We start from the raw sequence: 495,362 nt of genomic DNA on the forward strand, positions 1-495,362 counted from the left end.
TAATTTAATTTCATCTAATTTAACAGCTGAAGTTACCAAGAAATTATGACTTTTAGTATTCTAGAAAAGTCCTACTATCTTTATACACATAAACAAACACACACACACACACACACACACACATAAATGCTTTCCTTTTGAAAATTCTTCTTCCTCTGCCTCTTTCTAATGTATTATTTACTTCTTTGATAAAATACACATTTAAATTTATTCAATTTAATGATAGTTTTAATGGAAATTTACACAAAATCTTCAGGATTTTCCTATCTAGATATGGCTAAACCATTTAAGATTAATAGGAAATTTGGTCTTTTTTTTTAATGTTCACAAATCATTCAGAAGGTGATCTTTCTTCCTGCAAATATACTATGAAATCACCTCTGTTCTCTTGAGAAGTGGTAGTGTAGGGTCCTCAAAATGTATTATTGAAAGGGGAAATCAGCTGAACAGCCTCTATTACCTTAGTCTAGGAGGAATTCCATGAAAGTCAAACATGAATATTTTACTGGGGAAGGCAATGCCAGTTTGATTTGCAGTAATTTATTTATGAGTTAAATTTCCAGAGCTTTTTAAGACACATGTAGGCTTTTTGGGTCACACACTGCTTTCATTACACCAATATGCAGAACAATTGCATTGTCTTCAGTGAGCTCATGGCATATTTACGCACATATGAATTAAATAAATATTCCTGCTTACAGATTTGGGACTGGATTCCTTCTCTTTGCTTACTCACACAAGCTGTGAAGACATAGTCCCTTCAGGTCTCAGATGCTGGGCAGAGATTTAACACCTAGCTAAAAGTACCCCCATATAAACTGTGACAGAATAAAGCCCTCAAAAAGTTTGAATTTGGCCATGATATGCAAAAATCTTTGTCCTGCCTTCTCCACAAGTGAAAGTATTGTGTGTTTTTACTATTTATGTATGACAAGGTTTGACAATATCTAAGAGTTTCCCTCCAGTCAAAAAGCTGTCAGCAGTTGTCTGACTTGTAGCTGGGCATGGGGTGAAGTCCATGAGAGCCCACGGTGCATAGAAAGAAAGGTTTGGAACTGGAACATCAAAAAAGAGAGAAATACTCTAAGTCTCTTACTTATTTTGTAGTCCTTGCTTTAGCAGTGATGTTGCAAGGAGGAGGAATTGTCTAATTCTTAGATGTTAGGGAATGATTTATTAGGTGTCCAAAAGCAAACCTGTGAGCCACAAGATATAAAGAAAACAGGCCTCAAATGGTCAGTCCAGATTTCCTGCTAAGGTAAAGACTGTTATATTCATTAGGGAATCTAACAAAGAAAAACATTACAAATATCAAAACCACGTCTGATCTTAAAGCTGTAAAGTAGAGTTTAAGAAATTTCAAGATGGGTGATTTGTTTAACATTTGTGTTACCTGCATGACATTGTATAATCTCAGCGTCACATTCCTGAATGATAACTCTAAAGATCAAACTGACCACTCCACCTCACACTGGCTTTCCCACCCATTGCTAATTATGATGTTTGCCTTTGTAGGGCTTTTATGTGCTTGGCATTCAAATGCCTTTTCCACTTGTGGCCTCAGCTGGTGTGACTCTACTTTAGCAAGAAGGCATGAAGCAGGGCTGTTTTTGTTTCCGTGCTTCTCTTTCTATGCTTTTACCTGCCTGCCAGAGGCTGACAGAGTTTTGTCAGAAACACCAGAGGAATTCCCGCTAGGTCAGTGCACAAACATTCAAACACAGTAATACCCCTCACCTACCTCACAGGCATGCTGTGAGATGATTAGATAATGTCTGCAAAGTGCTCCAAGAGCTTTGGATGAAAAGCAGCATGAATGTGAAAAATGACATTACAAGTAAATTTAGAATTTTAAATATATGTGTGTGTATGTACACGTGTGCACCTGTGCATGTCTGGATATCTATGTTTGTACTCCCATATGTATTTCGAAACCCTGTATTTAGGAATACATATCCGCTGTGTATCGGCATCATCCCAGGCACTTCTTGACACTTCTCCAGACACTACATATGAGATTGACTCTGTCTTGTAGAGTGAGGATTGCACTCTGCATTTGCCCAAAGAGAGCCAGTCCGGGACCTTTGCATGGAAGAGAACAGTCTTCACCACATTGGCCCTGAAAACTTTGAAAAAATAGACTGTTGAAGTAAATTGAAATATTCACTGAATAAAAATATGGTCACATCCTTACAATTATTTCTTCTAATCCAGAACGCTGGAACAAAAATCCTCCTCTTAATTGTTTTCATTGTTTTTAGCTATGCCTCTCAGTTGCGCAGTGATGAACTGTTACGTGCCTGTGTAGCAGACATGGATTCATGTATCTGTGTAATATTAATGCAGCTCACTGCTTTCCAAACATATAATTAACTTTTTTCTTTTTTTTTAGTTAAGTCTCAAGTGATTGGAGGTTTCCCTGAGTGTTTTCTGTTCTTCACTGTCTGTGGCTGCACCCAATCTCCTTTCTAGGATTTGCGAGTTCTCCCCAGAAGTTTTCTGAGAACTCGTATAAAAAAACTTCAGAATCTAAAAGCATCATGTGGTTAGGAGATGATACTGTCCTAATGAACTAACCCCCCACCAAGATTGTCATGGGTTCGTTCACTGTTGAAGAGTTTTCTTCGAGAGATATAAAATTTATTTGCAATTCATTTGCAGTCAGTAAAGATTGTGTAGCATGTTTCAGCCGTACGGTATTTTTCGCCCTCACAGGGTCACTTGTATTCAGTAACAGATGTTGCTGTGTTTCCTTTGCATCTACTTTGGAAAGTACTCAAGCCTCCTTTGGGATAAAAGGCACTTTATAAATGTAAGCTTATTGTTGTTTCTTTATGAGTATCTTGGACAGTTCACTGCTGTTACCCATGGAACTTCGCCCTGGCAATAAAGTTGTTAATAACACACTATCAGTTACCTTTAAGAAATTGATACAGGATTTATTGGGATAGCATCGATTTTTATCATTCTTGGGTCAACGAGATTCGTTACTTGCCTAGTATTTCTCAAGGAGAAATGGGGTCGCTGTTGAAAAGGTAGAGGTAATGCTGCAGTGTGCTGGGTGCCATCAACTTTGAGCTGATGTCAGCGTAAATACAGAGTTTTCTACATTTCAGTTGTGATTCTCAGTGTGTTTAGGGCTTGTTGTATATGTATCATTTTCACATTAACTCTTAAGCCTGTGAAAACACAATGCCATTCCTCCACTAAACAATGTGTAAGAGCCCATTTCAACATTTGCTGCTAATTGCATGTTAATGTTGAAGCTTGTAGCCCTTGGCCCCAAATCTGTGCACTTTGGCACTTTGTCAACTACTTAGAGAGCCGAAGAACAGAGAACAGCTTCCACTGGAAACTACAGTCCTTTACTTTCAGCAATCTGTTCTGAAACCTTGTAGTGAAAGATTTATGCCTGTTTTGCTGATCAAATAATGCATGTGTCTGTTTACCCAGATTGCAGCACGGTATCACAGAGGGGAAAAGAGATATAACAGAAAAAAGTATTGTCTGACTACACTTTTCTGATTTCTCACAGTATATAGAATCCTTTAACTGAGTTTATCAATTTCTTTCACATAATTTCCATTTAACCTTAATAATGTTATCATGACAAACAACACAGAGCAGGATATCAATGTTCTAGATATTTTATAAATGCACACATGCAAAAGCAGTCCTACAAAAGGATGTTCCCTGCCCTTACAGTCTAAAACAACAGGCAACAGACAGGAGGGAAAAGTTTAAGGATTATGTGTTTTAAGCAGAATGAAAGTCAGAGAACTGAGCAGATAATAGCTATTGCAGATATTTTTGAGTCACTATGGTAAAAATAAGTTTTAAAAGAGAATTTTAAAAGTGAAAAATTGCATAGGCTTGTCTATCTTTAAAATTAACAAAGCAGCATGGGAGAAAACAAAAAAGTGCTCGTCTGAAAATGCAACACACAGATGGAAGAATAAAGTATCAGAAACATTGGTTCCTGTTGCCAGTTGCCAAATTCCTGATACTCAATGAGAACATCATTTGTCCTGGTTGCCATGATTTCTCCATAAATGACATACACAGCCTTTTATGTTGTCCCTTCCAGTTAAGCCATGATGCAAAAATCTTTACATTTTTTATTGATGTACAAATTTTCTTTATATTCTATACAACTTTCTGTTCTCTATAGGAGACATTTTCCCTGCACTAATGACAGTGCAGTCCAGTTGTTTTGAGCCTTTGGTGCTTCGGCTTTTTGAGGATGGAAACCTCAGAGATTCCTGGAAAAAAGCAAGCAAATAATTACAATACCTACTTGAAATAGCGTATGAAAATCAGAAAAGGCTGAAAAAGACTGGTATCAAGAAATCACGATCTTCTTTCGGATAACTGTAGTTAATAATAAATTCCATCTGTGATGTCCATAGTCTTTACAATTTCACTGAATTAAAATTCAGTCTACCCTAGTCAGCTAAATTGTCATTATATCACAGTTACAGAAAAGCAGTATAACAGACCAAAGTAACATCAAGAACCCTGTTCCCCTGTTCTTTGTTTTAACACTAAGTTCAACCTTATCTTCATTGTCAAATGTTTTCTATTGGAAATTTTATGCCTTCAAAAGCATCTACCCAACAAAAAACAGGCTGCCTGAGTAGGAACCTACATCATTATTCAGACATTACTATATGCCAGGGTAGAAGACTAAATAAACTGTAAGTGAAAAGATGTCAGAAGAAAGTATAAAGCAGTATGCATATGCTTTGTTTTCTCTTCTCTATAACATATATATTTTTTAATATCTTTATCATAAATCGGTGGAAAATACCAGTCTTTTTATTTTATTTTATAAGCCAAGATGGGGCTCTTTGGAAATAGGCTTCCGACAAACCTATTCGTTGTGTCATCTTGAATGAAGGCCACTGTAACTGATGTCACTTCCTCTAATTTATCCCTTTATAGATCTAAAATGTCTGAAGACTGATGTCATGGGGAAACATTTAAATAAAAGCATATAAAACTTGTCATTTAGTTTTTATAAACCAAGAACAAGTCAGTTCCTGCAGTCTAGCTTTATAATTAAAGCAGTTCTAGACTATTCAAGGTGTCTGACTGACACAATGCCATCAGGAAAGATTGTCTTCCCGGTCAAAAATGTCATCTGCCATGTAGTACTGTTTAGGAGAAACCCAGATAAAGACTTATGGGAGTGAGTCATGTGTTTAAAACTTCAGGCAGCTTTACAAATCGCAGGCCAAGAGAAGCAGGGACAATACTTTCTCAAACTGCACCACTTCTTTAGCAGCTAGTCATTTTAGTTCTCTTCTAATTCATGTCTGAAACAAAACAAAACAAACAAAAAAACATGTTAAACTGAACTGAAAAAATACATTTGCTGCAGATTTGGACTGCCATGGTCTCGATTCTTTCACCAGCATGAAAAAAATAATGGCTTTTTCTTGTCTAATTCTACTAAGAGAACTATTGGGAAAAGGAGGCTTAATATCTCTTTTTCTCTTAACACTGAAGAGGAAACCCCAAATTAAATGTGTTAGAAAGAAATGGCAGCTGATAATGCTTTAAAAAGTCATTCTTAGCATTGAAAGATGATTCTGCTAAGAGACTAGCTTGTTCATTCGTTCTGAGGTCCGGTATGATGAAGATGTGCCGTACATCATGCCACTGTAGTGCACTAGAAATCACAGCCAAAGGGACGCCTCATACCTCATTGGTATGCCGACCTACGCCAGTAGAGAGCAATGGTGCCAATTTGATAGTAGACTTTGGTTTAAATATCTGCTAACAAATATAGGAAGTAACGGTAATCTTAGCACAGTAACAGCTCATCTCATGGACAAATGGATACAGCATAGACAGGAAGAAGAAAGAGTGACAATTGTACTTCATATTGACGGCATTATAATAGAAAAAAGGAACATGGAACAGACACAATACGCCTTGCAGGATATAACCGGCTATATAAGCATATATTTCAAACTCCTGATTTTTTTCTTCCTCCTCTTTTCATATTTTTATTTTCCTCTCCCATTAAATCAGGAAAGTTTGCTAGGGTCACTTGCAACACATTGGACTACACAGTGTGGTAGTTTTTGATCGCTGAAAGTGGGTGTGTGAAGGCGACATGGAGGAGTGTAATCCATCAGCCAATAACACAGATGACATAATTGGTAAGAGAAAATGTCATTGATACTTACTCATCTGAGGAAATGTTCTCCATTTGCACTATGATGCAATTAATTAATAGACCCTGGAGAAATGAAATTACACTACAAAATCTTTCTGCCCCTTGAAATCAAATAATGAATATATATCTCATTAGGAGTCTACCTTATTTTTTAAAAAAACAGTGTCTAGAAGGTATTTTCAGATGCTGCCCATTAAATATGTATACAAAGCTTAGCTTGGATGAGGAGAAGATGGTGGAAGAGAAGGAGCAAGAAACCTGGAGGAACAGGAAAAAAACAGTTAATGAACAATTACTCAAACTATGGAATTATTTTTTAGTACTGATATAGATATAGGAAGATAATAGTCAAATTATTTAGTGGGAACCTCTGCTAGAAAGATAACTAGCAATTTCTCTTTTTCCCATTTGGCCACGACATTCAGATGGCAAATAACTGCAGATGTAAATGTGTATTTTAGGAGAAGCTGAATTTTTAATGTGAGATGATTTTGTAGATCCATTTCCAGCTGTTGCTGGAATGTTGTTGTTGCGTATGTTATGAGTCTTCTTATGTCCATGAACAAACTGTCAGTTGCACTATAACTATCATTTAACTGAATTTTGAGATGGTAACCGAGTATTCTCACTTACACGTGTCTTAACAAAACATACAAACTGATCATGGAAATGACAGGGCAATATGATTTCTTAGCTGGGAACGCTGAAGATAGGTGAGCTTCATGTCACCCTCTAAAGCGCTGCTGGGCTATTGCTGATCCAGCTTTTGGTCTCCCCTGCCAGAGACACATTGAATGGCAGCAGAATCAAATTCTCTCCAGCTGAACACTGATTTTGCTACAGGAACCAAATGAGGCTGCTTTTTTTTTTTTCCAGAAATGAGACCCACTTTTTTACACTGCAAGGTGAATAACACTGCCTCTCATTTAAATGGGTCAGTGACCTATACTGCACCAACACACGCCATACTCTGCTGCCTGGTAGCTGAGGACTAGCAATGAGACCTCTTCACCACAAATGAATTGCAATGATATTTAAATCCTACCAAACAGCTCATGGCAGGAAGTTAAATGCAAGGCACAGTTCTGTGCAACAGAAAATGTTTCCCAGACAGCAATATGACAAAATCAACAGAAGGAAATAAGAACATGGTAGGCCATAATGCACTGCTATTTGCATAGAAGAATTACCAGCAGGCATCTCAGTAAGAAAGACCAAAAAAAAAAAAAAAAAAAAAAAGATATTTTATATTTGGCTGTAAAGTGCCCTGTGTTGGTTATTCATCAGACCACAACTTCTGATGCTGAAACAATAATCAGTTATTTAAAGCACATCAAATTTGGGGGGTAAGGTGTTGAAAGAGTCTCCTGGAGTTAGGCTGCTTGCAGTTATAACTTGTACGGCCTTTAGGGGAAAAGTGCAATGCAATGAACTTGCATTTTACCGCACGTTGCTTCTGTTAAATATCGGTGTTGTTAAAAGACACCACGATTTCTGGATAAAGCTGACTTACATGAGAAGATGCATGGAAGCAAGTGAGATCTCAGGACACACTTGTATAATACAGTAGTGGCAATCATAAGCATATTGCATATATTTACCACCTGATTTTACAGTGTTTCAATATCTATGTTCAATGTCTGATCTCTGTATGTAAAAAATGGAGAGAGGTATGTTCCCAAACTTGGGTACTTATAATTACTCTTTGAAACACTAAAAGAACCAAGATATTAAAATTGAACTGCCTTCACTAAACTGGGCCCCTGAAGTTAGAAAGTACCAAATTTAATACTCATTTGAGAAGACAGATGTTTATTTTGTAGGTAGAAAACTATGTTGAAGTTGAAACTTTATGGAAAAGTTTTCAAATAGCCTGTTTTTCAGGTTGGGCTAAGTTGTAGGATAGAACATAGTGTAAAGGAAAATAAAAATATAAAATATAAAAATATCATGCATAAGAAATAAAAAGGGTTAATAACTTTATCTTAGTGCTTCTTTTCCTTTCCCTTATCTGGCTACTTTTGAACAGCACAGGTTTGATAACAACACATCTCAAAAAATTCCAGTCTGAGTCTCCGATGCAGGAACATCCATTTATCTTTCTGTCTGTTGACAGAAATAGAATGAACCTGAATTGAAAAACTTTGCTACCAAGTAAAAAAAAAAAGCTACGCTAATTAGTTAAATTTACTCTTGTGTCTGCTCATGCAAACCAAAGCAGCAATGGAATAGGAGGATGGAATAGGAGAACACATAAACAGCTTAAGACAATCAGTGAGGGGATGGAGTGGGAATATGCTTCAAATAGCTTGTAAGGAAGAACAAAATAAAGGGATAAGGCTGTTAAAATTTTATTATTTTATTATTTAAAAAAAATTATCATCAGATCTGAATGTCTTAATTCTTTACTATTTATCCCTTCTGTTTTATAACTTCTTAACCCTATATTCCTTGGCTGCCTTCTTTATTGCTTCCCAGCGTAGTGAACATACCTTCCTGCCAACACCGTGAAGTATGTTTTCACTTTATCAGTGGAAACATAGCCTATTAAGAAATCTATTGGACTAAGAGTTAAGCAGTAGACAGGTAATTTCTGTGTCATGATATTTTTCAACAACCTTTAAAAGATAAGACTCTTGAAGATATTTCATATGTAATCAAGGAAAATTTTTTCCAACCTGGAATATGTTCCTTGGGCAGAGTGATCTGTTAAACTAAGCTGAATACTAAACTGAAGAAAACAGCCTGACCACTAGTTTATTTCTGATGACAAGTTGGATATGAGACTCTGAAAATGAAATCCATTTTTCTCATTAAAGAACAGTGTCAGTAGTGTCTAAAAAGCAGTTACCTATACACATTTGATGGTTATCACCATTTATCTGCATACAGCCTAGCAAAAGCAAATTCATTCCTCAAGCAGAAATCAAATTTTACATATCAGGTTAATTCCCATGACAATCAGTGAGGTGTCCTGTGAACTTTAGAAGAAATTTCACTAAAATAATTTAAGTAAATTGCAAATGAGTTCCCACATCTGGCTTGAACTCATCTATCATTCACTGTAATACGAATAAATGAAGACATTCATCAAAAAGCACGCAACAGAAATTGTGTTCTCCTATTGATATAATTAAATACTCATAGAGGGCTAAATGCATAATAGCTTCCAGACCTTTTATTTCTTGCCAGAATTCAATGGCTCCATCCTCATATGTTCCTAGTCAGAATCATTGTGAACCCTCTCCAGTTTCTAAACATTTATTGCTGGTGCAGTAATAATAAACATCTTGCATTTATAAAATGTAATGTTGCCTAGAATTTTTCATTTTTCAAGAATGTAGATCACACTGTCTAATGGCTCTCATATGTCCAGCATGCCCACGAACAATTTGTCTTCTGAGTGGGGTGTTAATCTGACACCTCAAGGACAGAGCCGATTTCAAGAAGACTCACAGAAAAGCTGGAATATTTCTTGTGTTGCAATAACTACCGAAAGTCCAAGTAAACTTATGCTGAGATTACTCAAAGCTCTGAATTACATTACTCCTGCTTTGCAATGTTTCATTGAAATGTGAATTATTAAAGATGCCAGGAGATTTTTTTTTCTTTTTTTCTTTTTTCGAGTGCCTGCCAAAATAATTAAGAGGATTTTATACATAATAATGACATTTATATTCCAGTCCTGAACCAGGTTTAGAACAGAGGTATGGAATAGCCTTGCTGATTTTCTTATATGCTTGGAGAAGAAAAGAGTGATAACCCCAATTCAAACCTATTAAAAAGAAAACAAAACTCTTTCCTGGGTAAAACTGAAAATCAAAATTTATTCCATCATCAAGATCTTCATTTCCTTAAAGAATGAGGGCTGGTAAATGAAAATAATGAAGTTTCCATCTAGCTTCTGTTGTCATTCATGAAATGCATTCCATTGATTTCTGCAGGAATTGTATCGATCTGACCGAAGGGCTGTTTAGGTCTATTCAGAGATGTCTACTGGCATTATTGAACTTTGAATCAAATGTTCCTACTTTTAAAACTACTATTTAATCCATAATGATAATAAGCTGAAGAATAAAAGATGCTTCCTTTTCTAGACAGAAAAGGTAGAAGTTACATTGAGATGTAATGGTAATTGAACTCCATTAAATAGAAAATTCTACTGCTTTTTTCCTATGTGACAAAATTAAACTGAATGCAGAACAATTTCTCTGGGCTTGTTCATACATCTTCTAAGGATATATTCCATCCCTTCCTTAGAACAGGGTCCAAACGTTCAGTCTGTGCCCTGGTCAAGGAACACTTATTTTACATTGTTTCCTGTTCAAAATATAGCATTTTCTATTAGAAAACTGGTGGCCAAATTCTCGAAGTATTTAGATCAAGGTTAAACGAGCCTCCAGTTAGGATTTGTTCAACTTAGGATGTCACACTGAAGAGATACTAGCTCATTTAATGGTGCAAGTCATGTGACCTATCATTATGTCTCGTTTGGGATGAGATGAATTGCCTCAAAATGCCTGTTTCTGCTCACTGACTACGACCTGACCCTGAAGTGACCAGCTGAGATATAGGCACTTAACCAAGCTAGATGATTCCTGCTTTGTTTCTCTGCAACACTAGTAGCGATGAAAGCATGGCAGACATTGACACATGGGTCACTCTAGTGCTCCCATGGAGCTGATTCGGTGTGCTCCTTTGGGAGCACTCTTATATGACTGTGTTATAGATTGAAAGAAAGGAGAAATCAGAATGGTGCTCCACTCCTGAATCATCCAGAACTTGCTTCAGCTTTGAATTCACTAAGTCCATCTTCTGGCAAGAAGAAATTTCTATCTTGGTGATGACACCTGGATGTTAGGTGTAACCACATATTTCATAACCCTTTGAACAGAGAATATTATTTTTCCAGTATGAAGCTTTATTCATAACTTTATTATTAACTTGAACTATTTTTTTTTCCTAGACATCAGTGCCACAGGACCATTGCTGATTTAGCAGGAAAGAGACGGATGGAGTATTACTGGGGGACGTTTTGTTTTTATGAGATGGTTAGTGACACAATTAATATTTTAGATATTGGGCTCTGGTTGTGCAGAAGGCAAGGGAAGTTTTCTTCACCTTCTCCAGGCCATGCATTAAATCTTTATCAACAGAATTCCAGTGCTGAATTTCTAAAATTGATAGGTCAATGAGACATAATTTTTAAAGGCTTAAGTCCCTGTTGAAAATGAGAGTAGGACTATGAGAGGTCATTTAGTCACTGTTTAAAGGATTACTCAAAATCAATTCTCACTTATCAGTCTATAAAAAGCTAGAAATTAATTTAGATCTCAGAGCCAGGCTCCAGGGCTTCAATGACAAAATCATGTTCCCTGTTGATTGGCAAATGTTTATTCTTAAATTGTTTCAAAACATTTTGCATGTTTTCTGTCTTGCATTTGTCATTTTATTTCATCATCCACCTCTTGCCAAAATGTCCATTGTTTGGCTGAGAAAAAAGTGTTTATTTGCAGCTCACATTTTGCTGTTATGAGAGTGGCTTGAAATAAAAAATCCATTTATGTACAGCCTTTTCCCCAGACTCTACAAAACCCAGAAATCTGCACTCGCTTGGATTTTGAGCTTGTAATTCATATAGCTCTAATTAAAATAAATAGACTTTAATCTAACTGCCACAATGTAATAATTTCTTTCAATAAAATGACAAGGGCTGTTACCAAATAAATTGTCAAAACCTTTTGCAGTGAAGTTGTTTTTAATCATGTTTATTCTGCTTTTAATTTATCAGACAGAGGTAGTTACAGAGGTATTTATTTGGCCCTCTTACTACTACTGCTCTCTCTCTCTTATTAGGTCTTCTTTCACTTTAAGTAGTATTTGCAAGGCAATCATACTTGAAAGGAATATAGAGCATGCACAGCTGAAACTGAAACTCTGTTAAGGTGCTGCATAAATGTACCCATAGTAACCGCAGCCCTTGGAAGGAGTTCAAGTATCACTCCTAAATCACACTCTGATACCATTTGTATTTTTAATGTCATTGTTGGAGTATCTTGTACTTGTCATGATCCAGCATGGCCAACAAGTAATGTCTTGGGTACTCTTGAATCTCAGGAGAATTGTATAGAGGATGATTAGGTGTTCAAGGAATAATTTTATTTTTGGAGGCTGAATGATTTTCACGGGCTTAAATAGTTGCATCAAGTAGTTTGGGCCTGAACTGCAGCCATGGGGTGATCTGCAGAATCCCACAGTGGAGGTACAGGAGGTGGTGCTGCTTGTGAGGCCACCTGGTCCAGGGACCCACTACAACCATCCAGGATACAGGAGAGAAAGAGGAGAAAGAGAAGGATTTGGTAGCTTCCCTGTATTTATAGTTAAAAAAAAAAAAAAAAAAAAAAAAAAAGTCTGGTAATTCCCTGATAATTCATTACTTTCTGATAGCTGACTTTATAAGCCAGAAAAAGCCTAAGTAATGTAAAGTCAGTTGCCATCTTAGCATTTCTAGTAAGGTTGTGACATGACAGTCTCTAACACGAAGACCAGAAATTGTGTTTTCATTGGGATTCGGATTCTGAAGGCAGTGAACGTACAGAAAGAACAAATTTAGAATGTTACCACAAAACGCTCTAGGCTGATCTGTGACCTTAAAGTCATATCGCTTTAGTTCTTTTGAAGCAACAGTTTTATCACAGCCAAATATTAACAAATGCAGCTTCTCCTGACCACCTAAACAAATTTGGATTTTTTAATGTCTGATATAAAAAAAGACATTTCGTGAAGAGTTGGGAAAAAAAATCATGTTAATTTTTTTAAGTGATGTTATTGAGTCTTGTTAGTATTCCAAAATTATTTTTATAAGTAATACAGGAAATTAAGTTATGTGTTTCAATACGTGACCTATAGCATTCTAAAATCTCAGGTTTGTCTACAGTTATGGCATCACTGAGATAACATTAACCCATCACTAAAGAATCTGGTAATTAATACAGTATGTAAATATCCACTGCAGTTTTCCTTTCTATTTATTGGGCTCAGTACATTCTAATAAACATAAACAGAGATTCTGAGATTATTTTCTCTTACATGTATTATATTATATTTTTATTTTCTATTTTTTACTCTAGAAACTTGAATGATTTCTTTATATTTCTCTTATCATTGGGAGTTGGATTATTTCATCTACCTTTAAATATTTACAATGAAGATATTTTCAGTAAGATAACTGTAACTGCAATTGTTAATTAACTGTAAATGATGTTTTAGTCAATGGAGAGAAATGGGTACTCTAAGGGGGAGATTTGTGCAACTTTAGATGTTTACTCTTCGGTGAAATCATTTAGGACCGTTTTTCATCTTCAACAATGCTGATTTTATTTTCAGCCTGTTTTTCCTATTTCTCATTACTTTTTATTCTTAAGTAAATAAAATCTAGTTTTGGTAAGTAAAAATCCCTATTGCAACAATTTCTTCTTTTATTAAAAATATCTAGAAAAAAATTCTTAAAAGATTAACAGAAATGTTAATTCTTAAGTCCATATCATGCCACTATCAGTGCACTTTTTTCTTATATGGACTATTTTCTACCTGAATATGTTTCTGATGTACATTTCACATCATCATCGCAAAGATATTTGAAATACTACAATCCAGGAAGTAATGATAATAAACAGTTTTGGAAGGTTTATAATTAGGACATTTGAATTTTCTTTAAAGCATCTCTCTGTTAAAGCTAAATTTTTCATTATTAGAACCACACAGAAAAATAAATTCAGCACTGATTTCAAATGGCTATTTTAAATTATTGCAGTACACATTGGCTTAAATATGTTTTGGTATAAGATGTGTTAATTTTTTTTTTTAATTGCATACTTACAAAACTTCCTAAGAAATGTAGATCCTTACCTAATAGTCACAAAATGGACAGCACTCACAATACACATGCATGTTTTCATTTATAAAGCTGTCCGAAATCTAATTTCTGAAATGCCCATTCAGACATTTGCTCTGCATTGAAGGGCTTACAAGCCCCTGGAGCTCCCAGCCCTCTTCACTCTTAAGGCTACTGTATTTCACTTAGCCTCATTATTTTCAAATACATGGCATAAAAGGGATTTCCAGCATGAAGCATGGGGAGATGTGGACACAGCTCCTACAACTTGCGTCGGTACAAAGGGCATATAAGTGCTATTTTCCTGGATATTACACTACAAAGACTGATGCTGGTGGGATCGCTCGTATCTGAAAGGTTGATAAGCTTCAGAATTATCTCTCCACTTGCCATCTGTTTCTGCTTAAATTTTCACATGTAATAGTACAACCCCAAAGTGTGTCTTGTTATTTTGACCCATTGCACTGTAATTTACATGAATATGGAACAGAAAGGTGCTTCAGTCAATACCTGCAATCTGAACAGCCATGGAAATCTGGATCCAGATGCTCTCCTCTCTATTGCTGTAAAATAAACTACTCTGCATACAATTAGTCTGCAGTTTTAAATCGTTGTTTCTTAGATCTATCTTCCACCATCTTTTAAATAAGTCCGCCTGCAAAACATCAGGACTTACACTGAAAATCCACATATACAGAACGTCTGCTTGGCTCTCTTAATGGCTTTTGCAGTATATTGGGTCCAAATTTCTACTGTTATGAGTCTGAAGTAAAAATAAGTTAAGCTTGTTAATAATTCACACCATGTGGACTGAGAGTACTTTAAAATAATAAAGCACTCTTGTCTCAGTTTCATAATATGAACAGGGATATAAGCAGTAGCAAAAATAAGCAAATATGTTTCTAATTGTGACCTTTAGCAATAAATAAAAGGCGGATGAGGTAAACCACTAATGAAACCAGTATATTTTGGAACAATGAGTGGCTTTTATATGAGTTTTCCATATGTGTTGATTCAATTGAGGGTTCATCAAGATTTTCTTCTTAACTGTTATTTGGATTGTTCTACAGTCAGGTAATCTCGCGTCGCTGGAGATTAATGTCAGTATCACAGGTAAAACTGGTTAATTCTTAAGTTTGGAATGAGATCAGTCGGTCCATCCGTCTGTCTCTCTTTCTGTCTCTCTCTATTACATTTCCACAAAGTGTTCCAAAAATATCTTATTTAGGACAGTTAAAAATAAGTCCATTTTGTTTCCAAAAGGAAATGCAAAAGGCAACTGTCTTGGACTTACAGAGAAAGGATCACCACATACAAGTGTGCCTGTCAGGGTTTCCAGATTCCTGAGTCAGGATCCTAGACCAAACATTTCTGCAAAAGCCAAGAGAAACAGACTTCAGAATATTTAAGACACTAAGTATTTTACTATACTAATACTTGGAAAAAAGAACAAAAAAGAAAAAACTCTGAGTACTAACATATATATATAAACGTATATATATATGTTGTATACACTCTCCAAACAGGGAGATCAAACATACTCGCTCCTAACCCTGGAGCTTTGTTCTCCAAGGTAGCGGCACTGCAGAGCTAGAGAGTCTGGGATTCCTCAGTACCTCTTTCGCAGCAGTGGCAGCTGGCAAGCAGAAATGCCACCTGAGCTCTGGTGGAAGATGATTTGAATCTGACCCATTTCTGCCAAACAATTTTGTGTTAACATGTTGATGTTTTCCAAGGAAATATTTTCAGAAAATCTCTGCCCAGTACTAGTTAGAAGACCAAACTCTATTTCAGGTTATATGGGCACAACTCACTAATTTCAGCAGAAGTTTGAAGTGTTCACCCATATATTTAAGGAGAATAAAGAAATTAAAGTGCTGGAATTTTGTAATTTACTTTTGCTGCACACGCAGCCCTCCTGCCAGGTGTCAGTGGCAGTAACCAGGACTGGCTTCAATAATATGTCTAGGAGACTCCTTCTAAAATAAATAAGACTGGTGGCTTGATCCCCCACCGAAAACACCAACATTTAGGAATTTAATAATCTAACCTTTTACAGGTGTTCCTTCTCCCATTGCAAGCATGCGGGGGTTCCGAGAATATGAAACCACAAATATCTTTTATTTGGGAAAATACAATAAGTATATAGTTTCAAAAAAGCAAGAAAACCCCACACAATGTATCAGGGATATGGCCAGCTTCACATCTCTGTTTATTAGTCACACAGCTCTTTATGGCGTAGCACTTCTACTCCTGAGAAAATATTCTAACGTCAGTTAGGCCCTTGGGATGACTTTGCTCTATTTCTTTGTTCCTTTTAGTAAGCTCTGCACTGCTCCATCCTGCTACTACTTATTTTCACTCCGATAAGTCAGATACTGCATTTGAGCTATTATGTTTTGATCTCAGATCCCGCTGTTAGTCCTACAAATTAGCTTATATGACATTGCTCCAGACCGATGCACTGAAGACATCTGTACACCTTTGTCTAAATTTCCTGCTAAGAAATTTTAAATAAATAAATGGATGGTTGCTAACAGCTAAAACAGGGAAAAACAAAATAATGAATGATGCAGAGGAAATCAGTTATAAGCTCTTGCTTCTGTATTAGAATGAAGTGAGAATCTGTTAAGCTATCAAATGGTGTCCAATTTTATGGGATATGGGTCAGCAGAATGATGTCTTGTGTGTTTTGCTGATCTTATTGATAACTTCTGTTTTCTTTCAATAACTTCGTTTTATTTCTGGAAGGCAAGCAAACTGAATATTCACCCTATTACTGTATGCTATAATGGGTAATTAAGAAGTTTACAGCAGTGAAAAAAAGAAAAAATAGCAAGACAACTTGAGAATCTAGAAATATCAATTAGGAAATAATAAAATAAGCTTCAGTTAGATGTGAACTCTAATACACAAAGGGAAAATACACTCATCTAGTGAAACAGGAAATGCCCCAAACACTTGAAAAAGCAAGAATTAGATCAGATATGAATTCATAGCACAGCATGATAGCTCAGGCAAATGTATTATTGGTCTGCCTGCGTAGGAACATCTCATCATGTCACAAGGAGATGATAGTCCTTGAATATAAGTGATTATTCTACAACCCAGGGACTATTCAGAAGGATGTAGACAAATTGGGAAGGACTTCACAGATGTGAAAGAAAATATATGGGGCCAGATGTTGATTAATGAGGGTTGTGCTTATGTTGGCTAACTTGAAAAATTAAATCCATACACATACAGCATAAATGTATAAATACGAGTGAAGAATTATCATTTGCTGAAATACAGGAAAGTATAGCTAAAAGTGTATTAGGAGGGGCCTAAAGATAAGATGAACAACAGGGAACACTCCTCACAGTAAAACAGTTTCCCTAGTGAGATGAAAAGAGCTTTTTCACCTTAGGTATTTAGCACATGGTTGAAAGGAGGAGAGCAGTCTCACACACAGAGATTTCCTTTCACTGCTGAGAGAATTTCATAATTTCAGATTCAGATTCTACACAATATAAAAAAAAACACTGTCTGTTCAAAGACATTATTTAGGGAACTCTGTATTGTCCACAAGACTTGTTATAGACCAATGACTTTTCTACAAGCTCAGATTCTACCACCCTTGTTTATATCTCCCTCTTGTGTGACATTGAATTAATCATCAGTGTCAAAACAGCAGATCCCTAATTATTTTGGCTTATTTATTTATGCCCATTTTATCAGCTAATGTGATTGACTGGGTTGCCTCATGAACCCTAATGGACATGTCATGCTGGTACTGAAGCCCACGTTGCTGTGCTTTTGGCGAGCGGTCCTACTCTCGACTGCCACAGCCTAATCACTAGAATAAACCAAACCTATCACTATGACCATAGGGCACCAGTTAAACGTGCTTCCGGGAAGCTTGGGTTTGAGGGGGAATTTCTGAGGCTAACAGGGGAACACCCCAACAGATGGATGGATTGTGCATCCTGGTATCACCATGTTAGAGCTTGATGTCATCAACATCTCCCCACCGCTTTCTAACAGTTACCAGTACAGGAGAGATCTAAATTAAAGCTGCCTCTTTCCTACAGCTATTCCAGTTGCAACCACAACTCTGATTGCAAAGTAAACATGCCCTAAATCACTTAAACATGAGAGCTGCATGCCCAAATTACACAGACTGAATCTACCCTGGATTTCCAAATATCTTTAAGGATTTAAAAATGTTCACTGTTTTGAAAACTGTGTGCAATAATATTAGTAACATTTTAAAGTATATCATTTACAAAAAGTAGTGCAATAGTAATAATAATAATAACAACAATAATGTTAATAGTAATATTAAAGTGAAGCATTGACCATCATTAACCACACATATAGAGAGAAAAGTATGGGACAGTAAGGAGCCTCATTTGATCAGGCTTGTCTTTCATCAATGTCCATCAACAATTTAATCCATAAGGCTAAGCTTCATACACACATTTGCACCTCAGTTAGCTACCATGCCACTCTGGGAAAGTCTGGCTAAGCAGGAAGGCTGTCAGAGAAGTTTTTATATAACTGACTGACATTTATACCTAGCATATTCCAAGGGCTTTATAAAGAACACTGTTTAGTGCCATTATTGTTACATCTTGGTGGGTGAACATGATACAGGCATGGTGAAAAAGAGGAATAAAGTAAACCACCACTTTGGAAACTAAATCCTATTTTTCTGGAAATAATAATTTTGGTCTGGATTATCCTGGAGAAGATCAGTTGTCCTGGTTTTTATTTCTTTCTTTTTTTCCCTTTATATATATATATATATATATATACATATATACATATATATATATATGTGCTGAGTTCTTTAATTCCCATCTGGAACCACATCAGAGCTGAGCAGAAGCGACCTTGTTTTTATCAAGGCTTCATCTTAAGCAATCAGTGGAGATATCTGGATCACTGATCAGAGCTACTCCACTGCTCGTCATAACACATTTCTCTGTCTTCCATTTTGTAGTTCTTGGCTCCCTTCCAACTTCAAAGTAAACCATTGTGAAGTGTTTCTTTTTCTTTTTCCTTTTTAAATAAAGTATTAATTTACAGTAAGAATCATAGCATCATTTTAGAATTACCTCTGCATTCCTGGATCTGCATTCTGAAAAGGATGCCAATGGCAGGTCAAATCTGAAGCCCCTGATATCTATGAGAATCTTTCCACTGATTACCTTAAGCCTTAAGTCAACCTCATTTCAGAAAGGTGAATGCCTCTGCTTTACACATGTATGCCTAGTCATAGTTTCCTAGATGCTGTCTTTGCTATTGAAAATATGTCAGAGGGCTGGCTTGGGAGGTGGAGGTTTGTCTGGATGCCATTCTGTCGAAGACAAAGCCAGGAAAATCCTGAACTAGCTCCAGGAAGGGAGAAATTTGCCAAGACACTAACTGGAGCAGGAGGTTCCAATTTGTTTGGACACTATGTAATATGTGCATGAGAGCTTCTGAGGGAGCAGGAAAAAAGAGAGAAAAAGCAGAAGATATTTTAGTACAAGTCAAAGTAGTGTGTACCTTTATCTATTGGAATGATTTAGATTCATTAAATTATGAGACAGATCCTTTCAAACCAGGCACTGGCTCTGTTGGTGGGGGCTATACAGTCCTTAGGATGGTGTCAGGTGCTGGGTATCTGTCCTCACAGCCAGCTTGCAGATGGAAAAGGCAGATACATTTCGAAAGCGTTTAGGAAGCAACAAAACTCAGGCTGACTGAGCTCTGTAGCTATGTAGCCATGCTCCAGATAGTTCAGAATTGGGTAGCTAAAGCTAAAATTGCAAGGGGATTTTTACCTAAACCAGGTTGAGCCCAAGAGAAATAAAACTGATGCAGAGCTCTGAGGAGGTAGGAGAGGAAGGGTGACAGAGAGACCAGAATATACTGGCTTTTGTGGCAAGTTGTTTTAAAAAAACTTTTCTTCTAGCCTCTTCTATACTCAAAAGAGAGCAATGAGAGTCTCAGAGGATTATTAATGCCCTCTTAAAATAGGTGGCCAGGATACATGAGGAGCATCACTGTATAGCATCACTTTTTTTCTCTCCATAGAAGAAACTTCGACACTTTGTTTAGATTAGATGGAGAACTTTTAAACAGTGGAAGTTATTCTCAGAGACCAGTCTCTGAATGTATCAGGATACAATTAGCTCACTGTTTTCTCTCTGTGATTTACATATTTCACTGGAATCATCAACTGTGCTCCAATACATGTAGGTATTAGAAGTATTTCTACGAGACGTAAGAAATATCCAGCAGCACAACAACCAACAGCAACAGCTCCCAAAGAGTTGTACCCAGTTTGCTCTAGACCCTCTAAAAATAACTCCCATCCTGAAGAGCTTTCAGAGAAAGATATGTGGCTAAGCATGTGTCTGATAAGTCCTATTCGTGATGGATCTACTGCCTAGGCGGTGCAGTAGGAGAGGAAGGGATGAGGATTAGTTTCCATAATAAGCCCTTCTGCCACATCCCAATCTATTGCTCCCCTGTTGCAGCGCTGGCAGTTTGCAGAGTCCTGGCTGCTCTATGGTGTGGCAGCGTCTTTATAGCTCTTCCAGCTCCAGAGATGTGGCAGTACTGCACAGGAGTCACAGCTGGGTATGTATGTGTGGGTGTGCGTGTATGTGCACGTGTGTGTGATGTCCTGAGGCAGGGGTGGGACGTGGACCTGTTTTCATGAGGACCAAAAGTGTTCAGGCTCTCTTTAAGTCTGAGGCTATTCCCCCTCCTGGTTTTGTTAGAGGCAACTGTACAGTGTGTCTGAAAGGCTGTGGGATTCTGACACAATTATTTTAAGTTATCTCAGATCTGCAGGTGACTATGAAAAGATGTAGCACACTGAATGACTGGACACACTGGCTTAAACACTGCTTGATAAGTGTTTAGAAATATGAACAAATAAAAATGAAGATATAGTCTCCTCAACTACACATATATTGCCACAGTCTCTATATTAGCTGTTATAAGGAAACAAATTTTGAAGGCATTTTGTAAATACCAGATCAGATTGCTTCAAACCAATCAAGAAAGTAGAGTATTACAGATTTTCAGGGAACTGATCTTTTACGCAATTTAGATAGGCTTGAATATTTCATAAAAGAAGAAGAAAAAAAGAAACACCTGGACTTTTTTGGGGAATACAATGCAAAAATAATGCACAAAAAAATCTTAAAAGAACTTTAATCTCCTAAGCATTGATTTTTAAACCAGGCCTCATTTTTTTAACTCTTCCATATGCCATGCTGAAAGCTTCAGTGCTGAGAACACAGATAATTAAAAACTGGATACCAAAAATCTGGGGTTTTTTTCATTTCAGGTAATTTGTATCTAATTTCTTATGTGTTTATTGAAAGTAACTTGCACTAGCTATTTCAACTTTTGCTGTGTGTTTTTTTTTTTAATGGCTACTTAATTTGAGTTTAGCCCTGACCTCTTTATGTGATTTTAGTATTTCATTTATCTAGCCACGATGAATCTCGTACCAAAAGAGGCAAGGACTGCAGAAGTGTAAAATTTTATGAACTCTGGATAGAATATGTGCAGTCTAGCTTGCAAGAAATTGTCATTTTTGTGAGAGTTAGGAACAGAGCTTGAAGTTAAGTACTTCATGACTTTTGGCAATATTGTTCAATGATTTTTCTCATTAGGAGTGATATTCTAATGATAGTTTGTGTACTGTGTGTTCATTTTTATAAGCTTTAAGACAGCTTGTATAAATCTACATATGGAAAGGTGCTGCTGAAAAGCAGTAAAATATTACACTTGATCACTGAGATTCAGTAAAAGCCTTTTATAATATCAGGCAACCTCCTAGAAATGTTATTTTTGCACCACTTTTGCTGAAACTTTGATGGACTGTAAAGACCTGAATCCTAATGGCAGTGTACATCGTCATAAACAAAAATTTCGGCCTCAGAATCCGAATGTTTTGCAAGTTAGTTTGTTATCCCTAGAGTAGACCCTTCTTTTGTTCCAGTTCCCAAGGACTGGGTAATGCAGAAAGTGGTATTAAGCTGTACTGCAATATGACAATATGAATTGCCATCAGTATGCCATCCAGTGTGAAATTTGCCAAAGTAAAGCTGCATAAGTCAAATGGATAACCATAATGGAGATTAAGATATGAACCTAATGTATTATAGCAATCACTATCTATCTCATACTTCCTCCTTCATGGCTGCTGAGAGCTAGAAATACCATTATTTTAAAAATAGCACCACCATTTTGATGTCACTCGAGCTATTATAAAATATAGCTCACCTTCAAAACATCCTGCATGTGTTTGAATGGACAAAGAGTCTTGACAACTTGGATGATAAAGTCTTCAGGAAAGGGCTATTCCCAGCATCTGGCACAATGAAGTGCTGGTTCTGTCTAGTGTGTCTATATGGTACTGTAATGCAAACAATAACACATTTACTTAAAAAGAATAGCTGCCTCTGTAAATGTTGCGCATCTAGCAGTAAATATAACAATAAATTACAAATCCTGTACAGGATACTGGTTCTTTGTCTTGGCAGGCAGAGTGCCATGCACACAACATTTTGTAGTATAATTGAGATTTTCAGAAAGACATACATAGATTTAAGTAAGAAGTTATATGAATGACATTATAACCAGGGCCAAGTGAAAGGCAGAAAGACTGACAAAAGATGTGTCTATACTATGCTGTTTGAGAAAAGTCTTGTTTCTTCTCACTTACCTTGGTCCACCTAGGCAGCTGTGTTGCTTCTCACCGAGTATATTCTGTCTCTGCATGAGATGACTTTGTGGCCTGTACCACAAATACAAATACAAACCAGCTGGTTGTTTATAACAAAAAGGAGTTCTTTTAGCACCAAAGACTTTGAGCTTCAGTTCTTAGTATGTAGATTTAGGAAAAAAAGGTATATGGGAAAATAATTCAGCAGCCACATGAAGTAAGAGCAAAATATCAGTAAGTGGGAAAAGATTAAGATGTAAACCAAAAAAAAATAGAAAAGAAAAGAAAAAAAAGTAGAAATAGAGGAAAATGAAAATATAAAACAGAAACAAAAATATCCCGGGGGTATAACAAATGGAAGGGGTAAATGTACAAATGTGTAGGAAAAGAAGGGCACATAAAAAGCCTGAATGATCTCAGTGAAAGCAATATAAAATGCTTTAAAAATGAGCATAGTCTACTGCTTGCACCTCTGGACAAGTAAGCAAAAGGCCAGTGCAGGGATGCCGGGCAGGAAGCTGTGATAAGATCTGAGAGGTCGGATAAGACGAGACCAAACTGAGCCCTTTCAGTCAAGCCACTGGTATCTCCGGGAGACTGAGATGAATTTGGAACAAGCGCCAAGCCGCAGGGTTTTTGATTTGGTTCCAAAATAAGATTTGGCAACTCTAAACAGGAAAACATTTATTTTCTTCACTCCACCAACTGGGGAAAAGCAAAAATGAGGAGGCCAGAGTGGGAGGAAGCTGAAGAAGAGCTGGTCAGTAGAAAAACAGAGCAAGCTTGGGAGAAACAGCAAGCAGAAAGAGTCAGAATGAGAAACCTCTACGGGAACCCAAGTAATAACAAGCCACTAAATTATGAATGGAGAGAGAGAGGTAAATGTTATGTTAAAGAAACTGAACTTCCTGTGCTTTTAAGTTGTGGTCATAGCAAAATCTGGACTTACTAAATAGGTTGCGTTTGCCTTGTAGAGTTCCACAACATAAATAAAAGGACACATGTAACATGCCACTCTGAAACGTGAAATTATTGTAGAATGAGAATTTGAACAATGAGAAACAGCTTCCACTTCCACTTGAAATTTCCTGTGTGAAAAGGCTTCAAGCTTTGCTTTAGTTTTGTCCTCTTTAGCAATCCTGTGTAAATAGGCCAAACAGTCACAATCAAAGTTTCTGATTGCCTAAACTTCAGCAGCTTCACATATGCAAAATTTGTAAAGTAGGATAAAGGAAGAATTATACATTAATATTTTTATTCATGGACATATCAATATCGTAACTTAAAGGAACAAATTTGGAGAGGGAGAATTAGCTACATGAATCCCCATTTTCCCCTGATGACATCAAAGAGGCAGATCTTCAAAGAGAAAGAGAACTCCTATATGTAGTAAAACGGAGGAATTCCCAATTCTTAGCCTGTGGAGCCTGGTGTTGTTCAGCAGAGCTGTGCTAATTTAGACTAGCTAAGAAACTGGCCAGGAAGTTTGCTCTCCCTTTGCAGCTCCCTGTCCTGTAAGAATTACAGAAAAGTACATTACTGTTGAAAAATACATAAACTCCTACTGAAGTATGCATTTTATGACATTTAACTAAGCCTGTGGAAGTCCCACCTTGTAATATAATAAAAACTACTGCCCATATTGTATTCACTATCCATAAATCTCAAATCACCTTTCTGGAGGGCAGTATCATTGCCTTTTGACAGACAGTGAAACTAAGAGGTAGAAAAGTAAAGTAATATACCCAAGGTCACCGAGAAAAACATCAGGTTCCACTACTCTTCCAGTCGTAAAATCATTTCAGCAAAAAAAAAAATACATATATATATAGGGACTAGACTGTGTGGATACTCTGACAGTCTTTCTGTCTGCAGAATTATTCTGTGGGGTTCTGCAGCTCTGTGGTGAGGACAGAGAAGGATATATGTATTTTATCTGAGAAGCAAGGCTCTGCCATACAGTCTAAACCCATCCTCTTAGTTTGGATTTCAGCCACTGCCACAGAAAATAAATATGTTCAACTACTGAAGCTACTGAAGGAGAAGGAGGAGGGGGATTAAGTACACGAATCCCAAAACATACTAACCTGCATCATATACTTCTTCACTCTCTTAGCTCTGAGCTTTGCGTTTCTCGATGAAATGGGTTTGTGGCAAGAGCACTGCAATCCACATTTATCAGCACTGCTAAGAAGCACAGTAATGAGTCACTACAGAAATATTTATTACCTACCGGTAACTGCTGGTAATTGCTGCAAAAACAACCCAAAAGACATGTCTATGCTCTTGCTGGAACGACTCACCATGATGTAATTCCCCAAGTACCTCCACTAGGAGACAGTAGTAAAAGCTTATGAACGTGTTCTCTCTGTTAACATTCTTTCCTTCTTTTTTTAATACGGTGGAAAAAAATAGCAGTGTGCACCAGTAAATTCTCTAAAATCAAAATTAGTTGTTTCATGTGGGCATGGCAATGCAGGCAGATGTTTTAGAAAGTCCTGTTGTCCATGTGTACTGTAATTTTTCTTTCACGTTCTGTTGTCAAGGAGTTTAATTCACAAACATTTTTTTTTGTTCAGTATTAAAAGACATTAATACAGAAATGGATCCAATTCGGCAACTGCTGTGGATATCAGAATTACACCAGGGTCAAGCTGATACACAGCTTCTGGTGGAATAACGCTAAGCCCCTCATTTCGGTAATATTCAGCTGAACTCAGGAAAACTCTGAATGACCTAATACATGTTTTGCAGCAGCAGCAAAAACTGAATAAAATTTAGCCTGTGGTTTTGCGAAATGCAGTGAACCAATCTTGCAGCTCACCACTGCCAAAAGGGAAGTGCCAGTACCCCCAGGTCACTTGTCCTCCTGCCCAGCACCCATCCAGCAGAGGGGCAAGAATGACAGCTCCCAGTTTCAGCACTGACAGTCCATCACATTGGCTCAGGTCTGGGTGAAATTGTAGCCTCAGACCCTGGTCCGTTAACTTGTGTAGGCAAACTTGTCCTAATAGGACAAGAGGCTTTAATTCCCAACCCTCCCCCACACCAGCACACTTAGCAATTCCCAGTTCATCTGCCTAGTTTCAAAACCATATTTACACCAACTGGTTGGTTTGGGGCTGTTAGTTTCCAGACTGTATAAACCATCTGGTTTTCCTCCAACATGTCCTAGACCCCTGACCCCAGTGATCTCTGCATTTGAAGTTCTTCCATGTCTGAAGTAACTGTTTTTAGAGGTGACAATCCTAATTATCACTCACTGGTGTGGGCATGGTCCCAGACCACGCAATGTGGTTACTTAATGTACATGCATCTTCTCCCCTCCACCCCTTGCCACATTTAAGTCAGAGCTATACTATCCCTCTTGCACACAATGCAGTGTTAATGAACGTTCACGGTTTTTAGCTAGGAAAGCACCTTGAGTTCTAACACAGTTTATATTCCTCTACATTATTTATCTAACTATAAAGCTGTAATCTTTTTTCCAGGAACAGTCTGTTAATAAAGAGTGCCTGGGTTCAATTTCTAAGGATCCGTACTAAAATTCCTGCATGACACCATCTCAGGCCCTTGCCCAGAAACCTGGGAAAATAAACTGTATTGTCTGGGTGTTCAAGAATGAGAAATACTTCCTCATTTAAAAAACATAAGTTTGCATAAAGAGAGTTAAACAAACAGAATTTTATTGGGACAGGGAGGAGGGAAACACTAAAACAGTAACTTGGGAAACCTAAATAATTAACAGTAGGTGAAATTGCTATCCCCAAGGCCCATCACACTAGCCCTGACCCTGGACTCTTTCTTCAGCACCAAGGCTTATGACCAAGGTAATGAACACTGTCACAGGATCACAAAGTCATCGAATAGTTGGGCCTGGAAGGTACTTCTGGAGACCATTTAGTCCAACCCCCCTGCTCAAACAGGGTCACCCACAGCAGGTTGCCCAGGACCACATCCGGTTGAGTTTTGAATATCTCCAGGAATGGAGACTCCACAGCCTTTCTGGGCAACCTGTTCCAGTGTTCAGCCATTCTCACCGTGAGGCAGCATTTTCTTGTGTTCAGGTGGAATTCCCTGTGTTTCACTTTGTGTCCATCGCTTCTGTCCTCCTTCCCTTTCCCTCAGAAAGCAATCTGGGGGCAGGTTCGTCTCCTGACACAAGTCAGAAATGCTCTGTTTATAGCATGTGTATGCATATGCAATCCTCAACAGCAAGTCCCTGCTCTATGGGTGATCTGAGAGCAGACAGGGGGTAGGATGAAAAGTTCTGGCCATGCAGCAGCCTATTCCCCAGTGCCCCATTCCTCCACCTTTACAGCTCATCTTTCCCCTCACTAAGTCAGTACTTCAGGAACACCCAGATTGGCTGGATGTTCATCTTGCACTTCCCTGGAGTTGGGTACTGCCTGGCATGGCTGGGTCTAATGCACATACACAGCAACTCGTGCTGGCATAGCGGAGAGATGCATCCTGTCATCGATCACAGGGAAGTGGCCACCAAGCCTTGAAGGATGGCATCACCCTTTTTGTGCAGTTTCCATGAGTTTTTCTACCTCTCCCAGAAAAAGAGATTACCTTTCTCTTGCTGGAGAGGAGGTCACAGTGAAACTCCCAGGCTTACAGCTGCGCTCAATGAGTGACTCCTCCACATCCAACCCAGAAAGCTGTTTCCAGTTTGCTGCCATCTCCTCTCTCCTTGCTCTCCCATTATAGTCATGGTTTTGCCACCAGTCTGCTACCACATCATCAGTCTCCACTGCTGTCACCACTTCTTACAATTTTTTGGGCTCTTCTAGTGAAGAATCAGAAACATATAGAGCCTAAGGCAGATATGTGTCACAGAGGGACTCCTTGCCTTGCCTTTCCCTGCTATTCTTTTACTCTGGCAACCTTGGACATATTATTTCCCATCCATATGACAGTGAAAATTATATATTATTTCAATTACTAAAAACAGCATTTTAGTTAAAGGCATATAAACTGAACTGTAGCATAAACAAAAGGTTTTTTCCAACATAGCTCACCTCACTCTCCAGAATATGTCAGATGCTTTTCTTCTGTCTCCAGGGTTCATTTTTTTAGCTATTTGTCACGAACGGGATACATTTTGGTTTATATTTTCCCATTTACCTGTAGGAGGCAACAGAGAAGTACTGACTTTTTTAAAGCTTTCAATCCGAAGACTTAGGAAATCACTTATCTAGCTATATATACTATATACTGCCAAAGTTGTATATGATAATTCCAGGTGGGAAAAGAAAGAATAGCATTGGTTTAAGTCATTTATCTGGAACTCATGAAATTTTGATTTAATTATTGGTTTTATCATAGGATATCTAGCATGTACTTCTATCTGTCTGTTGAGAATACTTCTTGCACATCAGGACGATACCTTCTTGCATCACAGGAGCATTGAGTGATAATAGCTATGATACTCAGATATTTTTGGTGAAGGACACTCTAATCAAATATTTCATATAAATGCAGTGGAGATGATGCTGTTTGACTTTGAAACCTTCTGATAACAGACCGTGAGACCCTGATGATCTCTTTCTGCTAAGGAGTTACAATATTTTTGTTTACTATTGGCATATCTAGTAGTGTCTACTCTCAGAAGCAGGATATTACAGTCAGTGAGTCAATCATATGGTGTTCATATGGTCATATTTCAGATGTTTGGCTTCAGTTTTGTCCTCAGCTGAGTTTTTCTTGTGGCAAACATTATAGCATTAGACCAAACTGCTCTTCCAGGCTTTCATTACTGTTTTTTTTTTTTTAAATCAAATTTTGCATTACAGTAGTTCATTATTTTCTTACTTGATTTAATAAATGCTGACCATTAATACCATAACCCATTTTCTTAAAAGCTAACCACTTTCATTTTAAATTGTGGAGAATGGTTTATTGTGTGGATTTTGAGATTTCTGTGTTCTTCCTCTTTTTTTAAGGAAAGCTAATAGGAGAGCTGAGTATCCATTAAATGAGAAATTTTGACTAAATATTAGTTTTTGAACAAGATGCTTGAATCAGCTAACTTGTTCAGATGCAGATTCTTACCTGAATCATTTCAATTCAGGGAAGATATGGACATATAAGGATATGGATATAAAAATATTCTGGTCTTTTATTGTTTTTTGAATTCTGCCTATATTTTCCTGGAGAAAGCATGTTTTACATTCTGTAACTCAGGTAAACCTCAATATAATTATATATGAAGCAAAAGTCCTTTTTGAGCCCAGGGACTTTCTTTTACTGAAAATCAAAGTTTTTTGCCAAGGGAAAAAAAAAAAGTGAGAGTATGCCTATACAAGGTCACAGTTACCTAAATAAATCACAGCCAGCTTCACACTCCAGACTCTATTTATATTTTGAGCCAGGGAACATCTGTTTAATGGTGGGTGGTCATGTAGCAGTTTCATAGACAACCGGGCCATCCTAAGACTCTTGAAGATGTCAGGAAGGCACTTATCCTGAAGTCAGTGGAGTTGGAGTGGTGTAAATGGGAGGTGAATCAGTCCAACCTTTATGCATGGAAGGATTTAAACAAGCTTAGAAGTTTGGCTTAGAGGAATTCACATCCTAAGATTGACTTTGAGCACAAACACTAACATTATTATTGTCCCCAGTCTCTTCTCCCTAGGCTGCCACCACGGCTGACCCACCTGCCTTCACTGACTACTGAGAGAGCCTTAGGAAGTTCTTCCCGTCTGTGACCTAAATTAATCCTTTTGTACACACTCCTTGACCCTTTCCATAGCACCCAAGGAACTGAGGACATTATACTCAGCACCTAGTGTGGCTAGTAAAATGCCACAGAAAATGGGAGAAGAGGTCTTTATCAAATTCTTTCTGCTGTGTCTTTAAGGTATCTTTGTATCTAAGGTTATGCATCCTCTTTTATTTAGAATCTTTCTCTGAAAGTCTGTCTGCACTGATTTCTTTTCAAAAAGTCAGAGAAGGAGGATGAAGGGCAGAAATGATGACAGTAGCAGAGCTATAAAATAACTGTTTTAACCATGTCCTGAAATATATATCCCAAACCTTGGTCTATCTATCTTTTCCTCTTCCTGAAGGGATCAAATCCATCTCCTCCTCATGCCAAAGACTGCTTGTGTATTTTTCATCAAAATGCCTTTGAATAAACAGTCTTTGGTAAATAGAACAAGAGACATTTTCTGTCTCTTTTGCCTCAAGTGAATGTCTCAGCTACCAGTGAGTTCTCGTGTGCTCTGATCCAGGGAATCCTTAAGTATCACATTAAAAGCGAGGTCACTGAAAACTTGTAATTCCAGCAAGCTTGTTTCAAGCAGCTGGGCAGTAGGGTTATAGGTTAGAATCCATTTGATTATTTTTGAAAACTGGAAGTCACTGCTTTTTGTACAAGGCTGCTCCACCAGCATTCTGAGAAAATACCTTCTGCATTGCCGGGGAACCTCTAGCTTTCCCCTTCATCCCCAAAACCTAGACATGAAGTGGACAACAAACTGTTCAGTCTTGTGAACAGTGCAATGCTCTACTACTGCCAGACACAGAACTTAAGGCTTTTGATGAGCTTTAAGGGCAAAAATTGAGATGTCCTCTATATTTAGGTATGGGCAGCTTCCATATAGCAATTTAAAGGCCCAGTAATCCCTAAATCTTGCTTATATGGGCCTTGGAAACATCATTGGGAGAGAAGAACATGCCAATAATCTAGTTTCTTAAAAAGCTTTAAACTGGGGGGAAGGGGGGAACAATGAAAAATGCATTTTTGTGAAACTGATATACTAAAGCAACCCCAGCACATGCAAAGAAAGGAACTTTGCTATGCAAGGAAATGTATTTGCCCATTTTTTATGTTTCCTTTGCTGTTTCAGTTACCTGGATATGAATGGCCCTTATTGAAAAATTAATAACAAGAGCTTACATGGGAAATATCCATAGGATTTTGCATATAAACCATTCCTGTCTAAAGGGCCTGATAAAACAGCTGGTTGGTATTACGGACCAGCTTCCCTGGTCCCTATACACAATAAATAAGTACTCTAGTATTCTATGATGGCATCCCAGAATACTGAACTAATATTGTTTTGAACTATATGGCCATAATCTCAGTTGGTATAAATCAGCATAACTCTACTGATCAGTGCTAGCTTAGACTGGCTGAGACATGTGCAGTTGGGGCATTTAGTAAGCTAACTTAAATTTGAAGTCCCATTATAAGCAATAGGATCAGGACATGATTCTTCTGAGCTATTTTAGACACCTACTTTAGGCTCAGACTAACTGCCTTCTAGAAGTGGCTGTTTCTCACCATTGAGCACAAAGGGGTCTCAGGGAGATTAGATCGGATGCAGACATCTGCACTATCATGTCTTGGGCAGTTATTGGTGAAAACTGTTGTAGCAAATTGCTGAGAGAATTGTGTTAGACTCACCATTGCCGCACATAAGTACAGCAGAAGTTGAGCTTAAACTCCGCTTAAACCTCAGAGTAGATAAGGGGTGTACACAGGAGCTCAGGCTTGGGAGCTCTGCACTTGAGATCACGTAGACAATACATCTGCAGCCCTTCTCGCTTGTCTGCGTAGGAGTTACACATGTATTGTTACAAAGCATGGCTGTGCTAACAGGGACTCTTGGACCATCTGCTGTGGACAAATTTTAATAACCTGGGAGAGACAGCCCAACCAGATCGCCTCGACACACACTAGCGCAGTTGTAGCGGGGCTGGTTTTGGCCCTGTGCATGGTAGACAGAAGTTTATAATAAGAGTCCCCTCCTTCACCTCTCTGATAATCTACTTCAACCGTTCTCAGAAATAACTGCTAGCGGCAGATTCACTCCCACTACTCAGCTTCTCTTTTTCTTTTAAACTGAACCAGACCTGATAGACAATGTAAAAACCTCAAAGCAACTCTAATCCATTTCCAAAAGATGCCTCAGACTGTACGGTAGCCCAGGACTCTGTTTCAAATAAACCCATGCTCATGCTCTTTGCAACAGAGTATTTCTAATGTAAGTGCCTGCAAGAAGGAGGAGGGGAAAGAGGCTCATTAATAATCATGATGGTTTCAGTATTGCATAACTCGGTCAGTCTGAACATCCACTGTGCTTTATCGGATTCGTTTTATAGCGATTTGCTTGTGTCTGTACAGTTGCCGTTTTGGGGAGCCTTAGTTCCTGGGAGCTTTCATGCTCTCCCCACTTCAAGCACCGAAAAACGGCGGCCTGCTGTTTTAATCACGCCTCTCTTTTTCCAATGTTGTTTGCGCCCTGGTACAACCCATCTGCCTTGAATCTAGTGCTCCACTGGGGCTGCACACATCTGCCAGCCAGACTACCTTCGTACACAATTACTCAATCCACCGTAAGGCTCTTTAATAGGAAACAAGTGTGACAACGGCAAGCCCTTTTTTTTCTCTCTCTCTCCCTCTCTCTTTCTCTCTCTCCCCCTCTCTCTTTTCATTTTTTTTCCCTTTAAACCACATAGTCATACTGCCCTGATAGAGATGAAGCCTGATAGATCCACCCAGGTGTAGGTGAAATGGTAGAGCCTCAAGCGTAATAGATGCCGTGCTCTTGTGCTGAAGTTCAGCGCAGTGTCCTGGAGGGTTGTCTAGCAGCAGTGAGATGGGTTGCTCTTTGTACAGTTAAAAAGTCAATGAGCTTCCTCCAGCTTACATATATGACTAATTCAGAAAGCAACCTGGATCTAGGTGAGCTCTGCAGAACTGTCTCTTCTCTTCAGTGCACGGACAAAGCACAGCGCACAGTAAGTGGAAAATTTCTCTTTACTTATTTTACTTGGGAATTAATTAACTGTGTTTACTTTTGAGGGAATCCTCCAAGGCTGGTACAGAAATGAACCAGAATAATGTTTGCATGCAGATCCCCTGTGTATTTCCTCGTGTTTCGTTATATGCTGTGCCCTGGTCCTGCTACTCCAACCCAAATGCTCAGACCAGCTAGCTGGTCTTAAGCAGCTTTCTTATCTAAAAACTAGAAATATAGTGATATCAGTAATATACATGTCCAGTCCTCTATTGAAATAGGTGTCTGTGTACTGTATATGATTATTGAGCAGAATCAAGGATTGTTTTTGTTATAGAATGCAAAAATGAAAATACTCAAATGAAGAAAGTAAAATATCCTAAACCTCCTCTTTTTTTTTTTGGGGGGGGGGGGGGAAGAGAAGGGAAGGAGGGAGGACACAAGAGTTGGAAGTGTTAGACATTAAAAAATAAAACCAATTTACCCTGACGAAGAAAGCTGTGTTATTTTGTTTACCAAACCATTGATTCAAATGTGATGAGAATGTCACCAAATTATAAATTAACAATCTGTATCAACTATAGTGATAGTAAAGCTCGAAACAAAAAAAGAAGGTTGCTTGTCTAAAATGCAAGAAGAGGCATATTAAAACCAGATGTACAGAATCTCAACTTTGACTCCTCAGTCTTTCATGCTTGGTTTAAAGCAGCCTTAAAATTGCCTTTACTTTGCATTTACAACTTTGGATTCGCTGTTAAACTGCGCTTGAACTTGAAGTCAAGATTTGATCTTAGCACACACATATTCTTTGAGCCTCCTACCACAGTTTTACTTTGCTATTGGGAGTGTGTTTACTACTGTACCATATATCCCGACGCACGTTAACGAGCCTGCTACGGTGGACTTTCAGGTGGAGCGTCAGCCAGTGTAAGAGAGTGTGTCTGCGGCATGTACAAAATGAGAAATAAACACGTGTAAATGCATGCATCTGCCAGTGTCTCAGGTAAAGGATGACATGGTGTAAGAAAGCACACCAGAAATATGTTTGAATTTCGTTTCTGGAAGATGCAATGCAATGGCACTTCTTATTTTAGGCTTAATCTATTCTGAACCTTTACCCAGGCTGGTGACAGCAGCAGAAGCGGAACAAATGAGTCTGCACAGTTTTGCCTATAAAACGCTTTCAGTAGTCTTCCCTTCAGCAGAAGAGTTATTTTGTTTGCTCTTGGATAGACAAGTATATATGGTCCTTTCAATTAGCCCTGGCTTTAGGCTGCTAGGGTTAGCCTTTGCGCATGAGAGCCACCAGTCTAACCAATCTATTAACTCAGCTTCTAAATGTGGCAATTTAAAATGGATGCACTCGGAGGTTTAGGAAGGCAAAACAACCATCTCACAAGACAGAGTTAGACCTGTATGTGCTGGCATCAGACAGTGGTCAATGTCTACCCCCTACAGGGAGACAATCTAATTTCTTTGTGCCTCCCCTAGCGCACGAACGCTGTAGTAGCTCAATCCATACGCTCAAGCAGTGCAGTTATCCCCTGGCTCCAACAACTGCCCCTTAATGCCGAGGTCAGGCTATGATTAATAGAAAGCCAGTTTCAAAGAGCTGATCACTAATAAATAGCATAACTAATAAATAGCAATAGTAATTTTTTCTCTTTTAAATTTAACCTCATGGAAAATGGCTTTTAGCATTTAGAAGCCATAATCAGCAGTGTTCTTCTTTTATAGTTGCAAAGTGCAAGTGTTAATTATACAAGAACTTCCTGCTTATCATATGCCAGCTGCATAACGTATATATCTTTAGTATAACTTTGCAACAGTCCATACCTGATTACACTATGTCAAAAGTGGTCCTAGAGATTGCAAGATACCTACTGAGGTTAAAGTACTGCTAAATATAGGTGAGGCTGATAGACTTATGGGGCATGTTCTCCCTGTCATCAAGTACTCTGACAGTATTCATATAAAAAACAAATTACTCTGATTTTTCCAATCTAAGATTTTGATTGGTACTTTATCCTCTGTTTTCAGTGGGACTCATCCCTCCATAAGGTACTTGTGGACAGGAATAAATAAGGATAAATGTTTCCCATTTCTATTTACATAAATAAATGTGGTAAAATTTCCCCGTTTGCTAGCTTTATTTAACTCAGGAAAACTGAAGAAACTATTATGTGTTTTGTTCATAAATATTGGCATGGCATATTGTTTTTAATATTTTTGTTTGAAATTCAGACTTGCATTTGCAAATATATTACAAAATCCATCTACTAGTTTGTGTTGTGTTTGGCAATGGAATAATTTTAACATCTTTTGAATAACCATCATGTGATGCCTTTTCTTCTCATTTGTCTATTATTAATATGAGTTTTGAGTGTGTGCAGTTTAACCGCTTAATCTTCTACTACTTTTCTTCTTTTTCACTGAGTCTCTGGTATACCACATGCATGCATACGTACACTCAGAAGAAATGTTATGACTTGTCCTTTCTCCCCATTTTAAAATAGAGCTTTGGATCCTTTAAGACCTCCTCCACTGGCATCCCTTTCAGTGCCTAAAATGCTTTGAATGCTGAAAATATGGCACTCTTTCATATCCCTAGAGCCTAATTCTGACCTCAGCTACAACTCATTTGACAGAAAGGAGTTTCATGAGTTTAACAGAGCTCTCAGCTCAGGAATAAACTTGATTGTCAGGATCCTTACCTAAAAAACCACAGCAAGTAGCAACGTTTTCAGCAACACTCTCTATTTCTGTTATTAATTATTAGTAAGTGCTAACAGAGTCCTTCAAAGCAATACACCAGTTACCGCAATTACTATACTATCCACTTGTACAATTAATAATGTTTGTGTCAAAAATTAAAGATCAGGATCTGAAAAAAATATTCAAACTTGAAAGCACAAGTTATTCAACTAAATATTCAGGCCTGAAGTTTATCTTCAGTAGGTCTTTTTATTTAAATGCATGAATGCAACTCTAGGAGGCTTAGTTTAGGCATAGACATTTGAGAATTTTAGCTATATTAGTTCCATGTACAGTCAAAAGCCCAATGGCAATTTGTCAGTTATACTTAAAATGTATAATGCAAGCATGGTGTCCAACACATCAGTAACATATAGTAATAATGGATTTTTTTAATTAATCAGTAATCATTTTGGAACTATTTTGATAATAGAATACCAGTTGACCGTATTATTTACTAATAAAATGCCACTGAAGTAAAAAAAAATATTAAACTTTGTTTTCTATAACTAACTTTTCTACACAAGGCTTTAATTATACTCTTATTTGCTAGTGTAGTGGAAGCTATAGGTATTGTATGACACGATCAATCCTGTATTATCTTCTTTGATACTATTACTCACGGCTGCTAAAGATTTAATGAGCCTTAAACTGAAAAAGATGTAGAAATAGTGCTTATAGGCATAACAATGTGTTACTGATGAGCATCAAAAGATTACTGGGATATTAGCTAGGGTTACAGGAAAACCTCAGATCATGTATATTCCACAGATGCAAAATATTTTCTGTAAGAAATCACTGAATAAAGTTTCTCTTCATCTGTGTTATTATTCTTCATATGAAGAACCAATTCTAAGCCAGTTCAGATCTTTGTCCTGTTAAGGCCAATGTACTGCCGGTCTATTTAACAAGCACTGCTAGTGTTATGTGCATTAAAATCATACCAATTATTTGCACAAATTTACTGCACATTTTCAGATTTTGCTCTCTTAAGCTTTTGTTTTACATCTGTGAGTTTAGGTAGAAGTAGGCAGAACATAATTTGCTCTTCATTCTTCTTACCTTAAATATCAAGGCTGATTTGATGCATAAGCTGTTACTTAAGAGGGCATTTTAGGTACTGCCATGGAAACTAAGCCTTTGATCTAAAAAGCTCATGTCCACTGATAATTAGGTTTTGGTAGTGAATGTTTGAATAATGATTTAAATATGACTTTAAAAAAAAAAAAAAAAGGTGTAATACCAAGGAAGACAGATTTAAAGAGAAACCAATAGTTTAGGAATTTGCATCCAATAAGAGATTTCTTGTCACCAAACTGCTGTCTGTATTAGAACTAAATCACCTCAAGTCAAAAAGTGTTTTTAAAGTTTTCTGATGTATTCAGATGATTTCATTTTGTTTCTGCTGCTCTGAATCAGAGTGAAAGTCTTAAAACACCATAAAGCTATTCTTCTGTTTTCCTTAACCTAGTGATATCACACTAAAGAGGTGCTGATTTGCTGACTGTTAAAAATATTATTCTTAATTTATGGAATTACGGATGTTCACGTCAGGTGTTTGTGTGAAATAACTCTGTCTGTCCAAAAATTCTGATGTTCAAGTACCGTTTTGTCAGATGGATTTTCTCATCTCCATTGGTAGGCTGGACTTCCATGGAGGTGAGCAGCTTGGGTGCTGGTGACAGTAAGTACAAATGTCAGGAATAAGGGAAGAAAAACTGTAGGAAGAAATTCAAAGTCATACTTTTCTAGGGCCAGGTTGAGTTTTACCCTCCTCTGCCTAAGAGACATTTGAGTGCAAATGTTATTACAACAAACAGCAAAGGAAACAGTAAGTGCATTTTAAGGGCAACATGCCTCTGTCCTTGTTCTAAAATAAATGAGTTTGCTTGAAATGATTAATAGGAAAGTTTTTGGGTTTTTTTTTAGCTGCTGTTCTTTAAACTGTGATAAAGATACATGGAGCCCATGATATGCACAAATCCCATGCAAAGTGCCTATGAATTTGATTCAGTGGCTTATACTCTGCTGTAAAACCTTAAACAACAGTGGAAAAGAAACCACAGATCAGAATAATTTATTTTTCACTATTTTTCTTTTCTCTAAAATTGAGGGTGAGAAAAAGATTCAACTAGACTAAACATTAGGATTGTTATGTGGTTTTTTTTTTTCCAAATCTTATTTTGTATTTACTATACTAAACTCAGCTCAGGTGTAATGTCACTTAGTTCCTTGGAAGTAACAGCAGGGCTGAATTTGGCCTGCCATTTTTATTTTGAGCTGCTTCAAACTAACACCAGCTAAGAGTTTTGTTACTTTGACAACTTTGAAATTAAAAACCTGTAAAATTGGGACAAATTGGCTAACAGTACTGCACACAGGAAGGGTTGAGGTCAAAAACGTGTTTGTTAAATTTCCAGAGGGTTGGGCTGGACTTTAAAAGCTCCGTAAATGTAAAACAGTCTTTGAAATATCAGCACAGCAAATTCACATGGTGCATATCACAGATGTGTGTCATACCTGTGTAATAATATTAGTGTTACCACCAAATTTACATTTCAGAAAATGAAAGAAACATGCATGGTACAAAGTAGTGCGATTTCTGCTAGAAGCTTTTTTTATCTCAACAGGCTTTCTCGCAATGCAATAGACCCCACCATCTGGAGAAATGATAAGTGATACAGCTTTAGTAGCGTTGTTTTTTAAGCCATACGTAGGCTAGGTCTTGTGCGTCCACACAAACATAGCTTTTCTTTTAAAGGGTGCAGCAATGTGAGAAAAAAAAATAAAAGTTTTTAATTCGTATTTGCTGAAACTCCTAAAATGCTAGTTTGTTAGTAAGCCAAAATATATTCCTGTTGCAAAACAAGTCTTGTAGTTGACTCAGTGAGGTTAGTGCATGACATATCTACTCTCTTCTGGACCAGAGTTTGAACAGAGCAAAGAGGTCTATAAAAGGACATGAGTTGTAGAAAACTATAGCTCCCCACAGCCATAAAAATGAAAGACTTTGATTCCTCAAGAGGTCCAGAAACCAGCAGGTCTTCTATTGCTCTTATCTAGACCTGGTGCAAAATAACTGAATATTTAAATATTTTTGTAAAAGGAATTTTGTAAACTTGAGTATATGTTTATTCTGAGCAGTAAAATTCACTAGGCAAATCCCCAGAATAGATAGCTGGGTCCTTTTCATGAAGCTTAATCTTTCCACCTGTGCCTGAAAATGGCGGTGTGTCATCTTAGTAGAAATCTAAGTCTCTTCCAATCCTGTATGCTTCAACTGCACTGTTGAACTAAGATTTTCAGAGTGTTTCCAAGCCTGTATCCCCTGCTCATCTACACTACATGCATGTTAGTTTGCCCCAGATGCTTTTTCAGAAGAAAACATCCAGTTTCTTCCAAAGCAAAACCCACATATGGATCCAGGGCACAAGCACTTCCAAGAAACAGTATTTCTGAGACCACATCACTTCTGTCCCGTGAGGTGAGCTTATAAAGACTCTTGGGATGATACTGGTTGTTTCTGAGTCCTCCAGCATCATCCCAAGAGCCTTTAAAACCTCACCTGCTCATTCCTGTGAGGGGACATATATCTCACATCTTGGGCATCCTGCTATAGAAAGACCACATAAGCAGCTGAAACACAGGCTTCACAATATTTCAGGCACATCAAACTGAAAGCAAACAAAACAAAACAAAAGCCATGAAGTGTTAGGGCCACAGAGACACCACATGGAGTCCTGTGAAGGTGTATGCCAAATTCTATGTGGAATGGGTGTGAATGGGGCTTGAGGGCCAGAAGTGGGGTGATTTGTGGGGCCTGTTGGCTTGTAGACATAGGCTATTTCTGTTTGCCTGGGTCAGCAAGACAAAAAGACTCATTCTTGACAGACCTCTCATTGGTTAGAGTGTAAGTGAAAAGTAATGGGATGCCATAATATTCATTTAAAACAAGAATAAAGTAGAGTAGAGTAGAACAGAACAGAATAGATTTTACCAAGTTTGCTCTACTTGAAAGCTAATCACACTTCCAACCTTATTAGCGAAAAAAGCCTTAATTTAATAGAGATGATGTGCATGCCACTTTGATGAAGCAGAGATTTGAGAAGGCTGTGCAGATGGCCAGCGCTGCAGAGAACAGCTCTGTCAGGGCTCCTTACGCATTCGCAAGGATGCAGTGTGCCAGCAAAGCTTGATGGTCCATGGATCAACGCGTCCATGTCTTCACTGGCCAAATTTCCACAAGCTGATGTGTGTGTGTGTGTGTGTGTGTGTGTGTGAGGTGGGGGGAATATAGCAGCTAAAGCTCTGTTTGTAATTCTGTTAAATTAGTTGTGGTTCCTCATCCATCCGTTTGTCCTATTTGCAAGAAACTCCACCCACGTGACCTTACTTGGCAGCCATTTTAGCCGAGTGAGAAAAAAGATTTAATGACATGGTGGGTGAGCTACTCTTTTATCACTGCAAATGCTCCCTTCACACCAGGTTTAAGGCACATTAACAGGGTATTGTGGGAAAGCACATGCAGCTGATGCCCATGCTGTATTGGATCTGTGAAAAAAAAACAGATAACTGCAGTCTCCAGGGAAAAAATCCTGCCAAAACTCACACTGACTTCCATAGCACTTGGATGTAGCATGGGGTTTTGATTTAGCACCTTTACAAAGAGTTAAATTTATATATACTTTCATTCATAAAAGAATATGTCAATCACACATCACATTATTAGGTTTAAGATCTTGTAGGCTACAAATTTACTTATTGTTAACATTTACCAGTATTTTCATGGCCAATCACAAATTTGATGAAGGATGACAACATCCATTTGCAGCAATTAATATAATCTTACAGAAAGAAAGGTTTTATGAACTTGATAATCTCAAGTGTTTTGAATTTGTTTGCATTTAAAAATGCCAGTGGCTACTTGTCAAATTTCATTTACAAATCAAAATTGTTTTTAAGTTCTACACCTGCAAAACAAGTGTTCCAAACTTGTAAACTCCTTTATGGATGTATTTTTTGGCCTTCATTTATGGTGGAAAGAGTCCAAGGTAATTTTTTATGGTTGAATTATAAACACTTGAAAAATGGAGTTTGTAATGAAAATGCTGACACAGCTTTAATTATTGCAGCATGAATGATTTTATTATATACTATCCACAGTGTCTATACATACAAAGTACATGCTCTAGTGTTCTAATATTTCATTTAAGAAAAAGCAATTACTGAGCAGATGTAGAGAGCTAAGTATAAATAGGCTAAACCAGTACCTTTATGCTGTTTGAAAAACTATATGGAATGTTATTACCACATAAAAGGGTTTATACTTTAGAAGACTTAAAGGTACAGAGAACCAGCTAAAGCAATAAACTGCTCTGGTGTACTTAATTAAAAAGCTTCAGGTTACTGAAGTCAATTGAAAAACAGAAGGTTTGATTCTTTAAGGTAATTTTGTCCTCCTCTGTTAAGTGCTTATCAAGTGATAAAGAACTAAAATGCCGTCCCAGCCTCTTAAATAGAGAATAATTTGCTTTTTTTCTATTGAAGGCAATTCTTTATTCTGTCAGCCTGAAGACATGTAATAAAACAGGCAATGAAGATGTAATTGGGTGACATGGTTGGGTTTAATTTACCTTTAATTAAGCAAAATTGTAGAAGAAGCTGGGAAACCGGTATTGAGGTATTTCAGAAAATCATTGCTTTACTGTCTTTCTCTTTACATATTCAGAGCTAGGAATCTTTGCATAGAAGGGCAGAGGGCATTGTTAAAGTATATTCACAGTTTAGAAGCACAAAATGAATTTTGGCTCGTGTATATGAAAGACCAATGTCTGCATTAGCTTTGTTAGATGAAGCTAGAATGATTATAAAAAAGAATGCATTTCTGGGAATTAGGTTTCTATACTATAAAATATTAGTGTTGTTCTGCATCATCCGTTTCAGAGAAATTAGCTGCTTTTTTTCTCTCTCTCTCTTTCTCTTGAAATGGTGCTGGATCTTTATGAAAGTGCCTCTTATGGGAAAGCAAAGAGTCTAGGATTTGCCCTTTCCTGAGCAGGTGAGAGTGGAAAGTCTATGGCTGGGAAGTGGTTGCTGTGGTTCCCTGTGTCTTGAGCCAGGTCTCCATTAGCCGTGGCATGATTCACGCCATGAGATGACACCAACCAAGAGCAGGCAGAGACCAGTGGTGCCCTGGGCCCTACTCCCAGCACGCGCTCTCCAGCCAAATGCCGTGAGGTGGGTGGCTTCCTGCAGCTCTGCGAACGTCCAGCTGCAGACAGAGAGCTACTGACTTTTCTTTACGGTGCTCACAACAGCAGAAAGAGACTGGGTGGAAACCTTGTTCAAGCTTAAAAAAATGTATGAATTGCTTTGTTTATACATCTGCGGTCCATGTTTGAAATTCTGCACTGTTTTACCACATATAGCACTAAAAATATATGGCATTTAGTATTCTGATAGCATGGAGAACGGAAAATAAGAACAGAATTGGTCACTTGTTCTAAGGAATTTACATTTTGAGGTCCTGTGTGGTTTCAGTGTGGGTTTACGGCTGGAAAGAAGTGCAGAACAGGTAGATTTTTAACTACTTGGAGGGATGAAGAATTTGGTGATAGTCAATTATGAAGTTGTTTAACCAAGCTTGCAGGATATAAGTTTTCGTTCCCTCTGAGCTCATTCCTATTCGAGGTCCAAAACTTACAATAGAACTAAAACACTTGGTAAAAAATCCAGGTTACTGCAACAGTTAATTACCCTTTGTAAAACATCATTTTGAACTTTTCTAACTCTTCTAACCATTCATTTTTGTTGTGCTTTTGTCCACAAACCTTAGAGCCATTCTCTCTTTTGTACAGATTAATTTCTGGGTAGATAGCGGCCTCTGCACTTGGCTGGGTAAGGTAAGAACCTCAGCTGGAGATCCATTTTTAGGTTGATAGCACTGCCCTCTGGACATAAGTCTTTCTTTCCACTGAAAGACCAGTCATAACTATTGAAGCATCTGGTCTTACTTGAGATGCCTGTGTTAGGTGCTTAATGATACGTGTGACAAATTTGGACCTAAATTTATAAGTCTTATGTTATAAATCATATTCTCCATCTCTTTTTTCGCTCTCTGAAATCCTCTGATAGTGTTGGCACCACAAATATCATCCAGTAGTAGCTACATCAAGGAAACAAAACAATACAAAACAAAACACAGAAGTAATTCGATTTTGGTAACCCATAATTCTTTGTTTGGATTTGATTCCAGCCTTTCTGTGCATTCAAGACAATAAAACCAGTTATCCTATCAGTTATACTCGTTTTAGAGGTGTGGCTTGATTGTTTTTCCTGTGACTCATATTTTATATCAGCTCAAGTAAATTAGAATCAGGCCCTGTATATGTAAGATTTTAGGTCTCAATGAGTTCATATTTCATTTGGTCCTAATCTTTTGCCTTAATTAACTCTTTTTGCCCATATTACATAATGCAACCTAATATATCAATCAATCTTCAGACTGGTTTCATGAGTGGATATCATGTTTCTTCTGCATGATATATATTAGGTGAAATAAAATACAGTAAGATCCTAATTTTTTCTCATTCAAAATGAATGTCTACTAAACAATTTAACAATCTACTTTAAGTTGTAACAAGGATACTGTGTAAATTTATAAATAATTTCTTCATCATTGTTATAAGGCCAGAATGCAAAACAGCGGTGGGACAAGCTTTCAAATACAGTATGGCCTTTATGCATGCTATAAAGTAGGGCAAAAAAAAGGGGGGAGAATTCAAGGAAGCAATATGATCTTAACATAGAAAATAAATTTCCTGCCTTTGAGACAGGTACATTTAACAGTTGTTGCTATTTCAGTGTGGTTGAATGTCTTAAAAAAAAAAAAAAAAAAAAAAAAAGGCACAGAAAAATAAGTAAAAACTCTTTCAAAATACTTAAAAATAAGTAAAAAATAGAATTCTGTGGCAGTCTAACATTTTATTTTCCAGGGGCTACAGTGAAGGTAGGAACAGGTCTATAGGGATGTATGCCCTGTCCTGTTCTCAGCTGCCCTGTTTTAAATCTAGAGATGTTCCCTTTCTGCAGAGGTTAACTCTGGTGAACAGCAACGTCACCAAAACTGTGTATACAAGCAAGGAGCCATTCAAGCCTAAAGCCAACGAAAACAGATGGTAAAAAGGGCGATTACTCATATCACTGATAGAATTAAATACGACTCAAATAGTGCTAATTATGTCCTTGCTCTCAATTCAGATTTTATTGGTTTATGAGCCCTCCAACGTAGCCCAAAGTGTACCTATTATGTTTAGTTTGATGGGATTTTTTACCTTGTTTGCTTTATGGCCCCATGGGCCAGATCCCCAACTGGCACACATAATTGTTGCTTTTACCTTTGGTAGGGCTGTGAGCAATTCCACAAGAGGAAGATCAGTCACCCCAGCTGTATTTGTTGGCTGGCTAACCAGATCCTTGGATTTTTTTTATTTTTTTTTATTTTTTTTAACATATGAAAGCATTTAGGGTTCAATCTCACAGCATTTCTCTCCATGCTTTAGGAAAGTGAACATTACCATACAATTGCCACAATGAAAAAGGAAAACTAACAACTTTCTCAGTCTCTGTTCAACATATGAAAAATAGAGGGGGGAAGTCTTTTATCCTGCAGTGGGGCAAATGTGCTCTGTAGTGCAGCCTGTAGCCTTGATCTCCCAGTCTCCAGATCCTGGAACTAGTTAAAGATCGCCACAGTCCTTCATTTAGTATATGCCTTTTCCATACTAACGGGAACATGGACATGCAGGGGATGGTATGTATCCAGATCTTGTGATAGCATGAAGTGGCTCTGTTTTATTGTGTGTGTGGCGAAGCACATGGTACAAGGAATAATAGGTCTCAGCTGGCACTTTAGTAATAGTAGTTATAATTACACCCCAGAAAGATGCATTAAAAGAACATTATTATTATGGCGGAGTTAATCATTTCACTGTTACAAAATGCTGGAATCAGAGTTACTTGCTCACGTTCCCCTTGTGGTTTGTCTGGCTTGTACAGTGCCAACTTCGTTAGCCACTTTTCAGTATTTTGTTTTCTCCTCATCATTTCAGATGAGGCTGCAGGTCATGCTGAAAATACAAAAATCAAACTTTGCTTTGAGAACACAGTTATTAATATTCCTGTTGGTCTTGCTTATATATTATGCCAGTACTTCAGAAATTTGAGTTTATTTTTACAACATTTATTTGAAATGAATATATACTATTATTCCCATTTTGTAGGGAACCTTTATCAGCAACATACTCTTCCAATTGATTTGCATAGTACAAAATGTACATCTTCATGACATTTTCAACAGGCAGCTCATCTGACATATCATATCATCAATTAATGTATGACTTTAGCAATGCATTTGCTGAATTCACAATTTCAGAGGAAATCTAGAGAAATCTGAATGCAGAATTGTCAAAAATAATAGGATTAATAGGATGTAGAGAGTCATCCTTAATGATGTACTGTTAAACAGAGGTCACTGTGTCAAGTGTAAGCGACCTAACAGCAGTATCCTGCGCTGCTATATGGTCCCTGTGCCAATGCACACAAGGCAATGGAGGGTCAGTCACAGAAGAGACAAGCAGAGGAGCAATGACGTTGGGGAAATTTAAAATCAGATAAGGCACAATTTTCTCCTCTGATTCATATCCACTAAATTAATTGTGGTGGTTGAGAGTATATCTCAGGGCAAGCGAACAAACAGATAAGAGGATAAGGATGATAAACCCAGGTTCATTAAGCTACATATATGGTTGTATTAATAAAAAGGAATAAACAAGGGTACACTGAATTGGTCAGACTCCTTGATGCAGGCGCGCAGAAGGAGATGTGGAAAGTCCACAGGAAACTTTGTATCCGTTGTTGTGGGCAACAAGCATCTTAGTTCTTCTCCTTTAGACTTGGTCAAAATCTCCCTGAAATTCAATAAAACGAGGTTTCCTAGGGACCCCAGTGGGTTTTGGATCAGGCTGTTTGAACCTAAGCTCTGGATCAGTTAGAATGACATCAGACACTCCTTCTTGCACAACATGTTTGCAGGTGAGGAAGGATGTTCTAAGCCTCATTGCTCTTATGTAAGTTGCAATAATGTAATTTGCCAGCTTATTTAGGTGAGTAGAAAAGCATGGTGAAAAGAACTCCAATGGTTATGTATCAAAAAGTAATATATGTAGAGGCAGAAATTTTGAGCATCTACTGTCAATCTTTTCTCTCCTTTAATCTATATGATTTCTGATTCACCGCACATTTTTGCAGCAGGGTAGTTACATTTTCTTGGCTTTAGAGAGAGAAGGTTGGGTGCTATGAATGGCAGTGTGCCCTTTTCACACCTGCTGTGAGTTTTTCCTACTTGATCAGAAAGACAAATTTCTGCAGATACTGTTTTTCCAAAAAATCACTAGCATAACCCTTCAGTAGTATCAGCAGCTGTAATAATACCATCAATAACCACTTGGCTGCTTAGTCAGCATTAGCTGGTTACCAGTGGCTTTCCCCAGTATTTTTAAGATGATTTTTCACAAGAGTTGGTAGGAATGTTTTGACAGAACATTTTTTCTGTGAGGAAAATACTGACTTCTGACAGGGAGCTTTTCATAGAAACGTGTCACTGATAATGATGGTCCTACTAGAGTCCTTCCTCAGGTAAAGGATGAAATGGATGGCTGCATGGGGGACAAGTGCAGAGACAAGGAAACTCATTCTAGTCATTTGGGCACTCAGGCCATATGCTTAGGCTGTTTGGGTTTTTTTTTTTGTCTGCTCCTCAGGTCAAAGGTCCGCTCTGCATGGACTGTCACTGAACCAGAAGCAAAATTATTTGATGGCATAGGTGCCCCCATTCACCCATTGCTTCTCTTTCTGACTGTAATTATTTTAGTGTGATGGACTATTTTTTTTTCTTTTAGTACACTGATATAGAATGGGGGAAGACAAATACAAAACACTTATTTTCTGTTCTGCGTTAATGAAAATGAAGGGAAAAAGTTCAGCCTCACAGATAAAGAGTCTTTCATCAAAAAGAAAGATGCTGGCTGTACACATGGATTGATGCAACAAATTAAGTTTGGGATGTTGTTTTGCCTTTGAAATTTGTGTCCTTGGTTCTGAAATGATGAACATCTCTGTGACATTTTTTTGACTGCGTTGTTATCTGAAGAGTTCTTTTTTTTCCAATGTTTAAGCTAGATTTTTCGATCCTCCATCTTTATCTGTCTGCTTCCAGATTTTTTTCAGTCAGTACTGTTCTTCGTCAGGCACCTGATCAAATGCAATAGTAAACTGGAGTGCAGAAATGCTAATATCCAAAGCTTCCAGCCCTACCTTTTAAAAGAAAACAAACAAACAAAAAAATCACTTATTCTGCTGAGTGTCTTATGATTATAAAGTACAAAGCCTTTAGAAAGATAAATCAATATGATGTAATCTAACCTCTTCTATGACACTAGAACATTACAGTTGAACCTGAAGTATTGCAAGCATTTAACAGGAAACAACCAGCTCCCTGTAGGATAAGACCTATTTGGCAATTATAATGTATAATGATGAATGCTTCTATTAGTACTGAGATTCTGAAAAATTCCAATCTTTAGAAGGAAGATTTTTTTTTTCTGTGCATGATTTTTTCTGTACATGATTTCTATAATCCGTATCAGGAAGTCCCAGAATACTCCCACTGACCACAGAAATATTTGTATCACCTAAGAGTTGCCATTGGATTATGGATTTTTTTTTTCCCCAGACAGAGTTATTATAATGATGTTAAGGTTGTCATCAGGGTCAATATGTAAGTATGACTTCTTTTGTCCCTGAAAAATCAATGAAAACAATTGTAGCAAATTCCTATGTTAATACTTTCATTTCACTAATACTTTTAATTATACAGGGACAGTTTGCTAAGATCAATTCCATTGCTTCCATTTCATAAAAAAAACAAAAATAAGCCATTTTTCATGACAAATTTCATTAAAAATAAACAAATATTAGTTTGCATTTGTACATCTGTTAACATACCTAGTTTGGAACAAAATGGATTTTTTTTTTTGTCAAAAGTCTGGTAAAATTCTCATGACTCAGACAGATTTATATTTTCAAATGTCATTGAGATACGGATACGGAATGAGCTAAAACTCAAATTGAAACTAAAGATCGAGAACACACACAAAACAAAGCTGGGAAAAAAATAATAGAGGTTTGTAGGAAATTTTGGAAATCTAAGCCAAAAATTTCTATAAAGCATTGATGTGTGTTTGGCCTTTCATATTGCTTAATTTTTTCAATCTTGCATTCTCTCACTTGCATTTCATGCATTTTTGTACCATAGACAATCATCCAGCAGTTATTAATGCCTAATTAAAACTACAGTCATGAAGAAGTTCCCTGAAGTGCTCCTTTAGGGATGCCAGTGGGTCTTTTCAAGGCTTGTATCTCTTCTACTATTCCATATATGAAGATAGCTGAGTCACAGTAAATGCTAATTTCTATAATGAGGTTGCCTCACGCAGTGACAGTCCCTGCAGAGCGGAGAACTACAGTGCTGCAAATGGATCAGCTCATTTGGAAGGACCTGAACTAGTATTAACCTGTCGTGTCCTCCAGGGAAAGCCAGGTAACAGAAAAACCAGGAGAAAATCCCCTCAGAAGGGTTGTTGTTCTCCATGGATGGAGGGCTGCTTTATGCTTGTCATTGCAACAGGTCACGTCAGAATTAACCTAGAAAAACACAGCTGGGAACTAAATTTGTATTTTTTTTGTCTCTCTCATTGCGTTTCACAGGGTCCACAGGCTCCCTGCGCTCTACCTCATGAACCTTGTTAATCTCCTCCTCTCACTTTTCTGCAGTCCTGCTCTCCTACCGTTGTTGTGACTCACGGCTTGTATGAGATCTGTGTGCACACTCCTCTCCTTGTAGTCTGCCTCAGGTGCCTTCTTAGGCTCTTTCTGTCTCTCTTTCACTTCACTGGACAGTACTTTCCTGTTTTCCTCTTGTTGTGGTATCCCATAGTTTTTTTCTATGACATCCTACTATTACGCTTCTTGCCTTCTTTGCCTTTCCAACTGGGATCACTAAAGGTCCTTCTGTTTGTTATCTTTTTGCTCCTGTAGCTACTCATTTTATGCCATAAGATGCCTTGTGATCAAGCTTTCGTGGCAGATGCTGAAAGAAATGGTTACAATCTTTCTTAAGGATCAAGAGTGTTGGTCGTACCAGAAAGGAGTACGCCTGGAGAGGGCAAATGGTGTAGAAAAGGCAGGAGGAAGGTCTAGCTTTCTGACTGAATCTGTGCCTGAACTTCACATCTCCGAACTTCAGTTTCTTCTTTAGCCTCTTTGTCTTGTTCGTTTATAAAATCCTGAATCTTGTACAATATTTAGCACCTCACTACCATGGAAGCATTTATTGAAAAGAACGTATGGTGAATGGGGTGCCTTCTTTTAGGTAGGTTAAGAAGTGAACTTCACAATAGATTGTCACTAAAGAACTATGGCACATTACTTTACTACTCAGGTATTAATTTCAATTCAGATAATACATTTCACCTCCCTAAATTCCTAAGAATATTTTTATTTTTCCTTCCCCATCTTAAATTGTTGCATATTGGCTGTACATTGTACATTGTATGTACTGACAAGCCGTTGCTGTGTTCCACCTTGGGGACAGCTGTACTTCAGGGCTGGGGGAAGTGATGTCTTTGCCTCGTTTGTACTTCAGTGTGTAAAATACTTTAAGACCTCTTGGGAAGCAAGGTAATGCATGAAGAGATGAAGAATCATATTTATTTTATCCCAATGTAGTTATAAATATTTAATGAAATGAGCAAAAAATGTTATAGATAACATTCTGTGAGCAACAGAAATTAGGGGAAAAAAATGAACTGTTTAATTCCAAAATACCCTCTACACAACCTTTGATTTTTAAACAAACTTTTCAATTGGTGACTCATTTATCAAATGGTCAGGTCAGCAAATAATGTTAACATAGAGTAAAAATTCCTAATGACCACTCGTTGCCATGTAAAGTATTGATGTTTTGCTTATTGTATACGACACAGAAGGAGGAAGTAACACAACCTGCATTTTATTACTTGAATCAGATGCAAAGGGTTTTCAAAACTTCAAATTCAACTGAAAGCAGCTGTTGGGAAAATATCATTACATTATACCTTAAGCTACAAAAGCCAATTTAATGGTGACATTTTATTTTATTCAGATGGTCCCTCCTTTTATTCTGTCTAACCCAGTAAAGCCTGTGGAAATTGTATCTGGATGAAATCACCAGAAGGTGAAGGGCCCATGACTAAAAACATTCTTTAAAGATTATTCAGGGTTACAGTCAAATGGAATAGCAGCACTAACAAGAGCAAAGGTCTCCATAGCTACAGGAAGTAATATTACATCGTTTAGCAATACATATAAGAAAACACACTGTCTCGTTACTAGATTTAGTTAAATGATGATTAAAGTGCAATGCAAAACCATTAGATACTACAGTAAACACAGGTATTATTTTTTAAAAATGGATACATCATTCCTCCATGGCAGTATGTGACAGTGTTTGTAGATGGAACTAGCTCATGCCCCGTTCACTGCAAGTGATATTTGTTGAACTAGTTTATACAACTATTCCCATGATTCCCCCCTCATCCGTGTGGTTAGCAGCCCTCCAAAAACTTTGTTTCTATTAAATTGTGGCTAATACCTTCTTTAATTCATTTATACTTGTCATTTCCACAACACTCTGGCAGTGAGTTCCATGATTTAAATTTTGATTGAGTGGAAAAAAAAAAGTATTCCCTTTTGTTTTTAGCCTGCTGTCTGATAATTTCATTTGATGCCCTACTGCATGTGTTATGAGAAATGCTGAATAATTGTCTCTTCAGTTAGTAACATCAGAAATTAAAATATAAAACCGAATCCTTCTTCCTTTCAAGTCAAATAAGTAAATCCTGATTAATTTTGAGGATGAAACCCAGAGGAATAAAAATGCACATAGAAACTAAATACACAGTCCCTCAAAAAAAGTCTAGAGTAACAAAGCCTAGTGAGGCCGCTGGACAAGCAAATCTGTGTATCTGCATCTTCACTATGAATTTTCGGAAATTTATGCATTTATGCACTATGCATTTTTAGGAATGACACAATTCCTTGGCATCTATATTCTGTTCAGTTTGGGCATTTACCAAAACTCCTTCATTATTAATGTCTGTATTTCTTAGAAAAATGAAGGTTGGTGACTCCAGAGATTGTCAGGAATTAATTGTAGTTTCACCAAACCATGCTCAAGACAAATATATATACATAAATAAAATCTAACTTAATTATTTCAGTATACCAACTTCAATTTCACTTTACTTACATTTTATAATAAATAAAGTACACATTTAAAGCTATGCTTCATTCACAAAGCAAATGAAATAATTTGAAAAATTCAAATCAGCTGAAAGTTGTTATGAAATCTTGGCCTACCAATTCTTTTCAGGTTCTTTTGAATTGCCCAGGAAAAAAAAAAAGTTAAAATTAAACTATTTGTCAGTGTTTGTAATGCTCGTACAGTATCCACTTACCTTGAAACTACAGCCTCACTTAATAAACAATCTAAGATGCATATGACCAATGCTCTTTTTTTTTTTCCGGAAAGAGCTTAAAGAACTGACTACTAGATATTTAAAAAGTAACTGTATTTTCAGAGGTGTTCTAACAAATAATTATCCAGTGAGAAACCCTTACCTGCATACGTAGCTTACAATTAACTTGAATAAAACTTACGGCTTTTCAGAATCAAGTCTTAAAATAGATTTTTTTCCTGCAGCTGAATGAATCAGAAAGAGGACATTTTTACCTATTGTCACAAAGACCTTTCCAAACAAAAGCATAGCAGAAGCTTAAACATGCAGACACAAGGAATTCCGAGAAAGTTCAGGCTAGTCGCTGCTGTCAAAGAAATTTCTTGCAAAGAGGACAGCCTTGATTACTTTGAATAACAGTAATGCTGAGGCAGGAGAATTCTTCCAAAATCCCCGCTGATCGAACTTTTGTCTTTGTAGCTGAAAGTTCATTGGAGTGGAGTTTGAACTGATGGAGAGATTAGAGGTACGGAAACATTGCTGAAATTCTGCAACTGTTATGGAGCATAAGCATTAGGAAATTAACTGATTTTTCCCAGCTGAATTGTTTATGGCGTGCAATATTTGAGCTGGCAGGACTTAAATAGGTTGGTCATTTTGAAGTAGATCATAACACAGTTTCTTCAAATAAATGTTTTCCCTTTCCCAGAAGGTGCTTGCATTATTTACATAGCCAGTGTGGTTTTCCCTATTGTTCTGGACTAATCTTTGCTTGTTTGAAAAATACAAGATAGTGTTTTTTCATGCATAAGTGGCTGATTTATGCATCTGTTCCAATGGATGTCTTAATGCAAACAGGATGAAGTGAGATAAAAAAAAAAGGAAATTAGGAATTTGTGAGCATTTATGCATCAAAACGCATGTGTATGTTGAAAAAATAATGGCAATATTGTACTATATTAAACTGACTCATTTATTTATATCTTTTCCTATCTCAAAAATCTCTGTTACATTAGGGGAGACATTCCAGTGAGGGCTGACTGACCTATCCAAATGCTGATCCACATACCTACTGCTAATAAGGGTATTCATCTACATTGCTAGATGTATTTTCTTGTTATAGTTATCTACCAGCACAATTTAAAACACAATTCCTAATAAACTTCATTACGACAAAGATTTCTGCCTGGAGTAAAAATATTTTGGCAGAAGTAACTCACAAAGTGTAATGAGTTTCAGAAAAGTTAGGGCAGATTAGGAGATGCTTATTTAAGTTTTTCTAATTTGTAATGACTTTTCCATTGTATAACCCAAGTCAAATAAATATTGCTCAGCTGATCTGGATAAACCTTATACGTAAGATATCCTGTTACCAACAAGAACCAGAAGCAATACCTTTGTGTGGAGGAAGATACTTCAGTCTGTAGGCAGCAGAAGGATGGAAGGAAGGAGGTACTTTTTCAGAATTTGCATAAGGCACCTTCACTCTGCCTCATAGGCTACAGGAGTGGCATAAACTGCTGTCTCTGATATTTACTATAGCAGTGGTACCCCAAAACATCTGTAGTGGTAGATCTTGAAAAGCTGTTTCTAAGAATCTCAGACATCCAGGCTGACAAATGCCAAGGGTCTGAAGATTGTTACTGTGTGAGTTCTCTAAAGCTACTTGGATCTCACGATAGCAGTCCTCCCTGAACCATGTAGAAAGGAGGTGGTAGAAAAGGGAACCTGGAATTAAGCCATTTTGGCCACCTCCTATTCCTCTCCACTGACCCCATGGGGTGTCCAGAAGGTGGTCAAAACTATTTGCAGGTCTTCCCATAAATTCCTGCCTCCCCAGAAATGGTCATAGCTAGCAGTGCTGTGCTACTCTGGAACAAGGACAACCTGAAAGAAGTTGCTACTACTATTCTGCTTCTAGCTTCTGCTGTTAAAGGGCAGAGATATGACATACCTGACAGTATAGGAAGGATTTGTAATTGCTTTCTTTCATGTAAGGAAATCCTTCCCCTGATGTTTAATGGAAGAAAAAGGCAGGTCTGAATGCTTCCTATCCCTGTATTGATGTGGCATGTCATCTGGCCTGTATTTATTAATTCCTCCGGAAATCACAGACCAGGGAAGAGTGGAGGCTTCTATGCTGTTTGTTTGTTTGTTTGTTTTTTAATGCAAGTAGGGTGGGAATGAGTGCCTTGAACACTTTGAACTGTTTCTGGTGTAAAAAAAATGTGAGTGGGGTCAGAATCAGGCCTAGACCCTTCAGGCGATGGAGCCTCTAGGTAGCTGGCAAAAGCACCATTTCTCGTTGCATGTTTATCTTGTTCAGCTTGGTGGGTCTGGGATTAATTAGGACAACCAAAATTCTGTTAAACGGGTTTTTGAAAAATAGCTCTCCGTGCTTCTGGATTTAAAACTCATTGATTGTACTCACTGCATAAGCATAAAAGAACTATATACCTCTTGGTATATCCATTTCATCTCACCACTGAAATTCAGGCAACTTGAACATAGCAACAAGTCGAGCTTTGGTGATGAAACCTTAATGAATCTTTAAAGGGCTGTTGATGTAATACTGATGCTAATGGGACAGTGGGCTATTTATTTTTGTTTTCTATTTATAAATGTGTTGATTGACAGAATACTTTTTTGGGATTCCTTAGGATCCTGAGGTTTTTCCTTCTTGAATTTGTGGTTTGAAGTATATTTGTTCAATTTAATGAGCAAAAGTGTTTCCCAGAGACAGGCAGGGAAATGGGAGAGAGTTTGGTGTGGAAAGTAATGTGAAGCAGAAATAGTTTTGATAGAGGTGGACAGATTAAGCAAACAAACAAAAATCGCCATTGAGTCATTCCCTCTCTGTCATAAAGGTGTCCCCCCTGTTTTGTGCAATGGTGCAATATCTAGCATAATTTCCCATTGAAAATTAATGAGTTGGCTGTTCTATTTCTGAAAATACTGATACACTCTGTCTTGTTCTACTGTGGTAGGTCTTTCATGCTCTTTTGCTCAAAGGAGCATGATGGGATTTTTTTGTTATTAAGAAATATTCAACATAGAAACTGTTTCAATGACCAGTTATTTCATCTCTTCTCAGTAGTAGACTGGCTATATGAAGTTACGTACTATTATCAGTTTCTGCTTTTGTCCTCCATAGCACTTTCTTTATGGAAATCTTACTATGTCTTTCCTGAACTGTTTATGAAAGAATTTTCAATTTTGTTATATTTTGTTTTAGGAGAGGATCAAAATGTGTCCCTAGTTTGGAAAGGTTAAGATTCTGAAAGGAGATTTCATAAATCATTAGAAAGTAAAAAAAAACCTATAATGAGTACATAGAACATATATGGAATATAGAACACATATGGAACATGCAGCACGCAGCTACTCAACATTTCTGAGAACAGCACACAAATGATCATGGAGTCTATAGCAATATAACAGGACAGAGGCATACAACTTCAAAAGTATTTAGGCAATTAATTCCCACGGACAGATAGATTTTTCAATGGCAGCCAAGTATCCAACTTTGGACATTTGGAGGAATCAGGATTGTTTTCAAAAATCAGCACCTAAACTGGTTCCAAAAATGCCTGACTAGTCACGAAATAATATTTATGGAAATCAAATATAAATTAAAAACAGGACATTTGTTCAAAAATACTTATCTAAACATACTTAAAAGTTTTCTCAAAGTTTTTGTGTGTGAAAGATCATGCAATTAAGAGAGATTTAAGTTTTTTAGACCAGAAAAGGGGAAAAGGAGATGAATTGAATATTAATTGCCACTCATATTTTCAAGATGATTAGAACCAAAATAAAGACAGGGTCAAATGACTGGCCACACAACTGAAAGTCTTTTGTCATTTGAAGAACTGCAATCCCTTTATCAACTGAGAACTCACTTGGGAGGATATGCAACTGGACACCATAAAACAATACGCTACATCCTTTCACGTTCATAAATCTATTCTTGTCTTCATCTTGCAAGCAGTCTGTTCTCATGTGTAATCATCTTTCCAAGTATTAGTCAGAAAATGTTTATCTTTTTTTAGAAGCAACATGTTTGCCTTTCCTTTGTTTTTCCATTTCTATTATTCTGTCTTAACAAAAAAGAATATTGAACGTTTTAATCGGATTCAAAAGTCTGGATGTGTAGAATGATTTAATATGGTACACTTCACTCCATGGAAAATATGATTTCCAGGGAGAAAAGGTCTTCCAACTTTTTTTTTTTTTTCCTTAAATCAAAACAAGGCATCTTAAATTACAGATGAAATAAGGCGGCTCTGAAAATTACACAGAGTCTGCATATTTTTAGAAGTCTGTGTTTAAAATTCATTCTAAAGTGTGAGGTTGTAGGTTTTACTGTTTTCTTTTTAATAAAGCTCATCAAAATATTAAAAGAAATCTAGCATTGTGGCTTCTTAGTGTTATATATATGGTATATTACAATCAAAAGCTTTTAATGACCTACTCTAAAAGCAGAGAAAACTATATGATTATTTTTTAAACTTTGATACAGGAAAATAAATATTTCTGGTCAAGTCTAGAACCAGCCCAGAAAATAGTGTTTTCTCACCTCTGAGAAGTAAAGTTCTGACCAGCAACACTAATTGCAGAAAGAAATCTCCCCTCTTTAAAGGTGGTGCTTAGTAATTTTTTGAATAAGATTATAGGGCCTCTGTATACCCTCTGCAGTAACAGAGCATTGCTTTTGTTAATGCTTGAGGTTCCATCCACTCCCCCATGTCTGTTTTCCTAATAAATTCAGTGGTATCTATTTTCAGATAATTGCTCTCTTCTAGAAGAGTATAATATGGTTTAAGTACAATTTATTTTATTTATGGTGTATCTCAGATTACATCATCCCAGAGCACTTATTTAAATATCAAATAATTTATATTGCAGTATACATCCATTGGGATATATTCTTCCCTAGTATATATACCAAGAGAAATCTTGTATGAGGAAGTCTACATGGAAGTCAATTAAGTGGCAATCACTTACAGCACTTAATTTTGCCATTAAACTCTAGACAGGGACCATAATTTTCCAAATATCATCAGGAGGTCTCAGTTCATTAGGGATTGACTCTAGGAGTTATTGAAATACAAATACAGGACTTTCATAGAAGGATTTTACTCAGTGAGTTTCATTTACCATCAAAAATAAAATTTATCATGGCAGGAAGCAAATCATAGTAAAGCAAAATGAAGTAGGATTTCCTCCTCTCCCCCATAAGAAACAGCATTATATTTTCCTAACAGTAGGTGAACACTAATTTGTGTGGATAAACTGTTTCGTCCTTATGCTCAAATTAATCAACTTGTTAATGTTGCGTCTGACTCCCTCCCACATCTTATTAAAAAAAAAAAAAAGAAAGAAAAACTTAAAGCTTTCTGAATATTCTTTAGCTCTAAAAAAAGGTGTCATATAGTCTCAGTTGCATGACCACGTTAGCTTAACATGATATAGTTAACTCTACTAACATCAACAGGAGAAGGGAAATGTGTGACAGTTGCTAAAGATTTACTTCCGAAATCATGCTTCTTATTTGCTTGCAGAAATGGTCACAGAGAGTGATGAGTGACCCCTTGCTCTGAGTTCAAACAAGTTACCAAAGGCAAAGAAAAATGGTACCACTGGTCACTGACAGATGAACTCCACATTTGTCAATATAGCTTCATTGGAGAAGCAGGTAATAGCCTTGCTACTGTCTCTGGGAAATCTCCACATCAGCTTTGACCCACAGCACCTATGCCTTGTGTATAACTGCTCCAGAAATAAGTAATACTAACTTTGCACATACTCAAGAGCTGATTTCGTTAACAGTTACTGGATTGTCATAAACTACTGCAGAATTGTAGAAAGCTGTATTGACAGAAAGGGATGCAGTTTACAGTACGGAAAGAATACAGTGACAGCTGCTGTAGTGCATCTAAATTGTAGCACTGAGTTAAGTCTCAAATCTCTCCAAGATTCACAAAAGGAAAACAAAGACATAGAAATATGGCAGATTCAACTATAGCTTTCCTTAGGCTCAGTTCCTTTTTTGCAACCTAAAATCCAGGATGCTTGACTAATTTTAAAAGTTGTTAGAAATAGATAGGTTCTGATTTTCTCCCAGTTGGCTGAGAAAGCCACTTGCAGCTCCAATTGCTAGAAGCCAGCAAGAAATAGTTGGGAGGAAAGAGTTAGTTTGCTCCTATCGTTAGTTCCCACCATTCTCATTTCCGAAACCTTCTACTTCCTTCATCCGTTCTTGACGAATAGAGTACATACCTCCACAGTCCTGAGCATTTTTATCAGTCCTAATCAGTATTAAACTACAAGAGTTGTGAAGACCTGGCTCAAGAGGGGAACTGGTTCAACAGCAACTGCCTCTGACTGCCCACTGTCAAAGCCTTTGTCCACTCAATGCCACCAACATTTTCATAGTATTCTGAAAATCTCGAATCTGCTTCTCCATCACACCCTGCACTGTATCTCAGCCACTTGTAATGTCAGTCCTACAGCATTCATCTGCAACAGTTTATGCCATGGCATAAAAAGGTAGAAGGAGAAAGACTGAGGCCCAATATTGTATTTTTTTCAGATCATGACTTGAATTCCAGACTAAAATGGCAACAGATTCTTTCCATTAGCATGTTCTTTGCATCTGTGGAAACAATTTTGGTCTCTTTCCACCTCCTTGGGAAGCAACATTCCAGATCAGTACCATAACTAGATGGTTTGCCCCATCCTTTTACATAAGTCTTGTTCAGTTGACCTTTGTCTCACACTTCTCTGCCCATACTATAATCCTTGAGTGCCACATGAAGCTGTCCGGGTGTGCCTCATTTCTGAGGCCACCTGAGGCAGCTGGGGAGCCCTACTCATTCTTCCCAGGTTATGTTATTCTTCCCCCCTCACACTGCAGCCTCTCTTCCATGGGTGGACCTGGTGTTTAACCACCTCTTCTCATGATGCAGTGCACTGGTATACTCTGCTGTCTGCCATGATCCAGCAAATGGAGTCTTATTCCTTGGATTATAAAAAAATGATGCACCTGTGACTAGAACTCGGTTGGCATTATTTTTTGCAGGTCTTTTTTACTAAATACACATATAGACCACTATTCAGAACAGCACGCTTGGGACAGTGTTGGCAATCCTGTCTGCTACGTTGCCACCTGGTTCTCTGTTCATAAATCTATGCTTTAGGATCACCTTTACCTTCCATGCTCTGCAAAAGCTTTAGAAATTCCCATACTAGGCAAAGGAAGAAACACAAAGAAGATTTGTATGTGTTACTAGAAATGGCCTAGGTAAAACAACTTTTTATTTCGCTATGAGTCCTTGTTCTTAGGCCAATTTTAGCCTGCGGTCTTTTACCCTAGCTTCAGGACCTGGCACTTGTAAGAAGAGTTTTGTTATGGATCTTTTGGTTTGACAGAAGCAACACAGGACTGAGCTGGGAAGGAAGAAGCAATTGGAAGAACTCCTACTATATAATAGGGAAATAAGGACTGCTAAAAGCATGGATGTAAGGAGTCCTGGAGAAGGGCTAAACTGTCTGAAGAGATCCCAAGTGAAGGATAATGAGGAAAGACTAAAAAATCTCAGGACACTGAGAGTTGAATGCATTAACTTGATATTCTAGTAAACAATGTTAAGACAGGAAAACTTAATGTCTGACTGGTGGAGCTGGATTCAGTGGTCCTCACACAGGTGCCTGCTGCTATATAGGTGCTCTAGAATATTTTTCCTTGCTGTTCCAGTGGAGGATAAGAAACTGCCCCTTCTCTGTGGACATCTCCAGTATTCCAGGACTCTAAAATGGCACTGAATACCTGGGGCAACCAAAGATCGTGCAGAGATTGCAGTGCTCATACAGACGCAATAAGGTCTAGGTACCCAAATGAAATTCGCCCTTTGGCTCTGTCATTGACCCCCAGCTCCTCTTCTCTTTCTGCAGTCCTGAGGAATCACAGCGTTTCAGGTCTCTTCAGCCCCCCTGACCTCATGCACTGCACATGGAAAGGTGAAGAGATGTTGTGGTGCTAAGCAAAGCCTAAGCGTGTGTGCTTATCTTATCTTTAGATAGTCCCACAGGATGGGGCATGCCCTTGTCAGTTGATGCAGCGGGCAGGGGAGAAGGGTCGTCTGGAAGCACTGGGTTGCGACTGCTCCTCAACCTGGTGCGAGTCTTGCAGTTACAGTGCTGGATATTGTAACCCAGGGCAGTATGGCGTATATTTGTCTCAGAAAGCAATTGGCAAAAGCAGGGCAACAGAAGGTACAGCACTGAACAGTTTTCTCACAGAAAAATCTCATATATTCCTGTATAAATTAATTCTACCACAAAACAGATATCTTTGTCTAACCCTCAAATATGTTTACTTTTAGTGTTTTAATTGTAAGAAATAATATATTACTAGTATTATTATGTGTGATTTTACTTTTATTGTGTTATTCTAGAAATCTGAAAACCTATAGAGTCTTCTTTTCAATACATGTACATGTACACATACAGTTCATTATTTTGTTGGTGGGTGGGTAGTAGTTCTAGTAGTCCCTCTTTTTGTTTACATCATTTTGATAAAAGTTCTTTTTTATCATTTTAAAATAGCAAGGAAGATGCTAACAGAATATAAAGCAGATAGTTTTTTTTAAAAAAAATGTACTTGAAGACAATGTTAAAATCATCAGATTCTGTTGCAAATATCTTCTTTAAAAATATATATATTTAATTCTTCTCATACTTTTCAGAGGTCAACCCAGACAGGATTTTCCTTCCCTGAATAGCCTTAATCTAAATCTTCTTTGTGGGTGGTTAGCCTCTGATAGCCTTCCTGGCCTCTTGCTTAGAACCTCCTGTCAGGCCTGTTCACTCTTATAAACACACTGTAATCCATGGTTCTATTTTAGTCTATGAAGCAGCCTAAAAATTAACTTTCAAGTTCTATACATTCAGTTCACAGACCTATAAGTGGCAAAATTGTGACCGTGCTGATGCTACATTTAGATAGGATGGAAGCTCCAGGAAAATTAAGGAGAGAACAACGTAGCTACTAGGCAAAGAATAGAAATTAACTTTGAATTTTTTTTTTTTTTTTACAATTTCAAATGCCTTTACAACAAAGAACAGGAAAAAAAATCAAATACATTCATCTAAATAACTTCAAAAAATGTGCCTAATTACCTCTTCCAAGTTCTATATAGAAATCTTCCATTTCTCCTCAGAGTCTGATAGTGAAGTCTGATAAGAAGGAAACTGAACTCCGCTTTGAACCCAGTTGGATTTTCACCCAGTAATACCTGACAGAAGTCCGGTTGTAATGTCACCAAATTCAGCTGTAGACTTGCCCTCCCCGTAGTTTTGGGAGCCTGATTGTCCTTTCTCCATGACTGGAAGATATATATGTTTTTTTCACAATACATCTTTCAAGATGGTGTTCATGAGCATATCCCTGAATTCTTCCATACCTGATTTACCCTCGCCACAGCCCTATCCAGCAGTTTCTAGAGGGATGCTATGCGCCTGCTCACACTGCACAGTGGAGCCTGATCCAGATGTATCTGGGATGACCAGGCAAGGTAGTATGTCCATATGACTCATCACTGTCTTATATGGAGAGAATATCTCAATCCTGACTGCAGTACAATTGTGTCAGCCCCATGTCATGCTCTGTCGAGTGCTGCCCTGATGTTACTACTGGGTTTCAGAGCTGCCACAGACTCAGGTAGCTCATTCATATCTGCACTGTACTATGTTGTATACATATAGATGTGCCTACCCTAGTGACCTAAGAAAGTCTGTGGCAAAACAGGGGACTCAACTAGATATCCTTCCTCACAGCCTCGTACTCTGATTAGTGGATCATTCTCCCTCTCTTCCACTGATCTAGCTCTTTCTAGCTTTCCTCCAAGCATCTTAACCAAAACTCACTGAAGTCAAAATAAAGACTCCCACTGATGTCTATGGGCTGTGCATCAGTCTTTTCTTCAGGCTTGACATTGTGGATTTCTTTATTAACAACATATTCATACCATTTTTTTTTTCTGTGTTCAATGTATCTATTTCTTGTGTTTTGTCTCAGCTAGCACCCTCCTGACTGAGGTTGATTAATACCGTGCCAGGCTACCTGCTTTGAACAGGCCACTGTGTAAAAGCAGAAATGCCCACCTATTGCCATCTTTGAAATAACGCTGGCAGCTCTCTGACTTTAGTCACACACAGCAACATAGAACAGTATCTGCTACCTCAAAATGTTGTTTGCACCAAACAGCGCAAGGAGAAAGCAGTCTGTGTTCACACACACACTATGTTGAGGGTTTTAAGAAGGGTGAACTTTGTGGCGACGTATGCACGTTGTACTTCGGCAGTCCAAAAAAATGAGTTGCAATCTTGCCCTAAGTTTGAGAACTCTCATATTTACCAAGAGCCTATTCCCAGTCATATATAAGATTCATAGTGTTCATATTTCACACTGCATTTGTTAGGTACATACCATATCATAAATCACCAGGAACAGAAACGGTACCACGTGGTGAACTGAAGATCTCCAAAATGAACTGTTCACAAATAAACTACAGACCACGGCTTATTTCCTGAGAAAAAATGTGAACTTTTTGAATTAGGGAAAGCATGAGAATTTCATGATCTCTTCATCTATAGACAGAAGGGGAAAGATAAACAGAGAAGCAAGCTTTGGTAAATTATTTGCCAGACACGGGTTCTCAAAATTGTGAATATCTCTTCCATTTTCCAAGGGAATAATGCAAAAAAAAAAAAAAAAAAATTGTGTACTAATCAAAAATAAGTTTGCATCACTCTATTTTGGTAAGGGTTTGATCATCCATCCTGTTTACAAATAACTGTGTTAATCATTGCAGTCTGAGAATTCAGTGACATTGTAGCATAAATAGTTTATGGATCTAAGCTTTCCTTTAGAGCTGGTTGTTATAAACAGTTTGGCTAATTATCTTTCAACTGTTTCTGTGTCTTCTGATTAATGAAAGATCTTTCTTGTGGTTTACGCACTGCTTGTTTAAAACATAATGATAAAGAAAGATGACAAAATGCTAATATATATCCTAATGTCACAAAAATTCACATGTTCTATTCCGGAAAGCACTTAAACATATGCTCAGTTTACAGATGTACTTATGTTATTTGATTTCAGTTAAGTTAAGCAGGTGTTTAAATGAGTATGCAAGTGTTTTTCCGAAATAGACTGTTTTCTTTTTCCTGAATCACAGTGCTGCCAGTTGACCAGAACAGAAGTATATCCATTGCTACACAGTATAAATATAGATTAGCTCTATTACTGTGCCCCAGAGAGCTGAGGAGCGGACTAGACGTACTCCAAATGCTCATCACATAAGCAGGAATAACACTGTAGCAGTGATTACCTACTATTATGGCATTATATTTAGGTAGGAAAGAAAACAGAAGGAAAGCGAAATGAATTGGTGCAGTTTGGGGGGCAAAAAAGACAAAGAGGATTAGAAGTATAGGATGAAACTGGTAGGGAAGGGAGTTAGAGCAAACAGCTAGTCAAAACCTTAGATGCGCACACGCTCCACGCAGCAGACCTAGCCAGGTACTCACCTCTTACTCACAAGTTACATGCAGTCTCCCACAAAAAATTTCTAAAGTTCTTCAAAGTATGACATTTCACTGAACTCGGAGAATATATCTTCCCAATAACAGATAACATTTCCCCCTAAGCACAGCTATATCATCACTGGGAAGAAAAAAATATAGCCTTATTTTGGTTTTCTGTGAGTGTTTCTGAGGTTACATTTAACAAAACCCAAGTTATTCTTCTCAGCATTGGATACCTACCTAGAACTGAAAGACCTGCGATTTCCAGAAAGCTCAGCTATGTGAGCTGTTCTCTCTCCTGACACTAAAGCCTTGCAAGTCTGTGCCTCTAAAGGAAAAATTTCTTGCTGAAATGTAAGAGAGACTTTGATTCTGTGTTATTTAGTTTTATTCTACTGGGACAGGTCCTTTATACAAAGTGTATTTTTCTGAGAACTGCTGTGATTTCAGCTCAGGAGGATCTGTGTTGGCTTAAGCGAAATTGTGCCAGTATCTGTGTTGCCCAATCTGACCCCAGTTCAGAAGTCTAATCTACATTGTCCTCTGCATGTTTGTTTTCTTCCCCACACTTCGAAGCTGCAAATAAGCAAAGTTTCATGGAAAGCATCAAGCTCCATATTAATAGCTTTGTTTCTCAGGATGAGGGAATGCTTCCAGTAACTCTTTGCTTTGAGCTCATCAGAAATGTTTGTCGGTAGAGGAAACAGTCTAGAGACATCAGAGACAATGTGGCTTCAATTAGAAAACAAGTCAGCTCCACAGTTTCTTCTTCAGTGGTGACATTTGGTCTTGAAGCTCCTCTGCCTCAAAGTTCCTTTTCCCTAGCAGCAAAAAGTAATAGATAAAAGTTTAATATTTCTCTTTATTGTAAACATATGTGATATTAGAATACTGCATGGTAGCTCCCTCCTTATGATTAAAAACTGTTTAAAGTGGCCTAAGCATTGAAAAGAGCTGTTTCTTCACATTAATTCATTCCCCTCACATCACTCTTGCATTACTGGAAAGTGGAAAAAATGAAAAATGGAAGGATAAATGAGAGGAAGGATATATGGTGATAACAGAATAAAGCCACTTATCAGACAGTACCAAAAAAAAAATATATATATTTTTTTAGGTAAGCGGTGTGTTACATCACTTTTTTCACTAACACTTAGGAGTTTTTCTGCAGATGTAAACAGTCCTGGTGCGTTTGCGTGTGAATGAACACAAGCATGCATACCATTGCTCAGAACATGCCCTTTACCGAAGGACACACAATTCCCTCTTGTTCAAATCATAGTGCTGAAAACCTGGAATAGCTCATCCAATGCTGAAAGAGTTATTTTAGATGTACTCTGTTGTAACATAACAGAATTTCAACCTGGTATTAAAAAAACAAACAAACAAACAAACAACCTGCACTGAAATCAAACATACTCTTAAAGCATAATGTAGACAACTTAATTTATTTTATATATGAAACAGTTGCCAGATACATGGAAAAGGAACACAGATTGCTGTCACAGCCATGAATAAGACACAAAGTAAATGAAATATGATAAAAATGGTGGCAACATCCAGAGTTCAACAGAAATGCTTTTTACTTACTGTGCTGTGGTACGGGAAATTTGCTTACAAATCACTGTAGTATCTACTGCTGCATTCACTTTAATCACTCTTCTAAAAAAAGTAGCAGCAACTATCAAGGCCAAAGTTTTAATATAACACATTCTGCAGACTTTATTTTTTAGACGAATAAGCAAAAAAGAAATTTTAAAAATAAGTTGGAACTATTTATGATATAATTGAAAACACATGCAAAAAATAAAAAAAAGACTAGCTTGCTATGACATGGAAATGAGTTTGGTTGTTTGTGGTAGAAGCCACTCGGAGAAGCAAAAATCATATCTATTTAAGGCTAGATATCACTTTAGCAGGAAATAGCGGAAATGGAAGTCCCATATGTGCTTAGATTAATAAACGATTTCCAAATACTTTCATGTCTGGCATATTCAATATGTATTGACAATGTACTTGAATTATGTGAGATGTCCTAAGTGATGTCTTAGTACAACAAACAGAAAAAAAAAGTCAAATAATGCATTTTCCATTTAAAGCAATGGTGTCAAAATATTGCCAGCTTGCCTGAGTTTACATGAGATGTGACTAAATAGAGAAATTACGTATTGCAGATTAATCACCAATTATGCTGGTACCACAGAATTTTATTTACCTCAGTAAGACCAATTCCAGTTGAAGTTATAGTAAATATAACTATTAAATATTACTAATCGTGTGTTTCACGAATTGACTCCATTCGTTTATATACAGTAACATTCAATAATGTTTTATTTACATCAGTTTCTTTTTTGTGTCTCCAGTAGAAGGTCTCATACTAATTACAGAACTTCTTAGATACGGAAAAGTACAGACTGATAAAAGAGTTTGAGGCATTGACCATCTGATGTAACTGTGACCAGAAAATTAAAAGACAATATCTTACCAAGACCCCGTTGTTTCAATTGAAAGTATGACAGCTTTGGTTAAAAGTATTGTTATGAATAGCAAAATATTTGGGCAGTGTGTTTACTCTTGTCTGTTTGTCTGTGGCTATTTTCTGTGTAGACAGAGAGACTTTTAGTACCAGATGAGAAGGATTCACCCATATCTTATGTACCAGTACTGTTGCTACCTTACTGAAAATTTGCTGCCATTTGAGCTACCATAATATGAATTAAAAAGAAAAAAAAAAAAGTTAGTTATTCAAATTCCAGGCAAAGATTTTGTACTTGGAATATATAAATATATATATATATATATATAAAATATATATATAAATATAATACACACACAGACACACACAGACACACACACACACACACACATAAACCCATGTAAACCATACTAACTGTATCTGGAAGTATCTAAGAGGTAATAAATAGGGACAAGTCATATCATTTTCAAGATCTCTTTTTTTTTTTTTTTTGGTAACTGAATCCATCATTGCCCTGCAAGCAGAAAGTATCCTTTTTTTGGTGTGTGAATACAGCCTGGGGACTGGTGTGTTTACTTTAAAATTTCTATGTAACTGAATACATTTGGATGTGTGGACAATTATTATGTAACACTAAAGGCCCTGGATATGGCTTATATCTGAGTGATATAATAGAGCTTCTGTAGAATTATTTGTACAAATAAGCTTTTGGGGGGGTATAAACTAACTCCTTACTTTGTTCATCACAGTAGACATAATCTTGTATTTCTACCTATATAAGATCAGAGTTTGTTTTCTCATCACCACTGCAATGCGCTTCATGCATAATATTTCAGCTACCATGAACCTGTGATTTCCTGCACCTTTTCTGATTGCTCCTTGAATCAAGCAGATTTCCTCGTAAGTGATGTGTTCGGGGCTGGATATACTATGAACTCTGGTTATATAACTGTTCATAGTCCAAATCAAATAGCTGCTACTTATTGCAAGTGCTCTTCTCTTCTGTGGTAAACTGAAAAACCAGTTCAAACCAATGGCAAAACTCCCATTGACTTTCAGGGAAAAAGATTAAATCTGATAATGTGTTTTAAATACCATTTCATTCTTGTAGTCAGCTCAAAAATACAGAGTGGGCTGAGGAATACCTCAGACTAAAACCTCATCCATTTGGATAGAGAGAAAAAAATGAAGAAAATACACAAAAGTCACTGTGGAAGCCTTTCTTTAGTTAAAAATATGTCTGTAATCAAACCAATGTTACGTTCAGTTACCGTTGCCAATAGGAGAGGTTAGTCTTGCTGCTTATGAGCAAAGAGGAAGCTCAGTGTTGCGCACGAACATCCTCCTTTCCTCCCACACCCCTGTCATTCACGTGTTTTCTGATCTCACAGGAAGCACCATCCTAAGAGAAAGCTGAATCAAGGATTTAACCCTGATATTGGCCTTTAGTAGGTTGCTAAGATAATAAAGAATATTTTCAAAACTCCTCATATGTCCTATTTTAAATGTTTTTTTTTTCTTTTTTATTCTCGAGACATGAAGGGAACTCTATGGTGCTGGTCTCAATTATATAACCTTAAACACATCCATGCAGGGGGAAAAAAAAAAAAAGAAGAAGAAGAAGAAGAAAAAGCAGGTTTGGGTAGCAATTATGGCTTTGCATAGCATCAGAGCAGTTCCACTGAGTATCCGAGGGCCAAAGTCCTTTTGCAATTACAAGGTGCACAAGCATCATTATTTCAGCAGCATTATAGGTGTACTTCTCATACAGGGTGGTGATTTAGGCCTAGGGTAATAGTGTCACCGTGGCTTACTTCTGTTATTCATTCAGACAGTATAAGATGGGCATGAACTATGCTCGGAAAAGACAGAAGAAAAGGCAAACCTACCTCTGACCAGACTTGTTAGCTCTAGTCTTGTATCTCTCCAATGTGTCTCAGTGTAGCTGATGAAGAACTTGAACCTCAGGTATGCATTTTATTTATTTTATTTTTTTAAAGATGTTTCTAAGTGATAAACCTATCTGATACAAACTGTGCACTCCCTTGGCTCTAATAAAAATATACCCTAGATATATACTAGATCTAATTTTTTAAATCAGATTCTTCTGTCATTCTTTTTAAAAAGATACATTTATTAAGGTTGAAAATTCTGTTGTAAAATTGATTGGATGCAAATGTGAACAGAGAAAGCAGTTGGAGAAAGGAAGTGTCCTATTTGTTGTTTGTTCTTCTCTTCTTCTTCTGCCTTTCCATTTAAAAGTTGATTTTTTGTCCTTCTGTGAAAATTAATACAGAGCTAAAGTTGCTGATAATACTTGCTTTCAAAACGCACTTTGAAATTTTATGACTTAGAAATTGTGTTGCTCTTTTGCTGAATTTGTGTGTTGCAGTCCTCACCTCAAGTTCCCTTGCTCACAGTTTTCTGATTGCCCGTATGACCATCGGTGAAGGCGACAAGCTTAAAAAGCGGTGTTAAATAGCCTGGTTATGAGCAAGGCCCATTGCCTGGGTGGTAATACCCTGTGCCTTGCCATAAAAGTGGAAGTTACAAAATGATAAATTCCTGAATGTGAGCCAGAGGAACACGAAAAGAAAAATACGCCTGATTTTATAAACAGATAAATGACTATAGAGATAATATGTTTAAGAAAAAACTTGGCCAAAATTATATCAGGCCTTTTGTCTGATTTTTGGTGTGTGCTTTAAAAAGGGGGAAAAAATATTTCCTTAAATTCTTTGTAGCAATTTGGAAAATGAATTGGCCTTTAAAAAATTTCTAGTGCACAGAGTAAATTTTGATACATTTTGTAGAAACGGAAAGCCCATCTGGGAAATACTTGCACGAACAGAGCAACCTTCAGCTGGGCAAATGCTTGCCTGCCTTGAGGGGACTCTAGCAGGTCAGGCACCGGCTTGGAATATTAGTTTCAGCAGCCTTGTTCCTCTTAATAAGGCTGCTTTAATTGAGTAAAGGTTGCAGAATCAGAAGGAACATCTTAGCACACACTTAATAACGGTTTGCACACAGATGAGTGGATCTTAAACTCCTTTCAAAACCCCAGGAGTACTCTCATTAACTTCAGAGTCTTTTCCCTCTGAGCTTGCTTTGATGTACCCAGAAGTTCTAGAAGCATTGATAATTTAAGTTTCTGTGACATTTTTGAAGGGGTTGTACCAAGAATAAAGCTGCATTTTACAAAAGTGTCCTTGCATGGTGGTTTTACCATGTACATTTTTTGCCTAATTTAATTGAAACAAAAATAAAAGCTGAGTAAATTGCTCCAAATGACCATAGCAGGAAGGTCCCTGATGCAGGACTCAGGTTTTTTCTTTGGCTTGTACAGCCTGCTGCATATAAGTAGTGTTTAGCACATAAATGATATATGAAAAAAACATATATGACTTTTCTTTTGTACCTTTAAGTACCTATCAGATTTTCTTATGTATATAAGCATCAATCAAGTTTGCATCTGGTTCGAAACATGAAAGGATCTCTCAGCTAGGTTGGTTTTTTTTTTTGCCTCCCTGTTTGAGGGATCTGTCACTAGGTTTTGAAGCTCTTACCAGACAACAACTAAGAAAAGGATAAAGATTCTCTGCTCTCTTCTAAATTACTTGAGTGGGTGGACAGCGTATTCTCTTTGCCTCTTGCTTAAACCACAGCTGAGCAAAAGCCTCCTGCAAATGGCCTATGCAAAGTAAGGAGCTTTAGGGGGATTTCCAAGTGACAAGCACCGTTACTAATAAATTGTCTCAGAATGTAAAAACGTGACCCTCTCAGGTGGTTCAGCCACACTGTTTGCAAACTGTGGCAAAGTATCGGATTCCTGCCTTTTTGCTGAGCGCTCGCCCTGGGACAATGCAGGGCCGTCACTGCGCGCTCCGGCTCTGCGTGTGCAGCCCGCAATTAAGGATTCGGGTGAGCACGGATGGCCAAGAATGCTACTGTGCAATTGGCTGTAACCAATGCGACCTGAACTGATCCTGCACCTAAAGAAAAAAAAAGAAAAAAAAAGAGAAAAAAATGACCTCTTGTACCTCTTCCATGATCCGTATATGTAGTTAGCGCGGACTCCCCTGCCAGGCTTTTCATCGCTCTGCTTTTAAAACCATTAGCTTGCTTTGTAGTCTTAGTGAGACACACATTTTTGAGCTATCATAAGTGAAATCTTAGAAGATACCTTTCAACATATGCCAGGCACAGTTAAAAAAGAAAAAGGCCATTATGGTTCTTTAAAGCGGGGGGGGACTCAGGGTGAAATGGTACAGACATTTTGTAAAATATGGAAAGTTAGAGAGAAACTAACACAGAAGAAAGGGACACGGGAAAACATGGCTGCATAAATATAGAGGGGACAATGTGTCTAGGCTGCAGTTTTTATAGGAATCTTCCCCTCTCTATTGAATAGGGGCTTTTTTTCTTCTTCATTTTAGGTCACTTGATTCCACTTTGTCTCTCAAAAACTTACTCCTGATATTTCTTTCTTTAATAAAAAACATGAACATATTACGAAAGGGTTGTCTGGAACAATCCAGCTGTTGTGTGCTGTCATAGGAGAAAACATATGACTGAAAAGAATGCATATCTCAATTTATTTAGGAAAAAAAAAATGGGTTTACGATTTTTTCCAGTGCAAGTTTTACACGGCATTTGGATTGCACTATGTGGAGCAGATTCAGCTACGCCTTCCATCTCCCAGATTTCCCCATTACAAGGAGAAATGTGCCAAGACTCTTTACCTGAATCTGGATTCAGCTAAACTAAGAGTCTAAACTTACCCCAGGCTTAGGGCTTTTATGGTTTACATTGATTGCGGAATGGGTTTTTTACTGCGGACCCAGATATGTGTTGTTCTAGACATGTGTTTTGCTCAGCCCGAAGCTGGCGCTATGTGAACTGGGTGGGTCAGAGCTCTTCCGCTCTCCAAGTGCCAGATACTAGGGCTTACTGATTTCAGTGAAAAACCAGCAGGCAGATTTTAATGGTTAAGATCTTGCTTGGACTCGGGAGTGGTAGAGCTCAAGTTCATTTTGCAACAGAAGGCAACCACTTGCGGATGTCTGGGACACGCTGAATCAGAGTGGGGAGAACACGAACCTTTCTTTTTCTCTTTTTATGGTAAACAGCTGGGAAATGTGGAGGAGGAAAGTCCCCTTATGATACAGATGTGTCTCTCAGAGTAATAAACAATAAAAATCCTGTAAGAAAGTAAGTAGCTGTTTTAGCTGAAAGGAGTACAAGCACTGAATACAGCTGGAAGCACAAGCAAAGCCTTGGACAGGTTCATCCTACCTTATGGAATGTTTGTAGTATAGATCCCATAAAGAATACTTTGATTTCACTTTTCTGGCTTCATTTCCCTTGTGATTTTTCTTTTCTTTTCTTTTTTCTTTTCTTTTCTTTTCTTTTTTCCTTTCCTTTCCTTTCCTTTCCTTTCCTTTCCTTTCCTTTCCTTTCCTTTCCTTTCCTTTCCTTTCCTTTCCTTTCCTTTCCTTTCCTTTCTTTTCTTTTCTTTTCTTTTCTTTTCTTTTCTTTTCTTTTCTTTTCTTTTCTTTTCTTTTCTTTTCTTTTCTTTTTTCTTTTCTTTTCTTTTCTTTTCTTTTCTTTTTCCAGTCACACACTTTTACTAGAAAACACAATAAAATGAGAAACAGTTCTTTCTCCTCTGCCTGTTTTGCGCAGACACCTCCTTACACTTTTATATTCCTTACACTCTTTAACAGTATTTGGTTTACCTCCGTACATTGCCTGGACTTAAATGCTCTTCTACAAAAGGAACCTTTGGGGCTTGAGGATCCTGACCACTGGTCTCCTCCAGATTGTCCTCCCTACAGGATATGTCCATGAAAGGAAAGGGATTCCCAATGACAAGTGGTGACAATTTCCACCTCCCCTTCCCAACATTGTTCAGGAATGGGCCGTTGGCCGTTCCGTAACGGTCCACTTGATCTTGCATTAAAACTCAGATCCCTCACTGTATGCATGGAATCTGTGGTCCCACCCATGTCTTCACCACAAGGTTCCTGTGAACACATTTTCAGTGACCTTCTTAGTCAGTACTTTGTATTGCGTCAGCAGTGGGTTCAGTATTGCACAGGCTGTACATATGGATGGCATCCGTACAAGCTAAATTGCCAATCTAATATAAAAATGCAAGTGGAATTAAATTTATTCCTTATGATTTACATGCATCTAGTCCATATTCAAATGTATTGCAAAACTTCTAGAACGTCCAAGGTATAGAGCTGTATCTTCTAATTGAGGACATGCAGGCTTTTTGCTCCAAGACATGAAGTGGATGATTAGAGCCTGTATTTTTACAATGTACATCGACAGCTATGACTGTGACAGACTTTTGTGCACTTTGAACTTGTAGGGTCTTAGGGATGAGTTTTGTTTCCCATGACATTTTTGTAAAGTACACAGTAGAGGGGGTGGGTGATCTTTGGTTGATAGCTGCATAGTACAAAGTATGAAAAAGACTAATGAATTAATCTGGAGAAAAAAAATAATGTGTTTTGGCTAAGAGAAAGAGAAAGAAAAAGAGAGGAAGATGAAGGCAAAGTCAAAGGGAGCAGGTCACCCAAAGGTCATGCATCTGTAAAGGAGAGTAGAAATATTCTTCCTTATCACTTTGAAGCATGGAGTGCCTTTCATTTCACTGTGTTTCACGTTCTGGCCTTTAAAATTCTGTAAACATGGGCACAAATTTTAAGTTGGTGCAAGTTCATCTAATGAATGAGTCTAGACATGTGAATGAGTCTAGACATGTGGACATCCTGGGTCCTTATCCCAAAATTAGGTATTTCACTTCAGTTCCCTTTGCATTTATTTCTCTTCTCTTTCTATCTTTCATCTATTCCTCTTTCTTCTTCTTCTTCTTTTTTTTTTTTTTTTTTATTATTATCTATGTAGTTACTAAGGAGACAGGTCAGGCACAACACTAGTGTCTGTTATGATATGATGACCTCTCTTATTGAGGATCTCAATAGATTCCTTCAAAGAGTTATTAGAAACATTCCTTTCCACAACAATCAAATTTCTCTTTGTATAAGATAATAAACCTAGTCAAGTTAGAAGTTAAGGTAGAGACCAGATTCATACCTCCACAAACCAAAACATTTTATATTTCTTGGAAAGAGAAAGGAACATGAGAAAGACACTGTCCATCAAACACTTGTAAATCACATCTTCCAAGTGCAGAAATTATATTCCCTGGTTTAAAATGTTTGTTAACCTTAAAAACATATAAAGCATCATGTTACACTGGATGCATGTGTTCATTTCAGGTTCTACACAGCAGTGGAAAGCTATAGGATACTCGTTCTGTAAAGTAAGAGTTGCTTTAGTAGTTATCAGTTCTACTTAGCACGGCTGAGGGCAACCTGTCATGAATGAGTTGCCAATACTGTAAGAACGCTGTTACATAGCCAAAATGTCAGATATTAGTTGTCCTCCCAATTAAAATGGTCTGTGGTGAGATGAACTGCAAAATTACAATTTGCTTGCATTGTAATACTTCCTGCATGGGAGGTGGCGATGGGCAATCCAGCTTCCTAATGAATCCTGCCTTCACGGAAAGCAGGCAAATAAGAGCACCTGGTTACACACTCCACGCGTCAGAGCCCAGCTTGCTGAACTTGCTCAGTGAAGTGCATATAAAATTCTCGTTATAAAAACAACTTAAAATAGCTTGAAGGAAAGGAAAAAAAAAAAAGGTTTAACTACCCACCTGTGAAAAATCAAAGAAGATGCTTAACTACTCAGCAGCTTACTGATTGTTTAGAAAATGGAAATGTTACAGACCCCAGTTCAACACTGTGCTTAACGCTGTGCTTAAATATAAGTGCCTGCTCAAACCCTGTTTTAATTCATTTTCACATAGCTCAGGGGTACTTAGATATATGCCTAGCTGTGCACTTAAATGCTTTGTTGAATGGGTGCCTCTGACATTTCTTAGAGACTGTACAGCCTAAGATGCTGAATAATGCTATGATTTGCAGTTCTATTTCTAAATGTAACCTCCAGCAGCTCTTTGTTGTGCTCAATACCAGTAATAAAAAGCACTTCTTGCAAGGAAGGTGTATGCTTTATTTGCAGAGTGCATTATAAATTTTTTTACTACTCTAAAGATTCACAGCTTTAATTAAGACTCTTAAGAAAGCTCTACAATTCCATTTTGCAATTTGTATGGGCATTTTTTCAGAAAAAAAAGGCAGAATTGCTCATATTGGATCTTCAACTGTTAAAATTGAAAAATCCCCAAAGCCAATTTTTAGCTGAAGTTTTTGTGTTTTGTTCTTTTCTGTACGGTTTTGGTTTTAACCCTCACAGTTCTGTGAAAGTCCCGATGAGTATTTTACATGCATTCTGAACACCAGCTTTGTAGCTAATGAAGTTCCTTTGGAAAATTGGTGCTAAAACCTTGTAGAGTTTAACAGAGAACAGGTGTTTTTCTTCCTCAGCTGCACGCTGAAGCAGTTCGCCCCATAGCTGCTGCCGGCTGCCTTGCACAGCCCATGCACAGAGTATGCACTGGTAATCCCGAATTTCATTTCCATAAAACACTTGGATTCTGCGGGAGACAACATCTAGCAGCATCACACATAATCCTCTGTTCTGTTCTCTTTTCAGAAAGTGTGCTAATTACATGTTAGATAATGAGACTATAAATATCTAATCAATGAGAATTAAACACCCTTGTGGATTTGAAGCTAAGCTCTTTGTGTCTGAGTAGCTTTTTTTTTGGTCTTTGGCTGCACAGGAGGGTGCAGTCGATGCCTGAGATTCTAGAAGATTTAGTATTAGTACGGTGAGGACCTGAGTGAGGAAGATACACGTGTTTATATTAACAAATCCAGCATCAGGAATTATACGTTACAACCAAAATGGAAGGCCGTTACCATGTCTTTGGTCTCTCTTACTTTTTGTGTGACAGGACATTCTGTCTTAATTTAAAATCTACTTTCTAGGTACCACTTCAAATATTCCCGGTGCCATGGGGGGAACAATATCAAGCCCTTAAAGACAATCCCTTTAGCTTTCTTAAAACATCTAAATCCAGAGGAGCTTAACATGGTGGGTAGGTATTTTCAGAGGACTTTTAAGACTAGATTTCTCATTTAAGACTAATCCCACCTGTCACATGAAAAACTTCCTAAAGTGGCAATGTTCTGCTTTTCATAATTCTTAGTCCAGTCTCAAACAAAAAGCAACCTTATGAAGGAATACAAAACCCCTGTGTATTCAGGGTAAACATAATTGTACTCCCACAATTATGGTGAACATAGGAAAACTATTGAGCTATGCAATGTATTGCCATTAAAATTATTCATTTGAATGGGTTGTTTCCATTGTGCACAGGTGGTAAACTTATCTCACATGTTTTTTTGTATAAAAACCCTGAAATAAGTGAACACTGGCAAACAGAATCTAATGGTGTCATTAAAATGATTGTAAACATGCCTGCTGTGGCAGATGTGTGCTTTCCTTCTGTTGATACACATTTGGGCTGTTGGTTAAGATCAAACAAATGCAGACTTTTAGTACATCGAAAAATGTCTGTGTTCTAACAGGTTCTGTTTGTAAAGAGATCTGTTTCCTTCAGAGCTGGGATAGTTATAAAATAGCCAGACTGCCTGATCAGATCCGATGTCTACTCTTATTTTCTTTGATTAGAGCTGTCTCCCCTATATTCTCTGCCCACTACGGTTTCAGCTGAACAAGAGATTGTGTGTTGCATCGCTCCGGTTCCCGGAAACATTTCAACTGCTTAATAAACGTAAAAGAACACACAAAACTCCGAGCCAGGAAGCCGTAAGCTTTTTCTCCTTTCTAAAAACGTTGCCCTCTGTTTAACTGTAATTGCCGACCTTCCACTGCTTATTTACTCTACTGCGCAAGGCGGCACAGGCAGGGCTGTTATTCACCAGAGCATAGGATGGATTTAAACATGTTTCCTGGGAGCCAAATTCTCCAGCCTAAAAGCAGAGTTGATGGACAGCTGGGAAGGGAGCAGAGGCACGTGCTGCCCTTCTGCTCGGGGCAGGACGGAGGCAACGGGTGCTGGGCTACCCACGTACTTGTAGAGCAGCTCTGCAGCTCTGCTCAACCTGCCGCCAAGCAGAGAGTCCTCTGGAGTCTGCAGTAAGGCTCCTGGGGAAAGAAGCCAGAGGATTTGCAACCATCTGTCTATCCCTTCCCCCTGGAAAAAAAGTCTGTGTAGCAGTTATAACTCCCAGAGGAGGGATTCCTGCCCACTATTTTTTCAGGCAACGCCCTATATGAAAGAGGATTGGCTTTGCCATCCAGACTTTAAGCTCCTGTTTATTCAGAATAATGCACAGAATCCTTAAATGTTAGTGGTTTCGCTCGTACCAAATCCCAGTATTTAGACTTTATAATTGCAAAATTAATTTAGCCTATTTTAGTAAGCCAAGAAACATTACCGTAGCCAAATCTCTCTCTTATACATTGACTAACTGCTTTCATCTTTGCTCAAGTGCAGAAGACAGTCAGATCCTCACTTTGTATAAGTGTGTGCAGCTCTACAGGCACGGATGGTGTTATGCCAATACATCAGCAGAGACAGCCAATTTACAAAGCGCTGTGGCCATGTACCTTGCAAATTATGCACTTCTGGGTTGGGAATGTACTGAATTTTAGATCTGGGACCTGAATCTCTTGTCACCAACATCAGTGGAAGTCAAACACAGCTTCTTTAAAGTTAGTGGAATTACATAGGTGTAACGCTGATGCAAAGGACGGCAAAATCCATGCCATACAGTACAATGCATCTTTAGAAATGCTGAAAGACATACAATGTACCTTTCTTTCTAAAACACACAAAGCTCTTTACCTAAAAGTACATCAAAGTCTTAGACTTCCTGACTTCTTTCTGTGCTGTCAAACTGCCTGAATATAGGTTGCCTGTGGCGTTATTAGATTACTGTATTTGGACTTGAGACTTGATACATAAGCAACTAGTATCAGCACAATATCTCTATCCAACTCTCTTACCTAATTAAAGCGCCCCCCCTGTTCTCCGAAGCAGCTGAAACACAGAAGGTTACACAAGGAAAGCTTTCTTAGCTCATTGTGAGCTGCAGCTTCTGAATCGAATCCTTTATTCAAGTACACCAACAGAGGAGATGCAGAATAATGTCGATGGAATTATTTTGTGCATAAGTCGATCTGAAAGCAAGAGTGGCTTTTTATAGCGATTCCCTCTTTCGCGCTTTCAAAAAAACAAGCCATGGGAAAAAATAGCCACCCATAAATTTAGAATGAAAACATTGGCAGTTACTTGTGGCTTTTGTGTTTCTCTGTTTACAACCAAAATTGCTGAAAAAAAATGTGGTGCACCTCTATATTTAGAAAATTGTTCTGATGGAGACAGAGTTAATAAAGCTCTCCATACACCTTAGTGTTCAAATAGCCTTCATGATTGATGATGAAGAGAGTAAAGCTGCGTTATGGGTCAGTGCGCAGCGTGGCCCCGTGCAGAAGACACACTGCATAGTTTCTTGAGTAGGTAGAGATAACTTCCACTCTTGAGGATTCAAACAACCTAGAACTCCCCAGGAACAAGAAGAGGATTTATCATAATGGAAGTAAAGTCAGAGGTGACTTTGTACTAATCTTAGCTTGGTTTTCAGCCTTTTTTTTAGTTTTTAATGGGAAGTAATTTGTGATTTAAAGAAATAAATATTTTAAGATACTGATTTGAAGCAGCCACCATAGTGCTAACCTTTTTAGAAGGCATATTCTGTAAATTAATACTCTCTCAAGCTACTGAAGCTTATTTTTGTTTTAGGATTTACTGAGACTGGAGATACAATGTAGTACAATGTTTTAAGTAATACATGCTAATTCACCTTACAGAAGACATCATACATAGAGGTACTAAAACTGCCTGATTTAACCCATTTAATTTAACAATTTAATTTTATAAACTGAATCAGGTTTGTTAAAAGATACCTATTCTTCTCAGTTGCTGGCTAGTTTTGCTGGAGACTCTTTTCTAAGCAGCAGTACAAGTACTTTGCCTGACCAGGGAAGGCTGTTGCTAGTGGTTTGATGATCAAGCAGCTCCACGCATGATTTTTGTTCGAGGGGGGCTGCCTCCTCCACTAGCACTGACCCCCATCACAGCTGTGGTCACCTCGTGGTGCTCTGTGGCCAGAAGGGAGCTTCAGAGCAGAGCATTAGTGTGGTAACCATCCCTCACGTGTCTTCTAGGAAGAAGAAGCGGGTATTTGAGATGTCTGATATCCACCCAAATGGCCTAATGGCTAGGCTACAGCGGGAGGGTTGCTTGCCTTAATTAGAAAACTGATGCATGGGTTTAATCTGTGGCTTGGTTTCTGGGGTTACTCACCAAGGACACAGGAGCTGCAAGGGGGAACTCCCAAGCGGCAGCACAGAGCCCCCATCCCTGCTTCCTTACATTGCTTCTGTTTTTTTGTCTAATGGCAATCTTTCTGAAAAACAAAGAAATATTTGTACATAGGTGCACACATGAGCCTCTTTGCTACTGCGTGCTCTGGCTATATGTCCCAGACATTAGACTTCTTTCAGTGCTTTGGACCTTGTGTGATTGGCAGCTTGGTAGCTGCACAACGCAAGGAGGGATACGGGAACCTGCGCACTCCTCTTCCCCAGAACAGCCTGGCAGCTACTTTCCTGGAAATAGATTTAGTTTTAGGATGAAGTAGGATTGCATGAGGGTTTCCCAAACTGAACATCAGAGTCGTAGCCATGAGGCTGTTATTGCAAGTCAGCCTCTATCTTTGCATGCCCAGCTCTGTGTTGCTCACAGTGTGCTGTTAGTGGTGGACATACTCCCATGAGGGTTAGGCACAGCAAGACCTCACCGCTGAATCCCCAACAACCTTGCACAGGAGACTCACACTTGTCCAGCTGTGAGTTCAGCTCAGACAACTGACAGTAGTTCTAGAAATCTATATAGTAACAGAATATAAGTATGTTTTTTGCTGGTAAACTTAGGCTCCTAAAGAGGTTAATCAAGCCTTTCTTGGAGTAAAAAAAAAAAAAAAAAAAAAAAAAAAAAAAAGGATTTTAGAAATTAGACAGCATTTGAACCTTACTTCTATATTGATGTTTCTCAGATCCCTTACATATAAAATGGAAGAAGCTGTTCTTCCCTAGCTCAGGAAGGTCTTGTAAGATTAAACCAATTAAAAGACATTAAAGTGCTACAATATTATAGTAATATGGTTGATATGAGTACTCACATTGGGGCTTAAACTTAAATATTAACATCGCATTTCAAGAAAGAAGCCAAAGTTATATTTAGAAAAATACCCACTGAAGAACTGTCATTCAATATGTTAGATTATACCTTCAGTTCAGTGATATTTGTGCAGTGCCTTTTAACTTTTTTGAAGAAATTAGCATTAAGTATAAAAATTGATTGTAAATTTGGACAGTTAATTGTACCGTTTCTTTTTTTGCCTTTTTTCTGTGATATTAGGCAAGGTAGCAATAGGGAAAAAATCATCTCTAATGAAACAATAAGAAATAATTTAGATGATCATGAATTTGCAGCAAGGCAAAAAAATGTTAGTACTTTTTCTCAATCTTTTCATGGAAAAAGTGCCCAAATGAAGACTTCAGTGAACAATACCAATTATATTTTTGCAGAGATAGTATAAATTTGTATACAATTTTATGTCTGAGTGATATGAAATATAGTCTCACTCAAGGATTATCATAGCAGTGAAGATTTGACACACTCATAGTGAGGTAGATATGATTCGTATTAGTATCATTCTGTGGATGTAAGATTTTATGTATTTATTTAAAGGATCCAGCCATAAAAGAAAAATACTGTGTCAAAGATCTACTCTTAGATTCAGTTTTATGTGGTATTGTTTTTTTGTTTTCATTTTTTTTTTCTTTATGGAAGGAAATGTTTACTGGTGCAGTCTTTGGAATTGTGTTCTGTTTCTTTAACAGAGCACTTGTTGCCTACGCATGCCAAAAAAAGTCTCTTGGAATAGCTCTGCAGGGACTCATTTAAAATGACTTTTATCAGGGGTTTACTTTTCTAGATGCATGTTATTTTATTACTTTTTGCCTGGCCTAATAAATATTTATGGTGTGATCCCATCTTCCATATTATCATTTTTACTAGTGCTGTTTGGAAGAGATGAAATTCTGCATAGTTTGGCAATGTGAAAACAACTACAATAGTAAAATGGGCATAAAAAACACCGGGCTCGTGGAAGGTATGCTGAGAATTGATGTGCCAATATGGGTGAAGAATCAGAGGCCTAAACAAACCAAAATTTTCCCTTATGATCACTGACATTGAAAATTCTTCTTTAACTTGAGGAAGAGGCTGGTTTTTTTACTGGGTTTAGAAATGTTGCTAGTTCTAAAATTTTCCTCATAAAGAAAAACAATAAAGAACTTTTTTCAGTTTTATCCTAAGAAATGTGAACTCCCCAAACTGGATTTTCATTACTGCTTTATTTGCATCACAGGAAGGCTGTTAAGAGGGAGAAATTGTTAGAACAATAAACATCTGCTCCAGAGGTGTAAACAGTGCTTATGCAGTTATGTTTTTGCATTTTACAGCCAGGAAGTTTAGAGCCTGTAATGTGAAATTGTATCACCCTTTGCATGCAGATTGCATCTTTCAAGTCAGAGGTGTGATTTAGGACTCAACACCTAGCTCTGTTTTGGCAGGAGTAGTAAGGAAACTCTAAAATACTTTGGGACATTCAACAGTATCAGACAGTGGTGGTCAATGAACTTTTAAAGACTGGAAAGGCTTGTAGGTAATCTTTAAACATCTTTTTTTTTTTTCCCCACAACTGGTGTACAAATGCAGGACCTTTTCTGGCCCATTAATATCAGGAGAGTTAGCTTCATGTTTTGCTCTTTTAAAGAGGCACAATTAAAAAATTACATTGATTAGTGCAGCAAAATCCTATGACTGGATAGCTTCAAGGCAGTTACATACTGTCTGGTAATGACCTGGACTGGGATACAGTAAGTGAAATTAATTTTGCCACAAACTAGAAGTGTAAAATTACATCCCAGCTGAAGTCCATTTAAATAAATAACAACATTGCTTATGATAAGATATCATCTTTAAAATAAATCATGTGGTTACATAGTTTCCTTTCTGATAACCATGTTCGGTATCCAGGTCATCCTCAGATTTTTTTTAGACAGCTCGAAATTATTATTTCAAATGTGATTTTCATTCAAAGTCAGGCAGACTTCCACAAAAGCATGTGGTCTTATTAGTAATCATGATTGTGTTTAAATATTGACATTAGAGTAAGAGGAAATTGAGGTCAGACTTTGCTGGGTGCTCTGCAAACATGTGAAGGCACAGAGGGCTTGTAGTCAGACTGCGGTAAATAAATGAAAGGTCATTATGTTCCTTCATAAAGTGGATGACTTTTTTTTTTTTTTTTTTTTTTTGAAACAGGAGGGGCTGAAGTAAGCAAGAACCTGCTTAACCTTTAAGCTTCATGTCATCCTCCTTTTCTTCTCAGTGCTTCTGTCTCTTCACCTTATGTTATGACTGAAATTTCCTAGGAAGAAAGAAATGTAAATGAAAAAGAAAGTCTTTTCACAGGCAAAAGAGAATCCCTGCAGCTTATGGACTGTGGTTCTTTGTGGTTCTTGTAACATGGCATGGAAGGAAATTCAGATTATTTTATAAAGTTACTAATCTGAATACTTCTCTCAGTCCTATGAAAAGGAGAATATCCCCTTTTTGGGAAGCCTCCCATTGGGGAGCAGCATAATATATAAAATGTTAGCAGAGATAATGCAGGCTCTTAATGTTATGATAGTACATGCCCAGATTTATATTTTCTGGGAAAGGGCACTGGCTACCATGAAAAAATGCAAAGGGTTTAGACATAAGCAATGCCTTTGGGTGTGCATATTGTCCTGTATTTCTCCTGCAGGTTTAATTCTCTCCCCACATTCCCCCTGCCAAATATCGTACAGCATCATCTAGCATCCTGTCTTGCTAGCATATGCTGGGTAACAGAGACAATGACTTACGGATGACACAGGAGGAGGACCAAGAAAAATCTTCTTTGCTGATGCATAGTATGTGGACTTGACTTTTCAGAAGAAATGACCTCAGCCTCATTCCTCAGCACTTCCTTTCTTTATAGGCCAAGCATTTGAGTCAAAATTGCCAGGACTTAAATGCCAAACAAATCTAATTTAGGACTTTTAGCAATAGCTTGAGTCATGCTCTGAATGCTCTGTCTTGCTTCATTTAATTAAAAAAAAACAACACAAGGCAAAAATAAAAAATTGAAGCTGCCAGAGCTCTGTAGTCTGCTTGTTATCCAAGTAGGATTTGTTTACCAACTTTATTCTTTTTACAGAGTACAGTTAAGTCTTTCTCCCTAACTTGTTTGCAGTATCATCACCTCAGTGGAGCTAAAAGCTACAAGCTCTGCCTTTCCCCCAGCCAAAAGGGCAAATTTTAACTAGTAATATTCCACTGTTCCCAACACCCAACTACATTTTCAACCCAATGTTTTTATTTGTTTAAATAATTCCTTTGGTATTCTTAATATACACAGCCTGGATACTGGTACATGCATTTGCATGGCAGAATTAACAAAAGAACATGAGGATGAAAACAAAGGCAAACAGTCTAGTGCATTTTGTAGACGTTCTTATTCTCTGAATAAAATAAAATCTCTTGTGTAGGGAAGAACATTATTAGAAATTGACAGGAACCTCCTTAGTTAAGTGAGATTCTTAGTTACTCCCTTTTTTTCTGATCCCTTATCATATCGGCTACTAAACCACCAATATCAGATAGATGGTAAGGAGGAACTTCCTACTGAAAATTTGTTTTATGACTGTCTACCAGAAAATTGCATACATCTGTTTCTAAATGTCTTCTCTTGGCCAATGTCACGTACTGGATATCGATGTAAGCCAGCATACTAATGTTAGTCCCCATGTAAAAGAACATATTATTGCATAAAGAGGAGATGGCACTTGAAGGCACACGCATGCCACAAACATACATGCACATTTGTAAGGTCTGGATTCTGTAAACTTTCAGACTTAGGTGTTCAGTGACTATTTTGTGTATCCCCCTTGAAAGAATAATTCCGATCATCTTTAATTTGTCTCACTTCTCATCATATTATTTTAATCCACTGTATACATTTGTATAAATCACAGCCTTAAATGCCCTTGAAGTTTGGAGCTGATCATGCAGGCTTAAGACATTGCTTTTCTTCAGAGAAGTTAAAAAATTACACAAGAGCTAAAGCACACTGGTGTTTGCAGCTTGGCGAGATCACTCCTCTCACCATTTTCTGCACAAATACTGGGAATCCCTGGACCTAATTTTAAATGTGTACAATGTGTACATATACATTTTAGCTAGTTTAAAGTCTACTTAGGTATTCAGACAAGAAGACTAAACACTTCCAGAGAGTGATTCATCCGAACTATTTTAAATACATTAGTTACCAAACGATGTCTCACACTCTACAAGTTTCTATTTCTCTTCATTGACAGTAAGGGGAACCTAGAGATGACTAGTTCAAAAATAGATGATCTACATTATAGGAAGAATCTTACCCAAGAATGTCTAAAGTCTAGTTTGAGCTCCCACGTCAGTCATGAAGACCGTGCTGGCTACACAAACCAACATGTGTACCTAATCTATCAATTGCTGAAACCTGGTGACGTATTTTGTATGTGGAAAGACATCGAAAAAGGGATGATTCCCTATACTTGCAGTTCTTGCAGAGAGAATCCAGGATTTTCACAAGATGCTGCTACTTGGTTATAGAATTATTGGAATGCACTCCTCATCTTCTAAACCAGTTTTATTTAATTTCTGGCTACCAGGTATCTGAAGAGATCATTTACATCAAGTTGTTTTTCCTAGAGGTGCCACCATAGAGTGAGAACTGAGTTGTGCCAGTATGGCAGCAACGGCATCACCATCTCCCATCTCCTGTGCATATGTTTCAGAAGAGATATTTAGCTGGGTGGACCGAGTTCACTGCCCAAACAGCTGTTCCCCATCTCCTCTAGGGAAAAGGCAGTAGGCCAGACATTTTATGCACACACTTTGAAGTAGCTTTACCACTGCTATTGGTATACATAGCATAATTTGATTTAAACAGTTTGTTCTTGCAAAGGGAACTGCAGCCAAATGATGTGGAATTGAGGAAAAACAAGACAATTCCATTATTTTCCATTTGTTATAGTAGGGAATGAACTTGGATGCCCTCATCCTTTAGCAAAGCTATGATGCACCCATGCACCAACCTTATGACAAACCCAAATTCTGTTACAAGTAACATGACTACATGGCTAAAAACCTCCCAGCTCTGGGGAAAATATGGATCCAATAATCAACTTTGTAATGTAGGGTCATCTCTTACTAAAAGCAAGGTCTTGGTTTAGACTGGCCATGATTGCTCAAGCTCTATTCTCCCTGCAAAAGAGAAAAAGAAATCTCAAAGCCAGTAAATGCTGGGATAAATGACTGTTTAATTTCCATCACCCGCAGATGCTTCCTGAGTTAAATAACAGGTCTGCAATCTATTTTCATTTTTGTACAACTTCGTGTGGCCCATTGGTAAGTCCAGTTTGACCCAGCTCCTAAAATCCATGGAATACAGATAAAAAAGATTTCTTTTTTTATGTTTAAATACTAAGGAAGTATTTGACTAGGGAAGCCACAAAGTGCAGGCAAGTAAGTTAGAAGGCAGCCAGACACTAAATGTAAACACATGTGAAATATTAGAAAATATTACATAAACAAGCAATGGACATTTCAATCTCTAACTTTGGTGCCATTGAGGTTTTGTCTGGATTCCAGATATACATTCGTGTACTACCTAGCCACTTCCACTGAGCCACAGCTCACAGAAATAGCCAGCACTATTGTTGAAGTCTTTTTTGAGCTTTTCAAAGCAAACCTATAATATTGTAGCAAACTGAAAAAAAAGGGAGAAATAGGTATATGTTGCTAACAAACCAGACCAGTGGCTGGCCAGAAAAAACTGTATTTGAGGACCTTTCAAAATAAAAAGCTCACAGTCTTCAAGTCATTAGCATTGCCTCTGCAGCTTGCTGGCTAGTTGTCTCGATGATGCCTAAATCATAAGCCCAGAGGGTTGCTCTATAGTCCTATTGGCCTCATCATCAGTGATCAAAATCATGAGGGCTGGAAACAGTTCTGAAAGCAGAACTTTTATAAAGACCTTTGCTTTTTCCTTGGTGAACCCTCTGTTCACCAAGAAGTGTAAACACCAAAACCACCTCTTCCAGGTAGACTCTTAAAACAACTACAGCTCCAGACTAGACGCTGACCTCACTTACTATATCTCTGTGCCACTTAAATATTTTCAAGCTATTGTCAGGTACCAGTATTCTTTCTTTTCACTGCTATATTACTCTGACATGGTAATGTGCTGATTTATTTGAGCTATTGTAATTGGTGGACAGAGAACAAAAACCTGCAAGTAGCTATTTGTCTCCTGCTTTTGTTTCTAAGCATGATTCCTCACTTTCATTCTACCTATATTCCTAAAAATGCATTAGGCCATTTATCTAGAGGCAGATTAGAGCCTCTTCAAAAACTGCTCAATCTAAGATTGTTTCAGTTATTACCATAAAAAACTTCTGTTGATGAGATTTCCTGCTCTTCTGATATCTCCCTGAAACGTGGAGCACATTCCATTAGTTTAGAAATAAGTCTGGGATTGCCAATAAAATACAATCAAAATAATTCTTAACTATCCCCTAAATATTTGAGGAAAAACTAATAAATATCTAGGAATGTCAAACCCTTGGAAATAGAAACCTATTCATGAAGAATACTTTTCAAAGAATGCAAACTGTAAAAATTCAATCCTCTCTCCCTGGCTATCCAAGTGTTATGAACCTATGCTAACATGTTCTCCTCATTTCCAACTTAAGGTGCAATTCCTTACCTATCTTGCAGTAAATATAAGCTAGACCCTTGTATTTCCCTGTAGATATTGTTGAAATCTGTGCACCACACAAAAAAAAAAATTTTTTTTTTGGTTGTCTGCTCACATCCCAGTAGAAAGAAACACTGCAGATCTTGTACTGGTCCTCTAGTTATTTAGTAACTACACTATCCCTAAAGGAAATGCACAAAGCATACTGTCATGCCAATTCATCATACAGGTTTCCTGGATGGGTAGACTCAGAGTTTCTGAACACTCATTTTATTCATAAGATACTTCTCACCTGGAATTCACCTTTAGTCTCTGACCTAGCATTTCCAGTCATCATCTGTATTTTGCACCCTAGTAGGTGACATTAAAATCTTTAAGAAAAATGTGTAGAACAACTGTGCTTTCAGTGTTAATCTGCTTTTAATGGAGTATTTGCTTTTAGCAGTCTGAAACAGTCTCCTTGGCTTGATCTCCTTTTAATCTAATGCATCTGGAGGAATGGTGAAAACCTCATTCATTTGCGCTCTGAATGGATGAAACATTCCACACTCATCATCTGCGTGTGTGCATTGGAGTAAACTTTATTAATTTCAGTTCAATGTTTTGGAAATTGCTAAGTTCTAAAATGCATTCAGCTGTTTGGATAGTACTATTCCCTTCCCAGTTTGTACAGCCCTTCTGCTCACTCCCAAAGTACTGACTCTGTCTGCTTCAATACAGCACGTTTTTTCTTGGGCATCCTCTGAAATGGACTTTACTCCTACCTCCATGACTCACCTCTTCCATTCGTGGAAGAGTCTTTACCTGTGTTAACCTTCTGTTGCAATCCTATGAACTGCGGTTTAGTTGCCATTAACTTTATGGATCTTACCTGCATTTTTCTCGGCTTCAGCAGTTCAACAAAGTGCCATCATCTAACCGTCACAGGGTATACTATTGCACACAGATAACCCGCCTTATAAGAACAGAATAATTTATAACAGGCTTAGTTAAGGGCTTCCTTCTCCAGCTGTTCTGTACATTGAAATTCCAAAACATTCATGGGAGTTTCTAAATAGCTAAAGAATCTGATGCGAAAATAACATGGGCAAAAATGACTGTTTTATTTAGTATGTGACTAGATATCTACTAGCTAATCCAGAATGCCAAATGACTTCTGAGGATGCATAGCTGATGACACCCTTTATAATCAGGACTTGCCAATACATGACTAATGATATAGCACAAACTGTGCTTGTCTAATTTTTCAGCTGTGATAGCATTTTTCCACATTAGTTTTTTTTCTGCATTTATATATTTTTTTTTATTTGAAGTTCTTGGGGCAAACAGCTGTGCATAGCAGGATGCTGACTGCTTACTTCTGCCGGGGTGATTTATAAAGGTATTGTACGAAGGAGCAAATCTTGAGACCCTTGTTCAATTTTTGCACCATTTGTTCTCAGACGGATTCTTACTATAGATGCTGCACACCATTCAAACATTTGACTGAAAGCATAACCATGAATTTTAGGTTACTTCTTCTTACAGAGTATATCCCTAGTAACCACAGGGTATTTAAATACTTTTAAACATGAATAGCCCTATTGATTCCTATCTTATCTCATTGAATCCCCTTCACTCCTGTTTTTAAACAGGGGATTTCAGTGGACATCTCTTTGCTTAGGTTAGACATAAGTTTAAACGCCTTCCTCATGTATAGCCTAATTCTGTCTTTGTTACATAGATTGGATAGATCATTTGATTTTTAATCCATAATAATTCTTTTACTTTGACTGCCAACATATAAGTTGGAGACTAATCACTAATTATCATTTCTCTTCTTTACTTCATAATCAAAATCATTAGTGTCATCACTTTGGGATCATTTTCAAAGACATGTTGCGCTAAACTTGGATGCTTATCTATCAGCACAGTGGCAGTTACTCATAAGTGCTGTCATAGTTTTGAGAGCTGCGGTTTCACACATCACAGGAAACAAAAATCTATGTTTAAAAAATGACAAGACAGGGAAACAAACTAGGGAAAAAAAAGAAAATAGAAAAGAATGGGGCAAGAAAATTATGTTTATAAATACAATTCTCCCTTTAACTCTTTCTGCGTGGAAAAAGTAGCATGTACATTCCTCGCATCCAGACCCTGATAAAATGAGCAAGGAAGTCAAGTGCTCTGTGCTGCTAAACAGATTTTCCTTGAGATGAAAGGTCTTGCAGGAAGATAGGTATTGGCTCATATATCTGTGCACTGTGTCCAAAGGGAGGTGCTGTATGGATGTACCAGTTGGAGCTTGGCTCCTCTTCAGATGTCCTGATATCGTGTTCCCTGCACTTCCAGATGTGGAACTCGCTTCCACGACACCATATCAAATGCTTCTGTTCAAGGGATAGACACAACCAGGCCCGTAGGAGGGCAGTTCCTTTGCTATTTCCCGCTGACCCAAAATACTGTGCGGTGCAGAGCCCATTCTCCACTGCCAGATTGCCTCCTCGACTGGGAGAGCAAACTGGGAGCCCGTTTGTGAACTCCTCTTCCAGGAGCTGGCACCTTTCTGCAAGTCTGCATTTTGAGTCGAGGCAGTAAAAGGCAGAGAAAAGCTAGTTTTTTGGGGTTTTTTCTGTTTTTTTTTGCTGTGCGTCAGGACTTTATCTTAGTTTTTTAACCATAATTAATTTCCTGATATATCAGGGAAGGGGAGAGCAGTGGTTTGGGACTTCGGTTTTCTGTTTTTAAATGAGAAATACCTTTTAAATGTGTATATAACAAGCTACTTCCTTGAATGTTTTATTCACTGATTTCAAAAAGAATAAGATTTCTTTTTCAATGAAAGGTCAATAGTAAAGTCAAAAACTGGGCTAAATAAATGAAATATTTGTACAGATTCCTCCTTCTATGCTGCCTAATAAAGGGAGACATAACTACCGCTTTCTTTCTTCCTTTGCTAAACATCCCCCACCCCAGGAATTTTGAAAAAATGTGTCCCCTCAGAAATGTTATTTTTTATAACATTGCAGTACTTCATTAAAGTTTCTGGCCTGTTCTTCAGTTTTTCCAATGTTTTTCTGGCTTTGATTTTCATTGGAACCATTTTTAACCATTTGAAACGGTCCTTTTCAAGCCAGCAAAAAAAAAATAATAATAATGATAAAAAGTATATGGGTATTTCACTGAAATGAAAGGCACTTTCCATCTTCCAAAACCTGTCTCTCAACACAGAAGAAATATGCAAAAAATGTGAGACAAACAAGCCATATGTTTTGCTTTTCATGCATCTGGCAAAAATGTGATTTCTTTTGCCATGTTTCTCCTGTGATGAGAATTTATTTCACAAAACTGACATCACATATTTCCTCTTGATTCTTCCCTAGTCCTTCCATTTGTCTATATCTGCTATTCGTACCATCATTTTGATAGCGTCTTGGTGCATTTTCTCTAATACTCAGATCATCATCGAATCTTACTGAACCGTGACACTGCTAAAATTGCAGGAGACTTTTTGATCCAGCAGGAAATGTAACTGGATCCAATGGCTGAAAAGAATGTTAAAAAAACAGTATAATAGCTTAATAGGGAAGTTTATTAGTAACAAATAACCTAGGTATAGATCTTCATCATGTTGAATGGTTTAGGATATATTACTGAAAGGTATGTCCTAGCTCAGATGAAAACTATTTGCGTGCTGCAAAACCTATGGATGTGTTCTTTGGTTTGTGATGTGAGAGCTTAAACTGGTTATCGACAGTGGTATCTCTGGGTCTTGAAATCTAATTGAAACACAGCTTCTCCAGCAATCTCCCTGAAAAATCAGACCATGCCTTGACCTTCTCTGGCTCATCCATTTCGAGTGTCTTTTTCCTTTCCAAAAGATGCAGGTCGCTTTTTGGTTCACATATTATAGTAGTAACTTCTTAAACCACCAGTTGCTTCTTTCACACCTAAGGTATCACACTCACTGGGTAGTTTTCAGTACTCAGACTGTACTCTGACATAATTTTTATTTCATTTTGCACTCTTCCAGCTTTCTTTCTTAACATTTCTTTCACAGTCTTTTCCAAAATGCTTTTAAGCTTTCTCCTATCTTGCTGCACACACTTCATTTTTTTTCCATTTTAATAGCCATTCCTTTACCATGTATTTCAGCCTTAAAAGATGTTCTTTCCTGACCATCTTTAGCACAAACAAACAAACAAGCAAACAACAACAAAAAAAAAAACAAAGAAGAAAAAATGGCTAAAATAATCCCCTTATTCTTTGGAGATTAGTTTTCATATGGCCAAATAAGGGGATCTCTGTAAAATTTATATACTTTACTTCATTTGCAGGCTGAATTCCTTGCACAAAAATGTTTCATTTCTTGCAGCCTGGATAACATAAGGGATTATTTACTCCATTGAAATTAGTAGTAAAATATTATCTGAAGCCAAAATTTCAAGCAAATAATTTTTCTTAGTCTTAATTACCTGAACAGATTTTAAGAAACATCGCTAATTGTAAAGATTTCATTTCAGGATTGAAAATGCAAATTAGCAATGCTATTTATAGTAACGCTGTACAGTAACTCTACATGCTAACTGTAGTGTTAGTAGTTTCTTGGATTCAATAGCTGGTTAACTTTAGTAGTTAGCCATCATAATGCTAGTCGACGCTTACAGGCTTATATTATTCTTTTCTATGTCATCTGTCAATATCACATACTTGAAAAGCATGCATTGATCAGAAACTTTAGGTTAACTACAGTTGAGTTGAGCATGTCTGTAAATATTTGAAAAGCTAAAATTTTCATGTTACAAAATTTTCTCTTTCTTCCTCCACAGCAAAAGCCTCCAGGCACTTTATCAAAAAAAAACAACAACAAAAAAACCCCTAAAATAATACTTTCACAATATCCATATCCTAAATAAACTGTAAAATCTCCAGATAGATAGTAGAACAAAAAGAAAAATATATATGTGTGTGTGTGTGTTTGTACATACATACATATATATATATATAAAATGAAAGAAACTCTTTTTGTTGATAAAGCTACACCACAAATGGAGGCCAAAATTGCTTAGGCAGAGATTCCTTTCTGTTTCCCAGACCTCTGTGTATCATCTGCCCATTCATTCTGCACACCAGCAGCTTGCTGTTTTGGCATCCAAAACTGACTGACTACTATTTGATACAATCCTGAGGGCTCAACTCAGAAACAAAAACTTCTTTTTTTTCACAGTATATCAACAAGCAGACGCTGGCACGATGGGTTTAGTTCCCAGTTATAACAAGCTGGCATAGACTCATTGATTTCAAAGGTGTGTCAATTTATGCCAGGAGAAAATGAGCCTTCTCATTAATAATTGAAATACAGTCATAAGCTCCAGAACACTATTCAGTAAATTTACTAATAGTAACAATCTGATATAAGCCACTTGAAGGCAAGTCTTCAGAACATATCTCAAAACCATCCTTTGCACCCCAAAGTCTTGTTCTGATATGATGAAGAGTTTGGGTGGCTAAAATCTGAAAAAGTGGATGAAATATGCTTGATTTAATACAAATTAACAATACTGAAACACTAAATTTATGATAGCTATAAATAATCCCATCTTGATATTCTTTCTCATAGATGACTTATTCTAGTCACATAAACAGTTTCACCACCAATTTGGTCTAATGCTGGTTATTTACAGGTGCTTAGTCTGTCAAGGTTTCTGAGAAGCGATCCACTGCAATGTGTGGTGGTCCTTACTGAAGGAGAATATATTCTCAGATATTCCATTGTTGTTTCAGAGCTAAAAGAGGGCTGAAAATGTGATCCTACCTTTCTGCATTGTGCAGAGTGAGTTCATGGACACCTAGCTAAAACTGGGTAGCTGTTTTGCAGAAAGCTATGTTTAGATGCAACAAATCCAAGGCTTAGAGCAAGAGTGATATCTACAAGATGATCTCATACAATGGTCATTAAATCTTGGACAAATAACATATCAAATTTAGATGTGATGAGGAAAATGATTTCACCTAATAGTCTTATTCTCTCAAGTAAATGAAGGCTCCTTCTCAAAGTCATAATTATATTTTTTATGGAACTGTTAATTGCCATACTTATCCCCCAATTTAAGCTTGTTTTACACATTTTTATTACTATATCTAATATAAATACCTACATGTTCAATCATTTCCTATTGTAAGAATGCCCAGGCCATAATCACAACTTGGACCATACGCAATCATGTAAAATATAACAATCAAAACAGAATAGATAACATCCATCTGATCTGAAATATAAATACAGGCCTATTAGTTTAAGATAATGATGGCTGGTGTCGAATATTTTCTGAAATATGTAGCCAAATAGTTTTTGTTATCTCTCCGCCTTACATTTAACAGACAATAACCTGAAGGGTTACAAAGTGTACATCTGAACCATTTGTCCACATCTGCGCCTTATCCTGCAGAGTGTTTTGTTATACACAACTGCCCAGGACTGTTTTGATTATATTTATTTTGGAAAACCTACATTCTATCGTGGCAGTGTGACAGGAGGATCAGAACAACAATTCCACCAAGAGTTCGATGCTGTGAAAGCCAGGTGGTTAAAAGCTTTTATAAATATAAACGTGTGCTGCCATTGGTTTGAGAAAGCATTTAAGTCAAACATTCACATGTCTTTGTTTTCTTTACTTTTATCTCAGTAAAAGGTTACACTGCTCATCAGTTTGTAAAGGCCTTTGCGAACAGATTCGTTTTTAGCACTAGCCTGCCATGCAGTCTCCAAGCATTAAATAACAAAAACGAGTGGTGCTTTCCATAGCCCAGTGCATCTGGCATTCATGTATTCATAGCACCTTTATGCATATCGATCTGATTTTTCTGTAGCTTGCAAAGATGTTTACGGTTTCAAATTTTTGCAATATTTTCCAAGTGGATCATATATATGCATTTAATAATTGTTAGACATGGCATTTGCTGTTCTTTTCTTGGACAAGCAAATATGCACAGATCTTAAAAATAAATTCAGCCCTCAGGAAAAGAGTGTGAATGTAGAGGCACTTGGTAACGTGTCTCTAAATGGGATTTAGGTATTAAATTTCTGAGATGGCATGTGGGAATGTTAGAGGGGAAGAGCAGTTTCGTCACACTCCTACAAGGGTAGGTACAGCCCCAGAACTGGCAACTGGAGGCTCTTCAGTCTGAACAGCTCTACTTTTTGGGAAGTGGAGTTCCACCCTACTGGAAGATGACTTGCTTTGCTGACTAGGTGAAACAGGATAAAACAGGATAAAAGGCAAATTTCACACATTGGCTTACTATAAGAAAAAAAGGTATATGGTAAGTGAGAACAAAAGATATAAAGGAAGCAGGTTGATCTTTTTAATTGTTTTTTGTTGTTTTTTTCTTCTTTTTTTCTGTAGAAGCCTTAAACTTCTCTGAGAAGAGAAAGACAGAATTAGAGAGTAGTTTCACATGATAAGAAGGAGGTTTTCTTTGAAATAGATTGCCTTGCAACCCTGGACAAAAGTTAATGGTTTTCATTTCAGGCTGCCTCAATCCACTTTTATTATCCCATTCTGGGAACAGGCTTACTGATACTTAAAATATGTTTTGTCGCTATTTTTGCTATTTACAACTTAACTGTCTAGATGATTGGCTCCCTTTGTTACCTGTGACAAGTTCTTTCCTAGGCAAACTCAGTACACACACAAATGTTGCTTGAACTGTGAATTCTGCAACAAAAAATAAGTTGTTCCCACCTATGTCAGAATTAAAAACCAAAAGCTTAATGTGGTTTCAGAAAAGTTGAGTGTTATCAAAAAAGTCCTAGGAGGTAATTTTCTAGTCCAGAAATAATATAATTAGCAATTATTGTAAGGTCAGATTTTTTTCTTTAATTGAATAAAGCTAAAAATGGCTGTTTATATTCTTGTCTATCATGAAATATTGCCTGATTGTTTCCTTTTATTAGTCTATGCCCAGTTGCTGTTCTTTAACATTAGTTTGGATTGGAAGGGGGTTTTTTGATCAATGGGATTTTTGTCAGGCTGCTCTGTATTTGTACTGAACTAACACAGGAGGAGCCAGGTCTGCAACTACAGATCCAGAGTGCTAAACTCAACAGCAATAATAAGCATTGCTAGGGTATAGAGGTTTTCCAGAAATTTCCTGTCTTAGGCTTGACATTGGCTGCAAGGATTAGGAAGAAAAAAACTAAAATGTTATGAATCTTAGGAATTTCACTTTTCTGTCATTAAAATGCATGTTGCATAGATCTTTGTCAAGCAATGATTTGGCTTTATTTCAAGAAATACAATTTGCATTCACCTAAATGGCTTTCAAGGACTCACTAGGTGTAATTAGAAAACACATTTTAGCCATTCTGCCATCAAATATCATTTCCAGTTGGATAGAAAGGTCTGGGATTTGCTTTATGCTTTGTTCTCCAAATATAAATACTTACTGCAGTTTTCCTTGTTTGAACAGAAAATGTCCCTAGATACCTACTGCTCTGCCCCAAGCTGCCCAGCTTAAGCAGCCAGTGACTTAGGCTGCAATTTTATAGCACAGCCTACTTCCAGGAGTGTTGATATATTTTACACTTCCCAAAAAAAAAAAAAAAAAAAAAAAAAAAAAAAAAAAGAAAGAAAGCAAACCTAAATGATGCTCTGGAAATAGAGTTGTACATATTACTGCTACTGCTCTTCCAGTTTAAAACAAAACTACCAAAACCCAGAATCTCAACGTTTCTAAAGAAGAGAGGTTGAGACTTGCAGATTGGCTTTTTCCAGGGGGAACCCCAGGGGGATTAAGGCTCCTTTGGTACAAATGCTCCAAAAAATAGTTCAGAGCCATCCTGGATTTAGTGCCTCTTGTTGTCTCACCTGAGGTGTCTTCTCAGCATCCAAGGTCTGGTCCTTAAATGTCTTCTGTTGAGGCTCTTTGAGGAATTCGAATCTCTGATGCATCATGTAAGCTGGATAGGCATCTGTAATTATAAGAGAGTTACTGTTTCTGATTTAGGCCCTTTGATCAAACTTTGCAGGAAAAATACCTTATACAGATGAACCAGCCTTTGCCAGAGATTTGATTCAGTCTATCTTTTGGCACTCTCCATCTCGCACTGGGTTTTGCAAACCTTTCCGGGATCCAGTCTTTCATGCTTAGACTCAACAAAGAATACCACTGCTAAGGAAGGAAGATTACTAAACTCTGGAAATAAAGAGTGAGCATGGTATGAGCAAATATTTGAAGATTGTTTTACAGTCAGGAAAAATGAAAGCCTTGCATTGAGTGTGTGAGGGACAGTATCTTTTGTTTGTTTGCTTCTGTTGATGTGTTACATTCTCTTAAGAAAAGTGATTAGGTAAGGTGAAGCTCCCTGGGAGGAAAAATTGTTCCTTCTTTGGAAATGATTTAAGTCACTGAGGGGAAACAAGGTTCCAGAGTGTGAAAGCTGGTAGGCAGAGAATAGAAAATCACAGCAAGGAGCAGCTCAGCTCAGTGGGAGACCTTTCTGAGATGAGCAGCAAGCAGACACAACCAGGCATCAGCGATGAGAAAAGAAACTTCCTCAGGGCCGCACAGAGCTGTGCCAAGTCTGCTGCAGCTCAAAGCTACTGAGTTGGCTAGAAGCTAAGAGCATCCCTGCAGAGACACAGTGGAGGGCTATGTATAAACCCTTTTCTTTTCTATTCTCTTTGACCAAGTTATGATGAGCTATAGTTATGGAGTTGTCCTAACATGTATTCTAATTAAACCTGTCTTTCTTCAGTTTAAAAGTCTTTTGGTCTCACTGCAAAGGAAAAGTCTATGCAGATCTCCTTAAAAGCACTAGCCAACTCTGAAGTCCTTCCAAAATGTCAAAGGTTCTTTTTGTCTTAGTTCTGACGTAGCTTTTGTGCAGGCGTAACTGTAGGTTTTATAGACATGGCTATATGTATTTGGATATAAGCGTGTGTGTCCGTGTGTGTGTGTGTGCGCTTGTGGGCAGGTATAAAGATGGTCAGCTTAGCTTAGATGGACTCTTCTGGTTACAGACAGGTTAGCTGTGTCAGCACAAATCTCAGTGCAGGCCAGTTTACTCTGCGTTTTGGCATCCATGCTGACCTCTACCAGCTGGTGCTACACACAGGTGTCCAGGTAAGGTGATGGGCTCATCTCTTGCCTATGATGGTAGGTCAGGCTTATCTATCTAACTATAATGATATAAATACAACCTCTCTTATTTTCTTTTTACATAGAGAAAATCACAGATGAGCAGACACTAAACTTGTAGGAGAAATGTTATGTTTCATCATGCTATGTTTTCAACCCAAAGCAAAGTAGATAGAAAGACAGATATACATTCATTAAAATATAAATGACTTATTTTTCTCAGATGGTTCTACAATTCACCCTTTGAACTATACTCACAGAACAGGTATGACCCTGTGTATCTGTGCATTGATTTTGTGATATAATTTAGCTCCATGATCTTAGTTCCATCACGGTACTTTGCGTTCATGATGTTATGGTAGTAGGGGATGAGAGCAGTGGGTGACTGCAGCATAAATGACACATTTACCTGGTTTAAATTTCATGTTAACTCTTTGTTCACAGTAAATCAGACATTCTTAGCCAACCCAGTTCAGCACACTAGGCTTACAGCCAGATTCCACCATGCTGACTCACTGATTAGTACCTGAGAGCCCTGCAGACAGTGGTCTTATTTGCCCAGTAAGGGACTCCCCTGTGGAATAAGGTTTGCTGAATTCAACCCTGTAAGAGTAATAAATGTGAATATGCTAAGAATAGAATTCATCTAAAAGTCAAATGTCTGTTTCTGAACTAATCACCCAAACTCACTTTATAGAAGCAAGAAGGCACATCCAAAAACTGATTCACCTTATTCATCCATAGGCACCTATCTCTCTGAAAGAGTCTTCTTCATTGCAGAGGAAAGAGACTTAGATGTCAAAGTTCGAATGGCTAAAATCAGAAGAAGAAAATCCCACCCTAAGATACAAATCTTTGGGAATGATGCATTCACTGAAGAGCTGCAAATTGGTGGCACAGAGGGCAAAAATAACTGTGAGAAGACTCTGTGCATGTGGTGCAGGGCTGTTTCACCTTCCCTGCTCAGTACTGTTTGATCCAAGAGTGTATGTAATGTATGCAAACACTGCGCAGACACACTGTATCAAACCGTTTGAAGGAACATGACTGTAATCACTTCTGTGCCCCTTCCTCTAACTTAGCATCTGTGACCCAGCTGCATAAGCAGTTTTTCTGGCCAGGATTGGAGTCTCCTTCCCACTGTAGTTTTTGTGGAGCAGAGCCATTTACCAGGGGCTGTGCTTCTCTTCCAGGGGTTGGGCCCAAAGCCTGTAACAAAGTTTGCATTTGCAGTTGATTTGCTCCCTACAGGGCTTGAGAATAAAAAGCAATGGATAATGTCTCAAGATCAGACTTTTAATGGTGAAATAATAAGGACTGGATAGGCTGACAGCTTTTCTCAATGTTCTATAATGCTTATTGAGTTAGACATTGTTTTGATTTTTGACTGAAATGCTTATTTTGCAAGGACTATAGTCAAAAGGAAAAAAAAAAAAGGATGAGATAGATAAGCATAGTGAGACTGGAGTGCTATTTTCCTGGAGCAAGTGAAGGAACCCAGTATCTCTCCCAAACAGTTCAGAAAAGTCATTTTTTTAACGGAAATAGAAGTCCTTTTCATTTAGACTCCAGCTGTTTTGCTGGACTCTTGCTCTAGGAAATGTCCATTAAACTTCGTTCCTTCTTTTGGAAACTGAACTAGGGATACTTTCAATCTCAGTACTTCAAAGTCTTTTGTGATAAAATAAACAACAACAACAACAACAACAACAACAAAACAATGTCCCATGGGCTAGTTGTGAAATGAAGACCCCACGGCACTTTTGGGAAGACTAGGTCAGTTAGTTCCAGTGCGGTTTTGACAATTATATACTCTCTGGTTGGAACTATCTTAACATTTCAGCTACAAAAAAAAAATATTTTTCTTCACTTTCTTCAAAGTGCTGTGCCATTTTTCTGGTTGTTATTGAACAGTGTCTGCCAGGGCCAGACTAGCAGGGAACAAGTAAGAGGAGAAAAACTTTCTAAATTGTGCATGCTGCTAAAAACATAATGCAAAACTTTTGCTTCCTTCCTGTTTATTTGTAAGTTGTTTGTATAACATAAGTTTAAAATCAAATCCTAGGGACTTTGGTATGAGGATCATCTGGTGGTTATAGGTTAGGAGCAAAACTTTGACTAAAAAGTAGCATTTTTATCTCATTGTCTACCCTAGGTCTGTATAAAAACAGGAATTACAAGGAATAGCTGTATCAAAAGTGTTTAGCTAGTTCAGCTCCCTGTGTCTCAGAGGGGACAGATGAGTCTGGTTCTAACAAAGGCCAAACAAAAGTGAATATGATCAGAACTGAGTCCTTAGAAAAACAAAAATGACAATTATAAAAGTTTGTTCCCTTCCAAAAAAAAGGAAAGTCAAGTTGAAACTCGTTTTGTGTCTAATCAAAAGGACAAACATAATTCAAACTAAATTTTTTCTTTCTTGTTAAACTAATTTAAAAGTCATAATGAAATTAATATTAATTTTATTTTGTGTATCTCTCAGTAGTCTGGGATTAATAGCAAAAATGCATTTATATAAATAGTATATGCATGTTGGGTTAATGTGACAAAAATATCAGTTGAATGGAAAGAGTCTCCGGGTTAAACCCTCTAAGGAAAATGGCCACTTGAGAAGCGGCAAACACTGTTGGAAGGCACACACTGCAAATGTCCTGCATTTCTGTTAAGGCCATAGACTGCTGAAAATTTGTTGTTACATCATTAGAAGCCATATTTTACATTTTAAATATTTATATTATTTTAATGAAACTTAATCTTCAGTTAGGACACAGGGACATTTTTATATCCCCCTATTTGCACAATATTGTGTCCACAGACTAGGCCTTCAGGGCAAGTTTTATTGTGCCAGTGTAACATATGTTCCCAATAGGTAAGTGACACATGAAAGGAAAGGAATGTGATTTAATGTTTCAATTTTATTGTTTGCGATTTAACATATGGCAGTGAAGAAGATACAATCAATAAAGCTACGTGAATGTGAAAGCACACAATAAAAGATACCTCAGAAGGAAGGTCTGATTTAAAGAGTTATTGAATCTAAGCAGTCAAATAATTCATCACAAAAATTATATTTATGGTCTTGGACTCGTTCTTTATTGGCAAGTTGTTAGTGCATAGTTAATGATTTTGTAAACTTCCTCCACAAATCGTGTGCAGGCTTTGTACTTCATCCATTCCCACTGCACTTTTATAAAGAAATCAAAACCAAAATCAGCAATGTAATACTATCGGACCTTTTTTCCTCCCTCAGGAAATTGATGTTTCTCCTTCCCTTTTCTTTTATAATCTCATCTGCCTCTTTTATTCACTGATTTTCCTTTTCTTTGTATACTTTTTCTCCCCTATACATCCCACATGCTGCCCAGTACTTCTTTTGTCAGTTTGGCCAAATAACATCTAAGCCGACTCCAAGAATATCATGTCCTCTTTTCCATGTTAGTATATAGATTGCAAAGTTTTACTGCAAAAAATAATGTTGAGATCCAGAAGAATCAATTTTAGAAAAATGTTCTTCAAACTGAAAATGAACATTTTCCCAAAGTAGTTTTAGTTTTAATAAATGCAAAATTATACTTGGTTTTGGAAAAATGCTTGGTTTCGCTGAAAATGTATGATGAAAATCTGGAAGTTTCCATTTTATTTGATACGAGGAACTGAAAAAAAATCCTGTCTAAAAATGAAAATCCCAAATATCTTTTTTCTAAAATTAATATTTTAGAGAGAAAATGCCATTTTAATGATATGAAACATGTGAAAGAAAAATGATGAGCTTTACAACGTCTGTAATCTAAAAGCTCTACCTGTTTATTAAGTATGATTAGTGCCAAAACCATCTCCCTTTCTCTCTTGTATTTTAATTAAAATATTCAGAAACAAAATTCGATTTTGAGGCAGATGAATATAATGATTTAAAATATCTTCTTTCTAAACCACTTATGTGCAGTCAGTATAATGGAGGACTGAACTTCCACAGATAAAGATCGCTATTTCTCATAGCAAGGTTATATGCTAGTGATAAAACAGCTATTTAGATAACTTCATAGAAAATGAAAATGAATGTCTGAACATAATAAAGGCTGTTTCTGTTTTAAGCTTAAGCCAGGCTTTGACGTGCAATGCCATCTTGTACAGGCAGCATTCACTGGATCCTTAAAGATTTGCTTTCCTACTGCTAGTCATCCAATTCTGATTTTTTTTTTTAATCTCATATCTATGAGCTGCCATTTTCCAGCAGTGAAGCATAAGTAACATTTCCAAGTCTTATTTTCTTCTTACTCTGATTTACATTCATACAGTTTCATAGATGTTATTATCTGACTTAGCTTCAGTTTAAGTTTATTATCCTCTGAATATGTTTCCTTGAGATCACACAACTTTTGTAAGGACAATTATGCACCCAAGACAATCAGGGAAAATGTAAAGATAATTTGCATCATTTTCAAGAATTAATGGACTAGCTTAACACTGTTGATTAATAAAAGCTTACAATTTGTAAGAGATGAGATCTGACAAAATGATGTGGACATCTGCTGACAGAGACTCAAATCTATTAGATAGAATTTGTTCCTATCATTTTTTCCTATTAACTTCCGAATTAGATTTTGGCATGGTTGTTGTGTTGCTATTATATTTTTGTTGATATACTCATAAAGATTTATTTCCAGCCAACCTGAAAACTATAAGCATTTGGTTTATTGTGCGTCACAACACATAAAATAAAACTACATCTTTCTTGACTGGGCAGATTGTGGATTAGCAACCATCATGTAATCACGTTATGTCAACTTTGATTATTTACTGAGTTCATCTTACCACCATGGTAACTATGAAGTATCCTGTATCCATAATATATTTAAAATGGCAGAGTCTAAATTATTTAAAAAAAAAAAAAAAAAAAGTGACTTTCAAAGCAAAGCAAAGATTATCACTGAAAGACACTGCCTCATGTAGCAGAGAAGATTCCAAATGAGACCTTGTGTTAAAAACGTAAAATACATAAAAGTTGTGGATAGAAACTCTCACCAGGCTACCAGCAAATGAGTATTGGAGACCTTAAGGCAAAATGGATTTTCATTACAGTAGTCACAGGTGTCATGAGTTCCATGGTTTATCTTACACTTTTTTACCAAATAAATCAGAGTTTTGTCAATATGATATCTCAGAGGATTATGGGAAATGAATGTGTGAAAATTTCACTCAGAGCTGAAAATGAAATTCCACTTTATATAGAAGGCTCACAGAAGTCAAAAGCTTAGAGGCAGAAAACTGGTGATCAAAGGAAAAAAAATAGTGAATTTTCAGGAAATTAAAATCTCTAAAGTTCATGAAGTTTCATTCATTAGGATAAAAGAAATAAAAAGCTTGAATAGGTATTCGTCTTTCATTTACAGAGAGGTTAGGTGTTGATCCTGAAAGGAATAAATCAGTTTACGAAAGTCAGCATTTACTGCATAATAATAAAGCACCACTACAGGAGTTGAATCTTCTTTAATATTCCACTTGATTCATTCAGTTAGAACGTTTACTTTTACTGACTATAAGCTCGTTGTTACGGAGAACGGTTAGGATAGGATAATTTTAAAGACAACCTAAAACTCAAGTGAACAGGTAATGATCTTTTACAGGAGACCAACACAGTGCCCATCAGATTTAGCAGCCCGAGGCTGGAATAGCTGAGCCGTTTTTACAGGACTCGGTGCTGAACATAGCAAGTCTGATCTCACACTGTGGCTCTTTAGGTCAGGTATGGTGTTGCATACAAAGGTCAGACCAAAACAGGGTCAAATGGGCTGGTTTGTGTGTCTTCACGCAGTCTGGCATTTCTGTTTTCAAGGTCATAATTTAAAAATCCAGCATAAGTATCTGTGACCAGAGTACACCCATCCCTGTATGTTCCATACATTTAATTGATGTACGTAACATCCTAGGTTGAAAGGCCAAACTATAACGATTATTTCTTGAAAGAAAGGAGCTAATGGCTTGATTTAGTAAAGGATTTTGGTGCTATACTTCTGCTTACATCTTCCTCACTCAGATCCAAAATTCAAGTCGAGAGGAACTTCAGTCTAATACCAGAAGCACCTAAGTACAAGAATTGTCTCCCTGTCTAAAATGGGGCTTTCCTTCAAGAATTTTCTTCATTAACATGTTGCCCAAATTCCCAAGTCTAACCTAGTCTAGCTAGAAATCACATTTCAGCCTCTCTGCAATGTGGGCATTAGGCAAAAGAGTGCCCAAATCATATTAGGGTCTTGGCATATATGGAACACATATGGGTCTTGGCATATATAAGGAATAAGTGTAGAACGTACTTATACTATTCCAATGTACCTAAGGCTTCTTCATGATTGTAAAACCTGAATCCACGCAGGTATCCCACAGTGACTGCCTGCCTGTAAATGCCTCTTGCGTGATCGTGTGGAACACATGGTACCTATTTACTTTGTTGTCACATATGCGTTGTGAGGCTCCCTAGGATATGGCTCGCAGTAAAAGTTAAATTTAAGAGATAATTTTATATGCATATATATACATATATATATATGAGAGAGAGAAAAAAGACATTTGTTAGACCTCATTTGCATTCATGTGGTACCTTCCCTGTCATGATAACAGGAAGGATTATCCAAAATGATGGTACAGTCTGTGGGAGAATGGCAAAACCATTGGGAGTTTCTATGAGGCTCCTATCACATTTCTGTCTTCTGGGTTGGGTTGACATAAAGACTGCAGGATTCATTCATCCTTTTCTATCTTTTAAATTCCATTTTGTTTACCTTTGCCATAGTAGTGGGAGATGGAAGATGAAATATATTCAGTACTGAGGGTCCGGTATTGCAGGCATGTACACCACCTGTAAACTGATGCATCTGGAGAACAAGACCCATAAAACTGTACTGTGTGGGTGCCATATGGAAAAAGATTCCATAATCTGTGAAGCATTTGATCCATATTAAAATTGTCAATATATATCTTCAATGGAGATGGAAAACCTTTGTAATGTAGCTTTTTTTTTTTTTTTAACTTTGCCACTCATTCACTACAAGTGACCACAGAAGACCAAGGTAAAGCTTTAATCACATCAAAGTAATTTATACTTCTCCAAACAAGTGTCCAGAATGTTTCTGTACAAATCCTATGTGACAAGTTTCCTCCCAGGACATATCAACATACATTCTCTTACTAGCTAAATTCTCCAGCTATTGCCTAAAAATAAGTCCATCGTACCATGGTAACTGCCTAGCTCTGCAAAGAATGTTGCCTTTGAGAACTTAAAAGGCTGGCAGGAAAAACACCAGACCTTCCTTACAGTGATATAATTAAAGCAAAGTCATCTGCTTATTTGGGATCAGAAAAGAACATTCTCTGTCTCTCTTAGGATAAATAAATTGGGAAGTCTCCTTTCACTGAGTTATTGTGCTTACCCCTACACATCTTTGAATAGTGCTTCCCCCAAAATTATGAGACAGACTAAAAGCCGGACCCAGCTTCACATGCTGGCAACCTGAAAGAGCAAATTTACAGTGAAGGAAGAGACTGAGCTATTTCATTACAACCATCAATACATGACTGGCCTCATAAGATATATCAAGGAAAATGGCTGAAACCCAAATCCCTCAACAGTTTAGTCACCAGTCCCCAAATGCTGACTGCCTGGTAATTGCTGTGAGAGTGCCCAGGCTGTCCAACCAACAAACCACCTTAACTCTTCACCCCGTGTGACCAAAGCCACAACTATGGGAAACAGCTTTACAGTCATTCTTTTCGATACCCTCCCTTTTCCATGGTCCTTGCCAGCCTTCTACACAGTAGGAACCCTGGAAACGAGCTCCAAACCCTCTCCTTCCTGACACATCCATGATAAACAGCTGCAACTTCTTAGGCATGGAGTGCAGCTGCCTTGAGCAGTGCCATTGAAATAATCCACAAAGACAGCGAAAAATGGAAATACATTGTTGTGTGTACAGTTAGTGGTCTTCATGCATCAGCTAGATGGGTGGCTTCCAATTCGCGTTGCTGCGGCTGTTAGAAATCACGTGCAAAACATAAATTGGATTCTTTTTTCACTGTTTTTATTCTGGAGTTATTTCTGTGTAAGAGGAAAGCGAAGAAGAGCAAACAAGATTATGATGCTCCCTTCTTGGTAAAATTCTTACTGATATTATTACAAAACTTTTGTTGCCTTCAAGGGAGCTCAGGCTTCAGCCAAGAGACCAGTTTGTGGTTATGGTTACAACTGTTCAGTACTATGCTGTGAGCACTGATGCTATCTGAAGGAGTTTAGATACTCAGAGCAGAAGAGGCTCGTTAGCATGGCATTTTGTCTAGGCTAATTAGTGTGCAGCTGAGAAGCAGGTTATATTAGCTGAGAGGAGTACTTTATGAATATGTCTTGTATTCCTTCGAGCACCTGACGTAGCTCAAAGAGGACATTGCATTGTGGTGTTAGTATATCCTAAATCAGGTTATGTGATGAGTTGATTTACAGGAAAAAAAAGCTTGAACTTAGGTAACATAACTTCCCTGCACTCAGCTCCTCCCTGAAGTTAGCAGTGTGAGTGGGCAGGTGTAAGCCTGGACTCCGTGTTTTATGAAACTCCAAGTTGGCTGGTTGCTTCCTGTGAGGCCTATAGCAATTCCTACCACTGGCATTGCAAGGAAATAAAAGACAACTGTGTGAAAAAAGTAAAGGACAGAAGTCATCTGCAAAAAACAGTGCCCCACAGTGTTTTATTCATGGCACAAAATAATCCATCTGGGTTGCAGTACATACAAAAACCTTTGCATGATTATTCCTTAAAAACATCCTTCTTATCTGATCAAATGTTTCTCAGGAATTTCTTCATAGACTGGGGACCCAAGACTAGGTTTTAGCAAGGCATGGTTCTGATTGGTGCTGAGAACTGTAGTCTTAATCCAGAAGAAATGCTTGGCTTTAAATAGGCAGACGGTTCCTTTATTAACACATGCAAACGGTATCTAGATTCAGAAGTCAAGAAGTTGAGACAGAAGTTGAGACAGAAGTTAGGAAAGTGCTTAAATAATTTTGTTTTGTGTTGCTTTCCTATTTCTATGAAGTAGGCAAGAGATTTCAGCCTACGGCTATTTTCCACAGGGGTAAACCTTTCCCTTTGTTTCTTTCTCTTCCCGATAAGAAAGGTAGCAAGACCATGTGACTTGCGTAGTTTCACTTTCCTCTTGAAAATCATGTAGTATAAAATCTGAGCTCTCATTCTGTATATGGTTAGTTAGTTCCTTATTTGCTAAAATCCAAATTTCTAAGCAGCCTTACAACCTCTTTTCTAGCAGGATCAGCTGGAAATGGGCCAGCTGCCTGCCCCTTTAGAGCTGGCAGGGAAAAAAAAAACACCTATGGCTATTTCTTGAGAGTATAGGTACTACCACAATGTCTGCTCCTAAGAAATTGGCACTGGGAAATAACAAGGGAATAGGTTTTTTTCTTTGTCCTTTTTTTTTTTTTCTGAGAAACTTTTCATGAGAGAAACAAAAGAAGAACATATATGAGTTACTGCTGTATACTGAGATATTTATGGGTAAATTAAGAGCAATGGAGTTTCCAGTTGGAAGACGAAGCATCCTTACCTCTAGACAACTGGGTAGAGTATCTTTCCTTTTGCTTTCTTTCTACTAGGCTATTGGTTTTTCATCTGCTCCAAGCTCTAGTCTTAGAACATAAGCACCAGTCAGCACAGACTGGCCACCAGCAAACAGTGCTGTATGATAAAACATACTCTCTAATTTCCCCTCATCACAAGAACAGTAATGTTACAAAAGTAAGCTCAGGCAGCTTGGCTTTCTTGAGGATCACTATGGCAGAAACAAAAACCTGTAAGGTTAGCTGACGTGCAAGTGTGCAGTGACATTTTTAAACTGTGCATTGACTTTTTAAGAACCTGCCGGCACAGTGAGTATTAAAGAAACAGATAAACTCATCAGAGTACTGTGAACTGGTGTTTCAGTCTGTACAACACGTAGCTGGTTTTAAGTTCAGGCTCATATACTTCATTAAGAAACCAGAAATTCTGCTTGTTAAGCTGAAGGCAAGCAAAAAAATATATTTACAACATCTGGGTTGCAAGATGAAAGGATGGGATTCATGATTATATATGCATCTGTCTTTGATAGGAGACAGAGAGCAATAACTTGTTCTCACCATATATAACACCTTCCAAACAAGAAACTCACAATGGTCTGCAAGATCAGGGTATCTCCATAACATTTCAAAGATTTATTTCTTTCCTAAAAGATATTATTATCTCCATTTTACAGATGAAAAACTGAAGCAAAGACAGGCTATAGTCAATATTTTCAGACTTTAGTTCCTTAAATGATTGCTGTTAATCTCTCTTAAAGTTTTGTTCTGGCACCTGTCAGTGTGGTATCCAAGCACCTCCCATGCTAAATCAAAATGTTGGGTGTATATCAACTAGACATCTATAATTAGTACCTAAATAAGCAGAAGTCAAGTCATCTGTGGTTGCTCATCATTAAGCAATCAGGACATACTTTAAAGTAAATGTAGATTCTTAAGTACCTACGTCTACGTTTAGAAATCTTCCTTTAGAAACACAAGTAAAAGAAGAAACTTTTGGGAGCATCTCAAGATGTCTGAGCCTACGACTGACAAGTAAAAGATCATTCTTTTTTCTTTCTTTCTTTCTTTTTTCTGAAAGAGAGGATGCAAAAGTGTGTAGATAATTATACAGGACAATGAAAGAAATATTAGGATTGTATGCAAATGTTTTTAAAAGAATAAATTAAAATTTACAATCAAATTTAGATTTCATACATTGTATTCATAGAGAATACTATAAATGAAAAATAAAATAATCACTGAACGGTAAAATAAATTCCATTTTACCAATACTTCTTGCAATTACATTTCTAGGATAAAAAGCTAGGTCAAATGAACAAGACATTGCACTTACCATTTAATATTTCTACTGGGCTGACATGTGGAGGCCTCATTATAAGTAGTTTATAATGCACGTTATAAGGACATATATAATGTAAGATTTTTCCTGCTCCAAAAAACTTACAATGAAATGAGAGACATGACTACTGCAACAAGACCATGGCATTCAAGGTGCTGATTATAGATAATAATTCCTAACAGCTTCCTAACATTTCTGAACTTTTCCATAGTCATCAAAAAGGTAAATTTTAGAGATTTTAGGCATAATCTTGTAATGCAAATTGTTATAGACCAATTCTGTATGTTTTTAATGGGAGAAATCCCTTGAATATTTTCACAAATTGGTTTATGCTGGTGACCTATGTAAAAATCCAGTTGCCTCTTGTTGCAATAATTAATATTAGGCAAGCCTTCACTAATCCATCTGAGTTATCACATTAATGTGATTTTTTTTTTCAATATGTGGTATATGGCACAGTTTTTAATACATGTCATAGGGTCATAGAAATGCTGATTGGAAGGAAACTCTGGATGTGTCTAACCCAGCCTCCTGCTCAACATGGGCCTATTGCCAGCACTAATCATCTGGCGAGGATTTTTTTCTTAAAGTCTAATCTGAATGTCCCAAGCTGCAATTTGTATTACTCGTCGTCTGTTTTGCTGTCTGCTACTAACAAGAAGTGTTTGGCTCCACTCTCTTGTAACTCCCCTTCATCTCCTTGTCTGTTGAGCCTAGCAGTTCGCCTATAACAACTTTGAGTCCTTCCATTTTTGAGTTCAATAGTATCACAGTGCGTTTAAATAAAGTATCCTCATCCCATCAATTCATATAGTAAAAAATATATATTTAATATACTTTTATATGAACACACATGCATGCACATACACACATAAAATTCATGTAAACTTATATCTATAAAATATGTGTTTTCTACAGTATTGAAAGCAATTGCAATTTTAGCCTGAAGTCATTATTTCCTTTTGCTGATGGTGAGGTGAAATGTATAAACTTCCATCCATATCCTCCTTTTATAAATATTAATTAGTATTAGAAGCTACATACACACATAAGCACATGCACACAAACATACATATGCTCAGTCCACATGCAGCCCAGACATGCCAGGGTTTGAAATATTTTATTCAGGAAACAATTGCAGCATGGGATCCATATATTTTTCCCTCTGACAACGTTTCTTCCCTGGCCTGTACAAACTTTTGGCTTCACAGGCACCCATGGAAACATGTGTAGCTATTTGTGACTACAGTGGGAATCATTTTCCTCTGGGCAATCAGATTTTTGACTAGCGATAGACATCAGCCATGCAGATCAGATCCAAATAAGGATTTGAGAAGACTGAACCTTCCCCATACTGAATATGGGATTCAGGCTTTTCAGTTAACCCATTACAAAGACAGGGACTGTTTATGAAATACATGTACTGATCCATCTGGATGTTATTTGCATCTGTGATTTAGTTGAGGGTCTCATTTACATTTTATATTTGAATTCAAGAAACTCTTTAAAACACTTATCTGAGTACCGCTGGGATGGAGAAATCATTTGACAGGAATAGTCTAAAAATTCAGACTGCAGCAAAAACATAAGATGATTAAGATTGTTCATGCCACTACAGAGAAAATTTTTATGAGAATGAGAAAAAGTTTACTCAGAACAAAAGCCAGTTACAAAATATGATGAAGAACATGTTTTCTAGGTATGGAAAATAAGCTTTGAAATCTTTAGATACTAAAACGTGTTAACTTTCTAGAAATCAAACTAGCCCTTTCCTCCAAGTTTGTTTGAGGATGAATGCAAACATAATCAGTCTGACTTTTGGGCTTCTCAGTAGGATAGTAAGGGATGCTTGTTTGTTTTGTGAAAAAAATATCATTGTAAGATATAAATAGCATTTTTTCTGGAGTCCAGTGGTCATTTTATTAAATGCTGAAGCAGGAAAAAATATATGGGGAGAATAATTTTAACAAATACAAATATTTATACCACTAGAGAGGAGGATTATTATAATAGCTAGCTTTTCAACAGCAGAACTTACTTTTCTTCAGCATCGTAAAGAAAATTAATATTTTTATCCTGATTTTAGAGCCACAATATCTAACTCCAAGAAAAACAACAAACCCTAATTACATTATAAAAATTCTCTCTAGGCCTGAGATTAAATATAACCATAGCATGTATGCTATGTGATGCAAGATATTCTTATCATTGTTCTTTAACCTCTCTCACTCTTAGACACTGTCAGTAAAAAGACAAGTAAAAGCCACATTTGCTATATAATTTACTGCTACAATAAAAGCTAGTATTTAATTCCTGGAATAAGCTAGTGTTTTTATAGGATAATGCTATAAATCCAGTGAACCATACATTAAAATTGGTTCTGGCTTTGAAAGAGTGTCCTCAAGTACATGGCAACCATGTGATATAAAATGGTGGTACCCAGTAATAGCATAGTTGCTCTGATACAGAAGAAAAGGCCAACTTGCGGTTTGCCATAGCAGGCTTATGCCTTGCATAGCAGCTTGGTGTGACTCACGAGATCTTATTGAAAACATAGACTAAACCTGCAGTTTAGCAATGGAAGGTATTTTTTTCTATTCTAACATGTCTGTGTATTCCCACTATGCACATCCCATCCTCCTTCAGTCTGGCAGACATTCCTCATGCCAACAGCAACATATTTTAGCATATACTGTAATTTGCACATTGATCTTTAGAGCCCATCTGAGACTAAAAATGTCCCCTGCACAGATGGCTACCCCTACTTTACGCTATTTCATTAGATTTACAGCAAAAAATGTTGGGTATAGTAATGTGACTGTGTAGGAGATTTCATAATATCAACATTAAAATTGTAAATCTCTTATAGAGATTTTTGTGGACATAGCGAACTGTCTAAAAGCAACTGAGGTTATAGTTCAAGCAAGATTTGTAATGCATTATAACCATAACATGACAGATGCTGCACAAAATCAGAACAAAAAGATGGTGCCTTCTCCAAAGATTATACTATCTAAATAGGAGAAATAACATGCAGATTGGAGGGTCCAAGGAAACAATGTGGAAATACTAATTAACACTATGACCAGTCGTACCAATCTGCAACTGAGGAAAGATTTGCTTATATACACAATTGCAATCATGCAACAGTTGGTGGGTCCCCTTTCTTTCACTCTAAAAATGCAAACAAATAACGTTTGTTAACAGAAACGAAGCCTGTTAATTACCATATTTTATTTTTTCTATGATACTCTGTTGAGATAAATAGAGGGATATCATTTCTAATCAATATGTACCTCAGCCCAAAGTAAGAAAATAATTTCTCAAATTTATACAAATTATCTAAAAAAAATAACACCGGTGTTTTCTGTACTGGCTTTGTCATGGTGTGTTCAAGACAAGATTTCAAATATTGGTACAAGTATTTTCAAATAGGAGGCAATGAAGTTTATAAAACTTGAATAAAACAATGTGCTTCTTCAAAATTCTTAAAATAGACAAAGGAAGCACATGTAAGTTGAAAGAAGGACAATTTGTCTGGGTGTCCTTAGGAGTAAGATCATATAAGGACAATAAATTAAATAGAACATGTATAAATAAATATTGATTTAAATATTGATATAAGGACAGATATGAATATATTGTTATAAAGCCTGCTCATGGATAATTTCAAGAATGGCTTGACTTAAAAATTAATTTTGTTGTTCTGCCAAGATCAATAAGTCCTTGAATACCTATTGTATGAATGACTCTCATAATAATAATAAAAAAAAAAAGGCAAGTTCTTAGGATCCAACTTTATGACCTTTGCTTTACTTACCAATACCTTTGACTTGTTAGTTTATGCTAGCTTTTCTCTCATATCTCATTTGCTATCAATTTTAATTTGTCTTATGCCTAAATGCACTGGTGCTGAGTAGATGAATTTCCTTTCGCATAACTCAGAAGAGATTCAGTTCAATAGATTTGTTTTTGCATGTAAGCTATATAGAAGAGCGATGAGATCGTCTAAACTTTCATAACATTTTCTCCAGTAAGCCTTTATGCCACGAACAAACACAGCTAGGAAATACAATTATGAAAAGTACAGGTAAAAACCAGAAACAAAAGCGATGGCCACACATTTTATTTCACCGTTAGGAACTACATCTGATGGGTTAAAATCATGACAGAGATCAGTTTGTGTGGAAAGGATGTTGCATCATTACCTGTTTGAATTCCCACCAGAAAAAAAGTCAAGATGAAGAGGAATGGGGGGAAGAATAAGTTAGAGAAGCCAGAGATGAAGTCATCCCACAACCTTCAGGCATTTCATGAAGACATGAAAGACAGAAGAGCAATTGCTGTAGGATCCTTCTGCTAATAATAAGAAAAGGCTGTTTGTTACCTCCAGTAGGGGATTGAGAGGAGAGAGTCATGCCATTAGTATGTTTATGTCTGTCCATTGATTATAAAAATTTAGAATACTCAGACATCTATCTTAGACTAAATTGAATATTTTGTGAGATGAATCTTGATCCTAGTTTCTTGCAGGTTTGTGGCATGAAGAGTAAGAAATGTTGTTCTGGCCTGGGAATTGTGTTCCTTTCACGCAGTGTCAGCAATTTAGGAAGAAATAAACATCTGATGTTCACTAATTTATTGCAGGATATTTTACAAGTAAAGAAAGTAAATAACTGTGTATGTCATGTTGCATCCTGCCATGTTCTCACGCAGAGCTGATATGACAAAGAATGGCTCTCAGGAGGATTTGTTAGTTTGTTAGTATGTCAGAGAGACTGAGGGCTCACGGGCTTGAAGGAAGCTTCCACGTTAGCCACAGAAGGTGCACTTCTTCACTAGGTGATCACTGCACGTCCTAGGGGATGTGGGACTAAGTACTTCTCCGCTTGTGAAGCTGGCATAGCTTTGTTGCAGAGATACAAATCCAGGGGGACCTTGGGGAAGCTGAATATGAACATACATCTTAGGAATGACTGAGTGGGAGTAGGATGTTCTACCACACTCACCCTCTGTATTTAGATTCATAGAACTGAAAACACTCCACAGAAGCAAATAACATGCCATGATGTTCAAGTACATAGTAAGGATTTAGATTTCCCGAGGTGCACGTCAAGCTGAGAGATCAGTGATGTCCTACCAGCTTGCCAGCTAAGGCAATAAGGACACATTTTACACAACAGCCAGCCATTTGATACTGATGCTTGCTACTTCCAATATGATTAAAATACAAGTGCTACAGGAACAAACTGGCTCCCTGCACTGTCATTGGCTGCATTTAGTAATAAGAGCCCAATTTCAACATTTTAGAGGTAACTGTAGTGCACACACGGCTGCTGGTACGGCTCTTGATTGGCAATTTGCTGAAGCTGTTGCCGTACTCCTCCTGAGTCCCTGGGATTCAAAGCAGCTCCAGTAAACTGAGACTGTTTTGTGGGGCTCTGTGAAGATTGAATGTCTGACCTTCATCTCCAGGCTGCTGATGAGGGTTTCATCACCTCCCTATGCCACACAGGGAGCATCCACACTCAGGCTAGACTCACTTCCAACCCCCAGGTGACTGTCAAGACTGAGCTGTGTATATTGGAGAGTAAGGTGGGTCGGGATGCTTTGCCTTTTTTTGTGAGAGAGCTTTCCATGCATATAGCTGCATCGCTCTCAAGGTGGGGACAGACAGAAGGACACAGCGTAAGAGGATCTCCAACAAGGCTGCCATGAGATATGTGCTCATTGCCAGAGCACGTCAGTAAGGATTATTCACTCTCTATGCAGCAGTTTGCACAGCTGCTAGGACAAGCAGTCACCCCATCTATAGCTTTGGGGAAGACATGGAGAACTCCAGCAGGGAAAATAAATGTCCGTGGCACTCAGTGAGGAAGTTTGCCTCTTGCTTAAACTCCCCTGGCCTCTGCCGAGCCTTGAATCAGCCATGATTGGTTGGCTCCGGTATTTTGCATAGTAGACTGAGAAGCTGATTTCTTTTCGATTCCTCATTTGGGAGGCGTCAGCTCCGTTTGAGATAAAATTAGTGCTCAAAATCTAGCTGTAAAAATCCAAAGTAACAGAAATGGCCTACCTTACTTGTGGTGGCAAAATTCACTATAAAAACATTTCTTTGCGCTCCCATGGCCAGACTATTTGCCAGTGACTTTACAGCCCCAAAGCATATTTTTACGCAGCAAAGTGTATTCTTTGGCATAGCGATGGCCAGAAAATAGGCATTACTTACTTTGTATCATTGCATAGACCTACATTATGCCTAATTTTAATGTCAGGATAGAAATGCTTTCAGCAACGGTGAACAGAGAGAGAAGCTAGTTAGGCAGTCTAGTGAGATGCAGAAGAAATACCGGTTCTTCTTGCGTTTCTACCAATAATAGGTTTCAGTAGGGAAAGCTGAAATAAGTCAATCAGTTGTTTAGTTTCTGATTCTTTCAGAAGATAGCAAAATGCTGTTGTGTGTAAGTGGTTAAAGACACCAGAGACTTTGATATTCAAACAATATCAACATAAAGCACAATCAGGCCAAGAACCAGACACTGTAGTTTGTTTCCTTATTTTTTATATGATCTTTTTCTTTGACAACTGCATAGCTACACCCAGAAATGCAGTAATTACATCCATAACCCAAAGAGGTCCATCATAACATGAAAATGTTGTGATATCATAGTCCTTGGTTAAGGAAATTATAATGACGGCTGAGATTAAAGCCACAGTGTAAGACAGGCAAGAGAAGTGAGGAGCCTCAGGAGAGCTTCTTGCTCAAAAAAGCTAGAAACCTTTCCATTTTGAGAAAGAGTTGTTAAAAGGTAAGTCATCTTCCTTTTACAATGCTTCTTTACATGGGCGCATTTTTGCAAACATTTTTCAATTGGTGTACATTTAAAACCATGCATGGGTGAGGTGGAAGACAGGAAATAATGAGAAACAAATTCAGTGGAAAAACAAGTGTTGATGGTGTGACTAGGCAATGAAGTAAATTTATGAACTGATTTGATCATGGATATTAGCACCTCTTTTCCTTCCAGTGTGAGTCAGTGTGAACATAAACGTCAGAGCTATGTGGAAAAATGTACCCCTATGGAAAAAAAATGATAATAAAAGAAAGAAAACTAAAACTTTTTGAAGAGCTTTTTATTGTTTTTATGCTTTCTAAGCAAGAGTAGTTGAAATAACTGTCCCAGTTCTCTTCAAAGTAGAAGAAGGAATAAATGGGCACTAAGGACAGTGTGTGACATGCTCTGATAAACTTCTAAGCAGAATGTTATTAAGAGATTACAGTGTTTGTTTCTATTAAGATGTCACAGCACCAGAATTCACTATGTTATGAGCTACAGTAAGATAGGGCAAAAAAAAAAACAAACAAAAAAAAAAAAACAAAAACCAATTCTTGACTCAAGTTCTGCTAATTATTTTAACCTTCTTGGGTTAATATAGGAAATGCTCCCCTTTAGCAAACTTGAAACAGTCTAGTGCTTTTTACAAGCAAATTCACATCTCTGCCCCTAATCTTTTTGGCCTTTCTTGTGGAAAGGGAAGCCAAAAAAAGAAAACAGCTTTGTGGTGGTGGTAGTAATACACTGCATGTGTCATGAGATGCTATGAGAGAGCCATTTGTCAAAGACAGATTTCACCTCCAAAAATGATATGAAGTGGCTGTTAGTTTAGTGGTGGATGAAATAGTCACTTTCTTTTTTGTTGTTTTTAAAGAAATAAATTTAATTTGGTAAATTTCAAACAGCAGTGAATAATGGTGATCATTTCACTATCAGCTCCTCAGCCAAATCCTAGATTTTCTTTGTTCCAGCCATATGTTCGTTCCTTTCTGCTGTATAACAGTCTTGTTTTTGTAAGTTCATTGGAGCTGGCAGATAACTAAGAGAGCTTGAATTCCAAAGCAGAGTCAAAATTTACTTTATATCCATGACTAATGTCAAATCTGAGCTCTATCTAATAGAAATATTGAGTAACCTCATGTTAATCTCTTCTCGATGCCAGCTATGACTAGCTGTAATAGCTGAGGTCAGATCACTGTCCCTGATAATATACATATTCTCCTCCCACAGAGTTTTCTTTGGTAAGCAACTATACTGAGGAAGAACCCCACTTCTAGTTCAGGCTGTCCTGGTGCAATGAAGTCAAAAAACATTATACACACCCTGTCATTTAAAAATCCTTGACTCATGGTTGCAGGAATTCAGGGCTAAATTATTAATCTGGCAAAAGTTTGTTCTCTAGATACTTTCATCTGTTTGTATATTCTGAGATTTTCTTGGTCAGCCAATCTTTAAAATAGAAAAGGTAGGCAGGCATGTGGGTAGCAGAATATACAACAACAACAAAAAAAAGGTCATTATTTGATATCATATGAGGACTCCCCCCAAAATGTGTTCTTAGAACAAGCAGACCCAGCTATGATTTTTTTCTTCATGAGAGCAGAAAATTGTATGAAGTAAATATTGTTTTTATTGTACAGATGTGCCATAACAAAGAAAAATGCATGTGATATTACATTTTCTCTACTATAAAATGAAAAAAAAAAGTTACAATAAAAAAAGTCTAATCCTTAGCCTGCGTTGTATAAACCTAAAGCCATGGTAATCAACCTTGATGCGTGACTAAGGCACACATCTGTCTATATGATTTATGACAGAACACAATCAGAGAATAAACTCTGGTCTTTTTTTTTTCCCCCTCCCAAGAAATACAGTTCCCTGTAAGAGGATATTTTGCTCTACAATGAAGCATAGCATTTTTTGTTTTCATATTTTCTTTTCCACTAAGCTTTCTAAGAGTTATTATACATCCACAAGACCTGGTTTCTGTAGTCATTATTATAGAAATCCTTTTCAGTCTTTTCTGTACAGAAGCTCAGAGCTGTTCTTTATGTCAGAGAAATGGTTTAATCTTTCCTTTTTTTTTTCTTAAAGAGAAATAGGCTTCTTCCTGAATAGTAATAATAATAATTCTGAATCAAACACCAAATAAATAAAAGGGTTTTTTTATATATATTATGCATCAGATTAGTGTATATAAATAGAGCAAGTTGACTATTTTTCTGTAAATGCTCCTTAATCTTGAATGTCACATTTGTAAGGGCTAAAGAGCATTTCATCTTTATGCTTATTTGATTAAATTTCCAATAAAAGTTCCAGCTGCAGTCAAGATGCATGGTGAAGACAATGTGGACAGTATCACTACAAGAATTGGATGAAGACCATCTAATTAAGCTTACACAGGCCGTTGAACTCCCATCAGGTGATAACTTTGCTTTAATACAGATATGGAGTGTGTTCAAAGCAGTAAGCCCTTAGCTAATACTTTTTTTTTTTTAATCGAATGCGTGTGTTTATAAGTAAATAACATATCACTTGAGTTAGAACAGGAGGGCTTGAAATGTTTGCACTGAAGTCAATGACAAGATTTCCACTGACTTCAAGTGGAAATTGCTAAGTAATTGAAGGCACAATGTTTTCAAAAGGCCTGGAGTTTTATTATTTGACTTTATTTCAGATGAAGGCCATGAATGTGAGTTGAAACATCTTTTACTGATTATCAGTCAGAATCTCAGAGAGACAGAGAATAATACAGCATGGTAGCAGAATATTTTACAAAACCCACGCTCAGTTAAGAACTTAAAATAGTTCCTCTTTCCTCACTGTTGGTCCTTGTTTACACAGTTGTAATGAATCACTTTTGGAGGTATATCTCACCAAGTCAGTTTGTGCTACTAGCGCTGGCTAAACCTGCCAAACTAGCTGGTGGGGAACATTACGTAAGGCACTCACTGTGCAAAAGTTCTGGATCCCTGCCTCAGGGAGGAAGCAAATTTTACTTATGTATTTGTCATTTTTAATGACCTTTGCGGAAGGAAATTGCAGGTCCTGTGACATCTATCTGCAGGAAAGCTGGCTTAATAGAGAGCGGGAAGGTCTTGCATCAGTGAGAACGGAGTGGTCAATTAGTAATTTCTACAGTCATGCCAAAGTTATGTGATGACGTTTATACAATAGCGTATTTAGATGGGCCTAGAGGAAGCTTAATGAGAGTAGGAGGCATGGGCGACGGATTTACTCGCTGCCTTTGGTATATGTCAAATACTTCATAGCATTACATTATGTTAATCTACAGTTACATCTGCTTCTGCATCTCCTTCATTCATTCTGGAATCTTTATCACAGGGCGATCTGAAATGCCATAAGCAATTTTGCATATGGAAGAAATATAGTAGCTCATTTCATGAGATTTTTTTGGAAGGCATAAGCTGAAAGAGATCAAAGCAGAACATCTATCACAATAAATGATTTGTCTATATGAAAGCATAAAATAAATGTTAAAATTTTAGACCTGAGTGAAGCCAGTCAAAGAAAATAGTTTAGAAACTACACTCTACTCTGTTAAAATCTGTAATATGCATTAGCAGAAGGTTTTTATTTTTTCTCTCCCCTGCAAATTCCAGTATTTCCCAGACTACTGAAATACAGTGAAACTCATATCAGGATGACAAGATGACCCTATTATTCATAACTCTATTTCTCTCCCAATTTTCATGAAATTTTCTCTTCCTATCTTAAAAACAGCCTAAATGGAGATATATTTATATAGCAAAGGGATAGTCAAAGACAGTAGTGCACGAATGACAGAAAGCAGAAGCAAAGAGTTTAAAAATATGGATTGGACAAAGGATGCCAGATTCTGCAAAGTACTAAAGTGCTCAAGCATAAGGCTGAGTTCCTGCTGACACCAGAATGATTTAACAGAAAATATCCTGGAGACCTCTCTGCTCAGGGGTAACAGCCTGTTCCAAAGCCTATTACAGTCAATTTAGTCTCCCTGCTAACACAGGACACTTTTAATTGTGCCTCGCCTCCACAGCATTCTTGCTTCAACCGGTTCAGGGAGCAAAACTGTCTGTGATTTTGATCACTTTGGAGTGGAGTTGGGAAACATATAGTATTTCCCTGCATCAGTCTTGTTTGCTGTCTGAGAAGGGCAGAATATAGCTCCTCAAACCTGGCATCTGGCTTCTGTGCCTTTGGGCCCCAAAGGTAGCCATCGACTACCTTTTTTTTTTTTTTTTTTTTTTTTGATGCAGCTAGTGAGTAAAACTGTTTTTTATTTTGTTAGCAGACCACCCATGAGGCTTTCCCCTTCACTTTTCCAAAGCTGTTTCTCATTGGGAATAATGTGTTTGTCCTTATACTCACCAGCCAGGAAAGGCTTTCATTAATAAGGCCAGCGCTGAAAATGCCTGTGTTCATTTTCACCAGTAATTTCAGGGACAGGGAAATGTTTCTCCATCTCTTTCACTGCCAGCGGGATTCCAAAATTTTTATACATACACACACACACACACACAATCATATGCACAGTACCGCTTCAGGGAAGGTTTACGACAACTGGAGACAGTGAAACCCGACTGACAAGAGTCAAATGTACTTTGTCCAAACACAGCGGAGACCCTGCCTGTCTCTGAGTCAAATTTTGAAAGGATACATTTTCACAGATGCACCTTTGGAGATCATTTGGGGAGTAAAAATGATAGTTGGGATAACTTCTGCCATTTCTTCATTAAAAAAATACTATTCTCTCAAATGCTATCACTCACAGTGTAATTATTATGTCTGTGAGAAAATTTATCTCTGTGTAGAACACAAAAATATGGTTTGCATAACATTTCAATACTGCTTGTACCTTATTTTAATGACTTGCATGACAAACAGTTCTAGCACTGAGTCAAGGCTAAACATCATCTCTCACGATTAGGGTCTAATGCAAATATTGACGTTTAAAGTCAATGAGAAATACCTCCATGAAAAAGTATTAACTCATATATTGAGCTCTGTATACTTACGATGTTGTCCGATAGGACTTAGGTCAGGCATAGTTTTGAGATGAGCCTGTCTAAACCTTCTCTTAGAGTGAGGAAAAAACAAATCTCCAAAACTGGATTCGGTTAGAACAAAACTTAGTGACATTTTACCCAGAGAAAGCTCAGATGTCTTAGGTGAAGGAAACTAAAATGAGATGATTTGAAATCTGCCTGTGTCCACTGTATCTTTCAGCTCAAGGTCTTGTTCCCAGTCCCTTGTCTCCAGTGGATTCCTATGTAACCAAGGAAAATCTCCCTTCCCATCACTTCTGCATGTTGATGCCGCTTTCCCCAGGAGTCCCTGCCCATGATGCAACCTCCTTGTTCAGAAGGGAAATGCCATCTGTCCTCCCAGAGGGTCCTTTCTCAACTTATGCCTAGCATTTTGGACAACAGGAGCTCATGAAGCCTTTTGTTTATCACTAAGACCTTTTTATCATATATTGTCTATATAATATAACAGATACAGTAAAAAAAAAAGAAAAAGAAAAAAGCTTAAACATGGAAGCATGAGAAGTTGCTTCATCTGAACTTATTTCAAGCCATTAATCAAAATAGCAGCCCAAGCTAACACTTTGTATGTGGAGTATTCCACAGAGGAACTTAACATAGTAAAGGGTATGTAAAATACCTGCTTAATACAAAATCACTCCATGCCTGCAAAAGCTTGTAGTTCAAAATTATATGACCAAACTGGACTTGCAAGTGTTTAAGAATTAATCATATCCACAAAAGTTCCCCCCTCTGCTCCCTACCTTCCTTTTGTCTTGCAAAAAATAAAATGAACAGATTTTCCTATTAAATTGTTTGGTTTTTTAATCATAGGACACTTAACAGGGTGGTCTGCTCCTTTCCCTTCTAGAGCAGTTGTTGAGGGAGCAGGGAGGTATGGCTGGATGAGGCTGCCCATTTTCGACTCTCAGAGCCAGCTGGAAAGGGGTCAAACGGTTCCTATAAAGGACTGAGAGAGCCCAGCTGTAAAAAGCAGTGTGAGGCAGCTTGGCTCCTGTGGCTGGCCCTGGAGCAGCAGGAGCCGCGCGCGAGGAAAAGCAGTGCAGCTCCTACAACCTGTTCAAGAAAGAAGATGGGTTTTGCTTGGTGCCTGTGTGCGCACGTGTCCGTATGGGTGAGCCTTCAAGTGCCTGTGCCTGAGCCAATAAACATGCCCTTGAGGGAAAAGCCTGAAAGAGCTACAAAAACGTTGTTAGTCCTTCCTCCTTGGGAGAGGTGGAGGATGTATTCGCTCTGTGTATGACTGGGAGCTTTGGACTTAGCTTCATATGCATAAGAAAGAAATATGTGCACCTGCAATGAGAATTTCAGAAGGGATTAATAATGTTGGGTGCTTAAACTTTTGATGCGCCTCTTGAGACATCTTAAAAAGGCTAGAAAGTGAGCTTAAAAAGCAGAAACAAAACCTGAGCCTTGAATCATCTAATACTTTTTTTTTTATGTTTTTGTGGCTTAAAGATAAGTTCTGGATGTCTTCTGCACCTGATGTTAAAAAGCATAGCCTCTTTAAGACACAATTTTAATTGGGAACTTTAGGATGAAGAATGCTCTTCTGTCCAGATGATAAAGCTCTAAAAATACAGCTGTTGCCATATCTTTGGGAAGTGTTGATAGAACTTTAACAGAAGCATCACAATAGCATTAATTTAATATCACTTTAATTCTACTATGATTAAGAAGAATATAACTTCTTCAGCTGTTGTATGTTAAAGGCAATACTTTAATTGTGTGCATCACAAGAAATAGATACACTTAAGATTTAAGATGCTCTACAACCAGCACTTTTTTAATAAAAAATTATACTCCATAGAGGAGTAGCCTAGCAGTATGTTCACAGGGCGCCTGTAGTGATTAATAACGCTCAGGGGGAATCAAAATGCTAAACCTGCTTAATAGTCCTAGGACACTCTTAGTTATCTTTTCAAATAACTCGGTTAGGAGCAGATTAAGAAACGATAAAATGCAAGAATCCACAGAAATATCTCTTAGGAATTCTGACTCTGTTTACTTTTAATACAGTTTATATTAGCCTCCAGAGACCTAGAGCTGTTAAATTCAGTGGGTTTGCACCAGTTTTAGGTCTTGAAGTGATGGAAATGACATCTACTTCCCTCACTGGGCTTTGTTCAGGTTTTAACGCGCAAGAGAGTAAAGTCTGAATTTTGTCCTTAGCCTAAAGAGAAAAAAGACCACTAAGAAAAACTGAAGTGTATCCCTAGAGAGCAAATCAGCCAGCAGCTATTGTATGCTTAAACCAAAAAGAAAAAAAGCTATGAACACTGTTCCCTGTAGCAGATAGGGTAATTTATTTCATTTCAAATCATTGACAGTCTAGGTTACAGAAGATCAACTCTTGCATTTCTGAGATATTAAAACTTTTTTTTTCTAATTACTTTAATTGCTCATGATGGCTTCTTTTTGACAGCTGATGGTGGCAAGTTCACAGCACTGGTTTCTTCCACTGGCTGCTGCTTTGTCTTCAAGCGCTTTAAAACCAGCAAAGTTCCTGCAATACTTTTCTCCAAGAAAACTGTACTATAATCTCATCTCCTCCCTCTGATTTCAGAAATTTATTTAACAAAGCTCCCCTCACGTCAATCACATTTACAAGCCCCGAGCACTTCAATTAAACTGTAAATTGTGCTGCATTTGATCCAAATATGCAAGCTTTTTTCTTTTTATCTTTTTTCTCTAGCTATGCTCACATGTAACAAGCAAGACGTTGCATAATTTTACGTGAGAATGTTACAAACTCATTTGCCAAGGAATGTTAGGCATCGTGCAAGCACATATTAAAATACGAGATATGTCCTCTGAATCTGTAGCATCCCATAGCATCTGCCATAACAAATATAACAGCATTAATCAACACAGTGTATGTGTTCCAAACAGAAAACTTTAATTTGAGATGTTTAGTAAAGTGAACAGACTGTAGATCAAGCTGGGTTTAATTCCATTTGGCTTTGACCTTGCACGGATAGATTTCATATGGAGAGTGTTTAAGAAGTTGTAGCTTGTTCTGCCTTCCTCCCTAGCCCTGTCACCCCTTAGCAGCTCTTGCAGCAGAGTGCGGGCTAGGTCCCGCCGCAGGAAGCCGTGGCCTGGGGTGCAAGTGCTCCCGTGAGATGCGGCAGGCCGGGGAGGGTGGTCCCGTTGCCACGGGAAGTTTTGCACCAGTGCCTGGAAGGTCCACTTAGGTGCCGAGGAGAGTTCTCATGGATGAGTAGTAGAAAGTCTTAAATATTTTTCACTCAGCTTGCTTTCCTGCAGCTTTTCAGCCAAAGCGAAACAAAGAGAGAAAGAAAACAAAGTCAAAAAAACAAAACTGAAAGTAGATGGAGTAGGGGGGATTCATACAGTCTAAAGTTAATGCAGGAAGGTGAATTTCCCGAGGTTTTCCAGCGAAAGGAGAAAGGTTCTTCTACAGCAGAAGGTTCAAGTTAGATGTTCCTAACTACTCCAGTATGCATTTGGCTTTCTGATCAACATTTTTTGGCTGAAGTTAGCCTTTGTGGATACCCATGTGTGTCTGAGTAGACCTATGAGGCTAAAAACATACGTAGTTCTTAAATCGAGCTCCTAGGCAAGCGCAACTTGACATCTGTGTTACAGCGCTCTGGCTAGTGTAGGGTCCAACTCCCTGGCACGCTCTTGTGCTTGTCACATCTTTGCCATAGGTTTGTGCACACGCTGCTCCCACCTGTGCAATGTGTTACTCATACAGCACTGCAAAACTGCTTGTCCTCTTTCCAGAAAAACTCCCCCCACTACGCAAGATTAGCTGAGTGGGCCAAGGCGAAACCACGGTATAATGTTTCAAAAAGTGAAACTAGTGTGGTTCAATGCCTTTTGTCTAGGCTTGCCTTTATAAGGAGATGTAACTTCATTCCAGTAAAAATTGATGCATGTGGAGTATTATTTTTTTTCTATTAATGAGACCATCCTAACAAACTGCAGTTGCAAACCAAGATGACTTCATTTCATTACAGCAAAAAGGCTGATATTTTATACGAGAGCAATACAACTGTGTTTCATCACAAGCCCCCTGCCCAAATCGTACTGAATTTAGAATGTTCCTTGTTATACAGTCAAGGCTTTGAATGCTTTAAAGTAATACTATGGCAACCGGTTATGCTCTTATTTACTTTTCAAATCATGTAGATAAGCTTTGGTGTCTTATCTGTAAATTAGTTGTATTTTTCAAATGTAAAATTCTTTTCTCTTAGGAGTATCAACAGAGACATCAATCAAACTGGATATTATTGCTTTGACTATTAAGCATTTGTGGCTGTGTGAGGTAAGCTCTCTTTTTTAACATTTACTTAATTAGGTAAAACTATTTTTTCCTGGTTGATTCGTGGTGAAAAGGAATCTGTGCAATATTATTGTGTTGTTTATGATACTAACTAATACTTGGAAAGTCATTTAAAGTATTAGAATACTAGTTTCCATTAATTTTCTATTAAAGCCTCAACTATAAGTACATGTTGATGTATACGTGCATATAGACATGCCTGATTTGATGGGAGACAGATAGACTATGCACCTAAATTAAGGCATAGGTGCAATCCATGGCATATCCTACAGCTTTGGTTCCCCGGATATGTCATGTCTGTTCATGAAGGTGAGAGCTGGCTGTTTAGGACCCTCTGCTGCACTTTGCTTCCATCTGGGGAATTTAGGTAACTGGCATGGCAACGGGTGCCTCTGGCCTGAGGAGCAGGGGATCAAAGCTGATAGTCCTGCCCCTGGGTCAGGATGCGGCCAGAGTGTGGATGTATATGTGACAGGGCTACAGGTACAGCACAGCTCCGAAGCTTCCGTGCAGTCATTGTGAAAATGCTTTTTTTTCCCATAATTGGTAGCCATTTGTTCTGAAACAAGCGGCATTTACAAAAGTTTGCTCTTACAAGTTCAGCTCTCTGTTGAGTATTTGCATGTCTGAAACAGTTTCAGGTGCAAGAGCTCAGACGTTGCATCTGCAATTCAAGGGGCACAAATTTTGGAGGTGAAAGCTTCAAATGGGAAAGGAAAACCATAAGCCTTTTTAATACCCTCACAAAAGCCGTATGAACCTGGAGGTTTGTTACTGAATGCCCTTGTAATTTTTAACATTCCCCTTTTTTGTGGGATTTGTAACTGATTATGGGGTAATTCCTGCTTGTGTGAACCCTGAAGTAATTATGACCACTATTCATACAGGTTCTTCACAGAAAGGTAGGCTTTCAGGAGCAGTTTTATTTAGACGCTCTGAATCATTTTGTGGAGCAGCATCTCTTCCCTAATTGCAGTGCACTCACTGCCGAGATGAAACCTAATGCTAGGCGATATGAATACCCTTTCAGACTCATATCCTTCCCGTGCATGTTCTGGTGAAAGGACTAAAGCAATTCAGCTCTTTTCATGGAGAATTTCCTTTCTTGACGTGTGCATCAGCTGCTGCATATGGAGCAAGGTGCACCAGGGTTTCTCATTTTCCTTTCCTTTTCCCCCGGAGTTATAGTCACAGCGGGGACAAAGGAGAAGAGCCTTCTCACTCCCTTGCACAGCCAAGAAAGAGTTATGATAATTTAGCCCTCAGTGTTTAAGCCATGGTCCAGTGCTGCTGAAACTAACTGAGCTTGGCATCATTTGAAGGAGCTTGCCGAACTGTGAAAGACACTGACGTGGCTCTGATTAAAAAGTATTGAAAAATTATAAACCACACTGCAAGACATCCTTATTCAGGTGCATGAGGTCAAGGCAGGTTAGTATACAAGGAATTTTTTTGTAGTTGACGTTGGTACATGTCAGGCAAGGACATACTAAGAGTTGTTTTCTTAAGTGTATTCTGTCCTTCTGGACACTCGACAGACTAGATTTGGCAGAAGAAAGTTTTCAGTCATAAAAGTTGATCTTGCTATTCATGTTGTTTAGAAGGGATCGTGCATGGGCAGGATTCCTCTCTGTATCTACCTCTGCATCCCATCCTTTTGATGTAAGATTTTATTTCTGGCTCAATGAGAACCTGAGCAATAACAGAGAAGGAAAATAGAGGTTGTGATATATGATGGAACCAGACCGAAAACTTAGGTGACTGAAATTGTAGTGATATGATAAAATTTTGGGGAGGTTCCTAGTTTCTTGAGCACCTGTTCATGTATCTTACCTCTAACTACTAAAACTGCAAGACAAAGGTTTTGCGTTAGATTCTTTCATAAGTAAAAACAACATCTTAGCAAGTGGCAGATTTCCAAGTTAACTACATAATTTAGTATGAGATGAATGCCATTTCCAACACTTTGGAACTATGATTGACCCCAATGTATAAAGACAAATATTTTTTGATACTCAATATTTTACTCCCGTTTTTATAGCTGTATTCTAGACTACAGATGAAAGTTAAGTATCTGTTTTCTTTTTTTGGCAAACAATGATGTCCTGATTTTTCCAATCTAAATTGCCCTCCAGGGCACTAATAAAACAAGTCATGGCTCACAAAGTAAATTTCCTGTGTACTAATTGAAAACGGTTTCAAATTTATTAGGATTTCAATCATCTTCCCTAGATCTGATGCTTGTGTTCACAGTAGTCAACATGTCTATTAATATATTTACCTGAAAGATAAAAGCTGTATTAAGAATAGTTCTCAGGTATGTTAAAAAGAAAGAAAAAAAAATCCTACATGTTACATAATTGAATGTGGTTTAGAACGACATCTGAAACCAAACGCTTGTTCTCCTGAAAAATCTGATATTATTGTACTGCCAGATCCTTTCCGATATATGTTCCCAGACTCTGGCTGTAATGCATAGTCTATTAGAATTTGCTGGTGGATCTTATTCTGAGATGACAGAAAAGGCAGAGGAGTGGGGACATTGATGTCTTCTTTTTTGCTAGCTTTGTCTTTGTCCTGTTTAAACTCCAGGAGATGGAAAGAGAGGGGCTGTTGAAGTGTTGCAATTTTCTCCTCCTTCAGGCCCCACAACAAAGTGTAAGTGCTATGCGAACCATCCCACCAGAACCCACAGCGTCTGCCTGCCGCTCTGCGCATCCTCCCTCCAAAACGTTGCGCCGGGAGGGAGGGCACTTGTCGGATTTCCTGGCACCACATTTCATAGCAGAGTTCCTCTAGCAAGAGCCCACAACCGCTTGCAGACTGAATTAATAATATGACAAAAGCAGTTGGCCTCCATGTGGATGAGGGTTGGCTGGAAAACTAGAATTCTGGTTTCTGAAAGATTTGGGGGTTTGGGGTTTTTGTTTTATTTTCTTCATCACGATAAACCAAAAATGTTTAAAAAACAAAACAAAAAAGCTTCCTTATTTTCATTGTAGAAATGATGCGAATGTTCTAACATAAAATAGTGCAATAGCTATGAAGATTACCTAGGATTAAAAAGCAAAACAAAAAACAAACAAACAAAAAATTCTCGCATGTCTCAGGTGAACACTAGGATAAAATCAATCTCTTTTGATTGCTTCTGTTGCAACTGTTTTGACTTGTGCAAATATTTAAATATTGGGCCAGAGCAACTGGCTCATTGCCGATAAAAGAATGGAATTTCCATGCACAAGATAGTTGTATATCTCAAGGGATGAGGGAGACCACAGTTCAAATTGCTTTTTAATCTCATCCTTTCTTTCGTTCACGGTAATCCCTCAAGAGAGGGGAAAAGCACTGTTTGTGAAACATCTCCAAGAATGGCTTTCTTTATTTCCTCTATATACGCTCTATGCCCTTGGAAACATACAGGCTTTCTGGTTGCTCTTCCACTTTTGTTGTATATTGTCTTCTTTGGGCCATAACACAAATGGATTCATTCTATGTTGTCATGTTTTGCCTAGGTTAAAGTACAGTCAAGGCAAATTTACTCCTTTTGGGATATTCTGTGCTGAATCTATCTGAGAAAATTTTCAAATAACAATGTGCCTGAAAATTATAAGTTTTCATTAAGGGAAAAAAAACAAACCCAAAAAAACTATGTTTTGATGAATCGTATTTGTTCAATAGAAATCTACTTTGCTGGAGAAGTCCCAAGCAGCTGTAATGCAGATGGCCTTTGTTCCACGTATGTACCCTGAAAGCTGCAGGGGACAAAAGCAATCCTCAGACTTTGGGTTCCAACACCTGGCTTTTGTTTGTATGTGCCATGGCGCCTTTGGCCCCCACTTGCCTTTCCCACCCCGAAACAAGAAGCAGTTGTTAAAGTCTAGAATCCTTATTTTATTTAAGTCCAATTCCAAAAACTGTTGTTTGGGCTTCTCTCTGTTTATAGAGGTATATTCTCAACTAGTATACCTAGGGGGACTATATTAATATCTGCTAGCTATTTTATCCAGCCACAGTTTCTCTGTCAAGACTCATGTTCATGGCAAAGACAGCAGAAGACCAGATGAGCAACAGTTGCAATGCTATAAACTAATTCCCAGATGTAGAAAAGACTAGTTGTAATGGCTGTATCGTACATGTGGAAATTAAGTCTAAACATACTGCAGTCCCCATATGCTTGTGAGCCTATTAAAATGTCAGTCATGACAGCAGCATAGCAGATACCGTGTTTCTCCTTCTGTTCTCCTGCATTCATATATTTTTTGGTATATTCATGATAGCTTATGAAAAAAAAAGAAAGAAAGAAAGATAAAATAGATATTCCATTATCATCTGCTTCCTGCTATGCTTAGTACAATACTAAGAAAACTTTAAAATGTGCCCATTGAACTCAAGTAACTCTAGTTCCTTTCAAACCGTTCTAAGCAGTAGTTGAACTTTTTCAGTCTTACATACTAACATTGTCCTATAAAGCTGCAGCTGATGATTTTTCATTTTATAAATGTTAGAACACAAAATACATATTTTATGCAGAGAAATCCTCTTTTGGCAGGATTGTGTTCCAGAAAGTTGGAATATAGAATCATGAGGTGATTAGAGAATCCATCAATAGTCAGATAGCATTTAATGGGACAAATCTGGACACACATTTTGTAGAGTCTCCCAGATATGAGCCCAGTTTTGAAGTCATGGCAAAAATCTTTTGGATTTGAATGGACAGTTTGTATAGAGAAATGAGCAATGGGTCTGAATTTCAGTTTGGTTTCAGTGGTTGGTCATCAGTCCCATAGGGTAAAAGTGCTTCAAAGTTAGTGTACATTATTTCCACTTTTGTACCATTTACAGTGATCAAAGAGTGTAAACTTTGGGGGGCTTTTTTTTGATGTTGAAAATGCAGATCATTAAAACCGAATCCTCTAATAGAGGTGATTACACATACATCAGGGAAAGTAACATTCTCAGGTTTTTTTCAAATGTTCACAGTTTCCTCATTATCTTTCCTTCTACAAAGAAAAAATGGGGAAAAAAAAGAGGGAAAATAAAGGACATTATTTTGGAAGGCATTGATGTCCGGAGCAGAAAGGGTCACATAATGATTTCGCTGCACACTGACCGCACCATGATGAGCAGGGCTGTTGTACTCGCTAATCGACTGAAGTTTAGCTTTATGAGCATGCTTGCGTTTTCTTTCTCTGCAGAAGGGAAGTCTTCTTGCACCAAAACCGCAGTCTCAGTTGCCCAGTCTGGAGCTCATTAAAAATGCTGGCAAATGACAATTTCTCTTATACTGAAAAATCAATGTTTCTGAGATTTCTCCCATTTCTCTTGCAAATTTTGATGCAATTTTATATTGTGGCTACAAAGCACTCTTGGAACTATCTGCCAGTCCTCACGCAGTGTGCATCCAAAGTGGCTATTTATCCATACAGAGACTTTGATAAGCCAACAAAAATGGGTATAAATGAAAAACAGCAAGAAAAACACTATGTTTATGTAATGTGGAGGATGATTTACTCTGGTTAGTGAGCAGCAAACTCTTGAGAAATCAGTTCCTAGATTTAGCAGACTAAGTAAGGCTCAAGACATGAAACTGCCTGTATTATTATTAATAATAATAATTAATATAATTAATAATAATAATAATAAAGGATGTAATGATATGTACAGGGAAAGTGCACTTACTGATTTCCCTCTCCTCTTCTGTGCCTTATCTTTGCATCACTTTAACACTGGTTTTCAAATTGGTATTTGCAAAAGAAGCTACATCCTTTCTCTATAATTTTTCTTATCACGAATGTCATTGTGCAACTACTTATGAGTGGAGCAAGGGAGGTACTTCAGGTACTTCATTCCCTTATTTCTGCCATCTTTCATTCTACTGTTGCTTTCTCCTTGTTCCTACTGAACTCCACTGCCTTCTGCTCTTCTGTTTCATTAGGTCACAAGACTGGGATAAAACTTTGGGTTTAACTATGTTTTTTACCAGGATTTGAGAAATGGAAGGGAGAAATGCTAACGAGAGATTATTTTAATGCTCCAAATCATTGTCTTGTTTACCACCAGGGTCATTTTTTCCTGTTTAAAAGCAATTATAAGTATACAGAGTACTTTGGTATCCTCCTACTTCCTGATAGGAGTTTGTCTACCACATTTGGTTACTTTGTTGGAGGTCCCATTTGAAAGCTAAATTTACAGCCGTGTTGACTAAATCTCATTTCTGGAGATTCCTTACGAGGACACTGGGCATTTTTTAATATCAGATGAGTTTGGTCTCGTCGGTTTGGTCTCATGGGTTCAGTTTCTAGTACCTTTTATAATTACGTGTTTCAATTAGCTCCTTTAATATTGCAAGATTCAGCAAAGGGGAACCCCTGCTTAGATAAATAAGAATGGAGCTTGTTCCTGGATGTCATAGAAAAAAACCTGGACATCACTTCAAAAGGTTTTCGTACTTGGAAGCAACACTTAAGAAAATTAAAAACTGCTCTGAGGTCACTAGCGCATTTCAGTTCGTCCAGCACCTCTGTTTGTTTCAGTAGGGGTCCAAATATTTTGGAATCTGAGTTGCATACTAATACTGATTAGGGAACTCAAGAAAATAAGCTATACCTTATCCTTTTACTTTAGAGTTCTCGTGAAACATTTCTCCCCCCAGAAAACTTTCATCAATCCATCTAAATTTCAGAATACCACTGCATATTTTAATGACATATTAGGCATAGGCAAAAGTGCATGAAACAATCAAAGAAAGAAATATGTGTGCCAATTTATAGCTTAAACTTCTCTAAAGTTGCTCTGAAGAAAATCTGCTAGATTTATCTTCCTATTGTGTTTCTTTTTGTCTCTGCATTCCTATGCTAGGAATTAGGTCTAAGAGAGGGAAAGATATACTTTTAGCCTAGCCAGGGGCCAAGTACCAATCAGTCTATCTGCACATTCCTCTTCTGTTAAAGGCAAACCTCACTCTAATAGAAACGCTCAGTTATGTCCCAGGACAATGCTACTTCAAAGGTCAACATGTCATTCATGTCTAAACTTCAGGGACCTAGTAAAATTGACATTTGAAACCACAAGGCACAATGTTTCCTTGTTTTTTTAAATGTAAACGGGAGTGGCTACAGAGTCACACAGTCAGAAATGAAATGTGGACACAATGAAGGGAGGCTTAGGCAGGAAAGTAACAGCGAGGCAATTTATGCAAAGAAAAATTGTTTCTAAAATGCCAAAAGAACATTAGTCACTATTCTGTTCTCAATATATGGTAGCCTGATTCAAGGGGAAAATATAGATTTTTAGGAATGTCAGCATGAAGATAAACATCACACTAGTAGGTCAAGGGGTTGGGGAAGAGGATATGTTCACCACATTTTCTGGCTTTCTGCCCTACCTATGAATCCTAGCATAGTTGTATAACAAGTTATATGTGGTTATGATAATCATATTTAGGGACATATTGGCTATTTTGTTATTAAAAAATGTACATCTGTATCTCTCCAGGAGGAAATGCAGATTTGCTTCTGAGCCAGCTGACACAGCAAAATAGAAGTCTGCACTGTCCCTTACTCAGCTGCACAAGGCTCCTTCTCTTATATGCTCACTGCCTTCTATTTTGCGTCAGTGTAGGATGAACTTAATAGTTGCTTAATTTGTGCTGGCTATGTAGAAGAACAGCTTGGACAGATCTGTATGACTTCTTTTACTGATTCAGTGCTATTAAGTGATTTTTCTTTCCCTTTTTCATTCTTTTGCACTTTCTTGTCATCTTTTAGTACTTTTTTTCTTAATTATCCTCATTTCATACATGCAATAAGAAACAGATATGTTTCCATGGTACTGAGAGAAGACTGTATACTTACACTGTACATTTCTGTAGTCTCCATCCTACCATGTAGAATACAAATTATGTATAAATATGTCAATGTTATCACAGAAAACATGTCTGGTTGGAGTTCAAGGCCATGAAATTTAGGGAGGATTCAAACTGAGATACTGATTTGTCACAGAAAAGATCCCTGTAATTTGACCTAGATCTGAATTTGTTCGAAATTAAGATGTAATTAGGATATAGATCTGTTGTTTTGGTTCTGTTTTTTTCTGTACCTCCCTCTGAAGCATGCTTGTATAAGATATTTTTATGTCCCTTCATGTCTAGGTATAATCTTCCTAGGAAACACCTAAAACAAAAAATATCTTCACCTTTCATTGTGAAAGTCATCTAGAACAGACTTATGAGGCAACTTGTGATTGCTTCTGCTATTCATTTTTAAAAGTTCCAAGTGCATCAAATCTTCCCTTTCCACCAGCTCTGGTGTCCATTCTCTTGTTAAGACTTGTCTTTTCAATTACAGACTGGGAAGTGAACTGCCTATGCATAATGACCAAGAAACTGAGTCTGTGTTTTAATAGAAATCTCTGTATCTTGTTACAATATAAGTGCTAAATAATAATTTAAGAAAATCACACAAACACACATTATCAGCTCTACTGTCAGTGAGGCACTGACAGTCATTGATTTCCCTTTATCCTTCATATCTTTGAAATATGAGTAGACAACTAAGTAGCATTAACTTTTTCTTAAAATTTATCTTTCCAGCTGGAGCAGTGTGAAAAGCTACTAAGGAAACTATGAGGAATTTAAAAAAAAAAAGAAAAAAAGAAAGAAAGAAAGAAAAGAAAAGAAAAAATAGGGTAAAAAAAAGGGAAATAAAGATTGATTTCTCTTCCCTTAGTGAGTGTTAGCAATTAGGTAAACTGATTTGCAGCAAGGTCATCAGTCACAATTGGAAGCTAATTTGAAAATGGATTAGCTTAGAAGTAGCAATTTCTGCTCCATGGGTTTCAGCAGCAAATGATTCAATTTTGTAACAGACCTCATAAACTGGCTGAGATCAATGCCTACCTAATGTGCCATTATGCACTGGGCATACTTGAGTGTCTGCAAGCACAGCTGGGGCTTCAGGGAGTTTCCCTGCCGGGCTTCCTCTGCTCCATACTCACTTTCCACAGGTGTGTTATTTGATTATTTTGCCTGGGGGAATAAACAGTTTAAGAGAATTAGAATGGGTGAAAGTGTTTCCACTTCTCTTGGGAACGAGCTTTTCAGTTCTAGGATCAGTGGCAGCAAGTGAGAAAGGTTAGTTAGCGTAGTCTTATCGGAGAAAAGGACTGAATCTGCTCTATGAATACAGGAGTCTACAGCAGCACAGTGTAGTCTAAAAGAGGAGGTCCCACCATTTCCAGTGGCAGAAGACCTCAATTCTATTCAAGGTTTTGGGCTGTGTGCATACAGAGGAGGAGAAAGGCTTTTTATCCTGCTCTGTCCCCAAGTTTCACCTCTCTGCAAGAAGACTCCAAGACCATCCACTACCTTCTCTGAACTGCACACTTTGCCTCTTGAAAATTAGGACTACAGCCACATCACTTCATTTATCCTTCTTGGGTCCCCATCTGCCTTCCCAACTCCTACAGGCTAAGAGCCAAATACATTTCCCAACTGGCCAGGGGTGAAATGCCTAAAAGAGTTTTGCATACCACCAGTGGTAGGACTCCACAGTCTGAGAAGGCTGAAGGTTGAAGCCTAGAAGAATATGGTTTGCTTGCAGTAAGAATTTTTAAAATTTCAGACAACTTTAGATCGTAAGTTTGGGGCAAATCTTTGTGCTAAAATATTTAAAATTTCATATTAGAGGTCTAAAAAATGATTGGACAAATCAAAAAAAATCTTTGTTTGGATGCTTCTATAGTGTTTCATTTCAATTTTGACTTCTGAAGATGTTTACATTTTTTAAACTGTAGAAAACTAAGTTTGGAAATGGAAACTGATCTTGAGCAAAAGCAGGGAACCTTTCATTTAAAAATGTGAGAATGTCAACAATTCCAGTTACTTAAAATGGAAGTCTATCAAAATCACTTTTTTTTCTGAAAAAGACTTTCAACAAGCTGATTATTTCTCAACTGTAAAAACAAATCACGAATGTCACCTAATTCCTGATCTGTAATTCTAACATAAATTTGAAAGAAAAAAATGCATAAATAATTGGAGAAGATAAGACTCCACATGGATAAGATGTCATATATGTTGTGTTTGCTAATTCAGCGCATCTAAATGCATAGACAGATGTTGAAGACACCAGTGAAATCCTAATGACGTATCTGAATCAAGTCATATTTTGATTCAATCTTCAAGATCACGCAAAAAAAAGAAAAAATCCAATTAAATGGAAACTCGTCTATGTAAAAGTAGTTTGTGAAATTTAAGCCAATTAAGTGGGGAATGAAAACAAGCACTGTGACATATAACAGTTTCTATAACAGGTTCTAAATGTTGAATATTGTAAGTAAGTTCAATACTGTGAATAGCAAAGCAATAAGCACATTATACCTGTTTAAATGTTAGAAATCTTTTTTTTTTAATCGATGCATGTAAGGCGTTGTGTGTGTGTGTGATTTAATTTTCTAGTTGTTCCTGATTTCTACTCTTACATTATTTAGTATTGCTTGAATAGCTTGCCCAGAGTACTAGATAAACTTAAGTGTGTGTGATTTGTGGTGACATTTTACAGTGGAAGGGTCAGACACGATGCCAATATGAAGTCATGAGACTTCTAAAATTCAGAATCCATTTAGCTAGATAGTTGTGACTGTATGAATGTCACAACCTAAGTCACATTCAAATGGCACACCCTTAGACATAGTCACTAACTGTCTTTTTTAAAGCACTGTTCAGAAAGTAACCATAAAGATCTTAGGACAAAATTTGAAAGGCTCCTTAAGTTCCTTAGAAACATGAAACATTTCTATTACGAGAAATTAAAGAAACTCTTAGAAAGCTATGTGATTGAAGTCTTTTTTTAAAATCAGGCAACTCTAAGTATGACTACAGTCTGGTTCCATGTGCCTATTTTTTTTTTTTTTCTTAACGAAATTTAATCTCAGAAGTGACTTAGGTGACCACTGGACTTTTACTTGGGTACTAAAAAAAAAAAAAAATCTGAGCAAACAGAGTGGGTATAGTCTCTGTCTGAACATCAGACAGACTCATATGCACTTCCTTCCCTGGAAAGGAAATATCCACCTGGACTGGTAGAGAGTCATGGTATGCTCAGACTAGGCCTTTTTTCTAGACAGTGGAGGGGCCGGGAGGACAATGCACTTACTGTGTAGTCTATGCAGTCTAGATATACACCTAGAAACAGTCTCTGGTGTTAAGTGCCAGTTCCCATTAAGCCTGCTGTAATACCAACTATAATGAAATAAATACAATATGATCACTGAATATCAGAGCAAGAGTTTCAGATGGATTTGTGTGGATGTAATTCTATTGTTTTAAATGTATTTTTATCTATTGACTTAACGATAGCTGTTTTAAGGAACAGCTATTCCACGAGGCTCCTTCTGAAAAATCAGGAAACCTAATAGTCTTCCAAGCTATCTTGAATGTGGTTTGTGTGAATGTGTTTGCCATCAAGATAACAGGAACAACATGTGGAACAGAATAATGAAGGAAAAATGGGGAAAAAAGTGAGGGGACCCCCCCCCCCCCATTTTAAGATAAAGCTTGACCAGTTTTCAAGAGAAATCTATGAAATCAATGACTGCAATAGTAAGGAGGTAGATTTAAGGAGCAAGCATCTCTTCTAGCGCCTTGTTCCTAGCCTAGCCTTTCTGTATTTTTCACAGCAGTAAATACGTTTTGTTTTCCTGTCACTACTTATTCATAAATTATTTGAGTACTGTAACTTGAAGAACTATACAATTTTGAAACCAAATAGCTGTTTTGATTTCTGGAGTAAATGTTGTGTGCTAATTATCTCCAGAGTTGGCTTTGCAAAGACTCCTGTGAAACCAGCAAGAACTATATCCCTGCTTAAGGTCTCTTTCTCTTAATTAAGAACATCATGTTGGAACTCTCTTGCTCACCTAGCATCACCTACCCCAGTACAACTTTCTGCTTGCCTTTGGCAGCAGGGTGCTGAGTTTGCCAATTGGATGGGCCTGAACCTGTTTTCAACGCAGCAAGTGGCATTATTGAAACCAAATCTAATCTTCTAGTGATTGCTGTGATTGGAGTGCAGGGTCACCTCGAGATTGCAATCAAACGTCAACATCTGGTTAATAAACAAAATGACACTTTGTGATTATTGCATAGCAAATTAGAAGTGAGGTGGAATTTCCTGCCATTTGCTTAAAAGAAAGCCTGTGATGTCAGTGACACCAGCTCCCATTTTCTGACCCTACAAAGTGAAAGAGGCTGGTTAGGGGATTAGCTGTAGGAAAATTAGTTTTAGATGAAGTGTTGGTTAAACATGCCAAGTAAAATTCACCCCACCATAGCTCTACTGATCACATGGGAATAACACCAAAGACAAAATTTTTCTGATCTTAAAAACAAAGTTTCCCATTATTTCTTAACTATTTCCTTCAAACATCCTGAGGTTCAGCATTTCAATACGCCTGAATCTTCCATGCACAGAGCGAAAGAACTTTGCAGCGAAGACTTAGAGGCAAAGAAATTGCAAGCAGTTTTTCCACAAGGCAGATTAACCTGTGAGAAATCCCACTGTCCTTTGTTCATGAAGCCACATGTGCTCAAGTACTTTCCTGACATCTTGCAGAATGGAGCCACCAGCAGCTCCTGAGTGCGACAGTCCATCTCCCATGTATCACCTAAGGCTTTATTGAACTTTACAGTAAAGTATTGTGTCCATGGCCTTTCTTGTGCCTCCATCTAGGCAGGGAGGCTTTGGAGTACTTGACCTGTAACTCACCAAGGCTTACAAAGCCTTTTACTTGTCAAGAATGCTGTCAGATGTACTGCAGACAGACCCACAAGTCAGGATGCAGAAGTAAATATATGTGCTCCTCAATCTCTTTTGCAGAGCAGAAATGAAGGCACCCAGTTTGCGTAATCTGACATAGCTCTGCTGAGGTATAGGGAGCTGCTATGATTTGTATCATAAGAATGTGATCTATGGTGAAATCGCATTTCTGACCCGTGGGCTTTTCAGAGGTAGAAGAGAATAGCAGGCAGTTGAGGATCTGGCCCACTGCAAATGGTCTACTACATGTGGTATATGATAAAATTTCAAAAAGAATGAAGGAATTCATGCCAGTCTGAGTGCCTCCTTTCTAAAAGGTTCTCAAATTATGTTCAAGTCATTCTGTAAATCATATTGTCACTTCTGTCATTTTAACTTTTAATGAGCCTTATGTCATGAGGAGCTGGTTATTCAATTAAACTTCTGCTTACCTGAGTAAAGGGATCAAGATATATCATCTGGGATATGACTGGAGGAATAGGAATGTATCACATGCCATTGTTGTATCCACTCTGCAATACCCTTGCACAAGCTAACCTTCTTGAAGATCTCCGTCTGCCTTCTTAAAATAGTCTACAGTCAGTCTCGGTGTTACTGTCTGGTGGGTTTTTTTGGTTTTTTGGGTTTTTTTTGTCTATTCATTGTGCCTAGTCACTTCAAAGACTGAATATATCATAGCTGCTTGCATACAAAGATTTCAGTTTCTTAAACACATGGAAATATTTAAAATGAAATACTATTTTAGATAGTTGGAGAATCACCAAGTTCTTGTTATATATGCTTCTTGGTTTTTGTGTGTGAACATGAATATAAAACAAACGAACGTCTAAAATTTGTATATGAGTTTTCCTCCAAGCTTCTTTAGAGACCATTTGAAATCTACAATGTGTATTAAATTATGAGCCATAACTTATTTCCCAATATCTAATCCAACATCCACAACTACCTCTTCAGCTGTTTAAGACAACTTGGATGAAAACAGTATGTCTCTGTTCTTATCAAAAAAAAATCAGTCAATAAAATAAAAAATGCGCCTAATTCTCAAAGCTGGTAGAATACTTTGCCTATATTGATAAGTATTTGGATAAGAGATTTGGATCCTATAGGATCTCAGATGTTACGGGGTCATGGGAAGTGGATATTGGTTAGTAGACATCTTTTAAGCAGTAACAAGTCTTTTCTGTCTTAATGTGAAAAGAGATTCCATGAGGTTTCAGAAGGCAAATGTACTCACACCAAACCCCCTAAATCCTTTCTTTTATCATGCCTTCGGATGTTTCCATCATAGGGAAGTCAAAGCTCTATGGGCTGTTCAGATACTCCTTGTAGCTTCCTTTGCCTTTGGGGAATTCCCAGGTACTTAGTATTTGTAGTTCTCTGCTTTTACTCTTGAAACAGCACAAACCTTACCTGGGGATTTGGCTTCTAGCAATAAAGTCTCCTTGGGTAACCACACTCCCTTCCCTGTAAACAGTGACTCACTAAGTCTCTTCCTGTCAGATAGTAGTGCCAGTAGACTCAGTGGGATGAGACAGCAAGACATTAAATAACCACCCACTGCATTTGTAAAGGACTTCCAGTAATCTACAGCAGTCTTTCCCTGATAGCCCAAACTATGAATCAGTCAAAAGATTTACAGATCTTAACGTAGTTTCTGTTGTTTTGATATTAACTTGATGGCCAATCTATAGCCACTAACCAATTTGGCATCCACTACTTGACTTTGACATCCACTACTGAATAGACGTGATAAATGCACCACTCCCAACACTCACTTTAAGCACACATAATACAGTGTGATGATCTTCAGACTGTTTGTATAATGACTTCCTCAGGAAGGAGAAAGTCTGGAATCCATCCCCAATTTACCTCTTCTACTAAGTAAAAAGACAAACTTAATGCCTTTCTTCCCAGATCCTATTTTTTCATTCTAATTACTGAACAAAAGGTCTGACTTGACTCCTCAGCTGTGTATAACTCAAGTCTATGAAACCAGAGGGCAAATATGTATTTTATCTTTTCATAATGCGTAAGGAGTAGGCTTGATACATAGCAAGGACAGCATTCATATTCCAGAGCCCAGTGGCTTTGCTTGGAGCCTTGAGCTACCCAGGTTCCAAAAGCAGCCTTTCACGCTAACCCAGGAGCTGCTTAGGTCTTCTGCTGACAAAGTGCACGACAGGCGAAACCTATAAAGCGAGGTAGGTCCATAATGGTGGAGTCAAAACTGCCTTCAAGCTCCCTCTCCTGGACAGTTTTGCAGACGTGAGCTTAACCTGCTGCGTTTTCTGCCCGTGTGTAGCCATAGGTTGTTCGGGCCTTTACAGCATGTGCTTTCCTTGTGCACCCTGCACAACACTACTTTGTGATGCATGTAATTATACTGGCGCTTTAAAAGGTAAATTTGATATTTTTAATAAGCCCTTTGAATTCTGTCCTTCAGGTGGTTTTGTAGTTATAGGCTGTTTGTTCATTATTTTAAGTTCCTGTTTTAAAAATTGTGACTGCTATACACTTGCATTTCAATATTTTATTTAATAGTTTTCTCTTTTTTTCGCCTTTTTCTATTAAACACTCCCTAGAATATTACTTTGTTTCCCCATACACAGGTGTTATGAGGGTTATTTATATTTTAAAGGCTATAGAATGGTCACTGCAATTTCATATTCTCCTCTCCTTCCAAATGAAAAAAATACATTTTTATTAATCATGAATGGTTTAAATTTGTCTCTTTAATGCATCTCCCAGGAACTTGAAACACCTGCTGTGTTAGCCTATGCCTTAGAAGAATGGAGAGGTTATATATTAGATTTAGGCTTGTGGATTAAAAAAAAGCTTTTCTTTATAGAGTTCCACTTGGGAATGGCTGCTCTAAGATTCTATAAAAACAATGAGAAAATTTGTTTCTAGACCCAACTACTTCAAAAAATGAAAGAAATTAACATGAAAATGTAACTTAAATACAGTTGACAAAAAATAAAGTGCCATGGGAGAATCACAAATTTTGCCCTGCCAACAACATTTTGAGACCTGCTGTTTTCCTAGTAGGTGTCCACATGGCTTTGATTTTCCCCTGATGATAAAAAACATAAACATTGGCAAATGCGTTGAAGAAAGAGCACTGACCCCACTGTGTGAACTAGCACTTGATGCTGTTTGCCTCCGTAGAGTCTCAGTTTGACTGTAAAGATGAGTTCATTTGGTTTTAATTTGAGGAAGTTTTATATTTCAATATAATCAAAATGAAATTCCCTTTGTTCAGATTAGTAAATTGTGACAGTTGAGTTTTACATAGATTTTCTGGCAGCTGTTAAGTGTGGCTCTATCTTTTTTTTTATTTTTTTAATATTTCAAGGTATATAAAACTTTATTAGGAATATGCAAAAAGTGGAGAAAATCTGTATTACAATAAATCAGCGCTTTGTGATTTTCTTTGTAGGCTTTGTACAATGGGAGAATCAAGTTTAAGGTCATATGGAGGGCTGTAGGCAGCTAGTTGCAGGAGAGGAGGTGACAGATTTAGTCACAGAAAACGCTGGCCTCCTGGTATTGTGGCTGCAGTTGCTGTTTGGCTAAGTTGTGGTGTTGGCAGTGAGAACAGATTTATGCACATAAAGCTGCCATTCTATTAGGGCTTTTATAACACAAAACGCACTTCTCGAGTTGTACCTTGGCCTGAAAAGAGCTGAAAGAAAGGAGCAATTGAGTACCAAGAGAATGGTACCAGATGCTGGCCTTTTGACACCAGCCAGTGGGCCATGGCTGAGCACTTCCTCAACACACCACGCTTTCAGCCACTACATCTACCTTGAGAAACGCTCATAATAAAAAAAGGCTATCAAACCCAAAGAGATTCATGGGCCCTGGGTAAAAAAGAAGGAATTAACTAAACAAGAAGGTGGTAAAGCATAAAGCCTGCTGCTGTATTCAGTTCCCAAGTCAGATGCCGGGTTTTTGTTTTTTTCTTACCTTTACACCACCAGTAGAGCCAGTAATTGGATTTCATAGCTGGACAGTGAGGAGACTAGAGGGACTGTGCTCACCAGAACATCCTCTACATGAAGCACTGGGAATGGGATTCAGGAGATCTGCCTTCATTTCCCTGCATCTGCTGCTCTTTTTCAGCGCATTCAGAAAGAAATATATTAAGCTTTCTGTGCTTCAGTTCTCCCCCTATAAAATGGGGATGACAAGTTTTAACTTTTTCTGCCTTTTTATCTGTATTTTCTATTCATATTGTAGGGTCTTTGGGGCTGAGTGTGTTTTTTACATCGTCAGATTCCAAGAGGGAGAGGTGAAAAGCTTGCTCATAAACACAGAAAGATGCATTTGGATTTGACTCCTGTAATTTCAATTAACTCCTTTTCACTTTTTACAGTACCTTTTAGCCAAAAAATCTCTAAGCAGTTTACAAACAATGCTATATTCAACTTCACAATACTCTTATGAGTTCATTAAATATTATTGCAGTTTTATAGATGGAAAAAACAGGGCGACATAGGAAGTCTGTGACGGAAAGATCAGCAGCCCATAGATTTTCAGAGCATCTGTCCTCCGTTCTAACAAATAGACCATCCCTCCTCACCTACCCTCTGACAAAATATTTGTAAAGTAATTGTATGGGGAGACAGTGGAGACACGTCAAGCTGTAAGTGCTGCTCCTTCTCTGATGAAAGCCACAGACACATACCGCCAAATTATTACACTACCAACTCGCAAATCATATGAGTGATGAAATATATTGAAATAAGTTTAAATGGTGGAAGTTAAGCACCACTCTCTCTGTTTGGACACAAAGAGAGAGAGGTAGTCCTCATTAATGCAGTAAAGTAGGTTCTTACTGAGCTGTGGCAATTCTGGTCTTTGTCTTAGCAGAGCAAAATAAGCTGGAAATGGGCAGATGGAGAGCAGAGAAAGAATGATGGCTAGGGCACACATTTTATGCCCATTGAGCAAGTCCTTACCTCTGTCTGCCCATGTGACAGAATAGTCTGTCGACAGCTACCTAGAAAAATTTTATTACCTTTTTTCCTCAAAAAAGGAGTTTATTTTCAAATATGAGATTATAATATCATATTTCTTTACTATAATATGTATTCTTCATTACCTATTCTTCATTATATTGCATATATAGATATCTTTTTATATAGTCTACATTATATTACATAATAATTCTTCAGGGGAAAAAATGATGTCATTCTTAAAGCTGAAATCTTGAGACCTGGGTTAAATTCCCACTTCTGCCGTAGGCATCTTGTGTCACTTAATTAGACCCTCTCAAGTTTTGTTCTTTTTTGCTTTGCATACTACATAATCCTTTAGAAAATACTAGCTAGTCCAGGTTGAAAAATATTTTCTTCTACTGAAAAGACTATCCCTGTACAACTCTAAGCATGTGTGCATATCAGACCGACTCTCTGAGCAGTTTGTATATATGTTTGTACAAGTGTGTATTCCTATGAATAGGGACCACTTCTTCCATTATCAAAACCCAGTCACCTCTGAGGCAACAAACAGAAGATGTTTTCTGCTAGCAGTGTTTCTCAAGGACCTTTTGGAGGAGGAAGTGAAGAATAGCTTATCCAACTGGAACCTCTTGGAGAATTGAAGCAAACATAACATAATTACCTAAACTGGAATTAAGCCAGGACACTAGGGTTAACATCCCTTCTCAAGTGAAAGGGCCAGGGGACTGTTCACAGCTACAAAAGTGGTCAAGCACTGTGGTTTTAGCTTACATCCAAAATGCAGATAACTCAAGAACATTGCTAAATGCATTGAATTGAGTGCAGGTTTCACTTGTTTGGAAAGGCCTAGAATATTTTTTAACATTTACTAATATTTCAAGCAAGCTTTTATAGGTGTTGCTATTTGTGGTAAAGAGAGGTCAAGAAGTTAAACACAGAAGGAAAAATTGTATTCAGTTCAAAGAAGTATTCAGTTCTGATCTTGGTGAAACCATTCGTCATGTTGGGGACATTTCTTTGCTCCTGAGAAAAGCATCAGACTTGCTTTCAGTTTTATTGAGTGTAGTATTAGGTCCCTAGCAAAAAAAATTGGAGTCATTCTATAGAAACTTGCAGTTATAGAGACTCCTACAAGATAAATATGGATTTTTTTTCTACTGTCACTGTGTTATGTCTCAGTGTTTTCTAAATACTCAAGACTTGCTTTGGAAAGAGCATGTTGCTGTGCTAAAAGTGAAGCAGCTGTACAGTAAAACTTTCAGAAGTCTAAAGTGCAATACAGGGAAGAGTTTAGCAGTACTGTTGACCATTCACATTAACTTTTTTGACTTTTCTCAGCTAAGCTAGGACTCTGTGGGATTCAGAGAGTGTGCATTCCAGACGAAGTATCCAAACATACTTGATATATTAGGCAATCTTAGATCACACCTACCTTAAGTTGCACTAAATTAATCCAAAATAGTATTGGCAAACTCTGATGTAACAGCTTAATAGCTATAGTATTGTTTCGGGAAACACAAGGCTTCTTATTTCCACAGCCCAGTGCAGTATCCTTAAACACCGTTCTTTGTGATATGTTCTGGGTGAAGAGGTTTTTCGTCTTTCCTGTTAAAGTTGAGACACTTTATGACCAGCAATGCAGGAACGGTAGGATCAGCAGGAGTCTACATCAAGAAACCAGAAAACCCATCTGGGAAGGAGGAGTCCTAATTCTGCTCCTCATTGCCTAGGGTTTTTTTTTCTTTTTCAGCTTAATGATTTAAAACATGAACACAATTTATCTAAAATGTCTAAACATGTCTAATGTAAGAGGTACTTTGTACTTGATAACAGAGTGCATGTTAAACTGACCTGGGTGATTTTGCTCCAGAGGGGATGTAAAGAGCTTACACAACCCGTTCCACTGCTCCAGTGGCAACAGCTCGCAGTAGAGTGATGGCCACAAGTTGGTGGGGTCAACAATATCTCACAATGGGACAATTGTTTCTTTGATGAAAGTCTGATCAAGATTACACATACAAATAAAAATGGAGATGAGAAAAGCCAGTAGTACTGATCAGGAAAGAAAGATGTTAGGCACTTTCAGAGAGGAAAGGAGACAATTGTCTGTGCAGACCAGCATGGGCCTTCGGAAAACATCCGTGAGAGAGGCTTGTCTTTTGGTGATGTGAACCATGCCATGTTTTGCTGTCTTTTCTGTTCTTTCCCAGCCAGGCCCATTCAGCTAGGCAGCGGTCTGGCATGTATATCACAGTAGCTTCAGCAACAGCCAGCGTACAGCTGTGCTGAGCAGGCGCACAGGTGTTTGTGCCTGTTGTCTTGCCAACATTGGCATTTTTTTTTTTTAAGGGCAGTCAAAATTTTGACAATTGCACTCGGATGTTTTGCAGAAACAGGGTGGGTGGGTGAGTGGAGCCCACCCAGAGAGAAGGAATGAAATCATTTCTGTTCCTCAGCGACTTCCTGGACATTCTCAGCCTTTGAGGAAGAAGTCACAGCAGGCAGGTGAGTCATTTAGGAAATGTTTCCGTATCTGTATGCTTATTTTACTGTTTTGTAGCTTAGTCGGAAAAGCTTTTGACATGGCATCTGGTTTTCAGTGAGGTTCCGCCTTTTCCCCAGCTATACCACCAGCTTTCTGAGGCACACAGAGGTCAAGTGACTGTCCGCAAGGTCACCCAGTGAGTCAATGCCTCAATTCAGACTCAAATCCAGCATCTGCTTGACTCTTGATTTTTTGTTCTCAACACGAGACCCACCCGAAATTAATTGGTGAGGAATTCAACACTGGTTGGGCTAAGTAGGTCCTTTTATGTTTGTGACAATAGCATGTCAGTGTTTTCGTGATGAATAGTGGAAATCTGGTACACAACATCAATCCTTATAGAAGAATTCAGTCCTTATACAAGGAACAAGCTTTAGAAACTCAGAAACACCCCTACACACAAACAAATGAGAGACAATCTTGGGGCTATTCATTGATTCAGTCAAAGACAAGTTTTCTTTGCTAATAGCTCTTGTGCTTCTGAGGCATTTTCTGCTGTGACCAAGGTCAACATAACATGGCAGAAATCATTCTGTGGTAGGAAAATGCATTATTAGTTCTGTTTTATATCTTTTTTTTCTCTTTTCTAAATCTTACTTTTTAATATTTTCATTTTTGAAAAATAAAACCTGCACTGATGGTATGTTTAAAGTCATTTTTAAAGTCTTGGAAATATGAATATTCGAATAGCTGAGAACATGATGCCTCTTCTGCAGCCAAATAAAGTCTTTGAGGAACTCCAAGCAGAAAATACTCACCTCGATTTTATGTTTTCCAAATTCCCTTAAAAGAATATACAGTTCTGTTAAATGCCATTCAATTATTCCAACAACAAGATGACATCATTCAGGACAAAATACTGAGAAGGAGGAGCTAAAACTGAAGGACTGTTTTATGAATGGAGTTTCTTGGAATCTGTCTTTCAGGCAGCTGGTCCCAAGACCACAAGCCCTCTAATCTTATCAAAATAGTACATTCAAGTGCTGGATATTTACTTTTTTATTCAATAAATACTTTCAAATTGCTAGTATTATGGTTAGAAAGACACAGGAAAGAGTGCTAAGGGAAGGGAGCCCATAGCAAGATGGAGTAATTTGAGGTCATGGGATGTTTTTGGATCAGCCAACTCTCATAAAAGAGAATTGCAGAGGTAATTGTTCTTCCCCGTTTGTTAGGGAGAGAGTAATTTAAACTGAGCATATTTGTTTCTTTTGTAGGAAGGGTAGGTCATCTTACCTTTTAGCTATTACTGTCAGATATCACTTTTTCCTCTCAGCTTTGCTGGAGTCAGGAAGCCGAGCTTTCTTCTAGGTTAATCTGAAGGTGTAAAATGAACCCCACATCAACGTGAATCATGAGAAATCTCACTGCCTTCTATTCCAAATTCCATTGTTAAATGGAAATAATTCTTCTACCTGGCTTTCTTCATAGATTTTTACCGGCATGGGGATTTAAAACTCTACCAACGCACAACACTATATGACACAGATATGAGAGGAGGATGAGAGAGAAGAAACCACACATGACAAGTGTCTGTCACATTGCCTAATGCTGTTTTGAAAGAGACTGGGTTACTGTAGTGATAAGGGTGTCGAGAGCCTGGGCAGACTGACTATAGGAGGACATAAAAGCTTTTGTAATCTGTTTTAATAGATATATCATTTTGATCATCTCTTTTAAATGTTTCTCTTCTGTTTTATTTTTCCACTGCTACCAGACCCTAAAATGAACTATTCACCTTAGTGTCTTTTGAGGAATTTTAATTTTGAAGGCATGACTATTTTTCAAAGGGTAGAAGCATGTAAACTTTATGCATTCCTACATGACCAAAATGCACAGGTTTCTTTTCCCCCCCTTTAGAGAAGTATTTTTAAGCAGTCTTTCATGCAACACTTTACTAGCTGTTTTTAAATGATTGAGGATGGAATAGCCTGCTTGCAACTAAGTGGCAGCATTTGTCCTGGAAATGAAATTCACATTCGCTTAGTGTTTATGGAATACATGGAACTACAACATATAAATCATGATCTCTCTATATATAGTTCAAAAACAGTGATTTCAAATATTGCAGGCATTACAATGAGTTGTGTTGAAAAATAATGCACCATTTCATGAGGGCAGATGGGATGGCACTGAAAAAGCTTTTACCATGTGTAACAAAGTCTAGTTTTATGTGCACCTAAATAAAGGATACATTTGATTAAACTTCAGTTCAGCCTCTTAAAAACTTCAAAGATACTACTTGCAACAGCACTGAGAAAAATACTTCTCTAAAGAAGGAAAAAACAGCATTGGTGGTCTGTAGGTTATATGCCCATGACTAGGTCTTCTTTAAAAAAAGGGTGGAGGGGGGAATGCAACACAATATTTACAATAATAAAAATAACTAACTTTTCACTAGGTGACTTAGCTTGGGACAATTTTTTTCTGTTCTTGCTTAGACAAAACTGTCAATTATTTCCAATCTTTTAATGAATTGTCTTTTGTAGCAGAAAATGCAGGAGGCCAGATGAGATTATTATGTCTGTTCTACTGAATCTATAAATGAGGGATAGTAATTTTTGCCATTTCCAAAAGTGTTGTAAAAAGCTGGCTTTGTGAAGGCAGCTCTTAGCAACCATAACCAGATGGAAAGGTTCAATGGTTCAACTAACCCAAAATATAATGGGTAGAAAATGGAAATTACTTGTTATGAACTTCATATTTAAATGTCTAAAAGAATGATCTCTTTTGTTCACACACACGCACACACACACACACAAACATATATATATATCTTACTACAGTATTTTTTTAAATACCATAATTAAGTTATACATTCTAACTAGAAGGTTTTATATTCTGGTTTTTTGGATTCTCCTTATCTTCCATTGTTTTTAAAAAGTGAGTGCAATTTGAAAATCAGGAGTACCTGCAGTCTGTTTCCACATACTATTCCCAATTGCTGTTTGATAACTGTGTTCACCAGGAGAGCATTTGGCTTCTCACTGTACAGTACATAAATCTTCTGCAATTGCTGTTTCAATTTTTCTCTTTCCTTTGAACTCTTGAATAGAGGGAAAGAATTTCTTAAAGAGTTCAGTAGGAATGTCCTATTACAAAACATCAATCATCAAATGCCCATTGTACAGGGAAAGTGAGGTGGCTATAATAAAATTGACAGAACTAAGCAAGCAGCATCTGACCTTTAGGAGCCGGCACTTATGATCAGAAGACCCACTTTTCCAAACCTTTAGGAGTTAAGAGTTATCATCTTCCCCCCCAAAAAATACCTCGGTAAATGAAGTGCTACATATGAATGTATGTGATAAAAGAGGTGGAATAAATTCTTCCCTGACCCTTAGTTGGGGAGTGTTGACAGAGCAGAGGTAGAGAGTGACTTTTGAAAGGAAGGAAAAAGGAATGTATCTGTGGGTCTAGATGGAAGCAGCTGCTCCCCTTATCTTGCATCAGTGTTAAAATAGTTGCTGTTCCTTCCATGTCAGCCAAGTCACAACACAGCGCGCAACGCTGCCTTCAGTTGCTGCAAAGAAAAGGAGCAATGGGTACCGTCAAAATGTTGTATCCACAATGGGAACATAAATCTTCCCTGATCTTTGTCAACCTGTTTGCTTTTGTCTACGCTCTGTTTTCCATGTAACATGCTGTCACTACCATATTATTCTTTCTGAGCTTGCCAGTCCTTCAAGTATTTCCAGGGCTGGTTAGAGGAGGCAGAGCTACTGTGAGTTCTGACTCGGCAACAGGCTATGAATTAGTGTGTTTTTAGGGTTGTTGGGTTTTTTTTTCTTTATTTTAGTTGATCTTCACTGCTTCTCTGTTTTATTTAAGATGAGTCAACACATACACAACTGATGTAACTGATTAGTGCAAACCAAAACATTCAGTGTTTTAAGTCTTGGTGGAAGACCTCAAATCATCCCTTGAAGGGATTACTGCGCCTATTTCAGGTGCCACAACCTTTTCCAAAAATGTGTGACAATAAAGCAGAATGTAATTTACTTTCTTCATGTATATTTTGATCAAGAACAGAAGTGTTAGAGGATGATGCCTGTTTCTCCCGTAAGCTTTTGTGAAAATTCATAACAATGACCGACAGGAAATTACAGGAACGTCAGATATAACATTTCCAGAAAATCTTGAGAAAATTCTCTCTTCCTTTTATGGCTTAAATTATCTCTTGGTTGATGATGTAAGTTTTTAAAGAGGTAGCATGCGAGAACAGTATACAATACAGTTGAATTGCAGATGGACTATTCACAGAAAAATAACGATTTCAAAGAATTCCAGCAGAGCCTTATAGAAAAAATGTCTGGCCGGTTTTTGATGCATGCTTGACATTTATTACTTCCTTTAGGTCTTTCTATTAGAAATACTTTGGTGTTTTAGAATGACTTGACTTGCTTCTGGAGGTTAGCAGCGAACTCAGGTAGAAAATGATATTCTCTTATTACTGCTCAATTCATGAAAGAGTATGGAGATACCAAGGTGGGAAGAAAGTACCTAGTAATAGTTAAATCTTTCTATTCATCTGTCCTGCTGTCTGTATCTGATATACCTGTGCCCCAAGAAATATTATATGAAAAGGAAAAAAAAGAAAAAGATATTTTGCCCTCTTTATGTCTCTGTCTCCATATCTCTATCTCCACACTTACATGACCCCCATTCCTAAGATACTACAATATCTGACAATTTATATAATGGTGGTATTTGATTTCAGAGAGCCTTTTGTGCAGACAATTCCTATGGTCTCCATTTTCCAGATAGGAAACTGAGGCACTGAGGAACTGAGCTACGCAGAAGGTCATCCAAGTAAGCCACCAACAGAGCAATGGCATCAGTGCAAGTTCCCCGAGTGCTAGCCAAAAATGTCAACCACTAAGTCATCTGGCCTTCCGCACTGGGTGTCTCTGTACCGTCTTAGACACCTCTGGGTCCTTTCTTGGTCCATCAGGAAAGTCCTGTTTGGGAAAGCACTTTCAGGACGTGTTTAGCTAGCCTGCTACCACCTCTCCTCACCCTCCCCCTCTTTTTTCTTTTCTCCTGAGCACAAGGTTGTAGGAAAGATCCTCTGCCTGGCCTGATTTGCTAGGGTTTCTGTTTGTGGACAGATTTCACTGTAGGGTTCAGAATTCAGTGAGTTTCTATTTCACAAACAAATTTATAAATAAAACAAAAAAGAGGATGCTAACCATATGCCATCCTCCAGTTTGTGATTTCAGGGAACATAGTTACAAGTTTTTCTTTGAACCTGAGAGTAAACATGCATTTTGTACTCTGCAGATGTTACAGCAAACTGTAATCCATCATTGCTTCTCTCGAGTATAGTGTACTGTGGCTTTAATTCAGCAGCGTACAGCATGTCAAATGTCAGGTTGTTATGACAGCAATAAACTTGTGATTCTCTTAAAGCAGATGTTTTAATTTGTTAGGTGTTTTTTGCTGAGGGGGAGGGAAATCTGCTTGCATTTAAATAGATGTTCAGATCAAGAAAGGAATTTGCTTGAAAACATCTTTTCCACCTGTATGAAAACTGTATCGCAGAGGCTTAGGACACACGTGTGAAGCGGCAAGAGAAATCATCACAAGCATGGCCAAATTACAGAAATCTCCTTCACACCTGAAATATGACCTTACTGAAGTCAGTGTGGTCACTCCAGTGCAGGAGCAGAATCTAGATCGTGGGGAGACCTTGTTGTCTAATCTGGTATTACAAAGAGCATTGACATCAAGAGTCTGCTGAGTTATTTTACTCAGTGGAACTCCAATTCATTGATCCTCGTTGCCTCTGTGAGTTAAAATCATACTCCTGAAATCCTTCATTCCTGGGTGTGCTATTGCTTTTACTCTTGTTTGTAGTGATCAGTGAGGACTACAGTTTTAAAGCACGGACTAAAAGTGGCTCCTTTGATGGTTTTCAAAGACAGGGAAGAATTATGTACCTGTCTGAGCTCCAGGTAAAGAATGTTACAGCTGTGGGAGCACTCATTCAAATAATTAATTGATCTCACTTGGCAGTGAAATACTTATTAGACCTTACTTTGTCCTCAAAAGATAGTAGGGCTGTCCCCAGGCATGGGTCTGATTTGAAGGTCCATAACTTAAAGGATCCACATAGAAAGCAAAAGCTTAGAGAATAGCCTGCGCCAGCAAAGAGAACATGCAGAAAAATATGCTCCAAAGTTCAGTCCAGGATTCCTTTTGTGCTGGAATAATATGCCTGGAATATGGCCATTACTATGTCCTATATGTTGGTAGTTTAAATTCTTCTGAGTGTAGGAGTCACGCAAACTTCCTGGGAGGGGAGGTCATATCTTTTCCTCTAGTTATCTGTGTGCCCTGGTGAACCCCGGTTGCTGAGGAACATGCACGTTTTACATTTCAGACTTTTCACCTTTCTAAAGTCTGATAACACCAAAAGAAGTAAGAAAACCTAAGACCAAGCATAAATATTTCTAGAGTTTCCTCAAAAGAAAAAAATAAAAATGCTGTCTGTAAAGAGTCTTCTGTCCCCGGGCATGTTTTTAGGAGTTAGCTGGAGTCCATCTAGAATCAAAATGATTCAGCAGAAGTAGGTGGGAGTGTTCAACCCCCACAAAGATAATTCATCAGGTTCCCGGTGCAGATTCCCAGGATCGGCCACTCGGGGGTATGGTAGGTACAATGAGGATCAATCAGCACTGGGAGTAAGAGCATTTTTCCATATTATTTTAATGGTTTATGAGTTAGTAAGGCTGTTTACTAGATAACCCAAATAATTTAACAGGGTAGTAAGTCAGATGATTTTACAGCCAAAATCTTCTTTACAGAAATTATAGTCTATTAAAATTCATGCATATTTCTTTCATCTCAAAATTTGCGACAATTCGTATCTGAAAGCAGTGGATATACCCTGCAGCAGCAGAAGAACTGTCAGAATGGCAGAAACCTTTGACAAGAAACCCACCTATTTCTGGTTTTGAAATATGTTTGAAATATGAATTTGGACTTCGGTGCCTCTGTAGCGCTAACATTAACTTAATGGGAATTTACTTTGGAGACTTCATTTCCATCACACAATATGGTTCATAGCATGTTTTCAGGTACAGAAAACTTGATGCAGCAGGGCTGTGAGTAGAGGAGGATTCTCCCTCTCTCCTTGCGCCTGCTCCCCCCTCCCATGCGCATACATCTTATTGTGCGGCCTTCCCAGTCGTACATCATGGCTGATTTGCCGGTGGTATGTTTATAATTGAAAAGCATGACATTTGACCTTTACTCCATGGCCACAGCACATTTGCATTCATTCATGAATGTAAATCAAGTCAGTTTAACTCAGTACTGTGTTTACTCTGCATATTTTTGGAAAGACTCCTCTTGCCGCAGCATGCCTTCCTCCTCGCTGTGCCCGGTAGGGTAATTGCCGAGCGTGCTGTCACCCAGGAATTGCAGGTATGGGAGGTGTGAGTGGTGATAGAATTGAGGGGTCTTGGATCTTCTAGCAGCCAAAAGCGATGAGATGATTTGAATGGCACAACTTTGCCTTTGAACTGTTAGCAGCCCCCCAGAAGAAGCTTTAATAGAGCTAATACGCCTCGGCAATGCAGCTATACACCCCCGTTGAAGTTATTTAAGTTAGCTGAGGAGCTGACTCCCAGCTTGTTATGCAGGTGAAGAGACTGCACATTTGAGAAGGCTCTGTCCCCAAAACGTGTCCACAGAAAGCCGTTCTTCGCTGTGCCTTTGAACCCTCACCGTGCTGTGAGGTAAGCTCCTCCCGCGGGCCAGCGGTTGAATCGCCCTCCGCACAGAGGCGCGAGGAGGAGCAAGGGGGGCTTCAGCCCCTCGTTATCAATCACGCAGCACAAACAGTTTGGAGGAGTAATCAGTCTCTCTGTCCTTAGCTCAAAGAGGTTTACAGCACCGGAGGAGTTTATTATTATTGCTGGTCGAAGAGCATCAAAGTCGTTTTGCTTCGTCTTGAACAGTAGTCAGAGGGGTTAAAGCGAGGTTAAACTGCCTAAACAAAATGGAAGCAATTACACAGTGGAGTCGGGGAGGGCTGTTTGCTTTACCCTCGCTGACAAAAAGGTACTATCAGAAAAAAGCGCCTTGCCTCTTTACAGTCCTCAAATACATCTGTCTGTTTAAGTTCACGCCGAGCTTCTTTACCTAAATCTTTTGGGGAGCGTCGCCATTTGAGGCACTATCAATTTTCCTCTCGGTTCCCAACACAGCCCCCATTCAGCATCTCGTCAGGGCGGTGTTGTCACCGCTTTGCAAGCTGCTTCGCAGGACAGTACTTACACTGTGCTGGAGATGTGCCTGTAGAAGTTATGCATTAGATTTTTCTACTTAGTGACTTGGCAGGCAAAGACAGGGGTATGTGGAAGAGCAACGTGATCGGGAATGCAGATTTGACCCATTCCAAGCTTTAAATTGCAAGACGGGGAATTGGTTCTTCTATTCCATTCAAGGTTATATCACAGCTGAATTGTCAAACTTGGCCTTCCAGCGACCTACATCATGTGATGGGATGATATCTGCCCTTTATTATTTTATTCTTCTGTTCCTCAAAAATGGAAGGTAGTAGCATAAACAGCTTTCACTTTTACAGTGTGAACACTGCTGTATTATGGGTCTCAATGGAGTCTTTATTGAATTCCCTGCAGGTTCTTTGCTGTTAAGCAGAAAAACGCATCTAAGGGTCCTAGGAAGGTGGTGTGTTTAAAGGAAGAATAGAAAAAAAGTTATTTTAATTCTATAAGCAAGCACTGACACAGTGTTTATTGAAACTTGTCTGTCTGAAAGGGGACTGGGGCTTCTATAGATAACCCAAATGAAGAACTGCATGCCTAATTTCATCATTATGTAAGATTCCAGCAAAATGGTTCCACTGTACCCTGAAGGAAAGTTACTGAAATACCTTATGTATAGATGTGAATCTTCACAAGGTTAATGGTGAAATATTTCTGTGATCCTATGTCACACCTCCAAACAAGAGGTGACTCTTTCAAAGAGTTCTCTGTATCCTGTGAAGTGCTTATCTTGTTCAAGCTTGTTGCAAGGCTTAAGGATAAAAACAGTAGGAAATAGGATAGCAGAAGAGTACTGTGCTTTTACAATTTGTAAAAGAGCTTGCAATTTTGTCATGTATATCATCTGTTGGCAATAACTTTCTTCTATGCAGAGAAAGCAATAAAAACAGCTTGTCGACTGAGCCAAAACATACAAATACAAAAAAGATTTAATGGGTTCACAGCAATAGAACCGGAGCTGCACAATGCTCTCACTTCTCGAAACATTACTGTAAATGGTAAAGACTAAATAATATTCTTGCGCAAATATCTGTGCATCTCTGATAATTAACCACAGCACATGAAGGACCATATTTTGATCTTCTTTAGTCCAAATTTAAAGCAGTGGAAATCTGTCAGCTTCCATGGGACTAGTCTTCATTTAAAACTCTAAAGTTGCAGTTTGCCATATGAACACACCTTATAATTTATTGGGGGCTGCACTGAAAATATTGAGGTTATAGATGAAAATGCAGGTTTATCGACATAAAGGGATACTGATCTGGCTAAAGTTCTGGATGGGAAGAGGGAAATATTGGCACCTGTCACAGCTTATATGCTAAAAGAAAATAAGCATATAATTCTTTCTGACTCATCCAATAGGGAAAAGCAAGAAGACTTGATGTAAATGTGTTTTCTGTTCTAATTTAAGAGTATTTGAATAGCTAATACTAAAATGCCAGTTGACCATATAACAGCAGTGTAGTATGCCACTCAATTAATTAATTAAATTTCCTTCCCCCCAACAAATGAATTGACTATTGGACCATGGCATGATTTCTGTGTCCTCTACCAATGGAACCTTAAACACACGAAGGAAGTAAATGTGAGGTTGCAAACATTATTTTATTAGCAGCTAGAAAAGGACAACCAGGCATGAGAACCCAGAAGTAGTATTGCCAGGATCCTTGACCTTGTGCCGTGTGGGTGCTGGCACTTCATGGGGAAGCGTAGGGGGTAGTTGTTTGGCCTTTAAAAGCATGGTCCTCTTGCTATACCCCAAACTGTCATGAAGCTGCACCCACGTTAGGAAACCTGCACAAGCTCCGGTTCAGCAGCTTGTTTAATCACACCTTGCACAAGATCTCTACATCACCTTCTGTCAATGCTTTTTCCCTAATGCAGTCCCAACATATAAACTATGCCAGCCTGGGTGTAACTGAAGGGTAGCCTGGGAGGTAATTCAGCCTGGCAGGGGTCAGTGTCATTTAGCAAAGTTCAGGCTGCAATTCAACGTCGCTGCCTTACCACTGGCTGCGGAGGAGAGCGCGGCTGTGGGACTGCCCCACCAGCTTTCTGCCACCGATGAACCTCATCCCTTGAACTCCTGTTCCAGTGGCTGCTTTTTCCACGTAAAAGGCCACTTTGAATTGCTCTACAGTGCAAAATTAACTTAATTCAGAGTAGGGTGCATATGTACACCAGAAAACACAGCTGCCCAGGGTAAAATTATGTGAGCAGCAGAAATATTTTATTTCTAATTGGACTCATTTCTTGAGGCAAAGCTCATCCCAGAGAACCAAACATGGGTGTTGCACTCGGGTCCCTCAAAGAGAAAAATCCCTATGCTTTCATCAAGCACGCCTGTGGGTAGTCTGAGCTGGGAGCTGCTGAACCGGGTTGCTCTCAGTAAACACCGAGACTGGGTGTCACAGATTTTCCCCCACTGCACGGCCAGCTGGATATCCATTTCGTGTAAGCACAAGGCTGGAGTAGGATGCTGCTGTCAGAAGAAGGGACACTATGTTTGCTCTTGGTTCTAGCAGCAAGAGGGAGGACTTGTTTAGCAAAGGGAAAGAAGAAGGAGTGGCACCGTTACTCCTGATGTATGCAGAGAGAAAAGATGAGACTTTTGGACTGCTCCCCAATAATTCATTGGGGTTTCATTCCTTCCCCTTAAATGGGCAGAGAGGATAAGACTGATGGCTATTTCCAAGGCACTGCTTTCAATTAATGCTTTCAGTAGCGGGCATTGTAAACAACCATTCTAGATTGTGCCTTCTGGTCTCCCCCACCATTTAGTTCTTAAAGCCAGCTGATCCTTTTCTTTTTCTTTTCTTTTTCTTTTTTTTTTTTTCTTTTCACAGTCCAATTCCAAAGGATTCTTAAACTATAAAAATGAAATTGCTCCCAATAAAACACAATTGGAGCTGCACTGTAGTTCAAGTGACAACCAGATGCTAGAAAAAAAAAAGTCCCAAACTATTGATGCAATTATATGTTTCTTCTTAGTGCTCTCACTGCATTAAATCTTTTCCAAAGGAGTTTTGTTTCTGCTAAGATCTTGCTGGTAATTTTATTCCCTCTTAAAGCTCTTTTTGATAGCTTTTCTCTTTCTGTATCTACATATTTTATTAATATACTGACACTAAACACATAGGTGTGTTTTTTGGCTGGGAAGCAAATTCATAAGTGTGATAGGTATTAAAGCATTCTATACAGAATGCACAGCGGCAACCGCAGTGGCTCTATCCCTACCATCACTTAAAAGCAAGAGTCATGTCACCGGGTCAATGGATTTCCATCAGTGTCTAATAAATGTAAAATAAAGGAGAGTCAAGCCACTTAAATTCACAAATCTGGATCTTTTTATTGAGTAAAAAATAGATGTTTGCAGCTAATTAAATACTTTTTTCTTTTTTTTTTCTTTTTTTCTTCTGTGGAGAATTCCAGTCCCTTGGTTTCAGTGCCTGCCCAATCCACTAAAACTCTGCCAGAAACATAGATGCTGTTCTGTCTGATCTAGTTATCTAAGCTGAAAATAGCATTAATAAATATGTTTACAGTCAGGTGATTGCAACAAGCTGAGTAAAATGATTGCTCTGTATTTATCAGTGTGGCTGAGCTGGTGAAACTTTTTTTTTTTTCAAAAGTTTGAAGTTTGAGAGTTGCAGGTCTCATGGGATGCAGTTATAATGGGGACTTTTCTTGCATACCCACTATTTAACTTTATAGGAATCTCTACATTCTTTTCATTGGGCTGTTGTATGAATTAGTCACATGAGCAGGGTTAGTGAAGCAAGGGCTCTAAAAACAAGGCTCAGCTGAAGTGATAGGGAATGCTGTGCTGTGGGAGGAAGCCCTGCACACACATGGGACATCATATTAGGCTCCTGCTGCCTAAATTCAGTGACAGTCCAAGTGAAATTTAAAAGCCCCTTCTTCAAGTGGTAAACTCAAAGTTATATTCTGCCAAAGCTTAGTGGACAGTATCTCCATTTTCAGATGTCTGAACCATGCAATAGTGGTTCTCTTTAGTTACACAAAAAAAATCTGATTTTTAAAGTTCTTTTTTTAATCCGTGGAGCCTGTTAATGATAAAACTTGTGAATTATGGCATTTTCAGCTTCAATAATAGAGCAACCGACACATTTTACATAAGAAAATACGTTTATCTGTTTTGAACCCGAACTCCTTATTCTGTTTCTCAAGGGAGAGTACTTCACAAATGGCCAGGCTTCTCAAGCAATGCATCACCTAAGGTCAAAAATGTCATCTAAAATTTAACCTGAAGTGGACCAATTTGTACTTTGTGGATATCAAAGACAAAAGTGTTTCTGCATTAAGTATTTGTTGTAACACTGCACTAGCAGCACTTTCAGAATGTTTTATGGGCACCGCCTGAGACAGAGGGCTGAGCAATAATTCACCTTCAAGGTGATAAAGACACAAATAGCTGTTGAATGGTTGAAATCTAAAGGAAAGTTTGTAGCCTGTTGCTATACAGTAAGATGTGTGTACTCTTTGCAACTCTTATTCCTTAAACATAGCAAAGCAGCTTGACATGACCCGTGTGGAAATTCTCGTCCTTTTGAGTGCTGGGAGTTCCTTCTTTCTTGTTAACTGATAGTTCACATAGCTCCCTCATGTCTCTTTAAGTGCTCAGAGATAACTACAGTGTTTTCTTTCCCTGCAGACTGGGGGTAAAAGTTTTTTACTAAGAGAAGAGAAAATGTAGGAGTGGGAAATTGTAAAGCAGCCGTTGGATTTTTACCTTGGGCTCCCTTTGAATGAACTTTAACAACCACAGCTGGAAAACCACAAACATCTAGCTAACAACGAAGAAAAATCAGAACCACTTGTATTCTGATGACTAAAGAGCCCTGGTACCAACTGTCAGAAGCAGCATTATAGCAGGAAAAATGGCTGTTAAAAAAATAATAATAATCTTTATTACACTTTGACCTGCCATTGGCATATGTGACATTTCTTGCAAGTGGTCACCATCTAAATGATATACATCATCTGCATCACAAACTATAAACAAACAAAAGCAAAATCAGTAAAACCTTTGCAGTGTTTTTAACAAGGCTTCTGGAATAATTTTTATTCCATAGGTCTTAATTTTTTGAACAGAGGGACTGTTAACTAGTATTGCAGCTAAACCTGATTCCATCAGATGCTGGCAATGGAAATTCATTGTGTATCCATACATACACACTCTCTGATGGTTGGTCTGTCCACCCACAACTGTATGGATGTTGGAGCTGTAATACGTTAAGCAATGCTACGTACTCTTCATGTCACTCTGTAATTGCCCTGTGTCCCCTTGACGACATATGGCCTTTAAAAGAGTCAGAAAACTCAGAGTATGCAAAGCAGAAATTCCTTTAGGATGACAGTGCCTGCATATGGAAAGGTGAAATTCAGATTTCAAAGAGAATTCTGAATGACCAAATGTGATGATCATTCTGTATATATACCTAACATCTGTGAATGGCGATTATCCTTTTGTTTGTCTTCTCTGGTTCCAAATGCTGCAGATATCTTAAGGTTTTAGGCCTAGCAACTATTTACATTGATGTCTGTAGGCCTGAAAAAGTGTGTGGGTTATGCATTAATGGTTCAGAGATTTACATTGCAAACCTTTTGGAGCAGGCATGGTATCTTACTTGGTCCAAGTCTCTGAGGACCCTGGGTGAATTCCAGTGTTATGCAAACACAATAGGAATACAGCATTTGGCTTAAATGGGCTTCAGATCTGGCCATCTTACTATCTGAAATGCAAGATATAAATAGTGTTAATAACCCCGCATTTTTTTTCCCTGAGAATTTCATATAATCCAAACATGATATGTCTTAAGATGAGGCTTTAAATTTTATAATAACATACATGCCAGAGAGCTTTGCATGTAAATAGGTTTCATTATGTTGTCCATAACCGGTTGCATCATGATGGGAAAGTTTGCCTGCTGCTTTCTATGCTCAAATTTGAGAGATATTGCAGAATCATAGTTAACATTCACAATTTTATGAATAAATTTAAGGCTTTTTTCACTTCTTAGAGGAGTTTTTTTTTTGTTTGTTTGAATAGAGCTTTGAGCGTTGCCTCTTCCTGATGATTCCTATTTTAAGTCAAGACAGTTAATTCATTGGCAAATATTGTGCCAGGTAGATGGTGGATTAGAATAGCTGGCTTCATACTTTGATACACAGAGACTGTGAAGAGGTCTACAGTCTACTGCTCTGTCATATTAGTCAGTCGGCCTTGGAGGGTCGAGGTATGGGCACGTCTGTGGCTCTGTTTTATTTATTTATTTTTCCAAATAAGCCAAAGTGGTTGGACTTGAAAGAGAAAAGCACTCTGTGGACATGAAGGGTGGTCATGGTGCTCCAGAGAGTCTGTGATTTTATTCTTCTTTAGTAGAATAAGTGTTCCTGTGCCACCTGGCTTAGATGACTGGCCCAAGCATGCCACTGTCTCACTGACAAACTAGCTGGATCCTCCCTGCCTTTTCCTGATCCCCACCATTACAAAAAAAGTTTGGTTGACAGCACTTCAAACAGGCAATACTAAGACAAACAGTTCCTTAGAGCAACATTTGTGTCCCTTCCATCCCATAAACTCATAATGTAACTGAAACAAAGAACGACAGAAACGTAAAAGCATCCTCAGGACTCTTGTGATCACCATGAATTGTAACAATATCTCAATATGGATCTATCTGGGATGCATTTTTCCCCCAAACATTCATGAACGGATCAGATAGGAACTCCTCCAAATGTTTGCCAACTGAGCATAAATATGAGCAGCTGGGGACACTGAGGGAATCTTTCCTTTTTTCCTGCTATGCATCAACATTTACTTGGTTTGTTTAGTTGGTCTGGGCTTTTGTTTTGCTTGCTTGTAGATGTATGAATTTTAATGAGCAGAGCTCTCTACTATCAAAATATCTGGCTAGAGCATAGACAAGTGATTGAAATACAGCTTTGATATTCAGGATATTTAGATCCCTTTTTAAGTTCTCGCACCTTTGGAAAATCTCTACACTGAGATTTAAACATTTGACCATCACGAGTCTTTCTCTCATCTTCTCTTTTGCCTATATTTTGACAATTCTCTTTTTCGCTATTACTGTCCCATCTTGTTTCACTGTTTGGCTTTTTCTCACCATGCCCAGTTTATGGCTTTAAAAACAAAAGGATATAGGAAAGGTCAGAGGCAATTTACTACTTCTCATAAACTAGGGATAAAGAGACAACAACAAAAATGCCAGGTAACTTTTTTTTTTTAATAAAGCATCTTTTTTTGCACAGTGAAAAGTATGTTGCAAAGCCAATTGCTACAGGATTTTGAGAAAGCCAAATAACTGAAGTGAAACGGATTCAAAAGAAAACATGGAGGAGGGCTGCCCCAGCTGCAAACTGCAGCTCAGATGGTCTGATCACAGGGTGCTGGGAGGATGGGTCCCTTCATTCTTTCCATTTTTCTTCTATTATTTCCATAGATGTCTACTGATATCTTCCACAGAAGGCAGGAACTGAGTCCTACACTTGAACAGCTATGGCAGTTTTGACATTTGTAAGTGTGTAAAGGTTTATGTAAAAAGGCATTGAGCAAGGTGAGGAAGACATTCCACCTTCATTAAATAAGCACTTTAAGAATGGAAGAAATCTTCCAAACAAAGGGAAGAAAAATTACAAAACTGAACCAAAAGTATTCCAGTTGTCTTGTCACATAGAAGGACTAATACTCGGACAATGCTTTAGACTTATTCCTGCCAATAAATTTCTTGTAAAGAGACCAAACTGAAACACAGATGTCCCATCTCATCAAGTGTATATCATGACTGGCTTTAAGCCATGCTACAATCTTGCTCATAACCGATTGGGCATTTCAAAAATCCCTATCTCTCAATTGGGAGAATCAGCTTTAGAAACAAGCATGTATCTGACCTGGAGCTGCCCTTCAAATATTACTTCTTTTTTTTTTTTCCTCTGCAAGGTATATGTGCAGAGCCAGCCATAGCCGAAGCAAAATGGCAGAGGGCAGTTAAAGCCCTCAGTAAAAACCTGCACTGCCTGATGAAACGGTGCCTCGATGGTGAAGTCTGATTCCACAGCACTTTTTTTAATGTTAGCAGGAAGATATATTGTTTGGTTTTCACTGTCTATGCTGAAGAATATTTGAGAGATTAGCAATAGCTCTCGCTCCCACTTTTCGGACAGACTCGGCCTGCATTATACAGCTGACTCAGTGGCATCTCTGACTTCAAATGTCTTACAAGAGGTTGTACAGGAGCAGAAAATCTTTTTTTTTTCTTTATTCTTCTGTAGTAATGTGATTATCAGGGTGAACGTCTGTAGCTCAAATAGTCCTTTTGTGGGGATAGAAAATGCCCCAGTAGGTTTCTCTAATCCTTCTTGAGAGAGACATCCTGGGGCAATCAACTCATTTATACATTCTCTACATTTTTTTTTTTTTTTAAAGAAAAGGGCTAGTTTGCTGCCAAGACCTGTTTAAATGGTAACCTATGCAATTCATTCCAAAGCCACTCATTTATCATTCCCAAATAAATCTTGTAACAGGATAGCTACTCTTATTTTCATTGTCATTTTGCCCTTTGGATAAGAGATCACAAACCTGTGGATATCCAACCCCAAAATTCAAAAAGCATATATAAAAGAGGGAAAATAGGAATGGCATCACTATAATTATAGGCAGAAATAAGTAGCCATACATCTTCATTTCTCACATATCACATCTATTAATAATAGAGTGAAATGTAATTTGTGCTGAATATTGTTCAGATTCTTGTGCCAGAAGCATAATTGTTTTCAATCAAACTGGTTGCGAAGGGGAAAAGATTTTTCTTTTAAACCTGCAATAAGCCCTGAGAATTTCTTCAGAATGATTAAAATACAATATACTCTATTTTTCTGGCACACAGAATGCATTTTGACATGAAAAATTGTGTAAACAGTGAACGGTTTGGTATGAAACTACCGTGCAGAATTTTAAAACTGTACATACATACACACTGTTGTGAGGGCAGAAAATAATATCTTGGCACTGGCAGGAACAGCTTGCCTCAATGAAAAAGTTATAGATGTAACTTTTTTACTGCAAGCATGCAGCCCTTTTCAAGCTATGTCTTGTAAAAGCATTGCAGACAAATTTAAATGAAGGGCCGAGGTTTCTGTGGCAGGTTTGGACTCTCGCTTCTTCCTTTTTTTGGGGGGGGTGGGTGTAAAATTTTATGGGTTCTGCTCACACACTTAGAGGCTTTTCTCTCAAAGGACTTTCTTGTAGAGGAACACACTGCAAAATGTGTGATTTCTGACACCTCTCCTGTTCCCAGCAGCACAGGCCTAAATTTATGTTCTCTGTCCTGCATCCCACTCTGCAGGGACATGAAGAAAATAATGTCTTATTTTTCTTCATTTCCCCACACACACCCTTTCCCTTCATGCGGTGACATATTTCTTCCAACTGACTTTCCTTGTCTTTGGATATCGCATACTGGTAAGTGTTTTGAAAAGATGGTCCCTCTCCTTGTATAGTTGGAAGAGCTAGAAAGTATGGTTTTCAAATACACTTGCAAGCAGGAAACTTTCCCCAAACCCACTAAAAACAGGACAGTCTGTCCATTGACTGCATTCATCAAGACCTTGATCTTCAACCAGCTTTGTTAATTGTTCACAAACTGAGTTGCTTCACTAATTTACGAGTTATTATTCATTGAACAGTTTATGTAAAGAAATTTAAGCCATGCATTTCTTTTTTAAGCTGAGAATTTGCTTTCTTTATCCATCTCTTGCTGCTCATTGGCTTGTCTGCGATGTGTCATTTAGGTCAGTGGTGTTGTTTCTGCTCCATGAATAGAAAGACTCAAGGGTTTGAAAGAGACTAATGACTCTAATAGCCAACAAAGGATAAATTTGCTTATGTATAAACATCCTTGTTTGTATGCCAGCTAGGATGTTTATGGCACAGTACTTCTATTCTTCAAACATAGGTGCATGCAAATTGCAAGAGAGCTGGTGGCGAAACAGCAAATGAAGCTTACATCTGGGAGACTTGGGAGGAGCCCAACTCCCTCACAAAAAAGACCCAGCGGGACAGGAGGCAACTCCTGTCGCCTCCTCTGTGCCCTGGGTTTCGCAGAAAGGAAAATTGCTGCAGGTCCCATGCAGGCTGCATGCTCTAACAAGTCCCCAGCTAGGCTGTGCAGAGCGGTAGGACTGCAGGGCACAGCACAGCACAGCCCCACGGGTCAGGTTATAATGAGCTGGAGATGATCAGAGAGACATAATGGACAATTGCAAGTCACGGAAACAGCTCGAGCGCTTCTTTGGTGTGTGTTCACGAAATAAAAGATAAACATCATAGCAAAAAACTTTCAAAGTTATTCCCCCTCTCCTACCAGCTGGAATGTTGTAAAAATCTGTTTTCTTATCACGAGGGTCAGCTTTTCAGTGTTCGTCTTTTCTTCTTCTCTCACCAGAAGTGACCTCAGAACCCTTCTCATTTAAAAATATCATCAATACTGAGATGTTTGTGTGGAACATTTTAGCTTAACTGAGCCAGCATATATTGACTAAATTCTCTTTGGATGAAAATCTTCCCATTTTCTGCAAAGACAATCTTTTTTCAAAAATTGTTTTTCAGTTTGAAAACCTTCAAATGATCACTTTTCAAGCTTTTGAGGATTTTTTCTTCCTGTTTTTGCATGGTTTGAATTATTTGTTTTTGTTTGTTTTCACAAACATCTGGTTGTTTATTCAGTTAATCCATGAAAACATTATAGGGGGAAAAAAAAAGGATGAGGGAGAGGAAATATCATACATTAGACCAGTGGATATATTCTGAAAAGAAAATAGTTAAACTTGAGTGACTTCTGCAACAAATTAAAAATAGACCACTTCGAGAAAATATTTATATTTTCTCCCGCTTTTCTCCTCTTTTCAGCGAATCATTTCATACGACTTGACCCAAAGTCTTGGTTACAGCATATTGGTTTTGCCCTAACGTACTTCCTTGGTCAAACGTGAGGTATAAGCTAGAGCTCCATAGCTCACATGTTAAAACCTTGTAGGGCTCCCAGGCTCAACTTATTAGAGCAGAGCAGGGTCATTAGCAGAGGTAGAGAGTGTGTAAGTGGTTGGGGTGGTTTCCTCCCGCTCCCCTCCAGGACCTCCAAAGCACATTAGAAACCAGTAAGCTCAACATGCTGGAGCCGAGGGCTCCAGTTCAGGGCAAAAGTTTCATGTAGATATTTGCCATAGCCATATCATGTCTTTTCTAGCATGTCTTTTCTATTTGTAACATTGGTGATTGTAAACGTCCACCCACCGCCTGCTTCAATGACAGTATGGTGGAGGACAGTGACGCCCACACTTGGTACCGAGTCTGCTGTCAGCTCTCAAACTTTCTCATAGAGTTTAGCTTAGCTATTTAGGGCTGATGAGATCATGCTGTTTAATAGAGCAGAGACCACATACGGATGAGTTTCCATCACTTTGGGGAACCACAGTTTCAGAATCGTTGAGCTAAGCTAAACCCTGAAGTTGATGCTGACGGGTAAGATGGGTCTCTAAAATTGTTCCTCTATAAGAGGTGCAAAAAGCAGTATTTCCTGGATTTTCTTCCACACCACCATTATGACTTCACCGATGCCTGCAGTAATGTATGGGAAGGTGAGAGCAAATGCAGGCATGATTACTACGGATTTCAGCATTGGCTTCAGCGCCTTCAGAAGCCTAAAATTTGTCTATGTTTGATACGTGCTTTCAGTTTATCTCAAGCTGAGTCTGTCCTCCCAGCTTATACTGTGTTTTGTCTATGAATTCCCTGAGCTGTGAATTCCCTGCAAGAAGGGATATATGCCTTCTGTGTGAGCGGCCATCGGTGGTGTTGTACAACCGGAGACATTTGGCCTCCTCGGCTTTCAGTGAGACACAAACCCCTGCACCTCTACACAATAATATCGGGGAGGTACCTGCGCTGTAGCACATTTCTTTGCAGAGGTGCAGGGCTGAGCATGTATAAAGCCAAGCAGCAGTTATATTTGCCTAACGCTGTGTGGTGCGGACTCCAGGCAGGGCTTGGATTTGTGGCTGGGCTCTGAGCCTGCAAGGGGAAGGATTCAGGATTTGGCCTGGGTACGCCTGTGTATTTACATAATGACAGAATAAGCAAATTCCTTACAAGCAAATATGAGTCAAAACAAAAACATTGTGAAGGTCAGCTGAGCACACCAGCGAGATGATGTTATCACAGCCACACGTTCAACTCTTGAGCTGCCAGACTGGCCAGAGGGACTCCCGGCCTACAGCCATGAGAAGATGCCAGCTGGGAAACCACCCACCAACACCACAGCTGGCTTCTAAAAACGATGGAGCTTCAGTGTTTGACACTCAGCTCCAGGCACAGCTGCCGGGCACAGCACAGCCACAGAGCACTACCAAGGGCTTCTCATCAGCGTTTCCAACAGAAATACTGCATATGGGCAGCACTGCCATAAATGCGAATTTGAAAGGATTTCATTTCTTCATGAGAGGAACAGCAATACATATAAGGCTAAACTTCTTTTTCTTTTTTGGGGGGTAACGTAGCTAGCATTGCATTAATCCAGCAAGTCAAACTACATTTTAAGGACCTTTTTTTTCCCCTAAATAAATTGGTTATCTTCTTGCTTTCAGCCAAGATGTTATAAACAGTTCACAGACACAGACCCAACCCAGAGTTAATTAAGGCTGATCAAAGCTTATGTGCAGTCCTCAGCTCCTACTGCTGAGGATAAAAGCACTGAGGTCTGAGTTAAGGATGCAGTGTCCTTGGAAATATATATTCCCTCTTGTTGGTCTGAATTTCATTTAATTTCATTATAACCTCATGTCTATAAATGCCTTTCCATTAATTAATAACTATCTCCATGAAACTCATGAGAAAGTTTGAAAACTATCTGGAGGTGTTCACCATAAATCTGTGTGTGTGTGTATATGTATATATATGTATATATATTTATATATATGTTTTTTAGAGATGTTGTAACGTGTTTGCTATATTAATTTTGAGAAGCTACATTGTATTATAATCTTTTTTTTTTTTGTAGGAAGGCTCCAGCTTTGCCCAGTCCTATTATGTTAGGCACCGTACTTAGGGAGGGACAGTCCTTGCCTGGAACAGTTTGCAGGCTAAATAGACAAAAAGGGCAGGAAATACCTTCCACAGAGACATTAGACCTAAATCTTGAATTAAAATCTAAAATCCTGACGGGAGTGCTGCTTGTCTGAGCTCCCTGTCCAACCCTCCCTGATTATTCTGGGGCAAAGCCTGTGTACGTGCCAGGTATCTATACCTGCATTTCCAAATAAAAAATAACTGAACTTGCAGGTTGGAAGGGAATTTAGCAGCCAGGTATTCATTGTGAATAATCTGCAGTTTGCATGCTATATATTTGCTATTAAATTTAGATAAAGCTGATGAAATTCATTCTTTTTTTATATATATATAATACTTTGGTTTCTCCCAGATCAAACCAAATAAGCAAGGTGAGTGAGCACTGGCCTTCACTGTGTGTACCAGCTTTGTCTCTAAACTAGATTACCTTCCATAGTTATCAACATCTATTGCAAACAAGATGGCACTTCATGGTCCCAGGTAACACCACCAAGATGTTTAACTTCCTCACATTTGCAGGGAGTATTACCCTCTGCTTAGCTGGTCCTAAGCCATACTCTTTTTTATGACCCTCAAACTGTTCTGGACCTAGAGCATCTTTAGTCCTGAAGTATATACACAGATTAAATATTTCCTCAAGTGAGGGAAGTAGTTTTGCTTGCAAGGGCAGAATCGGGCATGGAAGGACCCTGTGCCTCACTCTTTGTCAAATTTTCCTGTGAATATGCCACAAAAGAGGTCTTCCAAGTCATTTAGAGCTATAAACCAGATTCTTTCACCCTCATCTTAGCTAGCTCCAAGTTCTGATTATGAGCCACTGCAAGCCAAATACTCATGAAATTGCTTTAATATAGCATTAATAATGTTGACTGAATATGGTCCCCTCTTAGAAATGGCAAACTGAAAATCCTAGATCCAGCTTGCCAATGAAATTAGAAGCTGGAGCGTGTGTGTGTGTGTGCATGTATGTGTTGATTTTCTCATTCTTTGCATGTTTTTTCTGTAAAAGTGTGGTAACGCCTCAGTTCAGTTTGACTGATTCTTCTGTGTCCAAAGTTTTAGCACACGAGACTTAAAGAATATTCCAACTTTTCATGCCACCTTAACCTCAATCTTTCAGGTATTCACTATTCCAATCTAGTAATCTCCATTGTGACTTCAATGTTTTGAATGCAAGGTGACTGCACAAAAAGTTTTAAACATTTCAGTTTAAGCCTATATTGTCCAAGCCAGAAGTCCATAATTAAGAACACACATAAAGAGCACGTGCTGAGCATGCATAACTCCTGATGAACACAGCAGGAAACACCTCCAAAGACAACAAAACCAGTGCATTTTTCTCTGATGCCAATGTGTTAAGCTATGCAGTCATATATTTTTCTTTTATTTTTCTTTACTTTTGTTTGTGTGCATGAATTGTAATGACCTGATGGCCCTTCAGGACAAATGTTCATACTTATACTAGGGCATTTGTAGTTCTTCACAGAAGCTACGTTACATGTAAAGGCCACTACCTACTCTTTTCTTGTTACTGAGATTGCAAGTGGAAGTGTAGATTTTGCCATATGCTCTGAGGACTAGATAAATGTCAGCAGATTTATTCTGATGGGCAACTGCACAATCTGTAACCAAAACAGTGTTGCCGTTTGCTAGTGATGGAATCTGGTCTTGATTTGGGAACCAAGAAGCAGAAGGATTTTCATTTGTATTGTTCTGAGGCATTCTCTTTTCTTCAATTAGTTTTACTGTAAGGAAAAGATTGTTGTAAAGTATAAAGTAAAATGTTAACATTTATTTTGTTGTTGTCATTGCAATGGGAGTTGAGCAAATTGGTAGGGAGTCTGAAGCCTAGTACCCTCAGTTCTTAGCGAGTTAAAACTCATGGTGAACTCATTGTTCTACCTTGAAAAGCACTTCAGGCCACTTAGCTCCTGTATAGCCTAGAATATTTCATTCTCCCTTGTAGAAGTGAGAATTTCTCCTTTTCTTAACTGTTGTAACAATAGAAATAATCACCTCTTCAGTGAAAAAAAAATGCATGCCATCATTTTGTTGGCAGCATTCTTTAAGTAGTTAAGAAATTGTAAACATTTCATATAGGTTATATTTAAGAAAAAATAAAAATCAACTCCTTGGGCTTTGATGAGTTTGCTGCTAGAAACAGGGATTCTGTGATTATATATATTGCGGAAAACCAGATATGAAATGTCATATCGAGTCTCATTTGAAGTAAGAGGAAATTGCATTGTGTTTCATCAGAATTTTTCCATCCAGATCTTACAAGGAATACATTTTCTTCTGCCTTTAAAATCATTCTGATTCCATGTTTCTTCCTGAATGGCTTGCTATCTATCTATTAAGCGTATCTCCACCACAATCTGTGAGGACAGCTCTTGCCAACATATGCATTGGAGTTCTTTTGGTGTTTTAATTGGATGTGTCTACAGTGTTGTACCGTAAGTATCTCATTTAGCGTTGATGGTTTAACATCCTCCAGAGCGAAGTGAACCAATGACTTAATTAACTTCCACTTGGGTAGTTCTCTGCGCTAAGAGCCTTCAGGAAGTATTATTCTATTTGAGGGTGACAAATGAACATACATGAGGTACCACACGCCACCCAGTGGGAGACCTGACAAGAAACATAATTTATTTCATTAGTGGTGCCAAAATGGGCTTTCAAGCTGAAAATCTAAATATGTAGCAGTGTCTTTGGAGAAGAGGAAACAGCATGGGCTTTGTCCGAAATAATTGATTGTGTACAGTTCATAACATATATTTCCATGGGAAAGTTTAAGTTTAGTGTCACTCTCAATCCATCATACTGTAGTTTGTTAGGTGCTAGTCTAAGCGGTATAAAAGAATAAACAGTCATAAATAGTTTTAGAGTTGGTGTATTTATCAATTGCGTTATAAAAATAAATTAAAAAGAAAATAACAATCCTTGAGACAGAATTAACTTCAATGTTTTAGAATATATTTACAATTGTTCTGAAAAATGTAGAGAGTGAAACACGGTTACAGTCTCAAAGATCTTTGGTTTTCTTCAGATTTATTGTAATTTATAGAGCAATAGTTAGTGGCAGCCTCTAATTACCCACAGAACCAAAATTTCCTGAGTGAAAACTTGAGATCAAAGGGCATGAATAATAGCCTTAAAGGCATCTCCCCTTACACAGGCTACTCTTAGCCCCTCTGCTGTCCTTTGGTATAAATTAAGCACCTTAGGATGAATAAAACATGAAGCACAGAAGGTTTAGATTTCACAGAAGATGAATGGTTGGATTATTGATGGGAAAGGGAGCATGGGAAAATATAAACGATGTAGATCTAAAAACTTTAAACTCTGTAAGTAATCACCTTTCCTTTAGTAATTTTTTTAATTTTTTTTTTTATTAATTTCTTTCAAATCCTTTCTGTTGGTAAGGCAGCTGTATTGTTTTGTGCCATTGAGCCATGTTTTTAAACAAGCTCGGAAGCCTTTAGCAGTCCGTTCTGCTGATTTCAGTGGGCATGCGACCAGGCCATAAAACCACAAGAGCAATCACTGGTTGTTAAAAACCATACAAGCACTTACGTTCAATTATAATGAAAAAGGTGCATACCTCTTGTGTCTCATGAAACTCAGCCTTGAAGGCTGTTTGCTTCCTCATATATATAACATGAATCCAGTTCCTTCCTGGAGTAAATTTCATTGCTTGTCACTAGTGTTACACATGCTGAAAGCGACTCATTTCATATCCCATCGCGGTGTAGGCATATGCCACCAAACAAATTAGGAAAACAGGATCAAAACCATTTCCACCATAGGTATTTTTTCTCAGGACAAGGTTTGGTAGGATGAGTGAGTTCACAAGGCATAAGCTGTATATTAGTTTTGAACAAAATGATGCATGTATTTTCTTTGTATGGAGAACATTTTTGTTAAGGAAAAAAGAGGAGTCAAATTGGTTCCTGTTCTGGGAAATGATAAAGTGAAGTGTTTCTTCATGAGATGTGAAAATGGCTGACTCTTCACCTTGGCATCTTTTGTTGGAAACTGAAGTTTAAACTGTTTGAAATTTTGACATTTGAAAAATGGTTGTTGAATGTTTACCTATATTGCAAGCAATCACACCATTCTCTTTGCACTGAAGGTCAGATGCCTAAATCAGCTTGCCTTCTAAACCAGGGCGAGATATTACCGTCACCTTATCTCATTAAATCCTGTGGCCCAGTTATCAGGTCAGTCACAGAAGAACAGGAGAAGGGGGTTTACGTACTCATTCTGCTTGATTAACATTCGGGCTTTGAAGGAAGGTCGCCCGATTTCCAGGAAGTGGAGTCCGTCTTTGTCTCTCCTCTTAAAGCTGCTCCACTTTTTATAACACAATTAAAAATTCATGGAAATAGGAACAGGAACCCAGGTGTCTCATGTCCCTTGGGAGTGCTCTAGCCACTGTCTTATAGAGTCATTTTCACGCTCTCTCCCTGGCTCAATAAATATTAAAGTATTTTATGCAAAGTGGAAGACCTTCTGTAGGAGAAATGAGGAAAAAAGCATCCTAAGAATACTCTAGATTGTGGTGCTTACAGAGGTCTCAGTCTTGCTTTAAATCCTTGCCCTGAATCAGGAAAATAAAGAGTTTTGAATCACTCCCACCTCATGCAGGATGCTATTATTATTAGAAAATGGATAAAAATAAACAAATGAATAAAAGTTTGAGTTGGTTTTCTTAATCTCAGTGCAGAAGGAATATAATTTAGAAAACTGTAATGGCAAGGTTGAAGTGGGGGGTTATTTAAACAAAAAATGTGGAATAAACTGTTCATCGAGTTCAGTCTCGTTATGCAAAAGGCTTAGAGTGACCTAAACTGCATTTTCTGATATTTCTTATTAAAAAAATAAAGAAATAAATTAAAAAATCCCTAAAGAAATAAAATAAAAAAGATTTCCATGCCTTGCTATGTTTTGCAGTTTTTTCTTAGTCCCATTTATTTGAAGGCAGATGCTGTGGGTCAGTCTTTTGATTACATTGCAGTCAAAAAATAGGTTGGCTTTTTTTCTTCTCTGTGAGCTATGGAGGAAAAAGGGGCCATTTCTCAAGTAGTTTTAATCTTATCTCTGAATAGGTGTAGTTGTGCTTAAATTGTCAGGTTTCTGGAAAATTTTGAGCTCCCAAAGCCTCATCCAAAGCCCTCTGAGTAGGTGACAGTGTTTCTGTTGACTTAAGCTGTCTATGGAGGGGACAGAGGTAAAACCTACTGACTGAGAATCTGTTTCTGTTTATACCTATTATATTAAGACAGAGAGTTTTACAGGAAAAATAGATACCACCAAGTCATCTCAATAGTACAGAAATATAAGTAATTAAGTTTTTGAAGTAAAGGTGTTCCCATTTATTGTTTTTTTCCCTACTACATTATGGACATAACATATTGATGTAAGGACGTTGTAGAGGCTAATGAATTCCAATCAATACGAGCACAACAAGCTGGGATATATGCACGGTCTGAAACCCACATCGGTCAAACAGCTCTGGCAGACAAAGTCACTTTAGCATATATTGGCACACTCATTGCATGACACCAGTTAGCTTACGTGCTCATGAAAAATTAAATCTTGAGGAGCAAACGTTCTCACTTATAGCAGTTTTGTAACAATAAGACCATTTCGAAAGCAAAGGCAGTTTACAGGTCATTCTTATTAAGTGTCTGACTGATTTATTTTAGCCCAACGCTCCTTTCTCCTGGACCTCAGAGAGCTGAGATATAATTTTCTTCCAGAAATGCCTATTGTACCATGCGAGGCTGCTGGAGGGGGGAAGGTGAGCACGGCTGTCCCACTGCCCTGGCTGCAGCACGCTTCCATCAGCACAGCCAAACGGCTGCGGGAGGGAGAATTTGCTGCCTTGAATTCCCTCCCTCTCTGCCTCTGCCTGACCTCTAGAGTCTGTCAAATGTCCTTTAGGAGTAGACGAGTGGTAATTTTGCTTGTCCTTACAAACTGGATAAGCCGTTTACTCTCTTCACTGCCCTTTTCTACAATATTTATTTAAGGAGCAACCCAGTTCTGCCTCTAGAAGCTGGTGGGTTTTGATTTGCCTTAAAGCCTATGTGATGTCTTTGTGCAAAGTCAGACTACACTGAATATTAAAAACATAATGTAGGATGCGATTCCTCACCCATATCATAAACTGTATCTTTCAGGATTCCAACTTCTCTTTTAATTAAATCATTACCCTAATTATCTTATTAGCATCCTCTGGTGTAGGCAGTCCTTTATGGAAGAATGAAATAAAGATTTTTCTTTGCCCCTGTGGCAGGCTCCTGATCAAATGTTCAGAAACTATTACACTAATCATAACCATTTCGCTGTTATCTTTCCCTTTCCCCATCTGCCTTCCCGCATACACTGAGACTGTAAACTCGCTGAGGCAGAGGCTGTCTTACAAGAGCTTTGCATAGTCTCTTTTTCTTAATTGGGACGTGTGGGTAGCAGAAGAGTTATAATGATAGATTTGTTTTTCAGATTATCAATAACATAATTATGTTATGCTAACTTGTAACATTTTTGCCAATGCACTTTCTTACCTCATAATTTCAGAGTGCTGTGTAGTATTGCCAAGCCATTTGGGACCTGGTACTCATTTACTAATTAAAAGCATTGATATATAGCAACTGAAGCAGTTTAACTGCCTACAGTAGAGGCAAATGTTTCTCCCCTTAGTGATAGTCGCTCCTGAGCTCAACACACTTTGCAGAAGTGAGATCTGAAATGTTGAAAAGAGACTTTGATTGTGTGTTGGCACTCCAATTCATACTTCTTATTTCTCACAATTAGTTCAGGCTCTTCATCTACTCGTGCCGTCCACATAGCATTTATACACCTGTTGTTTATCATCTTCCTCATTTATTCCTGCTTTGCAAATGTGACATTTTTACATTATTACTTAGGAGGAAAGTACAGATCAGAATCACTGGTCACATTTTTAGTTTCTTCGTCTTATTTAAAGTAAGAAAAAATATGAATCGAAACCCATCTTCATCAAAGACAGTATTGGTTTGAGAATACTTGATGTTGGCTTCAGTAGTATAAGGAGTACAAGCTGAAAATATGATGCAGCTGTGCCGACCTCTTTGCGATTATTTTGAAAAGTTGGCTATCTATCTGCCCCATTTGACAATTTGTGAACATGGCAAATAATTTAACATTCATGTGCTCCCGTTTTGGCATAATACATATGAATCATGTGGTCACCACTTTCCAAATTGGTAGTAGATCAGAAAAGAGTTAATGACTAAATTTTTGTTCATGACTTGTTCCATTGTTCCATAAAAACAAAGGATTGTAATATGAAATATCAAGGCATAAAGGACATTTTGTGTCATGACTCATAAGTCATGGGGAACTTCTTTTTTGGTCTATCTTAAGGAGTTGGTTTCTAATTTTGGAAGTTTCCTGGAAAGTTGGTCAACTGGATATCCCTGAATGCCAGCCATATTCCAAATATTCATGGATTCTTCTTTGACTCCAAAGGCTTCTGTGCCACTGAATAATCAGTCAGTCATTACACATACAATCGTTTCTAGTGAATCTCAGGAGAATATGTTAGATCCTATTTCATATGTGTCAAAAGCCTATGGAAGGTTTGCAATTAGATTTTCTCAAATCACAAAATATTCACTTATTATTTGTCTGGAATTCTTTTAATGTAACTGAAATATATGAGGGTGGCACCCCTGCTCTGGTTATGTAGTGGAAGGATGATTTTATCCTAAACAGTGCTCCAGCAAAGGTAGAATAATCTGGCTAGAGGCCTGGAAACAATTCTAGATGTGTGTCTGCATTACACTTACACCATTTGCGTTAAGCAAGTTTGAGTGTGAAAATCACTCTGGGGAACAGCACTTGGGTTCCTAGGTCCACCTGGGCACTGCACTCATCTGCATGTCACCTCAGACCAAAGCTGATAAACTAATAAGATGATATGCAGTGCAATTCTGAACACAGCAGTAAGCCGTATCACTTTACTGAGTCTTCCTCAGTGATTCATCATTATCTCCGAGGACATGTGTGACTCCGGTGAACTGACTTGAGAGGTGCTTGTCCATATTAGCATCACAAACTGGCCATGTTAGAGGATCATGAGTTTGTGCTGGTTTGAATTTTAGATTTGTTCCTTTTTATTCTGGCTGAGCCTGCTCAGGTTAAAAGCAGCACAGTGTTTGTGAAGACAGAGCTGGAGGTGGATTTATTTTCAAGGAAACTGGGAGTGTTCAGGTGAGGACAAGCACAGAGAGGCAGAGGAAGCTCATCCAGCCATAGCAGTTATTGCCTGTACATCCGTGCTTTGCGTGCAGATAAGTAATAATTGCAGCATGAGTTGCTCAGTCCTTTTGCTTGTGCATGAGAATCTAGTTAAAATGTATATATGGTAACATTTACAAACAGGGACAGATAGTGGTTGCCTCTGTATACACCAGCATAACATGGATTTTCTTATCTGTCATCATAAACAGCAACCACAGTCTTGGCTCGTGATTACACAGAGAACAAGGAGGAAGGAGACACAGTGTTCACCAGCCCTCCTAGAGCCCATTAAAGGGCCACATCTCGTTTCACACTAAAACTGACGAGCTATCTAGATGAAACGCATCAGCCTTTTCAAGAACACAGTGGGAATTTGCCTGCCATTGGTGCAGAACGCCTATGTATACCTGCCATAAATTCGGCATCAAAGGCATTGATTGTACAGGTTCTGTTGCAAAGCAAACGGATAGCAAAACACAGCAATCAAAAGCAGGCAGTGCTTCAACTTGATTTAATGCAAGAAACATGAATTTGTAACAACCGCACTTTTTTATTGTTGTCTTCTGGAGCCATATGAGAACATTCTTTTGATGATAATTTGAACAAACAAGATGTCTGCTGAAACTTCTGCTGTTAGAATAACAGGAGCTGGATGACATTTTTGGCTTTTTGTTTGTTTGTGTCAATGATGCAACAGGAAATGCCCACATTACCCAAGATGATGTGAAAAAATTAACAGTGTCACAGAAGTACCCATGGCCTCCCTCCCTAAAGGAAAAGACTCTTCCTATTCTCTTCTGTGAAATTTCATACACCTACAGGCTTGATTTCAGATTCGCAAAGGCTGTCCCTTAGGATTAACAGTGTTGCCAGGGATTGCATGAGAGACTTAAAATCCTTACCTCTGACTTTATCTAGCTAACGCCTGATCTGTTTTAACCACCTAATCTACCTCTATTTTGCATTTACCTATCATAATTATGATAACACAGGCCCCTAGTAAGATGCACAGTCATATAGTGAACATTAGAAACATTCAGAAAAAAAAGGACAGTAGCCTTAAATTTAAGAGTTCACATTAGCTTCCCACTCAGGCAAGAGCTATGACTGGAAGGCTAATAAAGGAAGCCATGCTTTACATCTTATTCTTTCGAAAAAATTGTTATAGCTGTATTTGCATCCAGATTTTTAAAATCTGTTAGCTAGTTTTCTTAACATTTACCATCCAAAATATTGTATTAGCGTGAAAACAGGAAGGAAAGAATCACGAAAAGGCAATGTTAGCATGACTGTAGAATCACTCTCCATGGCAAAGGATATTCCCAGCTGAACTGGGTAAGACATCAACAAAAGTACTGAAGTGATAAACCAACATTGTCAGGGCAGTGGATCTTGGAATATGTACTCTGCTCAAATGCCATTCAAAGACTGCAGTGGGTTTCCTGGTCTCCAGATAGTAATTAGGTGACTCAGATCCCTTTCCAATAAAGGAATTGCAATTGATTTCATTTTCGGTGTACTACTTGGTCAACCATTATTCTGCATGGAGTTTTACACACACACACACACACACACACACACCCCTGAAACTAAATCAGCTGCAAATACACTTTTAAAACCCTGGTAATGAAATAGAAGAATAGGAGGAATTTGTTATTAATGATCTTCAGAAACAAAGATGATAGATCATAATGGAGTTTAGACAGCAGGATAAAAGCTCCAGCTATGTGAACTCCATAAACTGCTACCTAAACTTTTGTTTTTTTCTGTATTTATAACATAGCTGATCTAGCTGTGATGGTACAGGTATACCAACATATTTCTAGAACCACGGTCTAGAAAACATTGTTTAAAAAATGAGGCAAAGCCCAATATGAGAGACTGATTCAAGGGCCGAAAAGAAATACATGAATCAATAATAACCATTCTTTTGGAGATGCTCCTGTAGAAAGCTTGTGGCTCAAAGACTCATTCTCAGCCTTAAGGTAGGTTCCTGAGTAGTCCTCCCAGCCTACACTACCTGTGAACAGCAATACGTGTGTTTCCATGTGATTCAAAGAAGCGGTGGGGAGCCTACGCCTTGCAGCAAGCAGGAGCATCCTGGTGTTAATGACACAGGAAGACAACTGGGGACGAAAGCAATAGGAGATGGACAGGCTGGTAAGAGGAGCATTATTCAAAGCAACAGCAATGAATGTTTAACAAAGGCATAGGAAAATCACTTAGATAACTATCTTCTAAAATAAAGATGAAGTAGTTCTTCCGGTAGGCACTTAAACATTTTTATTTTCCTGTTACTCTAGCTCCTCCATTACTGTTTATGTTTTAGCCTGTGAGATTGGGTATGTGCATCTGTTTGTGCTTTTCTTACTCTTGGATGGGCAAGAGATGAGAAATGAGGACAGTGCCCAACTCTTTTATAACTATATTCCTCCAATATTGCTCACAGTCCAGAAATCTGAATAAACTGTGCATCATTTAACATCTCGATTTTCTAACTGAGCACTATTATTCATATGAGACACCACATAACTTGAGTACTAGTTCAGTAGACATGTGACAAGGCTTATTAATAATACCACCATGAGCACACCATTCGTCTTTTCATAGACAAGTACAAAAACAATTAAGAATCATCATTAATATAATACAGAATTATAAATATGTATAATCTCTTTTCTTAGTTTTATTATTATTCTTAGTTTTATTTAGAGCAGTTGCAACTGCTCTAAAATGACCACCAGCCTCTGACATGCTGTCGCAGAAATCTTCCTGCCTTCCCAGTGGAGCTATCAGCCCCAGTTTTTTTGTATATGCCATGTCACAGGTTTCATTGTGCCATTTCACTCCTACCCATGTGACACCTGCTTAGGGGAACTGACCTTTCTAAATGTCTCTCCAAGATCTGCAAATATATTACCCTTCCTCCAAAGTATATGCCAGTTTGGAGTGATAGTTTTATTCAAGGAATGCTATTTGTGACCATTTATTCTCACAACATATTCTCACTTTGTTTTCATAACACGGTGGCATCTCTTGGTGACATCGTGTCAAATTAAGCATTTTTTTTCCTTTCTTTTCTTTTTTCTTCACTGTCTCCTTATTGGTAGTGTATAATACGACATCCTAGTCTTGTTTGCCATTTTCTGTGAGGGAAATATTACCCCACTTCAAATTCACTGGTAATGTTATACAAGTCACTCATGCTTAGCATTATTAAGAGTGTGACTCCACAACATTTTTATTAGGTTTTTTTTTTTTTGGCACCATTTTCTTGCTAACCTATAACATTAGGGATAATATCAATCAATGGTTGCATTCTAAACCTGTACTTAAACTGCTTAAAATAACACCAGCTAATCTGTGACAGAATTTACTACGCAATAGGTTTCTGTTAGAGGTAGAGCTGGTCTAGCAACAAGAAGAAGAAAAAAAAGATTTAATGCATATGGCTACATAGTTAGCTATAGCATTTTATGCTAAAAACATCTCTAGGGAGTCTCAGCATTATATTCTAACACAAGTATATTTGTCCTAGCCAATATAAACAACATCACGTATGTCTGCTTTCCTTCAAGGTGCTGATTTTCCTTTATCATTAGCATGGCTTTATCACTCTTTCACTTCACTTGGGCACATGTGGTAAGCCCTGCCAGCGCTCTTGATTTCACTGTTCGCTTTGGGTTATTACAGAATATTTTTGCCCTTCCTGTAGGTGTTTTTGGTCATAAAAAGACTTTCACATACCCTTTGAATATGTATTCTTGTAACACCTTAGTGACTGCCAGGTTGTTTCCTTTGAATAAAATCTCATCTAGTACTGTACAGGCTCCCTTGGAAAGCTCTTGGAAAATTCTGCTCCTACCGTCCCATGCTGGTAACCTCGACAATTTTCCATGGTCTCATCTCAGATGTAGCTCTGGCAATCTCAGTCCGCATCTAACCTGAGACCTGACGAATTCGTTCTTGCGTTGACAACTCCATAACATAGGAATAGCCATTGTTCCATTGCGTGTTTGCCAAGAGAGTGCTTCTGGAGTTATTAAGTCTTTCCCACCTTTTTTATCAGTTTGAAAGCGTAGGTTTGTATCTGAAAAAATCATTTCCAGGTTCTCAAACAGCCGGAGCTGTTTGCCAGATCCCCTTGCGATAGAATTAAATAATATATGGCCAGTTTCATGTAAAAGAGGATAAAAAGAGTTAGAGAGAAGGACATGAAACTCCTTATTTCCATTGCTAAAGGTTAAAGGCTCTATTTGAGCAGACTGAAACCCAGTTTTGGTTAGTGGTTAGTGTGGTTGGAGTGATGCATAAACCACTGCTGACCAATTTCAATCATACTACTGTGAGTGGAGTCTGCCAGAGACTTTCGTAGAACTTCCTTAGAAACTTTTTTCTTTTTTTTTTTTCCTTTTGGCACAGTAGCTATGTATTAATGTTTCTCTGAATAAGCCCATCAGTTTCAGAGACTTTTTTAAGCTAATCTATGATGGCTATTGGACTATTTCGCTCAGTTTAACTTTGGCAGAAAGATTTATCACAAATGTCCCTGCATAATTTAGCTTTCTAAGGGAACTTGGGAAACTTTTTATTGCATCAGGCATTTTAGTGATGACTTCAGGCTTTTTATAATCTGCATATACAGCTGTGTTAAGGTCACCATCAGATATGTTATATAGGACTTACATTGTGTTTATTCAGCTTTGGGCCACAGTCTCCAGTTCTTTCCAGATTTGCTCAGAGCTATTGGTCATGGCTGCCTAATGTTTTATTTTATTTTTCTGAATCAAAATATTACTTGTGTAGGTCTTATTAATATCTATAATGGTATATAGCTTATGTTGTATACCTATATATCTTCAGCCAAAGTATAGGCAGTCAAAGTATATTTTAGGCCTATTACTGTGTATGAACGCAGATATAACAGATCGCTATTCTGCCAAAGTTAAACATGTTGGGGTTTTGTGTGTTTATATTGAAAAATCCTTTTGTGCTCGTATCCAGATATATGCTTTCAAATGACCTGTGAGTCTCACTCTGCAGGATGGTTAGCACTGTATGTGAAGCCAAGTTAAAAACCATGTACTTTTTTTAAGTTTACCTACTTCTTATTCAGCTTTCTTCAACTTTATCTGTACTGTTGCTGAGTGACTCACAGTTATTCCAGATTTCTTTAGCTCCAATACTGCATGTGGTTCCCTTAAGCCTGCAGGATTTTGTGTGCATGTAAATGCAATATGCAGCTTGCTGGTGGCAACCTAAGCAGCTCCGTGGTGGCTGAGAGAAGACATCTACCTCTACTCCTGAAAATGAGAAGTGACAGGATTTTTTTTCCTTCTATTGATGGCACTATTTGTTACCACTTCAATCAATTTTCTGATGATTTAATGTCTTCTTTTAGGGTATCTCAGTTCCTTATTAGGGCTACTGCTTTTGCATATGTCAGCTGCATTATTTCTTTTGTGCTGAGTGTAAATATCCCACTGTTTTTAATGTGAAAATCTCAGAGCCATCTCCACCGGCAGATGCATGGAGTATCCATTTGTTTTTCCAAATAAAACTGTAAGATAACTTTTATTTAAAAAGTCAGATTTCTATGAAATAAATTATTAATGACTATTATTTGTTGTATCAAGAAAATACTTAGCAACCCCAGCTAACAGCAGTATTCCATTTTTCCAAGTCGCTATAGGTAGGCAAATGGTTCACACAACTTGCAATGATACATAAAGGCCAAAATTTATCCAAAACTCTGTAACTCCTCTCTAACAAAACTAGTGATTAACTTCCTAGCTTTACTAAAAGGACTGGATTGTGAAACATAGCTCAGCTTCCAAAAGTTATAGATATGAGAAAAATAGAATTTTTTCCTTCTTGATTTTTGTAGCCAGCTGCCTTCTCAGCCCTGGAGGCCGTTCACCCACGGTCAGTAGAAATACAGAACAGAAACACAGAAAGAAACAAAGAACTGTAGAAACATAGTAGAAACATTGAATCTCAGATATGATTCTTTCTTTTACCCTGAAGTGACAAGACTCCTCGTGTTCCCAAGACATTGGGGAAATATCTTGACTTATGAAAGTTAGGTGAAAAGGTGTCTGTGAAACAGTTCTTCATTAAAAAAAAAAAAAAAGAAGAAAATTCTTAGGTGAAGCAAAGCTGGCTTTTGAAGGAGAATTTATTACCCACTGAAGGTTGCATGTTGAAATGCCTGAAGAAAGACATCCTCTTATACACATAGAAAGGAGTAGCATAGACATAGCAGTATATACAGCAAATCTTGCCCCGCTCGCTTCAGCTCCGTTGTGGATGGATCACCTTCTGGTTATATAGTGCAATATAATCTCTGTGCTGCTGTAGCTTTTGTTTCTTCTTTGACAATCAGTGTTACAACAGCATTTTTGTAGTGCAAACTGCTGTCCCAGATAAAGTACTAGAAAATCCTTTAGATGATAAATGCCATCTGCCTTGACTAGACTCCTTCAGTGACCTGCAGATCTGCATCCCATATTACTGGCTGTTCTCAGTTGAAGTCTGGGTTATTTATTTATCAGCATTATGGTATTAACCTGTTCCGTGCCAGACACTGCTGACATCCTGCTTTACATGTAAATAACCAACTGTTTCTTCTGACTGCGAGGTATCCTCCCGGCATAAATTGCTCAAATGAAATTACAGCACTTCCACTCAGCCCCAACTGCCATGAAGGAGGCAGAGCCCTGCTATTCTCTCTAACACAGTTTTCTCGGTTCCTGAAAACAGCTTTTATCTGATAGTAGCTGTGGTAGTAAAAATTCAAAATCGGAAGTGGATCACAGCCAACTCTTCCACTCGTGCGGAAGATAAGTATGCCATTAACCATGTCTCTTAAAGTTATTTATCTCAAGCAAGCAAATGAGTTCAAAGCCCTCCATTTACTGCTATATGACTGTAGAAATCTGCTATCAGGCCTATGTCAGCTAAAGCTGGGCACTTGACAGGGACAGAAGTGGCATATACAGCACAATACAAGTTGCATATAAGTATGTAAAATAATATCTTGTAGCTAGTAAAATTAGATACCGTACGTGTATTTTAATAGGGTAGTGTGAAGCACAATATTATCATCAGCCCTTCCCTTAGAGTTCTGTATCCTGGCATTATGCTTCCCTCAGCTAAGATCTCTCAAAGTCTCGGGACAGTCCAATATATGTAATACTCGTATTGGATTGAACTTGGGGCACCATCACTGTCCTCTGGTGTAAGAATGGCAAAGTACCTTCATCTCCATGTCTCTAATGTGACTCTTGCCATTTGGCTATTTCAGATCTTTTCTCTTAGAGGATGTAGAAAAAATCATACAAACTCAGCTTCAACATTAGTGCCGTTAATAATCATAACATTCCTCAGGAAGAGCTGCTGCTCTTCTGTCCAGCGATCAACATTCTCTGAGCTCAGAGAATGTCACTAGGGTTTTTTTGTTTGGTTTAGTTTGGTTTGGTTTGGTTTGGTTTTATCATCTCCTTTCTCCATCTTTTCCTTCCTGCCTCTGCTGAAACTGCTAAAAAATGTTAGTGTTAGGTGCAATTGCTGCTGTACTGTGCTGCCCATTTAGAACAGGGCTGAACCCAGGAGGACATCAGCCTTCAGCGACGTTAATGCACAGTGGGAAGGCCGGGTAGCTACCCTGTGCATGCTTTTATTGACTATCTGTGTTACACTACCTATTCTACTTCCTAGGCCGTTTCCATACAACCAGAGCTGTTTCTGAGCAGAGCACATTAGTGCTCTTAGTGTGAACTAACACTCCCGATGGCCTTGGAAGCAACTCTGTGCCCTAGGTCCTTCCATGCCTTGTGTCTCTCTCAAACCAGCTCTGAATAGGTTCTTGGTGCTCTAGTTTTGATAACTGCAAAGGAAAAGATTTCTCAGAAGATATCAAAATTCCTTGGAGAAAAACATTTCAGATATAGAAAAGAAGACCTTTCCCTTTTGTCCACTTGCATAGAGAGAGCCACTAGCACAGAATTTTAAAGGTTATTTGCCCAACTTTTTAATCCACAGACAATGCTTTCCAAGAGATTTTCAGAAGCAATAGCTGCCTTTACTTGCCTCCAAATAATAGAAAGACATTTTTCAGGGCATCCATTATTTGAAATTCCTGTTCTTTTAATTTGCTTCAGATGGAGGCACTCAGAATCAATACACATTTATGAAGATGATGGTCCACACTGCATGAAAGCAGATGTGTCAGAGGGAGCTATGTAACACATTTTTCAACTGCCAGCCAGAGTATGTTAATGAAATGATTGTGTTACTTCAGTCTTTTAATTGAGCTGCTCAGGGATTATGCCTGCAAAATGCTAGGTACAACCACAATAATGTATAAGCAATAATAATGCTTGAAACATAATAATAATAATAACAACAGCAACAACAATAATATCAGCTTGGGTTTCTTTGTTCTTCATGTTAGAAAAAGATAAGGAAAAACTACAACCACTAAAAGAAAAACAAATCTATAATGTTTTATAACACAGTGTCTAATCAAAGGGAGGAAAAATTAAAAGGTCAAATGAGTGAGGATGAAATGTCTTGCACAGAAAGCTAGCAAACTACTTTCCAGTCTCCAGACTTGAAAATGACAGAGGAGAACATGTGGCAATTGCAGAACCATTCTTATTGCCTTAAAACAACACAGTTTAATTGCTTTGATATAAACATTGAAGCATATCTCAACTATGAGTAAAGCACTGTACTCAATCATGTTACTTTTAATGAAAATAGTCTTGAAAATAGGTTGGGCAGAGAACGTTTGTCATAACTGCTGGCCTAGCAAGTCATGCAAGCACAACGAGATAAATAGTGCAGTGTGTCCTGCCACTTGTAACTTAATCCTCCTGCATATTTCATTAAAAGGTTCTTCATTTTCATCTGACTGTCTCTGTCTTAATGAGAGTGAGACTCACGTTGGCTAGCGCCCAGATCAATTTTGTGCAATAACACAGTAACCATCTCAAACTTATCCTTTCCAGTAATTGAACTATATAATATGCTAAGAAAAAAAAGAAAAGAAAAGAAAAGAAAAGAAACAAATAAACATGCAAGTTAATATTCTTTATCAAACTGTACTTTGAAAGTTTTGTTTCAGGAGTCTTAAAAACATGATCAGTGAAGAAATACAACTTTTGAGGAAGTGGCTGTTGCATATACAAAATCTTGGAAGAGATTAGTGAAATAGGTTTTGCATTTTTCACGCTGTTTGCACAGGAGATGTGCTGAAAGCCATAAAGATATGCTTCTTTCTCCAACTAATTTATTTCCCATATACAATAATTTGTGGTCAATAAATCTAGGATGGATTTCCATGGTATGGCATTGGTGTGGCAAACAGAATGGATAACTTTATTCATATTGTGGTTGTGGTATTTTTATAATCAGTTTTGTAATGCGATATCACTGGAGAGGATCATCAAGCAGTGCTCAATATTAAACAAAGTTTTCCAAAAGAACACATGCTATATACTAATTCATGTCATCAGGGATCCATCTTATGGTGCAAGAGACTCATCTTGTGTGCACATGGCTTCTGAGGAGATCATAGCACTGAGAAATTTACTTTTACACTTCCCTAGCTGGGCACTCCAGATGGAACATTTTACCGTAGTAGGACATTTTACCACGAGGAAAATAACTCCTTCGCCAGCCAGAGCTCTCCTGACTTGCAAAAACAAAACTTGTGGAACAGGGGGAACTTCTGAGCTATTTAATGAGAAATAATGACTGTAAAATAACAATTTTTGTAGGCAATATTGACAAAATCTTTGTTTATTTCTTCCACCTGTTGGTTTGTATGCTGAGGCATCTTATAGAAAGCAAAATATTTAACTTGAGAAAATAATTCACTTAGACACGTCTATTAGAGAAGGAAACATTGAATCAGATCATTAAAACAATCCAGAGTTTAATATTCATTAAAAATAATTTACATCTCAAATCTCTGTGTAAAGATCTATTTTGAGAGGCTAAAAGTCTTGGTCCTGCATCTGGCTGAGTTAGTCATCAGGCTTAAGTTCAGGCATAGCTTGCCATTTTTCTAGTGTTTTCAGCTGCGAGGCAGAGAAGGTCCAGGCCACGTAGCGTCTAACAACCCATTTACTGGCTACGCTATTCATAACACACAGCTTCAGCACACTTCAGTGCAGCTCCAGCAGAGCACGTGCAAGTCTATGCCTAACTCCAATTAAACCTGCCAAAGATGGCAGCATGAACAGATAAACCTTTGAGTTTCAGGGCAACAACACAGGACAAAACTTGTATCCTCAAGCATCAGACTGCAAACTTTAGAAAGGCACCAGCTTTCTTTATCCATTCAGCACTTGTCAAGGATGTTTTTATGGTTAGTCTTATAAGTCATTATAGTTTTGAAAAATCATTTGTGAATCCTGAGAAATACATTAAGTTTGCATTTGATTTTCCTTTTCCTAAGCTTCTGCTTCTTGTGACTTTTAATTCCTGTGGAAGACTGGACAGAACTGTATATGCAGTTTTTTTCTACTTCAGCAAAGTCATTAGACTTACATAACCCAGCACTGGCTAGAGAGTGGAAATATTTTTTAAAGGTCAAATCATAAAACCGTAAACTCCAGAGGGAATTATCTCTAGGGAGTTATATCAAGTGTACCACTCCCTTGTATGAAAACTTAATTGATGTCACTTGGCTGAAATTATTATCTCTGAGCTGTAAGCTGATATGACATTATGTAAGATATCAGAGTAAAATGCATTTTTCGGATCAGATTTTAAGCCCAGCTTGTGGTATCACAATCGGTCATTGTAAAAATGATTATTATGTCACAAACGGAGGATTATGATGTCAGGTGGGGAATAAGTGCAGAAGCAGATCAATTCTTAAGAAAGAACAGCGATTCTGTTTTAATGCACTGTCTTCAGAGAGGAAGAATGAGAGCAAAGGAGTACAGGGAAATATATGGCACAGAAGAACTCTTGTTTCCAAATAAGGTATTTCCCAAAGTTTTCCATAAGGTGACAGCTGCTTTTCCAAGAGCCACATTCTGTTCTCCGTTACAGCAGCGCGAATCCAGAGGAACCGCATCTGAACTGCTGCTGCTTAGCATTGCCATCGGGGCAACAGAGAGCAAAATCTGGCTTTAATGCATTTTCTTCGCAAATAGGACCCATTTATTCTGCTCAAAATAGAGAAGGCAGAATTACCACACGTCGTATGACATCATGTATCGTTCAACACTTGGGAAGAAAAATGGAGAGCAAGATTTGTTTGAAGTCCGGGATGTGTTTTTTTTTCTCCCCCCTCCTCCTTCCAATTTTCACAATTTATTGTGAAAACCCCCTTTGCTGAAGCACAATATAGACCTTTTGGGCACATGGGAGCTCTCTTAACAGTTGGTTTTGCCATCATAATAAACCCTTCACAGAGCCTAATTCTAGGCTTCAGCGCACCGTTCCCTATCGTTAGCAATATCACGCAAGTTGTTTCCAGGCTTTCTAATAGCAGGTGAAAAAAATGGTTTTTAACAAAATTAGCTTGGGTAAACTTAGGTTTGAAGTCAGACATTATTTAAATGGGTAAAGATGGGGCTTGTGCGTGTCATCTTTGTCTGAAATGCCTCGGAAAGCAGGCTGCCAGACGTCACCGTGCTTTCCATACCTCCGTCCCTTGGTGGGGGAGGAGGAGGGTAAGGTTTCCGTCGCTAAAAGCAGATGACAAGGAGCTTCAGAACCTAACTACTTGCACACCAACCTGCTGTCTTCATTTGTATTCAACAGATGCCTCGTTTTTTCCCCCTGACTGCCTAGTCTGTACCGATCAGTATAAACAATGGAATTTTTGTCTTTCATGAGCATATTCTTGTTCTGTTTCACTTGAAGGTAGGGATAAACACGTAAGGAAAAAAAAAAGAAGAAGAAGAGAAAAGCAACCTTCATAGACATATATTTATAGTTTAAAAGAATGTTATGTAAAGCTTTAAGAAACACTCTGTGATTTGGCTGTGAGATTTGTGAAGCAAGTAGAAGATGCATATAAGCTTTAAACAAAAAGAAAAAGAAAAAAACAACAAAAAAGAAAACCTGAGAATCCATCTGTGAGATATTTTGAAATGCCAGGGAAAATGAAGAAGGCTAACTATGCTATTTTTACATTATTATACACATACAAAATGTATGGTCTCTTTATATATATAGTGTGTGTATGTACGAGTCCAGTCCTCTCCCTGACTTTTTTGGTATAACATAAAATATGCTTCAGTTACACTATTTTACATGTCCAGAGTGCCTGGCTTATTTGTATATGTTTTTTTCCCTTCCTAGTCTGATCACAAATCATTAAGGTGTTGCTAAGTAGCTAATTCTGGCCCCGAATTAAGAATTGGCGTTGTCACAGGGAAGATTTACAGTGCCAGCATCTTCTTTGTCTCTCCTTCTACACCACTTCGGGGAATGGGGCAGCCTGCGAGCAGGCAGAAAGATGTGATACCGCACCGCCAGCTCGCCCTTATCGTGTGACCGCTGTCAGGGTGCCAGGTGGCCGCGGCACAGCCCTCCTCCCCTCCTCTGGCCGTATGTTTCCTGCCACCTTCCTACCTCTGCCGCTGGAGCATGTGGCGAGCTTGGCAGGCTGAAATTGCACCCTCCGACCCCGCTCAGAGAGAAGGGAAGGAAAGATGGACCTCAACGGTTTCGACGTTGATAGTCTTAACTTTCTCACCGAGCCCAAGCGCTGATGGGGCTAACTTATTCCAAGAGTGGAGGACGTGCATTTTACTACCTGATGTTCCTCCTCGCTGCCATCTCCTTCTCACAGTGACGGAGAAATAAAGCTATGCTATCTATATGCACATGCAAACAACAAAGTAGCAAAATATGGCATATCTCAAGTATTCTTAGAATACCTGAGAAATAGAGCTGGATTTCTGGTTATTTTCCTAGAGCATTGCTCTAACAGTATAGGTGTGTGTATGGGTCTAACCTACATTTGAATTTCCACGGAGAATATTTATGGGACTGACTGGTCTAGCTCCATCCTAACTTTGTTTTGGATTTCAACACTTTTCAGGAGCCAGAAAGAGTCTTTCTTTCCTGTGTCTATATTCACCTGCCTAAAATATCAGGAACTATGATGTCACAGAAAAAAATAAAGAAAATAATGTAATGGAAAGCTTTTCTGAAATGGTTACAAATTCAATCTGGAGAAGGGACACAGTTCTCCTCCCCCTCCAAAATCCCTATTCATTAGGGACAGAGAGGGAAAGAGAGAGTTAGTGAATGTTTTTTAGAGCTTGTTTTTCTTTGAATCCCCTGCTCCTCTTCTAACACACACTTTCACATATTGCTGACACTAAAAGCATTCACAGAGGTCAAATTATTGAAAGTTCAACCAAGTTTCCCTAAAGTACCGGAACTTGCCTACCATCCCCAGTTTCCGTAGACTATCTGAGCAGTGGTTACATAGCTCTCGGTCTGGGCTTCAGAAGCCGTGCACTGACTGCTTAGCCCCACATTTAGTGTGATATTGTCTGACTTCCAAAGACTATTTGCGCCCACATGCTCTGTTCAACAAAACCAGGCTTCAACAAAACCAGGCTTCTAACTATCTCTGTGGAAAAAAAAAAAAAAAAGAAAATCCTCACTGAAAAGAGTTTTTTCAGTCTAGAAAGTTAACTAGGGCAGATGTATGAGGATGACAGCCCATGGTTATAGTTTTGTTGCTCTTATGTCTTTGCCAAATACTAATGAACCACTCAGCACAAGGAGAAAGGAAAGGAAAAAAAAAAGAGAGAAGAAAAAAAAGGTCCAGAAGAGAACAACGATCATAGCAGATGCTGCATACGCTTTTAGTTTGTGGGTTTTGCCTACTACTCTGTGGGAATTCACCTGGACTATTTAAAAGCCTGTGATGAATGGGTGGCACACAAGACAGTATTGTGTCTTTCAAGTCTTTGACAGTTGGCAGTAAAGGTTACTAACTAAAATTGCAGAGGGCCAAAAGGTTGGCCATGATGGATCCCAGATACAATAGAACTGGGGATTTTCTGTATACGAAGTGATAAGGGGGGACTTTCAGGGCTGACAGGAATGACTTGTGTACTGTGACAAATGAAGAGGCAAGGATGTGGCTGCTGGCATGGAATGGGAGAAACGCAGCATCAACTTCTTGTCGTCTTGAGGTCTTAGTGTGTGGCCCTGAGCAAATCCCTTAGGATCAGACCTTGAAAGGTATACAGGGGTCTAAAGATGCAAATCGGAACATAAGGGGATTTTCAAAGGCAAACTGGGAAATTCTGAAAATTGCATTTTGATGCCTATCTACAGCTTTCTAAGGGTGTAAAAGCAGGCCCTTATTTTTCTTGGTCATACCAGTCCCTTGGGCTTTGTGTAGGAAAATATTTTATGTACTGTCAGTTGTTCTAATCCTGCAAAAATGTGGGTAATTAAATCCTAAATTGGAAGTGAGCACCAAAATAACTGAATCCGTAAGACATTTGTTTGCAATACACCTTGCAAGTAGGCTCATCAGCCAGCAGTGGGGAAAAGGACAGGATCGGCTGATTATTTCTTTTCTCAGAGATCCACCAACAATTAAATTTGTTGGGTTAGAAGAGCAAGTCATTCTCTAGGCTATTATTTGGGATAACAGACCTTCCTACTTGATTAGAATTCCCTCAGCCACGTTCAACATGTCGAGACTGGGGTAGGATTTAAGGAGCTAAAAGTTGCATGGTTGTAGTTGTTGCTTTATTTTCCCCTTTGTAATTATTTTTCCTACATTGGCTTTTCTCTAAAGAATTAGAGCATCAAATCTTTCCTTGCATTTCCCTCATCCCCTGTAAAAAAACATATGTCCTTGCCAGTGTTTCCTCAGCAAAGGCCCAACAGCCAATAAACACAAGCAATTGGAGGGACGGAAGTAGCGGCACTCAAAAGTTAATAGAGTTGGAACTTTTGCTTAATTTGGATGCGTATCCCAGAGCTAATCCATTGGAAACAGAAGTAGTGACCCATACCATGAAACAGGGAAAATAAGCTTTCTGTAATTCTTATTAATGTCACATGCTTGGCACTGAGCTATTGAAGAAAATTTCTTACCAGTGGCTCTGGGTGTCATAGCTGCCAGACCATTTGGGTATGAGGGTGGGCATCAGGCAGTAGAGTCCAAGGGAACAGAAAAGGTTTATTTAGGTTTGAAGAGCAATCTGCAAATGTGGCTGTTCAGACGGGCACATAACCTGTCTACAGAACAGGATGCAAAGGATATTTTTGAAGAATTTGATTAGGTGTTTAATAGACCTGAAAGCATTGTGAATAAAACACATCATCCTGATACAGATCCCATTATGCTGCCAAAAGTACAAACATCACATACAGTACCGTCTCATTAGCCCAGCGAAATGAAGGAAAAGTTGATTGTGACAAGCTGGTAAGATGTGGTGTTACTGAGAGACTGCAGGTACTAGCTGGCATGGTTAACAACCTGATCACATGTAATAATACAAAATGTTGCGGATTGTGTAGATTCAGGAGATTCAAATAAGGCTACCAAATGCAACGTAGCCCAAGGGAGCAGTGCAGAAAGACAAGTCTAGACTTCCAGCAGCAAGAATATTTCCAGCTCTGGATGCAAGCCAGTGATTTTGGCAAATCCGGCTTGATATAATGTTAAACTCTACACCTTCGACTCCCTTTTTGCTGATGCATTTTTAAGTAACTTTGCTCTGTGATTGCTTCAGAACATAAAAAGTGCCACTACACAGAATTTCAAATCCCCTAAGATCCAGGTGGAAGCAGCTATTTATAGCCTCTTGAGCTACTGTGATAATGATCAACATTGTAAAAAAAAAAGAAAAAAAAATCTGATATCCAGTTCAGCAGGTTTGGATATCAGAGCATTTTTCTTCACCACATAGGCCTTTTTTTTTTTTTTTCTCCTTCCTTTTCCTCCATAAGAGAGAAGAGCAATCATATCAGCATTGAGCACTATGTCAGATAGTTTCCAGGTTTAAATTCCTGCCTGGTATAGACAAAAGACTTGGACTTGAAGGTAAAGTTTCATGACATGCTGCCTTCAGAAGTCAGGCCAACTTAGGAAATTCCTGATCCCCTCTGCACTGCGAGTTACTCTTCCCCAAAGCCAGTTCACAGCGCTTTCTGCTCCATAAGCTAGTTCCCACACTGGGTCTGTGAAAAACAACCCCTTTGCTACCTCCAGAAGCATCATTTTTAAACATTTTTTTTTAATCATGTTTCCAGTAAGTCCCCACAAAGTTTGGATCCAAAGTGTCATCCCGAATGAGAGAGTGGCAGTCTGACACAGCAGCAAGAAGCAGCAGCTGAGGTCTGGATCTTCTTAAACGTGATTTTGCTTCTGAAGCTAATGCGTTGTGAAGCCGTGCCCTGAGGCTCCCACACATCGCATGACAAATGCATTTATAACCGGACTACAGACTGAGCCTGCTTTTGGTCCAATAATTGTTCAGTTATTACGAAGTGTATCAAAAATATCATTATGTATACAACCGGAGCAAATTCAAAGAGACCCTTTCCAGAACTGCAAATATGCTGCTTGGGAAGCAGCTCACCTGCTAAGGGAGCAAATAGCAGGAAGCGTATCTGAGCTAGGATTTCACATGTCCTACAGGAGTGTGTTCTCTAGGGAGATATTTAATAATCAGGTACAGTTTCAGAGGGTTTTTTTTCCTCTGATTTTATCCAGAAATCCCACACTGAACTAAGAAATCTTTTGCTTAAATATTACTGGATTAGTATTGCCTATCAAAAAGGGATTCTGGTAATTCCTGCGCACTTCTGAGAAGCACCTGATTGCATCAATATAAACAAGTAATGACTCATCTAAAACACAGGAAATGATTCTGGAAACACATAAGTACGTTTTTAAAGCACACTAAAGACTTTCTTAGAGCAGTTAAGCTTTCAAGAGCTTCTAAGCATAAAAATCACAGCAGCAGCGAGAAGATTTGAAGTAATCGTGAGTCAGGTAATACTATTTCTGACTAATGAAATGCCCCAAGTGATGGCAGCTTACAAGTGATTGAAAGAGTAGTTCTGAATGGCTGGTCCACAGTGAAAGCCCAGGCACATCCAAGTAGGAAATTTTATAGGGCCTATCAATGAGAAGTTGCTGCCCATATTGAAAGGCGATATTAAAAAAATTCCGACTCATAATGCCACACAGCATGAGAGCAGAACCGTTACACAGAGCCCGCAAGTGCGTATCTGGATTTTGAGAGCCATAACACCATATAGAGTATCATATAAATGCCATTGCAGAAACTAAAAATAAGATCTGCAGCAAATACGGGAAACGATGCAGAAGAAATGTTGCTTGTTTTGAACTCACTGAGTAATAAGGGAATAATTAATTAAGCTAATAACAGTGGTCGTCTTCTCTTCGGTGCAGGACTTTATTTGAAGGACTGATGAAAGTTGGGATTTTACTTTTTCCCTCTGTCTAAGCACTGCAGCCAGACCGCTTTCCAAAGACCGAAGGAAAAAGTGAACGGATTGTCCTTTGCAAGCGAGTCGTGGCCCACCCCGAGCTCCCAGGGCTGGCGTTTCTGGCGCTCGCTGTAGCAGAGGCAGCCAAACCACCGCTTCCGAGCAGAGCCCCGCGCTGCCCTGGCTGAGGCCGGGTACGGCCACGGGCGCCTCCGCGATGGGAAACCTCTTCTCGCGCCGCCCAAGCACTGCCGTTGCCCCTCTCCGTAGAAGGGGGAACAGTGGATGCTCCCAGCGCTCCCGCGCTCAATAGCAAGGGGGGACCCCCGGGGCCACTTGTCACCCTTTGCAGGGTCTCTGGGCTGGAAAATCCCCCAGATGAAGGCAAAATGCATGCAGCCTCCCACAGGAGGGGTACGGAGCCAGCCTATCGCTCCTCTCGCCTAAAAATGCTTCTGCGCTTTATCTCCCCAGATGCAATCTTATCTACATTAGTACTTATTGTACATAATCCATATGCTTTCTGGGCAAAATATATATTGGCTGGGAGCCATGATTTATTTATTTGGTTGCTGGAAAACAGCCTAGAGTGTTACACATTCATTCCGCATTAGAAAGATGCAATTTTAGCTTCTTACTCTCTTTATGTGGGAAAAAAAAAAAAAAAGAAAAGTAGTTGTGCCTTCTTTATGCAACTAGAAGGAAATTGAGTGTAACAACCTCATTGTAAAACGATGTGTTTTATAAGGTCCTGAATATGGTGCATCTTTTGTGTTCTGCTTCTAATTGTTTGCTCTGCACAAAAGGATAATTCATTAGGCCAAGTCTCCAAATAATCTCAAAGTGACATGAATTCCTTTGCAGAGTGAATGTCTGTTGCAAGTAATCCATGGAAAACAGACAGGCGTCTCTTGTCATTTTGGAGCTCTAATCCACTGCCTGGAGCATGAAAATGCTCAGGATAACAAGTGTGGGAATGACCAAGATCAACATTATTTTTTTGGATTTTGTTTTCTTAACAATGCTGCTGATCAATAGAGTTGCTGAATCTGGCAGATACAATGCCACAGGATTAATGAATTAAGCTCAGGAAGCAAAAGAATTTGTTAGAGAGGAGCAGGGAAAAGCCCCTTCTTTTCCCTTCATGAGTGGATATTAAGCAATGAAAGCAGCAACAGCAGGATTTTGAGTGCTTGCTTCACCGCCGCACCAAGCCTTGTTCTGCATGAGTTTTCACATTTTAGTTAGAACCACACTGACACCCACATTTTCAACTATGAACTTCAGTTTCAAAGTTATGGGTATTTCCTAGACACTAGCTTAGCATCAAGGTTCGAACACAGAAAGGAGACACTGTACTCTCTAAAATTCAACGTGTTGTGCAACCACCTTCGGCAGGACTATGTAACTGATCTTTAACTCCAGGTAAATAGTAGTAGAACGGAAGGATCTCACCCAAGTGCTCTAGATGCCATTGCTATGAAGCACCCACAGACTCCTCCTTCTGGAAAAGCAGGGGACAAAATAAAGAGGAGTCGCTGCACTTTGGAGATGACACTGTTTTGTGAAGGCTGGCTTCCAAGGTGCCTGCCCGTATTGCACAGGGATGCAGTGCGTATTGCCTACCAGTGCACATTGCACATCCCAAATTGCACATTACACTGCATGTCCTGCACAACACAGAAAATCTAACAAGCTGTCACTTGCTAGGAGGGGGCTGCTCAGATGTGTGGGAGGGAAGAGTTAAGTTTGCTTATATGCTTGTACTTACAGCTCCTTAGCATTTAGAAGACCTCTGGGGATTTTCTGCATCCTTTTGTTCAAACAAACAAACAAAGATCATTAGGTAATTGCATCATATAAAAATGTGAAATGATTATAATCACAGACTCCTGGAAATTGGAGGGTTTGGAAGGTTTTTGACTTGCAAGAATGCTTCGGAGACTCCTCCAGTATAATTTACAAGCCCCTCTAGACCTATACATGTCTTGAACTGATTGCTGAAGTGGGCTTTGCTAGGAATTTCTTGCGTTGAAGTGGGGTAGTGCAGGAGGTGGGGAGGGCGGAGGGTTACAGCAACCTTCCCTAACAAGGCTTTAAAAGCTTCAGTGGCAAAGTTACGCTGATGGAAGACTTTGTTACTTGTTTTTAACCGGGAGCCATCCGGCCAGGATTACGTTATGGCCAGGAGATGTAATTCATGTGGGTAGCAACGCTGCGGCTTGTGCCGTTGTTGTTTTTAAAGGGGGACGCGCATCTTTTAACCCGAGGTGTAAGATGAAATTAAAAAAGAAACATACTGTAAAGCGAAATCAGCTAGCTTGTGCCTTCGGAGGTAAATGTACGGCTCCCCGCTCTTCTCGAGCTCGGGGGAGCTTTCTGCTCCCGCGCATCTCCGCCGCGACGGGGGTTTTGGCTGTTTTTGTTGTTTTTCCCTTTTCCCTTTGCATGCCTGGTGTGACAGCGCGGGGAGGGGGCGGGGGGGTCGCGCTCCCCCGCGCGGCCGCTGCCCCCGGCCCATGTGCGCGGGGAGCGCGGGGCCGCCGCGCCCGCCCCCGCCGCCCGGGACCCGCCCGCCGCGCGGGGAGCGGGGCGCCCGCCAGCGCCGGCCCCGGCCCGGCCCGGCCCGGCCCCGGCCCGGCCCGGCCCGCGCCGCCGCCCGCATCATGCCGCCCCCCCGCCGCCGGCGCCCGGGGGCTGCTCCTTTTCCGGCCCGCGGCGTGTGCGTGAGAGGGGCTTGAAGTTGCCCCGGCGGCGGCGGCGGCTCCGCGGGGGGACGCGGCTGCCGGCGGCGTTGGGGCGGCGTTGGGGCGCGGCGGGGCGCGGAGCCCACCCCCATCACCTGTTACCTCCGCTCCCCCAGGTTGCCTGAAGTTCCCCGGCGGCGCCCGGCAGGACGCGGAGCGCCGCGGCTCCGGCTGGCGCCGACCCCGCCGCGGCTGCTGCAGCATGGGCTGCCTCGCCGGGATTGCCTTGCTTTCCTTGGGAGTATTCCTAGCAGGACGAGTGAACTGCCAGCATGGGAAGAATAACGTGCCGAGGCTCAAATTATCCTATAAAGGTAAGTCTGCTGTTCTCTCTTCTTCTCGGTTTCCTCCCAAATTTGTCCTCCCCCCCTTTCTCCCCGGCGCTTTCCCTTCTCTTTGGAAGTGGGAATCAGCGGTAAGGGCAGTTTCGGGGACCCCCTTCCGCAGCCCCCCGCGCCCCGTGGGTGCCACGCAGCTCGCACCCAGACAAAGGGGAGTTCGCGGCCCCGCACGCGCGGCGCCCGGACGGGCGCGTCCAGCCTCGTGGCGCCGCGCCGCGCTTCCCCCGGCGGGAGGCGAGCGGACGGGACTGGCCGCCCCGCGCACCCCGCCGCCCCTGGGCCCGCGGGGCAGCCGCGCCGCCGGGGCTCCTCGGAGCGGCCCGCGGTAGAGGAAGATCTATATTTCCCTTTTTTAGGCACGAAGTGGTTAATTTTCGAGTCATGAATATTCAGTTTGTACAAATCTGACAATCAGATGCCTAACATAAGCAGTAGATGGTGGGTTTGCCAAGAAACTATAAACTGAAAGGAGCAGATCAGTCCAGAAAAGGAGGAGAGGGCTGGAAATGCTGCCTATGGATGTTTAATGCAGTGCAATTTGTTTGAACTGAAATTGTTTTCGGTATAGTCTGGTGCATTTCATTAGGGATCGCAGGGAAGGTGTAACTGAAGAAAGGGAGCTGTGAGATTGCATTTACGTTGGAAATTGTGTAATGCCACTCACACTGCAATGCCAGTAATTAACTTATGCATCATAATGCTTGTGTTAAAGGAGGACTGAAGTAGGCAGACTCTTTTCTTTATCAGCACAGTTCCTCTGTAAATACATTTTAGGAAGAATTCACAAAATGTGGAGAATATGCAACTGGGGTAGAAGTTTAAACCGTAGGAGTTGTGTAGTGTTGTCATTAAAAAGGAGATATATATATATGCATTTCTCTCCGAAGAGCTGACTTTTCATCATTGTCAGATTATTGAAGGCTGAGAAAAGGAGAAGCAGTTACAGGTCTGACGGGAGGGAGGAAAAGTAGCACACTGCTTCTACAGTGGGAGAAAAGTGAACATGTGTGTGCATGTCTGGTCATAGATGTCAGTCTCAGTTTACAGTGTGGTGTCAATACACCTCTTGCCAGCAGAAATATGTTTTCTACTTTTTCATCTGTCCTTCTTGTGCAGCAAATGGGAGAGGGTGAAATCCTCTCTGATACAGAGCAGACACCATTTTCACACTTTAGATCAGAAAATTAAGCACCTGCAAAACTTGGATGCATCATGTGAGATAAACGTATGTGGAGTTTCATTAAAGAACACATAGATGCATTTTTGTATGTGTTTAAACTTGAAAAGATATACATAGATATGTGTGTGAAAAGAACAGTTTAAGGGGTTCAGAATGTGTTCATTTGGTTTTCCTGAGAAAAATCATTTATATTTAACACAGAATTGATTATTTTGAATAATGGAATCTGAAGAAAGCCATGACTACATGTTGCATTAAAAAACTCATTGAAACCCTCTTAATTGCTTCCAAACTTTCACAATCATACCAAAACTCAGATTAATATATAGAAATATAAATCCTATAAAAATATCCTGTAAAGGGCTTTAATGGCTAATTAATTATTGTTTATTATTTTTCACCCTTTTAAAGTTTATTGGTGACCCAAGTCTGCTCCCCCTGCTTGCACTGACTGATTTCACAGAAACTAATTGCAGAAAGGATGGCCAGATCTGGCTCAGCGCTTTCTCCCACTGGTGCTGTATCCATATACAGTTTAGCAGCATTTTGTTATTCTGCTGATTGGTTGTTTTCCAGTTCTGCTCTTGCTGGGAGAAAGGATCTATTTTTCATTATTTAAATACATGAGACATCAGATTTTAATATATAGTCCTATATGGGTAAAACAGGAAACTGGAAGGAACATAGAAACTGTTTTTTATAATTGGCAGAATGACTGTAAAAAGAAAATGAGGACAAACACCGAGCAACCCTTTTTCCAATCTAGCAAAGGAATTAAATGCATACATAATCGGAAGCAAGTTAAAGTAAGGTCTGAAAACTCAGGAATTCACACTCTTGCCTTTGATTCATATATGTACTTAATCACATTTTTGACTTAAAACATGTGTAACCCTACAATTCAAATCAGACTACTCACATGCTTAAAGTTAAGTACCGGTGTAAATGCTTGGCCAGGTCAAGAGGAACGTGTTGAATGTCCTGCTGCATTGATCCCTAAGTACAGGGATATCATTATTAGGCAGGGAAAACTAAGCCTTATCAGCTGGGGCTTTTAAAGACAAATTTTCTTTCCAGTGTAGTACACTATAGACAGATAAATGTTAACACTTGGTGTACAAATTGCCTTAAGAGCTGCAGCTATTGAAAATATATCTTTTAGACACTGATTGAATGCTTTACATATTAATGCGTATCTTTCAGGATATATTACTGCTCTATATATTGGTATGTGATTCATCTCTATTCAAACGACTTGCAATTAGGGAGAGAACCTATCCAGATACTTGTCCCTGCTGCCTCTCCATGACAAGCTGTGGTCTAGTAAAATAAACTTATGATATTGAAAAGAATATGCCGGGTAAAAAGAGTGACCCAACTGACTTCTCTTTTCAGTGGCTGTCATTGTGCTTTGTTTTAACATGCAGGCTTGTTTTTTCACCTAAACAAATACCTTGGAGCTAATTGTCAGTGCCTTATTTCAAAAGAATAGCAAGGATGTATTTTAACTTCTTGTTTTTCTCGACTAATTAGATGTCAAACATGGTTAAGAAGCCCAGGCATTTGCTTTAAAAGTTACCAAATGAGTCCTGAAGGGCTAAATCCCTGCCAGCCTTGATTTCCTATGGTCACTTGTTTTCAAAGGTCCAGTATTAGCTCTGCCATTTCCCAGGTTGCTGGACAGAAGTTTCAGTGAACTCCCATTCTTGCTCCCTCTTAACTTCTTGTCACTCACAGCCTTGCGGCAGATTAGAGGCATCCTACAGGGCACAGTACGGAGGGGAAAAGGAAGGGAAAGTGTATATGCGTATATTAAGGCCACGTCTGTGGTCTGAAGAGGTTATTTCTGTTTATTGTAAAACAGAGTTCTGGTTACTTGGTTTCGATCAGATTGATGTTGGTGGTGTATTAAAGGAAGGAAATTTGAGGAGGACACTCCTCGTCCTGCTGAAATCAGTGGCGAAAGCCATCTTCACTAGCATCAGAGGTTTCTTCAGTACATTTTAAAGCTGCCAGGCATTTTCATCTCAGTGCATGGATTGGAAAGGTGATGATATTTACTCAGATGATATTTATCTCTGTATTTCAGAGAACATGACTATGATTAAGGGCCTGATCCAAAGTTCGTTGAGGTCAATGGGTGCTGGATCATAGCCTAAGTGTGGTAAAACCAACTATAAAACTGAAGGCTCAGCTCTTCTACCTCTGTATTCCTTGTGTGATGTCCTTCAGAGACTTTCTGTCCTTACTGTGAAACAACAAGAAATGACATTGTCAATCAGTCAGACAAAAAGTAAGGAATCTTTCAATAAACTGTTAGGAAACAATTTGTCCTTAAAAGTTTTTTTTTTTTTTTTTTTTTTTTTTAATCTCATCAGCTTGAATTTCCGCATCTGTTGTAACAGTCTCTATATTGTGTCACTAGGTCATGGACTCTGTGCAGGAAACCTCTGCTGAGCACAGCGTTCGCAGTAAGGTGGTGGTCAGGCTGAGTGTGCAAAGTTCAAAACAACAAATATAGTCTTCACTCCAGATGCATTTCTTGTGTCACTGATTGCTTCCTACTTTCTTTTGCTGTTCTGTGTATGGTGAGGTAAGAGCACAAACAGAGATAGAACTGGTTACCATAACCTTTAGATGTGGACATATAAGCCCAGAGAAAAAGAGAGTTTCCATCAAGATGCCTTGATTCACAGACCTTTTCCTAAGGCAACCCTGATTTTTGTCCCTACATGAGCAAAGTTGGTGAACCCAACTTTCTGAAATCCATCTGTCACGTCCTATTTGTTTATTGGAAATTACTAAATGCTTTAAATATGTTTTGTAAGAGTGCATGTGTGGTTCTTTTTTGTTATTGTTGCTCAATTGGATACATATTACTTGAGAATAAGTAACTGGAAAAACATGGTGCACAGATTTAGCTGTATTACTCCCTGGCTCCAATTCAAGCCATATTAAAAGTAAGTGTTTTTTTTTAAAGTCGCAGTGATAGTAAGAACCGCTCCGTTCTTGACATGCGGCTGACTTCCGTTTTTATATGATGGATTTCTGTATGGGTGAAATCGTGGCCCTAGAGAAAGCAACGGCAAAACTGCTGTCCGCTTCAATCAGGCCAAGGTGCCCTTACAAGGCCGGAGTGGCACAGCACTGAATTACCTGCATGTAGGTTAGCATAAATATCATACTTGATTTATAGTTTGTTGACCTAATCTAGCTGTAGCTGATGACCTGCCAGCGGGTTTGATTGTTATTTTTCCTTTCAGTCAAACCCCATAACTCACAACGCAATAACTCCACAAATATCGGGAAAGGAGGCTGTAGTTGGAGGAGGAAAAGGGGAGAGAGACAATGGGGAGAGAGTGGGTGTCTCCTAGGTTGGGACCGGTATTAGAGGTTGTCTCAGGTTTCAAGGTATTTGTTGGAAAAGCCTTTTGCTTAAACTGCTCTGTGCAGAATATTCTCTGAGGGAAAAGCCGCTCTAAGGTGCCAGAAAAGGAGAGAAAGCCACCCAGATGTAGGAGGAGAGCATGGAGGAGATGTGGTAAGAGAGGAGAGCAGGTGACCTTTGCAGTGTAGGCTGAGGCTTATAGCATTGCCCACTGCTCCTGCGCTGCATTTCTGCACAGCTCGGTGCTCTTTGGCCCCATGCCACGCAGGAAGGAGGTGCCAAAGATGTCCAATGCCTTTTTTTTTTTTTTCCCTTAAATGTTGAGTACTTTGGAGAAGCTCCCTGTGCTGATCTTCTTACCTCTGGCAGACTGGGGTCTTCATGAGACTTGAGAAATGACAGGACAGACCTGCGGATTACTGGGCCACGTCCTTCCTGCCTCTGACGTGCCCCGCGTGCTGACAGGAGGCAGGAGCTGATGGAGGAACTGCCTGAGCTCCAATCTTGCCTATATAGGGAAATTTTCAGCTAGCTAATTAGGGCTGGAGACGTGCAGAGTAATTGGAACAAGGAGGGCGAAAACTTAGCCCAACATTTTCATTTTGCATTTCCAACTTTCCCATTTAATTCCAGTGGAAAAAGTGGTTTCTGTCTTACAAAGCATCCCTTTTCTAAGAAGCTTAAGTTCTCTAATTTTTTGCTGTGCGGATTGCAGATGACTGAATTATTCGTGGAAGGTGCTGTATTGACAGAAAGGGGAGCTCTGCTCTTTTGCCGTGGACAAGGTGTGCAGTGCTTATGGGAGCTGTTTGTTACAGTATCCTTAAAACTCTGATCTACCAAAAAAATTAAACTCATCGGTAGTTTCACTGAGCTCAATTGACCTACTGATACTTGAAGTCTACCTTAAAAACTAACTTCTGTGCTTGAAGTCTTTTTTGATCAGGCCTGAAGTATCCGTCTGTATGCTCAGGACTTATTTAGGTGTGTATTTATGCCATAAGACATAACAAAGCAATATTTAAAATAAGAAACCCAGTCTTTGCAGGTTGCTACAATGCACACGCATTATTTATGGTAATCTCTCCTCTGTGTGTGTGTTCGTGTGTACAGAAAGCATTTACATTGAGTTCCCTCTGAGACAAAACCAGAAAATAATTTGTATTTTTAATGCTTTCTTTTTGTTTGGAAGTGTTTTTCAGGTTTTATTTAACGCATTGCTATGCTCTGACACACTTGGATACTGTACTCTGTGCTGTGGTTCTGCTGTGACTAAAATGATCGCTGGTTTAGCGTATGGCCTTTAATCCTTGCAGCTGATACTAGAGAGACGACATCTTTATTTACTTCTGCTGGGACAGAGGCGTTGTCTCTCGTTCTCTTATGTGCATATCTGGAACATTGCAATGGAAACACAAGTAATGCAAAGATGCTCCAGTATTTTGCATAGTTTCTGTATCAGCTGGGGCCTGACTTGACCCTTATTCAGTCTGAAACAAAATCAGATCTTCACCTGAGGCAGTACCTAAGCTACCGAGATGAAAACAAATCCTCCAAAGTGGTGTCAACGGTTGTGACATTTTCCAGTTGTTTGAAAGCTAAAAAGGATGAAGTTGTCTTCAGGCTCCCACACACTTATTTTTAAGCAAATGTGTGGGGTGGACCCTGGCAGCTCTAAGTCAAAGTTGTAAATGAAGCCCTGTTGCTTGTCTCCATGCACTTGTTAATTAAGGTTACATGCGAAAGTTGCTGGTGGTGGTGTGCGGTGGCTGGTGGGCGATTCAGCGAATTCCTTCCCGTGCAGGATTAAAGCTGCCTGCTGGAATGTCTGCAAGTTCACGGTCCTCCCACGGGCAGCCTCCACATAGGTTCGCTGCTCTCTTACGGTAACAGCTGTGGATGGTGCGAATAGCTGGGGTAATAGTACATTTACTTTACTTTTCCTTTTTTTTCCCCCCCTCCCCCTCCCCTAAGTGGGACAGTGCCCCAGTGTGAGGGCGAGAAAGGGATGGCCACAGCTGTTGAGAACATCAGGAATCTTAAGAGCGCTGCTGCCTTTCTCCTGAGCTGGAGGAGCTTCTACGTGGTGTCTCCTCCTCTTTCGCTTTGACTGATATAGTCAGTCACATGAGGCTCTTTTTACTGTCCATGGAAGAAGAGCAGTACCTCCAGAGAGCTAATCTTGGGTTAGGCCAGCTGAACGAGGCTTAAGGGTGGTCATTGCTCTTCAAAGGACTGTAAAAGGAATGTAAGCTCCTTCTTTACTCATTTACTTTTTTTCTTTCCAGGGGGGTATCAGAAGAGGGTACCAATTAAATGTTTTTCATGAACTTAGGCTGGATTCTGATATCAAAACACCCTAATTAAAGAAACGGTCTCTGTCCACATAAACATTTAAATCTGTGTAAAAATCCCACCAATTAAACCTGTGTATATCCTCACTATCTGTGACTTTGAGGTCAGCTGTGGTCATCTAAATTTGAGGTCATCTAAATTTACATCACACTTTAAATCATGGCAAGAAATTCACAGCACCATTGAAATTTTTCATGTTCTTAAGGCAGTTACCCAATTTGTCTCCCACATTTCACATATTTCTCCTCCTTTTACAAATAAGCTCATTCCAAATCCAGTGCTACATGCTGGAAGTGACTGGGTCTGCAGGGCTTTACTAATATATTAGCTTAATCATTCACAACCTTTGATAAGCTATCCTCTAATCAACTCTGTCATATTCTGAAGGTTTCTACACTTTAAATGTAAAATGTTTTCAGTGCTCAATTTCGTATAGGATGCTTTGCATATAGATATGCATATGTGCTACTTGAGAGGCAGGTGCCTGGACCTTGCTTCTCCCCTCCTTCATTTGAGTTATCTCATCATTAGTGAGAGCAGGATGAAATTAATTTAGGTTTATTTTTAAATATTCAAAATAGTCAAAACTTAAAATTTGGGGGATTCTTTTCTCACTTTGGTGATTAGATTCCCCCTGAGCTAGACTCACATACAGAGAGCTTTGAAATGTGTGAGCACTGGTCTATTTTGTGTCACATCCAGTTTTCATCCTTTGCTGTTCGACAGCCAAACACTGTAAACTCAGAAGTTTTTGCCATTCTTCTAATGCTTTAAAATTGTTTGACATTTGCTGGGCTGCTTGCTTATCTCTCCAGCTGAATGCTGCAGAAACTTTAGAAGTGAGCAGTCAAATAAAATTCTCATCTCCTGTAAATATTTTTGTGCGAAGCTGGATCTTGCAGGGAGCAATCTGAGGAATGGAATAGTTATTTGCTTTCATCTAACTTGTGGAAGGAGGAAAAAGAAAGCTCTCCTTTAGTCTCCACTCTAATGAAGCAAAGCTCATGTTGGTTCTGGTGGCCCCTCTTGGCTCCTTTTGAAATTCCAGCCTTGTGTGAGAAAAGGACACAAAAAAGCTCTGTGAGATAATTTAAAGGATTTAGAGCTGTCTTTCAAGGGGCGGGTGGGGGGGGGGACTGGTGGCCTTTTCTAGAGGCAAAGACAATAAATACAGCTCACAAGCACCCAGAAGAGCCACAGAGAGAGCAGGGCACAGCTTTCATCACCAGCTGACCCTGGGAGGGCAGTGCCTGACAAGGAACAGAGTGAGGGCTCTTCAGATTAAGTAAAGGTATCAGGATGTCAGTATTACTTTTACTTCCTTCATGCATTACCCACTGAAACTTGACTACTTTTGCGTGAATCTGAAACAGCTCTGACTGCTGGAGAAGCTCTTTTTCTCCAAACACTACAAGAATAGCATCAGCGATGATTATTGCTTTGCAGCATCTGTAGGCCAACTCCTGCCCGTCGTGCTAGGTTCTGTGCAAGGCCTCTGTTCTGCCTGGCCCATATGGTAAATGTCAGTTCCTATCAAGTGGTGAAAGAGAGCATAAAATTTGTGGGATCCTGGAGAGAAGACTTTATCTTCCAGATTGTTTTCTTTTCATATTCCCTTCTATTGCAGCAGATGAAAGGCAGCATCAGAAACTATTGCTTAGATGTCCTTGCAAACAACAGTATAAATGAATTCCTTAGCTACCTGAAAACTACATAATCGGGAAATTCCTTAATTTCTAAAATACTGCTCTTCTAAGATATGTCAGAGTCCATTCACCAAGAGCAAGTGTAGATCCAGAGGGAAGCATAGGAAGGTATGATAACATTTTTAAAGAGCTCGTCTGCAGTTATCTGAAATGCCCTAATCATCAGCAAGGGAGTATTCGCAGTATGTTGAATAAGTAGTTGTCAATACAGTAACCCTCTCCCAGTATTGCTGGTATAAATCTGTCCTCAGTTGTTTGTACTCTAGTCATGATAACTGACTCCCAGGAAACAGGTGAGCAAGATTTTGTCTCAAGATAAAAGATTTAGGGATTTGTTACATTTCAAGAAAAATTCCATGTAGCTCTTTTTAAATGAATTTTGTGAAATAAAGTATATTTGTAATATGTGTTGGAAATTTTGTTTCTCTCTGCAGCCTGGGACATTCAGACCAAGCGTATCATAAATGTCTAATTCTACTTTCCAGATTTTTTCTGTTTTTAATGTATTTTATATTTCCATCCCTGATTTTCTTACTATTTGCAGGGGACTGTAATCTACTGCTTCAGGTATGGAAGGTAGGAATCCTAATCCCTTTTCTGGCATCCCTTTAAGATTTTGTCTTTCATCATTCTTTTTGCATCCACTGCACCTCACACTCTGCCCTAGGCAACAGTCACACACAGTAGGAAAATTTTGCTACCCTCACACACAAATGGAGGTTGGAGGTTAACCGACACCCTGCACCCTGTCTGATGATGCACAAGAAGTCTGTACTGCAATGGGAATCAAAGAAAATACCATAAATGTGAAATCCTATTAATTCTTTGGCTCTTAGGTGTCAGCTTTCTCACCTGTAAAGTGGTATTAAGTGATCTCGTGAGGAACTGCTGGAGGTCAGACACTTGCTGTGCTTGTTCAGAGCTGTATCCTACTCTCAGAATAATCCCATTAATGTGTATATTCAAAGTTTAGTCAGAACTTATTTCTGACCAACACACACAGGCTTATAATCACTTTAAAGTGATTATAGTAATTATATTCACAGCTGTGTACTCCTGTTACATGAAACAGATGCCTATTATGCAGAAAGTCCACCTAATTTGATGCTGGATATTCCAGACAATTCTAAGCGGGAACCCTTTCGGGGAGTATCTGCCTACGTGTCACACTAAATACGCTGTAAAGGTGATTATGGATGATTCCGGCTGGACAAAGGAGCCTTTGTGCTTAGTCTTTGCAACACCCTCTCTGAAACACACTCCAGTGAGTGCAAGGTCCTGAGCTCCTTCTTGGAACCCACTTTTTCTTTTGCTTATCAGACTAACAACCTTATTTTGGACAATTCCTCTGCTTTCCACTCAGTCTGCACATACCTTACCCAAAACGCTTTCCAGCCTTCTCCAGGAGGAGGGCAGCCTTTCTCTGCCACTTGGGGAAATACTCCCTAATCAGCTCGGTCTGGTTGACTGTCATTTGTGACTCGCTTGCTGGAAAACCATTGCTTAACAGCACGAGTTCAAGCCTAACAGTGAGGATTAACGGCCACAATAAATTCAGAAATGGAGTTCTGCATCTCTAAAATTCACATCCTTCATTCCTAAAATAAGTATGAAAGCACCTGTTCCCCTCATCAGCCTGGCGTATGTGAAAATAAAATCGGTGGTTCATATATTCCACATAGCTTAAATGCATCATTTAAATATTACTTCTAGTGAATTAACTCAATGAATGTTGTTTATTTCTTTGCTTCTACCCTTCCTCAAGCCCCTTATGTGCTGCGATGGTTGCTCTGAGGAACATTCTTTTTCCATAATAATACACTAATTTTCCTTCCATCAGTTAAGAAGTATAGAGAAAATACAAAAAAATTGTAAGCTTTTAATGCACTTTTGAACTTCAGGCACAAGTTAGACCAAGGTGTCTTACGGGACCATTTGCTAACTAGTTTTTTGCCAGTTATGCTAGTGCTAGAAAAGCTAAACCCAGGTCTTGAAGTTAACAAACAGATCAGCAGAGATCAATGTAAAATACTTGGCTTCCTGAAGTAAAGAAACTTTAACGTTTGTCTTCCAGGGGAGCAGTATCAAGTCTCAAATGTATTATTATTCTTCCCTAGAATTTTAGTCTGTCACTGACTATTCTGGTGTAAATCAAGTGTAACTCCATTAAAATGACTATAACTGTATCAGTGGAGAGGACCATGGGCACTGTTAATTTACATGGCAAAAAGACTGAATAGTGCAACTTTTATTTGTAAAAAAAAAAAGAAAACCTCTGTAGCTGAGACTTACCACAAAAAGCTTTTAAAAGGATATTTCTAATAACTGCCATTCTGTTAATTTTTTTTGTCTATCAGCATGTAGAAATATGACAAAAGCTGAATTTTGCTTCGCTGTGGGTTCACCCCCATTACTATGCATACAAACTATTTTACCTTATGCCAGACATATGGAAGTGATCAATGTATGTAAATTATATGAGGAGAGGTGAGGGGTAGCTTTTTAGGCTAGGAAATGTCTACTCGTATCTGGTTATAGGACACTGAAACCACACCAGAAAAAGGAGACTTTAGGTTTTAAGACAGGTTTTCTTTTGGAAATAACAACTGGTGGATGGCTAGACTAGCAATGATTTTTGAAAATCATCATGAAAGCACAATATTGTCTTGAGCTGAGCGACTCGCTCAGGTCTTGTGGACACCAGAGCTTGGAGAGAACTGCTTGGATGTGCAGGACCAGATTGTGAACCGATTATATGCAGCAGTGAACTGCTCTGGGGCCCACTTTTTAGGGAGAAAATACTAGGAGCAAGTGCTCCGTGGTCCAGGCTCCTCCAGCCCAGGGTTTATCAGGCAGGGTCAGCCTGGGCGGCTGTTGTTCATTTTCCCACCTCGTGCAGTGTTGGTGCAGCGCCGTGTCCACCATGCGATGAATTGAAGCCAGTCTAAAAATCAATTTTTTTGCTGGAGGGGGACGAGTTGTTTTGTTGGACTGCAAGCGGCTGAGGGAGGGAAAAGCAAGAACTGCTTAAGTCAGCACTGCCTTTTTAGTAGTTTGTAAAACTACACTCCCACAGGCAGTCCCTAAGAAATCAATTCTTACATTGTGACAAACCTGCATTCACGGTGCTCCCAGAATTTTCCATTCAGAGAAAGTTTTATTCATATTCACTACTGCAGAGTAAGAAACTAATCTAGAGTCTGGCAGAGCTTTATTCTAAGACATTGTCATATCTTTCGTTCTGAGCTGGAAAATGGACAGATCGCTGGGTTTCATAAATGCATGCAGAAGCTGTCAAAGCTCCTATTTGCATGTGAATGGTCATCGGAGGTAGGAAGGGAGATATGTAAATAATTCTGTAGCTAGCTCCTGACAGTGATAGCTTAAATTCAAAGCGCTCTAAAAAGCAGCACCATAAAACCTTAACCTATTCACAGGTACAGAAACTCCCAGGCCTTAAATAGATTTGCTGTCATAATGGCCACTTTGGGAAAAGCGAAACTTAAAAAGCAGTGCCAGGTCTCCCACTGCTTTACATTTTCTGCCTGTTTTAATATTAAAAAAAAAGAAAGAAAGAAAAAAAAAGCTAAAATAACCCCTCCTCTGCCCTTTCCCCCAGCACAAGACCTAAGCAGTAAGCTGCTGTAGACCGTCATTGAAAATCTAGCAGACAAGTATCACAAATGTAAGGGACAGAAGACTCTTTTTCTGAGTTTTGCCAGCATCTGAACCCATAGGCACTCAAAGTAATCATTACTTTAACCTGCCTTACATGCTGCTCAACATTTCCCTATTCTGCTCTACTGTTGTACTTTAGTAGACCCCTAAACACGGTAGAATGGCTAAATGTTCTTATTTAAACCTAAATACATCCTTCAAAAGATGCAGTTCTTCATGCACCCAGAAGAAAAAAAAAAGTGAAAGTAAACAGTAGAAGAATGAAGAACACAGAGTAAAATAAAGGTCGGAATAGGCTGCGAGCCAGGTGATTTTCTACATGTTTTATTGTACTTCGTGTCTGCTTAGATAGAATTGGCATGTGTGTATATGGGGAGAGAAAGATTTACTAAGCCATTTATGCCTGAAACAGCTCCAAAATCTGTGATTAAGCAGGCACAAGGACTAAAAAATGTTTCCAAAGTAAAGTTCACATCCGAAGGTGATGTGAATTATGTACCGATCCCTTAATCATGAGATAACACGGTACTGGTGCTGTAGTTTACTGAGGAATAATCATTTTCCCTGATATTATTTTGTAGTTCCCATCTACTTACCTCAAAATACCATGCTGTATTTCATTCAAGCTCCATAATTCAGTAAACAGCTCGTGTCACCCCTGTAATCATTTACAGCACACATTTTCCTTCTCAAAAAGCTTCTGTGCGCTAATTTGATCTGGTTAAATTATGCTGAAAAGAACTCGCTGAGACAAAGTTAAACACAATTTCATTCACCGCATTTATAAAGGGCAATTATTCCAAGGCGCTGGGATTTGCTCAATCGCGCTAATATTCCTATAATGAAATGTGATTTGTCTCGGTGTTTACCAGGAGATTAAAAATGAAAAAAAAAAAAAACAGACTGATCTTATAAACTTCTACTCAGATGAGTTGTGAGTTGTCCCATTGATTTCGGTGTACATGGCGCTTGTGGCATGAAGTGGCCTTTTGGGAGGTTATATAAGTCCTTTTTCACTTATGAAATAATAATCCAACAAAACCGAGCCGTTGTTACGATTACAGGAAATTGTTGAGCTTTGCCCCGTTAATGGGAAGAAAGGAGGCAAAAACTATTCAAAATATTGCTCGGCTCCAAGATGAAATACTTTTCAACATGTGACGCTCTCTCTTGATCTCGGCTGCCCTCCGGTTGCGCTGCGCTCTGAAACGCCCCGAGGAGAGCATCCATGGCCTCGCTGCCGTTCAGCACGGCCTTCGGGCCAGCAGGATCCCGAAGTTGGTGCAAAAGACCCCCGCTCAGTCCTGGGGGTCTTTGACTCCTTTTCCAGGAAGCGTACTGATTTGATCAAGTCTATACAATGTGAACTTTCAAATGGCAAAGCAAGCTTGAGCTGAGCTTTTGAGCAAAGGAGCAAGTCCAGCTTCATTTTTTTGAAGCCCTCTTGCCATTTCCCTGTTAATAGGTCTTTCCATTAAAGCATAAAAGTGTATATGTAACATTAAAAACATGCTAGTCCCAAATCAGCCTTGAAACAGTTCGACTGATTTCAGCATGGTAACTGGAGATAAGTAATACTGTAATGTTGGGAACAGTTTCCATCGTGCATGTGTTCAGTTCCAATAACCATTCCCATACACATCAAGAAAAGGGCATAGCATCGTGGAAACTTTTATCCCTTACTGCAGCATTACTTCCTTACCAGAGTTACAGCTCCAGGCACTTCTATTAGCCTTGACTGAAAGTCGCTGCTTCTCGCCCGAGCGCATCAGAGCGCGGCCGGGAGCTCTTCCCGCGGCGGGAAGCCCCGGGGCTGCCTTCCCCCTGCTCCCAAGAGCTGCTGGCACAGGCGAGGCTCTCCTGCTCCTTCTCAAACGTCAGCCTGACAAAGCGGGACAGCAAGCACGGGGCTGCGTGCTCGGGCGCCCCGCACAGCTTGTCAAAAGTTTCTCTGTGCTCTTTGCAAAACGGCAGGGGAAATCTCAGATTGCAGCTGCTGGGATGGAGCCACTTGTGGAGACGCTTCTGTTAACCCCAAATTTAGTGTGTCCTGTGTTGTGTGTTAAGAAAATGTAGCAAGTCATGAATGCAACACAGGGTGGTGGGACAATAACAATTTTCACCTTTTACGATAGGCATACATTTGAAGAAGGAAATAATAAGAATGTTTGCTATTAAAAATAGGAGCGGAAACCATTTGTGGTATAAACTCCAATAGGAAGCACATTTGCACTGCTTCTGCTCTCCAGTGCGGTTGGCTGCAAAGTCTTTCCCTAGGCTGGAAGGGAGAATCAATGCAATTAATTGGAACTCTTACTTAAACTGTGTTAGCACTCTGAGAACAACCCCCGGCGTACCTCGCTGATAAACACGTCTAGATGCCTCGCAGCAGAGGCGTCCTGACACTTCTGTGCTCCTGGCCACGGATAAGTTTCCTGTGACTAGTCAGAAGCTGCACTGGAAATGTGTCAATAAATACAGGAGATTCCCCTGCATCAAGAAGGCCAGTTATTGTAAGAAAGTCTCTGAAGCTGTTCACCTGATAGCTAAGGGCCATGCAGACATCGGCCATCTGTATGAAGTGACCAGCAGGTGAAAGACTACACGAGGTGCAAATACAGCATGGCAACCTGCTTCACCTGCTTTGCCCTACTTAGACCAGAAGTCCTCTCCCACCCAACTGCTCTTCTGATGGGTTTTTGTGCTCCTAGCTAAGCTCAGCCCCTCTCTGCGCAGCTTAGTCGAGGGAACTAACTTCCCAGGCTCTCTGGATTTGGAAAGTATCCTCAGGTGCATGCATGCATTTACTCACATAATGTACACAAATACAAAGTTATTTACATAACCGTATTTGGACCAGACCCACAAACAGTGCAAAATTACACCACACCCTGCGACGAGTTATTTTAAGTTGTTCCTCAGTGTAAACACCTAATTCAAAATTGGGTTTCCAAATAACGGATGATGTGTTTTGTGTTTCAATGGATATAAACATTTGCATAGCACAGTAAGTGATTTAAGCATGAAAGGTCTTACATTCCTGAATCTGTTATAAAATGTGGGTGGGATGTGGATCTTTTCTCCTTTGCTCCTACCAGGAAGGAAAGAATGAATGAATATCTGCCACAGTGTTTTGTCAAGGCAGTGCTAACATTAGTGAAAGATGCACATGTGCATAGAGTAGAGAGTGACAGCTTGCTTACAGCAAAAATTTCAGGTGCTCTGAACACCAGGCCATTGGCTTTTAGTACTTACGAAGGGTGTTAGCAGTGTTGTTATTGAAATTACCCAAATGTGAGCCTTCTGCAGTAGTCATTTGGCTAGCCCTGGTTTATGAGACCAAACACTATTTTTTGTTCAAGCTGGAACATATTCTTCAGCATGTGGGGGGCTAACAGGTACTATGTCTTGTCCCATCTTCATACTCTTTCCTTAAGCATCCATTGCTATTCATCAGCAGTTACTGTGTTAGACTGGCCTTTGGTCTAGCTGGTTATTACTGTTCTTATGTTCCCATATACAAGAGCAGTGTGGTGATTTCTCCATCAGTGTCAGGATTCATGCTCAGCCTTGCCCTTGGGGACGAGAAGATCTCCATGCATAGCTGTTAAACACCAGCAAAATTAGTCAGTAAAAAGAAGGTGCTCAGATCTTTTTTTTTTTTCCCCAGCCATCTCCCCATGTTTTAAAATGGAAATGGAGTGGAATTTTATCCTTATGTGCATTTAAAAAAAAATAACAAAGCTTTTTCTAATAAAAACATTACTCATACTAGTATCATAGCCCTGACTTTACGTTTATTGGCATAGGTGCAAACTTATATAGCTGTGTGGATGTTTGCCATATGCAAATCCATGCATCCATAAATCAGCGCACGGAGCGGAGGCCGCACAGCTGAAGTGCCTGCAATGGTAACTGGAACCTTTTGCCGCCAGGTCAAACGCAGTTCAGCGTGCGTAGTAAATGGAAATCCCTACCATACCAAGATCAATCTCTGGCACACGTGAGATGAGTTTCTGACCAGTTCGCGTCGCCGCGTTCACCCCGGGTTGGAACTGGCAGGGAAGGCGGTGCTGAGCTGCACGGGCAAAGCACTGAAGCGGCCAGGCGGATGGCCGTGCTCTGCAAGGCATGCATAACCGGAGAGTTTCCTTCTGGGATTGTCTGGTAGCTTATTACAAGGATTAGGCAGGCGTTTCCCATCAGAATGAATTGTCGATGAAAAATGAAGTTTCCATTTAATCAGGATTTTCCACCAGTTCTATCCAAATGAAAACAGTGCTTTGGATCATAGTGCTGATGTAAGACACATAACTCTGCTTTCATCTGACATTAACCTGAGCATGTTCAAGGTGACAGCATGATTCATAAGGGTTTCATGTAGTTTAGGTGCTTGCTTCCCCGTTCTTTCCTGCACAGGACCACAATTTCCATTAAATCTCCTTTGATAGTACCTCAGAAATTACCATAAGGGTTATATGATCACACTACAGCACAAGAGACGTATCCCTGCCTAGAATTATGTCCAAAAGGTAAAAATCAGGCATAAGGCATGTTTATACTTTGTCTAGATGCAATTTAGTGGGATTTACATAGGATGCTATGTGAGACTGGACACTCAGAAGCATGTCCAAGATTTGGGGATATGACTTGGCCGTGTCTGGGTTATGGAGGGCACAATTCAATCCCAAGAAAACTGAACACCCAGGCCAGAAATGACATACACAAAATGATCAGGGGGAAGAAAAAAAAAAAGAAAAAAAGCCATACCTTCCGAGATTCCTTTTTTTTTTCAAATTGTCACTCTGAAAAGTTCAGCATTTTGACTGTTTGTCTTAATTTGAAAACAGATGTTGGAATATTGTAATTTCCCCTGAGACAGAAATTCCTTGCTTTTCTCAGGTTTACTTGCTATGAAACTATGTTGTCTCAGAAAAACACCGTGCTTCATACAGCTCCGATGTGATTTGTGAAGCTCCAAACCATCTTGATACATACAGCTATGGCTTAGAGTCAAAACATAGTCCTCAAAATTTATTGCAGAAAAAAGCATTAAAAATTGATGCCTAATTCTTTAATAGAATTTTAATATATTATTTAAAGAAATAGTATTCTTACTGGTTACAGTTCATCTAATAGAACTTATTTAGATAAGATCTAAATTATTTGATCTGTATATCATTATTTTCTCCCTAGAAAGCGCTAATGTAAAGTAATGATAAAGTATTTTGGATAAAGTAGTGTAATACCATGTCCCAGATCTCTTCCTCCATTTTTAAAGATTATAAGCTTTAAAGCTTATAAGACACTGAAAGACTGAGATAGGTGTTTGCCTTATATTATTTTATTTTCATGTTTCAGTGAAGTTTACAGTGTCAGGAAGATTGGCCTTGGGGCTAAAACTCTGAATTCATAGATTATCTTCAACTCCAGGATCTTACCCAAACTTTCTATGTGACTACAGATGGTCTTGCTGTGCCTGAACTTCTCATCTATAATTAGGAGCAAGGCTGCTTTGCTTACCTTGCCCTTGTGCTTTATTTTCCATTGATATTGCATGTTTTTTGGAGGCAAGGACTATCTTTTTGCACAACGAGATGCTCTCTGGACTTTTCAGAACAAATAGTACAACTGATAACTAACAGAAGTATTCAGTTCATGGGTCAAACAAGCCCCTGAGTACCAAAACAAACAAACAAACAAAATCTTACTATTACTTTCTAGTAAGAAAGTAGTAAAAAGAAGTTCAAACATTTTAAAAACCTTTGAACAATTCCTTCACAATATATTCAGCCTAATTCACAAACTCAAGATTTTTAAAGATACCTTTCTGACTGCCTTACTTTAGCATCTGAGAAGTGAATGTTTTTGAAAGTTTGCCCCTTTTAAAGAGAGAAAGAAAAAGAGTTGTTTGCTAAAAAGGTTGCTTTCATAATTTCCTCATGATCTAAAAGGTTATTTAAATGATTATTGCCCTATATGGATAGTTCAAAAGCTGACAATTTCTATTTTCAAAATTTCTTCCTGATGTGCGACATCTTCATGTTATACAGTGTTCTACATGTAAAGACTGCAAAAATGTTCAAGTTTCTTACCATCATTCATTTCAATATGAAAAGGCATGTTTGTCTCATATTGCCGTCAAGGAGAAGCAGTTTCATGTTCATTTTTATTGCTGCTGAAACTTTGTATGTGCAATCTCCTCTCTCTCTCTCTTTTTTTTTTTTCCTTTCTAACCTGTGGTTTCAGGTGTACTTTATTATGTCAGTCAACTGGAACACTGTAGATTATCAGGGGACTTCCAGGTGTCACACAAGAAGAATGACTGTTTTCCAAAACAAGCTGTGCAGTCCCCTAGGTTCTGGCATAGATGAATATATGAGTGTTACTAGGCATAGAAAACATTTCTGAAGAGTTAATCCCATGTTGTGTTTGAATGTTAAGGAAACCATCTATTCATTCTAAGGGGTTTAACCTTTCTTCAAGAGGTAAGTTTGGAACAATACTCCTTATTTACAAAAGGTTTCCTTTATTTTCCATAAGGAATACAAACCCAGAATTTCTCTTTTGCTGGGATTGCTCCTTCCTTGATGTAAGTATTCATTGCCATTGTCGATTCATTCAAACACAGATTATTGCAGTAATAATAAGTGACAAGCTGTGTGTTATTTTGAAATAGCATGCATTACGGTTCACATCATGTCTTTAGAGACCCAAGCAATGTGTTATTTCACAAATGCTCCAAAGCGTTTGCCCTTATGAATAAAATATTATGCACGTAACCTGACTTTCAAGTATGCACTGTGCAACAGAATTGGGATGTAGGCCTCACTGCAGCCAGCCTAAACCTCTATCCCCTTCCTATTGGATTCCCGCTCTACCTTCTGTGGCACTTGTTCAAAGCTTGTGGAAAGACACCGGTGGACTTTGATCAACCCCTTAAACCGGTCGTGCCTGAAGAGTGCTTCCCTGCAGTAGGATCTAATCATCTGCTTGCTGCTGCCTTGGCTCCATGTTGGATGCTGGGTGTAATTCAAATTCTTGGTATTGCTCTACAGAGATGCAATCTGAAGTCTATTAAATTCAGTGAAAGTCCTTCTAGTGACCTCAGTGGCCTATGAATCGGGTCAGTTTTTGGTCATTAATGTTACAACATTCCTTCCAAGCTCAGCCTCAGCAGCTGACATTACCTGGCGTGGTGGAGCAAACTGTGACATTATTTGCTTTCCTGAGATTTCTGAATAAATCTTTTAAGTGGCATGTCAACAGCACTGGATCTTGCTGTGCAAGCTGGAAAGTGCTTCAGCCTACAGAACTGCTAAGGAATGATGCAAGGCACAGTTTTTGCCCAGGCACTTGCCAGCTTAAGGTACTTCATGTAACCCTTGGCTTGGCCCTTTGAAACCACGCTGTTAAATATGCATGGCAAGTGAGAATTAAGAATGGTAATGCAAAGTAACATAGGCACCTGATGTTACACAAGCTACTTTGGGCTTTGAATGAACTAACTTGTACTGTTTGTTAGATGGTGCTCCAAGTGTCCTGGGGCAGATAACTCCATGGTCCAGGTGTGCCCAAGGGAGCCACCTGCATTACACTGACAGTGAATTTGTTTTCACGTGAAGAAAGATCCAGGATGCTGTTTTGTTGCAAAATCCATAAAAATGTGAAGCAATTCATCAGCACATCTTTTCCAGTTCCAGTGAAATTTACCTCCTACATAACATTTCCAATATAGAAAGTGTTTCAAGGGGAAAATCTCACATGGATTAATGTTTATTGGTTGCCAAGGTAATAGTTTGGAGACCTCTCTAGCAGAAAACAGATAATATCATAAGCAGAAGTAGATTAGTGTGAGGAGGTAATTTATAGACTTCAGGAAAGGCAATGTTATGAGTGTTTGCTCTGTCTTTTAGAGGTTGTATTAATTTGACTTGGACGCTTTTCTGTTCGCTAATGAACTTCTGCACTGCTACTTGTTTGATAGGAGAAATGAAACCACCCAATGAAAACTGGACTCCAGTGCACACTACGAAGCCACGAAACATTGTTTCTGTGTGGAAAACCTGACAGCCTAATTAGCAAATCAAAGATAGGCAGCAAGCTGAGAGGCCACAGGGTAAATTGTCAGGCCAAGGACATACCATGGCTCCTTGACAGAGATGGGAAAAGGACACAAGCACATGAGCCCTGAATTAACCAATTTTTGGAAGGAAAAAAAAACCATAAATATTAATCGATTTTATTTTTGAGGAATAAAAATAAGTAGCTTTACCTGCTGCCATTGAGAGTGACAGTGGAGAAAAAAACGGCGTATAAAGAAGGAAAATAAATATTGGAAAGTTCTACTTTTTTTTTTCTGTTCAGCAAATAATTTTCTTTCACAATCATGAAAGAGTATCTCTATATTGGGCCAAACCAAATGTTACTGTGGATGGAAGCAAAAGAAGGCATTTAAAATTAATAGCATTCACTTTGAATCATTTCAAGCCTAGCAACAGATTACAAAGGCATTTCTGACAGAAACTGAGAGAAAAATCCTGAGTATTAAGGTATGCTCGTACCAGATTTTACTTCAGGGAGGCTCTTCAGGAAGTCTATAACAGCACAGCTCCTCCTCCTCCCCCTTCATACATTCTCCCTACCACTGTCACGGTCTGACCCGAGGGATGGAAGAAGGCTAGAAGTTGCCAAGTTCCTTTAGAACGAGCACAGCAACTGCTTGCCACGTACTGCTAGTTTTTTTGTTTTCTACCATCTTACCTCCACAGCTCTTTTTACAGTTCTTCTAAGCAAAACCAGGACAAAGCGATAATGAATATTTAGAATCTTTGATTGCCTGAGTTCAAATTGTTTTCACTTTTATCTGTACTCTTTGATATTTTTGCAGCAGTTCTCATCCTTGATTTTTCAGAGGTAGCTTAAGTCAATGGAAGTGTTGGGTGTTTAACACCTCTGAAAATACTGGCTTTTAAGAGAATAGGCATAAATATGAAATCAAAATAATATTGCTCATCCTTACTCTAAAAGTTATGTGTTTTTCTCGCCCCTGCTTCATGCTATATATGTATGTTATTTATATCACGTTTTATGGCTCATGTTTAATCAGGTGCCAAGATATTCTCCATACTTCAGTATGTTCTGGTGTAGATGTATATATGTATATTCTAGTATATGTACTATAAGTTAAAATAAAAATATTACAGGTACATTATATTATGATGTCTTCTGGACATTAGAGAGAGAGAGGGTCAAATGGGGAAAACAAAATCGTGAAACTTTTGCTAGAAATTCAAGCCATACATTTCAGGCCTGAAAATACGTTACCCAGGCTTTTTCTTATGTAGTGGTTTCTTCTTATTAGTGTTGTGGCATTTAGCAGCCATCGAAGCAAACTGTCCTGAAGAAGCAGGCCATGCCAGTTCCCTGATGTTTTTTACTCAGTTACATTAGAGGACTGGTCAAGGGCTATCATCTCCCACCATAGTAGTGGACCGTGCTCCCCATTTGCATCTGAAGTAAGAATTGCTCTATCTTGTCATCTTCATTATTTACCTGGGAGGATTTCAGGCGAGTGAAATGGTCCCACTGTCTTTATCAGAGAAATCTGGCGAGACGCTGATTTTGTCTAACTTTTTCCGAGAATGATGCAGAGTTCCTGGAGAAAGTCTAAAAATGATTAGAGCAAATAGATTTGATGCCTGACTGACATAGATTTTGGATATAAGATGCTTTCTGACTTAAGAACTCAAGGTTTTGCAATGTTGATTCAGAGCAGAGGTCTCTTAATTGTTCATGACGATGGTCACTTACTCATCAAGTTGTAATTTATGTCATCCAGGAAGGTGTTGTTTTCTCCTACTGCTGATGATCCCCATGAATTTGGCATATATTTCTTTAAAGTATGGGCGGCTACTTCTGTTTTCATTGCAGGCTTGGCTCAAGGTTATATTTGATCAATTGGGAGAAGGAGATCCAATTTCAACAGGACTTGCGTACTGAAGTTGAAGTGTTTGCTCAGCATAATGCAGATGTCACCTATTAATCATGCTTCCTTTCTTAGAAGAGTTTCCCAACATGGATGAGTATTATGGATTTGTGGTTATCTGATTGTTTGCTGGACACTTGACATGTCTGTGTGACGGTCCGAGGGATTCCAGGAAAGCCTGCCAGAGGAAACCTGTGTATCACCATGGTTTGGGAGACCAGTTTAATATAGCATCAGCTCAAGGCCACTATTAAATTCTTGAATATTCTGTGGACAGCTGAACATTTCTTTTGTACAAACAGTAGAAAACGACCCCAGATGTTAGTCTGTCATGCTTGATAGGAAACGTATGCAGGTATGTTACAACATTTAGTAAGCTACAGCTCACTGTTCTCTGTGATCCACAAAACTCCCAAGAGGTATGTGGCATTATGCCAGCTATATTGGGTGCATTAACAAACTGCACACAAAGATCAATTGTGAATCTGCAAGATGGCTAATGAAGTAGCCAGCAGCATCACTGTGCATGGTATTATACGCTTTGGTCATACAGAACTGTTCAAGAATGAGGAGCTCCAACTATTGTTGGGGTCAGCCATATAGACAATATTCTGTGTGGAGATGCGTATGCTAGGCCCGGAGGTTTAGACAGAATTCCAGTCATATGGATTGCATCTCTTGGCAGTGTCTGATGTAGTAAATGCTGACTAATGGCCAGGGCTAGAAATACATATCAATTAACATTGATCGTCCTGTCTCCTGTGGCACATGAGGAAATATAGTGGGAAGCAGAGAACCTGGAGTTCTGTAATATTAGACTTAGACCTAAAAGGTTCCTGTGGTTGTGAATATAGTTTCCCCCAAAAGGTCTCAAAATAAACAAAGATTATTTGGTAGAACTGGATAGTGGAAACCTTGGGAACACTGTCCCATGCCCTGAAAAACCATAATAAAATGAACTACGAGCAGTTACCTCCATCCAGGCATTTTGATATCCATGTCTTCTCCATATCTTTATCAGGATCAAGTACAAAAGGAGTGTATGAGCTGAAGTCATAATCAGGGAGGCAAGACATAAAAAATGGGTATGGATTTCAGAATTCCAGAAACTCAGGGGAGCTGAGGATTAGCGCTGGGTGGCACAGGAGGAGTTTGGCAAAGTGATTTTTCCACAGAGTGTGGAACAGCGAGATCGCTGAAATGAAGTCCAGGGCTTCAGACTGGTTTTCAGTAAAAGGAACTTAATCTCCAGCTGTGATATGTACCTTGAAAACCAAATATGTTCAACTGTTAAATGGATCTAGTGCTATCAAACCATCTTTGAAACACGTCTGGAGGCTGAAAGGGTGAAAAGTATTGATATTATTAATAATGAGTGATAACCATGGACATTAAAGGGGATTTGTCTTCACTAACTAAGGACAGACTCATAATTCTGTTAAAGCAATTGCACTGACATCAGGCTTCTGTTTACCATACAGTGTTGTGGTTTGGGGTAACATTAAATTAGAGAAAAATGAGCACAGTTGTTGTGTGGTTTGGGGTAACATTAAATTAGAGAAAAATGAGCACAGTGAGGCAAAATTTTATTCAATGTATGAAAAATAAATGTGTTCACCACATTTTATAAGGTGCCTGTAACTGAAGGTACACTACCTTCGTTTCATACATCATGACCAAAATGCTGATTAGATTTCATTAGAAAAAAGGAAGGGTTCATGCTGAAGTGTCAGACTAAGAAGTCCTGAAAAGGTGTGCATCTTTACTGAAATGAAGAGCTGCAGTCACTTTACCACAACTGAGTCTGGCATAGTAATTTTATTTCTGTCCCAAGGTGGAAATTAAATTTACCCTGCAACCTTCACAGCATTTCATGGCCTCTCACTTACTGAACACATCTTACACTTGCTTTCTGAAATTCATTGATTTTTAATAGTAGCAATTTGTAGCTCTTAAATTTTAAGGATATAAACAAAGCAAGGTCTGGAGAGGAGAGAGAACATTTTTTATTAAAACTGAAAGAACCAGAAAAAGTAGTCAAGACTTTGGCCGTATGTGCATTCCTTCAAATCGGCAATAAAGACCCTATCAAGAAAGAAAAGCATGACTTTTGGGGCCTTGGGCTTTTTTTTTTTTTTTTTTGAACATTACTAAAAGCTGTGGCCTATGCGTGAATACAGTGAAAAGGCCACCTTTGCATCTCTTATAAATTGCCTTGGACTTCTATTTTGAATTCAGATTAGAGATCATATTAAATGTAAAAGCTCTAATAACTAGAAGATAAACCAAAATAATCAAATATGGACGTCAACAATATGAGCTTCTTATACTGCATGTAAATGCCTGTTTAAAGGGATTTGTGTTCATCATTCTTTATAATTCAGTGTGATATTGTATTCTATCACCAGCAGCTTAATTTATTTCTTTCACCATCTGTTCTTTTTCTTTCTTCTTCCATGCCAAAAAATCAGTAGCACTCAATGAGCAGAACCAAGCTATTCCATAATCTAACTAAACTGGCTTTATACTGTTGTTATTCAGAATATATTGACCTATTTCTTGCATTAGTTGTGTTTAGCTAACCAAACCCTTTGTTTTATAAAACTGTAAAATAAGAAACAGTAAATACTGAGTGTGAGCTCTCAGTGCCAGCACTTTTGTAGCCACCACTTTATGAGACATAAATGAGGCCAGTTGTTTTTTAATTATAGACAATAGCTAAAACCTAGTAGTAAGTTTGGGTACACTCACCACAGCTCATCCTTGGTAGACAGCAGGCTGAGCAACTTGCACAAACATAGGCTGGTAGTCAAAGCATTTTCCATGACAAGCCATATTAATCTAGTGATATCTTGAAATGTCCTTGTGTATTCCCTAAACCACCAAAATAATTACGTAAGTTTTGTGAGCTCCTAGTATGATAACTGTGCTCTCATTAACACTTTCTGCCCCGTAGAGACATAAATATATATGAGTCTTCAGAATAAAAAGTTTTAGGTCAGAGCACCTTGCCCATTACAGGACCAAATGAAATCTAAGATTAGTAACGCGGAAACTCTTGGGGGTCTGAAATGCAGAAATGGTTTGGACCACAAATTCTTCAAGCTGATATTCATCCGTCTGTGAAAAGCCTGCATAGAAGGCTAAATGCCACATATTACAAAGAAAAGATGCTGATAGTAAATTAAAGGATTTAGTGACCTCACACTGGAACTTCAGAGCTGTGATCACCCTTCCAGCCTATATAAGAATAAGTTGGACATAAGGTATCCTGCCACTGAATTGCCATGCCTCACAAAGCACTTTGGTACCTAAACTGAGTTTGACACTAGAGTTTTAAGATTAGGGATTCTATAATTTTAATATTGTTGGTCTGTCTACATAATTTGAGGCCAAAAAAAATCACCTAGTGTTGCCATTAAGTCCATATTTTAAGCTGGCTATTTCTAAGTGATAGTTCAATGATAGAGTATGTAATCACTCAAAAACAGTCATGACAAAACTTTCATAGTTTTTAGTAGATTAGACTTCTGCTCTTCTGTATAGGAAGTACGAAACTATAAAAAGTATTTTACTATGGAAAATATAGCTAGCTACTTTGGTGTAGAATTCCTTTCCATATGCACTTATAATTTAATACAATTCTTTCTTTCTACTAAATGCTGTTACTGTAATGCCAGGAATTATGCTGGATTTCAGGTTCATATCCCAACCGTACAATTCAGGATATGCTTCAGACCTGTTTATTGAAATCATTTTATTCAGACTATGGCTAAGATAAACAGAGAAGCAATTTAAAGAAACTTGATGCAGGTCTTTCTGAAAGTCTAGTAGACATAATGATTAATATTTCCAGGAAGGCTGATGATTAGACAAAATAATGGTATAGAGAAGAGCTTTCAGAAAAAAGAAAAAGAAAAAGAAAAAGAAATATGTATATGGAAAAGAGCTCTTGCTGAAAATTGCTGGTAACCTAAACCACCTGCAAAAATACAGTATTTGCAAGAGGAACCCTTAAAGTTAAAACAGAAGTGAAAATAATACAGTTATTAAATTAAAGATAATTGAAGAATAAAATAATGTAGTTGATAAGTGGCAATAGTGTGTCTGCTGTGTTTCCTCTCTAACTTCAAACAGAGCACAATATTCATTAAGGAGTCATTAAAATGGATGTGATGAAAGACAAAAATCGAGCAGGGAATATGTATCATGGCTTTACACTGTTAGCATTATAAGATGTACCCCTCTGTCAGCTACGAGTTCGTCAACACGGAGGGAGCTTTCCTTCCATGCCTAACAACATCCTCATGCTAACAACGCTGTTTTCTCTTGAAGTCTCATTTATCTGCCTACACAGGTCATTAAAGCTGGAACCTGCTTGCCTGAAGCTGTGTCTATGTTTGCCGCTTTCTCTGTATCCGCCCCCACAGTATTCTTGTGCTCCTGATATCTCTTTACTTCAACAACAACAACAAAAACAGTACTGGAGTTTGAGTTTACAGAAAACCAAGAAAGATTTTCTTTTAGCTTCATCTAAGTTGCAAGAAGTTTGAATCCTGAACTACAAGGTCTCACATATAATGCAACCTGATAAGTCCTAGAATCAGTCTACTCTCAGAGGCATAACACAGCACACATGCATCAACAAGATCTTGTGTATTTTTACTAGCATTTCTACTTCACTGATAGTGTTTGAGGTGCCTGGGTGCCATAACAGAAAACCCTAATTCAGCACAGTATTTGTGCCTTGCTACTGCAGGAAAGAGGTTTAGCATGTAGACTGCTGTGGATGTGGTAGGATGTATGAAAGAAGAGGGCTTGAATGTCTATGTGAAGATAACATTACCTCTTAAGAAGAGAAAATAAGTAACCCTGAATGAGATACTCAATATCAGGGATGTCGATGTGATCCTGAGACTGTTTTATTAGGCAGAACCTTCTGCTTTCTCCTGACAGATGATAGCCATGGGAAAATGTATCACTTGTAGAATCACAGAGTAATTTAGGTTGGAAGAGACTTCAGATGCTCAGCTAGTCCCAACCCTGCCCCAAATAGGGCCAATAAAATCAGGTTGCTCAGGGCCCTGTCTAGGAGACATCTGACTATCTGTCTGCAAGGAGGGAAATTCCACAGCCTCTCTGGGCCCCTCTTCCAGTGCTTGACTGCCCCCACCATGAATATGTTTTTCCTGATTTCTAATCAGAATTTCCCATTTTGCAGCCTGTGTCTGTTGTCTTTTGCCCCTTGTCCTGTCACTGTGCACCTCTGAGAGGAGTCTCTGTCAACCTTCTCTATACCCTCCCATTAGGTAGTTGAAGTCAGCAATCAGGTGTTTGCTTAGCTCCCCACTTAGGTGTCCTTTGGACACAGTTAGGGTGCAAACAGTGGGTGTATTTAGGGGTCGGTACTGTGAGACTAATCAGTGAGCACAGACGGCCACAGCAAGACACCAAGGAAACAAAATCAAACACTCTCTTCAGTCTCACTGAACCAAACAATATTGTTTTATTTTATTTTAAGACCACTGCCTCAAACATATTCTTTTTTCCATTCTTATTTGGGTAAGGGACTAAAACGCTTGCCTTCCCACTTATCCATGCTTATGTTTTCTCCAAATTAAATTAAGGTAATATACTCTAGCAGAAAATCATCCTGAAGACTATTTGAGATCAGCTAGCACAGAAAGTGCCAGCCCAATTTCTGGATGGGATAGAATAATGTTATGTATTATGTAGTGATATACTGATTCCTGGATGAAATATGAACTAATTTCCTTGATTTTAAAAGTAGACAACATTTAATCTTAATGTAATTTGTAGAGGATTATTATTTTTAATCAAAATGTAACTGGATTCCCTGTAAGTTGTAAAACTTCAGGTATTTGAACTTCTCTCTAGTCTTTCCATGTTTTGATACCACCCAGAGTGTATTTTGATTTAAAAAAAAATCTCTTTTTTTGGCTACAATTTTGCAATAGAACTATTTGGAACATTTGAATGACTGACTATGTATATTATGGTGTACATATACCGTATATATATGAGATCGAATTATTTTGGCCAGAAGCAGCTGCTGAGACTGCAACTGGCTTCTGGGTAACATCACTTCTTCCCTCACCCTAGTTGGATGGAGTGAAACCAAGAATGTCTCAGTTCCTTCATGCCATCATAGCTCATTTTGACCTCTACTGTATGTAGATACAGTATGACTTTTGATACCCATGCATAAATACCAGGGTATATAGTAGGATTGTTCTAGTTAGTATATTTTGTATGAAGGAGTATAATTCATATAGTTTTCTCTTTCATTGCACTGTTTATTTAGGTGAAATGAAAATAGATCTTACTAAAGGTAGAGATAGGTTTGTCTTTACCTAGTTTAGAAGCCAAACTTTGCTGTACCTGTCCTCTAGAGTAACATCTCTCACTCTTCCCCAGAAGTGTGGAGATGCTGAAGAGAGACAGCTGGTGGAGACAAGCACTCCAATAAGTCAAGAAACTGAAGAAGAACATCTGTAGAAGAGAGAAGGGTATTTGATTTCACCAATGTAGACATGGCAGTGTCATCTTTTCTTCTTAGCCAAATGATTTAACAGTAATTCAATAATGTTGCTATATATTCTATACTGAAAAAAAAAAAAAAAAGTCTGAAGAATTCATTCAGAGGAGTTTGACAGGGCAACTGACTGTTCTGCTTTCCTCTGCCTGTGTGCTTATTAATTCCAGACTACTGGAATAGGTAAAAATGCATGGTGAAATCTAGCTTCTGTGGCACATAGCTTTAAATGTGGTAAATAAGAGTTCAGGTGTGCCTTATTAGAGGTCTGAAAATATTATGTACTCTTATTGAAGCATTCCAAGATTTCTTGGCTTTCTGAGACCACAGTTGGCACATGTTGTGTAGAGTCAATCTTTGTTTCCTCCTACCTTGATTTGATAGATCCTTTGTTCATGAACCCAGCTAAGAATGCTGTTCTTTTCTGGGACCACAGTACAGTTTTGTTTCTGTGAAAGAACTTTTAGTCTCTAGGAATTTGTTTTTGTACCATGCATCTGTTAAACTTGTTTTTGTAGTAGACATTCACTTGGAGAGTTGTGGAGACTCCCAGTCCCTACTGTGATCCTAATGATAAAGTTACCCCTTACCCCATCCTGTTTTCCAAAAAAGTCACAGGTTTGGATTTTCATCAGACCATCTATTTCATGTTTCTTGCCACTCCCCCAAAACTTATTCCCCATGGTTACGTGGTTACAAGGGGAAGCCAAACAGCACAATCTTTGAAATCAGTTAGAAAGAGCAAGACTTTTCTGGAGCTTCTCCAAACTCTTTATATAAGTCAAGTCAGTGCAAAACTGCTGAAATACAACTCAGTTATCTCTTGAGTAGATAAAAAAGCTAAGTTAGAAGGCTGGGGCTATCAGGGCTCAGACTTTGAGAAGCATCTGTCTCTCAAAAATTTTCAGGGCAACAATTCTGTGGGAACCACTCCTGTTTTTAACATAACACTATACCTTAACAGATGCCACAGGATTTTAAAAGACCTTTTAGCAGCCAGCTCTTGGTTGTGAGGTCACTGGTGACTCATCACCAGCACTAGCATCCATGAAAAAAAATCAGTAGGAGATTTTATTAACCTTGAATAAATCTGTTTCTTCCTAGACATAGTTCCCTAACAGTTTCTGGGAGCTGTGCTTCTTCCCCACTGCTACAGAGTCTATCTGGAGCCTGAACTGGCAAAGGAATTCAAGACTGGTTGAGCCTGCTCTTCGCTGTATTGCAGTGTGTGGGAGTTTGGAGGGGGTGAGATCATTCGGTGCACAACAGAGCCCCGACAAAGAGTTCTGGCTGAGCAAATCTGAACTCGCATTTGTGGGTCTCGCAGACACATCAGAGCAGGCCTGGCAGAAACAGCCCATTCTCAGCCCTTCTTTTGCTAAGTAATTCTTCTTTTGCTATCTCTAAGGTAACTGGGATCTGTGCGCTTTTGTCTTTCAGCTCATCAAATGCACCAGATAGAAGTTAGAACAATAGGAGATGAGATGCTGTGTCAGCATGTGGGCTGCAAACGGAACAAAAGAGTTTTCTTAAATTCAGTATGCTCTGAAAACACAAAGTTAGAGGCAATGTTCAGCCAGGCAGTAACAGGCCATAAAAGGAAATTGAGTTACCCCTAATGTTACAGTTCTTTTGTCTCCATATCAACATTGTCTTGTTTCTTAAATAGCTATAATGTATTACAATGTTAGCACGGTATTTTTTTTGTTTGTTTTTGCATTCTGAACTCAGTACTCACAAGCGCCTTTAGTGTTTCTTACAGACTATTATTCTGCAAAACAGACTATTAATCCACTAGTTGTGGTTCCTTAAATTCTCTCTTCGGTCCCGCTGTGCTCTTTATGCCTGCAGCACAGATGCTGGCTGGCAGCTAGAGTGAGATCTTGGGCATGCTGGGGTCACTGGGACCAAAATTTGTTCTGCATGCTGAGACTGTAACTTAATCATCATTAAGGTGGTGTTTACCTATGTCTCCTTTGAATGATATTTGCCACATTGTCCGACGAAAATTTTTCACAGAGCCCTTTCTTTGTAGGAATATAATACATCTCATAATGCAGTTCTGAGCAGTAGTCTGTGCTGAGTCAACATACCTGTGTGGTAATGTAATAAAGGTAATCAATAATAATAATGAGTCACAAAGTCACCTGAAGACAAAATTCAGATGAAAGAAATAGAGGACTATTTGTAGAAGATACTAATCCAGAGCAATTATCTCCTGCTTATGTTTGTATGACTTGTAAATGTTGTTCTTTAAAGAGAAATTATGGTTGAGAATATGAGAAGATGTTGAATGAAAATACAATTAGTAGATGAATTTCTACACAGCTTTATTGCAGTATACTTTTGCTAATTGAGAATCTGGCCTGAATTATAACCGACTCCCCATATCTGATATACATATGCTAGAATACAACATCTGAGATTTCTGTCCAGTCTCTTTCAAAAAAGACTGCAGATTCCTATTTGCCCAGTAATGCAGAAGCAGTAGTATTTATGCTTTATCACATCCTCCAACTTGCTTTAGCATGTGTCATTTCTTCTGTTGCCAATTTGGTTGTTTTATGCTGTTGCTTGTAGTGAAGAAAACCTCAGGAATAATCAGCTTTGAGAGATTAATGAGTCTTTTTTTTTTCCCCCCCAGGAGGAACATGCCTGTAGTGCACTGTTATTTATGTTAAGTGCTAATTTATCAAAGCTAAATCAGTATATTTAAATCTTGGAAAAAAAATCTGATTGGAAAGGACCAGTCCAACCTCCTGCTTAAGTCAAGACTGTCTTCAGGGATAGCTGAGGGCCTAACTCTGTTCAGGGCCTTTCTGCCAAGTTTTGAAAACTCCCAAGGATGGAGAGTCCACAGAGTCTCTGAGCACCCTGTTCGAGTTTTTAACACTTCTTTTCTCTTTGTCAGGACTTCTTTTCTTTATACCCCTTTCAGTATTTCCCCTGTTGCAAGTTGTGTGTGTTACCTCCTGTCCTTTCACTGTGCACCTGTGCTAAGGGTCCGACTCTCTCTTCTCTCTTAATATCCCAACAGGTAACTGAAGACATCAACTACATCACCCTTAGATGTCTTTTTTTTTTTTACCCCCCTCCCACAGGCAGTAAAGCGAGTGGCAGTAAAAAGAGTATCACTCAGGCTTAGTAAAATTCCAGCGGTGTGATGCTGCGTGTGCCTGAAATGGTACTCAGCATCATGGCTCCTCATGGTTCAGGTCAGCACAGCTTCAGGATTTTTTGCTCCAGGTCATGGGCATATCCCACAGCTAGGAGAGCACAAGGCACCATTAAAACATTTATTTCCATTTTGAAATGCTTCTACACTGCCAGAGTAGATGATTGAGAGTGAGACTCAGGTCCCATTCTTTATTAGAATGTAGTTAGATCTTTGCATGAAGGATTCAGTTCAGTATAAATGTTATTATCTGTACAAGTAATAATGTTTACTAAATTGGTGTCTAATACACCTAGACAATAAATTGTGGTTACCTTCTGTTATACAAAATGGTCACCTTCATATTTACACTCTATGGCTAGTGGTAGTATAGATAAATATTTCAGTGAATCCAACTGGAGGGCAAGGATTGGACACAGAGTATTAACACTAGGTCGCAATTTCTGGCTTATTTAAATGTTGGTTTATTCAAATTTAGCCACCAAAATATAATGGCCTCTAATGCATGGGAATGAATTGCACTCTAGTTATGTTCAGTGAATACTTAGCTATATCCTTTATGTAAACATCTTACTCACAGTAATCCAGTAAGGACATAAGGTAGAGTCTGTTTATTTTAAGAGGTAAACCACTCAGGATTGTATAGGAATTAGGATGTACATGCAGATAGGGAGGTTTCTGATGTGAGGAAACTCGAGTTGTCCATTTCATTTTACTTTTGCTCCATAAATATAAATAAGTCCTCTTACCTAGAAAACAGTCTATGTTCCTGATTTACAGGGACATTTTAGCGTATATAATCTGAAACGGGAATTCAATATTGTTGACTTCAGTAGGAGCTGAGCATATGCTAAGTTCTTAAGACTGGAAAAAGTCATACACTTCTTCGTGCTTTTATGGCTATCGAGTATTATTCAAAACAGAACTGATATTTTTATGTACACGTAAAGGCATACTAAGTGCCTTATTATTTGAACGCTAATTAAGCGTGCCTGGTATTTCCCATGATAAATCAATGATTTCAGTTTCTTATAGCCTTTAACAGTTTGGACTGAAAGTTTATATGCTGAGTGTTCTGCTTCGTGCTATTTCAAATTTTTTGGCCAACACAGTCATTTCTGGATGAGAATATGTGGCATCAAGTCTGGACTATGACTTCCACTGGATCTCATTCCAGAGAGGAAGCCTTGCCCTCCTCATGTGGCTGGAGGATTCAGCAGCTCATTTCATATGGGAACTGCACCAGTCCTATACAACCTGTTACTATATACAATTTTATGCTATTATTTCTAAGGGACTCCTGTTTGCCTTGATGCACAGGATGGAATGGAGAAGGAATCAAGGTGCTGTGGTATGTAACACTCCTCCTTCATTTATTGCAGAATCTAGTAATGGTATGAGTGAAGCAAACGAAGAAAAGGTTAAGGCATTTGATTTCTGTCCAAGAGACCTAAACTATTCTCTTGCTGTTCTCTCATTCCTATGTGATGTGCTGGATAGTCGTGGACTGAGAGTTCATTTTTTCCTGGCTCTCTAGCTACCTGCCTGTGGGTTTGCAGAAGCTCTTTTGTGGGTTTGTGTTTTGAAAACATGTAGCCCATAATACTAAGCATTTTCAAAGATCAGGGCTTGTTGAATCAAACTGAATGCCTAATATTTTAGGGTACTTTTATTTTCATTCACTCTGTGTCTACACAGGGTGTTGTTAAAATAAATGTAGTAAGGTTTGTGATTCAGTCAGAGCAGAATTTGAACACTATGCAGTCAATAGGGCAAATACTGAACAAGCCAAAAAAGAAAAGAATCGTTTCATGTTCCATCCATTCTGTGCATTAAAGGAAGTAAGAACAGCATACAAAAATGCATGTATTGATGTAAACAGAGGCAATTAATGATTACCTGCAATTAAAATGATGTAACCCTCATTAATGCTGATATTTTCTTAGTAAAAATAAATAGGATTTGTTTCATATGATTTGAGTTCTTAAATTTAGGCAGACTTAATCTCTTTGTGGAGAACCTCAGGGCCACCTTACAACTTCCACTGACTCATATAACATTTACTTTAGGCAAACTACTCCGTCACATAACTAAAATTTAGGACCAAGTCAGAGAGGTAAGTTAGATATAGTGGATAGCTTCCACTATTTTAGTGTTACACTGGAATGGAATTCTCAGACAACCTGGATGGCAGTAGGGCATCAGTATCTTCTTGGACCTCTCAGCCAATGCCAAATCCTTCTTCCCAAAGATGACCCTCAACTCATATCAGTTATGGACTAGAGCAAAGTAGAAAACTCCTGCTGCTCATGATATTTCCCCTACAGAGATCATTGCAAAGCATGTCAGATTGAACATTAAATCACAAGATAAGAGAAGTATTTGGAGCACTGTGTGCAAAAGTGTCACCTGGTGACGTCTCTCAGGAGCCTGCATTTTAGATTAAAATGCATTTTTTTTGAAAACGTTTTTGAGGTTATAAGGGTAAATGTTTTGGAGGAAGTTCCTGAAAATACAGGTCCTGTAGGAACCATACCTTTAATCCATTGGCTTGATTCAGTTTTCAGCACAATCAGTAAAATCCCACTGCCTTCACTTGGCTTTGGATTAGACCTCAAGGGTCATGAACTAGTTGAACTAAGCAGTGGAGCAGATGCAAGCTTCCTCAACTTGTGGGCCTTTCTACCAGATTTCTGTTCAAACTTGTTAGCATCTGAATCTCAGGAGTGCATTCTGGTAAATACATCTGCAGAAACCAGCATGTGCAGCAAATGTGTAAATTATTGCCTTAAATCTCAAAGCTTATACTTCTAAAAAGGGCAATAGTAACCTTCCTTTTAGGGAACTGGGTACTATGTTCATATTTATGTCCAAGCTTGAAGACCTACTCTTCTGTGGAGTGTTTATGTGCTCCTTATTTAGCTGTCATAGTACAGTTTAATTAAGTAATATCCCACTTAAACTGCAATCAGCCAGTATGGTCAGGCTGATTTTCCTCTGACCACTGTGGCAAGATGGCTGTTTTAATTCTATTTGCTCAAATTAGTGTGTTAACTCCCTCTGAGGAGGTAAGTAGCGTGTCACAGCTTGAGGCAGGACCTCCGCACATGAATCCTTTTAGTTCATAGCAGGGTTCAGGCATGCAAATGTTGACATTTTGAAATTGTTTCCCCAGTAGGTCAAATTAGTATTAGTGGCTACAAAAAGAAAACACATCTACCCTGATGCATTTCATAATTAGGCTAGCTAGGAAATAAATCCAAATGTTTGTCATTATATCAGAAGCAATGTCAGCTGCTGCTGGAATTACTTTTGTTTAAGGAAAAAAAAAAGCAAAACAAAATACTTTTTCTTGAATACTTATTTGACAGTAGAGGAAAGAGAAACTCTTACAACACATGGGCAAACTGGTGAACATAATTTTGGAAATATTTAGTTCACTCGTCACACAGACTGGAGCCACAGGGTGCACTGATGGAGCCCGCGAGCCACTTGATTCTTGAAGATCTCTCAGTGTCTGTGAGTCAATAGGAAACTTCCTGATCATCAGGTCAAGCAGTCATTTCCCCAGCTATTTTAGAAAAACGAAAGTAGTCTACAGTAGAATGTCATGATACTACTTTGTAATGTCTTCCTTGGGCATTACTTAGTCTTCAAACATTATACATACACATGTAGAAACTTTATTGTTACATGATGTTAGTTTATTCCAGATTTAATCAAAATCCTGCTAGATAATAAAGAGTTTTGGAGAGGCTCTAATTACACTTAACTTTAAGTTGTATCCACATCTGCTGTAAATTAAGTTTACTGAAAGCAATAGGGCTGTACCAATTTACACTAGTTGAAAACTGTCTCCTTAGAAGTTCGAACCACTCAGTGTTACTTTAGTTTGGAAACATTGGATCAGTGTCTTGTTCAAGTTTAAGTGAAATGAATTAAAAAGAAAAATTTTTTTTGCAAATCTCTGGAGTATACCGCTAACCATAGTATGTTAGTGTGTGACCATCAAAGAAAAATGTGAGTTTTCCTTTAACTTTTAGTAGGGGCCTTTGTGAAATGGTCCTCATCTGTCAACAGTGACTCATGGTATCTTGGATCAACGAGGGCATTTGGAAGCCTGTGCAGCAGTTGACATACATGTACGCTTGAATATTGCACCCAAAGGAATGCTCTTTTGGAGGGAAATTAGCGGAATAACCACTGGAGCGGTAATGAATGAGTAATATCATTGGGTCTGGATGAGTAAGTGGAAAGTGCCCCGCCTTTTCCTCCTCTGTCCTAAACATTTCAACTTTTAGTGTGCTTTTTACATAAACCAAACTCTACACAACCTATTCAAGCAATTCATTAGCCTCATTGGCGCCACTGGAGAATGCTCAAAACACAAAGAAATGTACAGTGTGAAACAATGAACTAAATTAAAATTCCTAGTACATTTTCAGAAATTGGTAGCTTTGGGTAATTCTCATGTTAAGTAATAAGGAAAAGGGGCTAAAGCCTGCTTTCTGTTTCAGTGTGTTTGGGACATTTCATTAATGTCTTCAGTCTACAGGTCATCTCCTAAAGACTTGTGTTCTGGCAGGGACCCAGAGTAGGTAATACAAATTTGATCTATGATCTCTGTCTGGGCAAGAAAGGGGTAGCTTTTGCAGCTTGAGGGGAAAAAAAAAAAAAAAGAAAGAGAAAAAAAAAAAGCAATGCAGTCTTCTTATTGATATTCCACTGGAACGTCGGAAACAGAAAACTTTCATTATTTCTCTTTCCTGATGCAAAATTTGCAAAAGTCTACTTAATTTTATTCCTGATGCTAACACCAAAGAAAATGATGCTATTGTGTTGATACAATGAATAAACTATCATTTATTCAGTTTTACAAGACACCCAGGAACAGGGGTGTGGACTGTAACTCATTTGCACTATTAAAAATGGAGAGCAAAAGAATCAAAAAAATACCAACTGGGAACAGACTGAGCTGAAGCTTCATAGTCAGTTATGCCAGATTTTGTGGGTTTTTTTCTTTTGTTTCCTTTTTTCTCAGTTGATTTCAGTGAACAGAATATTGCTTGATTTTTTTTTTCTTTTTGGAGCAGTATTTTCACTTTTTCAGTTGTCATTTGAGTGCATGTTGCATCCCTCTTATTGACACTTATCCCTCCTATGGCAGAAGGTGAGGGGAAATGTGGCCAGACACACTGCAGCCCAATCTTTTCAACTGATAGAGCATCCAACAGGTACCCGCTACGAGCAGGGTTGCATTGGATTGGCTGAGTTCACACATGTGCTGGGAGTCAAAACATCTTAAAGTTACTTTTAATTATCTTTGAACTCCTTTCTGAGGTCGCTCTAAATAGAGCTTGACACACCAGATGATGTGGTATTTCAGCAAATCAGGCTACATTTACAATGACATGTCTTTAAGCAAATGAACCTGTGCTCTGAGGTCAAGCACCACAACCTTGTATCCAAATCTTGTCATGCATTAAGCCCATCCAGACGGCAGATGTTACCTGAGTGCTGATAATCCACTCATTTTCCCTCTTCTATCTCTCCTGCAAATTGCTGACAGTTCTTTCTGGTGTTCTTTTAAGAGATCAAAGATGTACACATTATTCCAAAACAATAGGTGTTTAGAAGTAATTCGGGTTTGAAATGCTGTTACAGACCATAGAGTCAATCAATGTGAAATGATGCTGTTTTCAAATACTTTTACTCGCCTGGGATGGCTTTGGGGAGGGGAGAGGAGGGGAGCGGGGGAAGGTGCAGGGAGGCATGGCTGGGAAGCTGTGAGAAAGGATGGCAGGAGTTATTGTGCCTCACTGCATTTCATATCACCAAAATGACTATCCTTCTCAAGGTGATTTTTTTTTCCATGATCTTATCTCTTTGCCCCTTGAAACCATGAACATCTCCAACCCATGTCAAGAATATCCACATCTGAATTGCGTATTGGGTGAAGAAGTGAAGCAGATTAAGACATGTTTGGGGACATTTGAAAGCTAACTGAAGGGCTTTACGCTATAATTTCCTAGTGTTATCAGAATTACAGTTCAAAATTTGTTTGTATGTCATGAAATCTTAGGTTGAAACATGTTCCTTCCATCCGCTTTCAGATATGCCCAGAGTCCAGAATGTGAAGGTAAAAATTACATTTAAGTTTTATTTTCCATAAATCTAGTTTTTAATTAGAAATTTTTTGTTCCCAATTTCTGTGTGTTATAATTACATAAGCACTGAAAGCAGAACTAGTTTGGTTTGTGTAACTCAAAAGAAATTTGAACTTTTGATTAGTGTAGCAGCGTTAGCCATGAAAAAAAATCCCTGAGTTGAAAAACAGTAGTGGGGACTTTGTTGCTGTTTGATGAATAATTCTGGTTATGACAGGCATGCTGAAAGGAAGAACTGCAACTTCCTTTTTGTTTGTGCAGAACATAACCTCACACTGTGTAGGTGCTACTGGAAACACTAGATAAATAATGGTAATTTAACTAATTAGAATTTCAATTTTATGTAATGGAAACCAAATATATTCCACATATCGCAGAATCACAGTGGTATGATTCTGTTACCCATGCTGTAATCCCTTTGATTTTCATTAGGATAAATTAAGAACAAAAGTGAGCATCACCACTTGCTGTAGCTGGCACTGAAATCTGTGGAAGGAAGGTCAGTGGTTAAAAAAAGTCTCTTCTTTTGTATGCTGTGATTAAAGTGCATTAGCAGAGCTGCGTGTGTGTCTGTGTGAGCTACCCAGACCGTTTAACTGCCGTCAGTGCTTTCAGGCCCTTGCTGAAATTCATCTAAATCCCCCCTTGTGGATTAGGAGAAGTAAGAGCTATCGGAGGAGAGAAGGATGTAAATCCGAGCTGAGTTTTACTCATCCGTCCTAATAATGCGAGAAGACAATTCCTCCAAGGGCTGGCTATGTGATCAAAGTGGAGGAGTGGATCCCACTCTGCAAAAACAAATTTTAACAGAAGGAGTGTTGATAGCTATGTCTGAAATCGAAAATATGAGGTCACTGGTTTGTACCCATAGAAGAAAAGCTGGACATAGTCCATCTAAGCCAGCTGCTTTATAAAGTAAAACGATTTACCTACAACTAGGACTAGCCCAAAGTCTATTTGCATTTTATGAATCTCCAGGATTTTGAAGACTTGTTAGACAAATAAACACAAGTGTTTCATACATATCTTTCAAGCATAAAAAGACTTTTTTTTTGAAAGAAGTCAAACGTATTTTCCTTCATAAATCTATCCCTGAAGCTCTGAAAACTTAAGTACTTTTTATTCTATTTTGCAATTTTGCATATGCAACTGAATTTCTAGGCAAGCTTCATAACCCTATTGCACCTTTATAAGTATTCAGTGCAGTTTTTTAATGTCTGCTCAGCAGATGTGTTAAGTAATTAAAAGTTAGAGTACTTTGAAAAAAGACCTGTTAATTTCAGACTGAATTTTTCTCTGATGAGTTTTCAGCTACATCGAAGTATTTTAGGCTGTAGAAAGACATTCTCTCTGGCTCCTTCCTTGAGGGAAGGATCTTGCTATAGGTTACCCTCAGTCTCACACTGCCTCAAATTGGACATGCAAATCCTGCATGGACCTAGTCCATCAGTCTCACCAAGAGTCACTGGTAACTTGGTTGTCCAGTACCAAAGTCACACTTGAAAATGGGACCACCAGGTTTTTTGAAAAATTCTTTTGGTACCACTAGCAAATGTAGGACCTCATCTTTATTGCTTCTTTTTGAATAAGCTCACTTATTTTTCAAATATATAGAATTAATGCCTGAAACCAAGATTTCTTTGATGGTTAAAATAAACTTTGATATTCTTAGCCCTGAAAAGGAATATAATTGCAGGAAGAAGGATTTTATTAGCACAACTCCAATACATTTGCTAGTACACTTGTTAACAAAATTCTTATTTCTGATCAGTAATTGTTGATGATATGTTAACTGTAAAGACACTCACTAGACATTGGAATTCCAGGTTAAAATGTTATGAAATTCAAAAGACAGAGATATTAAGAGATGAATGAGAAAAAAAAAATCGTCATTCTCACTGGGTCAGCTTTCAGAAAGGAATTATCTCAAACGTCATGGTATTTTAAGTAGTTTGTTGCTTAATAGTCCCCAAATATCTTGACAAGTTTTGACATTACCCAGACCATTTTATTTTCACCTGAGAAGCTATGTTTTTATTTTCTTTCTTTCTTTTTTCCCCCAAAAGATTATATAAAGAATTAAGTTCTTTGAAGCAGGAATGATCATTAAAAATAAATAAATAAACCTAAAACTTCTCCAGTTTCACCTGTGTGAAAGCAGCAGGTAGACACCTTATCCTTGGACTGAGTACATCTGACTGTTAGTTGTCATTATGATTATAATAAAGCATAGTCATACCCCCAAGCTAACTGCAAAGTAGCTTGCCTGTGTAGTCTAGTCTGACATCCTAGACAGTGAACATGAACTTCATGAAGCCATGAGTAGATGAAGAGCAAAGCCAGTTCATCTTTGCTGACCCCTTAGGCATCGTTGTTAGACACTGCAAGTACACGAGGGAGTTTAAAGCTAGATCAGCTACCTCTATCTTACTTATGGTTGATATTTTGAGAGCAAGTAGATGAGCCTGTAGAGTCACAGTTCCTTTTCTGCTTTACTTTTGTTCTAGAAGAAAAAATTAATGATTTTTAAATCTGTATCTTTTCTATCCTTAGCAGAGTCGAGGGTCCTTCTATGTCTCATTCCTCCCAGTATTATCATAGGACCTGGGTTCCTTTATACTGGAAATGGTCTGAGTCAGGATGCAGTAGATCTGATCTCCCTGAGAGTTATCCTACACATACGTGCAGAAGGCCTTTCTGAAGATTGTTTTTCTCATCCACTTCCAATTACTCTTCCATCTTTTTGTTATTTCCTGGGAATAGCCAGTGAGTAAAAATTGTGCTCTATTTATGCTTGGACCCAACAAGCGGGTAGGCCAAGCAGAAGGTGGGACATGACCGTATTCTCACCCTGTTCCCAGCCTGGCCAAATGAAATACATTCTAGCCCTGTGAGCACAGCTCACTCTCCGTGCCGTTTATCATTGCAAAGGTGTGCATGCTGCTTTGATATGATACTTAATGAGGCACAAATGGAACTTTTTTATAGGTATGGCAATCCATGAAGTGACAACTACCCACAATTTCACTTTCTTCATAACCAGGACCAGTTCTGCTCTTTGAAGCTTAACGTTCCAGCAGTATCAAACAAATGGTTGAGAATTAATGAGCTACTAATCACATCTGATAACTGAGGTACTTAATGAATGAGACTGAGCTGGCAATTTAGCTGTAGTAGCTTAGATGATAGTATAGCTTAGGGTCTTGCAATGCCACATCAAGCTTACCGAACTCATTCAGGATGTATTACCCAAGGCGGGGAGCTGAGTTAATGCTGCTACCGTGTTTCCAGTATTTCAGCTCATATGTTGAGAGACCGTTCACATAGCTCAGTATTTTGCCACCTTACTTTGCCATGTTTTAGAGACTCCTAAGAGTTACAGATGTTCTCCCTAGCAGCTGGGAGCTCACTGATGCAATGCACCCCTTCCATTATTTCTCCTCTACAGTCTCTATACCAGTGGTACAAATGGGAGGTAGCAAAAGTGTTGCCTATTCAAATTTTAAGCCAGATAAGATTTCCCTTAGACAGAGAACTCAGTAAAACTAGATGCTTGTCTCTTTGCCGTGATATGTATTTATATGCATATGTATGTGTACGTGTGTATATATATATATGTCTCTCTGTATGTATATATACATACACATATATGTATGGGGTTTTTTTACAAAAAATGCTAAAAGTAATATTTATTCTCTGTGCTTTTGTAACAATTTTGCATTTAAATACCTTTGAAGTTCGCAGTTAAATCTGTATCATAATCTTGCTCACAGTCAAATTCATAATACACGATATTACAATAATTTCAGAAATGTATGAAGTCAACCGTTATAAACCCTCATTTAGCTCAAAGGTTAATATCTCTTGTGTTTTGTAAGAAAATAACTGAGCAATAGGGATAATCTGGTTTCACTTTTAGGGACAAAAAAAGACAAACAATAAAGGGAAAGCAGGTTGGCTTTAGAAATCTAAATGTTTTATGTCTTTAAAATATCATGTGACTCCTTCAATTATTCAAATCAAGAACACTTTAAGGGCTGTCACATAGCTAAATAGTGCTGACGTTAATGAGCTAAAATCTACTCTCAGTTTTACAGTATAAAAAACATATGCATCAGTATTTTGAAGTCAAAGGAGTTAGTCCATACTTATGCCGGTGCAACTGAAACAAAACATTGGTGCAACATTCCTCCTTCCAGGGATCTGGTTTTAATCAAACTATACTTGTGGCCCTCAGATTTTCTTTGCTGCAGTGGAAGGTAAGCAGGAGTGTTTCATTTAAACAGCTTGGCCTCCATCACCAGTACACCAAAAACTGTATATCTTGTCCTAGCTATTTCTAATTGATTAGGTCATGATGGCAATGCAGCTCCCTGAGCTACGTTTCTGCACTACAGGTTCTTTCAGAACCAATGTTTTACAGCAAAAAATGGTTCTATTTTTTTCCTCCTTCTAGTTGAGTTCAGTGAAACCCAGTGACTGGCAACTGTTATGATAAGGTGTATGAGGAGGATGAAAGCTGGGATTGATTGAACAGCTGTGAGAGGCTCTGTTCCAATTGTATTTTGATTACTGATAAGATAACCCTCCCTTTTCTCCCTGTGATTTATCTCATTCAAATTACAATAACACAGAATTGCCATCAACAACAAATCCTGTGTAGTTTCAAGTTTATCTGGCTCATATCGTAGCAAAAAACCAAAGGTGCTGATTGCAAAAGTTTTCTTGCTACATTACTAAAAATGGGTAAACCACTTAGTGCACTATGTGAGCTCATACGTTTTATAAAGCTGGCTTTTGTTTCATTTTGGATAAAAATGATCACTTTCTATAATTCCCAAGCACTGTAATTCTGAAATTGTGCTATACCGTAAGTTTTTGAGGTTTGTTTGTTTTTAAATCATTTTCTGTTTCTATTTTCTGCTGGTCATATTATGATATTAAATGATCATTGCTAACAATCCATTGGAAGTGTTGGCACATTTAGGATATTATTAAAAGCCTGATATGGCCTGAATGTTTATGGTAAAAAATGTAACAAAACAAAGATCTCTGCTTCTTTTTATTATTATTATTATTGCTTTTTGCTTAGGGTGAAATACTAAACAATTGATTAAGTGGTTGTCCATTACTTTAATTAATTACTGTGAAGAAAATCTCCTCTGAGTAAACTTGGTAGTTATTCTTGGTTTGAATTATACCATAGCCTGTTAGAAGGATTCTTTATTATTTTTTTGTTACAATGGACAATTGAATCTTTCTGCTCACTAAAAGCCTGATCCTAAGGTCCTGGTGGCATTTGAGGAGTAGGGGAAAGAAAGTAATTCAGGTGTAAAACAGCAGAATCCTTCAAAAAAAAAGTATTATTTGGGGCATTGGGCAAGTTACCTAGCATTAGACATTGGATGGGGTCAATCTCACCTGATTTTAGACACCTAAAAATCATCTGTCAGAGTTACCTACTATCAACATTTATAATAAATAGGAACATCCTACTGTGTGCATCACAGCTTGTCTACTTTGTCTGCTTGTCTAGTTGACTTGTAGTTCAGATGCGGGAAATAACTCACAACGAATCTGGTGCATTTTCCCTTCTGCATCCCTGGTTTTGCCAAAAAAACCTTGTCTGGCTAATGCCTTACAGGAAGCTCTCTTGACATGCTGCCAATCCCTGCCTTTTTCTGCATTGTTTGGTAAGGGGAAAGCAGAGGGTCCCACACACACTTTTCACTGTCTACACCCCAAACCATAAATTAGCTAGGCCATACAGAAGAGGTTAGAAGTTAGAATATCCACTCCTTTCCCTGCACAGTAGCCTGAATATCTTGGAATAGAGCAAATAATCACACAAAGAGTAATGACTAATTTATATCTAGGTTTATTTAGAAAGGTATATATGCTAATACACAGAACAGGCACACTGTGCATCTGTGCAAGCAATATATGCATGTGCAAACATGCGGCCACCTGATACTCTGTAGCTAAAGTAAAAGCCTGGCAAAAAAAGAAGGAAATGTTCTAGCATGACGTTGTGGGAGGCATTGCTCACAGTTCAGCAAAATCCCTTTTTGATGGCATAATACTCATTGACTTATCTTTTATCTGCTGCTAGGAGATATACAAGGAGATCTTATCACTGCAGGCAAAGGAATGAAGGTCGAGAATTTTGTGCAACCATCAACCCACTCGTTTGCTTCACAAGCATGTTATGACGAGCAGAACTGAATGCATAATCCAGTCACCCTGCGGAGTCACTAATAATAGGACAGGGCCAGATTTGAATCCTAGTGAAGAAACTGGGGATCCTTTCCTCTGATTTCTGTGGAAATTGTTATGGGTCTTTGATCCTTATCAATGAAAATATCTTGATTGATGTGTTATTGTGAAGACTGTAACAGGAGCACAGGCCAAAACTCACGAACTTGCTTGCTTGCAGCATAGACAAACTCCTGCTCACTAAAAAGATAGTTTTCTTGATATTACAGTATGTACAAACTAAGATGGGTTTCTTTTGTTATGTTCTCCTCTTGACAAAATTCTACTGATGGAAGAAGGGCATAAAGCAAAGCTTACAGTGGAATGCCAGCCACGGATATAGCAAACTCAAGATCTGTCTGACTGTATTCATCTTAGCTATAGCTGTGATTTTCTGGCTTATTCTTTAACGAAAAAAGTGTCATAAAAATAAACCAAACTTACATTCCTTGTGCACACATATTTCCATCGACTTCACTGTGGGAATTTGACCCTCGGTGTGTATACATATTATGAAACTGAAATTCCATTAGCAAATTAAATAATCATCTATTAGAAGGAAGACAAGAGTAAGGGACTGGTTTTCTTCTGTAAATTTGCCAGCTTGCTCTGGCAAAGTCAATGTTCGGACACAGATCAGAGACCAGATCAACAAAACCCTCAATTAATAGAAGAAAGGTCACGCAGAATCTAGGGAAAGGCATATTCAAAGAAGTGCAGATACCAGAAGGCTTGGACACTGGCAGAAAAAGAGGAGTAAAATGGAGTAAGCAAGACAGAAGGGCTACAAATTATATTCTTAAATGCAGTTGAGGTGAGGTGCTTGGTAGGAGAATTTGGCCAACAGATCTTGAGAAACTGAAACTCCAGCTGGCTTCAGTGACTACTGCAAGTGAAAATTCAGGATAACATGGTGTTTTTGAACATACAGTGCATTTCAAACTGTTACTTTTGGTCACCTGCAACACTCTCAATAAAAGTGGGAAGCAAGCGCCAATAACAAAAGCAATGAAGTCTTTATTACTTTCAGAGTATCACCACCCACTCTAAGTCTACCTCTTACAGCATTTTATAGACAATATTGCAGTCATAATGTGGAGTGGTTAGCTTTACAGGGAAATGTTTGAAACAACAGGAATGCATATGGCTGAAGATATGTCAAGAGGAAGTAAGAAAACACCCTCTGAGCAATTATTGAAGAAATGGTATTTTGCTGTAACCACTGGAGGAGTAAAGTTACCAGCTTTGCAATAAAAATAACTGGACAAAGCATAGAGGAAGTCAACAAGTGACTGTAAAAACAGGCAACTATTATATGTCTGCGCAGGTCATGTATGTACCCAACATGTCTCTAACCTTCAATGCGAACAGCAAAAAAAAGGAAAGAATTGGGCTATGCAGAGTAGACGATATTAATACTATCGACTTTGTGAAGGCATTCATCATTTTCCTCTTGTCATCATCATGCGGTCTTCATTGCAAATATTGGTTTATTTTAGCACCGATCAGCCATGGACCTCACCAGCGTGACTGATCAACAGTTCACAGAGCTGACGGTTGTCCATGCCCTTCGGGGAATGTGCCCTGACACTGCTGCTTCTGTCATCTTCTCAGCAATAGCCGCTGGCTGGCTACTGAAAGAGTGCTGGATGGTAAACACTTGGAAACTAATTAATTTGAGGAAGTGGAATACTTAATTTGTATTGATTGTGCAAATGCCATTGCTCTGCTCTTCAGCAGCTCTTTGCAGAATGTCATATAAAGCTCTATTCATTACCAGAGAAATAAATGTAAGTAAGAATAAAAAGCAGTGGAACCACAGGGATTATTTAGGTTTTCACCTATTAGTTGTGATGTAACTCAATCCTAATTAAATCAGTAGTGAAAGAGAATCATCAGCACCTAAATGTCATTTCTGCCCTCAACCTATATTCTCGGACTAGTTCCTGGTAAGTAGAAACCTGATTTCACAAGAGGATTTAAAATAATAGTGATGATAATATTCTGAGGCCTATATATATATGTGTGTGTGTATATATATTTTTTTTTTTTCTGTGAAATAGAACTGGAAGTCTGGCCATCTCCTGTGAAAGTGAATCGGGTAGCACAACAGGTACTAGATTAAAACCCAGGAGTAATGTCCTAATCTTACAGGAGGCAGCTGGGAGTTAACTCAGTTTGATTCTAAATTGCAACTTCACAAAAGAAAAAGAAAAAGAAAAAGAAATAGTGTTACCTCTAACACCATTTCATATTCTAAAGAGTCACAGAAAAAGAAAAAAAAATACTACCTCCCTGCACAGCTACACCTGGTCCTTTTAAATTACACTGTGGAGACATATGAATAGTGAAGATAATGATGTAATTTACTCTTGGCCATAATAAACATTAGACTCCAATGTTATTATCTGACGTTTTTCGTGAATGTTAGAAAACAAAAGAAAACATCAAACACCATCTGTAGATGTGAATATTCAGGACTCTGCAATAGAAAAATCATTTCAATTTTGTGTTAAACCCAGCAGCTATGTGACTGACTGATCTTCTTTCCATTTACATCAGTTTCACGTTTGTGTAGCTCACTGATTTCAGCAGCTACTTCTCGTTATGCCACAGCCACAAAGGGCAGAATCACACCTAGGAGAGTTCAGACTAAGGAAGATGAAAAAAAATTATGAGGGTTTTTGACAGCTATATTATAAGAAAAATTAACAGATCCAGATGACAGCAAAGCATTTCTAGCCAGGAGAGATCTAAGACAAGTTAAGCAATCAATCATCTGCATCACTCACTATTCAGCAGAGAGACATTCAACATCTGAATCAGTCATTACAATGTAAAGAGAATTAGTAAAGTCTCTAACAAAATGCAAATAAGTGAACTGGAGGACAATACAGTCAAATTCTAAAACCTGGCAGGAATCCAGAAGAATTATTTTGACAAGACTGCTTGGGGTGATTTGATTTCTTCTTGTTACATTAAAAAAAAAAAAGAGAGAGAACTTAAGTCTTGGGTACAAGTAGCACAAGTTTTAAAAAGCATGCTGCAGTATAATTGTATATAGTCACATTCAATTAGAGAAATCCTGGAATAGAGAACTATAGAGCATCCTCTGGCACTTTGTTCCCCTCCTAGGTGAGGGAGCTCTTTTTGATGCTATTGAGAGTTTGTCCTATTAAGGGCAAAGAATACAAATCTAGGCTGAATGTTATACATCTTCTAAGTGTTATCTTATCTTCCTTGAATGCATTGCCTATCCATTGTAGAATATCAGCCAGGAATCTTCAAAATTCACCTGGTATATATGAATATAAAATATGGCTTTAACACCTGTGTGACTACTAAGTCAGGGCTAATGAAATTCTGTGAAAGTGTCAGTATTGCTATTATGTAGATCCAAAGGAGCCCTACTTGACATCTCCCATGTTCTAGTTAAAGGAAAAGAAGGAAAAAGGGTACCAAAAAAAGGAAAATAAAGCAGAATCAACTTATGCTAAAAAAACAGCTTTACCTTGATTTTTATCAGCACAATGAGTACAGTTGGCGTAATGGTTGAAAATGGTAGAGAGCAATCTTGTTCGATACCAAAAAGGGAAAGTCAAAACCAGAAGCGGCATTGTTAGGCAAATTCGGAACGTTTTGAAGCTCTTTTGACAGGAGTGATACACCCCCGTGGCTTGAACACGTGGCATAGCTGTCTGTCACGTAAGCATGAGCTGTCTGAAGGTCTGGCCGTTTCCTCTAGCAGTCTTCTCCTTGCAAGCTGTTATGTTCACTCCCTTGCTCGTCTTCCTCACGGGTCCTGGCCTGGGGTGCGAGGAGGTGCATGGGCATCAGTGGAGCTGCTCCTCCACCTAAAGCCCTGCGTTCGCTCCGGTGCCTCATAAGGCCGGGGCTTGAACCCGGGGCTGGCATCCAGCGGGCGGAGAGAATATAGTCTCTGTCCCCGGCCTCTCCCTGCTGCTTTCAGAGCACTGGGTAGGATCTGTCACATCACAGGGAAAGTGTTTTTTTATCCATGAATTGCTAGTGTAGACATGCCTTGAAATGATAGAGTGGATCTGGCTCTGGTCCTGATGTGGATGCTGCCTGTGTCAGTGATCTGGGATGTTGGTAACACATGTAAGGATGAATTGTACATGTCTTTTATCTCACCAGCTGTTTGATTTTTTTTTTCCACTCTCCTTTCTCACAATTTACAGGTCTGTATGAAATAGTTGTTTAGGCTGGAAATACCAGATTTTGTGTTTAGATGTGGTTTATATCTGCTGGTCATCCTCAGGTTGATGCCTGAAAATCTCATTGATTGAACAAAATTGAATTTTGTCCAATACTTGATGAGTTACATGGGTAGAATTTACCACCTAAAACCTCCACACAAGATTCTCATTGATTTTATTGATGTTTTGACCTTCCATTGTATAGAGCTGCATCTCACTAGCAGCTTGGGTTTGGGTACCTGAAACGATAACTTTCACAGGTGCAGGTACAAAAAGCTTTCACCGGTTTTCACTCCGTAAATATAACTTGCTAAAATGAAATCCATACAAAGTGAGGATACTAGTCTGTATATCACTTACCCATATTGACATGGAAAGTGTTGCCTTTGTCTTACAGAGATGTTGGAATCCAACAATATAATCAATTTCAATGGACTAGCTAATAGCTCCAGTTACCACACTTTCCTCTTGGATGAAGAGCGGAGTCGACTCTACGTTGGAGCGAAGGATCACATATTTTCTTTCAACCTGGTTAACATCAAAGAATATCAAAAGGTACCTTGAATCATGTTTTATGTAAAGTAAACGTGCACTTTTAGCGTTGTACAGTTGCTATTACCCAGACTATGTTGGGCACTATTTGAATCACGTACTAAGTGTTCTCTTATCAGGAATACTATATGGCTAAACAAACAGACAAAAAAATTGCTGACTCTATAAAGCGAGATTTATAATGAGTTTATAATCTATAATTATATAATCTGCAACACTTTTTTCAGGTTGCAAAAATGAGAAGTAACACAGTAACTGCAGCAATGATAAGCAAATAATCCAGCTGTTTCCCAAATAAGACATACTTTCATGTTTGCTGCTAAATAAAACAAAGGTGACTTTTATGACAGCTTACACAGAAAGGCCTTATTACCCTGTATTCATTGCAGGTAAAAAGCAGCTGTTTGAGAGTCTAAGTGTTGATAACTGTTCTTTAACACAGCACTTTCAGGCACTGTGTTTCTGCTGCTCATGAGCCATAACAGATTACAAATTGATTAAAGAGCAACAGATTCATAAAAACTTGCTGTTCTTGATGGGGAGTATAATTTTCCAGTAAAAGCTGGAAACAAATTAAAAGCTGACAAACAGTTCAGTGACGTTCCGGAGTATGCTTTCGTTTGAGTCGAAATAAATCATTTTAGCTTTCCATTTATTTTAATGAGACAAAATGCTTAGAAATTAAACAGTGAGATGGAGGTTTGATTTGTTATATTTAAGTATTTTGATGGTACATTTAAAATCTAGAGACTGACCTTTTATGGGAGATATATTGCTTCAATACTTTGGGATTTTTTTTCGTGGTGTTCCTGACCTTTTGCCCGTTTGACTATTAGCTTCCTAAGATGATAGCAATAAATACCTTGTGTTTTCTGTCCATGGGGAAGACAGGCTATTCATTTGTATTCTCTAAGGAAAAAGGATAAAAGGAAAACTGGGTATTTTCTTTTCTATTCTCTTTAGAGAGGCTATAAAGGAAACTAGCTATTTATTTGAATTCTCTGAGGGATTCATAGTTTAATGTGAAAAACATCTGGAACAATTAAAAGAAAGAAGGTGTTTCCATTGTAGAAAACGGTTCTGCAGAATGGGAGGGATTGTATCCTACAGATTTCAGGATTCAAATACCATCAGAACACTCTCTGAAATTATACACAGATAGTATTATAATAAATAAAGAATTGCTGTTGGTGGCATGGACCTGAATGTTCAAAACTGACTTAAAGAATAAACTTTAAGTCTTATATTTAGACTTTAGACTTAAGAATAAAAAAAGTACTTAAAGAATTTTGGGATCAGCTTAGTAAAGGAAGGAGGGTCACTGAAGAAAGTTAGATCAAAATCACAATATTGTCAGTGCTGCACGTGAGCTGGAGTTTCACCGGTTGTTGCTGCCATCATATTAAAAAAGACTTAAGGTTTCTATATAATTGCTGAAAGCAACAGAAGACTTCAAAGGCATAGCATTCAAAAAGCCAAATTTTCCAGGATATTAAAAATGGTGTGATTTAGCTCTTTAGCTCTAGACTTTTAAACCAAATTAGAGAAAATATTGCACTGCAACAATAAAGAAAGAGAACATTTAGCCATTCATTTTATAGATTAAAATACTGGTTTGGACAATATAGAAGTCTTTGCCCAGAACTTGAGCTGAACTTGAACTGGTCCTTCTGGGAGATCAGAGAAGTTTGGTTAATGTTTTTCAGCTTAGTAAATTTTAATTTTCACATGTCTCTGTTCATTTTAAGCCAAAAATAGAAACAGGAAGTAGCAGGAATCCTTTGAGGGAGAATGTTCTCATAAAATTTTCAGCCCTATTTTATAGACTTCAGAGGTTTGATTTCTGTTTGGAGTTCCTAATATTGTAAGAGAACTCTGAATTTAAACACGCTGTTGCAAACTTGACTTTAAAAGGCATATGTAACATCTCCTCCATCCTATTCTGCCATCTATAGTCATTCTTTTCTTTTCTTTGTTAATACTTTCCCTTTTACTTTCTTTTAACAAACTGTATTGAACACCAAGGTTATAATCCAGACTTATGGCCATTCATATTGCATTATCTGAGGCTCCCAAATGAATAGCCTGGCATTTTATGTGAAGATCATGTTTTATTCTATATGTAATTCCTAAAAGCTTTTCAAAAAAACATGAATAATTGACTGTGAGGGTCTCTGGGTTTTCTCTGTATGAGGTGAGATACATTTTCTACTAAGCAAACACCATAATAAACTCAGGTTTAAGATTACTCATGTTAGGGTAGCTCTATAGGAACAGCAACAACATTCCTCCTTGGACAGTATGATACTTTTTAAATACCACAGTTTCTGCTTTTATTATTTAATGAAGCCTCATAAAAGAGTGAACTAGTAGATACATTGAAGAGGCAAACACCTCATTTATGATGCCGTAAGCCTAATGTGAGATTGCATTTCACACAGATCAGATTTATTGTTGGTAAGTATCTGCAATTTTTTGCTTTCAGTCTCCATTTCATTATATCAGATTTAAAACAGTGGAAGAACACTTCTCTCACATAATGGAGAATCAACCCTCTTAGCATTAGTATTCAAGATTCACTGCTGAGCTTCACAGTACAGACTGTATTTCAAGATTGTTTTTGCAGTGATTCCTATCATCCCTATTTTTTTTTCCTATCATGTTATTTCTTTGTTGTCAAATGCTGTGGAAGAAAAGGAAATAAAGAAAAGAAAGGGAAAACGAGAAACTGGGTAAAGACATTCCATAGCATTTGGTCTGCAATTAGTGATTATTGAAGGATGAAATAACATAATGTGATTTTCGTTCTGTGTCTTTAGATTGTTTGGCCTGTATCTCATTCCCGAAGGGATGAGTGCAAGTGGGCTGGAAAAGATATTCTGGTAAGTACAAATCTTTTTAGCATTCTTTTTTTTTCCTTTATAAAACATTTTAAATATTTTATTATGCCTCATTGTGTTAATTTTTAAAATATTTTTCCTTCTCTGTAAGGCCAGTTATCTGATCATAATATTGGACTTGAGTCACCTCAGCCTTCTCTTGTTCTTCTAAATAATGAATCTTTACATTTATAACCAGAGGTTTAAATCCATAAATGGAAATTATGCAAATGAAATAAAAATTATTTACCCCCACCCAAAAAAACAAATCAATTTCTTTTCTCAAGAAAGAGAAAGGAAGAGAGACATCAGAGTGAGAACTGTTACTATTGCATAACTCTCTCTTGATCTCAGGGTACTTAAAATTTTGACATATTTTGCACGGTTCCAGGTCTGAGTCCTTTAGTGAGTTCCAAGCAGTCATTTTTCTCTGTGGCATCTCACTGGAGTCAGTGGGTTTTCCTAGGCTCTTTTTTTGTATGGAGTTCATAGCAAGATTAAGCTCAAAGTGGTTTTAACTTTCTGCGTCAGTTTTAATGTCCCAGGAAAGACACAGTAATGTTAGGTGTAATTTCCTGTACGTTTTCCCTCATTCGAGTGTACATCTCAGTCACTGTATTTATGAAGCAGGAGATATAAAGCCAGTAGACCCCAAATAATAGTTATTCCACACTGCTAATGACTACCTTCTGTGTACGAACAGCTTGGGAAATGGGAGGCCAGAGCTGGAGAAGGAAAGGAGGGAGAAAATACACACATGCATCAAGCCAAACAAATACTTGCATAGAGGAGCCAAATGGGGAATTCTTGTGATTGCCAAGGTATAACTGAAAGTGGAACTTGGCCCCATGTGTATATGCTATTGGCCTGATTTTCAGAGACGATTCTGTAAAATATTCATAATGCCAACCATTTGCCTCTAGAGAGCTCCATTTGAATAATTTCCTAGGTCATAATAAAAAATAGGTTCATTCATCTTTACCTAGGCCATAGAGAACAGTTATCTTCAAAAAAAGCCAGCTGGGAACAGTAGAGGTAGATTAGGTGAAAACTCAGAGATATGAGCTGAGCTATATATGTGAAGGGGCGGATAAAGTACTTGGCTATAGCAAGAACTATCTCATTAAATTGCAGTAATATGTTTAAATTAATCCTTCTTCATGTTCACAAATAATTTTCAGGAGTACATTACAAGGTGAGGATTAGAATATCCAATTTTCAAGGTTAAAAAAAAGTAAGGCTAGTGTTAAATGTCTGAACAAATTAACTAACCTTGCAGCCCAATCTTATACTTTCTGTGGTTTTAAATTAAGTAGATTTTTTTACAGCCTGAGTTGAAATCTAGAAAATTAGGAAGAGATACAGCACTGAGATTGAAAGCATACTCTTTTAAATTTTTAATACTTATTTTTATAAATTCGGAAACAAAGAGTATGTTTCATACATTGCAGTAGGCTGATTCCGATCTATTCGCAATAAATGGAGACTTTTTATATTCTGGAGTGATCTGGGAAGTTCAGGTCTGTGTCCTCTGGCTGCTGTAAATTTGAGAGGACTATCTGTGCTGTAACAAATTTATATACCTGTAATCTTTTGCTTCTTCTGACATCAGGGCTGCTACACCTGCTGATCATGAGGGAGAGGGGAATGCAATGCCATGCTCCGATGCTGTGTGTGACTCCGGTGCATCAGCTGCCTGGTGGGACCGTAGGACATAAGAGCAAGGCAGAGCAGGAGCACAGCATCAGGACACAGTGCAGCCCAAGCTGCAGATAGCAGTAGTACAGCAAAATATTTCTAGTACCAGATATTTTGATTTGGAAAACATTTTTTGGATATATGAGTTGTTGGGGTTTTTGTTTTGTTATTTTTTTTCTCTAAGTTTTTAGACTTCTCTACAAGTGCAGATGAGAAATAAAGAAAATATAGGTCATATTTAATGTGCATCCAGTTTTGGTAGACAAACTAGAAAGATGGAATATACATCTCAATGTGTTTAGGTCATCATCTTTAAATATCTATAGCTACCTGTTCTTGTCATTAAACAATGCATAAAACCCAAAGTATTTAATGCAGCTCCTCTAACTGTAATTACAGATAAAGATTACAGGTCATTTAAGAAACTTAGTATTCTTCCCTCATTTATTCCTTGAAGCCATTGACAGTACCTTGGGAGTGTGAAATATAAAGGCCATAAAAATAATTCAACAGCCTCTCATTAGAGAGAACAAGGGAAATAGAGGACAAATAAAGTGGCTTATAAAACACACTTGACTTAACAGTGCTTTCAACATGTACCGCTGCTAAGGTATTAGATATTCTTCATTTGCGATAGTTCAAAACTTTTATTAAATGATAGTCTGTACCTTTATATTGGGGTCTTTTTAAAATTCTCCTAATTATTGATCTCCAGGGGAAGCCAGTGCTGAAAACACAAGTCCCCACTAATAGGCCAGGTGCGCTGCAGCAGCTGCAGCGTGCGCATGACCCTGCCTCTGCCCCACCGCTAACCTCAGACGTGGCCAGAGAGATTTCCTCTCATAATTGTGAGAGGTAATTTACTGTAGTCTTTGCTCCTTCAGAGGGATTCCTTAAACTGACGCCGTCAGTCATGGCGATCCAGGCAGCGCAGGGCTGCGAAGCTCCCTCCAGTTCACGCAGCCCACTTAAAATACCCTCGCACTAATGACTTCCCTTTGCCCCTTAAGCAGTCATTTTGATTTCTGTTTTCTCTCCAGTACTTACTATACATTAATTAGTTAAGCTCTGCTCACTGCATAGGTAGATGAACCTTTTAAAGCATGCTTGGCATCTCTTTTTCATATGGGTGAGATGAGGAGAGGAGAAGCTGAACGACTTACACACACCGTACAAAACTTACAGCAGGACTTCTTGACAAAAGTGAACTGCTACACTTTCCCATGAAATAGAGATATTTTTTTTCCAGTAAAATCATAATTACTGCCCCATGCAAGTACTTAGTATTACAATGTGTTCCCATATCCTCAGTATACAACATGGCAAAGTAATCTTATTAATGAAAAATTAAAGACTATTAAAACCAGACAAGGTATTTGCTTATATAATTCAGCCAAATGAGGATTTCATGTCAGTCTGGACCTCAGTCATAAACAGGCTCTCTTATTTGATCCGTTCTGCTTGCTGTAATTCTGTGAGCGTTCCTTGTGATCGCTGACCAGACGTTGAGTGTGACTGAAGAAGACAGTGCCTCTGCAGAAGACTTCTGAATTTTTATACTGAACCTTACAGTATAGACATACTCACAGTTGTATCCCACACTAGCGAGGGTCAATATTTTGATTTTTAAGATCTTGCAGGCACCTGGCACCCAGCAGGAGCACATGGAACCTCTGTATTACATACGTGTTAAATAATAGGCAACTGTGAAAAAAAATGCAGCTACGGTTCCACTCTGACATTCCAGGGATACCATAAACTGACTAAGCGAAGCTTGAATGATTTACAAAAGGTTACCAGAAACACTAGTTAGTTCTGCAGGTAGGGACAGGGAAATGAGTTTGTTGACTGGAAAGCTCATCTAGTCCTTAAACTATTAATTTACTGATGTTTTGAAAGTTTTGGCTACGTTCAGTTGTATCGTCTGTTGGCTACTGTATCCAGTTGATATATTCCGCATGAGATTTGGCTGAGGCACCATAACAGTAGTTCATGTAGTGAACAGTCAATCAGAGAAATCCCTGCTAAAGGAAAAGATGGAGTGTCCATGACTCGAAGGTTTTAAAGATGTGTTTCTGAATGGCATCTTAGGATGTTATTTTCAAGTGTGATTTGAATATCTAATTTATTTAGCTACTTTCAAAGATCCTAGCTCAAATTAAATTGTTGAAATGGTCCTTTTTGACCTTGACATCTATAAATCTTTAAAATTCCAATGCTTACTTTAACAAAGCCACATAGAATGGGCTATGTGAGGACAAACAGACTTGCACAAGCTTTGGGTACTGTATGAACTCAGCTTTTCCCTGAATTTTTTCTAGTGGGAGTTAAATGTTGGTATACGACTGGGTGCAATAAAGAGTAGGCAAGCTTTTCCATACGTTCTCTCACATGAACAAACAGATCCATAAACATAGTTTCATGTCATTCCACTTACTAACTAAATCATTGCTAGTAATGTGGAATCAGTTCACAGCAAGCCCTTTTCCCAGTTAAAAAGAAGCAACAGCCTCTTTACACTACATGATACAGGCATATTCAGTGTATTTTTTTTTATTTAAATTTGGCTGCACTTGGTCTTTGAGCTTATGGCTCAGGTGAATAGAATCTCAGGTCTGTAATTTAGTTCACAGTCCTAATTCTTAAAGACAATAGTTAATTTAAGCCAAAATGTTCATATATTGTCTCAGTTTTGGCTTCCCTTAAAGTTTTCCACCCTCTCCCTAAATCATAGGAGCATTATCTACTCCAAAGGTTTCTATAGCCCTTAGTCTGGAATGATTATAGATTTTTATGATTGCAAAAAAGAAAAAACAGCACGTAACTTACCACAGGTCCCTCAGCCATATCTGGTGATATGTTGGAAAGATGAAGTTGGAAATGAACACTATTCCCTTTAACTCACTTTACTACTGTTATTGCCTTAGGCAAAACAGAGACACAAAGTGAAAGTAATTCCTTTCATGTATTATTGTAAACAAAGATCTGAAGAGAGAATCTGAAAATTAAATATATAATGACAGTTGCTTATAAAAAGCCTGCTCCTAAATTAATGCGATCAGGCATCATTCAAATTACCTCTGTCCCCTTGTATGTGCCAAAGAGAAGTTTATCCCTTTCTTTCATACGTCTCGCTTTGGAGAACATCTCCAGCCAGATTTCCAGCTTTGCTATCATGAATCCTCACTGCCCTCACCATCTCCTTTTTGTCTCCCTTTGTCTCCATCAGAGCACTGAAATCCTTTGAGATTTTGCCCAAATCCCCCAATCTAGTCTGGGGAAAGGAAAAGGTGCATGCCCTCTGGAAACAGGAAGGGGTAAGGCGAGTAAGAAGTCCAAAGCAATGGACCTCAAGTGAGGACAGGGACAGAATTTATTCTCAGTATTATCCTACAGCAAGGGAAATGAGCCTTCTGAGCTATCTGTAGACAAATAGTGTCACTGCTTATTATTTTCAGCTATATCACCTGTCCCAGTTAGCGATCCTGGAAGAAATTATTAGCTTGGGGTCTGCTCGCTCCTTATCCCTGTCTGTGATTTTTAACATGGACATGCTTTACTGCCAAAGCATTGCTTACCATTTGGGAGAGAGGTCAGGGTGGGTCAGTTTGTAAGTAGTGTGCTGCTTTAGTATTGTTATTGTGTAAAACTGCTTTGTATGGACTCCACACAAAATAGAAAAATAGGCTGGAGTTGGGGGGAGGAACCCAAACGCACAACTCCATCACTTAGGAGAGGTGAGCTCAGCACGGTGAAAAAGGAATATAATACATTAGAGTCTTTCAAAGTCTTGTTGAGCTATCTAATGGCATTTTTCTCCCCAGGACATTCTGGCTAAGCCAGCTCCAGTCCACAGCACACTCAGTAATATAAAGTCTCATTTATGCCTCCTCATTAGTTAGTATAGAAGTTGGTACTACAGCTTGTGTTCATTTAGGCACTTGCATATATTGCCTTTTGTGAACTAACTAAGGCAAATCATTTACTGTAAGGTAATAACTTGTGCACTTATACAGAGGAAAGATTAAGTTAGCAACTGTAGTTTGAATTTTCAGAAGTTCATGTTTTACCCATGTATGTATCATGGGAATCACTTAAGTCTTTAAGTATGGTGAACAAATTGATATAGATCAGGGAGAAAGCTAATTTTCCAATTTCTGGCTTATTTTTCTATTTATAGGTGTGACTATAGAGATTTGCCTTTGAGAGAAACCTAATATTCATCAAATTTAATGCAGTCTTGCAGAAATGACTTCTTTGTTTTTGAAATATAAAGGCACAGAGGCAGTAAAGAGGAGGTAAAGGAAAAAAGAAGGAATATTTCCTCCCCAAATTATGTTTTTAACATTTTTATCAGTAGACATTCCTCCTGAACCCAATTTGGCCTTGACAAAGTCTCAAAATTATTTTTATTTACTGCTGTGTTACCAATCGCTATTCTAAAATGACTTTGGGTAATTCTTTGTTATGATTTATTACATTGCAAGATGGTCAAAGTAAATTTATCCTTTGTACATTTCTTTCCAGAGAAACACATTAACTGGATAACTAGTAAAAATGATGGATATGCGTAGTCCCTGTTTTCTTTCAAGGCTTTAGTCTGAAGCTCAAGTAGTCAGAGAAAAAGCTTTTATCCCAGTGCCATTCACATCTCTTTTTTTTTTTTTTCCTGATTTTACCTCAGATTCTTTCTATTTTAGCAGACAGACTTTTTCTGTTTTGTTTTAATGAAAGGAAGGCTAGCTGAAAATTTAAGGATAGGTCAAAGACCACATATCATAGTTCCTATGTACTTGAGACGTACTCATTCTTTACCTATTGAACTAGTTCACAGCTAATTGTCTATCTGTAGTCTTATCACATGCACTATGTGCTGTATATACACCAACCAATAAGTTCACTAAATCCCTCCCTGCTGCACATAAACCTAATATTATCTGTTTTCTTCTGGAATGAGTAAAAGGATTAAATAGTAGTTAGAAAAAAAGTTCTTAAAATAACCAAGAAAATTATATGTAATTATTTCGTATGTCAAAGCTAATGCTTTGCTCAGTTTCCACATCTACATATTCTTTAAAAAAATCTTTTCAGTATAGAGAAAGTTTTGTATTCTAAAGATGCCAGCACAAGAAAATTAAGAACAGCACATAAAGAGACATCCTATACCTTTCTCTCTTTTTACCTTTTCCTGGTAGAACAATATGATCTGTGTTGGAACAAATCATTTATTGCTTCCTTTTTCCCTTGGATAATTCCTTCCTGATTAACATTTTCCAAAACTTTAGGTTACCATATACACGTCATGAATCTCTCCCCCACACACACCAAAATCACTTAGTTAACACTTGTTTCAACAATTTGCTTCAGTGCCAATTTTTTATTAAGTGGGAATTTTAGGCTTCTGTCACTTAAGGTTTCTCATTTCAGCTTCTCTCCATGGTCTCAGAATAGTTTGATGTCCGTTCCCAAACTTCAGGTTCCCACATTATGGAACATGTAACTTCATGGTCTTCATAGTGTCTTTATTTCCAGGCTCCCATATTGCTAAGTGACTGTGCCTTATAGATGCAACATTCCTTTGCTTCCTTTCAACACTTCATGCATTTACATCCACTTTCAGCACAGAAGTTTTCAGTATATTTATCTTAGGTGACTGTGAGTGGAATTCATTTCAGGATGTTCCTGATGCTGAATATAGGTGAGCTGACTAATAGGGAGTCTAAGTGCTTTATGCACATATAACAGGCTTGACAGCCTGTTTGTGTGATATACCGCACCCAATTAACAGATGTTGAGCCCATTCGGAAAGGTGGGGTACAGTCTGATGACTCCATGAGACAGATGATTAGTTCCCACACCCAGATAGAAGAGATAGATGATGAGAGAGACTCTTTAGATCTAGACTGTGGTCGCAACTTAAATTGCTGCTGGGCTTGGTGAGACTGCTTGAGCTGAAACTAGGCAGTATTGTTATTTCTTGGCTAATAAAGCCAAGCCCCAAATGTGGGACAGTTCCATTCTACAGAGCAAAAACAATTGTGTTTTAAAGTTATGGTCAGAAAAGTTATGTCTTCTTGTTGATCTCAAGGCTTCCTAATGTTTTGAGTTATTCTTGAAATACTCTTCTGTCCCTTCAATTAATTATGTGCCATAGGTAGTATATACTACCGGAAAGCATAAGGATTTAAAAGAAAAGAAGCTTGCTGACACCCACAAAAAGGTTCATTGTATAACAACTGTGTTGCGGCTGCAAAATCCTGAAAACTCGCTTGTTTGTTGGACTGCATCCACAAAGACCTTTGATTTGTCTTGTTAACCATACATTAACCAGACGTACAAAAATATGAGAGGGTCATTAAAGCAGGTATTTAGTGCTTCAGCCTTTTCTTGGCATCCCTCTAGTTGTTCACAGGTCCAAAACAATTATTAGCTACATCTGCTGGATAAAGATTTACAGACTTGAATCATGGCTCATAATTTTGACATATCAAATGAAGAACAATTTGGAGAAACTTCTTCAGATCTTAAGCAATCACTAGGTCAGATGGTTAGAGCTAATGACAAAGTCCCCAGACTCAAAGGCCTATTTAACTGATACAGTCAGTTATCAGGGTCAAAGTAGGCATCTTTAAAGCATGGCTTCTAGTGACTTCTTTAATAGCTTCTAGCTTAGGACTGTTTTTAGGAAGGGCCCTATGGAGGGGTCCCATACCTCCATGTTTCACCTTAGTGGCAAACTCTGAGGCGAAGGACCAAATACCAGCATCAGCCATCTGATGCGTGGATAGGAAGACAGGCAGGCAGGCAGGCTTTTTGTGTTTCACCCTCACTAGCACAAAGAAAGGACCAAGGGAGCTTTCCATCTGCTGCACAAGTGTGCTGACAGTAAAACTATTTACTAATATAGCATACAGCTTTGTGGCTTGAAAGAATTAGGTTATATCTGTTTTTTTAGTGGCTTTTTTATTATAGGCTTTGCTAGTTGGCTTCTTTTTTCTTTGCTTGATGTTTTAAAGGTTTAAATTCATGCAGACATCCTGCAACTTGAGTAAATTATACATTTTAAATATTCTCATGAACTCTTGTCTTATCAAAAAAATCAGACAGATAACAGGCATAACGTAATTGGGAAGATAACTGGAACTACAGTAAGCTGTACTAAACAACCAAAAATGTCTTATCAACCTCTACAACCTCATCAGTAGCTTCAGTCTGAAACTTCTCAGGGCACAGCTCAACAGCAGAGGAAAATCTAAATGTGGAATTAATCAAGGATTCTTCTGTAATGTCTGCAGTGGTCAGTGGTCACCATGCCTAAGAATAGTGTCATTCCTGACATCTCAAGATGGGTCAAGTCATCCAGATCAGGATCCAATGCAAGGGCCACTGGATCTCAGAATCTGTCAGCTTTTTCAAAGCTCTGAAGTAGGGAGGGCCTTCAAAAGTTTAATTTCAGTCCACAAAATAACATAGATTTATAAGGAAGACTAGATATTTTGTTCACTAAGACATATTCAAAATTCCTATCGGATTTTTTTTTTTTTTTTTGGTGATGCAGTACCAAAGTACAGACTTTGACTGATTTGGATGTAATTCCTGACAGCTAAGTTAATAGAAATCCACTTCTGTAATACAGAGAGTACTTCAGCTGCTCAGCTAACTTCACTCAGCACCGCAGACTCATTCTTTTTCAGATGGTAGGACCATAAAACTTTGATCCTGCTGATTGTATGGTACGATAATGATAAAACAGAGAAGGAGATGAAGCTATTGATCCAAACTGAGGGGCTTAGAGAGAGGTACGCAGTGGTAAACCATAGTCTGCAGATGTTTTCGTGCCAGCTGTGTGCAATGCTGGCCTCCCCCACTCTAAAATTCCCTGTACAGGTCGAGCTGGAAGGTTATCTCATCAGGTACCAGTGCCAGGCATGATTTCCTCACCCCATTAGAGTCTGTGCAAAGCTCCTGGTGCTGGCAGACTTTCCTGTTAATGCCTATGCAGCACTTAGCATAACAACTTCACAGCAGTGTTAGCAACCAGTGTACTCCAATAAAATAAAATAATAATACTTTTAAAAAAAAAAAAAGACTATTGCATTTTAACAGGGCTGGAACCATTTGCTTTGTTCCCTGCTTATTCTGTGCCTGTTTAAGCAGACTCTGTTCTTTGACCAAGATTTTTAAGTGCTACCATAACACAAAGAGAGAAACAGTAATAATTCTTAAATAATCCTACTGCATTCGAAGAGAATGAGAACAAGGAAATGCCAAAAATTTGCACACATGTGGCAAGAGCTGTTAAAGCATATGCAGTGTAGAGCTCACCCTAAAGAGGACTTCCTTGCACATGCTTTCTGACATGCAAAAAGGTTTGCAGGATCTATCTGAGAATCTGTCATCTGTGTACAAGGCAATCACACATATATTTATTGCAGTAACACTCCAGAAATATTTACCTTGAAACAATGCTGCTGCGTGCTTAAAAAGATATCCAGCCTGTACAGACTGAACTGATTGCCACTGGCAATAGCCCACTAGCAAAAGAAAGAAGTGAAAAAGCTCCTTGATATTCGGGAACATCTTTCAGCTATGTGATAAATTTGAATGACAGCAATAATATCAGGGATTACTTACTCTCCATGGATATCCCTGACCTCGCCACTCGAGAATTCAACTAATTGGGCAGAAGAAGAAGAAGAAGAAAAAAAGTAAACATATTAATTAAACTCATGCATGGGATTTTATGTGGAAACTGTCCATCCACTTTGATTTGAAAGACAAAACACATATTTGTTTTCTTTATCCAGCTGTTAGATGATAGCTTTAAATCCCCTTGTCCATCCAGTTTAGACAAAACCTTCTGATATTTTAATCACTTGGCTAAGTGGGAGGGTTGAAGTAAAGGAAGAATGTATTTCAGGGTCAGATCCTTATCGGGAGTAAATCAGCAGGAACCTATTGAAGCTAATGATACTGTAACACATTACTTAGCCTTCTCCTTATCGCCCTGCCTAATCTGGCCATCCTCATTTGCTCTAATATCTGAGAAGCAGTTATGGACATCCATGCTGTTTCAAAAAAAAAGAAAAAAAGAAAACTTCTTTTGAATCAGGAGAAAATCTGGCTATTGGTGCCACAGGGACTTACCCTTTTACTTCCACTTAAAAAGATGTCATTAAAGACGCTTTGCTGTGTCAGTAATCCAGATTGAAGGATGTGAGCTCCGGGCTTCTGTAAGAGAGAAAATTATTGGAAACTCATAAAAAACACCTAAATTCAGTTTTAATTTTCATACACAGAGCAGATGTTTTGACAGATGGATGGACTTTATTTTTGTAACTGTCCGGGAAAAGTCTGCATAACACAGCCTAATCAGTGTTACATATCTGTAGTGTTTGTTTTTCAATCTTTCTGCATTTGGCTCCTATGCTTTTGGTTGCAGACATTTTCTTTGTAATTTATTTTTTCAGGCTAATCTCTCTCTGCATAAGCCCTTCTATCAATTTGATACATAAATACTGGGAACCTCTTTAAAAATAAATGCATATGTTTGGTTAGTAAGTCAGACATCTTGATCTTTATATGATGGGATCCCTGCTGGAAAGCTTCATTAACGCTTTAGCTTCTATTCAAGGCAGGCATGTCATATAATAGTTGGAATTAAAATTTAAAGTTAAGATTTGTGTACAGGTCCACTGGGCATATATGACATTAATTCACACTTGCATGCAAGTGTCCAGTAACTTCTCAACTTGCACTACAAATAGGGGTTTAGTATAGTAGTATTTGTCTGCAGTGAGGTTGGGGCTTTGGCTGCAGTGTCTTCATGTGATGCAAACTGTGTTACCTATTTTAATTTCAATGAACTGTCAGCATTTGCAGCTGAGGATCTGAACTCCATAGCCTCCATCAAGCTTAGAGGAAGCAGAATAGAGCTCATGACATAAACACCTGCAAGTATCTTTGAAGTCAAAATGTTATTCTTACTCCAAACTTTATTCTTACCCAACAAGAAGCTTCTGAGGCAATATTTCTTCTAGCAGTCCAAATTAATCTTCCATTCCTGTATGCAAGGTAGTTTGGCTTCAATTGGAAGACCTCCTGCCTCATATGCCAACCCAGCCCAGAATAACTTATGGTATGTGCATGGCTTTATTGAGAAGTACAGATGCAAAATCATTGAAGCACAGAAACAAGCTGAATTGTGCCCAGCAGTCGGGGTGAGTGCTTTAACCACAGCATTACGGCATAGCCAGGTGGGAGCAGGAACCGTTCCCTCGGCCGTGCTCTAGATGTTGGTAATCAGGCCGTCACAGTACTGCTTGCAAGCCCAGCTGCAGAAGTTATACTGCAAAAATTAAAAAAAAGCAGCAATCCAAAATTCTCCTAGTCAGGACAGAGAGAGAGAGAAAGATCTCACAGGTTACGCTAAGATCTCAGGCATGGTGTAGAGGCTTAGCTGCTTAGATTTTAAAATAGAGCTGCTTCTGCACAAGGACTTCGGCTCTTGAGGAAACCTTATACCATTTATTGAAATATAAATGAAGATTTGTCCTCTCCAGGGCTAGGTAAGATAAATGAACAGGGGTTTTGAGGCCTGCAGTTACTCCCACATTATGTACCTAATTTTCTCTTTGAATCTCTAGCTCAATCATTCTGTGCCATATGCAATCACTTACGTTTTCTGCTGTATGCGTATATGTATAAACTCATGCTTTAGTGCATAAACCAGTGTTTAACTTTTTTACAGACAAGAAAATTTTCCTGATATTTTGAATTGCCCATTGTGAGAAACAGGACTATTAGGTGGAAGAATTCACAATGATTCACTAGGGTGATTCCAGTGCTCCTCTTCTTTAGGATGTATTTTCATAGCATACTTTTATAACGTCCATGGTTATACTTTCTTGCTTATGGAGAAATTTGCAAAACTTGCATTTATTTTCATTCACGTTATTAGACTAAAAGTGCTTTGAACTCCAATTCCATACTGCTTTCACATTTTAGAAAGAACGGATCTCCACCTGGAAAATAACTTTAAAAAGACTAATTTTCTTCCGTCAACTGTTCTACTTATGAAGAACAGTATTCAAAGGGTATGAACATGTCCAGAATATGTTCTTTTCTAACAACTTGCCATTCCTGGGGAAAGTTACTGGGACACAAAGTTACTGTGGGGCTGAACTCAGTGCTGAAGCGGTGCTTAAAAATCCCTGACAATTTGTTCATCGCAGTTTCCAGCTCTAGGTTACGTCCCGTTCCTCCTGTGGATATTTATTCCCATCTGCTGTATTTTACTGAGATACTACATTTATTTTATTGCTGCTGGCACAGACCTTTGCATTAGCAATAGGGTGCTGGCCCGAGGGCATGGCAACGGGAGGTCCCGCTGCCAAGTGGGACAAGCCCAGTTAGAGGCAGAGGACGTCATCCCCGGCCTCCAGCCAAGGGCTCGGGTGGTTGCCCTCTAGTCGAGCTGATGTAGTCACCAGTGTCAGGAAGAGAAGAGCTGGGTGCCAGGTTTCACAACTGGAGGTCTCCGAGTGCCAGGGAATTAGCCTTGTAGCGAGGACGGGAACAGGGAAACATAGATACTGAAAAAGTAAGGGGCACACGTAGCAGATTACTGGGAGAGCCCCATTGCCTGAATGCACAGATACTTTCCCTGATAATAATATCTTCTTTGGCATTAATGTATGCTGAGATTTGGAGTGAACCATTCAAAGCAGTTAAAACCACTACATTTTAGACTTATGGAGAGCTTTCCCTTCCTCGGGCCACATAAACTAGGAAAACCTAATATTCATCATCATGGAGCAGACTCTTGCTAAGCACATAACATCCCTCACAAATGCTCAGGTACAATGACATTTCCACACATCACAGTATATCAATGCAACTGTACTTAAGCCCAATTAAAGGGAAGGATCTGATTGCTCTGCAAGTGAAATCAGTGATAGTATTGCTATTGTTCTGGTGAGAATAGCGCTGTCTCGGAGGCAGGGCAGAAACTTCGCTTTGAACTTCCTGAGTTGACAAGGGCTTAAATCAGAACTGCAACTTTACTTTGATGTCATTTATTGTGGTTTAATACCCCTTTTTATTTATTTTTTTAACAATCATGTAAAATATATAAAGAAACTTAATCTGTTAGGGAGGTGTATGAGAATTTACTGAATAGACCTTAATGGCTCCTTTATGCAGCTATAAAACACAGGGAAGCTATATTAGCAGTTTTAGCTGGACTAGGAACGTTAAATGTTATATAAATTTATTTGTTATTGTCAAAGGTTTATTGCTGTAAATATTTACTTTGCCCATTGTTTTACGAGGTTACATATTTCTCGGACATCTCCGGTAAAAATCTATTGTGCAAAGAATTAAGGAAAATTTAAAAGCAGGGAAGAATGAGCCAAATTTGCTTTTGAATATATAATACAAATCTGGAGTAACTCCACCGGTATTGACATAGTTACACTGCAATAAATCCTGAACACTTGAATGAAAAATATGACTATGAAAGAGTTACATTCTTTTTTTTTTTTTCTTTTTTTTTTTCCCCTATCTGCCATAGGCTAGTCTGGAATAATACAGTTGAAGCTGATGAATTTTTTCTGTCTTTCCATAGAAACCAAAGAAGAGTCTGTCCCTAAACTAAAGAGGGTTTTCCACCTCACCGCTAACATGTTAGCTATCTAATACCTTCTTGCTGTGTATTACAGATAAATAGTTGAACAGTATTTAGCATGTGAATATAGAGTCAGGTACCATGTTGCTGTAAATTTGAATAGCTCCATTGAAATCAGCATAAACTTATTTTAGCTCATATTTTCAGCCCATCTACCGCCAGAATTTTGAAAAGGTATGTGTCCACTGGTCCCTAACATTTCACGTTCTTCAGGTAGGCAGTTTCTGAAAACTGCAATAAAGCATTGTAGACCACAAAGACATTTTTAAAATCATGATAAACCAAACCAGATAAGGTAAAGCATAGTGCCACTGAAACAGTGGTGAGATTCAATTTGGCCAGATGTAACTATAAGTGAGAAAATTCTGAATTTTTTGAATAATGATCAAATCTTTGGTCGGTTTTAAACTATGTAGAGTCAAAGTAAGATGTTCCACCTGAAACATAGAGTACTAAAGAGTTTAAGAAAGGATACATTTCAATTTTATTCATTTTTAATGTTATGTGAATTTATGGTAGTTGTTCAATTTTACTCTCAAAGGTACTGAGTTCATAAAACCCTTTCATGAAGTTTTTCCATATTTTTTTCATTAAAAAACACAGAACAGTATTAAGACAGAATATAAACATACAGTATAATTTTGATGATTTATTCCACATATTTGTTTAACGCTCTAACACTGTGGCATTGGAAGGCAGTCTCTGAACGTGTGTAATACAGGTATATTCATGTTTATACATGTGTAAGAGGAAGAATATATATGCACCAGAATTTGCGTGCATTTTTGTGAGGAAAGGTCAGAATGGAAAGAACTGAGAGAGACTACTTGTAGCATCCATCTCTATTTCTTTCAATTTCCTGCTGGATTACCTTAACTATCTCTATGTTTTCTCTTCCATCTCAGTGGGAAAGACAGCTTAAGCAGTCAGCAGTAAGCCAAGGGCAGGTTATGATGCTGCACACTTCTCTCTGGGGTGTTTTTTTAATACGTTGCCACTCTGCTATGCAAATAAACAACCACACTGGAAGGATGATGTAATTTCAGCACAGTCCGAAGTGTGACGCAGGGGAGCATCATTTTATCTGCGTGAGGCCGCCCCTTGCTTTTCCCTGCGGCACCTCTGACTACGCACTCTTTCCTGGAAGAGCCATTACTTGTACTTGAGTTTACTGGTTTATTTATCAAGCAAGTTTATTTCTTCTCCAATTTGCAAACCATTTTTTGTAACATTGCGTCAGCATACTGACACTTCACAGGCATTGACATTTATTTTCCTTGTTCAACCTGATTGAACTAAAAAATATTAAATAAACAGAAAAAAGGTTGACATTGATTGTCAGGTTAGACTTGTTTCCTTTTTAATAAAATTGGACATTAATAATGACATTTTTGTTAACAGACTACAGATAGTGTTTTTACTAGGGACTGTTAGCATTACTATTATATTTTTAATTGCTGAGAACTAGAATTATTGATAGTGAATAATTTACTTAGGTTGAAAGTATAATGTCCAAGACTTGCGAAGCTTATATTCTAGGTAATGTGAATAGTTGCCTGTGAGTTATATGTGTATACATCTTTGTAAAACTGGCCCCTGAGCATATACCACAGAGGTGAGATAGCAGGCAGATTATTGTTAGAAATGGTATATCAGTGATTTGTTTTTCATCAGCTTGTTCCATCTGGCCCATCATTTTTTGTAATTGTTCCTTAATTCAATACAAGCAAGCAGTTGCTCCATTTCTCTTCATTATTTCACTCTGACACATTTCTATAAGTGAGTTTTGTCTTACAAACATAGCAATAACCTTAATTATAAAGGTGAAGAGTGTCTGAAGGGGGGGAAAAAATCAGGAAAATTATTTGTATAATCTTTTCTTCAGAGGTGGATACTTTATTAAATGACAACCAAATATATTTAAATAAGATCCTCAATCAAGGTGTTTATTAAATGCCTAGTGATAAACAAGCTCATAAACAGCATGAAACAATCACACCTTTAAAATCTGTCCCTTCTGCCATGCGTCCCCAACGCAGAAAAGCTCCCATTAGTCATAATCACTGCTTGAATTAACTTTGCGGATAATCTTTTTCTTTTTTTAATTTATTTCCCCATTTCTTCACAGAGAGAATGTGCTAATTTCGTCAAGGTGCTTAAGGCTTTTAATCAAACGCACTTGTACGCCTGTGGAACTGGGGCTTTCCATCCCATGTGTGCCTACATTGAGGTCGGAAGCCATCCTGAGGTAAAAGATCTCAAAAAATGTATTTTCCTTTTGTGTCTTTGTAATCATTGTTGATGTATATCTGCCAAAATTACACTAATGCCTGTGGCTTGGGTGGTGGGCCTGGCAGGAGCTGCTCCTGGAGCTGACAAATCATACAGCAGCCATGTTTCCATCCCCCTCCGCCATCCTTTCCTCCAGAGTTGTAAACGAACACAAATAAGCCGCCCCGGGTTGTGAAGCCAAACGCACCTTCTGGAGTGAGGGCAGCCTGGAGAGGCCGCGGCGGAAGCCGCGCACGCACGCCAAGGCCGAGCTCGTCGTGGGCACGCCAGCGGCTGCCCCGGCCAGAAACCCCCTCTCACACATGCCCCAGCACCCTGGCAGGTTTCCCTGCGTGGCCTATGTCTTCTTTCCTTAATTTTTAGCAAAAAAATGAATCACTTTTTCTTCCTCCTTTCCCCAATTGATTTTTTTTTTTAATCCCTCGTTTCCTGATTTTTGCTTAGCGCTACAGAGAGCATGGGGAAGGGTTTGTGCTGTTTAGCCAGTGATCGCCATAGCTAAATAGACAAGCACAGTCTTCCCTGGGTGACAAACGATGTCACTGCTGAAAGCACTGGGACTGTGCCGACATTCTCGGCTGGAGATTTTACCAGAATGTCTCTGTACTCTTGTCACTGATTGCAGTTTAATCCTTGGTCTTTCCACATAAGCCAATTTTTTTTTATTTTAGCATTAAAATGGGCACACAATACAAGTGAGTCCACTTTGCTTTCCTTCTGGCTTCCCTGAACACTGCTCCGTGGACTGTTTCAATTTATCGGCCAACCTCTTGATGTGTTTGCAGCAGTCACTTATTTAATTTATGGATATATTTTATCGGTGAATCCAAAACTGTGTTACTTGTGGCTTCTGAAGAGCAGCTATTTCAAGTCACTTTATGGTTTTGCAGTTCAGGTTTTCAGATTTCCCAGGAAATAAAGACATCACTGTTAAGTGAATGAGAACCCACTCAGTTATTTAAAAGTCTTCTTGTAAATTAACAGACCTTTTGAATGTTAACTATATAGTTATAGTCTGGAAATGGTTTTTCTCTATAAAAATGTCTTTTGATATTTTAAACATGAGTCTTCATAATGTTCTAAGCATAAGGTTTTGAAGGGATAAAGGAGTAGAAGAGGGTTTTTTTAATATATCTATTCTTCAATGCTTTATTCCAGAGTGCATTCCTGGCAATTAGTGATTGTCTCTTGACCACACACAGTATGTCATTGCTTACTGCATTAAACAGATTCTCTGCTTCCTGAGCTCCATTTGGGAATTGGTAGACATATTAATTAACTCGCGTTCTGTAAGATGTGTGTCAATCAATTCTTGGCTATCTGCCAAGTGAATCTATCTGCAGAGAGATAGCTGGTATGAGGTCATTTACTTTTACATTTGGCTGTTTTATGAGTGTACCGTAAAACTAACACACACTTTATCAAGGATTTGTAGAAAGGATGTTCAGAGACTAGAGGCCAGATCCAACCTTGGTTTAACATTCAGGATTTTGAAAGACTTGTGTCAGTGGTGCGTTTGTCCTTGGAGCTGAAAAAGAATATTTGTGTTAGCTTTCTTTTAGCAGTCCCTAGCTGTCACCAAAATCTAAATCCTTGCTTTCTTGATCATTTGTGCAGTGAGTTTGTTAGTGCCCAAGCGCCCGAATCCTTCTCATGAACCTTGGGTTCAGCCTCACAAACCAGGGCAATGAGAAGTGTGTTTATCTGAACTGCCTCAGACCCCGTTACAGTTTTTCTTTTTCATACTTAAACCATGAGTGAAGCCATTCTCACCTGCCCTTTCAGTGGCACAAGTTTCTGTATCCTCTGCACCACCTCGGATGGTCATGCAGGAGGATCTCTAGCTTCTCAGTCCAGGTCAGCCCGGGCAGGCAGGAAGCAGCTGTACCCTCCACTTCTCAGGCTTTGAAAAATGGGTGGTCAGCCAGGGTACCATTCCTTGTAATAGTGGCAGTCAGTTTAGTAAATGAGCTGATTAGGTTTGCAATGAAGATTAATCTTCACTTTCTCTCCCAAAGCTGGAGCCTGCTCCTTCTTTTCCTGTACAGCAACCAACTAGCCAGGAATTTCAAATGTCTGGAAGAGGAGGCAGCTTGACTGACAGTAACTATTAAAGTTACCAAGAATGGAGGGTGCAATATTAACCCCTACCTCCCTGCTCGTTGCATCTGCAAGAGCCAGATGGTTTGTGCTGTCATGTCACAGAGCAGCACTGGACATGTCAAAGAGCCAGGTGGCTGCTTCTCTGCCATGCATGTTTTACACCTCCTGAGCATACTAAAAAAGGTAAAAAGCATAAATGAAGGCAAGCGGTTCATTTTGAATTAAAAAACTGTTATCTAGAACATTTCCTGAAGATGCACTTTCCACCACAACACTTTCAGAAAATTAACTGACTTCTCCATCTGCTTATTTATTTTCAAGCACTTGTAAGAGAGAGGTAAACATGAACTGATGAGAGGAATAGCTGGGAAATGTTCCTACAGTCTAATAAGACTGCTTGTGTATGTGATCTCTAAACGTAACCCACCAGTTTGAGTACAGTGAATAAGAGAAAATGAGTATGCCTCTAACTGACGAGGCTGGAGAAGTGAAATTAAAAAAAAAAGAGTGGGAAGTGATAGAAAGAGACACTGGAAGCAATTGGAATGGATTGCAAGAGGCTGGAATATAGCACGATTTTTATGATTGGGGAGAGGAAATAAATTACTTTGTGTGACAGTCATAAAGTAATGGGAATATGAATTGTTAAATCTGTTACATATATATGAAGCAGCATATTACAGCCCCATTCCATATTGGAAGAAAACCATTTCTAGTGATGAAACTAGGCAGATCTAATTGAGTTTGATGAAGTACAGTAAAAGAAATAATAATAAAAAGGTAAAAGGATATGAACAACATGCTGTGCATCTGATTAAAAATGATCTGTGCAAATGTATATAACCTAATATGTTGTGAATTACACCACATTCTGAGGAGTAAAGCAGACTAATCTTTGTTTAAATCCGTTCCAGATGTGTAAGTGAATAGCCACAGTATTTAGAGAGAAGAATAAAGTTAATGTCTGAATAGACTTTCTTATAGCACATAGGCTTGAGAACATATTTAAGGAAGACAAAGAACATGTATATTAGAAAATATCTGAGAGGAATCTGGTTTGGATGATCTGAATCATGCACTGGAGAAACTTTATTTCTACTTTGACTGATAGGGCAAATCGGTTCCTACTCAAATGTCTATACTATGTCTATACTCTGTGTCTGAAGTTAGGGGAGGTGACCAACATAGACACCTACACCTACTTTAGGTCTCCACAGTTAGGCAACTCATGGCAGTCTCCCCACATGAAGCAATGTAATACAAGAAAGCAATTACTAGATGATACAGGAAAGCAATTAGTAATGTTCTGCTCTGCTCCCACTGATTTCTGAGGAAACGGGAGTGAATGCCTAGGAATGCTACACTCACGGTTGCAAAATCGCAAAAGTCAGATCTGTGCTTAAAAGGAACAAATCCTACTGTGGGGAGACACAGAGGCACATTAAACCTACCAGAAAACCACAGCAGGATGCAGAGCGCACCTGCCTGTGCGGGTCCGCGCGGCGGGAAGCAGCACTGCGCACTTTCCCCAGCGCTCCCTTTGGGGTAGTTTGCGTGAACCATCAGGGAACAGTCCTGCTCAGGAAAGAACAGGATTTTCCATTTACTTAACCCTCGCACACAGGTGGACGTCTAGCCAATGCCCCGCAGAACCCCTTTTTTTAACACTCAGCCATTGCAAGAGCCACACAAAATCGTTTGCCAGCTCCTCGGCAGAGATACATTAGAGTTTCTTCAGCAGAGGTAGATCAATAGACACTGTCTGCAGAACCAGTCTCGCATCTTTTATTGTCTCCTAATTCCAAATTTCTTGTCACTGTCCGACAGATTAAAACTCATTTTTAGTTGGATGAACTTAAAAGATCTGGGATCACTTCACTTGCAGATTATTTCTCATTCTTAATAAATAAAGAAGCTCTAAATTTAGTTCAGATTTATGGTGTACATAAAACATTAAGTTATTGCATATGAAGTTATATAATGCTACCACCTGTAATGTATTTGCTTTTTCCGGTCTCTGTGCATTTTAAAAATCTTTGGTTCAACTCGTAAAATTTTGCTAAGTTATACCTTCCACTCTTTTTGTCCCTTCTGTACTTCACATTAGAAGAAGTCCAGAGTGCATTTGCTAAGTAAAGGACATCCTGTTGTGACACATTTATGCATCTGCCTTTTATATATGTATGTATATATACATATACACACACACAATATAAATATAGCAATGGAAGAATAGATTTTTCCTAAAAGAATAACTTTGAAGGCACACACTACTTGAAGGACCAGTGCTACTGCTGGTAGGAAAAAAAAAAACCAAAACTTGCTGTGTTACGTTATCTGATATAAAATTCAGGGTAAAACATTGACTTCACTAGTAGCAGATGTGGCATAAATTGGCATAAATTCATTGAAGACAGTGTAGCTGTGTCAGTTTACATCGGTTAAGATTCTGGCCTGTGGTTTTTAAGTGAAACATTTGAGCAAATGATTTTTTAAATTAAGACTCACCTCAGGCTAATTTGCTTTCCATCTAATTAATGCAACCTTTATACTGCATTTATGTGCCTGCCAAATATTAAAAAAAAGGAAATCTACTGTAACAAATATAAAGAAAAATGATACTGTTAAGGATGATTCTTGTCTGGGATATAACAATTCTAATCATGATTATAATCACAGAGAAATGTCAATAAAGGGAGATCTAGTTTATAGATGTATGGCAGCCTATTTCAGTTCAGAGATGCTTTAATCTTCCAATCTAATAGCTATCATGTTACTACATTACTCAAAAATAAGGCTTAGAGGTAGATCTCTAGCTAGTGTACAGGGTAAGTGTCTTAAGAGAAGTGCTTTCTTTTGCCTAGCTGTTTTTGCCACCCTCTCTCGGATGTTTCCAGGCCTTCATCTTGTTTTGGAAAAAGTAGGACAATGAGTTCTGCTATACTGGGAAACGCTGGGCTGCTGGGGCGCTTTGCGGTGGTGGTGTTTCAGGTCTGCAGAGGATGGCAGGGAACAGGGTAGTCACCATGATGCATAGATCTGTCCAGGAATCTCGCAAGGTCAGTGGCCAAAGCTGCAAAATCGCGAGGAAAGGGGCTGAATCCTCTGGAGGCTGCTGGATCTGCAAACCGTCACTTGTGGTGTTCCACACTGCCTGGATTTCCCGGCCATTTGGCTACCTTGTGTGAGAACTCTCTGCATAAAATCAGGCTTTTCACACATGTACAGTTTACCTCTGCTTGTCAAAAAGAATAAATCTTGGCATAGTTAGAACCTTCCTAGCATTTTGGAAGTATATCATTTTATACACAGTTATATGTAGCTATATATAGGATAGGCTGCTTTTTTCCAAGTCATAATTCATTATGTCCTTGGTTGGGAATGGGAAGTTTCCAGTGAGCCAGAGGCAGTATTTACCAGGGGAGCGTAGGAGCGGAGAGGAAGCATGACGGCCCTTTGCCCTAAAACTACCTCAGTGAGCCATTCGTGCTGGTAACATCTGACAGACATTTCTGTAAGGAAACTAGGATGCCTTGGTGGAAGCGCTGCATATTTTTAAGCCACATCATGCAGGAACGTGCATTTCCTACAAGCCTTGTGCTGTGTCCCAAATGGCACCTCTCGTTACATGGTGTTATCTTGTGATAAAGTTACAGAAGTAGGAAGTCATTAAAAAGTGGTAACTTGATTCCCATTTAAAAGACTTTTTGAAAAACTCCATAAAGCCCTTTGTAAACAAATATGAATCAGGTTCATGGTTAAATCCCATTATTTATGAAGGCCTGTCTTCGAATATATTGCATATCTCCTTGTACTTTAGCTGCATTTTGAAAAGCCTTATATGCTAACAGAGAAGTTAAACTAGGTATCCTCAATTTTTTTCAAAACTCTGTCCTGTCACCTGAACCAAAAGATAATTCCAATAAAGACTTATTTCCAGAGTCAGTCCTTTAAAGTAGGACTATTAGGCTTTATGTGATAATTTAGCTGTCGGAATAGTTTAATTTATGAGATAAACTTTTCTTAGTGGAGTACCGCACATGGCAGCAATGGCGGACATCTCTCCTACCCCTCGCTGCTGTGAAAGTCTGCACAGCTGCTACAGGCATGTTATCCACCGAAAAGTGAGATACTGAAGACAGAAATTTCAAAAGAGAGTTTTTATAAGGCAAGTATCCTATTTTTAGCAAGATGGGAGCTGATTTGTTAACACAAAGTAGAATACATACTCAACTCTTGATGTAAAACACACAGTTAAAAGTATCATCATTTAAATTTGCAGCAAATGTTCATTTTTCTGACATATTCAAATGAGGAGGAAGTGTCCTTATGACAGCTGAACATTTGAGGACTAGCATTTGGTCTTCAGTTTACCGAAGTAAAGGTACGTTTGTAGGAATGGGGCTATTCCAAATCGCATAAGTGCAGAGGCTCAATATCTTAAAATTCAGATGTGGTGCAAATACCCTTTTTTGAGGGAAAGTGTTTAGGAAAGGGGTCATGCTTTGATCACTGACAGGAAATGTGAACATCTCAGGCTTTCAGCTGTCGTGCAATGCATTCAGTTCTGCCCTTGCATATCTCATAATTACACCTAAGTAATTTGGAATCTATTTATGTCTGAAGTGACAGAAAGTCAGTAATTATGTCTGAGGTTCACTTTGAGATTTACAAGCTGAACATTTACATGCAGGAAATGGAGTCGAGTTTTAAACTGCCACAAGTCAAAACAGTGCAGTTGGCTATTTTATTTCTTCACCTTTATTCCTCAGTCTAGTGACTTAATTGGTTTAGGCAAAGGGGAAGCACAATTCTTTAGTTAGTCATCCTGAGAAAAGGTATAAGATACGATGAGAAGCAGAACAAAGACGTGGAATTTACAACTGCAAGGGCCATTTGTTGCACAGCAGAAACCACTAATGAATCCCCTATTATTATTCAAGTCCGATCAGTTCAGCTATTCAGCAACCAACTTTTGTTTAAGACTTGATAAATATATCCAAATTGCTATGGCAGACCTCCCAGTTTACTCATAAGGAAAAAAAAATCAACTCCAGAAGCATCTTACCTTATACATATGTTTTAAGGAACATTTAAATGAAAGTCACTCTGCAGGTGACGTTCTATTGTTCTGCAGCTTGGCTTTAATTGAAAACTTTTCTGAGATGAAAGGGAGCTAGTGAGAACATGGTCTGTAGCAAGTGTCAGTGTTTCCGTGAATCTGGTCTGAGCACCAGAGAGATGCAATGACACAAAATGAACCATCACAGGAGAAAGATCCCGCGTACTCTCCTCCACTGGGGGAAGAAATAAAATCTAAAACAAAGTAGCTATTAACAATAACAATGTTCAGATTTTCTCAGTGCAGAAACAGCCAAGTATGAACGATAGTATCAAATTTGAACCCACTGCCTCCTAATGAGTGGAGTCTATGCGCTAGCATGCTTTCCCCAAGATATCTGAGACCCGCATTGTTCCGCGGACGTACATTACTCGCGGCCTTCTGTTGCCGAGAAATGCCTGTTGATTACAGCGGCGAACTGTACACAGTATGCCACAGCTGAATGACTTCCATGAATAAGGAACTAAAGCCAGTCGACATATTCATTAGGTTCAAAGGAATGAGCCTCGGCACTGTGGGAAAACTTTTGTTTATGCTGCTAAAGGGGAGAAAAAAAGAGTGAGATAGAAAGAGACCTCCATGGAAGGCAATTCGTGGAGTGGAGCATGCACGTGCACACACGCTCGGCCGCTGAGCGAGTTTTCACTTACATCACATGTAACGCCACGCTTTGTGAATCCATGCCTCAAAAGCATATCACAGAAAGGGTGAGTATCTTAGAATAGGTTCAGATAATATGTGATTCAAGTTAAAGACATCTCTTACAATCTAGCTCTAATTTTCCTTTGTGCGTGTGCTGTTTTCTTCCTAGTAACAGTTGCCTTCAGTGCAGTTCTCTATGAGTTATACCGGTGTAACTATGACTAAAGTTCACTCTTCCTTTGTATTGTCAGAGAAAACGCATGAATTTCTAGCATTGCTTGAGTGATGAGTCAGAGTTTTGTGATTGCTTCAGGAAAATTAATTCTTACGATTGGTACCACTGGAGCTGAGAATACATCCAGGGCTTGCATTTGGACATTAATTATTTCTTCTATGAATTAAAGGATGTTATGATGAATTATTTATTTCTAGAATATAAATATTCACATTGGCAACGTTAATACCTCATCTTATCATAAGACAATATAGTTTTGTTAAATCATTACAAATTTACGTTGTATTTTTCAAGAGAGATGGCATTCATATGAAGATCATGATACTATTTTCAGGGTGGGAATATTGTTCTTTCATCAACAGAGTCCATAAAGTTCCTAGTAGCACAAAACTTGAGCATTCTGCTCTTGTAACAACTGAAAACATTAACCCAACTTTGCAGTCATGCAGCGCATGCAAAATTTCATCCACACATCTCCAGAAATAAAAGACAAGTATGGCTGAATCCTTTGATCTCTAGACCGACATGAGGGAGAAAAAAAAAAATATCAAACCACCATCTGCTGGAAAAGCAATTTAATAAAAACAGTGGTAAACCAGCATATAGGACACACTGACTTGACTAAGGAAATGGCTTATAAATAAAAGAATTACTTCATTTAGAAGTGCAGGGGTAAGCAAAACTGAAAAAGGGATATACCTAGCGCAGTTACTAGTAGATTTGGATAGATTATCATCAAAGCAGCATTATTCTTAGTTAGATCCATGTCACGAAGCTGCAGTCGACAGGAGCTGACCTCTTGAAGAAGAATCGCATTTTAAGTGTGATTTCTGCAGCTGAAGGAAGTGACTGTATTGTGTTTGTAGCTCAGTACAAACATCTTGTCAGATAGGTTTTAAACAAGCAGGGTCACAAAGCAGCAGGTTTCAGCTGTGGTTGATGGCCATGGAGCTGGGAAACGTAGAGCAACAGACGAACCAAAGCTTATGCTAAATGCTCACATGTGAGGACCTAATCAAGAGCCTGTTGACGTTGATGAACTTGGCTGGACTTTGTCTGAAACTTTGAGAGCTGGTATCTTAGAGAAGTGCTTTTCCAGCCTGATTTCCAGGTGTATTAGGCATATCTAACTCTGAGAAGTAGCGTGCCCAGGCATCGTTAAACAGTGAGTCGGAAAACGTTGCCTATTTTCATACTTTCAGATCCAACCTAATATTTAGCCTTTCTGCATGAACTTAGTGGTCCGTAACCATGGCAATTGCCCATGGAGGGGCCTTGGAGATGTGTAAAGCGGTTGTGCAAGTCGTTCAGCAGAGAGGTCCATGCCTTAGCTTCTGCTCCAAAACTCCCTCCTCCTAACACTGGTTCTGACTATCAGAATCCCAAATTCCCAGAAAAAGGGCATTTCTGCAAGGGAAAGATGAGACCACTCACGGATTTAAGAGCAAACTTTTAACTATATTCAGGGGGGAAAAAAAAGAAAAAAGAAAAGGTGACTTTCCACAATGGGAGGCCTCCTTGGTGTGTTTCCGAGCTCCTTATGCATCTCTTTCTTTCATCAACAGCTGCATTTGGCATGACAAAACTGGCTTGTCCATAATGATTAAATCTTATTTTTCCTTTGATAAAAAGCAAAGCAACTGCAGGCAAAGCTACCATTTCTTTGAATAAATAGCAGTGTGTAGGTGTTTCCAGTGGTTGCCTGGTGGAAGAATAAATAGTTGTTCTTCTCTTACTATCTTGACCATCCCCACTTTTATGTAAAGACTGACTTTTATGTGAAAATGCTTTCATAATACTTTCCAGATGCCTTCTTGCCTTTACAAGGTTTTGAAACTGAATTTCTTCTCCGTCCTGTGTTATACAAAGATTGTCTTGAATTCGTTACTATCTAAATGTGTTCAAATCATAAAATACCACCATTCAGTTCAGTAAGAAAATAACACTAAAGACAGATGCTTTGATTAATGGTTAATACTTTATGTCATAAGAAGATGAGAATGGATCAAAGTTTGTAAAATAATGGATGTGAATTAATCCCATATATGCCATACTTAAGCAGAAGATAGCTGCAGGAGGAATAATCTCTACAAAACAAGAGCAGATATAGTTTAACCATTGTATCACTTTCTAACTTTGCTAAATACCTTTATAAAGGGTAAAGAAAATGCTTTTTATCAGTATAGAAGCTTTCATCTTTTTGCATCACGTGTTTTGCTGGCACAAGATGACACAGATAGATTAACAGTCAGGTATTTCAAGATCTTAAAAGTCTGACAGGAAAAAAAAATTCCTTCATCCTTCTTTAAACAGTACTTTTATGTGAATATGAAACCTAGTTCGGCACTGTACGCTTGATTGCTGCAACAGCATCCGTCAGCAGGAAGAGAGTCCAGGCTTGGGAATGGGTCAGGGCTTAGACAGAGAATGTGCTTTGTGCAAGGAAGGAACGTGGGACTGTGCATAAAATTGTCCAAAAATAATAGACATCCAAGGAATGCATAGACATAAATAATTATCTTCCTTATACACTAGTCTATCTTCTTCGTCATGAGGAGTTAATCAATTTACTGCTGAGAGACTGTGGGAGGTTAGGAATGGCCCTGAAACAGGCAGAGCTTTAAGTATTTGTGCTGGTCCCATATGCATTCCATAGGCCTGTCTGAATTGGCTATATACTCTGCCAACAGTACACTCCGACTCTGGTAAGACATGGGATTCTGAAGCAGGCTGAAACGATATTACTTGTGTGATGTTGGAAATTGGACTAAGTGATCGCCGCAACTCTTTCTGTCTAAAAATCTAAGAATAAAATCACTTGAAGTCAAGGAAAAAATCATTTATATTCATTTTAAGTTCTTACATAGTTTGTAACAACTTGCTTCTGTTTGTGGCACTCAGTAAGTCTGTCTGGAAATGTATTGGCTCCTCTTGGAGCTCTTGAGCATAAAGCAGGCAGAATCAGTGTATGTTCACTGAAGCACCAGTCCTGCGAGGCAAATGCGCTGTGCCCTTCCACTCCTTCCTTCACCTCTCCCTCCTATATGTATAAGACAACTAACTTAGTGTCTGTGACCTGACTCAGATGAAATAGGTGCCTTTGACTCTTTTGTGCCTCTGTGGACTTTGAGTAAATTAGTTATTTCCTAAGTAACTTATTCCGTTGGGAAAGGGTGAGTAACTTTCCACCATTATTTGGCAATTTAAGGAAAGACAAGCTAGTATCTGCCTTTGCTTTTTTTTTTTTTTCTCTCTCTCTCTCCTTTTCAGCTTCTGTATTATCTGCCATATACAATTCACCTATGGTTATTTTTATTTATTCCCAGGAGGAAACTTTGTATTTGTGGTTTTCTTTTTAAGTTTTTTTTTTTCTTCAACTCAGTTGGTCAAAAAATGAATATAAAAAGCATACTGGATGTAAAACCAGTCACCACTGGAAAACTTGGATAAAAAGAGGCATTGTGCAAAATGAATAAATATATCATGATGAATTCATGCCTATTAGAATTGGCAGTGACTTGCTATGTCATCTAATCTGTTCTAATTTGTATACATCTGCAGTCAATGATCTACAAGTCTGGACTGTCTTCTCACCTGCAGTGATATAAATCACAATTAGTGATTCTTGCAATGCAGCATTAATTTGCATTTTAATTCTTTCTTTTTCAAATATTGCCTGACTAATCATAATTATAAACATTGTCCGGCCCTAAGCAACTCTTTTCCTATTTAGTGTTTGTATCAAAGAGTCCCAGAAAAGCTGCCATATAACTTTCCATATAACTAATCTTGTATGATTACATATATTTTAGTTAAGAAATATGACCTGATTTATGAAAATCTATGGATTCCTCTGAGTTGCAACATGGTCACACTAGGGAAGGTATGTTAATACACGTTTGCAAGTACATAATCAGATGATAACACAATACTCTCCATTAATGAAATATGATCCATAATGAATCTTGCATGGGAGTGCTAATAACTACCTTTAGGTTAAAGTGCTCAGATGTCACAGTCTAACAATATCTGTCTTAGATGTGTATCATTACAGTAAAGTAATTAAAGGTTACTTAGCTGTTAAATGGTTACCTTGGAGGAATCCTTCAATAATGTGGCTTCAAACATGCCTCCGCAGTGTAATGAATTAAAGAAATTAAATATCAGCCTTGTAGTAATCTATTTTATGTGCAGAATATGTGGCATATAGATATAAACTACGATGGGTAGCAGGAAGCTGAGGAGTTGAGGATATGCCCAGTTGTTTTCATATGTAAAACAATGCTGATGATAGCTTTTATATGTAAAATAATATTTGTGCCACCGGGCTAAAAAGAACAGTGACAAAATTGTTGAAGAGAAACAGAGTATCAGGATTATCAGGATCCAGTCCCATGCTCTCCTTGAGTGCAAGGCTCAAGTAACACAGCTCCCTATGAGGTGAATATAAAAATCCACTGGATCCTTTTCGCGCCTCTGCCCTACACGGCATTAAAAGCCTGGTAGTTAATGGCTATGGTTTTGCTAACAGCTCGATCTGACTCATCAGGAAGATGCTTTCAGGGATTACTTTCTTTGTTGTCTTATTCTGAACTAAATATAAACCATATCATAAAAGTTAAGTAATCAGCTTGGTCTGGGTGTAAACCTTTCTCATTGCCCATTTAAGCGGGAATATGACATGTGTAAGACCACTGAACGAGCAGAGCACTGCAACAATGAGAGCAACATATTTTTCTTCATAATTTCTAGGCTGGATTGAAAGCTGATTTCATAGATTTTGACTTCAAAACTTGTTTCCTAGTATCATGCAAACCAACAGTGAAACCTACACAGTATATTTCACTTTTCTCTTTGTTTAAATAAAACAATCCAGCAGATAAATAGATCATTCATCTGAACCTTTTTCATATGTACCTTAGAAGATGTAAAGTTCAGATCTCTGCTGTCCTCCTGAGACATTGGCCCTGCTCCAGGCAATGAGATTATTCACATACCTGAAGTTTCACCCTTATTTCAATGTTTTGCCTGATCATGTCTTTTGACAAACCAGAAGGTGGGAAAAAAATGCCTCATGCTGCAAAAAGCTCTGCTCACAATGAGACTAGGAGAGTATTGGCAGGAGGAAAGGAAAGATGAGGAATTCTTGATAGCAATCTGCCTTTTTCGTGCCATGATGCATGCTTTTGTGCCAGTGACATAATTGGCTGTGGTGGCACCATCTTTTCTGTGATATGCAAAGCTGCCGCATGTTTCACTTGAGGATGACATGGTGTTACAGCTTCTTCTCCAGTCCTCAGGCTTCTGCTGAGGCCCACTGCTTTGACCTTAATTGGTTTTACTCTCTGCAGTTCAGATTTCTTGAAAGATGAAGCTTCAGTCATTGTTCTGAGAAAATGATCCTACGGCCCTAGGTCAAAAAAATCTCCAGATAAGATAAAATAGCAGTGACGGAGCTATCTGCCCACTGAGTAATCTTTGGATGCCCTTTAAAGACCTTCTACACTCATAAGGTCTGATGTTGCCAAGTTTCACCTTACCTGGAAGGGAACACAAACAGTTAAAAGTGAATTCAACATCTTATATTCCAAGCCTCCAAAAGGCACAAAGTTATAATACATAAGTGTAAAAAGGGACTTAATACCCTGATTCCCAAAGAATCAGCCAGCTTTATGTTGCTGCAGCTTCTCAGATAATTAGATTTTTGCTTCTTCTTGGGCACAGTAAAATATATATATGCAGATTGCTCCAGCCTGATTCCCCACCTGTAAAGTGCTTTAGAGGGGAGATTAGAAGAGACATCCTAATAAAGGAAGATTCTCTTCCTGTGAGGTTTTTTTTTTTTTTTTTTTTGCCCTGAGGTACTTTTTTTTTTTTTTTTTTTTTTAATTAGGGGCCCATAAATGTGTAAACAGAAAAACAAATGGCATCCATTATTTTCTCAAAGCAGTAACTCCCTAATCATTTTATTCTACACTTCCACGTTGTTTGCGGTACAGAACATACAGTAAACCTGACAGTGTTTTACCATTTGAATAAATCAAAATTACTCTAGCTGTAGCAAATGTTTATTTACAAGCTTGCAAAGGTTTCATAAGGGGTATGACTGCAACTACAATACAAACCATGTGTCAAACAGCAAAAAACTGCAAATAGTGCTCTTGTTTTTTCCCTTGACTTGATCCAAGGTTTGTTTTCTGTTTTGCTAAGCATCAGTGATCATGAAGGTGATAGATCAACAGTAGTCATGGTGGCATATTCAATTTAATAATAGCTGGTTGAGGTGCTTAACTTCATTTAATATTTTTAAATATAATTTATTTTATTCTGTTCTAACAAAAAAAATTCTGTTTATGTAGTTCATCACCCTTTGTTAGAATCAGGGGGCTGGTTTTGTTACTCAAGTGTGTATTTTCTTTTCTTTTCTTTTTTTTAATTAAGTAGACAAAGTAACAGTCTTCATCAGACTACTGTTTCCATACTTGGGATCTATTCGTGGAGTACTTACAGGAGAACAAATCCCTTGAAGTCAGTAGCAGTTTAATCTGGATAATGAATTCTGGTTCCTAACCAAAAAGCACTGAAACTCGTACTGAATTTAGGAAATGGGAAGAATGAGCATCATTTAACATGGCAAAAGGCTGCAAAGATCCTTCAAATAGGCATAATATAATAATAAATGATGTAGACACAAGTACAAGATTTATGTATGCTCTAAAAGACTGGTGGGGATAAATAAAACAGTGATGGAGAAAGCTGACTTTGTTTAACCTCAATCAAGAAAGGAAGCCAAAATGAAAAGTCTGGGCAAGGCAGTGGGAATTTCGATCATGGAAGCACAATCTGCTGGTCTGCAGCTCTGTCCTCAGACAAACTTGCGAATGTCGAGCTAAGGTGGTGCAAATCCCTGCACAGCCACTCTCGATTCAGCTAAACTGTTATTTCAGATCTGCTTTCTGTTACCTGAAAGTAGCTGCAAATAAGCTGCTCTTAAACTCAGCTCAGTGTCTGTGCATCTGTTTACGGGAATCTCACTGCAGCGGGACACAGGGATGCAACTGTGCAGATTAGTGCTGGGACTCCAAAGGCAGCGTGGCCTTCCCAAGGATTTGGCGGGCTGTAGGTAAGCTGCACTGCGACCCCTTTCCGCTACTCGTTCCTGGGTTTGTGAGTTTGGGCTTTTGTTTGTTTGCGCCAGCCTGTCTTGATGCAGCCTTTGAAAAGCCATGACCCACTGTGAAAAGGATCACCTTGAAGGCAGATAATAAGAATATAGTATAAAAAATGGTCAATACAGAAATGCTAAATCTCTCCCTGCAAAGATTATAGCATAATAAATTTGTTAACTCAAGGTACTTTCCTGACATTACAAAAACAGTGACATATCAGAATCACAAAATAAAAGTCTTAAAGAGAGGGCTAAAAGAAAATAAAGGAAAAAGTGTATTATTTTTTTGGAGAAGGATGATGGAGAATCCCTTGAAAAATATGATTTATTTTAGCTGACATTGCAGAAACTACTTTAGATAACACTTAATAACTTAGATATTATTTTTACAATCAGTATATTTCATGGGGTACTAAAGATAATAAATAAGGATATACTTTAAAACAAATAACAGAAGACAGAAAGGCCGTAGATTTCAGTTACTTATAAAAAGTATGACATCTTAGTCATATGAAGCAGTAGCTTTCTCTCATGAGCCACATTAGTCATCTGAGTAAGAGGAATCAAAGCCTGGTCCAAAATGATTCATTTAATGGGGTAAAAAAAAAAAAGGATAGTTTTTTGTTGGTTTTTTTTTTTAGCTATACCTATAACACCTTTCTTATTCGGTTAGCTGGGTAAGTAGTATGGTCAGAAGTAATTCTAGACTTAACGCTTATAAAATACATGAATGGTTAAAGGTAATATCGTTTGAGACTAACTAACATTTAAATTACTGTAAGAGTTAAACTAGAACAAAATGGATTGCATCTTCTTCATTGGTGGTGCTCCAGATGTGACTGACTTTTAATTTTGGTATACTCTCAAGTTTAGTGCAGAACCATCTGAGATTATTTCAATATAAGTAATAAATATTTGTTTGCTATATAAGTATGCTTAGCAGTGCATTCAACTTGAAAAATAAGAGTATTTATTTCAGTAGTCAAATACCATAAATGGATAGTTCAAGCTCCCCTACCAACTTTTTTCTGTTATTCCTTGATAATCTCTGGAAATGGGGCATTTTTTCTTCTCAATCACATAGGCTCCTTGAGGCTGACAAGACTGAAGTAGGATTCAAAGAGAGTAAAAAGGTCTTAGAGAGACTGCCACAAAAGTTAACCCAGGTTAATTTTTAAAGAGCAGTGTTGTAGTAAAGACCAGTACATTAAGAAGGGCAGTAAAGGTTGGATGTGAGGGTTAGTCCTTGCAGAAGGCAAAAGGATTTTAAATATACGAGCCACCTGATAAAAAGTGAGATGAGGAGAGCTGAAAAATAAGCATAAATAACTACTAATATCTTTACAGAGATGAAGAGATGAATCTAGATGTTAAGTTTAGTTTCAATGTTAGCTAAATATTCAAATAACTTTCATTACAAAGAGATCGTAATGTTTTTTCAAGGAGTTTCAGTGAATAATGGGAGACAAAGGGAGAGAGTATGCAAGCCCCACATTTGTTTTCAAAGTTGCTTTTGAAGCCAAATCTCCCATGTCTCCACGGTGGTCACTGTTCACTCTTTGACATCTGTGGAGACATGGGGACATGGAGGCTTTATGTGCCAGTTTGTCAAACTAATATAGCCGTTAATCACATATCTGTTTAAGTGCCTGCTAAAGCACTTTCATGAAAAGCAGTCTCAAATCCCCATTCAGTAGGAACTTCAGAAAATGATTTCATCGTTTTCAGGGAGATCACTCACACATATAAAGTAACACCAGGACTAGACCAAATCAGAAGTCTTTCTCTCTCCCATGAGTTGTATTAGATGCTTCACAAAGACAGACTGGTTTGCAGCCGCAGCTCTGCACAGGATGCTCTTAAGGGGAACGGGAGACAGATTTCATGTTATTTGTAGTGCCAAGGAACAGCAGGTCATGAAAAGGAGAAAAAATGACAACAGGAAAGATAAATCAATGGCAATAGCAGAGTATTGGAGGGATCTGAGATTCACAGTCTTTTGTTCTTTCCTGGCATTATCTAATCTACTCCCTTAAAAGTTAATTACAGCCTAATTTCAGAGAGTGGAAGTTATTTTACTGATCTAAAGCACCTGAAACACAGTCAACTAGTAGTTACCTAGCCTTATACCTTGTCCATGGAGAAAGATATGCATCTTCAGAAACAGTGATTATCTTTGTCACCTATATTAATATGTGGGATGACCTTGGGCTGGGGGAGCGGGGGGAAGGAAGAAGAAGCAGAACAAGGAGGAGAAAAAAAAAATGATAAAATGAGGCAGGAACTCAGAAGCAATGCATTTCAGAAAACTTCCTGGATATTGATTTACTTTTCTTTGAACTAGAAAGAATAAAATTAAACAAATTGATTCCAAGAAGGGAACTCAGGAAGTAGTGTGAAATTTCAGATACAGCTTAATTGTGCAAGAGTTGAAGCAAATTATTATCCAGCTGAAAACAATCCACACCAGTCTGCAGAAAAAGACACTTAGGCACTGCCATCAAACATACATAGATACTAATGCTCAGACTCCCATCCTTGAAATGTAACTGTGCACCAAAATATATCTTTAAGAATTATTTGGTGTTCTTCCTCAGATATTGTCATCTGCAACAGTAGACCTCATGCACATGCTGAAAATTATTTCTGTACATGGATTTGTGTATAAATGACTAACAACTAATGTGATGTTAAGGCAGAGATGGTAGAAGGATAGAAGTGCAGCAGAAATAAAGAAGCGTTGGGATACTGAAAGGTGGAATAAGTCTGTTTGTTTTACATCATTGTATTATTTTCACTTCAGTTTTGGGACCTACCTCATCACGGTGCAATTTGTAATTAATAGAGTTATAAATTCTTAAACTAGTTAAGAAGATTAACAGTGCAGGATTTAAGAGCTGTGACCAAAATTTGATGAAACAACTTGAAATGAAAGACACTTAAGATAGAAAGGGGTTTCTGAACAGCAAAAGACAAAATCCAGACAGCAGGAAAATAAGGTTAAACCATTCTATCTGAAGGCATTTCACAAAAAGAAGAGGAAATGTATGACATATGGTATCAAGAAAGGCGCTTGAAGTGGAGTCTAAAAATGTTAAAAAAGACAGCTGTAAGTTTGCATGATTAAAAGGGGAAGTGAAGGATATTATGATACATCAAGAAAGCAAGGAAGAGTTATGAAACCCAAAGCGGACTTGCTGCATGTTTGTTTACTTTTCTTATCAACTGGTTTCTAATGTTTTTATTCAGTTTATCTTCAAATTCAACCTCCAGCTCTATCTTCCGTTCTGTTTCTCTCAGTGACATCAGTGTTGGCTATTTGTACAAAAACTGGGTGGGTCTTTGAGCCTTGAAACAAAATCAAAGAACAGTTTAGGAAAAGAGATAATTATGTATCAGCTCTTCTTCCCTCCAATATGTTTAAACAGATTAGATTATTTTAATAAGTGTTGGATGTGATGGGAACATTTTAGAACAATATTGTTATGTGAATCTCCACTGATTATATTTGAATCATAAAAGTCAGTACTAAAATCCTTACACTTCTCAATCAAATTGTGTAGTATGCATTATCTGGTCTTTATTCTGTGTAGGGACCCACCTCATCTTTATTCTAAGCTAAAGGACTTATTTCTTCTTAGTTTTTGCCAGTGAGATTGTTTAGCTGTTCAATGTTAAGTTGTTTTAGAGGATTGTGTATCACAGAGCGGAAATTCTTGAGAGCACTTTTTTGCTTCTGTTGCTTGTTCTTGTAAAATCCAAGGGGATAATAAATAAGTGGATGGTTGCATGTGGCAATTCCTCTGTATTTTGGCGCTCAGTTGAGATATTCCTCGGGAAACTGAAGGCTAACAGGGCACCGGCTGGTGCACTTTCCACACCACAAGTGATCCCCAGCAAGTCTGTCTGGCACACTGTGGGCAGCGTGGCGTGGGCTGAGCAAGCCACGTTGCCACTAGCTTTACTAGGATTTGAGACAGGGCAAAATACCTCATGGTACTCACGCTCAGCAACGAGAACGTCAGCTTTTTGCTTTGGCATAGATTTCTTGGCTAAATTGCCTGATTTCCCTCTGCCTCATTTCATAAGAACAGTCAAATCTGTCCGAGAAAAGAGGCCCATTTAGCCCAGGGTCTTGGTTCTCACAGGGCCGAGACTGGATGCCGGGGAGGGAGTAAGGCAAGCATGCAGCAATGCCTGGTGACATAGTTTCCCAGCCCCAAGCACTTGTTGTTCAGGGATTTCCTGAACCCGGGGAGGAATCTCTGTGTTTCATACTTTTTGATGACTTGCTTTTTGATGAATTAGTGCAGGCATTTCTTGAGCTCGTATATCTTTTAAGTAACGGCAACATCCCATGTCCCACAAATTGTAACATGAAAGAAATGTGTTTTCTGCTCATTTGTTTTAAACCTTCTACCAGCTAGTTGCATTTGATGTTCCCAGCTTGTTTTAGAAAACTGAGAACAATTTTCTCTTCTTCATACCTTTTCCAGTTTGCTATATATTACTTAAGTTGGAGGACTATAGCTTCATGCAGTATTCAAAATGTGGGCATGCCATGGCTTTATATAGCAGCATAACAATACTGTAGGTTTTGTTCTTGATCTCCTTCTTTAAAACTCCTAAAAATCAATTTGCTTTTTTGACAGCATTGATCTCTTTCATAGAAAAGCTATCGCACCCTTAAGATCTTGTTCTTGATCTATAAAATGAGATACTGTAGTAGTGCTTGCAGAATTGCTTTTTGTGGAAAGTTATAGAAGGAAACAGTGAACTCAGCTTCATATAAAGTTGCCACGAAGTCCTCATAGTGAATACACTGAGAAATTAAGGATAAATTGTTTAGGATTAGTTTATTCTAGCTGCCTTAAGTCAGTAATCTAAGTTTTTCTCTCTACCACTGATAAATAAAACATTTTCAGACAGAAATGTAGTTTTAAAGTTCCTGTTTCTTTAATCTACACAGAAAGTGATGTTTCTCCTGGTCCTTTCAGGCCTTAGTCAGAGGCCACTGCAAGACAAGAAGCGACTGCCACAGCCTGGCTAGGCTTTGGAGCAGATGCTTAGTCATTGCTGTGAGAATAAAATGCCAATCCTGCAATTTGACTTCCCTGCTACTGCTAACACCTCCTGAAACGGAAAGACAGCTGGGCTATTATATTTCAGATTCCATTTGTAAGTGTTAATTTTAATGCCGGCATACAAAAAAAGGGGAGGGGGGCAAGATATGTTTCATTTGCACAGTTTCTCTGCCTTGTGCACCTCTTAACCTGCAGTACAGGACTGGCAGGCCTCACCAGCCCTTGCAAGATTTTGCTTACAAGGAAATTACAGCATCTTTGTGGAAGTTTGGTCACTACCAGGCCACAATAACCAAGTTCTTTCCTCTCCTAGAAGAGACTTCTGCTTCGACAGGAACCAATTGGAGTCGACAGTGTTTCAAAAACTTGTCTCCTATTTCTCGTTGGTCTGATATTGGTGTTCACATCTTAGGAAAACAAAGCTCCAGCTATAAAGAAAAGATAACTTCAGCAGGGTTCAGAAGGTGCCTCAAACAGCACAACCGCCTTCTCCTGCTGAAATGTTTACGTCCAAGGTGATAGAAAGCTGAGCAGCATTATCTTGCAGATGGTCTGAGCAGATTTTAATAAAAAAAAGGCATGTGTTTTTTCCCTACCAGTTAGGATCAAATTTTCTGGATCCAGGATGAGCCTACAGGAAGCAAGCATTCCGGTTGTAAAACTAAGAAAAGATGGTTTAGAAACAACCTAGTGCCTTAAAAACTGCATTTATAGTGTGTATATGCAAATGACAAGTGGATTCTTCTGATATTTCTCCTGCTTGATCATCTCCAAGGCTGAATTTTTCCTTTAGTTACATTTGCTTTCGCTGGGGTTGCACAAGTGTTGCTGAGGACACAGCTGAGAGCTCAGCTCATTGTCTCAATGCGCCTTTGTTTAGGGGTAACAAACTCAGAGGACAATTTGGCACAGCAGGTGAAATGATTAATATTTCAGGTCTTCTTATTTTTATTTGTGTGTCTGTGTGTGTGTAATTATACATTTGAAGGATCAACAGCTAAGTGAGGTTGAACGTTTATCTGCATAAATGCAAATTAAGCTTGCATTTTCCAGTGAGATATTTGAAAACAAGTAATCAGTATGGCTTAAGAATACACATGCTCCTTCTTCTCGGTGTTTATTGCTGTTACTTTAACGATGACAAAAAGCAGAAGGGTGATGGTATGAACACAAGCTTAGGAGTCATGGATTTATCAGTTCAAACCTTTTAAATTGATGGTGATGGAGAACAACTGGTTTAATTCACAGTCATTTGGATGGACCTGCTGTAACCCCCACTTAACATGTAAACATGGCAAGGGATATGAGAAAGATTTCTCTGCTGTTCACTGAACTTGAGAGGAAACTTTCTTGGGCTTCACGATGAGGCTCTAAAAGGCACGGCAAGACCTGAAAAGATATACGCGAAGAGAAGGGTGCTCAGGATCCTACCACATTGGGGATGTCACTCAACCGCGTTTGCAATCTGTAGGGTTTGTCCTTGATGCTCCTTTGAGCCCGAGGCTGAGTCCTGCCTCACCCAGCCCCGACCCCAAGCAATTGCCACTGTGGGTGAGGAAACATGGAGGAACCAAAGTGGCATCTTTCCTTGGCAGAAAAGTGCTGTATAAGTTAATAAGTACAGAAGGCTATTCCAGAAATCAATCGGGTTTAAAGGAGAGCTTCTCTTTCTGCAGGAGGATGCTGTGTTTGTTAGTTTGTTTAAATCAGTTCCGTCGATTTATACACGATGATCTCACTGGGTGAAACGGCCAGGAGTTTGAGCCAAAGTTCTGTTAAATGAAAGGAAGCATTTCCTCTTCAAAAATACGAATATTGGTAACTGGTTATTTGGCTTGATGCTGATTGACCCACTGACACTCTGCATTCCTATTTATGGGTGCACATATATAGAAATATGAGCTAACGTATTACTTATTTTTGCCAATTTCACTAATTCCTTCCCATTCTGGGAACTCCTGGGTGCTGGAAAAGCAGGCAAGATAGTGAATAGAGAAATGAATTTTATTATTTTTTTTCAGTCATCCTGAATCAAAAACACTTAAATACATCTGTTTCTATGTCAGCAAAATTTTTGTTGCACTGGGAAAAGCATATCAAACATTCTTGACTTTTTTAATAAAAAAAGCAACCTGTATGAGAAATGCATCATTCTTAAACACAGTGCCATGAGCCATAATTGTAACTTGTCACAGAGAGAGGTTATAATTATGTCTACTGTTACTTATGTCTCCATGTGCACAATAGAAGTTAGCTTTTCAGAGGTATTGTTCTCTAATGCTATACCAGTTATTAACGTGTTGAGGATATTATTTTTTGCTAATGAAGAAAAATAAAATGAGGCTGCAGAAGGGCTGGGTGGTGTCACCCTGATAGTAAGCGGAGGGAACAAAGACTGGAGATGAATGCTTATTGCAGAGATTTTAAACTTAAGCTTTACCTCATTCAAGTAAGAGACAAAATTGCCCAAAAGGTCAGAATTTCACCTTTTGTATTCCAGACCTCGTATTTAATTTTATTAATCTGAATCTCAAACACTGCCACTTTACAGGCTTCTCCGAACAAAAGGTTGTGGATAGATTGCAATATCTTAAAATAAAGCAAGGCTTAATAGTTGCTACCATAGCTTCTTACAGTAGGAAGGAATTCTCTCCTGCTTTCTTGCTCCTTGCACAGATTCTCTGGAAGTTCACTCACTGTCTTCTTTCAGGAGAAAGAATTTATAACATTTTTGTGGACTTGATCTTCATTGTGTCACTCATTTAGAGTCTGTTTTTTGGAAACCTTTACTCAGGACTTCACTTGGGTTCATAATAGCTAATGCCTTCCTCCCACCCCGGCCTGAGGAATTGAAAAGACAATTTAAACAGCAACATAGACATATGACACATATGACTAATTTTTCAGAAGTGACTAATAGTCTTAAGCACCAGAATTTTAAATTGCCCATTTCACCATGCCCAAGAAGGACTTGACTTCTGCAAACATTAGGTATTCTGTGAAAATCAGAGCCCTTGAGCAAGTCTTAAATTGGGTCCCCAAATCGGAAGCATGCAAAATCACTTGGGAAATTAGAAAATCTTGGCCATATGCTTATATGTTAAGTCCACTCAACAAAGTCCTTTCTATACATTGCTTCTCCAATTTGCAGTTGTTTTCGTGTTGTAAATAAGATATCCTTGACAAAACCCGACTCAGACATGAAAGTTCCCCAGGAAAACTGGAGAACCTTTCTCCTGTTAAACAGAACCCTAATTAGAGAAGCAATTTTACAAACAGTCCCCTGGGGGAAGCATTTTCTTTCTCATCAGGAAGGCTCTTGAATAAAATAACACCTTTGCTAACTTCATTTATTTACAACAGGACACAAGACTGAGACTGGGTTAGATTTATTGCCATTACATCACTGATGTTCAGTAATTCATAAAACATTGGGTCTAGGAGTTAGCACTGCTGTTATTTCCTCTGATGCCTGACCTCACCACAGTCTAATAACATACAGGAAATCCAGAAGACAAAGGGGGAAAGCAGTGGTCTTGAATGCTAAAAATAACCATAGAAAACCAGTACAATTGTGTAATAGAGTATGGCCCGATAATTTATTTAACATAATAGTAGAATCTGCTAAAGCAATTAGAATCTGTTCCAAATGTTTTTAATGGAAAGTATGTTGGGGGTAAGAATAGGGACACTTAAAGAATTGAGCCTTTTGGGTTATGTAGTTCAGTTACGTGTACTGGTTTTAGGTTTGTGTATCTTATTGCTTACATATGCAGACCACTTAATAACTTGACTGGAACAGACAGTCATTGTATGGTGGTTTTATTTGCAGAGGTCATCCTATATGAGCCAGACGGTGATCCTAGGTGATGTATTGCACTTGACAACCCAGAAAGTTGCAATACAAAGACTTTTGAATTCCCGGTGTCCTTTGAGAATTGTTCAATATCCTTGATGGTATCTAGTGTCTGGTATGCCATTGGGATGGCATTTTTGGTGTCTTTACTAATCAGTCAAGGTTAACATGTCATTCATGTTAACTATGTGTTTCTTTTACTTTTCTTTTTTTTTTCTTTTTTTCTTTCCTAATCACTCTATATTTGCTGTTTTTTTCTAAAGGTATAAATACTATAATGATACTATAATGAAATTCCTTGGTATTTTTAAAGTCTCTTCATTTATTCTTATTTTGTGGAATTAGAATAGAATTTTACCTAAAATATTAATTTAGACAATGCTTTAGAATTGATGCAAGTGGATACAATTTTGTGCACCAAGTCTAGGACATGTCTTAGAAAAAAAATGTTGAATGACATTCAGATAAGTCTGCTGTCTGTAGCTTGTGAAATATTGCAAAACCAAGTTCACAAACATATATTTCTTTTCTGAACAGCTGTTCAGTTTGACTGTGCCTGCCCTCTTTCTATTTACATATCTTGCACAGCTATTTGAAAGAATCCATTCTTCATATAAATACCAATATTAGTATGCAAACTAGTATGTTCAGGTGTGAACGAGTCTTCACTATTTGACACTGACACTTTGTTTGTCTTCCACTCATAGGCAGAAGGAATTACAAATCATAAACTACAAATAATGAATAGATTAAACCAGCTGTTCCTAAATAGCTCATTTGGCAATGGTTTCCCTCTCATTAAATTCATTGAATTATAATTATTTATCTAGATAGATAGATATAAAAAAAATACCTTTTGAAAAGGTTTATGGTAACTTAATACATATTAACTCAGTTAATCTCAGAACAAACCAGATAAATATGGGACTTTAGATATTTGACTGAAACTGAGCTATTGAGAAGATAAGTCCTCCAAATTCAATTGTTGTCTGCAGAGATAATTTTCAAAGCTTTTCTGCTTACCACAGTTGTCTGCTGCATTTTAAGACATCTTCTGAATATTATAAGCCATGAAAAGTTCCCAATGTAAGTGGCATACTGTGACAAAAAGAGAAATAGAAATCAGGGTCTCTATTCTGCTTTCATTGAGCTACAGAACCAAGGAAGAATGAAACCAGTGGTCACCTCAACAGCTGATTTAGTCCATTGTTCAATATCGACATAAAGATTTTCAAATATCAAAATTTCAGTGAATATTTACAAGCAGGGTGTACCGGGGAAAGAGTGTTTCTTGGGCTCGAAAAAGAGGGCATAGACTAATCCAGGAACTGTTAGCAAGAGATCTTGCAATGGTTGGGCAAGCTTGAGGGCAAGCACAGAGAGATGGCAGATCTCCTCTGGAGCCCCTGATCAGACGGATTTGCCAGTAAATGCTCTTCAGTAGAGTTCCTTCTGCCTCCCCTCTAGCCCAGCACAGCAGCCCAGGAGGGTTCAGTTCCAGGTCTTGCAGAAGCTGGAGACCTCTCCTTGGAAACCACTTTTTACTAAGAATCTGTCACTTACAGTGATTTCCCACCAGCTTTTTAAAACTCTGATAGCTCAGCTCTGTTAAGCCCAGGTTGGAAAAACAGAACATAAGTAGAATGGTATTCCAAAGCCCAGTATCCTCCAAATGTGAGCAAGCAAAAACCCCATGCCACATGGAGCTTCAAAATTAAGAGTCAGAAGCCCACTGTGTGTATTTTTTTTTTAATATAATTAATGATTTTGAATGGTTGCCTTATTGCTTCAATCGCTTTTCACCTATTTCCCCAGTTGTTACCACTTGCCTCAACATTGGCATTTGTTTTATTATTTGGGGTTTTTTTTGCATAATTTCTCACATTATATTTATTTGCACTTGCACTTTTTTAAAAAAATGAAGCATTCCACTGAGATGACTTTAATAAAATTTGCTTATTAAAAGTTCCATAACAGCATGGTTCCCAACCCTGAAACCAAAGTCCTCATATTTAACAGTTTTCATGACTCAATAGATTAGGTGTGAAATAGGAAATATAATAACAATAAGAACATAGCCATATCCCACATAGTTGTTCCACTTAAAATTCTTCTTGAGAAGTAACACAATTCATAAATAAATCATTCTTCATAGAGTAAACTGTGCTTAAAAGATTCTGTGGAAAATCCTTGATATAGTCATAAAATGTGTACATGGAAAGTTGTACAAGGCAAGAGAAAAATCAAATTGAAATTGTTATACTGGGGATGGAGGGAACAGTGAAAACACCAGCTTCTGTTCTAAAAGTGAGATGTCTCTGATCAGCTGCCTGGGCAGAGTTCAGTTCAGAAGGGCTATCCTGTTAGCTCAGACCTAAATTACTATGGTATCACTTCCCTGAGACACCTAAATCTTCCTCTATAATCAATGAAGAGAAATCTTGCCCTTGGGAATTTCAATTCTTCATTGATCCGACTTGTCATTCAGAGGAACCTCTTGCTTTCTGCTGACTGTGAGTAGGGGGGCAAATTTAGCAGCCTCGGTTAATGCCTCTGTTTAGTGGGGATAAATCCAAACCTTAACGTCTTCAAAGGTTTGCCTCTGAGTGGGAAGCAGGGCTTTTGCTTTTGTTCTCACCAGTGCTGTATAATACACAAAACACAATATTTCAGTGCCAGCAACTTATGGCTCAGTTAAGAGACATTGCCATGTGCCTTCAAGTCTTCCCAATGGATATCCCTTCCAATTGCATTATCATACTGTAGACACTCTGCTGGGTTTTTTTTCCCCCTTTCTTTTTCTCATGCAATCTTTTGTCTTAAGAGATGCTTCTCAATAGTAGAATAGACTCTGTGAGAACAGCAAGGGAAATGTGAACATCAATAATGCTCACAGCTCTGGCCAGCTCTACCTTTTTTTATTAAACAAAAGATGTGATAGTTCCTAAAGCTCCTGGCATCCTGAATGTTTCTGGACCATCCCACATTACCATTTGTCAGCTTGTCCTGATGATCGACTAGCCCCTGGAAGACACCCTGGAGATGTGCTGCTTTCTGTTTATGGTCTGGGGGTTACAAAGAGTAAGGATATGACTTCCGTCAGCTGCACTAACACAGCAGGGGAGCATCATTTCTGTCAAACCGCTCTAAGTCTTCTGCACCTTATAATCTAAACCAGTAATACCTTCTTAGTAGCTGTACACACTCCATCAACACAGCCTCTTCAGATGATCTGCTTGTGCTGCATTAATTCATTAGAGACTGGCAGCAGTTTTGCTGCGTTAAGCTCTGCAATTCTGGGATGATTTCTGTGTGAAGTGCCAGAAAACTTTCATTAAAAAGAAATGACCCTGAAATTCAACAGGAACTGCTGGCCATGCTAGTAGCTTAGCTCTTTCCCACCAATCACAGGTTTTCTCACAAGCCAGAAATAGTGACAAAGTGGGAAAGAAGTTCAAAGAAAATCTTCATCAAAAACACCCAGTCTATGCTGTCACCTGTCTTGTCCTTGCTTTGTTGAGACAGTTCTGGACTGGCTAGCTGCTGAGATAGATACCAAGACTGTTACAAAAGCTATCATACTGGGTGTATATATATGTGTGTGTGTATATAGTTATATATATATGGTTATGTAGTGTGTGTGTGTATATATATACATGTATAACTGCTATCATACTGGCTGGCTGAAGCTATTCAATAGCCAGGTATGAAGTAAGTCTTCTCAAGTAGCAATGTCTTGGCAGCAGTCAATACCATGATGAAGGGCATCATTTCAGCCACACTTCAACAGTTTGAAAGTGAATCTCCGTAGCCTTAAGATGGTAGATCATGGGGGAAAAGGAGTGGGAGTCATGAGAATTTGTATGTTTGTTCCAGGGCTGAACTGTAGTTCTTTCTGGCTTAGTCTTGCCATCTATCGCAGCATGTGCTACAGGAAAATCCTTGTTCATAGGTCTGAGAAGCAAGAGAAAAGGCACATGGCATGCTAACCCACAATGCAAAGTTTCCTAGGTGGAAGCATGATTCATACTATAACAGGAGCCGAGCTGTCGTGGGATGGTAGCTTCAGCTTGCTGTCAGTTATTGTCGCTACGAATTTGTGGAATTTCAGTACACCATCATATGAGCAACGTCTATCCCTCATACCTTAATTCTGGGCCTGAACTCTTCCCTCATTTTTGGTAGTGTTAATATGCATTATATAGAAGCATCAGTTAGATAAGAAACCTAGTGTTTTATAACTCACACACCAACCAAAATACACCAGAGCTGGGCTTTTATCTAGCAGGATCCCCAAAGAGGCTTCAAGTATATTGTAATGTCCCTTTGTGTTGCTGTTTATGGCTAAGGGGTCTACTGACTCACTGTGATATGACTAGGCAATCAATCAACTATAAAGCTCAAGAAGCAGCAAAATTTTAAATTGTTCAATAACTTTTCTGAGTGCAAATAATGTGCATGCTCTCCAGCTAAGAGCTCTTGCCATTTTTGTGCAAGTAAAGGCCACAGTCGCACAGCCCGAAGTCCACCCAAGCCTCTGAGCACAGTATCAGTCTTTGCTACCTCCAGGCAGACTGACTTTGCCCCTCTGGGTCATTTTTCCATCCTCACTCTCCCTGCTGCCTACACACAGCTTCTCAGGTGGAATTTAGGTGGATAGGACAACTTATAATGGTGGGTGCATAGCCTGTGTATCGGAGCCTAATTCTTGGGGAAAAAAAAGATCAAGTACATGTTTTACAGAAAATGCAAAGATGAGTTTTTGCCCTCAAGTACTCACATTAACTTCTCACCTCATCTCCCACTGATAAGGCAGGATTTGGGTTTATATGCCACGGACTAGTGACTAGAATGAACTAGTACCTATCATTAGTCATGCTTCTTTATTGCTTCCTAGGTTGTTTTTTTTTTTTTTAAACTGGGTGGGGGGGTCATAGGAAAGATTTTCTTTGTTGCCTCTATTTATTGTCGGTAAGCAGAGATGGTTTGACTTCTCCACTGAAAGAGGTATTTCGGCAAGTTGCCCTATTTGTGATAAGTTAGGCTTCTTATAGCTTGTTTCTTAAAATCCCCTGAGGCTTCAAGCTAACCATGATACACATATTTGGCACCTCACAGTGATATATTTATTATCATTATTACTCGCTGATACATTTGGAAATATATTGCATGTGCCTCTACACTACATTTTAACTGAAATATGAAAACACTGTGGGATTTCCCTGTCGTGCTTGTTATTTCGAAAGGTTTATTCAACAAATCCTGAGAAAAAGGTCTCTGTCTTATGCTGACCTGGATCTCTATTCTCTTTTGCCTATCACACACCAATATGAGTAGAGTCACAGTGACAGAAACCAGAAGAATAGTCAAAAATCAGATCCTTCCTACATCAAATCATTTTCCACATCTGTTTTCTATTTGTTTTATAATGACACATGGGATTATTTGGGGAATATATTCTGCTTTAACTGTCATGCCATTGACTTTATAGCCTTATCAAATATCCATTGGTGTTCAAGCTGAGCAATTATCATCTAGTAAGAAGAAATCCCAAGAAAATGCAGATTGATAATAACATTTTTCAATAATGGTTTGTAGCATTAGTGCCATTCTCTATTATTGTAGTTGAGCTCTAGCATTCTCTTCAACTTACTACTGTTATTTATTTTTCAAGATCTTGATATAGACCCTACAGCAGAAATTCAAAAATAGTTTTCTTTTTCATTATTTATTCATTTATGGTTAGAAGAAGCAACGTTAGAAAGTTGGATAGGAGGGAGGACTGTGTCTGAACTATTAAAAAATAAAAATAAGGGCAAAGGAAAAGAAAGAAATTCAATATTGTGCCAGGTATTACAGACACAGGGTGACTGTATAAACATAATCAGACAGGGTGCATCTACAAGAACATGCTTAGGAGATTGAGCTTGAATTTTGGGATCAAACTTCACAAAGCTGTGCCCAAACTTTTTTTATTTTATAGTGCAGTAAGCCCTTCCAGACAAACTACAATGCTAACAGTCCATTTCCCCTTTACCTTTCTCTTCAGTAAATTGCTGTAAAGTCCTTTTGGTATTCTTTTAAAAATATATAACACATACACACAAACACACACACACACACATATATATTTGCATGATATAACTAAAGAAGCCTTTAATAAAGATCATAGTCTGTGGCTGGCCCTCTTACACGGCCTCAATAGGTATAAAATAATATCATTTGGACCATTTGGTCACTAGCCTGGCCCATACCTGAATTCAGTTTGAACTAGCAAGATAAGGAAAGGCAAGGTGCCAGAGAGAGGGCTACTTCCAAATACTTTAATTTGCTGCTTCTGAGGAAGACACCAGCTATTTGCCTGACTGATCTTCACATTAAAAAAAAAAAAAAAAAAAAAAAAAAAAGAAAGAAAAACAGAAGAAGAAAGAAAAAAACAATTACTGAAGCTATTGCTGAACAATATTTGAGTTGTTGATATTTTTGGATCCCCACATCCCTGTGAAGTGCCAAGACTCCAGCATCGAGCACTGGAGCAGTGCTCTTGAAGGTGAAAGCATTATGTGCTTAACCTGGAGAAGAGAAGGCTAATGGCAATTTAAGAACAGCCTACAACAGTTTGAAAGGTAGTTGCAAAGAAAACAAGGCCACTCTCTTTGCAATAGTGGCAGATGGAACAACAGCCACATATTGCACCTTGGAAGGTTCAGGTGACAAAAAGATGCTTTCTTTAGAAGGACAGGGGAGGTTGCCTAGAGTGGTTGTAGAATGTCCATCTCTGAAGGTTTTCCTGACTTGGCCAGACAAAACCAAAGCTGATCGTATCCCATGTGGGCAACAGTATTCCTTCAAGTGGGAGGCTGGACTCGACGACATGTGGAGAACCCTTCCAACCCGCAGCTCCGTGATTCTCCGATTGCAAAGAGATAGTGAGAATGGGGAAGGGGGGCTTGGGCCAGTCAGTGGAAGCAGTGAGTACTGTAGAGACTTGAATATCAGGAGCTGATCTGTTATGAAATAGGTAGACAAAAAAAAGTACCAACTTCTTGGTTACTTTCTACTGTTAATATTTTGTTAGACATACGTCCTGCTCTGCTTCTTTTGGTCTATCCAACTAAAAAGGACCATTAACCTCTGATCAGACTGTAGGAAAAAAAGAGGTTGTAGCAAGTTGCAACTGCTACTGCAGCCTAAGCCCCTTGGTCCTGCAAATATTGGTTAGGGGAGATCCTCCAACACCTACCTTATGGAGAAATTTTATAAAGAAGCAGCTTGAAAGCTGGGTGCTAAGAACTGAGTAACCAGAATACCTGCCTGGCCAGGTCCCAGCTTTGAGGCTTCTTGCCTAAGTTAAGTGTCAATACAAATCATCCACAGTGCAGATGAACATTTCAGCTTTTGTTCTGGCTTCCACAAGCCTTCTATCAAGGTAGTGTCTACTATGCAAAAAGGTCTCTATTCTTCTGGTTTTACCCTCAGTGCAAAACATAAGATGAACATGGCGTTCAATTTGATTGGCAGATTCGATCCCCCAGTTAAAAACAAAATAATTAAGCGTGCTGAAAATCCCATTGCTTTCTATTTACTGACCCTGATTTGAGTTAGTGTTGACTGAGATGTTTTTTCTAATCTTGTTTTATCCCCCATATACTTTGCCCCCAGCTTGTGTATTCTAAATGCTGTATTGCACAGTAGTGAATTTGAATTGAATTTGCGAATACAGAGAACAGTAGGTCAGTAAAATCCGAAGTTAGGAAAAGCAGAATTCAGGTTTCATCCTTTTCAGACAAAAGTTTCAAGTACAAAGATCTTCAGTAAATATTACTCAGGCAATATTCTTACTCAAGGCAGATACAATTTGGTGAAACCGTGGAAATTATATATGAAGTAGGACAGATGCGACAAGACCTGTGAATGTGCATTTGTGCTTTTGACTAGCTTTCAGCACAATATCAGTTAGAAGGTGGGCACTTCTGCCAGATCCTTACCTTGTGTAGATTGACATTTTTGAAGCCACAGCACCAGTATGAGTTGTATATACTGCACTCTATTCAATTCAACTTATTTTTAGTGACCTTTCGAAAAATAATGTTGTTTCTTTCTTTTCCCCCCCCAACAGGACAACATTTTTAAAATGGAAGATTCACATTTTGAAAATGGCCGAGGGAAAAGTCCTTACGATCCTAAATTGCTGACGGCTTCTCTTTTAGTAGGTAGGTGCCACAAAATAAGTTCAAGAAGATATGCATTTACCGTAGATAATTGCCAGTTTTCTGCTATTCTTCTACTTGCTGCATCTGTGATAGGGTTTTGTCGTGTGTGCTTTCTTTCCAGGTTAAAGTCATTCTGGTTTCATTTTTAATATAGTTGACCCAGGTGTCTTGAGAAATAAGGTATATATAAACCAGGATTCAAATATCACAAGAGTTGCTTTGTCCCTCTGTAAGGGCTTGATTCTGCAAAGTGTTTCTTCTCCTCAGACCTAGATGTCACTGGAGTTATTTTAATCACTCAGTTTACAGTTTGCCCATACTAACATTTGCACCAGCACAGCTGAGAGCAAAGCGAGAGCAGGAATAAGCAATTTCTTACATCAGTTTTGCTGACAGGGAAAGTATATCACTGAATTGTACCCCCATGTGAACTGGAGATATGCAAACGTTTACAAGTCCAGGCTCTAAGATCATGATATTTCAGCTGAAGAGCTCTGTCTTACACTGAGTTAAACTAAGCAAAACTAAGCTCCTGTCCAGACTGAGAGATTTCAATAAATTCAGTATTTTTGAATTACTAATAGTTAATTTAATGGAAGATGGATGTCTAGAGCACCTGAATTGCATTAATCTAATTGAACTAATCTAATTGATTGAATTGATCTAATTGATTTAACCAATTTAATTCAATTAATTGTGTTGATTGGCCTTCCTTCTCCCTTACAAAAAAGGTAAAAAGATGTTTTGGGAGAAGAGATTAAGAGTGAAACAAATTAGATTCTTCTTCCCACCTGCATAACTACACTGCCCTGGTGTAGCCACTCTATCCTCAACACGTAACTTTGTTGGCAATTAATTACAACTTCAAATTCAAGGAGCTAAAAGTAGTTTCAGACGTTAGCAGATTCTCTTGTCCAATAACCCTCTGGGAGGTGACACCAGATACATTGTTTTCTCCAGGGCTATGTCCATATTCCTCCTTTAAGGCCTTACCTAGCAACTATCCATATTATATTTACATTGCATTTAAAGATGAAGATACTGAGAAGAGATAGCAAAAAAAATTTAGTCTTGAGTAAGCCTCATTTCCTGCTCTTTGCAGCCCCTAATGATCACAGGTGATGAGCTACCCTGAGGAAATGCACTTTGTAAAAAGAAAAAAAAAAAACAAAAAACAAGACATCCTCGTCTTGCTCCAACTTGCACCCTGTACAAACAGCCAAGGAAAGAAGTGTGTGTGTAAAAGGCTGGTGTATAAATTAGTGCCTGGAGCAACTTGAATTTGTGGCAGAACTGCTCTCAAGGGAATGACTTGACTATTTACTTTAATATACAATAAAGAAAGAGAATGATGACAAGCCAGTATTACATGGTATACTCGGTATGTAACTGCATAAAGTCAACAGAGTATAGCTTTTCACATTCCTTTTTTTTACTCAGTCCTGCACAAATATGATTATCTTACTTCCCTTGGCTTGGATTTCATGTCTTTAAAACATCTTTGCTTTCATGAGCCCATTCCCTCTCACTATCATTTTCACTCCATGTGTTTTTCCTCCTAATAAACAGTTGACAAAGCATCATATTTTGTTTTGAATCAGGATTCAGTTAGAGCCACGAGTTTAGTAGCACTATAGAAAATGGCCAAAATGGAACATTCAAAGGCAGTGACTTTTAACTCCAGCCACTTACCTAAAACCCAGGGTGAAGCTAAAATTAACATTCCCCTATCTTCAAAAATTAACAGCCTTTCTTCCCAACCTTCTCATAACTACCTTATGGCCATATTGTATTACTGATTATAGTGCTGCATTTATTTAAATCCTTTGCCACAGAGGTTCCCTTGTTATTTAAGAAAGCATGCACCAAATTCACCACTGGTCCACTGATAATGGCTCATTCTATCTTTGCCAAAAGCACAAATTTAACGGGACTGTGTTGACCCAAAGTGAAATAGTTTTCTCTCCCCAGAATAGGTGGACTCCACCTGGGGAAGTGGAGAAAAGGGAAGAACAAGCTGGCTGAGCAATGCCTGTATGGAAAGGTTTGGTCCAGTAGGTTCCTGAAGTAGGTATCACCAGGGTGAAACAGTGCATAGGGCCACAACAGCTGGAGGATGGGCCTCTTGACCACAAATGCTTCACAAAAATAGGCTACTTTAAGAAGAGGAAAGCTGAACCACTTCTTCCCTTTCTTAGAGCTGAATGGTAGCTCTGATACACCTGACTCCTCAGGTGCCAGAAATATTTGTACTCACAAGTAACCGGGAATCATCCCAGGTTCAAGCAGGTGAGGGTGTAAATTGAAAATCTTGCAGTAATTAAAATGCAGCCTTATAGTTGTAACACAACATACCTATAAAGAAGATAAAAGAAGGCTGAGAAGTAAGAGTAATTAGTACAGTTAAATATAGGAGTGGAAAATAGTCTCTATTCTTTGTCAGAAATACTTAACAGAGAGGTTTGCAAAGTGGAGAAGAGTGTGTTCTTGACTCAGTAGCTAGAAGGTAAATCTTAGGTAAGTGAAATGTAATTACCCAAGCTGGAATTTGGGCAAAGCATCAAGGCTAATCTGCAAAAAGTAACTTAAGATTTTTAATAGACATTTGTACTCAGGGTTCTTGTTTTATATTTCAGTTGAAAGAAACTCTTATAAAGGTGTAAAAAAAAAAAAAGTTAGTTTTCCCTCTCTCTCTACAAAATCCAATAATATTTGAAAAAAAAAACAAAACAAATAGTTCATCATTATTGAATTGTTCCAATATTTTTCCAGTATACATTCCTTGTTCCATCCACCTGCAAACATTTTTCATTATTTTTTTAAGAGCTGTTCATTAAAGGTAGTTATTGCTACTCTACTCTTAAGTAAATGCTAGCTGGGAATATGATATAACAATTTCCTAATAATATAAGACACTATTCATCCATTCCCAATCTCTGTGCTGCTAACTAAACAATCTCCGTTTGAGTGGGCTAATGCATGAAAATGTAGAGAGTACCTAGTCCCTGGGCACCTCTAGCATGTATTTCAGGGCAGGAGGAAAATGAGAGGCAGCAGAATTTTCAAAGAAAGCAGTCACTGGAGAAAATCATCACTGAAATGTATTAGTCTAAAGCAATTGTATTGGTATAGTTGAAAAAAAACCTCAGAGAACAAGACATCCCTTGTCCTATTATCAGTCAGATACTCCTTAGGAAATCCCCCCTCGGGATTTTCTAAAGCTCCAATAATCCAGGATCCTCAAAGCTATTTATATTCCTGTGCCTCACTGATTTCTTTTATATACATGTTAAAATAATTTTTGGATCAGTTCAGGTGCGTTAGTACTCCCAAATACGGATTAATCTGAATGTGATCTGAAGAACAATGGCTTCTTACCAAGGAACAGCATTACTCTCCTCACTTACTCTCCTCCAAATTAGCTACAAAGTAGATATAGGGTTCATGAATTAAAGGGTTATTCTAGCTTCTGGGAAGTTTTGGCTCTTGACTTGAATGGGAGTGAAGTCAGACCATCAAGAAGTCTTTCTGAAAATCTTAACTTCAGTGATATGAATAAACCTACTACCCAAGGTTATCAGATGTTGTTTGGGAGCTCTTTTACCAGGGGCTACAATCAGGAAATTCAAGGCTTGCTCTAGCCTATTCTTCATCTGCTGAACTTTCTTATTTCTTTCAAAAAGGAAGCTGATATTTCTGTATCTGCCCATATGTATATATAAAGAATGCTGTTTTCTTTTAAAGCTGAACAGAAACAATTGAGAAAATAAGTTTATGCAGTTCTCGTTTAACATCTTCATATCTAATGGAACTGGGAGATGCTGGGGAAATGGCCTTATAGTTCCGTGCTCCTCCCATTCAGTATGTGGGAATAAATGGTTCCTTTCTAAACTAGCGGTATATACAGGCTTTAATTGTTGCCTCTCTATTTAGTAAAGTCAATATATGTATTTCTGTTTGCACACATGTGTCAACATGCTTTATCTTTAAGTGGCTTGTGTCCAAAACATAGAACTTTTTTCCTATGAAAACAATGGAGGCCCATCAGCCTGCTCTGAACAGAAAGCCATAGTCCTTGCTTTATGCTGTCGTACTTGAAGTACAAAGTGACAACTTATTTCTTTTTATTTAGTCTTTCTGCTTAAAAAAAGTTTGTTAGTTTGTGAATTATTAGTTTTCACTTCATTCCTAAAATTAATGAAAACTGCTTTTAAAACTACTACCAACAGAAATGGCACAATAGTCCTGCATCAAGGGATGCGCAGTCTGGGGTATGACTTGAAGCTCACCCTTAATCTGGCAAAAATCTGACAAGAAGAAATGGTATTTATTGGTATTTATATCCAAGCCCCAATCCCTTTTTTGTGTTACTGTAATACCATACATCTGATCCTGATGAGAAGGGGAAAGGGTAGGGCTATAGCTCTGAGAATGCATTTAAAGCACCAAAGGGCTGTTCTGCAGCCTTGGTGCATGGGAGGCTATTTGTCACATATTTTCCTGAATTAAAGATTGTATCTGAAATCCACTGACTTCAGTGGATCTTGAGTCAGTTCCTGCTGGAAATCAAAGAGAATCAATTCAAACCGTAGGTAATGGTCTAAGTATTTTGAAACTTGGAGGAGCTGTAGTAGAAAATAAAGGTCAGCTGGTTTTGACAGCTTTTTCTTCCTTTGGAACACATAGAAACCCATTATTGATAAAACTGTTATGCTGCCTATCATCACTGACAAAAAGGGTACGAGCCAGAACAAGAGCATAGCAGCACAAAATGGTTTTGGGGTGAATTGAGTCAAACCCAGAAGATGCATTAGTTTCAATGGTGTCTGTATATTGAGTTAGAACTTGAAGTGCCTAACCCCCTAAAATTCAAAAGATTACAAATACGTAATTTTAATAACTTATTGAGCTATTTCTGTAATTTTAATAACGTAGTATTAAAAATAGAATCTTTCTTTTTCTTCTTTTTGATTGACCTTTCCATCTGTTGATAACTAAGAAGTAAAATAGGGCTTGTTGGTTCCCCCTCACACACACTTTTGATTTATATTGATTTATCTTAACTCACTGGGGCGTGGAAGACAAGAAAATGAGGATAAGGTTAAAGAAAGGTTAAGCATAGCATCAAAGCCATTTTCACTAGCAAAAAGGTTTTATGTTCTTTAAAATCTCAGCTGCATACACTATACATAATAATCACTATAATTAAGTGATTGTCTCCCCTCTAAAAAAGTCGAAAATGTCATGGAGGAATGAAAAATCGTTAATTAATGATATGCTGTTCTGTTTCACTTCTGATCACACCTCCTGCTGGGCATGACTGGTCTATTGGCTTCTAATCTCTGCTGTGAATTCGCTCAATTCCACGCCTTTCCGCTATCATGTTTTCACCCTTCCTGACTTTCATGACTACCATATGGCACAGAGCTACCGTAGGTTCAATTGATAATTTCATGCTGTCAATGTTCTTGGGAAAAGATCCCAGTGATATTCAATAGGCTTGCTGGGACGTGGTTGTCCCACCGTGGAAATACCTAAAATTGCCATGAAAATCATAAACTTGTTCCTAAAGGGTGTTTTAGAATGAGGATATGGTAGAGTTCATCATGACCAGGAAAAATTTATTACCTTAACTTAAAAAAACAGTTATTTCATCCTCAGACTTATCTTTTTCACAGGAGACTTTTAAGATGGGTAGCTCAAAAACAGCAGTTGGAAGGATAATACTTTTTGATTCCATATTAAAGGGATAGTGTAAAGTAGCTCATCTCAGATACAGGCGTGAAAAAGCACAGTCCTAAAAATACATTTTAGCACTTTGAATTCAGATTAATTTCACGGACAAGCTCTGCATTAACCCCCCCAAAATATGTGCTTTACTTTGATCCCTGGATGTTTTCGGTAGATTTGATTACTATGTAGTTGTTGTTGTTGTTGTTGTTATTATTATTATTATTATTATTCCCTTACCCACATTTAATGTGACCTGGTCATTTGAATTTAGATTGCATCTCTCCTCTGTGATCCTTCTAGCTGGCTCAGGAGGGGCACACAGAGACTCTAATAGTGAAGTTTCATCTCCAGCTAGGCTGTGCCTGTGCCATTTATGGGCTGAGGCTGTAGGTCAATTTTTAATTCACTTGTTCACTGTGATATGTGTGGGGTTGAGGTAGCAGGGGATGATCTCATTTGTTCACTCTCTGTTTTACTTTGGCAGTCTTGCAGTTACAAAGGTGACAGGAATAAAAAGGCATGTTCTGTCTTCCCTGTAGAAGATACTGTTTTCACAGGATTTGCCTGCTCAGGAAAAAAACAGAAACAAAACAGAACAAAATAATAAATAAAAAAAAATCCCAACAGCTTCTATATTAACAATTTGAGGGACTCAATGACTTTCTAAACTGAGAATGAATGAGCTGGAGTCTCCTTTTCCCAACACAGAATCACAAAAAAACAGTATTTGAGGAGGAATCTCTTGAGGTCTCCAGTCTAATCTTCTGTTCAGAACAGGCTAACTCCAAAGCCAGGCATCTTTTTCAGGGCCACATACTGCTGTATGCCAGGGATCGCTGTACAAGCTATCACCAATCCAGGCTAAGAATCCAAACATGTTTTCTTAAAAAGGCAGCATTAGCAGTCAGTACACACAGCTCATTTGAGAGAGGTCACAGTTAAGCTCTGCAGTGTGACAGGAGGTACCCTGATCATGTGTTTTCAATGACAGTATGTTGTATATGGTTTATTACCCTTGCAATTTTCACATTATCCCTATTAGTCTGACTTATCATGACTTGAGAATTGAGAAATATTGCTTACAATTATATCATCCAACAGATGGCGAATTGTACTCTGGGACCGCAGCAGACTTCATGGGCAGAGACTTTGCCATTTTCCGAACTTTGGGGCATCACCATCCAATCCGAACAGAGCAGCATGACTCCCGGTGGCTCAATGGTATGCAAAATGTACATTTATCTGGTTACATTCATGTAGCCATTAAAGATTAGCACTCAGCTTCATTCCTGCACCATCTGGGACATATACACCCCTCTTTTATTTGGAGCAGAATCGTGTCTTAAAGCAGTTAAACGAATCAAAAGTGACTTATAAAGGAGCGTTTTTGTTTTAATTACATGGAGATTTGTGGAGTGGGATTAAATTTAACATGTAAGGAAAGGATGACTAAAGCAGTCCTGCCACAGGAGCAGAGGGAGTACCTCTGGCTTGCGGAGGCACCAGCCGCACATCTGCACAGAGCAGCTAGAGCCCTGCCTGAGACTGCGCCCTGCATAGCCTTTAATTTTTGCCTGGATGGAAGGGAATCTGACACGGGTTGCCATGGGAAAGTAAACCGCCAGTGCATCTGGAGCAGGCCAGAGTTGTCAATACTTTGAAAAAACTGGAAGCAGTTCTGGGTATTTCAAACTACTGAACTTCAAAATATTCAATCATCTAACAAGGCACAATAACTTACGTTATTCTTTGCATGCAACTAATCAGCCCAGTAGCTGCTTGTTTATGTGTATGCGGGCAGAGGGATAGTTTCAGTGCAAACCTGGTTTTAGTTTGGTGTTTAGTTTTTATTTTCACCAAAACACTTTAAAATGCATTTGGGTAGTGTACCCAAGTTCTACTGAAATCAACATATCACCTCCTTAAATAGAATTAGGCTGGATTTTAGCTGTACAAGTACACAAACGTTTTTGGAAATGAGCATGTATCATTTGGAAAAGCTGACATCTGATTTTAGTGATCCAATAATGCTAACTGTAGTTAATTTTTTTAAAGAGTTGGCAAGCGACTTTTGCTATACATGTTGCTTGCATCTGTCAGACTTGCACTGCTGTTTCTGAATTCACAAAATATTTTGTGCTTAGATATTTTTTCTTTTCTAGCCACAATATTTACATCTGTGCTGAGGTCCAGGTTTTCCTATGTGGTTTTGCAATTCAGTGCAAACTGTTGATGTAAATTTTGGAAGTGTAATAGCAGACTATCTTTTAACAACACAGCTTCTTATTAGCTACAGTCAGGAACATTTAGTGTCATTCTGGTTATCATATTAACTGTATATATGATCCATAAGGCAACCAATCCCTGATTCGTAACTGAAGTCACAAAGTGCTATTGCATTTTGGATAAACTATATATATATATATATGATATATATACAGCATATATGTATTGGATAAACATGTCTATATCTGTATATGTAGATGTATATATATTTTAATATGGTATGCTGTATGAATCTGACTCTTGTGCCATTAAATTTGGTTTTGTCAAAACTCATCTGGACTACTGGGAGGACAGATTTAGGTCTATTACATTTCAGTTCTACAGGCTGGGATTGCTCTGTAAATCAGAAACATTCTTGACTGATTTATATATTATAATAACAGACATGGTATCTGGACTTCAGGACACATTAAATTACATGGGTTACAGACATATCCATTTATCTTGGTACCTGGTAGATTAATAATATACTAAAGATAACACAACACCCATTTTCATTATGACAGTCAGGATGAAATAAAGTCCAATCATGGAAGTAAAATCTACCTTTGTGCAGTAGATTTGCTCAATGACGGCTGCGTCAGGAGGATTTATGCAGTGGGAAAGGACAGACATTGTCCACAGCCCCTCTCCTTCATCGCTGAAAGCGTGTCATGCCTTCCTGGGCTCGGTTAGCTGTCTCTCAGCACTAAACTTGAGAACTGCTCTTCCCAAATTAGCACTAAGGTTACATCTGACAGGGCGCAGAAACCACCACTGCTTTTTGTGCTCAGGATGATGAGGAGAAGACAGTGGCACCTAAAGAGCTTACAGACCTCAGACTTGCTAGAACTTAAGTATCCTCTGAAAACATCATAGAAGTGGGAAAACGGCATTTACCACAGTATAGTGTCAAGCTGATTTTTGGCTCTAAGAATAATTACAGTATATTCCCATATGGAAAGTTTCAGAACACCTTAAAAAGGTAAGAATCAAATAGAAGCCTTTAGAAATTATTCTCATAGCTGTCTATAACTGATAAGAATGATTATTAAGTACATTTTTAAAATATTTCCATTGCAATTTAATAAGGTTACATCCCTTATGCAGAATACAAAAGGCTGGCTTAAAATTTGCACTACAACATTCCTATTAAAGGCTCTAGGACTGTACTGTTAATTTCCCAGTGGTAAGGCCCTGCCAGCGTTTCTGTAGAGCACTCCTATTTTCAGCATCTTACAGGGAAATCCAAAAAAGACAATTCTTTAGGTTTGAAACTCTGCAGGAATGCCAGTCCTTTCTTTTTTTTTCTTTTTTTTTCTTTTGCCATTTGTTTTTTTTAAAATGCAATTATAAAAGAAGCTTTCTGATTGCAGATGTATTTAAAGTGGATATATTTTTAATGAAATAAGCTAACATTGAAAGATGAGATACACTCTACATTCTTAGAGCTCTGTATAAACTAGTACAGTCTTCAGAGACTTCTTAAGTTTGCAGACCTTTACACATTTTTTTGTAAAGGCATGGATTGCTATACAGCGATAGGCTAGCTTTTTGAGGTCACCTTCTACAATGTGCTTAATCTTAGCTTAAAAAAAGACTATTCTAGTGGGTGTATGTAGAAACTTTGGTAAGGACAGAAATTCTGATCAAGTTTGCAGATAAGAGAAATCCTCGTCTCCATGGAGATTAATAGCTAGGGGGTGAGACGTCCAGTTGTAAGTCCCTGCTAAGGCTTATTTGGCTCACAGCTGGAACTTGAAACTGCTTTTCCCATGCTAACACTAAGGTTAGAGTTGACAGGGTGTAGAAAACACAGCTGCTTGGTACCAAAAATGGAGAGGAGAAGACAGTTGCGCATGAAGAGCTTACAAATTTTTAAATTCTCTAAAAAAAAAAAAAAAAAAAAAAAAAAAAGTCATTCTGAACTGACATAAAGGCAGGACATTTACCATTGCACAGTGATTAAGCTTTTCAGATTTAAGCAGAAGTGCAGAGCTCCTACAGAGATCACAGGGTCACCTGTTGGAGATGTTTCACTTTGCATAAAAAGGCAAATGCTGCTGGGAGCAGGGCTTTGAACTGTGCCCAGCTCAAGGGAAGGTGCTGACCAGCAGCTTTTAGAGACATTTAAAGTCTTTTAAAGACTTTAGAGGCTGTCAGGCTTCTAAAGACATTTCATTTTATATAAATAATTGAACAGTCACCAAGCCAAATAAAGCAAGAGAGACTGATGCGATAGCCGTGCAGTGAGGGCATTCAGCTAGAGCACAGGGAACCATGCATCAGTCACTGTAGCCATGTATATTTAATTATTGATACAGACTGGGCCAGATGTGACATGGAGGCATATGCAAAAACACTGTAAAATATTTTGCTGCTCAGGGAAGTCGTCTTGGACATGAAAAGCAGCAGTTCAGTGCCCCAGCCTGAACCATGTATTCTGTCACAAGCCATGTGTGTGCCCACCCCTGACATTTGTTGGCTCTGTTAGTAAGTACATGGAGTTTCTCTGTACAAAAAGCTTTGACAGTTGTGATTGGCCCCTGTTAGGGACAAGAAAGAATTTGAACTCTCAGAAAAAAATCCTAGAAATTGGAAAAACATCTCCTGTCCAGCTTCAATAGCAATGGTTTTGATGTTACACATCTATTCTACAGATCCCGGGAGCAGCATGTAGGTGAAACCCTTCTTTTAAATGTGCAGTTACCTGTTATAGTTCAGAGGTATGAGAACGCAGCATTATTTCAAGAAACTGTAGATGGGATCATGCTTTTATGAACTGTTTCAGCAATAGGAAAAGATGAGCAAGAGGCCTGAGCAGGCTGGGGCAGGTTCCCTTGATACCGGGAGAGGTCCCTGACAAGCCAAAAGCAGCCGGTTTGCTCTACACCGCCTGCTCCCCTCGCTCCAGCCTGGGAAGTGTTCACACGAGGGCTGAGGGCATGGCTGGAGGCAAGAAGGCAGAAATGGCAGTGCAGTGTACCAAAGCAAATGCTAAACAACGCACAAGCGATACACTAACACCAGCGCTCGAGCTGAAGGTCAGGGGAGTGGAAGGAAAGCTCTCCTCTTCTCTAGGTCTAGCCTGAACACAGAGGATCTGGCCATAAATTGTTAACGTTTTGTAAAATGAATAGCTGTAAATATTTATATCAAAAGGAGAGGGGAAAAAAAACCAAAAAAACAAGTCAGTGTTGGGCTGCAGAAGATTTGAAAGGAAATGAAATCACAAAAGCTGCATTAAGGTTGTATTAGGAATCTGTTTTGCACCCCAGAGAAGTAAGGCAATTCTGGCCCCACTCGCCCTCTTTACTAGACCTGGAGTTAGAGAGGGAATGTCAAGCTGGATTTCCAGGCTTGGCTTGGAATTCCCTTGCTTTTTGTGGGTTTAAGCCGGCTCCATGTTATTTTACCATATTTTCTGTGGCTTAGCTTTTAAAGTGGGGTAGTAGCTGTGCTTAGTCTCCTGGGGTTATTGTCCTTCGTAATCTTTGCTTTACGGTTACATAAACAGCTGAGAATTATAGAAGCTGAGTGACTGTTCAATAAAAAAGAAAATGTCCTCTTAAATTTCACAGGCTCCAAGACAGGAAACATGGACTTGATACACTTACGATATTTGTACAGCACTTTACAACCATCATCATGTGTTGTTTCCCCTTATGGCAGATTGTGGGATGGCTGAACAATGGCAACATACACTTACAACTTTGCATATTTGGGTATTACATAGTGGAGATGCTTATGGCAAGAACAAGACAGGATTTCAGCTAGTTTATAGGATTTTTCCCATCTGACAAAAATGTACTAAATATGTGAGAATGCTTAGAAATGAACTTTTGTTCTCTTCCAACTGCTCTTGAGGCCTGGATGTATTCATTTGCTGCACTGAAGCTCTGATTTTGCTTTGGTCAGCCACACCAAACCCATGCACAGCCCCTGGCAGCTCCCTCTTCTGCACCATGCTGGTGCCCCCAAAAGCCTCCCTGGCTTTCCACCTCACCTCCTCCACACTGCCAGTCCATACATACAGAGGGAAATAATGCACATGCAAGCAAAGAGCATAGGTAAGCAGATGTGGAAAGAGGTTGCTCTGCCAGAAGAAACGGGACCAAACCATCTTGGTACCTGGGGGTTGTTTCACAAAGTATGACTGAGCCATTCTCGGAGAAAAGAGGCTATGGAGGCTATAAATACAATAAATCCCCAGTGAGAACAGAGCTCCTGAAATAAAGGACATGAAAACTACTGGCTATGAACTAGATAAGAATACATTTAACCTTCAAATTAGAAGTTTTAAAACACGAGGGGAATGAGATTAGAAAAAGCCGCCCAATGTTGGCAGCATCTTAGTTTTAAGAGGAGCTTTGATAACGTTTTTACGTGTGGGTTTGTAACACACTTGAGTGACATAGCATGGGACTGGGCCCAATAGACCTGCTTGTAAATTTGCTAAGGTAGATTTAATCAGCCTTACCAGGGACTCAGCGAAGACCTCTTGTGTTTAAAATAGGCATTTCTCTCCTTTGACCCAAATTAGGCAGCTGCTATCTCGTATCATGCAGCCTGCACAGAGGAACAAGGTCCTGCACTGTGCTATCATTGCTTATACAGGCATCAACAGCTCCAGCCCTTGCAGGAACAGAACATGCCCATATATGCAAGTTTTATTTCTCACTCAATACACCCTCCCACCCCCATTCCCATTAGCTTCATTGCTAAGAATAGTAATAAATAATTTCACAGTGATAAATTCCATGTGTGACAAATGCTAATGTCACCTAACACAGTGCTAGGAAGTACTCAGAAACTATGGTGACGGTGGTATAATAATCTGAACAGAATGGAATATAAACTCAACTTGCAGTGTTTCCCCCCCCTCCCTTAAGTCTACAGATCCAAATTCAAGATGTTGAGTACGAATTTTAAATTGCTTTTCTCTTTGCAGTCTAACAAATCTTTTCTCCATACATGTTTCATTACAGCCTTTCTATTCTTTTTCTCTCAGAAGAAATGTAGAATTTCTGAAAAGACAAAAATTCAGTTCCTCCTTGCTGTTATTACTTGATGTTTATACTGCCACTGACCTGGGGAGCCATAGGTGCAGCTGAACACTTGATCAGAAGGCACTACTGTATTTGAATCAGTTGACACATCCTGTCTGATAACTGCTCCCTGGATCTTTATGCAAACTAGGAGAAATCTCTCATTGAGAAACTAAAGGCCAAGTGGCAATTAGACAATGTGCAGGTGCTTTACAGCTCCTCTGGATATGAATATGTTGGGTTATAAAAAAAAAGAAAAAGAAAGAAAGAAAAAAAAAAGAAAATACCATCTCCAAGACCACCAAGTGGCCTGAATGAAGTTATTTTAAATCTTTCTAGTAACTAGACTTTTTCTTTCTCTCTCTCCCTTTCTTTCTTTTCTTAATAGTGTAGGACTGGGTCATGTTTCTTCATGAAATTTAAGTACTGTAGATGAGGTCTTTGTTGCATTTAGGTATGAAATATTGCTAAAAGTAGACAAAAGATGAGTTTTGAGGCTCAAATGGGGGGGAAAAAGAGCAGGAAGGTAAGAACAGAAGAGGACATTCCCCTGGTTTGAGCACACCTTTTGAGGACTTTCTGATAGTCCAGAGAATGCTACCTGGAGCAAAAAGACTTGCATCAATAGACATACTGGTCTGAGTTAGAGCCACAGTATGTCTGGGGAATTTATGATACAAATTAGTTGAGGAACACCTGACTTAGGATAGATATATATGTGTATACACACACACACACACACACACACACACACACACACACACACACACACACACACACACACACACACACACACACACACATATATATATCTCACATAATTAACCTTGGGCTCATACATGGGTTATAGCTTGGGCAGCTTTATTATCCAAAACCAAAACATAAGAGTTGGGAGCGCAGATTAGGAGCCATGCTTTGCTGTAGCACACCCTGTGACTCATCCACTTTGCAGAGTGTATGATTAAAAACAATGTGAGAGCTTGGGGTTCAATGCTTCGCACACCACTTCTACTGGAAGCCAGAAAAGCCTGACTGCTGCATGGAGTACAGTTTTAGGAAAGAGGTTCATAGCCCTCTGGACAGCCACAGCGGAGCATGACCCAGGCCCAAACAGATAAGTGCAAATGTTCTGTCTAAACTGAAGGACCTAGAAGCAATTGCCAGCTTTGAGATCTAGGTGGATAACCAGTAACTCCTGGGAGCCTTACATGAGGGTGAGACATGAGTGAGTGATCTTTCCTTCAACTGTGCCCTGATTTTTCTGGAAGGAAATTGGAAGAATGAGCCAGAATGTGCTCTGGCTAGATCCTAAAGGTGAATAAATCAGTGTACCTAGGTACAGGGCAAAACGGGTGATCTCGCTCAGCTGGTCAGAATCGAGTTTCGATGACCCAAGCGAGTTGCTCACTGCAGATATAGCCTTAGGACCACAAATTGGTCTCATCTGTGACCTTGAGTGGTAGGAGCTGTGAAAAGACCGACCTGCGTGAGTGCACTGCAAGACCCTGCATTCTCCAGCTCTGTGCCCCTCTCACACTGATGGATAAACATTAGCAACTGCCTGATTACCCCTAGTCCCAGAGATACTGTATGTCCTCTGGAAGGCTTTTTTTAATGTATTTATTTCAATGGATAACTTGCAAAGTTTGGTAATGGGCAACTTTAGTGGTTGTGGTAAGCAGTGGAAGCTGCAGCAATAATCTCTACTAGAAAGCTTTGTATATTACTTTTGGTTAATATATGATTGAAAGGGCCATATCTATATATGTATAGATATAAACATGTAGGCTACCCACATTTATTATTCACAGTCAGGAAAGCTTACCGAAAATTTCTGCCCTGGGGATGAATTTCATCAGAAAGAAAAATAATAATAATTTGTCCAAGGCAGGTGTAATATTAAGGTTCTAAGACTGCACTTTGCTTTGCTCTTGTTGCAGACCCCAGTTTAAATTACACAATATGGTTTCCTTTGTAATTATTATTTTTACAAAGATCTAAATCAGCTTAAGAAAAAGGAGAGTTCAGATTTAGGTGGCAGAATGCCAAAGACATCATTATAGGCCTGTATATATATATATATATTCATAAATATATAAAAATATAATATGCCTATATTATAGGCCTTCCAAATTCAAGTAGGTTTACTGTGATCTTGAAGATCTCTATGAGCCATCACAGCTCTGATGCTCGGGAAATATCACTGTTAGATACCAAATTGTGCCACCTTTCCTGTTAACAAAAGTGACTAACCAGCTTTTCAAGAAAAGTTGGGAGGAAATCTGCTTCTTGGGAATCGCATAGCAGAATACTAATTGGCCTAAACAAAGCAGGAGTGAGTCTGTTACAGCCCCCATTGTTGGGATATGACATACATCTGATTTTTTTCTTTTTTTTTTTAAAGTTCTTGTGGTTTTTCCCCTTCTGCTCTAGCCATCAGTTTAATTAGTCTTGACCCTGTCAATACCAATTTCCTCTTCTCAGGCCACCAGGTCCAGAGTTTGGTGGACGTTCAATAGAGATTTACTGTTCACTGGGTAATTTGAGTTCATGTGTATGGTGAAAAATTAGTGAGGAGAATTACCCAGAAAAGTGGATGCCATGACAATGCATGTCACCATGGTGTCACCAGCTCTGCTGACATAGGTCTCAAAAGCTCTCCCCCTGTGAAAATGGGGCCTGTTTGCAAATTAATTAGTTTCTGGCAGCAGCTTGATTGTTGACCCAAAGTTTGTAGAGTGGAAAAACAATCAGATTAGTGTGTTCGATATAAAGGCCCAGTGCGGCGCTCGAGTGCAGTTTGCCAAACTGTGGAAGCCGTGAATGGGGTGAAACAAATTCTTTTTTGAGGAGCCAAGGCAAAGGTTAAGTGTGATGTGACTGGAGCACACTGGCCGCAGGGGGGTGGAGAATTAGAGGTTTCAGCCGCTCAAACATGGAGAGTGCTAAGCGAGTTTCACTGAATTTAATGAAATTCACAGCTTTGGCCACAAAGTGTTTGGCAATGTTTTAGTCTGTGTTAAAAGGAGAAATGAGCTGGTTTTGTTTTAAGAAGTTTTCTTTGCACAGTCATGTGGGACATCGGCAACTGTGCCTCTAAAGGATATTAGAGAGTTGCTGAGCTTCAGCCCTGTTTCTAAGCACCTGCAGACTTTGGGGGGTTTATCAGTTCCACCCCCATCCTGCCACACACACACACATCCTTTATCTCTAAGGATTTGGTCCAAGCCTCCCATTTATCACCTCCAGCGTTTGGGTTTGGGCAGATTCCTTCTTTTAAAGAGTGCTTGTGCCACATCTTGCAGGCCAACATAGTAGAAATCAACTATTTCAAACAGATAGATCAACTAAAAGTTGTTATTCAGGTAGAGAGACAAAAGCATGTTATCCTATAGATACTAAAAGATGTCATGGACCAGATCTTCAGCTGATGAAGACCCAGAATATCACAACTGCAGTCAAGAAAGACCTAGTGATTTCTGCTCACTGCAGTGCTTGGCTCATTTCTTTAATAATATGCTATTTTGCAAATACATTAACAATGTGTTTTATTTCTTCAGCGACTAGTTTTTTATATAAATCTGCCCTTTAATTTCCATTTAGGGAATTCATTATTATTAATGAATTCATTATATGATATATAATTCATTATATGATTGTATGATTATAATGCATTAATTCATTATATGCCCTTCTAATATTTCCTTTACATTAAGCAACCTCTATGAAAATCTTTTTATTCTTGTTGTTTTCCGAATATATCAAATAGAAAAAAAGGAAAATGCTAGGAAATATAGAGGAGACCATGATCATGGGCGTTTAGTGTGGTTTTCTCTTGAACCAATGTCTAAATTGATTTATGGGGAAGCCTTGTTGGCCCAGATCAGAATATCCGACCGAACTTGGGAAATGGGAGGACAGAGTAGCTGAGAAGGGAATAGGAAGAGCTACACAACCACATAGCCACCACCCTGACACATAACCAGACTGGCCAGCATATTTGGCAGAGCTAATGATGGAGCACGGATACAGCCTCTTAGCCTCTTCCTACCTCTTTCCTCCCTTCCATAAAACTACAGCTGTTAGTTTTCAACCTGTTCAAACTTTGTGATCTGTTCTTTGTAATGGGCTGAACCTAACACCCCCTTTATACTAACATCCCTGAACCGTGAATTGCTTGCCCCAAAAGGCATTCAGTGTTGCTTGCAATTATCGCAACTGATTGCTCAAAGCAGGCACCTGACGTGGCACCTTGCCAGTTGGAAATATAATTGGCTCCTTGCATGGGCAAATATCCACTGCAGAGTGAAGCTTGTGACGAAGTAATTATTAGTTCAAAGTAAACCAGGTATTTGAGTACCTGGTCTGTGCATTAAAGTCTCAGTTAGTGGTAGACACAGCTGAATTGTTCTGTAGGTTCAGACCCTCCCTTTCCCGCTGTCTCCATAACTTCCTCTTTTCTTTGTTCATGAAATCGTGTAAATTCCAGTCTGAATGCTCGTAAGGCCAAGTAATTGCTTTTGTTCTTTGGGTTATTTAATTACAAATCTCAGTAGATGACAGGTCCTCTGCACTAAAGGAAGACATCACATTTGCACAGTTACAGAATCCCAACACAAATGTGTGTGGCAAATCAGTGACTGCAGATTTATTCATGCCCTCTGGGACCTGCACTGCCTTTTCAGCTTAGCATGCAATATGATTTAAATTACAGCTTGTGCAGAGCTGTGCCTTGGGATTACACTCCATGTTTCCAACTGTTTATAGTTCAGTGAGCTTTAACCTCTGTGATTCTGAAAATTAAATAATGTCACGGCTGATATCAAACTGATGGCTGGTACTAGACTGCTAAATACTGTCTTGTATTATAAGCCTATTTTTACAACAAAGTGGAAACATCAATGTATTTAAGCCACAGATAATATATTCACATAATTCAAGAGCACAGTGTAAAAGCTACACCAGCAAAGAATAGAAAAGTTAATATTAAGGTCCATTCTTAAGCATGTATTCCTACTTTTTCTGTATTTAACAGAATTTTGGTTACTGACTATATTAGAGCAGAACTATGGATTACTGTGTTATCAGGTAGGCACAAAGATTACGCAACATCAAGAAATGTAGAGAGATTATTTGTTTCAGTTAAATTCTGCGTTATTAATTAATTCCTTGACAATTTTATGATTTTATTATTTCTGAAATACTGTGTTGTATCAAATATTACATCTCGAAGACCCTTCAGTACTGTAACCATAGGTCACCCTTCTATAGAGGAGGAAAGAAAACACCTAACAGTGATCTAATGAATAAATATATAGAACTATTTTTTATATTATTTTAAAAGAAAGTTTAGTTACAGAACTGTATTTTTAATGTGGTACCAAATTCTCCAAGAGAGCACTTTTCTTCTTCTTCAGAATTTTAATCATTACAAAAGTTTTTGGTTCTTCTTTTGGTTCTGCAAACCCAGGATATCCAGGAGAGATTTGGTTCTAGCTCCTCTTGAGCCTCTGCAGTGGATTTCTTCCCAGGTTGCACCAAGCCACAGCTGGAAGACAAATGGGTGAAGCAGATGGCACCAACAGCGTAATTTAGCCCATAGAACTTTATTCATGACAGTGATGTAAGGAAGAGAAAACAGGACTTTACTCTCAGGGAGGGACAAATGTGAGAGACAAATGGAAACTTGTTTTTCACTTGCAAAGGCCACTTATTTGACTATGTAACAGAGAAAATAAAAAAGAAGCCCCCAAATACCCTATTAAAAGAATCACAGTTTTCAGATATGGCAGGCAGAGCGTGGAAAAAAACCCTTAGAAACAGGATCCTCAATTGATATCTTTAAGCTTCGACAGCAATAGATCCTGAATGTATCTCATTTTGCTGCATTTCTGAAGCAGTACCTACTTTTCTCTTTCACCTTAAGGGCAGCCTCTGTTACTTAGCTCAGGCTTTGGTGTCTAGCTTTTAGGTTTCAAAGTGGTGTCAAGCATATCCCATGCCTTGCTCTAGCATTAGATTGCATGGGCCTCTATCAGCTCCTCCTTGCTGAAAAGGATGTTAGACTTGATTTTCTGATAAACACGTAGATAAGCTGAAAGGTGATTTTGCGCACTCTACAGTAAAATAAATAGATTTTATGGTAGCACTTAATAAATGTCACAGTAGCATATATTCACCAGCTAACAGCTGATACTCAGAAGTAGTGATGTGATACTGTGCAGCTAAATGACTATGTTATTGAAATGTGGTAACAGTGCTTTCAAGAATCTCAAAAGCAGTAACAGTCTCTAACAGTTTTGTTATCCAAGCATCTGTAGAGGGTAACCCACCAAAACTGAACTTCAAGCTGATATGCCTATTCAAGCTCTATTTTTTTTTCCATTCTCAGACTCATATCATTAGTAGATCTAGTCTGAATGTTTCATATGTAGGATGGTGCCATGCCCTGTAGTGTTAACAGGCAAAATTACCTGTTTTGAAGGCAACTGTTAGACTTTTGGGATGACCATCTCTTATACAACATCCAGCAAAATTCGATGCCCCAAGGCTCTCTAGCGCTGCAGCAGAAATACTAAGTAAATAAAGAAAAATATTTCCCATTCCCATTTACCTATAAAAGAGATAGGTTGTTGAGATGTGTTTTTATTAAATTTCTGGATTATAGAAAAGTTTATTTTTAACATATGTTTATAAGTATATATGTATAAATTTCATTTCCTGTTGGTAGGTTTGTAAAGCTTTTTTGTTCAGGTAAAAGCAGCAGGATTTGTAGGAATATATTATTAAATGAGTTGGTATAGGGAAAAAACAGACAGCCTTTCAGGGACAGAGCTCCTTTTGAGGTCATTGCTCAGAAAAACAGAAGAAAAGTTGTTTTAAGGACTGGATTATATATTTTGCCCATTCACTCCATAGCTTTTATGAAATGTTAGAGAACATTCAGTGATAATACATTACCCGTGAATCTGATCTGGGGACTGGTGTTTATTGATCCCTTTACTGCTGTTTGAGCGAAACTCAAATCCTTTTATAAATACTAGAAAAAGTTCCACTGATGTCAGTGAAATTAAGCCTAGCCCTCTGCGGGCACGAAATGTTTGTGCAAAGGGAACTCTTCATGCATAGGAAAATTGTATGTACTGAGCTGCTCTGACTGAGCCACTCAAACTCTAGACTTTCATAGGAAGCAGTAGCAAAGTAGTGGGGGAAATACCGAGCATTGGATTTACTAAGGATATTTCCTGGAGATAAAACTGGTTGCAAGCAGGTAAAAAAAGAAAGAAAAAAAAAGAAAAATCTTTTCAGGGTTCGGGGATGGCAGTTCCTGCAAGCATTTTGAGAGGGAAGGAGAAGTATGTGGCATAAAAGACATGGAAAAAAAGAACTTAAGTTTTATGGTGTATACAATACAAAACAGCAAGTTTTTAAAGTCCGGATAATTTGAACAGCAGGCAGATGTAGTATGTTGTGAAGCAGACAATGTCTCTTTTATTCACTTTATGCACTGATATACAATGTACAAACCTGGGAAAGGAAGCAAATAATAACAGCATAATCAATGATGCATAAAGTGTACTGCAGAAGACTAAAAGAACTGCCTTCTGTCAAAATCGGGAATCTTGATTTTTCACCTGCTTTCAATGACTTCTGATAATAAGATAGATCACAAGTACAGAAATGTCCGATTGACACACTGCAAAATTGGTATGGAACTACGCTAGCATGTTTTTAAAACAGTGGCTTGTACTCTGGAGTTTCCAATACAAACGTATACAGACATATACACCCACATGTGCATCCTAGGAAAAACAAGAAGAATATGGTTAAAAAAAAGGGAAGTCTAGTCTACTTAGTTCAGAATTACCATTATGCTTAAATGTATGCCAATGATTCCCACACACTGCAGTGGTAGACCCAGCAGGTAAGACTGACACTATCTGGATCGTATATATGTTTTTGCTCTTAATAGTGTGCTAGTAATTTCCAAACCATAAAAGCAGGGTTTTTTCTTGTGTTTTATATTTCCTAAGCACTATGATAGTACTTGACATGCTGCAAAATGTGGCAATCACAGAGTACAGCTCTCTTCACTTACCCACCCCTTTGGTCTCCATTTCATTTTCTTCTGTTTCTCCAAAGAAACTTCCACGGAAGGCATAGAAAGTTCTGTGAGTGGGAAAGGTGCAAAACCTTTGTGTGAGATATTTTGCATGGACTAGTGAATCTTCAGATTTTTTTCACAGGATTGTGTAAATGGGTTGTCATTTTTAGTACTCAGGTCTGTTACATATTTGACATACTTTTCAGCTTTTTTTTGTTCTGATAGACTTCTGTTTATAGAAAACATCCCTTAAAAAACTCTTCCATTTCTTCCTGTTCATTACAGGACCTATTTTTTTTTTTTCTGCATTTCTATTCTTTTCTTAATTTCATCTATATATTACTATTTAAATGCTCCTGCTAACTTTAATTCTTCTCTCTTGTTTATTCATCACAAGCATGTGTGGCCATGTTGCAAATTCCTCCATCACTGATTTTAAATAATGCTAAAATGCCTCGTTTTCTGGTGCTGGTCCAATGCTTCACGAAGGAAGTTTTCATTCCTAAAAGTTGAGGTAATTATGTCAAATATTTCTGAGGTGTTATCAGTGAAGACAAAAAAGGAGGTTTTGTGTGTACAGAATCAAAGTATACTCCAATTAAATACAGTTTGCAGAACTTTCTAACAAGAGCAGTGTGCCAGATACTCTTGTGAGACTTTTCTCTCTGGTTTTAATCACACCTCTGTCATGATTTTTTTTTCTTTTTATGAGCAGAATTAACGTTTCACATCATTAATAAATTAGTAAATTATTTCAACTGGGTACAAATCCTGTTACTTCCTTCCTGCTGACAGAAACTAAATTAAGTTGGAACTACCTATCATGCCCACATGACTACTGAAAGAGATTGTCATAACTGATGTTATCACACTGAGTACCCAAGGTTGTACTGAAGGCTTTTGCTTCCGCTTGCAAATGCCTTACTGCATTTTATGTTGTTGCACTACCCTGACAGATCAATTAAAAACAGTCATTCACCCAGTGCTTTTTTTTCAGTCTTTGCTGCCATCCTTCATTACTCTTATTTTAATGAATTCTGTGTCAAGTTGCTTTAAACTAGCTGTAAAAGTTAATTATAACAACAAAACCATTTTCATAGTTTGACAAAGTGACCTCAGGTTTGTGGCCAAACGTAAAGGATTTAACAAAGAAATTAAATTACAGGAGATTAGACAGGTAAGGAAATTGCTACAGGAGTGTTCTTTACTGGATCCGTGCTCACAAACTGGCTCAGACTGATGATCGTTTCCTCATGAATGATCCTCGCTTACTAAGAAGTGAGATGATGGCAGAGTCCTGTCCCATTTTTTTGACACAACATTTTGGAGAGGATTGTTTTCACAGCTACCTAACACCTTCCACACTCTTCAGATTAAACCTGGCAGTATTGCTATGAGGTACAGAATTTGGATGTTTTTTTCCTGTTTTGAAAACAGGCCATTTTTGACACAAAGGCCGTACTTATTCACAATGGGAAAAGAAAATTTAATATACGTATGGCGAATGATACTGTTGGAGACAGGGTCATGCACTGCATGGAGCTGACTGAGAAATCTTAAGTGTCTAGGTCTCAGGAGATACATAGAGATTGAAGATATACTTATCGTGCTGCTGTTGTTCAGTTTAGGGTTTCATGCTTTTACCAGTTGTGTTGCTGATGGCTGTCCCACTTTCACTTTGGTGAAATGTGTTCACCCTGTTAATCCCCAGCTATTTGTCACACTGAGCTTGAACCAGGCCAGGAACTTGTCTCCTGCAACATGCTTCCTCAGGTGTTTAGATGATGGTGCTGCTGCAGCATGTGCTGTCTGCCTTCAGGACTCTTTCTTCTACCCTTTATTTAATTTCCAGATTCCTAAGGGGAAGAAAATTCCACAAAGACTTAATCACACATCTCTCAGTAGAAGGCCTGAGAAAAATCACATTAGTGGAAAGTAACAGTGTGGTCTCTGAGTTTTGGGTCATCCAACTTCACACTGTTTGGACACAGCCTCCTTGGGCATCTCCAGGGACTTCTGCTCAACCTGCGAATTTTCAGAACCTACCAAAGGCAGGCCCACAACATGGCTCTGACTGCCAAAAGTGTGTAACACCCAAAATCCTTTTATCTTCAAGATCTCCATATTTCGCTTTCTCCCCCAATACATCACTGTTTAACATGAAGACTGTGGCATTTACTTTTTGTCAGTAGTCCAGAGCTCTGAAGATGTAGGTTACACAATTAAGGCACAAGTTTTCCATGTTTTAATTTCCAAGCATCAATGTCAGGATACTCTAGATAAGTGACATACTGAAGAAGATATAGGCTCTTAGTTGGAGGTCTTGCTAGCTTTTTCTGCAGGGGGTCAGGAAGTACAGAAACCTGAGATTAACATTTTCCTCTTTGGAGACAATATGCTGCAATACTTCCTTTCTGTTTTGTGAAGGACTACCAGACATCTCAGTTGTCCAACCATTTTCTCTAAAGGACAAGTAGATCAGTTTAAAATTAACAGTGTTGATAGGTATGCAACACCTCCAACTATATTCAGCAACAGAAAAGAGGTGTTGATTTTGGTGGTTGTTCTGTAAAGAGATAATAATCACCTCTTTTAAATTAAATAGGGTGGGTAGATCATACACATTGTTTTGTGAGAAATCTAATTTAGGTTGAGAATTAAGCTATAATTTTACTGAACTTTTGTATTCACTTTTCTTCACCATATAATTAGTCAATACAGGGAATCAAAATTATTGTTGTCTCTTTAGAACAAAGTCTTCAGAAACTGGTAATTGCATCACACATCAACATTTTCTTCTTTCTCCTTCCTGTATATGCTAAAATGTTACTCAAAAGAAATGCTCATACTGATTTATGCCTCTAAGGCAGAGGAGGAGAAAGAGATCTCACTGTAGTGGCACTGCCTGGAGACTTAAGCCTTGGCTGGTGCTCAGAGACTCATTTACACTACTTTAGCAGTGTTAAGTACCATAAATTGAAGTTTTGCTCTCCTTAAGCTCATTTGATACTGCCACACTGGTGAAAAGGGCCTTGGGCTCTAATGCGAATCAGATACGCAGTGCCCCTAGCAGTGCCGCAGAAAACGGGGCAAGAACCTACGAAGGAGCAAGCTCCACTTCCAGCACTTCCCAAATGAGCTTCTGGTGTCAGCTTTCCCCTCCCTCAACTTTTCTCACCGCTTTTTATGGGAATCCTGGCTCTTCTGGAAATGCACCCAGTAGCTCAGTTACCTATTTCATCTGAGCCATCTTGATCCACAAAGTTATTAGGTTCTCTTTATATCTTTTCAGCCAGAGTGGAACATATATGCTTTAGTATATTAACACTCAGAATTAAGCTTTTCCTTCTGTGTTTTTGCCCCAACTATAAAACTCTAATTCCCTAATAAAATCACTTGGTTCGGTTCTAAAGTCTTGCAATGAGAATGATCCATAGGTGATATAAACAGTCAAAGTACTGAAAAGCCAGAATGATTAGATACCTATTGCTGTACTAATGTCAGTAGTGCTGAGATGCAGAGGAATTTAGATGTGAAAAAGCATTGTGCATTTTTTTAATATCCAGTTTTATACTATTATACTTTTTTCCTTGTTATATTTTTGCTGATTCCATGTATTGAAATGATGGAAGAGTGATATGATAGTATCGTTTTTAGTACCTTTCATCCCTGAAAGTCTGTAATTTCTTTACCTCAAAGTAAAATTCAGATAACTCTCCACTGAAACAGGACAGCCAGCTTCTTCAGAGAGGAAGATTTTTTTTTTTTTTTTTTAATTATGCAGAGCATTGTAAATCAGAAAAAAAAAAGAAAAGAAGACTATATATGCAATTGAATTTACAAGAAACCTTAGATGAACCTTATATTTATTAGCAGATATTTATAATCTGACTATATCACCAGAATTACGTTCACTAGTTTTTTGGGGAAAAAAAGTGATATGACTTTAAGGAAGAACTACAGAAACTATCATAGCTAACTTAGTATTTTAAGACCACTGTTCCTCAACATCATTGTGTTTGATTTGTAATCTATTGATTTGTAAATATCTTCAGTCTTTAAAACTTTTTCTGATGAGAATTTTCTATTGTAGCATCAATGACAGACTATAGTGCGTCTTAGCTTGTGATATCTGCTGTCCTCTCAATCATACATGGTCTGGGTGCCACACATCCATCTCTTCCTACTCAAGACTTTGAAAACATTGTTCTTAAACCACATCTCTATACTCTGTGGTCTGTCCCTGATCCTACCTGCTGTGAAAGCGTTTGAAAGCAAGTTGCCACAAAATCCTCATATTAGTTCCATAACAGCCACAAGATATCCCTTGTGCAAAGAGTATTCTTTGAGAGCCACCTTTTAGGATGTGGTCTGATGCCATCAGCGTGGTAGAGGAGCTTAACAGTGAACTGTGAATCCATGAGAGGTCCATTAAGTCTGCTTGACTTATTGGCAACAATAGGCTTATGTGAGTTGAAGAATTAAAATGACGGGACTTCAGAAGAACACCATTAAAAGCTTTGGCATTTTGTAAACTACAGTGGAGTGTTTAAAAGCACAAAGCAAAGCTCTCTCATAATATATTAAAAGCTTTGTCCTCTGGTGACCTTTCCGAAAGCCACAATGGCTTACAGCTTTGCTGTGCACATTTGGGACTGGTGCTGTAAGTCTTCCTGTCCATGGGTAATAGAGCTAGCTATGATTTCAAGTCTGTATTGTCTGAGGATGATGCTTGCTTCTCTGATGATGTTGAGTCTCAGTGGACAGGCACTATATGTGTGTATGAAGTCTGAGTGGCTGTCTCTTTCTCTTGTTGTTGAATTTTTTATTTAAGATTCGCTAGTTCCAGGGCCCTAGTCACCCTCCAGTAATTATCATTAAATTATAGTAATTGCAGTTTTACTGAGCGTAAAATTTCCCTAGTTTCCTAGAATTTCCTTGCTGTGAAATGGTAAATTAGTCATTTTGACCGTAAATATACAGTAATAGGGGCATCCAGTTGAAAGTCTTTACAAAACAGTTCCTGAGAGAACTACCCTTTTACTTCTATGAAACGATGAAAAGATGACCCTAGCTTCTGTTCCTTCAGCTTACACTTACTCAATCTTGACAGCTAAAGGTAATAGCTGTGTCTTCTGGTTTATATATCTTCATTAATATGCTAATGCAGTTCAGTTAAAAATACAATTTCTGACTTTCATCATTTCTTGCTATTGTTTTGTGTGTGTGCACATGGTTGTTACTGCTAAAGAATAACATTTGTAAAGGAACAAATGCAGATCGATTTTCCTTTGCTTTTCCTGAACCTGAAGTGCTGAGACAAGCAAAACATGTTTCCATTACTTAACTAAGCAAACAATGGTGTATAAATCATAGAGGCAGCTGGACCAAGGTGTCATTTTCAGAAGGAGCCAGATTTCTCATGAAGGACAGTTTAATGGGCTGCTGCCAATGAAACGTCTGCAGAGCTGGTAATTGCAGAAGGGCATGCAAAAAGTGGTGCTAGGAAGGTGTTGCGTGGGAGCTGAGAAATAGCTCCACAGTGAAGACAATTGGAGAAAGGAGCCTGAAAAAGGTGTGTTCTTTAATAATTTGCTTCTTCATGGTTATTGTTTTAAATCAAAATCTTAATTTTCTTATTTTTATCCTGCTCACATTGGCTGCAAGATCACAGAAGTGGTTTTGGATGTAATTTTATTTTGATCGTGTTTATACTGTGGCTTTGTTTCCCTTTGATCATGCTTAAACATGTTTCAGACATGCTTGTTTGATGTATGCTATTTTTTAAAACACTCTTCCACTTTGTTTGCTTGTATGCGTGTTTTTTTTTTTTTTTTTTTTTTGCTCTAACAATGAATCATTGTAAACTATTTGACGTCAAGTAATTTCTTAAATTCATTTTCACTGAATGTGCTTTCTGGACCTTTGAGACAATTAGAGACTGGTTTTAAACAAGAACATGCTGGATTGTCGTAAGAATATTTGAGTGTTTCACTGATTGGAGGCAGTTTGGGGGTCTCAGAAGACCCTGCAATTCATATACAGAAATTTGAAGTCATCCTATCTATCCACAATAGCTGCAGTACATCAGCGTTTACCATTGCTGCCAGTGGTTTCGCATCAAAGTTCCACTTGCCATTCAGTAAAACTGCTTGAAGTTCATTCCAGCACGTCTTATGCAGCTGCTTTGAATGTATGAAATAGGTCAGGCCTGACTGAATTATTTTAAACTTTCCGTGGGGAGCCCTCAATACCGAGCACGTTTAATTTGGCAGGGTACGGCAGGGTAGCCTCGATACCCGAACACGCACATTCATGGGTGACAGTCTGTCTTCTGCTGCACGGGTGAACAATTAGGAGAGTCAAGTATAAGTCCTTCATCTGGGGACAGCAGCCCCCTTCGCTGCCTCCAAGAGCGATACCAAAACGCTTCGCAGTCCGCAGAGAGTGCTGTCGCGTGACTGCTGGCCATCTGGCTGATTGATTCATCGTGACCCGAAACAGCCCGTTGTAAGCATGGGCCGAAGCCCCAGAGTTAAATGCTAGCGTGCATCCAGCCTCAGGCAGGACAGAGCGCCTCGATTAACGGAGCGATAAAGAACACGCTGCAGATTGCTAACGCCCTCTGCCTAGTCCTTAGCTTTATAACCTACTAAATTATCGACAAAATTTTTTCCCCTCCCTCTGCACAGACATACACACACGCATGCAGTCATGGCTTTGCTTATGGAATCAGTATAGCCATCCTGAACAAAAAGGAATAATACCTGTTTCTATATACTGTGGACCACATGTTACCTCCTTTCATTTGCTTCATTACGTAGACAGAAATATGTTACATAGAAGAGGAAAAAACAAATAAACAAAAAGAAACAGGTAACAAGAGCAATGGCTCTATAACATGAAGGACCACTCTCTCATTCACTAACACAAATTGATTTAACCAGGTGGCAAAAGAGCCTGAAGTTTGCTCAGTAAGAGACACCAGTGTAATTCCACAGAAACTGTTCCAAGATATACAGAAGAGATGCTCTAATATGAGGCTGTGTGGAGGTTTTATTCACATGCATGTAGTTAGGATTATTAATCATTAATTGAAAATCTGATTTCCTTGCAGATGGGCACTGCTTAAAAAAAAAAAAAAAGTATGGAAAAGCATATACACCTCTCTATGGCCTAAATTATCAACCTTCCACATAACTTCCACATACCCTTCTTCTGTGCCACCACTCTACTAGAATAATTTTAAATATATATTTTCAATATTTTTACTGTTTTTCCATTGTTCTTCTATCAATCCTCTTTTATATGCTATGCTCCTTAAGTGTTCCAGGTTCACTTGCAAAAGTGTGAGAGGGAAAGAAAAGAATAATAATATGCTAACTGAGGGCAAGTTTATATAACCCTTACTATATCAGCAATATTATTGACTTGAATAGGACTCCCTGTGGGATCTTCATAGGGCAGTGTAAAGTTAGATTTTTGATGCCTGATTTATTTTAGAATTTGATATCTTGTGATTTACAAAATGCATTGTGCTAGAGACAAATCATTTTACCATTTGGGAATGTATTTAAGTTTTGGTTGAATGTTTTTTTACCCCTTCCATTAAGACCTTAAGATTGTTAAAAAAAAAAAAACAGCTCTGTGTGTTCAGGCCAAAAGTACTCCAGATGCAGCAGCCTGGACCGGTGTCTTCTAACAGGTGTCCTCTTCCTCTGATGTATCTTTTCATGGACTATGAAGATTTTAAGCTGTGGTCTATGTTTCCTGTGAAACAAGTTCCATTCAAAGCCCTGGTAGATTATACAAAGAATAACAGATATTACTCTTGTTACGATATAGTCTAAGTATTATTTACCCTGGCCCTCATATCAGTGTAATGTAAAGGCTATTGGATGCATGCTAGAAAGAACGGAAGGGAATTGGGTAGCTTAAGCTGCTGATCCTGTGGGATGGAGAGCTTTATCTTCTTATGGATATTTAATGGTTTCAAATGTCTAAAAAGGTCTAATTTAGAGAATAGGTAATAGAGTTCCACATGGTTATGTTCTGAGCCTCTGTTGTTCAACATATGACCTGGAAAAAGGTTGAGCAGCAAGATGAGAAAGTTTTCTGATGAAAATTTCTTTTTTCAGCATAGCGAGACAAAGGAAGACTGCAAAGAATTACAAAAGGATCTTATGCAACTGAGTAGCTAAGCATTCCAATGACAAATTAAATTAATCTTGATGAAAGATGTAGTGATAAACCACAGGGAAAACCATGAGGAAGAACATGCCTATCTTCACATATAAAACGATGGGCTGTGGACTGAGTTTTACCAACAAAGAGTGAATTTCTGGGTTTATAGCACATAAAGTTCCTTGAAAATGTCAGCTTATTCCTCAGGAAGGTATTACTGGAACATATTAAATGTTAGAAATTAATAGAAAAAGAATAGAGAATTCAACAAAGAACATTATTATAGCCCTGTTAATTGCACTATTCATCCACGTCTTGAACGCTGTGGATATTTCCAGTAAAGGAACTAAGAGGCATCAGATGAAGCTAGTAGGATCCATGTTCAAAGCTAGAGATCAGAAGTAGGTTTTATTTCTTTAGCTTGTATACCTGAGGAACAAATTACCAAAGGATACTGTGAATGCTGGAAGTTTACGTGGGCTCAGGAAGAGTCTGTTCAGATACCTGGATGAAAAATCTGTTGAGAGTTGCTAAGTACAGAGAAACCAGCAAGGCTCAGGGAATTAGCTGCATGGAAAATAGCTGGAGGCTGGAAGATTATCCGGGGAAATTAGCATATGCACTTACCGTATCGTTACTTTTCCCCGGTAGTAGCTTTTGGGCAGTGTTGGAGTCTGTGTACAGGTCTGAGTAATCCTTTGGTCTGCGCCAGTATGGCCATTCTTTGCCATGTGATCCGAAAGGCATGAAGTCCCATTTATTACCTAGCTCATGTAGTTTCATGTGAAGGCTGTTATAACCAGTGTATATACAAAATGATGCCATATGTGCCTATATGATAGACACATCTAAACACATACATGCATATATATTAATATACCAAAATAAGCTGGTTGCAAGCACTATCATCTTAATAAGGCAATGAATTTAATGGGACAGCGAGTGTAAACTGGCAAAACAAAATACAGTTCACTATTTCCATGACGATGGGGCAATAAACTTGCACTGAAAAGAGGCTAGCACAAGACACTAAAACAGCTAATAATTTTACATAGGAACAGGGCTATGAGTAGTTAAATACAGTTCACAATTATCTCAGCAGGATGTAAACTGGTTGTAAAACAGATTGGTAAATCTTCTTTTTCTAAATATAGTGAAAGATATCAGCTGAAGTATCTCAGTAGAATAAAGTGATGAGCCAGATTCATCAGTGGTATGAACATACTTTTACGATTTACACAGATTTCTCTCCCAAAATTTCTTACCACCATTTTCACATAACCAATCAGTTTGTCTTAATTTTATGTATTTTCATTTGTTGATATTTCTTCTTCATCATCAAATAATGGTGTCACCGTAATTGTCAGGAAACAACCATTTTCTGTGACAACAATCTAAAAAAGATGACATAGTATTTCGACAATCTTGAAAAGATTTTTCTTTTTTCCCCCACAGAAATTCACAGCTATACTTCTCTTCTGAAAACAAAACAAAAAATGTTGGGTTTTCCCAGAGGGATGATAGTTTGGAAGTAGACAGTGTCAAACAAAAATGTATTGGCTCGGTGAGCTGCAGATGAGTGGTGGTGTGCGTTGACGTGGCTTGCCTGTAAGCTAATGCAGAGCAAAACATGTAAGATGGTGATTTGTGTTGCACAGGAACATGAGAAACTGAAGTTTGAGGTTTGAGATGGCACTTTTTAGTTCTTTTGGTTTGATCATACTTTTCTAGGCTGCGGGTCTATTTCCAAAAGCAGAGTTGATTACGGCAAAGAGATAAGAGGAATGTAAACGTCTCTTATATGTAACTGTGCATAATGTACCTAATATGGGCATATTTGCCATGTAATATAGTGGTTGATTCTTGGTGAAGTCACAATCAAGCAAAGTCACAATTTGTTCATGTAAGGAAGGCAAGTGATATAATTCACGGAACAGTAACATGCACAATGGCATTGTTTTCTCAGATCCTAGATTTATTAGTGTTCACCTGATACCAGAGAGCGACAACCCAGAAGATGACAAAATCTATTTCTTCTTCCGTGAAAATGCAATTGATGGAGAGCACACTGGAAAAGCCACTCATGCCAGAATAGGGCAGATCTGTAAGGTAAAATGATGACTTATTAGTGTGAGATTGAATATACTTGGACACTTTGAGAGTGATTTAGTAACTGCATTTCCTTGCCTGTAAACTCATGTACTAACAGTGGCACTGTAATAAAGCAGTGATCATGCAGAGTCAAAAGCAGTTATGGGATAACACACACTAAGGTGTACTATTCAGTTGTCCTCTGGGAAGCTTCACAAACTGTGATGTTATGTTTAAAAAACCATAGGCATCTTTTGAAGCTCAAAATGTGTCTGAGGAAGACACAATCTTTTACAGGAAATGTGATACTTCCAGGTAGGCCAAAAACATTTGAAGAAATTACTTTTTAGAGGAATGTTAATACCTTTCCATTCCCACAGTAGTGAAAAATTTTTTAAACAGAGGCAAGGGAAGATTTAAAAAATAGTTATTTAAGCTAAGTTCTATAAATAGGTAACAACTCAGAAGCCTTAATGATTCCAGATTGATTCATCCATCCGCCCTGATAAACATCCAGATACTTTTCTGACAGACTTTAGAAAAGACTTCTACGAATTAAGTGACATTCATAAATGTTATATAGCTTTGGCAACTATGGTGTTTACAGTAAAATTTCGTGTAAATCCATAGGCACAATTTCAGTTTATCTCCTCAAGTCCAGACATAGCTGCTTGAAAACCAATTACCCCATATGTATGGAGTCCCTGGTGTTCTTCTGCTCCAAGTTTTGCAGCTATGCATCTGATCCCACCATTCTGGCATCTTTATATACTTTCTGCATGCATAACTTATATTTCTCCTTTGTTGCTCCCCAATTAAGGATAATAAGCCCCTTAAACCTTACTAGGATGTGGCTGGATGGGAAACCTGGAGCAAAATATTCTGCCTGTCTGTCGGTCTCTCTCCAACATTGCATATTTTAGAATATATAAGGAGGGTTTTTTTTTTTTTTGAAATGATATCAACTGTACAGTGATACTATGAATTGTATAGTGATACCGTGTAAAAGAAAAGTTATTCAGAATTATGTCCTTGATAACAATGTTTTTCTTATGTAAACTTTGAATTCTTTTCTATGTTTTCTACAAACAGCATCTTGTGATTATTTAAGGTATTTTGTCTGTATTCAGTGGAGATTTCAAGCAAAGACTGTTACAAGATGTTAATGCAGAATCCTTTTCTTATTAGAATGACTTTGGTGGACACAGGAGCCTTGTTAACAAGTGGACAACCTTCCTGAAAGCACGCCTGATCTGTTCTGTGCCAGGACCCAACGGCATTGACACACACTTTGATGAACTACGTAAGTGGCAGCTTTGAAATACAGGAACATTTTCTGGTATTGCCAATACAGAAATTAACATTTTTTTTCTCTTTTCCCTGTCTTGTTATTGTTACAGAGGATGTGTTTCTAATGAACTCAAAAGACCCTAAAAGTCCCATAGTCTATGGAGTGTTTACAACTTCCAGGTACAGAGCGTATCATTTTACCTGCAGGGAAACTTGGGTGGCTGCTTGTTTTAAAGAGGTCTCTTTGTTAAAAATGTTTTTAGGCAACAAAATTTGCTTAACCTTTGAACTGAGAAGTCGGTGGCAGTAAGCAATAATGAATTAAGTTTCTTTTCTTGTGAGCAACGTACATCATCACTATGAACCAAGTAATCACAAGGACTATCAGTTCCTCCGGCTGTTCCTGCCTTTGAATTGGCTTGTAATAGTGGAGACCTTCCCACAGAGACCCGGGAAAATAACACAAGGCTTCAATATTGCTTATTTGGGGGAGGGGTAAAAGTGAAAAACTCTCATGTGGGAAATTGGTTACTCAGCAAGGTATTAGTAAAATATTGTTGAAATCTGGAAAATGTAAAAATCTTTCAGAGTTGCGTTGCTTCACCGTACCTAACTATGGCTTGAATGTTTTGGTTGGACAAAGTTATACTTGGCCTGAGAAAAGTCTGCAGTGCTGGTGGCAGAGAGCCTTGCTACATTTATCTATGAAGGACAAAGATTTTAGTTTTTAAATAGAAAGAATGTTTCTAGAGATAACTATGCATAGAAGAGGGAGATTTGCAAGTGCTTACTGTCTTCAGTGAGAAACCTCAAGGTAAGAAATAGCACTGCAGTTTGCGTGTGTGCTGCCCAAAAGACGAAAGACAACACTAAAAAAAAGAAAAAAAGGAAAAAAGAAAAAAAATGGGAAGTAAAGGAAAGAATCGAATAGAGTGCTAGAGACAGGCCTGTTGACATTTGCTCAAGTTGGGGCTTTGGCCTTAAGGGGACAGTATGCTTTAAATAGTGGAATAGCAGCCATATGCTTAGCAAAATATCTGGGAGATTGTATCAGTTCTGCTGAACTTTTGCAGGAGGTGAGTTGGATTGCTCTGAGAGCATGTCAGAGTTTTGATAATCAGCACATGTAATAAATTAGAAAGCAACAAGCTGCTATTCCCACAGCTCTCCTACTTGATTAAACTGACAGATAATTTAAAGAACTTGACTTGATTTCTTCTCCCCTGGTTTTTAGTAATATCTTCAAGGGGTCGGCGGTGTGTATGTACAGCATGACGGACGTGAGGAGGGTGTTCCTGGGTCCCTATGCTCACAGAGACGGCCCCAACTACCAGTGGGTCCCATACCAAGGGCGAGTGCCGTATCCACGGCCAGGAACTGTGAGTACCCTAGGAAACCCAGTAATCTAAAAAGAGAAAACCATGGAAAATATTCTCACACATTACATGGTCCTTGAGCTGAGATCCAAGAAAGAAACAGAAAGAGATAGTGGTGCAGACAGAGTGGCGTAAGGGAAAATCAACAATTTCCCTGGGTCCAGAATTTACTGATTTCTTCTAAAGCACGAAGATTTAGAAGGAGCTAGTGGCTTCATTTGGGCTTTGATTTGGTCATTCATATTAACTTCAGGAGACATTTGAGCAGTGGCTGAAGGCCTTTGCTGAAGGTCAAACATTTAATAAATCGCTCTGCATTATTCTGTCTTTGGAATTTGTACTTGTTCCAGATATTGACTGAAACATTCTCACTGAGAATGAATACAAAACAGAGCATCTGCCTAGCTGTTAATAAATATGCAATTGTTCTCACCATTGAATTCAGTACAGAAGACAGATATTTCTGCCATGGATGATAGAATGACTGTAATGACTTCCACTAGCATTTTTTTTTATTATTATTCTTTGTTTTGACTTTTGTTGTTGTTTCTGATCTATGAATGACTAAAACATCGGTGCTATAAGACACCCATATCTGCAATTCCCCGACTTCTGATGCCATGCGGTTCTAGAAGTATTCCACTGTCTCCAACATTGCTATTAGTCTAAGAAGACAGGGCACTTATGAAAAAAAAATACACACAGACACACAGACACACAGACACACAGACACACACACACACACACATACACACAAATATATATTGGGATAATTCCTCGACAGATATAAATAGACTTGGCCCATTTAAACCCTGGAATCTCATTGCTGAGGATTTAATCCATATATATATATATATATGTATGTATGTATGTATGTCCACATACACATATATATGTATATATACACATCTGCCCATAACATTCTTTTAAAAGTATGCTTTTTAAATTACCAGATTTTTATTTTTGTTTGATATTTTTAAAATTGTTCTTTCAAACTAATTCTGTCAACTTTCTTTCAACTGTTCTTTCAACTAATTTCCAGCAGTTAGACAATATATATGTTTAGCCTAATGAAATTACTTCCTACACAGAAGAAAACAATGGCTGCCTGGCAGCTGGATTACACAGCACTCCTCTCTCCCTGCGTATGACTGCTAAAGGGATTCCTAATTTTTTCCAGAGTTAAAACACAAGCTCTGCAGCATCAAGAGAAATTTCTTTCCTCATGTGGTGCTGAACTTTTTTTTCCTAATCACTGTAGTTAATGCTGAAATGTCAGATTAAAAAAAAAAAAAAAAAAAGTATTGTTTATGTCCCTTTGGAAAATGTGAAGGAGTAGATATTTTTTGTGTTGCTTGTATAACAAGTTGGAAAGCAGGGACCTGAATCCAGCTTCTAGGCCAATGGCCTAAGCCACCAGATCTTTTGCCAAAATAGTGAAATATAGTCTAGTAATATATACACTTTTTCTAGCTATCTTCTTGGGATGGATTTTACACTTAGAATTTTACAAAAAAAAAATACCCTAATAAAATTCACAAGTAAAGTGATAAAGGAGCGGTTGAGGCCAGCAGTTTCTCCCAGCTCACTGCCAGTGACTCTAATGCTGATGTCTACCGCTTAGTGCATTATTGTTCTTGCAGTTGCTGAAATCATTCTCTTGTATTAACAGGATAAAACTGAGTTTTAAAATTAGAGGTGTTTCTGGCTCAGACTGAGCTTTTTGTTTCTAAAGTGATAAAATCTGATTTGTTTTTGATGTCTTTGAAGATCTGTTGAGAATACAGGAAAAAGATTTTTGAAGTTCCTTGAGATGTCAGTCTTGTGGTTTCCTTTTCCAAAAGCAGGGAAAGGGAAGGGAGAAATAAAACCTGAGCTTCTTACAGTGATCCAGTTCCAGATTGTACTTTTACAGTGCTGAATTATCTGATGAATGTCATAGGTGAGATGCCAATAACCTGCTTGAGCATCTGGTGACTTGCCTAGTATGTGTAAAGAAAAGGAAAATTAATGGTTCTTTTTAAAAGTCAGAAATCTTTGTAAACAGTTCTACATCAGCTTCATTTCATCTGCCTCTGCATTTTACAAAGGAGTTGCCAGGATTTTTCCGTTAAATTCTATAGATTTTTTTTTCTTTTTTTAACCCTTGAACATTATTTGGGAGAGGAGGGAGGATTCCTTATATATATCTTTTATCTTATAAATTCATATCTGACTTTCGGTGAATTCAGAACCCAAATTTTCTCTACTTTATGGTACCAAGAGTCTATCTTCAGTTATGAGCAAAGCATCTTTTGTTCCTACTGATATCAAAGTGAATGGCTGTAGCTTTGGATTTATTATGTTGAATTTGTTAATAGGTCAGTTAGGTTATATCCTAGCTAATTTTTCTAAAGTGATCAAAAACTCTACATAGCACACTGAGGGCCAATGGATGTTAAGTGTAAGGGTTCTTTTGACTCTACTTGAATCCAAGATAGGGCTCATTTCTCCAAACTTTATCATATTATCCATATTCATGCCTAACTTAAGGCACCAGAATAGTTTGTTTTTTTGATATCACTGAGATCAGTCAGGTGATTAAACATGAGTTCTGGTGCTTAGCCCATTAGCTTGAGCTGCACCAACTGATATCAAAAGCAGTCTTGTCATTAGCAACAAAGATAATATCTTCATGTTGTGGCTTTTCCTGGCTTTGTGACGTGACAGGGCTTTTCTCTCCAGGACAACTCAGATTTTATGTGGGCTGAGATTCCTCTACAAGCCCATTTCACTCTAGTGACAAGAGAGGGAGTTATGGCAGATAGATTTTTGATTTCAGGATCTCAGCCAGGTTCCTAAGGAGGGGTGGGATGAATGTGAGCCACAGTCTAGTCTAGGTAATGAGCTTTAGATTTAAAGACACAAAATTACTGTCATTCTCTATTCTCATAAAAGTAAAGCATCCAAACAGTAGTCTGGTCCTTAGAATCAGGTTTCTCATTTAAATACATGGAAACTAATGCTAGTTTTATGTGATTTTTTTCTGCATAAAATACATCTTGAGCAACATTGCTGCCAGTAAAATCCTCTCTTAGAAAATGACCCAGAAAGTAAATATCCAAGCCATTGAAACACAGCTGAAATGCATTTACTTTAAAATTGAAATGAATATTCATTTACTGTTTTTCAGTGTTTGCCCAGCTGCAATTAACAATACTTAGTACTTGTGTAGTGATTTTTTCTACTTAAAACACTTTACATAAATTATCTAGTTAATCATTATCTAATTAATCTGAGTAATTAGTATTGAACTATAGTTAGAAAATTAATCCAGATCTGAAGCAAACTTTGAAATTGAAGTGTCAAATTTTAAACACAAATTTTAAGACAAACTATGGCTTGGCCAATGATTATGAAAAGCCTATCTGATTATATCTGGATAATATTTCAGTATGAAAGAGCAAGAATATATAATAATAAAAAGACTGAGAAAAATTGACCCAATAAAGTGAGTGACTAACTTGTTTTCTTAGTTTTGTTTATTCTGCTCCACATACATTAATGAAAAGTTCCTTCCTCCTTTCTTCCCTTCCTCCCTTCCATGCCACGTAATGGAGCAGAAGGCTGGAATTTGCTTACTTACAAATATGACAAAAAGGGACTATTTACACCTTATATATCTGTGTGCTTGAAGTGTCCCTCTGCTGCATATACCAACTACTCTTTTTGATGACATTGATTTTTTAATTTCATTTCTGATGAATTATTAATAATCTGGATCAAGGTGATAGCAAAGACAATCGATTTCTTCTGCTGAGCATCCTGCAAGGTCTGGGTTCTTGCTTAATACCATGTTGTCCTCTAGGTTTTTAATTTATTTGCTAGATATTCTATATGTGTAAGTAAAAGGCAAATTATCTAGAGCATTTTAACATCAGCTGTTTATATTTTAGGTTCAAATACTGTGAACATAATCACTGTCAACTGGGTTTCACAGTTGTATGTGTCTGAAATAGATATCTAAGAAAAGATTAGCACTTAGGGACACTAAGTTCTCTGCTCTGTATCTTTGGACTAGTGATTTAATGTTTTCATGGCTCATTTTCCTTATCCGTTCTACTATTAATAATGCTTACTTTGAAGTAAGATCTAATTGTTCATGAAATACTTAGAAATTCTGTAAAAAAGACAAGGGCAAATAATGGTAACTACCTGAAGTCCTAGAGTCTTCCCATAGGGAACTGTGGTAAGCGAAAGGGAAGGAGTGATTTCATGGAGGTCAAAGCCACGGTCCTACCTCTTCTTCCCTTCTCAGCCTCCACTTTTTTGCTCATGGTGGGAGGACGATGGCAGATTTCCCAGACTATAGAGGCAAAAGTGACTGGCTCACCCATGATGACAGAAGGTGGGCAAGGGACTCTTTATTGTATTACTTCAAAGGGACCAGAAACAGCTTAATCACAAGTGGACACTAAATTTTCCATTATTGTGTAGTGCAGGACAGTAAAGGATACAGACAACTAATTAGGACCTGTTTCAGAGCTATCTCACCTAGCCCTACATAGCCACAGTATCAGCAGCAACAGCTGCTGGTCACATGAGGCTTTCTTTAGAATCAATGGAGGGAAAAGAGACATATTCAGGACATGGTTCATTTGACTTATTTTACACTTACTGACTTACTTAAGATGAGATAAATTGTGCCTTTCCTCTGCAAGATAAAGGGACCCCAGGGCGTGTAGCTCATGTAGATGTAAATAATACGTCACATTTAGCCAAATTGTTTCCTAACTGCTGAAATTAGAATATCCGTAGACATAATTTAGTGTAACAGGATCCATGTTATCAGGGCTACATGGATGACACAGCTATGTTGAGACAATCAGGAGCTTTAAAAGTCAGCAGAACAGGCAATTGTCCTGGCAGTTAAGGCTTTGATTCAACAGCCTAGGAAAAGAATTGGTTTACAGTCAACATCAGAAGAGGATACTTTGAAACCAGGGTGATGGCATGGTTGATTAATTTTCTGTGGTATAGATAAACAAATACTGAACTTGCTGGTCTTGTACAGAATGATTCTAGAAAATTCAGGGTTTCTTTCTTCTGCCAATTAAAGATTAATATTAATCAGTAAATTAGTGAAAATCCATTTTCACTGTATAATAGTAAGAAAAATGATGTATGCTGATCATTTACATTCTGTTAACTGTATTGATTTAAATCCAGACTAGACAGATAAATAAATAAACAAATAAATACAACAGAGACATTAGGGGCAGAATTAATTGTTGCTGCCTATCATGAAACAATTAGATCCCATGCCATACTTTATTTTAGACTGAAGAAGTTGGGATGATTGCAAGTGAATGGATTTCTAATGTTTCTATTGATCAGTAATAAAATTCTCTTTTTTATTCTCAGTGTCCCAGTAAAACTTTTGGAGGCTTTGATTCTACTAAGGACCTTCCTGATGAAGTTATAACATTTGCAAGAAGTCATCCAGCCATGTACAACCCAGTTTTCCCTATCAACAACCGTCCAATCATGATCAAAACAGATGTGGATTACCAATTCACCCAGATAGTAGTAGATCGAGTTGATGCAGAGGATGGCCAGTATGATGTGATGTTCATTGGCACAGGTGAGAATTCTTGAATCTGCACTCTATGCATTATGGAGGTACAGATAAGATAAAGTTTCATAATCTGAAAGACGGAACACTGATTTACATTCCAGTGTATATGTGTGGAAATTTGGGGCAAGACTCAAAACTGTGTGTGTGGGGAAGCCTTTGTGTTGCATAAGGATTCTCTGTTACAGGTTCAAGCTATGGCCTGCACAGCTTCATTCTTTAGGAGCTTTGCCAGCTGGAGTAAGATCAAACTGCTCTCTTTTCAACTACTGTTATTAGGGAACTTATTAGAAATATCTTACCCTATTAATTATAATTTAGTATTAAAATGCAGGTTTTGAGGTACTCATTTTGAAACACATCATAAGAGGTATTAACATGAATGAAGCAGGTTTCCAGGTATGGGAAATGTCCTGTGTGCCTTTCAAGTTTTTCAAGTATTGCATTAAGATGCCCAGCTCTTTAGCCAGAAAAGTCATCATTTTACTTAAGATGCAGATATCTGGCAGATACACAGTGCTTTAAAAAAAGACTGGTACTCAAATAGAAACATAATATCCTTTCAAAAGCATTTGCAGAATCACATAGATTGGGCATCTTATCAAAAGTACAAATACACATTCTGAGAAGGCAACCTTCCACAAAGGTAAAAATGAGAAATGACAGTGGCCAGAAATTAGCTGATGTACATGTGCTTAGGCCCAGCGTCCTCAGAAGAACTGTACTGCTTAGCAATTGGTGGATCTGCTCCTTCACCTTTGATGATCTTCCATTAGTCGGCTGATGTCTCAGTTATGTTGAATAAAAGTATTTCAAATTTTTATTGAACATAATTGCTAGCAATTAGACATTGGCATCATGATGTCAAAACAAAAAACCCACTGTTCTTTTTCAGCCTTGGGTCAAAAATTATCTGGCTGGCTGTCTTATAACAGTCCAATTTCTGACTTGCTTTAAATACAGTTTTGGTGCTCTAGACTTGGGGTCAGATTTCCAAAACAATAAATCTAAAGGTCTCTTTCATGCTGATGCCTGAAATATATTATGAGTAAACTGAGAGCTGATGAAGCTTTGTGTACCAAATGTACTGCATGTGCAGCAATTCAGAACATTTACTGCAGGAAATGCAGCTCTGCAAAAAGTGTTCCAGCTCTTGGAAGCTGTGAACTGAGTTATTAAATACCAGTGTTACAATATGTTCTTGTGTAAAACATTGGTAAGTAGTTTCATATGATTTTACAGAACACATTTTTTTCACCACTGAGCAATACGAGCGAGTTTAATGCCATCTTACTGTTGAAAATGTTTTGTGCCTTTCAACAAGTCTTCTACGACCTGACAAGGCCCACAAAAAATAATTAATGGCAATACTCCACTTGGCTGAAGTGTGAGAAAATAAACCTTTCTGCATTCAGGGTAGGATCTAGTCCACTAAACATAAGCAATTCACCTATGCCTACATCTTAAGCACAAGAGGTGGCATTTATGTCACTTAAGTTTGGCAGCCAGTCTAAGAAAGATGCCTTGGCTTCTTAAGTGAGAAAGGTTCTCTCTTCCGGAGAGAGATTCATTCTGTCTTCTTAGAGACCTCTGTTAGATAAGATAATGAATGAAGATGAATAATAACAGAGAAGTTCCTGTGTGTCTTCAGTGAGTACAGATGACATGCTCAAAACTGATCTATAACTTTTAGATAGTTATCATTATGTGCAGCGGTTCTTATCTAATCACTCAGGCAAGATGTCCCTGAGAAAAAGGCTCAATGGTATCTAGCTCTTACCTTTGAGCTGAGGACTTGGACACTCATTTAATTCACTAAAGTTCTAAAATTCAGGCACATGGTAAGTGCTCTGGATCCCATCCAACATTGCTATTTGTGCCCAAGAACTGTAAGAAAAGTATTGAAATGTTATTACTTGCACTTGCCAAAAAAGATTTCAACACCAAAAAGCACAGCTTCATAAGTGCAGAGTGTTATTATTTCTCGCGACATTACACTTGTCAATAGAAACTGCTCTTTTTCCAGCAGGAGGTTACCTCCTCATGGGCCTAGAGTCTGAGTCGGGACACCCCGGCCTGGGCGCAGGGAGACAAAAGGTGCCATATCCTGAGCTCATTATCCTTACTGAGACTTTCAGGCCCTGTCTCCGCTGTGCCAGAAACCACCACTGCTCAAAGTCAAAGTAACAAGGAAACAGATACACAATCAGTGCATATTGTGTCTTCCCCAAACAAAGGACAAACTGGTGAGATTAGTGGCTCTAGTCGCAGTCTAGTTTCCTTGTTGATCAGGACTTGTGGCAAAGCCAGAACTTTGCCCTTTGGGATATGACTGGATTTTTCTGTGCAGGTCTGTCCCATCAGATTAGATACACTTCTCTGTATTTTCCCATTGCCACTGCAGCAATCTACATTATTCCCACATGCTGCTGAACTTCAATATGTTAAGGAAACACTTTTTTTTTTTTATGTTGATGATAATTGAACATAACATAATTAATAGCTCATCTACTGTGGTCGCATTTTCCTTTCCTGTGGGTGAAATCTCCGGCCAAGCAGTTTCTTTCCCACTGTGACTATACCAGAGTGCTTAGGTACTTCGCAGCAAAAATAAAATCATACTGGAATGCTGGAAAATATATGAGAAAGAACAGGATTTAAAATATCCACTTAGTGCATATCCTCAGCGTCTGCTGTTTGGGCTCATTTGTCACAGTCAAGGTACATCTGTCAGTAAAGCAAATTAATAACAGTAATCTTATCTTACTTACCAGAGCCTATTGATCCTAAAGGAGAAGGCTGATTCCATTTGTGTGAAATTGTTTGAAATACTACTCTGTAAAACTTGATCTAGAACTCAGATAAAGCTCCACTGTGGTACCTGCAGCCTCATCAGAGTCGCCACAGTGATTAACATATTGTATCTTTGACCTCAGAGGCTTTCTCTAGCACCAACTAACTACAGTTATATATATATATAAAAACAAACTATATATATAGTCATATATAGATATATATATATAGCAGCTACAGGAATCTCTTAAAAGACAGACTTTTTTCTGGAAACAGTATAATGCTGGGAACTCATGTCTACTCAATGCCCCACTCAGATTCTACAGGTTTCACTTGCTTTGTTTTATCAAAATTCCACCTATATTTCTGGAAGACAGCATGGATGGCCTGTGTCTGGTGACAGGCATAGTCCAGCACAGAATACAGCCATCATATATTGCTAAACTATTATATTTATTAGATCACAGTTTTCCTTATGTCTCTTACAGTATATTTTCCTCAAAAGAACAGTCATCAAATTGGGCTCAAGATAATTAAGGAAATGCATTCATCTATTAGAATGAACTTTAACAACATTGTCTGTTCTTCTGAATTATTCTGCTGTAGAAACGTGGATTTTTTTTTTCTTTTGGCATTCTTTATTCATTTTCAAGTTTATATTGCATTTTTTCTGTAGTGTTCTTACTCCTTCTTAAATTAAATATATTCAATTACTAGGACTAACCATGACATAAACCACTGCCAAAACAACTTATCTAGTATCTTTTGCTAGCTTAATTTGTTCATGCAAGTGTCTAAATAAAAAGAAAGTTTGTTCTTTGTTGTTTTTTTAAGAAAGAACTGTTTTTTTTCTCTTTTTAAAACAGAATCTATGAATTTGGGACTAATGAAAGAGAACTGTAGATACTTTGTGGGGAAAAAAAAGAATAAAACACCCAATTCTTTCTAAACTCCCCAAAATACATACTCAGAAACCAACACCTGCTTAAAGGGGAACAGATGGAAAAATGAAAATCTCAGTTCTACTGGGTTTTCTAAGATTTCCAGAATATTTTAATCCAAATTCAGATAAGAAAAATGGAAATATCAGAATTTTTGCATTAAACCAATAGATTTTAAGATAAAGGTCACCACATGACAAATAGCATTTTCATACAGTGTAATCTATTTGTTTCAATTCAGTCTGTATTTTCAATATAGAAATGAAAAGTTTGATGTTTCTCATCAGAAATTTCAATTCATATCTACCCAGAAAAATGTTTTGATTTTGTACAATTATACTTTAATGCTTGTTTTGAGAATGTTGACCTTTATAGTTAGTTCTGTTAATTTGATACTTTTATTCATTTTAAAATGCCTTGTATTTTCCTAAGCCATTAATGATACTAAATGCACAGCATGAAACATCCTCAGGGAAGTGGCTGTTACTTCTGTGAGATATTTGCATGGCACTACACTTAGCTAATTAGAAAGAAAAGTCATGTCTGGAGTTGTTCCCATTTCAGGGAGCCTGCAGTGGTGCGTAGCAACCTAGAAATGTTCCAGTTTCTTCTTCTTTGTTTTTTTTTCACCCAAATAATTCTGTTTATGAAAAAAAAAAAAATCACAGGCACAGAAGCTTTAAAAGAAAGATGGTCTTAAGTCACAAAACATATACACAAAAGTGGAGTCTGAAATTTTGAGCATTGGGATTGTTAATGTTGAAGCCAATTGCAAAAATCCCAATAGTGTGAAAGGGTAAGGTGTTAAAATGCTGGCACACACCTATTTCAAAGCAGAAGATACAAGTTGTACTGCTTCTTACCCCTCAGTGGAGACTAGTGTCTAACACACAGAAACCTAGATGCCTTAAGGGGCATATACATCTTAGGTACATTGTTTGACACAGGGAAGATTGCACGTACTTAAGAGATCTAAGAGCTTCATTTAACAACATTCACCAGATGTTTCTATATCCATCCGGAGCCTTCTAACAGAATCTTCACATGCATTTTAACCTAAAAATGAGAAACCTTATACTTCAAAATGGACAATAACATGGCTGGGTAAATGTGTGCCTTGCCTTCTTCAGTCTAGCCACAGAAACATCTGACATTTTATATCGTCACTTAAATAATATTTGAGTCCTGTTTTTTCTTTAACTGCTGAAGTAGTATTTCTCCTCTGGTTGCTTCTGTTGAGTTTTGATAATTAAAAGATTTCAGTGAAATGTCCTGCTGAAAGTCAGTACTTTTCGAGATTATTTTAAATATCAGTTGGCATTTCGAACGAACAGTGCTGAGTGATATATAGCTTCAAAATCTTTACATGTGAAATAATTGCATGTTACAAGATACCAAGGATCTCTGGCTGCTGTGAAATACAGGTCTGCTTATTAAGCACCTGAAAATATATATATATATTTTTTTCTTTTCCAGATATTGGAACAGTTCTTAAAGTGGTTTCAATTCCTAAGGAGACTTGGCATGACTTAGAGGAAGTCTTGCTGGAAGAAATGACAGTCTTTCGGGTAAGTGCAGCTAAATTTCAAGTGTCAGGTTGTAGATTTCTCTGTGGACAGCTGCAAAGTGAACTTCTTGTAGTCTAGCCAAGGCCCAGCCTGGCATGCCCCTCTAATTAGCTTGTCACTTAGAGACCCAGACACTAGTCAAAATAAACCTTGAAACTTTCTGTGCTAGCTGGAGGTTAATGATAAAGAAATAGCATTCTGAGCTCTTGTTTTGTGATTTAAAAAGTAAATTAGTATCTGTGGATCCTGTAGTTGTTGCATGCTACAGTTAACTATGTATATGTGCAAGTTGTAGGATAATGCCTATTTTCTCCTGCATAGATGAGCAATACAAGGATTTTGTAGGTACATAAAGTCTTGACACTATTCAGATTATCAGCAAAACATAACTCTAGGATGCTGCCTTAGGAAAAACACCGATCTACTGAGTTTTCTTATGCCCAACAATTTCAGAAACAAAGAAAGAAAGTGTTCATATTTCCACAGGTAGCTTGAGGATGTCATTTTCGGGAATTGACTCAAAACACCATAAACATCCCCTACTCTTTGGCACCATGTTGTGAAAGCCAATCTATCCCAGTTTTCCTAGCCAAATCACCCCCAAAATAAGGCATCCTATAGACACTTCCACAAGTTGAAGCCAAGTAATCCATTCGAACTCTTTCTATGCAGATCCCAGGGGTGTCCTATGTTTTATATACAACAACAAATCATTTAAATTAAGTTAAATTGAAGTTAATCGGACAGCCTGAAGATGATGTGTGCATGCTCAGGGTGCTCCACATTGCATGCATGGCGTGTTGGGTCTTACCGAAGATTTGCGGAAGGGAGTTGTGCTCGTGATGTGCTCAAAACCTACCCCCAGGGTCAAACCAACATCCCGTGTCATACTCGGTTGCCATCCCTTTTCCTTTGGCTTCTGAGCAGACATGACATATCTGAGCGGAGCTTATAGTGTTTTTTTATTATTAATATTATTATTATTTTCAATATTATTTTTATTTTTCTGATGGACAATCTTGCCTCTATCAGTACCAATCTTGCAGAGGTTTCTTACAGAGGCCACTGTTTAGAGCCCTGAGACAAGGGTTCCTCTGTTTCTATGACCTATCGGTTTTCTGAGGGCAGAAGTGGGTTTTTTGTTGTTTTGTTTTTTTAACAGAAAAGTAAAGTAGAAGCTATGAGGAGAAAATGAGACAAGTAATTTGTGGCTCTCAGCTTCTTTCTTTCTTTCTTACACACACAAAAGTCATTACATTAATGCAGGGTAATTTGGCAGTCGTTGATAATGTATGAGTCTCTTCCCTAAATAAAGTAGAAGTGCCAAGCTAAAAGAGATCAGAGAAATTTAAAAGTGAAAGAAAGAAAATAAATAGAATGAAAGTTGGTTTTCTTTCTTTCTTTCTTTTTTTTTTTTTTTCCTTTCCCCAGAAAGGCTTTAAAAAAGTAGTATGCTTAATGGCAAATTCAGATTTGGGATTTCATTTTACCTGTGTATTTATTTATTACACAAAAGGATTATGGTATTCTGATATACTCAAAAGCTCATTTATCTCCTTTGGCATATATTTAAGCCTTAAAGAGGTCATTACTGTACATTAGTAGAATGAACAAAATTTGCGTGCATACGATACGGAATTTGCAATAGATTTTAAATGTACCTTAACCAAATGTAAGTTTTCATTGGTTACAAAAGAGTCTATCTGCACGTTAAGGAATACATTTTGATGCCTAAACTGCTTTGTGCTGAATACAATGGTTTTCATTTATAATTTCACTAAACTAAAATTCTTCCATATCGGTTACATTGATAACAAATGCCTCTTTTAACCTCATTTATGCAATATTTCTCCGAACAGCTGAGCAAACAAATGAATGAGTTCAACTTTCATTCAAATGTTACACTTAATTGATGCTTTCTAATATGAGGTCTATTAACCCATTTGTAAAGGCAGGTCCACATCCTTAACATTCACTGACCCATACCAGATTCTCCCAGCATCAGTATGTTGAAAGCTACACAAATATAAAAGCTCAGCAAGAACTGTATTAATGTGCCTAACCCAAAACACGATGCATGGGATCAATAGTAGATTTTTAGATGCAACATAGTTCATATAGAACTGATGTGAAGGTTTTGCAACCAAGTGATGCAATTTTTACTTTCCATTCAAGCATCTGGGACTAAAAAAATGTAAATAACAGCCTTCTAATCAAGTCTAAATGCGCTTATTATGTTAAATATGTACTACAGTCTTTTATATAGGAAAGCAGGTATTGGTTTGGCATCTGCTAGTTATAGAAAAGTATAATTAAGGTTAGAAACTTAGCTAAGAGAATACTAACTCTTCTACTGACTCACTTGGTTGATTAAATAATGGATGTTCTGGAGTGTAAAAAAATGCTGCTTGCACTGGTTCTTTATTCTTCAAATATGAGTAACTTTTTCTATGAGAATTGTGCGGTCCAGTCAACAAGACTAGAGTTGTGATTAAGGCTTCTTCTTATGAATAAGATTTTGCAGGAATATTTCTTTCTTCTTAATGCGGTTGAAGTCTGTTGCTTTAGTTCTGTCGCCTTTAATATACAGTATCCACATATTATGATATAGCTATTATTATTTTCATAGTTCCAGGGGCAGGGGTTTCTTTAAATTTAGTTCTAATGTTAATTTCAGAAGGTGAAACTAGTGACAGAGTATTCACCGTGAAATTGCAAGGTATATGAGAAATGGTATGTCTACAGTCAACATAGCACTTAATGATGCACCTAGACATATAGAGGCATTCTAATTCACTTATAAAATATTCCACTGTAAAAGACAGCAAGAGGTACCATTGCTAAGGAATATCTAATTTAATTTTAGGGTTTCTAAGTAAGCAAATACCATTCTAGCAAAAATTCTATGTTTATAGAGCTTCTTTTATATTTTAACTTTCTTTTTTCCCCCCTAGGAACCCACTGTTATTTCGGCAATGAAGATTTCCACAAAACAGGTACTGTATGCACAAACTTTAAATCACCTTTAAATATTTATTGGCTTCTGTTTTTAAAAGACAGTAACTTGGCAGTTGGTAAAGACATATTAATTACAGCAGCAGCATCCCATCCCTTTATATAAACATCAGTAGTTTCTCAGGAAAATGTGACATGCAAAGGAAAAAGGAAAAGCCTAGTTTGTGTTTTACTGGTAAGGTGGAAACTAAACACAAACTAACCAGCCGTCTGGAGGCTCTCAAGGAAAAATTCCACAGTACTGAATGCTTTTATGACAGAGAAACTATTTTAAAAAAGTGTCCAAAATTGGTCCCTCACTCTGGTGGGACTAGTTCTATTCCCTGGAAGATTAGTAGCACATTCTACTAACTCCAATGCTATAAATGGAAATTCAGTTATGTGACAGAGCTCTGGCTCTAGTTAGGCACAGAAGTAATATTGGAGGAAGGTATCACCAGAAGATTATTATCAAACTCAGTTGTGGTCCTATCACCTTGAAAAGATTTAGTGGAGCTTGAATAAGTACCGAGTAATCACTAGGATGGACAACGTGCAGAAAGGCTTCTCTATGAGGAGACACAAAATAAACTAAGACTTGCCAAGCTGCAAAGTGTCTCGGTCTGCAGATGGGCAGGGACACTAAGGAACACGCAACAGAGCTCTGTGAAATCATGAGTGCTATGACTGCCTTTCCATCAAAGGGTAATCAGATGGTGTCACAGAACGAGTGGAAGGAGATACCTTTCCGTACAGCACATTCTGTGGAAATGACTACTGCAGGATTTTGCAGATATTTAGGTGGCCGCAAAAAGGGGTTAGAAACATTGATGGAAGAAGAATATATCAATGAAACATTAAGGATGACAATATGGCTTCTGATTCAGGAAGTCCGTAAGATGCCAATTATTGGAAACTTGGGTGAACTAGTCTATTTAAACTAGGTGTGTATCTCTTTCATTTACAGCAAATGAATGAATGAATCTGGATCCAGTCCAATGATTCTGCTTATAACCTTAACAAAAAAGGAAGAGCTTATTTAGCCCAAAATCTCCATGGTCTTTTGGTTGGAGGACATGGTTAGGATATGGGTTCCAGATTCCTGACTAGCCCATAGTATCTGTATTTCCTGCATTCTAGTGAGAGCTTCTTAAGCAAAAGATAAGCTCTATTCCATTCATTGTAGACTCAACTGTACCCCAAATTAACTGGGCTTCTCGATGGATGGAGGTAAAGTTTTGTCTGATTTACAAGAAAGGTGATTCCAGTTTTCTCAGAACAATTCTGTGCAATTTGGAGCCTAATTCTGGAAAAACTGGCACCTTGTTCACACTCATAATTTTTTCCATTAATATGACTGTCACTAAAGAAAACATTCTGCATTAATAGCAGGATTGGGTGCACTAAAAGGTGTGTGTTCTAAACAAGATTTAGTTAATTCATCTACCTCATTCTATACATTATTGAATAAGAGTTAAATTCATTCTGTAATGGACAGACCCCAATATTCTGTTTGAGATGTTGCGTATTTAACTAGAAATTCACTGTATACAGAAAAGTTGTCTGAAAGCATTCGTGTGTTTGACAGAAAACATTCTGTTTGGGGCGACTTTTCTGACATAGTTTATCACCTAAAACAACAAAAATGGCAGGACCAAAAAAATGTAGTATTGAACATTGAGATATATAAAAACAAACCTGTCAAGTTGTATATATGTTCACATCACACCAAAATGCTCTGTTTTGGATTATTTTTATAAGTACATTCCTTGAAAGCAGCTGATCACATTTGATAATGGGCCATGCATTTTAGGACAACCTCTTCTTCAAAGCATCTTTATTTATTCAAGAGAGATTACAGTTTTCCCTGAGTCTTTTGAAAACAAATTTACAATATTAAAATTGTCTAAAGCTAAAAAGAGCATAGAACACTAGTTATTCAAGCAAAGTTAAGCTCATGAAAAATCAACCAGCCTCAGGCTAAAAATGACAGAATCATGATACAGTATGACAAGCTCTTGGCACTGTCTTTGTACCAAATAAGTATTTGGCAACACACTTCCATTTTATATTTATGGTTAAAAATGCTGTAGTTTTACAATTCAAACACTTTACTCTTTGTGTTCTGGTAAGCAGGGGGGTTTCATATGCACAGCACAATTCTGTATATTGTTCAAAGCAGGAGCATGAAATATAAACAATAAAATCAGCATGTTCTATTTAATAATTTCAAAGCAATCACTTTATTTTATTATTTCACTAACAAATATTACAATGAAATATAAAAGCGCTGTACTGGGAGGTTCTCCTTGCTTTTGATTATTTTGCTGCACTGCTTGTTTCAAGCTGCCTGTTTGGCCATTGTGCCAAACTGATACACTTCAAATGACTTCTTCCTAAAGGCCCGAATCTATAAATTCAGTTCTTCAGGAGCAGAATTTAGATAAGAATTTAAATGATATCAAACTCAAAAGCTTTCATGCCCCTCTGTATAATTATGAATTTGGCCTTTGAGCAAGGAAATTAGCCTTTATGTGCAAATTTAGACCAAGTCTTGATACATTCCTTTTGAACTCTGACACCTTTAACTCACAGGAATTATATTTTCTTGCTGAAGCTACATATTCCTCCCAACTGGGTTTAGAGTCCTAGATCCATGTAGTATTATTACCTGAATAAGGCTTAAGCTTAGGTAGTTGTAGTTACAGACCTTCAGAGGACAGCACCCTAGAGCCACCGAAATACCCTGCAGCTGCTTAAAAACCACTGTTCTGCGGGAGCCAGCCCTCCAGGGCTCCCCTGGCCCCCACTGCTGCCAGAACCCCTCACATGGGGCTCCAGAATTTGCCTCTTGACTTAAAAATGTGGTCAAAAAGTCATGCATGGTTTTCAATCAAAACTGACTTTTTGTGAAGCAAGCTTTCATTTTTTGCCCTTGGGTCTGGTTTAGGTTCCTTGCTCTCAAAAAGCCTTGTGGTAAGATGGGAAAGAACTAGCAGATCCTTGGCTGGTACAAACTATCTCTTTGGTTACCTCTGCAAAGAGCATTTGTTTCTCCACGATAACATTTCCAATTGAAGGCAAGGCAGAGACCTTCAGAAAGACCTTACAGACTAGTGAGCATATATGAAGGGGCAGCCCAAAATGTATGTCACATAAACCATCCCCTGAACTATTCAGCATCAGACAGTTGCCTTTCAATGCATGTACTGTGATCGTCATTAAAAAGGAGTTTAAGGGAAGTGTTCCCTAAGTTCATTTGAAAATTCTGTCTGAATAATTCTTTTTAAGCATTTCATTTTTTCACCTCTTTTTTTTTTCATTGCAAAAAGAAAACTCTGTTAGCGCTTTCTCCAAGTGCTAGGGAAAGACTGCAGTTGAGGCAAAACCGTGTGGCTAACACTAGATTGCTGTAAATATTAGTCTCCTGATCTTTTCTATAGTTCAGATACTTAGAATTTATAGAAAACATTTGGGGGGGGGGGGGGCAGGCTCTGGTCTGATCTGATAATCAGCTGATTTATTAAATTAAAAATCTCTTGGGAGAGCCTTTGCCCAAAAGACAGTTTGACCATGACAAAGTAAGGTCAAACCATTGATGCAAATCATTCTATTACTACTTTTTGAATTTCATACTGACTGGATTTATATATTATTAGTGTCCAGAATAATGATCACCAGCTGGAGTCTAAAGGCATGATCAGAAGAGCGGCAAACAGGGCAGCAGCCTCTAGGCTGTGTAGCACCTGAAACACATGCTGCACTTCACTGACTGAACTTTATGAACTTATCTGCAAGGAATAGAGTCTTTAAGTAACCCTATTTTGGCCTCACTTACTTTTTTTTTCCTTTTTTTTTTTTTCTCTCCTTATGTTCTGGTCATTCTCTAATTCTGAAGACATTTATTAGAAATTAGGGAGGGTTTTCTGACAAAATGAAATTGGTTACAGGGGTGCATAGGAAACCATTACACCATACTTCTTCATTTTCCCACATGCATACTCTGGGTTGATTTTTATATTAGCTGCACCACACATTGCTACACGCATACATATATCAATGCACCAATTACATAGGACCCAGATCAATACCATCTGGACACTTCAGATACTTAACTGAAGCTCTAATTTGACCTATGCTTCCTCTATAATCAGTAAAGAGAAAAGGCATCTCTTGAGAAATGGCTAGGTCACCTAAGATTTGAATTGCTGCTCTTTTACTGCAGAATATAGCCCTAAGCTGGGGTGTCATTAAGTGTCTTAAGTTAGAGAGAACTGGCCTATCATGTCTGACGCCTGCCATTTGTTTTGCAAGGATCCAACGCTGGCTGGGACTATTATATACAATTAAGGCTTTGCACAGAGCTCTGTGTGGTCAGAGACTTTTGCCAAGAGAATGTGGTTTTACAGTCTGACTAAGGCGCTATAATAGACGGAAGCAGCTGCTTAGATAGGGCTTAGTTTTCAATTTACTGCTAAATTTTCTTTTGTCCTTTTTTTGTCATACTTTTCTTGAGAAACTCCTGATGTTTATATAAAGGCCAGGGATGTTTCTGTTATAATTAATATGTCTATATAAACTGCCAAGTTGCTGTCTCTGAAAGAAATGAATGCCGCACCTTTCACAAGAGCTTTTGGTTTTGCTGTCTCCTGGTCTCCAGTGTTTGTCATTTCCAGTAGACTGGTGACTTCAGCCAGCTTGCATCCTTGAATTCCTCATGAGCAGTACCCCTAAGACATCACAATGCAGGAGATGAAGAATTTTGATAAAAATTCCTAAAATCCAATTTTTTACATCAGGCCTATTTTTTTTAAGGAAGAGAAATGAATACAACTTTGCATTTTCTTGGTGAGACTGCTTGTAGACAGACCTTAAAAAAAGAAGAGTTGATTGCCCCCCGTATGTATTCGGTAACAAAGGTCAAACTTTTGATAGCAAAGTTTCAGTGTTTTCAAAATGGAAAGATTATGCCATATATTTTTTGTTTACATAGTTATTTCGCCTTCCCATAGTTTTACACCTCAGAGGGAACTGCGTTTAATTACTACACTTATACTTATTTTCTTCATGAATTAATGCTAAGCTGAAATATCTGTTTCGACTTTCACATGGGTAGGTAGTTCAATTTCTGCACACCCCTTTTGGGACTGGCTAACCAGATGGACCACATGAATTTGATTTTTCATTTTTATTTTCCTTCATTGGATCCTCCCCTTTGAACTGCGTCTCCTACTAAACACTGAGTTTTTTAATCCAAAATAAAGTAAGCCATCTTCCCTCATTAAAGAAATGCTTCAGTTAGAGTACATAGATTATAGAAAACAGTATGAAGCATCAAAGCTACCAGACACACAAAGAACTATGTCAGCACTTCCAAGGTGAAATGTCTCAGCATCTGTCTGAAATAATTTACTTTAGGATTCCCCCCAATAAAAATTCAAGCCATATATAGAAAATTTAAATTAAAGTTGCTTTTCTTTTTCCTTAAATTCAAAAGCATATTTTCCATTGTGTTCTGTCACTGATGGAAGCTATATCCCAATATAGAAGTCTAAATACAAGAGAAAAAATGGAAGAAAAATTATTTTTTCTTCTATTTAAAGAAGCTACAAAGAGTTTCATACAAATGCCAAAGATTTTCCTATATGATTTTTTTTTATCCTGAGGTTTATTGTTCTTTTCTCATTCTTTTAGTGTATGTCAGAATCACGATCACTTAATGTGTTTGTAACATTCCTAATATATCATTTTATATTTTAGGCCTTCCTAGTAAAAACCTGGAAATTTGCAAAGTACTATTTTTTACTTTTATTTTATTTTATTTTATTTACTTTTATAACAGCAACAGCTCTACATTGGCTCAGCCACTGGAGTTTCACAGCTTCCTTTACACCGCTGTGATGTGTATGGAAAAGCATGTGCTGAGTGTTGCCTTGCTAGAGACCCTTACTGTGCCTGGGACGGTTCATCTTGCTCACGTTACTTCCCCACTGCTAAGAGGTAGGGACAGTTTCAGATGTCTGCATGGCTTACTATTTGTTTTAACTGATGATCTCAATATTACCAGAGGGCTTTGGAGATTTTGCATGGGATGGTTAACTGGAGCCCTTTCTATTCCAAAGAAAACATAATTGTGGGAGATACAAGCAACGTGAAGTCTTGGTGGATTTAAAGTGAGCACTGCTACTTCTTGGGTTGGCTTGAAAGGCTGTTGTAAAAAAGCATTCAGAAAACAGTTGTCTCTGAAATGTACCCATAACTTTTTATTTAGTAATAAATAGGAACAAGAAAAAATCCATTATTTCTAATGTGAGGAGGGGGATTGCTATTAAAAATATATAAAAAAATTACACTCCCCCCAACTAACTTCTCTTACATTTTCATGAATTCCAGTACAAAGGGAATATCTATAAAGTGTTTGAACATGAATGGAAAGGTATTATTTAGTGATATATAGCATGATTGTTATTATTTAAAAGCATAATTTATACGTGTTGATGTGTGTGTAAATGTTACCAGATCAGAACGATAACCATTTTACATTCACTCTGCACTGATGTTAAGACTTTGCAATGTAAAGGTTAAGGGAAAACAGATTCTGCAGGTGAAAAATAACATTTTTATAAGAATTTACAAGTCTGAGTTGCCTGGTCTGAAGATTTAAAATCATATTTTATTTGCCTTCTTTAGTCTAGGGAAATTTTTCTCTTAAAAGATGCAACCTGCTGTTAGTTACTGAAGTAGAAATTAGGAATAGCTGAATTAATAAATGCTTGCAAATAAGAACTGCTACTAGCAGAGTGCTGAGATTCCATATCTTTCCTGTGATTTATTGGCCATGAAAATGATGAAAAAAATGTTCAGGGAGAAATCATGTCAAAGCAAATATGTCAGACATCTTACACCTATGAAGAACTGATGAGTTCAAGAATTTATATGCATAAGGAGCCTTTATCTTTATCTTAAAATTAATGTTAACAAATGATTAGCTGGGAATGTCAGGCCTCCAAATTCCAGATCTGGATTGGTTGTTGAAGGAGGTGAAATGTGGTGGAGGGTGGGACGAGCATTTATATCATAGATTTTTCATATGGAAAGGATTAAAATGTCAGCGTTTGCATCACAATGTTTCCTAAAAAAATTCTGATGACAAAAGAAAAAAAAGAAAAAAAGACTGCTTATGGAACATCAGGTTCTATTTTTGCACCAGAAAGCAGAGTTAATCTGGGATGAGGCATTTCTGAAATTCTTTATAAAAAAATTAAAAGGAGAAACTGAACCCAACCCAGAAAAAGCGCTGGTCAGATTTTCTCACCTGCCTGAGCTAAGTTCAGATTTGTGGTAGGAGCAGAACAGTTTCTCTGGAGGAAGAGGAGGAAAGAGAGGAGAGGGAACAGAGGTTTCCAAGAGGAGTGAGAGGCTGATCAGCTCCAGGGATGGAAGTCCGTGTGGTTGTGCTGTCTCTGAGTCGAGGAATGAGGACAGGAATCACTGAATCACTCTTCTCTGCTATCCCCCAGCTACACTCTATCCCTGAACCTCATCTTTTCTCCCCATTTACTAGCACCAATTTTTATTCCCAGCCCATCCCAAGACCCACAGACAGCAGCATCCTGTCATTTATCTGCTTACTAGGATGCAAGAAATAGGGCACTCTGTCTTTTCCTTCTCCCTCTCTCCACCTTCTCTTCAACAGCAGACCCAGCTCACCCCGTTGTCATCAGAAGGGTAAAGGGACCTAGTCGTACTGGGATGAAGGGCAGGGTAAGGACTGGGGCTAACCCAAGCTGCAGAGCTGCAGGAAAACCTCTTCTTGAGGCCAGTACAGAGGAAGAAACAAGTCATGGGAGGCTGGGATCTTGACACTGCACGCAGAAAAAGCCACTGTCCTGCCCCCTCCATTTCTGTCTTGGCAGCAGCAGCAGGATAAGGGCTCTGTTACCAGAGCAGGGATCTGCTGTTCGTCTGGTACCTGCTTTACCCACTTAACTGAAGCCAGCTTTGAATCCATCTGTGACAAAATCAGCATTGCTGGAAATAGCTTTAATGCCAACATTTTCCTAATATAGAATCCCTGTAATTTTAGGCTCCAGAAATATTGGGAAAGTTGAGTCCTGAGGCATTTTTACAGATGCTTTACTAATAGTGCTCCCTCCCACTCCGCCTTTTCTAAGAGATCTTTTATAAGCTACAATTTTAATTTACTTTCCTGTCTTTGTATATTTAAGAAGTCTAAGTGACAGTTGAGAATGCCTGTAGTGTGACCACTTAACTCTGCCCCATGCAGATGTGCTCTGGCTCATATTTCATGGAGCATCGTGTTGATACAACGGTGATATGTGCAACATATTCCTGAGATTCTAGCTAAACATCTCATCCAAAGTCCACTGACAGTAATATGAATCTTTCCACAGGCTTCTTTCCTGCAAATAGTATCCTATAAATATGCTGCCCTTTGAAATTTAGGAAGGGAGTAATAAAATACTGTATTTATGCTTCTTTATGTCTTGGATATATTTTTATTTGTTGATAATGAGTAAGAAAAACATGACCTCTGATATTAGGATCAGTGCATTTTTTGAATCATATATCAATCAACAAACCATTCCTTCTTCTTAAAGCATGTTGAGGTGTCCTCAATGGGATAATTGCTGTGAAGTTTTCATTCAGAAAGATATCAAAAAGGCACATTGTCCTTTTTTTAAATTTTTTTGGTAAAAGTGGTACAATACTTCACATAAATAGTTTCAGAGATAACATTTCAGTAGTTTTCAGTGAAGAGAAAGGGAGAGGGTTAAAATGTTTCAGCACACAGAAGTCGGCTCTGCAGCTGATGGTGCCTCTGTGACAACTCTTAGTATGTGCTGATGCTGGGCTGTTAGTAAGAGCTTGCAAACAGGGCTGGTGAACAGAAGAGAGATGGTCTCTGTACTGCAGAACAATGGCTTCTTAAAAATGTGGGCTGTTGTCACAAGGGAGGGACCATCAGTGCTTTTTACAAGGCTACTTGACTTTTGCATATCCGTTGCTGGATGCTATAAGCTGAAATCACAGCATTGTTCAGCAGCCTAATCCTCTTTGTTCTCCTCTAGTTTTGCAAGCCCTCAGGCTTTCTCTGATTCCTAAAGTAAAGTGCTCACACTTGAAACACAGCTTTGTTTGCCTTGTTCTTTTATTTTTTTCTTTTTTTATATGAAACTCTTTTCTGTGGCTCAGTTGAATTTTGTGTCACAGCTATTTGAATAAAAAAAGGAGACAAAAAAGAACAACAAATGCAAAATAAGACAGTATAAAAAGTTTTTTTTTTCTTTTTTTTCTGAAATACAACATTTTAGCGCAGATCAGTAGGTTCTCCAAAAAAGCCAGTGGAGATCAAACTGGGGAAAGAATATACTATGTTAAATGGTTATGCAATAAAAACTACAATCTAGAATTAAGCTACAAAAGATGGAATAAATGACGTTTCAAAATCTTCAGAGTGTTTTATTTAGTTTATCCTAGTGACCATTTGCAACAGATTCAAATAATTTGAATCAGCGATATTTTAGTGAAATCAGGAGGGGCTGAAACGATTTATTTAATTTAATTTAGATTTTGTAGAAAATACAGTCCTAGTATCCTTTTAGAGCCATTCATCTTAATCTTTCATTTTAAGTAAAGATGCTATGATATTTAAACTATTCTGTGCTTCCAGAAGAGTTTCAGCTTCTTTACATTTTTGTGCATGTTAAACTGTAATGTACTGTTATGCTTTGACCCCTTAGTAGACCCTGTATCTATGAATTGTCATACATTTTTTTCTGATCAATATTACCAGCAAAGTTAAAGTAAACTTCATAAGCTCAGTGCAAAAGAGACATGTATTTATTTGTAAGTGTAAAGGCTGATGTTATGAACTATGATAATGCATAGAATATGGTAACAATATGATTTCCTTCATAGGGCTGTTAAATGCATTCATGTAACCCCTGTAGTTATAAATATGTTCTTTTCGTTGCTGAATATAGACCACTGAGAAAGTCACTAACAGTTTCCAAATATGATATTTGCAGACGTACTAGACGACAAGACATCCGAAATGGAGACCCTCTTACTCACTGCTCAGACCTGCAGCATCATGGTAAGTTATGGGTATTAGTGAAGTAAAAACAATCTGAGCATAATTTACAGACTGTATACGAGTAGAGTAGGATGTAAATGAATCATTCAGTAGGAAAATTGTGTTAACGTTTAGGAAAGATGAGCAAAATACTTTAATATTCCAGTTTTGATTGCTTACAGGAGTCTGTATCAGGTATTAAAGAATCTTGTTTTTGTTTTTCCTCAAGTTAACAACTTTAAGCATTTTAACTTTTCTGTTTCTCTTTGATAATATCGTATCATCAACCTAGGCATGTTATGCCAGAGAACAGTCATACCACCTTCAGAAAAGCAAGAAGAATATATGTGTTGCTTCATATAGTTTTGATAGGATGATAACCAACCACATAATTAACCACCTTGGTTAAATATGGAATGGCATTTGTTGCAGGTGCCCCACTAGCAGCTCCTTAAGATCAGGATGTTCCTTAGAATATACCTGTCCCATATGTTTTCAAAATGGGTTTTTCTTGCAATCTTTTTCATTTTTTTGTTGACTGTATTATTTGCACATAGCGTATTGACCAGAATTTTGAATTGCTTGGCTGATAAACTTCACTTCTCACAGTTACCAGTTTGTTGCCAAACTCTTCAGAAGATCCTCACTCAGAGAATGAAAAATTTCCATTTTGCCCTAAGTGAACAGAACACTTAGGCAATACTTCCCTCTGCTGGAAAAAACCTGATTACTCATGTTTGTGTTACACCTATAATAACAGCTAAACCACTGGACAGATTTCTGGGCTAAATAAAGCAGAGGTGGCTGGAAGTGGAGATATCTCAAAACCCTCATGTCTTCCACTCCCTATAATAGCAACAATGACAAATAGTCCAAACTCATACTGTTCACCACCATATAGTTCACCACCACAATGTTTCAATAGCAGTTTTCTCTACCTTCCTTTTTAATCCTTGAAGCCCACAGCCAGTGTTACTGTTGTTTCTCTTTTTCATGATCCTCAGACTTAGGACAAGCTACTAGGAGAGAAGGGTTTGCAAGAGTGCATAAATGGACTGTGATCAATGTGCAGACGGCACATTTTGCGAATCAAGAATGCACAACTAGTTCACATTGTGAACTAATAGAAAGTTCATCTTCAGTTTCATGGTGTTTACTAATGCTTGCTGGCAATAGATCATATTAAATATGCAACCATAATTAGCAGTTTTCTTCTGTATGTATTTTACCTAGTGCAGATGAGACAATCCAAGTACTAGGACTGAGATGGCATTTTCAGCTCCCCAATATGAAATTCTCACAAGGCTGTAAATGTGAATTTTATTAGCAGCAGAAGCATGTCATAGACATTGTCCTCACCTTCTTACTATCTCCATCTTAAGGCCACCCATGATGATCTGGGCTATCACATACTCAGCTTTTTTCATGTTCACTTCCACTTACTAGCTGTATTTTACAAAGCTGTTGCTTATCTTCATAGACAATAAAACAATATCAAAATACCTTAATATTTCAATTTTGATTGCTTGTTTTTATACCTTCCTATGACAAACTTATGTGTCTAAAAAGATATCTTCCCTCCAAAAGAGAAGAAGTAATCCAGTGCGGTTCTTTCATTTATCACTTACCTGTACTTTTTGGCAGCATGCTATATGACAATCAATCATGAGAACACAGGAAAAAACTGTTATATAGCATACTTCATCATTAGGAGCTTTAATACAGACTTTTTAACTTTTCCAACTTTGTCAAAGGTGCAAATCAGTGAAACAGGAGTGAGATGCCACTTGGAAGAATGGTACTTGATGGAGAAATGAAGACGGATTAGAAGAAACAGTATCTTACAAAAAAAATACTAAAGGAACATAGTCCTAAGCCTTAAAACTTAAGGATGCAGTGCTTTACACAATGATGCTTTAGCTTGTTTTAGAGAAATTTTCCCCACCTTAATTCAGACTTTTAAATCTGTAAAATTTTTCTACATTTACTTGACATTTGCATAGGGAAATGTGAATTATGCTTTATATACAGACAGCTACATAAACTTGCCATGCAAACTCTTGCTGAACTTTTCCCGTGGTTATCACTAGTAGTTTCCCGGACATCAGGTGCCGAATTGGGAGTGTTTATAGGCAAGAATGTGCTCCAGCAATCCTTTACTACTTTCTACACATTCCTCTGCAGTAACTGGCAGTTGATTCTCTATGTGAATCAATGGAAATATGAAGAAAGAAAAAATCTCTTATTGTATATCTCACTTTTAAAGACGTTGCAGAAAAATGCCAAGGCCTCAAACTGAATCAGCAGTGTTTTTAATAAGGTGTAGGTAGCTCTTTAAGTTCTCCTTTTATGCAAATGTATAACTAGTAGTATGAATTCACTACAGAATAATATTAGAGGGAAATGAGGATTCTTAGCTCTAGAAGTATTTGACCAAATATAAAATCTAAAGGCACGATCACCTTTGTGTCAGCTAAAGCGCAAATTTTTTTTAAGCCTGTCAGACTAGCACTATCAGAAACTCATCAGGTTATATTTTGGAGCAATTTGTGAATGAAAAGCCACCTTTTCTTCAGTGATTTACACCAGTGGGATCTCACAGAATTGCTCTGATTTTAACTGTATAGAGAGATGCAATAATCTGTGAAGCAATCTTGGTATAACTCCTTAGCAATTCTTACTTCTTCAGTTATGTTAAAAATTATGTTTTTAAGGGTATTTATCAGGATAATAAATTGATACTGCTATTGGGTTCGCTTTGGAAATTACAGCTCTCGGACAGGATTTTGGTTTGAATTTCATAACCAACTTCATGACTTAGTTTTCTAATTCATCCAGCTGCTCTTCTGAACTTCCCAGACTTTCATTCTTCCTCCTAGTCTCTCTTGAGGCCTCTCCCTCACTCCCAGGGCTCCTTTCTGATGCTGTCATTATGCCATCACTCTACTTACTTTCTTGTATTTCGTGTGCTCAACATTATGTGAACTCTATAGTCATTTCTGGTTCTGCCTTCTGCTACCTTACATCAGGGAAATGGAATTTGAAGGGTCTCTTAAATCCTTCTCTCATTGCATGACTGTTGCCTGTACTATATTTTCTAGAGCTGTGAACAAATTTAAAGGGGGCTTCTGCCACTTTGCATGGTGATTTCTAACAAGCTAGAATGTTATGGACCAGACTCCACAAAACACTCAGAAGTCTGAAATGGCATCAAGGAACCCAATTTCAAGATAATTTCCCTGAATACTGTGACTAGAATCCACTTTGACTGTGTTGTGCTCAGTGAAATAAGTCAAGTGGTGCTGCAAAACACCTGTGTCGAATTAGTAACCTACCAGCTAAATCAGTTATGTAGAATGTGGCAGAGGAGGATTCAAAGCCCACTTAAGCTAAGGAGATTGACTCCATAGTTCTACTTCCAACAGGACCATCCAAACTATCAGATTGCTTTTGTTGAATCCAGGCCATTCTGTGACCACAAATGAAAAATTAATGGAGCCCGGGAGAGAGGGATTGAAAAAGACCTTGAACCCAAGGGTAAAATCCCTGCGTTTCCATCCTTTATCCTAAAAGTCTGTAAATCTCAGTTTCACAGAAGCACGTAGCTGGAACAGTAACACATGTGTCCCAGACTACAAACGGGGAAGTTTCAGTCACGTCATTCGTATGACATTTCCTACTGTCTGTCTAATGTATCACAGCCCTGCATGCACTGTCTGCTGTGGATCCCAGTCCAGATCGCAAACTGTTATTTGTTGATTGTATGAGGCTGTTTGCTGCCTGCTTCGCAGTGCGAATTCTGTTCCTAAATCAGGAAATCTAAGTTGAAACAGAGGAGTCACAATGCCCAGGTCACTCTGTTGAGTCTGGACCCGTGACTCATCGGACAATCATTTCCATTTCCAACCTTTATCTATCACTCTGAGTCATATTCAGTTTGCCTCTTTACGCACTTCCAGTTTCTCCGTTTTCTTGACACAAATTTGTCCAGGCTCCATCTCAAACCTTTCCGTTGCTACCCTTGACTACCTGCTCTTCCTGCAGTCGTACCCTTCTCTTCCTGCTTTGCTTTCTAGCATATTCATCCTTCCATTATTCCCCATTTGCCTGGCCCAAAGCTGCACTGATGTTTTTCATAGGGATGTGGTTTGTGAGAGATGCCAAATATGTTGCTTCGTTTGCTTGTTTATATAGCACCCCACTTACTTGCTGGAAAGGTTCACAATCCAGCAGAGGAAAGCAAGCTAACTCATTCCCTATTTGTTTAGTGTTTATAGTCCATTTGATGCTTCATTACTGAGAAAGCAGTATGGGCAAGCACCAGTTCCTAGTCTATCCCCATCCCTCCTCCCATCCTCTTTCAGGACTGAATGTCATTATAGAAAGACATATGATTGCTGTGTCAACAGCAACCAGGAACTCAATTTTATTTTTACCTCTGGCTCAGCAGTCTAGCAAACAGCCTGTGTTTGCTAAACAATATGGCCAATATGATAAAGGCACAGTGAAAGCAAACAAACCTTGACAAAGGACTTCTCTGAGATGATTTTAATTAGACATCATTTTCCCATTAAAAGATGACAAAGGAGGTTCCTGAAAGATTTCCAGTGCTAAAGATCAAAAGCAGAAAAAGGAAAGAATCACAAATAATGGCAAAGAGGCAGGAAACCCCACGAGATCCACATGGTGTTAAACAGCTTACCAACCCCTTCCTCCCCAACTGTTTTCCAGGATTATTGTACTGTTGCCACTTAAATCCATAACTACATTTTAAAGAGCTAAGGTGGAGAGTTGAAATATGATGCCTTATTGCCTCTGTGGTATTGGAGAAGAATCAAATGCCATATAAGTCCTTTAGCTATGTGATATTTCCAGCAAGTTGATGAATATCTTGAAACATTGTTGTTACAAAAGGAAGTAATTTATTTAACTTTCTTTTCCCCTCCCATAATGTCTGGTTTATTAACCTCATTACATATCCATAAATTATATCAGTATGAGAGGAAATGATTAATTGAAGATTGTTTCCTCAAAAACATTATTCCTGGTCATTAACAGCTTCAGCAAGCTGCTATGCCATATAATCTAAACACATTATACTACTTTTAAATAGCTTCATGTTTTATTACTTTACTCTAAAGTATTATGATCATAGAGCCCAGGAGGCATCATTATGGACATTCTGCAAATGCACCATGAGTTTTTTCACTGCATACAGCTTGCTATTAAAAACTCTTGTTGTGTCCTAGATGTTTTCCTTGATGAATAATAATGAGGTTTGCAAAAAATTTCACAATGAAAGCCATTAACTTCACATATTGAGATGTTAACAGCTGTTAAGATATAAATAAATAAAAACTACCTTAAAAATGCTTACAAAGATAGGAATATTGATGGAGATTTTCCAAAGTAACAATCTGCGGAAATTTGTTTTTTAGATTTTTATCTTGAAACATTTTCCGGACCCCAATTTCCAAATAAAAAAAAATAATTTTACAATTAAGATTTTTCTTTCCTGACCTTTTTGATTCTTTTTATTTTTTCTCTCTCTTTTTTTTCCCTTGCTTTACAGATAATCCAAGTAGCCAGACCCTGGAAGAAAAGATTATCTATGGAGTAGAGAATAGCAGCACTTTTCTGGAGTGCAGTCCAAAATCTCAGCGTGCTGTAGTCTATTGGCAATTCCAGAAACAAAATGATGACCGCAAAGAAGAGGTAGAGTAGAAAAATCTAAGAGACGCAATTGCTTTTTTCTATGAAGATCCACTTGAATCTGAGTCCTTTTCAGCAAAATACATCGTTTGCTCTTCCATTCAGACATACCTCAGTTCAGATATACTCAAGTTCCCCTTTTCAGATGATCAGCAAAAGCTAGCATACTATCTAAGTGCCACCAAAACCATCACAGAAGGCTTATATTGGATTTAAATATTTCAAAGACTTGAAAATTGTCCGGGGCCAGGGCGGGGTGCAGAGAATGACTCACTGCTTTCTTCTTATGCTATTTATCTGTGTGCTGTAAGGAAGACTTAGCTGCAGGTAAGACAGAGAAACAGAATGAGGAACTGGGAACTGTATGAAGGGTATGAAAGCTTGTGTGCATATTTTGCATGAAAAGCAATATTCCTCGGGGCAAAAACACTGACTTTCCCTGCTTGTGTTACATTCTTATGTTATTACTCACCCAAGCTCTCAAGTCATCTGACTGTCAAGCTAGGTCACACATGTCTTTTAGTAAAGAATAATCTCCTTTCTAGTAGGTAGAAACGTCAAGTTAGAAAACAAAAACTTGTTCTTCACATTGAAGTGTTTGGAAACATACCCGAACTATTCTGAAACATGTTTTTTTTTTCTTTCCAAACCATGTGCTAACTACTTAGTTACATTAGCAGCTTTATATACTTTTGTTATATGCTTTACTTGCATAAACAGTAAATTATTTAGAACAACTTCTTGGTGGAGAGAGCAACAAACAGGTTTCCATCCCTTCTCTCCACAGCTTCATGTGCATTCAAAGGAGGAAACTGTATTCCTAGATATTCAGAAAAATATAATACTTTGAACAACTGCTTGTTGGATATTAAAATTTTGACATTTAACACTTTTTGTTTCTTTGTTAGTTTTCCACTTGTCCAGAGCACACTTCTATGCATAATGGCTTTTGTAGTAGGGGACATTACAGGAAGGGAATCCGCTTTCCCCAGATATAGATTTGGGCTTGATAAAACATTATGGCAAGTGTGGCCTCTGTAGTATAACCAAACGGATCTACATTGATCTGCTCATTATAGGTTTGCACCATCTACCAGCAAACACCTCTGAGAGTTGCTGCAGATCTTTGCTCAGCAGCAGTAGGGACTGAGAAGCAAAACCTTTATCCTCTAAATTCTCTTCGAAGTAGATCAATAGTTTTTCTAGAGTGTTTTGAGCCTTCCGTAAGTACAGTTGATTGCCAAAACACAACCTACGTGTTCTGGGGTTTTTTTCCGGTTAGATTTAACTGACTAAAAGGAACTGTGCTAAGGAACTAGTATGATTAGAGGATAATTCTGCACATTTGTAAAAGCTAACTTTTGAAATGTTCCCCTTTTCCAATACAGATCAAAGTGGATGATCGGATGATAAGGACAGAACAGGGCTTATTGCTACGAAGTCTTCAACGGAGAGACTCTGGTATTTACTTTTGTCATGCTGTGGAGCATGGCTTCATGCAAACTCTGCTCAAAGTGACCCTGGAAGTAATTGATACTGATCACCTGGAAGAGCTGCTCCATAAAGAAGAAGATGGTGATGCCTCCAAGACCAAGGATGCCACCAATAGCATGACCCCCAGTCAGAAAATCTGGTATAGAGACTTCATGCAGTTAATCAATCACCCCAACCTCAACACAATGGATGAGTTCTGTGAGCAGGTTTGGAAAAGAGACCGCAAACAACGTCGGCAAAGGCCTGCCAATGCGCAAGTGAATACGAATAAGTGGAAGCACCTACAAGAGAATAAAAAAGGTAGGAACAGGAGGACCCATGAATTTGAGAGGGCACCACGGAGTGTCTGAGCTACGTTACCTCTAGGAACCTCATCCAAGTAGAAACTTGTATAGACAGATAACTGGAAAAAAAATGCAATATACATGGACTTTTTCATGGCATTATGTGGATGTTTACAAGAGTGGAAAGCTCAAACAATTTCCACCAGGTTTAAAAAAAAAAATCCATTTCTAACTTTCCTAGTAAATTCTTCCTCTCTGCACCAATTCTAAGACCAGAATGACCAGAGTTTCAAGGATGATAACTCACCTGGACCTAGCTTATTGCTCAAAAAGTTCTGCAAGTGTTCAGCAGGCAGGTTTTGCTTTCTCTTTTGCCTAAGATATAAACAAAATGCTGTATTTCATGTTGCCATCTTAAAGGAAAGAAAAACAAAACCCACCTTTCATCATCAGCACTACCATTCCTAGACTTATATATAAAACTGCATGAACTCATTAAGCTGATGAACGTCTAAACATGTGATTGGACACAAGGATTTTGTTCTTGTTTTGTCTACCAGTTCTCCTGTTTATATTTACTAGAAGAGGAAAACAATACTGAATGAGATTGTTTGTGGAAATCTGAACAACATAAGCCATCCATCATCCAGAAGAACAAAAAATGTGGAGTACACTGGCCTACTACTGATGACTTCTTTCAGCTTTGATCTAAAGATGTATTTTATTAAAACTATAATTTAAATGTACCATGACAAATATGAAGCAAACATTAGCTCTTTTCTAAAATAGATTAGACTTTTTGTCTTAGAATTATTGTACTTTCTAATTACTGGTTTAGAGGAAAAAAGACAACTTCCATTTATGAGCTGCTTTACTCTTTTGTTTGGAAACTCTTTCAGGGGAGCTAGTCACACTGCAGTTAACCTCCTCCCCTCTATCCCAATAGTCTGTATGACATGTAACTTCAAAGCAATTTTAAAACTAAGCTATTTTAACATGAAAGTCTCTGTATAGCATGGAAGTCTTCTGCATTCTTTTTTTTCTAAGTATGGTATTTGGAATGATTCAACTTGTATAATATCTTGCTATAGGTTGAACCAATGAAAAGGAGAGCATTTGATTTCAGTTGTATATTTTTTTTTTAACTAAAAAAAGTAAATAGCATTAAAATACGCTCTACTAATGACACTCTTGCTTTCTTGGTTCGTAAATATTTGTGAATGCTAATATTTAAATACCGTGGCTCATAGATTGTCATATATTCATGAGGAAAGCTCACATTCAGTTTAAGGTGTCCTGTTCCCAGCTCAGTAGTAGAAATATGTCCACACTACTGATTCTCAGTGCTCCATTCTTTCTGTGGGCCCAGATCACCCAAATGCAAAGAACCAGCATGAGTCCACGCGAAGACTAACCTCATAGCCAGCTCTCTGTTATAAGATCTAAGTGACTATTCTATCTGTGGGTGAAGCCTGATGCAGTAGTAAATTGGTGAAGTTCAGCTTAAGACTTGTATTAGTTTATACTAACAGATAATTTGGTCCTGTACCTCTACCTTATGTTTAATTCTATATACAGGAGAGCAACAGGGTAAAACAAATGCAATGCACTTGCACCATAAGTGTCGGTTTAGGGATATAAGTAGTGGATTTGATTCACCTCAGCACAGATGTGCCTTTGGTCCCCAGTTCTATGGTGTCCAGTTGTTTTGAGGTCATCTTTATCCAGTGTCCCATATTTTATCTTGATAGAATCAGTAAATGACATAATTTCAAGTAATGTTATTGTGGGAAAAATTGCTAGAACAAAGTCCTTAGTTTGCTAAAGGAGCTTGTATAAAAGTGTGTCTGTATTGATGACTGATCTGTTTTGTTGTTATTCACTCCAGATTATTTAATTTATGAATCACAACACTATCAGCCTTATCGGATACAATATAACACAACTGCTGTGACAGCATCTCTCACAATATGTCCCAGTGTCCTTGCCACTCAGTAATTAAAGTATCTTTCTGATTAGTGAAGCCTTGGCTTCTTTTCTCCATAGCTATTGGGTTTTCACTAAAGGCCCAGATATTTTAGTCTCCTTTGAATCTTCTGCAGGGGATGAACTTGCAAGATTTTTGCCATTTAATTCTATAGTAAAAATTAATTGAATAGAGTATGACAAGGTTGTACGGCTGTGGTTCAGGAGAGCACCTGGGTATTTAATTTTAGAGCAACCTCAAGTCTCTCTTATGCTTAACTTGATGCCTGTGAAGCTTTAATAGGCAGTTAAATTCCCATGCTTTCATGAGGTGCTGAATAGGGATGGATTAAAACAAAGATTCAACTATGTGCTTTCCTGTACAGAAGTATTAATTTTTCGGCTCAGCCTATAATTAATTTGTGAACATTGTTGTTTAACTGTAATCACAGAACACTCCTTAGCCTTTTGTGTAGGGCTATCATGTACCACAGAGTCATTAGAATCCTCTCTGTTACAAAACGAAACAGTTTTAAAATGAAGCTCAGAGAATTCAGTGGGAAAAATGCAGATTGATTTCAACAGACACTGAATGACTTAGTTTCCTTTCTCACATATTAATGGCATTGCTGCCTACCTTTTTTTTCCCCTACTATGCTCATTTCTATAGCAACTTGCTTCAAAGAAACAAACCAACCTCTTTCCCCCACCCCTCAAGAAAACAAAGATTAAATGAATTCTGAATGCCAAGATATGTTCTTCTATACAGAAAAAAGGTAATCAGTGGGAACAAAATTGCAGAAGTTGCGAGGTTTTTACCATATCCTAATAGTCTAATTGGGCAATTTAAATAATCAGATTTTACCTACTTCAATCGCATCATCAGTCCTCACTAAAATGAGTAATCTTGTTTATGTCTTTGTGTCAGCTCATACAAATAAGAGGGCAGAGGATCAAGCCAACAGCTGAAATGGTTGATTTTCAGGTTCATATTATGGTCAAGTTAAAACAGCATTTAATACTGATTTAAAATGAACTTATTTTTGAAGAACATAGGCCTTAATGAATTCATGTATAGAAGGATGCCCTGCAGCTTCAGTAAAACTCCCATTGTATCATTATTTTTTAACGCAACAAAGGAACTGATAATAAAGGTAAAAAACAGTATTTCTGCAAATCGCCGATAAAACCCTCTAAACCTCTAGTTACAGACTTTAGATAAAGTAAGTAGAAAGTTGTGTTTCAGCTGGAGAGAAATAAAAGGATTTCATTCATAACCAGAAAGATCTATTTCATTTGTTTTAAGATATCCATTTGCGAGGAACAAAAAATCATAATCATTGAATATTATTCTTACTAGTCTATGCTTTGCACTTGCATGGATCACTGAAGATGGAAATTTGTTCAATGGCTCCTAAAAACTGTATGGCTGTGTTGAACTATAACATCAGACTAAGCGAATGTGCATCTTTGCAGAACAGCGTTAAATCTTCATGACCCAATAAAGTCACTATGTAAAAAAATTAAATTAAATTAAATGCATGTGAATGCGCATTTACTGATCCTTTTTTATGTATTATTTAGTGAATATAATTGGTATGTGTTTAATAGTTCAGTTTTTGCTACCTACACATTAGCCAAAAGAGATGTAAATATTTTTTGACTAGATAAGGAGGTACAGTGTAAAGTACTGTTATCTAGAGGTACTCCATTTCAGTGTGTTCAGCATAATACTAAAATGCAAGATTTTGCCACACAGGTGATAGGGTGGTTTATTTGCTACATCCGTGACAAAGTTATGAGCTTATTCTATAAGCACATTCCTCACTGGGTAGTAAATAACTCTGCTTCTGTATTTATCACTTTAATTCAGATGGGAACTAGAAAACTGGAGAGAAAAAAAAAATGTAATGAAACTGCTGCTGTAAATTATTTCTTTTAGCATGTATTCAGTTGTTAAATAAACATTTCTTCCAAATATTTGAAGTTCACTGTCTTGACTGTTTACATGGAAATGTGCCCTGTAACCTTCATGAGCATATGGAGTGCATTGTTGCCAATATAATGCTATCAATGTATATGAATCCTGTTTACTAGGCCAGAACTGTTGCTATTTTATTAATAGTGTTTATTGTTTCTTTTTGAAGACTACAAACTCTTCAAATGCCTGAACTGAAAGCTGCAGGCTTATCTGCACCCTATCTTTTGGCACATCTTCCTGGGCCTGTGCAGACAAAGCCACATGCACACAGCACTCTGCCCACGTACCAAACCGTAAGTTGCCCTGCAAGCTGTGCAACCATTAGCAACATATGCAGCACGATCGAATCCACTCTGTGCTACACTAATATACCTATAATATGGCTATACTGCTTCCTGCTGGGAACTAGCTGGCTTAGACAGCAAGTAGAACAAATTAGGTTTTGCCCGTTATCAACATAACCACCAGTTCCTTAGGTTAATTTAGCAGCTGTTTGGAAGTGGCTAGGGGCCACTAGATAGTGGCTATCGAAAAGAAAAACACCACCACACTAAGCATTGCATAAACAGGTTATGAGACAAATAGTGCCCTGAAAAGCACAGAGTTTAAGCAGAACAGGTAAGAAGTGGGGGAAACGAAATATCATTATTTTCTATTTGGCACGTAGATAATTGAAGAGACAACCAGTACTACTTGGTTCTCACTAAACCATTCATCTTTGTTCATCTATTCACGCTTCTATAAAGAAAGGACAGAGATGTGTGCTTCAAAAGGATGTTGTGAGGATGTTTTTTTTTGTTGATACTGTCTTCTAAAGACAAAAACAGGCATGTGTCCCAAAATAAGCCCTCATCAACAGCCAGGCAATTCAGTGGGGTGCAGAAGACGTCTGCAAGTATAACAAGAAAGGAAAGGGTGTGGAAAAGAGTGTATCCACTAACTGAAAGACTGGAGCAACATTTTTTTTGTCTTTCTGGTTTAAGAGGTGATAAATACAGCAGAAGACCCTCGTTTCAGGATTTAGACACACTACGCCCTTTGCTAAAGCTCCCTGCAGAGACCAGGTAAACGAATTGTCTTCTGAAGCTACTTTTCTACATTGCCAGGAACATGCAATGCTGAGGAACAACCTCCATTGACATTAAGTAGGAATAAAGAAGAAACATTTGGGTTTTGATACCTGTTTATGCATAGATATATAGATATACACACACACTTGCATATATATTTCTACATATGTATAAGTATTTTAAGCAGCAGCTCTCACCGAGGTGAAATCGCCTTTTCCCTAAATTTCCCTAAAGAGCATTCCAAGCTCTACATGTAATTCTAGCGCCTCTCTGAAGAACATGTTTGGTGACTTTAGCTATAAATTGTTAAAAATGTTTCCTTTGTGAAGACTAAAACACACTCTTCTGTTTCCTTACAGGGCGCAGTCACTGAGCTCCCCATCAAACACATACATTTAATGTGAGACCAATTTATGATGGCTTTTTCCAAAGCCTAAAACAAAAGGACTATTCTCCCCAAAATGCTCAGTAACAGGATTCAAGTAGATCACAGCATTAGTGAACCAGGCAGCTACTTTGCTCCCCATAAATACTCAGCTGAAAAGTTGGAGGAGCTTGATAGCAAAACTAGAAACAGTGTAGAATGGGCTTTGTTTGGGACTTTTTTGTCCTGGAATTTATCAAAGATTGACACTTTGGAGAACTTCAGGAAGATCTGAAATAAATCCCAAAGCTCTCGTGAAGCAGTTTTAACAATGAAAGAATTTTATTTAGGTTAAGAAAGCAACTTCCCTTTCTTTCACAGTATTTTTTCACCCCCTTAGGGAACGGGCCTCCTCTTGCCTCTAGTAATAACCCAGAAGGGCCATTATACAGCTTTTGTATATATATATATCCTCATTCGCTGCTAATGTCTTTTGTGGGGAAAGCTCCCAGTTCCTGAAGACCAGTGCTCCCCCGGCTGCTCCGTATCCAGTCGCCCTGCTCAAGGCAGGATGCAGCCTTGCTCCTGCCACATCTGGTAGTAGTACACCTGAAAATGGTCTGTTGTCATCAACTTTTTCCTTAGCGCACAAATGAAAATAGGCCCCAGTGGGCGGGAAAAAGTATGTTTTAGTCCTATAGCTGAGCTACGATCCTCAGACACCCGCTGTACTGGAGGCACACGACGGGGCCTGAGGGTGCCGGGCACCACGACGGGGAAGGGGATGGGGACGGGGATGAGGGCAGGGTGTCCAAGGGCCGGGCAGAGGCCGGGCGGGAGCAGGCACCGCCGCGGCATCGTGGGTCAGTGACCGACGGCCCCACCGGTGTAACACGGGCTGAGACTGGGCACAGGGAGGCCCCGTGGCCATGAGGCCTGTGGCCAGCATGTCACTGAACCGCCTCATAAATACCGTTTTTCCTCTGGGGAAGCAGATATTAGCAAGCACTAAAGGTACTACTGTGGCAGTGGAGGCTAATATATAACAACTCTCACCAGTTTTTAAGTACAAAGCAGGCCCTGCTCTGTGGTGCTCGGCACAGCTACAGGCCTCGCCGGCTGCGAGCAGGAGCCTGGTGTTTGCAGCTAAAGGGGTTTGGTCAGTTCTTTCTGAATCCCTTTTTTTACCCTTGATCATCAGGGTTATTTGCCTTGTAGATGTAGAGATGTCCCTGTTCCCTACCTTCTGAGAGCCTGCAACAACCGATCGTACCCTGAAAAGCACAACGCTGGTTACAGCGATAGGGACCCAGTTTAGCTGATGCTGTAAAACCGAGAACAAAACGCAAGTGTACCCTGAGACAGTTCCTAAGAATTAGTGCTCACAGTTTCATACTTGTTGCTGAGCAAAGACTTTATGAAAAACAAACAAACAAAAGGGCTAAGCCTTCATTTCATGCGTGAACCTGCTATGTCTCCCAGCGCACAAATGTGTACAGCTGAGCCTTGCCCAAAGCGCTTTAACCAGGTTTTGATGGGTGAACCTTGCTTCAGGCGCTTTTTCAGGCTAGTCCCCCTATCAGATTGATGTCGGTTAAATCTTTTGGCTCTGCCCTGAGACCAAAACTCCTCTTTGCATCTTTCAATGCGGGGCATCCCTGCAGCTCATACTGCTATTACGCTTTATAGGAATATGTCATACTCGCTTCTCGGGGAGTTTCATACTCATATCCCTTTCCTTTAAGTGTGTTAGCATGAACTGTGATTGCTTAGGCAGAGGCAAATGGAGATGCATGTTTCTGCATCAATACAGAATAAAGAGGCCAAGGTAATTCCTATAGATATTGCGGTACAGCAAGTAAATATTAAATATGACTAGATTTGAACTTCCCATCTCTTTCTATAGCTGGAGGGCAGGAGAGGAAAGGAGCAGAGAAAAGAAACGCAGACATTTCAGCTACGCTTTGCAGTGGCCAGTCCCTTAGGCCTTCCAGGCTCACATGTCACTTTTTTTCTTGGTATGCAGAACTACATAGAAAAATGCATTCCTATAAACTCTGCTTTTACTGAACAATACCACATTGAATAGTTCAGTAAACCAGAACAAACAGACAGGCTGTGCAAGTTCCTCCGAAGCAGGCTTAACTTTCCTCTTCTGTTTGTTATTTTATTATTATAGTAGGGTCTCTGGTGCTCTTTTAGTTAGGGTTTTGTCGGCACTTCTATTGTAAAACCCTATTTTTAGGGATTTATAGTTTTGTCTAAGGTAATTCACTACAGGCTGAAGTTTTAAATACAAGCTTTTAACCTAGAAATGTTTTTACAGTTTCAAAAAGAAAATGGCTAAATGTTGATGAATTCAGTTTTGAAAACTACAAAAAAAAAGAAAAGAAAAAGCAACTTTATCCATGTCAGGTGGTTGTTTTGGCATTTATACTTCAAAAACTCAGGAGCTGAGTAAAGCCCAGTGAAAGTAATGAGATTCTTCCCATCTCTGAGGTCTTTGAACCTTTTTTAGAGCCACCTGTATGTTGTTCAGAAGTCCTAATTCAGACACATGCTTAAGCACATTACATCTTTATATATGACTTAAATGTATGCTGCTGTTGATATAGCGCTACCTGAAGTAGGATGTTTTCTTGCTTTGCACCTGAGTGTCTTCATGAAAGCTGATTTTTAATTGCTGTTCTATATAAAGATAATACAGGCTCATCTCTCACCCCTGTTTAATAGCTGTCCTACTTCTAGTACAGAACAGAAAGAAAAAGGTTGCTTGTGCTGTTTTCACACCAGATAGTTAAAGAGAAATAATATTTTTTTGTTTGGAGCTAGTTGAAATCTAAAGGATGCAATTGTTAGTTCTTCTAGATACCACTGCAGAAGTTTTTTCACTGTATTTTCCTTTATTAATGCAACTATGTGCAGACTCCATTCTTATAAATATGCCATTGCTTCTAGATATGGAAAAGTTGTATTTTAGTGGGGGGGTTTTGTTTTCTTTTGTTTTGTTTTTACTTTAATGCTAACCAACATGTTTCACTAAATCCTCACCCAAATAAATATAGCTGTGTGGTCCATCACCTTTTCTATTGACTGGAATCTATCAAATGGTAAAGATGCTGAAAAGTGTGAGTTCCAGTCCCTGTGCTTTTCACTACAGTTCAAAATGTTGCTTAGAAAAGCCAAACAGTTCAACACCACTGTAAAGCAATTGAGTGTAATAGGACTTCATAAGATAATTAATATTTCACATATTATACATCTCTGTGATCTTCAGTAGCTGGAGGGGGGAAAATGGTTGGATGTAGAATAATTAAACTATTTATAGTTAAATTCACTGTTCCATGTCAAAATAGCAGACACAATGCAGCTGACAAAATCTTTTTTGGCCACAGATTGGAACACATGCATACTCTGCAAATAATGGGTCTTTGTCCCCTAGAAATTCTCCTATTTGGCATTCACTGTGCTTCTACAATGTATTGGTAATAGTGCACATTGTTGCCTGTTAAAAAAGCATTTCTGCAAATATTTAGGACTATGGTTAACCCTGAAGCCTTTTTTGTAGTGATTGCATCTGTAAAAAGCTGAAACTGTAAATATGACTGCAGGGATACTCCCAGGTCTGGTGCAGTTTGCATATAATCTCTGTGTAAATGATGATAAACCTTCCTACTGAAACACTAAGATATAACATAGACCACTAAAAAGGTTAGGGGAGGTCTATGGACAGAAGTGAAGAACAATGGAACATAACATCTGATTACTTTTTACTGAGAAAACAAGAAAAAATATTATTTTACAGTTCATATGAAATAAGATCATGAAATGGCAGTCTCATGGGCTTCCATGCATTTTGGATTTTTTTGTTTTATTTTCAAATCAAGGTATCTAAAGCTAAATGCTTTATTTCTGATTTAGACACTAGAATGGCAGTTAATTGGATCATAGGTGTGGAACACTTTTGAGTACCTTGCAAGCCAGTTGAAATTGTACATCACTAAGCAGTGAAATCTTTGACTCTTATGCTAGTTGGGTCAGTTAGATTTATATTTCAGAATCAGTACATATATTACAAAAAAAGCAAACTTCTCTTTTGAAGAATACCTAATAATTCTCCCCAGGGCAGGGAAGCTTCCTAGTATTTTTTTTTTTTTTTCCTGCTAGACTGCATTTCTGAAGTGGAAACTTAAAATTTAGTAGTGCTGAGGAATGACTTCCTTAATGAACGGTCTAGTACTCCAGCATCTCCTAACTGGTAGGTAATCCTGAACGAAGATAACCATGTTTTACCTTCATCATTCCTCTGGGTCTTGCATCTTATTCCAAAACCCAAGTTTTCCCAAAGGATTTCTGTAAGTCATCACAATAGTATTAGAACTACAATAGTAAAGGAATTTAAAAATATATATTTTTATAACAAATATAAGCAGTGATTAAATTTATAGCTAACCTCTAAAGCCCCAATTTTCCACTTGAAGAGTTCATGGTTATATGCACATGCACTGAGCTCTTCCAGTTCGTTTGAGTTTTACAGACCTAATGGACTGCAAAAAACTAGGAAAAGTTTATCAAAAATGAACAAAATCTGCTTCTATTGTACCCCTTGCAAATTCCATCATTACCTTTAATGAAGCAGGATCAAGCAAGGATTTACGTTTCCTGCCATGAGTCGCTGAGAGGAATGACTCTAGGCATTCAGACAAGATCAGGCCCTGTATGACAACATGATTTCACAGTGTCTGACTAGAATGGGGATGCAGAAAGTGTGCTACATATCTAGTACCATGAAGCTAGTATACATTTTAAATATTTTAGCCTTCATTTTGCATTTGACTGTTTGGTATAACCAGAATAAATGCTAATGTGACCTCACTATTTGAATTATATGAAAGTTTACATTTCTTTTCTACCTTTGGAATTATGTGTCAATCTGTTGTCACTCAGAAAGGTGCATCATTCCAGACTTCTTCAGTAGACGTTGATGTTTGACTTGCAGTAGAAAACTAAATAGAACTGTCGGTTTTTCATATAAACACCCTTACTATGAGTATGAGCTTCTAGTATTACCAAGAAGGATATTTTCACATCATAAAAAGAGCTCAGCCTGAATTTTAAGTCAACTGTTTTGGGTCTGGGTTTTCTTTTTATAGTGCCTTTCCTGAAATGATGCTTTATAGGAATGAACAAATATAGGAAATGCAATACTGGCCTACAAAATGGTGTATGTCATTCAGTATCATGTTTCAGAAGATAGGAAGTACCAGCTGCCTCAGAGGAAGGTGTAAACAGTTCTTCAATCAGCAGTGATGAGACAACCTGTTCACAGGGAAACTTTGTTCCTACTGCTCATTAGTTAGAAGATACCTTATGCTTTATGTTTTCAAAGAAAGTTTTGTCTCTCCGTTCCTCAGGAATGAGGAAAGTGATGCTATTTGGAAGCATTTGGGGCTCCTCATTCAATTAGAGTTAGTCGTAATCCTGATAGTGGTTTGACAGGCTGAAATAAATCTCTGCCACATTTACTGAAACTCGTTATCCAGGCATTGTAAACAAAAGACTCCTTATGCTTCACTGGATATCTCTGTGGATAACGTGGGGAATTTTTGTACTTTTTTAATGAAGTATATGTGTCTTTATTTACTTGCTTCATCTTGTGCTCATGGTTTCTTAATGGTGTAGACAAAACTGAACTTTGCTGACCTAAGTGTGAAATAGAGGTCTAGTGCTTCCTGTCAGAAGAAAGGAACAAGGAGTAGGGAGGGTCACTGGGAGAGCATTAGTCGTGAGGTGCTAGGAGAGGACACAAAGGCCGTTGGGCTACTGGTTTCAGTTCCCGGAAAAGGAATCTGGAATCTGGACTTCATAACATATCTAGAAGTCCAAACAGTCCAGGTTCCTATGCTCTGCTTTCAAATTCATAAGGCAGGGGGAGGGAGTGGAGAGAGGGAGGGAAGGGGGAAACAGTGGCTGGATCCATTGTTGTCAATCTTGAGTATCTAGGAGAGGGAAGTTAAATCTGTCCTGGTGTTCCTTTAGGGTCAGATCTCCAGCACATATGAAAAGGCACATCTGGATCTAAATCTACTTTGAGTTGTGATGCATAACATGGTAGCCTTCAGGAAGACTATTTTCTTCCCATTTTGGAAGAAGCAAAAAAACCACGGAGTGTTCCACAGTTCACAAACTGTAGTTAAGCCTTAGCAAAACTCTTTGTTGTTAGGGTCCAAAATTTTCTCATCCATTTTTGTTCAATTTTAATAAATATTTTGTTTTTCCAGAGTTCCCGTTTTCAAATTAGAAGTAGGTATTCCCAAATATGACATGAAAGGATGCTCTTTTGCTATACATAGCTATGAGAGGACCAGAAAATGAGCAATACTCTTATGAGAGTTCTTAGTTTTTTTATGACACTAAGTATCATTTTTGAGATCCAGGAGTTTTACAAACTTCTGATAACATCTAGAATAGGAGTTTCTTGGATAAACTGTGCTCCAGATTCATAAGTTTTTTGTTGAGCCTAAGAGAACCTTGACTCCATATTTTTTTCAAGGTGCCTATGCTCTTATATCTCTTAGGTGCTTTAGAAAATCACTCTGAGAACACGCAATTAATTCTTCATAACTAAAGAACATATAAGAAAAACTATCCTGGGTTAGGTCAGACTTTAACCTTGTCCAATTACCTGTCTTCAAGAGCACACAAAAGTCAATGTCTACAGAAAGCTATAACAAAATACCAAATAATGATAATTCCCCAGAATAACGTCCTAGCTTCCAACAGGGTGCAGCTCAAGAACCTCCTGGTCCAGAGGTAGTTTCACCTCTACTGATGCAGTCCTCAGTGAATTTCTCTTCCTTATCTGACCTCCCTTGAATTCATGTAGACATTCACCATTTACAGAATCTTTTGATAAGCAGTTCTTCATCTTTAACTTATTACATAAAGGATGCTACATTATTTTTCATGTCTTGAATTTGCTATCTGCTAGCTTCATGTAGTATCACCCCCAAAATTTGTACTGGGGCACTCCCTGAGCAATCAGTCTATAATCACCATCTGTATGCCTCTTTAAATAACTAAAATAGAAGATTCATTTACTCATTGTTTCTGCCACAGACATAGTGTTTCCAAAATCTAATTGTTTTCAAAGTTTGTTATTTGCATTTTGTCAGCCTCACATTCTCTATGTAATTCCACTTAGATTAGACGATAGTTTGGTTCTCGTCTTAACATAAATAGCATTTGTTGCTGTTCAACAATTGTTCTGCTTCCGAGTGAACTGAGTATAAGACTCTAAGGTGCATTACAGATCTCCACAAGTAAGAGATACTTTGCAGGTGAACAGCATCAGACTGCCAAATTCCTTTGTGTAGGCATAGTTCCTATTTAGATGATAAGGACCATTATTTGTAAAGGATGAAAAACTCTGTATAAATATCATGTATTAAAAAGTCAGTTGTCTCTAAAGAGGTATTAAAATGTAATGTGTAGCATTCAGTACTAGTTATTATTGGTGTATATTGTGAGAGTGTAAAAAGAATTATAAATGACCGTGTTAAATCATACAATACACAAACATAACACAAAGATAGCCTGGACCAAAGAGGTTATTACAACCTAAGGAAGGATGTAGCAGGTCAATACAGCAGTCAGCTGGGAAGAAGCACAAGGCAACAGTGAAATAATAGTGATTGGTCTAATAAGCAATTGCTTTAGCACAACAGCTACCCAACTATTGCCAAGTATTGTTATACTAAAAGAGAAAAATGACAAAGACATTTTAACTAAAGGCTGTTTGAGAAAACTGATTGCACAGCTGAACTCAATAGAACAATGCAAAATATAAGAGTATACTTCTTCTATCATTATCCATTTTATTTTTATAAGCATCATGGGAAACCAATTATGATGACAGCTGTGATAAGTCATCATTAAAAATTGTACTGATTATCACTTGTTTCAGATTACTCATATGAGGAATAACTAAAAAGAAAAATAAACCTGATTCTACATGCACAGTACAGCCTCGTGTCTTGTTAATCCACTCAAACAACTCCTTAAAAACAATTGAATTCTGTAAATAATCAAAGGAAAACTATATTGGTAAGAAACAACTCCGCTTCTAGCAATACCATGTGTATCCTAAGAAGAATCAGGATCATTTTATGTTATTATATGCATTGCACTTCCTATGTAAGGAACTTTCAAAATACCTTCCAGACTTTATTATTTAGTATATAAATGTCTGTGTCTTCCATGGTGGGGGTGGGGATTGGAGGGGATGTATATGTGAACATTTAGCACATTGCCCACAATCAGAATGCGTCACTGCAGTGAAATAGCAGAAGACTGAAAGAAGAAAGACATCTGTATACATTTGAAACCACAGTGATTATTTATGTTGGCATTTGTTCATAACTGTTAGATTAAAAGTACCTCTTTCATAAAAAAGGTCAACTAATTTTTTAAACTAAATTGAAGGATTATTTATTAGATCTGTATCAAATGTTACTTGTCTAAATGTGTTGTAGAGGCAGCCAAACTGCCTCCAATATTTAACTAAAAGGCATGTCCATATTTCCTAATCACTTCTTTTATGAATATTCTTTCATTAAGGTGCCCCCTTTGAACATTGCAAGAAATGGCACAGCATTATACCTTTGTAGAAAGTGAGTAATCTGCTGAAAAATCACTTCTTAAGCCACTTGGACTTCCCCTAGAAGTCTTCTAAATGATAATGACTTATTTTGACAAACAATCTGGGGTTTGAAATCATCATGTCTTGTAGTGTAACAGCTGGATTTTTATTAGTTATAAGCAATCATAGTAAAATTTTCAGACATATATTCAGAATTTCAGAATGTGAATTCTGATATAGGCACATAGATAACCCATAGGGCCACTTCTTCCCCAACAGAAATCTCTCTTCCTCACAACACTCATAGGAAACAGTGTTCTCACTGCTCTAAAGATGGGAACTGAGACTAGGGACAGACAGGGTGACTGGACAACATTACCTGAGTGTCTCAGACAGAAAACGAACACAGCTTTTCCAGGTTTGAAACCACAAGACTACCTGTCTTTCCTAAATAAATGGGTTTGCAATATGTATTTCCACATACTTTGTTTTTGTATTACCCCTCAAAATATTTGAAAAATATGTGACACCTACAAAATTGCCCTTGTTTCATACCACAGGTTCTGTCTGATATGAAACTAGCTGGGTTTTTTTGGTATATAAATAAAATAGACTTTAAATGTTTTTTTTCATATTCTTGTTCCTTTTAAAACATATCTTGTTCCATAGCAGAGATTATATGTGGTATGATTTCAAGCCAGCTCTGTATGAACTACACAATATCTTTCAAACATATGAAATATATTTGATCAACTGTAAGGAAAATATGATTTTTCCATATGGGATAGTTTTCACATAAGGGAGTTTTGTGTTTCTATGGAGAACATAATATACTCAGACAAATATAATAGGTAAGGAGTTGCAAACCACAAAGTGGGAGAAGCAGGTGTCCAACTGGATTTTCACATAGGAAGGTCTTGAAGGTCACTGATGGTGATGAGGTTTCAGAGATTCCCAAATCCTCATAAAGTTATTCCTTCCCTTCCCAATACACTAATCTCCTACTGCTCTTATATAATCCAGTGACTCAGAAAGTAAGGCCTGTTTTTTCCCTTTAGCTTGTCAAAAGCAGACTAAATGACAACAATTTTCTGAATTACCATTTATTAGGGCAGAGCAAGCATATTCACAAAGGTCTTCACCCAGAAGGATATTCATACATTGATGTATCATATTTGTCATCCTGCTGTCAGACTATGATCTCCAGAGAATGAAAATGTAATGGTAGTAAAATTTACAGCCAGGTATGGCTTTCCCCACTGTCCTAAAATGTGAGAGCAGACAATTTGATCTCCTTGTCCAGCAGAGAACGTAGTGATGTCAGCCTGTTATAAAGGGAATACTTGATGGTCACTTCCTTCTGCTTTCCATTTCCCACAAAGTGATGGCTTCCATCCAGAAGAGTTAGCTGATCTTTGTCCGTTGTGCTTTATTCTCTTTCCTACCCTGCTTGCTGTTTATATGATTCAGTTTTAGTTATGATTCACCAGAAGGATTTGCTTGGTGTTTTCCTCCACCTGGAGTTCTCTTTGTAAATTATCCTTCAACTCCTGATGTCCCCAGTTCCCTTCAATTAAGGATTGTTTCCGCAAAAGAGAATGCAATCACTGCAGGGAATTGTCTGAATCAAGAGAACCTAGAAACAAATAAAATAACCATATTTGATCATTTTACTACTATTATTTGATCTGTTAATGCAGCAGACTTGGAATTGCCTATGAAGATTAATGAATGCTAAAGTCACTATGTTAATCTGAGCATTGTAAATATTATTACTCTTTGGGTATATAGGGGTAATATATTAAGAACATTGTCTAAAGAAGCCAAATGATTTTCGGATAGCCATCTCAGTTAGCAGAATAGCCATATCACAGGCTTTGATGTTTTCACATTTGGCTCTTAGTAAATCTACATCTGTTTTTTTGCAGCCAAAATTGGCTGAGAGGAACTCTGGAGGAACAGGGAATATATTTTCTCACATAATATCACATAACCCACATCCATCCAGAAGTATTACTCTTTGAAAGTAAAATGAGCAGATAACCCACATCTCGAGTCAATGGGGCCATGATAAATCACAAGCGGGGACACTATTAGGGAAGAGGGAGCAGTTCCAGAATATAAACTCAAACTTAGCCGAGTTACATCTCTGATTGATTGTACACATAATCCTTAGACAGGAACCGTTGACCAAGTCTGGGACTAGGATTGGATCCAGCCGCACCCAGGCTCCTCTCTGAAGGAGTTTGGAAAGCAAGGGCTCCTTTCTGAACCTCGTGATTCAACGAGAGGGTCTCCTTGACACTTTCATTTGACCCTAACCTCCACACAGTAAATAACTGAATGAACCTTGCCATCGAATCTCATTCAGTCATTGTCGCATTTATGACTGAACTTTGTTAAATCACTATCTTATCTCAATAAAACATATTGCTACTTCTCTCTTACAAGTGAAGTGTATTTCTCTACTCATCCACTACACTATCTATCCCCAGAACATTCCTGTGTGTATGGAGAACGCTAGCTGACATGGGCCAAAATTAAAATAGGGACTATATTAACAATTAAACAGTGTGGAGAACTGTGAGCCAGTGCCTGAGCCCAGATTCTGGCTCTGTTTCACTTACTAGCACAGACATAACCCAAATCCCCACTAGCCGCAGGCTTTTGAAGTAAAGAGCGATACGTAACCAACCCTCACTCTGCTTGAGCAGGATAAACGCATTTAAGGTATTGCCACCTGTTTCCTTATCTTTGAGTGGATGATTCACCCCATTCAAGAGAGGTGAAGGCCTGACATCTCACCCTGAAATGCTGTCCACTCCAGCAGTCCAGATCAAGGGGACTGTCAAATAAAGAAAACCGACTGCATGCCAGTGCTAGTCTCCTTTAGAGGTCCTAGGCACTATAAAACTAGCTCAGAAACTTTGAATAAACTGCTCTTCAAAAAATGGAAATTCTTACACGCTGCTGTAAATCATTGTAAATATGTTTTATTTTGCAAGTAAAAAAAACAAGACCAAAGTCCTACTACTAATAGAATTTACCATATCAATATTTATTTACCCAGTTGTGTGCTTATTCACCCAGTTGGTGTTATATGAATTCAAGAACATTGTAGCTATTTTGTAGCTGTTTTGAAGAAAATACTGTTGACCCCTATCACTACCAGAGCTGCTTCCCTTCCCTTATTTGGCCCAAACAGTGTTCATAGCAATCTAGGATATTAAAGGTGGAACGATAGATTTGCTGTTATTTCCTTAAGAGTTTATCACCCATCTTATTTATAAATAGTAGGTTTGCTGCAGGGTAATGGCATGTAAGGTTTGTTAGCCTTAGGCAGGCTGCAGGGTGGATGATAGGTTTTCCTCTTCAAATACAGTGTTGACAATGTCTGTCAATAAAGACACTAGAAATACCGGCATCTTTCATCAGACATGATAGGCATGAACCTAAAAAAGAGACAGTGACTTAAATTTCTTTTAGCGTTTCTACTACATCTTGCTTTCTGTTGTGCTGAATTCTTGGAAAGAAAGTGGTATGTGTTTTGGCCATGGCTCAGTGAATGGCTGCTGCTGCCTGGGGATATATTTCAGATGTGGTAATTGCTCTTTAAGAAGTGTATTTTGGTACTTCACTAATGTAAAGATAGTGTCCAGGGTGGCTTTTATTCCGATTGCATTGATAATGCAAGAGAGAATTGTTTGCTCTCAGTCTCAGCTGTGTGGAAGGGTTGTAGCAACTTGTTGTGGAGGATTTTATCTTCATCTGATTGTGTTTGCTATTGAGGCTCCCTCTGGAGCAACAGAGGTGATAGCTGCATATTCTACAAGCAGAGCCAAAGCTCTTGAGAGGCAGCCACCTGGTAGGACTTGAATTTTTGAGCATGTTACATCTGCAGCACAGTCTGTTACTTTAACCACGTGCAAAACAAATGCACAGGAACAAGAAAATCAATAAGTATCACAGAAATATGCAGTATGATTTGAATAGAAGCATTCAGATCTTGACTTCTTAATAAAATATGTGAAAAGGGAAACAGTCTTCACACTGCGGCTTTAGGCATCTAATTTATGTGACTAAACGATACCCGAGGCGCTCTCTCCACTCAGCAGAGCTCCTGGTCACCAGTTCACCAATTCAAGCACCTCATCTACATAGTTCAGTTTAAATGGTGTGAATTCTTTACTCTGGCTCTGCCCCTCAGCCTGTATGAGAACTGTTTGATATAAGATGAGGGAGATGCCTTTAAAATTGCAGTGACTTTTACCTGGTAATAGACTTAGACATTCCTTATTACACACCTAAGTGGGGGAGAACAATGCTTGTGTAGTGCACACACACCATTTTGCAGAAAGATTATTCTGCTAAGAAACACACTTCTGTGGCAGGGGGTTGCTGTTAAGTGGGACACGTATGCACACACTCATTTCCTACCTAGAGTGAAGCCTGGTTACCTACATGCCAATTTCTAGACTGATGCAGATTCTCTTTTATCTTAAACAGCAGAGGACCATGCTTTTGGAGCCAGGCTTTCTTAAGGGATCATAAACAAGCAGTGACATTTTTTTGTTTGGAACTCCTGATGAGGTTGCCTTCCTAAATTGTGTGTGCTGTCCTTGTTAGACTATTATCAGCTCTGGATTTGTCTCAGGTAGCAAAATATCTAATGGATTTCCTTAACATGCCACATGCAAACAAAAGTGGGCCAAGAACTCATTTATGAGCAGCATGGTTTTTCCTTCAGTGGGAGATGGATGGAGGACAGCAGCCTCCTTATTCATTCCCTCCTGTTAAGCAGAGCCCTTGCTCCATTGCTAGGAAGTTCTGCTGTTAACCAGCTCTAAATGGCAATGTCAGGCAACGTAGGGACAAGCAGAAATCTTACCTGACCGTAGATTTGCTCTGGTATTTCACAGAAATGAGAACATTTAGGAAGTAGTAGGTTCTATGTCCCTGAGGTTGAAATGCCAAACAGCAAAAGGTCAGCAGACAGCAGTGTGGCAAATCTTGATCATGGTGACAATATTGCTGCTTCCAGGGTGACATAAACAGCGGGGAAAGTTTCTGTGCCAGCTGGCAGGAGCAGGCCATGGAGGAGGGATACCTCGGGCCTTGGGAAAGCAGCTAGGGAGTGGTAACTGAGTCTGTCAGGTGTCCAAGGCATTAGAGACTAGATTTTCTCGGTTATAATTCTGGGAATTGAATCAAGATCATGTTTGGTACCAGGGTATGTGAATCCTACAAAAGGTTTGCATTTGCACTGTATTAGTCTGTCTGCTCTGACTGACTGTTTGTCTCAGTTTATCCATTTGGAGAAAGACATCTTACAGAAATGTGGGCAAATCTAACTGTTGTAGCAGACAGTTATTATTGCTTCAAAGCATGTTTGCCAAAACACTGTAAGAACATGAATTTAGTCCACTGAATGGGTCAGGAAGAAAAGATTTGACTCAAAACTTGGTAAAGTAAGAACCCACATTGATTTCAGTGAGTTTGGGGTTAGGTCTGGAATAGAATACAGGGCACCCTGGTAAAACTCTCCAGTTGGTTTAAGAAGAAAGTGGAATTGTGCAGGGAACTTTGGGTCAGCTTTTTCCAAGAAGTCTGGAGGACTTATTCCCACCTGGGGGAACTTGGTCCTACCAACTAATTTGAAGAACAGGAAAAAGGAAATTGCACACTGGCGGGGTTTACGCTAGACAATGGAGCAATCTCCTTATTGCTTAAACATGCAAGCTACACACTTTTTACTCTACATCTCTTTTGTTGTGGCACCACCTCCCTCCCCAAAAAGCTGAATAAACATGAAAGATCAAGAGACATATTACATTTTACACAACAGAGTGTGGCTTTATAGGGCTTTGTTACATCTTGAAAAGATTAAGTGCACCTGCATGTGAAGAATCCCTGTCCCTCTGAATAATCAGGCAAAGGCACCTCTGTTATTAGGGCACAGGCAAAAGACACATTTGAACTGAAGGCTTTACGACAAAGCTTGTTTAACGAAGACTGAATCGTACAATTTGTGAGGAGCAAGTCTGCCATCCAGTGGATATCCTCAAGTATAAAATGAATATAACTAAGCAATAAGGTGGAGAAATGTTCAGAGGGAAATCTGCACTTTCAGTTTAAATAGGGATATGTTAATTTAGGTTTTTTTAAAAAAAAACTTTCAGACTAAGTAACACACTAGCTTCAAACTACACTAGGAAAAAAAGAAAGTTGTTTGTTTGTTTTAAGTCAGAATCAGCTTTTGATCTTGATGTCTCAAAGACATTTTTCGGTGACCTAGGATTTTGTGTGTATAACCTGATCATCATTTTGCCTATGTGTAACCTAAGGCAAGCATATATTAATTTAAAATTAAATATCTCGTAACTGAAACAGAAGTGTTTTATTAAGGTACATATCTCATTTTGAAAAGGAATAGACATTTATAACCTAACTCAAAACTCATGAGAATTGTTCTGTCCTTTGACAGGCTTGGAACCAGGCCCATATGAATAAGAAGGAAATCTGGAGTTATGCATTCTGGATGAAAATTATCATGCATATTACATAAATTCATCTCTCGGGACACAAAGATCAACAGGTAGCATTAGAAGGAAATTTCCTGATGTATATCCCCCTGCAGATCCCTCTCAGACATGGATGTTTTTACCTAAAAGAAGAAGCTCATGCAAATAAAGCAGCATGGTAATCTGCTCCTGAGGCAAATCACATACGTTTCCTGTGCCTCCATTTCCCTCTGTCTAAAACAAGGATAAGGCTCATCTAGCTTGCAGGCAAGATGTGAGATTCAATACACTCTGAATTATAAAGGATTTTGAGCTCCCCAGAGAGAAGAGAGTATTTGTGCACTTTGTGATACTGTCTATACAGGACATAAATCTATCAAAGGTTTAAAGAAGGCTGTATTGCCCCACTCCTTCCACCCTCCATCTCTGGCTGATACTTCTCAGCAGCCCTTCTGGCTCTCAGGGCACCATGAAAGATAGGGACCTTCCTTTCAAAGTGTTACTGTGATGTTCAAGTACTGTTGTCACAAAAAAAACTCTCTAACAAGGGTAAATCAATCTGTTAGTTTAACAAAAGAAAGCAACGGGAAAACTTGATCACAGTTCAGCCATTCCTTACGGAGAGAATTACTGAAGAGCTCTGGAGTGCAGCCTGCAAAGTTTTAGCAAGAATCAGTTTTCAGGATGAAACGAGATAAGCTCAAATGCAAACTAGGGCATGAATGTCAACAATCAGAATGCTTAAGGAGCAATTTAGCAGAAGTTATGGCAGATTCAGAATCAATAGAGTTGTTTAAGCCAAATTTAGACTTTTTTAAAAAAATATTTATTTGTAATATGAATTTACTGGTTGAAATCAGATAGCCTGTTTTACCCCTCAGATCAAACAGTCTAGTTACAAGGGCTCCTTTCACCTTAGAATGTTTGAATATATGAAGTCCTCCTTAAAAATTGTTTCACTGTTAAGAATATTTGTTAAGGATAGCATAAAATATTACCATTGGTGAAAGCGAAGTAGGAAAACATTTGAATTAGTTTAAAAATCAGGAATACTATCTAGAGAATAACTGTTCACTTTTATTGAAAAAAATCTGGAATGTTCACATTTGAAACGTCTCATATGTGAAGTGTCAAAATATTTCAATCAATCAGGCATGTATCTAGCAACATAATTAGGAACATTTTTTTTGTGGAATAAAAATACCTTTGGAATAAAATAAAACACTAAAAATAGTTTGGCATTTTCTTAATTTTCTTAATAAAGAGCCAAAGTGTTTTGCCTGGTTGTTTTTTTCTTCATACAAAATTACAATATTCAAAAAATCAGCATTTTTCCATTTATGATGAGCACTGCCCCTTTTCCATTCCCTCCATCCTCTGCCCCAGCCCTTCAGATGAAAGAATGTGATCAGAGGACCAACTACAATGAATAAAATCTTTGGATCCAGGATATTGGGAGGTTAGGCACTTCTACTGCGTTTTGGTCATTCTGAGTGAAACAATGACTTCACTTTGAGCATCTAAAAACCCGACATTTAAATATGAGGCAGTTACCCTGAAAGGTTATTCAGCTCATCTGTCTTAGATGCTTGTACTAAGATGAGCTCAATTGCCCTCTGGAGGTGCCTCTTTCTCTTCTTTGACTATATGAAGAGCCTAGCATGACTAGCTTGGTTTTAAATGTCTAACTTTTAGGTGCCTAAGTTTGACAAATGAATCTTGCCTTCTGTTTCTAGCAAAGGAGGACCACCTAGGAAGAAGAAAAGACTTTGCTTTTTTTTTTCTTTCTTAACCCAAGAGATGATTCATAATTATCTTAAAAGATTTTAGTCTCTTCTTATTCAAATCCATTCACAAACCTTACTAATGGCTGGGGATTTTATTTAAGCACTTCAAAATTTTTGGAGACAAAAGCAAAGAAAGGAAGGCATTTTACTTTTTGTCAATCACTAATATCAAAATTCAGTCCATTTTACCGGAGATGGTAGTCCTTATAAATAATCTGGTTTGAGCAAAGATGTCATTTAAATATGTGAGTCTTTGGGAAACCTCCTATGTAAGAAAAAAACAATCCAGAAGAATGAAGCAGCTATGTTTTCTATGTAATTGCTCACATTCAAAGTTTGCTGCTAAAGACTTGTCCAGAACAGTCACTATGCAATCAGAAATTAATGTCCTGTTTTATAGATCAGACATTAAGTATCTATGTAAACTGTGAAGTATCAGTACTGCTCTAATTTGAAATATAATTCATACTCTTAAACACAAATACCTGTCTAATAATATACTTTTATGCATATTTTCAATGATTATGCTATGCTCATTCCACAGTCCTCTAAACTTAACAAATTATGTGAAATAAGCCATCTTTAACATTATAAGGCTCCCCAAATAACTCCACAGACACTGTCCTTAGATTGCTGTATTGATAACAAAAAAAGAAAGAAAAGATGGAAATAAAAAAAAAAACTCAGTAATCAATTCAGTCCTCTGCACGATACAGAAGACAAGATGAAAGCAGTGGTCCCATTTTCCTACTAATTTTCAGAAAGTGTCAAACTTCATTATACCTGCTACTCCATTTGGGCTCTGGAGATAAGAATTTGTTCCTAAATAAAGACATTTGCCATAAACCAGACCACGGTTAAATGGAATATACTTTCTTTAGCTTCGTGGAAACTTTTGAAGTCTCTACAATGGGCAGAATAGTAACCAGACACAACAAAACTTAGATACATTTTTTTTTTCACTGATTTTTCCTTATCGCCCCATGACTTCTGTGAGAACGTCTCTTGCTGGAAATCGGCATAGTGAGCAAGAATACCCTCTAGTGGTAACCCGAAGCTCCAGCTTTTTTCACTGTCTTTCTCTGTTAAGCTTTGTTTCTCCTGTTGGCACCAGGAAACCCTTGGTCACTAATATGCACAGAGCTATCACGTCTTAGCTGTTGAAACTCTCACAACAAACTCTGCCCCTGCTCTGTGATTCCCCACAGCTAGGACTGTATCTCATGAACATTGCACAACACCATAGCATCCATGATCTGCATTCTTCTCCGGGTATGTCTGATAACTGCAGTCATAGGAGGGACGTGCTCTGATACGCTCCTATAGCTGGAAAGTATGCTGCCTAGTCATCCTTTGTGTTCAAATGAAGCCCACTGAAAGGTGCCTGTCCCTTTTGTGGCCTAGAACTAGGGCTTTTCACCCACTGCATGACGTAACACTGCAGTGTCTCGCCCCATAACGTGACCTGCTACATGAAAGTTCACATGCTGGAAAACATGAAAATTTAAGATATCTGAGATCATTGCTGGCCATAGATTCTAAAGAACTAGTGGTGAACCTAGCCGGACCTGCAGGATTATCCGGGTCAAGACATCAAATATTAAAACTATAAACCTGCTTAATTCTGCCATAAATCTCAATATATAGTTGTTGTTTCCCTCAGAGGTCTAAGACATACACTAGCTAAGGGGGTGCTTCCTAGAAGAGATGCATGACCTCTAGGAGAAAGAGCATGGGGGCCTGAAAGGATGCTCTTCTCCTATAGTATTTCTAAATATTTAGGTACTTTACAGTTTGATGATTCCTTAGCTGTCAGATGCCATCTCTCTCCCTATATCTAGGTACTCATGTAACTTTTCTCACCGTAATGGCTAGAACCCCCAGGTGAATTGGAAGGAAATTCCACACAGCAAAAAAAGTTCGTAGCAAAACCGTGTGGGGTAGCACGTGTGAAACAATCCAAATGTGTGTTTGAAATGTAAAGCTATTCCAATACATGTAAGTGACAATAAAAGCGCTATTTATCTTTCGGTGAAAAGAGCAGCTGTAAAAACATCAGCTTTTCTCAACAGGGGCTTCTTCCAGGTGAGCTCAAATATTATCCATAAGCACATTAGAACTGACCATTTATTTTTTGAGATTTACCAAGTAATTCCTGTGGTTATTATTTATTATTTTTAGACCTACTTGAGCTTTTAGAATTTTTTCAAAAGGCTGAAAAATTTTAAGTTCTGTCAATTTAAATTGGAAGGCTTATGTTGGGGGGAATTGGGTTTGGCTGTTTTTATAAATTTTCTGCAAAATATCTTAATAAAAATGCTATTAAAACATTAATGAACTATTTTTTGAGGCTTTTTGCATAATCAAAGTGCAATTAAGGTCCAAATATATGAAAAGGCAAGCATTATAAAGATGACATTCCATGTTGGTATTTTCCATTTCAAAAAAAGCTCATTTTCCTGGAAAAGGAGGCTTGAACAATTTTGCCCAGCTCTAATAGTTTATTTTACAGTATTATTGAGAAATCCTGTCAGCAAACTGAACTGTGCAAAGGAATATATCAATTCAGAGTACATGAACATCCTTTCCCCCAAAAATCTGGATCCGAATAGACATATAATATGTAAGAGAAGAGGAAATGGCATGCTCAGTTACAAGGGAAGCTCCAAAGCAATACAGCCTGATTTTTGAGGAGGTCTGAGCATACATAAAGCTCGCAGACATGAAACAGAGAAATGGATGCTTGATGCTCACACTTTGGAAAATTAACTCATATGGGATTTGCCCAGTCCTTCACAAAATGTGTGACTGAGTTGAAACCTGAAGTCAGATATTCTGAGCCCAGTCAAGGATCTTAAATAAAAAGTTATCATTACTCTGTAAAGCTAACGATTTATCTTACAGTTTGGCCTGATTCTGCTTCATACCCTGAGTTATTGCTGCTCCTTTGGCTTAGGTACCTAAGCTAATTATTCTTTTTTTTTATTATTTTGATGGTGTGCTAAATAAACTTTTCCCTAATATTGTAGGCTACTCCTTCCGTTCTTTTCAAAAATATCTTGTTGGCGCTATATTTTATCCTGGTGGCCAGAAGAGTTTTATTTTTCTTTCTCCCAGTTTTCTAACCATATTGTGAAGTAGAGATGGAGAGGAACTGAATGCCACCTGTCTTTTGAGTGTCTCCAAAGCTTTTATCTGTTCATCCAGATGGCTCAATTTGCATTGACAATTTTTGTGGCCACTTCAATTAGCTTAAGCTGCTTCATGGTGCATCTAACTATTCTACTATGCATTAAAAAAAGAATCTCAAATTCAACAGTAGATTTTACATCAAATGCTGGAAAAAAATAAAAACAAAACCAAAAATCCTAAAACATTAAAATATGTGGTGATAAATTTCCAATCCTGTAGCTTGGTTAAAGTTAGAATACTGTGTAATTTATTTTTACATTATGTTTGCTATGATATGAAAAGAATCATTCACCTTTTTAGTGTTATTCTAATAGTTCTTTTTTTCTGTTAAATTAGAGCACATTCAGAAAATTAATATTGCTTGCAGGCCATTATTATGTCAATACCAATATGGAACAAATTTTGCTTTTCAATAGTTTTCTGCAAGTATTAGTAAATAAATATTTTCCTCTTGAAGGTCAAGTAAAGCAAACTGGGAATTTTCAATCATCTTTTGGTGATCAGCCTCTGTCCTGGAAATTTCTGTGAAATAAATTTCCCACAGAGTGAAACAAAACAAGACAAAACAAAAAAAACAGAAAAGTCTTGTTGCTTTTTCTTCTCTTGAAAAAATAATTTAAAAAGTATTTTGTTTAGGGACAGATTGATCTGAAAGGCACTATTTCATCTTTAACACAATCAAAAAATTATTTTTGATGTGTCCTGTAACCATATTTGTTGTCTGTCTGGCTGTGCCCCATTCAGACTTGCCAACATTGGCCAACACAGCACTTGTTAAGCTTTGTCAAACTTAAACCATGTCAAATCTACTGCACATGTACAATTGATCTGTGTCACAAGTCTGTCACATCCTAGACACTTCAGATTTACCACACATGTGTCAATTAGCTCATTTTATGAGCTATGTAGATTTTTCTTCTGGAGAGCTGATCTGTCACCTGCTAGAGATTCCTGCTCAGAATCGTAGCCTACCATGCAAATTGCTAGAACAGGTATGTCACCTCCCAGGCAATGTAACTTCAGTGACACATTTCCCAATCTCTTTCTTTGAATATCTTTTTTAGACTGAAACTCTGTACATGTCTGCATTAAGTATACTTTAACTGTGGAATTTCAAAGTTTTAAGTGAGGTATAAGTGTGTATTTTGTATTCACAAGACGCTGGAAAAGGAGAGTGGAAAAACATAGGTGGAGAAGGAAATAGGGATATAGGCAAAGAGTAAAACTAGCAATTGTTTCAACTTTATTTGCTTCAACTGTATTCTGTTCAAGTTCAACAAAAGTCAAAATAGCAGTTCAGATGCAGGTTCAGTCCAGGAAAATAGTTTATTTTGTTATTTGATTCAGCTTGAGTTTGGCTACGCTTTCTTGATGTAATACCTTATGCCTCTAGTTAGCAGGTTTAACTACACTTGTCCTAGTAGTACATACACTTATTTGTCTTCTTGTTCGTTTTTTATCAGCCATGATAGTCCGTGTTTTCTATCCACACAAAATGAAAGAAGCTATAATAATGAGCAGCAACTGTTGAAAAAATTCCAGAGTAGAGAAAAGAGTATCTTCTGTTCACAAGAATAACATGTAAATAGCATGACTGATGTTTCCCACCCCGTGAATCCAAAGCGCACTTTACTTGGTAGGAAGACTCTCAATGGTTTCAGTGAGACTGAGTCAGGTTTTAGTTCATGATGGACTTGGCCACGCTCCCTGATCGGTGATTTCCACTAGAAGGAGTCTTCTCCTTAGTGATGTGTATATTGATGTATATAGGAAGTCATTAATATGCCTTATTAGGATATTGTACTGCTCCGACTTCCAGTAGAGAAATGAGGTAAACATCTGTAAAGAACCATCATTGTTCATGGACAGCCTAAGGTGACTTCAGTTAGCTTAAGTAATATGATTACGTGATTTTACCAGACATCTGTTTCAGCAGTCAGTCACATCTCCTTTTAGGTCTGGGTTTTAAGAAGTCCTACCCTACTCTTCAAAAAGCCCATCATAATGTTTCTTCTTTCTTTTTCAGTTTCTTCACTTTTCCCTCTTCCTTTTTTCGGAGACTTTCAATGTTACTCACATTCCGTCTCATCAGATTAATAATGTGTAACAAAACCAGAAGAAAGCATGTGACAGCCTCAGAGAGAAGATCTGTTTGGGTTAAACCTCAAGTTCTCAACTCATTGATCAGCCATGCACAACCTCTCTGCATAAATCTGAACAAATCATAAAATCTTGCTTACTTTGTTATTCTATTTGAAACTGGGACTGGAACTCAATGATTATGATATCATTTTCCACAAGGACAGTGTCACCAGAGTGCTCACACATAGAAACCCAGAGATTTGTTGGGACAGAGCAAATACTCATACTACCGCTCACTGACAGGTTTTATAAAGTTTCTGTTATGTCAGTTCAGATTCACCTATAGCCAGCGGATGTTTGGGATAAAGTAACAAATGTTAACGCAGTATACTACAGTTAATAAAAACAAGTCGCTACTTAACAACTCGGAAGACAAATATGTTGCCATAGATTAACAGGTTATAGTCTGCCAGCTTTAATCTCTTTTTAATATACAAGCATTTAGCCCACAGCAAAAACAAAATAATGTGATTTGATTGAATTCACAATGAAAATGAGTTAATCAAAGTTACTTGATGTTTTCCTGCCATAGACAAAAAGTACAGAAAATTACCCTAGTTCAACCAGTGCAGAGAAACTTGTTGAGCTGTGGTAAACTGAACATATGTCTGAGCTTTTTGTGTGATTATATTATATCTACCATTGCTGATTGATTACAACTAGGCAGTTTTCCATTCTGCTACCATTTCCATTCTGTTTCCATTTGTCATGTGCTGCAGTTTGCATTCATTTTTCTGCTAGTTTTCTCTCAGCTCGCTTTTCTTCATTCAAGGGTCCACTCTATACTTTTTCAAAATTTCTGTAGTTTGAAACTGTGTGTTAGACCCAAAAAAGTCAATATTTTACACAGCTAAATTGGAAAAGTTCACAGAATAAGGAAAATATTAAATAAAGCAGAAAAAAATCAACATATGGATGCCATCAATGCAGAAGGAAAATATTTAATCGTAGTGTAGAAATTCCCACTCAGAAGAGATACAAAGAAGCAGTGTTTGTTTATCTCATATTGCTGCCACTGCAAAGGACCATCATGACCAGTAAAGTAAACCCAGTAGGTATAAGATTGTTTCAGAAAAGGAAAACAAAACAAACAAACAAAAAGAAACCCCCAGTCTTCATTGTGACCAAATCTTTAACCTGGGAAGAACTTCTGAAGATGACAGCTGGTCAGAAGGGAAGGTCAGATCAGACTAGAAGAGAGACCTGCAGCATAAAAGGCAACAATTAACTGTCATTAGCCATCTGACTAGCCATCATTAATCATATTCTCAGGAAGGACTGATGCAGTTACATCTCTGAGATCATCCCGTTGAGAAATACCCATATGAGATATTTCTTTCAAACAGAAGGTATAGACTCCATATTGAATTAACTACTGAAATATAAAGATCTCTGAAAAATCACAGTAGCTTGAAGCTTTGAGATATAACATTGGTTCTTTAAGACCAGACTTTCCTTAACCCTGGCAGACTTGCATGAAGGGATGAATCAGTGAGGAGCCCATGAAAATGGCAGCCTCTGCACTCCAGGGAGCAAAGAGCTTGCTTGAAATTTTTATTTAAAACTTGGAAAGAGAAATCGTCCAGAGAAAAACGGAAAATTTGCAACAGCCTTTGCAGCTGATAGTCAAAGAAGGAAAACAATCTTTGACTCTACTTCACCTGTGTGGATTAATTTACATTAAATTTAATTAGTTATCATATCAATCAAAAAAACCCTTTAACCAAAATATTCTACTGAGCAAAAGCACAGACTGCTGAAAGATTATGCAGAAACTAATTCCTGACTGGCTTCAGAACTTGGAAATGTTTAGGTATTTGTGCTGAGACACTGGATTTTATAACTCTATGGCTTGTGGGTTCTTCGTTCCATCCCTTTGCCCTCTGAAACACATCCAGGCCTGAGGCTGTTTTGATAATGAAGGATCAACAGGAGAAGAAACATGGTAATCTGTGGCTAGTGAATCACAGCCCATGCTACAAATCCTCATCTCTGTGCTGAGTGTCAGTTGCTGAGACGTCAGAAGGTTGGTGGAAGGCGAAATTTTGGTCTTTTCCATGTGCTTTAGCACTTGTAGCCCAAATATTTAAGACTCTGTACTTCTATTACAGCATTTTCATTTTACAACATGTTACTTTTTTGTTCTTTAGCTGTGAAAGAGAAGGAAATTAACAGAACGTTTTAAAGCTGGGTATGTGTGTTAGATAAATAGACTGGGAATATACATGTAATTTCCAGCATTTTTTGCATGTCTTCATAACCTTTTTCCAATGTTAAGTCACAGCTTTAGGTCAGCCACTGATCTAATTATTTCCCAGTATCTTCAGAAAATTTGTCACTCTTATTTTTTAATGAAAATCAAATAAAACGCCCACATTCTTAGTCACTTAAGAAGTAGAAGCTGTTCCCTGTAAGTACACAAATACCACAGACTTTAATATCGTGGCAAAAATTAAAAACCGTGTTAAGCTCTTAACGAACAAAAGTAAATGGAGTCTAATCATTAGTCTAATTAATACGTCATTGGATTCGTGCCTTGATGACCATATTCTGCCTTTTCTTTAATTGCAGTTTTAAAAATGTGGGACAGTAAGGGACTACAAAGGTCATCAATTACACTTTCCTGCAATAACAAGCAGCCAAGGAGAGATGTTAAGTCCAAAGTGATTCATAGCATATGCACACTGTCCCATCCCACTGCTATCCTATCATCCACAAATCTTTCTTTTCATGATGTAAATTCTTGCTGAGTAAGGACGAGTCTGAAACCACTTATGGGTGGTCCTGAAGATCAGGCCTTAAATAAAAACTAATACTTTCTAATCCAGAGTATGTGTCAGTTAAAGGATAATGTACTTTAGCCATTAGTACTAAAAGACCATAGCACTGAGGAATGATTTTATTAAATTTGAGCAGATGTTGTTAGAATCTTTTTGTACTCTAAACTGTCATTGTACACAAAAGCTGCAAGTAAACAAACCAGCAAATCCAAATAGTACATAGAATGATTGAGTATTGATTTATCTTATTTGACAAGAATAAGATATAAATGGTTTATGAATATATCTAAAATAGCACACCAATTTATATTGTATTAATTCTGTCAAATGCAAAGAAATTTAGAACCTACTTTATTGCTAATTAATATTTCTGCTGCTACAGCACAAGTAAGTGATTAGGAGGACATCTCTCCTAACTAGGCTCTGTGCCTAAGAGAAGCCTTGCAATCCAAGTAGTCAGTAAGTTAGTATTAGGTTACACAAATACTAATGATTATACATGCTTTCTTTGACTTCTGTTAATGAGCTGTATGAAATTGTAATTTAATTCTCCTTCCCTGAAGTTTGTGTCGCTCCATTTAACTCCATGTTTGCCAAAGTTTCAAAGTAATGAAGTATAGAAATCTTAATTCTATACCAATAATGTAAAAATGCAGTTTCTGAGAATTTTTTTTCATTACCTTGAAGATGAAGTTCTATTCTTATAGAAATAGCAACTTCCTTTCCTGGAAATATGCTCGAATCTCTACTTGAGTAGTTCTAAGACTTTCTGAAATTCACTGTGGCTGCTTTGGCATGCTGATTTAAATAAATGCCAATCACTGTTTGAGGAAGTTTATTTTACGTACTTCCTTTCTGTCAGCTGGAAGTCAAGAAAGCCAACATTTCTTTGAAAAATGAGATTTAGAAGCTGTTAAAGTTTAAATGGTTCTGAGTTCATATTCTTTTACTATTTCAGACAATAATGTCAATGATTAAACAACCACGTTAAAACTGCATTAATTTTAATATATGAAACAGGGTAAAAGTTTCAATTGAAAATTTTATTCCATTTTTTAGAGTAAAATGTACTGATAATGACAAAATATTTTCTTTCAACTTCATACTTTTTTAAACACATCTATAATTAAAACACATAGGCTATTTCCCCATATGTATTTTTATCAGACTAACTACTAAGCTTAACTTGTTTACCAAAACAAGTTTTGACAACTGTTCCACAGACTGATGTAAATAACTTCTTCCAAAATAATTAGGGAGAAATACAAAAAATACAAAAATACAAAAAAGATACATCCCTTTAGAAAATCCTTCAAGATTTTGAAAGTATTTCTGACTTTCTGATAAGCTGTAACCATGTTCTTCTTTATAATGACAAAATGACATTATTAAACCTCCCTTTAAAGAGATTAAAAAGTACATTTAAACATTAAGATAAAATTTGGTATACATAATTGAAACTCAATATGCATATTGATCACTGATCAAATTACTGGAAGGGCTTATTTGTCTTTGTTAATTCTCCTGCCGATGGATCATTGATCTTTTACCTGTTATATGGTTGTTAACCTCTTTGCAATGTAGAGGTAAACTTTCTTTTTTAATTTTAATTTGATAAAATTTTACATATAATTATCCGGAGATGATAGGTTATATTGGGACTCTGGGTTCAAAATTCTTAAATGAAAAGTGCATTCCCAAAGATATTTGTCAACAAATAGCTTTCAAGTGCATTTCAAATTTCCGAGGGTCTGGTTCCAAGTGAGTTCTTCTGCTGTTAAGATACAGCCCTAATCCCACCGTGGAGTTGTGGGGCTCTTTTTCCCTGCTTGCAGTACTATGTCTGTGGCCTGAAATATTTCCTCCCTTGTTCGCTGTCAGACATGAGCCTGTGTTTTGCAGAGGCAGAACAGGTGGGGTTTTTTTTACCAGTTTTTACTACAAATAGGCACAGGGCACAGATAAGATTAGGTCACTGAGTGCCATTTTAGAGGGGTAGGTCTCTCATATCTTGCCAGTTAGACAGTAACATCTTTGCTACCTTGTGGTTCATAAAGATGAGATGAGGGAAATCTCAGCACTATTGGAAGAAGTAAGACAAACACTGGAAGAGGAGGAAAGCCTGGTTCAGCCAACCAGCAGTAGCTCTGGCTAGCAGCTACTAAATGTATAGAGAATTCATATATGCATATAAGTATATATATATATACATATATATGAACCCTGTTGGTGAGTGTTTCAAATTAACTGCCACAGTTCATCAGATAGAAATTCCTTCCCTCAGGTGCTATTTTCCGTGTAAAAAGTCTTTCAGAGCAGCAATAAAGCCACAGAGCTGGCAGGTGGTTTTGGTTTTGTTTTCTTGTTTTGGTTTTTCATCATCTTGAGGTTATACTTGTAAAAATCAGCTAGTAAAGCAGAAGTGATTGTTCACATCCCAAAGTCAGAGTTAAACATGATGGAGCTGATTTGTAGATTCAGACTGAAATGAGATCGTGGACTGCCATAGATCCTGCTTGCAGGGCTACACAGAAAGCTACTGCTCCTAGTCACACAGCTAATCGGCCTCTAGAGACAGTAAGGGTTGTGGATAATATCAGCTTTTCTGAGGAAGCACTTATGGGATATTCCCTCTGTACCTCAGCAAGGAAGGGAAGAGGAGCATCCTACCTTTCCTCTTTATCCCCCAGGGAAGGGAGCCTTTTAAATGAAATCAGAGTATTCAGCACCAGGCACATATCTGAGGAAGGTGAACATGTTCATATAGTAAGACCAATACCCAAACCAGGCTGTGACTTCCTGAGGGACAGTCTTATCTTTTCTGATAGGCTTCCATAATCCCTCACACAGAACATTTATTTCTCTGATCCACCTTGCAGAAATTTGCAAGGAAAACAAAATCAATGAAGAATCAAATAAGGCTGTAATTATGGTACAACTCTGTCAGAAAAAGATATCCAAGACATTTGGGCATGCAGGAGTAACAAGGTATTTAACTGCATATTACTTTGCAGAGAAGCATCAGGCAAGACGTCATGACTGAAGTGAAGACTCCTGAGTGGATAAAGCAAGGTAATGTTTCTTTTAATATTCTTACGGCTGAAGTTCAGTGAACTGGAAGTGAAATGCAATGTGTAATGTGTTTATGCTATTGCTTAGACTCATGCAAGAAAGAGTCTCACACAGAAACAGAAAACACTGGAAGAGGATTGTGGTTCATGCTTCCCTTTCAAGGGAATTAACTAGCAAGCAAGCTAGCTACTTAAACTGTAGCATATAGTGCAGTGGACTGTGGCCCAGTAGTGCAGCTTAACAGATACCTACCTAGAAAGTGTTCTAACAGGAAAATTAATAGTTGGAGAAAATTATCAAGTGCTTTGAAGAGTTAAGAATGAAGGGTGGTTCTTCTTGCCTCTCTAAAAGTCATGTTCTAGTTTAAATAATATCTTATCATCTACGTTAGGAAGGAGGATAAACTATTATAATAAGTCTGTTGGCTTGATAATCTATGTTTGTGGAAATAAAGTACAGAGTTTAATGATGCATACATTCACCTCATTTCCATGACACTTAAAAGCCTTTGATCTATAAGTTCATCCATTGATGCAATGAAAAGGCCTTAGTTGCTGAATATGTGCAGCTTGAATTCCTCTTTTGTTGTTCATTAAAAATTCTTTTCCTTCCACCATCCAACCTCTTCCCTTGATTCTGATTGACTCCTGCACCGCTGTAAAAATGCTAACAGAAAATACGTCATTGTGTGGGTAATATTTCATAATCCATTGAAAGCTTTTTATAAGAGGCATGTTTTTTGCAGTTCAGTTTTTACTTCACATGAAATGAAATCTACACTGTGAAGGCATAAGACTTCCCCTCCCCTCCCTTCCCCTCCCTTCCCCTCCCTTCCCCTCCCTTCCCTTCCCTTCCCCCCCCTTCTCCTCCCCTCCCTTCTCCCCTCCTCTCCTCTCCTCTCCTCTCCTCTCCTCTCCTCTCCTCTCCTCTCCTCTCCTCTCCTCTCCTCTCCTCTCCTCTCCTCTCCTCTCCTCTCCTCTCCTCTCCTCTCCTCTCCTCTCCTCTCCTCTCCTCTCCTCTCCTCTCTTCTCTTCTCTCTTCATTCTAACTGCTAAATTCTTTTCTCAAGATTGTCTCCAAACAACTGGGTATTAAACCAGTCAGAAAAAAAAGTTTAAAATCTACACTGTGAAGGCATAAGACAGAAGAATGATGGACCATTTCCCTTCAGAAAATCTATATTTAAAATTCTGTCTTTAAATGGCTGTTCACAGGTTTAATTTATCTGTTACTGAAAGAGAAGAAACATAAGCAAATTTGAATATACCTGATTGCCAAAGGCTCTGAGGTCTCTCTGTCCTGGACAATAGTAATCAGAAACACATGTAGGATGAAGGGCAATTTGTGATGAAATGTAAAAACAAGAAGCTGGAGAAGATCAGTCTTCATGTTTCACCTCAGTGGATGTGCGAAAGTCTCTTAAGCAGCTATCCTTAGTATAGTGTATCCTAAAATACCTTTTTTATGAGCAGAGCTATAATCCCACCTGTCTTTCTGTTTCATTGCTTTAAGATAGGCTAGAGGGGATGGTTTTGTGGAGTCAGACTCAAAGGATTTCCTGTATGAATCAGATTTCTGAGATTACTTTAGGCAAATCACTTTAGGGATAAATGGTAGGCAAGTATTAACTATCTTTTTTGTCAGTGAATGAAAGGTACATACCTGTTTTTTATATCTTTGCAAGTCACTCCCTATATCTCTCTATGCCTCTCTTAATTGTCTGCAATATGGAGCACCAATGTGTTGCAAATGTTTTATAAGGAGAATATAAGCACTCTATTTATACTGAACTCATTTATATCTTGCTAGGATGCTGGGAACATTATAAGGATCTAGATAAGTGATCTAGGTAGACACAAAGTACTAATCAAGGGACTATTGCATGGGAACTCAAACGTGACTCATTTTCTCATTGCCACTCTGCTGTTGCTTTCTTCTCCCTATCTATAGTAGGCATAATTTTATGACACAGTGGAATTTTCTGGGGAACCCCAGGCAGACAGTTCAGGCACCTCTGATGATTTGCAGCAGTCAGTTCCCTCATTCCCTGCAATGTCAAGCAGCACAGCAGCAGGTGATGAGCTGATTTCCTCATCTTACTACTCTATAGGCACTTTTCCTTGCACACAATGTTATTTTAAGAAAAATTCTGGCTATTTCAGATATTTCTCTCAACATTTGGTCATAGTTGTCTTGGGATGATAACCAGGCAGAAGTGTGAATCCTGTCTCCCATGACGATCCAGTCAGCAAAGGCCCAAATCACCCTGGAGTACTGCTGGTGCATATTAGCAGAAACAAAAGCTGTCCACAACAGCCTTGCACACCACAGAAATGACCCTTCAAATCCAAAATTCCCTCCCCTCCCCTCCCCTCCCTTCCCCTCCCCTCCCTTCCCTTCCCCTCCCTTCCCTTCCCCTCCCTTCCCTTCTCTTCCCCTCCCTTCCCTTCCCTCCCCTCCCCTCCCTTCCCTTCTCTTCCCCTCCCTTCCCTTCCCTCCCCTCCCCTCCCTTCCCCTTCCCTTCCCCTTCCCTTCCCCTTCCCTTCCCCTCCCTTCCCTTCCCTTCCCTTCCCTTCCCTTCCCTTCCCTTCCCTTCCCTTCCCTTCCCTTCCCTTCCCTTCCCTTCCCTTCCCTTCCCTTCCCTTCCCTTCCCCTCCCCTCCCTTCCCTTCCCTTCCCTTCCCTTCCCCTCCCTTCCCTTCTCTTCCCCTCCCTTCCCTTCCCTCCCCTCCCCTCCCTTCCCTTCTCTTCCCCTCCCTTCCCTTCCCTCCCCTCCCCTCCCTTCCCCTTCCCTTCCCCTCCCTTCCCCTCCCTTCCCTTCCCTTCCCTTCCCTTCCCTTCCCTTCCCTTCCCTTCCCTTCCCTTCCCTTCCCTTCCCTCTTCACTCTAACTGGTAAATTCTTTTCTCAAGATTGTCTCCAAACAACTGGGTATTAAACCAGTCAGAAAAAAAGTTTACATCACCAACCCGAAGTGCATAATGAAATCCAGTTTTCTCCTGAAACCACAGTGGAATACAAAACAGCTTTGGCACACTAATATTTGTTTAGTTCAGATCCTTTGTTTAACATAGGGCTGAGGCTTTAAACTCCATTTCTCTGTTTGGGGACACAACCCTGATCTTCTTGCCCACTAAAAATAATGTAACGACAAATAAAATCAAAGCAAACAGGCAGTTATGTCCACATAAGATTAGATGTAGCCTACATGAACTGTATAGAAGTATGTGTATAGTGTCAGGGCAGCCCACACCATTTATTTTTTCCTGCTTTCCCCAAGTATCATCTAGAAATAGAGAAATTCAAAGCATTGCAAATTAATAAAGATGCAGGGAACATACCTGGCAATAACATCTTCACAAATGTTCTTCGCAAGTGTGCCATTGCATGACATGCAAGTATGGTGTGTACAGCTGCACACATGAACAGATACATGTCATCACACATAATATGCAATCCAAACATATATATATATATATATGTATGTATCATTTATTATATCTCGCTAGTGTTCAATAAAATGGGCTGGCTAATTGAAATTTGAGCAAGTAGTTAGGATAGGGGTCAACAGCACTTTCCAGTTTCGCTGAAGAAGCTCTACCCAGTGAAACCCTTAAGTTTAGAAAAGGGTGACATTTTCTAAGGCAAGAAAGCGTTTAAGAATGCTTTCAATGTGCTTAATGTTCCCTTTCACCATCATTCTTTCCTGTTTCCTGATACTGATTTACATCTTTAGTGACCTCCATTTCGTGCAAGTTACCTGGTTCTTGCTGCAGTTACCACTCTACAGGAATTGTGTGTTGCACTTCACTGATGTTGGATCACTTTTCTAAATTATCTATTTGCTGCAACTTAATGTCCTACTGGGTAGAAGAGGATACATGTGAAATTTTCAGGATTCTACAAAGTTGTTGGATTCCTGTCACTCAGCATACTTGTCATGTTGATTTATCTGACACTTTATTTCAGAGGCAGTGTTTTATCTGCTTGCAAAATCTTTCCTCGCAAGGTAACTCAGCTTGATAGCTCAGAAAGCTCTAGCTGTTTGCACTAAAAAGGGCATGAGATGTTCCAACAAATCTTAGCATCACAGCAGGAAACGGTGAACTTCAAAACTTCTAGCATTTGGCTTTGATTGAGGTAGGAATCAAAAAGCTTGGCTAGATATCTGAACTACCCTGACATCTTGAGTTAGAGATGTTAAGTTGGAAATCTCCATTTTCAAGCCTTCTCAAAACATTTTTATCCCTTTGCTTTGTTCTTGGCAGGAAATTGTAAAAGAACTAACTCTATTCATGCAAATGACAAGGCATCTGTCATTTCTTTGCTGCAAAGTATTGTTGAGGCCAAAATATTGCATGATTCAAACCAAGACTGGACATTTATATACAAAGCAAGAAAAATCAGAGTTCTCCTTTAAAAAAAAGTAACCCTAGTGTTCTGAAACGTATCAGAACTTTGTAAGAAAGATACTTTTTCAGCATTCATGACATAAATCATCCCCTTATAAGAAGTGATTAAGAAGAGTTCCCTGTGGAGCCTCCAGGTTATATTGTAATTGCTCTACTGCAATTTTCTATTTTTTTTTCTCTGAAGTTGTTTATAAAGGTGACTGTAGGGACAGTTTCACATCACCTTTAACATGTGAGTTACCCTAAGTAATGGGGAGAGGGAAGGGGAAGAAAATGGAAATGGTTAAGGAGAGAAGGACATGTCAGCTTTCCAGCTCATGGCAGATCCATCAAAAATCCAAGTGGACTTCCCTCAGGACAGTTCCCTCAAGACTCTGCCTTGGGTTTAGAAAAAGTTCAAATACAAAGTCATCTGGAAAAAAAATTTCAAGCTCAATGTACAGATATTTTTCAGTTAGCCTCCATCCAAAAAAAATAAAGATTTCTGACCACCATGATTCTGGGCTATCAAGTCTAGTTCTTTGCTTTGTCAGGGCACCGTACAAGCATTTTTTCTTAGTTTCTTTAAATTGAGTTGCACAATCATTCATATATTGATCTGAATAAATATATGACAATGGAAAGAAAACTTCAGAAAAGCTTGTGAAATTTAAATTCTAAAATTTATTATTTACAGGTCTCCAGATCTGTGATAATGAAGTCAACAAGATTTGGATTATCAGCTTTTAAACTTTTAAAATTCACAGGCAATGCAGAGAGGAGAGGGTGGCAAATAAGGGAGGTCAGAATTGTTAGTTTTTCCTGTCTCTAACCTGAGCCAACAAAGAAACTTCTTTTGATGGTGAAGGATTAGAATCTCTCTATGCATTTTTGGTGTCAATTCAGGCCTAGATGATCATTTTAGTCTCCATCTTGTGTTGAGATAGAATTGAACTGCAAGACTGCGTAGAGGTTCACTGGAAAAGACTGTTTCTTACAACCAGGTTGCACCTGAAGCTGCAGAGAGCACAGTGTTTTTAACAGGTCAGACAATTCCCTGTGTGTACCACCTCTTCGGAAAGCTGCAAGCAGAAAGCTACCCATTGGTCCTTCTTTCTCCTTTTGGTGCAGTTCCCTCCTCTGGAGGCATCACAGAAGTATGGGTCTCTGTCCTTTATGGGGACATATGGACACTTTACACTGTTTACCTAAAAGAAAGACAGTGAATATAAGAAATGCAAACATTCCTGTTCTAAAAAAGAGACTTGAACAGGAAACTGTTCATAGGTTCTGCAGAAATGAGGACTGTGGAAATGTCTGGATAGAGAAATAGCAGACAAAAGTGTCCTTACACAGTATTCATTTTCCTCCTAGGCATTTTCTTTCACTTTTCTTTCTTCTCCTTTTTTGATTGTTAGCTCCACAATAAAAGCTCTGGTTAATTTAAACAAGTAATTGGATTAAATTAAGGGCACAAAGATGTGGGATGAATATCCAGAAAAGCTTCTGCCAGCAAGCTGAATGATCATCAAAGTCTCCCAAGGGAAGCTGTTGCTCTGCTACTTGGGACTCTTAAATTAAAAGGTACTCTGGGGAGCAATTCTGGGAGATGGTCTGGATAAACTACTAGGACTTTCCCATCATTATAGCCTGGAAAGTCAGTCATTATCACTGAGGGTAGGAACACGGCTCATTAAAGTTTATATGGAAAGCTGAAATACTTACCTATGTGACATGAAAGTTGATGCAACAGAAAATAATATAAACACTTCCAGACACTGAGAGAGTCTCAACTATCCTTTAAAGAGTGGTGGGAGAATGATGCAATATGAAGTTTTGCTCTTTTCACTGACCCGTGCTGTACCTGCACACCTCATGTACAGTTTGACCTGAGGGTTTAAGTAACTACATTCCATTCACCTTAGTGAGCACAAAGGGCTGCATGTCCGTAGCATTCTATATATTACTATATTTCCATACTCCTTAAAAAGATAAACATATTTTACATCAGAGATTTATAGCCAGCTCAGCAGGCAGTATGAAACATTTCAAATTTATGGTAAGAAAAAAAAAAGCTGTTATGAAAGCAGGTCAGCAGTGGTCATTTATATTTTTAAATTTGCGTGAAACTTATGAGATTAATAGCATCTGATGCCAGCTGGCAATGAAAGCAGTAGGGTCCACTTCCAAGACAGAAGTCCCTTGTTTTGGCCACTTTTAAATGCTCTACAGTATTTATGGACTGACAATGGTGGTTAAGGCATTGGTCTAGCATTCAGGATCATCTGCTTCCTCACAGCTTTCATAAGGGTCATTGATCCATAAAGATATTTAGGAGCATCACTTCCATAATTTCAGACAGAAGTAGCTGGCTAGCACTTCGAAGGATCAAATATGAGCTTCTTTGTGTCCTAATTCTATATGTACAAAATGTGCATAATAGTATTTCCTACACCATAGGATATAAATACATCAAAATTAAGATGTTCCAGCACTGTGTCAGTAGAGCCATGAGGTCTCTGAAATAGTTAGGTTGTTTAGCATACATTGACACTAACCCAACAGAGATTCTGTTTCAATGACTTGAATTCTGCTTTTGAATTATGATAACAGACTCATTTAACTCAAGGAGAATTTTACTTTGACTGTCATGTACTTATCATACTACAGAAATATTAACCAAGGTGTAAAGAAGATTTAAAAGCAGAAAATATTTCATTTTGCATGAATAATTTAAAATTAAAAGAATGATTAAAATATCATACATTAATGAGTTAGTCATCTCCGAATTCAGCACTAATTTATAATTATAGCTTCCTGCCACTACAAATTCTTCAGAGTCCAGGTAGCATTTATAAATTACATAAAATCTACTTCTGATTTGATTAAAATTTCATTTTCCACCTTAATTATATCAGACAGGGTTAATCTGACAGTTAGAAACCCCTATGTGCAGTAATTTGATGTAGGGGATTTAATTAGAGTTAGTGGATGGTGTCTTAATTGTTTAAATAAGATTTTACGCAAGTTGGTAATTCTTGGATTGATTACTGCCAGAAGTTATATGCCATTCGTGTTGCAATCAACAAAGAAGGGCACAGTACTAGTTTTGGACCAAATTCTCACAGAAAACTAGAGTAACCTGAAGATCTATCCAGTGTATGTTCAATACAGACACATAAATGATCCAGTTACAAAAGGATTTCCTAACCAGTAGGACTCACTGAGGCAAGAGACAGGAGATTTGGTATATGACTGCTTCAACATTAGCATAAAGACTGGTACTGTCCCAGTATCCAGGGACAATTTAGGGCATAGTCTGCACTAGAGACTGTTTCCTATAAGCAGTGTGGACAAAGCTACCATACTATTTGGGGCAGAATCATCATCTATGGCTGCAAGGATGCATGGATGCAACCTGTGTGGCACCGCTGCTCTCGGAGCCAGACAACGGTCCCTGGTCCATTTTATTCACTGCCTTGGATGTATGCTCTAGCTCTACTATCTGTCTCTTGTCTTTTCTTCCTCTAAACTGGGAAAAGTGCTGAGGACAGTAAGAGCATGCTGCTGAGCAAGCCCAGCTCTAGCGAGGTCTTGGTAAGGGAGGAGGGAAAGCTAGTAGTGCATGCAGCCCTAATGTCATTGCTACTTCATGGCCCTTCTGGTAGAGCAGGACCATAACTCAATTCTGATGGCAGCACACTGCAAACCTGCAGAAGTCTTGCCCTGCCACAGCTCCTCAAAATGCGTGTAGAGTTTTGCTGTACCTCCACTCTTAGTCACTCCCATACTCCCAAACAGCTCTCCAGTATCCCAGCAGCTGTTCCCTCAGCGGAGAGGAGATGTCACATTCACTATCCATATATATATATGTGTACCTGGAGAAGTACATGTGTGTGTATATATATATGGAGAGATATATAAACAATTTTCAAAGTGATTTGTGCTTCTGTAGGGTGAAAGGAGTTCAATAAAAATAAAGTATTATGTTTTGATGTGATTCTCATAAGATGTATCTTCCAGGAATGATGTCACTTTGTTAGGTGGAAGATCTTGGCTGACCTGGTAGTGCCATTTCTGGAAATCCAAAAGTGAGTAGAAGTTGCAAGACCACACATAATGCAACAGTATTCAATAACATTGTGATAAAGTAGACAGGGTAAGCATAATTCCAGCCTACCTCCTGCCAAAAATTAAGTCATACTGATGTTAGGTAAGATACATTTTTTTAAAAAACTCACTGCTGTATTTGATTATTTCAACACTTTATCTTTGTATAATTTGTATGTGTGCCTTTGTGGTAGGCTTAGTTCTTGTGAAATGTGCTGTAATGATCACACCGGGCAGTACCACATCCAAACAGTCCCGAGTTTAGTCTTCTGATCTACAAACAAGCAAAGATTGCAGTTCATAATGTTTAGGAGCAGAGTTCTGTGCTATGTTGTTGTCTTTGTACGGTATTTAGGATCTACACCCCTGAATAAGACTCTCAGGTGTACATGGAGTACAAACAATGGATAATAGTAATAATGTTGGAACAGCCACGATATACCTGTTCCTCTTGCTGACAGTGACCACTGCTAGATGTTTTTGCTGATGCTATGCAAGAAGCTATGCAGTGAATAATATTTAATAATCTGACTATGAAGACAGTTTCTTCCTGATTTCCATTAATTTACGGAAGATTTAAAATGGTACCCCACTTCTTCACTTACTTAGCTTTCATATTATCTCTGCTAAATAAATAAATATTTGTATATGTTTTGACTTTATGACTTGGATTTGTTCCATCATAACTTAGGAAGAATAATGCAAATGCTAAGATTTTGGAGAGGTATCTAAGAGGTATTTGGCTCTAGCTTGAGGCCTTATTTTTATTAGAAAACATTTTTGCTCCTATTTGAAGAAGGGGGTTTTTTATTCCTATTTGCTTTGGAAGTTTTGTGTTGTTCTGTTAAACTGAAGGATAATGTCTTTTATTATTATTATTATTGTTATTCAAAATAACTTTATGAGAAATTCTCAGCATGAGGACAATCTTATTTACAATGCAATAAGGTTGCTGCTGGTTTGGAATCTTTAGCTTCTGCTTTTGTAAAGGCCTTCTTTTCCTTACAGGAATTTCCCTTATGTAGATATGGTCTGCTGCATATGAAGTAAAGGATCCTGAAGTACTCTTTCATTTATCTTTACTATCAGAGCCAGCTGTAAGAACAAGCAAAAAAAGTTATTTCCTAAAAAAACCCAGACCTTTGAGAGCTGCAGAAAAAGCCTATGGTTTCTGCTGAGCTGGAGTGATGGGTTGGGGTGGCAGAGTGTTCCTTCCCAGAAGCAGTCACAACCCCCGCACTAATCACTCCATTTCCCCATCCCCTTAGGGAAGCAGCTGCACCTACAAGCCTGGTTCCTCATGGCTTTCTGCAGGGCTCCCTGTTCACAGTCTGAGACTTTGTCCTCCTTGTACCATCCTGCAGGTGAAGTTGGAGCATTCACTTGCGCAGCTACTCATACCTTCTAACTTACAGCAGGCAGCATAGCTAGAAGTATGGTTATATATGTGGGTGCAGAGGCACCCAAAGTTCTCTCTGGCCAGCTGAGGCAGTTTCTGTCCAGATGTTGTTTATTGCTGCAATAAAACATTTGTGCTATCAAGCCTAGCTGAAGAGGTAGAGTGGCCCATAGGATCATGCTGATGCAGATGCTCAGCTTCTGTCTATGAGAGTGGTGTGAGATGGGCAGTGGCTCTCAGTGCTGCTTGGAACAGGACAGAGCAATGTGGGTAACATGCTGCTGCTAGCTCAGCACAGATCTCATGCTCACCAAGATGGAGTCAGAGAAGTGACAGTGAGGCAGTAAGGGTAAAATTTTGGACAGGGGACAAGAGATGAAAGGAAAGAGATCTTCCTTGACCTAAGGAAAAGCTGTGAAAGACTGTTCCACAGAAAGGAGGAGAGGGAAGGGAATCAAAACGTCCTTGTGAAGATTTACAGGCCTTCCTGCAGCTTTCTCGAGTTTATTAGCTTGAGCCCAGCAACAATAATGCCCTGTGGCTACCACACTAGGCTTGCTTTTTGCCTGAGCAGCAAAGGGCAGTGAAAAGATCCCTATCCTTGACTGATACATCACCATAAGCCGACCAGGAAAGGGCTACAGTCTACACGCCTGGAATATGGCTTATCTGGGGAGTTAAAGGAAGTGGGTGGCCGATTTCTGTGGGCTGTAAGAAACAAAAGAAAAAATGTCTGCCAAGCGATAGCATCATTTTGATAGAACAATAAAATGTCTTCTGAGGGTAGTGCCTGAAACAGCTTGGAGTGTGGTGCTGGTCCCTTTCTGAGTGAGTGTCCTTCCACTCAGCCAAGGCAAGGACTGCAAGTGGGACACAGAGGAGAGGTGAAGGCACGTGCAGAGAACAGACTCAAAGAAGATTTATGTCTAATAATGACAGAAACATCTTGATAAGGTCTGAACTCCAGTCATAAACAAATGGAAAACTCTGGTCACGTATTTGTTCCTCTGAATATTTCATATGCTTCAATGACCCGAATAGCTGGTATTTACACAGTAAAACTCAAACCTTTTAACATATTTAGGTTCTTTGAAGCTTTGAGTCCAAGTTATCATGTCTATTTTCAAGGGCAGGCAAAGCTTTCAAGAGAACCTGTGTATGCAAAAGCATACTTTTCAGGGGAATCAGTCTTGTACTTTAATCTCACTAAATCTACTACTTAGACTTCCCTCTCTTAGAGCAGCCAGAAAGGTCCAGGAATTTATCATTGAAACCTTCTCCACCTGATCAAACTACAGGAGACCTCTCCTTACTTTCTGTCCCGATCCAATATCGGGAGGGTTTCGTTACGATCCCAAGGACGAGATTAGGATGCTAAATCTGGTCAAATATTGTACAACCTTTTAACTTTATTCTCCACGAAGTGGGGAGAAAAGGTGGGGGAAAAGCGAAGGGGAGGCGAAGGGAAGAGGGGAACAGAACAAGGGTAAGGGGGAAAGATAGAGAAAGTTGGAAAAGGAGAGAGGAAGCTAGCTACCACCACTCCAAGGCCGATGATGTTCCGCTGACTCCGTTCGAATCACAGCTCAAGCTTGGTGCCTCCAACGAGGGATGAGGGACGAGGGACGAGGGACGAGAGAGAGAGAGAGAGAGAGAGAGAGAGAGGGCCAAACAAAGAAATCCCTCAGCAAGTATAGCTTTTTCAAATTAAGTTTCGCCCCCCCTCCACGTGGTAGTTCAGACCAATAATATTTGGGTCTGGGGTCTCCTGCTCCTTATTGGGTCTCCTCACTGTCCCTAGGTAGGCTGTTTACTGTTGCCGTTTCTGCTGACAGGTGTGTCTCCATTCTTGGGTCCTGCCATCATCTCTCAAGGTCCTGACAAAGAAGGTGGTAACTCCAGCAATTAGCACTGTTTCAGCAGTGCACAGGAATGCAAATTGCTGGTAACGCCCTTATCATTCCCGCCTGCACCAGCTCTGGGGCCCTTTCTCACTGAACTAGGGAGTGCGGCCTAAGGCTTCAGCAAATTTAGCCACTCATGCCAAGCAGGTTTTATAGAAGTTGTGCTAAAGACAGACAATAATTTACAGTCCAGATCCCAAAGTCTCTGCCCGATTGTGGTCTCGTTCAGTGCAGGCTCGGTGTGTCCTGGGTGGTCGCAGGGAGACCATCTCGGGGGTCGCAGCAGCCCAGTCCTGTTTCCGCCAGGGACAGATGGCTTGTTCGGGGTTGTGGCCTGCCTGCACCCCATGCACCAAGAAATGTTTAAGGCAAAAAATTCATTCATCTGTCCGCCACACTTTTTCTCCAGTCTTTCTTGCATACATGACCTGGTCTCCCATGCCATACTGTCTCCCATCTGTATCTCAGCCAAGAAAGTAACATGGGATTCCCACCCCTTCAGAATATCCTACCTAGGCATAGGGCCCCCACGCTGGGGACCAGACCTTGCAGGATATGGGAGCACTAGCAGCTGTGAGTTTTGCTCTTCTCTCTGCTCTGCCTCATTAACATTAGCATCCTAAGAAGACCAGATGACATCCCTGTGGAAATCCTATCTCCTGTTACTGGAACTTAGCATGGCAACATAGATGGTTGAAGACAACAGCAGGAGTATTGGCTTTTTGGTCATACGTTTGCTGTAACTCACCTCCTCTGAGGTCGGTAATCTGACATCACACATCTCGTTAGCTGCATGTTGACCCTGTATCATCAGCTTGACTACTTCAGCTTATGATATTTCTTATATTACTGGGTGATTTTAGTAGCCTTAATTTTATTGGTTAGGTTTTCAGACAGTGCTGAGAATTTGACTCCACTACACAGTGAAAATTGCTAAAAAATTGTCACTTGAAAATCTTCAAAATGAAAAGCAGGAAGGAAGAAACTGCCTCGAAAATCCAGAGTATCACAGTGACTAGAAATGAAATGAAATCAAGTTGTTGCTCCTGTGAGGCCAACAAAAAAAGTAGTTCATAGCAGACCTCCAGAGAGATTAATTATTGTTAGTGGGGGCAGCCTCTCTTGTGTGGATATAATTAGCCGGAGAAGGGGGAGTCTTCTCTCTGCCCGGAGAAGGGGGAGTCTTCTCATTGAAATGGCTCAACACAGACAGATCTGCACTGCTTGTGTGGTAGAGTGATAACTACATGTGGATTTAATCTTGCCACCAAGCTAATGTGCGTCTGTATCAGACGTTAACGTAATTTACCATATCAATTCAGGGAAGCAAGTTCCCCATGAAAACTTAATCTTCATCTCTATTCCTTTTTTTTCCCCCTGCCCCTTCAATGATTTTTATCTGCCTCAGATTTCAACACATCTGTCAAGCAGTCTGTAATGTTTCAGGTTTAATATCATTTTACCTTTCAAATATATCTACAGAGGAGTGATGTGTTGGGATTAGCTCACTAGGCTTGACTGATCTATGTGATAGTAGCTTTGCAAGCATCCACTTAACTGACAGCTATGCTAAATAATGAGGAAGGCAGTAAGTCTCTGTACCGATCCAGGCAGTTCTGCCTTAAGAAAAAGAAGCAGACTTTTGCCTGAAAACATGTTCTGATACAGTCTTCTTTCATCTTCTAAACTCCAAAATGGGGAGTATGCAGTAAAGTTAGAAGATTAGTTCCTTTTCCTGGCTCTTCCTGGCCTACTACATTGTATTATAGAGAAGTCACTTTACATCTGGGTTCTCATCTATAAATGATCTCACCCATTTGCCTGTTAAGTTCATAAGGGAAGGATCATATATGTCGCTGGGGTGCCCGGTGGCCTGGGGCCATGAGCTTCATTCAAAATTCTAGGCCTTGTGGTAGGTAACTCCAAAATTAAGTTATTAATGGCAAAGATACAAATGGACAGGAAGTAGAAAAAATATTTTTTTTTATTTATTTATTTATTTATTTTATTTGCAGATGGATTGTCTGATTTGTCTGATTTGGTGGAAGCAAGGAACATGGCTGAAAGATTTCCATAAAAAAAAAAAAAAAGAATCAAATCCAAAGCCTTTTAATAAAAAAAGGCTTGAAAAACTTCTTTTTTTTTTTTAATTGAATGAGTTATATTTATCCTTTGCTATATGCAGGAACTCAACTTTCCAACTGCCAAGAACACAGGATGGGATCATGCGGTTATTGGCTGGTCTGCCCTTCAGCACAACAAAGTAGTTATTGAAGCATTTACATTTGAAATGGTTCAGTGTATCCACATTCACCAACCCTGGTTAATGTAAATGGCTCAGCCTGCCCACACACACCACTCATAAAAAAGCCCAGACACAGTTCCTCCCTTTCTATACTGTGCTTGCATTTTTCAGGAGATGACTTTTTTTTAAAGGTTAGTAAGTAATAATATTCAAAAGAGGAGTGTTGTTCTGTTTCTCCTTAAGTGTTTTACATCCACAAAGAAATTGTGAAGATTGTAAGCAAAAGTCTAAATAGTTTCAAAAGGCATCCAATATACAGCAACGCATTCTTATTAATGTTTTTGCCCAGAGTTTAACAAGTGCTTAGACATTAGCTTAAGATTTGAGGTTTAGCTTTCTGCTTTGCTACAGAATTTTTTCTATGACCTTAGGCAAATCATTTGGCTGTGGTGAAAAAGGAACTAACAACAGTAGAGACAACACGATGCAGTAAGAATAATTATTTTGAAGACTGTGACATGTCTATCACATAAATAATGGTAGTTATATCAAGATATGGGATACCATACTGAAGACTGTGTGATACGAAAAAATAAATATTAAAGAAAGATTAATAGTGGGAAGGCATTTCAGAGTAATCTTAACAAAATTACTGGTAATTAAATATGTTGAATCTTTTAAGGTTAAGTGCACTCAAAACAGCTGAGTTCTTATTAAAGCTGCATTGCACATAATAGTTTAAATTTTTGCCTTTTCTATGTATTGAAACTGCTATTGAAGGGTAGGCACTGAGATAATGGCTGGCGAAAACTAGCTGATTTAGCATTGCTGATATTTCTATTTTTTTTCTATTTTTCTTTTTCTATTTTTTCTATTTCTTTTCTATTTTTCTTTCTTTTCTATTTCTTCTATTTCTTTTGAGTTAGTACGTCTTTCTGGTTACTGAAAAGACATAGGCACTTCTATGATACAATTGTTCTCATCCTATAGCATTTTTCTACATCTGCTAGGCCTTTTTCTCTCTACCATCTTTAAAGGAAGTTACCAGGCTCAGAGGAGTAACCTACATTTTAGATACCAGAAGTTAGATGAATTAAATCTCACTTAAAATGTTCTCTTTGCTCACAGATCAGGAGAGGACAACTGGAGAATATCAGCAGTAATAGCTTGTAGCTGTTCTGTGTGGAGTTGACAAAACCTACAGAGTTTATATACTTGTGCCAGTGAAGTCTGATTTAAAAGCCTTTCAGATGTTTTAACTGATGCTGATGGGATGTTCTGAACTGCAAGACTGTTACTAGAGAATAGCAGCAAATAAGTAGTTCTAAAAATGCTAGCTACTACATCTCACGTGTATCTCATTTCAACATTGCGTGACAAGTCAGTGTTGTAACTCTTGTAGCTTGTTTTATCGCATGTTATGATAATGCTTTGCGACAATGGATTCAGTTCACTAGCGCTGAGAATATACATCTTCCTATTTTTATCTGAAGCCTCATGTATTTGAAATCACTGTTGTATTAGAGAAAAAACTCCTAAGCAGCTGGAGTGGTCTCCTGGAGGGTCCCCTTTATGCACCTCCTCAACAGAACGTGCCTGCAGGCTCCAAGTAAAAGACTGCCAAGGTAAAGAGGCAAACCAACTCCATCTAGGCTTCCAACCATCACGACAGGTGAAAGGACTTCCTCTAACATGCCATGAGGCTTCCTTTCAGGCATGATCCAGATGTCCGGCCATCTGCAGCTATGGCAGCTGATCTACCAAGTGATCTTTTCATGTCATCACTCTGTTCTTTTTCTGGTCAAAATAGGTTAGACATTTGAAATAATGTATCTTTGCTAACCTAAACATCCTTATTTTGACTAAAATAAGGAATGCTGTGGAACAGATAAAAGACTGAAGAGATAAGCAAGTGGGAACAGGCTAAAAAGAATAATCTTTTCAGGCAGTGTGAGTGAAATTTGAAGAGAAGAAATGAGGAAGCTTTTACTAATAGTGACTTCCACAAAACTTTCTGCAACTCTATTCCATTCATTTTCAGTCAGATAAGGAAATCAGTGGTGGTTCTGGCAACATAAACTCTCAGAAGGATTGTTAATTGAAAAATGTCTAGAGGCTTAGTTCTATTCTCACTGGAATCAATATCAGACTGCTACAGGACTGCAGGGATATGTTAGGAAGGGATCATTATGCAGACAGCAATTTCATTATCATGTTCCCCCTTCAAAACACAACCTCTCTGTTTAGAGGAAGACCCTACTGAATGAAATGTGGCACAGTCTTCTGTAAATTCCAAATAACAAGGGGGTGATCAGACTCCTTCTTTGGTGACTCCATTTTGCTATGTATATTTTCAACCCTTTCTAGAACTATAAATAGACAGGAATTTTGTCTTGTCTTTAATTTAGCTAAAATCACCCCTTTAAGCTTTGAAAGACCTGTAAGGGGCTATACAAATGTAGAAACACAGGAAGAGTTCTTTGAAACATACACAAACAAAGAAATTTTGATTTCTAATAGAAGCCTATTCAATACCACATTCCTGATAAGGATGCTGATTTGGGTGCTGACATTTAAACTGAATTCCCTTTGACTACATTTGGTAGTAGTTTGTAGACTGTGTTCCTTTTTTAAGAACATATTGAGTGCGCCTTGATCAGTTCTGTGGTGCAATGAACAATACAACAATACAATAGCAATGATATTTACCTGTCATCCCATGGGAAGTTTTATGCGGCCCATTTTGTTTAAAAAGGCTATAAATAAATCTCTAAGAGTATCAGCCAGCATCCAGAATATGCCTGGGGACTGTGTCGTAACATTTTCCACAAACTTTTCAGTAGGTTAGTAGATATTTTCTGTTTAACAGAACACTGTTCCTCTGTCCTCAAAATTAATTTTGCTTTCACTAGCCTGAGATTTTGCTCTTCATTTCTTGTCAGACTAAAACTATGCTTTATTTCTTACGGTATGAGACACCGTCATTTGGAATGAGAACTGGATCAGCATTTTCTTATCCATGTCCAACTCCAAAATAAATCCTAGTTATAAAGTTCTATGTGTTCATATAGCTGTGACATTATTTCTTTAACCTAGGGGGAAAAAGCTTTCCGCAGGGCTTAAATATAGCATGTGACTCAGAATCAATTTGTGAAAGAGAAAAATATTGTCTGTTGCTCCTTGTATTGTTTCATTCTGGCTAAAGCCTATCAAGCAGTCAGTCACCTCTAGGCTGGCCATGCTCTGATTACCAGTCTCAATCCTGAGTCACTTCAATGTGGTTGAAAGCATAGATGCTATGTTTCAATGCAGGATATTTCTTTCCCTCTATCTGAATTGTAGAAACATTTGGTAACCCACAATGTGGCCATTCACTGGCCTGAAAGTTGATTCTGCTCTTACAGTGGCTCCTAGGCTTTAGGAGGGTCCCAGGAGTTGGCAAAACAAAAATTAGTCAACTACTCACGTTACATTTGGAAATCTAGTCCCAACATTTTTTAGAGGATGCTGCATATTTTGGGGGAAAACGCCTTGGTATACTGGAAATTAAGCTATTTTAAACTACTCCAGGCAATGTCAGTCTCTAAAAATGCTACAGTCAACATATGAAAACCAAGGTAATTTGTTCTGTATATAAATTCATGGCAGAGCTTCAGAGCAATTTGTAAGGGAAGTAAACATCTTCCTCTTTCATACACTATACATCAGCAGTCTTTTTAATTCACAAAGAGCTCTTTCACGCCTTCTGCCAGATATCCTTTTGCAAAATGTTTCTGAAAACATCTCCTTTCTTTTATCTCATAACTATACGGATAAATTTAATGCATGGAATAGCAGCTCTGCTTAATTTGTTTTCAGACATTTGTTTTGAGTCCCAACAGGTATACACTTCTTTTTGATGTGCTAACTGTTTTTTTGCAATTACTGGCATGAAATTTAATCAGTCCCTCCTAAGCAATATGTTTCCTACCAATTCCGACTGTTGCTTTGCATGTCAACTGAAGAGACATTTCATGGGAATGTCTGTTAATCACACTCCACTAAAAACCCAACACAAACTCCTGACAAAAAAATGTGCAAAGTTATATGCGATTTCTACCAAATCTACCTATTATGTTAACGGCTGAAATAATCTCTTAACTCTTACTCCTCGTTATGGTTAACGCTAGCTAAGTTTCCATCATATACTATATCCTGCACAAAAAGTGATGCATGATTGATATCACTGTTACTCAGAAACATCGTTGATGACTGAAGCGGTGCTTCTTCCAAGTGAGCGTTTCAGAACTGTGAAAAGACCCATCAAATTATATTGATTATTAGAAAGTAGAAATATAATGTGAAATTTCACAATCAAGTGTACATAAAATAAATAGGGAAGAAAGCATGAATGTGTCATATGTTGGAAATGTAACAAATAACATCAAGTTGAAAAATATGCACAAAACTTCCTAAAGCCTTTCTACTGAATTTTTCATATTTTTTGCTCAGCTTAGTGAAAAAGAAATGAGTAAATGGGGAAAACATATCCACAGCTATGACATTTCATAATATAGGACTATTTCCAGTGAAGAATTGTGCTGTTTTAGGAATTGTATTCAGTTCTTTTCTGCAACATTGTTCTGCAGCAAGATAACAACCATTAGAACAAGTGCTAAAATGGCAGGAGATTTTTTTTAAAGTGCACATTGTTTTCTTTCTTAAAATATCATCACAAAATAACAAAAGCAGAAAATAAGCACCTGTAATTTTAAAGAGAAAATGCTCATATTACCATTCTACTCTTTCTTTAAAAGTAGCATATTGGCTATACTTTACAAAAACTATAAATGATTTTTGGGGGTAAAGGTGGTGGTCTTTCAAAGGGCATGATTTTATCGGAAAAAACAGAGAGCTTCAATAAGATTTGAGGTTAGTCTTGAAAAGAAATAGATGTTGGATTACTAGTTACAGAAGATGACAGCTGATGCAGTCAGATACCCAATTTTCTATGATAGTACACCATGCAGTATTGACTTAACTACTCTTTATAATATTGTAACAATATCATACAAAATAAGGGGGATAGAGGGCCTTTTTCAGAATTATTTTTTCAATAATTTTGCCATAAATAAAATGATTGCTGCATCTGTTTAATATTGTCTTAAATAACAGGAGGCTGCTAAATAAAATCCATGAGATACGGCAAAAGTCTATTTTCTGAAGGAATACTTATGTGCATTTAGGAAATAAGAGAAATATATCAATTGGGGAACAGTCCTAGCCAGTTTTGATTAGGCTAAAACAACTTACTCTTCACATATCTCAAGCTGGAAACAAATGGGAGCTAAATCTGCCTTGGGTATGAAGAAGAAAGAAGAAAGCTTTAAAAGGCTGTCAGAGGATACCAGTGGAAAAACTGCGTTCACAGAGGGCAGGCTGAACATTTTGCTGGAGTCTCATAATCTGCTTCTCCCTTCCAGATGAAGGCAAATGTGGGTGGAACTGGAGGAGTATGAAACATTTAAGGTTTGAGTAAGCAGAAACTGATCTGTAGGTGTTTATTGTTCTTACCATCGCTCTGCCTGCTGCTCCTTTCGTGAATGTACACTAATTCTGAAAAGGCTTCTTTGAGTCACTTATGTAGCTAATATGTTTAAAGAATAAAGAGACTTATGTTAACTCCAGTGGGTAATAAGGACTGCTGCCCTGGGATCCACTCCAAGGGTAGATTGCAAAATTGCGAAGCTGCAATCACGCTAGGAGAGAAATGAAGGAAACCTGTCATGTCAGGGGGGCCATCAGGAGGATTAAATGGGATCTCCAGAAGAACTTTGTGAATGATTCACTTTTTGATTCATCAGGCTCAAACTCAGAAAGGAAAATACCTCAGTTTGGATTGGCCCCTGCCCAAGATATTTCCCTCCATTTTTTCACCAGAATGGAAAATAAGAAATATGATTTCAGGTTCAACAAAGCAAGTTACAGAAATTCCCCAGCATACTGCAGAACTATGTTTCTTTGCTTCTTTCTAAAGATACATTTCACTAGCGAGAAGTGTGCCTGGTTATCATGGTATAGACTGTTCTGTGGGGCATCATTCTCTATCTCCCTCTTCCACTTTATGCAAACATTTATCTACAAATTAGGTGAGATACTCAGAACTGTTGGTGGGATTAAGCCACCGAAACATAAACATCTAGTTTAGCTGCCCTCTAAGTCCAGTATCCCATATAATAGCCTGAACAGATATCTTTGATATGTTGTGATCTGAAGTGGCCCTAGACAGCTTAGGTATCACTTGTATTAACAAGCCTGTATCCTCATTTTCTGTCTCCTTCAGCTCAATTTGCATCTAAATAACTATTCAAAATAAACACATACAATAGGAGAGATCAAGGGCAACCTGTCATTAAATAGTTGACAGGCTCATCATCTGATACGTGAATTTATTACTAGTTTTTCTCTGGTCAAAACTTAAAAATCAGTCTTGTATGAAGCAGTTTTTGGTGAGAGAGAAGAGTGGAAGGATGGTTTAAAGCCCCACATTGTCTTCCTCTCCCCTGCCTGTGCAGGAGAAATTGGTTTATATTCAGAACCCAACACTTACCTACAGAAATTTTCGCATTCCAGCAACTCTACCTCCCGTGTTTCCAAAACTTATTTCAAACTGGAGGCCCACGATTGCACTGAAAAATCATGTCACTTTAATTATATTTCTTGCTTCTAGAGCAAGAGAAGGGCTAACATTTAACCAAAGCATTCTGACAAATGAAACTTCTCTCACATTTGGTATGCCTTTGTACAAATCTTCCAAACAAGCTGCCATATCCTATACTCCTAGAGACTTTTTTTCTTTCTTTCTTGTCTTTCTTTCTTTTTTTTTCTAGAACTAGTTGCTTTATAGGCTACAAAAGTTTTTTTCTCTTGGTGTTATTTCTAGTTAGTTGAGCATGCGGTACAGCATATTGAAATGAGTAGAAGACTCCTACTGATGTCAGTGAATTAAGTCAAATTTATCTGCAACTTCATTTTCGATTTTAAGATAAAGAGAACAATAGCAGCCTTAGCACAAAAGAAAATATGTTGTGCAACACATTTTGCAGTTCTTAAAACATCTGATAATCCTTTTCTTTACAACAAATTGGAACTGCAGTTTCTGTGTATATATATATATATATATATATATATATATAGCATTTTCTATTCCATGATATGCTTTTTATGGAACAAAAACCCGACACAATTTAAACTGAGCAGAATGAAATCAGACCAGGATATCATTAAAAAATGATCACATTGCTAAAGCAGTCTCTCATGTTGGTTTTGGGTCAAAATTCTTCTGGGGGCATTCCTAGCATCCAACTTTCTTCTGCTTTTTAACCTGTCAGGAGCAATTTGAGAGATGCATACATGCAGAATCTGAAGTGCTATTGCTATACACCATAATGTTAGTCTTTCAATATCTGCAATATAAAGCCAGTCTGAAAATTAGTTACGTCCTGTATATTTGCTCAAATATACAAACACTTCATATTTCCACCCTTCAAATTAATAGATCCTTACTAATTATAAACTAGTTTTATAAACTAGTGTGGCTCTTTTCAGTTTGCCTGTGAAGGTCTGTTTCAAAAGGCCTTCAAGTAATATTTATCTGTGCCATATCCTGCTCAGCTACTGAGCAAACCTATACTTTTAACATCCTCTGGTATTCATCAGGTGGTACTGGATGTTTTAGTTCAGGGCGTAGTCATATTGGCCTCTTAGAGCATAGTTATGGTATGAATTGGGCTTTAATTACTGCTTCCTTATATTGAAGTAATTGCTGACCAATGTAAACGTGAAGATGTATAATTGATTGTATAGTGTAGGTTGCCTGTTGGAGCTTATGTGTTCTTAAATGGAGAAGATAATTTTGAGTTGGTGCTTAACTAATAATAGGGGTACATCAAATATTCTATAAATTCAGTGCAGATAAGTACTCAACCTAGCTCTTATTTAAGGTAATTAGTTCTCAACTCCTAATCGTAGTGCTAGAAATCCTTAATGTTTAAAAAGGAGCTGACATTGATTTTAGGTTTCAGTTTTTTCATATTGTTTGGTTCTACTTCACTTGTCACTTGCTCTTTAGAAAACTAATTAAAAAATCATTCTTTATTTCCTTTCCCTTCCTTTTCCTCAAAATGTTAAAAGCTGTGTACATTCATAAAAGAAATTACTTGGGCAAGTAGTCTGGGGAAAAGAAGGAAATCTCATTAGCTAATGCATTAAAAACAATCCAGACTTCTAAAAAGCTACTGCCAGAAGTGGAAGAAATTACTTTTGCCTAAGGCAGGATTTGCTGCTTAAGGCTTTTCTTCCTCCATCATTTCCTCTGCAAAGTGAAGATTATTTCACCATCAAAAGCAACACATAGTGTATGATTTTCCCTTTTTGGTGTTCTGGAATAAAAACTATATTACCTTCATGAAAGTGTTCATGTCTTTCACTTTGCTGCTTCTTTCCTCTTAAAGTCCTGAGAAGTTTCTCTGTGGCGTGAGGCTTCCTTCCCGGAGTTTTTGTGCTATACAGATGGAAAAGTACTAATGTAAAGATATGGGAGCTTTCATTATTTATCAAGGAGTTCTGATACGTAGTATTTTCTGGAGGTGTTGTGGAGGACAATTGTTGTAGTCAAAGTATTCAAGAGGTTTAATTTTATTGTTCAAATAAAGTTTGCGTAGTCTTTTCTAGAACTGTACAATCCCTTTTCGAAATGGGCTGTTAGGATCCATAACACTCCTGTGGTCTGGTACTAAACTCATTGGAATGATTGGAGGTTATGGCTTTAAGTTAGACAAGTGCAAAGGTAAGGACTAGATCTGCAAAAGGACTAGAGATATGTGCATACTGTGCACACGAGAATTTTATGCATAGAGCACCCCACTAACTTTGGAAGTGGGAATAACATACCTCACCTGTGGTGCTGCGCTTATACAGATGTAGCCATGCTGCTTTTGGGATATGACCTCCTATCTCTACATGTTGCTACTCTACGCTTTGAAGTCCTTAGATGATGCTCCATGGTGCAGCAGTTTCAGGCACAGCAGTACCTGAGTAATGAAAGGGTCTGAGTATGACCCTTACTGTTATTCGAAAAGATACATAACAATTAGCATAAAAGGGGATAAATACACTTCACAACTGAGTGCAACTAAAATTTTAATCAGAAATACTGATTAGACAACATTTAGAATGTATTCCTAAAATAATATTATAGGATTTACTCTTCCTTGGTGTTTTAGTTACTAAGGCATCTTGCCTACTCCAAAAAAACCCTTCCATGAACTGTCTGGTCAATCAAAAGATCTATAAAACCTGTAGATTTGGCCAAATTCAGACAGGTGGCTTTACACCTGTCCCAGAGTAGGATTCATTCCACTATCTTGGAATGCCATACATATACATTATTATTAATCACGACCGACATCCTATTGTTTCTTCTTAGTTAAAAGGAGAGAAGCAAGAGTCTCTAGGAAGGATTCACCTTTTATCCTAAAACAGGCATGTAAAATTAGTCAGATGAACTGCACTCTGAGCTGCCTCTTTTTTTTCTCCGTTCAGCCATATGGTCCTAAATTAAATTCTTGTCTACACAGATTCAGCTTGGAAGCATGTTCTGGCACTTCTAGGGTGCAATTTACCTGATCCGTCTTAGTAGTCTTCTTCAGAATGAGACGCACCATGCCCTGAAAGTACCTAGTTCACTCCATTGACTATAAACAAGATCTAAACGTATTCTTCTGTAGACAGCTACATTTGGCTAGACAGTTCCCACACACTGTGCCTAATGTGGAGCACATAGCTGGAGGCACTGTTAGCTCATCTCAGAATAATGAATATTCCCAGTGGTTTATATATCTTTCTGGAGTAGTATATAAGCATTTGTTGAAGCTGTTCTAATATATTAGCAGCCCAGCTGGCACTAAGATGAAGGGAGAGCAGAGATATTCTAAACCACACTTCATATTTCTACTCTTGACCAGCCCTGAGAACTGGTCATATTCATTGAATCCATACTTCACACGATATGCATCTGAACTTGGGGTAAAGCTTTATCCAAACCCACATTTTGTCATAGGATAAATTCGGTGATGTGTGCCAGATCTAAATTTGACAGCATGCCAGCTTGCAAAACACAACGATTATTTTGTGCAAGCTTAGCAAAGTTAGATTTGAAAGCATGTATAGATGTACTGTATAACTTTGTGGTGCCTTGGGAGATGAAGGGAAATTTGGGTGAGATGTGACTTCTGCTTCGCAGAACTGCTTGTGAAGACTGTCAAAGAACAGCCTAGCCATTTCTTCTCTATTTTCAAAATTTGGTAACAGTGAATTAAGCTCAAGACATCTTCTAAACTACTCTTATCAGTCTGCTTGTTTGTTTGTTTGTTTTTGCTTCTCATCCCTCATTAATTTTACCTATAGATTTTAAAGCACCATAAAAGAAGGCAGCATCATTTTCCTATTACACAGATAGAAAACAGAAGGAATCAGAACATCTATCCTGTGGATAGTCATCAGGCCACTGGAAAATTCAGGATTAGAACCTGTTTTAGTAAGCTCTAGACCAGTCTAGTTTACAAGAAACAGCACTCCATACATTAGAACTAGTATAAAGTGTGTGCATGACATTCGAGCATATCAGAATCATCAGTGATTAATTTTCCAAAATAAATTAAATTCCATTTCATCACACTGGTGCTTTCAAAACAGGTAGAGAATATGTTCCCAGGCAATGAATTCAGTTTCAGTGATGCAGAGACTGAATATATCCCTGAAAAGTTGTATCAGTCACATGGCAAACAGACCCCAACATAGTTGGCTTGAGTTGTTACTAGATTGCTCATATCAGTACTCAATACATCATAATTCAGAATCTGATGCTTTAGGCTACACATCCTGTTTGCTTTAATTTTTTCTTTTTATTACATGTATAGGCAGAGACACAAAATAATAGTGTTGTGACTTGTTTCTTCATTTTAACTGGCAATATGCAAAAGGAGACAGAGAGAGAGAAAGGAAATCCAGCTAGACTGAAGTTCTTAGAAATGAATAGTTAATGAAGAAATAAATAGCGGGCCAGCTGAAAGTGGTTCTGTTACAAACAGGTAGAAAGATGATTATTTCTCTAAGAATGAAATGATTTCAGTAAGAAATATAAAACATGAACCATGTGGTATGGTCGTAATAAACTCAGAAGATTACCCAGTAAAGGAACAAAACTTGAATAAATGCTCTGTATTTACTGGGCCCCAAAGGTTTGGACTTAACAGCTCAAAAGCTTTGTATTTCAGTTTAAGAGACTGCTGAAGTAGTTAAAGGAAAGTTTGAAAAACATATTTGAAGAGCATTTATAAAAGGAGAACCTGCATATGCCAAGCATTACTCCATGGAGACTTGAAAAGGCCAAGAAATAAGCCCTGCAGAGAGGCCACCTCGCACTGTGGATCATATGCATTGCCCTCAGCCTCTGCACACAATCCAGGTACTGTCAGTGACAGCCCCACCAACTCTGGTGTAAGAGTAATGGAAACTGCTTTTGGCTGGAGTTGTAATACTTCTTTGCTTCTACAGCTTCCAGTTGTTTGAGATACATTAAGGCAATGTGGAGATGTGAACCATATTTCACACTTGTCTGGATGTCCTGAAGGAGTTCAAAGGGGATGAACACAGACTCTTCCTGTTCTCCACGTTACAAGGCTCACACTGGAAAGTCATTCTGGCTAAAGTAACGTAAGATGCATCTACACTGTCCTCAGATTAGGTTTTCTTGTGCTCTAGGTCGGATTTGAGGTTTCAGAGCCAAGAGGCTTAAATATCTATAATCATACTGCCTGTAGGTGATTATGCATGATTAAGGTGCAACAGGAGACTCGTTTGTCTTGCCCCAGAATAGAGTTAACAAACGACCCAATATGTGGGCAAAGGGGTAATTAGGAATTTGCACTTGGGAGCTTGAGATGTAAACTAACTCAATAATCCAGATGTATTCTTACCACTTTTTTAGCACTTCTGGGTTTATACATAAATCATTATGGAATGAAAAGTTGAAAATCATAAACTCATTAGATAGTAGTTCTCATTCTACATAGCTCCTATCTAAACCACAGAAAGCTTCCATTTGTGTCAGCTTTAGACATGCCTCAAACAGACAAATTAATGTGTAGCCTCCACCTTCCTCCCACCGCCATGATGTCACTCTTATGAGTCTTTATCTGCTTCGGCATCTCTTTAACACCAGCCCCTATACACTGCGCTCTGTAAACTGATCCCCAAAGGGGTTGCCCTTCCTTTCTTAAAGCTACTCACCCACTTCTACTGTCAAACCTAAAGTCTCCAATAACTTTCCTTAGTCACGTCACATACAGGTGTCTGCGGAAAGGGTACATAAAGGTATCAGTGTGATTCCTGCCTGGTTCTCTACCCTCTCCTTACTATTTCCTGCCTTTCATGATTTACATTAGCCTTCCACATTGCTAGGTCAGGGATTCTGTCATTTACAGTACTGCTGACCTCAGACACTCAAAAGGAATGTGTTAGCCCCTGAATAATGATGAGTTTCATTTTAAAAATGTATATTTGCATGATCGTATTTATATATTTTATTTGACCTCTGCAATTTTATTTGAGACTTTACAGTTAACATTTTCCAATCTTCTTCACAACCATGCAGACTAATTTTTTTTCTTTTTTTAAAATATAAAAGCTGAGATGCTTATACACAAATATTACTGTAGGAGTGTTAGAGAAAATACCAGCTATCCCAAAAGCTGTGATTAAATTGAGATACGGTATTTATTTGAGTTGGGGAGACATCTGTTTGGATATTAAAGTTATACTGTACTGTTCTTCATCCTCTTGGATCCTAGAGCTCAGAGCTCTCCTTTTGGCTGAATTCTTTGTCGAGAGACAGGTTCATAAAATTTGAACCCCTGATGAAGTTCTCCACCCTTTGAGGAAGAGGAAAGGAAGTCAAGGCTCTCCCCTTTTCCAAGTAAATCTGTCCTTTAGCAATTAGCTATCATTGCAAAACGTTCACAGAAGCCTGTCATTCTTCCAACCTCTTTTTCTCTTGTCTTACTGCAACTGAAATAAGAAATTGAAACTGGATGTGCAGAGAATGAGGCAGAAAGGATCACCAGCCAAGACTGAAACTTTTGTTGTATGAAAATCCTATGATGCAGATCTCTGAAGGAAGACTGATGGGTGAACGTGAACCTTGGATGTGGCATGAATATGATGTTGTATCTGGAAAGAATGAGAGTAAATGGGAGAACAAATAACTCACTTCCCTAATTCCCAATCCACATACTTAACCTATTTTATTTCAGTGACTAACAGCTTGTGTGTTCCTTTAATATGCTGTATCACAACTATATACAGAGGATTAAATATTGGAGATGGAGCTCCCAAGAAGTGAGTGCGTACCTCTTTCTTCACTTCACCCTACTTCTTTCTTTGTTGCCTCACTAAGAAGAGTCAAATCCACTTTCATGGCTTTCCTTTTTTAATGCAGATAGTGGAGAGGAGAATCCTGTTGCAGATACTAACACAATGCATGCCTGCATGTCCTTAACTAAAAAGGGCATTCATTTAGCTGAGTTCCCCCTTTCTTCTAGATCCTTACATCCTGGTAGATGGGGCTGTAGGTTAATATATTCTACCTTTTTTTTTTTCCTAAATAATGTCTATAAATGGTGAAAATTAAATTTGCATTTTTATTTCTAATTTGTCAAACTAATCTCAAGTCTTTCAGATATTTATACCTATAATTAATACATGCAATAGCAATACTTTCATTAATTTTAGTGGCAGTATGCCATACATAATATTATAAACCTGCATAATTAGGTTTTTAATAGGTTATTAATTTATTAGGTACAAGGTAATAAATATAAGGCATCAAATCTAAATGACAGGCTTGAATTTTTGGTCAGAAAAACCTACAGGAAAAGCAATGTCCTAGTTTTTATGTGATTTAAGATGCTCCAAGTTTTATAGGATGTATTTAGCACCCTATGCTTATTTTATGCATTTGCTGTATAGCAAAGGATACTGGATGATATCTACATAGTGCACTGCTATATATTGGATATTTTCAGATAAGCATCAAAATGTACAGTTGGTAAAAGTCCCTAAATTCACTCCAGCTATCAAGCTGAGCAAAGAGGACATCTTCTATCTGAGCACACTAGATGCAGCTCTGGCATAAGAATGCACACACTGCACTATGTGATGGATAGTGAAGAGGTCTGCAGTCTTAGATGGAACACCTTTTTTTAATTTTCAGAGAAGAAAGGCTAGCTGACGTTTTAAATGATGATATGACAAAATGATTAGACTAAGTAAAAGCAAGTTACTTCCAATACCTGACAGTGGAAAGCAATTTCAGTTCAGCACCAGCAGTGTTTTTGTGAGGTTTGACCAAAAGGGAGTACATGAGAAAGATAAAGATCAAAGGATGGTGGGCCATGGCTGTGGGAATCATGCAGATAAAATTCCAGATCTGGATGAGCGGTACCCGTTGCTCTCCGCTGCTGTCTTTTTGGCCTCCTTTCATTCCAACCAAAATGCAGCTGCAAAGACTATCCTTCTATCTTGCTCTTTCCTTATTGCCTCAGATACAAAGTTCTCTTCCTCACTTTCAAAACACTTCACAGGTCCATTCCTGGTTACACCACTGCCCTCCTCACCTCTTCCTGCTCTCTGCAGCCTGCCAGCACTCCTCTTCTGACTGCGCTCTTTGTCTCCTCAATGGTCTGAACATTTTGCACTTTTTTTTATTATGCCACCCTGTAGGTCTGGAACAGCCTTCTGATTATTCCAGGCCCAGCTCAGTTCCTCTGCTGCCCTCAAATCCTTCTTTAAAAATCCCTCACATTGCTGTTTTGGCATGTCAGTGAACACACTTTCTTCCCTTGATTTGATGTATGGAGGGATAACTTCCATGTGTAATTTCTGGCAGCCCACATCCACATAGGAAAGAAGAGAAGATAAAGAGCCGGATTTCATGAATGGAGGTACAAGGGGTCTCAGTGCTTAGTAACCATCGCAGTTCAGAGTGGAGACAACTACATGATTTAAAATATGCCACGTTAAAATGAGCTGAGAGGGTGTAGAGACTCTCTTACTCGGTTTATTTCAGTTTTATTTAATTTAAATCGTGGCTTACTTTCAAGCACATAAGCTACTCAGATCAGTATGAAGCTGATAGTAGCATATACCAATTAATAAAAGACTATTTTATAGCACTTTTCATCCATACATCTGGAACCTTTTTCAGAGGAGATGGCTGGACTGTTCCCACTTTGAAGAAGAGAAGATTGAAGCACAGACAGTTGAGATCCATCTCCCAACGAATCAGGAGGTCGGTAGCAGAAGTGGAAATAAATCCCGAGTCCTCTTATTTCCAGTTTTAAGGTCTATCCACTACAGCACATGGCCAGCTGACTGTTGTATCCTACTTAGTAGCAAAGCCTTGTGGCAGGAGGAAGCAACGACAAAACAAAATTCAGTGGGTCACACCATGAGGTCGGTTTTCATGTCAGGTTATAAGACACTTATGAACTAGGCCATAGGGTTCAGAATAGGCTTCCAAAGTAAAGCACGTAATAGTTTTCATTTTGTTTTTGTTTTCAACTACTTTAATTCACCTTTTTCATTGTATTTGGGTAGATAAATCCCTTAAAGACGTTCTTTCCTCTACAAAGGAAAAAGAAGCATGAAAACATTTTTTCATAAAGCATTAAAATCTACTCCTTTTCAAGGACATTACCCCTAGTGCATGGCTCACACCTATTGTTTTCTATTTCATCTAGCTGGATTCAGTAGGAAAACCATTTTGATTTGGACACTTTTGGAATGATTAGCAAAATGTGCGTTTGGAGAATGAGAAAATCAGCTAATGCTTAACTTCTACAGTTAGTTTTACTCATTTATGAATTCCAGGAACATGGGCATAAGCCTGAAATAAAAGTACCCATTTCAGCCAGCTATAAATAAACTGGAAATGCAGTCCTGCTGACAGAAGGAGCTCATGGGGCTCTTTGTTTTCCGTTTGCTGCTGCAGAGAAGCTCTTGCCTTTCACATATGCTTTACAATTTTTTACAATGAAACTGTGTTTGAACCAGATAGTGCTATAAGTTCAATACATATATTTGGAAGAGAAAACTCTTGCGGAAGACATGCGAACAATTTCCTTTGTTTAATACCGAGGTCTGTCTGGGATCTCCTAAGAGAATGCATCAGTGGTTTGATTCAGAAAATGAATAAAAACATGACCTTTTGGGAACCAAAGGTTAATCTAAGAAAACAGCATCCAGAGGAGATGTTATAACTAGTCAGAAGTCCCACAGAATAGCCTGAGGCAATAACTCCCAAACAGTCAATAGAGTGGCCCAAGTAGGATAAAAACTTTGTATTTTTGATAGATTTTTTTTTTCCATAGCTGATATACAGACTTTAAATCAACTCTCAGCAAGTCGGATATAGCTTCTCTAGTGAGGTCCCCCTGGATTCTCAGGCACTTTGGGAGTGAAAGTTAGATATTTTGTGAATTTCCGTATTTATTACATTAGAAAGGAACATGAATAATTCAGTAACTGCATTCAACTTTTTTGATGTTAAGTACAAAGTTATTACCTTTTTGCTTTTGAAGATTATGGTTTGTAGAATATGTAATTCACACTGTAATTCACACAGAACAGTGTGCAATGTCCTTGTAAAAACTGCACAAGGCAAAGTGTAAGTGCAACAGGTAAATTTGATGGAAAATATTTTTAATTAATGTTAATTGATTAAATTTTAATTAGTATTTAACAATATAAAAAGCCTGTGATTCTGAAACATAATGACTGATCTGGTAGAGTGATGATACCAGCCAGCAATCTGGTCCTTCTATTCAGTCAGAGAATGTGAATGAGGGTAGCATACAGTTTTCTCAGATACTTTTTCAAATGTGATGGTATTGAATTATATATGAGGTTTTTGGGTGTTCAGAAATTTTCTTTGTAGCCATAGGGATTTTTTTGCATGTGTTTTCTACAAAGGTAAATTCTATTACTGCAGAAATATGGAGTACTGATCATCATTGCAGGATCTCATTTATGCACCTAGAATGGAAGCCACAAGCTATACTGGGGTAAATAGATGGTTTTAAAATGATAATATGTTGTTGTTGTGTCCTGGAATGTTATGGATAAAAAATTGTAAAAGTAAGGAGTTCGTATGCCCCCGAGATTAAAAAAAATTGAAAACTACATAAAATTAAATTAGAATTCTGTTTGTGTACTTCACATCTTGCCTATCATTTTGATCAGCTTATGCTCTTACTGTTTATGTGCAAACCTGAAACATATTTGGTAGGCTGCTGAAAATGTTTTGTAGGTTGCCCTCTTGTCTCTCCAGTGATTCTGTGCTGATTTCTTACTTCCACCATCAAGGGTTCTTATTTGAAATGACATTGACAGTGATAGTGAGTTACTCAGTCAAGATTTTTTCCTTCATTGAATGGATCCCATCTCTGCCCAGCAAGCCTTTGCAGACCATCCCATTATTGAGAAAGCCAGTAGTTTCCAGTCAAATATCTCTTCACAGCCGCGCATTTGATAGCTAGGATCCCCTCAACTGGGAGACTGCCCCCTGCGCTCCTGACTCTTTTTGCTCTTTTTCCTATTCTTGTCTGGGTATTTTTAAAAAGTGCCACAGTAGACTGTGATGTAAAAGTAGAGCATTGGCAAAATTATTAAATATAAGTAGAGTAACAGATGTTTGCTCTCTGGAAAAGCTCAGTCATTAGGGATTGGGTAAACCAATTATTTTGCTGTTTGGTTTTGGCCTGGCTGCAGTTCTTCATGAAGCTCTGTGATTAGTGTTTCTGTGCTGTACTTCCATCAGTAATAAACTTTACTCCCTGGCAGATGTTGACAGGAAGTATCAAAACGTGGGTATAGACTGAAAGTGTCTCCTGCTATTTCTAGCAAATACATATTACGCACCTGATTCCCCAATCCTTTTTTTCCTAGTAAAAATGCGGAAATTATCACTGACTGTCTTAAATCAGTCTCTTTAAATCAGCTTCTTCTAAAAGCTGCTTAAGACAGTCCAGGTGAATGTAAGTATAAAAATTCTTTAAAATATCTGTAATGTGTACTTTGATTTTCAGAGTTCTTCTTAGTGAATCCTTAATGGAACTTCTTTTGAGTAGCTTTCCTACAGCATCATATTGCTTAATAATTCTAGGCTTTTGCCATAAAAACAAAATTGTCCCCTTCAAAAAGCCCACATATATAATTTTTAAAAGCTTCCAAATGACACGATAGACAAACTTGATTGTATGATAAAGCTGAACACTAAAAATGTGTGAGAAAAAAAGCATTTCAGTTTCTAGCTTGACTTACATAAAAATATATACTAACCAGCATATTATAAAGGAATTTTGCATAAGATTCAGAAATATAAAAAATAATGGGCTAGGAAGATTGTCCTTTTCTTGTAGCCTATGTTCCTTCTTCCCCAGTTGTGTGCTCCATACGCTCCATAGGCCATCTAAAGAGCTCAGGCATATAAAGAATCCATTTACAAACACAGAAATAATCCCAGAGCCCTTGAGAATATGGATTGTGTTTCTTGTTTGGAAGTGAAAAGCAGCATTTAGTGTGCAAAGTGCACGTATGTTTATTATTTACAAATCAAGATAGATGGAGCACAGCTTTCCTGTTCCTTTGGAAACATCTTATTTTTTGTGCTGCTGGGCTTAAAAAACCCACTTTGTTTCCCTCTCCGCTCCTTCCCTGAGAGAAACAAATCATGCTGAAGTGCAGTTCTTACGTCTAAACAAAGTTTAGGGTCATTAGCCTCCTCGTTATATTTAACTATCTCATCAGCAGGAAGGGGGAAAATGCTCTTGGCTGCTCCTTTTTTAATTAATTACCTGAGTGAATTAGTGGCTGTGAAAGAAAACCAGGCAGACTGCCTGGAAAGTGAGGACCTCTGCTTATAGGCAAAACCAGGCTTCGTATGGCTCCTGTGTTGGTGCTTGTGGAGTGGTGGATCTGCCTTTCCAACAACAGGGATAACGGGGATGGAAAGGGCTGGTGGAAATAATAACAATAACATTTTCTTTTCTAGTTTTACAACTTTACTGTTAAGCTGAAGCCTTGCTCTGGATTTCATCGTAGAGGTCTCTCTCTTCTACCAGACTTTTTTTTTTTTTTTTTTTTTTTTTGGCATACGAAACCCATAGCACATCTTCGAAATATGTAACACTGTCATGTTTTGTTGAAATTGGCCAATGCAATCTAGAGTTATTTGGGGGGCAGATAAGTAGACAGAGAGATAGAAATATTTTGTCTATTTTCTTGGAAATCAGGCTAAAAACTAGCAGCTGAGGTTGACTTCTTTACCTACTCCTTTGTTCTAAAACAAGTGACTTCTCTATCAAAAATGCTTGCGTGCCTGGCAGCCTTCCTTAAATCAAAAATGTGATGCTCGGGGGGAAAAAGAAAAACATGTTTCCGAAATTATCAGAAACATTTGGAAAGAAAGAAACTGGAAAGAAAGCTCCTGCATACCAACTACAGCTAAAAACGAAATCAACCTATCACTGCTATGAAGGTAATCACCTGAGATTTAATGTACTATTATTGCTTTTAGTTGTAGAGATAATACTATCTGCCACATCTCTTTTGTCTTATTCATCCCATGGGACTTCTGGACTCCTATTTACTCCAGCTTTCAGTAGGCTCTGTAGCTTTGATGCAGATTATTAGTCTCCTTTTGCTTTCTCTATAGTTATATCAGTAAATCATTTACCTGGTCACTATACGTACAAACCTCAGCAAACAGCTCTATGGTTTGATGCATCAAAAGGCAGAGTGAGGTTTAGCAAACAACGTCAGGCTAAGACCAAGTCACTTTCCGTGTTAGTTTAAGCATAATGACTGTCTATTATTCAGCTCTAAAATAGGGATAATTATAAAGGATTTTTTTCCAAAGTACATTGAAATTTAAAGGTGAAATACAATTTAAAAAAAGTAATGCATGATTATGAACTTATTCAAGTACATATGGTTTAATGTTCAGGGACTTCACAGAAGATGTTATGAATGTCAGTCACTTCTGCCAACACCATCACTACAGGCATACCCAGACTCAACAAGCTGGTTGAAAAAATAACGTGTCTAATGCAAAAAGGTGTCGCATTGCAATTTTTTCGTAAAAATGAAAAAGTTTTGATCCTTCAAGCAAGTAGGAGAGGAGTTTAATAACCTGATATTATTTCCTTTCAAACATATGTTCCACTGAAAATGTAAAGAATAACACAAGTAGCCTGACAAGAATGAGCTTTGATTATTCATACTGATAAATTGGAATAGACCTGAACTCTGTCCGGGTGTAAGATGGAAGGCCAATCCTTTTACCATATGGTTTGGAAACACTATTAGCCTTACAGGCTCTGATGTTGGTCTCAAGTGCCCATTATGGTTATGCAATATAGACTGTCCCCTGTGGCCCATTAATTAGCTTGTGGAACAATTTAGAGGTTAGAGAGATAACTGAACTGTTATTAAAACAAAAGACTTGAAAATTGCCCAAGTAACAGCCAGAAGAGGGATCTGGAAGGAGTAAGAAGTGGCTTTTCAGAGAATTTGTAATGGGATCTAACAACTTGTGAACTATTAGAAGGAATCATATTTTCTGCTAGAAAAACAAGTGGGAACAATTTTCCACAATTTGGCAAACAGTCATTAATTATCCTGAAGAGACAGGAAATATAGAATAGGCTTTTAGCTTTATGTGGCTTATACTGTGGTAACTCAACGATAAGTTCTTTAAATAACTTTGAGTCTTGGAGCTTAATGAAATAGGGGTGAAATGATTTGTGCAGAGGGTAAATTTGACAGAGCAGAATGCTGGGGCCTCTGCTGACTTGTCAAGTAGACTTATGGGAGGGAACATAGCAAGATTTTATTGACATATGTTAGCTTCTTGACAGGTGATTACTACTGGACTGTGTTTAATAATACAAGTGTATTATTAAATATTCTCCACTAACCAATCTTTCTATTATACACATATATAAAAAATAACAATTGCTGTGTCTTATAAGCTATTACACTATTTTTAACAATGTTCTATGAATAGATATTCTTCCGTCAAGTATCAAGTACTAGAGATATAGGCCAAATATTATAGGCCAAAATTTATTTTAGCCTGCTTCTATTTTAGGAATAGAACTGAACTTTCACCCCAGGCTGAAACTTGCCTCACATTTAACACCAATGTTTTTAGCTCAGGAAAATATATTCCACTAATACAGACTAATAATGACGTATAGGAAAGGTAATCCTCACAATTGCCTTGGCAAGTACCATTTAGTTTAATGGCATTTTAATATGTTTCCAAAGACAAAATAGAGAATATATAAGAAAGCTTGAGATGCTGGATAAACGAGTGTTTTTTTAGTGAGTTATTCCAAATAGGCTTTCTTGCAGACTTGCAAACTAAGGTATTCACTAAACTTCTTTCTTATCTATGAAGGTAAACATTATCATAAATACTTGTAGCACTAGGACGTTACATAATAACTACAAAAAGCCTCCGAAACACTCTAGAAAAACCAACCATACAGCAGAAGACAATCCAAGGTAAGAATTCTTAAAACAGACCCACAAAACATGCCATACATTTCAAGGATTATTTGTGGAATTTACTTAGTACATACGTAAAACATGCTACAGCTGAGTTGCAAAAAATTATGCCTTTCCTAGTCAAAGCCACAGTGCTACATTTATCAATAATGTTTTCTTTAAATCATCAATGAATAATTCAAGTTTTTCTTCACATTTTTTTGTTCAATTATTATAAGTGTCTTTATTTTGTTTCATACAAGCATTGAAAATGGTGGCAGCTATTGGTATATACCAATCCAGGAAAAAGAAACATCTGTGTACATATAAGAAATATTACCTCCTTGAACCATTTTAATGAGGATTATTTCTAACATTTTATTTCTGTTCAGATAGATTTTTAACAGAGATATTAAGGCCTGTGTAGCCCTTCTGTAATCATAGAAAACTGTGTGCAAAACTGGTTATGAGACGTGGGAGAGCCTGCGTGGTTGCACATTTCTGCTCTTCCTTTCGTAATCAGATCTGGACTATGCCTGTCTCCACTTTTGCTAGTGTTAAAATTAAAATAGAAGAAGTGTGCACAGTGAAAGCATTCTTTCTAACCTCCACCTGAAACTCGGTTCTGATTGAGTTAAACATTGTAACAGCAAAAAATTTGAATAGCCCTTTTTTTGGAAAACTCTGAGCTAGATTTTTCAAAGGTATTTTCATATCCATCTTCAGTTTTAGATATTTGGGAATGTTTAAAGTATGCCATTCAATACCCATTTACTTTATTAATTATGCTAATAGCTTCTTCTAGCTTATAGAGAAGCAGGACAGGAAAATGAGGAGAAACAGTCGCAAAAAGATGATGTGACTCTCGCAAATGTTAGCGAATACTTGAACCAGGAACTGGACAAAAATATTCTTCTCCTAAACCAATCGCTTTGCCATTTGTTCCACTACCTTTTTGCTAATGTGGCCTGTTCAGCAATGCCCAATAAGTACAGAGGGCTGCTTGTTTCCCCTGTTTTGTAGTTGTAAGCTGTGTACTTGAATAGCAATAAGATACCATGAGATGGCTTCCAGGTACATGTACATTGATTATGGTGCACTCAAATTTAGTAGTGGGATAGTGATTTGTTCCAGTTAAGTTCAGGCATCTGAGACACTTAAATTAGGAGCCAGGTTCCCCTAAGTTGTTTCCGTAGTCAGTGGAGAGATGCAAACCCTTCTGTGGCAGTGTAGATTAACTCTGGCAGTTTGTTCAGTCTGCTTTGTAGAAGTCCTGCCTTCCTGAGGTGCTGGTTTCTGCTCCCTCACCATGGGTGAACCTAGGCTAACTAGGTGGCTAATTGGGGCACCTAATGTTAGAGGAATGAATCTTGCCTGCAGTGTTCATAGCGCTCATGTGCCGAGATTCGGAAGGTGGGATATGGCGACAACAGGCAGCTGAAGCCTCCTCCCACATTCAGATGGAGGACCGTCTTCTCCATGTTTTTACCATGGAGTAATAGCTTTACTGAGGCAGCTCTAGCCCAAATGCCTCAGTGTGTCACAGTGACACAGTATGCCCATGTCCATGGAAAAAAAAAACAACTTCCCGTTTCACTGATTTACAGCATTTGGTTCAGAACATTTTTTCCTGCCCTGGGCATGGGACTTGCGCCTTCCTACCCACCCAAGAAATAATTAGGACAACAAACACTAACTACGAGCTTGTGAGAAGCAGTCTTTGTTGCATCTATTGTTTGGTTTTAATATTTTTAAGTGTTTTAGACAAGTAATAAATCCAAGGACATGATGTGTACAGCTGAGCTCCTGAGTCAGGACCAAAGCTGTTCAATCGACTGTTGTAACCTCATGATAAAAACGAGCAAGACCTGCCTGCTGCTTCCCAGGTCTCCAGTCAGGAACAGCGGCTTGTTTGAGTATGTGTATTTAGACATCACAGCTGCAAGGGCATCACATCAAGTCTCGAACCCAGGAGTAAATTTTTGATGAATTATTTTTATTTGATAATATTTATACTGAGTTTTGGAAGTTTTTACAACCTAATCTCACATTCTGTGAATGTTTGAATAGTATGACAGAAAATATTAATTAGATTAATCTAATCAGTGTCCAGTCTATAAGGTTTTGATAAACTTCCAGCTTTGAATGTCAGCAATTTGTAACAACAATTAATACAACTAGTTGGAAGATGGAGAAAGATGGCTTAAGAGCCTAAATTGTGACTGAAAATGTTTGGGGAATGCTGATCACTTCCTTTACTCCCACATTCTGACCTGCAACCACTTTTACATTATATTTGAAGAAAAGATTTTGCCTGAACCTGAAGTTAAAGGCTATTTAGTACAGAATAAATTTTGGGAAGAAATAACCTCTTATATTATACAAGCTACAGCAAACATGAATTTTACAGAACAATTAATTTGATTTTAAATCTGTTAGCTGTTAACAGCTGGAAGGAGACGTATAATTCATGCAGCTAAATTTACCCTCAAAATAAAAGAAAGAGTCACTGAACTCCTTTTATTTCTTTCAAATTTATTAACTATTACTAGTATAGACTAAATGATGTGGCTTGTAAAACCATATGAGAGAACTCCTGCTGTCTGTCTCTATATAGAAAGGAGAAAGCAAAATGCAACCACATAATTATTAGTTACGCAAATATGCATGAACGTGGTGCAGGGAGCAAACATTTTTAATGTTTGCATGACAAATAAACATCTGGTCTCCAACCTGGCTGAAGCTGTTTGAGAAAACATCCCCTTCTAACACTTTATTATTCTCTCCAGAGTCCCCTGTAAATCTTGGTTCATTACCTTCACGATGTGGGGTAGAAGCTCAGCTGAACCAACAGCAGCCGCAAGCTGAAGTGTACATACCCTTTAAAGGTGTTTTGCTGCTGGTGGGACTGAGCAACAGAGTGTTTTTCCAATGGCAAAAAGGGAGTACCGCACTAGCAGGCAGAGAGGGCCAAAAGCCTACAATTAGCAGAAGCGTCTACAGAAGCTTCTCTGGAGGCTGCGACAAATTGTATAAACTTGGCATTGAGGACTTGGCATTAGATGTACGCTGTCAAGTATGAAAGGTACAGGCATATGGTAAGCACTCAAATATCTGCTGCTTAAGGGTATGGGAAACGAGCATGCAGAATTGGTAGCAGATGTTCTTCCAGGATGCATGTGCATTTAGGTCCGGTACATATCCCCCTTCGAAAGGCCCACAGCTTTTAATGACAGCTTTAAATTTCTATAAATTCTGCCTCACCTATAGAGATTTCTTTGGAATTCAGCTCTTTCCTAGACAGCTCGAGATAATCTTGTCCTTTCTGCATAATTAGGCAAAACAACTACAGAAAAGGTTTTAAAGTTGATCTAATTCCCTAGCCATTTAAAATGACACATTTCTCAAAAAAGTAGTTGGCTGCCTTCATTAAAATTAAATTATATGTAATTTTTCCTCTAAAACATCAAATTAGTGATAAGGATCTGTAGAGACTGGGGAATTTAGAGAGTGTAGCTGTGTTGTAGGGCAAAATAGTTGCAGTGGGGAAAGTGCCCTATGAAGGAATAAAATTGCTTCAAAAATCTATTGTGAATATTTTCAGTGTCGAAATCAGGAATGCAGACATGAACAATGCTGTTTTATTCATTTTGCATTTTTTTTCAATATATGTGATTTCTTTTTCCTATTCAGTGGTCTAAACAAAATTTTCTATATATTCTATATAATTGTCCTGTAAGGGTTTTTTTTTTTCCTATCCCTCTGTCACTGTTATTCCAGGAAGTCCTCTTCTAAACAGAAGAACTTATTTAAGAAGTTATTTATAAGGAGATTTAGGATACTAGGGATTGAAACATGACAAGAAACCACTTATTTGTGGATGACTGACAAGTCAATAACATTGATTTGGACCTGACCCTGCAGTTTCTACTCAGATGTCCTAGCCCAGTGGTTCCCGTGGGAATTTTGTCAAAGAGAACTCCAAAAGTTTTACCTCCCCTCTCCCCTTTAAATAGTGGGCTATATTGTGCAGTTATTACTAGTCATTCTAAAAGGCAAAGATGATAATTAGCACCTGGATTGAAATAAATAGCATTAGGGAAAGCTGTGGAGGCAATGACAGACTTAAAATGACATAGTAAAAAATTGCAAGGCCCTTCAGAAATGAGATTTTAATTCAGTTGTTATTCTGTCTACAACAGTAGGTCATTTATTGCAAAGTTTGGGGCAGATAGCAAAAGTGGAATTGTTACACTATAAAGGTATACAAAAACATTTGCTGCCAAAGCAAATAGCAGTGTGTAATGATGGACAAGTATTCATCCTGCACATTTTTTACCATATTACAACATGAATAGATCATGGCCTGATACATGGTGCGAGTCTCTATCACATGCTGATGCAAATTTCATTAAAATAAGTGGAAAGATTCCCACTGATTTTAGAGGCTTTTATTGAGATCATGATGACTTAGTTGTAGGTCTAAGTCATAAAAGTTGGTTCTTTTCAAGTTACCCAATATCAACAGGTCTATTCTGGGCCAATGTCTCTCTTATTTCTTACACATTCTCTCAAATATTTGCTTATTTTCTTCCAAAACTGTGGTCTTTGTCCTCACTTTCTGGCCTTAATCGGTGCTTGACAAATCTCTTGCTGTCTTTGCTCAACATGGTCCACAATACAACTTTTTCTCTTCACTCTTGCTCAAGGACCCTGCTTCTTTTTCTGACTCTTAAACACCCAGTGAATTAGATCACACACAGGGAAGTCTGACTCCCACAACCTAGCTGTGGTACTGTCTCAGTTCTGTTTTATATATAATGGTGAGCAACACATGCAGAATTGGAGAAAACCAAAAGAAGGAGAGATAGTGCTGATAAGTATTTAAAAATATAGATAACTATGCTAATTTTTAGTGAAGTAACATAAGAAAAACTATTCACACTTATAATATCAATGTGCATATAAAAATCTCTAAAGTTTTAAAGATGAATGATTATCTCTAATAACTAAATTAGTTCTAAATTTCTAAATAACTAAACATATATTATTATATAATCATGTAATAGCTATGTTGAATACATTTTATACAACTTAGGCTTTATTTTTTACCTTTCATGAATATCCAAAACTTGTTATCAAAGCTGAAACTAAAGCCAGCGGTTACATCAGCTTGTCCATTTAAAGATTAAAGGACTTGTGTACAAATGACTGGTTAGTGATCGTGAGCATAAATCATCCTTTCCAGTCTTTATAACTGTTAAAAAGTTGCCAGTGTTAAGTAGAAATAAGATGACCTCTTTTTGAAAGTAGACACACAATGCATGAAATGAGAGGTTGCAAAGATTTACAGCTGGAGGAAAAAAAATATTTGAAGTTCCTAGCATTGCAGTGTACCACCTCTGTTAAACTTTGACCAGAGATTTGTAAAAAAGGAACGGATGCAAAAATTGTTATTTGGAAAAAATATATGTATTGATTTGCTTTCCTCATTTTTTTAAATTGTGAGCTAAATCCTGCTCTGTGCAGCACAGGCAAATGCAGTCCTTGTCTGCACATGATACCTAGGAAACATTTTATAATATTGAAGAAGGAAACAAAAGAGAACCCAGTTTCCAATGTTTCCTGGTTAAAATGCCTGTAATTCAGCTTTCAGCTGGCTGTTGTGCGTGCTGCAGCAGGTGTCTTGCTACAAGCATTTCTTTACTGGTTCCATTGCCTCTTGCCTTAGCAGAGTTGACACAGTTTGTACCTGAACGTGATCCTGTTCTGTGATGCAGAAGAGCTTCCTCTCCTTCCCAACTCAGTGGCTTTAACAAGAAAAAAAACAGGATTTAGTCAGTAGATTTTTTCTATAAACAAACATTAGGATTGAATCAAAAAGCTCCAGAGATTCTCAAGGAAACGTGTCTCCTTGGGCCTTATTGACTATCTCAAAAAGTGCTCAACAGTGAAATAGGGCAAATTCTTTACCAGGATAAAAAATGTCACCCTTTAGTTCCCTCTGACTCTAAGAAAAAAGTATGAGTAGGTATGGTAACTTATAGCAGTGTTACTAGATAACTTTTATCACTGTTATTAGTCTTCGTTCCTTACCCTTTGAGGGCTTTTCTTACATGTTGTCATGCTGTGGTTGGACTCAATATTTGAGTCTTTGCAGGATCTGTGCATAAAAATAGCATTATTAAAAAAATGGAAAAGTAACTGTATAAAATACCTTGGCAGAAGTAAGCTGGCATTTTCATACAGCTGTTTAAAATTTATGCCCAAGTGTAGTGAGGAGAGAGTGAATACTGGCTGGTTGTTCACATTCTTTCCCACTTAGAAAACTAGGGAGCATGAAACAAACTGGAAAGAGAGAAATACCAAACAAACAAGCAGAGGTGTTGACTTTTTAAAGGAAAAAAAGGACCTAAGCTGTGAAACTCCTTGCCACGGCTTGTTGATGGTAGATTCAGCACGAATTTAGAGGGAAGCTAATAAGTTCATGGAAAAAAAAATCCCGTAAGGCACACCATTTTTGTCTCAGGAAAATCCAGAACCAAAATTGTTGGAAGATGGGAGATTATTATGGAATTGTATCCCTATATTTTTACTCTCTTCTTATACTCTTTGTATCTGTCCACATCTAGACAGTATTGGAAACAGCATATTGGGCTAGATGATAGACTTTTGGTCTGCTGCACTATTTGTTACATACTTTAATAAGTTTCTCAATGACTAGAAAATACACTGGCAAAACATCTTTGAAATGATGCATTTTAATAATATTAATTAAGTTTTTTAGCAAATATTTTCCACTAAAAGTCAGATACTGGAACTGGCTTCAATTAGCAGAAGGTAAAAAAAATGTCAAAAAATGGCCCCACGAGAAACTAGAAAATGGATTGTCCCACCTTGATAAATTTGTAAGAGCTATAATCTCCCTTAAAAACATAACAAGATCTTGGAAATACGAAAATTAAAGCAGAGAGATTGCTTTAGGAAGAAACTCCTCAGTATATTTCACAGCTGTTTATTGGTTTTGGTATCTCATGCCTTTTCTGCTTTATCCTCCCCTGCTAGTCTTCCCTTTGAAGTTGTGAGTTAAACAAACAAGCGCAGAGGTCAGAGCAATGCATTCCCATTTCGGTCACACCTTTGGCTTTTGGTAATCCTCATTTCGATTTGTCCACAATTCATTGTCAAGATCTGGTTAAGATTCCTTCAGCCTTGCTCTGCAAGGGCAACTTTATTGCACTGGTGTGAACAGGTTATAAAGACTGAAATGTCTGATAGCAAAACCTGACGGGATTAAAAAATAGTCTTTGACTAAGGGGTTCATAGTAATTAGCATTGCTTTTCACAGCACCTTTTCACTTTATACAGAAGTGGCTGTTTTATGTCTTTTACTTAAAAAAAAAGATCTTCACTATTTGCAGAAATAAATTAATATAAAGGGTCACGTAATTGCTATGATTTATTGTCACGATACTTTGCTACTACATTTCTTGCTTTTTCCACCCCTAGATTTTAACATTGATTTAGCATCAGACAGAGTTAGACACCTGAAGAGAACTATTATTTCCTATTTGTATCACTGATTTTCACATCATATTCTCTCCTACTGGCTACCTAAATACATGCTTCTTGTCTCCCCCTCAAACTGCCGACTCCAGGCTCCCGGCTGCCAGTGACCCAGCACCTCAGAGCCAGAGGGCCCTCTGCGCATGAGATAGGCAACAAGGATTTTTCTAACCCACCTTCCCTCTTCTCCAGCCACCTAAGTAACCGACTGCACCGCTCGGATTCTTCTCTATGGAAACAGGAGTAATTTTATGCACAGCAGTCCTAGCACAGGATTTCCATAAGAATTAAGTACGAACCTTCAGCTGTAAAAACACAGCCTTTCATAAATTGCCTCAAAAACAAATAATAGCTAGGACTTTTCATCCCTAGATTTTGGGCAAGGCAGTAAGTGTCACAATCACTATGTCACTTGTGTAGCGGGTCACAGGCTTGTTAGGTCTATTGGCAAAGGAATGCAAATGATGTATTTGCTACCCTGTGCCTCACCCGGGTCTTTCTTTGTAGCAGCAGCAGGTTTTTACCCTGTGGTGGACCACACAGGCTTCACAACAAAATTTCCCTGTCGCATAACACGCTTTCATCTTTCGGTAGGAAGCCGAAGACCAAATGAAACTCCATTTTAAATTAAATACTTCTTCATAAACTACACCTTTGCTGCTCATGTGTTGCTCATGGGCCAGCACATTGTACCTCCACAGATTAGAATCAGTCTGGAAGGAAACCAAAAGCAGTACAGTGCTGTGATTTATATAGCAAGCAGTAGGAAAGGAAAGGAAGTTCAATAATTAGGCTGGTATAAACAATATACACTATAAATAATGAACTAACAAGTCTTATATTTTTCAGCTAGTTACTGTTCTGACTCTACTTTGGTCTCTGTATGTATAATTAATTCCCCTGGGTTCGCTTAGGCATCTCTGGCACCCTGCAAACATTAATGCATGTATCCTTAAAACAGCCTGTGAAGTAGGGAAGCACTGTTAATTCCCATTTTAGGGATGGGTGCTAAGGCACAGAACAAAGAGATGATTTACACAGACTCAGGAAACCTATGGCTGAGCTGAAAACCAAAGGGGGATCTTACCCTTTTTTTTTTTTAAGCCACAGGGGATCAATTTTAATGATAGGAAAGTTAAGTAAAGCAGTTTAAACAGCTTACAGAGCATTACTATTTTCTTCAAATGATCCCATAAAGTCATTTTGAATAAATGTCCGATTTAGTGTAACCCGCCATTAGGGGCTGTAGGTACTATCCCCTGTCACAGGCCACTGCCCAGGCAGGTGCGGCAGCATTCCCAGGGGAATGATTCCTGTAACGGAGTCAGCCTGAGCCCGACCCACACGACGTCTCCTGTTCCCCTCTGCGAGGAACAGAAGGACATAAATATGTCTTCAGGAGGATGGCGGGGATTCCTTCCGTGCAATACCAAGTCAGCATAGGCAGGTCTGTATTTCTCCTTTTGTGATGAAAGGGAATGTGTAATGAAAAGAATAGAGGACAGATGGCTGTGCAGACCTTGACATATTCCAGGTTTGCTAGGTGAGGAGCCAGCAGACGGCCACCTTTCCATCCAATTGTCTTGACTGAGATGAGTATAGCTTCCATGTGTCTTTGGTTGTCTTACAATGGCTTCTAAGTGCTGCAGTTACAGGAACTCTTAATGGTCAATAAAAGAAGCTGAGCCTCAAAATATAATTATCTCAACATCTGCACAATGTTCCTGAAGACAATTACCTTTATATTACGTAAAAGGATAATACAATTCAAAGTTTCCTATAGGAAGGGTTTTGCCATATTGAAGTTGCAATAGTTTAGGAAGAACAATCTCAGCAAATATACTGTTGACTTATTGAGTTAATCATCTCACTTTATTTATACATATCACATATTATGAATGGTGTCTTTATAAATATGTGTCCTTTGTATCTGCTTTCTCTTAAAGGGTCTGTGACCAACATTCTTAGCTGATGATACATTTTCAGAAATAAGTTTTCTTCTTTATTTGTCTTTGAATCAAGTAAAGGAGAAGTCATCTAATCAGAATCCAGACACTTTTATGTCTTCATCACTGTTTGATAGGCCTGGTTGATTTATGAAAAGGAAAACGAAACAAACTTATTCTGGTTTGATCTTGTAATCCTTTGATGCAAACACTAAAGTCAAAGAATAAGGACTTCCAATGTCCTGTGAGGCTAGTGAAGGCTGATCTCTCATGGATTTGTGTTCTTTGGTTCCTAAACCTTCCTGTAAGCAGTAACCATGGCAGGACATAGGCAGCTATTGGGAAAGCTGTAATGTGCTGCAAATAATCCAGAAGTACACATGCTCTTTATTGGCCATGTAGATATGCCAACCATCTGTTTGAAAACAGTACATAGTTCTTTCCGTCTGAGCTATGAGTCCTCTCTGCCTGAGTTTCATCTGTCTTTCTGCTAGTGAAACTGCTAATTCAAATCTGGAAAGATCCAGTAAGCAGATGACTATTTTCAGAAAACATGTAGGAATTTAATGATATTTGAAACTTTCTCTTTCTTTGGTGTTTTTTTTTTTTTTTTTTTAATACTCAAAGGTGATTAGGAAGGGGACATGAGGAGACAGATAAACAGATGGATAGGGAGGCAGCTAATGCAAAAGCACATGCCTTGTTTCCTTGGGAAACAGCAGCAGTTCAGGAATAGAAACAGAATTGCCAGTCATTAGGAAGATTAGAGAAATCCCCAAACCTTAAGATCACACAGAGGTAAGGCATGCCACAATGGACGATTAGCAGAAAAAGACCTAAATACATTCAGTCAAGAAGTATAGCTTTTGAAATATAGAGTCAGAAAGATTTTTACCTATCTAACTTCCAGGTTCATAAAATGAAATCATCTTGCAGTGAATAATTATGATATCAAAATTCCTAAATAGAAAGAGTTCAATAATAAAAGTAATGTTAATTCATCTTTGGCATGCAGATGGCTGCAGTGGGGAAGGGAAATAAAACATCTCTAGGGAAATATAAACTCTTTTCCATGATCTCGAAAGATCAAGACGCAGGAGTGGTTTTCTCTGTATTGGATGTAGCCCAGATAATGAAGTATTGACCCAGGGAGGTTCCTTAGAGCCAGCAATCAGCTGAGGGTATTATTCCTCATCCCACATATAGTGAAGAACTATCTAAAGGCAGTCCTTAGAGCCAAGAGGGTATCTGAGTTATGGACTATTGACTAGCTTTGACAATTGTCTGCTTTGGTGTAGCCCTCTACCACTTTCATGCATTTTCACTCTGTGAGAAGCCTTAGAGATCCTCCAGAGTTGGAATCATTCAGGAAGCAATGTTTTTCCCGTACAAGGTAATTTACTGATATTGGCATAATAAAAATGAGACCTGATTTTTCATTATCTGAGCTAACGAGCATCATGTTCTTCAGATCGCATTGTATGCATGACTTTTGTTGTTTAGGAGTCCCTGGGACATAGGCTCCTAGGTCACTTGGGTGACCTACACATCTTACCGTTAAAGTGACTATTGCCTTTAGGCTGTTAAAATAATTTGGACATTTTTAAGGGTAGATATTAGCCTACTACTTCAGTCATTTAATCAAAACTTCACCATATATATCTTGATCTGTGTAGCTGCTACACACAGCAAGTTGTCTGTGAACCCAGTGGTAAAAGTTACTGTCTTTTTCACTCTTCTTTTTTGTGGTTTTTACTTACACTTGAATGCCTAACAAAAGCTCTATAATTGTCCTGACAGATCCTCTTTGTTCTGTATTTATTGGTCTTTTGTTTGCTGTCAGTCATTTCTTAACATCTTGGTGGTTCCTGCGTCTTAGTAACTAAACACTGTAACATAGCATTGAAATCATTTTTGGAATTTTGCTTAATGAAATATGATAGTCAGCAGACATAATAAACATAAGTTTCATCTTAGCTTATGTTGAAAAGGGTTCTTTTGTCCCTTTAAAATACTAGGTGTATTCACTGAGCTAAAAAACTGTACTTCAGTAATCTAATATACTGTTTTTCCAATACAACACAGACTGGAATGTATTTGTTTGTTGTTTTCACGGTTTCACAGTTCTTGAAAAACATCATTTCTGTTTTAGTTCCCAGGCCTTGGCTTCTGGAGGATATTTTCAAAACTATAGATTTGATTGTTTTCTACTGTTCCTGCAGTGAATAAAAATAGCTGATTTTGATTATAACCACTTCTCTTTTGATCTAAAAATTCAAACCAGAAAATTCTTTCAGATATAAGGGTGAGGGAAGGTATTTTCTTCCTCATTATTCATTTTACAGCTTAGGCTAGTTTTTGCCTAAGCAATACTGGTCCTTTTTAAGCGTGATAAAGTGTTGTGCTTGCCAGACCAAGGTTTGAATGGCAGTGCAGTATCTAACGTAGTAAAGCATGAGCTTCTTAACATGCATAATGGCTTTGACAGAAGGTCTTCGATACAAAATCAAAATGCCTTAATAGAATTTCAGTACATCATATGACTTGAGGTAAGTAATCATGTTTCCTCTAACAGGATCTTTGAATTTATCTATCTGGAACATTACAACATACCACATATTCTTGGCTGGTATAAATTGACACAGTCCCTTTTATATTAAGGCTGCTATTGTGATTTATACCATCTGAGGACTGGTAGTAAACATTGATGCTAGACATGCTAGTTCTGATGGCTCACTTTGTAAGAGCTGGTACTTTGTAAGAGGCGAAAAAATTTTTCTGGAGAGAGAATGCCTTTACTTGAAGGTTTAAAACCTTCAAGTAAAAACCTTAAGAGTAGTCACACTTGGAGAAAAAAGGTTCAGCTGTATGTTCTTGATAGTTTGTGTTACTCTAAAGACAAATCCATGTCGAAGAAGGCATAAGCTCTGTCTCTTTGAAATGTGCAGATTTAATATTTAAGCATGCTGGAAAGATGGTTGCTCAAAGAGCATATGAAACTTGTAGTATGTATAGAAGATCATATTCCAAGGGCCCATTTTCCCTTTGGTATGCTGGATTAAACATGACGGTTGCCATACAAGAAAAGTATATAGGAGATCAGAATCACAGCCTATATATACTCATTTGAAAAACTCTCCATCCAAGTTTCACTATAGTATCTGTGCAGCATAGTATCTGTGCATCATGAGATGAAAGAGATCTGTTGGGGTGATGGATTAGAAGTGTTCCTGGTTTTGATTGTCTCAGCATGTTCCAGAGGACAATGAATACCTTGCTTCTCAGATGCATTTTTCTTTCAAAATTAACATGCTTAAACATTATAAATTAGGTAACTATCTTAACATTCCTGATAAGTAGAGATCCACTGCATATTGTCTGTGCACACAGTCTATACTAATAGATAGCACTACATTTTAGTGCAAATCGAGTTTTTAGAAATTCTTGGATTTCTTTCCTGCAGTTTCCTAAACGTTGGACTTTCAGCCTAACTGATGGTATCAGATTTGACACTCAAATGCAAAAACACCTAAATACTTCTAAAATCTTTGACCTGAGGAAATGTGCCATTGGTTACAACCTGTGTCCTTTGAGGACAATCCTGTGTTCTCACCACAAAAAAATTGTTTTTTTCAGCTGGGTTTCGGTCCTAATGACACATGCCAATGGTATTTTGGTTGCAAAATCAGTGAGAATAAGCTCAACCTTCAGCTATACATGGTATCTGTGTTTTGTTTTGTTTTGTTTTGTTTTTGATTGTATTTGTCTTCTTAATAAGGTATCTCTATAAGCAGTTTTGCAGTACTCTTTGTATTTTAACATAGCTAAATGGAAATGTATGCTACCAACCATGGGGGAGCAAATGCTAACAGGATAAAAATATATATGCCATATATAAGCCATTAAATAAGATAATTAATATTTTCTGTTATATGAAAGGGAGAAAAGCTGTCTTAAGAAACAACTGAGTGTCAAACAGTTTAAACCTTGTTTGTCATTACAGAACAACTGTTGTGGATCCAGGTGCTGATTTGTTTTATATTTCTCTATCCAGAATCTTTCCTGTAGGCTTCACAAGGAATGTTATGCAAAATCTTGATCTCTGTTTCTTTAATTTAAAGTTTTTATAATTGTCCACTCCAGGTTCCAGATCTACCATTGCCAGCTATGTCTTAAAGATTTCTAAGATATCCTTCTAAATACTCTGCTTACTAAGGTTGCAGAGAATAATATCACATCATTTCTGATAGCTTTTTATGAGAATTAACACATATCTCATTACTAATGTGGCTCTCACTTCAAGGGTGTTTCTACTTTAAAACTTTTACTTTTTTGTTACCGTGTTTTCTTTAGGAGATAGATGGAAAGAATGCTTAAGAATTATTTCTTATGGTAGCTTTGAACAAAATACTTCTACAGATTTAAAGGAAGGTAACAAACCTGGTGACATTTATTTCATTATTTTTCATTTCCCAGGAAACATTTTCTGCTTTTTTTTCTACTTTATTAAAATAATTTCCATTTATCTTTAGTCTCTTACAGAAAGATGAATGAATCTACAACTGTGAAACCCTTTTAAGGAGATCAGTTCTCATCAGAGGTCAATCAGAAGTCAAACTGAACATTTTTAAAGCAATTGAATAGGAGAATATTCCATTATAGATGTCAAGATGAGATGTGACTAATGTCAAAAAAGCTAAAGGTTAGGGGCTAATCCACTCAGAAGTCATTCATGGATCATATTTAAATTGCTTCAAACACTTTTAAAAAGATCTCATAAGATCTCTGCTGCTTTACAGGAGTTGCAGCTACATGTGTAGCAGATTTTCCTCACCATCTATGTTAGCATTTAAATTGCTGAACTAGCCTTTCCTTAAAAATAGAAGAAAAAGACAAAAGACTTTTTTAATTAATTTAAAAAATCTTTTTGAAAATATATTAATTTATTAATAACTATCTTTTAAAAATCTATTTACTTATTCTAGATGACCTTTTAAATTGAAGGGGAGTGGCATTAAATTGTGTACCCTACAGAACAGAAAGTTGAGTGTTAATGTGATGAACCAGTTCTAGTAAAACAGCAAACTATTTGCTTATGACCATATACATATGTATATTTGATATAACTGCTTTGAAGAATCTATTCTGAGGGAAAATGCAATATGGAAAAAACATATTTTTTAAAAAATAGTAGAGCGTTATTTTTTTAATTGAAGCTGCCACAAGATCAGCTTAAATAAACAGTTGGAGAAAATGTAATGAATTTAAGCTGTTCTTGGTTTAAGGAGGAAAAAAAAATCAGTGTTTTTTATATGCAGAAGATACTACAGCAAAATGGTAGCATAGCAACCATTTCAGGACCAGGATATGACCTCAGATGTCTTTCAACAACTCATATGGAAGTTTTAGTGGGAAGAATGTCATTGTTCAGACTGGATTACGACTGACATATAAAGCATCAACCTCAATATATAATTGTAGTGAATTCAAGAAAAAATGGTGGGATTCAATGAATAAATGTAGATGTCTATATTGCAGAAATAAAAGCTAGTCACTGTTGGTCTGTTTATAGACAGTAGGCCAAAATAGATAAAAAATTTCATCATAACATATGAAATAATAAGAATTATCATTTACCCCAAATAGGGGTAACCAGTTTGGGTGGAGATGACCAAGTGCTTCAGTTGCCTTTCTACAGTCTAATCGGGCAGAGAAAGAGAGACTTCCTCTCCTCCTACAACCTTTGCAACTCTATCTTACAAAAACCCATTCAGATGAAAAACTTTTTTGGAGAAAAGGGGTATTTAGCTCCTAGTGAATATCCCGTGCATCATAAAGATACAAGAAATTGTTAGGTTTGGTCTGACCAAAAAGAAAATGTCACTGTTGATTCAGTTATGTCTGGCCAGAATGGTGTATGTTAACATCTAGTATCTGAAGTGTGTGTTTTGAGGAATATCTCCAGAGTTCCCCTTTTGGAAAATAAAGAAAATACTTTGTTTATACTTCGTGTGTTGCCCTGAATTTTTTTTTCTGAGTGTATCTGCAAAGAAAAGCTTTGAAGTTAAGTGCTAGAAAGACAAATAAATTGAACAAAATGCTTGTGCAATAACAGTTCTGTGTATTTGATCTGGAAAGCAGAGTGAAGTGACTATTTTCTGTTTGGGGATTATTGAACAGCTAACTTTCTAGCCACACTAATTTTTGCAGCTGCTTGAAACCATGCGGCTGGTTTTTTTGTTGCCTTTGAACCGTATTGTCAAATATAAGCTAAAGACTTTGCAGTTCTTCATCTGTTTTAATCTTCAGTCCCATTCATTTTCACCAGCACAAAGGAACAAAGAGGGACACAGCTGGGGGAGCTCCATCAGGAGCTCATCTCCACAAGCACAGAGGAGCACAGGGAGAAAACGGCAGGAGAGGGAACCTGAATTACCTTCTCAGAGAAGGGACACCTTGCCCAGGCTCCTCCCAGGGCTATCCCAGGAGAACCCAGTGCCCTGTTGTCCAGGTGTGAAACCCAGCAAGAGGAGTCAATGAGAGCAGCTCTCCAGAGCAACTTTCAGATTGAGGAGGTTACTGCCTGGGGGTATGGGAGACATTATGGGATGCAGGGCAAGGGCATTTTGGGACTACACAGGACTTATTATGAGAAATTTAGGGGAGGAACCAAAGGCAGAGAAAGGGAAAGATGTAGGTGATTTGGGGAGAAACAAATGTGGTAAAACAGAGGGATAAAGGGATAAAAGGGACTGGTTAGCAAGCATCAAGCTGGACTAGCTGGTGAGTGGGTGAAGTGACCTGAGAGCCAGGTATGTGTGTGTGTCTCTAAGGTTGAAACCACCAGGATGCTACTGGAGGGACCAGGAGCATCCTGACCGACTGCCAGGGAAACCTTAGGGCCTGGGAGTTGATCAAGAGGTGGGTGGGTGGGTGGCTGCGCGCGCGCCTGTGTGTGTCTCTAAGGGTGAGGCCACAGGGCTACCAGAGGGACCAGAGAGTTACAACATAGGAAGAAAAGTACAAAAGCAGAACTGACATTGATTTCCATGTGCACATGATCTTGCTCCAAAGACTAGTAACATAGCAACAGTTTTGGATTTTTTTTTCTTTCCTTTTTTTCTGTTTATATAGCACCCTTCCTCTTTTTTAAGGCTAGGGTTTAAGTTGTGTGCTTCCTTCAGGGCATTTTCCTTATATTCAAAATAGAAGATGAGTTCACAACACCTTGTTCACAGTACTCACTTCCAAATGTATTGTGCTTATGGTAGTTAAACCCTGGTGTAGCATCTGGTTTTGATGGAGTTTCTGCTTTTACTTGTTAATGCTGTTGGTCTGACCAGGTCATTGTGTGTGACTTCATCTGATATCAAACAGTGTGGTTTAATTGGTTTATTTTACATCTGAAGCTCGCCATCTCCATCTCATTGTTTACAGAACTCTTCTACAACTTTCCTCCGTGCCAGTAGAGTACACTGATTTTTAGAGATGCATTTTGTTTTGATTCTTCACTCAGGTTTCCTTTTTATATCTATATACGCTATCTAGGTGTTATCCTCTTCTGACCTTAGCAGTGGAGCAGAGCTATCAATTTATATAGGAGCATTAAAATAGTTATGTAACATGATAATAGTGGCATCTCAGCCAAAGTTTTAAGTATCCCACTCCCTGGATACTTCTGTACTCCAAGCAGCCATGAACAGTCAGAAATGATTTTTATATATATATATATATATATATATATATGGTAGTTTAATGTTTATCCTTATGAAGGATTTATAGGGTACGCATCTCAGGTCAGAATTTAATGCCGTGAAACTTGTGAAAGCTTTCTTTTTTTCTGAGAGAGGAAAGCAGAGATCAAATTCTTGACAAGATATGATTGCCCTCTTATACTTAGTGTTTAAAGCACCTACCAGTTGCAAAGCTGAGACTGAAATCCTTTATTGCAAGGCAAAATGCACTCAAGTATGTTATATCACCTAACTTCACCTACATCCCTAAGCAGTTTTTTTGGGGGGGAGAGAAACTTAATTTGGGCTATACTTCACTGCAAGAATTAGGCAGGAAACTAAATATATTAAAAAGCTATTGATATACTGACCAAGTTATCTGTAGGTATAAAAAGTGATTATGGAATCTGTTTATGAGAAAATCAAACTCAAAAAAAAAAAAACAAACAAACAAAAACAAAACCACTAACAGTAAATTCTTTATCAAACCATACTCAGATGAAATCTCTTCTGGTACAAAATTTTAGTCCTTTCTTCTTGGACACTAAGTCAGAAGAAAATAATTTAACAGAAGCTCAAGATATCAATCATGTTCTTTCCATCAACCCAAAGTCTCCTGCCAAAGCCTGACTACACACCACTCCCCCTCAACCAAGCTTTTATGAGCACCAGGTGATCTTCAGGCTATTATTTGATCCCTGGTATCACACGCACAATTCAGAGGCTGTTGATTAGTTGCAGATGGAGCAGGTCTAAATTTTAAGAACTTTAAGAACTACCACCGTTTATAGTACCTAATCCCAAATTTCAGCTAAGTGCCGGAGCTATGATCAGAGCTTTGATCTCCAAATGTGTATTCAGAAACTATTAATTTAGTAGTTTCTAACTATCTCATAAACCTTTCCTGAACTCGGGTAAGGATGAAAAAGCCATATAGTTTTCAGATACCTTAATTCTGCCATGGCCACAAGAACCAGAAAGACAGAAAAATATAACAGATATTAGAATATGACTACTACCAAATATCAGCAGTCACTATTGTAAACCAAGAGTAAGAAGTGATCAGATAAGTTTTGCACTGAAGTTTAGCACAAATAAGAAAAGCAGATTTTGTCTTACTATTATGAATGAACCACTTTTTAAAAGAAAACTGAACTTACTAAAATTTTCAGGTAGCACTATTTTCTGCCTGACTCCAGGGAGAAGGAATATATTAGGACTACTTTGGACCTTCACACTGAATGTTTGACAAGAGACATCTGTTATTTTGAAGAAACAGATAAGTAGTTACGCTGATGAAACTTGAACACCTTCTTTCTTTTAAAGTATTTTCTGGCCATGAATTATGTTTTTGCAGCCGGAGAGGATGCTGTTTGCTTCAAAGTAACAGTGGTATTTAAAGGATTCTTATCTTTTTGATTCCTGGGAAACTGGAACAGAAAGACCTATGAACAAGAATAAACTGAAAAATTCAAGCAGACATTTCGGTGTTCTGAATAATTTATTGATACTTAGAAAGGAACAGATAAATACACAGGTGGCTAATTTTTAATGTGATCCTCTCAATGATTTACTAAGAACATCTGCCAGTTGTTTTATATGTGTTCTGTTCAGTGCTCAGATGCTCGTAAAGAAGTTGTCCTGAAGGAAGGAGAGAACTGCTTCAGAGCAGGCATGATGGTATACAATGCAATCCACAGGCCACTGTTGATAGAGAGATTAAGTTTCTCTCAAGGATTGTCATGTATAAATGGACTTTTCTTTTCTTTTTCTTTTAGTCTTGCCAAAATTTAGTCAATGGTGAAAAACACAGACTAAGGTTTTGGTGGAGATTTTCAGCAGATATGAGTTATATAGTTATCCATGAGCACACAGATGTAAAGTTTTTCATAAGTTAGTAAAACTTTCTTTAAGAATCTGATGCAATTTCAGTAAGGTATCTTAAATATGAGGTTTACTTTGAGGATTTATGTGGTTCTGCTTACTTCAGCTGAATTTAAGCACAACTCATGAAGGAACTCAGTACACACTGGAAGCAAAATAAGATTGCAATGATAAGCATGCATGTCTAAGGATTTTTAAATAACATGTGCACACTAATTCGTGTATAATAGAGACGTACTAAGCCTTCTGTACATTCACCTTTCACTGAAGTAGGTCATCATCCTGAAACACGTGATCTTGCAGTAGATTATAGCTGTCAGATGCCAGTATTTCCTAACAGGCAAGGCTATTAAAGCTAACTCTAGAGGAAGATGTACACTGAAATACAGTTGCTTTATGGTGGAACTTCAGGGATGACAGCCCTATCCTTTAGGACAATAGCATTCCAGAAAAGCACTTAAATACTGTGTAACTTAAAACAAACAGCACAGTCCCCCTGACTTCAAAGGGAGTTCTCACGCGCCTGAAAGGAAGGCCATGTTTCACTGCCTGGTTGTCCTGGGGCAAGAATACCTGAGTGTAAGTTCTGAATCAAGTGCAACTTTTTGTAAAATACAGTTAAGCTAATTCTTTTTCTTCGTAGTCAGTCCTCTTTGGATCATTATTTTTACTGCGTAGCCCAGTACAAATTCCAGTACTGAGCACAATTGTTTAATTAATACATGCAATATCTTTGTGCCACTAGTAAGTAGTAACATTGTTCTAATAATATTCCCGTGTTTAAGGGACCGAAAGGATATCTTGGAAAAGCATAATGTAGTCACGCTTAAAACAATTCAGAGATCCCGAATTACACTCTCAAGTTTATTATGACTTAATGGCTTCCATATTCTTTTGAGCAAAAGAACTTCTATTGTCTTCACTTGGCCTGTGTACAAAATCAATGTATCTGTCCCACTATACGAAATGTACCAATGTACCACTATTCTTAACTAAAACTATGTACTAAGCAAAGCAGAGTGGTTTTCCTGATGGCATATAAGGCAGAACTGAATACATCTCACTCTTCTGTTCATTTTGCCAAGTTAACATGAGCTAAAAAGGGCATAGATTTATTTTTATCATTGCATCAAGTGGATATGACTCGTTACAGATTGGAAATCTGCAATCTTGGAAATTGAACATGAAGAATTTAAACAAATCTCAGGATGCAGGCCAGTGAGATGTTCTGTGTATCTGAGGTCCTAAATACCTTGAAAATAGCTGGGAAACCAAGTAAATAATCAAATTAACCCATCCTCACACAAGATTCTTCTTTTCTCCCACCTGAGAAGATCCTTCCCAAATCTCTCAAACAATCAAAAGAAACTGTGAAGGTGGAAAGTAGGAAACAAATCCCAAATGGAAGCTGTATGTCTTTAGTATATCTTTTGTCCATTGAAGATATTATAAGCCTACAGCTATTTACTTGAATAAAGGAGACCAAAGCTACTTTGCTTACTTTCCTATCTTCTCACAAGTGTTCTTCAGGAAGATATTTTAAGCAAAATCTTTCACAACTAACCAGAGAAGAAAAGATGATTTAAATTGGACATAGTCATTGTCCTTGTGCACTGTAAGATTCTGCATATTCTAATCTGTTTTCACCTATTTGTCACCCACCTGGCCTATTGTCTTTAGTTCTTTCACATTTTTTGACAATATTTAATATCATCTTGGAAAAAAAGAAAGAAAGAAAGAAAGAAAGAAAGAAAAAAAAGAGCAAAAGAAAAAAGAAAAAAAAGAAAGAAAGGGATCTCTGGTATTATACGGAGCAATGTGGAATAAAGGGAAAAATACAGTGTCAATATATAGATCAATACTGACTAAAAGCACTGCTACTTTGTATAAATGCACCAAAGCAAAAAAATTTCCCTCTCTATCAGGCCCTGAACAGATATTTTTGCCTGCAGCAGGTGTAATATTTTAAAATGTTCTTTAACATTCTTAGTAAGAAGGTCTTCAATAAAGCGGGCCTCTCCACCTCTCAAGCTGAAGTTAAATAAATAAAAAGCTATTTGATGGTAGCTCTTAATGAATGTTGACATAGTAGGTAATGGCTAATTCAACAATAAGAAGCTAATGAAAATCCATGTAAGGATGATACATGGTATAGAAAATACACCTTTGACTTTCTACTGTATAACTTTGTATCATAAAATCTTAAGAATCTCTTTTCTGCTAATAAATTTAAAAAAAAAAAAGATTAATGAGATAGTTTTGTCTTAACACTTTGCCATTTATATATATTCTCTGGTTAGGCTCTGAGCCATCAAAGAACTTAATCAAAGCCCTAGCTTTAAGCATAACAGTCTTAGGTAGATGGTTTAATGTAAATCAACTTGCCATGTTTTTTGTTAAATTGGCAACAGAATATCAGGTAGCATGATGTGATATATAACGATCCCTCAATTAAAGCGTGTCTTACAGTATGAAACATCTATAACTTTCCTTGGTGGTGGTGAGCAGCTGTTCAACACAGTCTTTGCACCGTAAGCTATATTAGATATCCTCTTGCACCAGCTACATCACCTGGCAGAAGTGCCAGTGTAAGGAGAGACAACTGATTCATGCTTTTTGCTTCAGCCCAGGGCTTCCTCCCACTCCTCAGGGGCTTCATTTGGGTGATATATACCAATATAACCACTGGGATGAGCCAGCTCCCACACTTTCCTTTTGGGTCGCCTACCCTGCAGTCTGTCGGCACGTTGGCACTGGCGTAAGCCAGGTGCCCCAGATGCCAATAGCCATGAACCTGCAGCAGCACAAAGTGCTGAAAGGACCGTGTGGCTGAACAAATACTACAGGTCTGAGGGGACAATATTCTATGTCCTAGGTGCACGCTGAAGTCAATTAGAGGTAGTTTGGTTTTATATGTATTTCAATACACATCTAAGCCACAGAACAGATATACCCTAATTATATAGTATTGCAAAAGATTAGGGAACAAACTACTCCCTAGAAGATGACAAACATGAGCTGCACTAATGAAATCATAGCTTAAATAAAATCGGTCTGTTGTGGGTCCAACCCATCTTTCTTTCTGTACAAATAACTTGTGCCAAAGTCAGTGGGAGAGCTTGCATTTACAAATATGGAACGATCATGTCAATTCTTTCCAATAACAGTCATTACTCTGTACAAATATGTAAGGAGCAATAAAAGAAAATAGTGTTTAAAAGCTAGTGTTACTTTTACCCACAATATAGGAAATGTGAACGTTGTATAATTCTTCAAATAATAAAGTTCTTCATTTTTTCTCTCTCTAGGAGATCATTAAATCACTTGATAAACTTTCAGATTCTTTTTATTAATTCTTGATTTTTAGCTAAAAATCTACAGGTCCTTTGTTAAAAAAAAATGTATATTTTTCGTCATATTCCTTCACAATTGGGAACCCAAACACAATGCTTTGTTATTTCATCAATCATCAACCAGGAATGTTTGGAAATGTAGAGGGAAACAACTACCCACACTTCTTTAGGAAAGGAATACCCAGCTGGATTTTTCTCCCACTATACTCATTTAAATTTTCTACATCTGTCTAGGCCCATATCCAGACAGTGATGTGCATGACTCCTCCAGAGTATCAGGATACAGATCCTGCTCAAACTATTACAGCTTAAGATGGAAACATAGCATGTAGGGTAACCCCATTTCTCTAGGCCTTGAATCTCTCCCACATTTCCCAGCCCTTGGCAATTAGTGGCTTCTCCTGCCTCATACCTTCAACGGTCTTGGTTGCACACTACCCTTGACAAACAAACATCCTGAAATCCTGATGGTGAACAAGTCTTTACCAATACCTGTTAAGAATGACACTAACGCTACGCTTGCATGCATCCGGTGAGGTCTGCCTTTGCTTTTGTTTGAGGAGAGCAATATTTTAAATCATCTCAGTCTGTTCACATCAATGTGACTGATCAAGAGCAGTTAATAGCCGGAAATACACTTGGACATACCTACACAGTTGTAGGCCATAGTTCTTGGTCTCTCTTTCATGCTCGTTGCTGTAGCAGTAGGCATACGCAGAAGGAGGTTGCCTCAACCTCCTGCTCACCTGTGCTATGGAGATACTGCCGACAGTGAAGGCCCTGTATTAAAACTGGTCTCTGGCACTGGAAAACATGTTTGTGTCTTCAGGCAGCCATTACTACCTAAATGGACATTTCCCTTCTTTCAAAGAAAATCTCAGAGAAGCCCTCCTGATGGGTAGATCTATCTCACGGTTAAGAATACATGATGATAAACAATAATATGTAAGGCTGTAAGTTTTTGTTTTTGTTTTTGTTTTTGTTTTAAGATCCATGTGTCTGATTAGAAGTCTACTCTGAAAACTAGTGTGTAGATAATTGCAGTTAATTCTGGTATAATCATGGTTTATTTTATGCTACAAATAAATTGTGGATAAATAAACTGTGTATCACCTTAAAAGCACGGGAGAGCACCAAAGTCATGAAGACCAGAATGATGGTTCCCACAGCAACTATCATGAGCTTGAGCTTCAAACACATATTTAGTATTTTATTGGATATGATGTTAACTTTATATATGAGTACAACATAAAAATTGGGTATGACTGAGAATTTCCTGTCTTTTTGGCTCAATATCATAATGTTGGATTAACCTAGGGTTTGTTTGTTTTCTTTTTGGAATTTATTTCCTAATAACTTTCAAGATATTAAATCTGTTTTTTTTCAAGAAGTCCTTTCAAATTCATGCTAAAATGTTTACTAATATATTTATGTTTTCAGAGCTTTAGAGGTTGGAGTCAATCCTGTATTAAAGAGCTTCAGCCTTGTAATCTTTGAGAATTTCAGTCTAGCTGAAAGAGTACATTAAATCAGGCAATCATCATCCCATCTTAAACTCCTTATTCTGAGGCATAAATGGATTAAGACATGCTTGCACTCTCTTCCCCAGTGGTGTTTGTTAATTGATTTTCAAGTATGTGATGGGAGATTTTGATCTTTAGTATATAAACACATCATGAAGCTCTAGCAAGATAATCATAGCTTTATCATTGCCTGAAGAACGTCCTGCCTTGGAAAATCTTTGGACAGAGAAAGCTGTTGAACTCTCTCTAGTCTATGTGTTGAGGTTATCACTTTTTTGGCAGTTCCTAGCCTTTGAGTGAGATGCTGTCAACCAGTATAAATTTCAGGAAGACTTTGTAGATAAATGGATGTTTGTTTTGCCTGTATTTTAGGTTAAACATGGTTCAACTAAAACCTAAGAAATGAGACCATAGTTTTCACCCAACTAGGACTGCATCAGAAATAGTTTGGTAAGAAATCATGGAGCCATCCAGTGTCTATAATTGGAGATTTTCTTACCTGACTACTGCAAGTGTCATAAGACATCATGTCAGTGTGTCATCATCTTCAGGTGAAACTTTGCACTCTTTAAGTCTCAGGGATTTAATATAAATAAAAAATCAGAGTTGTTCAGTTTTTATGCAGGAATTTGTATTGAAGAATATAAAGAATACACTCTAGGACATGAACAAAATAAAATATCATATTATTTGTATCTGTTTGATAAGAATGGCCAATAGATAACATGCTTTCCTGTTGCAGGAAAAAAGGAAATGAAAAATTAAGGTATTTATTCCTCTCTCATGTTTTGCATTTTGAGACACCTTTGCTCCTTACAAATCTTCATGAATCACCAATAAAACAAGGCACCTTTGGCTTTCATATGGTAGCGACACTAACTCCTAAGTCTCTCTTCAAAATTTCCATTCAAATATTGCAACATACAAAGCTTTGTATCCTTTTAAGACAATTTTGCAAGATGCAATTAGCTTGTTCTAATAGAAGATGTGTCTTATTATTATTGCTGAGGGGATTTCCAAGGGATTCCTCTAATTATATTATGTGGGTGGAGAGGGACAGTGAGGGAAGTTAAAATAAAATGGGGCATAAGATTCTGAACATGGATGTCTGCTAGAAAAATACTGTGCTAGTGAGTCAATGATTCAAGCTGTGAGGATTTAGGGATACTTTATTGTTTTAAAATGTTACAGGCTCCTGAATCCATTAGTTCAACAAACGTGAGGCTGCCGTTGCTCCATGTCCTGACATCAGTTGTCCAAAGTCTGCTACATGGAATATATATGTATGTATAGACCAAGCATGAATCACTCTGGTAGCTGGCCTCAAACACTCAGTCTACCCAGTAGTCAGCCCTCAGATATCCTGGTTCCTCAGATGCTGGTACCTGGACGTACGAGCCCCAGAGCTTTGCAGTCCAACTCCAGTTGATGGCCCCTTTCATCCCTTTTTCCCTCTGTTTTCACATGCTTGTTCCTCCACCATCCACTTGATCCCTCCCTTTCCTCACCTTTGCTCTTTCCCCTAAAAATCCCATAACTCTCACACATTCCCAGAATCCCCTTAAAATACGCTATTATAAGTTTTATGCTATCCCAAAACAGGTTTCCTTCTCATCCCATAATGAGCCCTATAACTCGTTCAGGCTGCAAGGCTTTCAGGGAGGGAGTTTCCTTAGTCCTAGCGGTTTCACTTCATGGACCATGGTACAACCATTCCCTTTGGACAGTCCTAGAAGGAGCCAATTCACAGTGCCCCATTTGACCAACTGAGTTAAATGGGATTTCTCAGCCTGGCATTGTTCCTCTGAATCATGCTGGGCTGTTGCATTTATGGTGATTAGCCTTTAATCATGTAATCTAAAGTGCATTTAGTAAGCATTTATTTTTCTGGTATCATAATTAATTGAATTCATAAAATGGGGATTGCCCTTCATGGTCAACAACAGAATGTGACCTGCTCATTTTGTCACAGACATTTCAGTGACTTGCTTTATAGGGTATGTGATCTGTTCCAAGCATGTGTGACTATGGCCTTTATAGAGACCATTACATTGTTCCAGTCTAATCCATTCTTTTCATTCCTATACTCGGTTTCTGAATAGACCTTTAGTAGCATTTATTTTATCTTACTTATGTATTGTCATGCTGCAATACCTTTATGTTAAAGACAAAGAGAAAAAATGTTCTTTGGTCTTGAGGTAAGGGATAATGAGAATGATGATGACTTTTATATCCTGTAGGATTTACTTCATAATCTCATCTTTATCCTTTGATAGACCATAATGGTCTAAGGAGACGATCCTTACTTTTGTGCTTGAGAAATGGAAGTTTTGCCAATATATTAGTCATCTGCCATTACATGACCTTTTGGACTAATTTGACAGACAATTGTGCCTTAAAGATATTGACTGAGCACAGGAACATTATTTGATAGTCTGTTAAGAAGCCAAAGCAGAAAGTGAAGAACAGACTTAGTATATTCTTGATAGTCTCTTACTCAGAAGATATGCTGCAACATTTAAGACTACTTTGAACTTTCTGAGGGTTGCAGGTTTCTGGTCCTACTAATTTTTTGCTGTTACATTATTACATGATGACATCTGTTTCTGACCGTTGTGATGATTGTATCATGTTGGGACAGCCAGCAATAACGCCCATGTTAGAGGATACACATCCATAGAGAGGGACATCTATTTTATGCTGATTGTAGTTCAGCAGGTCAAAGCTGTAAACATAGATCTGAGCTTTTGCATTCTTGGTTCATGAAGCTTTTTAAAAAGAAAAGGATTATAATGTTTTTGGAACGTGAGTTTAGGGGAAAAAAAAAGAAAAAAGAAAGAAAAGCCTGGTTTGGACTCATTTGAATGCAGCAGAATAGTTACCTGAATTATTTTTCTTAGAAGTTTCCCTCTTGTCCAAGATAAAATGGAATGTGGTAGCAAGGTGGAGCCTGACGAGGGGTCCACTGACTCCCATGTCTTCTCTTCAGCAGTAGCCAGCACTCCAAATTAGAAACCATGCAGTTTGCAGAAATGAATTAACTTCTTACAGAGAACTATTTCTCCTTATCCTGGTACAGTTAAGTTTTGTAAGATGTTATGAACCAAGTACGACTGAAATATAAAGAAGAGGGATTGGTTATTTCTTTAATTTTTTTTTTTTTTTTGTAAGAATGGAGGCTAAAATTTAATCTCTGCAGGGTGAGATAAATTCTAATGTCTTTTTTTCATATAAAAATAACATTTTCTTGCAATACCAATTCACGAGACTATACTGTTCTTAACAAATCTGGAAAGGAAAAATTTGGATTGGGTAAATAACACGGAAATCTCCCTCAAGCCTGAAATTTCACTGGCCCGTGACGTGAGTACAACAATAGAGACATTGGCCTGTACAGTGCAGTCCACTAACGTTGGCTCTCTAGCTGTCTCTGCTCTCCAGTGTCCTTTGCATTTCAGCACCCACTACACAGTTATTAAGCAGTAACATTAACTTCTAACTTACATCATTCTAATTAATATGGACTACAGTATTAACATTTTCATTAAACAGTAGTTTTAGCTGTATAGAAATAGTACATCACTATATGTTATTTTAAATATTTTATGAAGAATTTGTGCTTTGGGAACTTTATTTTTAACTGTGTAGCATTCAGTCTTTGTATTACATTATATCATACATGTGTTTCATTTAAAATGTATATGATTTCAGTATATTTTGTGCCAGAACATGAATTATAACCCAAGCAGCACCTCATAAATCTGAGAAACAGAAAATGTTACAGAACCCAGATGCTTTCTGGGGAGTGTGTAGGAACTTCATTGCCTAAATTTATTTTTCTCCTTAAAAACATTTAAGAAGAGGAGTCACTGGACCAGGTTCTCAGTTGTAATTGCATCGCTTTCTGTTGCACTGAGCAGGCCAAAGGGACAAAATCTGGTAAGAACTGCTAAACTGAGAATTCCCCCAATCAAGGAAAATCTGTGTTGATGTAATGGCTGCAGAGTGCTCTAATAAAGGCCTGTAACAGAGGCAGGGGAAAAGCTGAAAAAAGAGTAAGGTCTATAACCTCTTGTTCTAAAATATGGGCTGGTGAATAGCACTAAATAATTTCTGAGGTGGGTGAATGGGTGGGTAATTAAGAATATGGAGAGAGTAGACTGTCCTGAAAGCACAGGAGGAATCAGGAATTTCTGCAGTCATAGAAAACAAAGAGGTTCCTGAAGCAAAGAAAGGGATGAAAACAAGAGTAAAGCAACTCTCTATTCAAACGGCCTGGAAAGCTACACATAATTTAGAAGAGCAAGTGTGTACAGAAAGGAAAAGGAATTAACTGCAGGAATTAAAATATGCCCAGACATAGTATCAAAGAACAAGATCATACCTAAGAAATAGATGAGCTTGGATAGAAATCTGATTAAACAGATAGAATTTGAGTCTGCATCATTTTCAAGTATACAACAATGTACAGATGAATTCTGAATGAATCAAGATGCTGCTTATGAGCTTAAAATACTCTTCAGGAAATTTGAGAAAATTGATATGAATTTTTATCTTAGTGGTACAGAGATGCCATTGCCTCCAACTGACCCTGACCATTGTCAAAATCTTGAATCCAATGCTCTGAATTTTGTAAACAATTGAAGAAAAATGAATGTGATTTTTTCAGTGCAGGTTTAGTGTGGAATTTGTTCAGACAGAAAAAATATTTACTGTTCTATTCTTACTTATTTTCCTTAATCTTTCCCTCGGAGAGCTGGCAGAAACAGCATCCCTAATTGCCTTTGTTGGCCAAATGGTTGAGGGAGACAGGTTTTCCCAGGCTTAGCCAGAGAGTTGCAGAGAGGTGTGTAGAAACATAGGATAAATTAAAAATACTGTTAGTCAAAGAGTTCCAGCAGAAGTTGTGAAAATGGAATCAACAGCCAAAATTATGCAAGGTTTAAGGAAAAAAGGATTGCGATTCACACTGTACTGAGATTAGTTAGAAAATTTTCTTTCCTATTAGGCTATAGGAAAAAACAGAGTTTTGGACAAGAAAAGTTCTAAATGTTCCTCTGTGCGTTCTTCTATTCTCAGTGATGAAGAATTCTTATATAGGAAATTATCCATCAAAAATACACTTTAAATAAAACTATTATCAATTCCTCCATCATATCTCGCAGCCAAAATTATCCTCACTTACTCTTTATTAAAAGGAGATAACCAAGACCAAACCTGGGAAAACATGGATATGAGAATGATACAGAGAAGTATTTTGGTGGAATTAGAAATTAAAGTTAGGAAAAAAAAGTTCTCAACTCTGTAATTTCTATTTTGAGAAGAAATATAAGCCATTAGTACTTTGACTATCTTGGTAGCACTAACTTTGAATGGGATTTAAGGTCAGACAAATGTTAAAGGTTGGTGGATTAGAGCCTATCACAAACTAGAATAACTGACCTTGCATGTGCTTTCTGTTCATGCCAAAGGTGAGGCAAAGTATATTAAAAATATTTGAGTTAAAATGCATCACCTGATATTTGTAACAAGATTTGCAGGGTTTTTCATCAATGCTGTATTTGAGCCCCTACAACTGTAAAATAGTGCAACATGGGACTCATCTTCTCTAAGGTTCGCCATTTCCTTGAGGTTTAGTCATGGAGCCATGTGGTAAGTGGTGATTCCAAGGCCAGTTCATCCCATTTTGAAACAGATGTCTAAAATGGGTGAGAGGAACCACAGTGTGGTGGCATCTCATCTCTCTCCTCTGAGTGCGGGGGGAGCTTAACCAAAGATGGTGGATGTTCAGCAAGATTTACCTTACACTTTGGCATTTACTAAATTATTTGTATCATGCTTAACATGGGGTTCTGGGAAAAGTAAAATGATAACTTGTGATTTCTGCACTTTGTTGAAAGGAGAGGATAGGTCTCCATCAGAGCTAGTGGTGGTGGGCAGGTCAGATTACTGGATTCAAAGCACCTTCTAAGAAAGCACAGCAACTGCTTTGCACACAGGGGGAATTCAGATAGCCTCTCTTTTCTAACTATGACTTTCTAGACTTCCCACCAAGCAGTGTCATCCAGCGAGAACCAACAAATACAAATAGATTCATTATAAATTCAGGGATTAAGATAATGGTCACTTCTGCATTGTATATTTACTGAATGTACAAATATATACTAAGATAGCATTATTAAAACAGTAAGCCTCCAGAAATTAAGGAAATGTCAGGGTTAAGTTTACTTGTGAAAAGATAAATTAAACATCTCGTGCATATAGATGAGATATGTCCTTTGGAAAAAGCAAAGTTAGTCATATATTTAAAGACCACATATTTCAAACAAAAAAGGATGTTTCTTGTTTCCTAATTGTGAGAGTTCATAATTTACAGGGATTTGGGAATGTTTAGTATCAACATTTCAAAAAAACCCAGACTGATTAAAATAACAAATCTGTTATATTACCACTCTCTTGGTCACTAACGAGTTTGAACTGTTGATTAATTGTTCAGACCTGTCTACCGCCACAGGTAACTACCTATTAACTGACAGTAATAGCAGGCTGTTATTCTTTCCGTGGGTGAAATAAAGGAGTATTTGTATATTTTGCCACTGGGTTTCAGCAGAAGATTGTGAAACTCACCAGCACTGAGATCAAACCCTGCTACTTGATCCCTGTCAAACTTTCTTGTCTCCTTCAAGGTTCAAGTGGCATGGTCTCCCAATTTTCCATTTCATCGGTGACCCCTTGCAAAGCCAAGCCCCATTTCTCATCTGTAGACTCGCTGCTTTTGTGTCCCTCTTGTCGCCAGCCTCCCAGCTCAGATGTACTTGCCCCTCCCTGCTTCATTCCCCTGTGTTTAGATGTGATGGCTTAATTCCCTCGGCCGCCTACGTGCCAGCTGCGATGCTGGAGCAATGGGCTCCCCATTTACCCTTCATGTGGCCGGCTTCAGGGTGGCCAGGAGCAGCCACTGAAGGACAACTCTGATTTTACCTCTGCTTTTTAGGCTGAAATACACTCGGTCATTCTGTGGGGATGGTGCATGTGCTGTCTGGTCAGCAGCACAGGGACCAGGTGCGGGGTACAACGTGCTCAGTCAGATGGCATTTTGCTCAACAACTTCAACAGGACTTATCACATGCTGGCTGCTTTCTTTAAAGAGGCTGTATAGCGCAGCCATAATCATGTGAGTAGTCACTTCAGACAAAGGTCATCCTTTTGCAAAGTTTTCCTTCCTTTTTGCACACTTGAGGCAAGAGCTTCTCAAAAAGAGGGATGACAAGAAGTCAACATAGTAGCATAATGCTATTTCTAGACTTGTTTTCATAAATGTGTTTTCTGCCCTCAGCAAGTTGCAGGCTGTCTGCTTGTTCCATTAATTTGGGCATTTGGGTGTGACTGAAACCTACAGGGAAAATGTACAGCCTGTGGCAGACACTTGACTTGTGAAAGGTCACCCTAAAATATTAATTTAGTCAAAATAATAAACACCCAAATACAAGGTCTTATGGTGGAAATTATTGAGTGCCCTTAATAACAAGCAGTGATATACCACTCCTGAATGTGAAAGCATGTGCAGTGGGTTTACACTTTGGAAGCATGCTTCCTGCAGTAGCTGCTAAACAAATCTGCTCTCTGGTGTTCCAGCCCACCTCTGCTTTGTTCAGTGGTGAAACGGCTCCGACGGTTTTCCATCATGCATGTTTCCCTTTCACCTGACTTCCAAAAACACACTAATCTTGCAGCCAGGACGCTCTGGCCACACACAAGCTGAGATTTACTGCTGCGAGATTTTGATGCCAAAGCCAGGAATGTATTTTTCCACCAAGAACAGCGCCAGGTACGTGGCAGGCTTCCTGCCGGGCCTCGCTGCTTTGGCCATTTTGGACTGGCATAAGAGGCTCCTGCAAAAAGGCGCTCTCTGCTCATGAGCTGTCTTTTGTCCTGCTGCCATTTTCCTTTGACTGACTTGAATCTGAAAAACTCGTTCCATTCTGGATGGTTTATTAGCAACCAGGGCTTACAAAAATAGCATAAAGAGACTATTTTTATGCAAGGAAAATGCACTTTTACTTCGAGTGGGCTTTTGATATACTGCATAAGTCAGTATGTTAACTGTGAAACTGAATGCAACTTAATTCATTATTGTGAATCATAGAATTGTTATGTTTTTAGAAGTATTTGGAGAGAAAATAAATTCCTCTCACAAAAATAACTGTAGTTGTTTGTTTGCATATATCTGAAATGTAACAGGGCAGCACTATCCACTACTCAGAGAACAGGGCTGAAAATTTTATCTAGTCCCTAGTCTACCCATGCTAGATGACTTTACAGAGGAAATTTTCCATTTCTGTGCTTTAATTTCTCTCAAGTGTAACCCTGAAGAAGTTGGAGTTTTAAATAAAAGTTTAACATTTTGACTGGTTGAGCTCTGAGATTCAAATGCTGCAGTTACTATATCCCATGTTCAGTGTGTGATGTATCACATGATAATATTTGCAAATGGAAACATCTTTAGCTGACAACAGCCCTGCATTTTTATCTATATGAGAGAGCCAATAAAAATAGGTGCTATTTATTTAAGTTCTTTTATTCATGTTGGAGAAGTAGTTTCAACAGAAAAGTCACTCAGTATGGGACCCCCTTAGGCCTGAAGAATTTCACACTCATCTAAGATGAAAGAGGGAAGGAGGAGAAGTTCATTTGAAGAGGTAGGGAGTTGTGGGCTTAGACACATGGACAAGTTCCCAAGCAGATAACAAGTTGCTGAACAGCAACCAGCCTCTTGTAGCTGCCCTTGCATGTTCTCTTAGTCTGTGGCAAACGTGAAGTAATTCAGATCATCCTCATCCTACTTTGTCACATTTTTTTTTGAGGACCAAAGAAATATAAATCACTTGGCACCTGTCACAGGCTAAGAGATTGAAGGTAAACATTGCTCCGGATCAGATATATCGGGTAACTCACAGTTTCACATTGTGGGCATTGCACAGTGACTTCACGTATCTCAGTCTTGAGACCTAGATTGACTTTCTGTGGCAAATGCTGAATCTGGAATTCTTGAGCCTTACTCCCATGTCTAGCCTAAGGAAAAAAATCAGTGTCACTTCCATATTTTTCCATGCCAGCCATGACAATAGCAACAATAACTCAAGACAGCCCTAAGGTATAGCCAGCCTGACAGGAAAAAAAAAAGAGAGAGAAAGAGAGAGAGAGAGACTCAAACTGTTTTGGAAGAACTTGATTTCCAGTCAACTTTTGTAGACTCAAGAAGTTTGGATAGTTCAGATAAGCAGCTAGTGTTTGGATTATTTTTTCAGTGAAAGTAAAGCTGAAAATTTTGGAGGCTAGCCAGTCCAAAATCACTATTCATTATTATTAACATGGTGTTAGTCCAAAAAACAAGGCTTTACTTGAAGAGATTAGGATTGCACCTAATAAAGTATCTTAAGGACAAGAGAAAAATGCTAGCAATGCATCTGAAGTAGCTGCTCAATTTTAGTAGGGTTGCTGCAGTTTTTAAATCGGTACTCCCACCTGTCCTGTTTTTTCTTTTCTTTTCTTTTTTTGTTTTGATTTGTGGGGAATCAAGGGGGTGTTTTGTGGGGGTTTTTTTTTCATCAAATATCAGAATGGAGTTTGGCTCACTGGGAGCAGAAGCTGGGATACCAGTCATTAGTACTGGGTCATAATATCAGCGTAATCAATTATAATTTTGCTTCTTCAGACACACTGAAATATTTGCCATATTGGGGGGCTCAGGAGAAAGAAGTCACAAGCTGTTGATTTCCATAGATTTATGCAGGTAGCATATACATAGTCTGTGTGTTCCATTTTTAAAAAAATATATATAGTAAGCCAATTGATTAAAGTAAGTTCAGAACCTGTTCCTTCCTAACAGATGGATCAGTTCCACTCACTAATAATCTTATAGTCTGTCCTTCCAGTTGCTTAGAAAATACAAGAGTGTTAAAGTCTGTGTTGTCCATGGCTCCTGGACCAATCTCTGGGTCATTTTCTGCTGGAGAAAGCTTTGGAAGTATTTGTAACAGCAGTAGCACAGTTCCTTATAAAGGACAAGGAGAAGCCAACACAGAAGGATCACTGACTACAGAAGGTTTATTGTGCTGTTTATTCACTACATCTTCTAATTTAAGCTAAAGGCAATGCCTGGAAATAACTCATTTAACTGTCTTAGAAAAACTGGCTATGAGGAGATATGATTCTGTATAAGAGAGAATATCATCATTTTTTTTTTTTCCAGCGGATACAATGATTTATTTTAACACTTGCCTGGTTGTGTTTCAGAGCTTTTCTGACTTCTTTAAGAGACCTTTACCTTCTTCCCCAAACTCCATCCTCCAAACCACTGTCTTTTATGTATTTTACTCTTTATGGCAGGTGAGATTTGTGTCATGCATGTTGCTGGCTATGTATTATGTTCTTTTAAGAAGATTAGTGGAGATGGGATCCCCTGGGGGCAAAGAGAAAACCAATCGGAGATGTCAGGGGGTGGCAGGCAAAGGCTTGGGAGCGTGGAGCCGGGGATATACAGCTCAGAGATGAGGAGACCGCTGTGAAAAGCAGGGGCTGAACAGCCAAGCTTTGGACAAAACAAAATGAGAAACACCCTGAGGGCTAGAGGTTCTGCAAGGTATGCTGCATTTCAAAAAATCACCGAGTTAATTATAACAGCATACGGAAGCAAAATTCCACCTGCAAGGGTGCATGGGGAAGGTGGAAGCTGGGGCATAGATCTTTCTTATTTCTTCTATTTTGTATCTTTGCACTTCCTTGGATAAAAATGATTTAAAATAGTCTTCTGTACAAAAAAAAAATATAAATTCTAGTTTTCATTCTTTTAAAAATGTAACCTTTGTTGATTTTAAAAGCCTTGTGGTCTTCTTCAGGGAGCTCATTATAAGGGAAAGGTCAAGACAGGTCTACTTCAAAGTAGCACTTCACCTGGAATCGTGTCAATACCTTTCAAAGCAGAGTCCCTCATCTGAAGGCTATGCACTGTCACTTTTCTCTTTCCCTCTCACTTTATCTACCTCCCTCTGTATACCTACATGTGTATCTCCTAGAAGTACATATATATATTTGTATGCATGTGTATATATATACACACTCACACTATATATATATGTGTATGAATGTATATATACACATATATATTCTGAAGAATGTGTGTGGCCTCACTCAATAGAAAGTTACCTAAGGAAGCCTCAGTTTAATTAATTTATTATTTACAAGATATTCTTGAAAAATGCATTTTCACGTATAAATGCATATCATACTGAATTGGTCAGAACTGAGCCAGTTAACTGATTCCAGCTGTCACAAACAGAATTTCACTCCCACTATTCATTCCTGCTCTTGGACGTAGCTTCTGAAGTTAGAATTGCACATGTGGCACAGACCTTTATTTCAGCAAATGAGTTCTGTTAGCATAGTCATTAGGGCGAGATTTATGTGAACAGGAGACCAGGAGCAGACTACTGGTCCCAGTGGATTCCTTCAGTTTGGATTCACAAATTGTGTAAGTTATGATAACATTCTAATTAGTGCTTTGGACGTACAGTTTTCCACTTGGCAGATAGACTACAATAGCTCTTTCAGAAATCCGACTCATTATGTCTTATTAGTATCAGGCAAGACAATATAAATCTCATTTCACAAGATATTTATAGGAATACCTACTGGGAAGTGGTTCTTTTCCAAATGACCCCTAGTTTCTGTTTGTGTGCGTCAGCTGGATATTTCTAGAACATAGTCTTTAATATAAAGCATAGTAGATTCAGTACCTAAAAAAGTCAATGCCTGAGAAAGCAGGCAATATTTCAGTCTAAAACCGTTACTGGGAAAAAAATTATGATATTGCTGGTGTTTCACCAAATCATTGTGTCAAAAGAAAAATATTTTTAATACATATTTTCCAATCAATCCCTGAAAAATTCTAAATAGTTCAAATAAAATACATTTTTTTCATTTACACATGAAATTTTACAAACGTCTGGACTCTGGACTGGATTTTTGCTTGTAGATGAAAGTAGGGGTTTTATTTGGTCCATTCAAAAAATCTCTTCCAATTCTTTTTGAAACAGGCAATTGAGAAATCACCATAGCTGTACACTTGATCTGTTTTTAGAGACGTGGCCTCTGACTTTTGAATTGTCTTAGAATGTGATCTAAAGTTTCGGTCTACTCTTACAGGAATACAGCACATATAATCTAAGATTGAGACAGCATTAGAATTTCTAAGCTATGTATCTCTTGTACAGTAATATAACCAACTAACTAAATAATATTATTAATTCTGCTTCTGGTTACAGTGGTAACGTTTGAATATGAATGGTTGGCCCATAAGCACGAGTTTCCCATACTAAAAAATCAGTTGGCTCATATCAAACTAGAGGGTTACCCAGCATGTAGCTGATGTTCAGTATTGGGAATATGAGCTTGAACTCTAAGCCATGACTTGGTAGAATCCCATATTTAAAGCACAACCTGCTGGATCTGGAGTAAGCTCTGTGGAGAAAAATTTCAGTATAATGCATAATAATGGTTCATTTATCATAACTTGCTGTGCTGTGTCTGTGTTTTTTGCCTCTGTTGAAGACATCAAATCACAACAGCATTAATTACACTGTTTATGCTATAACTGTATTTGAATGAGTTTGTGTGAGTGAGAAGGAAATAATCAGCCTCTGTGTTTCATGTGCAGAAAGTTGTACATGATTTTGGAAGTTTGATATTGACCATGTTCTATATTCAGTGAGAATTATAAAAGTGTCCAAACTTCATATGCAAAGACAAATCCTGCAAAAATCAATTGATACTTGTTTTCCGGAGCAAATGTTGTCTTGTTCCACTGTAACGGAGTATGTATGTCTTGACTGCAGTTCTCACTTTTAGTGTCAGCAAAACAATATCTTTTTCTGTATGAAAAGAGACAAGCTAAGATGCCTTCACTAGCATCTGCATGGCTCAGTCACTCATTCTAAATTATCACGCTAAATAAATAAACCATGCTATTGATATGATAATAAAAGAGTATGTATAAAGCATCTTAAGTAATTCCCCAAGCTTTGGTATTGATTAAATTGACACATTTTTATTTCATACTTATTATTATTGCAACCTGTGAGTGAGTCATGTTGACTCTGTTTTAGCTCTGTAAGAGATATACCAGACTCACCTCTGTTCACATTGTATAGATGTTGAGTTGGAAAACGTTTGCAATATGGTTTAGCTTTTAAGATTTATAGGTAAGACTTTCTTTTTTTTTCTCAACTCAAAGGAAAAAAAATGCCCATTTCTAGCTTTTTTTTTTCCTTCTTCTTCTTCTTCCCTGGAAGTGTTTTGCAACAAAGAAATTCAAAGTGAATACTATTTAACTTCTTCAATCTCTAGATTTGACCTAGATATTTTAGGTTAGAGATCGGATGTCCTAGTCACAGTGTTGCATACTGTTTCGTACTAAACTGTTGCATACTTGGATTTCATCAGACACAATTCAGAAGGTCATATTGATTCCCCAAGTCCTGGCTAAAACCAACAGACACACTTGCAAGACACAGATGAGCTATCTTCCTTCCACAGGTCTGACAGCAGATACCTACTTACCTTCCTTACCAACATTTTACTCATCCAGAGGAGCCCTGATTTATGTCAAATCAGATCTACTAAGATTTTAGGAGTGTAAGGGAACTTTTGCCTTTCAGAGAAGAACCAAGATGAAAGCATATTTTAGAAAGAGATTTTTTTTTTTTTTCATCTAAAAAGAAGGGGCTATGTTTGGAATTTTTGCCCGAATTCTCTGCAGAAGCCATTGCTGTTGCATACCTTGGAGTTCTACCTAGCAGGTCAGCTGGCTTATGGATCAAAATGCAACAAAACACTCCTCACCTCACAGGAGGGCGTTGCATAGATCTTGGGATATCTCTCATTGCAATGACAGTTACTCCACAGAAAGAAATACTACTGCTATAGCCAGTTACATGTGTCTCTGATTGCCTACCTTAAAGGGAAGGAGTGCTTCACTGTGTGCTCCCTGTTCTCCTCCTGGGTACCCCTGTGCTGTGCCCTGGCTCTGTTCCCCTGCACTTCTGGGTTTCCTTCCAAATGAGAAGGAAGGAAGAAACCAGCACTCATTGCAACACATCTGCTAAAGGGCACTACTGGAGGAGCCGCAGCAGAGCATACCTGTCCCACCGTCAGGCACGCACCATTAGGACCTAGCCGGAGGTTACTTATGAGTACATAAAAAAATGGCCAATGCTTCTGCAACAAGTTTTATGGCCAAACAGAGCTCTGTTGACTTTGGTGTTATGCATGGGTGCAGAAATGTGGCTCACACAGGATCAAAGTTATACAGACTTGTAAAGAAAAGGTAGAAGAACTTTTCCCTTGTTTTACCAGCTGCCTTCAACGCCTGCTGATTCCATGAAAACTGAACTCAAAATGTCACCTTCTTTTTAATTACAAAGCCAAGAATCAAACTATGCTTAGCAAAATTTAAAAATAGAAATCTCTGCAGACAAGATACCATTACCCAATGTCTTGTTAGTAATTCATTTGTTTTAAAAGGAATTGCCAAGAACAAGTCACTGTTAATTGTATAGCAGGTTATATTTACTTTTCACAAGAATGTCAGATGGAACTGAATTTTCAAAACCCTTTTTACGAATAAATCTCAAACTCTCAGCGTTAGTCTAAAAAGGGAAGTTAGTGTTCAGTAAGCTAGGATGTGATTTTATGGAATGCTAGTTCTGTATTAATTCTCAATGTGAACAGTTCAGTCCTAGAAGTAGGTAGAGTGCCAGAAATTTGTATACTAGCTTGACACACAAAAACTTTCCTATGAAGACAAGCCTTTAAGCACCCTGTAGTTTCTTTTATGTAACAAACTCCTTCCATTTATTTCAGAAAAGCCTTATTTTACTGCAACTTTTCTATGTCTGCGTGATATAAACTTAATTCGTTGGAGTGGTCTTGAAGAAAAACTTAAAAAATGGCGAAGAATCTTAAGTCTGCATCTTGAAGGATAGCAGTGTTGGGAATGTAACCCCTCCATATATAAATATATCCCAGGACCTGACCCTCAGAACAATACAGAGACTGGGGGAGCAAAGAAAGCCATTCTCAGGGAACAAAATGTGTCATTATGAGATCTTACCTACACTGGCTATGGCAGCATAATTTATCCTCAGAAACATCCTACTTTTTCAGGGTTGACTCTCTGCTTGATCAAGGAACTAAAGCAAGTATGGTTGCAGCATGGATGAGTTGATAATGCTAGAAAGAATATTGTGTTTACATAACCCCATCACACATGTTTCAAATGTACAAGTTCTTTTACTTAATATGTTCATTGTAATTGTCTATCTATCCTCTTTATATCTATAGGCAATATAAACCTGCATTTGAACAACCAGAGTAACGCTTTATACATAGACTTGAAGAAAAACTAGTAAAATGTAGATTTTTTGCTACACGTAGTCATTGTACAGGTAACGAGCTAGAGTACTAGTACTCAAATGTTTCTAAAAATGTACCCTAAGTGCTTTGAATTTGGAGGCCACATTCATATATGAACATACTTATTATTACAGCTACAATAAAAACGTCAAAGCTCTCAAAAACAATAGGAATTTGAGATTAATCTACAAAGTTCTTCATGAAACCCAGCTTTTATATAAAAATTTACATAAGTACATCTCAAAGGCCTTTTCAATTTTTTCAGTCATTATGCTCTCTTTGCTAGCAGAGGGAAACTGAGGAAACTGGAATCCCTCTCTCCCCCCCCCCCCCCAAAAAAATAATGGTCTGGCATCAGAGGTAGAAACCCCTTTAGCTTATGCAATAGGCTAGTAAGATTTATGAGATGTAATACTACATCTCATAAATTGAAACAGTTTTGTGGTTGAAGACTGCCCATTCTGTTGCATCAATTTGTAGCTAATGGATCCAGACATACACTAATAGCTCTATGTAGTCTGTTTCAGTAGCAAATTTACATTTTTAAAGCATTCAACAGCCACTGCTAATTTCTTGCTCTTGCAGTCCAGAAAGCTAAATATTATTTTCTGCTTCTTTTTTACAGGAGAAAGAAACTAGGACAAAGAAATGACAATTTTTTTAACCTAAGATGAAATTCACTGGGAGGGAGAGGATTCCTGTTTCTTGGCCTATGCTCAGGCCACCTTGTCACTGCCATTCCTTCAAATATTACAAACACAAATGCTCATCTATCTTCTTAGTTTATATTTTCTAGGATGAAAGTCTATGGTGCTTACATTGCACCATTGCTAACCTTTTTTTCCTTTTTTTTTTTTTTTAATTTCAGTGTTAAACTACAAGTCTTTACAGTAATGTTTCAGGACAGAAGGAGGCCATGTGGTCCACTGCAGTCTTTCCCAGTAACACTTATACCATTAACATTTTCTTTAATTCAAAGTGCTTGTCTAACACTTTTTGGATGATCACAGCTGTGGTTTCTGGTGCCATCTCAAATGATCCATTCTATGTGTTAATTATCCCTTTCCATTCTGGTGATTGTTGTAGTGCCTCCTCTCTTCTTGTTTGCCCTTGTATCTGTTGGTGTTAAAACTTTCCAAGTTCCATGTAACTTTGTCATGTTTCTCAATTGTTTCTTTTCTCTAGAAAATTTATAGCACACAGAGAAACATGAAAAGTCGTTCTACCCCCAACCCTGTACCTAAAGCCCAGTCCCTTACACATGAATTTAAGATGTCTGAAGATGAGAATCCAGGTTTCAAATTCTGTATCTTGAGCCATTTATCAATGCCTATTGGGAATGCTCATTCTGTGTTCCTCTGCGTAGGCAAGAAAATGTGGCTGTATTTTCCTTCGGTACAAGAAGCCATGCACTAAAATTCTGAGGCTAGATTCATGCTGTATCTCCCAGAGACTTTGAAGCAAATTTTGTTTCAGTCTGACAAGCTGTCTGATAGAGCATCCCAGCCAGTTGCATTTCAGCAGTAACCCTTTCAAATACTATGATACTCCAAGTTTAAGTCTAATATCTACATATACTTCTACTTCGTTGAAAGACTGTGGTTATAAGCAGCCCATACCAAGGTCCAGAGAATATATGAATTTCCTTCTTACCAGAAGATAGCTTTAAAATGGACCTCTTTCACCTGTATAAATCAAAGTGAGCATGAATGAGCAGCACTTCTACTCATCTCTCTGCTATGTCACATCCATCTGTAGCAGATACAAAATATGTTGTGATTTGAGAACATCCAGTGTAGTGTCCCAGCAGGACAACGCTGGAGCCATCAGGACATCAACATTCATGCAAGTTTCTCACTGATGGACTAGTGGATGAAGCAGGAGACCCCAATAACAAAACATCTCAGGGAGATGGTTTGAATGACGGAGGTAGCTCCATCCTTATGGTGTGGTGTGTAGATGCAACAAGATGATGTACATTCACATTTTTAGTATTTTAATTTCATGCAGTTTGGGAGAATCTGGCTGCATACAGAACAATTCAGGAATTCAGCAGAGCCCACACAAAGGTAAATATCAGGCAATTAACTGCCCCAAGTGAGAAAACTGTTCTTGTTTCCATTGTTTTCCTATAGGTACAATGGAAAAGGCTGGCTGGGGAATCATTGTCACTCACAAAGCAAAATACCAGTGATCATGTACTTGCTGCCTCTTGCCTCTTTGTGAGGCCAGGGCTCCTAGGCTCTGGCTCCAAGATGCTTTGAGCTCTGAGCCAGGAGTTTATGTCTCATAGGCTCTATTTTCTCTCTGTGAGAGACAGCAGATATAAATTAAATGCTCAAATCCAAAAAATATTTTCTACATTTACTTCCTGTTCTTTTTTCCTGAATATTTAACATTTACTTAATATTTATAATTTACTTAATATTTACTAAATATTAATGATGTTGCTATCACTCAAATCTGTATTTTGTTTCTATACTTATTGTCAGAAGAAATACTCTATGCTCTTTCCACATACGCACTCCCAAAATTCCTTCTTTATCCAAGACTTCTTGAATCCTTTCCCCCTAATTTACAGCATCTTGCTCCATTGTGTTATTTTAAAATACAAATAATGTATAAATTTACTCTCTCACCTCTATTTCAGCAGCATCTCATTGTCTTTTTCCTCATCTTCATCTCCAGAGATTTCTTTGTTGTTCAGAAATCAACTTCAAACACTATTGATTATATGTTTTACTTTGGATACTTGCTAAACCTTTAGTATCAGGAAAATTAATGAAGTTCAAGTAAAAAATAAATTTAAATGAAATATGTATTTATTGCAGTCCCTTCTTATTATGCTCCCCACTCTGGTCTTTCTTCTCCTAATTTAATATTATAATCTGAAAAGACATCTTGTGAACTGCAGAAAAATACAAAATGATTAGAGTAGTATTACAATGTCTCTGTTCTATAGCTTCCAGTATTGTCTTTCTTTTCTTAATTTCATAACTGTTTCCATACTCCCATATTTGTAATATGCAAGTTGCAAAGTCCTCTTCCAATTGTGATCAAATCTTTGAAGCATAGTAAGATTATTATTTCATTTCAGTTTCTTTTTCCTGATTAATAGTTTCTTCATTTCAGTTGATCTTTTAATCATACACGTTTCAAATATCTTCTTTCCTGTCTGGATTCATCTTGCTTTCTAATATATCTTCCTAGTGTCTTCAGAGCCCTTAGTGAGTATGTGTAGATGGTATTTTTGAATCTGTCAAATATGTCTAGATGGTATTTTCCTCTAGATGGCAGATGTAAGCAAGTGCTGCCCATCAAGCTCTCTCCCTCCCTGTGCTCCAAGCCAATCAACAACCATACAGACTCTAACAGGCTAAAAGGCAGGATGTATTAGCTCAAAGCTGGGGGAATCTAACTGCATTCCTATGGGCAGGCCTCTCTTTGCCTGCTTACAAAATACTCTATTAACACTCTTTGTGGTGCTGGTCTGCTCCTTGTTCTCCCTCTTTGCTCAGGTAGTGAGCCTGTGCTGTCACGTGTTGACACTACCGACAGTTAACTCAGCAATGCATGAGGACGACCCCAGCAAGCTTGTACAGGCTCCTTCAATCCCTTAGGCTTGGCCTACATAACGCATTCATATGTCCCTTTCTTTGGAGACTTCATCTCCAAATGTATTTGAATAGCTGTTATGTCCATGTATATGCTAATGCCCAGAGGTGACCTTCCCTGGTTCAAATCACATTTGGACCACCAGTGTTCGCGGCAGCAGTTAACTAGGTGTCAGCATTTAGGAAAATTTTTGTGTCTTCCCTATAACATCTATTACATCTCTTACATTTCATTCAACGTGGATATGTCTAAATCGCTTTTCTAATGGCAGTGAGGTGTTAAAAATTTGTAGCTGTATAAATCTACCTCATGACATTCTAGGAGCCCTGTCTGCTCTCTGCACTAGTGATTTACCACTTGGTGAATCTGAGTGGGTATTATCCACTTCAGAGAAAATAGGAAAGTTGTCCTCTTCTGGATAGCAGGTGTAGATGGGGAATTCCACTCTTCCTTCCCACTTTTTCTACTAGTTAAGGGTTTGGCTAACTCTCTGACTTAGGCTGAAACCTCAGTCAGAACTGTTATTCCTGCTCTTCTCAGAGAAGCAATTTTGTGCTGTAACTCAGGAGGGTGCTTTGTGTGCATCCATGGTTTGCTTTTTTCTTACCGTAAAATTTGAACCTGGTTCTCCTTCTTGGTCTTTTATGTTCAGTCTGCTTCCACAGCATGTCCCTCAGTTGCTGCATAATGTAATTTTCCCATCCACTTGTAAGCAACCGAGATGTCAGAGCTGAATCAAGCTGAGATAGAGGCTGTTACATGTGATGTAAATAGATGTGTGCTGGCAATATAATATTGCCCTTTCATTTTTCTATACAGTATAGCACTGCAAAAGCTGAATCTGGCAGAAACTATGCAGTGTTCATAGCTAACAACTCAGCCCTGAATTTAAACTTGGTAATTTATGTGGGTGCAAGTGAATGCCTGTGAGTGAGATGAAATGATTTAGCTTAATGGCAGTACAGTCTGTGATTTAGAGAACTTTAAGACTCAGATTTGTAACCACTGAAATGCAAAGTAACATATGCTTCACCAATGGATTAATAAACTAAACTAAGACTTAGCCAAAAATCTATATAAAGTACTAGCAATATTCATACAGATATTCTCTGTTATAAATATTATTTGAATGATAAACTGAAACCACTGGTGAAAAATTAAAATGAGCCCTGTACAGTTTTAAACTACTCTTAAAATATAACATCCTGTTACTAGATGGTTTACAGACAAATTATTGGACTCAATAGAGGGGAAATTCTTTTGCTTGTGTTATACAGGAGGTCAGGTTTGATGATCAAATGGTCCCTTCTGGCCTTAAAAGCTATGAATCTACTTCTTTCCTACAATGTACACATAAAAGGTCAAATTTCCAAGGCTGGAATATTTCACTGAAGGACCAGAAGCTCTCTGAGATTCCTTTAATATAATGGTGAGGGTAAAAAAGACATAAAATAAAAACAGGAGAAGGAATACAAAATAAACTAAACTAAGGAATCTCTATCTTTCACCCTGCAAATGGGAATAAAATGTTAAATACCAGAGCATGCCATGGGCTTCCAGAAGTACTTGTGTGGTAGTGCTTAAAAACAAGTCCAGCTCACAGCTCAACCTAGTCTGTTTTGCAAGGGCTGTTTATAGATAATCTCTCACCTAACAAGAACTTAAAATTCTTTACTCGGGGGAAAAAATATTTTGTGAACTGAATGTGCAACTCATCTCCCCATGTAAATACATAAACATAATTAAGGAGTTACAGTGAGACATACCAGGATCAAAATAGCTCCTGACTGCCTAACAACATTACCACAGCCCTGGTATTAACACCCATCCTCCCATACCGTGCTGAAAGTGAAGTATCTGCAGAGCAACATCTTCATTTTTGGAGCTTATTCTCTAATCTCACCAGTGATTTCAGTGCTTAGGAATTCTCGTTGAAGAATCTCTTTGTGGTACATGCTTCCGAGGCCCCCTTTTACATTTTAGGTCTCATTTCTATCTGTGCCTTAATGCGATTGTACACTAAAAATTATGTTCTAGTAATTTAACTCTGAATAGTTATTTGGTGGCCCAGTGAAACATTCAACTGCAAACAGTGTAAGGCTATACCCTCTTAGCAATCAGTGCACAATTTAGGTTCCTTCAAATATTTGCATTTCTCAGAGATGACTTATCAAATACAAATAGTAATGAACATTCCTTCTCCTCCGTCTTGATCTGCTCAACTCCTTTGCAATGTGGAGAGTTTTCTAACATATGTAAATGGATACACGAAAATAATACACACCCTTTGTGCCCTCCATTCACATGATCATTATTTTCTGCCTCAGTAATGTCTACAACCTGATTTGGCGGTGTTCTGTCAAATAATTATAGTAATTTTTAATTTGTACTATTCTCTGACAAACTATCTGTGATTCTAGATAAGACAAAAGTAGCACGATATGGTATCTGGAAGTAAAAATTCTGACCTGGTGAGCACAGTTAGAGGTATTTTATTTTAGTGACAATCTTTAATGTAGCACCTCTCATCCAAACACCCAAGAGCACTGAGATTTTACAAACTCTATGCTAGATCACTATATCCATTATTGAAATTCATCCATGACTGGAGAAAGAATACAACAGCCTTGTGAATATACTTCAAGATGACATAGAAGATGAGGAAAGAAATGAGGAATTTTCATGCTACTGTAAAAAATTTAGAGATAGGAGCAATAAGATTGTGAAATTTAGTTAGAATAAGAGAAATGTGTCCGTCTTTTAAACCTAGCTTTATTACACTTGCATCTTTTTCAAAGCATAGTATCTCTCTGAGTCTCTGTAATAAGGCAATGTTGTATTTGTTTTTACTGTAGTACCTTTGGCATTCCTACACCCCGTTATTATTAATAATTAATTACTGCATATAAATTCCTGGCCTCATTAAAGTCATTATCCTTACATCAGTAGGTCAGAATTTTATTTGTGGTGCAAAGATTTAGGAAGTATTTGTAGGATTGCTGGATTTCATTTCTAAATCTACAGATTAGGATTTCTGTAAACTTGGAAAGCAGTCCAAAACAATGATGCCGATCTTCTTGTTTTCCATCTACCTAAGTTGAATCCATTTAGGCTCATATTATGCAAAGTTTTAAAAATAAGATGAAGAATGGATCTCTTGTTCTGTTGAAATAGCATTCTTATTTTAGAAATAGCTGTGATAACATCATAAAATTTCTTGTTGGGTCCCTTTCTGTAGAAACACAAAGCAGGTTTTATACCACTTCTTTTCTCTTTCCCCCCTACCCCTCCATACTTAGAGAAGGCAAATTCTTGACAAAAAGCCTTCATTGGAAATCTCCATCTGTCTTTGCATTCACTGGGAGATGCTAATTGGCGCACGTGAAAGGAGGTGGTAATAAACACTTAGTACAGCCCTGTTTGACTGAAAAAGAAAATTCTTTGAACTTTACTGGCTCTTCAACAAACAGAGCTTTTCAGAGCAACAAATGTAGGATTTCTACCAATGTTAAGAACACGGAAGTTGTGTCTATAGAGGTATGGAAAAACATACAGGCTTGACTTCGTGATCAGTTTTATTGCAAAGGAAGAATTTAAGCACTGGTACGTTTTCAGTTATTAACATAGCTTTTGTTTTAACACTCATTGTCCCAAAGGAGCAATTTTGGGTGCTTGAAGCCTACAGTGTTATGTTTTTAGAATACAGAGGCTACGGTATACCCTATACCTTCATACATGTCTCTAGTTTCACTAGAATTTCTCTGATATCGTAAGCTTTAATAATAAAGTTGAAATGTGAAATTGGAAAGTGAAAAATCACAATGTCGCTCTGTACAGGTATTTTGCATATGAATAGCATAACTTAGCAGCCATATTTGAGCTCAGTAGTGCATTTCTTTCCCCAGCTCTGCAAGTGCCACTGAATTCATTAGGTTAACTCTCAGAACAGGGAACAACTGGTGGAATGAGACCTTTGATATGTTATTTTGTTTTTTCTCTTAAATGTTAAGAAAGCTTAAAGGAAAACTTTTAATTTTCAGGTGTTATTAATAGTGGGCAAAGCTTAACTGTTATGATTTATTTGCATTTCTGCAACTATTTCATTGATTTGTTATCAAAAATGTCACATAGATAGACTCTTAAAAATTATCTTTTTGGTTAATTGAAAGCTAAGCTAAACTTTTGCTAGGGATGAGTCCCACAAAATGCCTTTTATAATACTTCAAGCAAGTCTTTTTGTAATGGTAATAGGTTGTGTCGAATATTACAGTTGGCTCTTCTGAAACTATTTGATAATAGAAGAATTGTATTGCAGAGATATTTAGTAGTACTGATCGCTATTAAAATAATTTAGAACCTTATGGAAAAAAAAATCTTGACTTTCTTTTAGTGCAAGTTGGCTGTGATCTTTAAGCTATTCTTGTCAAATTTCATCAGTGTTCAACAGGGGCCTTGGGACTGCCTAGCTTCAAGTTAGAAGTGAGCTTTTATGTGTGAAGAAACAGGTGAGACAAACCCACCTCTGGTTTCTGTTTGCAGCAATGCTACTATCACCCCCACCCCCAGTCCCTGACAAATCCATTTCAGGCCTCCTGTCCACTGTTCATCTTTCTCCAAGCAAGTTCGAGCTATAAAATAAATTAACAGAGGTAAATTTAAAAATTGTGAAGTTTTCCTTCTTTCAGCTCTTCTTCAAATTTCAGCATAAAGACTACGTCTTGGCTGGTAATTCTAGATGTTACTGTAATAACAAGAAAATAGCCTATATAATCCATCTTATCTGTCATTATGGATCTGATCCCAAACTCCTAGAATTCTCAGTTATGGCCTGGTTCAAGAAAAAGATTACAGAACAAAAAATCAATTTCTAAATTCATATATTTGCAAAGTGATAGCTTCAGACTGACTTCTGAATGGAGTTCTTAGAATCTTATCGTGTGTCTTCAGTTGGAAGGTTTATAAAAGCTGTTTCATCCATATTGAATTCTGAAGTGGAAGAGATTTATGTGGGGAGAGAACTTCATGTCAGCTTAACATCACTGCAGTACCCCAAAGGATCCCAGTTCATATCTAATTGAGATTTTTGGAGGCACAGTCACAACCACCTCCACGAGCCAATGAAAAGGATGATATAACTCTGAAAGAGAAAATATCTTATTCTTTTCTCTTTCCTCCTTCCTTTTCTTCCCTTTCCTTTCCAACCCATTTAAAGCAGTAATAAACTGCATATTAAATAAACTCACAGTGCATAAACATAGGCATATTTTTCTATTGATAGCCTCGTTGTCAGTAGTTGAAACCTAAAGGGAGGTCAGGGTTTAGTTTTATAATAAATATGAGCATGATTTCTGCAATTTTCATGGAATGTTTTCTATAACAAACAAGCCTCAATTCTGGCAGTTGGGAAGAGCATGGATTATTTGAATAATTACTATCTTGGCTGACAGATAAGATTTAAAGACCTCTACAGCTGAGTGAATGGACTTATACATCTTAAAGGTGTGATAACCAGGCTCCACTGTTCAGTCTGTAATACTCTCTTGCCTTTTGTGGAATGGGCAAGAGTGAGGAGCCCAAACATGCACTTGCCAGTAGCCTGCTTTAGATTGTCCTGGTTACCAAAAATGCTCCAGGACAACTTTGTTGGCAATATCAGCTTACCTAGAGCAAGCAGGTTGTTGGTAGAGCTATGGTGTTTTATTTCCCCCTTGCTCTGGGCAACAGGAATATCTTAGGGCAATGTGGAATATAAACTATGTGCTATCAAAATATAGTGTAACATTGTCTATTGGATTCTTGGATATGGAGTGCTCAGAATTTCTCTGTCAAAAGTGGTGCTTTTGGTCTGGGTGGAACAATTCCTTTCTATTTCCTCACTTGTTCCAAGTTCCCTGCAGAAATGTAATCATATCCAAAGCTGACGGGAGGTATTTTGCAAGCCCAAGTTTAGAAAAGCTGGTGTTATGTGTTTTGCCCAAGAGGTCTTAAATTTAATGTCTTACTGTGTCTTTCTGAAATAATTATGACAAAGAACATCTGTCATTTCTCCTCACATCATGTCTCCTCTCGTCTTCTTTGGATGAATGTACTGAACCACCCAATTGCTAGAGGGTGACTGGGGAAGAGGTTCAATCAGATAGCTTTTAAGGTAGGAACAACTGGGAAATAACGCTGACAAGCAGGAATCGGTGCCTAAAACCAAGAAGAGAGTCCAGATTAGGCAGGAACAAGGAGGCACGTTTTCCATCTGATGTAATGCAGCATTTCCTCCCCAGATCCGGAGCTTATTTTTTTGTAATAGTTTTACAAAGCATAAATGAACAGGCCTTATTATGTAATATTTATGGATCTTGGCTCTCTACTCTCATTTCATTCTTTCTCTTTTTTTCATTGAAAGATTTGCTTATACTGGGACACAATTAATATCTTCATGTACCAAGAACTTGAGCTAATTACTAGCTAATTTTATCAGTCAAGAATAACTTGAATTAACTCAATCAGGAAATCACAGTATTAATGCTTAGTTGGTGGCTTTAGAGCACAGATTTACTTCCTTAAATACTAAAGAAAATGGGTTCAGCTGTCTGCTAGCACCAGTAACCTTGGCTATGATTATCATACTGATATGTTCATGTATTAGTAAGTTATTTGACCCTTGTTTGTGAGGTAATGCTAGCACACCAGGATTTTACTTAGTGCTGTTAGTAGAAAGCTTAAATGGGACAAAAACAGGTCATCTAAATAAAAGAGGAAGAAGGCTATATGGCATTCCTTAGAGTGTTGCTGCAATGCTTTCCTAGTAGAACCTCTTTTCATGTCAAAAGGAATCTAACATTGATGCTGAACAGAGACATTGGGGAGCCTTTTACAGAGAATGGTCATATACTAGTTTGATGGGGCTTAAAGCTAACTGAAAGTATCACAAAAAATCTTTTAATTCTAGATTTTAGGGAAGTTTTTACTGAAGCAACTAAAAACTTTCCTTGGGAAACAAAATACGAGCAATCTGATGCACCACTGTACCTACAAGGGGAAAAATCTTCTGGGTTTGATCTACCACAGCACTGGTAACTTTGTGATTGATATTCAGTGTGTACAGTCCTAAAAAAAAAAATCTTTAAATGCTAACAGTACAAACTGCACTTTTTTTATGCTTTTAGGTTCTGATAGTGAATCCTGTGTTCTGATTTTACAATTACAGTGTGAAGCATAGCATTATAGTTAGTAGGTTTAGTGCCAGTAAAACTACTTAAGATCTGTATTCTGGGGGGGGGGGAAAAAAGTTTCATCTGGAGTAGAGATATGCCTTGCATATGTAATCATTTTTTTCTGTTTTCCTTCTGACTTAACGTCTATTATTACATGTTGCTGGTAGCAACTTTAAAGCAAAAGAATGGCTTTGTATTCCACAATCCCTTTGGAAGTTAAGCTCCTCAGAAGGATGACTGGCTGTTACGCAAATCAGATTTTACATAAATCAGTCTTATTAAAAAGAACCATTATTACTGTACTCTCTTTTGGGGTATGCTATCCATTAGAAAATGAATGGCTTTTTCCAGCCACATCTAAGGAAGTGCCAGCCTGTCTTCAGTGCCTCTACAACTGTTTCTAGGGGATCTCTTAGTTATAATGCATGATGCTTGCCAAGTGCACCCAAATCTCCCAGAAAGTAGCTATAGCAATGAAAGAATATGTCACATAAGTCAAAATCAACTGTCATAGCAAACATTAGGAAAGTTACACTGGATAATAGTCACTGTTAGCCAGTAGCAGAGTCTTAGTTGAGATCCTCTGCGGTAATTAAGGAAAGAAAAAATAGAAGTAGGTTTAAATATTGATTTATATCTCACAAACATCATCACAAGAATTTAATATCCTGGAAAATACCTGGAGAATAGAAGGCCTGAGATGAACATCTATGCATAAAGCTCTGCTTCTACTTTGGTAAGTATTGACCTGTTCCTCGAAGAGAACGAACATATGTTATAACAGACCCTGACTGAGCCTGAGTGAGAATGTGATTCATAAATTCTGTAAGAGTTATTAACTCATATAGTCTGACCTCCTGAAAAAGACTAGGAAAGAACAAATAGTCTATTTGTTCCTGTACACAATCTAATCTGACTAAAGCACAGCTTCCACTTAGTTTTATTTTGAGGATTTAAATGTGCAGAATCCAACACATCTTCCTAATTTGTGACATGATTGTGTTAAAAAAGTATAAGGAGGGACCTTAGTTTTATTTAGCTTTGTCTGTCAGACTGCTGCCATGGATTTGCATTTTGCCTTTCACCAAAAGATTAATGTAACTTTGATATTTTTGTTCTCATTATACAAAGGCTTAATAGTAGCACTGGAAATCCTACTGATAAACAGCTGTAACTTCTGTGAATCTGCTCTTTTGTCTTGTTTTCACTCATTGCTTAGGGAAGTATCAAAGAAATACTTAGCGCTTATTGTTGCCTTAACTTTGGAAGTATTGGAACAAAACAATGGAAGTCTCTCTGGTAGCACTAATAGCTCTTGATTCAATTTTTGTAGTACATGTTGAAAAACTGAGAGGAGTGTTACAACCGATGGGACTCTTTTCAGGATCTGTTTTCCAACATAAGATATGTGCAGTCATTGAATACCATTTCAGGCTCCCTTTAGTTGGATGTTCTTAAAAACAGATGAATGCCTTTAATTAGAATGAACATCACCTGTGTCCAGGAATAGTCCCAAGGAAATCAATGGGACTGCTTGTGAACTAAGGATCTAATTTAGGTCAGCGTGAGGTGACATAGCTTGATACTTGCTTTGCCAGTTTTAGCAGGCAATATATTTTTGGACTGTTTTGAGGAAAGTTTAAACATTTCTCTCTATCTTCTTTCAAAGATTGCATAGTCTTTTTTCAGACTCATCAGCAGCCCTGCCCTCTGCCTAAGAATGCGAGTTCATGGCGGAGTAAAATCATGAATAGAATCAAAACAAAAGCCAAGATCTTTCTTTGTAGTAATTAATTTAGTTTTTTCCTTGTTCTGCTCTCTAAGACATCTCTTTCCTGCTCTTGATAGAATAAGGAAATATCAGTGTCTTTGAGCTGTCAGGAAACGCACTGTAAAGCAAAAGCAGTATTGCATATTTAGATTTAAGTAACACAGAAAGGAGCATCAGTTTCTGGCTCACTTTTTCCCCTTGATATAAGAATATAGATTTCATGTGCCTTTTTCTTCTGCCTGATGTAATTCTCATCCATTAAAGAATCAGGAATACATTTCTCCCGTGAAAAGTTACTCCATATTTTTCCTTTAGTTTTCTTTCATCTTTCTCTGAAGTATCTGGTTCCTGCTACAGTAAAGGAAAAGCTTCTAGACTTGACAAGTGTGATTCACTATAACAGTTGGTGTATTTTAGGAGGTTTATTAGTCTTTGACAGACAATAAATATGTTCAGGATCTTGCTTAAATATGCTCTTTTTCTTTCTAAAAAATATTTATTCCTAAGTAAGTTGAGGATGCTATTTAATCATTTTATCAAAAACTTTCTATACCTCAGAAAGAGCAGAATCACATCACAATATACTCAAGATATGTCTTACTCTGTGCCTCTTGATTATATAGTGATGTGATTCTCTCTCTCTCTGTCTTACTCTTTCTTTCAATGTTTTCTTCCTACTTGTTCTTGAAACACAAAAGTAGGCTGTCCTGAATGCCCAAGTTATCCAGCCATATTCTAACCTTTGGACATATTTTATTTAATCATAAACCACTCCAAATACTGAATTTTTATTTTCTTAGAGTTCTCTTTCCCAAAGCCTAATAAGTGTAAATGCAGAGGCTGTCTGCAGTATACAGGTCCTATTACTTATCAGTTTAGTCCACTATACTAATCACTATGCTAACCCTGTACAGATTTTTTTTTTTTTTAGCAATCACCTCTAATGTCTATGCACTAGAATTAGACAAATGAGGTTAAGCTGCTGCTTCTAAATCAAGAAGTGCTTATTCACTAAGATGGGAAGAAAGATCTGCACAAATCAAGACTCCACTGCCTAGAAATGGCCAGTAGCTGCCAACTGAAAATAGAGATTCTTCCTACTTCATCCCCTGAGTGTATATCAACTATGCAGTTTCTGGGAGATCTGCTAAAGAAGGTGAGGGTATTTACATTTCAGAGGAAATATCCTCCCTACTGGCAAGTACCCATGAAACGACCTTTCTTTTGTGGTGTTGATTAAATTGCCACCCCAAGCTAAGAGAGAGAAGGGTATTGTTCTTGGTGTTTTCCTATTGTGTAAAAACAAAGTAAAAGTCAACGTGATATTAAATGTCGCTGATGAAGCAGAACCGAGAAATTGAAAATGTTATGTCAGCTTTGCATTAAAAAAAATCCATCAATTCATATTGTGTTTCATGATCGCTGAATAAATAACACATTGCCATTTATGTATAACAACAAGGATCTAATATTTCATATAACTCTAAATAATTTTTTAAAATGTATTCCAATAGTCTAATAAAATATTACACTATAGTTTCACATAAATGTCAAAACTTAACCCACTTAGACCAAATATCTGGACTCCATGTGAGCTCTAAAAGACATGATCCAGTGAGATAAAAATGAGATGAAGCATTCTGGGCTTAAGGGGTTCACCATAAAAGAATGAGGAATCTTGACTGACCATGTGGAAACTGCCTGACTGCCTGGAAGCTGGTGTTTTCAGCTTCATGGAAATGATCAGAAATAAATTAAAGCTATACAATTTGGACAGTGTTGAGCGGTGGTCCATAAAAAAAGAAAAATCTATTTTAAAATTTTTCATAGTTTGTTTTCCAGTGTTGGACCTTTCTGATTGACTTAAGGTTTCCACCAAAGGTAAAATGGATCTGCTTTGGCAAGGTAGAAAGAACCAGATTGTATAAGACTGTACTGGATCACCTTTATCACACGTCAGGCTATAGGCTACAGACAGACAGCCTGTATAAAAGAGACAGCTACTTTGCCAACCACAGCTCTTGCTAGCTGAAGCTCCATGAGACATAGCAATAGCTCCAAGAGCAAAAGAGCTCTCAAAACACTTGCTTCTTCAAAAATATTCAGGCCCCCTCTGGACCCTACCTAGTACACATTCGAGTCTGGCAGTCTGACTGTTTGCCTTTAGAAAAGAGCCCAAGGCAAGATAGTTTGGAGAAATTAGACCCCAAGTGGTTGATTATTTACATTCCCTTGTTGTTGTGTTTTATAAAAATGTATTTAAGAATAAATACTGCGATATATCTTTGGACTATTATAAATGTAATGTTACTTCAAATACATATGTTTTTATTTGTCTGTTATATTTTATTCTTATTTTTAAATGGGCTTAGAAAAACAATGGCCTATCTGCAAAACCAGGGAAGAGCAGATTTCACGTCTGCTGAGGAAAAAAATAGATGCTGAAAGCCACTTTATATTTTTTCTTTTGGAAAATTGTTAAGTAGGACATTTGAAAACTATAAAATTTCATTAACGCGTACCCCAAAATTTTAATGGGATCATTGGGTAATGGATCTGTATTTTGTTGCCTCACTGTTTAAGTGCTTTCCAGTTACTATCAGCGTAAAATTTAGGTCAAACAATTGAATAGATATTTTAAAAGATCAGAAGTTTGTGAATGAAATAATTATTTCATTTATTCTGATTATTAGTTTCTTACCTATCTACCTAATAATAAGCAGAATTAATATTCAGCGGAGTTTGCAGCTTGAGGACTTGTGTAAAGCCTAGGCATAAGTGACTACATGAGTAAAGACTCATGGGAGTAATGTTAAAATAACGGGTGCACTATTAAAGAAGTTAATGAATCTACTCATGTGCTTCATTGTATTTCATATGATAATTTCAGATTTGAGTCTGTAATGTCAATGCTGAAGATCAGCTTTGAACTAAATAGTCTTGTAGAAAAAAAGTAAATAGCATTATGAGAGAATCGTTAAGAAAAATTAAAACATATGGTGATATCACTTATTCCAAATATGAGTAACTTTCAGCTAAAGAGTGAGAGTTGCCAATTTTGGAAAGTGAATTCTGTGACAAATTTAAACCAACTCAACACTAAAAAGTTGTATTAGTTTGACTCTAGTGTTTAGCTGCTTTCAATTATTTACTCTGTATTTACCAAGAGCTGTGCTGTTTTTCTATAGAAATAAAAAAAAAGAAAAATAAAGCCACACAAATACTGTGCTGTGTTAAATAAGTTATTATTACAATTAGTATTCTAGTATACCTATAAAATTTTAAGCATTGTAAAACCCCTGTGCTGTAGGTCAAAACTTACTACAGAAAAAAGTGTCAAGCCAAATTTATCACAAATTTAAAGGAGTATAGGGCAGCGTCAGAAATATATCCTCCTTGGTATATAACGGTTGTTCGCAGGAAAAGGAGTAACACAATTGGATTTCAATACACTTGAGATCTGGGGTTTTCTGGGCATAACTGTGTGTAAAAGAGAATAAGAAAAAATAGCTTCCCTCTCTTTGTACTCCTGTAGCTGAGGTTGGGGCTCATTGTGGTAGTCCACATGCAGGTGTGACATCAGACTCCCAAAAACAGACAGAAAAGAAGAAAAACAGAGAGAAAAAGAAAAAAGATCTTCCAAGATTTGCACAGCAAGCCACTGGAGCAGAACCATAGCCCACCGGCTGTTTGGACTGTGCTACAAACAATTTGTTACTCAGCTCTAGTGTAAACTTACAGGAGAAAGGAGAGAACAATGCAAGAGAAAAAGTCTTCCAGCTGAACAGTACTGGCAGATGTAGTTATGCATAGGCTTCCTCTCTGACATCTGCTTTTAAATGAAGAGCAGCATTCCTTCTTATAGAATATGATGTTAGTTTTACCACCTCTAGCGAAAATAACACATTGTAATTTTATGGTTCACTTGAAGTGCTAGTATGCTTTTCATGTTTTTGTGCAGTGTGAGCATGATCACTATTTTGGTAATTAATAGCATCTGACTCCCTTACATGGCAAGATGATGTTTCTTAAACCCAAGCTGTCCTTTTCTCACAATTTTAATGGGACTCCTAGAAAAAAATAAAATAAACTGTTTAGGTTTGTGTACCCTTCTAAATGGCTTCAAGCTTCTGTGAAAGCAGATTCTCTCCAGACTCTTGAATCTGAAAGAATGCAGTTTATTTGAAATACAGCTTGTTTCTGTTGTTGTTGAAGTATGGAACATATGAATAGGAGGAACTAGCCTTATAGTGTAATGTGCAAAATATTTTGAAGCATGTTACATTTCTGTAAGATGATTTTCTGACTAGATGGTGGTTGTATTCCAGACTTGATATCTGAAGACCTCAAAAATATTCAAAAAAATATCTTTGTTATGTACTTTTGACATGAAAAATCCATGTCATTTTGACATGAAATATCTCTGTTTTTCTGATGGGGAACCTGAGATGTGAAAACCTGAACAAGTATTGCAAAAGCAAAGTCAGAATTTGAGTCCGAATCTCCTGAATATTAATTCTGTGTTTTTATTTGCTGAATTAGTCCTTTAGGAAAGAAATGATGTGTTGCTGTTCAACATTATTCATTTGACATTCCTGAAGTTGTTCTTTTGGCTCTCAGTAAAGCAGTCATGCGGTTTAGAAAGCAACAAAAAGCTGCATATTAATCTCAGCAATTGTTGTGAAAAGACGCAGGTGGCTAGTTGTTATTCAAGCAAATTAAATTTTTCTGGACTTTGAGACTGACTTTTATAGCCAGCTGATGAAATAAGAAAAAAGAGTTGCATGATTCATGGTAATATCTAATAGCTGCCAACTGGAAGAAATGGGATTGCAATGAGGAATCCCAATTTTTGGTGAAAAAGTGTTACAATAGCAATATTTTGCTCAGTACATATTTTGCTATACAATAGCAATATTTTGCTATACAATAGCAATAATTTGCTGAGTAAACCTGAGTAATTAAAGCTAGGTCTTATCTCAGCTACATTTAGCTGTTTAAATATATATAGCATAGATGTCTAAACTTCCTCTGGAGCCAGTGAAGAGATGTACCTTCATTCCATCCTAACATAGATTTCTAAGATTTAACACTAGCAGAAAACTAATATTTAGGTGAGGTGAATCTTTTGCTTAGGATTCATGTGAGGCCTGTTTCAGCCTCATAACCAAGGCATCAAATCAGAGCCCCATACGCTCTCCATCAGAGGGGAGAGGAACCCACAAGAGGAGAAAGCTGTCTTGACGTTCAGTAGGGCGAAGAGGAGATAAATGAAAAGGACAAATGGAGAGATCTGAGACATGTATGGCTTATGTTTGAGAGACAGTTATTTTAAAAAGAATGGAATCCCTGGGGGAAAAGACTGCAAAACAGTTCTACTTATCCTCTGGGATCTGTATTGTTGCTACCCTGTTTAGCTATCTGTTCAAGTGTGCTCTCTTCTTCCTTAAAAAAAAATATTTTTTTAAGTCATATTTGACAGGTTATAAAGCTAGTTCATTGAGCACCAGAATGATTTGTATTTTCCTAGGTTTCCGGATGGAGTCTGTGTTTTGGTAGCAGCCCCTATAAAATTTAAACCCAGCTCTTGTTGCTGCCAGTCAAGCCATGGCAGAAGGAGATATTATACTAATATTTCAGAATCTTCACACCAAAGATGCAAAATCATCAATCTTACACGGTTCTCTAAAACAGAAACTAACTTTACAAATAAAATCACTTTCTAAAATCTCTCTGAAAGAGAGTGGAATATAGGCCTATAAACAAGTGCAATAAAAGGGTAATAATAATTAATTAGTCCTTACATATCACATTTTACTTTTATTATAATTTTATTAGATGCAAATTTAATCCAAAATATCCAGTGAGAGTTGGATTCATATTTCACTATCTGTTGCTAATAAAAATATTATCTTTAATAGCAGTGACTGAGACCAAAATGTTATATGTTATTTATAAGGTGGAGAGATGGGAGGAATTTTAATCCTAAAAAGATTTGCATTTTAGAGGCATTTTGATCAATGTAGCATCACAAACGCTGCTATAAGCTTTGCAATAGACTAACAACCAGGAAATTTAAGTGAGCTTTCTGCTACCAAGGAGTCAGTTTAGCATGGATGATGGTAGAAACCCCACAGGGACAAAGGGCAGCCTGAGTTTGGGGAAGATCCAAAATAAAACCAGTTCTCAAAACTGTTTCTGATTGTTATTTTTTATTCTTCCTTCAATGCTTTATAGTCTCTGTGCTCCAAATAACACTAATTAAAATTTTATGAAGGCTATAGTTCCAAAGTTAATACAGTTTACAAGACAAAACTGCTAATTAAAATTCACAACTTGCAGAGTACCAAGCAGTTCACGGATTTGTTCCAGTTCAAATCCAGTCCAGAACACTGGTGGCCACAACTTGCTGCTCTCTGATTTGATTGTGTGGTGGTCAGTGTGAAACATTTGGGCTGAGTCCCATTTTCAGCTAGGTACAGTTCAATAGCATAAAATCACAACAGGCATCTCTTGCTAGCCTCAGCCCAAAAGAACAAAGACAGATTTAATTTTATAAAATCAAATTTCTTCCAATGGTCAAGGCTGGTGGTGTATTCTCTTCCCATGTCAGTACCAAACTACATTAGGACACTAAAATGCACAGGGTCTCTGACTCTGTGGTTGTCTTTCCAGGATTAAACAGAGACCCTCCAATCCAAAAGCTGACAAATACACCGACGGCTCCTCCTGCAGCTGTGACTGTGGAGGCAAGCCTGACGTGACATAAAGATATGAGCCACCCACGCCCATGCTTCCCACAGTCCATAGGTCCTTTGGACCTTCCTACACCAGTATAGGACCTTCCTACAGCAATATTCCAGCTCCTTTGAAGCCTCCAACTTGTAGTTCTGCCTTCATTTTTCTCACGTCCTATCCTAAAGAGTTGCTTGAAATGGCACCTCTCAATTTCACTATGTGTCTTCCTTCATTTCATTACATTTATTACTCTTTCATATATTCCAAGCAGTTTCTGGTGCCAAGGGTCTCCGTTTCTCTCCTTTGTCTAAGGAAATATAGCTTCTTTTCTGATTAATTCTATTTGTGCTCCTCATTTCTTTCATACAGGACAGCACTTTTCATGGGTGTTAATTTATCACAAAAATGACTCAGAAAGGTGATGCTGATGCATAATTATGTGGTGAAAGTTTGCAATTACTGAATGAAGAAAATATGATTGGTCATTCGATTCTCCAGGTAATGACTTTTGGGGGTAAAAGTTGTGGATTAGCTATAGAAATAATTTTTGAATAATTATAAGATCCTGACAGCATTAAAATTTTGATGAAAGCATTGAAAGAAAGCTTCATCCAAAGCCAAATATCTGAGAATATCTGTGGAAAGAACTAGTTCAATGATGCAAACTTAGAGTTAAGTCTTTCCGGCAGTTACGTGTGAGTGAAAGACGTGTGACTATGTGACTTTATTTTTAGGGAGATCATTTACAGATATTTTAAAAACAGGATATTAGCTGTGGAAAATTACTGGCCCTTGAACTGAAATAAATAAAAAATGACCTTCAGTACAAAATAATTCCTCCCATCTTACAGCTATTCAAACAGTGAAGTCAATTGGTCATTTGTTAGGGTGTTCAGCCCACAGAGAAATAAGCTCTCAGCTATGGCTGATCAAGATTTATGTATTTATAAATATATACTTTTAGTTGGCAGGCTCTCTATCAAGCACACCCCTTTTTTAGAAGAAAATGGCACATTTCCATAAAACTGACAAGTAATAGTAATCTTTCTCAGACAGGCTTCCATTCTGCTGAGTGTTTTAGTCTGATGATCAGAACATGGGAACGGAGTGCCAGATCTGCTGAGGTCCTGTGAATAGTGCCATGTGAATAATAACATTTCAATATTTGAAAAGTGAAAATGAAGGTTCAGACTGAATTTAATTTAAAAATCTTTTTCTGACCGAAAGAAAAATATCATATTTGTGTTGAATGAAAAATTACATGTATATTGGACCTCAGAAAGCAGATCCAAGTAGATCTATGCCAGATAATCTTCTATCTCAAGGCAGACATGCAGAAGTAAAGCACTACAGTTTAATTTCATTCACTGCCTGATTCAAAAAAATAACAATGACAACAAAACAAACAAAAAACATCTAGATTCCTGGATTTAAATCACACTGTAACAGTTCAAAGTTCGATCTCTCAGATCTGTATGCCTAACCACTGGTCTACTGAATCAACATAGGTATGACACACACTCTTATTTTAACAGGTTTCTGAGCCTAATCAATTCCTCTGTACTTCCATGAAAAGTAACTGTATCTGAAATTATTCAGAATTGACCTAAATTTGTGAGTAGCCAGGAGAAAACTTAGTTATGTTTGTCAGTTCGTATACAATTAACAGGACCTGACATCCATGCTATGTGAGTAGCAGGAGTCTAATTTTGGATTAGTTCTAGTCTGATTCTCTGGACTGATGCCCATTAGCAGTTGGAGCATGTTGGGTGCAGTCCTGGAATGCATCTTCCAGTCTAGTTTCATCAGAAAGGAATCCAGCTGCATACTCTCCGATGGCCCCGCACTGCAAACCAAAGCACAATTAGCCAAATCTGACGATTCCCTCCAAAGTCATGGTTCTGATCTGAATAAAAGTGCTTATGTAGACAGATGCACCCTTCATCTATTTTCCTGTCTTTTCCCAGGCCAAATGCTAGTGCAGTCAAAACAGGGTGCAAGTTCTCCAGATTATATTGTTTGCCTCCTTTTCTTGTATAACAAATCTTTCATGACACTCTCTTTTCTTTGGATTCATAGCAATCTCTTTAATGCAGGTTTCAGCTGAATCTTTTGTTAATTCAAACTCAAGCACCCTTTAAGCTTGAGAACAGAAATGACCTATAGTGACTGTTGATTATGGCACACACAAAACAAGAAGCTGATCAAATAAAGCCCCAAACCTTTCAAGGAGGAAAACAGCAATTTAAATCACTTTTTTTTTTTTCTTTCACTGGCACAGAAAAAGAACAAAAAATCCCTTGAGTAGGAAATATTCAAGAAACTGTACTGCTTACAAAGATTTGGTCAGAAACTGAGGAATAGCTAAGGTTGTGTGATGGCAGAAGTGACAAACCTAATCTCCTAAAAGATATTTATTTCCAGCAAAGCAAAACAACTGCTAAGCACTGATCAGATCCTTGTTCTCACAAAATGGCATCTGACTGTTAAAAGCTGGCATGGCATAAACAGACAAAGGCAATTGCATAGAAGTGTATCCTGCAAAAGGCAATAGACAGCCCCCTTTAACTGTATCTGGGGACATGGGAAGGCCTCTTTGAGCCTGAATGTTTCTTATCTCTCTGTCCATGCACAGGCTGGGCAACATAGGGACACACTTTTTATGTAGCATAAATTTCTGGATCCCAGGCTGACCTTGACCTTATGAACAGGAGAAAGCCAATCCATCCTCACTCCATGTAAAATCAATTCACCCTTCCTATCAGCCCAAGAGGCACTGGAAGATGTGTAGGAGAGGTGTCAGTGGCAAGGGGAAAGGGAGAGTGCTTACTCTGCAGTGCAAGGACAGAGTGCAGCCAAAAGGATGCTGAATCAGGGAGGCAGAGGAGAGGACTGTGTGAGTACTGGGAGAGAAGAATGGATCCTGTCCCCCAGATAAAAAGGGATCCTACAAGGAAGAGCAAGTATTCTGGGAGAAGATCCTTTCCTTCAGAATCACAGAATAGTTGAGGTTGGAAAGAACCCCTGAAGATCATCCAGTTCAACCTCATGCAAAGCACAGTCAACTACAGCAGGCTGTCCAGTCAGGTTTTGAATATCTCCAAGGATGAAGCCTCTACAACATCTCCGGGCAACCTGGACCAATATTTAACCACCCTCACAGTGAGGAAATGTTTTCCTATGTTCAGATGGAATTTCATGTGTTTAAACTTGTGCCCATTGTCTCTCATCCTGTCACTGGACACCATGGAGAAGAGTTTGAATCTGTCTTCTTTACACTCTCCCATCAGATATTTATAAACATTGGTAACAGCCCTTGAGCCTTCCCTTCTCCAGGCTGCAGTCCCAGCTCTCTCAAGCCTCTCCTAATCATCTTTGTGGTCCTCTGCTGGACTCACTCCAGTAAGTCTATGTCTTACTTGTACTAGGGAGCCCAGCACTGGACACAGCACTCCAGATGTGTCTCACCAGACTGAACAGAGGGGAAGGATCACCTCCCTCAACCTAGTGACAACGTTTCCTAATGCAGCCCTTCTTTAACACAAGGACACATTGCTGGCCCATGTTCAACTTGTTGTCCACCAGGACCCCCAGGTCCTTCTCCGTAAAGCTTCTTTCCAGCAGGTTGGCCACCAGCCTGTACTGGTGCATGGGTTCTCACTCCTGCAGGGATACTCACTGCAGTCCCTCTAAAATCTCTTGGAGTATGTCTAAACGGCTTCTTAGCCTTCTTTCATGTAGCAGACTCAGGACTGGTTAATTATTCATTTGCTCTCTGAGTCCTTTTTGGACTGTTCCAGCCAGATCTCTCCAGCTCAGGAGATAACCCACTCCAGGGATCCCTCTCAGCAGGCGGCATGAACAAGGCCAAACAAGTCTTCATAACTCACCCAATGTCATGCAATTACAAAACCTTAGTTTTATATTAGAAAAATGGCAATATGGTGGGCTGCAACACAGCCCCAGAATAGTTACACTATTTGAAATGAAAAAAGCACACAGAGTGATAGTTGCAACTCAGGGGCTAAGGACCACAGGAGAACCTTAGCTCCAAGTGCTGTGTAAGGTGGATGGAGCCAATTTGCTCTGGCATGCATTAGGCCTAAGCAGTATGGCCACAAGTCAGTGCATCCTGCTCATTTTTGTAGCCACAGAGAATTCCCCGACCCTCCTAGCAGTGCAGAGGTGCCTTTACAACCCCACTTCCATCCCCAGGCCCTCTCACTTACTGTTGCCAGGAACTAGCTCTGCCCAACCCACTCCATAAAAACTCAGGTTTCCACCACCTCAGAATGGAATTTTTACTACAGAAATGGAAAAAAGTGATCTCTGACCAGAACTAGATTAGCAAACATTGTCTTCTGTTTATGGGTAATCCTGAAAAAGGGGGAAAAAATCTAAAACTAAGGAATAGATTGTTATTTTCTAATACTGTTACCAGCAATGTATTTTTTCAGTTTGATTTCCGAGTTTTCAATCCCTAAAATTCAGGATTTTGAACCATGACCCAGCAAATCACTTAACCATGTGCTTAACTTAAAGCACGTGAATGCTGCTGTTGAAATTAGTGTGACTGCTTGTAGTCTGAAGAGTAAGCCTGAAGTATTTCCTTGGATCATTGGAACAGAAATGTGGGGGGTTTTTTTGCTATGTTTTTAATCCTCAAAAAAAAAAAAAAAATCTGCTGCAGCTTACTTCACCTAATTGCAAAATTTCCAATTTGGGGAATTAATCCTATAAAATATATTTTATTGAATGAATGTTTTTAACATTTTCACATTCCTCACCAATAGAGTCATAATTTAGTATATTTGATGTTGCTAGCTGTCCCTATTAACAGAAATGGAATCAAGTCATTCTACACAGAAAATGATGCCATCCTGTTTTTTCCCTTTTTGGTGATCCAATAATTTGGCTCTGAAGTTTTAGGAAAATATAACCAGAGGAACAAGATTTACACAGACTGCAGAAGTGATACACAGAAACCAAAATGAGAGTTTTGCATTTTACAGCATTCCTCCTTTTGTATTCAAGATGATTTAACATCTACTCAATATTTTAATTATTATTGTTTTAAAACTTTATCATAGCAACTGCTATGGTAATTACGCTGAGCATCACATAGCACAGCAATGCCAGACCACATAACTTGCTGTACTGTACTGTAAATCAGGGCTTCCCCGAGGCAACCATAATTTGTATGTCCTTCTGGTTTTGCCTACTTTAACTTTTCTATTTTAGGGAATACACATGTGCTTTGTGTTAGAGCAGGGAAGTCATAGCAGACTAAACTACAGTCTATGGTGCCTTTTTTTTGGGGGGTCATGCCCTCCTTCGGTGTTGGGGAAAGATGGTCATTTATGTAAAAAAAAGAAATTATGATTCAGAGTATCCCTACAGAGTATGCTTTAACCAGAGAAGTGTGGTTTTCACTGTGCCCTCACAAAGTATAGCAAGCCCCCATATAAATAGGTTTGTGTTGGTCTAATTAATCACCTCTAATCCTTGCCTTGCCCATTGCACATAAAGTGGTTTTGTTCAAATCAAAATAGACATGATCCTGAGCCACAACATTCATTAGATCATAGCATCTAGGGATGGAAAACAACTGGTACATCATCCGGTACACCTCCCCACCAGGGCAGGGTTGTCTAGTTAAAAATGACCCAAATAACACGCCTTTGACCACATCCCCAGCCAGCCAGTCCGCTGTCAAATTCGTCCTGCTGCCAAGATGCTTTCCTGGATTTTTTTCACTTGATCCCATCTTTCACAGTCCCAGACTCTCACTTTGGCTTCTCGGTCAGCTGTCATAAGGGAGGGAACCTGCCTTGCCTCGAGGAGAGCTTTCCACATTTCTGCAGACAATCTCTTGCCTCCTGCTTATGTTACCATTATGTAGCTGCTTTTATTATTATTATTATTATTATTATTATTATTATCATCATCATTTTTGAAATTGGAAAATCTGTGTATATGTAATTTCTGTATTAGCCGATACAGCCTTAGGATTTGATTTTTGATGTGAAAGTGGGTTTTCAACTCGTTATTCTAATGAGCTTAACCACTGATTTTGTTACTGGAACAATGTCAAATGACTATGAAGACAGCAATATCTTAGCCAATTCAGGTAATACAATAACTTATCCACCCTTAATAATGATATAAATGATCTCAGCAGGCAGACAACAGATTTCTGTGAGATAAAATGTTCACATATCTAGTTCTAAAATAGACAGACACTCCTTTTTCATTTCCTCATGGTTGTAATTTAAAGGATTAACTTAATTCTGTTTGATACCCTGTTCATAGTCTTCTTGAAATCTGAAGTTGTTGGCTCTTCAATAAAAAGAAAGTGTATTAGAGCCTCAGTTCTTTTTTTTTTTTCACGTGAATGTGTTGGTGGTTCAAATAAACATCTGTCTAGACTGATGTCAAAAGTGAAATTCAATGATAATGAGTTTCTTCATCATCATAATAAAGCATATGGCAAAAAAATAAAATAAAAATAAATAAAGTTTATGGTGTAAGGAACACCCAAGTTCAGAAATGCAAAGCCAGATCTTTTTTGTCTGAACTAGTGTATAGCAAAGGGCAGTAAGTAAATCAGACAAGAAGTTCTGTTACATGAAGATACTTTTGACTATGAAGGAGGGTGTGAGTGTGTCCTCTGATAATGCAGTTACAAATGTAGCAATGTATTTTGGGGGTTTCTCCTGAAAAAGTGATGATTTGGTTGATGCTGAGATTTCAAAAGTGCTTAAAGGAAATAAATTGCTCCGTTCCTATCACATTGGGCTTCTTATTACTTCAAGATGTTTTGTACAGAATTGGAAAGGCATAACATCTCCTTCCAAAATTGTCTGTGGCTACAATGAGATCAGCCATCACTGACCAGGAACTGCTATCAAATACTGAGGATTTGGGTGCTTCAGCACTCAGCATCACTGTACCAAAATGTTAAGTTACCTGACACCTGCAAGGAAATTCTTGGCTGAGATGAACACACAGGCCCTTTCTGGAGAGCACTTCACAAGCACCAGCACTGGTGTCCAGGTTTGCACTCAAGAGCTGCAGGGTCATGCACCCTCTCCCTGCAAGCAGCTTCGTGGTTAGTGAAACCTCTTGTGACACGGGATATAAACCTATGAATCTCTTTAAGTCAAGGAGGGAATTACTGCTTTAACAACCATAACTTACAACCTTAACTGAGGTTCCTTCTGTATTGCAGGCGAAAATAGATGGCTCACTTTCAAGCATGTTACATTTTACATGTCCGAAATGTTTCAGACATCCCTCCTTGTCTTTCCCTAATTTTTTGGATCTACTTCGTTGCTGCAAGAAATTTAATTTATCCTTGAAAGCAGATTAGGTCCCATCAATGCAAATAACAGCATACACAAATTTATGCTCTGCTTTTGCAATCTGTCATGGTGTGTGTCTTCAACTGATAGCTGTGAGTAAGATACAAACTAAGGGTAGTCCAGGACTTGTGTCCAGACGGATGATGTCATCACCTTGCTGAGGGAGGAATGTGGAATGCATTAGCTAGCAACAAAACCAGAACCGCTTTTTCAAATATCGTGCATCAAAATGTATTTGCAACTTTAAAACCTGCAACCGACTTGTGTTTAAACCAGTTTATTATTTATGAATGCTTTACA

General features: G+C 38.1%; 1 protein-coding gene and 1 long non-coding RNA gene across 4 annotated transcripts; one reads left to right on the top strand and one right to left on the bottom strand.

Annotated features, from left to right (window-relative positions):
- The first annotated feature begins 32,213 nt into the window (after positions 1-32,213).
- SEMA3A (semaphorin 3A) lies at positions 32,214-363,622 on the top strand. Of its 3 annotated transcripts, XM_026119328.2 has the most exons (19): positions 32,214-32,556; positions 122,158-122,228; positions 192,663-192,860; positions 241,953-242,110; positions 244,927-244,989; positions 261,501-261,620; positions 293,994-294,087; positions 300,922-301,041; positions 325,388-325,530; positions 326,701-326,815; positions 326,913-326,982; positions 328,037-328,181; positions 333,582-333,801; positions 339,003-339,094; positions 342,049-342,090; positions 347,931-348,088; positions 352,141-352,208; positions 357,760-357,902; positions 359,288-363,622. In XM_026119328.2, the coding sequence occupies exons 3-19, from the start codon at positions 192,749-192,751 to the stop codon at positions 359,741-359,743; spliced, it is 2,319 nt and encodes a 772-aa protein (XP_025975113.1). In that variant the 5' UTR covers positions 32,214-32,556; positions 122,158-122,228; positions 192,663-192,748; the 3' UTR covers positions 359,744-363,622. The 3 variants fall into 3 exon arrangements, with proteins under 3 accessions (XP_025975113.1, XP_025975112.1, XP_025975111.1); XM_026119327.2 differs by lacking the exons at positions 32,214-32,556; positions 122,158-122,228 and adding an exon at positions 191,939-192,001; XM_026119326.2 differs by lacking the exons at positions 32,214-32,556; positions 122,158-122,228 and adding an exon at positions 192,041-192,134.
- Positions 363,623-388,256: 24,634 nt separating this feature from the next.
- Positions 388,257-394,609, bottom strand: LOC135328129 (uncharacterized). The gene is made up of 3 exons (XR_010388871.1): positions 394,460-394,609; positions 393,675-393,858; positions 388,257-388,543 (listed from the first exon to the last, which is right to left on the bottom strand). It is a non-coding gene; the product is annotated as an uncharacterized LOC135328129 (long non-coding RNA).
- Between the last annotated feature and the right edge of the window lie 100,753 nt (positions 394,610-495,362).

Source organism: Dromaius novaehollandiae, chromosome 1 (genome assembly GCF_036370855.1).
Source record: "Dromaius novaehollandiae isolate bDroNov1 chromosome 1, bDroNov1.hap1, whole genome shotgun sequence".
In the NCBI taxonomy this organism is placed as follows: domain Eukaryota; kingdom Metazoa; phylum Chordata; class Aves; order Casuariiformes; family Dromaiidae; genus Dromaius; species Dromaius novaehollandiae.

Bases quoted from the DNA above. Each gene is read 5' to 3' on its own strand.
- SEMA3A (XM_026119326.2), top strand. From the start codon at position 192,077: ATGAAATTAAAAAAGAAACATACTGTAAAGCGAAATCAGCTAGCTTGT. The intron at 192,861-241,952 runs GTAAGTCTGCTG...TTTGTCTTACAG, and splicing joins GCTCAAATTATCCTATAAAG to AGATGTTGGAATCCAACAAT. The intron at 261,621-293,993 runs GTAAAAGATCTC...CCCCCCCAACAG, and splicing joins AGGTCGGAAGCCATCCTGAG to GACAACATTTTTAAAATGGA.